This window comes from Diabrotica virgifera, chromosome 4, assembly GCF_917563875.1.
Source record: "Diabrotica virgifera virgifera chromosome 4, PGI_DIABVI_V3a".
NCBI lineage: Eukaryota > Metazoa > Arthropoda > Insecta > Coleoptera > Chrysomelidae > Diabrotica > Diabrotica virgifera.
Genome location: NC_065446.1, coordinates 248,654,610 through 249,231,325, shown reverse-complemented (window position 1 = coordinate 249,231,325; position 576,716 = coordinate 248,654,610). Strand labels below are relative to the sequence as shown.

Sequence of the window (576,716 nt, the reverse complement as noted above, 5' to 3'; positions counted from 1 at the left end):
ATGGTATTCGTCGTATGAGATTAAGAATATGTTCTCGTGCACCTCTTCTAGGGACAAATACATATCGTTCTTGATGAAAGTATTGATTTTAATCTTTCGTTAATTATAGTAAAAATAACTTTATCACCGTGGGAGAGATTAGGGCTATAGTAGATATGATAGTTATTACAGTCTGTTGGTAAACCTTTCTTGTAGATGGGTATTAAAGGGAGTTTACACCAACCATCTGGCCATTTGGCCATGTTCCAGATAACATTACATAGTTTGAACTTTATTTCAATTCCTATGTCTCCCATTTCTTTAAGTATTTCCGCCATGATTCCGTCTTCCCCTTGAGATTTTCGTTGCGTTTTTAATTTCTCTATTTCGGTTTCTACTTCGGATCTTGAATATGGAATAAGGAAACCGAGAAAAAAGAGTATCCTCAGAATATAATCTTTACCTAGTGAACTTAATACCTACCAGAAAATGCCCACCTTTACTTACTTATACAGTGGAACCCCATTAACTCGGATTAATCGGGACCGCGGCCGATCCGGGTTATCGAAAATCCGGGTTAGCCGGAGAAAATGGTAACAATGAATAAAATATGGTATGCTTACAGATAAACTCCGTTATAATTGTCACACAGACACTGGTAAACCACGTGCGCATTCCACACAAAACCACACATACAAAGCGTCGTCAAGAGTCTCATTCTTAGCTTTATTAGCTTTGCACCGATTGTCCAAACTGTCTTTTGTTATCATTTTGAAAAAAATTCTTCGATTTTAGTTCTATTTTTCTTCCAATCCGATACTGTAGATGTACCGACACCATATAATACTGCAAGATTCACCTTTATCAATTCTACTTAATGCTTCTAGTTTCTTTTCCATTGTCACTACAACATTTTTACGTTTTGTTGCCCTTATAAACAAAAAAACACGCACACAAAATCTGAATAGATTTACGAACGATTACAGAACGGAAGCAAACAATACGACTTTACTACACACAATACCGTCTCTGATGTTATGTTATTTAATAACAGTGATGACTAAGACCATTGTTAAAAAAAGAATTTTAATAGTCTTTTCTAAACAATGCTAAGACAGTTTCAAATAAATAAAGGATAATACAGGTGCCTGTTGTTTTCGATAACACGACAATGAATGTGGTGTGCCATGAGTCATTTTTACTATGGTATATGTAGTTCAAATTACACAAATACCCATTATCTCTCAAATATTTAATACATTTTTATTGTTGAAATGTTTGTCTTTTAAAAATCGGTCCGGGTTAGCCGGAGTTCCGGGTTATCGGGGGCCGACTTAACGGGGTTCCACTGTACTTGAAAATAATTAATATTATTTTTGTAGAAGCTAACATAATAGATACAATGTAAAGAATGATTTAAAAACTATATTAATACTTGTAGAAGCAGTTATCGAAAAATCTAAAACACTTTTAACAAATCTGACCGATTGTATTTTGCTTTATCCTCTGAGATTGGATTTTTTTAGATTTATCCTAAGTATATAGAAAATATACAGTCGGCAGTCGGAAAAATGAAAGAATACCCATGAACGAACATATAAAACACGCTGTATTTTCCTGTCACTGTGTCACACAAAAAATTGGCCAGCGCAAGTACCTACATGTAATAATTATTGTTACATGTACTTGCGCTGGGCAATTTTCTTTGTGACACAGTGACAAGAAAATACAGCGTGTTTTATACGTTCGTTCATGGGTATTCTTTCATTTTTCCGACTGTACGTTAATTTAAATTACAATTTTTAAAACAAAACAAGTTGACAATATTACAAAACAAGCTTATAAAAAAAATAATAGGACTTTTAGAAATAAATTATTGGAAATATTGTCCCTGCGATCTATGCCACATACAATACACCCGTGCACGGGCGAAAGTATCAGGTGTGATGGCAGGCGTTGAATAGCTGCATTCTACCTCAAATTTGCCCCGCGCATTCACCAGAATATAGTCAAGTATTCAAGGTATTCCAGACCAGATTTGCGAGTTTTTAATATCATTAACGAACGATTCTCAATAAATTATCTATACAAACTGACGTAGGATGAATTAGGAGATTTTCAGTCTTAATCAGTATTAATAACTACATTAGTAAAATAGTTAGGATGCTTTTTAGTAAATGATAATAAAAAATTGAAATTGAAATTGAAATAACTAAAAAAAGTTGCTATGAAAATACTGCTATAAAATCCTGAATCTTTTTTTGGACGAAATGTAGCTTTTCAGTCTTCATTCTAATAGGTAGTACCTATTTCGTCTATAGCTTTGCGTTATGCCCTTGGTTTTCCTTTTTACTTTTTTATTGGGAATAAGTCACAATTTTAGATACTTTAAAATTAAGTTTATTTGGCGTTTCGATTTCCACTTCAGATTATTTAATTAATAATTTCCACAACGTTTTCTGAAGTCGAAATCGTTGTAATTTGCAATTATTGTGACTTATTTCCAGCAAAAATAGTACCTAACTTGCTTTAAGATGCTACAAGCAAACAGCTTCAGAATAGTATTAAGGGACATAGTCCTACCTTTTTAATTCTATTCGCGTTTACCAATGGAGTTCCACCAACTTTGTTGTCTTGTTGTCTTTTTTCCAATAATTTAAGAATTGACTCGAGTTTTAGATCGTCATTTATCACTGTAATTCTTTCACAAGTGTAATATTAGATAATTTAATTATCAAGTACCTAGGTACTTGCTATAATCTACATAGAGGCATAGTACCTTTCGTTTAGTCCACAAATAATAGATGAGTTGACCTATTCCTAGCCAATATGCTTTCATATATTTGGGTTAAAGTATAGACGTCTATGCTCTCTTTGCTCTCTTTGCCTTGAACGTTCTAACACAGAGATGCCTAGATGTTAACCAAGAGGTACACGCCTGCTTTATAGACTTTGAAAAGGCCTTTGACAAAGTACGCCACAGTAAACTCAAAGAAATCCTGGAGAGTAAGAACATTGACACCAGAGACATACAAATAATATTAAATCTGTACTGGAATCAGCGAGCTAATATAAAAATAGAAGAACAAACATCGGACGAAATAGAAATACGTAGAGGAGTACGACAGGGTTGTATATTGTCACCGCTCTTATTTAATATCTACAGCGAACAAATATGCCAAGAAGCTCTCTCATATGCAAACGAAGGGATAATAGTCAATGGAGAAGTTATCAATAGCATTCGATATGCTGACGATACTGTGATAATGGCAAGAACAGCGGAAGATCTACAACATTTAGTTGAAACTATGAATGAGATATGTAATAACTACGGCATAAGGATGAACGTCAAAAAAACCAAATATATGACCTTCAATAAGAATCCAATAAATGACACTAGTATCACAATAAACGGTACCCAACTTGAAAAAGTAAACGAATACAAATACTTGGGAACCCTTATCAATGAAACAGGTGACCAAAATCACGAGATAAAAAGACGTATTGAAATTGCCAGGTCTACTTTTATAAAAATGAAAAAATTATTTTGTAATCGTGATATTAGTATTCATCTACGAACTAGAATGTTAAAATGCTATGTATTCAGTACTTTGCTCTACGGTGTTGAGTCATGGACTCTTAAACAGAGGAATATTAAAAATCTTGAAAGCTTTGAGATGTGGTGCTACCGCCGTATACTACGAATAAGTTGGGTGGATAAAATTACAAATGAAGAAGTAATACGCAGAATAAATAACGAGCCAGAAGTTCTACGGAGTATAAAAAAGAGAAAACTTGAATACTTAGGCCACCTGATGAGAGGACAAAAGTACACATTCCTACAAAATATAATGCAAGGAAAAATCCAAGGACGAAGAAATCCAGGCCGTAGAAGAATGTCCTGGATGAGAAATTTGAGAGAGTGGTTTGGCTGTACCACTAACGAATTGTTCAAAACAGCAGTAAATAAAATTAGAATCGCCCTAATGATATCCAATCTCCGATAGAAGAGGCACTCAAAGAAGAAGAAGATAGACGTCTGACGTGGTTGCTTCAAGATCATCCAGCTCGAAATTCTGTATGCTGTTCCAGCTCAAGTGGAAAGTGGTTCATATTCATTCTCCATAGGGTTTTCATACATATTCCGTATAATCTACTGAGAGTCTGAGAGTGTTGGTAAGTGAGATGCAGTGGTAGTTATTGCTTCTTGCAGTCTACCTTATCCCCTTTTTTATGAATTGGTGTACTCCATCAGAACCTATTTTATTTCAAATCAGGCCCGAGGCACTACACAATTTTCGGGCCTCTAAATATGATTTAATAATAATAATAACGTTTTTAAATGGATTGATTATTTAATAAAAATATAGTTGCACCAGAAATTTAAATTTTTATTAACAATAAACAAAATTTATATTTAAACAATTAAACATTGTTTAAATACAGTGTGTCGCATTTCACATGAAGGCAGCAGCTCTATATTTCGGCTATCAAAATAAATACAGATTTGAAGTTTTGCACAGCCATACAGGTTGAAGGTTTACATTTTTTAAGATACTCAACTGAAATTTAAATTTTAATCGCGCCATACTGCAAATCCACAAACAGGGTAAATGTTCTATATTTTGTTTCGCGTCAGAGATATCGGAAAAAGTTATTTGAAAAAGTAGTTCCAAATCTTATTCTAACCCCACATACCAAACTGCATGACAAAATTCGCACTTTTAATTTTTTCAGTATTTATAGTCAGGACCCTAAAATTCGTCTGTCCCGAGATGCATCTCGGGCCAGTCAATTTTAAGTTTTAGGATCCTGACTACAAATAATGAAAAAATTAAAAGTGCAAATTTTGTCATAAAATTTGGTAGGTTGGGTTAGAATAATATTTAGAACAAACTTTTTCCGATATCTCAAACGCGAAGCAAAATATCGAAAATTTACCCTGTTTGTGGAGTCGCAGTAGGCTGAGTTTAAAATTTAAATTTCAGCTGAGTATCTTAAAAAATGTGAACATTTGTATTTATTTTCTGTCTTCATCTTAAATGCGACACACTGTATATATGGAATTTCCTTTTGTAGACCGTTCTTGGAACTCGTTGAAGAACATTTCTAAAATGTTCCTTTTCGTCTAAATAATATTTTTCCATTAATGTAACAATTTGTCTTCCTGTACCTACTACTTCTCTTGACTACGTACCAATTGATCAAATATATTCAGGAGACCGCTCATGTTGAATAACTGTTCTATTGATATTTTTCCAGTCATTATACCCATCGAAAGTTAAAAAAAAAATAATTTTCGTGGAAATCAGTTTACAAATGTAACAATAAACACGGCTACATTTAGGAATCTACACTAACCACTCGCGAAGGATTTTTTCCCCATTCGCTTTAATTTTATAAAAAAAGATGCACTTTGCAAATGTCTGATTTTATTATTATCCAGTTGTGTCACACATTCACTAATTTTATCAATATATTGATTCGGTCGATTATTTATAAGATATTGTTGAAATTCCAGATTTAAATGTTTTGGCCAATCGCTAAGTTTTATCGCTAGGAAAAGAGTTATTGACATTGTCGTTTTCTATAGGAGATGACGGAGAGATACTTGTGACAGATAAAGTCGCTTGAAAATCAGCAGTGAAGTCATCATTTATCATTTCTTCTTCTTCTTGACTGGCTTTACAATTCGGGGTGAGTCTTCGCCGCATCCACTATGGCCCTCCATCGTCTGCGATCTTGCGCTTCGATTTGCCATTGTTGTACCCCAATCCTAGATAGATCGGTTTCAACATCATCCTTCCATCTTTTTCTGGGACGGCCCACTGATCTTCTACCGTCTGGTCTCTCGAAGAACACTGTCTTTAGCACTCTGTCTTCCTCTGATCTTACTACATGACCTGCCCATCTTATCCGATTAGCTTTTATATGTCTGAAGATGTTTTCAGTACCATATAGAGTCACCAATTCAGCATTGCGGCGCCTTCTCCACTCTCGTGTCAATTCATCTCTTTGAGGACCAAATATCATTCTGAGGACTTTCCTTTCAAATATCAGCAATTTATTTATTTCTCGCTGATGTAGAGTCCATGTTTCACTCCCATATGTAACAACTGGGCGAATAATTGACATATACAGTCTTAATTTAGATTGTCTTTTCAGCAGCTTAGATCTTAATAATGATGATAGGGAGTATAATGCTCTATTTCCCGCAGCTATTCTTGCTGAGACCTCTTTTTCTATGTGATTGTCCTCTGTGATTACTGCTCCCAGATATTTAAACTCTTTTACTACTTCAAAGTTGTGGTCATTAATAGTTACGTTCTATCTAACTCTTGGTCTTGCATTTTTGGTCACCAGCATATATTTCGTCTTCTCTTCATCTATTCGAAGGCCCAGGTTACCTGTTTCCTCCTCGAGCTGTGAAAACACCTCTCTTACGTCTCTTGTAGAATGAGCGACTGCATCTAGATCATCGGCAAAGGCCAACAATAGTTTTGATCCTCGATTTGCGAATCCCCCTGTTAGTTCAGACGATATTTTATTTATTGCGTATTCTAAAGCCAAATTGAATAGCAATGGTGATAAAGGGTCTCCTTGTCTAAGCCCTGATGTTATACTAAATGGCATCGATGTTCTGTTTCCTATCTTTTCCTGTGCACATGAGTCTGCCACGCACATTTGAGTGAGCTGCACTAATTTTCTTGGTATTCCCATTTCTAGCATTGCTAGCCATAGTCTGCTTCTTTTTATCGAGTCATATGCTTGCTGGAAATCTACGAAGATTTGGTGTACATCTCGGTTAAATTCCTAGTTTTTTTCTAATATTTGTCGGATGGTAAATATTTGATCTATTGTTGACCTTCCACTTCGAAAGCCGCATTGGTAGTCGCCTAGAATATCTTCCGAATACGGAGTGAGTCTCTTTAGTAAGATAATTGATAGAATCTTATACGCTGTACTAATAAGCGATATGCCTCTGTAGTTTCGGAATTGCTCTTTATTTCCCTTCTTATGTATGGGTATTCTGCTGTTCGTAAAATGAAAGAATTTTGAAAATTTATTTTATTACATTAAAAAATTATATTTGGTGATCTTCCCGGGCCCTATTAAAATGCGGGCCCGAGGCAGGTGCCTCACGGGCCTAGTGGTAAAATAGGCCCTGTACTCCATCCTTCTTTTCAGCTCTCAAGTATATTATCTCCGTATCTATTAAAAAGTTGTATCAGCACATTAACAAGCGTTGGTGTTGCATTTTTCAGAAGTCTTCTTCTTCTTCTTCTTCTTCTTCTTTATAAACAATTCTGCTTGTTCATTGGCGGATTGATACTTCTATGGAAGGTTGTCACTCCATCTTTTGCGCGGTCGGCTGATACTTCTTCTACCGATTGGTGATTTATCTCGTGCTATTTTGACCACACGTGTCTCCCCCATTCTGGTTATGTGGTTGTTCCATTCTTTTTGTCTATTTAGTGTCCATTCGTTTATACACTGTACGTTACATTGTCTTCTAATATCTTCGCTCCTCGTTCGATCTCTCAGTGTATTTCCTGTAATTCTTCTCAGTACTCTCATCTCTGCCGTTTCCAGTAGTCTTTGTGTTGTGGCTGTATCGGGTCTTGTTTCTGATGCATATGTTATTATTGGTCTGACACTGGCTTTATAAATTCTTGACTTCATCTCAGTGTTAATATGTCGGTTTCGCCATATAGTCTTATTAAGGCATCCTGCCAATCTATTTGCTTTTTGTACTTGATTTCTCACTTCTTTGTCTAGGTCTCCGTAACTTGACAATGTAATTCCAAGGTATTTTACTTCCATTACTTGTTCAATACTGATACAATCAATTTCTATTTTGCATCTGATTGGTTCTATACTGATTACTATTGTTTTGGTTTTCTGAGATGAAATTGTCATATTGAATCCTTTTGCTCTTATGTTAAATCTGTGGACTAAACTTTGCAGACTATCTTCATCTTGGGCTATCAATATTGCTTCGTCTGCGTAGCAGAGTATTTTTACTTCTTTGTTTCCCATTCTATATCCCAGAGGCGTGCGGTCCATGGAAGCGGGGGAAGCGCCGCTTCCCTATTTATTCGTCGATATAAGAAAATATATTATTAATTAATATTTAATAATAAAATTTTTTCCCTAATCCAAATAATCTACATATTACCTAGCCAATAGGCATTGAAAAATATTAAAAATTAATAATCGCGTACGAACGAACTCAATATGCACACAATTCAACTATTTGGTCCACTCCTGGCAGAAGCGCATCTCAAAATCGCCGCTTGTCATGCAGTTGTCCCTTTTAAAATTGGTCAGGGTTCAATGACCGCAGCCACTAGTCGCGCGAATTTTGGTATGCCATGGAAGCGCTCGTCGTATCGCCTTCCCGAAAGTGAGATGTTCCGACTGTTACTGCTGCCTGCTGCTAAGGGGTACATACATTCGCTTAAAGAATATTTCGATTTAAATTTTTTGCAGAGATATTTCCTTTTACTGATCTTTTATTTGACATTTTACAGAAATCAAATGGTATTGCATTTTGTATAAGACAAATTGATGACTTTATTAATACGATAATTAAAAAAACGAGAGCAGTTTAAAAATATTTGGGATAAAACTGAACATATGGGGTTTGAACATGAAAGAAAAATAAATTCAACAATTATCAGAAGTTGATAGGAGAATAGACCTTGAGTATAAATAAGTGTCATTTTAGTGAAAGTTGTGTGTTGTGGAAAATGCCTCGGAGTATATTTTTTTTTAAATATGATTCTTCTTTAGAAAACCAAGCCCGGCGCGATGACTCAAGGCCCGAGCTAGCAATACATATCAATGATAGGTCACTAGTCACTAGAAATAGCGGGAATAGAGTGCCTCACGCTTTCACGCGTCACGGATTTAGTGTGTGAGTCCTTGTACGCAGGACGTCTCACATAATTTAGTACTTTGCTGATAGAGAGCCCCTGCGCATCAGAGTGTTATCAGGTGGAAAGTTGCTCGACCCTCGACCCTTAAGAAAATATTTTTATATCCTTATTGAATCGCTTCCCCTTTCGAAAAAGTCACCGCACGCCACTGCTATATCCTCTTCATTTGTAGACGTTTTTGATGATTTCATCCATGATTAAATTGAAAAGCATAGGACTCAATGAGTCTCCCTGTCTTATTCCGCTGCCTATATCTATCGGTTCTGTAAGTTGTCCATCTATTCTGACTTCCATTTTGTTGTTTTGGTAGATGTTCTCAATAGTTTTTATGATATCTAGAGAGGCTTCCCTATTATACAGAAAATGGATCACATTTTTAAGTCTTACTCTGTCAAATGCTTTCTTTAAGTCAATCAGACATAGAAATGCTGGTCTATTCTATTATACTCTAGTGATTTCTCAGTAATTTGCTTTATGACGAATATTGCATCTGTACACGATCTTCCAGTAAGAAAACCCTTTTGTTCATCTGCTAAATTTATCCTCTGATTCATTACGTCTTGTAAGATTTTATAGTTATAAGTTTTAGGGTAGTATTTAACAAGTTGATACCTCTGTAGTTTTCTGGCTGCTTTTTATCTCATTTTTTGAATACTTAGTAGAATTAGTTCGCTCATTCTCCATTCTTTCGGTATTTTATTGTGTTTTATGATTTTGTTAATTAATGTTATTAATTGTTTTGTCATTGCAGCTCCACATTCAGTAGTGAAGCAGAGATTTCTTCTGGTCCATAGGCTCTTTATTATCATGGTTTTTTAAGTTTGGCAGTCAGGTAGTTATTTTTCATGGTTAATATAAGTTTGGCAGTTAGATAATAAGTTCTTTGTTGATGATAAATATTTTATAACATAACGAAATCTGTTTGAAAACTTTAAACAAATATTTTTAAAAAAATACTGTTTTCAATCTAATAGCACATAAAATAACATCAAAAAATGTTACTCTACATCCTACCAGATTGAAAACAATGGGAACCTTCTCTGGTAACACCTCCGAGGCTTCTACAATTTGCAAGCCATACGGATGCTGAGACTAAAGAAGATGAGGGAATTTTACAATTTATATTTCACGTCTCATCTGCTCAGCGCGGTAAAGTTCCAACGAGAATGGTTCCCTTCGTACTCCAATCAGAGTAAATGTAAATCAAAATGAATAAACATTTTCAATTTCGTTGCAACACGAAACTACAGCCGCATCATTATTCCAGTTCAATCAGAGAGTGCAGCAAGCATCTCTACCGGTTTCGAAACTTATTAGTCTCTCATGAGGAGGCACATATCTGCTCTCTCTGATCCAACTATAGGACAAACCCCGGCGTGCAGTCACGGCAACTGCTAGCAAAAGACTAATTTTCAATCTAATAGCAAATAGCACATAAAACAACATCTTAGTCTTTTGCTAGCAGTTGCCGCTAGGGCATCCCTGCAGTTTCGTTCGTTGCAATGCGTGACTGCACGCCGGGGTTTGTCCTAGGTGGATCAGAGAGGGCAGCATATGTGCCTCCTGATGAGAGACTAATAAGTTTCGAAACCGGTAGAGGTGCTTGCTGCAATCTCTGATTGAACTGGGATAATGATGCGGATGTAGTTTCGTGTTGCAACGAAGTTGAAAATGGTTACTCATTTTTTATTTTATATTTTATATTTTTATTTTTTTTTAATCTGCCACGAACATATTTTTCCTATTTACATAGCTAATATTTTTTCAAATGAATGTTTGTTTTGTAGGTTTGGAAATAAAATTTTCTAATTTTTCTATTTCACCAATTAGTTTGATGGCGGAGTATGTGAACAAGGGAAGTCAAAAGCAACAAAGCCAAAACCTAACGAACAAAAAATGATAAAAATAATTGGTACCGAACTCGATAAACACGACACTAATAGGTTTCCTAGAAAAATTATTATAGCTAATTGATGTGGTGCATCCATATCTAACAGAAATTTAATTTAAAAAAATAAGTATGGAATTAGGAGGAGTTATACTTGGTTAATTATCAACGGAATAGACAAATAGGAAAGTTCCCAATGATAAGGAATGAACCTGATAAAACCAATAATGGTTATTTATAGATAGTGTAGAAAATGTAAGTTTACTGCCAAAAAGTTAGACTTAGGAAGTCTTAAATTCATAATTTAATACAATTTTTTAGCTTTTCCGGAATCATGCTAGAAAACTTACGCTTTCAAATATGAAACTTGCAAAATTTCACAAGATTGGCTAACGTATACGTTTGAAAGTTTTTACCCCTCTATAAATCTAACAAAGCCGAAAATTGTAACGATTTTCGATGGTTTTTACCTTTTCTATTACATATTTTCTGGTCTTGGCGTGCCATGCCTCGTTCCGTGGGATCCCTGCTTAGATTGAAAGTCTTTGAAACGAGCAATCGACGTTAATTGAATTTTGACGGAGGTTAGTTTTTGTATTTAATATGTAAATAAAAAATCAGTTTAATATTTATCTTAACATGTACGTTTGTTTAATAAACTACTCGGTGGTTAATAAATGAACAAGTCAGTCCAGTGAGATGATGACAACTTACGATAAAAAGTCATTGTTAAGTAGGAGCGACAGAGATGCAGACTGAAGAGAATCTCCAAAGTACAAACGGAAGTTCAAATTAGGAGCAATCAAAGTTAATCTACGTCAGCTGATTACATTATGTGTGTTGTATGTGTGTCCCACTATTCAACATAAAATTTATTTGTTAGAATATGCATGTGGGCACGCCATCACCTACTGTGTGAGCAAATATTAAGGTTGGCTGAATGCGCTAACCATTATTAAGGTCATCTTAATTTGAGAAAAATCATTTTAACGATTTTAATAATATTCTAATGTTATGAGTTTTTGTTATATATGATAAGAGACGTTGTTTAGGTTCTAAAACTATTATTATTAAATTGAAGATGTATTACGTAAAAATCAGCGTATGGAAAATATTTTCAAGAAGCTGCAATAAATTGTATCTGGCATCCATAATAGGTGTTGCAGGCGTCTCATTCTCTGCGCTTTAACTTTATTGTATTATTTTATAGTCATCACAAGGGAGCGGATTTTATGCTAAATGCATATTGCATGCATATTTCGCATATTTGAGAACTTTACTAAATTTTTGCATATTTTAAAGAAACATGCATATTTTGTGCCTATTTAAAAACATTTAAGTCCAAAAAAATTTTTTAATTTTTTAATTCGACACAAAATTAATATTTCCCCGCACAGGATGTTCTATTAATTCGAGAACTACCTGAAGAGGGACGGCTCATTCACTGCCTTTTTTCTTAGAAAATATCCGATCTTTGCACAAAGTACTTATAGTACGCCCTTATCCCTCCTTATACTGTGCCGCTAAAAATGATTCTAGGATGTTAAAATGATGAATGATGGTTTACCAGGAAATCCGAATTTTATTTACTTTTATTAATTGTACAATTTTATTATTTAGTACAATTTGTATCCCGATTTAGTAGGTACCTATAATTCTGGTGATTCTTTTAAATCCCCTATTGTTAAGAGAATTTGTTTGAGAATATTGTTTTACGATTTTCTAACGGAAATTGAAATAATCATGCTTTAGATCAGATCCCGTCTTTAAACGGCTTTAAAACTTTTGAGGACATATGCGAAATTTTTAATGGAAATTTTGAAATTGATTTTGGTTCAGAATTATCGGCTTTAACAAATTATTTTAAATACGCTCCAATTACTTCTGTTGGTGTTGAAAGGCGTTTTCCAAGTTATAAAAATATTTTATCTGATTCTATCTGAAATATTCTATCTGAAAATGTTTCTTCTTAAAAAATTTGGAAAAACACATTGTAGTGAATTATAATCGAAGATATAATATAGTAATATTGTTGTTTTATTTTAAATAGGTAACTGTTGGTATCAGTTTTTGTAAAAAATGTGAATAAATTGCATATATAAAAATAATGATTTGATTTGAAAGATAATAATTCAATAAGACTGCCGCCCCCCTATAAAAGAGCCCCCGAGAATAGAATAGAACAGAAAATTTGTGGTTTCTCGAAATGCGCATTTTTTAAATTTTTGTGCATATCTTGCGCATATTTCGTAATTTTTTACTGCATATATATGCGCATATTTCATCAAAATTGATCGCATATAAATCCGCTCCCTAGTCATCACCTTATAATATAACTTACGGTTAGTTACTTTTTATCAGCGAGTCCCTTTTCTCTCAGTACCTATCCTCAATGATAATGAATTAGGTTTTTCTCAATAGATGAATTCTGCTATTAAGGAAACCTATAGCTCTGCCTGTGAGTTGTAAGCGCAAGGACTGGGTGGATTAAGTAGTTCACAAACTTACGCTTATGTTCATGTTTTCATGCTCACAGAACGATCCAATACGGTATCACAGAGGAGGACTGATGTGCCAGATGAAAACTTAACTTTTTTTTGTTTTATGACCTACACTCAACGAAAAAGGTACGTAATATCAATAAAAATGTTAATTCAGACAACAAACGCAATACTTAAAATTTGTCCAATTCTTGGTTTTATTGGGACAACAAAACAATGTTCATCAATTCATTATTTTCGTTCGTTGAGCCAATGTATTACGTTTATTGAATGGACGAACATTCATTATGTATACCATAATATCACGTTATTGGTATTACGAACTCTGTTCACTGAGTGAACGAACACTATTTATTGATATTACGAACTCTGTTCACTGAGTCAACGAATACTATTTATTGAAACAACAACGTCGTTAATTTACCGACGAAGACTATTCGTTGTGTCAATAACAGTGTTATTTCTCCTAACGTATTTCGTTTATTTCTACAATTATTTCCGTTTATTGTTACAATTAATTCCGTTAGTTCCCACAATAAATACGGTTTTTCTTACAATCAATTATATTCATTCTTACAATAAGTTTCGTTCATTTCTTCTTCTTCTTCTTTAGGTGCCGTGTCTGTATTCAGACGTTGGCCGTCATCATGTTTACAATTTCCTGAAATCTCTCTCTATCGGCTGCTGCGCGAAATAATTCCTCTACTGTGCAGCCACACCATTGTCTAATATTACGCAGCCATGAAAGTTTCTTTCGACCAATCCATCTCTTTCCCTCCACTTTTCCTTGTATTATAAGGCGAAGCAGATGGTATTTAGGTCCTCTAATTATATGGCCGAAGTATTCTATTTTTCTCCTCTTTATGATGCTTATGAGCAGACGTTCCGAATTCATCATTTGAAAAACATCTTCATTGGAAGTGTGCGAAACCCACGATATCTTTAGGATTCGTCGATAGCACCACAATTCGAATGCTTCTATTTTGTTTAGCATTGTGGTTTTTAAAGTCCATGTCTCACAACCATACAATAGGATAGACCACACATAACATTTCAGCACCTTCTTTCGAATATTCATCGACAGGTTTCTATTACATAAAACTGGTTTCCAGGTCATAAAAGCCTTCCGTGATATTTCGATCCTAGTTATTATCTCTTCATCAGAGTCACAATTTACATTTAACCGGCTGCCAAGGTACTTGAAATGATTTACCCGTTCTAACTCCTCTCCATCAAGAGAAAGCTGACCTTGACCTATCCAACTGCCATCCACTTTGTTTTTGAAATGTTGATTTTAAGGCCTCTCCGATAGCTTGCTTCACTGACTAGATTTAGTAGTGTCTGAAGATCTTGTAAATTTTCAGCAAGAATGGCTGTATCGTCAGCGTATCTAATATTGTTGATTACTTCTCCGCCAAGCCTTACTCCCTCTTGTCTGTCATCCAAAGCCTCCCTAAAGATTTCTTCAGAGTACAGATTAAAAAGGGTGGGTGATAAAACACAACCTTGTCGTACTCCACGTTTTATCGGCAATTTTTCAGTACGACTGTCTCCAATTTGGATAGAGGCTACTGGATTGTAATATAAGTATTTCAGCAGTCTTATATCGTAGTGGTCAAGTCCTGCTGCCTGCAGGCAATCGAAAAGTGTATCATGTTGTACTCGGTCGAATGCCTTCTCGAAGTCGATGAAAGAAACATAATCGTTCTTTCGGAATTCACAACTTTTTGTAATAGAACGCGCATACAAAATAGTGCTTCTCTAGTTCCTAGACCATTTCTAAATCCAAATTGCTTATTACCCATTCTAGTTTCGCACAAAAGGAATACTCGGTTTTGTATAATACGTAAAAGTATCTTAAGTGTGTGACTCATCAAATTGATTAGTCTAAAATCGCTGCATTTGGTGGGCCTGCTTTTCTTTGGTAATGTTATAAACAGTGACTCCAACCAATCATCTGGTATTTTTCCTTCGTTGTAAATTTTGTTAAAGAAAGTAGTCAAGTAGGCAATGTTTTCCTCATCCAAAAGTTTAAGTAGCTCAACAGGGATTTGATCTGGTCCAGGTGCTTTATTGTTTTTGGCTTGTTGTATTGCTTTTATGACTTCTGACTTCAGTATACTGGGTCCTCTGTCTAATTGGTTGTCACAGGTAGTATTTGGAGCATTTTCTCGAGAAGCATCGTCAAAAAGGTCACTGATGTGTCTCTCCCATTCTTTGCACTGTTGTTCGTGATCACAAATTTTTCCGTCTGCGGTTTTAAGTACGTGAGCATTTTTCTGTTTTCTAATTCCGGAGGTATATTAAAGTTTCTTGTGGAGGTTGAAACTGTCATGCTTTTTTTGGAGGTCTTCTATTTCTTTACATGAATTCTCGAGCCAGGATTCTTTGGCCTGTTTAATTTTTCTTTTTATGAGTTTGTTAATTTCACGGTATTTGATAATATTTCTATTTTTGTAATTTCGTCGAACTTCCATCAAGTCTAGAATTTCTTGGTTTATCCATTCATTTTTTGCCAACATTGTAGGTGTTTTTAAAGATTCCCTTACGTCCTCTAAAATCGAGTTTTGAATATCGTACCAACATTCGTTAATAGTTCTGTTTTCGTTTGGTATATTTGATATTCTGTGCATTTTACTATTTATCTGCTGTGCTATGTGTTCGCACGTTTGGGTGTTTTTAAGGGGGTCGAGATATATCTTACTAGGCTTAGTTGGCTTTGTTAGTTTCTTTAATTTAATTTGTATTTTGGAGCAGAGTAAATTATGATTTGAGTTTATGTCGGCGCCGGGGTAAGTTCTTACATCTTTAATATTGTTCCGAAATCGATGGTTTATTAGGATGTAGTCTATTTGTTTCCGTACTATTTTACCTTGATGTCCATCTTGAGGGGATTTCCACGTGTAGAGACGCCTTTCTGGAAGTTGAAACCAGGTATTTGTAATGACGAAGTCATTTTCTTGGCAGAATTCTATTAGACGCTCACCTCTTTGATTTCTCTCTCCCAAGCCGAACTTTCCGGTGATGTTTTGTGTCATCTTTTGTCCAACTTTAGCGTTAAAGTCTCCCATAATTATTGTTGTTTCGTGTTTCTTTGTTGTTTTTAGCACTTCTTCTATTTGATGGTAGAATTCTTCCATTTTCTGCTCATCTGCATCTGTAGTGGGAGCATAAACTTGGATGATTAAGCTGTATTAAAATTACTCTGTCTGACATTGGGATGAAGTTAGTCACATATTTACTAATATGCTGTTTCATTTCTACTATGAACGTATTTTATATTAATAATTACTGAATGCAATAGCCCAATGTATGATATTAATTGATTAATAATAATTTTTTGAATCCCCCTTTTTTGTCCTTAACCTAAAGGACTTTACACTGTGTGATTTTTCATATATGATTTCACTTATACAGTGTACTGGAATAAGTGTTACACTCCCTCTGCCCCTTATTAACTTATTTATTTTTAGCACATAAGCAAAACGCTCGGACAGGTCGATTTTTAAAATAATCAAAGTATATTATAACATCAATGTTTCGAACTTTACAAGATTCCTCTTCAGGTGACAGGCGCGGCGTAACTTTGATTTTTTTAATGGGAAAGTACGTCATGTGACAGCTTATTTAAAAGCGTTTGAAACAGTGATTCCAAAAATGTATAACACTTTAATCCTTTTTGAGAGCGCAGGTGCAAAATTTCGATCGAACTCTTTTTAAAATCATTCATTTTTTTTTGGAATTCTGAGAAAACTAATAAGTATTTTTGAAAAATTTAAACGCAGAATAAAATATTACATTATTACCGAGGGCAGAAAGTCCCTTAGAATAAACAAAAAGTTTCTGTTAAATGGTATGCCTATTTGAAATTAAGTTCAAGTTGAAGATCAAGTTAATAGAGCAAACAGAGCCGCAGGTTGCCTGAATGACACAAAGGCAGAATTTACAAAACAGTCATCAGAACAATAATGACATACGCGACAGAAACACGACCTGACACAGAGAGGACAAAAAGATTGCTCGAAACAGCGTAGATGAAAACCCTTCGTAAAATCGATAGTAAGACTCTATGGGACAGAGCTAGAAGTGCAGATATACGACAGAAGACAGGGTAAGAAACAGAAGAATAGAATGGAATGACCACATAAGCCGAATGACAACAAATAGGGTAGTCAGAACAGCGAGAGACGGTTCCTCAATAGGAAGACGATCAGTGGTAAGACCACGAAAACGATGGAAGGACAACTTACTAGAGGCACATTGAAAAAACAGACAGTCATGTCTATACAAAAAGAAGAAGAAGAAGAATAATTTATGAAAATTTTGATAATAAATAAAAAAATATGGCATCAATAATCCATTGCTTTTGTGCTTAGTTTTATTTATACAATGAGTTAACTTGTTTACAATTTGTCATATAAAATTGGTTATAACTTTGTAAAATACCCTGTATAACATATCAATCCTTTATACTTTTGTAATGGCGAAGTTAACAAGATTTTAAATACAAAATAAAATATAGGGTGTTCCATTTAAAAAAACGTAAGTTTGGTCTGCCACTATGTTATCGACCCCTGTAACATTCTAATTAATTTTGAAATGTGAATCTCAAAGTTGGCTACAATTTTTGTTATTAACTTTTATTGCTATTGTATCTATTATTATAACGGATCTACGGAGCTTAACCCCACTAATCAATCACCTTTTACATATAATTCTTATAGTTGATAAAATATTATTATTGTTGATTGATGCAACCCAACTCCAATGATAAATCGCTGTACCGTTTAGACACGACGATAAATTAAAACAACTCGATAGTTACAATAAGTTGATGCAACCCGATACCAACTTCAATCCAACTCCAACTTTGATAAGTCGCTGCGATGCACCGTTTACACACAATGATAAATTGCAACAACTCGATTGATATCGATAAGTTGTTTGATTTATCGCTGTGTCTAAACGACACTTTATATATGATTCTTTCAATTTGCTTATTTGTGTTATATTTTGTAGCCACACGCTAGCCAGAGAAAGAAAAATTTCAATCAGAGCTGTTAGAATCTACGGCTTTGAAATAAAATTTGCGAATTAGTCCGTTCTTTAACGGTAAAATATTGCAAAACCTCTAAATTTTAAAGAACCGCTTGGATTGACATGAAATTTGGCATACACATAGATAACAAGTCAAAGAAAAAAAGTGATATTGTGTTGATATGCGCTTTTGCCCTGGGGGTGGTTTCGTCCAAAGAATTGGTGGTGGTTTCGTCCAGAAAATATTCGTCCAAAGAAAGTCAGGAAATGGATAAACTGGCTAATTCTAAGTAACTTTTGTTCTATAGAGTTTTTTCACTAAGTCGATACTTTTCGAATTATTTGGCATGCTCATTTTTTCAACAAAATAACCACGCTTTTAGACGGTTTCTCGCAAATAACTCAAATAGTAAGTATTTTGTGGCAAAAACAATCTTAGCAAAATATAGCCTGTAATTTTTTTTTAAAATGGTGTATATATCACGTTTCTACACCTAGTAGAAGCAGAGTTATAGCTAATGAAAATAGGTTCATATTCGTCAAATTGAAAATGGAATATTTTAACGTGAAATAACCAAAAATGAAGCACATTTCGGAGAAAACTCATTACAACTTATTTATAGTGTTTAAAAAAGCTTCATTTTTGTTTTATAAAAAAAATTTCTAGCATCAAAATTAAACAAGTTACGCTCAAAATAATGTTAGTCCCTTTTGGTTTTGTTGAAAAAATCGAGTAAATCACCCCCAATTAGTATCTTAAATGAACTTAATCGTGACAACTTCACAAGTTTCTTGACTCGTGTATATATTGTTTATATGATCTGTAAGTTTCATCAGTTCAAAGTCCTTATTATTGAAAGGGCTGTAGTTAAAAGAGGTTGAACGAGTCGCTGATCACGAATGTATGCAAATTTAGAAACACCAAATCTTAATCAATTTTTGTCTAACAGAAAAACAAAAAAATACATGATATTCAAATAAAAAATCTGACTTTTTTTGTTTTTCGAGATTTTTGGTATCTCTAAAAATTTTTAAGTTATTTTGAAAAAATTATATTTTTCAAAATTTAAATTTTTAAAAATTTTACTTTGAAACCAAATTTTTTCAAAAATAAGCACTTTGAATCGATGAAACTTACAGATCATATAAACACAACATAAATAAAATAATTTATGGAGCGGTAACGATTAATTTATTTTAAGTTGCTAATTAGGGGGTGGTCTTCCCGATTTTTTTTTTTGCAAAAACAAAAGGGACCAACTTTATTTTGAGCGTACCTTGCTTAAGTTTAATGCTAGGAACTTTTTGTAAAAACAAAAATAAAGCTCTTTTTAAACACTTTGAAAAAGTTATAATAGGTTTTCTCCAAAAAGTGCTTAATTTTTTGGATATTTCACGTCGAAATATTCTATTTGAAATTTGGTGAATATGAATCTATTTTTCATTGGCTATAACTCCGGTTCTACGAGATCCAGAGACCTAACGTGTACACCATTTTTTTACTTTTTTATGGACTATATTTTTGCTAAGACGATTTTTCGACAAAATACTTACTTTTTGAGTTATTTGCGAAAAACCGTCTAAAAATGTGGTTATTTTGTTGAAAAATGAAAATATTCACTTGAAAATAACCCGAAAAGTGTTGACTTGGCGAAAAAGCTCTATAGAACAAAAGCTACTTAAAATTAGTCAGTTTATCCATTTCCGTACTTAGTTTGGACATATATTTTTTCACCACCAAGAGGGGGTGAAAGTCACCCACAGCGCAAAAGCACACATAGGCACAATATCACTTTTTTTCTTTGACATGTAAGCTATACCTATGCCAAATTTCATGTCAATGCAAGCGGTTCTTTAAAATTTAGAGCAAAAACCGTGAAAGAATGGACTAAATGGAGGAGTAAACAGATAATGAATGAGTATAATAAGATACTGGGCCTCATTGCTCAGTGACGCTGAGGTATGATCCCAACTCATAGAGTTAAGATGTTAGAAAACAGAATATACAAAAACCAAATGTTGTTGTCAAAGAAGGAGCCACATTAAGCAATATTGGATGTAACTAGCGTTTATAAGAATGAAAGAATGTTATGTGTATGGCATTTCCAAATTTTCATGCAATCAAAAAATATGTTTGAAGTTGTTTCATAACTCATGTTCTATCCAATAATCAAAGAAAATGCTGATTTATCTATTCTATATTTTGTGCAGTTTATTATTCATAAAATTAGAATACATTTCAAGCTCAAACAGGTGCATTATCTTAACTATCAAGTCGATATCTTAATGGTTTCAGACAACTTAATCGCTAATTTGTTCAGAGTAAAAGGCCTTATATTACACCTACATATTATATCCACCTTTTATTTATTTCATATTGTTTGCTTTCTTGTCGTTATAAACTTAAGGCAAATGACATTTAATTGCCCCATTACCATATTAAATCTCAGTTGAAAAAATGGACGCACATAAATAAGAGACAGGGCGCCTGAGTTTCACGTAATTTTATAATGCACTCTCTGGATTGTACGAGGTGACAGATTCGAAGTAGATAAAACATTGGAGAATGGAGAAGACAGTTTAAAATTACTGTTAATTTCTCCAATGAGGAAATTTCTTCGGCAATCATTAGAAACAATATAATAAATACAACAAAATTATGATGAATTGGTCCGAAAATCTTTTTAAACCTTCTTAATGCAACAAAAATAATTATACAGACCAAGGCGCATCTGTAAAAATATTAGTACATTTGGATGTTGAGAGGTGACTCATATTTTTTGCAGAAATTACTTGAAAACATCTCATATAATAATATTTCAGTTATCCTCCCACTCAAAAAGGTATGGAACATTGTTTAAATAATCAAAATGTAAAAAATGAAGGAAAAATTCGATTTTTTTCTTCGCTTTTTGATTATAACTTTAAAAGAATTCATTTTCGAGGAAAGTTGTACTAACATAAAAGTTGCGTAATTAAATTTTCTATAACAGAGGATTAGTTAAAAATTTTTAAAGTTGTCACCCTTGTTGCAAAATAGCAATAATTGCGAAAAAACCATAAAAAAACAATTATTCGCATTTTACGTTTTTTTACCATTTGTGCTGCACTAAGGACCTTCATATTTAACCCAAAAAAACATTATGATATAGTTAAATAACACTGTAAATTTCATTAAGATCCGTTTAATAGATTTTGCAAAATAAATTTTGCAATCAAGCTTTCGCAAAAAAAAATCATTTTTTTCAAATGTTTCAGGACTGAAAATACAGCAAACAACAAGTTGAATTTTTTTACGTTTAGAAGAATACTGTACCTTTCATTTGCAATTTACAAAAGTAACATCAGTTAATACCACGGCATCAAGAATTTTTTAAATAAACATTAATTTTTGATGCTACGCGCAGGACAGCGGATACGTTTGCTCTGATTGGGCATTCCGATGATCTTTGATAATGATTGATAAATTTTAATTTTTAGTACATTTCGATATAAATAAATAAATTTGTTTATTGCAAAATAAAAACACATATTCTGTCCTTTGAAATAATAATTTTTGTAACAAAAACTTTCTTTGTTCATATATTTTAACTTAGAGAATAAAAGTTTATTATTTTTAAACATATGTAATTGTTTGAACAATATTGCACAAACAATATTCAAATTAGTTTGATTTTTGTGGAATTAAAATATTAAAATACAGCAAAATATAGAGAAAGAAAATAATATGTTAGATAAAGATTGGACGAAATTTTGGGGAAAATAAATTTCTGTGAATCGAACACCGCTGTCCTGCGCGTAGCACCAAAAATTAATGTTTATTTAAAAAAATTCTTGACGCCGTGGTAGTCAACCGATGTTAATTTTGCAAATTGCAAATGAAAAATACAGTATTCTTCTATAAGTAAAAAAAATCAACTTGCTATCTAACTTCTATTTTCAGTCCTGCAACATTTGGAAAAAATGATTTTTTTTGCAAAAGCTGGATTGCAAAATTTATTTTGCAAATCTATTAAACCGAAAAATCTATTAATCTGAAATTTACAGTACTATTTTATTATATCATAAAGTTTTTATGGTTAGAATATAAAGATCCTAAGTGTACAATAAATGATTGAAAAACGTAAAGTGCGAATATTTGTTTTTTATGATTTTTTCACAATTATTGCTATTTTGCAGCAAGGGTGACAATTTTTGAAATTTTTAACCAATCCTGTATTGTAGGAAATTTAATTACGCAACTTTTATGTCTGTACAACTTTCCTCGGAAATGAATATTTTTAAAGCCATAGTAACAATGATAATTGTTTTAAAATCAATGTGGCTCATAGGTTAGCTTTAACAATTAAAAACCTTTGTTCACAAATTAGGGACAAAACGCCCAATGATAACTGATAATCTTAGTAACATTGTCTACAACATACCCTGTTCTTCATGTAAGTCGTAAATTGGTCAAATATCGTAACTACTCAAGTCTAAGATCACCCTCCATAAAAATGATTCACGTCTTCATACAGACCGTTGTGCTCTAACTAAACACGCTCACTCCGTAGGTCATTCAATGGACTTTTATAATACCACTGTTTTTCATCATACAAATAACAACTCCAAAAGAGAATGTCTGGAGATGTCATACATTTTCCTTAATGATTTTTCTTAATTTTTCATAATGCTGTGCAAAAGAAAGTACAGACAAGGGGTGGAATGGAGACAAATACCTTACATAGTTAAAAAACCCTTTACTTTAGAGTATTTGCTTTCAAAATTAAAGTAGCCATGATCATTTATGATAACTAAAGCTCGGATTTATAGGCAACAAAAATTGAAGAAAAAGGCGCCTATATCGGCAAAGATTTTTATTAAAAAAGGCAAGAATATTAACATTTAGGCAAAATATAGGCAATAAAGGAATATAACTTATTATTTATTGTACAAAGTGAATTAACGTAATATTAACTTAAGGCAGGTATATTTACACATTAGTATAAATAAACTAGTAACTAAATAACTGTTAATTAATAATTAAACATTGTAACCACTTAAAATTTTATCATTAATAGAAACAACTAAATGTTTTTCAATATTTTCGGTCTTAAAACTATGTCTTCGATCACTTAAAATTAATTTGTACATTGAAAACAAACCTTCGACATCGACAGATGTAATTGGAGCATATTTCAGAGCGGATAATAAATCTGGCATAATTTGTAATTCCTCGGAAAATGTCCCATTCAAATCTTTAGCAACATTACATAAAAACGAAAAACCTTCATTCTTGTCGAAAACATATTTCATTTTTTTTTTTTAATAATTGACCGTTACTTCCAGGTGCCGATTTAATTTTCGTCTTTAAATTATCTATTAAATTGACTGACTCACATAAATTTATCTCTTGTTTTTCTAATAAGGTAATTGTGTTTTTTGCTTCTCGAATGGCTTCGGAAATATCATCATCAAATTCTGACATAACTAATTCTATTTCATTGCAGTGTTCAAAGTAAAAAAAAACCGCTTCGAGCCAGGTCCCCACCTTGTAATTACTGGTTTAGGTGGCAAAGGGACAACGGGAAGTCTTTCTTTATATATTTGCACTCTCAACGGAGCCTTTACAAAAACTTTTTTCATAAAATTTATAAAATTATTTACCAACGGAAACACATTTCTTATTTCTTCAGCAATTCTATTTACTCCGTGGGCTACACAAGTGCAATGAATTAAATTAGGATAAAAAATCTTTAAATTAACAGCAGCTTTTAACATATATGCCGCAGCATCTGAAAGCATTAAAACTATTTTATTCACTGGTATAGGGTTCGGTAAAAAGAGGTTTGTTAAACTATCTTGTATAAATCGACTTATTGTTAAATTGTTTGTTTTTTCCAATTCTTTAACGGCAACTAAATAAGGTTTTCTAGCAAAGTTTTCGTTCTAAATTCCAATCATTAAATTAGCTATATACCTGCCGCATACATCTGTCGTTTCATCCACGATAATATACAAAAAATTGCCCTCTAACTCCCGCTTAATTTTTGAAATAAATTCCACATAACATTTTTCCACAGTATGTTTTCTCAATGTACTCTCGTCCGGTAAGGATTTATTAAGATATTTTTCGAAAAAGCATTTAAAACTAGGGTTATTAACTTTATATAGAGGAATGTTGGATGCAATCATCATCTGGCATAAATCAAATTTAAATGCGTCTTCCTCCTTTTTTTTTTGAACTGCTTAAACTATCCCGCAGAGATATTTGGGCTAACTTAGAGGAATTTAATTTTTCCAAATTACGTTTATGAAGTGGGGTTCCACAATGCTGGTCAATAAAGTACTTTTTTCTACTTGAAATCTGAGAATTTAAAAAAAAAATAATTACAATTCTAAGACCGCTTTAGAATTTAGTTATGTTGTGGGACGAGAAAAAAAGAGAAAAAATAAAACTTACCGATTTGCCGCATGGTTTACAAAATGCTCCATCTCCTTCTAGAGAAAGTTCCGAATAAGGTGCGATCCATAGCCTTAATTTAGATGTCATCTTTTCGCACAAATGTCTAAAACGTTTTAAAACGTGTTCTGTGCTATTTGGTATACGCAACAAAACTAAACTAGGATATAGCAATTTGTGACTAAACTCTGATACAGTAACCGACTGTACAACTGATAATAAACTAATAAAGCTTAGGGATTTCCAAATAGTTAACCCTCAAGTCTCGATCAGGTACATTTTCCTAGAAATCTGTTATATAAACAAACCATTGATATTTTATTATTGACCCAAAATTTTATTATAGAATGGTTTAGTAATAGAATAATATCATGGGTAGTACCATGAAATTTTAAAAAAGGCACAAATAGGCGGAATTTACGAAAAAAGGCAAAAAGTGCAAAAAACAATTATAATAGGCAAAATAGGCAAAAAAGGCATTTTGCCTATAATCCGAGCTTTAGTGATAACCTCCGTAACAGAGATATCACTTAAAAGAAAGACAGAAAAACAGGGACAAGGTGTTTATAGCATGGACAACAAAGAACTCCCAAAAAATCCTAAAATACTCTTTGTGAAGATGTAACAGACAAAACCTAATTACTGTAGTCAAGATAACAGAAAACGTTAAATGTCGAAGAGAGGATGTCTTTGTTTAAACTTGTTTAATTTACTCATCTGGACTAATACCTAAACGAGATGTAAAAAATACCTGCAGCAACGATATTTTTCAGTGCCCTGTATAGATTTTATTAAAGTTATACACTCCAATTTGAGCCACGCGTCGAAAATTAAACTATCTAGGTACAAATCACAAAATTATAGCAATCGAACGTACAAAAATTACACGTTTAGTAGTTGGAGCCTGGTGGCAGGCAGGCCAACATAACGGTTTTGGGCTTACAAAAAAGCATTTTCAAAAGACACAGGGCGGCGTTGATTCTTTTATTTTGTGTGCCGTCGGTATCATATGACAATCTGATGAATACGCGATTTTTTTAGCGGTGTTTTGTTGAAGGCAGGGTGGGTGGGCCCGGCTCCTTCCGGACACCCTGTGTACGACTGGTTTGTGCTTTAGAACCCTTCTTTTGTGAATTATTGAGGTCGAATCGTGTTTGAGGGTTTGCATGGGGATTTTTTAAGTGGTGTCAATCTAACAGCGCTTGTGGTAATGACATTTGTTGTAGACCTTATATGTACGAGTTCTTTGTTCAACTAAAACATTTACTATGTATTTACTAATATTTATTAACTGTGTAACGTTAACAACAAAAAGGTTTGTAAGAAAAAACTCTCTCCAACCTAAAAAATGTTGGTAACACAAACATGTGGTACATTTTTTAACAATAATTGCTTTGTCACATAAATATAATAAACTAAAAGAGGGTAGTTCCCTGGGTTGGCTGTATACCATGTAGTTAAAAAACTCTAAACATGAAGTAAAACCACTTCTATGCAAAAGGTATATTTACTAAAATTTTAAAAATCCCAATGGATTAAATAAAATAGGTTCATTCGGAACGTTTTCGGACTTATCAGTCCATCATCAGTGAATTTATATATACTTGCTAACTAGCCCCAGAACCAAACAATGGTTGTACTTATAAATCAATCTACATTATAGTGTTATGTATTTGTAAAGGCTAAACGCCGATGTTACAAGAATTCCTTCAGGAACATGGTGATACTCTAAACGAGAACCCTCTCAACCAGGACCGCGCCAAGGCTTTCAAGCGCCCCGGGGCAAGTAATTTTAGGCGCCCTTTTCCGCCTTCCTTTGTAAGTAGTTTTTTGTAGCTTAGTGAATCGTTATACGGTATACCTACAAACTATATTTTTTGTGAAATAAAGTATTTTTTATGTGTTAGGAAAGTATCATAATCTAACCATTATCGTCCACTGTTGAACATAGGCCTCCTCTAAGTTTCTCCATCTCTCCCTATCTTGAGCTACCAGCTATCCTGTTCCCAACAGTTCTCTTTACATCGTCACTCCAGCGCTTTGGTGGTCGATCTCTGCTTCGTTTATCCTATTGTCCGCCTGCGGTCGCTAATCCAATAATCTTCTAGTCTAGCTGTTGTTCGGTTTTCTTGCGACGACCTGCACATCTCCATTTCTTTTTTGCTACATGTTCTACTATGTCTTTGATTGCTGTTCTGTGCCTGATATTATTTGGTATGCTGCCTCCTTGTGATTACCCTTTTTTCTGATCTTAGATTTTCAGGAGCAGAAAAGTAATATACTGATAAGTTATTATGAATACTATAAATATTTACAAAAAACGACGATTATACTATCAGAGACCAAAAATAAATATATAATTATTATTATAATCCACTTCCTCACTTTTTTGCTCAGTATTTTAAAGATCCGCTTGGATTTATATGAAATTTGGTATATGCATAGCTAATTTATAACAAAGAAAGACATTGATATTGCGTCGTCGGGGATGAAAGAATATACGGTAAAATTAAGTCCGTAATTGGATAAACTCTAAGCAACTTTTGTTCCATAATATACAGTTCTTTCACTAAGTCAATATTTTTCGAGTTATTTGCGAGTATACCGTCATTCCTAACTCAGGGAAGCACTTATTTAATACCGAAGGATCAAAATAACTGTTTGTGAAAGTTCAGGGAAGGATCCAGCCAAATACCACCCAATTATTTGTCTTCCAAATTTGTATAAATTGGTCACATTGGTCATTGGTCAAATTGGTCATTGGTCACAATGATAATACAGGGTGTAACAAAAATACAGGTCATAAATTTAATCACATATTCTGATTCTGGGACCAAAAATAGTTCGATTGAACCTAACTTAGCTTAGTACAAATGTGTACATAAAAAAAGTTACAGCCCTTTGAAGTTACAAAATGAAAATCGATTTTTTCCAATATATCGAAAACTATTAGAGATTTTTTATTGAAAATAGAAGATTTTTTATTGAAAATAGACATGTGGCATCCTTATGGTAGTAGTATCTTAAGAAAAGATTATAGTGAAATTTGGACACCCCATAAAACTTTTATGGGGGTTTTTTTTGCTTTAAACCCCCCCAAACTTTTGTCTACGTTCCAATTTAATTATTATTGTAATACCATTAGTTAAACACAATATTTTAAAAACTTTTTTACCTCTTAGTACTTCTTCAAAAAGTCAGTTTTTATCGAGATATTTTAAATATTTGTCAAATCCACCACATATTTGTATATGGCTAAGTACGATTATGGAGACTTGGTAATAATATGAACATTTATTTATGACTTACATTTTTAGGTATATTTTGAACCATATTACAAAAGAAGTAATATCTCGATAAAAAGTGCCTTCTCGAAAAAATACAAAGAAACAAAAAAGTTTTAAAAACACTGTGTTTAACTAATGGTACCGCAGTAAAAGTTTAATTGGAACATACACAAACATTTGGGGGGGTTTAAAGGAACAAAACCCCCATAAAATTTTTATGTAAACATATTAAAAAAGAAGCCGTAACTCGATAAAAACTACCTTATCGAAAAAATACTAAGAGGCAAAAAAGTTTTAGAAATATTGAATTTAACTAATGGTACCACAATAATAATTTAATTGGAACGTACACAACAGTTTGGGGGGGTTTAAGGGAACAAAACCCCCATAAAATTTTTATGGGGTGCACAAATTTCACTATAATTCTTTTTTAAGATGTTCCTGTCATAAGAATGCCACGTGTCCATTTTCAATAAAAAATGTCTAATAGTTTACGATATATTCGAAAAAATCAATTTTAATTTTGTAACTTCAAAGGGCTGTAACTTTTTTTATGTGCATATTTGTACTAAGGTAAATTAGGTTCATTCGAACTATTTTTGGTCTCAGAATATGTGATTTAATTTATGACCTGTATTTTCGTTACACCCTGTATAGTGACCTTTTTAGAGCATATAATGACAGAGTGTCAGATTTTTCAACTTAAAAACCACGGGTTTTCGCAAATAACAGAAAAAGTGTGTATTTTATTGAAAAAAAAAATGTTCTTATGTCGGTTCGCTAAACTCAGACACAACTGGCTAGTAATTTTAGTTAGGAATTTTGCCAATTTGGTAAAATTGGCAAAAAAAATAATTACTAAATAGTTAATAATTACTAAATATTTAGTAATTTTTCCAATTTTGGGAAAATTGGCCAAAAACAAAAAAATTACCGACTAAAATCATTAGCCAGTTCTGTCTTTAGCGAACAGACTATAGTAAAAATTAAGCTTATAAAAAAATTTTAAAAAACTTGTGCACGCATGAAGTCGGTAGATCTAGAAGAGGAAATAACCAAAAAATTAAGCACTTTTCGGGCAAAACTCGTTATAACTTTTTTAAAGGCTTTAGAAAAAGCTTTATTTTTGTTTTTTTTTTTTCAAAAAGTTTCTAGTAGCAAAAGTAAGCCAGTAACGCTGAAAATAAAGTTGGTCCCTTTTTTTTTGGTAAAAAACATCGTAAAAATCTCCGCTTAATTAGCGTCCCACATGAAATTAATCGTTACAGCTTTACAATTTACTTCACTTTGTATATTTATATTATCTGGAAGTTTCACCATTTCAAAGTGCCTATTTTTGAAAAAAAGTGGTTTAAAAAAATTTGAAATTTTGAAGGAAATGCCTTTTTTCAAAACTTTTCCGAAGAATCTGTTTTCGAAAAAATACTTACTTTTTGAGTTATTTGCGAAAAGCCGTCTAAAAACGTGTTTTTTTTTGTAGAAAAGTGAACAGATTCACTCGTAAATAACTCGAAAGTAGATTGACTTAAGTAATATAAAAACTGTATAGAACAGCTTAACTTTATAGTTACTTACAATTCGTCAGTTTATCCACTTCTGGACTTATTTTGAACGTATATTTTTTCACCCCCGTGAAGGGGTGGTACTCCCCTAGGGAAAAAGCACACGTCGATACAATATCATTTTCTCCTTTGACATGTTAGCTATGTGTATGCCAAATTACATGTTAATTCAAGCTGTTCTTTAAAATTCAGAGGTTTTGCAATATTTACCGTGAGTGAATGGAGTAATAGTTCAGTTTAATGAGAAAAATAACAGTTCTTACACTTAGGGCTTAGGGGATCAAAGTAATAATAACTGCTATTTTTATATCTCCCTACGATTGGTAAATTTTCAATTTTACAAGATAATAAAATATTACTAATTTTTCCGGTAATTTCGGCATTGTCAAATTTTTTTTCGGTACCTTCCGGTCGACGCCTTTTTGGTTCGGCGCCAGGGGGCGCCGTCCCTCTCCGCCCTTATGGACGGCGCGGCCCTGCTCTCAACCATTAGAAGATCAGATCAGAAGAAAAATCTATCGAATGATACCAAACACGACTTCCCACGGAGAGGGGTTGGTGGTAAATTTAATATTTTAAATACGAATCCCGCGATATTTCGCGAATTGAACATCAGATCGAAAAACTGAAAAATACACATGCAATATTTTTGAAAAATCTATCGAATGGCACTAAACAATACCCCGCACGGAGGTGGGTGGGGGGTTACTTTAAAATCTTAAATGGGAGCCCCCATTTTTTATTGCAGATTTGTATTCCTTACATAAAAATAAGTAACTTTTATTTCAGAATTTCAGAGACATTTTTTCGAATTATGGATAGATAGCGCTATAATCTAAAAAAACGATTGTTGGAAATGAAAAATTAAATTAAAAATGGACAAGTCCTCACTAAAATGGAAAACTTTACTTAATTTGTTTTGGTTTTAGGACCTACTCTTCACAACCCAATAGGTCCCCAAAGCGCTCGAGTGACTGCACATTTAGCATACTTTGCTCCCCTACATTACCGACCAGAATAAAAAATATATTTAGATTTGCATATATTTATGTTTCAACATTTATGTGCAACTCTTATATTAAATTATTGAGTGCACTTCCTGTGGCACTAATGGCCAACCTGTACATTCACATTACAAAAATGCACACTTTTTATCGCCGACTAATAAAAATAAAACTTTTTAATATCACCATCACCATCACTCATAACAACAAAGCCTAATAAAGCCACCTTTACCACAAAATGGGTACAAAAAACTCTTTTTCAACGGAGTGCCAGATGTTTTATATTATCTTGAGTTGTAAACGAATAACGTTAAGAAATTTTCTATTACGGCAGCTGACAGATTTTTATTAATTATTCTTGGTAATTATGCAAGTGCATAGGTGGCCGCTACTCATCAAACCACAAAGCAAAACGAAATGTATGAGGAAGAACGATGAGACGGTCGTGGTGTGTGAGACTATTCTCAAAATGGATTTGTTGTGGTGAAGTAGATTAAAAATTTAATGGATCGATTTTATTGAATCGGAGAATCTGATACAATACGAGTAGGTACTCTCTGATTGGTTAAAAATTTGGGTTGTGTTCGAGGCAGATTGAAATATTAGACTGGGAGATATTATACAGAAGTTCAGTCACGATTTCCTAAGTCCTGCCTTTTGCAATACTGGAAGGGTAGACGATGTACTTACAATCTGTGGAAATATCCACAAATTTCTTGTGACATTTTCTTGTAAAAATTAGATTTTCCCAAAAAATAAAAATAGGGTTTTGCGATGAATTTCCTGCCATATCCGTAGATAGACAGGATACTATTGATTTTATGAAGAAAATTTTTTGGGCAGGAGGTTGCAAACGGGGTAACTGAGTATATATGTATACAAACATGTATATTTTATATTATAAACATATAACATTATATGATTTTCTAGGTCCTGCCAACTAAATAAACTAAACATACTTATTTCAAAATGATAAAAAAAATATTGGCATGACGTCTCCTAATGTTTAAGTATACTTGTCCCTTGGAAAGTTCTGCGGAAAATTTTCACCCTGATTCCGTGATTTTCTTAGTCCTGCCTTTAAAAAGTTATAATAGTCAAATACAATCAATACCTTTTCGGTACTCGGCAGGAAGGTTAAACGGTTCTTGTAAGACGGCAGGAGTCCTAGATTTGTAAGAAAATTCGTGAAAAAGTCAACGATTTTCTGAGTCATGCCATTTTGCACATGTTTCAAGAATCTTAATATAAGTCTATTTACAAAGAGGCAGGATGGTTTTATGGTTATTTTGTATACAGGGTGGGGCATTAGTGTGACAAAGTCCAATTACTCGTTTGTCGTAAGATATACGAAAAAAGTTATTTAGGTAAAACATGGGCCACAGATAGGACTATGATTTAACAGTATTTTCTAATATACAGGGCTACTCGTTTTCACAGGGTGACACAAATTTATGTTTTTTTTTTAATGGAATACCCTGTATATTTTTACATTTTTAGATTCTACTCGATGTTCTCTTTAATAAAATATAGTGTTTTGAAATATTATACGAGGGAGTTTAAAATATAATTACGTTTTTTTGTTAATTTTGTAGGAACATTAACACCCTATATATATATATATATATATATATATATATATATATATATATATATATATATATATATATATTGTTAGTGATTTGATATCCAAACTTCTATTAATTTATGTTTAAACGATTTTTAATATAGTCTAGTATTGTCAGTTATTAATAGTATACCAAAATGTTTAATTTTAGTATACGGGGTTGGTTGAAACTCGGAATGAGTATTTTCTGAGTTTTCTTAAATGGGACACCCTGTATTTTAGTATTATAATAAAATGATATTTTATGGTACCTTTTTATTTGTTAAGCATTTTTGGCTTATCTTTCAGTGGCGGCCCGTGAGATAGTGCCATAGAGCCATGGCACTACCTTGCTAACTATCCATAAACATATTTTTTATCTTCAAAACTTTTTAATTCCTATTAATTTTTTTGTGTGTATTTCTTTTGATCTTCATAAATTATATAAAATATGGCAACTATGGACGCAATACAATCCCTGCCGACAGCGGAGAGTATTCGACAGGAGAATCTCCTTCGCGCCGAAGTCAGTACTGGCACGAGTAAAGAGAGAAAGATTTTACGAGCAGTATATGTAAGTGACAGAGAAAGAGCTATATTGGACTATTAGTATACCTTAACATTAGAATCTCTGTGCCAGGCACGAGGGTATGAAGCCAGGTCTATTTATTTTGAGTTTCTTTACGTGCTGGTTTGTCGCTTTTATTATGTATATTTTCTGTTAAAAAGTTTTTGTATTTATAATTAAACTTTTGGTGCATCATGATCGTGGGTATTTTGATAATATTTTGATTATTTCTTAAGTTTAATTTATTAATTGACAATAAAGATTAGTATTTTAAAAATTTTTTTGGTGGTTTTTCGCTAGAAAAAAAAACTACAAATGTTATAAGGGGTTGTGGAGCTTTCGAGTTAGCTTTAAGAGGTCACGACGAAAAAGAAAATTCAGAAAATAGAGGCATATTTAAGGAGCTGGTCAATTTTAGCGCCGAATTAGACAACGACTTAAAGGTTCATATTATTCAAAGTACCAGATCTTTCAAAGGTCTACCTTCTCCGGACATTTAGTTGCTTCTAATTTATTTATGTCGGAGAAGTTTTCTGCTTATTTATAAGCATCAGTTCTCCGAATCATTTCTTAATGAACCATGGAGACAATTTTAATTTTTAAGCAAAACTCGGTTTAAAACTGAATTAGAAGTAGGTACTGTATTAGCGAGACGAATTAAGTACTACCTCTGGGGCTGTTTCGCTATCGGTTTTATTGTAGAGGGAAGGTTCAAAAAGCACATTTGAAGAAACTATTAAACTTTTAAGTATTTTAGTTACCATTCCTATATCAACATCTGAAGCAGAACGCTGTTTTTCGATGTTTACATCGAAACCTAGTGCTTTAGGTATGCTATCTGCAGAAAAGCATTTTGTAAATTGTATTGATAATTTTAATTATAAAGTCATTGAAAACTTTGCAACCAAAAAATAGGAGAATGAACTTCATATATCGTAAACTTTAAAAGTGACATTACAAAAATTTGTGCATGTGTGTGAATAATGAAATAGTATTATTTTTATAAATTGGTAAATAGAGACTAAATCGTAATAACAATTTTCAAGCACTATCAGCAGTAAATGCTGGTGGTAGGTTAAGAGGTTTTTATTATTAATTAATTTACGGAACTGTTTTGATCAATGTTGGACAATTGCTTGGCACCTCAGATCAATAAACTTAAGATATGTACATAAGATAAAAGTATCCGCGCATATTTTTTTTAGTTTTTGTTGTCAGTATACCTTTTTTTGGCGATATCGTGAATCCGTCACTAAAAATTTTGGCGACTGCCCGAGTTGTGGCACTACTTTCTTAAAGTGGTACGAGCCGCCACTGTTATCTTTACCTAGTGCTCGGGGTGACTAATATACACGCCATATTCTTAAATTTCGAGGCTTTCAGACACTAAAGTGATGCAAGTAGATTACTCGAGGAGTTTTGTGGTTGCTGAACATGAATACGCCATCAGAATCGACCTCCAAAAACTCTCTAAATTCGAGATCAGTCACCCTGGGCACCAGGTGCTCCGAGGGTCGGTTGTAATGTCATATTCGTGTTCGGCCATCCCAGAAACCCTCGAATAATCTGTTTTCTTTAATTTATTGCCGATATCCCACGAAACTCCAGATGACGTGCCTTAGCAGCAACTCTGGGCACTAGGTGATTCGGAGGTCGGTTCTGCTTGCGTATTCGTAACTCCATAAACCTCCCAAATAACAAAATTTTGCCCTTAATACACTGATTTTGACAGGTTTATGCACTTTTATACACCTTTTATTTGAATGCGTTGATCTACCCAAGACGGATGCCTATGACCAGTACTAGAAATTCACAATTGATAAAGACGATGCATATCGAAGTAGAGGTCGTCCGCCAACCAGATGGTCTGATGACATCAAACAGATCGACAGAAACTTGATGCAGACAGCACAGGACAGAAATGCATGGAGAAGACTGAGGGAGACCTATATCCAGCATTGGATAGATCCGGGTTGAATTATGACGATGATGAATTACAAGACGCCATCTTTAAAGAGCTTTAGCTTTCCACGGAAGCATTTTTTAACTAGGTGAATTGAGTTAAATTTTCTTAAAATTATCTGAGGAATCTCCGGTTTGCGTTTGTTATGAGAGCTTCTGGACACCCTGTATAATATAATGGGTAGGTAAATTCCCTACTATAACCAATAAATTGTAAAAATTGTTTATTTACTTTTATTGCGTTTACTTAGATAAAAATATGATTTAATCACTTAAAATAAAGATGTTACAATTTGCTATTAGATTTGAAAAGTGTGTAAAAATTCCGAGACATTATTCAGAAAAATAATATTTAATAGGATACGATTGTTTTAATGATATACAAATTAATTTTTTGTATTATTCATCTTTGCGGTTATCCTGCCAAGTTGTAAACGGTTTTAGATTAGTGTTTTTTAAGCATACTCGACATGGTATGACTCAGAAAATTGTGATGATATGAATATGTTTGTATAACACCCTGAAATAATTTTACAGACACACAATTTAATTTTTTTATACGAAATAACTATACAACCATCCTGCCTCTTTGAAAATAGATTTATATTAACCTTCTTGAGATATGTGTGAAATGGTATGACTTAGAAAATTGTGTAATTTTCCACGAATTTTCTTACAAATTTTTTAACTATATATAGTAAAAAAGGTGTAACTAAACATCCTGCCATTTTGAATAATGTCTACTGAAATTATTTATTTTATAACAAAATTTATTTTATGACTTAGAAAATCACGGAACCTGCGTGAAAATTTTATACAGAATTTTCCAAGAAACAAGTGCAGTTAAAAATTAGGTGACGTCATGCCAACATTTTTTTTGGTCATTTTGAAATAAATATGATTAACTTATTAAGTTGGCAGGACTTAGGAAATTATGAAAATTTCATTATTTTCATTACATGTTTGTATATCTGTATACTCCCTTAGTCATTTTGCAACCATCCTGCCCAAAAAATTTTCTTTATAAAATAGATAATGTCCTGTTATTCTATGGATATGGCAGGACTTAAAAATTCATCGCAGCTCCCAATTTTTTTTTATGGAAAATCTAATTTTCACAGGAAAATATCACAGGAAACCCGTGGATTTTTCCACAAATTGTAAGTACCTTCTCTAACCTTCCAGTATTAATTGCAAAGGGCAGGACTTAGAAAATCGTGGTTGAACTTCTGTTAATATCTCCCGGTTTATATCTTGATATTAAAATTGAAGATTTAATAAGCTAAAGTCCTTAAGAGGATATACCAAAGAGGATATACCAAATAAAATACGTACCTACTAGTGACAGGATACTGGCAACAATACATTTACTTACAGCCTTACATTAAAATCCTTGCAGTAGGGATCCCGGCAGTTTTTTTTATTTATTACAGCTAATTTACAATCTACTCAGTAGTACAGGAGTATTTAGTAAATATGATGAGTGATAGGTGGCTTGTAGTGGGTATCGTCCATTAACGGTTCTCCCAAGTCTTCATCTAATCCCCAAGATCTTTAGGCCAGGTTTTGATTAAAAGTCTAGTAGGTAGTGATGGCTGGTATAATTCTCTTGCGATTTGACAATCATTTGTGGAATATCTTTCTTTGGCTCTGTTTGCCTAAAGATCAATTATTTCTCTTATGAATGGAATACTAAGATCGTTGTGTATTGTATGGTTGGGAACGTACCATGGAGCATTGGCTATTGTTCGAAGGGTTTTCGACTGAAAAGTTTGTAGAATCTTGATGTTGGAAGGTTTACTGCAACCCCAGAGTTCAATTCCGTAAAACCAAATAGGTTTGAGGATGATCTTGTAAATCAGTATTTTATTCTCGAGTGAGAGCTGCGACTTATTTCCACGTAGCCAGTACATTTGTCTAACTTTTATGTTTAGCTGTGTCCATTTGGCTTTAATATGGGTTTCCAAGAAAGCTTGTGATCTAGATCTAGTCCTAAATATTTCATTTCAGGTTTTTGTAGAATTGGAATATTATTGGGGGGCATGTTTGTCTTCTTGTCGTGAAAGTAACTGTTGTCGATTTTTCGGCGTTAACTTTAATTTTCCATGGTTCAAGCCAGGTTTGTAGCACTTGGTAATCTTGTAGTTTGTTGACAGAATTTCAGGATCTGTGTCTGAAGTTAGTATTGCTGTATCATCAGCAAAAGTAGCCATTAGGATATCACTATGGGTAGGTATGTCTGCTGTATGGAGGAGGTATAGGTATTGGCCAAGGACACTACCTTGGGTAGAATGGATAGAATGAAGGTTTGATGTTAAGACGTTAACTTTGATGAGAATGAGATATATTTGGTGATGCATGTGTGTTTTTAATTTATACAGGGTGTTTCATTGGGAAACGGAAATACTTTAAAATGGTGAATAGAGATCACCAAGGCGGTTCTAGGTATACTAAATTTTTTGCCCTAACGACTTTTATATCCGTTACAGGGTGTTTTATCGACATTGCTCATTTCTTTCTTAAGTCATAACTTTAGAACCACCCTGTATATTTTTTTAATATTTGGTACACATATCTCTCATTCAAAACCCAAACGACCGACATACTAATCATAAGAAAAATCCAGGTCCGTATTAACAAAAAATTATAAAATAATTGTGACCTTAAAACAACACCCTGTATATTGAAATTTTGAAACTCAGTTTGCATATTTGAAAAGAGCACAAAAAACTAAGCCTAATCGTTTGCTTTGATTTTTCGACCAGACAATTTTTTGACTTTAATTTTGAAATTATATTGATTTTTTTTAAGAACTCCACATTAAAAAGCAGGTATTAACTTTTAATTATAAATTATTAAATTTATTGAATAAATACTCATTTTAAAATGAATCAATATTTATTTACACATTGGAAAGACCCAATTATTAATCACAAGAAAAATCCAGGTCCGGATTAACAAAAAAACATAAAGTAATTGTGACCTTGAAACAACACCCTGTATATTGGCATTTTCAAAAATTGTTTGCACATTTGAAAAGACCACAAAAATCCGAGTTTATAGATTTACTTTGATTTTTTATGCAAAAATTTATTAACTTTAATTTTGAAATTAAATATATTCAAATTTTTAAGAACCCTCAAATTAATAAGCAGGTTTTTAAAGCACTTTTATTAATAAATCATTCAAGGTAATGAATAAATACTAATTTTAAAAATAATCAGTTATTATTTACAGCATTAGAAGGACTTACTTACTAATCACAAGAAAAATCCAGGTCCGTATTAATACCAAAATACAAAGTAATTCTGAACTTGAAAAAACACCCTGTATACTGAAATTTTTAAAATACGTTTGCACACCTGAAGAGAGCACGAAAAACTAAGTTTAAAGTCCCGCTTTAATTTTTTGTGCAGACAATTTAATGACATTACTTTTGAAATTATATCGAAATTTTTATTATGAGTTCCCAGAGTCCTTAAAAATTTCGACATAATTTCAAAATTAAATTCATTAAATTGTCTGGCCAAAAAATTGAAGATAACGATTAAACTTAGTTTTTTTGTGCTCTTTTCATACCCATGTGCAAACGGATTTTGAAAATTTCAATATACAGGGTGTTGTTTCAAAGTTACAATTACTTTATATTGTTTTGTTAATCCGGACCTGGATTTTTGTTGTGATTTGTAAGTGGGTCATTCGAATGTCGTAAATAAGTATTGATTATTTTTAAAATGGGGATTTATTTAATAACTTTAATAATTTATTGTTAAAAGTGCTTTAAAAATCTGCTTTTTAATTTCTGTGTTCTTAAAATTATCAATATATTTAATTTCAAAATTAAAGTCATTAAATTCCCTTCACTAAAAATTAAAGCAAACCGATAAACTCAGATTTTTGTGGTCTTTTCAAATGTGCAAACAAATTTTGAAAAATTCAATATACAGGGTGTTGTTTCAAGATCACAATTACTTTATTTTTTTTATTAATCCGGACCTGGATTTTTCTTGTGATTAATAATTGGGTCGTTCCAATGTGGTAAATAAGTATTGATTAATTTTAAAATAAGTATTTATTCAATAGCTTTAATAATTTATAATTAAAAGTTAATAATACCTTCTTTTTAATGTCGGAGTTCTTAAAAAATTCAATATAATTTTAAAATGAAAGTCATAAAATTGTCTGGCCGAAAAATTGAAGCAAACGATTAAACTTAGTTTTTTGTGCTCTTTTCAAATATGCAAACAGATTTTCACAATTTCAATATACAATACAGGGTGTTGTTTTAAGGTCACAATTAGTTTATAATTTTTTGTTAATCCGGACCTGGATTTTTCTTATGAGTAGTATTTCGGTCGTTTTATTTTTGAATGAGACACATGTGTAGCAAATATCAAAAAATATACAGGGTGGTTCTAAAGTTATGGCTTAGGAAAGAAATTGGCAAAATCGATAAAACTCGTAACTCGGTTATAAAAGTCGGTAGGGCAAAAAATGTAGTATACCTAGAACCGACTCGGTGACCTCTATTCAGAATTAAAGTATTTCCGTTTCCCAATGAAACACCCTGTATAAGAGGCCGTCGCGCCAAATCTTGTCAAGTGCTTGCTTTACGTCAAGAAAAGCAGATGTACATATTTTCTTCTCTTCCAAGCAGCTTTTTATATTGTTTGCGATTCGATGGCATTATTGAACGGTAGAACGAAGTTGACGGAAACCAAATTGATGCTGTAGTATAATTTCATCGACTTCAACAAGATCTTGAATTCTATTCAAATTAGTCTTTCAAATAATTTAGACATAATAGGTAGTAAGGTGATGGGACACAATAATCAGGCCCATAGTAAGTTATGGCTGCGAAACATGGGAGGTGACACAGAAATCTGCCAATGCATTAGATGTGTTTGAAAGAAAAGTATTACGTAGGATACTGGGCCCAATAAGGGAAAATAACAACTGGCGAATTAGGTATAATAGAGAAATATACGAGCAATATAGCGAACCAACTCTAGCACAACACACTAAACTACAGAGATTACGGTGGGCAGGGCACGTGGTCCGCATGCATGAGAATAGAATCCCCAGAAAATTGCTGAATGCAAGAATGCAGGGAAGAAGACCGGTTGGAAGACCTAAAAAGAGATGGGAAGACGAAGTCGATGAGGATGCCAGGAACTTCCTGGGAACGCGTTCATGGAAAAGAACAGCGGTAAATCGAAATGATTGGAGAAGCTTATTGAAGGAGGCCAAGGCTCGATTTGGGCTGTAGTGCCATTGGATGGGATGGGAAGGTGATGGGACGGTATGAATTGGATTCAGTATGTGCGCGTGAGCATTGCAATGGAATAACCGAGGCCTAAAAATCTCTGGGCGAGGCTTTTATGTAAGGTGAGGCCTAAATATCTCTTCCAAAATGTGTAAAAATGGCGTTTACTCTTTTTGCATATTTGTAGCGATTTCATTAAAATAGAGGCCAAGAAAGTTTGTCTGACAGCTTTACAAGAAGTTGAAAGCAGTTCTTCTTCACAATGGAAATAGATTTCCATCTCTTCCTCTGGCTCATTCTGTAATGCTGAAAGAAAATAACAAGAGCGTTAAAATGGTGCTTTAAGTTTTAAAATATGAAGAGTACGCTTAGCCAGTGATAGGGGATTTAAACATGGTTTGGTTGCTTTTCTAGTGCGAATGCAAAGCGGATAGTAGACTCGATGTACTTCACTACCAGCAGCACTCATGGTCTCGTCGGAGACAGTTTCGAATGTGTAGCCCCATGCTGCTTTAGTGCCTCCATTGCACATAAAATCAAGTCTCTAGAAGCAGTTTGTAAAGGCTCTTCGTCAAGATTATGAGTCCTTTCAATTTTTAAAGCAATTTTTCCAAAACTGTCATGGCAATTACAAAGAGCTTTCTAATACGCTTCATAGCTTAAAAGTCATTGAAACAAAAAAAGAACTTCTGTTGGAGTGTAAGTAAAGAGTAATATACTCCAACAGAAGTAAGGAAAAAAGAAGTAACTAGTGGGACAAAAATGAAAATAGATGGGATGTAAAGAAGAGAGTGAAGTGACTTCTACGTTGAGAAGCCGCAGTAGGAAAAAATACTACTTTGCAGTAGTACTGAAGAAAGGGGAATTACAAGGGATAGCAATAGAAGTATGAATAGACAGAGGCAAACTGAATGCAGTTGGCTAGCAAGAGAACAACTTGACACTCAAGGATGGATACGGCTCGTTTGCATGCCTGTCGAAGAACAGTAGCTCAAAGTAGATGCTGATGACTAGGAAAGGTATATACTAAGATAAGAATAATGTTCTGAAAATGTATAAAGATGAATAACTGTTAAAGAAGAACAAATTGAATAAACCTAACAAATCATGGGCGCCAAGAAAATGACCTTCGATCACTCTCTCAGGTTTCTTACACTTCTGTCAAATACTAAACATATTAAATATATAAGTAAATGTAAATATAAAGAGAATAAGAATAAATGATGTACAAAATAAATAACATTTATTAAATTTAACTACCAGATTTTTAACAATCTCTGAGTTAGATCAAATTGAATGTAATGTGACTCTAAAATGACAAAGTTATACAAAAGTTATGTCTATTTAAGATAACAACAATAATGTTACCTGTTACAAAATTATATAAGTACCTCTTACTTACATATAGGGTACAACTCACATGAGTCCTCTTTACCAAATGGTTATGGTACGCTTGCTACGTACAACTAAATTAAAACCCGAAAAATATTGAAAATATATAAATAAATAGGCACAAGCCTGACGAAGAGAAAATACTAAATGAATTAAGCAAGTTAAATATACAATGAATGAAATAGAAATGAAGTTGAGATAAATACCGAAAGAATCACCTAGATTAACCGAACAAATGAAGTAAAGTGAATAAACAATAAAATATTTGGGGAACAAGCAAGTAATATTACAAAATAAATATCGAACCAATATTAAAGTATAAAACCTAATTTTTCTAGGCCTGATTACCTTGTGCACACAAGTAACTTACCATAGATACAACAGTTTGGGAACCTAATACTCTAATATACAAATATGCCAAATAAAAAACAAAGGTAACTAGATCTGAAACCAAATAGTTAATACATCAACCAAATGTCTGAAATATAAGCACAATAGTTACTCAAACCAAAACTTTAAATGTTCCCAAACCAATCCCAAACGACTCCTAACAGGTTGCTGTTGCATCCTCGAAAATGAGCATCAGGATGATGCGCCACATGCCCTCCGTAGGCCCTGGTGGCACGACGAAAAGGAGCTGAAATGTCCCCAAAAACTTGTTCCCCAAAATGACTACCCAATAGTGACTAGTGGTTGGAAATTGTCCTACCTCTCCGATGGTATTGGGAGGTCTAAATTTTCACGGGAGTGGCTAAAAACACAAAATTTCCGTTTACTTCAGTTTCCTAAGTGTATGAAAAAAAGAATGCAAGGAAAGATAAAAGAAAAACCAAGAAAGTGTTTTTTTGGATAGATAGTAATGTAAAAAACTCATTAGTTAGGCACAAGAAATTACTGAATACTTAACCTTGACAACTTTATGTGAGAATTTCTAATTACAGCCACGTGGATTTGGGATTTAAGTACAGAATAAATATGATTTCTTTAAAATAATTATAGGATATTGCTGAATAATGGAATAATTCAAAGATAAAAGATACAGATACATAGCTAAAAATTAGGGTTAGGATTTTCTCTGAAAGATTTTGGAATAATTAAAGATAACTACTAATTTCAGTGAATAAATTTACACATAAGATTTAATTGGAAAATTTATATATTTCACCATGAATGAGTGACAACAGATTGTTATAAAAAAATTAATATAAAAATTGTAGCTACCATGAGACTCGATGATGTTATATAGAAAACCCCATTAGATGGAAATACTCCTAATAGTTTTGGTGGTCCATAGTTTGGAATTCACATTTTATGAAACTAGGTATTAACCTGGACTTGAGACCTAAATTTTGTCCCATGCAACTCCGAACAATTCCCAACTAAAAGTGAAAGCTGAGCTGAGGTTCTTTTCGTCTGTCACAACGACGACCTCAGAACACGAAAGACTATTGCTCGATAGATGGCGTATATAGTATGTTCCATCACCGAAGTATGACGTCACGTCAGTAGTTCTTTACGAGAAATTAGAGAATTTAAATGAGAGATCAAGAGAAAATAATTATAAAAATAATTAAAGGACTAAAAATGATATTATAACGGGTGGACCGTTACAGCATGGGTTGCAGAATGTTTCTGAAAGTACACATGCCACACGCTCACTTGATCAGTTAAAATACAACTTGGGTGCATATTCAGAAGACCAGGAATAACGGTTTCACCAAGATGTAATGAGCTTGAATCAACGCCATCAAGGAGAATATAATGAGAATATGATGGGTAACTACGGTTGGGGTCTCCTACGAGACAGTCCTTTTTATACAATAGAAATAGCAAAACTGTTCATTTTAAGACTGTTGTTTGTATTTTTTTTTATATTTATGGGTTTTAAATAATGTCGTATTTTATTATTAAAGTTAAGTAATAAAAATAGATAATTCAAAATTTGTTTACTGTTAAAAATAATTTAAATTAAGAAATAGAGTTTTTTCAAAAAATTTGAAATTTCGTTCTGGTAAGTACAAAAGCAAACTTTATTAGACAAAAGCATTTTTTCTTTCATAAGTTAGGTATAAATAATCAAAATCAGAGGTACAGAAATCAGACTCAAACTTCATGTTGATCTATAATTAGGTATTTATCGCATGTTTCATGCTCGTTTATCCTAATACTTATGATCTTGGAGTTTCTCTTACATAGAAATTGTTGCATTCACGTATGCAACCCTTTAACCTCTCCCACGTGTTGTTGATTCTTTCATTAATCTTTTGAGAACGATTTCCGGAATGGAAATTGAAACGTGAAGTATCTTTTAGGTAAAACATGTATTCTATTATTTTATAATCCATAACATATACCGTCCGGGAGGAACGTCAATATGATGAATATAATTGACAGTGCATCCCGCAAGAAACGTGACACCATTAGAATGATATCGTTAACAAAAACGAAAGGAGATATTAATGTGTACCAATACAAAACCACCTTTTCACCAATTAGAGCACGTTCTTTCACGGTAAAATATTGCAAAACCTCTAAATTTTAAAGAACCGCTTGGATTGACATGAAATTTGGCATACACATAGCTAACAAGTCAAAGCAAAAAAGTGATATTGTGCCGATATGTGTTTTTGCTCTGGGGGTGGTTTTCACCCCCTCTTGTGGGTAAAAAAATTTTCGTCGAAAGTAAGTCCGGAATTGGATAAACTGACTAATTTTAAGTAACTTTTACTCTATAGAATTTTTTCACTATGTCAATACTTTTCGAGTTATTTTCCAGTGAATATGTTCATTTTTTCAACAAAATAACCACGCTTTTAGACGGTTTTTCGCAAATAACTCAAATAGTAAGTATTTTGTCGAAAAAACATTTTTACCAAAAATATAGTCTGTAAAAAATTAAAAAAAAAATGGTGTATATATCACATCTCTATACCTAGTAGAAGCAGAGTTATAGCTAATGAAAAATAGATTCATATTCGTCAAATTCCAAATGGAATACTTTAATGTGAAATAACCAAAATTGAAGCACATTTCGGGGAAAACTCATTACAATTTATTTAAAGTGTTTAAAAAAAGCTTAATTTTTGTTTTAAAAAAAATTTCCTGTATCAAAAGTAAAAAAGTTACGCTCAAAATAAAGTTATTCCCTTTTTTTTAGTAAAAAAATCGGGAAAATCACCCCCTAATTAGTATCTCAAATGAACTTAATCGTTACGACTTCACAAGTTTCTTGACTCGTGTATGTATTGTTTATATAGAATAGAATAGAAATATGCTTTATTGTCATGAAAAATTTAACAATTTTATAGACAAAGCTTACAAGAATCATAAAAATAAGAACAATAACAAATAACAAATACAATTTACTAAAATGATATAAATCGTCTACATAAATAAAAATAATGAAGATAAACAAAAAAAAAACAGTAACAATCTATTGCAAAATTTAAAAAAAAAATTTGCAAATTGCATAATCTACCTTAAGAAATTTAATAAGTTAAGTTAAGCTGCTGCATATGACACTCAAATATAGATTAAAATTATACTAATAAATAAGAATACTGTACTTTCTTAGTTATTGGTTAAGAAACTCTGCTGTTGAATAATATGGTCTTTCAGATAAATAGGCTTTAGTCATTTTACGGAACTTGGGGAAAGATGTTGCAGATTTAAGTTGTAGAGGGAGATGGTTGTAAAGTTTTTTCGCAGAATATAATATAGATTTCTTTACTAACTCACTGGACGGGATCGGTAAATAGATGTCAAAGGTAGAATTTCTGGTGGAATAGTCATGTCTAGGTCTTGCTGGAAAGACATGTAGATGTTTACGAATTAAGCAAACAGTTTCTAAAATATATAAAGAAGGTAGTGTTAGAATCCTGTGATATTTGAAGTAGCTTCTGCAATGTGTTGTTCTTCTGAGGCCAAACAGATATCTTATTGCTCTTTTTTGTAATTTAAAAATAACATCAGATTGGGCAGCCGTACCAGAACCCCAAAAAGGGAGACCATATCGAAGATGTGACTCGAACAAAGAAAAATATGTTATTTTGGAAGAGGCTAAATTCATTTCCTTTGAAACAGATCTTATTGCAAAGCAAGCTGAGGATAGTTTCTTGCTTAACACATCAATATGAAGGGACCATTTCAGATTGCTTCTAAAAAAATACCAAGAAACTTTACAGAATCAACGATACTGATCTGGCTGTTATGAAGAGGTAAGGGTTGAAGAGCTCCTTTATAGGACAATGCTACTGTTTTATCTACATTAAAAGAGAGTAAATTTGAATCGGACCAAGATTTTATTGTAAGTAGATCAGAAGTTTTAGTAGCATGAAGAGTTGCGATATTTGAGTTGCTCCAAGTGATACTGGTATCATCAGCAAAAAGAAAAACTTTTCCATCGATTTTTAAGCTAGTGATGTCATTAATAAAGATAAGGAAAAGTAGAGGACCCAATACTGAACCTTCTGGTACCCCACATACAACATTTTTGAGACTAGAGTCTGTATCATTTGCTCTAACCAGTTGTTTCCTATTATCCAAGTATGATTGAAACCAGTTCGAAGAAATACCTCGAATTCCGTAGAAATCTAGTTTTTTTTATCAAAATGTCGTGATTCACACAATCAAAAGCTTTGGCATAATCACAAAAAACAGTGGCAGTGTGCAGATTATTGTTTAATGCTTGATAAACCTCATGTAGTACAGAAAACATGGCATCTGTGGTACATTTATTATTTAAAAAGCCGAACTGATTTTGTGATAAAATATTGTTATCAACGAGAAAGGACATAAGTCGGGCTTTTATGAGTCTCTCAATAATTTTGGAGAGTACCGGTAGTAATGCAATAGGTCTATAATTGCAGGCATTTGATTTTTCACCACCCTTATGAAGAGGAATAATGATGGCCGTCTTTAGGCACTCTGGAAATTTACCTTTCTCAAAAGAATCATTAATTAGAGAGATGAGGACTCCCAACACACTGTCTGGGAGATTTGAGAAATTTTTTATGGATAGTCCATCGGTACTACAGGAAGATTTGCTTTTGATATTATTGATTGTCTGAATCAGTTCAGATTTATCAACCGGTCTTATAAAGAATGAATTCGAGACCTTTCCTGAATTAGGGAGATAGGAAATGGGATCTTGTTGTGACACAATAGTTGATGTTATATTTTTACTCACATTAACAAAGTATTCATTTAGATTTTCTGGGTCTGGAAGGGAAAATGTTTGATCTGTGTGAGTTTTATTACGAAGATCGTTTATTATGGACCAAGTTTCTTTTGCAACACTTTTAGAGCTTCTCAGACGATTTTGATAGTACAATTTTTTAGCTGATTTTATAAGTTTTAAATAGATCGCCCTGTACTTGGTGATATATTCAGTAACAGAGACGTTGGTAGTAAATTTCTTGATGTACAGTAGTGAACGCATATTTTTGGCTGATATGCGGACACCTTTGGTAGTCCAGGGTTTGTGATGTTTTGGCTTAATTGTGATTAAAGGAAATGCTTTATTGAAGATACAGACAAGCTTATTCAAAAAGTCACTGAAATTATTATCGACGTTCATAGAAGGAAAGGGCCACTCAGAGGTTAAGCATAAATTTTGGAATTTACGAAAATTCCGAGCGGAAAAAATCCTGCCTAAACGTCGAGTTTTCGAAGAGTGCTTGCTAAAGATGTTAAACTTCGTATAAACCGCTTCATGATCAGATAGTCCCGCATTAACAGTTGTAGAGCAGACATCACGGGGTGAGAAATCTGAGACAATATAATCAATTATGGTAGATGAAGTTTTTGTAATCCTTGTAGGAGAATCAATGTGCATTGTTAGACCATACGATTCAAATATGTTGACCAGGGATATTTGTGTAGCACAAGCAGCAGCATAATTAATGTTAAAGTCCCCGCATAAAATTTTTCTGCTTTTATGGGGCAGGTCATCTAACGAATTAAGCAGGTTCTGAAAAAATAGTTCCACGAAAGAGTCAGGTGATCTATAAATGCAAATAATATAAAGATTAAAGTTCTTACTGTAAACTAAGGAAAACTCAAAGAATGCTTCGCTTAATAGAAAATCATATTTTGTTACCAGAGAAAAATCATTACTTGTAGAAAGAATCAGGGTGCCTCCATGCGCTGAACTTTGACGATCGTACCTAGCAATAGTGGAATATTTTTCTACAAAAAAAGGCTCGTTGACTTCAAGCCAGTGCTCAGTAACCGCAACTATCGGAGGAAACCCTAATTCCTCTAGAAATAGAAATAATTCATCAGTTTTATATCTTATAGAACAAATATTAATCAGAACCATGCTAAAGTTGTTATCACTAAAATAATTTGAGGATTCTAGTCCCTCAGAACACGTCGTGATGTTTAAAAATTTCGTTTAGGAGACACAGCGGAATAGTAATTTTGGTGACATTCCCTTGATTTTTGTAAATGGATAATTCTTTCAGAAGCGAGAAAGGACCTAAAAGCAGCAAGATCAGCTTCCACCTCATCTGGACCAATTCCATAGACTTCGTTAAATTCTAGAAGAATTTTTCGTAGATCTTCCGTGTTGGTAGGAAGCCCTTCGGAAGCCAAAAACAGTTTAACGCTTGTGTTGGTAAATCCATCGTAAAATACAGAAGCAGGTTGGTCGTGTAGATAAGCAAGATGAAGTTTAATGGCTTTTAAGATATCCGGTTCCCTTAATCTGGCTAGAAGATACCGACTATTAGAGTTATTGGTTAATCTAACTCTTGGTGGAGTCAAAGCATCCAGATTTATAGATGGTTCTAAAGTATCTTTCTTAACGAAATTAATTTGCGAATGGAAAGGATTCTTAGATTTACAAATTTCGATGGCCTGCTTGTCTGAACATATATTTGTGTTCTGTACTTCATCTTTGTTGTTGCATAAACTGGTAACTGGATTTTCCGGGATAACAGGGCTTCTGATATTCTTCGGATTCTTATGTGACTCGGATGGTTCGGAATATGAAGATTCAATGGACCATTTAATGATTACACCAGGTGGCCAAATTTCCTTATTAAATAGTAAGTTAATCGATGATCTAGATTTTATGCCTATTTTAAATGAAGAACCAGTTGATGTGTCGGCATCTTTAACGAGGGCGTAACATCTAATATATTCTTTGATACCTAGCTTCTCTTTAATGTAGTGTACCACTTGTATAGGGGTGTATATTGGGGTTAAGTTACTAATAATTACAAACTGACATTTATCTTGTGTTTTTTGACTTTTGCTCTGGACTTACTTCGCAACATTGAGGCTCTTCAGTTTGGGTACTTGTGGTGGCATAAAATGTTTTTTTGTTCAATACCTCTTTTTTTGTTGGTAAGGTAGGTAAATTTTTGGAAATATTGCTCAATTGATTTGAGATTTTACTGACATTTGAAGAAAGCCTTTCTAATCCCACCTTAATTTCAGTAGACGTTGAGTCTTGGATTTGAACCTTTATAGTCTCATCTGAACCGCCGAAAAAAACTGACGATAAATTGAAAATATCATGTTCCATCTGCCTTACAGATTTTAAAACCTTTTCAGGATTCAGCAGGTTATTCAGTCTATGGATCTCGTCAATTTTTTTAATAATATAGTCCAGTTTGTCGTCATTTTTTGTTAACAAATCGTAAGTCTCCATAAAAACTGGCAAATTATCAGTAAGCTTTTTAGTAACTTGTGTTAAGGCCTCAAAGTTTTCTAGAGGTATTTGATTTTTTGATAGGTTATTTATTTTTTCATCTAAATATCTTAAGCTAGGCGAATCACATAGTGTACAAAAAAATTTTAAATGGGAAAATTTTTGATCCAATAAGGCTTTTGTGAACGACTTGTTTAGGCCTGTACACTTCATACAGAAAGTTCTCCGACAATCTCCATTACATCTTAAATTATTCAATTTATCCGAATCAGAAAAATGTGAAAAACAATTTTCACAGCTGTATGTCATGGTCAAAAATTGTATTGCAGTAATAAATAAGGTCGATAAAAGTAAACAAAAAGTAGAACGACTTACTACTAGTAACTCACAACACTCCACAAATCAAAACAAACATGTAAACACAACAATTAGCAGTTGGCCGTGTTGCAAATCAAAACATACACAACCTCACGCTACCAGAGTTACTGACTAACTGATATGATCTGTAAGTTTCATCAGTTCAACGTCCTTATTTTTGAAAGGGCTGTAGTTAAAAGGGGTTGAATGATTCACTGATCACGAATGTATGCAAATTTAGAAACATCAAATCTTAATTTGTCTAACAGGAAAACAAAAATACATGATATTCAGAAAAGCAATGCTGACTTTTTTGTTTTTCGAGATTTTTGGTATCTCTAACAATTTTTAAGTTATTTTGAAAAAAAGCATATTTTTCAAAATTATAATTTTAATAAATTTTACTTTAAAACCAATTTTTTTTTCAAAAATAAGCACTTTGAATCGTTGAAACTTACAGATCATATAAACACGACATAAGTAAAATAATTTGTCGAGCGGTAACGATTAATTTCATTTAAGTTGCTAATTAGGGGGTGACTTCCCGATTTTTTTTTTGCCAAAACAAAAGGGACCACTTTTTTTTACTTTTTTACAGGCTATATTTTTTCTAACAAAGTTTTCTTCGACAAAATACTTACTTTTTGAGTTATTTGCGAAAAACCGTCTAAAAATGTGGTTATTTTATTTAAAAATGAACATATTCACTCGCAAATAACTTGAAAAGTGTTGACATGGCGAAAAAGCTCTATAGAACAAAAGTTACTTAAAATTAGTCAGTTTATCCATTTCCGGACTTATTTGGGACATATATTTTTTCACCCCGAAAAGGGGATAAAAGTCACCCCCTGGGCAAAAGCACACATCGGCACAATATCACTTTTTTTCTTTGACATGCAAGCTATGGGTATGCCGAATTTCGTGTCAATCCAAGCGGTTCTTTAAAATTTAGAGCAAAAACCGTGAAAGAATGTACTAAATATTTTACTATTGAATAGTCGTCATATTATTTTAAATTTTTTGCTGTGTGGTTGATTGTAAATATGTAATATTTATGTATAAAACAAAATTATATTAATTCCCTACAGGAAATTCGAATTACAATGCTCCAAGTGAATACTCTTTTGAATTTCTCATAAACTTTTCATTAATTTCCAGAATCAACAGGCGAGAGAGAATTCACTAGAATATTATCGGTCACAGTTGATTATCTGACTATTAGCGCCGCAAAGCAATCAAACAGAAGCCGCTTCACCCCTCGGGGCAACTGCATCAATCTTCAGACAATGCATTTAATAACATTACAGTTCACACCTATATTATTCTCCTTATTTCTTCGTTTCATTCATTTTGCTCGCGCTTCCTCTTTACTGGTTATGGTTATAGAATGCAATACGGTTAATAATTGATTGTGACAAATGGCTATGGTATCATATATATACCGACTGTCTCAACAATTTGTTGTATGTAATAGATGTAGCAAATAACATTCGGATGTAGTAATGTCGGTCCAAAAATATGTACCAATTTAAATAGTGACCATTATTATTATATTATCTCTCTCTTGTTTTCCCATTACTAAGGATCGTGCTTTCTTCAAATATTCCTAACAATTTTTTTCCATTGATCTCTATCTCCAGCTACTCTAAGAGCTTCACAGTATGAGATTCTAGCTGAATTCTTAATTTGGTCGGACCATCTAGTTGATGACTGTCCTCTTGATCTTCTCCCCAGTCGCCGGATTAACCATTAGGCGGACTAGGCGGCCGCCTAGGGCCCGGGCACTTGATGGGGCCCGCATCCCACACAAATGCATTAATTAATATTTAATTATTTAAGCAGTTATTTAAAAAAAATTAAAATGTTGAAAAAAATCAAATCGGGCTAACTGAGACAAAAATAGAAAATGGTTAATTTATGATTTTCAATCAAACTCAGTTTTTTGCTTTGTCTTTTGTCAAATATCAGAAAAATACAACCGACTTCAAGACAAATTAAGCAGTTATCTTCAAAGGCATTTTTATATTCCATGTTCTAATCATTCCCTCAATTTGGTAATCAATTTTGCAAGTAAATTTTGATAAAAGCTGGTAATTATTTTGGTATGGTACGTTTTTTTTTTCAATTTCTACCCACCGATGGGCCTTATAGTCCATTCACTCACGGTAAAATATTGCAAATCCTCCGGATTTTAAAGAACCTTTGGATTTGAAACAAGAGCTTGGATTGACATGAAATTTGGTATAAGCATAGCTAACATATCAAATAAAAAAGTGATATTGTGCCAATGTGTGTTTTTGCTCTACGGCTGAGTCCACCCCTTCTCGGGGGTGAAAAAATATACCGTCAAAATACACCCAGAAGTAGATAAACTGACTAATTCTAAGCAACTTTTGCTCAATAGAGTTTTTTCATCAAGTCAATACATTTCGAGTTATTTGCAAGTGAATATCTTCATTTTTCAACAAAAAATAACTCAAAAGTAAGTATTTTATCGAAAAAATATTCTTAGCAAAAATATAGCTTTTAAGAAATTGAAAAAATGGTGTATGTGTGCAGTCTGTAGACCCAGTAGAAGCAGAGTTGTAGCTAATGAAAAGTAGGTTCTTATTCGTCAAATTCCAAATCGAATATTTCAACGTAAAATAATCAAAAAATGAAGCACTTTTCATGGAAAACTCATCATAACTTGTTTAAATATTTTAAAAAAGCATTATTCTTGTTTTCTAAAAAAATTTCTATCATTAAAAGAAGCAAGATACGCTCAGAATAAAGTTGATCCCATTTTTTGGGTAAAAAAAAACTGGTGAAAATAACCCTCAAATTAGCATCCCAAATGAAATTAATCCTTATACCGCTTCACAAGCTACTTTACTTATGTATTGTTTATGTGCTCTGTAAGTTTTATCGGTATAAAGTGCTTATTTATAAAAGGGCTGTAGTAGAAAGGACTTGAACAAGTCACTAATCACTTGTGTATGCAATTTTTTTTATTTAGCTTAATGCCTCGAAAACTAATGCCCATTGGCATGGTACAGTGGACTTTTCCAATCAGGTACCTAGTGTAGTGGGTAGTGTGTGTTGAGTAAATGTCTTGTTACTTAGCAAAGTCGTCATTGTTTTTGCAAAGAGACGCTAATTGTATCCGAACGTCTGCGGTCCCTCCGGTGAGTACCGATCCCACAAGGATAGAAACAATTTTAATTTGTTAATTTTTAATAAATGAAAAATTCTCTACCCATGGTATGCAAATTTTGAACAGTCATATCTTAACCAATTTTTATCTTCCAAAAAAGCAAAAATTTGAAATATTCACAAAATCAAAACCTATATTTTTTAATGTTGTTCTGAAGCTATTTTCTTGTGGCATTTTTACAATTTTAACTATTTATAATGGGAAATAAGCCACAATATTATTAAAAAATGATTTTTATTAACGTTTCGACGCCCAAATCGGGTGCCGTTGTCAAAATACAAAATACTACTAACATAAACAAAAATGTTGTTGCTTAGTAAAAAAATTCTTCTAATAATTTATTTAATTTTACTCATTTATATCGGCAATTCAGATACATATGATACATTTTAAAGTAGAAGACTTTAAAATGATATTGCCAATATTTATGAGTTGCGTTCCTGGGACGACTTTACTGAAAGATAGTTCATTCGATTACATGAAATCAACCCCAACTCAAGAATATCCGTCACAAAAAAAATCACGAGGTTTTTCCTGGTTTTCCCTCGTGATTTACTCTGAAATCTCTAACGCGAGAATTTTAATGTCACCGTTGCATGTGGTTGTCTTTTTAAAGACAGATCACATGCTATGATTTTTTTTTGTGACGGATATTCTTGAGTTGGGGTTGATTTCATGTAATTGAATGAACTATCTTTCAGTAAAGTCGTCGCAGGAACGCAACTCATAAATATTGGCAATATCATTTTAAAGTCTTCTACTTTAAAATGTATTATATGTATCTGAATTGCCGATATAAATGAGTAAAATTAAATAAATTATTAGAAGAATTTTTTTACTAAGCAACAACATTTTTGTTTATGTTAGTAGTATTTTGTATTTTGACAACGGCACCCGATTTGGGCGTCGAAACGTTAATAAAAATCATTTTTTAATAATATTGTGGCTTATTTCCCATTATAAATAGTTAAAACTATATTTTTTACTCTTTAAGATTTTTGGTACCACTAATAATATAATTTTTAAGTTATTTTGAAAAAAAAAGACATTTTTTTTTCAAAATTTCAAAAAATTTGTTTTACTTTAAATCCCAATGTTTTGAAATATAAGCACTGTGAACCGGTGAAACTTACAGATTATATAAATAATATACTTATAAGTTTTTTCAAGATTTTCATAAAAAGATTTTTGTGCCAAAAAAAGGAATCAGCATTATTTTAAGCTTTACTTCCTTAATTTTGATACTTAAAACTTGTTAAAAAAAAAAACAAAAATAAAACTTTTTAAAAAAAGTTGTGAAGATTTTTCACCGAAAAGTGCTTCATTTTTTGGTAATTTACGTTGAAATATTTGATTTGGAATTTGTCGAATAAGAATCTACTTTTCATTAGCTCCAGTTCTGCTTACACTGGGTCTACATCTAAATACTTCATACATACACCATTTTTTTTAAATTTTGTATACGCTATATTTTTTCTAAGAATATTTTTTCGATAAAATACTTAATTTTGCAGTTATTTGCGAAAACCCGTCTAAAAAGGTGTTTTTTTTTTGTTGAAAAATGAACATATTCACTCGCAAATAACTCAAAAAGTATTGATTTAGTGAAAGAACTCGATAGAACAAGTTACTTAGAATTAATCAGTTATCCATTATTTTGAATGTATACTTTTTCACCCCCGAAGGGGTGGCACTCATACCCAGGGCAAAATCACATATCGACACTCGACACAATATCTATCGACGGAGGAGATAGACTTCACAAAGAACTGAATATCCTTATGAGTAAAATAATAAATACAGGAAGAATTCCAGAAGAATGGAGAACCACTCAAATGATAGCGTTATTTAAGAAAGGTGATAGGGCAGACCCCAGTAACTATAGAGGGATAAATTTACTGAGCACTATACTGAAACTCACAACAAAAATACTTATGGAGAAAATAATGGCGTGCATAAATATATCGGATGAACAACAAGGATTTAGAAGTGGAAGATCATGTAACGATGCAGTTTTTGTGATAAGGCAAATAGCGGAGAAATCATTAGAATATAACAAACCAGCCTTTTTCTGTTTCATAGACCTAGAGAAAGCGTTTGATAGAATCCAATTAAAAGATGTGATACACCTTCTATACGAGAAAAATTTACCACTGGATATCATAAAACTGATAGAAAACATATATGTAAGAAATAAAATAGAGATGAAAGTCAATGGAATAATAACAGAACCCATAGAAACAAACACAGGAATCCGGCAAGGAGATTCACTAAGCCCTCTACTGTTTAACATAATATTGGATGCAATAATAAAACAAGTGAAGAAAAAAAGAGGGTACAAAATGGGCAATAGAGAGATAAAAATACTCTGTTACGCTGATGACACCGTGTTAGTAGCAGAGTGCGAAGACGACCTACAAAGATTATTGCACGAGTTCAACATTAACGCAAAAGAAATGAATATGAAAATATCAGTCCAAAAAACAAAAAGCTTAGTAATTGCCAAAGAACCAATAAGATGCAAATTGGAGTTAAACAATCAAATTATACAACAAGTAATGACTTTCAAATATCTGGGAATTAATCTATCAGCCGAAAACAATATCGAAGAAGAGGTAAAACACCAAATAATTAAAGCCAGCAGAACGGCCGGATGCCTAAACGACACAATTTGGAAAAACAAACACCTAAGATTGGAAACAAAGGCCCGAATATATAAGTCAGTTATTAGGCCAGTTATGACTTACACGGCCGAAACAAGACCAGATACAAGGAAAACACGAAGACATCTGGAAACCAACGAAATGAAGATCTTAAGAAGGATTGCTGGAAAAGGACTACAGGATAGGGTAAGAAGTGAGGAAATCAGACGCATATGTGGAATAGACAATATAAATACCTGGGTAAAGAACAGAAAAGAAGAGTGGAATGAGCACATAAGCAGGATGTCTGAATCAAGGATAGTAAGAATAGCCAGGGACAAGTCACCGTTAGGCAGGAGAAGTATAGGACGCCCAAGGAAAAGATGGAATAACAACTTAGGGGCAGAATGAAAGGCACCGTTGAAGAAAAACAGGCAGTACTGCGTATATAAAAGAAGAAGAAGAAGAAGAAGAAGAAGACACAATATCCCTTTTTTTCTTTGGCATATTAGCTATGGAATATTAATGAGAAGTTGTTGAAAAATGTAAAAAAAAAGAAAAATGATCTTTTTTACATTGTCGTAATTTATTTTTGGAGTAACTACTTCCCAAAACAACATAAATATCTGTAAATTTGTTTTAAGTAAATGGTCGATATAAAGGGGCCTACTTCTTATGGCCGCCTAGGGCCCCATGATGCCTTAAACCGTCACTGCTTCTCCCCGGAACGTTGCCAGAAACAATAATCTCTCCAAACTATCGTCACCTCTGCCAACCACGTGACCGAAGAATTGCAGAATTCATTGCAGACATATTGTGGGCTGTGGGCAGTCTATTTTAATCTCGAGTTGGTTTGTAATAGAAACGTTTGTCCTATGAGCTGTCCAAGGTATGCGCAGCATTGTTCTCCAGCACCACATCTCAAAGCCATAAATTTTTTGGCGCTCGTGTGCGCGAAGATTCCATGTCTCTGTCCCGTATAGAAATATTGAGAATACGAATACATTCACCAGTCTCATCTTGATATTTTGAGAGATAGATCTGTCTTTCCAAACTTTAGTTAGGCGATTCATCGCATTTTAAGCCATACCAATACGTCTCCGACCTTCTGCTTCACATTTACCATCGTTAGTTATACTAGACCCGAGATAGATAAAGCTGATTACTATCTGGTATTCCTGTAACATATTAGTCAGCTGAATAGTGTGGAATATGTCGACCACCATTATTTTTGTCTTAGCTGTATTGATCTTCAGACCAACAATTATTGCTTTCGTACTGAACTCTTCGCATTTCTTGCTCATTTGCTGCTTTAATATTATATGTTATATAATAGTATATCATATTTATGTATTATTAAAAATTATCATCACGTCATCTACACTCCTAACGGAATGATTGCCGCCCTCTTTGGGCTCTTCTTATTCATTTGTTGCATTAACCTTTTGGTTTTACAATTGGTAGCGTGACTTGCCATCTACAATTTGCCTCTATTCGTTCCTGTTTTTACTTATAGTTACCCATTCTCTAACTCCCATCTTCTTAAGGTCCTCAGCTATCTGGTTCTCCCATCTGGTTTTGAGTATTTCTCGTGGTTTGTCTGACACTGGTCTCTATTCGGTGATTTTCTTGATAACTGCTTCTGAATTTCTGTTTTCCAGGTGTCCCATCTATCTGAGTCTCTGTATCCTGATAAATATGATAAGTCTGATGATTTCAACAGTTCTCTTACTTCGTAATTCTTCTACTTCATAGTTCTCTGAACGATGTTTTTCTCTAGGATCCTTAATCTTTCCTCATCTATCTATGTTAGGTAAATTACTTCAGCACTTTATATGTGATTATAATCATCAAGCCGTACGCGTCCACTGCTGGACATGGGTCTCCCTCAGCTCTTTCCATCTGTCACTGTTTTGTGCAGCTTGAATCCAGTTGCCGACAACACTCTTCAAATCGTCAGCCCATCTGGTTGGTGGTCGTCCTCTGCTCCGTAGTGCTTCTTCTCGTGACCTCCACTCGACAATAGATTTTGTCCATTGGTTGTCTGAGAATCTGGCGGCGTGTCCTGTCCAATTCCACTTGCCCAATTCCATTGCACAATTCTTTCGACGGCGTCCGTTGTTTTTTTTTTCTACGACGTATTTCTTCGTTTGGGATTCGGTCCCTCAGGGAGACACCCAACATCTGGCGCTCCATAGCGCTCTGTGTTATGCGAATCTTGTTCACTACCTTTTTTGTGAGTGTTAATGTTTCCGCTCCATAAGTAAGTACAGACAATACACACTTGTCAAAGATATTCCTTTTCAGGCACATGGGTATGGGTAAGTCGGATTTAAATACATAGTTCAGTTTACCAAACGCTGTCCAGGCTAATCCTATGCGACGTGGGAGCTCGGACGTCTGGTTAACTCTTTCCAACCGAATTTCATGTCCCAAGTACTTATATAAGATACAGTCTGCTCAATATGCATTCCATCGACAACAATATTACGATTTAGCACCAGATTAGTCATTATTTGAGTCTTGTTGATGTTAATCTTTAGTCCGACCTCTAAGGAAGCGTGATATAACTTGTTCAATATTATTATTGCATCATCCATACGGTCGTCTACAAAGTACGATTATTAGATGTCATCTGCGAATTTCAAATGACTGAGCTTCTCTCCATTTATATTGATACCATATTGATTCAGATCTGCCTTCTTAAAAGTGTGTTCTAAAAGGGTTGTGAATAGCACAATATGTGAGTATACTGTGATTATATTCGCAAAATTTTCAGTTCATTTTTTCGAATCCTGGCAAAACTAACAAGTATTTTTGAAAAATTTAAACGCAGAATGAAAGATTACATCATTAGCGAGGGCAGAAAGCGCCTAAAACCAAGTACCTCTATAATGTTTATTTTAATAAGTTACACAGGTCAGAGAGCTTTGTTTACTCGTCTCTATCAATTTGTATTATTATTTTTATAACTTTTGCTTCATTAAATTTTAAAACACAAACTTTATGCAGTAAGTTTTGATAAAATATTAAAATATGCTCAATTTGCAGGTGTCTCAAAAAATGGCAGTATGCATCCGCGAACAAAATACTTAAAAATTTAGATGTTGCGATATAATGTAAATTCTTTCTAAGAAGCTACATAAAATAAATCACTTTACAAAGAAAGGTTTACGGGTTTAATCTTAACATTTACTTGTACTTTTTATGAATAATAAAAAAAATAACATAATTTTATTGAAATTCACCTAAATTTTTTCTATATCAGTTATTCTCATTCGGAAAGTTGACTTTTATGTCGATTTTTATCTTTATGGGGTTAGTGTCAGATTTATATGAAAGAAATAAGCTAAAACTAGCTGACCGTACGTTTAACAATCTGAGCAGACGGATAAGAAATAACAAAAACATAAAACGACAAAATAATAAAACAAAAAATTATTAAAAATAAAATACCAAATATCGTCAACGATACCAATCAGCTAAGATAAAAACTCTTTAAAAACCCTTGAGCCACCTTTTTTTACATACTAATTAGGAATTTGTAATATTTTGTAATATTTGTAATATTTGTTTTCAATCAATATTTACCAAGCAGTCTCAAAAACGTTTAATACTATTTTATTACCACGTTTTTCTGGTACTTCGCCTGTGTTTTGTCTCTCTCTTTTCACTTTATCCGGGAAAATCTTGTAGTCGATTTTAAACATCCTTCCCGACTAACTAGAAATCTGAAATTTTTAGAATAGCTAAGACCTCGATGACAATGCAATATTTAACAGCTTTTATTGGAAATTTTAAATTGTATATGGTGAAATTAGTTCTCACTTTTCTCAAAAGATGGCGTTGCTTTCTATGTCACGTAAATGTTTTTATTCATTTGTAACAGCTACTGAATATTTCAAATTGCCTCGCTATTTTGTTTACATAACAAATTCTCAGAAAAAATTATTTTATTAAAATTAAAAATTATAAAGTTCTTGTGTCAGACGATGCAGTTTAAATATTATATAAAAGTGATTAGTAAAAGTGTAGTTTTGCAGAATTTTAATATTTAAAGCTCTTAGAAAAGACATCGTGCAATGAAGAAAGATAATATAATGAAGAAGGAGGAGCATTAATATGTTTAATATATTTTGTTTTATTCCGTTTCAGTAACCATTTAAAGTACACTTATTTCTTCTTCTTCATCTTGTAAGTTAGTCACGTTTTTCTGAGTTATATGAATTATGGTCAAGTTGTCTGTCTGTCCGTTCGTCCGACGCCGACGGATTTAATAAGAGTAGGATGCGTCATACATGTAGTTAATACTACGCTTAGTCTCTCATACTCAAAATGCCATGTTTCACCTCCTCGTGGTGGACTTGGCAGTCCAAAGTAAATAAAAGTAGATAATAGGCATACAATTTTATAAAATATATTTTGATGAATAAATAATTTCGAATGTTTCTCTTAAAATTGTGTGCAAAACATTTTCTTTGATTTATATGAGTCTACAATCGATTACAAAATTCTTTCATGACATTAATAGGAATTGAAACCAAAATCGTTTATAATTTTATATCGTGTCCTATAAATAATAAAAACGTAGTATTATAAAAAGTTTTCTTTTGTAAAAGTGTAATTATTAAAATCTAAATCTTACCTATTCTTCGTGTACCCCCTTCCTATGTAGTTGTGTTAGCCTCCCTGTCGAGCTATTGGCTTAAGTTTCGCAGCCAAAAGAACTTCTTTTGTCTAATGCCTCGTTTCCTTCAATCGATATTTCCTTCAACGACTATCTGGAGAAATCCATACTTATTTTTTCTAAAGATATGGCCAAAATAGGCTACTTTCCTTCGCTTATCTGTTATTAATATTTCGTTATCCCTATGAATTATTTCCAACGCTCGATTATTTGATAGTCAATTTTTAATAACCACCGGTACAACCACACCTCAAGAGAATCCAGACGTGACTTGCTTTTTGCCTTTAACGTCCATCCTTCAACTCCGTTCAACCTTGTAAACTGTAGAATGTAGTATGTATTTAATGGCACGCCATAGAGTAGTCAGACTCGCGTCTCTATTGCAGAATAGTGCTTTGATTCTGAAGAACGTAACGTAGTCTATTTCGATTTTAATATTGACTTCATCTTCAGGATCGCAATTATCGTTTAGTCAGTATCCTAAGTACGTAAATCTATTCACCCTTTATATGTCCTGATTTACTCTCGTTACTAGTTAAAATCTAAATTGTCGTAACAAAACCCAGAGAAAAATAAGATATATGAACAATTCATTATTCTAATTTCAACATAAAACAAGAGTAATTTTTTCAAACTGGTAGAGCTATTTTGAATATTGTTTCCGATCTGAAACCGAAATGTAAAATAAAACATTTCTAATTTTGCAATTCTGGGTCATTTTCAATTATGTTTTAAGATTTTAATTTGTAATAGAAAATGTATATGCCAGTACAGTTGTACAATTTAGTTTACATCAATTGGCATTTGTTTTTCAATAAAGGCTTGAGTAGGTACTATCGGAACAGAATCCTCGACAAGAATATCATGACAGTCAGTGAATAGGAAACCGAAGCAAATCCCCGAAAAATGGGGTTAACATGCGTAAGGATATACCTTTTAAAAATCAGTCGGTGTGCAAAAGTAACTGCCGATTTCTGTCTCCATGTCCTCTCTATTCCTATTGTGTCTGTCCAGTCCGCCCAACATGTCATATAAATATTGGTATGCATATCGCAACCAGTGGCGTACCTACCCTATTTTTGTACTTCGATTATTCAATCACTTTAAAATATAATTCTTTAATGTATAAAGGGCAGCGAGAAAGTATATAAACACGGTAATTTCTCGAAACAGCTATAAATTTAGGTGAGTAAGGGTGTTCTAATGCGGCCGATATTATAGTGGTAATTACATTGTTGTCAAATCTTCAGTTTTTCTGTAAATCTAATAAACTTTCTTAATTTAAATAGAACACCCCGTATATTTTTGCGTTTTGAAGTCGTTAAAAAATGCTGATTATTTTTTGTGTTATATTATCTATACCTAAATGCCATAATTTCGGAGTTATTGCTACATTTATTAAATAAAAATTGTTTTAACAAATTATAAAAATCAATTTTTTCGGAACGTGTAGACATTATTTTAAATTCTTTAGATCATTAGGAACAAAAAAGGTCTTTTGTAATTTTCCTCAAAAGTTAATCGTTTCCGAGTTATAAACAATTTAAAACTGAAAAAATCGAAAAATGACGATTTTCAAAGTTCAAAAAACAAGTAAAAAAATCATTTTTAAAATTATGAAGTACCTACCTGAATTCAAGCTCAAACCTTTTTCTATCAGATTCCTATAAGAATGTTTGTCATGTTTTATTCTAAAACATTGTTTTTTTTTTAATTGTTAACGAAGCTCATATGGGAGGACGGGCGATTGGGCTGCATTAACAACTAAAAAATAATGTTTTAGAATGAAATAAGACCAAATCACTTATCGGTATCTAATAAGGTTTTAACTTGCATTTAGGTGCTTCGTAGTTTTAAAAATATTTTTTACTTGTGGATTTGAACCTAGAAAATCGTCACTTTTCGATTTTTTCAGTTTTAAATTGGTTATAACTCGGAAACGATTAACTTTTGAGGAAAATTGCAAAAGACCTTTTTTGTTCCCAGTGATCCAAAGAACCTAAAGTAATGCCTACATGGTCCGAAAAAATTGATTTTTATACTAACTTGTTAAATTTTTTTTTTTAATAAATGTAACAATATCTCCGAAATTGTGGCATTTAGGTATAGGAAATATAACATAAAAAATAATCAGTATTTCTTAAGGACTTCAAAACGTAAAAATATACAGGGTGTTTCGTTTAAAATAATAAAGTTCATTAGATTTCCAGAAAAACGGAAGATTTGACAACAATGTAATTACCACTATAATATCGGCCACAATAGAACACCCTTACCCACCAAAATTTATAAAAATCGTTCAAGTGGTTTCCGAGAAACTATACTTTCCATACTTTCTCGCTACCCTGTATTATTTTCTTATAATAGGTATACCTTAACTTGTGAATTGTGCAGCAAAGATTTGACATTATCCCTCAGACTAAGACTAATTAAATGTTATGTACACAGAGTGCTTCACTACAGAGCAGAATCATGGACATTAAATGCAATAGATTGACTTAACGCGTTTGAAATGTGGACATTTAGAAGAGTGTTGAAATTGAAAATACAATTTAGAAATTGAAAACACATTGTACATAATGTACAATAAACTGATCTCATACAATATGTGCTAATACACAAAATGCTTGTGTTACGCCAATGGTTCATGTCAGCTACATGTCACTCAAAATATCGGTATGCCCTTTTTGGTAAAAGACGCAAACAGGGATTATGCTATTCGAAAACAGCATGTGACCCATTGTACTGTGCCGTGTTTATTTATGTATATGGGAAACAGGAATATAAGGATACATGATAAAAGACCTCGAGGTACTAATCTGCTTTACTCTTTATTCGGTGGGCTTTTATGATCTCGGCGCATTTAGGGGTTTTGATGCATTCCTAGTCTCATTTGATTTTATTTCACAAGTGAACATTCAGATGTTTATATTTGGAGATTAAAAACATGCTATTTATCAACATATACAGTGATGAGTGCGCTAATAACCGGAAAAATAAAGAGAGACGAAACTAGTACAGGTGGGAAATTTGGCCATAGAAACCTATAAATTTACATTACATTGATTATTTCATTCATAGGAGATTCTGACCAATAGAAAGCTACAGAAATAAAAATTAAACTGATTATTTTTTAATGATTTTAACTTCCAATCGTATAGTAAGTTATTTGATCACGTGTTTAATTCTGTCCAATCAGATTAAAATTATACTGAGAATTATCTACTGTAGAAAATTACCGATAGAATTTTTTTAAGTATATTGTTTCTGTTTAATGGCTGGCAACCAGTTTCCTAGTTTTGACAACTGTCACATTATGAAAATATCCATAATATACGTATTAAAAAATAATCTTACGAATATCACACGACAGTAAGAATAAATAAGAAAATAATGCTTCATTTTTACTCAAATTTGTTGTCATTGGGCAATAGCCACTCGAGCCCTGCGGTCTCTCGTGTCTATTGCCAGACAACAAATTTTCGAAAAACTGTCGCATTATTTTCAATTTATTCTCACTCTCTTGTGATATTATACCCGATAATTTTTGATACTATCCCGTCATCAAGTATATTACGTCAGATGCCCTTCGTTGCTACGAAAAAATACAGTCAGTGACACTAATGACAATTAATGTTTTAAAAATTATAAAAGTGATGACTTTCAACCGTCAAATATTTATAACAGCTGTGTGTTTAATTGTACTAATTTGTACTTACATAAATAAATTACAATAAAATTTTGGTTTTTAACAGTTTTATTTAATGAAATAATCGCAACAAATTGCAGTTGATCTCCAAAATTATTATCGAATTTTTGCCCTCGTGACACTTTGACATAATTTCACTCCCCTTCGTGAAATTAATATTGTCAAAGTGTCACTCGGGAAAAATTCGATAATTTTAGAGCTCTTGGGCAATTACTACTGATAATTTCCCACCTTTAGACGTGTCAGAGGAGTATGTCAACTAAAACTGCCACTGTCACAGTGGTAGTTGCCAAACTCATCCGATACCTCTAAAAATGGGAAACTATTAGCATAATGTAAATTTATAGGTTTATATGATTAATTTTCCACCTCTACTAAATTTATCTCTTTTTGATTCACAACGTAGTATGGTTTCCGTCTATTCTTTTATTTTGCCGGTTATTAGCGCACTCATCGCTGTACATATAGTTGGTGTAATTCAGATACAGGGTTCGGCAAAAAGAACGGATGTTTTTGAACAATCACAAAAAACGGAAATTTTTACTGATGGATTTCGCTTTACAATGAAATAGTACTTTTCAAAATTAAGTGTGGAAACATGTGTGTTTCACATCGGTCATGTGACCGTTTTTGACGATGTATTGCTGGAGGTGTTACTATACTAAGAAACAGGCTCTTCCCAAACCGATGGAAGGAAGCCCTTATAACTCATGATACTGAAGTCAGTGAAGAGCCACACATTTCCGCAAGATTATAGGTCGATTAGCTGGTATTTTTCGTTTCGCATGATGTGACCCAAATACGCCGTGTTTCTTTTCTTGACGTTTTCGAAAAGCTGGCTGTTCTTGATCGAATATTTTAAGGACATCTACATTTGTGATTTTCGCTGCCCATTGCATCTTTAGGATACGGCAATAAAGCCAAATTTCGAAGGCTTCTAATCTGTTTATATCCCTCGTTTTAAGTGTCCCGCCCTCTATGCCATATAGCAGCACCGACCACACGTAGCATTTAGTAAGTCACCTAAGCGAAGCCATGACGAAACTCATGTCCTCGTAATTAAGCGACTGGAGGTTCAGGGTCTAGATAGGACCCTGAACGAGACTCTGTCTCGAGCTATTCTAAATAGGTGTTCTGCTTTCTTTATTCCTGTCCACTCCCGGATATTCTTCAACCAAGAGGCCTGCTTTCTACCAATTCCTCTGCGTCCTTCGATTTTACCCATCATAATAAGTTGAAGAATATTATACCGGTCTCCCCTTACTACGTGTCCAAAATAGGCCATCTTTCTATATTTGATGTTATCAAGCAGCTCGCGGGTAGCATTTGCTCTCTTAAGGACTGCCACATTTGTCAGCATAGCCGTCCATGGTATTTTTAGAATACGTCTGTGCAGCCACATTTCAAAGGCCTCCAAACGGTTAATGGTGGATATTTTTAATGTCCATGCTTCGACACCATACAAGAGGACTGACCAAATGTAGCATTTAATCATGCGCTTTCGAAGTTGAAGTTGCAAGGTATCATTACAGAAGAATGACCTCATTTTTAAAAATGTCGTGCGGGCTACCTCGATTCTACATTTTATCTCTTTATCTGGATCTAGTTGTTCAGTAATATGGCAACCAAGATATTTAAAACTGGGTACTCTTTGAATCATATGACCATCAACATATAACCGTGAATCTTGATGGGCCAAACGGCTAAATACCATGTACTTTGTTTTTGAACAGTTTATATTTAGGCCAAAATCTCTTCCCACTCTGTCAATGGCATTTAAAAGGTGTTGTAATCCATTCATATCATCACTTAAAATAACTGTATCGTCTGCATATCTGATTGTATTTATCAGAATTCCATTAACCTTCACACCCCATTCCAAATTATGCAGCGCTTCCTTAAATATTCTATCTGAATACAAATTGAACAACAGTGGGGACAGTATACAACCCTGTCTGACGCCTCTTTGTATTTTGCATATTTCTGTTGATTTTCCATTTATGCAAGCTGTCGCTGTTTGACGCCAGTATAATTTTTCTATGATTCGTACATCTTGACTATCAACTCCTTTATCCTTTAGTATTTTAATTAATTTGTGATGTTGTACTCGATCAAAGGCCTTCTCATAGTCAATAAATACAGCAAAGACGTCTTTCCTTTGATTTCGGCATTTCTGCAATAACACATTTAGTGCAAAGAGTGCGTCCCGGGTTCCCAGTCCATTTCTGAAGCCAAATTGTGTTTCATCCTGGTCTTCTTCACATTTATCTCTGATTCTACTGTGGATGATACGTAGAAAGATTTTCAAGGTGTGGCTCATAAGGCTTATCATTCTATAGTCGCTACAGTTTTTCGGACGTTGTTTTTTTTGGTAGGGTTATGAATTCGGACTTTAACCAATCTTCAGGGATATCACCAGTCGAATAAACATCATTGAAAAGTTTGACTAGTATTCCAATGTTTTCCTCATTTATGAGCTTTAACATTTCTGTAGGTATGTTGTCGGGACCAACGGCTTTCTTGTTTTTTGCCAATTTTATAGCATGTTGTATTTCTGATTTTAGTATTTCTGGTCCTCCACCTTCATCTAAAGTGTCCAGTTCTTCGGGTCTATCATCATTATACAGTTCATTTATATAATTATACCAGGTAGTTCGGATTTCGTGTTCGTCTATTATCATTTTTCCCGACGAATCGGTTATAGTATGTGGAGTTTTCTTATAATAAAGACCAGCTACTTCTCTAACTTTTTTAAACATATTAAACGTATCATGTTTTTCATTCAACTTTTCTAATTCCTTGCATTTATCCTCCATCCATTTTTCTTTAGCTACACCTCTATTTTTTGTTTAATTAGTTTTTGTTTTTCTTTGTAATCTGTTTTGTTATCTTTCAGTTTTCTTCTCTGCTCCATCAATTCCAGGATTTCATCAGTCATCCATTGTTGGTTTTTGTGCCTCTGCATCGTTGTCGTATATTTTTCCATTACTTTCCAGGTAAGATCTTTAAACGTGTTCCATATTTCTGTATTGTTTTCATTTGTTGAATTCTTTAGCTGATTATTCAGGTCATTTTCTATTAGCGTTTTGTTGGATGCTGATATATGTAATTTTGGTGTTTTGGGGTTTTCTTTGACTTTTTTGAGCTTCACTTGGATGTCAGCTATTAGAGGGTTATGGTCTGAACCGATATCTGCACCAGGATATGTCGTTGATCTCTTGACACCATTCTTAAATCTCTTGTTTACTAGAATATAATCTATCTGATTTCTAATTATATGAAGCGAGTTATCTCCTGGTCCCTTCCATGTATATAATCTTCTTTTGTGTAATTTGAACCATGTATTTGCGATTATCATGTCATGTTCTTGACAGAACTGGTATAATCTATCGCGTCTTTCATTGCTCTCCCCTAGTCCATATCCACCTATCAGGTCAGATCTTCGTCCTTGACCAATTTTCGCGTTAAAATCTCCAATAATATATGTGATTTCGTTCCTGTTTAGATTGTTAAGTGTCTGTTTTAATTGACTATAGAATGATTCAACATCATTGTCATATTTCTTTTCTGAAGTAGGGGCATATATCTGGATAACATTGACATTAAATGGTTTACTATTTAATTGGAGTATCGCTAATCTGTCATTTACAGGTACAAAATTTTTTACATATTTCTTGAATTTAGATGTTATAAATATGCCAACTCCATTCCTATGATGTACGTCATTTTCTACACTTCCAGAATAGTATAGTGTGCCTTCATTTTGTTCACATGTTCCCGCTCCAGGCCAGCGGAGCTCACTGATGCCCATTATATCAATTTTTAAGCGTTTAACCTCTTGAACTAAGTTACTGAGCTTGCCTGCTGCATAGAGGCTTTTAACATTCCATGTGCCTAATCTGATTGTACTGCTAGACATTTTTAAAGTTGTCGTACTTTTTAAATTGTAGGGGTTTCGTGTGGTGACGACCGGGAAGGCCCCACAGTCTGGTGCGCACCCTTCCCTGCCGGATCTTGGTTTCCGAGATCCATGATCAGTAATACTCTGATTATGTTTGGATTGCGCCATGTTAACTTTACTCGGGAGAAATAATTGGAGTGGTTTCCCGTTGCCTTCCCCAATGATTTTTCTGGTGCATTAGGTTTACTCCTGTGGGTTGGATAATCTATATGACCACGGACACGAAAATCTGGAGTGCCTCAAGGGGCGGTTTTATCACCCCTTCTGTATAGCATATTTACAGAAAACTTTTCAAGAACACTCGTACACTACTCAGCCTTTATGCAGATAATACAGCAGTCGGGGCAAAACGCAGGAACCTGGATATAGCTTTAAGAAGGATGAAGAATGACGTAGTATCTTGCACCCAGTGCTTCCACATGACGAGTAATTTGTTGATTTGAAGCTGAAGCCTATACTTATAGCGCATCAGCGTGCTATCGGAGGTTGAGTGATCATCTCGAGCGTTGGGCGTAATGGAGTGTTGAAGTGGAGTGGAAGCTTATCTCTCTCATTCTAATGAAATTGTAGCACATGAATGACATTCTTAAGGGTGTGCAAGTCTCGCACAATGGGTTAAATACAATTGCTTGCTTGCCTCCACATTCAATAGCAGAGAGATTATATAGAAGGTATAGACAACATTTTTTTAAAGGATGTTTCAGCTCCTTAATAAATAAAATCATAAAAAAATTAAAACTTTAAAAGGGTAAACCCTGTAGTTGGCTGTATACCTTTGTTAAGACAACGTAGAATGAAGTAAACACTTCTGTTGTATGTAGGTATATAATTTATTAAAAAATTCTTCAAATTTATCCACAAGGGAGTGGAAGTACAACAAAACGTTTTCGGTCAAACCTCAGTGTAAACCTGGAAATAAGTGAACCACTTAGATTGAAATGCAAAAGGGTGAAATTTTGACAATTAAAAAAGAAAATGTGGTTACTTACGTCCAGTGTACAAGTAATTGAAACTAGCCACTTGAATAGGTGTAAAACCTCAAAATAACATTATTGCTACATTATGAGCTGCGTAGTAATCGACAATAAGTCGATGTCTTAAGATTAAAAATATATCACATGTGGATGTATGTCATCCTTGCTCGGAATTTACACAAGGTTGTGATCAGGTGAGAGGTTAACAACCAACTGATTAGACAGATTGGTGCCTGAAAATTCATGACAAGATGTCAAAGAAGATAGGTGGATTTCTCAAATGTTAACCGGAAAATTTGACAGAGTGAATTAATATTTAACTTAATTATTAAATTGGGAATATGCCACTATTAAAAATGTTTGTTATGAATTCTAAGTTGTAAATAAAGGTTAATAAGCTGTAATAATATATTCATTAATGCACCGAAAACAAAGGCAAAATTCTACTCATATGCTGTGACGTCAAGACTGTTTGTCAACTGTATAGGACTAAGAATAATTATATTTATTTGAGTAAAGTTATAATGAATGAATATTATTGAAAATTATATAGAAAAATTTTTTATATAGAAATTTTTTTTTTTTTTTAAATATAGACAATAATCAAATATTTTCACAATTTCTAATATAGACAATAACCAAAAAAAAAAAAAAAATTTGTTGCATTTCCAACATTTTTCATTGATTCACTCTATTTTTTCATTTAGATTAAAATTAAAAAATAAATCTCAGCTATCAGCATTTAATAAATTTACTTAATATCAACTTTGGTCAATACAATATTCAATCTAGAATTTCAATAGTTTAATATATGTGACATATTCTTTTTACATTTAGAGCTTACAATCTAAATTAATTTTTTTTTTCTTTGATCAAAACATGTACATTTCTTTCAGCGCAATTTTCCTAATTTAATATCAGTCTTTATCCATTTAACAATTCACACAATTTATTTTCAAAACAGTAATTATATGTCATTTATTTGTCCACTGAACATAGGCAACTTACCTTATCACCCGTTTTAATAATTTTTCTACATTTAGAATTTCAATAGTTCTATATGCGACAAACTTTTTATATTCAGTCATAACAAAAATTTTTAAAAAATTTCTTGATCAAAATATGTACATAGGTTTTTTCAATTCCACTTCCTCATTTAATACCATTTCCTTTAATACCTCCAATAATTTACATTACAGATCTATAGATTGGTATTTCCTCATTATATTCGTTGGTTCCCTGAAACATATGCAACCGACCATTCCCTATTAGCATTTCTTCCAACTCTACAGCTGCTACTCTATTAAGATGTCATATTTAAAAAAAAAAAAATTTCTATATAAAAAATTTTTCTATATAATTTTCAATAATATTCATTCATTATAACTTTACTCAAATAAATATAATTATTCTTAGTCCTATACAGTTGACAAACAGTCTATGACGTCACAGCATATGAGTAGAATTTTGCCTTTGTTTTCGGTGCATTAATGAATATATTATTAAAGCTTATTAACCTTTATTTACAACTTAGAATTCATAACAAACATTTTTAATAGTGGCATATTCCCAATTTAATAATTAAGTTAAATATTAATTCACTCTGTCAAATTTTCCGGTTGACATTTGAGAAATCCACCTATCTTCTTTGACATCTTGTCATGAATTTTCAGGCACCAATCTGTCTAATCAGTTGGTTGTTAACCTCTCACCTCATCACAACCTTGTGTAAATTCCGAGCAAGGATGACATACATCCACATGTGATATATTTTTAATCTTAAGACATCGACTTATTGTCGATTACTACACAGCTCATAATGTAGCAATAATGTTATTTTGAGGTTTTACACCTATTCAAGTGGCTAGTTTCAATTACTTGTACACTGGACGTAAGTAACCACATTTTCTTTTTTTAATTGTCAAAATTTCACCCTTTTGCATTTCAATCTAAGTGGTTCACTTATTTCCAGGTTTACACTGAGGATGGTCAGTTTGACCGAAAACGTTTTGTTGTACTTCCACTCCCTTGTGGATAAATTTTAAGAATTTTTTAATAAATTATATACCTACATACAACAGAAGTGTTTACTTCATTCTACGTTGTGATAAAAAAATTAAGTAAAATTGTTTATAATTTATACATCATCATCATCATCATCTTGGTGCTACAGATCTTAGAGAGCCTCGACCTTCTCTAGCTTTCTACGCCATTCTATTCTGTCCCTTGCTTGCATTTTCCAATTGCCGACTAAGATCTTCTCGGCATCTTATGTTACCCCGTCCATCCACCTCAACTTTGGTCTACCCTGTCTTCTCATTCCCACGGGTTGAGCTGTTAGAATCTTTTTTATCATGTTCGATTCAGGGGCACGGGCTACATGTCTTGCCCACTGCAGGCGGTTTCACCAAACGTATGCTTGTAGATATTTTGCAGTTCAAAGTTATATCTACGCCTCCATATTTAGTTCTCATAGACTGCTCCGAATATCTTGCGTAGCACTTTTCTTTCAAAAATCGATAGAGCGGATTCATCTGTCAACTCATTCATAGCGTTGTAAAGACTTGGTCTTAAGACACTGGCATATGCCGCTTTAAAATCGACAAAGATATGGTACAGATTTATGTTAAACTCTTGCGCTTTTTCGAGGATCTGTCGTAATGTAAAGATCTGGTTAATGGTTGAACGTCCACGCCTGAATCCTGCCTGATATTCTCCTAGAAACGTTTCGGTATAAAGCTTCAATCTCTCATGTAAAATGTTTGACAATATCTTGTATACTGTATTTAGGAGAGTTATTCCGAGGTAATTATTGCATTCCAGTTGGTTTCCCTTTTTGTATAACGAGCATATTAAGCCTAAACTCCATTCTTCAGACATTTGCTCCTCAGACCAAATTTTACAAACAATTTCTCGTATCACCTTGGCGATCTGCTCTCCACCGTGCTTAAATAACTCTGCTGGGATGCCATCGCTGCCTGGGGATTTGTGGTTCCTTAGTTTTTCTATAGATATTTTCACTTCTTCTACCGAGGGGGGTTCCACGAGTTCCTCATTTCGGTATTCCAGCTCTATGTTGTTAGTAGGTTCCCCTTCCAGCAACTCTCGTTGAGGTACATAATTTATTAAAATTCACTAAAAAGGACTACATCACACATGCAGAACGTCTTCGATCTGATTACAGATCATCATCAGTGCTGAACAGAATGCTCACATGCTAAGCCACCAAAATTAAAAATATTTGGTTTAAAATTACAGTCATGGAAACATTGACTAGAATTGTTATAAGTGACATGGATGTTGTAAATATTACATGATTAGGCTCCAAGCACCATTTGACCCTCACTTGAGTGGAAAACGTTCGGAGGTTCAGCTACCTCATCTCTTGAACGGTCGTTGGCAACAGTTATCTCTGAACGTTTTCAATTCAAGTGAGGGTCAAATGTGCCCGGGGTCTAATCATGTGATATTTACAACATTCATGTTACTTATAACAATTCTAGTCAATGTTTCCATGACCATATTATTTTAAAGGATTTTTACCCAAATATTTTCAATTTTGGTGGCTTAGCATGTGAGCATCCTGTTCAAAACTGATGATGATCTGTAATCAGATCGAAAACGTTCTGCATATGTGATGTAGTCCTTTATAGGGAATTTTAATAAATGATATACCTTTTATTAAGGAATTTACTTAAATTTTTTGTGATAGATGGTATGCAGCCAACTACAGGTAAAACTTTTTCCCTGTGGATTTAATAAATAAAATCTTGAAATGAGTGAAAAATAATTTCGATTAGGAATCAAGTAATCTGTTAACCGAGGTACACAGATTACTTGATTCGTGGTCGAAATTATGTTTCACTCATTTCATCATTCCCCGTTAGAGGACAGTCTAACCATACTCCGGTGTAAATATTTTAATATTTTAATATTTGCACTTCTTCTTCGTTTCGTTATGGTCCAATTCAGTCTACTTGCAAAGCCTCTTTGACAAGAAATAGATTCCGAAACATCAGGTGTCCGAGGATGTCAAGAAACTCGAATTGAATCAAAACGAAACGATATTTTTTTTTTAATAAAATCTGATCACAGAACAAAAAATATAAATCCCATTTTTACATAATATGATAAACTATTTTGGCTGTTGAGTCAGTTAAGAATTTAGAGCAGAAATTAAAATAAAACCGTGTTTGTTAACCTCAGTAAAAGAGAATAAATATTGATAAATATAAATCTCAATTTGAAAACTTTTTCATTACAGTATAACCTAAGTTGAACAAATGCCTCATACGATAAGGTTGTTATATAATTTTTCTCCAATATAACATGATTAATCTGGCGTATTGAACGGCTACTGTCTAGTAAAATCCATATCGAATTTTTTCATTAGTTCTAGAACTCTTGAATGGAGTCCCGCAAGGCAGAGGCGAGATTCTTCTTGTTTTTCGATCTTCAATCTTCCCACAATTCGCTATGAAGATGAAGCAACTTACGTAATTACAAAAAACTCATCAATGCGTTCGTAGGCCTCTTACCTGGCATAGTAGCGTAAATCCGTTAGCTCTAAGATATTTTTCATTAATGACAACCAGAATGAATGAACTTGATTAATAGTGTCCGATTTTTGCAGTTCAACAAGAAATGCCTCCCTGCTTTATTTCTAATTGACTTAATCATAGAGAAGTTTGGGAATTCAAATTAAGTAAAACGAAATATCCCAAAGTAGGTGTTTGATATGATGTGATGAAACACTATTAGTATGTTTAAAGTTTTAATCTTATTATATGTATAGGGCAGTCAATGAGAGCAAGAACAGGTTATTACCTCCGAATTCTATCATACTGCATGGATTTTAATGAAATTTTAGGAATAGCCTGAAAATATCTCCTTATTCAGAGTCTACTTTATGCCGATGTGTGCTTTTGTCTTGGGGACGGTTCCCACCCCTTCTCGGGGGTGGAACATTTTTTGGTTAAACAACTACGGAAGTTGCTAGAGAACCTAATTCTAAGCAAAAACTGTTTTATAATTTTTTTTCGAAAACTCAAAACTTTTTGAGTGATTCGTGGTTGAAAATTGGCCATTTTCATTGAAATATAACACCTTTTCAAACGGTTTTTTGCGAATACCTTAAAAACAATGCATCTGAGTAAAAAAATTATTTAAAACATTTTTGTAGCTCATAAAAATCAAAGAGATTTGTTGCTTCTTCAATCTTCTAGTTATAACACAAAAAGAGATATGGTAGGTAAAAAGAGTTTGTTTTTTTGGTGCATGCTCAAATCAGTGTATTCAACTTGAAATAACAGAGAAACGGTCGATTTTAGGTGTATAAAGCTTCCAATACCTGTTATTGTGCTTAAAAAATCCTTTCAAATATGCAATATTAAATGTCGATTACATTCAAACTAAGCGAGCTATGCTGCAAAAAATTGATGACTAACGAATTTTAAGAAAAAAATTGAGAAGTATATTTAACTCCTCATCCACAAGAATTTAAATGCATCGTTTTCCTTCTACAATTCCTTTTACTACAGTGTTATTTTTATGTTTAAAAAGCTGAGCGGGTTTAAATTGAATGGTTTTTAAAAAAAAATAAGATCAAATTATAGAGCGCATATTTAAATTTTCTTAAAAATCTTCCTTTTTCTCCATGTAACTTGAAAATGAAAAGAGATACTGTTATAAAAAATAAAATCAAAATGTTTACCTAGAAGAAACCTACATTTTTGTATGACATCTTTTTTTTTTGGCATCTCTTATCATTTTCGAGTTACATGGAGAAATAGGAAGATTTTTAAGAAAATTTAAAAATGCGCTCAATAATTTGATCTTAATTTTTTTTAAAAACCATTCATTTTAAACCCGCCCAACTTTTTGAACATAAAAAGAACACTATAGTAAAATGTATTGTAGAAGGAAAATGATGCATTTAAATTCTTGTGGATGAGGGGTTAAATATACTTCTCATTTTTTTCTTAAAATACGTTAGTCATCAAATTTTTTACAGTTTATCTAGCATAGTTTGAATGTAATCGACATTTTATATTGCTTAATTTATAGGTATTTTCAAGAACAACAAAAGTTATTGGTAGCATTATACACCTAAAATCGACCGTTTCTCTGTTATTTCAAGTTAAATACACTGATTTGAGCATGCACCAAGAAAACAAGTTTTTTTCACTTACCATACCTCTTTTTGTGTTATAACTAGAAGATTCATAAAGGAAAGAATCTCTTTGTTATTTTATGAGCTACAAAAATGTTTTTTATAGTTTTTTTAGTTAGATGCATAGTTTTTAAGGTATTCGCAAAAAACCGTTTGAAAAGGTGTTATATTTCAATGAAAATGGCCAATTTTCAACCAGGAATAACTGAAAAAGTATTGAGTTTTCGAAAAAAATTATAGAACAGTTTTTGCTTAGTATTAGGTTCTCTAGCAACTTCCGTAGTTATTTAAGCAAAAAATTTTCCAGCCCCCGAGAAGGGGTAGGAACCGTCCCCAAGACAAAAGCACACATCGGCATAGGGTAGACTTTGTTTCTTGGGCTATTCCCTACTTACTGTGAAAATATCACGTAAATCGATATAGTAGGATTGAATTCGGAGCCACATACCCTCATTGACTGCCCTACTAATAGGTATACAGGGATATACTAAAATATTTCTTACGCAGTTTTTACTCTGGGCTAATTAACAAAATACAAGTGAAAAATTATGTACCAGCAATTTTATTGCTGGAATTGAATCTTATGATTGTATATATTAATAATATAGGTATGAGAAGTCCGCAGATAGTGTGCTACTTTTTTTATAAATAAAATGGAGCCCGAAAATCGTGTTTTTTTCAATTTTTGCTCTATAACTCCAAACTTTACACCAAAAACACTCAAATATAAATTCACCGTAATTAAATTCTACATAGAGACGTGTTCTTCCCGATTTACTTTGACGAAAATTTTTCCGCGAAAATGCGGGTTGTTCCAACAAAATCTTTAATTATCAACTAAAATTTTAGATAAGTAATTGTTTATAAATAATTAAATAACTAGGTAATATAAAAGCTCTTTTCTTATAGATTATAATTCCAGAAGCTGATGGAAATTGAATAAACAGTTTAGCAACAATTAAAATGTTAATTAAAAATTTACTGTCGCTATAATTACCACAATAATTAAGATACATAAGAATAACTATGATTTTTGTATAAAAAGATACTGTACCTATCTAATGTACTTTACAGAATTGAAATTAGACTTTTTAACTGGCCTCATGAATATTTTAAAATTATAAACAATTTTTTGGCTTATAAACAAATAGATTATCTCGGTAAATATTAAATTAAATTAAATTATGAAAACAGTATTAGAAAAAAACCGGCAGGATGTTTCTTTAAAAAAAAAACGTTTAATTGTGATTAGTAGTTTCTGAGATACAGCCGGGCAAATTTGACCGGCATTAACGGCAAAGATATAAACAATAGGACAATAATTTTCTAACTATCACCTTTTTGTTTTTGTCCTATTTCTCCACATTTATTTTCATATCTTTAAATACTCATAACATATATTATTATAACAAAAACTCTCGATATTACGAGTGAAAATTGCCAAAAATAGCAAAATTCCAATCAAAAATTAGGTTGGAGAAAATGTAATCTCAAAGTTCAAAATCGGTATACGTTAAAAAATGCATTTTCTCGGCTTCCCATGGAGCAATTTTCTTCATTATTTTTTTGTAACTCGAGTAGAGCCATCTAACTAACGCATTATTAAATGTTGTTCTGAAGCTATTTCCTTGTGGCATTTTTATGATTAATTATTTATATGGGAAATAAGCCACAATTAAAATGAAAAAAATAATTTTATTAACGTTTCGACGCCCAAATTGGGTGCCGTTGTCAAAATACAAAATATTACTAAAATAAACTAAAGTGTTGTTGCTAAGCAAAAAAAATTCTTCTAATAATTTATTTAATCTCACTCATTTATATTGGCAATTCAGACATATATTATACATTTTAAAGTAGAAGACTTTAAAATGATATTGCCAATATTTATGAGTTGCGTTCCTGGGACGACTTACTGAAAGATAGTTCATTCGATTACATGAAATTAACCCCAACTCAAGAATATCCGTCATAAAAAATTATAGCATGTGATATGTCTTTAAAAAGACAACCAAATGCAACGACAGTAAAATTCTCGCGTTAGAGACTTCATAGTAAATCACAAGGGAAAACCAGGAAAAACCCTGTGATACTATCCCGACATCGTAAGTATTTGGTCTTACATTAATTTACTCTCAAAAAATAATACCAAATTCTGACATGTAACATGTTTAAATTATAAATATTATTAATAATACTAGATGTATAAGTAATACTAAAATATAAAATATGTACTAGCTCGATATTATTGACTTACTAATCTTGGTATTTTCTTTCTATTGACTTCCTCTTTCAGTATGGGTAACCACATCCTACTGCATTCTACCGAGGAATTTGCGACACAATTGGTTTCATTTAGCATAATTAGAGCCGCTTCTTTGATTTTTCTCTTTTTACTATCTGATTCTTTCAGGACTATACTTGAATCTCTCCACTGAACTCTATGTTCATTATCCCATGCGTGTTGACATATTTGAGATCTCTCAAATTCTCTATTTTTAATATAAGATTGATGTTCACTTATTCTAACGTCTAATGGTCTTGATGTCTCACCTAAATAAAATTGTTCGCATTCACAAGGTATTTTATAAATGCAATTTTTTGTTCTTTCTTGATCATTGTTAGGTTTAGTTTTAGATAGAATAGATCTCAATGTGTTTGTTGTTTTGAATGTTGTTGAAATGTTGAATTTATTTCCTATTGTTTTAAGTTTCTCGGATAGTCCTTTTATATATGGTATTGATATTTTCCTCGTATTATTTCTGGTGAATGTTGTAGGATCCCGTTCTAAGTTGTTCTGTTCCATTCGATCCAATCTTGACAATTCCTTATTTATAAACGATAAAGGATAATCATTTTTTAATAAAACAGATGTTAACAATTGTTTTTCTGCTAAAAAGGAATTTTCGTTAGAACAAGTAATTTTGGCTCTATCATATAAGGATTTAATGATTCCCTTTTTAACGTTGATGTTGTGATTTGACTTGTAATTGAGATATCTGTTGGTGTGTGTTGGTTTTCTATACACTTGAGTCTCATATCCAATATCCTTCTTTGAGATCAAAACATCGAGGAAAGGTAGGCTGTTATTGTATTCCTTTTCCATTGTAAATTTTATTGTCTCTTCTTGATCGTTTATAATATTCAGGAATGTATCCAACAATTCTGATCCATGAGGCCATATTGAAAACACATCATCTACATATCTCCACCATACTGTGGGTTTTAAATTTTGTTTAGAAATAATATTAGTTTCGAAATCCTCCATAAATATATTAGCCAATAATGGAGATAAAGAAGAGCCCATTGCTAGACCAAAATTTTGTTTATAGAATTCATTGTTTAGTTGAAAATAGGTATTATGGGTACATAATGTCAATAACTCCATTATAGCTGATACATTTAGTCTTGTCCTAGTTGCCAATGTATTATCATTCTCTAATTTCGTTTTGATTATGTTTAAAGTTTTATCTAATGGTACATTTGTAAATAAACTGTTTATGTCAAAACTTACTAAAATATTATTTGGATTAAATTCAATAGTTGATAATTTGTTTAAAAAATGTTTTGTATTTTTTATAAAAGTGTCATCATTATTAGCAAATGGTTTTAGAATGTTTAATAAGAATTTTGATAGTTCACTACAAGGAGAATTGATGGTACTACAAATGGGTCTAAGTGGTATGTTCGCTTTATGAATTTTCGGCACTCCATAAAAATGTGGTGTCTTACTGTAGTGAGGTGTCATTAATTTTCTTTGATAGTATGTTAGATCATTTTTAAATTTGAATAAAGCTCTATATATTTTGTTTTCCAGTGTCTTCGTTGGATCCTTCGTTAATTTGCTATAAGGTCCATTTGTAATTAGATCTGTAATTTTGTCCTCATATTGTATTTTATTCATTATTACAGTTGCATTGCCTTTATCCGCTGGTAGGATTGTTATGGAGTCATCATTTCTTAAAGTTTTTAAAGCCTTCATTTCCTCTTTGCTGATGTTCTGTTCAATTTGATTAGACTTTTCCAATTCAAGTTTACATAGTACCCTATATTGTTCTTTTTCATGAGTTGGTAGACACTGGGATATTTTCTCCACTGAGCTGATTATGTCTAATTTTGGAATAGATGGATGAGTAACAGCATAGTTTAAACCTTTTGACAATACCAAATTTTCCGTTGCATTTAAATGTCTATTTGATAGATTGACAACTGTCGTTAATATGTCATTATTTCTATTTAGGTTATCAAAAGTATGTAAACTATTTTGTTCTAAAAGATTATTAAATTTATTTAAATGTATATTTCTTTGTTTCTGATATGAATTTTCATAAATTATATGTAAACTAAAAATAATTCGATCAAAATCAGAATTTGATATCATTCCGAAAAGTAAATCTTCAATACTTACGATGTCTTGTTCGATAAAAAAAAATAAATTTGACCTGTGAAATTGCAACCTTTCCCGGATCATCGACAAACTGGCTCTATGTAGAATATTTTGGAGTCTTCTGCTTGAGTATGCTGGCCGTAACCTCAAGCCCTTTGGTATTATGTTGTTATTTCTACATCTTCTTAAAAATTTTATTGAATTTTGACAATGTGCCAGTTTCTCGTAGAAGGTTTCCAATTTCCTAAAATTTTGACACACGATAGGCCCATACCGGTTTCTTAATGTTGTTCTGAAGCTATTTCCTTGTGGCATTTTTATGATTAATTATTTATATGGGAAATAAGCCACAATTAAAATGAAAAAAATAATTTTATTAACGTTTCGACGCCCAAATCGGGTGCCGTTGTCAAAATACAAAATATTACTAAAATAAACTAAAGTGTTGTTGCTAAGCAAAAAAAATTCTTCTAATAATTTATTTAATCTCACTCATTTATATTGGCAATTCAGACATATATTATACATTTTAAAGTAGAAGACTTTAAAATGATATTGCCAATATTTATGAGTTGCGTTCCTGGGACGACTTACTGAAAGATAGTTCATTCGATTACATGAAATTAACCCCAACTCAAGAATATCCGTCATAAAAAATTATAGCATGTGATATGTCTTTAAAAAGACAACCAAATGCAACGACAGTAAAATTCTCGCGTTAGAGACTTCATAGTAAATCACAAGGGAAAACCAGGAAAAACCCTGTGATACTATCCCGACATCGTAAGTATTTGGTCTTACATTAATTTACTCTCAAAAAATAATACCAAATTCTGACATGTAACATGTTTAAATTATAAATATTATTAATAATACTAGATATATAAGTAATACTAAAATATAAAATATGTACTAGCTCGATATTATTGACTTACTAATCTTGGTATTTTCTTTCTATTGACTTCCTCTTTCAGTATGGGTAACCACATCCTACTGCATTCTACCGAGGAATTTGCGACACAATTGGTTTCATTTAGCATAATTAGAGCCGCTTCTTTGATTTTTCTCTTTTTACTATCTGATTCTTTCAGGACTATACTTGAATCTCTCCACTGAACTCTATGTTCATTATCCCATGCGTGTTGACATATTTGAGATCTCTCAAATTCTCTATTTTTAATATAAGATTGATGTTCACTTATTCTAACGTCTAATGGTCTTGATGTCTCACCTAAATAAAAGGATGTGGTTACCCATACTGAAAGAGGAAGTCAATAGAAAGAAAATACCAAGATTAGTAAGTCAATAATATCGAGCTAGTACATATTTTATATTTTAGTATTACTTATATATCTAGTATTATTAATAATATTTATAATTTAAACATGTTACATGTCAGAATTTGGTATTATTTTTTGAGAGTAAATTAATGTAAGACCAAATACTTACGATGTCGGGATAGTATCACAGGGTTTTTCCTGGTTTTCCCTTGTGATTTACTATGAAGTCTCTAACGCGAGAATTTTACTGTCGTTGCATTTGGTTGTCTTTTTAAAGACATATCACATGCTATAATTTTTTATGACGGATATTCTTGAGTTGGGGTTAATTTCATGTAATCGAATGAACTATCTTTCAGTAATCGTCCCAGGAACGCAACTCATAAATATTGGCAATATCATTTTAAAGTCTTCTACTTTAAAATGTATAATATATGTCTGAATTGCCAATATAAATGAGTGAGATTAAATAAATTATTAGAAGAATTTTTTTTGCTTAGCAACAACACTTTAGTTTATTTTAGTAATATTTTGTATTTTGACAACGGCACCCGATTTGGGCGTCGAAACGTTAATAAAATTATTTTTTTCATTTTAATTGTGGCTTATTTCCCATATAAATAATTAAGCATTATTAAATGTTAAACTTGCTTTGGTTTTGTAAGAAATAATTCCTGGTAAGCTTTGCTTCAACACATTTTATTTGACAATATTAATCTTGTTTGTATTGTGGGATTTGTAATCATATGTATGGAAACCGTAGGAGAATCCGTGAGAAAAAATATTTCTCATTGCAATGGCCGACTTTCCTTACTGCCTGAGAAATTGTTCGTTTTGAATGTATGTTAGTAGTGAGATAAGTTGCACATTATATAGCATCCATAGAAAAACTCTTTATATTTAAAATATATATATATATATATATATATATATATATATATATATATATATATCTAAGAATGGTATAATATACAGATACAGGGTGTCGTTTTTAAAAAATACACAACTTTGGTTCATTCCTTTGTTATGAATGACCATTTATAATATGTAATTGAAATTTTTAAATTATTAAATTATCTTTGATATACATCAGTTTTGTTTTAAACATTTTAAGCCGTAGCACAAGAAAACCAGAAATTTGGCGCACCCGGTATATCCTATCTGTTAAAAGAATATGTGTTAAGTATTTATTAAAATGTATAGAACACGCCACTGTTCATGTCATACTGTCACATCGCCATTGTAAAAAATAGAATTGATTGTCAAACTACAAAAAAGGCGTCATGTACTTTTAGAATAAAAAATATTTAATTCAGATTAGTTTGTCCAGAACAACAAAAAAAAATAAGAAACTACAGTGTCAAGGGGCTTTCCCTGTGTAATAGCTCCATACTAATGGTCCTTCGAGCCGGATACCAGTGGAATATTGGTAAATTTTGGACGAATTTCAGTGTCGTTCCAGCAACATATTCAAGCAACCGTTAGTTGGACAAACAAGCGATTCAAAAACTCATATTACGTCGCTCATCGAGAACTTCAAAGTCTGTGAGTCAGTTTTTATTGTACCCTCGGAGATCCGTGCAAAAATTTACACCCAAAATAACAAAATTCAGTTTGGCAACACTGTGTGACAGTTGATAGTAACATATTCTTTTTAAGATAAGCACAACTGTAATTTAGTCCAAACAAATTAATATATTTTTTTTTGCCAACAAAAATGAGATTTTTCGACCAAATAATGTTTCAAATATGATGTGCAAAATAATTTTTAATTGGGTTCTGCTAATGGGCTTGCTTTTTGTTGTCATTACAGTAAAAAAAAAGCTAAATTCCACTCATTAAATCATTATTGTCCGGTTATCGTCTTAATTATTTTAACTGTACTAATATCCGTCGAGTAATTCTGAATGATTAATAGCTTGTTAAAACATTTTATCTGTAGCGGCTTCTGGAATATCTTAAAAATATCGAATTTCATTGATAAAATGCACATATCCCACCGATATACGCTTCGACACCTACTACCTAAAATATTGCTTTCTTATCTGATCATAAATAAAAGTGTTGACAATTGTCCTAGTTGAGATCTGAATTTGCAATTTTTCTTTGTTTTTTAAAACAGTAAATAAAATAGCAGTAATAAAATTAACTTAATAATTTCTATATTACATTAAGATTAATTAATTGATTTCCATAAAGCTTAATAATTTCTATACAGTGTATTTAAAATTTCAAACCATTTATTGCTACAAATAAATGTCAAAAGGTAAAAAATGAAAAACGTCAAAAATGTCAGAAGCTATTGATAAATTACGTAAAAATAGGAATTCTGTCAAAATCAACTTAACTGTATTTAGTAAATTCGTAGATAACTTTAATACAGCAAGTGGATCTGTTACTGAGTTGCAAGCTAGATTAAATAATGCAAAACATTTAATACGAGAATTTGAGGATATTCAACGTGAAATCGAAGCATCTTTGGATCAAATATCTGAAGAAGAAATAAATTACCGCATAGAATTCAATTCATTGTACTATTCAACGATAACAAATGCCCAACTAATAATTAATAATTCTAATTCTACTTCTAATCATAATTCTTCTTCAGCACAGCAATCTACAAATTTTATAGGGTTAACCAAGTTTGGTTGGATAATACCAGGTCCAATTCTTCAATCATTTTCTACCACTACTCAGTCCAATCTATTGCATGGTGAAATGTGTTCTGATCGTAATCAATTCAGGGAACTAGAAGAATGCAATGCTTCCAGCTCCAAATCTCTGTCTCAAGAAGAAAAAGATTGCGAATCACAGTTCCAAAATACTTATCAAAGGCTAGCAGATGGTAGATTTGGTGTATCGTTGCCTCTCAAGGATTCTGTTTCCAAACTAGGTGATTCTAAAACAATTGCTACTAAACGTTTTTACACTTTAGAACGCAAGCTTCAATTAGACGACAAGTTAAGGCAAAGCTACACTCAATTCATGTCTGAGTACTTGTCAATGGGGCACATGACGAAATGTGAGCCAACCGATAGTATTTCAAATAAAATAGAATTTTATCTTCCTCATCATGGAGTTATTAAAGAAAGTCTAACCACTCAACTTAGAGTTTTTTTAATGGTTCTTTTCAATCATCTTCAGGTATTTCTATTAATGATTTACAGATGATAGGACCAGTCATACAAGATGATCTCATTTCCATCTTATTACGATTCAGACATCATTCATATGAATAGAATAGAATATAGAATAGAATAGAATTTATTGAATCAAAAATATACAAAATTTCTTTTGTTTTTGACAAGTCAAAAGAGTACGTACATTATAAAACTTGGACAAAATTTAAAAGATAAATATTATAAATTATAATGAAAAGATATACAAACAGGTACTAACAAATTTAAACAATTTAACACACTATGTAAAAACGTAAAAACATTAAATAAACATAAAAGCATGAAATTAATATCGTCATAATCGGCAAAAAAAACCCTGACCAAACTAGTACTATTATATTATATAAGCGGTACCTAAGTACTCTGTCTTTGTGTAAAAACAATGTTTTAAAAAATGTGATTTTATTTTATTTTTAAACGACTGCAAATGAAGACTTTTTACTTCATCTGGCAAAAAATTGTACAAACTACTTAACATCAGTCGAGTTTTTTATACTTTTCGTCAACCTAAAACGTTGTGCTCTAATAGCATCTCTCGATCTTGTATGATGATCATGGAAGTTGGAGTTTATGTTAAACTTACTTTTGTTGGAATGAATTTCAATCAGCGTCTCATATATATAGAGTGAAGGCAGTGACATAATACCTAACTCCTGAAATAAAGGTTTACAGTGTTCCCTATACTCTGCTCCTGCAAGTATCCTCACTACTTTCTTTTGTAATTTAAAAATTCTGGCTGCGTGACAAGAGCCACCCCAAATAGTTATTCCGTACTTTAAATGGCTATGGAACAGTGCAAAGTAGATCATTATAAGGGTACTTTTAGGGATCATAAAAACTAAGTTGCGTATCAAAAATATAGTTGTAGCAAGTTTAGAACTTAAGTAGTCTGTATGAGCACTCCAGTCTAAATTATCATCTAGAAAAATTCCTAAGAGTTTAACACTATTTCCTAAGACACACTTCCGATCAGAACTAAACATCAAATTCTGATTTTTGTCTTCATTTAGCTTCAGACCATTATGCGAAAACCAGTTTTTTGCTTTCTGAGTATCACTATCTATTTTAATTTTCAAATTATGTTGATTAATGTCAGTATTTATGAGAGTGGTATCATCTGCAAAGCACACACATTTTATGGGAAAAGTGTAGTGAAATAGATCGTTAAGATAAATAAGAAACAAAGTGGGTCCTAGTATTGAACCTTGAGGAACACCGTATTCGACCGTGTTCAAATCAGAAAAGCTATTATTAAGAAAAACTGCCTGTTTTCTATTTGTTAATTAAGATGTAAATAGATTGAGGGTGTTTCCTCTTATACCATATTTATGCATTTTTTCCAACAGTAATTTATGCGAAACACAGTCAAAAGCTTTGGATAAATCACACAATGTCAAAGACACGAAATGACCCTCCTCCAAGCCGTCGACTATATCTCTCACAATTTTCTGTATAGCTTGTGTAGTGTTGCACTTTTTTCTAAAGCCATATTGATTACAGTGAAGTATTTTGTGTTTATCTAGATATTCTATCAAACGAGTATTAAGAATGCTTTCAAAAATTTTACCGAAAATGGGATGTCATTTCTGCAGACATAGCAAAAATGTATAGGCAAATTCTCATCGAACCTTCTCAAGATGCCTACAGAAAATAATTTGGAGATTTGATCCAACTCAACCTTTAAATTCTTACGAATTAAATACGGTTACATATGGAACCGCTTCGGCCAGCTTCTTAGCTGTTAGATGCATACGTCAGCTTTCATTAGATTTTGCAACTGAATTTCCAGAAGCTTCTCAAATTATTTCTAATAACATGTACGTAGATGACATTCTAACGGGTTCCGAATCGGCAGACGATCTATCGCGGTTGTGTTCAGAAATAATACACATTCTGAAATCAGGGTGTTTTTCTTTACGTAAATGGATTTCAAACGATCCTAATATTCTTCATAAATTACATGATTCTATATCTTCGTTAGATATTCCATTTTCATTTGGCTCAAATGAAAATACGAAAACCTTAGGCCTTCAGTTGTGCTCTCAATCGGACACACTTTCTTACAAGGTTAATTCTCTACCTTTATCAAAGGTTACGAAACGTACTATATTATCAAGTATATCCCAAATATTCAACCCGTTGGGACTAGTGAGTCCAGCAGTGATTAAAGTCAAAATTCTCTTGCAGCAATTATGGTTACAGAAAATTGATTGGGATCAATCTGTTTCTCCAGATATTTATACCCAATGGTTAACATTTTACGATCAATTATTCCATTTAAATGAACTAAAAATTCCTAGGCATGTGAAGCTAAAGGGTTCTGTTGTGTTATAAATCACGCGTTTTCTGATGCTAGTGAACTAGCATATGGTTCTTGTATCTATGTTCGTAGTATCAATGAACAAGGTGAAATATCCGTAAACCTGTTAGTTGCCAAATCAAAGGTAGCTCCCCTCAAACGAGTTTCCATACCTCGTCTAGAACTATGCGCAGCCCTTATATTGGCTGAGCTTGTTAATAAAGTAAATAATTCTTTGAAACTTCAATTTCGAAACTCATACTATTGGACCGATTCTACAATAGTTCTTGGTTGGATAAATACGTCATCTCATTTACTCAAAACATTTGTTGCCAATCGTGTCAGTGAGATTCAATCAATGACAGCAGCTCACAATTGGAGACATGTTTTATCAAGTCAAAATCCAGCTGATTTTGCACCTCTCTTCTTAATTCTTGTGATCTTTGGTGGCATGGACCACAATTCTTGTCTCTTCCTGAAGAGTCATGGGAAATATCTAGTATTGATTCCCAAATGTCTCTTCCCGAAATAAAGAATTCAGTTCAATCTTTAATTGTATTCAATTCCTTCAAGTTTCCATTAAATGATTTCTCCTGTCTTATTAAACTAAAAAGACTCGTTGCTTATTGGTTACGTTTTATTCATAATTGTTCCACACGCGATAAAACTCAAAGTAAGTCAGGTCGCCTTTGTGCTGACGAGTTAGATCAATCTCTACATATTTTAATCAAGTTAGCTCAAGGTGAAAGATTTTCCACTGAATTATCTGATCTTTCGAAAGGAAAAGTAATTTCCCCCAAGAGTAAAATTCTTTCTCTCAACCCTTTCCTTGACGACAAAGGTATAATTAGAGTTGGTGGAAGAATATGTAATTCTAGTTTTTAATTTGATAAAAAACATCCTATCTTGTTACCAGCTAAGCATCATTTAACAATACTGATATTTCGTTTGAAGCATCAACTATTATTTTATTCAGGTGCTCAACATCTTTTAGCAGTTGTTAGAGAAGATTTCTGGCCTATTAATGGCATAAACACAGCAAAAAGAATAGTAAGAGAATGTATTCATTGCTTTCGTTTCAATCCTAAACACGTCTATCCGATAATGGGCAACTTACCCAAAGCTCGTGTTACTCCTTCATTCCCATTTTCCGTTACGGGTGTTGATTACGCTGGACCCTTTACCTTAAAAACCAAAAAGGGCCCTAATCCGTCATTTTATAAAGCATACGTAAGTTTATTTTGCTTTCTACCAAAGCAATTCACTTGGAACTAGTAACCGATCTTACTGCTCAATCTTTTATATCTACGTTAAAACGTTTTATATCAAGACGTGGAAAACCAGTTCAGATTTTATCTGACAATGGTACAAATTTCATAGAATCTTATAATGAATTAAAGGATTTAGGTAACTTTCTTAAAATTAATCAATCAAATATATCAGATGTTTGTGCGAATAATCAAATAAATTGGCAATTTATACCAGTATATTCACCTCATTTCGGAGGAATTTATGAATCGGGTATTAAGTCTATGAAATCTCATTTGAAAAGAGTCATTTCAAATTCACATCTTACTTATGAGGATTTCAACACTGTTCTTGTTCAGATAGAGGGTATATTAAACTCTCGACCTTCTTGATTGGACGCTCAATGGAATCAATTCCAGAAGTTGACTTTACAGACATAAATCCCGGAAAACTTCATCAATTTCAGAGACTCCAGCAGATCCGGCAGCACTTTTGGTGACGACGCGCGACGGTCTTTGGAATATATATCCGAACTGCAGAGTCGACAAAAATGGAAAATACACATGTCAAACATTCAGCTTGGAGATTTAATCCTGATTAAGGATAAGGGACAGCACCCGTTAAATTGGTTGATGGGTCGTGTTCATTCACTTCATCCTGGTCCAGATGGTGTAACCAGAGTGGTTACTATTCGCACTTCAAAGGGTCTTACCAAGAGAGCAGTTAGTACGATATGTCCGCTTCCTATAGACACAGTGCAGTGATAACTGATGAACAATATTAAAGTGTGTATTAAACTATTTTTTGAACTCTATCACTGATTTAAATGTTTAGTTTTTAATAGTTTCGTTTGATTATGTTTGTTCATTTATTATTTTGCTTATGTTCAGTATAATTTCATAAATATTATTTGAAAGGTGTGCCTTTCAAGGTGGCCGGTATGTTAAGTATTTATTAAAATGTATAGAACACGCCACTGTTCATGTCATACTGTCACATCGCCATTGTAAAAAATAGAATTGATTGTCAAACTACAAAAAAGGCGTCATGTACTTTTAGAATAAAAAATATTTAATTCAGATTAGTTTGTCCAGAACAACAAAAAAAAAAATAAGAAACTAAAGTGTCTAGGGGCTTTCCCTGTGTAATAGCTCCAATATGCTTCCTCTAATTCATGTAGACGACCTGTTGATCTCGTAGTCTGTAAGTATGTTCAATTGTGTATGTATGTATTGTAAGTATGTTCAATTTGCAATTTATATAAATTTTGCAATTATTTGTTTTTATCTTTGGTTTTATATCGTATTCACTGTATGTTGACGATTTATCTAATTTTAGTAAATTGTAGTTGTTATTTATGTTATTTGTTGTTGAAATTTTTTTCTTTTGACTGTATGTAAGCTTTGTCCATAAAATTGTAAAAATTTTCAGTGACAATAAAGCATATTTCTATTCTATTCTATATTGAAACTGGCCATTTCAGCTCTGAATTTGTCTTCATATTACGTATTGCTAGTGAATTTCAAATTGGTATATAGCGTCCACTATATGGATGTATGTTAAATATTTTTTTATTTTATATAGTCACCTTGCCTTGCAATGTATATTTTAAGATCAATTAAAAGTTTATGTTCCCTCATACTTTGACTAACTATAAAGAAAAATACATTTATGTTTCTTTTATAATCCATTGACAACTTAAAGCAAAATTAATAACTCGTAATGCAACTGTACCTGTACAAAATTAATTTTAATATTCACGAACTTTAAGCTACTAAATGCACTGGTTAGTCTGGGGTTTAACCTCAGAGAATGGTACGGATGTACACCAAATGAACTTTTCAGAGCAGCCGTCTCTAAAGTTCGAATAGCTATGATGATTACCGACCTCCGTCTCGGAGATGGTACTTGAAGAAGAAGTCAAGGGGTCAACCTACGTTGCCATGGTCTTTTCAACTCCGATGGGTCCTTCCAAGATTTTTAATCTATTTTTGACTGCTAATTACGAATTTCGTGGGTATATTTTGATCCGAGTTGCCAAATTCTTTCATTTCATCTCTGAAAGATCTTCGGGGTCTTCCTCTCTTCCTTCTTCCTATTAGACTCCACTCTGTTATTCTGTTTATCCAACAATTTTGATCTGCTCTTCTGACATGTGCGTACCAGATTAATATCTTCTGTTTTCAGTAGCGTACTGATAGATCCGCGGGCCCTAGTTCCAGTTCGGATGCGAGCCCCCCCCGTCCAATAAAAACACACATTGTATATTAAAAGTTTTTAATAAACATTAAATATAAATCATCATATATTTATAAAAACTCAAGCTAATTTAAAATAGTAAATTAATATTAATCCTAGCGATTTTTATACCGACATCGACTTGATTGATCACTTTACTCCAGCCGTTTTTATAAATAGTGAAAATCCATAAATTAAATTATGGCTTATTTATGGAAAAATAAAAACCATAATATCAAAAAACGTAAAGAAAGAAAAAGTAGGGATATCCGTAAAATATTTGCGCCTATACGCTCTTAATGTTGATTATAAAAACTATAGAAATAAACTTAATAGTTTGTTAAAAAAAACGACTTAATTATATCAAAGTAAAATTCATGAAGCTGGTGCAAAAACAAAAAACTTTGGAATGCTATAAATAATATCTCTGGTCGGAAGGAAACGTCTAAAACATTAAACTTTATATCAATGATCAGAGTAAAGTTTAAATAAATATTGGTATTATAATTTTTACTATCAAGGTATTCAAATCCAAGGTGGTTTACCGTATACCATCGGTCTTGTTCTGTATTCTGCAGGATTAACTTTACGTTAGAAGTTTAATTTTACTTCTAACTTCCAACATTAATACCATTTTTGTGTAAAATAATTGATACAGTGTCTATTGACTTGGTGTAGCGCAAAACAGACAACTTATGGTGCTGACTTATGAAGTCAGTTAACACTGATCAGTTAACACTGATCGTGATTACACTTTATTGTCTTGGGATTGTTTTTATAACACTCCGTATAAAACTTGCAATGACTGTCTCAACAACTTTGTAGTTTACAACTTTACAACTAAGAGGAAGACCTTAGATGCTACGGAAGGACGATGTTGTAAAAAAAGCTGCAGGATATCACTGGAAAAGCGCAGCCAAAGACAGACAGATATGAAAAGATTTGGGGAAGGCCTATGTCCAAAGCTGGATGGACATGGGCCTAAAGAAGAAGGGAATGTGGTGCAGCCCTATGAATATGGAGTGCTTTTACTGCTTTTATTAATATTCGTGGAACTTCGATGTCTTCCATCATTGCTTACCATAACTTGGTTCTAGGCATCGAGTCAAAGGTATTTTTAAGATCTACAAAAGCCAGATGGATCGGTCTATTTTTGGCCATTCTTTTTCTGTTAAATGTTCGACCGTATAAATGTAATCTATGCATGCTTTACCCGCTGTTAACTCTGCCTGGTCTTCTCCGATTTCCTTATTTATTATATGATTTTCTAATTTTTCCTTTTAGTGGAGTCACTGAAGGTGGATATAAGCTATTACCTCCGATTTCATTCAACCTTCATTGATTTGCATGAAAATTGGTGAGTGGTTAGAGGATATCTCAAGAAACAAAGGTAACATGGTGCCAACTTGCGTTTTTACCCTGAGGGTGGATGCCACCCCTTCTTGGGGTGAAAATTATTGTATTAAAATTAACCCCATAATTAGATAGGGGGACTAATTCTAAGCAAAATTTGTTATATAAAGTTATTAAAATAAATCAAAACATTTTGAGTTATTAAAGATCAAAAATTTTAATTTTTCGTAAGAAAAATGCATGTTTTTAACGGATTTTTCATAGATAACTCAAAAACTATAAGTTTTTACAAAAAAGTTATAATTACCAAAATTGAAGCTAATAAAAAAATAAATACATTTCTTACTAGAAAAACCTTTTAATGTTAACTAAAAGTGAGTTATAGGTATTTAAATATATATTTTTTTCGGCGAGTACTAGAGTTGCACAAGTTTGACTTGAATGTTTGAACTTGACTTGAGTTTGACTTAATTTCAAGTCAAACTCAAGTCAATCCTTCTGACAAATATTTCAAGTCAAGTCAAACTGGTCAATAGTACAGGTTTGAAAATTCAAACTGTTTGTCAAACTAGCTTGAAAGAGTTTGAAAAATAATTTATTTAGTAGATATACTTTTTTGTCGAGATTGACATGTTAGTTGCCAATTAAGATAAGAAAATTAATAATACAATGAGTGCCACATAAAAGTAACTTAATACGGGAAGCGATACAAAGAATTCGTTGGATAGTTTTTTTATCATACAAAGTGTAATTTAATCTACTTTGGGAGCGTTCAGGTTCAAGTATTACGTAACGCAAGTTGGGGGGGGGTCATGTAAAACGTTACGGCGCGTTACACGGGGAGGGGGTAGGATGGTTCGAACAGCGCATTACGTAATAGTGATGTAACGAATTTCATTTTTTGAACATTCGCGAATACGAATGCGAATATCTAATAACGACATTCGCGAATGCGGATGCGAATGCGAATGCTCAGTTTTTTTAATTTGTTTTTATTTTTGAAATGTTTTCTAAATTTGTAATGAGAAGTTAATTGATATTTAGAGTCAATCAATCTGAATCTTAAGCTTTATTACATTATGCCAAATAATAAAACAACGTGAAGGCTGATAATCTGATTATACGAGGTTAAGTTACCTTTTTTTAATAAAAAAGATGAGAAAGAGAATAGATTTTGATTTTATTAATCTAACTTTATTTTCAAATTATTATTTCTCTGATATTCATATTCGCAAAACATTCGCACAAATTTTGCGAATGCGAACGCGAATGCGAACGCGAATGCGAATATGCAAAAAGATGCGGATATTCCCGAATGCGAATACGAATACGAAGATTCGTTACATCACTATTACGTAACATTGTTTTTTTAACTTAAATAAAAAAAAACTACCGAATCACAATCTTCCACCTTTTCAACTTTCGTTTATATTTTACATAGAACCCCTGGATTGTATTATATTGCCCCCTCACCTCCGCTCATGTTACAATAGGACAAAATAGTATTCAAGTGAAAAAATCTTAAAATTTGTATTTAGCAGTCAAGCACAGTAACATGTGTCTCAATGGACAGCTCAAAATAAAATGATTTGGAATTTTTATGACTTTCTTTTATTAAAAAAGGCATTTAAGGGCCAGTTAGAAAAAACATCTGGTTACCAATCTGCTAGTTCACTCGAAAATACAATACAAACGTATTGCTGTATATTTGTTGGTATTTCTTTAAAATTCAAAACTAACCATTGGGTTATTAGACTTGAATCCTACGTACCAAAAAAAGTTGATTAATAGCAAGCCGAAAATTTGTTAATAGCTTAACGGTGCCTAGTCGGACAAACTTATATGTACGGGAACACTGGAACGGTGGAAGTTTTAATTGTGGAACAGTTTAATAATTTGGAACGTCAGATTACGAAAACGTCCCATGTATTTTGTCGGACATAACATCCAATTGATTTGTTACCCTTTCATTAAACTCTCATGCAAAAATCAGACTGCTATTACTAACCAACATGATTCCTGTCATTTGACATCTTCTTCATGTTCCACTCATTAAAATGCCCAGTTGGTGATAAACACCAGTCTGATTTTTGCATGAGAGTTTAATGAAATAGTAACAAATCAATTGGAAGTTCTATCCGACAAAATACATGGAGCGTTTACGTAGTCTGACGTTCCAACATTTTAACCTGTTCAACAATTAAAACTTCCCCTGTTCCAGTGTTCCCATACATCAAAGTTTGTCTGACTAGACACCGTTAAGCTATTAACAAATTTTCAGCTTGCTATTAATCAACTTTTTTTTGGTACGCGGGATCCAGGTCTATATGGTTTTACCTACATTTATCTACAATTTAAATTTGTTTCGGAGACAGGCTACAAATGTTGGGTTTAAATTTTTAAAAAATTAATGTATAAATATGCATTAATAGTATGGTATAACTTATAACTAGACCCAAACCCAGACATCCAAAATGAAAGTTATCCTCCAACACCAAATTGTTCTATATGGTCCACATAATGTTAAGAAAAAAGTCACACACACCATTTTGAGCGTCGGGTTTGGGGGGAGAGGGGGGAGAAATCGGTAAATTCGGAGATTTTTACGTTTTTCGTCAATATTTCTAAAACTATGCGGTTTCTAAAGGATTCTACATAAAATTTAAAACAAAAAGGTCCTATACATATTTGTTATAAAATCAACGGTTCCAGAGTTACGGAGGGTGAAAAGTGGAAGTTTTCGATACTTTTTATATTTTTTGGGAAATTTATAATATTATTACTGATGAAAGAAATTTTCTTTAACAGGATTGTGTTTTGTAAATAAAATTTGCTATTTCAGTGGCATGTTAGTGATAAGCCCTCGAAGAAACGTCAACCTCACCACCCAAAATCATCATCAATTGCCCAAAAAATATAAAAAATATCGAAAACCTCCACTGTTCACTCTTCGTAACTCTGGAAGCGTTGATTATATAACAATTATATATATCGGACCTTTTTGTTTTAAATTGTATGTAGAACAATTTTGTATAGAACATTGTTTACGCTAAAGTATAGTTTTAGAAATATTGACGAAAAACGTAAAAAATACTAATTTACCGATTTCTCCCCAATCTCCCCTCCAACCCGGACGCTCAAAATGGTGTAACTTTTTACTGCACAATATGTGGACCATCTAACAATATGTGGACCATCTAGAACAATTTGGTGTTGGAGGAAGACTCTTTCTTTGGATGTTTGGGTTAGGCCTTTTTTGACCAGTTATACTATACTACCTCCGTAACTTTGGAACCGTTCATTTTAGGATTATGCAATGGGCCTTTTTTATTTCAAATTGAATGTAGAACATTTTTGTATAAAAGGTTGTTCATGCTAAATCGCATAGTTTTAAAAATATTGAAGAAAAACGTAAAAAACTACGAATTTACCGATTTCTCCCCCCTCTCCCCTTCAAACCCGACGCTCAAAATGCTGTGACTTTTTTCTGAACATTACGTGGACCATATAGAACAATTTGGTGTTGGATGATAACTTTCACTTTGGATGTCTAGTTTATGCCATTATTTGGATCAATTGTATCATACTATAAGACGCTATAAGCTTTCTTAATAATTATTATCCTAACTGGCGCGCTTATTGGGTTTTATTTGTCTGTCTGCGGTTTAAATATATCAGCCAATACATTTCTGTTTATTGAAATTTGTCAAAAAAATTTTTTTGGACCTTGTTGGGATTGGGGGATTCCCTACCCCTCCCCCGCCCGTTACTCCCCCCCCCCCGTTGATCCGCCACTGAACAAATAAACACGTTGCGTAATATTCAAACTTTTCAAACTGTTTGAAGATGTTTGAATTCAAGTCAAACCTAAAGATATCGAAATCAAGTCAAGTCAAACTTTTTTATACAAAAAGTTTGATTTTCAAGTCAAGTCAAGTTTGTTGAGTAAAATCAAACTAGTTTGACTTGATGCATCTCTAGCGAGTACCCAAATCTACGTATTCAAGCTTAAATTACGGGAAAATGATGCATTTTATAACATAAACTTATCAAACATTTGTGAAAGTACTTAGAAATATCTATCAAATGAGATACCGAACAAGTTAAAATTAGCATTATTAGTTTTAATAGCATTAAAATTTATGCTCAAAAAATTTTTCAAACTTTATCCTTTAAAAATTTTTCCAAAAAATGTTATCGTTTTTTCTAATAACTTCGTTAATTTGTAATATATCAGGTTCACCTAAAAACGGTTTGAAAGGTAATTCCAAAAGCTATTAAAATGCTTTAAAATTAATCTTTTAGACACCTTACTTTTTTAAAAACCAAAGATTAAATGGCCACGGTTACATGGTTCACGCAGCATTATTTAAGCTTTAAACGTTTCTATCTCGGTTATTTTTCACCCTACAGAAATGGTAAAAACGTATAATATTTGATATATAAAAAACTAAAATTTGGTTATTTACCATTTTTTACGTATATTGAGTATTTTTATAGTTATTATCAAAAGAAAATGAAAATGACGATAATTTTAAAAGTTCTGATTTTGTTAAATTACCTATATGTTTTTTTTTTAATTTGCATTCTAAACCTGTGAAAATTGTTAAAATCATTACTTATGCTAATACAAAGAGATTTTTTTTAGGATTGCTATAAATTTTAATTTTTGTGGAAATGGAGTGTTTTATTTTTTTACTTTTTCCAAAAAATTTCGAAAGGTTTCTCTTAGTTTCATCATAACTTGCTGAATTTTGATGCTATTAACTTCTTCTGAAGCTCATTTGTTAGGTATTCTGAAGTACTTTGATAAGTGTTTAGCAGGTATATTTTATAAATTGCATTGTTTTCCCGTTACTTTTCCCGCTTGAATACTTAGATTTGAGTACTCATCGAAAAAAATATACATTCAATTACCCATAACCGACTTTGAATTAACATTAGTTTAGTACTTTGAGCAAAGAGTGTATTCAGTTTTTTATTGTCTTCAATTTTGGTAAGAATAACTTTTTTGTAAAAGCTAATAGTTTTTGAGTTATACGTGAAAAACTGCTTTAAAACATGCATTTTTTTACGAAAAAATAAAATCCTGATCTTTATTAACTCAAAAAGTATTGATTTATGTTAATAACTTAATATAATAAATTTTGCTTAGAATGTGTTCCTCTATCGATTTATGGTATTATTTTTAATAAAATAATTTTCACCCCAGGAAAGGGGTGGCATCCACCCCCAGGGTAAAAGCGCAAGTTGGCATCATGTTACTTTTGTTTCTTGAGGTATCCTCTACATACTTACCAATTTTCATGAAAATCGATTGAGTTTCAACGAAATCGGAGGTGAAAACCTTCAGTGACTGCACTATTTATGATCTTTCCATACAGTCTGCCCACATGCGATATAATACTTATTTTTCGATAAGTTTCGCAGTTTTTTCTATGTCGTTTCTTCTTTATTGATGTTATATAGGTATGCTTGACTCCATTCTGCCGGCAAGTCTTCTCCATTCAGTGCTCTCTCAAATATTTTATGTATAATGCGGAATAGCTTTTCTAATCCTTTGTTTATCAATTCATTTGGTATTCCTCCGGGGCCTTTTGATTTTTTGTTCCTTAGAGTTTTGATCGCTAGGCTCCATTCTATTTCATCATGTGTATAGAATTAAAAAGGCTGGCACGGTAATCTAGTTGGCTCCTAGACTATGGTGTCTAATGAACGTCCAAGCGGCCTCGTAACACCTGTTTTTTTTACCGGTATACGGGCTAACAGACCATTTATAACTCATGAAAATATTCTCAGATATAAAAGTATTATTAATTAGCGCTAATTTTATATCTAGGTCTCCCGACTATTTCATGTTAAATAACAAATTGACAGCTTAATTAGAATAGCCGACATGTTGTGCGTAAAATGAGGGCTGCATATTAAAATGATAAAGTTTTAATTTAAGTTCATAATTATTTTTTATTTCGTTCAAAATAAAAAAATGTCATTTTAGACAAGGCCAAAACGGCGGGTTCGTCGGAAAAAATATTCCCATGTGATTTTTTTGCATAATCACATTCGTGAGACATCCCAGAATGAGGTTCAAGAAGTCGCTCTCGTGAAAAGTGGTCAAACGTTTTTTAACCATTTTTTTAATCAAATTTCAAAAATCAATGTTTTCGACCTGAATTTTTTTTAGGTTTTTTGGACAATTCTGGACATAAATGGTCTCTTATAATTTTTCTCTAAAGTTGATCGTTTTCGAGTTTCCGCTAAAGGCGGTTACGGAAGAAATTTAAATAGTGAAGTTCTTGTTCAGTTTTAGTCAAATTCGATTGCAAGTTTAGATCGCAAAAGTCTTTGTGTTAGTAGTGTAGTTAAGTGTTCTACAACGGTCTGAGTACTAGACCATCATGGTCAATCAAGTCGATATTTTTTCATGATATTTCATGCCAGTCGGTATACCTAATCTCTTCGCACGCGTCAGAAATTATTTAGAGGTTTTTTTGTCAGCAGTTTATAAAATCGCCGTAAAAGCCTGAATCAGTTTTTGTTTTTTTTTATCCTGTTTAACTTACGGAACAAATAGTAAAGTTTTCTTTAATGCTTTGTCACCAGTATCAATTTTTCTACTGAATTTATTTGCTGAAAAATGTTTTTATAAACTATGGATAGCTGATGTACTTTCCATATATGTATATATTTTTTGTAATGTGGTTATAGTGAAGTGTAACTGTGCCTTGGACTTTGAAAATCAACCATGAGAAGATGCAGGACTATGGAACAAGGTATTTTTTTTGTAAACTTTTTATTTTTTTTTTTTTTTTTGGTAAAGAGGATCTCTTATTTTTGTAAATTTGCAAGAGATCACAGTTCTTTCAATTTTATTTTTTTTTCAATAAATACTGTTTGACTCATTGCAAAATATTATTTGATTGTTATCTTGTTCCCCTTCTCGTGTTCCTAAAGACAAATAATTGGCTAAGAAATAGATTAGGTAAGTCACGCTATATTTGCATTCATAAAAAAGTATATTATGTATTTTTTAATTACTATGTTTTTGTTAATTTTTGATTTGAGCTATCTTTTTTTAATGTTATAGATTACGAAACAAATTAATACGAAGTAACACACAAAAACAGTTCGAACTTAATATCCCTAACGTAGTAACATCACCCCAAACAAATTTTTGCAAGTAAAGACTCGCTGTGTCCTGTAAAACCTAGGCCAAATATGTTAATTTTTAAAAAAAAATATACATATCCTAATAAATCTAAATCCTAATTCATCGTTATCTGTTCTTCGTTTAGTGTATCTCCCATTTCCAAAAATTTTGTTTTGTGTTCGTTAATAATAATTGTCAGACCGTACTGTTTTGCTGTTCTTTCAAAAAGGTGAAATATTCTTAGCAGTTCTCTTTTTGTTCTTGTTATCAATACTATGTCGTCTGCATATGCAAGTATCTGAGTTCTTCTATCGTGGATCGTACCTTGCTTTCTGATCCCGCTTTCCCTGAATATTGCCTCTAATACACAATTGAAAAGGACAGTTGACAGAGGGTCTCCCTGCGTCAAACCCCTTCGTACTTTAAACTTTTCGGATAGGCTAGCTTCCAGGGCTACTCGATTTTCTGTTCTCTCCAGTGTCATTTTCACTAGTTTAGCCAACTTCCCCGGTATCCCAATTAACCGAAGTGCATGATAAAGACGTTTTCTTTCGACTGTATCATATTATGTCGGCTTAAATTCTATAAACAGGAGTTTCATATTTTTAGCTGTTGTTCGTAGGTACCGCTCTGTAACATCTTTAGTAAGAAAATCTGGTCGATGGTAGATTTTCCTTTCTCAAAACCACCTTGATGTTTCCCTACCTTCACACTAACATCTCTGTCTAATTTTTCTCTTAGAACCTTGGCAAGGACTTTATAAATTACATCAAGCAAAGCGATACCTCTGTAACTTTCACACTGAAATTTATCTCCCGTTTTAAATATCGGACATATTGCAGTCTGGCTCCATTGTTTCGGCATTTATTCCTGATCGCATATCATTTTTAGTAGGCTACATATTGTCTTTTCTAATATTTATTTTACCTCCATATTTAATCATCTTCCCAGGCAGGGATGTCGTTGATACCCGATGTCAAACATTAGTTAATTAAAAATGTATATTTCATTACCACAATAATTGTGGCTCAATCCCATATAAACATAATATTTAAGACAAAAGTAGGTCTTGACATTCTGTCTAGTTGGTTATCTGTTAATATCAAGAAATGATCACATAAATATTTTGATCAATTTCCTGTTTGTTTAACTATTTATTTGATACGCGGTTATTTCTGATTATGTTCTCACAGTACCACCGCGTACTGATACTCTAAACATCGAATTCAACTAGCGGATTCCTGTTTTATAACTTCCATGACGCTCCGGTATGTGCATTCGATATAATTGCCATCTGGTTTGATCAATGTCTTTAACTTTATGAGTATTTTCTTATAATTACGTCGCTTAATTTAGAGATTGAAAACATAAACTGGTGTTCTTTACAAGACAAAACTAGCGCTGTAACGTTTAATAGAGCAAAAAATCTTATAAGAATCATAAACAATTGCAAAAATCGTGCAACGTTTATTTATTTAATAGCTTTATAGACACGCACATCTGATCAAAAAATATATCGAAATTTTACCCTTTAGTAAGTAAAATCGCCGGTAGCTTCAAGTGTTATTTCTGATAAAACAGTTAATTCTACACAAAAAATATTAATAAATATTTTTGTTCAAAATTATCTCTGCTACATTTCTTGTTTGAAACATTTTTTTCTACGGCTTACAAATTCTTTGTAAATCGATCCCTCCCTATTAGGGGGGTTTTAGAGCGAAGTCCGGGGTAAGAACTCTTTTGCATCTTTTTTGTATCCAAAAATTTGACATTCACAATTTGAACAAAATTCAGCTTGTTGAATATAAAGAGGTTGTTGCACTTGACTTTTTGACTTATACTCTGGGCTAATTAGCAAAATTCATGGAAAAGTTCTTTACCAGCAATTTTATTGCTGGAATCGAATTATAAGATCCTATATATTAATAATATAGGTATGCAAAGTTCGCAGATAGTGTGCTACTTTTTTTATAAACAAAATGGCGCCGACAATTCGTATTTTTTTCAATTATTGCTCTATAACTCCGAAGATTTTAAATTTACAACAAAAACACCCAAATAAAAATTTCCAAAACACCCTGAATAAAATTTCTGGTAAATAACTTTTCCCAAAAATGGCCTATTCTCCGATAATCAACCTAGTCTCCCAGACTATTATTGGGAATTGTTACAAAGGTCGATTGCAGCCATTGTCTGGGATCGTGGCAGTCTTATATATTAGATTAAAGAGTTCAACCATTGCATCACTAACATCTTCATCAATGAGTTTTATGCCCGGTTGCACCAACAGATTTTAAGCTTAAGTCGAGAATATCATAAGAATTAATATAATATAATTATAATATATTACAATGAGAATACCATAATATAATAATAGATATAATTGATAATAAGGTAAGAATCTAAAATGTTGGTGCAACGTAAGTGATACTCAAGGAGGCCCTATTTATAAGTAGAGCTTAGCTAAGCTGGAGCTTAAGATATGTTGGTGCAACCAGGCATTAATAATTCAATGGGCATATCTGGTCCAGTAGCTTTGCCCTCTTTTGTTTTTGATGGCATATACGACTTCTTCTCATAATATTGCTGGTCTGGTATCCTCTGTGGTTTCTAATGACAGTTATTCTCTATAATTCATTAAATAGTTCTTAGAGACTGTTGTCTTAGAGATAGGTTGTTAGTTAAATAGTTGTAGCGAGAGAGATAATATAGCAGGAGACCTGAACATCATGGGCGTGGAGAATTGGATAGAGGTTGCTCAAGATAGAGAACAGTGGAGGCATATTGTCGAGCTGGCTAAAACCCACGAAGGGTTGTAACACCACGGAGTAAGTAAGAGAGAGATTTTATTATATTCGCCAGTTTTTCTGAAATCTGTCAAAGGCAAAGATCTGATATATGGTCAAATATGTATGCAGCAGAAAAAGTGTTGAGTGGAGTGACTGTAGATTGTGTAAATGGCAATTGATTGGTATTACTTATATCCAGATATACCCTACAATTGATTATAAAAATCTTCAGAATATATTAAAGAGTACATCGTTTTACTCAGTCCATTTATTTTCGACCCACAAAAGAGCAGAACTTAAGAATTCAGGATATTAACGCAGACGGTCTATCTACTGACCCATCTATAATGCTAAACATCATTAATTAACTAGTTTAATAATTAATAAATTAATTCATCTATAATCATCTAAACCCTGATTTTACTGAAATAAGTTCCCTACGTTGCAATTACTGAAATAGAAAACGTTTTCTGTCGATGCACTGCATTACTGCAATAATTCATATCTTTGAAATCACTTGTAGTCAATAATAGTAATAATGAGTAAGGAGCACATGGAATTGGTGCAATAGCATCGAGAATGCGGATACAAATGTATATATACGTACTATTAATTATAACGTATCTTTTTTATTTATTTTTCATGCAGATGTGGCTTTACTATTAGATCTTAAATCAAATGTTAAATCCCATTCAATATTCTCACACTATTTTATACGGTTGATGCAGTTTATCTTATTCCATAACGTCGGCCAAATGTGAAAAATGCATAAGTCCAAAATATTCAATTTTAGATTTTTGATGGCATCTGTTAGCAATATCCAAAAGTTATGTACTGCTCTGTTTTCTTTTAATATAGTTTACTAGATTTTTAGTACATTCTTTCACGTTATTGACATGAAATTTGGCACACGCATAACTAATATGTCAAAGAAAAAAAGTGATATGGTGCCGATGTGTGCTTTTGCCCTGGGGGTGAGTTTCACCCCATCTCGGGGGTGAAAAAAAATATGTCCAAGATAAGTCCCGAAATGGATAAACTGACAAATTTTAAGCAACTTTTGTTCTACAGAGTTTTTTCACTAAATCAATACTTTTCGAGTTATTTGCAAGTGAATATGTTCATTTTTCAACAAAATTACCACGTTTTTAGACGGTTTTTTCGCAAATAACTCAAAACCTAAACAATTTTTCGAAAAAAAATATTCTTAGCAAAAGTATAGCCTATAAAAAAGTGAACAAAACTATGTTAGGTCTATATACCTAGCAAAAACAGAGTTATAGCTAATGAAAAATAGGTTCATGTTCGAAAAATTCCAAATAGAATAATTCAATGTGAAATATCCAAATAATGAAGCATTCTTGGGGAAAACACATTACAACTTTATTAAAGTGTTTAAAAAAAGGTATATTTGTTATTTTCTAAAAAAAATTTCTAGCATCAAATGTAAGCAAAAAAAATCAGAAAGATCACCCCCAATTAACAACTTAAATGAAATTAATTGTTACCACTTCACAAGTTACTTTACTTATGTTGTGTTTATATGATCTGTAAGTTTAATCGATTCAAAGTGCTTACTTTTGAAAAAATTTGGATTTAAAGCAAAATTTTTAAAAATTTTAATTTTGAAAAAAAGGCTTTTTTTTCAAAATAACTTCAAAATTGTTAGAGATACCAAAAGTTTTAAACAATAAAAAAAGTCGGTTTTACTTTTCTGAATATTTTGTATGTTTTTGTTTTTCTGTAAGACAAAAATTGGTTAAGATTCGGTGTTTCCAAATTTGCATACACTCGTGATAAGTGACTCGTTCATGCCCTTTTAAATATAGCTCTGTCAAAAATAAGGACTTTAAACCGATGAAACTTACAGATCATATGATCAATACATACATGAGTAGAAAACTTGTGAACTGGTAACAATAATTAAGTTCATTTGAAATGCTAACTAGGGGTAACTTTCCCGATTTCTAACCAGAAAAAAAAAAGGAACAACTTTATTTTGAGCGTAACTTGTTTATTTTTATGCTAAAAAATTAAAAAAAAAACAAAAATAAGCATTTTTTAAACACTTTAAAAAAGTTCAAATGAGTTTTCCCCAAAAAAGTGCTTTGTTTTTTGGTTATGGCACGTTAAAATATTCGATTTGGAACTCGACGAATATGAACCTATTTTTCATTAGCTATAACTCTGCTTCTACTAGGTATAGTGACCTAATATATACACCATGTTTTTGACTTTTTTACGTCCTATATTTTTGATAAGAATTTTTTTTTGACCAAATGCTTACTTTTTGAGTTATTTACGGAAAACCTTCTGAAAACTTGGTTATTTTGTAGAAAAATTAACATATTCACTCGCAAATAACTCGAAACGTTTTAACTTGGTAAAAAAACTTTATAGAACAAAAGTTGTTTAGAATTAGTCATTTTATCCGTTTCCGGACTTATTTCGAACATATATTTATCACCCCAAAAAGGGGGTGAAACTAACCCCTAGTGCAAAAGCACACATCGGCACAAAATCAGTTTTTTTCTTTGACTTGCTGGCTATGTGTATGCCAAATTTCATGTCAATCCAAGCGGTTGTTTAAAATTTAGAGGTTTAGCAATGTTTTACCTTTAAAGAATGTACTATTTGCTAAAATTTTGAAAATGAAGTCTGCTCAAGTCCCAAAGTCCGTTCTTGTTAGTAACCAAACCGTTCAAACGTATCGGTGCTTTTCTGATGTTTATACAATAAAAAGTGTTCATTGTAAACCTACAGGGTATACCTACACGTTAAAGTGACACAACATATTGTTTGATAATTAAACAAATTTATTATTAAAATTGACTTGTGCAATTTTCACATTATATTTAATTGTATACAAGTGGAGTTATGCACATAATTTTATTGTCTCTCCTGCAAAATCAGGTATTTTGGACTTTTCACATTAGCACATTTCACAATGCACTTTTCACATTAGGCCGATAGTCCAGAGAAATAAGGTTTTTCTCGTGACACTTCCTCCTCCAGGCCGAAACCAAATTTTTTGAGTAGTATGGACATCTATATTATTAACATATATGTTTCCTGCAGCCGATTTTGATGATATACATAGTTATAAACAAATGAAGATCGAAAAACGGTAAATTATCGCTTTTTTCGTCTATTACCAAAAAGTTAAGCACTTTAAACAAATTTGAGAGTAAGAAACTCATAAATCGTATAAAAAACTTCAATATGGCATTCGCTGAATATGTCCATCCTTATTGGTTGCTTAGAAAATTGCAAAATAAATCATAAATATTGAGTTTTTATAAATATTCATAACTTAGGTAAAAATTAACTTAGAATCTTCTTATTACACGGAATGCCAAGACTTCTTATACTTAAATTATATTTTAAATTTCAAAGCAATTGGTCAAATAGTTTAAAATTTGCTTTTCCCAAATTAATTTTTTTTGTAACACTATAAATCAGAAAATTATGAGGTTACAATAATACTTCGGACAGTTTATGAAAGAAGAACATTTATACTATTACCTTAATTAAAAATAAATGACAAAAAATAATTTTAAACAGTGTAAAATTATTTTGTAAAAACATGTCGATTTTTTGCTTACTTATAAACAATTAGAATAACTTTTTAACCGTTACCCGTAGAAAAATTATTTTTTCATATTTAGAAAGACTGAATTTTTATACACATTTAGAAAGAAAAACAACTGTTCTAGGAGATTTAGGGACAAAGTTAGCCCCCCCATTTTTTAATTCACATGATTTTGCAAAATTATTTTGCAATATTTATAATTATTTTTTGTCATTTTTTTTTAAATTAAATTAATACTGTAAATTTTCTTCTTTTATAAACTATCCAAAATATTACTGTAACTTCATCATTTTCTGACTTACAGTGTTGCAAAAAAAATTAATTTTGGATAAACAAATTAAATAACTTTTATACTATTTGACCAATTGCTTTGAAATTTAGGGTATAATTTAAGCACCATAAGTCTCAGCTTTTCGTGAAATAAGAAGGTTCTAAGTTAATTTTTACATAAGTTATGAATATTTATAAAAACTCAAAATTTATGATTTATTTGGCAATTTTCTAAGTAACCAATAAGGATAGACATATTCAGCGAACGCCATATTGAAGTTTTTTTATACGGTTTATGAGTTTATTACTCTCAAATTTGTTTAAAGTGCCCAATTTTTTAGTAATAGACGAAAAAAGCGAAAATTTACCGTTTTCTGATCTTCATTTGTTTATAACTATGTATATCATCAAAATCGGCTGCAGGAAACATATAGGTTATTATTATAGATAACCATATTACTCGAAAAATTTGGTTTCAGCCTGGAGGGGGATGTGTCACCAACACGATATTTTTTTTCCTTATTTCTCTGAACTACGACGATAAATGGTTATTGTAAACTAAAACAAAATGGTCCTATTGAGCAGTATACTTTTTGCAATGAAAACAAGAAATTTTTGAGAAGTTCTGTTGGTTTCCAGTCCTCTCTATCTATAAGTACCTACGTCTACTCCTGAATAGTAGATATTTTTTTTGTAAATTCGATAATCAGAAAAAAAAAGTATGACTGTTGAACTACTGTCAGAAGAAGAACAAAGTAAACATGAAAGAATTAGATAATACTGTTTGTCAAAATGAAAAAGTTCCTATGCAGCCGGGACATAAATATAAACTTAAGAACGAGAATGTTAAGGTGCTATGTTTTTCTCCGTTCTGCTGTACGGCATGCAAGCTTGGACACTGAAAAAGATAAACATCCAAAACATTGAGGCATTCGAGATGTGGTGATACAGGAGAATGTGGAAAATACCATGGACAGAAAGAGTAACAAATCAAGATGTTTTGCTGAATATTGGGAAGGAATGCGAAGTGATAAAAACCATACAAACGAAAAAACTGGAATATTTAGGCCACATGTCCAATATCAAACATTCGTTATTCATATCCGATATTGAACAGTATATTTTTATCACCCCGTACACCACACGAGCCAATTTGTTATCATATTTAAACATGTGCGGATTATTTAATTTGTTTAATTGTAGCAATTTATAAACAATATTTTGGCAATGGACATTAAATTAGCTGACTAAGTATAAACCCTTGTTCTCTTGTGTGACCCAATTCATGTTGCCAACAAGAGAAAATACATTTTAGAATCATTCACTAGAATCAACTCCTCCAGTCAAGATGTAACTTCAAATAGAGTCTTCAACTAAATCGCGTACAAGTCACAAGTCATTACTCAAAGTTCTCCCGGGGTAACTACCCTTAGTGTCGGTCGTATAAATAAAATCTCGCATTACTATTTGGTGTTTTCATTCATTATCTGAAGAGCAGCCTCCACTGAGCCTAGAATTACACACCACATAATGAGAGGAGAAAAGTACTCTCTGCTAAGACTCATAATCCAAGGAAAAATCTCGCGATAGAGAAATGTGGGGTGGGACGTAGGAGGATTTCCTGGTTGCGAAATTTAAGGTAGTGGTACGGGTGCAGTTCAATACGGTTGTTCAGAGCTGCAGCCAACAAAGTTAAGATTGCTGTGATGGTAGCCAACCTCCGATAGGAGACGGTACTGCAAGAAGAAGAAGATAATACTGCAGAAAAATTGAACAAAGCAGCGTAAGCCAGTAATAGAAATATAAAAAAATACAAAGAATGGTTCGATAAGGAATGTAAAAGAAAACTAGATCATCATCGTCGTCATCATCAATGGCGTTACAACTCTTCGTGGGTCTTCTCAGAAAGATTTGTAACCACTCAGAGTCTGTACCACTATTTCTCATTGACTCACTCCCATTTTCTTCTGACCTTCTCTGACTACATCTTTCCACTTTTTTCTCCCAACTGGTATTTCCCAGAGAACTAGAAAACGAAAACTTCATGAAGGAAGTCAATTAAGATTCAAATTAATGCACGAAAAAATATGTGAAATAGAGAGAAAATACAACCAAAAGCAATGAGCCCAAAGAATTTGGTATAAGATCAAAGAAGAAAATACAATGAAAGTTAATTGAAATCCACGAACAGAGGAAAGATCGCCTAATAAAAATGAAATAATACAAAAACTAAAAAAAAAATAACCGAAATTAATTTAATTCAAAACCATTTTTATTTGGCACCCTGTATATATAATTATATTAATGTTTATATCACTGAATAGAGAATTGAATAACGTTTCAAATATGCTAGGACACGACACCTATTCTCGTTTAAAAAAATCATCGATTGCGTCATCACGCCTAGATGGATGAAGTCACTAGTATGATAATATATATGCCAAAAAAATCCTAATTTAAAAATAAAAATTGGCCTGTTTCGGGATTCTTCCTTAAAGTCATCAGTTTACGAAATAATGAATTTATTCCATTAGGCTTTATTTGAAATTATTATCTTTTGTGTATTGGGACATAGGGTTCTAATATTCACCCCTATATATAATAATCGAATGCAACTATGCGCCCTACCATTATTTCCGAATTAACCGCCACATTTAAATAAAAGTTGAAAATGTTTAACTAGTCAAATCGAATTAAAGGACCAACTAAACAGTGAAAGTGATTCTTCTCTGCCGTCGTATCATTTACATGTAATTTAAATTAATTGAATTTGTTCAACTGCAGAATGATTGCCCGATTATTAGTTAAATGAGACGGTGATTACACAGTAATTAGAATTAATTTAATTGATTAACCTAATTAGTGAAAATAGAGATATCTGGCTGCCAGATTATAATTATTCGCATTGTTTAAACTCTATTCGGGTTATACATGGTGGGACAGAAGAAAGTTTTGATTCACTCTTTGGAAAAACAAACGGAATTAAATAAAAGTAAATAATTATATTATACAGAGAGGAGCAAAATTATGGACTAATTTCATTTTTCGAGAATTGGAGATTCTGGACAGAAATCCCGAAACAGGTCAATTTTTATTTTTAAATTATAATTTTTTCGTATATACATATATCATATCATACTAGTGACGTGGTCCATCTGAGCGATGACGTAATGGATGATTTTTTTTAAATGAGAATAGGGATCGTGTGATAGTTGATTTGAAAAGTAATTCAATTCTATTTTCAGTAATATAAACATTACCATAAATGTTTATACAGGGCGGCGAAAAAAATAATTTTTGAAATAAATAATTAATAAATTAATGAATTTTAAAATAACCATAGTATATTATAGCATCAATGTTTCGATGTTCGAATTTCGTTTAGGTGTTCCCTCCTTATGTGACAATCATAACTTTGATTTTTTAAATGGGAAAATACATCATGTGACACCTCATCTAAAACTTTTGAAATACTGATTACAAAAATGTATAATACTTAAATTTTTTTTGAGAGTGTAATTGCAAAATTTTGGTCGAATTCTTTTTAAATGCATTAATTTTTTTCGAATGCTGACAAAACTAATTAGTATCTTTAAAAAGTTTAAACGTCGAATGAAAGATTACATTATTAGCGCGGGCCAAAAGTCTCTTAGAATAAACAAGAAAGTTTCTTTTCAATGATATATTTGAAATTAAAAATCAAACCCAATTTTATCTTTTTTTCACCCCTGTAACTTATTAAAATAAACATTATAGAAGTTCTCAGGGACTTTCAACTCTCGGTAATATTGTAATCTTTCAATTTGCGTTAAAAATTTTCAAAAATAGTTATTAATTTTCTCAGGATTCGAAAAAAATGAATGCATTTAGAAAGCATGAGACCGAAATTTTGCGCCTACGCTCGTAAGTGGTACTAAAGAATTATACCGTTTTGTAATCAATATTTCAAATGAGGTGTCACATGATGTACCTTCCTATTTAAAAAAATCAAAGTTATGACTGTCACTTGAAGAGAGATCGCGTAAGGTTCGAAACATTGATGCTATTATACTATGATTATTTTAAAAATCGACCTGTCCGAGCGTTTTGCTTATGTACTAAAAATAAATAAGTTAAAGGGGTGGGGGTAACACTTATTCCAGTGCACTGTATAAATATTATTATTATAGCTAATATATCTATAAATTCTTAACCTAATCAAAGGATACCTACCTACCGGTCGGTGTGTATTCTTTGACCTAAAAAATCGAAAACTGTCAAAACTAAATTTACAATTGTCAATTGTCAGTAGATAGATCAATCACCGACCACTAGACCAGGGCGCATCTGTAAAAATATTAGTACATTTGGACGTTGAGAGGTGACTCAAATGTTTTTGCAGAAATTGCTTGAAAATGTCTCAAATAATAATATTTGAGTTATCCTCCCTCTCAAAAAGGTCCGGAACATTGTTTAAATAATCAAAATATAAAAAAATGAAGGAAAATTTCGATTTTTTTTTTCGTTTTTTGATTATAACTTTAAAAGTATTCATTTTCGAGAAAAGTTGTACTAACATAAAAGTTGCGTAAATAAATTTCCTACAATATAGATTTGGTTAAAAATTTAAAAAATAGTCACCGTTGTTGCAAAATACCAATAATTGCGAAAAAACATACAAAAACAAGTATTGGCATTTTACGTTTTTCAACCAATTACGCTACACTTAGGACCTTCGTATTTCACCCATAAAAACTTAATAATACAGTAAAATAATACTGTAAATTTAATTAAGATCGGTTCAATAGATTTTGCAAAATAAATTTTGCAATCCAGCTTTCCCAAAAAAAATTCATTTTTTCAAAATGGTGCAGGACTGAAAATAAAGTAGATAGCAAGTTGAGATATTTTTTACTTATAGAAGTGTACTGTACCTTTCATTTGCAATTTGCAAAATTAAAATCTATTAACTACCACGGCGTCAGGAATTTTTTTAAATAAACATTAATTATTGGTGCTACGCGCAGGACAGCGTATAGTTTGCTCTGATTGGGCATTCCAATGACCTTTGATAATAATCGATACCTTTTAATTTTTATTACATTTTGATATAAATAAATAAATTTGTTTATTGCAAAATAAAAACACATACTCTATCCTTTGAAATAACACTTTTCTTAGCAAAAACTTTCTTTGTTCATATATTTTAACTTAGAGAATAAAAGTTTATTATTTTTACACATATGCAATTGTTTAAACAATATTTCACAAACAATAATAAAATTAGTTTGATTTTTGTGGAATTAAAATATTAAACTAAGAAAATAATATATTAGATAAAGATTGGAAGAAATTTTGGCGGAAATCAACTTGTGTGAATCGAACACCGCTGTCCTGCGCGTAGCACCAAAAATTAATGTTTATTTAAAAAATTTTCTGACGCCGTGGTAATTAATAGATTTTAATTTTACAAATTGCAAATGAAAGGTACAGTAAACTTCTATAAGCAAAAAAAATTCAACTTGCTATCTGCTTTATTTTCAGTCCTGCAACATTTTAAAAAAATGATTTTTTTTTGCGAATGCTGGATTGCAAAATTTATTTTGCAAAATCTATTAAACCTATTAAATACAGCGTTGTTTTACTATATCATAAAGTTTTTTTGGGTAAAATATGAAATTCATAACTGTAGCATAAATGGTTGAAAAACGTAAAATGCGAATACTTGTTTTTGTATGGTTTTTTTCGCAATTATTGCTATTTTGCAACAAGGGTGACTATTTTTAAAATTTTTAAACAATTTTATCTTATGGGAAATTTAATTACGCAACTTTTATGTTAGTACAACTTTTCTCAGAAATGAATGGTTTTAAAGTTATAATCAAAAAACCAATAAAAAAATCGAATTTTTCCTTCATATGTTGACATTTTGATTATTTAAACAATGTTCCGGACCATCTTGAGTGGGAGGATAACTCAAATATTATTATTTGAGTTAATTCCAAGCAATTTCTGCAAGAAAATTAGAGTCACCTCTCAACGTCCATCTCAAAACAGATGCGCCCTGGACTACACCGTTCCATGGCTGTTCAAATGCATGTTGTTATGGACTTCTTCTTCTTCTGGTTCCTGTCCGCTTCGGATGTTGGAAACATAGATATAATATCACATAGATTAGGCAAGGTCCGAAAAATAGCGTAACGCGGAGCAGTTCGGGTCGGTGGTCTATCTATATCTCTCTACCGGCGCTTAGCTTTCTCTCTCTAGCATATTATTAGGGGTCGCCAACTTCTTGAACATTTCAAGATCTTGTCTTGATCTTGTCATGATTTCAAGACAAGATCAAGACAAGAAATAATTTTAGATTTCAAGACAAGACAAGAAATTTTATATAAATCGGTATCAAGATTTCTTATCAAGAAAACAAGAAATCTTGAAATATCTTGACTAATAATGAAAACCCTAAAACGTGTTTATTTGTGAAAAAGATAACATTATTTTAACATAACATATTTTAATTTTGAACACTTTTTTGTTAAAAAAAATTTGCTATTTTGCATTTTTACAAAAATGCAAATTAAAAATAATAATTAATGATACTTACCTAATCCTGTTTAAAATAAAATTGCAAACTAGATTTTATTTTAAATAACAAATTTAGCACAATTTTAAATCGGAATTGATAAGCCATGATAATGCAGATAACATTTCTCATGGAGTAAACGCCTCGCAGATTTCTTGGCTTTGTTATTGTTAAAGCTGCTCTTGAAAATAGCTTTTCCGCAGGTACAGAAGTTGCTGGCGTTCCGAGAAAATCCTTGGCCATTTTCGATAATGACGGGTAGATATTTTCGTGTCTTCTTCACCAATCAAGTATATTCTCAGACCAGTATATTCTGACCTAGGCTCGTTATGTATTTTTGAATTTCATACTTCCAAGATTATAAGTTATCATTGTCAGCGTTCTTAAATAGGTAAGTGATATCTAAATCAAATTCGTTATCTTCTTTTTTCAGACTAAGTGCTGTCTCTGGTATTGGATTCGGTAGATCATTCTGGGATTTATTAAAATAGTAAGCTTTAAATATTTTAGAAACTTTCCCCAAGATGAAGAGGAAAATGCCTCTACTTTATGCCGAGGATCCAAAATAAGAACTATACAATATATCCAATTAGTTTTGTTATAGTGTTTCAGTATTTTATCTCTCGCAGCTTGAATGAAGTAAATTAATTACTCATCGGCGTCGGTAGTGTCTCTATCAATTTAATTATCAAGTTAATGAGCCCAATATTTCCGGTTTGTCTAAAACTAAGTTTACTCCAATTACTACCAATGGGAGTGTGCAATATTTTCCCTTCGAGCCTTCGAGTATTGAAGAAAGTGTTTTAAAGCTTCTCATATACTGACAAAATTTACTGATCAGAACCCATTCTTTATCTAATATTTTTTATTTACATATTTCGATTTTCGATCGGGACTCCCCCCAGTGGCCGTGTTAGCACGCAACGCAATAAAAAGGTCGCCGGGGAATCACTGGACCGGGTAATCAAGGAATTTCAAGATCTTAAAATTTCTTGAGTCAAGAAAAGATATAAAATGTCAAGAAAACGTCAAGACAAGATTTTTTTAAATTTCTTAATTTTTTCTCAAGACAAGACAAGAAGTTGTTGTCAAGACAAGAATTCTTGTCTTGTCGACCACTACATATTATGATGGCCACTGCCTCTGTGTCTGTGTAGTTCCATTACTCCCACTTCTTGGTAGATACGCTCACACTCGTACGACAGACAAAGATAGCTAGACCACCGTACTTGATATTGGCGTTACACCCCGATGCATTGAGTGGCATATCCCTAGCCTGGTATATTGTTAATATATCTATGATTGGAAATCATATTGGCAATCATAACCTTGCTCGCTGCGGCTCAAAACAGTTCCGTTGAGGTTTTCTTATGTTTTCCATTCCGTTATGTTTTTTGTTCTCAAATACCGCAGTCATGATATTCTCCTTCTACCGGGTCCACGCTTACCTTTGACTTTACCTTGCAATATGGACTGTAGCAGGGAGTAACGGTGCTGGTTTATCATAACGTGTCCCAGATACTGCAATTTTATGCGTTTGATGGTAAACACAATCTCCGGTCCATTCTTCATTCTTCCTAGAACTTTCTAGAACTACGTATATGGACAGGCGGCTTAAATTAATCGTTTCGGTTTCTGGTAGTAGGAAAGAGACTTAATATAAAAAATAATTCATGAATAATATCATACTTATGCAAAGATACAGTGGAAGAACTTTATAAAAGCACATATCTTCCCAACAGTGACGTGAAGTAGTAAAAATAGACCGAGTAGTAATACTTATGTCGCATTTATTGGATGGTGTGAAGGCATAAACCTTAATTCGTACAGGAAATTGTATCAACCTTCTTGAAGCCGCTTCTAATAGACGTGCATACTCCAAACAAAAGTTATCATTTAAACAAAGATTAAACGTAACAAATGATATGACCTCTGTGATAATTAGACTGACCTGCTGGCTTTTAGTTGTTGCAGTGTGTTTAACAGACTAAGCAATTACTTGCTTATGGCCAGTGCATACGTTGTATTTTAAGGGAGAAAAAACTTAGTGATACAAGATGTGTGGAATAAGTAACACGTAGATAATAAACAGGAAGGTCTTTTGCAAGGAGTTTCGAAAAAATTATTAATTTCCAATTCTGAAAATTTCGGATCTAATTTATTTTGTCCTTCTTCTTCTTCTTCCTCTTTATAAGCAATTCTGCTTGTTCATTGGCGGATTGATACCTCTATGGAAGGTTGTCACTCCATCTTTTGCGCGGTCGGCCGTTTCTTCTTCTACCCTACCTATGTATATACAATGTCTATCTCAATACTATCTCTGTCTACGTAAAGTCCAGAGAAATACCGTCGGCAGCTTGAGCAGACAGATTGCAACTGGGTATTTTGGATACTATATACATAATACATTTATAATGTAAATACATCACAGTTCGGACGAGAATTTTAGCTATTAACAAATAAGTGTCAAAAATGGCAGTTTTTTCGTTTAAATCGCCACAGGTAAAAATAGGGTAATTAAATGTCTTATTTATAGTATTATTCTTTTAGTAGATGAGTAAAGGTTTAAAATGACTTTGATATTGCATGAAAAGTTGAGACAACCAGTAGGTACATATCGTGCACAAAAAATTTAAAGACGATTCGTCAATTAGTTTAAATTTTATTTAATTTGTTTATCCCAAAGAGCTTTATTTTGCAACGTTGTTCAGAAAATAATAATGCTACAGAAATTCTGTGGAAACCACATGAAAGAAGAGTACTTATATTTTCAAAGTGTTCAAACAAATCAATAAAAAGTAATTTTTATCATTCCGAAAACATTTTATTAAAGTGGGATCATTTTTGGATTAAAAACAATTTGAATAGCTTTGTTAATATTGACTGTAGAGTAAATCTACTTTGAGATTTCAAAAGCTGGTATTTTTACATGAATTTTCAACAAAAAACTTTTCGCCTAGGTTAATTGCGGTCAAAGTTAGCCACTTTTATTATTTAATTCACAGTTACTTCTTTATACATAAAATTCTCCTTCAACAGTTTTAGTTACCATACTCCTCTGAAACGGCTTGACCGATTTTTATGAAATTTTACACGTATATCCTGTAGGACTGACAATAGGTTTTAGTCTATTTTTCATACCCATAAATTATAAGTGGGGTTGCCCCCCTGAAATTTTTTTTGGACAAAATTATGTACCTTAATTTTATATGGTGTAGAATTAAAAACTACATACAACCCTTAATTTTCACTCTTCTATCACCAACCCCTATTTTTTAATAGCCATATATATATTTAAATCTATAAAATTCTCCTGTCACAGTGTTGCCTGCCACACTTCTAAGAGACCGCATGACCGATTTTTATGAAATTACATATGTATATTCAGTAGGTCTTAGAATCAGTCGTTATCTATTTTTCATATCCCTGAGTGATAAGGGGGGTTCCCCCTAATATTTTGTAATGTTAGGTGGGGATATGTCTACGTAACGTACTCTACAAGACTACGAGTACATACAAATTAAAAAAATTATGATTAAAATCCATCAACAAGCTCCGAAGACATTAATCTCGGCATATGTTTGAAGAATCAATTTCATTTTTTGAGTCCACAGGTTTTAATATTTCCCCTCCACCGAGCATGAATAGATTTCGTTAGGACGTCATTTTTAAAGCTTTATTAACCACTTTGTTTAAGTTCAAAGTTTACTTAAAGTTTTACACATAAACTATATACCTTGAGCTTCAAAATAGCGCTAGGTAGGTTGCTAAATTGTTATAAACAAAGTACAGTGGAACCTCGATAACCCGGATTAATCGGGACCGCGGCCGATCCGGGTTATCGAAAATCCGGGTTAGCCGGAGAATATAGTAAAAATTAATAAATAACCTCCATTATAATTACAAAAACATGAAACACATATGCACAGTACACATCTAAATTACGTATAGTTGTATAGAGTGTAGAGTTTTGTTCATTTCTTGGTAAAAAACTCAGTCATACTGTAGAGATGTACCGACACCATAATATGGTAGGTCTGGATCCCGCGTACGAAAAAAAAGTTGATAAATAGCAAGCTGAAAATTTGTTATTAGCTTAAGGGTGTCTAGTCGGACAAACATTAATATATGGGAACACTGGAACAGGGGAAGTTTTAACTGTGGAACAGGCTAAAAATTTGGAACGGTCAGACCACGAAAACGGCACATGTATTTTGTCCGACAGAACAGACTTAAACTCTCCGAACAGAGATTAAACTCTCATGCAAAAATCAGACTGCTATTTATCACCAAATTGGCGTTTTAATGAGTGGAACATGTAGAATATGTCAAATGACAGGAATTATGACAGGTGATAAATAGCAGTCTGATTTTTGCATGAGAGTTTAATCTCTGTTCGGAGAGTTTATGTCTGTTCTGTCGGACAAAACAAATGTGCCATTTTCGTGTTCTGACCGTTCCAGATTTTTTACCTGTTCCACAATTAAAACTGCCCCTGTTCCAGTGTTCTCATATATCAAAGTTTATCCGACTAGACACCCTTAAGCTATTAACAAATTTTTAGCTTGCTATTAATCAACTTTTTTTTCATACGCGGGATCCAGACCTATGGTATCATAATATCATATTATGATGCTGCAATGAATTTATTTTAAAGATTCGCCTTTATCAATCCGACCTAATGTTTCTAGTTTCTTTTCCATTGTCACAACATTTTTACGTTTTGTTAACATTACAGTTTTGTTACCATTACGTAGACAAAAATCAGGCAAACACAATCTGAAGCACAATTACAGAACGGAAGTGATTAAAACAATGTTGTTATTTAAGAACAGACTAAGGCCATTGTTTTAAAAAAGAATTTTTAAATAGTCACGTCTATTTTAAACAATGCTAAGACAGTTTGACATAAATAACGGAAAAGGAATACAGACAGGTGCCTGTTCTTTCCGATAAGCTGAGACGGTCGCTCTGCCTGCCGCCGTGTGCATGAATCATTTTTACTGTTGTACATACTTATATGTGTTCAAATTACACAAATACACATTATCTCTCAAATATTATTTGACCTACATACATTTTTATTTGATAAAATTGTTAAATTGTTTATTTGTTAAATTTTTGTCTGATGAAAATCGGTCCGGGTTAGCCGGACTTCCGGGTTATCGGGGGCCGACTTATCGGGGTTCCACTGTAGCTGTCTGTGAATTAAATAAAATAAGTGGATAAATTTGACCGTAATTATTAACCTAAGCGAAAAGTTTTTATTTGAAAATTTGTGTAAAATAAAAGCTTTTCAAATCCCAAAGTAGTTTTAGTCTATAGTCAATATTAACAAAGTTATTCAAATTGTTTATAAGCCCAAAATGATTCTACTATAGTAAAATGTTTCCGGAACGGTAAAAATGACTTTTTAATGATTTTTTTTTAAAAACATTGAAAACATAGCTATTCTTTTTTCATGCAGTTTCAACAGAATTGCTACATAATTATTTTCTGAACAATAACATTGCAAAAAGAAGCTCTTTGGGATAAACAAATTGGATAAAATATAAACCAATTGACAACACTTCTTACAAATTTTTGTGCATTATACGCACTGTTTGACTCAACTTTTCATGCAATATGAAAGTCTTAAGGTCATTTTCGCAAAAGTTATAGCAAATTTTTTATTTTCGAAATTTCAGTTTTATTTTGAAATTTCCGGAGCAACAAATAATCGGACCAAAATTCAAAATCTGACATTTTAAACCTTTGCTCATCTAGTAAAAGAATAATACTATAAATAAAACATTTAATTACCCTATTTTTGCCTGTGGCGATTTAAACGAGAAAACTGCCATTTTTGACACTTATTTGTTAATAACTAAAATTCTCGTCCGAACTGTGACGGGCATTTTTGTATTTACAATGTATTAGGTATATAGTACCCAAAAAACCCATTTGCAACCTGGCTGCTAAAGTGTCCCGAACATGGTATATTTTTGCCTTATTTCCCTGACGTAGTAAGATATTCTCAGGATTTTGCTGTAACGCATCTCGTAAATTTTCATTTCTCCATCATTAATTTACTCTGAGTGGCTACCTCTATACCGTATGGGAGCATACTAAATATGTAACATCTAAGCATGTCCACTTTTATATTATCTACATATTCCACACTTACATATTTTATACAATAGAAATTAACAACATCATTTGGTTGACGTATCGATAAAGAATATTAGACTGTTGATGTCATCATACTGGAAGTGCTTGGGACGAGAAGAAAATAAAGAAGTAAACTTAAGTGGTAACTGAATTAGAGGTTTATGAATGTATAGAGCAGGGGTGACCAAGCTCCTTGATAGTCAGAGCCACTTTTCACAAGTTAAAATTGTTCGCGAGCCGCAATTAAAGCCGTATTCAAAATTTATGTAAAGAAGGTATGTACAATGTTTTTTAAAAGAACTCTTATTTATTATTGAAAACAGAAATAAAATTACGAAATATTAAAACTTAATTACACTTTTTTTCCTAATTCTTCTTCTCGTTGTCATTATGCCCAATAAGAAAGTCGAACTTGCTATCACTTATCACCTATCCATCTTTTACCCATTTCGTCCACGCCTTCCGGTCTCCTGCCATGTTCTTCACCTGTTGCGTTGTTTTGCCCTCTCTTAGTCCCGATTTTCTGGATTTGTTCCATCCACCCCTTTCTAGGTCTGCTCCTTCTTCTTTTCCCCTGTCTCTTGGCATCTGTCACCTTCTTTACTAGTCTGTTCTCGTTCATTCTAGTTATATGTCCAAACCAATTCAAGTTTCTTTTTTCAATTTTTTTCTCTATTGGTCCCTGTCTTAGCACGTTCGTAATGTTTTTGTTCCTTTCCCTGTCCAACATTTGTTTTCCTTCTTTGGTAATTCTTTAAAATTTGGTGAATAATTTGTGGTAGCACTTCTCAGTAATTCTTTCTGTAGGATTTCACGAATTTTAAAATGGAATTAAATGGTTCATACAAGTACGTTGTTCCTAATATCGAAATAATAACTTTTTTAATTTAGGGTATGAGCTGCGATTTTGGTACAAATTTCCAAAATTCGGTAATCGGCGTCGACTTATAGCTTTATTTTCGAGATTGATCTTCTTGCGTCTCTATTAATTTTAATTCTCCAAATGTTCTTTGGGTCATATATTGGTAATAAAAAAGTCACCTTATGGACTATGTTTATTTCAAATTAATTCAGAAAAAAATGAAGAGACGATTTGAAATACTTTAAGTCTTGAAATCAATTTTGGAGTTCGGTTAATATTCCTTCTGGCTTTATTATTTACTCGTACTCGTTAAGTTTTTCTAGTTTAATATTGTAAGAAATTTTTTTAAGTCGAGCAAAATGACTTAATATGTATACAAATCGGTCTGGAGTGAGTTGATTACTGACTTTTGTGTCTCGCCACTCTTAATGTTCTTTCGCGTAGTTTTCGATGTGTCGTTATCACTCTTAGTTTGGATGGAAATGGAATTTGTTACAAAGTTGCATTTGGTCTTTCATTTGTTGTCAGTAATTTAAAAGACATTGTGAAACACATACGGAACGATAATAATTTTTTTAAATCATAACACAGAATTGAAAAGAATCTCTGGTACATTTATCGAGAGCCACAAGTAATTATTCTTCAAAGAGCCGCATGTGGCTCGCGAGCCGCAGTTTGGCCTCCCCTGGTATAGAGCGTTTACAATATTTGTTTTACTCCACACTTTTAACATTACAGTGGAACCCCGATAAGGCGGCCCCCGATAACCCGGTAGTTCGGCTAACCCGGACCGATTTTCATCAGACAAATATTTCAACAATAAAAATGTATGTAATATAATATTTGAGAGATAATGTGTATTTGTGTAATTTGAACTATACGATAGTAAAAATGACTTATGGCACACGGCGGCAGAGCGACGTTCATTGGCTCGGATTATCGGAAACAACAGGCACCTGTATCTGTATTCCTTTATGTATTTTAAACTGTCTTAGCATTGTTTAAAAAAGACTAAAATACTATTTAAATAATTCTCTTTTAAAGACTTTAAATTTAGCACCTTCATAGTCTCCACTGTTCTTAAATAACATAACATCGTTCCGATTGTGACCGTATTGTGTGTAGTACCGAGTTTTTTACCAAGAAATGAACAATACTCTATACTCTATACAACTATACATAATTTAGATGTGTACTGGGCATATATATTTCATGTTATTTCAATTATAACGGAGTTTATTTGTAAGTATACCGTATTTTATTAATTTTTACCATATTCTCCGGCTAACTCGGATTTTCGATAACCCGGATCGGCCACGGTCCCGATTAATCCGAGTTATCGAGGTTCCACTGTATTATGCCAACTTTTGCTTGTGATTAATATTTTTCAATTTTTCCATGGCCTTTCCCTTTTTCAGTTTACTCTATAGTCATCTGATGTTTTATTAATTAACTTATTATTTCAAACATTCCCGTTTCATATAAAATATTTTTATCCCTTAATTGATGTTTTGTGATGATTTGCCGATTTCTAGTGTTTTTCCAATCGATATCTTTTAATAACTCCAGTTAATACCTCAAATACTTTCTATCCGATCTGAAGAAAACATCTCGTGCTTGTAGATGGAGGTAGAACAACAATATAACAACGGAACGGCGACAACTAACAAGCCAATAATATTTGGAATTTCGCACAATTTTTAACGCGGTGCTACAAAGCGGCCTGCTTCATTTAAAAAACCGCTCTAGTTGCGTCGTATTGGTATTGATACAATCCGCCGCCGCCGATGCGATGTCCGGAGACAAACAGTGGCGGCAGCACGCTAAAAAAAGAGCTCGAAGATGCCGCTATTGCAGTGGCGTCCCAAAGGATTATCAAGCATTCGTTAATATTTTATTGAGCGAAATAACTTAACCCATAACGTGGCAACATTATGGAAGTGAGTGATGATGACGCAAAAATAATTTTCAACAAATACTAAATTGCGATTTATTCCGAATCTCCCGGAATTTCCCTAGTGTTTCAAAAGTAGTTTTTAAACAATACAAAATTGGTAAGTATTAGTCGACTTTCAAACATTTCAAAGAAGCATTCAGCCATATTCAATTTTTAGAAGAATCTATAAGTTATAAGTATAATATTTTTAGAATATTGTCCATTTGCCAAGCATGCAAAAGTGGGCATAAAGGCATAATACTTCATTGGCATAACCAATACAATACTCAATACTTAAAAAGTATCGATATTGTATCGTATTGTAAAGCTCTAGGAATAGGGGAAGTTTTAATTGTGGAACGTGTCGATCTGACAAGTTTATGATTATGAAAACAAGCAGGTTGTTTTTAAGTTTATTTAATAGCAAACTTTATACAATATGTATATGAAAAAATGTTTGTTAGTCGATAGAGGTGTTAGATGTTGCCCAGATGATGTAGGAGATGCCCATTTCTTTTTTGTATGCGCCACATTTTATGCCACTTTACTTTGCCGAACGCTATCGAGTAGTTGACAAAGCACAAAAATAAGTTTCCAAGTTAAATTGTCGGGATTTTTCTATATTTTTTTTTCAGGTTGGGAGTCTGTTCTCGGACAAATCCAGGGACAAATCAAGATTATTCTTAGGGGATCTGTAGTAGATCTTAATTACAGCGTTGATTGAGGTATTGGAGTCAATCAATACTTCAATATCAATATTTCAATCAACGATTACAGTAAGAAGAACTTAATTTTCGTGCGCTCTATGGATATCAATTCATTAATACAAAAATACACTTCTCCAAGAAATTAACGCACAACATTAAAAATAGGCCATTTTGATGGTGTTTTTAAATAATTATGGCAAACTTTAAGGGGCAATTTTGCATGAAAAGATAATGACAGTTTGCTGTATAAACGTAGGGGTGCTGAAATTTTTCTCACAACCTGATAGTCCAAGAGGCAGCGCTGAAAAAGCTGTTTGAATTTACTAAAGATAGATTTTTCACAGTTGATTACTGTGATTGTGTAGAGAAACATACTGCGGTCGGTCAAGCGAAACGTAGAACAGGGGTTACTGAGAGGGTATCAAAGTTGCTTTCCTACGAAGGTAATTAAATCCATTTACTAAGGCTGAAAAACAGTACACACATTCTAAATTAAATATAAATAAAAGTTATAATCGGTCAGATGTATGACGGGACAGAGCCGGTCGGTCGGCCCAGTGAATGTACAGGGTGATTCACTATATTTTGACACCCTTGTAAACTGCTTTATTTACAGAATAAGCAAAAATGTAAAATACAACAGTTATTCGATTTTTAAATTATGATTTTTTGACATATATATCGTACAAGTTACGTCATCCATTTGGGCGTGATGACGTAATCGACTATTTTTTAAATGGGAATAGGGGTCGAGTGCTAGCCAATTTGAAAGGTTATTCAATTCCCCATTCAGTAATATAAACATTAACATGATTAATTATACAGGGTGTCCAAAAAAAATTTTTTAATTAAATTAATTGTTTAATTATTAATTTAAATTCTTTTGGACAACCTGTATAAATAATGATCTTATTGTTTACAGTACTGTATAGAGAATTGAATAACCTTTCAAATGAGCTAGAAAACGACCCCTATTCTCTTTCAAAAAAATAGTCGATTACGTCATCACGCCCAGATGGCGTCACGAGTACGATGTATTTGTCAAAAATCATAATTAAAAAATCGAATAACTTTTGTATTTTACATTTTTTATAATTTTTAAATAAAACAGTTTACAAGGGGTCAATATATAGTGAATAACCCTGTACATTCATTGGGGCCGACCGACCGGCTCTGTCCTGTCATACAGCTGACCGACTATAATAACTTTTATTTTTATTCAATTTAGAATGTGTGTACTGATTTTCAGCCTTAGTAAATGGATTTAATTACCTTCGTACGAAAGCAACTTTGATACCCTCTCAGTAACCCCTGTTCTACGTTTCGCTTGACCGACCGCAGTATGTTTCTCTACACAATCACAGTAATCAACTGTGAAAAATTTATCTTGATGTTTAACAAAGAGATAACAAAGAGATTTTTCAGCGCTGCCTCTCCGTCTATGACGATTTATTTTTTGCTCTAAAACCGATTATGATATGCAAATGCAATTTGGTGGGTTTTAAGAGGTAGTTGTTGCGAATTTTTAAATATACAACTAGGAATTTAATACATATTCACCATTGGCGCACATACGGGTAATATGACCCTTATGTGCGCCAATGGTAAACATAAAATTCTGAAGAAAATATCACAGTTTGATCGGTACACCCGGTATACAATGACAATTTACCTGTCTAGCAACAATATTATTACAGCGATATTGTTGAAGAATAAGGTTATAACACGTTAAAAAAATCACTTAAATCGGACAATAAGTTTAGGAAATGAGACATTAAAAATGATCAATTTTAAGGGTGGTGCGTTAATTTCTTGGAGATGTGTATTTAAAAACTATCTTAGAGCTACTATGATTTATGTACTGTTGTATAATTTTTATGAGAAAAATTTAGAAAATAAATTTATATCAGAGACAACGAGATCATATATTTTCATCACCCTTATTACCAAAAATTGTAAATATTATAATTTAGTTAGTAAACAGTGTTTTCGCGGAAAGTGAAATCGTTAAGGCGGTTTGTTAATTGGTCTCGGAACGGACTCAATAAATGGTGCGGGAAGATTAGAAAGTACATTTTATTTCGCTTTTTTTTTTTTTTTTTAACTAAGTTAATGGCACTGGCGTAGCCAAAAGGCCAGTCATGTTTTCTTATAGTTTTATCAACCATTGCTTACTTATACACTTACATTTATATACGTGGTACATTGAGTAACAATAATTTGTATACAATACAATATTGGTATGTTAGTAAATGCCTAATGATTTTGTTTGCATATTTTTATTATTTTTTTTTTTATGTATTTTTTTTGTTTTTTTTTGTTTTTTTTTTAATTTTTTTATTTCACTTCGTTTTATTAGGATTTATGTATTTTTTTATTGTTTTGTTTTTTTATATTATTATTATTATTTTTTTATTTTTTAGTACATATTTTATTTTGTTGTTTGTCTTTTTTATTTATTTTTTTAATTATTTTTTCGGTTTAGGCTTACAATGAAAAAAATTTTTTTTGTCTGTCGCAATACTGCTTACAATGTAATGTTAGTAGATTTTACATACTGATATATAATATTATAAATACTATTATCCTCTAATGTCAATAGATTTGAAAAATTTATTGGAAATTTCATATTGTAAGATATTAAATTTTGATAAAGCTTGTCAATTTCTAATTTTTTTAAAGGACATTCTAAAATAATATGTTGTAAATCGGCAATTTCATCACAAAGACATTTATTATTATCTAACAAACCTATTTTACATTTATACACGGGAAATAAGGCATGATTACAGCGCATTCGACTTATAATCCGAATAATTGAACGATTACATATATTCTCAAACCATGGTTTGTCCCTTATTTTTGGTTGTATATTCTTAAAAAACTGTCCCTTCTCTCCTAATTCATATTTTAGCTGCCAATTTTCCTTTAGTTCCTTTCGAAAAATTGGAATAAAGTCAGACTCTGGTATTTTTGATCCGAGTATTCTTCCATTTTTCGCACCATTTTTTGCTAAAGAATCCACTTCTTCATTTTCTTCTATACCTGAATGGGCTTTGATCCATGAAATATAAATTTGTTTTCCCATACTTAATACATTGTGATACAATTCCAAAATATCAAGAAGTATATAATTTAAATTAGGATTTAAACAAAGGTTTTTAAGTTTTTCTACAGAACTTTTAGAGTCTGTGAATATAACAAATTTATCATCTTCTTGTTCTAAACACATACTAATTGCTAGTTTTATGGCAATAAGCTCTGCACTGAAAATTGACAACATTTCTGGTAGTTTGTATATTAACTTAATATTTTTAGAAGGGTAATAAACGGCACAACCAACTCCATGTTCCGATTTCGATCCATCAGTATAAATTTTTCCATACTCCTTCCACTTAACTGTACATTCCCGATAATGTTCTTTTTGTATAATATCACTGTTTTGACACAAGTATCTAACATTAATATGAGTCTTTACTGGATATAGAAACATTTCATAGGGATAATTCCATAAAGGGATACCATTGGATTGATAAAGTTGTTCATATCTGTGTACATTGGTAATAAAACTTTCAACTAATAACGGTGTTTTTTTCTTCTCCCAATATTTAGATGTCAAAACCATACTGGCTAAACTGGATATTTTAGCCAACACCTTAGATTTCTGAGAACTTAACTTTAATACGAATTTGTCAGACAAAAATCTTCTACGCAGGTTCAGTGGTGGTTCACATGTTTCAGCTTCCATGACGTCTATAGGCGTGCTTCCCAAGTATCCAATACTGAGTCGAAGACATTTGTTTTTTATTTGATCTATTTTTTTAAGATTTGATTCCGCTGCAGAATGGTAAAATAAAGAACCATAATCTAAAATAGATCTGACAAGTGTTTTATAAAACAGTAACATTATTTTTGGATCTCCTCCCCAGGAGGAATGACTGAAAGTTTTTAATAAATTTACACTATTTTCTGTTCTTTTGATTACATAATTTATGTGTTCTTTCCAATTTAATTTACAATCTAAAATTACTCCTAAAAATTTAATAGAAGATTTGTAAGGAAATACATATTTTGATAACTTTATTTGAGAAGGACAACGAAATCTTTTTCTTGTAAAAGTAACTAATACTGATTTTTCTTCGGAAATTGATAAGCCATTATTGAAAGTCCAATTGTCTAAATTTTTTACTGCATAATTAAGTTGCTTATGGCCTATCTCAATGGATTTGTGACGAGTGTAAATAACAATATCATCGGCATATTGCAAAATAGATACATTTTGTGGGATGTCAACAATTAAATCACTTGAGTAAATTAAATATAATATAGGACTTAATATACCACCTTGTGGCAGCCCCATAGATGTTTGTCTGCATTCAGAGAATGAGTTATTTTCTCTGAAAAATAGATTTCTGTTGTTGTATAGAATATATACGTGTTTAGCTAGACTTTGAGGAATTCCCATTTGACACATTTTTAAATATAATATATCTAATTTTACGTTGTCATATGCCCCTTTTATGTCTAAAAATAAAGCTGATGTTGACTGGTCATTGGAAAGTGATAGTTGAATATCTGTAACAATATTGGCCAGGTTTTCATATGCCGATTTTTTTTTTCGAAACCCAAATTGAGAACTATGAATAAGGTTATTAGATTCTAAAAAAAATTCTAGTCGTGATTTTATCATTCTTTCATATGTTTTTAAAACACATGATGATAAAGAAATGGCCCTATATGACGATGCTTGATTTTTTGGTTTTCCTGGCTTAAGTATGGGAACTAAAATATAGTTTTTCCATTGTGAAGGTATGTCGATTTTATTTAACCAAATATCGTTTAGTAGATTTAGAAGCAAAATTTTTCCTGGTTTAGAAAGATTAAACAACATAGAATAATGCATATTATCAAAACCTGGGGCTGTATTGGCAGACTTTTTAAATGCCGTATCTAATTCTTGTTTTGAAAACTGATTGGTGAGATAATTGACACTACTATGATGTTCTGTCACCCCTGGACAGTCAAGAAAGATTGGATCAGGTGATACATATGGAGGAGTTAAAATGTTATGAAATTCCGCTCGCCATTCTTCTTGATCTGATTGAGTTTGATTAGAGATTTTGCGATTTTTAAAGTTATTTACCTTTTTCCATATAGTCTTAAGGGGTACTGATCTATTGAGAGATTTACAATAATTTATCCAGCTATCTTTTTTAGTTTGCTTAAAAGTTTTTTTTGCTATAGCATCAGTTCTTTTATATTCTAACAAATTATCTAATGTGGGATTATTCATATATTTATGAAAACTATTTTTTCGTTTCTGTACTAAATACTGGCATTTTTCATTCCACCATTGTTTATTTTTATTTGAACATTGATTGGATTTAAATTTAGGTATAGAAAGGTTTGCTATGGTTTCTACAATTTGTATAAAAGAATTGTAATCACCAACTTCTGTTTTACTAAACTGTTCATGGGACTCCATATAATATAGATCCCAGTTAGCCTTTTTAATATTCCATTTTCTACAAGATAATGATTTATTAATTTTGGGAGACATATATATTTGTGTAATGCATGGAATATGATCAGACCCGTAAAGATCCTTCAATGTTTGCCAATGTAGTAAATGTTTTATACAAGGAGAACAAATTGTCAAATCGATAGCTGACTGAGTTTGTAAATAATTTCCTATAAATGTAGCTGTTCCATCGTTTAGATAGACAAGATTATTTCGATCTAGGGCTTTCATAAGTGTTATGCCGTAGCAGTCTGTGTTTGGCCCACCCCAAGCAATATTATGCGAATTAAAATCTCCTGTAAAGATTACAGGTGGCTTAAAAGAACTGAAGAATTTATCCCAAATATGCAAAGAAATTTTAGTTTTTGGTGGAACGTATAGCGATACAATAGTAATATTTTTTTTATCATTACATTTTACAATAATGGATGTTTGATTACAATTAGGTAGGAGAACAGAGATCGGTAGTTCCGTATACAAAAGTTTCGACTTAATAAGGATGGCCGTTCCACCACCACTGCGGTCTAAACGGTCATCCCTCACAATATTGTAGCCTGGAAGATTAAAATATTTATTGGATGTAAATCTAGTTTCTGACAAGCAAGCTATATCAATGTTTTTCTCATTTAACAAATATTGTAAGTTTTCTTTATTTGAATTTGCCGATTTAAGATTCCATTGACAAAGAGTTATCTGATCCATGTTCAAAAAGGTTATTTAAACTAGCTTTAATAATATTTGTAATTTCGTTTTCTTGTATATCGAATTTATTTTTGCTCTTTATTATATTTATGGTTGATAAAACTATCTGAAAAATTAAGTTTGAAATTTCATTACCTTCGTTTTCTGAATTATTTTCTTTTTGGATATTGGAAAGATATTGTTCTGTGCTCAAAATTCCTCCTTTTTTAAACGGAAGGTTAACTGAACTAACAATGGACTGGTGCTCTGACAATGTAGGATCGGGAGATAAAGGATACGATCTTTTACTTTTTTTTGGAAAGCTATTTAATTGTGCTTGAGAATATGAATGTGGATTTGATCGTTGAGAAATGGGTCGCGTATTGGACTGGTACGATATTGGTGGAAATGACTTGGACGATGTAGACGGTACATGAACATTAACTGAATTTAATAATGAATTTTGTTCTAGATTAGAATTAACTATTTTATTATCAATTGTGGTTGTAGTTAAATGCTTAGATACTATATCAGCGTAACTTTTTTTAGGAACACTACTATTTGCATCCTTGAAGGAACAATTTGACTGTGACATAATTTGTTTAATTTTTTCTTGTCTATTGTATTCTGGGCATCTACTAAAATCGTTTGTAAAATGGTTTCCATTGCAAGAAAAACACTTTACTGTAACTTCTTCTGATGAGCAGGTTACTGTGTCATGATTCTGAGAGCATTTCAAGCATCTTATTTTAGAACGACATTGCTTACCAATATGCCCGTAACGATAACAATTATTACACATTACAACCCTTTGTTTATAAACTTCTACTTCGTAAAGAACCTTATTTATTTCTACATACTTAGGTAGAGTTTGACTTTTGAAAGAAACCAAAATGGTACTTGTGGGTATTAATTCTATTTCGTTATTTGAATTTTTTATTTTTCGATTCATTCTTTTAACAAATTCAACTTCAAATTTACGATGAAAATCATAGGCCCTAATTTTATTTTTCAAATAATCAACTGGTAAATCTTTATCAATGTGTCTAATAATTCCCAAACGAAATATTAAAAATTTAGGAATGTATGCAGACAAATTTTTATTTTTTAAAATGTGTGATTTTATTAATATATTAGCACTTAAATAATCTTTCAACAATACCCGAATACGATTTTTCCCTATAGACTGTATTTGTTTTATTTTATTATCTAATTGCGGATATGATGTTAATATTATTTCTCCAATTTTTATTGCATTTAACTGCCCTGTATAATTATCCGTATTGTTTTCAATATAAATTTGAAAAGGAGCCGTGTCCGTAGACTGATAAAAGAATGTTGTTTTATCTTTTTTATCGTTGTCATTAGAAACCGATAAACTCGGTGTTGGATTTAAACTAGAATCTACAAACTTTTCTTTCGATACAAACTGATTTTTGTTGTTTTGTTCATTTGCATGTTTATTTATTAAAGGAGAATCTATAACTAAATTTAAATTATTTGAACCACTTATCTGATTTACAGGATCTATATTTTCTCCAGGATCTGGTTGAGGAGGGGGTTTCCCCTCAGTATCCACCTCCATATAAATGCACTAGGAACTCACAATATCCTTATAACTATAACTATATTTATTAAATAATAATTAATATTACTACTACACTATTAATAATTGTTCTATACTTTAACGATGTTCTCACCTACGCTGTTGAAGTACGACTTTTTTATTTCGCTTTGGAATCGACAATAGGATATTTGTAAATGATTCGGAGAAGGAGAGATAGTAAACAAATTTATTGAGTTTATAATATAAGGCTTTTTGTTTGACATTTTGAAACAACGAAAGTAATTTGGTATCTCCTAGAATTTAACAAAATGGAAAAGTTCTATACAAAATAAATTGGTTCTTAAGAAATGAAAATATGGATGTAGTGGGTAGCGAGGATGTTTGTGATTGGCGAGAATGATGGATGGAAGGGATGAGTCTGAGTTTGAGGAGAGAAAAAATGGTCACTGTGTAATGAATATCTGGAGAGTACATTTCGGTTTTTAAAAAGTGAGAAGTCGGTGTAAAGTGGTGAAATTGGCCGTTGCGAGCAGAATCGTCGTGAAACGAAATCGTTGACCGAGTTGGGAAGTTAATTTTCCTTGAGTCTGAGGAGATTCCTGTTTTTCTGTCTAGAACGAGTAGCCGGTGAGTATCAATTTGCACAAGATATCGAGCAGAGAGAAAACTGAATATAGATTTCGAGCGAGTCCCGTTGTTTGTCTGTTGGTGAAGCAGTTTGGACGAGAAGGACCTTTCGCTACATCCTAGGAGCACGTGTGGAAGAATCGAGGACTACGCAATCAAGGAAGGAGAAGTAAAGAAGAAACAAAAAAGTTAGTCAGAATTTTGTGAAACGGAGAGAGTTTGTTTTATATCCACACCATGTTTGTTTATTTTTGTATTGAGCATTTCTATAGCATAATTTAGTCATTCGAAAATTTAACGAAGAAATAAGTAATCAAATCAAAAGGAGAAAAGTAAATTTTAGTATTTTTTGTAAGAATAGTCTAACAAATTATTTAAATAAAATTTTTGTTAAAACAAAGGAGATATCAGAATTAAAGCTTAATTTATTAGATGAGAAAAGTTGCAGCAGAATTGAATTTTAGTATAATTCTTAAATCTTATATTTATGGTATATTGGATAAATAAAAAAAAATTTATAACATTTATAAGACATCGAGTGTGTTTAATTTCCCTGTTTTGTCCCTGGATGAAGTAACCAACTAGAGATACTGGAAGCCACAAACCGAAGGTAAGTAATGCATTAAAATTAAAATAGCCCTGAGAATAAAATTTATTAGAAAAGGGCCTAGCCGGGTAAGATGATGAAAAGTGCCCCCAACTCGATTCGAATTCCATATATATCACTGTTTGGCATATATAGTGAAATTAACTTTCTGAAATTTTTAGCCCCCTAGGTGGTCATGTGACCCACCTAGAGCCTAATTAGGGTTTTTAAGTTTTTATTTTTTATCTCAGCCGTATCGAGAACTAGCGAAAAACTTTAAATAAAAAAGTTGTAAGATTTAAAAAGTTCTGTCCGAAAAAAATTTTTTTTAACTTTTGGCGGGAAATTAAAATTTTAGAACGATTTTAAAATTTTAAATGAGTATAAAAAAATAACTAAGACATTCGTTTTCACGAAAAAAATATATAACGTGTATTTTTGCATAATATTTTACCCTGAATTTTTTCATATTTTTAAAATTGGTGAAACGCACCTTTAAAAATAAAAAACCGCATTTTTTCGGTTTTTCTTCTCGTTTTTTGATACAATTTTATACATATTTGTCAAAAAAGGTAACAACGTCACTCGAATAGGTAAAAAACTGAAAAATAATTGGGGTTTGCTTAATAAAAAATGTTTGTAATGTCATCCATTTTCAAGATACAGGGCGTTGAAAACAACAAAATTTTACACATTTTTTACGATTTTGCCGAAACTACTGGCAACATTGTAATAAAATTTGGCGAGTTTTAAGAGATAGTTGTTGTGCATTTTTTGACATACAACTAAGAATTTTATATTTATCATTGGCGCGCATAGGGGTAATGGTCTGAACTTTTTAAATAAAAAATATAGTGCGCCACTGACATATTTCAAATTAACAGCAGTTTTTAAAGTCCTCGTTCAATTTGGGACAAAAATCTATCTTCCTATTTGTTCATACGACGCGCCATTTTTATTCAAAAAATAAAACATCTTACAAAGTATTCGAACTTGTATGAAATAACGTACTGTTATTATTAGTTTCTACATCTACATAAACTCGTACATCCATTATAAAAACTAATTCGAATACTTTGGAAGCAAAACGGCGCCGCGTATGAAAAAATGAGAAGATAGTTTTTTTATCGAAAATTGAACGAGGGATTTAAAAACGGTTATGCTATGCGCGCTAATGATAAATATAAAATTCTTAGTTTTATGTCAAAAAATGCACAACTACCTCTTAAAACTCGCCAAATTTTATTACAATGTTGCCAGTAGTTTCGGCAAAATCGTAAAAAATATGTAAAATTTTGTTTTCTTCTTTGTATCTTGAAAATGGATGGCATTACAAAAAATTTTTATTAAGCAAACCCCAATTATTTTTCAGTTTTTTACCTATTCGAGTGACGGTGTTATCTTTTTTGACAAATATGTATAAAATTGTATCAAAAAACGAGAAAAAAACCGAAAAAATGCGGTTTTTTATTTTTAAAGGTGCGTTTCACCAATTTTAAAAATTTGAATAAATTCAGGGTAATATATTATGCAAAAATACACGTTATATATTTTTTTCGTGAAAACGAATGTCTTAGTTATTTTTTTATACTCATTTAAAATTTTAAAATCGTTCTAAAATTTAAATTTCCCGCCAAAAGATAAAAAAAAAACTTTTCCGGACAGAACTTTTTAAAGTTTACAACTTTTTTATTTAAAGTTTTTCGCTAATTCTCGATGCGGCTGAGATAAAAAATAAAAACATAAAAACCCTAATTAGGCTCTAGGTGGGTCACATGACCACCTAGGGGGCTAAAAATTTCAGAAAGTTAATGTCACTATATATGCCAAACATTGATCTATATGGAATTCGAATCGAGTTGGGGGCACTTTTCATCATCTTACCCGGCTAGGCCCTTTAATTTAATTTTGGTTTTGTTTTATATAAGTAATAATTAAAATAACTAAGTAATTAATCAAAATAAGAATTTGCTGATCAATCTCATAACAGAGAGAAATACAGAGCATAACAGTACATATAATAATATTTAACCAATGATAATTGATGAAAGTGATACCCTAGTTAGTCGAATGTGTTACTTAATCTGTCAAAACTGAAACGTTCCCATAAGATTAATACTCAATGATCACCTATTCTCTCCTAACTTCATTACACTCAACGTTACAAATTCGCGCGATCTTTAAACATCCTGAATAAGTATTAATCAAAACACACGTCCCGCAACTAGGGGGTATTCTTGCGTCACGTGACCGACTCTATGGGGGACCTATTCGGGAAGAAGCAGGAGAGGCGACTGCCCGTTGTCAGGATTAAAGAGATAAAATCGTCGGAGAAAGAATGCATTCGTTAAAGGTTAATGTAAATAATTCTCAAAAGTGGGTTTAGAGCTAACATGCGGAAAAATAAGTGTAGTGGAAGATGTTTTTATGTGGACTATTGATGGGAATATAAAAGTCTACAATTGGCATAAATGGAACGTAATTTTAGTTTATATTGAAGCAAAATGGTTTGTAAGCTTTATTTTTATAAGGCAGAATAATTATTATAATTATTTTTGTGTTTTTTATTTTTATTTTATAGTAAAGTTCATCTGATTTTTTTTATATTACCTATATCCTACAAAAATCTGCAATCTGCAAGTAGGTAGTACTAAGCGTTTTTTCTGACAATGAAGCTGATGACATTTTTAGAATATCATCATCACCATCATAAGTGGCTCGACAATCCGTTGTGGATCTTGGCCTGCTCGCAAAGAAGTTGCCACTCCTGTCGATTCCTGACAACTTCCCTACATCTTCTGACCCTTAGAATCTTTAGGTCTTCCTCTACATCAGCGGTTCCCAAACTGGGGGGCGCGCCCCCCCTGGGGGGCGTGAGAACATATCAGGGGGGGGGCGCGAGACAAGTTGAACATTAAATTAAATTTAGTTATATTTTTCTAAAATTCAATATTAACCGCTTGTCAAACTGTGTCTGGTAGCGCAGAGTAAGCAAAAGTTATCTCAAATACCTCTTTTTGACAACACTGTGCATGAAACGCCACATTAATGATATGACCGAAGACGTACAAAACCAGGTAGTTGATGCAGTAAAATAATCGCCATTTTTTGTTATTCAGCTAGACGAGAGTACTGACATAGCACAATGTTATCAGTTAATTGTTTATGTTCGGTATATTCAAAACGAAAGAATGAAAGACGAGCTACTCTTTTCTACAGAGTTGGAGACTGGAGACCACGACAAAAGCTATTAATGTTATGAAAGCAGTGTGAGAGTTTTTTGACAAACATGAACTTTCTTGAAAAAAACTGATCAGTTTATGTACAGATGGCGCACCTTCAATGCTAGGTTTTCTCTCAGGCTATTTGCAATTAGTAATCGAGAAAAATGCTGGTGTGATTGGGATACATTGTTTTATACATCGACAAGCCTTGGCAGCAAAACCCCTTCCAAATGAACGTATGGCTGTCTTAAAGTTGTGTATTAAAGTAGTGAAGTACATAAAAAAAGAGTTCGTTGAATACTCGACTGTTTAAAACGCTTTGTGAAGATTTAGAAAGTGATCACAAAACACTGCTACTTCATACAGAAGTACGATGGCTCTCAAAAGGAAACATGTTGGCAAGATTATTTGACCTTTGAGATGAAGTAATCACCTTGAAACATCAAAAGCAAAATGAGCTAAACATGGCCTTCAAAAAACATTGTACCCAAGTAATATTGGCTTATTTGTCAGACATCTTTGACTCGTTGAACATCCTCAACCTAAAACTGCAGGGTGGAGACTCAAATATAGTAGTTACTCATTGTGATGGAGGCTTTCCACTTTGGAGGCGTAAAATATCAGCAAACCCCTGAAATTATTCAAATTTCTCTAAAGTAGAGCCAATCTCAGAAGAAACACGCAGATGAAAGGACATTTATGAAGGATCAAGTTTGAAAATCCAAATATCAAACCATTGGGAGAGCCTAATTGAAGAGTTCCAGAAATACTTCCCAAACACCTGTGACAATTTTATTTACAGAATGTCAACTGATCCATTCCATGTCAACATAGACTCCCTGCATGAATCACTTCATGAAGATGCTTTGCAAATAAATCCAAATGATTTTTTGCACGATTCCTCTGCCAAATACTTTGTTATAATGGCCAAACCTTCATTTTGGTTAAAATATTTCAAAGTGTATCTTAGTGTATCACGGGAAGCTCTTCATTTATATTTGCCTTTTTCAAGTAACTATTTGTGCGATTTTCAACACTTGTGGCAATTAAAACAAAGTATCGGAATAAACTTGATGTTGCTAGTGACTTGTGCTGTGCACTTACTAAAACTCAGCCACGAATAGGAATACTAGTAAATAAAATGCAAGCACATTCATCTCACTAAGCAACATAATCTATTTTTCTTTTATTAATAATTTTTGTATTTTATGGAAACTGATATTGTTGTATCTTATGGCAGAATAAATAAATGTTTTGTTTTCAAGCTAATACTTATTTGTTTTTGTTTTGTTCCTATTTAGGCGCATACAATTTATTGTAAGGGGGGACGCGAGAAGCTTTCTTTCAAAAAAGGGGGCGTGGTACAAAAAAGTTTGGGAACCCCTGCTCTACATCATCAATCCATCTTCTTCGTAATCGTCCTCTACCACTTGTGCCCTCTGGTTTTGAACATGTTAATCTCACGTAGAGTATCATTCCAGTGAATAATCTCTTTTAAAGTTATCTAAACCTAAGTTAAACATTGTCTATGTGAATTTATAAACATTTGCCTTAAAATCTAAACCAATGGCTATGTGATATAGATAGGTCGGATAGCAGTAGAGGTTTTAACCTGCGGACTTCATTGGCATCGCCCACGTTTAGTTGGACGCCTAACTGCATTTGGTGCACTGAAACTCTTTCAATATAGTTGACACTAAATCCACGTATGGCTTCTTTGTTGAATTCTAAAGAGATATCATGGTGAATGATTTCGTTACTGATGTAGTAGGGAGCATCATCAATAGCTCGTCGTAGGTAATTTATTTCGGAACCTCTGCAAGATGGATAAGTTGGAGTTGGATGCCGCAGTTTCTCACAGCTGGATGCCCTAGGTCTCTAGAGGCCACAGGTTTCAAGCTTGTTTTGCATAATAGTATTCCGTTTTTTAATGAGAGATTTGATCTGCGACCGATGAGCCAATATATGTTTCTTAGTTTGAGGCCAAGTTGCTTGCGCTTGGTGACTATGTATTTTGTATTTATCAAATCAGTCGTCGATCCAGGTGCATGTCGAGGCATCTGGCGCTACCAGATTTTGGAAGTTGACAATTCAATAAACTGAACAGGAGGACACGTATATTTATTGCAATTCATTTGCTTTAATACACCTTATTTTTAGCCAGTTTTGGATCTTGTTTGGATTAGTTTGCGGGTTCCTAGAAGCTGATAAGAGTAAAAGATCCATAGGTAGACGAAGAAGTTCCTGGCTAAGAAGCCTAGGAGAGTGGTATACTTGCAGCTCAGCAGATATTTTCAGAGCAGCCGCCAACAAGCTGTGATGATAGCCAACCTCGGATAGGAGAAGGAACTACAGCTAGATGGGACAACAAATTAGCTGTATCTTCAGCAAATGTCGCAATATTGGTAAGTCGTGTTGATGGCACGTCTGCAGTATACAATAGGTACAGGATCGGTTCAAGCACGCTACCTTGTGAAACTCCTGAATACCCACTAGTCCTGCAAACTAGAGGGCATTCTTGCGTCACGTGACCGACTCTATGGGGGACCTATTCGGGAATAAGCGGGAGAAGCAACTGCCCGTTTTCAGGATTAAAGAGATACAATCGTCGGCGACAGAATGCATTCGTTAAAGGTTAATCTAAATAATTCTCAAAAGTGGGTTTAGAGCTAACATGCGGAAAAATAAGTGTAGTCGAAGATGTTTTTATGTGGACTATTGATGGGAATATAAAAGTCTACAATTGGCATAAATGGAACGTAATTTTAGTTTATATTGAAGCAAAATGGTTTCTAAGCTTTATTTTTATAAAGCAGAATAATTATTATAATTATTGTGCTTTTTATTTTTATTTTATAGTCTATAAAAGTTGTATGTATTGAATATTTCTCTGATCTGTAATATAAAATGAATAAAAAAACACATAATATCTATGTGGAATGCAATCATCGAAAAATTACAGCAGTATTTGCTATAAGGTGATAATTTTACGGTCATAATTTCGATATGTGGAACAGAAGCCTTTGAAAATGGTAAAAAGTGAAATAAAATAGTAACAGGAAAAAGAAGAAAATATAACAAAATTTGGTTTAGCGGTTCTTTGAAAATCGGAGGTTTTGCAATATTTTACCGTGGAGAGGAGCTGAAAGGGTTAACAGGGTCGTTTCACCACACACCTAATGGTAGGGTAGGTGAGCAAAGTATGCTAAATGTGCAGTCACTAGAGCGTTATGGGGACCTATTGGGTTGTGAAGAGTAAAAATTTGGTACCTTTCGATAGATTTTTGAAAAATATTGAGCACGTATTTTTTTGTTTTTCGATCTGTCACTCATTTCGCGAAATATTCGCTTTTTTCTTGTGAAATTTTAGAACTCACTCATTTCGTTATGCCCCGCTCAAATCGTCAGATTTTTGAAATATACACTGTTTTGCATGTACTTAACTTACCTTATCTTAATCGGACGATTTCGAGTTTTTACAAGGATATATTTTTTTATATATTTGTTTTCGCCCCCCCTCCCCTTAACGAACACCCCTGCATTAAGAGTCAATATATGGTGGCCAGCCACGGTCGCCGAATCAATGTTAGCTGCAAATACAAAACTCAATTTATATTTTTTAATCTTTTTTGTTGTTTTTTAGATTATTGTACCAACTTATACGATAATGTAGGACAGTAATTAACAACCGTAAAGATTATACACTACCAACTTAACCTAAAAACTACTTTGTTGAGGGGCAACAAAATAGTTTTGTATTTTTGTTTTGTTACCATTTCTTGACTTATTGACTTTTAATTTTCTTAAGAGATATTACGATAATTCTAAGAAAAAATGTTTATTTTATATTCAGAATACTTGTTTACTTTTTTTTTAAAATAATTGAAATGAATTATGTATTTGAAATACTTCTGTAATCTCGCGTTTTGTATTTGTCGCCTAGATTATTGTCATAGTGATTATTACGATTTCTGTATTTAAGTTATATTCAATGAAGTAACTTATTTTAGTAAATATAACGGAGAATATATTAAATAGATATGGTGAAAAATTCATTTTATTTTGAGAATTCCTGTCACACTTTTCGGCTTTTCCACTCAGACGAACACTGGCTCGAATGTTACTAATTCAAAAATATCTTCTCTATAATTTATCTGCAGTGTTTCCTTTCTTTGTCGTTTAATTCTCCCTTTTCTCTTCAAATTCGATGGGGGAATATTTAAATGATGTCGATTGTGTCTTAGTTTTCAAGGGGTTGCACAAAACATAACTAATGTTGCAGATTTCTTTAATGCTATGAGTTAAGAGGTTTTTTAAATTCGAAAATTTTAGTAATATGTACATCGTCAACAATGAATAAAATTGTCGAGAAGCGGTCAAGTATTAGAACGGCCTTATTCTATAGGCTTTTTCTTTTGTCTACACCCAAAATGATCTAATAGTCTACTGTTTGTACTATCTTTTCCTTTTTTGTAACTTTTTTCCATCTGTATAGCTTTACACTCCTTGGTAGACTCCGTCTTCTTTTACAAGATCCTTTCTAGGTAGAGTTGCACAAGTTTGACTTGAATGTTTGAATTTGACTTGAGTTTGACTTAATTTCAAGTCAAACTCTAGTCAATCCTTCTGACAAATAATTCAAGTCAAGTCAAACAGGTCAATCGTACAGGTTTGAAAATTCAAACTGTTTGTCAAACTAGTTTGAGACAGTTTGAAAAATAATTTATTTCGTAGATATACTTTTTTAACAATCCACGAGGAAAATAAAATTCCTGTAGCTGGCTCTATACCATAAATCACAAAAATACAGGATCCTTCGTAAAAGGTATATTTAAAAGACCCTAATAAGGGTTGCATCACAAAACAAAACGTTTTCAGATTAAAAAGTAATCCATCATCAGTGTTAAGCCAATAACATGCATGCGTGAGCCACCAAAAAGTTATGGGTAAAAACCCTTTAAAAGGTATAAGATCTTATATTATACTACATATTATGTTTAAAATAGTTAGATGTTGCAAATAATCCTGGATATTACCCAGGGCAACACAGGACTCTAATCCACGTGGATGTGATATGAAAGGGATGAACCTCAATATTGAAAATTGAGTGTCAACTATATCTTTTAAAGGGTTTTTACCCATAACTTTTTGGTGGCTCACGCATGCATGTTATTAGCTTAACACTGATGATGGATCAGTTATTAATCCGAAAACTTTTTGTTTTGTGATGTAACCATTATTAGGGTAGTTTAAATATACCTTTTACAAAGGATCCTGTATTTTATTTTTTTTTTATTTTTTTATATACTTTTTTGTTGAGATAGACATGTCAGTTGCCAATTAAGATAAGAAATTTAATAAGACATTGAGTGCCATATAAATCATCCTTTAGTTCCAATAATTTTAGTATTTGTTTCCCTCTACTCATTTTTAAAAATCGTGTACAATAGAACACTGACACTTTCACAGTAAACTATTTTTTAGCACGCACAACAAAATTAAATAAAAAAATACTAAATGAACAGTTTTTGGTTTAAATGGGATCTAGCTATTTTTATAATTTTCTGCTTTTATAACCGATAGCAATAAACATCGGCACCGTCTTCAACGACAGAACGAAAGACATAAAAAAAGGTTTAGGAAAGTTAAAATGGAAGAAAACAAAGAACCTCAAAAATCTGTTTCCGTACCAACCCCTTTTTAAGAATGTTAATTCCTTGAAATTTTATGGTCAAATTTGGATTATCTACATTTTTTCAATACAAACGCCCCAGAATCTCATAACATGTGGTGTGTATGTACTAAAAGTATAAGTCAAGCTGCGTAAGTGAAAGCAGAAGGTACTACAGTAGAAGTTGACCTGTACCTTACAAAGCAGACTTTTGAAATTAAAAGTTGTACTGTTGGAATAAAATCAATATTTATACATGAAAAACAGGCTATTGATGTATACTCTTAGTACAGAAATGATTAATAAACATTCAAAATTCAAAATATAGAAGAATCCCGAAAAGTCCATTTTATGACTTATACTATATTCTTAGTACATAGCACGTTAGACATAATAAAAAGATTTTATAAAGATTATTTGTATTTTTCAATTTAATTACATATATATAAACACAACATTTTCACTTTAAAAAATTTCATCATTTTTTGACGGAAACTTCAAAATTAATGTGTACATTAATGGGGACAAAACTGTTATTCTGGCCAAACGCTTAGTTTAGCATAAACAGACCAAAGTCGGCGCTTAGTCTACAATTGAGAAACTGTTATGAATGGCAGTTATGGATATATGGCAGTTATGAATGGCATTTAAGAATGGCAGTTATGAATATAGTCTTGTTATGCAAAACTAAAAACCCTTAATAGGCAGAATGTCGCTTGGTTTATTTTTGTTTTTCTTAGTAACCATTAACGTGACAATAACAGGGATTTTTCCAAGATAGTTTTAGCTATGTGTCACCAGAATCCGCTGTTATCTCGATTTTAAAGAAATGGCGCTTGGTCGAGTTATGCATAACGCTGTCCTTTTAAAGAATTAGTTCACTGTTCGTGATTTTATAACGCTGTTCTTTATTTTTACATAATAGAAGTATGTATGCACTTTGCAATTTTCATTGTTTTGAAATCACCTGCCGCAACATCAAATAAATCAGTATATTTATTTTTCTTAATTAATACTGCTTCGACTACAGATTGTTTCTCTTAATTTTTGCAGTGGGAATACCTTCAATATCAGACTCAATTTGTTCTGGTATTTATTCTGAACCGAAAAATATCCACATTCAGATATTATCTCCCAAAACCACACACTTCAAAACGAACGTAATAAACAAGCCAAACATGGACGTCTAAATATGAACTACAAACTAATTTGCGGAGTAGCAGAATACAGATTCAGACCTATCCAAATAAGTCACAACAAAATCCGTACGCTCTCAATTAGAATTGGAAATAAACACGTTGCCAATATGACATTCAAACTTCAAACTGTTTGAAGAAGTTTGATTTCAAGTCAAACCTAAAGATATCGAAATCAAGTCAAGTCAAACTTTTTTACAAAAAAAGTTTGATTTTCAAGTCAAGTCAAGTTTGTTGAATAAAATCAAACTAGTTTGACTTGATGCATCTCTATTTCTGGGTAAGATGTAGTTCTCTACAAATAATGAAAGTCAACACAGAAATGGAGTTGCAATTCTTATATCGAACCGCTTTATCATCTGTAATCAGATTTTCATCTAAGTACTATAAATGACTTATGATAACACAACTTCAAGTCTTCAAGAGAAGAAGACTAACTTAAAAAAATACAACCAAACTTTGTCAAGAGAACAATAATTGTACACTTTCTATAAACTTCCCATGCGAGGACTATATACCTGGAAGTTCCCGCAAAAAAGACTACTCAGAAATCAGATAGATTCCACTTCTTCCTGCAGTACTTTTCCATCTACTTCCAATAGTTCTTTGGTTCCAGTTCTTCTCCCTATGTGGTGGAAGTAATTTTGGTATGTTTGGTTTACTTTTTTTAATAGCATGTCTTTTTTATGAACCTTTTTCAGAATTTTTATGAACCTTTTTCATCAAAGGAATCAATACTATTTATATTGACTTTTTTTTAGGACCTAATAGTCACAAACCAATAGGTCCCATTAACGCTCGAGTGACTGCAAATTTAGCATACTATGCTCCCCTACCATTAGCCATTCATTGATTATATGTAACCAGTCTATTAAAACCTATATATCTAACAGATCAGTTATTGAATAGATAGACTACAGATTTGAAGCAGTAAAATTTTTAAATCTAATCCACCAAACATTCTAAACACCAAAACTTCCGACCCCAGTATGTACTGTCACTCCTTACGTATAAGAAGAAGATCAAAGGTAATTAGTCTAAAAAATTACATTTAAATGGAATTAAGCAGGGCGGCAGACGAATGTTGATTAGGTGTCCCTTCAATTTCCTTGCAGTTGTAGTGGCATACGATCTGAGTGATAAACCACATTTGTAACGTTTTTTTTTTCTATAGCTTCACTTATTATCCCGCGAGTAGTGGCGCCGTTAAAAAAAATCTAAAATTTTATCCTTTTTCGTGATAATTTTATTTAAAATTTTGCAACATAACTTTCCACTCGTAAGTGCCTCGAGGAAGGGTGTAGTAATGCGTAGGTTTATTTTTTTCTTTTTCTTCTCCTTTTTTTTTGGAATTTATATTATAATTGTTAAAATAATATGTGTAATAATAATCCACTACCATTCCAAAGCGTGACTAAAAGACTCAGGATGGACCAGAAAACTAATTGACTGGCGCCCAAACCATCCCAAACGCAACAGAGGACGACCACCAACACGCTGGATGGACGACATTAAACAAATGTCCAAGAAATGGCAACAAGACGTGCAGAAGCGTGGAGGGTGGCGAAAAATGGGAGAGACCTATGTCCAGCAGTGGAGAGAAGAGGTTGATGATGATAATGATGATGATGTGTAGTTTGCCTGCCTCTAACATCATCATCATCATTCTCTTTTCCTTATCCCTATGCGGGGTCGGCTTCCCTAATTGCATTTCTCCACACAATTCTATCTTGGGTCATATCAATGTTAATCCCCTTTACCAAAATGTCCTGCCTTATCGTCTCCCCCTAGGTCTTCTTTCGTCTTCCTCTCCTACTCCTTCCAGAAATCTGCACTTCAGATTGGGTGATTAACGTTTCGACGTTGAACATGACTAAACCATCTTTACCTATGCTCTCTCATTTTGGCATCAATTGGTGCCACCCCTAGACTTCCCCTAATATACTCATTTCTAATTGTATCCTTCTTTGTGACTCCACTCATCCATCTAAGCATTCTCATTTCCGCCACATGCATTCGTTGTTTCTCTTTCTTTTTCACTGCCCAACATTCAGTTCCGTACATCATAGCCGGTCTTGTGGCTGTTTTACAGAATTTTCCCTTCAGCGTCATTGAAATTTTTCTGTTACACAACACACCACTCGCTTCTTTCCACTTCATCCATCCAGCCCTAATTCTACTGCGTGCATCTCCATCTATTTCTCCATTACTCTGTAATACCGATCCTAGGTACTTAAAACTATTGCTTTTAACAATCATTTCATCATCCAAAGATACCATTTTTTTTGTAGTAACTCCATCTTTAAAAGAACATTCCAAATACTCTGTTTTTGTCCTACTAAGTTTTAAACCTTTTTCCTCCAGAGCTTGTCTCCACTGTTCCAGTTTTTGTTCTAAGTCTCTTTCACTATTTCCTATTAACACTACATCATCAACATACATTAGGCACCATGGAATGCTACCCTGTAGTTTCGCTGTTATCTGGTCCAAAACTAATGAGCATAATTAAGAACTAAGCACCGAGCCTTGGTGCAATCCTACTTTCACCTAAAATTTATCAGGCTCTCCCACACCTGTCCTAACACTAGTCGTTACTCCCTCATACATATCCCTCACAATTTTTACATATTCGCCAGGGACTCCTTTCATATTAAGTGCCCACCGCAGAATCTCCCGAGGAACTCTATCATATGCTTTCTCAAGATCAATGAATACCATATGAGCGTTGGTCTCTTTATTCCTGTATTTTTCCATCAGTTGCCTTACAATGAAAATTGCATCTGTTGTTAATCTGCCCTGCATAAAACCAAATTGATTATAGAATATTTCAGTTTCTTCACGTATCCATCTATCAATTACTCTCTCCCATATTTTCATGGTGTGGCTAATTAGTTTTATAGCCCTGTAGTGTGTACATTGTTGTATGTCTCCCTTGTTTAGACAAGTACTAATATACTGCTTGTCCATTCGTCTGACATTTGTCCAACTTCCATAATTCTATTAAATAGACCTGCTAGCCAACTTATTCCTGTCTCTCCCAATGCTCTCCATAATTCCCCAGGAATATCATCTGTTCCGACTGCTTTTCATTTCTTTATTTTTTGAAGCGCTTGAGCCACTTCCTCGTTTGTTATTATGGTAACCATTGCTGTTACTGTCTCCGTTAACTCCACAGGCTGTCTGTCAAATTCTTCATTTAATAAACTGTCAAAATACTTTTTCCATCTCTTTTTGACATCATTTTCGTGAATTCTGCCTTTAACAATGCTTCTAACATTCCAGGTATCGAATTGACAGGTTCGTTTTTATTTTCAGGCTTTTCAGTCTCAGGTAAATAGGGAGAAGTGTACTTTTGAAGTGTGTAAATTAAATATTTCCTAGCTGAGCGCTTTCGGCTTATAAAGCCATCTTCAGAGCTATGGTCAAAAGGTTCAAAATACCACTATGAAGAGAGATGGATCCCGTGTATGATATAAAAATACTTCTATTTTTCTTATCCAGTTTTTTAATCGATGGAAATAAATTGGAAAAAACCTTGTCTGACTGTTGAAAAATGCTCAACTTTGCTCTTGTTTTGAGGGCGGAAAAGTTAAAAACATCTATTACAAGCACAAAGGACTTTCGCACGAAAAATTACATTACATAAAACGAATATTTGATCATGGTAAGGTCAAGAAACCTTACCACCTGAAGTCTACGGTGTCAGCATGCAGAATGGCGTCATGTGGCATGGAGGCTTTTTCTGTGGCATGTGGCTTTTTTTTTAAAAGCCTCCATGCCACATGCCGCCATTCTGCATGCTGACACCGTAGACTTCAGATGGTAAAGTTTCTTGACCTTACCATGCCTCTTGTAATAGATGCTTTTAACTTTTCCGACCACAAAACAATAGCAAAGTTGAGCATTTTTCAACAGTCAGATAAGGTTTTTTTCCGATTTTTTTCCATCAATTAAAAAACTGCATAAGAAAAATAGAAGTATTTTGAACCTTTTGACCATAGCTCTGAAGATGGCTTTATAAGCCGAAAGCGCTCAGCTAGGAATTATTTGATTTACACACTTCAAAAGTACACTTCTCCCTATTTACCTGTATTCATAAGTGTGTACAAAACTATTTCAGTCTTTACATTTTTTCAGTCTCAGTTTCGGATGAGTCCTAGCCTCTTTCTCTCAAGTTTAGTTTTTAGTAACTTCCCGCAATCATAGTTCTCACCCTGTATAACTGTAGGAAATAAAACACGATTTACATTGGCAAACAGAAAACGGTAAATGTTAAATTAAATTAATGACTAGATATACGTCGCATTTGACTGTATTACTATCAGGTCGGCTTCGAGGTGCCTAGTCGTAGTCGCGCTATCGCCAACTTCAAAGTTTTATGTTAGTTGCTTTTCTAGCGGGTGTTTATGAAATAGCGGTGTCGTTTACGACTACTGGATACCACTTTTACGACAATTGCCTGCTTAATTTATCGATACTAAAACTCAATGGCTAGTGAGTCTCCTTGTCGTCTCTTTCTCTCTCCCAAAGAACTAGGCTTATGCAAAAAGAAATCTAACAACTGCTAGGTACACAATTGGCATTCACGTCTCTTCCTTTATGCAAATGTTTTTATTTCAATAGCAATTACATATACTGAAAATAAAGTAATTAAATTATACAGGGTGTCCAGAAACTCTACCGACAAACGAAGACAGGAGATTCCTCAGATAATTTTAAGACAATATAACCCAATTTACCTAGTCTGAAAATGCTTCTTAAGGGAGCTAGAGCTCTTTGAAGATAACGTCATGAAATTAGTTTTTCTTAAATACCTCCAGAACGCTTCTATTTAGAAAAACGAAAATTGGTATGCTTATTTACTTTTCAGAGATGAATCGATTCCATCCATTGCAGATTTCTAGTAACGGTCATAGGCGTCCGTTTTGGGTAGAGCAACGGGTATTTTATCGCGTAACTTTTTTGTCCTTAACTTTTATGCATTTTTGACACCGGATTATTAAATTGTGAGATATTCTAGTACTAAAAGGTACTCTTGCTTTAAGTCGGTAGGACACACCGTTTTCTAGAAAAATCGATTTGAAAGTTTTTCGTTTTTGGAATTTGAAAAAAAATTGAAACAACTTGTCAACAAAAAACGAAGTATTTTACCAACATAAAGTAAGAGTAACTTTTAGTACTCGAATACCTCATAATTTAATAATCTAGTGTCAAAAATGCTCAAAAATTGAAGACAAAAAAGTTATGCTATAAAATAACTGTTGACCTACCAAAAACGGACCCCTATGACCAGTACTAGAAATTTGCAATTAATGAAATCGATTTATCTCTGGAATATAAATAAATGTACCAGTTTTCGTCTTTCTAAACAGTTTTTTTTTGAATTTTTTTTTAATTCAAGAAGCGAAAAATTTTCAAATCGATTTTTCTAGAAAACGGTGTATCCTACCGATTTAAAACAAGAGTACCTTTTAGTACTAGAGTACTTCACAATTTAATAATCCAGTGTCATAAATGCATAAAAGTTAAAGATAAAAAAGTTATGCGATAAAATAACCGTTGCCCTACCCAAAACGGACGACTATGATCGGTACTAGAAATTTGCAATAGATGGATTAGATTTATATCTTGAAGATAAATAAGCGTACCAATTTTTGTTTTTCTAAATATAAGCGTTCTGGAGGTATTTAAGAAAAACTAATTACAAGACGCCATCTTCAAAGAGCTCTAGCTCCCTTAGGAAGCATTTTCGAACTAAGTGAATTGGGTTAAATTATCTTAAAATTATCTGAAGAATCTCCTGTCTTCGTTTGTCGGTAGAGTTTCTGGACACCCTGTATACTAAAAAAAAATGTAAATTAGCTTTAAATGTTGTTGGATTTTGAAGACATATAATAATAGTCCAGAGAAATAAGGTAAAAAAGTACCCTGTTGGTGACTTTGAGCTGGAAAGGTATCTGACAAGTTTTTTGAAATTTATGGATCTAAATAACCAAAACTTTTATGTTTCCTGCAGTGGATTCGGTGGACTTTTTAAATTGTTAACAATTTTAGGCCAAAATGTATCATTTTAAGAACTTTCGTCTACCAATAAAAAATACAGCATTTTGAAGAGAGTGGGATGTAGTACTTATTTGATAATGCACATTTAAAACTTTATAATCCCTATTTCCTAGTGATAATTTACTAATTTGTTCCCTAGAAAACTGTAAAGAACCTAAGAATTCTTAATTTTCAATAAATGTTAATAACTATTGTAAAAAATAAACCTAAAACCTTCATATTGTGTGAAAAGCTGGGTCTGGTAGTGTTAAAAATGTGGTTAAAATTTTATAGTGATTCAGAAATTAGTTTAAAACTTATTTAATTTGTTTATTCCAAACAAATTTTTATCAAAATAATTTGAAACATGCTGAAAATGCGAGCATTATCATAACGAAAACTTTGTTTATTTACGTATTTTAATTCATAATATGGAAAATTGCTATTATGAAAAGTTGTTTATAATTAAAAATTATGTTTTAATGTGCAATTATATCATTAAAATTTAAATATTGTGAACTATAAAGTTACTTTACTCTTGATCGAAATTCATATTTTTTATATACCTCGTATAAAATTAATAAAATTTGATCATCATCATCATAAATCTTAGACCATGAAGAGCTTTTTATGAAGAATAATTTTTCTTCGTCAAATAAAAATAAAAGAGTTATAAATGAAAATGTTGTTGGTATTTATAATTTGAGAAAAATCTTCAAATATTTTTTTCCATTAGAAGGATGTAATTGCACATATCAGACCATAATTTTTTATTCCAAACAAAATTTCATATAGTCGGTTTGCTAAACTCAGACACAACTGGCTAGTGATTTTAATCAGTAATTTTACCAATTTGGCAAAAAAAAATAAATACTAAATAGTTAACAATTATTAATCTTGCCAATTTTGGCAAAATTGGCAAAAAACAATAAAATTACCTACTAAAATCACTAGCCAGTTATGTCTGAGTTTAGCAAACCGACTATAATAACAATTTTCATTTCACAACAAATGGAACAGTCCATTTATCATTAGGTACTCCCATTAAAGGGAAGGCCGTATACTCGTATGAACTTTTTAAAATTGTTAATAAAGTATTGCTTTCAAAATATACTCAAATTGTATTTTTGAACATCGTATTTATTTTATATAATAATTAAATTCACTATCAAATGTCATTGATATTTTATTAATACTTTATTTAAAATTTAGTTTGACATTCACGAAGAGTCAAACTCAAATAATGTAAATAACCTATGCTTTGCTTAAAAAATTCAGATTAAAAAACTAGCCTACTTTTTCAGATTAATAAAAGGATTGTGACGTCACATTTAAGACTTTGAGGTCGATTATCTCAAAGACGGTTAGAGACATCGAAATGCCGTTTTCAGATTTGAATTCACAATACAAAACTACGTAAGAATCCTTCAATAAATCTGCTCTAAGTATTGCAGGAACGGCAACGCAATAACACACAGACTTTGAGAATTTATAAACGAAAAGTTTTCGTTGAAAAAAGAAGGACCTATTTCCACTTTGCAAAACTAAATTGCAAAAGCCTTATAGTTTCGTGCTTATAAAAGTTTTTGCTATGAAAAACTTGTCCTACTGTTCTTTTGGACCTTTTTTGTTTAATTCTACTACGATTCCATTCCCCGTAATCAGACCTTATATCTTACGTATGTATTCCATAAACATACAGTGCTAATAACCGGCAAAATAACGCAAAAGATGGAAAACATGATACGCTGTGACCTAAAAAGGGTACCCCGTCAAAATAGCCCCGTCAAAAAAGCTCCGACAAAATAGCCCCGACATAATATCCCGCACACAAAATAGCTCCGACAAAATAGCCTGCAGACAAAATAGCCGCGGAATAATAGCCCGCCGACAAAATAGCCCCGACAAAATAACCCCGAAAAAAAAGCTCCCTTCAGAATTCATCATGAAATAATTCCTTAAAAATACATTTTTTCGGAAATGGTAATTATTCTCTATTTAGGTGTTTATCTTAACCACATTAAATAAAAATTGTCTTTTCAGAGATCTCGAGTCCTGTCTTTCCTGCCTCTTGGAAGTTTGACCATTTAAGTTAATGTTAATTTATGATATAAATATTTTTTTCTGTTTTTATAAATAATTATATAATTAATTGTATAAATAATTATGTAATTGTTTATAAGAGGCTATTTTAGCCAGGGATATTTTAGCCGGGGCTGTTTTGACCGGGGCTATGTTGTGTGCGATCTACTTTGTCGGGGCTATTTTGTTTGCGGGCTATTTTGTCGAGGCTATTTTGTGTTCGGGCTATTGCTTTTTTGACGGGGCTGTTTTGACCAGGCTATTTTGACGGGTCACGCATAAAAAGAGATGAAACTAGTAGAGGTGGGAAATTAAGGGATAGAAACCTATAAATTGAAATAATATTGATAGTTTCCCACCTTTAGACGTATCGGACGAGTTTGGCAACTACCACTGTGACAGTTTTAGTTGACATACTCCTCCGATACGTCTAAAGGTGGGACACTATCAATATAATGTCAATTTATATAGGTTTCTATCACTAGATGTAGTATCTGTCGATAATTTCCACCTCTACTAGTTTCATCACTTTTGTTTTCACAGCGTATCATGTTTTCTATCTTTTGCGTTTTTTGCCGGTTATTAGCACGCCCATCACTGTATAGAATGTCTATGACTTACTATTTATCTATCTATCTACGTAGCCCATCTTATCCATTTAAGGACGTAGGACCCATGTCTCCATTTGTGTCTGCCCTGAGCTAAGTTCATCCTTCTGGGACCGGCTTGCCTCTACAATCCATCAACTCATATCATCTGTGGTCTTCCTCTATTTCTTTTGTATTCGTATGGTCTCCAGTGTAGTATTTCCTTGTTCCACCTATCGTCTCAGTCTCTGATGTTCTGCCCCGCAAATTTCCATTTTAGATTCGGCTATTTTTTCTCTTATATCTTTCAACTTGTAATATTTCAAATCCATTCTTAATAGACCAGGGCGCATCTGTAAAAATATTAGTACATTTGGATGTTGAGAAGTGACTCATATTTTTTTGCAGAAATTGCTTGAACATAACTCATATAATAATATTTGAGTTATCCTCCCACTCAAAAATGTCCAGAATATTATTTAAATAATCAAAATGTCAAAAAATAAAGAAAAAATTCGATTTTTTTCATGGTTTTTTCATTATAACTTTAAAAGTATTAACTTCTGAGAAAAGTTGCACAGACATAAAAGTTGCATAATTAAATTTCCTACAATATAGGATTAGTTACGAAGTTTAAAAATTGTCACGCGTGTTGCAAAATAGCAATAATTGCGAAAAAAAAAAACATAAAAAACAAGTATTCGAATTTTACGGTTTTCATCCTTTTGTGCTACACTTGACACCTTCATATTTCACCCAAAAAACTTTATGATATATTAAATCAAAACTTTAAATTTCATTAAGATCGGTTTAATAAATTTTACAAAATAAATTTTGCAATCCAGCTTTCGCAAAAAAAATTCATTTTTTAAACGTTGCAGGACTGAAAATATAGCAGACAGCAAGTTGAATTTTTTTAACATATAGAAGAATACTGTACCTTTAATTTGCAATTTGCAAATTTAAAATCGGGTAACAACCGGAGCGTCAGGAATTTTTTTAAATAAACAATAATTTTTGGTGCTACGCGCAGGACAGCGGATACGTTTGCTCTGATTGGGCATTCCAATGACATTTGATAATGATTGATAAATTTTAATTTTTAGTACATTTCGATATAAATAACTAAATTTCTTTATTGCAAAATAAAAACACATACTTTGTCCTTTGAAATTACACTTTTTTTAGCAAAAACTTTCTTTGTTCATATATTTTAACTTAGAGAATAAAAGTTTATTATTTTTAAACATATGTATACACCGTTCTTAGGCGTCAACGCCCTTCGGTAGGGATCTATGGAGGAGTATCACCAAGCCGGAAGCCCTTATCCCTTCCCGTACCGCTCCTCCATAGGCCGATCAGACGCCAGTTTATTCCAGACCAAGCCGTAGACTCTATTGAGTTTTATACTACGGCGTTGGCCTTTTATAAATTTCATGACCTAGCTGAGGCTCGAACCAGCGACCGCAAATCGCAAATCCACTAAACTTGTCGATCGACTGAGCCCCAGCTAACTGGACCGTCAAGACCGACATTTTTTTTTTAAACATATGCAATTGTTTAAACAATATTTCACAAACAATAATCAAATTAGTCTAATTTTTGTGGAATTAAAATATTGAAATACAACAAAATATAGAGTAAGAAAATAATATATTAGATAAAGAATGGAAGCAATTTTGGTGAAAATCAACTTGTGTGAATAACACCGCGGTCCTGCGCGTAGCACCAAAAATTAATGTTTACTTAAAAAAATTCCTGACGCCGTGGTAGTTAACCGATTTTAATGTTGCGAATTGAAAATTTTAGGAACAGTACTCTTTTATATCTACAAAAAATTTCAACTTGCTATCTGCTTTATTTTCAGTACTGCAACATTTTGAAAAAATAATTTTTTTTTTGCGAAAGCTGGATTGCAAAATTAATTTTGCAAAATCTATTGAACCGATCTTAATAAAATTTACATTTTTGTTTTACTGTATCAACAAGTTTTTCTGGGTAAAATATGAACGTTCTCAGTGTAGCATAAATGGTTGAAAAACGTAAAATGCAAATACTTGTTTTATTATGTTTTTTTTTTTCGCAATTATTGCTATTTTGTATCAAGGGTGACAATTTTTAAAAATATTAAAAAATTCTATATTATAGGAAATTTAATTGCGCAACTATTATGTCAGAGCAACTTATTTCGAAAGTACATACTTTTAAAGTTATAATCAAAAAACCAAGGAAAAAATCGAATTTTTCTTTCATTTTTTGACATTTTGATTATTTAAACAATGTTCTCAATTTGTTGAGGATAACTCAATTATTATTATATGAGTTAATTCCAAGCAATTTCTGCAAAACAATATGAGTCACCTCTCAACGTCCATCTCAAAACAGATGCGCCCTAGACTATAATACGAAGCGTATTTGCAACATCTGTCTTTCCATTGCTCTCTGTGTTTTTATAAGTTTGTCCATATTATTTTTGGTTAGTGTTCAAGTTTGCTCTCCATACGTGATTACTGGTAACTCACACTGGTTGAAGACTTTAGACTTAAGACGCTGCGCAAATTTCTTATTCTTGTGGATGTTCTTCGAGCAAATCTTTCAATTCTTCTTTACTGTTGGCTATTAGGACGATATCATCGGCGTATCTAAGGTGACTCAAGTATTGCCCATTTATTTTGATTCCTTTATTTTCCCATTGTAATTTCTTGCATACGTCTTCTAACACCTGATTGAATAGCTTTGGTGATATGGTGTTACCCTGTCTTATTCGTCTTTTTATCGCTGTAGGGTTTGTATATTCGAGCAGTTATATTCTGGTTGTAGCATTTCTGTAGATATTGTCTATTAATATTTTGTATCGGTAGTCTATTCTGCTACTCTGCTACTATGTAGTGAGCTTTTTACAGCCCAGTTCTCAACACTGTCAAAGACTTTTTCAAAGTCAACAAAAGCGATTAAAGTCGGTATTTTATATTCGTTGGCTTTTTCTATAAAGATCTTCATTGTCAAGTAGTGGTCACAGGTGCTAAAACCTTTCCTAAACAACCCTCATTATTAAATATAGTAAATAATATTCAAATGCTACAAGAAATAGCTTCAGTACAATATTATGGGATAAAATGTAATAAAAAAAACGTTTAAAATTTGTTATTTATATTTATTTTACACATTTAGAAATATCTTTTCAGTAATATTTATAATTTTTCCTTCTAACTTTTTGATTAGAACTACTTTACAAATAAGGTACATCTTCCTGTCTCGACACACACCATACAATCGTCAACTATTAGTTTTTTATAATAATATACAGAGAATCACTAAAAACTTTTACACATTTGCCAATGTAGCAAAACAAAGCTTCTTTTTACACATAAATCCAAGTTTTTACAACGCGGAGATATAATACAATATTTATAACAAAAAAAAAATAACGCACCAGTTGAACAAAGTCAATTCGTGTTTGCTGGTACAAACATTAAAAATTTTTATTAGACGTTTCCATTTCCATTTCGGAAATTGTTATCAAAATACAAAACATTAAAATTTTTACTAAAAATAATTTTCAACAAAGTATGGTTGTGGGAATCGGCCGTTACTTGATGGATAACAAAAGTTTTGAGTGTTTGGAGCTTTTGGATCAAAACTAACTAAGGATGTGTTAGACAAGGATGAATATTATCACCTATCCTCTTCAATATGTATTCCAAAGAAATTATCCAAGAAGCGCTAGAGGGGCAAACAATAGCATACAATAAACGGAAAACCTGGCAATAAGAAAGGTTGATGGTACGGTACTGTTAACCGAATGCATCGAAGATCTACGCAACTAGTAAATCAAGTTGTGGAATATAGTGAAGGAATACACTGTAACAGTGTATACGAGAGACACGAGAACATATATAATGATCCACAGAAAAGAAACAAAACAAATCCCAAATACAAATATTTAGAAAGTTTACTACTTTTTAAACAATTAGAATAATTGAAATAAAAATATAATAAACAATATTTTAAATCTAAGACTTTTCGTTAATAAACTGCTTTCTGGCTGCATCCTGTATCTTCGGCTTTTACAATATATAAGCACAGATACGACGAAAATAGGAGAAAGCAAATAGGGGCCACGCATTTACCTTCTCTTCCTCTAGGAAAAGGACCGAAAGACAGTTTCTAAATATGTACTCAAAACTGAGTAAAAATGAAAAAGATAAAGGCAGGTTTTGTTTATATTTGATTCAGAGTTGGACTACCATCTCCATATAGCTATTTTAGCATCCTCATGCATCCTCAGTGAAGCTATGCAGTCACAGCTCTGAAAAAAACATAAACAATCTGCCTTTTAAGGGAAACCATCGCGATACAATGATTCCACCTTTTGAGACGCAATCTAGCGACATCTCTCGTATTACGAGGAAAATGCTACGACTGCATAGCTTCACTGAGGATGCATGAGGATGCTGAAATAGCTATATGGAGATGGTAGTCCAACTCTGAATCAAATATAAACAAAACCTGCCTTTATCTTTTCATTTTTACTCAGTATTGAGTATTTAGAAACTGTCTTTCGGTCCTTTTCCTAGAAGAAGAGAAGGTAAATACGTGGCCTAAGTGTCCCCTATTTGCTTTCTCCAATTTTCGTCGTCTCTGTGCTTATATATTGTAAAAGCCGGAGATACATGATGCAGCCAGAAAGCAGTTTATTAACGAAAAGTCTTAGATTTAAATTATTGTTTATTATATTTTTATTTCAATTATTCTAATTGTTTAAAAAGTAGTAAACTTTGTATCTAGGGCTTTTCGTTGTTTTCCTCGTAATACGAGAGATGTCGCTAGATTGCGTCTCAAAAGGTGGAATCATTGTATCGCGATGGTTTCCCTTAAATAGGCAGATTGTTTATGTTTCTTTCAGAGTTGTGACTGCATAGCTTCACTGAGGATGCATGAGGATGCTGAAATAGCTATATGGAGATGGTAGTCCAACTCTGAATTAAATATAAACAAAACCTGCCTTTATCTTTTACAAATATTTAGGTTCAACAATTAAAGACAACACAAATATACTGAAGAAATCAAATTAAGAATTGGACAAGCAGGGCCCTCATTTACCAAATTGAAAAATATTTAGTGTAATAAAGACTTCGATCGATTACATAAGAGTTTTCAGGTGTTACGTTGCCTAGGAACTTGGATTTCAGAGAAAAATTATCAAACAGCAGAAATAAGGACCAGGATAGAAATAGCAAGCAATGCGTTTGTAAAAATTAAAACACTTCTCTGCAACAAAGACCTTAGATTAGAACTGAGGGTAAGAGCTTTGGCTACGTGTTCTCGATACTACAATATGGACTTGAAAGCTGGATATTGAAGAAAAAACACATAAGTAACAGTCATTTAAAATGTGGTGTTACAGAAATATGCTTAGAATAGCATGGACACAGAAGAAAACGAATACGGCAGTATTGCGAGAAATGAGCAAAGAATGCAAACTAATAAACACAATAAAATAAGTAAATTCTTATATCAATAAACAATATCTGGGACACGTAATGAGGAGACAGCGATATGAAATGCTAAGACTGATAATACAGGGAAAATAAGAGGCGGAAGGAGTACAGGAAGAAGGAGAGTGTCATGGTTAAAAAATTTAAGGGACTGGTTTAAATGCAGTTCTATAGAACTCTTCAGAGCAGCGGTAGATAGAGTAAACATAGTCATGATGATATCCAACCTCCGTATGTGAGACGGCACTTAAAGCAGAAAAATGTTTTACGTGGAGATAATAGCAGAAAACTGGCTACAAGCGGCCTAGTGTAGAGAACACTGGACTATTTGGAGGGAATTGAAGAAGGCATATGTCCAGCAGTAGCCTCAATTGGCTGATTGGTGATGATAATGGTTTTTATTCCAGCAAGTATTTTAAAGTGAAACTAGAGTTTAAATAAATAATTAAACTCAATATAATAAGTATATCCAAATATATCGAAATTTTACGTATACTGCACAATAATGAAAAGAAATATACAATTAAAATTTTTTTATTTGTTTAATCTTAATGTTTGTACCACAAAAATCAACACATATACGAGATAAACGTTTCGAATTAAACACAATAAATTAAAATTGTTATATTCTTACCTCGTATATTTTTAAATCTGACATCAAAATATCTAGTAGGTTAGTAGATCGTTTGGTTTCTAAAGGGTCACGTGTACATTTTCCGAAAATCTTCAACGTATGGTAGGTAAAACCTTGATTTTTATTGTATTTGTCAAAATATTTCCGAAATTTTTGTAAGCGTAAAGTAATATAATTAACTAAAAACAAATGATAAAGGTGCAGAGATATGTAAATTTGACAGACTGTCTTAATATGTAGGAACTAATACTTCGTGAAAGAAGAAGAGAATACGTAAAGATCTATGAAAGCAACCGATTGGGACATATCTAGCTGAGATAAAACAGTTTAGATAGAATTCTACTAAAATTTCAACAAAATGCCTCGACAAAATAAACAGAATAAAAAGTAACGGGAAGCTTGTATCATGTAGTGTAGAAGATACAAAATCTCAGAATTGAAGGTAAACACACCGAATATGTGAAAATCAAGCGTGGAGTGAAGCAAGGCTCTATTTTGTCTTCTCTAATCATCTCTACTATGAAAGAATATTTAGCAAACCTTTGTAAGAAACTAAAAACGGCATACAATCAAAATGATAACGGCTAGGATAAGCTATGGCAGCAAGGAGCAATAGCAGTGGGAGGCCGAAAAATCAGCAATCTTCTCTAAGCTAAAGGCAATTTGATACTAGCATCATCAACAGATGAACTTAAAGGCATTATGAACAGACTAGATACTCTTAGTCGTAAATATGGACTTACCAAATCACAGAAGACCATAAATAACCAGCCAAAAATACGAAACGTACCAGGGCACGAAGTGATAAGCCGTTTCAATTACTCAGGATATGTTACCACAAACAATGGTTGATGCGAAGAAGAAATACGTCGACGCCTTACAAGATCAGCAACGGTCAAACTTACTAAAATCTGGAAAGATACCATAAACAAAAAGACGAAACTGCGCCTCATACGAGCGCTTATCCTTTCTATCGCTACCTCTCCTACTATCAAAAAGTCCGACTTACGACATCTTTGAAATTTGGGTATGTCGTAGAACGATACGCGAACTCTGAACAGCACACCGCACAAATATCTTAATATCAGCAGAACTCGACATCAACCAAAATAATTGACGTATATTAGTAAATAATATCATCCGCAAGCTAACTAATACAAAATGGGGAGCACAACCACACACTCTCCGCATTTCTGCCTTGGCATTATGTTTTTCGGCCGCGGAGTTTGGAGCACCAGTATGGGCAAACTCTGCTCACGCAAAGAACGTCGACGTGGCTCTAAATGAAACGGTCCGTATAATATCGGGTTGCCTGAAACCGACACCTATCGAAGAGGTATACCCCATTGCTGGAATTGCTCCACCACCTATCAGGAGGAAGGTCACGTCAGAGGTAGAACGGAAAAAGCAGGAGACGGACCGAAGACACCCCTTATATGACCACCAAACTCAGCCAAGCAGACTAAGATCTCAGAAAAGCTTCCTGAAAACATCAAGATCCATCCCCGAAGCGCCAGAGATGCGCCGAATACACCTATGGCAAGCGTCAGCTACCGCGACACATTTTCCTCCCTCGGAGGAAATGGCTGCTGGACACAATTTACCGTATCCGACTTGGAAAGCGCTAAACAGACTAAGAACCGGCGTTTCACGTTGTGCTAGTAACCTGAAAAAATGGGGATACCAGGAGGACGATACCTGCGACTGTGACGCGGTTCAGACCAGCCGGCATCTACTATCATGCACAGAGATGAGAGAGACCTGCACAGAACAAGACTTAATTATAGCAAATGACAGGGCCATCTATGTGGCCAACCATTGGAAATACAGAATTTAAAGTTGTTGGTGTTCCGGATACGGAAAGTAAGTAAGTAATTGACGTATTTTGGTCACATAGTCAGAAGAGACGAAGGTACGGAGATATTAGTGATTGAAGGCAAAGGATATGGTGAATGAATGCGAGGAAGTAGTTGTTCCGACCAAATAAAGAGCGCCACCGGTTACTCTTTCTGTCTGAGGCAGCACACCACGCTCAGGAGAAAGAATATTACTGGATAACAACCATATACAAAATACTATAAAGTCACCACATTCTTATGAAGGATAAAGGACACAGTAAGAGGACCCATATATTTGACGAAAAAAATGTGTTACATGCTTGAAATCATTAAAAGATACAGAAGAAAGATACCTATGTCAAAAAAAAAGTCAAAAATGTACCTATAATGAAATGGAGATGAACACGCCATGTGGCGAGAACCTGGAAGGACAGATGGACTAAAAGAATATTAAATTGGCGACTAAACACTAAACAGAGATCGATGATCGACGTGTTGGAGCGCCGCATCTGAATCGAGAAAGAGAGAGGAGCGTGGAGGAGGCATATGTTCAACAGTGGAGATTCATGATAAAATACATATTTGATAAATGCAATAAAAACTAAAATAATACCTTTTTACTCTTCCCATACGCTCAAAAATCAAAATTATCATTTTAACTAAATCATTTTGATGTTATTAATATATCGATACCTAATAAAGTCACTTTATGAAATTTTCTGCGGCGAATATAATATTGTAGGACTTATTCATCGCCAGTATATTATGTAACATAAAATTATGAGATACCTACTTACTGGTCAACAAATAAGGAGTATGAAGACTTGTCTAATGACAAGTCTTCGGAATGACAGAAGTTATCCCTACAATATACGCAAAGTTAATTCATATTTTGACTCAAGTAAATCATCTTTTGTTAACCATAATACGAAAGCATATATCACAAATATTATATTTAAAATAGAGGCATCAAAATCGTCATTAGGTATTTTGTATTTTTTTTACTTAAGAAAATAAAAGACATTTATTTGTATAAAGAAAATGTTTTATATATAGTCTTAAGAGTATTCATAGAATTGGTAAATATGTCAAACCAAAAACACCCATGAATTATTCTTACAATAGCTTTCTTCACGTTTTAACGTAATTTTAAAAGCATTTTGTGTTGTCAATTAAGTATACATATATTTAAATATATTTTGTAGAAGATTAGAGCAAGACAGCAACAACACGTCTTCAAAATTTCAACGAAACGAGAGATTTCTCAATAAAAAAGGAAGTAAGGCAAGGTTGTATACCTTCTCCAATGTTGTTTAACTTATACGTAGAAAATGCAGAAACAGTAGCAGACTCTAATAATACTATTAAAGTGAAAGGCATATTTATTAACATTAGGTATGCCGATGACGCAGCGATAATGGAAGACAGTATCGAAGATCTTCAGTGTCTTTTAAATGATCTAACTCTTGCAACTCTAAGCTTTGGGTTTGAAAATAAATAGCAGGAAGACACAAACAATGGAGAAGAAATCGCGCAAATCAGGCAGTTGTTATATTTGGGTCGTTTGCTAAACGATAACTGGGACACTGAAAGAGCAGAGTAGACCAAGCCAGAAATGCTTTTTGAAACTTAAGATACAAGATTCTTAATTGTTGGGTACGTTTGGCATGTTCTCTTGTCTGAAATGTAAGCATGAATGTTAAACACCAGATCCATTTACAAATTGAAAGTGGTATCTGCACCGAATGATTAGAATATCATAAGGACAGTATGAGAGTTGAGAACTTATTAAGAAGATAGGGTTTCCAAGATAGAGAACTTTTTGATTATGTAAAATATAAGAACTTATTTAGAGCACCGCTTACGAGGAGAACGATACACTTTTCAGCAACTATATAGTACTAGAAGGAAAGATAAAGGGTAAGAGAATTCTATGACGTAAAAAGATGTCATGGCTGCGTAATGTTCGCATATGAACAGGAACCCATAGCAATAAATGCTTCTCAATGCTACTAAAAATAGAATAATTTAATCAAGACAATCTAAACTCTCTGTAGAAAGATATAAGTAGAAGTGCTTAGATTTTTTTCTAATTTGTGGTATGTTGTGTATATTGTCTAGTTGTGTGGCATATTTAACGCTAATGGGGCTACTAAATAATAGCACGATAAAGACACAATAAACTTTTCTCCCACTGCAGGTTTACCATTGGTAAGTTGGCAAAATTTGACTTAAGGGCAGAAAATAGATACCGAATGAGAAAAAGTATGTTTTTGGAAGATCAGGGATACTTCAAATGCAATATTTCTTCTCTTCTATTATATTTTTCCCTTTACAAATATTGTAAAGAGAAATAAAAAAGAATAGAAAATATTACGCTTATTCTAAGACCATAAAATATAATAAATAAGCTGACCAATGACTGCCAACAGATCAGTACATCAAGAGCTGAGCAAAAGAAGGCAAATTTTGCCAATGAAAAATATTATAACAATACTACTTCAAAGTTCTGTTCTTTTTCTCTTTCTACTATTCTTCTTTCAAAGATAAAAATTTTCTGATGCCTCTATAAAACATATCGTGTTACAGTTAACAAAATATGATACATCACAAATATTACAAAATTCATAAACCAGTTTAGTACGTTTTTCTATATTACATATTTTCATTTCCGAGAAATAATAACAGAATCTGTAAGGTAGCAGATGTTTGTTTGTAATAGCCACTATATATAATATTATGATTTAGCTGACAATAATTATACATAATAAAATATGCATAAATTTATTAAATAACCGAACGGTAGAACATTATAAAAGAGAATATTTTTATATACTATGTAGAAGTCATAAATAAGGGAGATAATACTTGTCAAATACAGGAATAGACTTTGTCCTCTCTGCGCAGAACAACGGAAACCATTGAGTGTTTCAGCATCTCACCATCTTCAAGGAGGAATAAAGATGTATTATAAGCATTACATGAGTTTCTGCCTCTTCATTTACTTCATGTACTTTAGAAATGCTCTTATATACCATATATATAAAAGTAAAATTCCAACTTGACGCAGATATTTACTGTCTTTGCTCCCCCTCTATTCCAAGTTTTTTAAGACTGTTCTTCAAAGAATATACATATATGAAGTTATCTATACCTTCATTTCTTTCCTTTCTTAATAGTGTTTTTTGTTTTTGGTTGCAATATTTTTGTTGGAATATTGTCTCCATCAAATATTTTAAAATCGTCTATTATCTATCCTGACGAATATTAGAAAACAAAAAACATATCTACTTGTGACCAATTTAAATAATGTACCTACGTCTATTTTGAGACTATTCCAAATTTGCTCAGCGAAGCCATCTAATCTAAACTTCCAGTATTAGTTGTCATGAACCATATGCTCACAAATTTGCCCAGAAAAATTTCTTCCCGTCAATTCATTTGGATCGCAATAAAACTATATGTATTTTCGTAATTGTATTATTTATTTGTTATCTTTTATGGATTGTAATAATACTGAAAAAGTTAACATATTCTATAACGCGCTCCCCTCGCCGCGTAAATGGAGTCTTCCAAACTTCCAACTGTTTACTGTGACTGCGAGCAACGTATTGCTATTTCATGGCGCTACTTCAGTGTGACTGGCCTCATCGCTTTTACTATAGAGAAAGAGTAATACAACGCCAGTATAGAAGCTGTCTTTCAAAATGACTTATTAGCATTTATCACCACAATGGCAAATAAAGGAAATGAAGAGAGAGAAATAGATACAAGACGAATAAAGGACAACAGATCAGTAAAATCAATTATCGATAGCTTAGTGTGAAAACTTCGTATCTTATTTCACAGAAAATTTTACAGGAGAGACTTTAAACTGAATTTCTGCATACTCTAACCTAAAACAAAAAAACTATCTTTACAGAGTTTTGATTCTGAGTACGTTTAGATCATTACACATACAGTTTTAATATATATTTTGGGTTAGAGTATGCAGAAATTCAGTTTGAAGTCACTCATGTAAAATTTTCTGTAAAATGAGATACGAGGTTTTCACACTAAGCCATCGTTATGTGAGATTATAAATCAGAATAAAGAAAGAGCCAAATTTATTTACGAAAAAAAAGTCTACAAAAAATCTTTCGGGTTATAAAAGTAGCACACAGAACATTAGGACAGAAGAAAGTAAGATGGATGAGATAGGTACGTTTTATGGATGCCAAAGAAAAAAGGTCCTTTAAGAATATAACACTTTCTGGATTTCTTTGTAGCAATATATTTTGTGTATACTGTGTTTTTACCCTGAACAAAATTTTTCATTCCCCGGTCTTCGTCCACTTATCTGCCTGTATGTAAAACTAAAGATTTTAGAGGATGTGTTCTGTTATTGTAGTATTATCTCCATATCTTATATTGTTCATCGGTTAGTTAAAAATATTGACTTCTAATCAAGTTCATAATTTTTTACATAGCGTTTTGTTCACTGGCAGGGCTACTTTTGGACGACATTGTACATATACGAAATTTCTATAAAAATCACTTATGAGCAAATCTTTGAAGCTCATTTTAAGCAAATGTATGAATTAGTGTAATTGATGATCATTTAATCGGTGCATATTTGCTCCCACAACGACTAACAGGCGATTATTACCTTAGTTTCTTACAGGAGGAAGAGATTCCTCTACAGCTAATTCTTTTTGAAGAGATTCCTCTACAGCTGAGACAACATTTATGGTTCATGCTTGATGGGGCACCAACCCATTTTAGCATTAATGTACGTAATCACTTAGATACAGTATATCCAAATCGTTGAGTAGGTAGGGAGGTACGATACAGTGGCCTGTTCGATCGTTGGATTTGAATTCTCTAGATTTTTGCATTTGGGGGTTTCTTTTCCTTAGTTTATTCCACTCCCGTCAAAAATGTTAAACACCTGAGGAATCAAATTATAGCTGATTATGAGATAATAAGAAATACATCAGGAATAATAGGACAGCCAGTGAGACGAACAGTTGGATCTTGTGTCACATCTGAGGGAGGTTATTTTGGACATTTGTTGTAGCTTGACGCCTAGTTAAAATCCTATTATAGGCCATTCCACGAATATACGACTGTTTTGGATTATCGTGACAACGAATATTGTAGTGTGCAACATAAGAACTACGAAAGTAAATGGCTCTAATAATCATTCAAATAAGCCACAATGTAATTTGCAATTTACTTTCGCTCTTCATATTTTGCACAGTAAAATACTCGTTGTAGAGATAATCCAAAACAGTTGTACAGTATAGCCCGAAATGAACAGTACTGGAACTGAAACATAGGTTTATCTTTCTGCACGCTGTCATACACAAATTAACTTGTATAGACCTGCCAAGTAATTCTTAACAATTATTAATTATTAATAATTAATTATTAATAATTGTTAAGAATTACTTGGCAGGTCTATACAAGTTAATTTGGGTATGACAGCGTGCAGAAAGAGAAACCTATGTTTCAGTTTCAGTACTGTTTATTTCGGGATATACTGTATATTCGTGGAATAAGGTATATTATTAATTTCTCTTACTATTCTGGTGTAATGTTATTGTATTAACTGAAAGTAAAGATGATTCAGATTTGATTGCAGAACAGGGCCTCCACTATGTGTTTATACATATTTCGATTTTAATTTCATCTCATCAGAGCACCTATGTAGAGGCACTTAGTTAGAGTTATTGTATTAGTTAATTCTTGATAATGTATTAAAGAAATGAAAACTACGCGCTAAGATGTGCTATTTTTAGCATAAAGCGGTACACTATATGAAAAACCGGAAGAAAGGCTTTCTGTCACAAATTAAACTAAGAATTTAAAAATCATTTTTATTTTGAAATGTATGAGTGGTGTACTATTTGTACTTGTCAAAATGCTGTACGATATTATTGTTATTATAGCCTTCATGGACTTAAACGCATTTGGTACATAGAACATTGAGCAGTAACAAAAGCTCTACAGAACTGAAGAATTCACTGCCGATATATGGGCCTTATATTATGCGTATACATTGTATACCTCATTATATGAGGTAGATACCATATGTTATACATATTGATCATTATTCCATCAACACGATTGGCTTACTTATGATTAAGAAACTACTGACATTAAATCACTAAAAACCGTGTGTTAAAAATCGTGATTCGTATCTTATAAATTTATTTTATTATGTAAAAAAGTGAGTTTAAATTAAATTCATAAAAAAGGAACAAAAATATTCACCAATGTTGTCAAATTTATGTTTATTTCTTTAAAACTAACTACTTACATTTGAACGAATATTAACGAAACCAAATCTTTATACAAGAAGTGTCTAATCTACTAACTTACAGATCTGTTATGAAAAATTATAAACAAAAACGACATATTGCACCTTCGTTCTTACGCTGGAATCTTTAGTTCTTTTACTAGTCCAAGCTGTATGCCCGCCCCCGTAGATAAATTATTTCGATTCGTTATTTTTTCCACAAACTTACTCAAAAAGAGGTCCTTATAACAAATCCACAGGGTGTGAATGAAAATTGTTTAAACAATTTTTTTAACAAATTCTAAAACTCAATTTTTTCACTTCGGACAATGTATTTTTTTAGATTCTTTGAGTCATTCTGAGCAAAAAAGGTCTCTTGTAATTATTCTCTAAAGTTTATTGTTGTCGCTTAATAACTCGGTTAAAAACTATTATTATGACTGTCAGAAAGGGACCAAAGCAAATTTAAAGCCTGTCTACAAGAAATGTTTGCCATTATTTTATTACAAAGCTGTTATTTTGAATTATTATTAACAATAGGCGCTAAGCGCGCATTAAGGCGGCCGTAAAATGGTGTATCTCTCTCGCACTTACGTCAATCCGCGCCTTAATACGCGCTAAGCGCTAATTGTTAATAATATATTAACAATGATCGCTTGCAAATATTATTTGAACATAACAGCTTTGTAATAAAATTATGAGAAAAATGTCTCCAGTATCTTCTTTTAGGGGGAGGGACTTTAAACTTTGATTTGGTCACTTTTTAACTTTCGAGTCACTTTAATAATTATTTTTTACCGAGTTATTAAGACTTCAAAATGTCAATTTTCGCGTTTTTCAAATTTAAAATCGCGTATAACTGGACAACAATCACTTTTAGAGAAAAATCACAAGAGCACCTTTTTTGCTCAGAATAATCCAAAGAATATAAAAAAAAATTTCTCCAAAGTAAAAAAACTATTTTTTGAATTTGTTTAAATAAAATTGTTTTAATAATTTTCCGACCACGATACCTTCTGGCACCCTGTGGATTGGTTATAAGGACCTCTTTTTGAGTAAGTTTGTGCAAAAAACAAATCGGAATAATTTATCTAACGGGGGCGAGCCTGGACTATACGAGAAACTAAAGATTCCAGCTGTTACCGTGAGATCCGAAAACCAGTTTATACAAGGAAAACGTAATTTTTCTTAAACAATTTCACTTAAACCTATATCAACAATAGAAATGTAACATATCATACATATAGCCACTGGTCACTGCTCGTCCTTTTGTTATCAAAAGTTTTAAAAAAATTCTAATTAGTTACTAATCACTTAGGGCCGGTTGTTCGAACGCTAATCAACAATGATCACTATCAAATATTTAATTACTGTCACCAAAACTGTCAATGTCAACTTTTATTGGGTTGCTGAAAACATAATTGATTAAAATTATGAGATTAGTTAATCAATTAACATAACAATTATTAATATAATTGATAAATTAATTTCATGTTATGTTTTCAGCAACCCAAACAAAGTTGACATTGACAGTTGGTGACAGTAATTAAATATTTGATAATGATCATTGTTGATTAGCTTTCGAACAACCGGCCCTTAATCTTCTATTAAACTGCTGGCCAAACCCTGAAACAAAAGAAAAACACAATTAGATGTTTTATTTTTATTTAATGTAGATACAGATTATATAAGTAAAAATATACGTCAATATTGACGTGACAAACGAGACAAAAATCGGTATTTATTTAAATTTGTAGATATTGATGATTTAACATTAAATGTATGCATGCTATTTTCTGTTTTATTTTACTTGCTTTCAATAAAACTTAATACAGTCTTCTTATCTACATAAAGGAGAAATACTCAACGAATGGACAGATAATGGACGAAATAATACACGCAGTGTATAAAGGTCATGGTTACAGAATGGGGAACAAAGAAATCCAAATATTATATTATGCAGAAGACGCCGCATTAATCGCCGAAACAAAAGACGATCTCCAAAGATTAACACACATCTTCAATACAACAGCCAAGTTTAATAATATACTTCGATGCAAAATCGAAAAAATGGGAAAATAATAAAGCAGGAAGCAAGGTATATATATCTGGGAATAGATATAACTAGTTACAAAGACGTTGAACAAGGAGTACGACAACGAAGCTTAAAAGCAAGTAAAGCTGCGGGATCTCTTAATGACACAATCTGGAAGAACAAACACCTAAGACAAGACACAAAAGCAAGAATCTATATAAAGCAACAATTAGACCTATAATGACATACACGGCGGAGACAAGACCTGACACATCTAAAACGAGACGAATACTAGAAACAACAGATGAAAATACTTCGACGAATATCAGGGAAAAGTCTGTTGGATACGGAGAGAAGCGAAAACATAAGAAGAATATGCAATGTAGAAGACAAAGGGATAGGTGACAAAACGGAAACAGTAGTGGAACAAAAGCATTTAATAGAATGGTAGAGGATATGATAGTACGAATAGCACGAGATAAGTCACCAAAGAGACGAAGAAGTATTAGCAGTCTAAGAAAAAGATGGTGCGATAATTTAAACAATTTCGGAGGCTAATATTGAAGAAGAAAAAGGCTTTAAAGCCTACATACACGAAAGAAGAAGAACTAGATGGTAGATTTATATATTAATTTTGTATACAAATCAAAAGCTATTCCTGCACAACATAAAACATATTTAAATTTCACATATCGCAGTGAATACATTTTTTTCTTTATTATGTATTACAGTTTTAAGGTAAATGGTAACCGTTTGATACGTAACAGAGTACCTTATAATCGTAGACCACCTAATTGCCAATTTGTCAAAGAAAGTGTTACTTTCTTTCTGCGAAACGGTGCAAATTACCCTCATGATTGCCATTTACAACTACTGGCGACACCGTCCTTTCAATTAATCGCAAATTATTTTATATGAAACCGGGAATATTTGGTCGCTATCAGTAAAGAGTCGATGAGCTGATTGGATAACTGTTTGGCTGTAATTTTTCTATAATCGGCACATAGGGAAAGACAATTAATATATATTATCTATGCATATACAGGGTGTAACAAAAATACAGGTCATAAATTAAATCACATATTCTGGGACCAAAAATAGTTCGAATGAACCTAACTTACCTTAGTACAAATATGCACATAAAAAAGTTACAGCCCTTTGAAGTTACAAAATGAAAATCGATTTTTTCGAATATATCGAAAACTATTGGAGATTTTTTATTGAAGATGGACATGTGGCATTCTTATGGCAGGAACATCTTAAAGAAAAATTATAGTAAAATTTGCGAATCCCATAAAAATTTTATGGGGATTTTGTTCCCTTAAACCCCCCCCCCCCGCCCAAACTTTTGTGTACGTCTCAATTAAATTATTATTGTGGTACCATTAGTTAAATTCAATATTATTAAAACGTTTTGCCTGCTAGTATTTTTTCGATAAGGCAGTTTTTTATTGAGTTGAGGCTTATTTTCAATATGTTTACATAAAAATTTTATGGGGGTTTTGTTCTTTTAAAACCCCCAAATGTTTGTGTACGTTCCAATTAAAATATTACTGCAGTACCATTAGTTAAACACAGTGTTTTTAAAACTTTTTTGCCTCTTTGTATTTTTTCGAAAAGGCACCTTTTATCGAGATGTGGCCTCTTTTTTAATATGGTTCAAAATATCCTTAAAAATGTAAATCATAAATAAATTTTCACATTATTACCAAGTCTTCATAATCGTACTTAACCATATACAAATATGTGGTGGATTTGACAAATATTCGAAATATCTCGATAAAAACTGACTTTTAGAAAAAGTACTAGGAGGCAAAAAAGTCTTAAAAACAGTGTGTTTAACTAATGGTACTACAATAATAATTTAATTGGAACGTGCACAAAAGTTTGGGGGGGGGTTTAAAGGAACAAAACCCCCATAATAATTTTATGGGGTGTCCAAATTTCACTATAATTTTTTCTTAAGATGCTACTGCTATAAGAATGCCACATGTCCGTTTTCAATAAAAAATCTCTAATAGTTTTCGATATATTGGAAAAAATCAATTTTCATTTTGTAACTTCAAAGGGCTGTAACTTTTTTTATGTGCATATTTGTACTAAGGTAAGTTAGGTTAAATCGAATTATTTTTGGTCCCAGAATATGTGATTCAATTTATGACCTGTATTTTTGTTACACCCTTTATATTGCTTCCTATTCTTTGTTTGATTCTTATTTTTTTTTGCTGATTGTTTCTAGGATTGAGGTTTGATTATCGTCCTCATTGGCCTGCTCCGTGGTCTCTTAATTTGCCTTCTTGCTTCCCAAACTTGTTTAACCAATCTTTCTTAATTCATTCTAACCATGTGTATATACCATCTTGGCTGGGCCTCTTCAATTTTATTAACAATTGGTTGGTCCTTAAGATTCCTCTAACCGCCTCATTTCTAATCCTGTCTATCTTGGTTATGCCCATAATTATTTTAAGAAACTTCATTTCTATGCTCTGTATTTTCGATCTTAATTTATCAGTAATCGCCCAACTTTCACTACCAAAAGTTAAAATCGGCACAAACATCGTCTTATAGATGGTCACTTTGGGTTTTTAAGATACTTCTTTTTTGGACAAAAACGTACCTTTGATTGAATAGTACATCCGAGCAGCACTTTATATTCTCGAACTTATTTCAGTTTCTTTAGTTCCTCTGTTCCGTTGCAATCCCAAGTATTTGTAAGTTTCGACTTGTCCAAGTGTATTTTCGTTAATTTTTATCTTCGTCTGTTTTCTATTTTTTCCGTATACCATTACTTTCGTCTTCTCATAAATGATCCTCAAATTTCGATACTTAGTCTGCGTATGCGCATGCGCACTCTGAGATCCACACTGCTTCTAGATTTCTATGTCCTGCATATAATTTCAGTGTTTCTGCTCTGGTTTCTTTAATTATGTTATCCAAGACGATGTTAAATAGTATAGGACCTACGACTCCACCTTGACGTAAACCCTGACCATCTTCTTAGTAATGGCTGCCCTCCTGAGTTTGATATTCACACCTTTCTTTTATAAACATATGTCTATAACCTTTCTTGGAGTACTATCAAATGCTTTTTCTAAGTCAATAAAGGCTTGGTATAACTCAGTGCAGGAGGTCCGTACATTCTGTATTCATTTCTTGATAGTAAAAATGTGGTATTGGATGCTTCAGACTTTTTTAAATCCTCTCTTTGATTGGTCCATTTTAGAATCAATTTCTTGTAAAAGACGTTTCTCCAATAAGACCAGGTCATTTAGCTCAAAATGGAAGCACCTCTATCAGACTTCATTAGAATACAAAGATTGCAATGGGCCGGACATGTGATGAGAATGGGAGAGGATAGGCTACCAAAAAGAGCACTGAATGCTAGAATGCACGGAAAGAGACCGGTTGGAAAGCCAAGAAAACGCTGTCCTGGGAAGACATAGTAAACAGCGACGCACAAGCCCTTTTAGGAGTCCGTGTTTGGAGAAGAGCAGCCACAAACAAGCAAGGGTGGAGGCAAAAAAATAATCGAGGCCAAAGCTTATTTTGGGCTGTAGTGCCGTAGAAGAAGAAGATTCAGCTAAAAATAAATCGATTTTTAAATATAGCACATAGTGGCTTGCAACTTTTAGCATTCTGTCAGGATGATGTTTATTCTGTTCAGGAAAAAAAGTCTAGAGAAAAATGGGTGGAAATGAATAAAGTGCTTAAAATGCATCTACAAGTGCATAATATGTCAAAATAAGTATATTAAGAACCAGATTTTCTTACTCGGGGGGTTTTGGGATCGCTGAACAAGAATACGCCATCAGAACCAACTTTCGGTGCACCTGGTGCCCAAAAACCCTCCAAACTCCAGAAGATAACATGCCTTAGCAGTGACTGTTCTAATGAAGTATTCATGTTCAGTAGCCCCAAAATCCCTAGTGTAATCTGTTTGCATCAATTTAGTGCCGAGATTCCTCAAAACTCCTGAAGATGACGTACCTTATCAGTGACAATAGGCACCAGGTGCTCTAGGGGTCGGTTCTGATGGTTTATTCGTGTTCAGCGACTCCAAAAACCTCTAAGTAATCTGTTTGTATTAATCTAGTGGCGATAACCCTCAAACCTCCAGACGACGTGCCTTTGCAGTGACCCTGGGCACCAGGTGTTCCGAAGGCCGTGTCTGATGGCGTAGTCGTGTTTAGTAGTGATGTTGAAAAAGTAACTATTTGTTACAAAGTACTCGTTACTTACGAATAACGAAAGTAACGATTACTATACAGAGAGGCAAATCGTTACTTTGATTACTCTGATTACTTTGTTACTTCGTACCAATCGTATCAGAGTGAGTAACGACTATTGTATCTACTTTGATGACTCTGATTACTTCGTACCAAACGTATCAGAGCAAGTAACGACTATTGTATCTACTTTGATTACTTTGATTACTCTGATTACTTCGTACCAATCGTATCAGAGCGAGTAACGACTATTGTATCTACATTGATTATTTTGATTACTTCGTACCAGTCGTATCCGAGCGAGTAACGACTATTGTATCTACTACCAGTACACTTGATTACTTTCTAGACTGACCGGAAAAATGTGGAAATGATGTTTCTACAGTATGATCAACAACTTTAATTTTGTATGTATTGCATTGGTTTTATTAGAATTAGACCAGGGAATTCAAGGGGGGGGGCATACAAAATACCTACCTACTGAGAAATACGATTTTCGATAATATCATGATCACCTCATATTATGATTACCGGTACTCAAATACAAAAGTTATCATAGTAATCAAAGTAACGAATACTGTAAATGATTACTTTATACAAAAGTAATGATTTGTAACGAATACTCGAAAGTAACTATAATCATTGATTATAGACACGTGTCTATAATCAATGCTATAATCAATATCACTAGTGTTTAGCGACCTCAAAAACGACCGAGTAACAAAATATGGCCCTTATGTTATGCTTATTTTGACATCTTCATGCAATTTTGGATGCATTTTATGGCACTTTAAAATGCAGTTATGCATTTTCACCCATTTTATATCGTAGACTTTTCTTCTGACATCATCCTGAACACAATGCAAACCGAGATATATTTATTTCGGTCTTTTTAGTGGTAAATGCCCTGTTCTAAATATTCTATCATATTCTTTGGATGGAATGCTCAGTAATCTCATACCTCAGTAGTTTCTGCATTCGTGCCTATCTCACTTTTTTAAAATGGGTATAATAACCACCACTTCCCAATATTTTGGTACTTTGCTTTTACTCCATACCTCATTACAAATTTTTGTTAGCAGTTCAGTGCAACTGTCACCCATGTTTATCCACAGCTGTGATTTTATCAAATTCAGCTGCCTTACCTTTCTTGAGTTTTTGTATAAATAATTTCTTTTATTTCTGTTATAGCTATTTCGCCTGAATTTTGGTCTTCTTGCTCTACCTTTTCTGGTTCTTCTTGGTTCCTGTGTACATCGTTTTGTGGTTTCAGTAGATCCTCGATATATTGCTTTCATCTATCTAGGATCAGATCATTGTCATGCAGTAGGTGTCCTGCTTTGTCTCTTATCTACTTTGGTGTCTGTGGAGACTTTTCGGTTCTTAGATCCTTCAGGGTTTTAAAGAATAACTTTCTGTTAATGGGGCCACCTTAAAGACCACATAATTGTCAATTTGTCGAAGAAAGTAACACTTTCTTTTTGCTAATTACCCTCGTAATTTACAACTACTAACTGGCGACACCGTCCTTTCAATTAATCGCAAATTATTTTATATGAAACCGGGATTATTTGGTCGCTATCGGTAAATAGTCCTGTCGCCAGGGGGGGCACAACGGCCTCCTTAATTCAGATGGACTTACCCAAGTTTTTTTTATGTATTTTGACCCGTAGAACACGAATTTTTTGGGTAACAGTTGATCCGGATGTCGATAAGATTGTTATAAACAAAGAACTTGAGGAATTACGTAGCAGCGATTTTTTGCAAAACAAAATATTTTTTTGTATTTTTTGGGTGATTCTCAGCAAAAAATGATCTTACAAGTTTTTTCTTAGGACGCGTAGTTTTCGAGATACACGCGGTTAAACTTTGAAAAAATCGAAAAAGTGCAATTTTTGAACCGGAATTACTTTTGATTAAAAAATAAAATAGCAATTCTGATTACTGCATATGAAAGTTAAAGTCAAATTCTATCGGTTTTGGTTGTTTGCATTGCTAAAAAATAAGTTTTTATTTGTTAAATAAAGGTATAAACACATAGTGTTTCCCGGGCCCAATGCATGCGTTTTAATGGACGTAATGTACGTAGAAATTCTGTATGCGCGCCTACTCGTTCGATTTCAAATTAGAAATGCATTGAAAACATCATTCAATCACTATGTGTTGATAGCTTTGTTTAACAATAAAAAAATTAATTTCTAGCAATGAAAATAACCAAAACCGATAGAATTTTACTTGAACTTTCAAATGCGGTAAGCAGAATTGCTATTTTATTTTTCAATCAAAAGTTATTCGGGTTCAAAAATTGCAATTTTTCGATTTTTTGAAAGTTCAACCCCGTTTATGCCGAAAACTATGCATCCTACCAAAAAATTTGTAGAATAATTTTTTGCTTAGAATAACCCAAAGAATACAAAAACATATTTTGTTTTGCGAAAAATCGCTGTTATGTGATTCCTCAAGTTCTTTGTTTATAACAATCTTATCGACATCCGGATCGACTGTTACCCAAAAAATTCGTGTTCTACGGGTCAAAATACATAAAGAAAACTTGGGTAAGTCCATCTGAATTAAGAAGGCCGTTGTACCCCTACTGGCGACAGGACTAAAAGAGTCGATAAGCTGATTGAATAACTGTTTGTCTATCATTTTTGTGTAATCGGCACATAGGGAAAGGTAATTAATACTAATGGCAATTAAAATTTTAACTGAAGGTAATTTTGTGGTCATGATAACGTTAGACGGCTAATTTATATTAAATTTATGAAATTTTTAATGAGGTTTGCGAAATTACCGACTTATAACAATTTTTTTATCTACTACCCAGGTCCAATTAATATTAATTTTTAAGTCAATTTTCTTTGAGTAAAATTAGTCGTTTTGAGTGACTCATTTGTATGTTCCACTTAAACTTTCCTTTATACCTTTATGGAACTTTCCTCACAATTCTATAGAATAGTGGTTTGTTAAGTTTTTATTAAAATAAAAAAAATATAAACCTTATCTTGTAAAAGGTATATTTAAAATCCCTAAAAAGAGTTATGTCACAACAGAACGTTTTTAGAATCAATATTCCATCATCAGTGTTATCACAGGGTTACATGTTTTAAGCCACCAAAATACACGGGTAAAAACCCTTGAGTTGTTTTAAAAATTGTTGAGGTCACATTATATTATAAGATTTTTAAAATATGTTAAAAATATTTCCAGGTTAACCCCTGGCATCGCATGACATCAACAATATTGGTTGGAATATTTAATGTAGGATCTTACATGGTAAGGTCACAACTGACAGTTTAGATGACAACTGAGAGTTGTCACCTTATTTTAACTAAAGGTAATTTTGTGGTTATGATAACGTTAGACGGCTAATTTATATTAAATTTATGAAATTTTTAATGAGATTTGCGAAATTACCTACTTTATTTAACAATTTTTCTATCTACTACCCAGGTCCAATTAATATTAATTTTTAAGTCAATTTTCTTTGAGTAAAATTAGTCGTTTTGAGTGACTCATTTTTCTCAAGATTCTAGGGAATGGTGGTTTGTCACATAGGCGTAACCAGGGGGTGGTTTTGAGGGTTATAACCCCCCCCTTTTGGATGTACTTCGAGCTCTATACGCTTAACACCGTTATTATTCCATACCCTCCAGAGACCTTCAAGTAGATGTACCCCCCCCTTAGGATCATCCTGGTTACACCTCTGGTTTGTCAAGGTGTTATTTAAATGCTGCTTCTCATTATTTTTCTTTATGGCCTATCTAGGATGCTTGCTCTTTACCAACTCTTTTTTGTAAATTAATAAAAACCAGTTCCCATTCTAATCTAGTCTCTTTTAATGTAGATAAAACAATAGCATTATCCTATAAAGAAGTTCTTCAACCCTCACCTCTTAATAACAGCCAGATCAGTACCGTTGATTCTGTAAAATTTTTTGGTATTATTTTAGATAGCAACCTTAAATGGTCCCTTCATATCGGTGTGTTAAGTAAGAAACTATCCTCAGCTTGCTATGCAATAAGATCTGTGTCGAAAGAAATCAATTTAGCCTCTTCCATAATAATATATTTTTCTTTGTTCGAGTCGCATCTTCGATAGGGCCTTCCTTTTTGGAGTTCTGATAAAACTGCCGATTCCGATGTTATTTTTAAATTACAAAAAAAGACCAATAAGATATCTGTTTGGCCTCAGAAGAACAACACATTGCAGAAGTTACTTCAAGGATCACGGGATTTTAACACTTCCTTCTTTATATATTTTAGAAACTATTTGCATATCTACATGTCGTTCCAGCAACATTTAATCATGATTATTCCACCAGAAATTCTTCCTTTGACGTCTATTTACCGATCCCGTCCACCGAGTTAGTAAAGAAATCTATATTATATTCTGCAAAACAACTATACAACCATCACCCTCTGCACTTAACTCTGCAACATTGTAGATATTATAATGTAGAATAAATCTTTTTCTTCTTCAGGTGCCATCTCTGCTACGGAGGTTGGCAATCATCATAGCGATTTTAATTTTTGAGGCAGTAGCTCTAAATAGTTTATGAAAAAAAAAACAAAAGATGCAGATCTTTGAAACACACTCAGTGATCAAAAGATCCACAGGTACTGGTTTGGACGACCACTCGTACGAAAACAAACAAATGAAATAGAGAATGCGGAAAAATCCCCTTACGAACAATTCACACATCCACTACTTCGGGTTGGGAAAAATTTTTTGAATAAGAGCCTCATCTTCACCGATGAGCCCATAGAGTTTGAAGAGGGCGAAACACATTTCTAAGAGCTGGTGTTTGGATCTTCGATTCTATTCAAAAAAATTTTCCCAACCCGAAGTAGTGGATGTGTGAATTGTTCGTAAGGGGATTTTTCCGCATTCTCTATTTCATTTGTTTGTTTTCTCTAAATAGTTGTTTTGAGCTACATCCAAACCATTCTCTTAGGTTCTTCAGCCATGAAATTCGTCTTCTTCCGATGCTTCGTTTGTCATCTATCTTTCCTTGCATTATGAGTCGTAGGATGCCATACTTCTCGCCCCGCATCACATGTCCGAGATACTGTAGCTTTCTTTCTTTAATTGTAAGTTCAACTTCCTTCTCTTTACCTATTCTTCTCAGTATTTCATTGTTCGTAACTCTATCTACCTAGGAAACCCTCATAATTCTTCTATACACATATGTCCAAAAGTTTGGAATATAGGAATATTTCGTCTTTTTATTGATTTTTATAAATAAACTTTTCTGAATAGTTAAACATCATTTTGTTTCAATTCTTAATAACACTAAATAAATCTCAAAACCAGATAAACGATATGCAAAAAAAATATTTATTCTCTTGGAGTGAACAACTTAGAAAGTACAACTTAGATTTAAAAATAAATTAGTAAAGAAAAAAATAATTTTTAATAAAACTAATAATTAGTATTTCCTCCATTGGCCTGTATTTATGCCTGTGAGCGATTTGGCATGCTGCCGATTAACAGGTCGAACTGGGCTTGCGGAATTCTCTCCCATTCTTCACGAGCAGCATCTTTTAGTTCGCTAATGCCTGGGGTTGCACCAACATATCTTAAGTTCCAGATTAGCTAAGCTCTACTTATAAATAGGGCCTCCTTGGGTATCACTTACGTTGCACCATAATTTTAGATTCTTACCTTATTATCATTTATATCTATTCTTATATTATGGTATTCTTATAATAATAATAATAATATCGTATGGCATTTTTGCCGGGGATATCCAGCGCCAATTACATATTTAACCCTGTTTCAAGTAACTAGTGTCGATGTACACTAGCCCAGGGGGACCGACGGCTTAACGTACTCTCCGAGGCATGGTATTCTTATTGTAATATATTATAATTATATTATATTAATTCTTATGATATTCTCGACTTAAGCTTAAGATCTGTTGGTGCAACCGGGCATTAGTGTAATAGGGGGATTGTTTCGCTTTTTGATGCGAGAATGTCCTAAGCATGTTTAATAACGTTCATATCGGAGGAATTCGAGGGCCACTGTAATGTAGATATTCCTTCTTCTTCCAGAAAATGTTGTACTGCTGCTGTTCGATGAGGAGGTGCGTTGTCATTCATAAACACAAATTCATCACCTACTGACCCTCGGAATAGACGTACGACAGGATTTAAAACTTCCTCGATGTACACAGCACCAGTGACACTTCTCTCCAGAACCATCAGTGGCGTCCGTGTACCACTCATAATACCACCCCAAACCATAATATTGCCACCTTCAAACGAGACACGCGGTTGGGCTGTTTCTTGTCGGGCTTGTCGTCCTGGGGCCCTCCAAACCAGTGTTCTTCGCGAATCAGATACCAAGTCAATTTTTGACTCATCAGAGAACATCACGTTATTCCAGTTAGGACCATGTTGCACCATTTCTCTAGCCCATTGCAACCTTACTATTTTGTGTTGGTAGGTTAGTTTAGGAACATGTAGGGGCCTTCTACGATACAAATTTACCGCATTTAGTCGGCGCGTTATTGTTTGCCGTGAAATATTCAGTCCTTGGAGCCTAGAAATTTCTTACCACTTGTAAATTCCAGACGATTTCTTCGAGCTATCAATGTTATCTGCCGATCTTGTGCTGCTGTGGTACATCGACTTCTACCACTTCTGGGACGATCCTTGACGTCATTTTTGTCTCTTGGATTTTTTTTATTTTAGATACAGCACTCTGAATAACATCAACAATATTCGCGATATCACTTTGGCGTAAGCCATGTTGTAACAAAGCAATTACTCTAGATCTGTTAAAGTGAGATATCACGTTTCTAGGCATTTTAAACGGCTCAATTCAAATTTAAACACAGACTGAAATAATGTATAAATACGCTAATCAGTTGAATGTGACCAAAATGGGCAAAATTATACAAAAACGATTCAAAGTTTTGTATCATTTTCATGTAAAAACGCTCTAAAAGGAATATCAACAACAGTTTTGAAACCACCATAGGCGTAGATGTATTATTTGTACGTATTCCAAACTTTTGGACATGTGTGTAGGTTCACATTTCAAAGGCGTCAAGTCGTCTCATTGTCTCTATAATGTGAATTGTCATTGTCAGAATAAATCTGCAAAACGACGAAGGTCTATCTATCTGAAAGACCATATTTATTCAGTAGAAGAATGACTTAAATTACAGTACTCTATGTATATGCGGGTGTCATATTTTCTAGTAGCTTAACTTATTACACTTATTCTTTCTTAGGTTGATTATTTGCAATTTATTTAGGTTTTGTAATAGATTGCTTTTGTTTTACTTATTATTATTATTATTTTTTTATTTATATTGACGATTTATGTAATTATTTTAGTAAATTGTATTTGTTATTGTTTTGTTTTTCGACTGTTTGAAAGCTTTGTTTATAAAATGGTATAATTTTCAACGACAATAAAGCCTATTTCTATTATATTCTATTCTAATAGGAGTTACCATTGAAAATCAATATCTAACAAAAGAAAAAGAGGAAAAAGAGGATTTAAAAATATATACGAAAGGCGATATGATAGTAAGTTACTCAAATAAAAGAAAAGAAAAGAAAAGAAAAGAGACGAAGAAAATAACTTGCTATAATTTTTAAACACTTGGAAATGAAAAACATGAACTGAAAACACACAAATAGCTATTTTTCCATGAGTTTTAACCCAAAGCATAAATTAAACATCGAAATAAAAAATTGTGTAGCTACTACTGGTATATTATCTCATTTTTTTTTCTATTTATTGAATACACATACGCTAGTTAATGATGCAAAGTCACATTATTGGGTACAGTTGACTGGCTACTAAGTACCAGTTGTCCGGTTATGCAAAACTACGTAGGTACAAAAACAAATCTACTGAAAAAAATTTCAAGGAAACTGTCCTCCAAGTGACGTCTTCCAAACGTGTAATTACTGTTGATGTTGGCTTGCGACAGTCCACTTATTTTCGTTTCTTTGGCTGAACTGCTTATGTTTCTGCTACGTATTAAAAATATGAAACGTACCGTATAAGAAAAATGAATTTATTTATATATGTATGCGTTAAATATTAGTAAGATAGAAATCTAACTTAACAAAAAAAATTGTTTTTCCTGCGAAACTGATCTCAATTTTATGCTAACTTTATGTAATAACAATTTAACCTAATTTTAAAAACCTTATTCTTTCTAAACATTATTTTCTTTAAAATCATCTATACAACCCAAACATCAATAGTTTACCATTCTTTCAAGATGAAAATACTATTCCGAAATTATACAGAATATAGCGTTAAGAATAATAATAGTTAAAGCAGCTTCACCTGCCCAATTCAATAGAATGTAGCCATTCAAGTAACCCGTAGGACCTGATGAGGTACATGCTGAAACTCTAAAGCTCTTGGTACACTTTGAAGTGAAGTTTTTTGACAGATTTTTTAAGACCATGTACAGAACTGGTAAATACCTTCAGATTGGCTGAAAGCAACTTTCGTCACCTTACCCAAAAGTGCGTATTCATCTAAATTTCACGATGAGCGCCTGATAAGCTTGCTATGTCAAATATATCAGATATTAAAAACTATCTTTAGAGTCAATTCTGCTTAAGAAACGGAGTGGCAACTCTTGAGGCTCTATTCTCACTCAATATACTTTCACAAAGAGCTTGTGACGTGGGACATATTATGACATGTAAATTATTATTATGACATGTAAATTATGCACCTGCTTTATAGGCTAACGCCAAGATTTTTATTGAGTTAACACCAGAAATTAGCAGATATACTCAGTGCAACAGGCAATATAATATACAGGGTGAGGCAGATAACTGGCCTATTAGAAATATCTCGAGAACTAAAAGCAACAGAATCATGAAAATTTGAATTAAGGGCTTTTGAAGAGTCATCAATTTAATGAAAATATTTTCATCTATTTGCTACTTCCGGTTATACCGGAAGTTGCTTATAATTTCGTTTTTTTAAATGGGACACCCTATATATTTTTACATTTTTGGATTCTCTCCGATGTCTTCTTTTAAAAATATGAGGTTTTGTAATGTTATACAGGGTATTTTAAAAGATAATTACGTTTTTGTATTAATTTCGTAGCAACATTCACACTCTGTAGAATTGTAGTAGTTTGACATATAAAACACTACTGACGATCAAATGATTTTTAATATAGTCTACTATTGTTAAAAATCATTAGTATAGCTAAATTTTTAATTTTAGTATACAGGGTTGGTCGAAACTCGGAATGAGTATTTTCTGAGTTTTCTTAAATGTAACACCCTGTACGTTAGTATTGTAATGAAATGATATTTTATGGTACTTTTTTATTTCTTAAGCATTCCCTATACCTAACTGCTTTAATTTGTGCTTAATTGTTAATCGCACCAACAATTTTAACTACGTAGGTATTTTGATAGCTAAACCATTATTGGTAATTTTAAGGATCAGTCTGGATTAATATGTATTTATTTCTGAAAAATTATTTGTGATTGAATTTTTTCACGACCAACCTAATAAAATTTTACGTATTTTTTGTTGCAATTAATGTTTAGCTTGAATCACCAATAACTCACAAATTAAAGCAATTAGGTATAGGGAATACCTATAAAATAAAAAAATACCATCAAATATTATTTCATTACAATACTAAAATACAGGGTGTTCCATTTAAGAAAACTCAGAAAATATTCATTCTGAGTTTCGACCAACCCTGTATACTAAAATTTCAAAATTAGCTATACTAATATTTCTTAACAATAGTAGACTATATTAAAAATCACTTGAACGTAAGCAGAGTTTTTAATGTCAAACTGTTACAATTCTACAGGGTGTGAATATTGCTACGAAATTAATAAAAAAAACGTAAATATATTTTAAAATACCCTGTGTAATATTACAAAACCTTATATTTTAAGAAAGAAGATATTGAGGAGAATCCAAAAATGTAAAAATATATAGGGTGTCCCATTTAAAAAAACGAAGTTATAAGCAACTTCCGGTATAACCGGAAGTTGCAAAGAGATGAAAATATTTTCATTTAATAGATCATCCTTCAAAACCCCTACATTCCAATTTTTATGATTCTGTTGCCTTTAGTTCTCGAGATATTTCTAATAGGCCAGTTATCTGCCTCACCCTATATAAACAGTCCAGAGAAATAAATTTTTCTCGTGACACATCCCCCTCCAGGCCGAAACCAAATTTTTGAGTATTATGGACATTTATATTAATAACCTATATGTTTCCTGCAGCCGATTTTGATGATATAAATAGTTATAAACAAATGAAGATCAAAAAACGGTATATTTTCACTTTTTTGCCTATTACCAAAAAGTTAAGCATTTTAAACAAATTTGAGAGTAAGAATCTCATAAATCGTATAAAAAACTTCAATATGGCGTTCACTGAATATGTCTATCCTTATTGGTTGCTTAGAAAATTGCAAAATAAACCATAAATTTTGAGTTTTTATAAATATTCATAACTTATGTAAAAAGTAACTTAGAACCTTCTTATTACACGGAATGCTGAGACTTCTTGTGCTTTAATTATATTTTACATTTCAAAGCAATTGGTCAAATAGTTTAAAAGATATTTAATTTGTTTATCCCAAATTCATTTTTTTGCAACACTATGAGTCAGAAAATTTTCGTGGACCTTAAGAAAGCATTTGACAGGGTCACATTAAAGGACGTTATCCATTTGTTATACTCGAGGGAGGTACCTCTAGGTATAATTAAAACGATCGAAAACTTCTACCAGAACCACACAATAAAAGTAAAAGTGGACGATGAATTAACTGACCCAATTGAAGCCGACAATGGGATAAGACAGGGGGATTCCTTGAGTCCTTTATTGTTCAATCTTATCATGGACGAAATAATAAAAAAAGTAAGAACTAAAAAAGGATACCAAATGGGAGAAAAACAACTTAAAATATTCTGCTATGCGGACGATGCAATACTAATCTCTCAAAGTGAAGATGATCTACAAAGTATGCTGCACCAATTCAACATAATCGCCAGAAAATTTACATGTTAATTTCCTTACAAAAGACAAAATGCATGGTTATAACAGCAGATCCAATAAGATGTAAATTAGAGCTGGAAGGTTAGATAATAGAACAAGTGATGGAGTTTAAATACCTAAGCATCACACTATCTAGCTACGGAAGGCTTGAAACAGAAGTGGAAGATCAAGTGAATAGAGCAAACAGAGCCGCAGGTTGCCTGAATGACACAATATGGAGAGATAAAAATATCGGAAAAGAAATGAGAAAGGCAGAATTTACAAAACAGTCGTTAGATCAATAACGACATACGCGGCAGAAACACGACCCGACACAGAGAGGACAAAAAGATTGCTCGAAACAGCGGAGATGAAAACCCTTCGAAAAATCGATGGTAAGACTCTATGGGACAGAGCTAGAAGTACAGATATACGACGGAGATGCAAGGTGTGTAACATTAATAACTGGGTAAGAAACAGAAGAATAGAATGGAATGACCATATAAGCCGAATGACAACAAATAGGATAGTCAGGACAGCGAGAGACGGTTCCCCAATAGGAAAACGATCAGTGGGAAGACCACGAAAACGATGGAACGACAATTTACTCACCGGAGGGACCGCAGACGTTCGGATACAATTAGCGTCTCCTTGCAAAGACAATGACGTCGACTTTGCAAAGTAACAAGACACTTACTCAACACACACACTATACATGACACTAGGTAGCTCATGTTGTGACTGGCTGATTGACATAAAGTCCATGCTATTAAAAAAAAGATAATCAAGAAGTGCACGTAGAAACTAAATACAAAGAACGGTGATTTGACTATATTGGAGTTAGAAATCGACTACTTAGTAACAAGGCGTTTGTTCAGCACACACATTACACGATACAAATTCCATTTATCATTTTGCATGCCTGATATAGATAATTTTAGATAAAAAAATATTTTTTTATGTGTATGTTTGTTTTTTTTTTAAATCCTGAGAATATATTCTAAATGTTAGGACACTAAAGTAAACTAAAATCATAAAAGTTTAGTAAAATAATTTCCTCGAATAAATACATGAACTATTTTAAAATTGGTTATTTAGCTGTTCCCTGTATATATGCATTGAATCCCAGAATCCAGATGAAAAATATTTAAACATACTTACGTCAGGAGACCAGGATTGTCCGTTGGATACCAAGAATACTGTGGGAGGTAGTTGTGTGGCGGGGGATGGGGGTGCGGGTGACTCGTAGAATGCGGCGGTGGGTGGATGGGCTGCTGGTGGGGCTTGATATCGCCCCAGCCGCCCCCACCGCCACCGCCCGCCCCTGGACTGGCGGCGGGCTGCGGGCCCCCGGCCGACATGTCCGATCCGGGGGTGGAACTGGGAGCTGGCGAGGGGTGTTGCATGTAGCCGCCAGTCGCCGGACTACCGCTAGACGAGCCGCCTCCTGAAACAAGCAAGAAAAAAGTGTGGTTAGCTGTGGATCAAATTTTTAAATACGAACTTTATTCTATACATACATTAAAAAATATCACGATAACTTAACAAAGAATTTTACATTCGCAGTAGTCTCTTATTTAGACACTTATCAGTGTTACTATAGTAACACTGAATATTGAATTCATTTTCATGTGAGTTGGTCATTATCTCTGTGACATTTGTGCATGGTGTTCCCCTTATCACACAGCCAAATTTGTCCACTGTCGGACATAGGCCTCCTCAAGATGTCTCCACCCTTCTCTGTCCTGTGCAGCTGCAATCCAGTTTGTGTCTATTCTTTTAATGTCATCGGTCCATCTGATAGGTGGCCTTCCACAACTTCGCTTGTCTGCTCTTGACCGCCACTCTAAAATCTTCTTTGACCATATGTTGTCTCTGTGTCTTGCGACGTGTCCTGACTATTTCATGTCAACTTCGTAATGCGTTTTATGGCGTCTTCCACTCCAGTTCTTCGTCGTAATCATTTTGTATTCTGTCTCTCTAAGTTAGGCCAAGCATGGATCTTTCCATTTTTCGTTGTGCTACTTGTAATTTTCTTACTGATGCTTTAGTTTTAGTCAATGTCAGTGTTTCATCTCCATAAGTGAGCACCTGAAGTACACACTGGTTCAACGCTTTTCTTTTTCGCTTTATTGGGATGTTTTCCTTGAACCCGTCTCTTAGTTTGCCATACGCTGCCCATTCTAAAGCTATTCTTTTAGATAATTCTGGATGTTCCCCTACAATTAAGGTAATGGAGAACTGTTGACAAGAATTTCTATTTTTTTCCTAACGTAATTCAATAGACTCCACATGTACTGAGACGAATTCTTGATACTTACTTCGGAATATTTTAGATTGGATTCTTTCTTTTTTTTCTTCTTCCTTTATATAAGTAATGTTGCTTGTTCAATAACTGGTTGTTGTCTCTATAAAAGATATTCAGTCCATCTCTTGTGGAGCCGGTCGATACTTCTTGTACCACTTGGTGATTAGACTCTTGCTTTCTTCTTTTCTTTTGTCCTTCATTGAGCTGGTTTAATTGCTCCATTTATTTTTCTGTTTAGTGTCCACTCGTGGATAACCTGTACATTACATTTTGTTTGTCACTCCTTATTCTGCCTCTCAGCGTGTTTGGGACCGTTCAAGTATTACGTAACGCAGGTTGGGGGGGGGGGGGGGTCAAAAATCTTCAAAAATTGCTTGAATGCTCGCTTTCCTGTAATTGATCTAAGTATTCTCATTTCGGATGTATCCAGCATCATCTGTGTTTTGGCTATGTCGGATCCTGTTTCTGATGCATACGTCATTATTAGTCTTATATTGGCCTTTATAGATTCTTGATTTCATCTTAATATTAATGTGTCAGGGTTGAAAGTCTTGAAATGGTTCTCCATTATTTAACCTCTTTCTTTGTTGATGCTCTTTATGACTTTATCGATGATGGGACTAAATAGCATAGGGCTTACTGAGCCCTTCAATCTATTCTGACTTTGGTCTTGTTAGTTAAATAGAAGTTTTCAATTGTTTTCATATATCCTTTTCGATCTGTTTCCGGCTTTTTAGTGTCTTCACCTCCTCTCTTTGATTTATTATAAAGCTCCATATTTTTTTTGTAAACAAAAAATTATGTTCCAGTTATTTTGAGAAGTGTTCTCAGTGCCCATTTTTAATTTTTCTTACAAGTGCATATATTTCATTTCCTATTCTCTTGTAATCTTCATCCGTTTGTCGTCTCTTGTTTGACATCATGACATCTACTTCAGGTAAGTTTTTTTCTTTTCCTTGCATTTTTCTTTCACCTCTGTACAAAACCACGGAGTGTTTCGCTTTAGAGGAGACTTACTTTTATTACTTTTTTCCTCCAGAGCTTTTTTAGCTGAGTCAACAACCATTAATATTTATAGATCTTTCGGCATTGAGACATTAAAGACCTTGTGTTTGTGTACTCTATCTTCATGTTTGATTCTACAGGTCTAGGCTTCAAAAAATACTATTATTCGATTTGAAACTACGTTTTTGTGTGAAAAGGTTCTAAAAAGATATGCTCAAAAAGTTTATGGCATTGGCAAACAATTACAAGAGTTACAATTTATTCCGCCCAGTGATATGGAAGAGTATTTTTCTTCCATATCACTGTCAGCCGATTTCTTTACAGTTTCATAGAAGCTGCATGTTGCTCTGGCCACTTACCCATTTTACAAAAATGGTACCTGAGTGAGCAGTTTCTAGAGAAAATATTTATTATTAATCTCATTTGTTTTCTTAAGGCAGGCTAATAAAAATATATCCTTGATGATACAAGATGTAACATTTCAATCAATATTAGATACCACAGATTGTTAAACGCTTTTAAAAATTTGGTTTTTCTTAACGGGTACCTTAATTAAACACTAACTAAATAATAACTATGACTAACACTCAGTCGGTAACTAAACGAACCTCATATAAGTAGACATCTGACTGGAAGTGGAGAAAATGTAAACAAGGAAGTAAAATCAATCAATAGTAAAAAATTATAATAATAAGGAGGACTTAAGTTTAGCAGATCGAATACTGAGTATGTATATATGTTTGAATGGACCTGGAATGGTTGGGGACAGCAATTTGCTTAGGAAAAAACTAAGCTGAGCGGGAGGATTTAAATAATTTGGCTCCTACTTAATAGAAAATGGGATACTAGGTCGAGAAATTGCCCTCGGGATACAGGCTGGTTGGTTTAAGTGAAAGCAAATGAGGGGGAACCCTGTGATCTAAAAATCTATGTGATATGAAGGATAGGGCTGTTACAAGATGAGGGTAAGAGATGTAGAAGAAAAACGAGGAGAAGATAGGAGTACTGCGTAACAAGAAACTTGAAGGAGACAGGTTTAAATAAAGAAGACACAAGATACGATGCATAGAGAAGAAGAACATGGGAAAGAAAATATCTTAAACTGGATAAAGAGAATTGTAAAGAACAGTAAACGAGTTTTGGTTCATCTAAACTAGAGTGTACTATACCAATTAGTGCTGTTTTATACAGAAACTATACCTATAGAAACATCTGTATAGTAAAAATACCATAAAATAACAGTTTACCTTCCATTTTGATCCTACCTTGCATCATATTCTGACCCTGTGGTCCCGGACTACTAGAAGGCATATTGGAATTAGGACCTAACAGACCAGAATGACCACCAGGAGTACCGTTGTTGTTGGTACCGCCCGTCACTTGCGCCGCTTTCATCATCTTCTTGTATTTACTTCTTCTATTTTGAAACCATATTTTCACCTGCAACAAAAAATATATTAAAGTATTTTTCGAAAATAATCCAATATCGTAGTTTGTACAAGGCAAATGTCACAATATCAATTTGTTAAAACAATTAGTATATCCTAAAGGATCATGGGTCATAATGGCATAGATTTTATAAAAAAATGTCTTTCTCTAATAAGAGTTAGGTATATGTTATTGACGAAGAAAAAGTAAAGACACTATCTAACTTAAGATTTTCTGATTGTTTTAAGACATTTTTGATGAGTTATTTTTCATTAATGACTCAGGATTAGTTCCCCATATTGTTTTCATACATTTTATAAGATTTAAAAAAAAATTGTGAAAATCTTCAATTGTCCATGTCTGTCTGTCCGTCAGATGACAAATGAGGTGTTGAATGGGAGCTTATAACAAATATGATAATTAAAGGTGAAAGTGTTATTTTAAAGTGGCTAAACTAATACAAACGATATATTATTAGAGGCCCGTAAGCAAGACTAAACCACACTAAACCTTCGATGCTATGTTGATGACACATTGGCGCCCAAAGTGGCGCTCCAATGATTAAACAGATTACGAAGTTGTTTCCTCTTCTTCACACTCCATTCATTGCTCCATAGTTACTTTCTACCAGTTTCATGATATTTGATGACAAAGTAAGTATGTATATATTATTTTTTATGTTCTTCTTCAAATTTAATAGAAAACCTTAAAGAAGTACAAAAAATCTACTAAAACATCCCCTGGAGCTAATATCCATACAGTTAAAATTGATTATAAACTAAAAAGATTTCCGAAAATTAAAATGGAAAGAGCGAGAAAAAAATAGATTTCTCACAATTGAATAAATCTGAAAGGAAAAAGAAATAATTACCAAGGTTGAGCAAGAAATAGAAACGATAGAGAACTTGGTACAGACAAACGTTAAACTAACATGAACTGCTCTAAAAATGATAACAAATCAACAAAACTGGCTAAAATCAACATTCGTCGCATTAAAAAAAAAGCCAACCTACGATAATCTTCTTATTTGCTGGTTGCCCTCTTCTGTTGATAGTGTTTGTCTTTTTTTTTTTTCATCCTAATGGGGGTTAATAAGTCTTCTCTTCTTTTATTTATTTTTGCCATTTGGAACTTTCCTATCCCTTTGGGTTTTTATTGAGATTCCTCGCTGTTCTTATTTTTTGTCTTCTTCTTACTTTTCAAGACTACTCTGAATTTCAACTTCTGACTCTGTACCTTTTTCAGTGTTTTCTTCACCTGAAATAGGTTTTTCATTTCCAGTGAGTAAAAGTATCTATTGTACAGGTTTTCTATTTTTGTCGCTTAGTTTTGTAATTTGTTTTTCTTTGATCATCTATGGATTCTTGTAATTTGTCTATTTGCTTCCTCATAGATCTCATGTTTTCCTCCAGGACAACCATGGACTTTTACATTTTATTTTCTTTTACCCTTTTTGTTTCGTTTTCTCTCCTCCTGGCAGTATTCGTTATATATCTCGCAACAAGAAGATTTGAATGTCGACTAGGGCACCAAGCATTTTTCTTAGTGTATTGATATAAATTTGGTGTGTCTAGCAATAAATTTCTTAATTAAAGCTATTTCATTCATACGTCAGTTAATAAAAATACACGTGATGTTTTGTCAAGAAGTAACATTGGAAATTCATATGTCAAGTCCTCATCAAGCTAACGCCATAAAAAACAGGTACTTGAAAATCATAATTTATTAGACACATTCGATATGACATGCTTGTGAATATTAAAATGTTATTTATGAGGGAATTTACGTACATATGCTATCATAAATTCATTTGTAAAAACTTGAGAAATAATGTAATAGCTTTTGATAGTACCTACTCAATCTTTCTATTATGTAAGAGACATTGTAAAGGCCAAGTGATAAATTTCACACTCTTCTATTATATCGGCCACATTTCTTAAGGTGTCCGTCCACTAATTAAGAAAAGGATTTATTACAAATCTATCTAATGAATCACTTAATCTTGTATTACTTCTTTTTATTTTTTCTTAAAGATATTTTTTGTGCAATTAACAAGGGATTTTTAGTGTTTTCGTTTCTTAAATTTGTTTTCTAATCTTTTAATTTTCCCCATTTAAGTTTTCTCATGACAAAAATTGAAAATGATAGGAAATAAATACCACATCACAACAACAACCAACACAACAAATAAACTGAGATCTATTATGTCCAAACATACACAAACCAAACCAAACAACCCACATTAGAGATCAAAGAACTGCACTTATAAAGTACCTTGTGAATTCAACAATTTTTATGTACACAAACCGGAAGACCACCGCTGAAACATAAATCAACAACAGAGATTTCGACAGCTCTCAGTTATGCAAACATGACTGAGACAATGAGCACATAGTACAATGGAAAAATACATCAATACCTAGTCTTGAAGGAATCGGACATCAAAAAGAGAAAAATCAGAGAAGCAAAACTCATCTTAATAAACAAAAATGTGTAGGAAATCGCTACACATAAAATTGTTCAACATGACACACAAGATTAAATAGTTCGGCACAGGCGATATGAATTCGCAACAAATAATGTAAATATCAGTATTATGCTAGTGAACGTATTTATTATATAACAGCCACAAATAAGGTGATTGTTGATTCAACAAATTGTGACAACAAACCTTGATTCTCCACGTAAGATCTGGGATGGGGGTAACGGCTGCTACCGCGTAAAAAAGACACGACTGACTCCTACGAAGACCAGGAGCAAGTTAAGAGTTAAAATTCCAGATAGATCTTCTTTGGATATTTTCACACCCTAAATCCACGTAGGAGCGACCATTAGCGCCACTGTTGCATAAGCAATTGTGGTGTGTTATTCCAATTTGATTCATACTTCCAGCCTCTAGTTGGTTCTACATAGGGTGGCAAGTACCACGTAGAAATACTTCTCATTTAATCTTTAAATATTATTTATATAAAATTGAAAAACTGCAACAGCTCTAGTACTTTTTTGGATATTTTGATTTCGGCATACTTTGGACATATCTATACCACCTCAGTTATTTTTTCTCGATATCTTGGATTATATTTCCTTCTAAACCTATACGTTGCCTTATTAATTCATGTCAAATCTCCCTTTCCTGGAAATATATAAAGATCTCCTGATTTATTGCTTCTCTACTGTTTCTATCCGTATCTTGTTTTTTTTTTTCACGTTTTAGTGCCATATAGGACAGTATTTTTAACCACGGTCTCATATATTATAATGATCTTCCTTTTGTTATATCTTCACTCCACAGTATCCCATTGAGACACCATTCCAAGCCATTTTTTGCTCGTGTGATTGGTTTGTTTATTTCTCATGAACCGGTGCTTGTATTATAAAAGGTAACACCCAAGGTAGTTTTGTACTAAAGTAGTAGCTTTGACAGCAGGAAATTTTTTGTCTGTTTTCGAGGTCTAGATTCTCTGACTCGTTTCCAATACAAACATATTTGGTTTTCGTTGTATGATGATGATAAATACCTTCATTAAAACTTTTTGCTGCAATAAATACCTTTTTCGTTGCTTTTACTATCCCTCCTTTGAGACAAATTGGAGTAAAATTCGTAACGAGACTGACTTTTCTGACTTGGAGAATACCAGAAAGCTATTATTTCTTTAATCCTGACCAAAATAGGACAATCAGAAACATAACTTGGAAGTGAGACATCCGCTAGACAATAGACTCAAGATAAAGTAATGGAGTATATGTGAAAAATAGAGTAAGAGGGTGAGAGTAATAATTGAAGACAAAACAATTTTTTTAAGTTTTTTTTTCTCATTAATGAGGAAGAAATGTTTTGTAGCTAAATTGTTCATGTCATCTTATGTTCTGAATGTAAACCCAAAATATTAAGCCAAATAATTTAGACTCATCATCATTCTCTTTGCCTTATCGCTATGCGGGGTCGGCTTCCCTAATTACATTTCTCTGTCTCATTGATTAAATCGTCTCCCCCCCTGTCTTCTTTGGTCTTCCTCTTCTACTCCTTCCAGGAATCTGCACTTCAGCAATTCTGCAAGTATTGGGTGATTAGCGTCTCGACGTTGAACATGACCAAACCATCCCAACCTATGCTCTCTCGTTTTGGCATCAATTGGTGCCACACCTAGACTTCCCCTAATATACTCATTTTTAATTTTATCTTTTTTTGTCACTCCACTCATCCATCTAAGCATTCTCATTTCCGCCACATGCATTCGTTGTTCCTCTTTCTTTTTCACTGCCCAAATTTCAGTTCCGTACATCATAGCCGGTCTTATGGCTGTTTTATAGAATTTTCCCTTCAACTTCATTGGAATTTTCCTTTCACACAGCACACCACTCGCTTCCTTCCACTTCATCCATCCAGCCCTAATTCTACTGCATACATCTCCATCTATTTTTCCATTACTCTGTAATACCGATACTAGGTACTTAAAACTATTGCTTTGTACAATCAGTTCACCATCCAAAGATACCATTTTATTTGTAGTAACTCCATCTTTAAATGAACATTGCAAATACTCTGTCTTTGTCCTACTAAGTTTTAAACCTGTTTCCTCCAGAGCTTGTCTTCCACTGTTCCAGTTTTTGTTCTAAGTCTCTTTCACTATTTCCTACTAACACGACATCATCAGCATACATTAATCACCATGGAATGTTACCCTGTAGTTTCGCTGTTATCTGGTCCAAAACTAATAAGAATAAATACGGACTAAGCAGCGAGCCTTGGTGCAATCCTACTTTCACATGAAATTTATCAGTCTCTCGCACACCTGTCCTAACACTAGTCGTTACTCTCTCATACATATCTCTCACAATCTTTACATATTCGCCAGGGACTCCTTTCTTATTGAGTGCCCACCACAGAATCTCTCGAGGAACTCTATCGTATGCTTTCTCAAGATCAATGAATACCATATGAGCGTTTGTTTCTTTACTCCTGTATTTTTCCATCAACTGCCTCTTCCAAGCCAAATAATTTAGACTAATAAATAAACAAAAAAAAAATAACACAAAAAACTATAAATATGAAACAAAAATTATCTAATATATTAATTTTGAAAAAACTGCTTCTTTAAGGTACCTTTACTCAAATGTCGCGCGTATAGTAGAACGAAACGTAAATACAATCACACTCTAGTGTATAAATCATATTTAATATGGCTAGTCTGTTGACGTTATATTGTGACTATTTGCAGCGGGTTCACCTTAACAAGGTGAATTACAAAGTGTATTTCCACCAGCGGCAGCGTTAACATATTCATGAGTTAGGAATAGCGGTGGGCTAGCAGAAGTAATCTGTCACTCATACGCAAAGTCTTCAACTTCACGTTCGGTTTTAGTCATTATAAACAGTAATTAAAAAAGCAAAAGCAGAGGTGTACATGCTCTTCTTGCTAGGAAGCTTTTATTTCAAAAAATGTACAATTTTAGAGTACAAGAACCAACAGGTACCTAAGGACAAAAATGAGGTATTAATTATACAACAAAAATCGAAGTCAAATATAAATATTATTAAATATAGGAATAGAACAGAAACCCATATATAGTCCAGGGTAATAAGGTTTTTTCCATGACACTCGAGCAGCCAGGGTACTGAAGCGTTTTTTCGACAGGTAATACCTATAAGAGCAAATTGTAACTATTTCCTGCGTAGGATCTGGCGGCCATTTTTATTTATAAACAATTAAGTGTCAAAAAATGGCATTTTTCCCTTTATTTTTCAAATCAATGGAAAACAGTGAAAGTTATGGTTTTTTTAGTACAAATATCTTTGAGATTATGGAAAAAGCTTTAAAATGACATATTACAAAGTTTGATATACTCATTTATTGTTAATATAATTGCGAAAAAAGGTCGGAATTGCAAAAAAAATTAATTTCGCAATATCTATTGTAAAAATTAGTGTACAGCTTTGAAATTTTTGTCATATAAGGGTTCTTTGGTGCTTAATATGTGATAAAAATTTCAAAGCGATTCATTCAATTGTTTAAATTTTATTCAAATTGTTTATCCCAGAGAGCATTTTTTTACAATAACATAAGTCAGAAAAAAATGACGTTAGAACCATTCCACAGGTGTCAAATGAAAGAGCATGAGCTATATTTTCAACTTGGTTTAAAAAAAGTGAATAAAAAATGCATTTATTAGTAATAATTAATTATGCAAAAGTATCGTAAATCTTTCCTTATAAACTTTTTATTTTGTTATATAAGAAATTATATATATTTATTACAATTTTTTATCAATTATGATATAAATAACATTATTTGGTAGTTGTGCACTTAAAACAGGGTAAAAAAGTTAATTTTTTTGGAAAAAGTTATTCAAAAAGTTTATAAGGAAAGATTTACGATACTTTTGCACAATTATTTATTACTAATAAATGCATTTTTTATTCGCTTTTTTTAAACCAAGTTGAAAATATAGTTCATGCTCTTCCATTTGATATCTGTGGAATGGTTCTAACGTCATTTTTTTCTGACTTATGTTAGTGCAAAAAAAATGCTCACTGAGATAAACAATTCGAATAAAATTTAAACAATTGAATGAATCGAGTTGAAATTTTTATCACATATTAAGCACCAAAGAACCCTCATTTGACAAAAATTTCAAACCTGTACACTAACTTTTACAGCAGTTATTGCGAAAATAATTTTTTTTGCAATTCCGACCTTTTTTCGCAATTATATTAACAATAAATGAGTATATCAAACTTTGTAATATGTCATTTTAAAGCTTTTTCCAGAATCTCAAAGATATTTGTACTAAAAAAATCATAAGTTTCACTGTTTTCCATTGATTTGAAAAAAAAGGGAAAAATGCCATTTTTTGACAGTTAATTGTTTATAAATAAAAATGGCCGCCAGATCATACGCAGGAAATAGTTACAATTTGTTCCTATAGGTATTACTTGTCGAAAAAACACTTCAGTACCCTGGCTGCTCGAGTGTCACGAACAGGGTATATTTTTGTCTTATTACCCTGGCCTAATAGTGTAGAAAACAGAGGTTGAACCTCCCAAAATGGACACAAGTCCGGTTTTATTTTTTTTCTGGTATATCAAGGGGTGCTTATTATGAGACTAACTGTTTCTTAAAAAAATTTCGCCCCGGAACCCCCATTTTCACCCCTTTAAAGGGGGTAATTTGTGGTTTTTGCGAAAAGTAAGCCATCGTGTACGTTTTCCAAAAAATTTACGTAATAGTAACATGAAGACGACTACATTTCCTACTACTTAATTTCCCACAGCATATATCTATCACCCACGGTTTAGTGGGGGTGGCGCCCCAAAGTTGACAAATTTTTAAAAAAGATGTTTTTAAAAAAATTATTTTTCCCTAACTCTAATGAAAATTAAGAAGAATCCCTGCGGCAATTAATCACAAATAAGTGGCTGAGTTTTTGGTATAGGTTTCATATAAGGGCAATTGCAAATTTTTTAATTACAGATTATACCATAATACCATCTGAACCGCCTACGCTAGAGTAAAAAAACTTTTAGCGATTATTCATGTACTGGTGTTATTTACAAATTTGTATAATGCGCCCCCATATTTTCCCCGGAACCATCCCAAAAAAGGAGAATTAATAAAGAAAATAATCAAAAATTAAATTTGGGCCACCACTGTGGCTTTAGGGTGCAAAGAAGGTCAGACAGTGTGTTCTTTTATTTTCCATAAGTACGTTATCAATAAAATGAATAGGTGACGAAAAAAAAATCAAAAACTGGAGCTCGCCAAAGCATTTCTGAGGTTTACGGCGCCACTGTGCCGTAACGGTTGCCTATACCAAAAAAATGCATGAGACCTTATTTGTAGAGAAAACCGTGGTCTTTAATTCTGTAAGTTTTGTTTAAAAAAATGCATAGGTAATGAGAAAATAATAATTATAAATAATGAGAAAAATAATATATATTTATGAAAAACCCTATTGATGGAGCATATGTCCGTATGGGTCAAAAAGCAAAAAAAAAGGAATTTTTTTTCAACCTCCCCCTTTATTTATTTTTTTGCTACAGAGGTTGCCTCAAGAAATCGCTTTTGGTATCCATGCATGGGTAATAAGAATGTGCAATTTGTCTGTCTGCAATGCCTCATTGGGAGGATCGGTACGTATTTTCGGCTGCAATGCTATTCAAATGGGGATTCATTTTTTTCGAATCCTGAGAAAACTAATAAGTATTTTTGAAAAATTTAAATGTAGAATGAAAGATTACGTTATTAGCGAGGGCCGAAAGTCCCTGAGAACTTCTATAATGTTTATTTTAATAAGTTACAGGGGTGAAAAACTAAGGGAAAATTTAGTGTGATTTTTAATTTCAAAGATCTCATTCAAAATAAACTTTTTATTTATTCTAAGGGACTTTCGGCCCTCGGTAATAATTTAGTCTTTCATTCTGCGTTTAAATTTTTCAAAAATATTTATTGTTTTTTTCAGGATTCGAAAAAAATGAACACAATGCCGTGGTAATATTTTCCAAATCTGTCTTTGTCTTACAACGCACTCAGCCGAATATAATATTGTCAGCATATATTGTCAGTCACACACTGACAATCAGTGACAATTTTAAATATTTGACATTGCATCGGGAATATTTTGAGAAATTGATTAAATATTATTGATATATAGTGTATTTGATAAATAATTGATTAAAGACGCGAACTTAATAAAAAGTTATTTATTGTGTATTATTTGTGGAAGATCCAAGCAGAGAATACATCAGATATATCCTGTGATCCAAGTATTTTGTTGTTAGAGATGTTCAAAATTGTAAGCGTTCCATAATAACAATATATTATTAAAAAATCACTTTAACACTTTTCCTCTTTTCTCGATTGATTATTAGTTTTTGTTGTACAAATAAATTATTACAATCACTGAAAACATAGTTAGTGAAAAAATTATCACATTTATTAACTGAATTAATAATTTGCAATTATAAAAATAACAGTTATCCAAGAACATTCAAAAGCCATCTTTTTAAATTAATTATGACATTTTCAAGTAGAACGACATTCTAGTAATGTTTACATATCCATACCAGTGTGAATTTTACTACACGTAATTTGCCGTGTAAAGACAGAAAAAGTAGGGATACACGTAAAATATTTGCGAATTATGTACCCATAGCCTTGATCTACTCAAATTCAGTTCAGATTACACCAATCTCTGCGCGGAATAGAGATACCGTTGGATTTCACTGAGGGATTCTCTATTTAGGTGTGCGTTGCTTTTTTTTTTTCCTTTCTCCTATCCAATGCTCATCGATTGTGAAATTGTTTGGAAGATTGTTAGCTGTTCTTGTTTGTGGGTATTGAGATCTGAGTCTCTGGTTTAGCTGATAGATGTCGGTATTTATTTATTGGAAGTGATAGATTCTTTTGACATTTCTGTTATTGGGCTTTAAAGACAGCTAACTGTCATATTTTGGTTGGTTGGTGCAATGTAGCTTAAAACAGAAAGCCGTTGAATTGGCATACTCTTTATGGTCCCCGTAATATATATCATGGTTTGATTTAATTGTGCATCTAGCTAGAACGATGTGGTGACTGGTTAACCCGATTGGAGAACAATATTCAGCTGCTGAATAGACTAATCCAACAGAGGTTGTCGAGACTGTGTCTGTAGTGGCTTCCCAAGAAGTGATTGCAAACTTGTGAATGATGTTATTGCGAGTTTTTACTTTAGCTTCAATTGTATGTAAGTGTTGCCTGAAAGTTAGGGTGTGATCTAGTATTATACCGAGATATTTTGGGTTGGAATTGGACTATGTTTAAGAATAAGTTTTTCGCTTTCTAGGTTTAGTCTGTGGTTTACTTCGTGATTATTTAAATGAAAAGCTTTAACCTCTGTCTTTGTAGAATTTGGTTGAAGATCCCATTTTTCAAAATATGTGATAATAATATTTAGGTCGCCTTCTAGAATAGTTTGGGCTTTCTCGATGTTTGTTTCTTGTGTTCCTAAAGGCATATAATCTGCATAAATAAATTTAAATGAGGTTGTAGTGGGAGTCCCTGTGGTTTAAATGTTGAACAAGAGCGATGATAGAACCGACCCTTAGGGTAGCTATTCTGTAAACTTTTGAATTTGCAAGTTTTCCTATTAACCCTAACTTGAAATAATCTATTGCATTTGATTAACTAAGTTATTAAACAATTTGCATGGTACCATCTGGTACAATTTAAGTAGGAGCCCTCCTTTGCTTACCTGGTAATAATGTAGAATAATCATCTAAGTTGGTAGATACGAATACATTTGCAGAAGGGAAGATAATAGGCAGGACAAATGATATACGAAGCAAAAAGAATAGGAAGTAGGAAGAAAGTAAAGTATGTTTTGATTTCTACTTCGAACAAATTAACCGGATTCTCTTGTTGCAACGGAGCAATTTGAAGTTCTCCACGAATTGTTGGACAATTTGAGCTTTTGGATGCCATGCCGTAATTTGGGATTTTCACTGCGCGTCAATCGCTTATAGAGCTGCAGAGCGTACTCATGACGTAAGAAAACGTCACCGGTGCTAGACAAGGGCAAAGTATGACGTTAATTAACATCAAAATCATGAGCAGAGTCGGAGCCATACAAGCCACGAAAAAATATCATACCACAAGGAGTGCGTTCAGGTTGAGCTGGATTTTCTACAAAGTTATCACAACCCTCAAAAGTCAGTCATTAACCAGATAGACTCCCAAAGGTCTAAACAGATACAAAAATAATAAAGAAAGACTACTATCAATAGTAGGGTCCATCAAAATAGACCATCGTCATGATGGCCTTCTGCTTCTGGACGAAGATGCTGGACCTAGCAAGGAGGGGTATTGTTAAGGTTTAAAATCGCATCAAGAAATAAGAATCCTTAATCAGGTTCAAAGTACCAATTATTACTCTATTATATTTGATGAAACGACCGACGTATCTCACGTGAAACAGCTTTCTCTAAATTTGAGATAAATACACAATAACAATATTCGTTAAGACTTTGTTCATTGGCGCTTATGAGAACCTAAAAATAATTAGTAAAAATCAAGAAAGAGGGAAAGAACAAAACCTGACAGGAGAAGCATTGGGAAAAATCGTATTAAACGTGTTGAAAGAACTGTAGTTGTATCCGAAGGAATGTGTAGGAATAGGTACTACGGCAGGAATGGTGAGTTTTAAGGAAATTCTCACACACGGTAAAAATATGTAAAGTATAAGTGCCTTAAAACTCAACATTGTAACCCTAATTTTTAAAAATTACCCCCGTACCCCTCCCCAAAAAAAGTTCATGGCCTCTTCCGAAAATCGGTCCTGGATCCGCGCTTGACTCAACAGGGCTTAATTTTTCATCAAATTGTTCCCCATTGTCATATATTTTGTGTGGTGTAATAGTGTTTTTCTATGCATTACAAAAAGCTCTATAAGTGCACTTTCATCGTGTATCTAAAATATCTTGTTTAATAATTGTTTTTTAAACACTATTGTATACTATTGTAGAACAGGTTTACATAAACTGATTGCTCTGTATTTTATCAAATATCATTAATTAGGTTTTGACTATTACTCCAAATATCTGTTAATAGTAGTTTTCTATAATAGTTTTTACTGATAGAATCAGATTGTCATGTAAATTCAAGTTTTGAACAATCAACAATTTATATTGTTGTCATTTTAAGTTTGATTATTTCTTAGCCTGAATAGTTTGATTACTTATTAAGTAATTTGTACTGGTAGAATAATAACGCATAGTACTACTGGCAAGTACCAAAGTCCGTCACTGATTAACGTTCGGTCGGAGAGCTAAGCCAAGAGTGTGAGAGCGAGAAGGAGATAGAGAGACCGCAGGTTTATTACAAAACGCCATCACAATCTCCGCGATAATCTTGAAGACCTTGTAACATTTCCTTTGCCTGTTTCAACCTTTGGTGAGGCCCGAGGGCATCTAGATAATCACGACAACGGGTGAAATTCACTACATACAAAATTACAACCGGGTCTCTCAAAGGAAACAAATTTCTTCAACGTAAGAAAAACTACTCCGGGTATCGGTTTGCCGAATTTTTCATTAAAACCTTTTATAACATGAGGCCTACCTAATACTCACGACAAACCTTTTAACATTGTTCTAAAGGGATCTACAAATTGAAATAAGAGATAATAATGTAAAATGGTTGAATTTGTTTCAAATTTGTATCAGTATACCTTTCGTTTTCGTTGTTATGGAAATGAGAAAAACAAAAATTAATTTGCAATCTGTCAAATCAGATTAATTGTAAATATATATTTACAATTGGTATGTACTTCTGTCAGGTGATAACTTTAAAACACGCGCGTTTTTGAAAGTTGAGATTAAACACGCTGAGGCGTACAAGCAAAATGGGGTACCGATAAAAAATATACTTATAATTTTTTTTTTCTGCTGCCGTTAATGTTTCAGCACTTTTTTTTGTTGTACATTTTTCGGAAACTATTCTTAGCTGTTTTTGGTAAAATATGTTTAGTTTGGTAAAAAACGGTTTATTTTTCAAGTTTTTCTTCCTTTTCGCTCAGAAATTAAAAATTGTGTCTCTGCCATTCGAAAGAATGAAAAAAATACACAAGAAATTACTATTTAAAAGTTAGCCAAAATCATTTTAAAAATCTGAAAAAATCAGGCTGTCTTGTATTCAAAAGATACACATCCTTTAATTTTTTCAGATTTTTTAAAGCAAAATTGCGCTCACAAAAAATGATGTCGAAAAAAGCTAATTGTATCTATTCAAAAAGTTCTATGACCTCTGTGAGGCTAAAAAGTTGTGTGAAGGCATGTTTTTATATATATCATCGTCATCATCGGTGACCGCTGACAGCCCATGGAGGGCCATGGTCGCCCGTGGGGGTTTCTAGGCTCTAAAGTTTTACATGGTGTGGAGGCCAGCCACACGCATAACTCCTCAAAAGTTCTAAACGATATTTATCTAAAATATTACTTTCTTCTTTCTTTTTTGAGGAGGTTTTTTTGGCGTTATATGTGTTTTGCTTGTTTGACTATAGCTGCCCATGTTTTTCTTTCCTTTGCTTGTTTTTCCCATTCTGGTATTCCTGGGTCTTTCAAATCCTGGTTAATACCATCAATCCATCTCATTCTAGGCCTACCTCTCGGTGTCTTCCCATTTAAATCTTTTCTAAGTACTTTTTTGTATTTCTCTTATCATCCATCCTTTCTATATGTCCTAACCAACTCAGTCGTTTACTTCGTATTTCTTTTAAGATAGTCGGTCTGTTAAACACTCTATTTATTTCGTGGTTCATTCTTATACGCCATTCTCCATTCTCCTGTGTAGGTCCATATATTTTCCTTAAGATTTTTCTTTCCCATCTAAGAAGTTGTTCTTATTGTTCACTAGTCAAGGCCCATGTTTCTGATGCATACGTTACTACAGGTCTCATTACTGTTGTGTATATTTTTATTTTTACTTTGGAGTTAATAGATATTGATTTTGACTTTATGATATTTTGTAGGCTGGAGAAGCATTTGTTTCCAAGCGAAATTCTTGCTGTTACCTCATCACTGTTTTTATTTCCTTCTGTTATTGTTGATCCTAAATATTTGAAACGGTCCACTCTTTTAAATATTTGCCCGCTCAGAGATATGTTGCCTTTCGTTTGTACTTCTTCCGGAGTTGTTATCATGTACTTTGTCTTTGAGACATTAACTTCTAGACCCATAGTCTGTGCCGCTTCTTTAAAATATTTATAAATTCTTTCTAGGTCTTTTAATGTCCAGCTGATTATGTCTATATCATCTGCGTAGGCAACGACCTGATTGAGCTTTGTAAATATTTTACTATCCCTATCTATAGGAGTTTTCCTGATTACTTGTTCCAACGTAAGGTTAAAAAGTGTTGTTCACAGTGCATCCCCTTGTGTTAGACCTTTATTAATGTTAAAATCACCGGACAGTTGATTTTGGATCCTTTTTTTTGCTTTGGTGTTGGTTAGGCATAGTTTTACTAATCTGGTTAGTTTTTGGCACATTTAACTCTTGTATTGCGCTATATAATTCCTTTTTAATTATTGAGCCATACGCTTCTTTGAAATCTACAAATAGATGATGTAGTTCGGTATTCCGCTCGTAGAATTTTTCCAGCGTTTGCCTTACTGTAAATATTTGGTCTATAGTTGACCAAATTGCCAATATAGCAAACTTGCGCTCACAAAAAATTAAGTCGAAGAAAGTTAACTGTCTCTATTCAAAAGGTTCTATGGCCTCTCTCAGGCTAAAAAGTTGTGTGAAGGCATGTTTTTATATAATATGATTTATCAAAATCACAAGTCGCGGGGCTGATCCTTGCGAGGGCAGTTTTGACCATCTTATCCCGCTATAGCCTTTAACTGAGAGTATCCCTTTCTTTTGAGAAGCCAATTCTTACCATAGACTCCTTTATTTTCTTTAATTTTTTGCACAAAATAAGCCAGGGGCTATCGCAAACATGTCGTCGTCTTCTGTCAGGGATGACATAGTCTGAGCTTCGACAGGGAACTGATGATTGATGCAAATTTTGGAGACGTGTGGACACTCAATGAACGTTCGATAAACTACACAAACGAACTGCACAGTCACATCCTTATGATAAATTGTTGTCGTGTATACCGAACATACCCACTTTGAAGAAACATGGAGACTGGAAACCAACCAGTGTAGCAGGGGGGTATGTAGAAAATTCTTTAAAAACCAAATATCATTCACCATCACAGACTGAAACGGGTCTTAACGAAATTAATATTTCGAAAACTAGTACAAATTCTGATACGTCTAATAATACTAATTTTAATACTACCACTTTAGACCAGTAAGGATCTCCTGAAAAAACGTCTATTTTTGGATGTGAGAGGTGGCATTCGGATTTTTGCAGATAAAGTTAGGTGACACCTTCAGTAATAATAATTGACTTATGCTCCTTCTCAAATATGCCCGGAACATTAATAAAAAAATTAAAATATTTAAAAATTTCGAAAAACATCGATTTTTTTCTGCTTTCTTTGCTTATAACTTTAAAACGATTCGTTTTGGAACAAAGTCGTAGAGAAATAAAATAAATATAATTGAATTTTGCATGATATACGACTGGTAAAAAATGTCTTAAGGTATTACCTTTTCTGCAATATAGCAATAAATACAAAATAAGGGGGCAAAATAAGTCTGTTGTTATTCAATATTTTTTAACCACTTTGGTGGCACTTAGAACCTTAGTAATTCGCTTAGGAAATTCTTTGTAACATACTTAAATCGTGTACCAAATTTCATTAAAATCGACGTAATAAATTTTGCATAATAAATTTGCAATCTAAATGTTTTTAAAATAGTTCAAATTTTTTAAAATCTTTCTGAACAAAAAGTAGACCATTTAGAAGTCGTCTAATTTTTTTACATATAAAGAGCTGTGCTCTACCTATCTAATACACTTTACATAATTAAAATCGGATTATTTAAGGGGCCTCAGCAATGTTTTAAATTTATAAACAATTTTTTGGCTTATAAACAAATAGCTTTGTTTAATAATAAAAAAATTAATTTTTAGCAATGCAAATAATTTGACTTAAACTTTCAAATGCTGTCAGCAGAATTGATATTTTATTTTTTAACCAAACATTATTCGCGTTCAAAAATTGCAATTTCTCGATTTTTTGAAAGTTCCACCGCGTTTATCTCGAAAACTACGAAGAAAACTTGTATGAACATTTTTTGCTTAGGATTACCCAAGAAATACAAAAAAAATGTTTTATTTTGCTAAAAATCGATGTTATGTAATTCCTCAAGTTCTTTGTTTATAACAATCTTATCGACATCCGGATCAACTGTTACCCAAAAAAATCGTGTTATACGGGTCAAAATACATAAAAAAACTTGGGTAAGTCCATCTAAATAAAGGAGCCCGTAGTACCCCCTCCTGGCCACAGCACTAACTTGTTTATAAGCCAAAAAATTGTTTATAACTTTAAAACATTGCTGAGGCTGCTTAAATAATCCGATTTCAATTCTGTAAAGTGCATTAGATAGGTGGAGTACTTCTTTATATGTAAAAAAATTGACAAATCTTTGTATGCTCTAGTTTTTGTTGTGCAAGATTTTAAAAAATTTTAATTTTTTAAAATAGTTTAGATTGCAAAAATATTATGCAAAATCTAGTAAGTCAATTTTAATGAAATTTGGTGTACGGTTTTAGCAGATTACAAAAATTTTCTAAGCGAATTAGGAAGGTTCCAAGTGTAACCTAAGTGATGGAAAATCATTGAATAAAGACAGGCTTGTTTTGCCTCCTTATTTTATATTTATTGCTATTTTGAAGCAAGGGTGATAAATTAAGACATTTTTAACCAATCGCATCTGATACAAAATTTAATTATCTTTGTTTTATTTCTATACGACTTTGTTCTAAATGTTTTAAGTTAGAAGCAAAAAAAGTAGAAAAAAAAACGAAATTTTTTGAAATTTTTAAATATTTTATTATTTTTAAAATTCCGGGCATATTTGAGAAGGAGCATAAATTAACGAAGTTATCACCTAACTTTCTTCAAAAATCTGAATGCCACCTCTCACATCCACCTAAAAACAGATCCTTACTGGTCTACTTCTTAGGGATGGGAAAAACCTACCGGTTTAAACCTAAAACCGGTTTTTTTACTTCGCAATAACCGGTTTTACCGGTTGTTTTTTTGTCCCGGTTATAACCGGTTTTTTCTTTTAAAAGTAAAACCGGTTATTAGGTTTTTACGGTGACTAGGATTAGGTTAGGTATTATTTTGAATCCCAATCATAATTATTATTCTCAAGTAATTATTCCAAACAAAACCATAATTCAAATTTTATTTTATTTTATAAAATACAGAAGCAAATTGAAAGTGCAATCTAACATCAGCCAGAAACAATTATTAAGTTTTATTATAATATTTCCTTGAAAAGGTATTTGTAATCATAATATTTACATAAGAAGTGATCTGGTTGAATTAGACGCAAACATCATCTATTTTTCACACTTAACTCTTGACATTGAAAGTGGGTGAATGACTTTTTCTGATTTCCAAAAATAATGCTCTGAGTATAAATATCGAATTACTGATTACGAATACGAATCTCCAAGAATTTCGTTACGTTTTCAAAACGATACACTCATACAGGAAGTATTAAATGAGTTAAAATGTACCTACTCTACAAAATATACAAATGTGTTAAAAGTAATACATTATGTTCTTTCGATAGTACTAATTTTGATCATATTGATATCGAGTCGAATGGAGTATCGCAAACTAAAATGTAACTTTGTAACATATTGAATTAAAAAAACCGACGACCGGTTTTTCCAAAAACCGGTTTTTTGGGCCGGTTATAACCGCCAGGTTAAACCGTAAGCAAAAAAAAACCGGTATAACCGAAAATCGGTGTTTTGTCAAAAACCGCCATCCCTACTACTTCTGTTAATATCCGTAATAATATTAATATAAGTAATCGTTATAACTGTTTAATTAATATTCATGAGTATAATTATTGCTATGTTATATGAAATTTAACGTAACACGATCCCAAAGTAATTTTACCGGACTCGCAAGATTCCAGGACTCACCTTCGGCTCGTCCTGGAATTCCTTCCTACTCATCTCGTAAAAAATCACTTTCAGAACTTGTTCTTGTTACCTATACATTTACTATTACAGAGCCGTATGTTTCTTTATAAATATAATCTTATTTTACTGCTATGTAAATTTAAAGCAATAAATCAAATATAAACAGTGTAGTATAGTTATTTGTATTACAATATATCTAAATGTCTCCACAATGTTTTGCCGAGTGTTAGTGAATGTATAAATTTCAAAATCATTTTTAATAATAAAACGTAAACAATTCCATTAGCTCTTGAGATATATTACTTATTCTAAAATACTTCTTAGGTATTTGGCATGCATTCGTTCAATTACAAGTGACAAAATAAATACAATAAAAGAGTCATGAAAAATTTTGAGGAGGCCATTTGCCGGATATGCTATCTCATCATATCGATAAAAAATTACATTCTAAATAAAAAAAAATTCTATTAAATTCAATCCTTTTGTAAATCTTGAGACATCCTTATTTTGCCAACAGGTACTGATAAATCGATACTAAATTGAGAAAATATAACATTACAAATAAAAATATAAAGTGAAATATAGAAGTTTTTACATTTTGATTCTAATAATCTGTTTATTTGTTTACAGTTTAAAATGATACTGTTTGTTAGATAACATTCAAAAGCAGGCAACTGTAACATGTGGGCAAAATAAGTAACTGTACATTGTGGATAATCCTTTACAGTTGCTTTTGTTTAAGTTAAATAGTCAAGAACAAGTATGTACAATATTCAAATGAATGCATATACTTCTCTTGTATTTTTTGGGTCTTTGCTCCTTATCGTTTATTAATTGTTGCTATTGTTTTTTTTTATTTTTCTACCATCTTTTTTGCTTTCAATTGCATTTTCGCTCTACTTTTGTGTTTATACTAACGATAGTGTTGCCATCGGTACTACTCACGATATATTCAGTGTGTTTTATGTGTTTAATAATAATTATTACCGATATATAATATATCGCACTTTAATAACTAGACTGGGAACGAATAAAGATCAAGGTTGTGTATAGCTTTAAAAAATAATAAAATATTACTAATGACTGACACAAAATAATAAAAAGTTGACTGCCGATAAATTTGCTATTTGTTTTTTATGTCATTTTATACATTTACTAAATATTAATAACATGTATATCAATAGGTGATTAAACACGAATCCAAGAATTTTAAAAAGAGGAACTAATAACTTACAGGGACAGAAAAATTCTAAGGGGGGCTAAAAAACTTATTTTAAAGTAAAATTGTGGCTTATTCCCAGTAAAAATATTGTAGATATTGTAGAAATTTTATATTGTAGATAAAGGGTCTAAGTATAAAATATAAAGTATATTTAATTGAAATTGGGTTTTTTTCCATTAATATAGTAGTTATTGCAGCATTGGAGCCCACGATTGAGCATTAAGACACTCTCGATACCAAAGCCATCAGACCAAAATATCAAAAAACAAATTTTATAGTTAATAAACATAACAAAAAAATTTCAATACGTACAAAAAAATTGTAAACTTGGACGATGAAATATATTTTTGCAGCATTTTAATATGATTATTAATTATTATATGTGGGATAGCATAGTATGTGACAGAATAGTAGGACCATATTATGAGAAAATGTCTTGAATGATAATGGAACGAGACTGATCGATCTATATGACCAGTATTTGTTAATCAATATGTAGTGGATTGATTAGGCATGAACATAAATAATATACATAAATATACAAAACGAGTTATCAATCAAAAATCAATAATAGACTATGTAAATGTTGGACAAGAGTCAATGATCAAGGTCGAAGAAACGAGAGCATATAATAGAGAAACTACTTGTGAATCAGACCACCGTTTGGTGAAATCAAGAATGTACATAAGAAATGACGATCACAAAAGTCTAATAAAAATAGTTAATAAGGGTGAAAACATAAATCAAAAAGGTACTCTACAGACGAACTAAACAACGAGTCGGTCTCTTTTCATTATAATTTAAGACTAGCGTCAAAAACGAAAGATATACATACATATACGTACTAACAGATTAAGAACGAATACACCTAGTAGCAGAAGAAGCCATTAAAAGGAACAATGCCAAAGGAACTCCTAATCGCCATTCTTCTTTGTTTAACCATAGACCTGGAGGGATTTCTCTTTCCTGTAGTTCTATTTCAGTTCCATAACTCATCTTTTTCTCGGCCTTCCTCTTTTCCTTCTCCCTTGTGGTATCCTGTCATCTGGCATTCTCTGTACACTGTACATGTCCGTACCATATCACATAGTTGTTTTGTTTTTATGTCATCAATTATTAGAATAGAATAGAATATAATAGAAATATGCTTTATTGTCACGAAAAATTGTACAATTTTATCGACAAAGCTTACAAAAAGTCAAGAAAACAAAACAATAACAATTAAATTTACTAAAATTACATAAATCGTCAGTATAAATAAAAAAAAATAATACTAATGAAGTTAAACAGTTAATCAATTGCAAAATTTAAAAATTTAAATAAATTGCAAATTGCATAGTCTACCTAGTAATTAAGTTTAAAAGTTAAGCTGCTGCATATGACACCCAAATACAAATGAAAAATAACAATAAAAATACTACTTGTGCAAAGGGTACTGTAATTTCTTAGTTATTGATTAAGAAAATCTTCTACTGCATAATATGTTTCGGATAGGTAGGATTTTGTCAGTTTACGGAATTTGGGGAAAGATGCTGCAGATTTAAGTTGTAGAGGGAGATGGTTGTAAAGTTTTTTTGCGGAATATAATATAGATTTCTTTACTAACTCAGATGACGGGGTTGGTAAATAGACGTCAAAGGTAGAATTTCTCGTGAAGTAGTCATGATTAGGTCTTGGTGGAAAGACATGTAAATGTTTACGAATTAAGCAAACAGTTTCTAAAATATATAAAGATGAAAGGGTTAAAATTCTGTGATCTTTGAAGTAACTTCTACAATGTGTTGTTCTTCTGAGGCCAAACAGATATCTTATTGCTCTTTTTTGTAATTTGAAAATAACATGGAATTGGCCAGCTGTACCAGAACCCCAAAAAGGAAGACCATAACGAAGATGTGACTCGAACAAAGAAAAATATGTTATTTTGGAAGATGCTAAATTGAGTTCATTCGAAACAGATCTTATAGCATAGCAAGGTGAAGATAGTTTCTTCCTTAACAAATTAATATGGAGGGACCATTTAAGGTTGCTGTCTAAAAAAATACCAAGAAATTTTACAGAATCAACAGTACTGATCTGGCTGTTATTAAGGGGTAAGGGTTGGAGAGCTCCTTTATAAGATAATGCTACTGTTTTATCTACGTTAAACGAGAGTAAATTAGAGTCAGACCAGGTTTTTATTGCAAGTAGATCAGAAGCTATAGTAGCATGAAGAGTTGCAATATTTGAGTTGCTCCAAATGATACTGGTATCATCAGCAAAAAGAAAGATTTTTCCATCGATGTTTAAACTAGTGATGTCATTAATAAAGATAAGGAAAAGTAGAGGACCCAATACTGATCCTCGAGGTACCCCACATACAATGTTTTTGAGACTAGAGTCTGTATCATTTGCTCTAACCAGCTGTTTCCTATCATCCAAGTAAGATTGGAACCAATTTAAAGAAATAGTACCTCGAATTCCGTAGAAATTTAGTTTTTTTATCAAAATGTTGTGATTTACACAATCAAAAGCTTTGGTATAGTCACAAAAAACGGTGGCAGTATGAAGATTATTGTTCAGTGCTTGATAAACCTAATGTAGTACAGAAAACATGGCATTAGTGGTGCATTTATTATTTAAAAAGCCGAACTGATTTTGTGATAAAATGTTGTTTTCAACGAGAAAGGACATAAGTCGGGTTTTATGAGTCTCTCAATAATTTTGGAGAGTACCGGTAGTAGTACAATAGGTCTATAATTGCAGGTATTAGATATTTCACCACACTTATGAAGAGGAATAATGATGGCAGTCTTTAGGCACTCTGGAAATTTGCCTTTCTCAAAAGAATCATTAATCAGTGAGTTGAGGACTTCCAACACATTTTCTGGGAGATTAGAAAAAATTTTTATCGATAGACCATCAGTACTACAGGAAGATTTGCTTTTGATACTATTGATTGTTTGGATCAGTTCAGATTTATCGACTGGTTTTATAAAGAATGAATTCGAGACATTTCTTGAATTAGGGAGATAGGAAATGGGATCTTTTTGTGGCAAAATAGTTGATGTAATATTTTTACTCACATTAACAAAGTATTCATTTAGATTTTCAGGGTCTGGAAGGGAAAATGTTTGAGCAGTGTGGGTTTTATTACGAGTTTCATTTGCAACATTTTTAGAGCTTCCCAGACGGTTTTGGTAGTAGACTTTTTAGCAGATTTTATAAGTTTAAGATAGGTTGCCCTGTACTTGGTGATATATTCAGTGATAGAGACGTTGGTAGTAAATTTCTTGTATATGTATAATATTGTATATGTGACTCCCATCTTTTCTCGTATTCTCTCATTTGGTATCCGCTCTCTTTTTGATTTGCCTGCTGCTCTTCTCCAGAAGTCCCTTTCTGTTGCTATACTAACTTTACAATCAAGATGCAGTAGAAATAAACAAACCAAGACACGTTAAATCCTAGTATATACATTGTAAACAGAATATGTATACAGAGAGAGTCTGTAAAGTGGAATAAATTCAATATCTCAAATACTAATTGTTTTTTTGGAAAATGCTCAGACCCGTCGGTTAGTATTTCAAATTGTCCTTTTTGACATTCAATAAAAATGTATACAGGGTGACCCAATTTAGAGATATGACGTCATCGTCGATTTTCTTAAATGGCAACACTGTCATTTTGATAGCTAATTTGATAGGGTTTGTAAAGTTATACATAACTGCAAAATATCAAATTTTTATTCTCTACCATTTACAAGATAATAGAAAATAACAAAGTTATATCTGTAATTTGGAATATATTCAATAATTAAAATACTAACTGTTTTTTTGAAAAATGCTCAGACCCGTCGATAAGTATATCAAATTGTCATTTTTGACATATAATAATAATGTATACAGGGTGTCCCAATTTAGAGATATGACGTCATCGTTGATTTTCTTAAATGGCAACACTATCATTTTGATAGCTATTTTGATAGCGTGTGTAAAGTTATACACATCTGAAAAATTTCAAAATTTTATTCCCTACCATTTACAAGATAATAAAAAATAACAAAGTTATGAAGAACAAGAAGTAATCAAATAATAATTGAATTTATTTATTTCAATTAAGCAAATGCTCATAACGTTGCCCATTGACAATTTGACAATAATTGAGGGCAACATTATGAGTTTTTGCTTAATTTATTGAAATAATTAAATTCAATTATTAGTTGATTACTTCTTTTTCATAACTTTGTTATTTTTTATTATCATCTAAATGGTAGAGAATACAAATTTGAAATTTTGCAGTTGTGTATAACTTTACACACCCTATCAAAATAGCTATCAAAATGACAGTGTTGCCATTTAAGAAAATCAACGATGACGTCATATCTCTAAATTGGGACACCCTGTATACATTATTATTATATGTCAAAAAGGACAATTTGATATACTAATCGACGGGTCTGAGCATTTTTCAAAAAAAACAGTTAGTATTTTAATTATTGAATATAATCCAAATTACAGATATAACTTTGTTATTTTCTATTATCTTGTAAATGGTAGAGAATAAAAATTTGATATTTTGCAGTTATGTATAACTTTACAAACCCTATCAAATTAGCTATCAAAATGATAGTGTTGCCATTTAAGAAAATCGACGATGACGTCATATCTCTAAATTGGGATACCCTGTATAAATTATTATTGAATGTCAAAAAGGACAATTTGAAATACTAATCGACGGGTCTGAGCATTTTCCAAAAAAACAATTAGTATTTGAGATATTGAATTTATTCCACTTTACAGACTCTCTCTGTATAAGTATGTAAGTAGTCCTTTTGGAAGGGAATTTATTTTAAAAAATCTGAAGTTAAAATAAAATATTCGGAAATTGTTTTGAGAATGGCTCTCTGTGGAGGCCAAAATATCAAATAAAGAATTTATTTTAAAATTACAAAATTGTACCTAAATATATTTTTATATTTTACAATATACCTTCATAAGTGTCATTCAGAATATTGGATGCTAATATACCACGAAACAACAATGTCAAATTAACAGTAATATTGTTAGTCACACTCTTTTCTCCGTTCTTGATTCCGTTTTAATTATTTTTTCTTGGCGTTTAAATTTATCACGTATTTTATTTATTTACTCAAAGACATAATGCATTAATAAATAATTACAAGGAGCGCAGTTAACAGTCTCGCCTTCTATTATAATGTTAAAATAAGCATTGTAACAAATCAGGTGATAACATGAAAACATGATCGTAGATTCCATCAAATTTACTTTGTTACGTGCATTTTCGTTGAGCTTTTATACGGCAATCAATCATATTCTCTCGCAAGATTTCCTGATTAGCCATTTGCCCACTCACATGAGCTGTTCCACGCGCACAACACCGAGGAATACATCAGTAAAAGTTGTTTCTTGTTGTTTTTTGAAGGTATGAACTCATTTCCTTTAAAAAAATTAAACTTAATAAACGAATATGCCAATTAAAATCTTATAATTTCAAATTTTAATGTAGATTATCAATATTTGTGTGTTTGTTAATGTTAGAAATTCGTTTATGATGTTTTCTTATAGCAATCCATTGTTTATCATGTCTTGCTGGACTATAAACTACAAAATAAAGTTTTTTATTTGGTGTTTTGGCTTCCAGATAGGAACCTTTTCTGACACTGACAGGAACTAAAATACAGTCTTTAATTAAACAAATTAACTTATTTTGCTACTAATTTAATAATTTAATTACTAATTAACTAATATTGCACTGCAAGATACCAGACGCATGGAGAAACAGCATAATGATACCAATGTTCAAGAAAGGAGACAAAGAAGACCCGAACAATTATAGAGGTATAAATCTACTGAACACCGCACTTACTCTAACCACAAAAGTCCTAACCAATACACGTAACCAACACAAAAGTCCCAACAAAATCAATAAACTAACAACTTTATCAGATGAACAACAAGGATTCAGATCCGGAAGATCCTGAGTAGACGCCGTATTTGTACTGAGACAAATCACAGAAAAGTCCATCGAGTACAATAAACCAGCATATCTATGTGTTATAGACCTGACAAAGGCTTTCGATCGCATCCAAGTCGGAGACGTCTTACACTTACTGTATAGAAGAAACATACCAATCAATATTATACAAATCATCGAAAACATCTACTTTCATAATCGAATACAGGCAAAGATAAACGGAAAACTAACGCAGTTTATACCAGTACAAAGCGGAGTCAGACAAGGTGACACGTTAAGCTCACTGCTCTTTAATATAATAATGGACAAAATAATAGAAGCAGTACGTAAAGGTCATGGTTACAGGATGGGAAACAAAGAAATCCAAATATTATGTTATGCAGACGACGCCGCATTAATCGCCGAGACAGAAGACGATCGCCAAAGATTAACACACATCTTCAATACAACAGCCAAAAAAGAATGTGTGTGTGTACTTTGTACGCACGTAAGAAGATATTCTTCTATTATATAGGTAATTTAAACGAAGTAAAGTGTGCTTCCGTTCTCTGTCCCACCGCTCTGCCAACTACGCCATCGAGCCACTTGAATTGACACGTAAGTTTCGGATATAATTACACAACACGGCGACAAACTGTAAAAATGTTATGCCTACATATTTTATTATTTTACTACAGGGAAACACAAATCCAAAAACACAAGCATTATAATAAATAATACATTTCCTAAAACCACTAATATATTCTTTTAATGACTTATTTGCACGGTTACAGATACATACATACCTATCTTGAAAGATTAGCAATGAACTACATACTGTCAGAACAACATACTGTCAGTGTGCGCAGGCGCGTGGTTCATGTACAATTTTACCCTCAATCGATTCGCCTCTAAAGTAGAATATCTTCAAAAATACAATATGATAATATCACCAGAAAAAACCAAATGTATGACAACATCTAAATACCCACTACGATGTAAAATCGAAATTGATGGGAAAATAATAAAGCAACGTTTAGATATCTGGGAATAGATGTAACCAGTTACGGAGATGTTGAAGAGGAAGTACGACAACAAAGCTTAAAAGCAAGTAAAACGGCGGGATCTGTTAATGACACTATCTGGAAGAACAGACACCTAACACAAGACACAAAAGCAAGAATCTATAAAGCAGCAATTAGACCTATATTGACATACACGGCGGAGACAAGACTTGACACATCTAAAACGAGACGACTACTAGAAACAACAGAGATGAAAATACTCCGGACGAATATCAGGGAACAGTCTGTTGGATAGGGACAGGGAGAGAAGCGAAAACATAAGAAGATTATGCAATGTAGAGGATATAAATGGATGGGTGACAAAATGGAAACAGGAGTGGAACGAACACATTAGTAGAATGGCAGAAGATAGGATAGTACGAATAGCACGAGATAAGTCACCAAATGGACGAAGAAGTATTGGCAGACCAAGACAAAGATGGTGCGATAACTTAAACAATTTAGGAGGCTAATATTGAAGAAGAAACAGAGTTTAAAGCCTACATACAAAAAGGAAGAAGAAGAAGAAGAACTAATTTTGCTAGATAACGCTACCTAGGCCAGATGTTTTCCCGGAACACAACTTGAACGTCGTAAATAGAATAAAGAGACACTAACTAATTCAACTGAATACTACCCCGGTCAAATTAAATTTTTAACAGTGTATGTCCCTAACAATGATAAACTTGAAGAAGAGGTAGAGCAATTATATGAGTTGTTGATAAATTCGCTTAAGCGACTTAAAAAAGAAGATATAACTATTATTGTGGGTGATTGTAATACGAAAATTGGTAAAGGGAAAAGCGGTGAATTCGTTGGTGGAAGAAGAATTTGCATTATTAAATGCATTCTTTAAACGGTACACGACAATTAGACCGAAATCATTAGACCGAAAGTAGTAGACCGAACTCATTAGACCGAAAAGCACTTTACCGAAACCTCACTAAATAGACCGAACAGCATTAGACCGAAATGGTACATAAATTAAAAAAGATTGCAGTTAATTATGCTAAGATTTTGTATATCTGTCTTTTTGTTTATTGTATTTTTTTGTACTATTTTATATACTGTGTAAATTGTTACTTTGTACAGTCTGATATGCAAAAATTTTCATCCGTTAAACAAATTAGTGAAGGTAAAAATAAATTAAGGGTAGAATGGCGTTAACACCATTTTAACTGTTTATAATAACCATCCAAATAACATTTAGTTGTAATTACATTAGTCTTATCTCTTTTACTGCGACAAGTAAAAGGAACTGAAAAAAAATTAGTAAATCCTTTATAAAAGGTATATATTTAAAATCCCTAAAAAGGGCTACATCACAATCACATAACTAGTTTTCGACTGGTTTACCAGTCATCATCAGTGCTTACGTGAAGTTTACATGCTAACCACCAAGATATAGTTTAACAAAAATATGTGGGTCAAAGCCCTGTATAAGTGGTCCGTTAAGGAAACATCAGTTAAAATGCCAAGTAAAGCATGGATGTTTAAACTATTTTAATATTATGCCCCAGGTAACATCTGAGCTGTGGTGTGACTTGATTACATGATGATGCATTGTGTGGTGGTATTGTGGTGTGGTGATTACATGGTCACCATGTAATCAAGTCACACCACAGCTCAGATGTTACCTGGGGCATAATATTGAAATAGTTTAAACATCCACGCTTTACTTGGCATTTTAACTGATGTTTCCTTAACGGACCACTTATACAGGGCTTTGACCCACATATTTTTGTTAAACTATATCTTGGTGGTTAGCATGTAAACTTCACGTAAGCACTGATGATGACTGGTAAACCAGTCGAAAACTAGTTATGTGATTGTGATGTAGCCCTTTTTAGGGATTTTAAATATATACCTTTATAAAGGATTTACTAATTTGTTTGTATTACATTGTATACAGCCAACTACAGGAAAACTTTTTCCTTGTGGAAAAAGAACTGCTTTTCGGTCTTCTGCTGTTTGGTCTAGTGAGGTTTCGGTAAAGTGCTTTTCAGTCCAATGAGTTCGGTCTACTGCTTTCGGTCTAATGATTTCGGTCTCTTTACAGTAACCCTTTAAACTACCACCAAGGCGCTTGTATACCTGGCTATCCCCACAAAATCAACCAGCAAACGTAAAACGGAATCAAATAGGCCTGCTTTTAAGAAAGTTACAAAAAAGAAAATTATGTAACTAAAAGTGCGCTATTTTATAATATTGTTTGTTTTATGCTACTTTTGTTTAAGTCAAATACCAATCAGTAACTTTTTATAGAGCCTAACTTACTATCTAATTTCATCTAAGAATCATCCAGTGGTGTGTTCTTCGCTTGTTCTAATCGTTAGAGCACTTCTTCTTGTGCACCAATCACAATAATAGCTTTTTCACTTAACTTGCACTATGCACTACACTAATTTATATGGTTTTCTCCCCCTGAGTCTTTTTGGCTAGAGTTATCCAGAAGCTTTATCGACGTTTTGGTGCTGATAAAGCCTTTCTTCGTGCCTGCAGGCGATTTTTTGTATATTTTCTTCGCCTCCAAATAAGCGTTGTATTTGTGGGGTGGGTATCAGCATACCCTACTCCACAAAATGCGATATGAGAAGACTAAAATATACGGAAACAAAATAGTCGTCCCAACCTTGTCCCAACTAATATAGACGCAAGAATATAACCTCTTTATTCGTTGGTCGTCCGGATACTTTCAGAGAAGCAAAGTAATGTGGAGGAAATATATAATGCAGAATATTGATATGTGAATATGTGAAACATTTAACAAAGCTAGAGAAGAACATCTAATACAAAAAAAGGGGAGAGGATAAGTTGGATGACAATATATTGCAACTCATGGAGGAAAGAAGAAAATCAAAAAACAACGAAAATGTTCTCTGATGTGACAGATGGTTTGTGTTTGTCCGCAGTCACAGAGTGGGGATGGTCGTTTACCCCATTTATGCAGCATGTAACCACATCTGCCGTGTTGGGTTCTGATTCGGTTCAGCATAGTCCATGGGGTGTAGAGCTAGTTCGCGTCCGTAGTAGAATAGTACACGTACACCCTGGGTAACGCTAAATGAACTAGCAAATACTGGCGGTCAGATAATCTCCTGACCTGAGACCATAGAGGTATATATTAACATAGAGGGAGCCTACCTTCCGCGCTTCCTGACGACAAGATCTCATGGACTGGTTTGCTGCATCTCTTTCTAACACATTGTATCGAAAATCTATGATGACATTCAGTGTGAACATAGGCACGGAAGAGGAGGACAACTGTAGCAGCTTTACTATGCGTAAGAGTGAAACAGCACTAATCCAAATAAAAAAGATGGTGTCGTCACTTCGCTCTGAATGACACTCTCTCTATGCTAATATATAACTCTATGCCTGAGACACATTACATCCCATTATCAAAAATGTCACAGGATTTATGTAAAATGTCGCAAATTATGTCACATAAATGGCAAAATATTGCAAATATGTCACATTTATGAGACATTTTTGACATAAAACGTGACATTTTTGACATTTATGTGATATAATTTACGGCATTTGACATGAAACTTTATTGCGATATTGTGTGTATTAGGAAATATACATATACCATACATGAAAAAAATATGTCCAAAAGAAAATCTTTTATTCTTCTCTTGCTTTTCTTTTATTTTATACATATTGCCCGTTATTATTTCTTGTTTCGGGTAGATATTTGCTTCTACATTTTATTTTGTCGTTGTCTCTGATCACGTGTGTCATTTGTTTCCACACTTCTTTTCCTCAGTTGTTGTCACTTGGTAAGATACTTTCAATACGAATTTAAAGGTATTTAAACTTATGTTGAGATCTTTTATACTTCCTTAAGATAAGTTCCTTAGTCTTAGTATTAAACTGATGGATTATGAACTGATTATGTTGGTATTGTTTATAAGTTTTCTTCAGTTTTATGTCCTACAGCAATAATTGTTATCATCTCATAACCGTATTACGTGTAAAGCATTTTGCAAATCCATGAAACAAAAATAATTGTGGTCTAAAATTTAAAAAGCCATACATATTTAAAATAAGCAAGTACTTTTCTCAGTGTACATGAGTCATGCGCTTAATGCCATTAGTTGCTTGTTTAAATTAAAACTAGCCTTATGGAATGACCTTAAACTCTTACTATCCTAGTGAAATAAACACACAACTTTTTCGCTATAATTAATCATCTAATATGATGAAAAAAAAAAATTAAAATTAATCATAATTATGACAGTCGCAATCGATTGGCCTCACAAAAAGCAAAACGTTTAGTAGGTATTTTTTCCTTTGAAAAATTTCTTACTCAATTTCATGTTATGTCAGGTGAACTTTAAAGAAACTTAAATTATGCACTTTCAAAGTGAAAAAATCATTCATTATTTCTCATCTCATGTACAAAAATCTCACCGAAAAAGTTCGAAAAGCCTTACGGGCTTTTAAAAATAAATATATCTCTTGGTCCTGGAGATATACTTGTAAAAAAATGAGTAAAATCCTTTATAAAAGGTACATTTATATTAAAAAGAGCCTTTTGTGCTACATCAGAAAACATTTTCGAAATAAAATTTAACACGTTGACGGACAGAACGACTATAGACATCTAGTTACGATTGATGTAATGTGACACAACGTCTATAGACGACATTTTTAAAATAACGAGTTGTGACAAAAAGTTGGTATGAAAAAATGTCACATTACATCTACAGATACGTATTAAATGTGACACGGTGTCCATGGTCGTCGTCCACATGTTTACAAAAAATGTTTCATTGTTTCCATAAACTATAAGTGCTAAAAGAAATTCAGCAATTTGCTTTTACTTTTGACGCACTGTCCGTCAACGTGTTAAATAAATTTTTAAATAATTAAAAATTTAAATAAAAGCATCTAGTATATAATATTGTATAAACATGATCAAATACATCTATCAAAATGCGACAGCAAGCATGAAACTCGCAGATAAAAAGACCAACGCATTTAAAATAAAACGGGGAGTGCGACAGAGAGACACAATTTCGCCAAAATTGTTTAAAACATTATTAGAGCATATGTTTAAGAACACAAATCTGAGTGAAAAATAAATTAATGTCAACGGAGAAATACTTAGTCATTTAAGGTTCGCTGACAATATTGCGATACTGTATCGATGATGCAGTATCGCAACTGGAGAAAATATACCTAATCTCAATTTAACATCACGATGCAGTAGAAATAAACAAACCAAGACACGTTAAATGAGCACTCCCGAATCATATGTTCAAGATGGAGAACAGGAGTAACAAATGCCATAGAAATAATTATGACCCTTAAGTGGAACTGGGCGGGGCACAAAGCTAGAATGTCGGATTACAAATGGATATTACATGTTGGAATGTATGTTACATATGAAATGGATATTACATGTTGGACTAATACATTAAAGAAAAAAAAATCTAGATGAAATAAGATGAAAACATGTACATAATATTTTAATTTTATTTAGCATGTCTATATAAGTACATATATTTTAACATAAAAGATGTTGGTATGATTAAACTTGACTCATTGTATACAGTGCTAGTCAAAAGTCCCCCCCCCCCCCCGTATCGTTTGAACGGTAGGGAGGAAATAACCGAACGTAGGCTTCTTAACTAGTCATAACTAAAGGCCCGTTTTCACGGTACACTTTGGATGATCATCCCGGATGAATCATCTAAAGTGATTACGACGATGAAAGTAATTATCGTTTACATGGATCACCAAGACTGAACTAGTCTGTTCAGTTACAAATGGCGCCGACTGAAGTTGTACGTGCTGGAATTGGTATAATGCGTGAATATCTTTTAAATGAACTTGACATGTACTTGAAAAACAGAAGATTAGAAAAAAACGACGTTGGTGGGTAAGGCCGTGGATAATTCGACGCTACAAAATGGGGGTGTCAACGTGTTTGTTAAAGGAATGGTCTACAAAAGATCAAGCCATGTTAAAAAACCATCTAAGAACAAAACACAACGTACAAACACAACAACTACGCACTTTAAATGCGACAATAAACAACAACGTGGACCTGTTGTCGCCATTCACTAGTCACTGCCGATTAATCACAGCAACAAATGCATGTTTACATGGTTCACTTTGGATGATTCATCCGCGATGCATCCCCTAAAGTGAACAAAAGTAGAACTCGGTTCAACTTCGTTCAATATCCTATTTTAGATGATCATTTTCGATGATTAATAGTTTACACTATTCATTTATTTTTCACTTTGGATGATTCATCCGGGATGATCATCCAAAGTGTACCGTGAAATCGCGCCTTAACAGGTGACGTAATAGTGACAGATGACTTTACTGCGCCACTGTGACAGATAATTTTAAATGGGACCTTATGGCAAATGATACCTCGTTTGAAAGGTATTAAAAATACCTATTCTCATTTTCATGAATAAAATAAATAATGAAATAAATATGAATTGTAGTTTCGCAGTTAATTAATAAAAATTCAATCTTCCGCCTATGTTTACTTATCAAAAAGGTTGACGTTGACGTAAAAAAAACGTTGACGAGTGAAAGGTTGACGAGTGAACTGAAAAACGTCAACTTTTTGCCAAAAAAAACATGGGCGTACATTTCAATTTTCATTAATTAAATGCGAAACTACAATTTTATATTTATTTAATTTATTCACCAAAATCAAAATCAACTTAAACCCAAAAAATTTAGCAATGGTATAACTGAGTAGGAATTTTAAATACCTTTCAAACGAGGTATTATTTGCCATAAGGTCCCATTTAAAATTATCGGTCACAGTGGCTCTGTAACGTCATCCGTCACTATTACGTCATCTGTTATGACTAGTTGAAAACCTTACGTCCGTTTATTTCCTCCCTCTAAATTTCACTGATTATAGGTATAACCGTTCAAAAGGTACAAGGGGGGACGGACTTTTGGCTAGCACTGTATATCTAGCAGGTGACTACTTTCTTTGTTTACATCTAATTATAGAAAACCTAGAAAGTTATTTGTGCTCAAAATATTAAGATTTAAACCAAATCACTTAAATAGATTGTGGCTCCTTAGTGAGCAAAATGGTGTTTTATTTAAAAATGGAAAAACTATTTCTACCCAGTACTTTAAAACCGTTTGACATCTCCTGGTCATACTTGGCAGCAAGTGTAGGTACTTTACACCCTACTAAATTATGCTAGACAAATGTTTATGGCTACTACCAGAGGCGTACGACGGGAGAAAGTCAATGGTTGACCCTTCCCAAATTCTACGTCACTGGGGAAATTGCTATTTTTAGTAAAAATTTTTGACTCTCCAATACTTTGTATGTAAAGAATTTATCCTCTTCTTTCGTAACGATAAAGTCATCAGTTTGCGAGATATCTAAAGTTAAAAATAAGATGGCAAAGTCATTTTGATTATTACGCCCCTTCGTTTTTAACTTCAAATATCTCTAAAACTAATGATTTTATTGTTACGAAAATATAGTGTACCTATATTATTTACATAGAAAGTATTTAAGAATCTAAAAATTATGCTAAAATAGCAATTTTGTCAGTGGCGTAGAATCAGTGAAAATAGTTAATTATACACGTTCGCCAAAATTTACGGCAGCCCTAATAAGCAAAGACAGGAAAACAGTCAAAGTCTGCTAACAGTCATAGGTCTGCTAACCGGGGACTGTAAGTTGAATAGGCAGTTGAAGCTGATAAAATTGGCGGATAATGACCTATGTAGATTCTTTCACCTATAAGAAGAAACCACAGAGCACATTTTATATCAGTGTGATAGCCTGGCAAATCTGTGGAGGACCACAATAAATCTGAAAAGGTCATAGTGGAATAGGTTAAAAACCACCTTATTGAGTCTATCTTCCTTCAGTTTTGTTTAGTATTGTATTTTATGTCATACCGGTTTAATACTGTGTGTTTATTACTTATAGCCCAATAAATGACCGTTTTGAGTGTAATTTCCAGGGGCAACTTCGAATTGCATGAAAATTTGGATTTAGGTTCTACTTACCCTACACTTCAAAGTTGAATTTGTGCAGTTGGTTGCTTTTACTTAGGGGATGACATTTACCCCTTCTCGGAGGGTGAAAAACGCGTGTTTAAAATAAGGAAATTGATAAATTGACTTATTTTAAGCACCTTTTGTTATATAGAGTTTTTTACGTAAGTCAATACTTTTCGAGGTATTCGCGATTTAAAATGCTGATTTTTCGACAAAAAACTACGTTTTCAGACCGTTTTTCCCAAATAAATGAAAAAGTAAATATTTTATCGAAAAAAATATTTTTAGTAAAAGTGTAGCCTATAAAAAAACGAAAAAAATGGTGTACCAGTTAAGTCTACAAATTGAGTAAAAGCAAAGTTGTAGCTCATGAAAAATACGTTCTTATTCGTCTAATTCCAAATCGAAAAATTCAACGCGAAATCATCGAATAGAGAAGCGTTTTTCGGGAAAACCTTATTAACATTTTTAAAGTATCGAAAAAAGCTTATTATTTGTTTTTTGCAAAAGTTTACAGCATCAAAAATAAACGAGTTATACTGAAAAAAAAAGTTGGCCCCTTTTTTTTTGGTAAAAAAAAATCGTGAAAACCTCCCTCTATTTATCACCCTAAATGAAATTAATCGTTTGGCTTTACCATATATTTTAACTGTATGTGTATTGGTTATATGATCTGTAAGTTTGATTGGTTTGAAGTGCTTATTTTTGAAAACATTTGGTTTTATAGTAAAAAGAAATTTTCTAACAATTTTTGAAAAATTTCATTTTTTCAAAATAACTTAAAAAGTATTAGTGATAAGAAAAATCTTAAAGAGTAAAAAAATGTAGGTTTTGCTATTATAAATAGGTATGCTAGTTTCATTTTGTTTCTCCGTAAGACAAAAATTGGTTAAGATATGGCTGTTCAAAATTTGCATACACTCGTGATTAGTGACCCATTCAAGCTTTATCAATTATAATCCTTTCAAAAATAAACACTTTAAACCGGTGAGACTGACAGATCACATAAAAAATAGATAGGTAAGTAAATTGTTTGTAAAGCGGTAGCGATTAATTTCATTTGGGGAGCTAAACACGGTGATATTTTCATGATTTTTTTACAAAAAAAAAGAGGGCCAACTTTATTTTGAGCGTAACTCGCTTATTTTTAATGCTAAAACTTTTGTTAACAATTAAAACAAAGCTTTTTATAAACACTTTAAAAAAGTTTAAATGGGTTTTTCCCGAAAATTGCTTAATTTTTCGGTGATTTCACCTTGAAATATTCGATTTGGAATTTGACGAATAAGAACGTATTTTTCATGAGCTACAACTTTGTTTTTATTTGATTGATAGACTTTACTAATACACCATTTTTTGGGTTTTTTATAGGCTATACCCTATTCCACGAACATACGCCTGTTTTGGATTACTTCGACAACGAATATTTTACTGTGCAAAATAATAAGAACGAAAGTAAATTGCAAATTACATTGTTGTTTATTGGAATAATTATTAGCTCCATTTACTTTCGTACTTCCTATGTTGCACAGTAAAATATTCGTTGTCGAAATAATCCAAAACAGGCGTATGTTCGTGGAATGACCCATACACTTTTACTAAGGATATTTTTTTGATAAAATATTTATTTTTTGAGTTATTTACGAAAAACCGTCTGAAAACGTGGTTTTTTTGTCGAAAAATCAACATTTTTAATGGCAAATAACTCGAAAAGTATTGACTTACGTAAAAAACTCTATAGAACAAAAGTTGCTTAAAATCAGTCAATTTATCCATTTCCAATCTTATCTTGAACGTATGTTTTTTCACCCCCGAGAAGGGGTGACTGTCACCCCCCAAGTAAAAGCAGCGAACAGCACAATTTCAACTTTGAAGTGGAGGGTAAGTAGAACCAAAATCCAAATTTTCATGCAATTCGGAGTTGCCCCTGAAAATTACACGGTATCACCGAATTTTCCGTTCATTTACTGGGCTATTAGTTACGAACCACATAATGGTATACTTTATGCATAAAGTATATTATTATGTCTCCAAAGTATGTCAGTAGTACGGTCCCATTTACGCATTCAGTATTATTTTCTGTCACCCATTGTTAAAGTTTAGCGTATTCCTTGTCGTACGTACGATTTTTTCGGTAACAGATTCTCAGTCGCTTTTTTGGCTTTTTTAAGAAGCCGATATTTCGATATTTCTTCAGAAATATCGAATTTCTCTTGCATTCTGACTGTTTTTGACAATGTAACATAGAAAAACTTTGTTTACGTTAATAACAAATTGCTAACCAACATCACTTTCCTAGCAACGGTACTAAATACCTGCTGCGATACAATATTACTTCTAATTAATATAAAATAAAATTAAAATTTTAAAATTTTAATTGATGCAATGAACCGGCATGACATAAAGTTTTGTATGCACCACGTGCATTATTAGATGTTTATAAGCTTGTCTCCCTTAGGTTATAAACATCTATTTAATGCCCTTGATACATAAATAGGTAACTATTATTAATTAGTCTAGTAAAGTAAGTACCTAAATATAAGTAAGTGCAATAGACTAAATAATAATGTTACAGATAATTCTTAATTTACAGCTCGGGAATACAAATAAAAAGATAAAATTTTATTAAGATATTCCATAAGCATAACTTCTCAGTAGTTTGTTTAATATTCGTGAAATTCATATTTCAACAAGAAGCGCTGTATAAAAATGTAAACATTCTATAAAGAAAACCTTTCAATATAAGCATCTAATACTTGGAGTTCGCTAACAGTTGCTCCTTGACATTGATTAATTCGCAATTCAAGGTTTATTGCAGACCAAAAGTAAATTGCAACAGCATAGATACTTACTAACATCTATTGCGACTATTATTCACATAAAACTGCAATTTATGGTTGTAGCATTTTAACCTACGGAAATAAGTGATAAATCTACTACATAATGTAAAATGAAAGCTGATTGCGGAATAGAAAATATACAATGTTGGTTGGATTCGACTACTACTTGAATTCATTTGATAAATAAAATGGTGAAAAATGCTTATCATTTGTTGAATTGTTGATTGAATTATATCGTGTCATTGCTATAATATACTGAAAACTAAATATGCAGGGCATTTCATTAATAATCGGAAATATTTTAACTGTAGATTCCTTTTCTCAAAATATTAAGATTGAACCCAAATTACTTAAATAATATGTGGCTCCTTACTGAGTTACAAGGCATTTATTTAAAAATTGAAAAACTATTTGTAACCAGTACTTTATTAAAACCGTTTGACATATTCTTGTCATAGTTGGCAGCAAGTGTAGGTATAAAAACAAAAAAGTTTAATTTCGATGAGTGGCTCCGGAGGTACAACCGGTCAAAGTTGACCGGCATAAGCGACGAAGTTATAAACAGTAGGGGAGCGTTCAAGTATTACGTAACGCGATTTTTGAAGATTTTTACCCCCCCCCCCACGTAACGCACTCTTATGAGAGTTTAACTATTGCGTAACGCAATTTCTGAAGATTCTCCCCCCCCCCCTCCCAACCTGCGTTACGTAATACTTGAACGGTCCCTAGGATAGTAATTTTCGAACCATTATCTTTTTATTTCGGTCCTCTTTCTACATACAAATTTTTATATCTTTTCAAGAAACTCATAAAGTAAAGTCACCAATTATGGAATACCATTTTGTTTAGGGGATATAAAAAATAACTTTATAGAAATGAAAACAGTTTAATGTTATGAAAAATCAGTCATACATTTTTATGTAGTAATTAAAAGCCTTTTATTAAATATCTTAATTAACAAAATAAAATCGAACAAAAAATAAAAAAATCACAAATTAGTAACCAAATATGGAATAGGTACCCATATATGGAATATAAGCATAAACCAACATATCAATAACAAAAATAAACTCTCAGATAAACATCTGAGATCAAATAAATTTAAATAAGAAAATTGTGTGAAAAATGAAAGAAGTACAACTCATTTGCAGACATCACAGATCCATGTGTCAAACTCTAAACCAGCGGAATTATAATGAGCCCACACATTATGCACTTAATCCAGTTTTTCCACTGTTATCCGCAGAAAAAGTATTTGGTAAAACGTATATTCAGCATCGGCAGAGCCAGGAGATTCTTGACCCAACAACGGATCGAGCTCACTGTCTTCAGAATCAGTCCTATTTTTATTTGTTCTTTTGTTTCTCTTCGCAGTTTTCTTTTTATTATTTGTCTTGGCTAATATATTTTCTTTTACTATCTCTTCAAATTTTGATTTACTAAATCAATCAATTATTGCATGGTGAAGACTACCGCAGCTTTTCTTCCCAAAGACCCAATTATGGAATATTCCATAATACTTAGGCACCAAAGACTGTCCATATTTGGATTTGTACATTAGTTCAAACTAGTATCAACATTTTTTCAAGTCGTATTGTTTTAATTACAGAAGGTCACAAAATATTAAAATAAAGGTACTATCGATGTACTCAATAGCATAGCAAGTCTGTATTCATGCACAATAACCAATAATACTCATTGAATACTCATATACCTTTGAAAATTTCTGCGAGAAGATAAAACAAAATGCGCCTGCCAGACACGTATCGTTCGCGCATCTGACACAGAGGTGTGAATGCGATAGATAATAAAGAGAGAGAGAGACTGAAATATAAGATGGTCTTGTGCGTTTCCAACTTATATTTTCGGAGATATCAAGATATTCCATATTAGGACACTATTCCATATTTGGTTAGTTCTTCTAACATATATTATAATAATAAAAACTATCGGTATTACGAGTGAATAATATCAAAAATACCAAAATCTCAATCAAATATTTAGAGGAATGCAATTAAAACGAAAATATGCATTGTTTCGGAAAAATTCAAACAAGCTTATATTTTTCTAAAACTTTTTTTGTTAGTTTATATACATGTTAAAATAAAAAGTTCTACTCGCAGATTTGGCCGCTAATTGTTTATTAATTGTTTAAACAATAACAATTTTTTTGTATAAATAATTTTAAAAATGTCGTTAAATTCATCATTTTACTTTGACCAAATATGTTTCTATTTTGTTTTTGATTAAGCTGAATCCGAATATGGCATTGCAATTTGAAAATTCTTATACAGAAGCTCTTATACAGTGTGTCTGCGTAGCTAGGAACCACATGGAAAACTTTCTTATTATCAATTTTACGAAAAAAAGTTATTCTTAATAAAATGCTCTGAACAGTCAAAAATCAGATATCAAATTTTATCAATTTTATACGAGTTATGCCAAAAATATGAATTTCGTTAAAGAGTAAAGTACCTTTATATTCCAGAATATCAAAAAATGATATTATGAAAAGTTGTTTGAAATTAGAAACTATGTCTAAATATACAATTACATCATTCTAATCGAAAAAAAAATTCAATTTTTTCTCAAATTACGGATACTCATCATCATCTTATGACAATTATGATAACTATTTTATTATCACTTTTACGAAAAAAAGTTATTCTTTATAAAATGCTCTCCCTGGTATAACATCTAAGATACAACCATCAGATATCAAACTTTTTTAATTTTATACGAGGTATGTAAAAATATGAATTTTTCTTAAGAGTGCCTTTATTATTCACAATATTTTAATTAGAAGGATGTAATTGAACACTAAAACAAATTTTTTAATTCCAAACAACTTTTCTTAATAACAATTTTCGATATTGTGAAATGTAAAGTTATTCTTTTTCTCATGTTATCTTTCAGTGTGTCACAGTTTTTCCATTTCTTTCTAACGCATTAAATTGTATGTGACAGAAAAAAAGGCACGTCGGTGACATTTATAACATTTATTCTAGTTATTTTAGTTGTCGATAGATGGCACCATAATTAATAAACTAATTTTTTTCACAGATAAACAATAATCTGTATAATTTATAAGACTATACAAATCAAAGAAAATACCATTTTATAAATGCAAGAAACACATTTGATTTGTTTTTATTCCAAATTGAAAATAAAATGTGACAACTGTCACATTTAACTAAAATGTTATGTTAGATTAAATGTCATAAATGTGTATTATCACAGACTTACCCTTTTTCCTATCATTTGTTACGCACTGAAAAATGATCATGAAAAGGACAATACTTTACACTTGAGTGAATTTCATATTTTTTGAAATACCTCGTATAACATTTATTAAATTTGATATTTGATGACTGCATCTGAGATTATATACGATGCAGAGTATTTTATAAAGAATAACTTTTTTTCGTAAAACTGATAATAAAAAGTTATCAGTAGGTTCCAAATTACGCAGACATACTGTATAAGAGCTAAAAAAAAATTTTTTGGCTGAACATTTATTATTGTTGAAGCTTATTATTAAATGTATTTTAGGTAAGTTTTACAGAAAAAAGTTTTGATCACTTTGTATAAACATTTTTTAGCTGGTAATTTTCGGTTTTTGTATTACATTTTTGTTATCTTCCTAAATTTTCTTAAAAAGAAATAGCTTATTTCATTTCTAAAGTAAAATAATTTAGTACATTTTAAAGATTACATCCTAAGCTTTAAAAAAGCACTTATAAAACTGTAATAGATCTGTTCAAACTTGAGTAATACCGTCTTAAAGTGGAGGAAATTCTATAAAACTACGAAGATTTCAAAAATTTCTAAGACGTCATATCATTTGAATTAAATTTTTGAGATTTTTTTTTAGTAAAACATCATTTAGTAAGATGCTTGAAAGGTAAGTTGTGTAAAATTTAGAGTGTTATGAGAAAAATTGTATTAGTTACACATTTTTAAATAATTTTTAAACAAACTTCATGTATGGCTCAATTTCCGCCCACACCGTACTTATGCCCATAAATTTTGTTTCCTTCTATTATAACCATAAGATATCCTAATTATTCTTCTTTCATGTTCAATTTTTAAAATTTCATTTGATCCATTAGTTAAAGAATTACATTAAAATAACTCAACTGTGCACTTCGCCGTACGTTAGTTTACAGTGCGCCAATGTTTGTGAGAAGGGTGACTTTAGCGGTATAAATAAAAAATTATAGAAGATACAGATTTAATTTTAGAAAACTCTTTATATAAGGTTCTTTCTGTACAATTTTTTGAATTTTTCAATGGTTAAGTCAGCTTTTTTCTAAAATTTATATTTTCGGAGTTATTTAAAAAAACATCTAATTTCGTAGTTCATTTGTATAATTAAAAATGAAGCGCACCCACTTCTCGAGTAGAACTTTTTGATATGTTGTTTAATGTTTAATGAAATTAAAAAAGTTTTATCTTGTTTGATTTTTTCCGAAGTGAAAATCAATATGCACTCCCGTAATTACGTTGAAAAAAATATAATCTTAAAGTTCCAAATCGGTATACGGTAAAAATCTGTTTCCAATGGAGCAATTTTCTTCATTTTTTTTTATTCAGCTTACGGTAGGGGAGCCCAAACGGGGATTTGCAGTTACTCGAGCGCATCAGATTATCATATGGGGAGAAACCTGGTGCCCTGCAGATGTACCTCTACCATAATATATAGCTCTTAACACAGGGGGGTTCGTTAAGGGGGGCCCGAAAAAAAATCTATCCTTAAAAATACTCGAAATTGTCAGATTAAGATAAGGTAAGTTAAGGATATGCAAAACAGTGTATATTTCAAAAATCTGACGATTTGAGCGTAAGGAAATGGGCGAGTTAAAAAGTTTCCCAAAAAAAAGGCGAATAATTCGCGAAATGAACGTTAGATCGAAAAACTAAAAAATACGTGTTCAATATTTGTCAAAAATCTATCGAATGATACTAAACATGACCCCACGGAGAGGGGTGGGAGGTAAATTTAAAATTTTAAGTACAAACCCCGCGATATTTCGCAAAATAAACATAAGATCGAAAAACTGCAAAATACACTTAATCAATATTTTTGAAAAATCTATCGAATGGTACCAAACACGAGCCCCCACGGACCACGGAGGTGGAGTGGGGGGTTATTTTAAAATCTTAAATAGGAGCCCCAAATTTTTGTTCCAGATTTGGACTCTTTACGTAAAAATAAGCAACTTTTATTCGAAACATTTTTTCAAACTATGGATAGATGGCGCAATAATCGGAAAAAACGATTGTTGAAAATGGAAAATAAAATTAAAAATGAAAAGTCCCCACTAAAGTGAAAAACTTTACTTAACTTTTTTTGGTTTTAGGACCTACTCTTCACAACCAAATAGGTCCCCATAACGCTCGAGTTGCTGCACATTTAGCATACTTCGTTCCCCTACTATTACAGATTTTTACAAAAAAGTAAAAATATGCTTTTAACCTCTCGTTTCCATGTATCATGGTATATTTTTAAACTAATAAAATTATTTTTCTTTATTTTTATTATTTAATTCGATTACCAATGAAAATAAACTTTGTACTATATTTCCTTTTTAATGCAATTCATTTTTTCAATTTCCGCTGGAATTGATAAATATGGACATATCTCCATAATTTTGTTGTCAATAAGTGAACTAGCAACTCTGTTATTTTTACATACGCCAATTCAGTTGGTAAGTATCTCATAAAAGAATTTTTGTAATATCCGACTTATCCTTCACGCTGACATGTAATAATTTTTCCTCACTTGTGGAGATACATCAAAGCAGTTTCTTTGAAAAAAACTGTCAATTATCATCGATAATTGAATTTATTAAAATTGATATACGTCAACATCTGACCATCGTATTCAATTATTTATTTTTAATTGATTCTCGACGAAGGAGCAGTATTTTAAAAAAATGAAAATTCTTGAAAGCTTTGAATAACTCGGTGGCATCTGATGCTCATTAATATTTTCCTTTATGTATAAAACGGATATTATCTGTCTACACTGGGAATAATAAAGTCCGGAATTTTTAACGGTTACATTACGTTACAAAAGGGCCTTCAGTTGATAGTTTCTAAGTCGTTAACCAACAGGTATCGCGATTTAATAAATTGTCATCCTGATATTTCCCTATTAGTACAGGAACCGAATAAGCTTTTCACCTCGCAATTTTTGCAGAATAGATCAATTTGCTTCAAAATTTCAGAATAAGTAGTGGATAGACCAAGGATCAAAATCTATATGATGCCGAAGGGCGCTTTTACCATGGGGGTGGTTGCCACCCCATCTCGGGGGTGGAAATTTTTTAATATATTTTGACCACAAAAGTTGATATAAACATTCATTCTAAGCAAAAAATGTTCTATACATTTTTTTGATTAAATTAACAGTTTTCGATTTATTCGCTATCGAAAGTGTTGGCTTTACATCGAAAAAATCAATTTTTTTTCGATATTATACTCATTTACGATTCACTCAATTTTTGCCGTAGAAAAGATTTTTTCAAACCAAGGTCTTGGAAATTAAATATCCTACAATTTCATATTTAAACATTTTTTCGTATCTCTGATGCTAATCTTTCTATTCTGAAGAAATACCAAATTACAAAAATTCGTTATTCGTTTATAATTCCAGTTTTTTAAAAACTAATCATTCTAAGCCAGTCAAACTTCCAGAATCTATTAATAATACATAAATAAAGAAGAATAAGTAAGGCTAATGACCGCTAACTTACATTATTATGCTTTCAATTGGATTTCTCCTTTTTTTTTTTTCAAAAAAATATTTAACCGTTCATTTTTATTTTTCATCTTAGAAAGTTTGGTAAAAAAGAATGTTGTAGGTTTTTACAAGATCTATAAGGCTATTAATATTAAATCCTTTTAAAACCCTCAGTCGCAAAAAGAGGTGACTTTGAAAGGGCTGGTAAAGGTGGTTTTTGCATGTTATTAAAAGATTTCATTGTCAACAGCTCACTCAATTTTTGCCGTAAAAAAATTTTAGGAGACAATCTTCTTTGGAATTAAATAAGCTACAATTTCTTATTTAAACATTTTTTGTATCCCTGATGCTAATCTTTTTATTCTGAAGAAAAGTCATTTTTTACGACAGTACAAAAATTCGTTATTCGCTTTGAACTCCATTTTTTTTAAACTAATCATTCTAAGCCGGTCAAACTTCTAGAACCTATTAATAATACATAAATAAAGAAGAACAAATAAGGTCAATGACTAATTTAAATTAGGGTGGTGATTAGGGGGTTGTGTCGGATCACTTTTTCGCTGAAAAAATACTGACTGACATTTTTTTTTTCAAAGTGTCACTTCATTTTTGAGCTAGAGACTTTTTATTTCTGGAGACAGATATTTTTAAATATTTTAAATTAGTTTAAACAAGTTATCCTCGAAAAATGCATAGTTTTCCCGACTTTTGATTTTGAAACTACAATATTTAGCATTTGACGAAGAAGAGCTACCATAATAAAGTATAGCTCGATTACTATTAGTCTTTTAAAGAAAATTAGAACAAACGGTTTTGTTTATTTTTTCGAAAGGTACGTTTTTGTTAAACAAAGTTGTTTTGATCAAACGAAAACTTTGTGAGTTATTAGCAGAAAACTGATTAAAAACATTGATTTTTTCGATATAAAACTAACATTTTCGATAGCGAATAAATCAAAAACTATTAATTTTATCAAAAAAATGTATTGAACGTTTTTGGCTTAGAATAAATGTTTTTACCAACTTTTGAGGTAAAAATTCACACAAAAGAGTGAACAAAAAAATAGTTTTTGAATTAAATTAATTGACGCAAAAAGAAAAATGTATGTAATTTATTTAACTCAAAATACATTCTATTGCTGTCAGAAAATGGAAAAGAATGTTTATTTGTGAAATAACTTAACTTACTTTTAGCTTAAATTAAGTCACAAACAGTCTCCCACCTACCTCTTGGTAGTTTGAACATTTAATTTAAGCGAAAAGCAATGTCTATTTGCCAAATAAATATTTTTTCTAATTTATGACAGCAATATAATGTATTTTAAGTTAAATAAATTACCTACATTCTTCTTTATGCGTCAATTAATTTAACAAAAAAATTATTTTTTTTGGCCACCCTGTATAAATAATGATATTGTTTATATTACTTAATAGAGAATTGAACACCCTTTTAAATGAGCTACCACACGACCCCTCTTCCCATTTAAAAAATCATCAATTACGTCATCACGCCCAGATGGATGACGTCACTAGTATGAAGTATATATCGAAAAAATTTTAATTTAAAAATAAAAATAGACTTGTTTCGACATTTCCTTAAAATCTAATAACTACTGCCAAATATCGAGGTGGACTGTCTTCTTTGGGGCACTCTGTATATTGGTAATATGTGACCTTTCTCCGCCAGGCATATTCTCGGAATTCCATATATTGTTTATATATTTTCTTTTCTCGTACTATTATCAATAACATTTTGCATATTTTTCAAAAGACAAATGACAAATGAAAATTTTAATTTCAATGCTTGCACAAATACTATCCATACGAAGATGACCTTGAACACTGTTCAATAAGCCAACTTGGAAGCGTTTTACGATGCTAAATTAACTTTTACGCAATATAATACTCATCATAAAACGTATAAGTGTCGCTATCAAAAAAATTATCATACTTCACAGCGCCAGCTGAATTAGTTCTTCTTCTTCGACAGCGAATTTACATATCCACTTTTCAAGTTATGTAAGTACTTCAAAAACAGTTTTTTATGATGCTTGTGACATTTCCCATATATCGGTTCTTAATTTGTGAGAACACGTGAAGAGAAATTTAGAAAGACGATATAAAATTATTATTTGAGATAGTAGCGAAGAATGATTTCGGATAAAATTTTTATTACCGTTTATGGTTGCATATTATAAATTTGTTAAAACATCAGAACTTATTGAAGAAAGACGGTTCTTCTTCTGTTTTAATTTTTAGCGTGCATACCATTGCATTTGCCAGCACATTTCTTAGTATTGCATTTGGTATTGCTTATGGCAATATATTAAGAGGCAACAGTAGCGATCAACAGGTAGCAACAAACGCGGTCCAAGATTGCGGCTGTAATTTTGAATATTTTGTCGAGATATGTTACACACATATTCGTAATATAATAACGAATGGCGGTACAGAGCCCAATTTGAGAAATATGTTGGTATGTGTATATTACTCTCTAACTAAATAAAATATTGCAAAAAGGAGCCTGTACCGCCATTAAGAAGAACAAAAAAATAAACTTTCTTTAAATAAACTTTTTTATTCCATGCCTAGATTTTGTATCATATTGGACCTAGTAAATTTTTTTATCTCTAACAAGAAATCGAACATATTATAACTAAATAACTGATTAGTCAACATAGAGAAAGTGTCACTGATGAAGTGTAGCTCTAGATTGTATTTATAATTTTATTGTAATATTTAATTTAAGAAATAATAGATTGTCACTTTATAATAACTTTATACCATTTAAAGGGTTTTCGCCCAGATAATGTTAATGGCTCAAGCATGTATATCTCGTAGTAAGCACTGATGATGGGATTGTCATTCCAAAACATTTTGTGATGTAGCCCGAAAGGGTCTCTTTAATACAAATATGTGTAAAGATTATACAAAAAATGTGAAAAAAATGTGAATGGGACATCAGTGCTTCTCAGTTTGGATTTAGGCAAGGTCTAGGAACAACAGAAGCAATAGCAGCAACACAAGTGTTAATCCAAAATTGTTACGATTACAGGAAGGACGTGTTCCTGTGATTTTTAGATTACGAAAAAGCGTTTGATCGTGTCCAACATCACAAGTTAATGCAGATCCTCAAGAAACTTCATATATACCAAAAAGACATAAGATGCATTGAAAACTTGCACTGGTATCAAACAGCACAATTAAAAATAGACAATTCTATATCCAAGCCCATACATATAAGAAGAGGTGTTCGTCAGGAATGTGTGCTTTCCTCTCTTTTATTTAACATTTATTCGGAAGCCATATTTCAAGAGTCTTTGGAAGATGCAGAGATAGGAATCAAAGTAAATGGAGTATTGATCAACAACATACGATATGCTGATGATGCTGTCTTAATTTGTTACAACATAGCCGATCTTCAACAATTTGTCACTATAATCGGAGAATACAGGAAGCAAATTGGATTAGAGATTAATACTAAAAAGACCAAATTCTTGATCATCTCCAGAAACTTGGATGCATTTGAAAACTCCACCATAACACTGAATACCAAGTCCATTGAAAGAGTGAGCAAATTTAAATACCTGGGAACGTGGTTTTTGAAGACTGGGCATCGCACAGGAAAGTAAAATGTCGCATTGAGCAAGCTCGACAAGCTTTCGTAAAATTCAGGAAAGTACTGACCTGCTCATAGTTCTACCTTACACTGAGACTAAAGTTTACTAAATGCTACATATGGTCGGTGCTGCTATATGGCATAGAGTGCTGGACACTCAAAACGAGGGATATAAACAGATTAGAAGCCTTCGAAATGTGGCTTTATCCTAAAGATACCATGGACGGCGAAAGTCACAAATGTAGATGTCCTTAAAAGAATCAACCAAGAACGCCAGCTTTTCGAAAACATCAAGTAAAGAAAAACGACATATTTGGGTCACATCATGCGAAACGAAAAATACCAGTTCCTTCAACTTATAATCCAGGGTAAAATTTAAGGCAAGAGAGGAATAGGACGCAAGAAAATGTCCTGGCTCCGAAACATAAGGCAATGGACAGGGATTAGCGACATACAATCTCTGATACACAATGCAAGAAACAGAGAGTTAATGGAAAATGTGATCGCTAACATATATTAGTGGATTTGCATCTGAAGAAGAATAAGATGATACCTTTTTAGGGATTTTGAATAATTTTTTTAATAAAATATCCTTAAATAATTTGATGAGGGACGCTATTGGCCAAAATAATTTGTTGCTGTTGCTCACGTGATATTAATTGAAGTACAACGACAACAACCCTGTGCGGAGGGTAATTAACTGTTGAACACAAATTTATTTAAATCAGCCGGTGAGAGTTAGAAAGAGAGAGATAACATATTTGCATCAAATTAAGTCGTGTTGTTTGTTTCCGTGACTTTCTTCGTTAGACGATGCCGCCCGCACTGTTGTTAGTAAATGCCTTTGTCAAGACCTCTTTGAAATACACTAAATTATCTACATATATATACAACATGTACAGGAGGAGTCGATTAGAGGAGGGCTCTAATACACCTTTTTTATGTAATGCTGGTCGGCTTTATACTGACTGTTTAACATTTTATTATAACGGATATCATCTGTCGCATTTTAATGGAAAATATTGATTACGCTTTATGCTGATGGATTGTGTGTCATTTGCATGCCCTTTTAGCACCAGCATTTGTTATAATTTACCTACGACCACTATTATACAGGGTGTAACAAAAATGCAGGTTATGAATTAAATCTCATATTCTTGGACCAAAAATAAATCGATTGAACCTAACTTACTTCAGTACAAATGTGCATAATTTCGATAAAAAAAGTTACAGCCCTTTGAAATTACAAAATAAAAATCGATTTTTTTCAATATATCGAAAACTATTAGAGATTTTTTTTATTGAAAATGGATATGTGGCATTCCTATAGCAGGAACATCTTAAAAAAATAACAGTGAAATTTATGGGATTTTGTTCCCTTAACCCCCCCCCCCCCAACTTTTGTGTAAGTTTCAATTAAATTATTATTGTGGTGCCATAAATCCATTAATTAAACACAATGTTTTTAAAACTTTTTTGCCTCTTAGTATTTTTTCGATAAGCAAGTTTTTATCGAGATACAGCTTCTTTTTTAATATGTTTACATAAAAATTTTATTGGGTTTTGTTTCTTTAAAATTTTAAACCCTCTAAATGTTTGTGTATGTTCCAATTAAATTATTATTGTGGTACCATAAGTTAAACACAGTGTTTTTAAAACTTTTTGTCTCTTAGTTTTTTTCTTAATTATTTAGATGGGAAATACGCCACAATTAAATTGAAAAAAATCATTTTATTAACGTTTCGACGCCCAAATCGGGTTGTTGTCAAAATACAAATGTCAGTTTAATGTATTCATCAATTAGCCTATTTTTGTGCAAGCCAATAGACAAATGAACTATGGATGACTAATCAGAAATGATGAATTTGAGAAGACAACAGAAGAATAAAGATACAGTAAATGAGGAGCAGACTTTCAAATCGCACTTTGTCCATTTTTTCACATTATGAGTTAGAGGTGGTGTTGTATTCGTCAAAACATCATTTATTAGGTTACATACTCTAGACATGTTAAGCGTACTATTTCACGTATCTTTTGGCTTCAAAAATCACGTAGACCAGCATTTCCCAACGGGGAAATGTCTTAACGCAAATGGGAGTTTAATATCTGCAATGAAAGAAACTTACTTTTATTCTTTACAATTGGACGAAAGTACAGATATTTCTGACAAAGTTAATTTTTTATGCTTAGTAAGGTTTAGTTTCAATGGATCAGTTGAAGAAGAAATGGCCAAGACATTTTGGATTCCTTGGGTAGTTTTGTTTGCGAAAATGGAGCTATTTGGTGCAAACATGCCAGGCCTGCAACCGATGGAGGTGAGGGATGGGTCGCGAATATGAAAAAACATCAGAAGGTGGGTCGCCAGACATAAAAGGTTGGGAACCACTGACGTAGACAAACAAAACGCATTTTGTCCACTACCAAGAGACAAACAAATAGCACTATTTTGGACAAAATGCGATTCGTTTGTCTTGCAATGCTTTTTTTTAACACGTAACGACTTTATTTTGAATTTTGTGTGACAGATATTTTAACACAAACCATTTGTTTTTTATATATGGCTTTAGAATGAAGGAGGAAGGCGTGTGGTAGAAATAAGTTCCGCGTTGACTGACTTTCAAAAAAAGACTGATTTAAGAAAAGACAAGTCTGCAAGCAAGGCTCTGATTGGACTTTCAAAGTTTTGTATAGAAATATTGACTCTTCTAAAACGTTTTTAACTTTACTTCAGCCAACCTATTACCGAAAAGTTAATCATTTTAAATAAATTTGAGAGTAAGAAACTCATAAATCGTCTAAAAAATTTCAATATGGCGTTCGCTGAATGTTTCAAAATGTTATGAAAACTGCAGGAAATATGAAAACTGAGTTGTAAAAAAATAGAATTTAAAAATTATGTTTCCACAAGCTTTGCACAATATCGCTTACCTGGAAATCGGTGATGTTTAGGATATGGTAAACTTGTAGATCCAATGGGTGACTCAATTCTGGACTCCTTCCATGGAATTCGCGATGCACGTGGAACGCGGGACGGTACCGTCAAGATCACGAGAGGGAGTACCTTTCTCGTTGAAAGCTTGAAGCGAAATCACAGTAGTGGTACCTTGTCCTTAAAGTACTTAACGCATGTCCAGTTTTATACATGCGTACCGAAAGCGATAAGCTTTGAGCTTGTGGATAATTTTAAAAATTGACATTAAGAAGGTTATTCCGCGTCATTTTACAGGGGGCATACCAAAATAACTAAATATAATTAAATTGTCTAAAGCTTATTCTACCCGAAAATAAATAAATAGTAGAATCATAGCAATATTAAAATAAAGAAATAAGGATTCCCGAACATTCACCCCGCCAAAACGAATGTTTTCAAAGTAAGAGAGAAAGAAAAAAAAATAAAACTAAAGTTAAACTCAATTAAACTTAATTAAAAAAAGGCAGTTACATTGCCTAATTGCCTGGAAGAGGACAAATCTTGACCACCGGTCGTTTCCTCGTGCCGCGAGAAGTTTTGACTTCGACAACGCGAATTACATCATCCTGTCCCGGAAATACGTTAACAATACGACCAAGTTCCCATTGCAAAGGAGCTTGCTGCTCATTCTTAATAACTACCAGATCTCCTTTAGAAACCGGAGGAGACTGTTTAGTCCACCTGTGTCTTTGTTGAAGAGTGTTAATATACTCTAAAGACCAACGTTTCCAGAAATCGCTTTGGATACGTTGCAGTAGCTGCCAACGACTTAGTTTGTTAAGACTTAAATGCTCTAAATTGGGTTCAGGAATCGGATTATTTAACGATTCGAAAATCAGAAAATGTCCAGGCGTAAGTGGCTGCAGATCATTAGGATCTGAGCTAATGGGACACAAGGGACGAGAATTTAGAATAGCCTCGACTTGTGTTAGAACTGTAAGGTACCTGAATACAATATGCCCATGTTGGTAATATGCCCATTTCCGTTTTTTGCTTTAATATTTGATATTCGACGAAGGAGGCGCTGGACACACTTAACGCCTAATATAACTAAGCCCGTGACCGACCGCAAGGTTAGTTGTGAGCTTGCCGTGGTGCAGTCAAGTTGTACGTGGTTTTTAAGAGCGTGTTTATAAAAATTGACGTCAGTTTTCACCTCTGTTTTGCACTTAAACGTTTTAATTTGTCTACGACATTAAGTGATTTTAGTCTGCCGTAGAGTACTTAAAATATAAGTAAAAATCAAATATAATATTATTCAAAATGTTTTTATAATTTAAGAAAATGTATTAATCATCATGTGCTAACAATATGCCCATAGTGTATGCTGACAATTTGCTCAAGTGGGCATATTGCCAGCTTATTATAACAGTTAATTTATTGATTTTGTTTTGTTTTAGATAACATGCCTCGTGTCAGAAATAAGGGGATACGGTCGCAAAGGAGCAATCAACAGCTAGAATCCGCAATTGCAGCAGTAATGAATGGAATGTCATACAAAGCGGCAAGTCAAAGGTATAATATTTCTAGACGCACTTTGAAACCCTATGTAGAAAAAAATAGTACCAAAAAGGCAAAAATGGGGAGAAAGACTATTTTGAATATAGATCAAGAAAATGAATTGTCTCGACGAATTGGTAGATTGGCAGAAGTTGGGTATCCCCTTAGCAATAAAACTTTGAAAAAATGTGTGTTTACTTATTGCGAACAAAACAATTTGCCACACTTTTTTTCACAAGGAACCAAAATGGCTGGACGTGATTGGTTAAAAGGATTTTTGCAAAGACACCCTGAAATATCGATAAGGAAAGCACAAAACATGAATCCTGCTCGGGCGCAAAAATTGAACAAGTTCATAGTAAAAGACTATTTTGACAAATTAAGGGGTGTACTTCAAGAATTAGATTTAATCGACAAACCTGAAAGAATTTACAATGTGGACGAGAAAGGCTGCAGACTCAGTCTGCATCATCAACAGACCGTTCTAGCAAAGAAAGGCGCGAAACGCGTACATTTGGTTGCTCCGGAACATGGGGAAAATATAACTGTTGTTAGCTGTGCTAACGCCAATGGCACCACCATTCCTCCTGCCGTTTTGTTTAAAGGACGGCGCATGAAGCCCGAATGGAAAGATAATTTGCCTCATGGCACGTTGGCGTTGATGACCCCTAAAGGCAGTATGAATGTGGAAACCTTCATTATTTGGTTGGAGCATTTGGCAAAATATAAATTGGAGGGAAAGTGTCTTTTAATATTTGATGAAGCCTCATGTCACTTAGACATTTCAATTGTCGAAGCTGCCGAGAAATATCAAATAACCCTTCTGTGTTTGCCTAGCAACACAACTCATGAGCTCCAGCCGATGGACAAAGCTGTGTTTCGTTCCTTTGAACACCACTGGGACGAACAAGTGTTGTTGTATTGGACCAAATACAAAGAACGTACTTTAACAAAGCAGCGATTTGGGGAAATATTTTCGATAGTGTGGGACAAGGCATTGACACCTTCTAACATTAAATCTGTCTTTTCTGCAACAGGAATATTTCCTTATAACCCCGATGCTATACCTGAAGTTGCTTTTGCCCCAAGTATTTTATCAGAAATTGAGAACATTGATCCCACTCCCATTAATGTACACCAGAAAACACCTTCTCCTACTCCAGGCTGTTCATATAACTCCTCTCAACAAAAAAGTGTACCAAAATATCAAAAGACTCAAGATTACAAAAAAAAGAAACCTACAACTGAAACATCATCAAGTGATAGTGATAGCGGACCCATTAATCTGCGCCAGAAAACTCCACCACCTACTGCAAGCTATTCAAAAAGCTCTTCCCAACAAAACTGTTTGCCACAATACCAAAAGACGCAAATTCACATGAAAAAGAAGTCTAAAACACAAACTTCATCAAGTGAGAGTTCTGGCAGTTATACTTCGGAATCAGAAGACAGCGGCGAAGAAGTTGAATTGGCAATAAATCCGTTTCATAAAAAAAAGGAAACTTTCCTTATGAATTCTGAAAAAAATGATTTGGTGGTTCATAACAAAGAGAATAACAATCTTCGAGAAGAAAAAAGTAATATTGAAGAAATAAAAACTTGCCAGGGCAAAACTTTGGACACATCGTTTACGGATATGCTTGAGACTCCCGCAAAAATTGAGAAAAAAAAATACACAAAATAGAAAGAAGGCAATAAATAGCCGAGTTATAGTGGTAAAAAAATGTGTTTTCTACCACTAGCACAGGTCCACGAACAGATATAAATAAAGGCACGAAACAAACTCTACCGGGTTCTTCGGTAAAGAAAAACAAAAAATCAGAAGACGTAGCGAAATGGTTTTGCAAAATTTGCGACAAAGCTGAAATAAAAGACATGCGACTATGCTTTATATGTGTACAGTACGTTCATGAAGAATGTGTAGGGCTGACAAAATTCGATAAGGAATCCTTTACCTGTCCTGATTGTACTGGACCCCACAATAATGTTCCTTAATTTTAAGTTATTTTAGTTAAAAATTGTTTATTTTGACATTTTAGTTTTTACAAAAAGGGTTGTGTAATATCTACATGTTTTTTATAGTGTCAATAAATATAAGATTTTGTAAGTATATGATTTAATTTAATATTTATTTCCATATCTTTTAGTGTTTTAGGTACGCGCATATTACCTTCACTCGACTGGGCATATTACCTTCAAGGGTTGGCAATATGCCCAGATTGAGGGTTTTTAAAAAAAAAAAATTTCGATATGAAAAAAAAATAATTACAAAACAATACAAAAACTAGCGATGTTAAAACACCTAAACATTGGTGTAGTGTTAAAAAATATATGAAAAATATATTTTTGTAGCAATAAATCCAAAAATTCCCTTAACATGGGCATATTGTATTCAGTTACCTTATAGAATTCTTCAAAGGTTAAAATTTGATTTCCCATAACTCGGTAAAAATATGATTTAAATGACTTGACGCCAGCCTCGGCCAATCCATTCAAATGCGGAGAAGCGGGAGGATTAAAATTCCAAGAAATGTCTAATTTTTGTGCTGTAATTTGAGCAAGTTCTATTAATTGATTATTAGCACCCTTAAAATTAGTGCCCTGATCACTTACAATATAATTGCACCTACCCCTTCGGGCAATGAAACGTCTAAAAGCTGCTAAGAATGACTCTGAACTAAGATCAGATGTGGCCTCCAAATGAATGGCCTTAGTAGCGGTACAAACAAATAAACAGACATAACCCTTAAAAGTTTTTGCTCCTCTGTGTTTGCTCATCAAAAGCGAAAATGGACCAGCGAAATCAATGCAAACTGATGAGAATGCCTTTAACTGAGAAACGCGGAACGAGGGTAAATCAGCCATATACGGATTATATGACTTGGGTTTAGAACGAAAACATGTAATACATCTAGATAAACATTTATAAATTGCTGCTTTAGGGGATAAGATCCAATATTGTTGAAGCAACAAGTATTGCAAAGTCTTTAAACCAGGATGAAAATATGAGCTGTGAACTGATTCTATTATCAATTCTGTCAGTCTGTGTGTTTTGGGCAAAAGGATAGGATGTTTAATGTCATAACTAAAAGAAGATCTTTTAAGCCGACCACCAACTCTAAGTAAACCATCTGGGTCCACAAATGGGGCCAATTTACGAAAAGGTTTTGACAGTAACTGATTTTGATTAATCTTAAGAAAAATATCAGAAAAAACATCCAGCTGAACATATCGAATGATCGGTATAAGTGAAGAATTTATTTCCTGAGGAGTAAGGATTTTGTTTTCGTTGAGTCTTTGTTTAGACCTAGAATTTTTTATAAACCTTATAACATAAGCTAAAATTCTTTGAATTTTAAGCAAAGAAGACAATCGGTTAAGTAAATTAAATAGAAAATTGTCACTATTAACTGTCACCGCAAGTGAAACTTGTTTTTCCTCTTTTTGGATCTCTATTGATAAATCAGAGTAAGATTCAGTTGTAGGCTGACAGGGCCAAGTGGTTCTAGGCATAGAAAGAAAAGGAGGGCCTGACCACCACATAGAAGTATTTAGAAGTTGAAGCGGACTTTGACCACGACTTGCATAATCGGCAGGATTCTGTGAAGACGCCACACGATGCCAACTAGAATTAGGGACAGTTTCTTGTATATGACTTACTCTGTTAGCTATAAAAGTCTTCCATCGACTTGGTGAAGAAGACAACCAAGCCAAAGTTATCATAGAATCTGACCACGCATATACAGCGTCAAACATTATGAAGCCCTCATAACTTCTTTGAACAAAATTAATTAAGTTAGCCAGAAGAACTGCTGCCAAAAGCTCCAAACGAGCAATAGACTGGGTCTTTAATGGAGCAACCTTGCACTTAGCGCTAACCAAAAAGGTTTTGATATTACCAGTGGTTTCTTCAATTCGAAAGTAAACAACACTAGCATAACCTACTTGAGAGGCGTCACAAAAGCCATGTAACTCGACGCGAGATATGGCTTCAGAACCCAAATAACGAGCAATTTTAATATCAGCGAGATTTGGTAATTCCGTTTTGAATTTTGTCCAAATTTCGGTAATCTCGTCGGATAAGATTTCATCCCAAGGGACATTGAGCTCCCACAATCTTTGTAGCAGACGTTTTGCAAACAGAAGACAGGGTGAAATAAATCCGAGAGGATCAAAAATCCTACTAATTTCAGACAAAATGTGTCTCTTTGTACAAGAGCGATCAAAAGGGACATAGGAATAGGAAAATATGTCTGATGACGGATCCCATTTTAATCCCAACAGTTTGATGAATGAAGGTTCGTCCTTATCAAAACTATAAGATGAGTTCTGACAATCGGAAGCAAAAAGATGAGTAATTACATCAGGGTGATTACTAGCCCATTTTCCAAGTTCAAAACCTCCTCTTTTCATAACTGCGATTAAGTCAAATTGAAGAGTCAAGGCTGAGGGAATATCATTAGCTCCCAGTAAACCATCGTCCATATAAAATTGAGTTCTTAAAGCTTTAGCTACATGAGGATAACTATTTTCTTCAGAAGCTGCGAGTTCATACAAGGTACGTAATGCCAAATATGGTGAAGAAGATATACCATATGTCACAGTGCGTAAATGATACTCCTGAAGAGGTTCGGATAGGGAGAAACGCCATAGAATACGTTGATAGTCCCAATAGTCGGCAATCACATTAATTTGTCTGTACATTTGCTTAATGTCGCAAACAAAGACATAGGCATAAAATCGAAATCTAAGTAAAAGACTAGCAATGTCCTTCTGAAGCTTTGGACCTACAAGTAAGGTGTCATTTAGAGATACACCGTTTATGTCACGCAAACTTGCATCAAAGACTACCCTTATTTTAGATACAATCTCGAATTCGGAAATTTGTTCCTTAAATATAGCATGATGGGCGATATAATAGGCCGAAGGAGAATGGTTATGCTCTGTAGGAACGAGAGACATGTGACCCTTATTTAAATAATCTTGCATAAAATCACAATATTTTGTGCGTAAATCAGGATTTTTTCTAAAACGATTTTCAAGCATCGAAAAACGTCGATGGGCTTGAGAATAAGTATCAAGAAATTTAGGTTTTTCTTGACGAAAAGGTAACGGGACAAAAAATCGACCTGTAGAATCTCTAAGAGTTAAAGACTTATATATTTCTTCACATTTTTTATCTTCAGAGGATAAAGGTAAGGATTTAGAAATCTCCTCAAGCTCCCAAAATTTTCTTAATTGCGTGTCGATATTTGTTTCAAGAGACATATGACAATTAACAAGAGTATTTATAGAAGAATCATTAGGGAGGCAATTTACTTTACCTTGAAGAACGTATCCAAAAACAGTTTCTAATGCCACTGGTTGATTTGGATTTCCAAAAATTCTACCCGATTTTAAAATAAACGGAGTGAGTTCTGCACCAACTAACATGTCTATAGGACCAGGTATGTGGAACTTGGGATCTGAAAATTTTAAAGTTTGAAGATGTGTCAACTCAGAAGGATTAATTAGGAATTTTGGCTGATTTGAACATACTTTAGGAAGAACAATGGCTTCAAATAAAAATGTTGGATCGATTTGTCCACACGGTTTCATTGTGCACTGCACTATACCACTGTTTGCAGCCAATGATATTCCATTGAGACATTCAACAGGAATCGAAAAATTTCTTTTTGAAAGGCCAAGACGTTGAACACAAGATTCAGAAATAAAATTCGCCATAGAACCTGTATCAAGAAGAATTCGTATTGTGGTAAAGTTACCTCGAATATCCTTTACTTCCGCTTCACAGGTTGACAATAAAATAGTTGATTGAGGAAGTGATAAGGTGCTTGTAATACAGTCAGAATTGATGTAAGTATTTACAAGGGTATTGGTAATCGAAGAACTAGTAGACGGGTTGCAACCCACTGACGGACCAACAGAGGGGTTGGAAGAAGTAACCTGAACGTTTGAATTCTGCTCAGAAGCTGTATCGTTTGATTTTTTATCAAAGTGCAATGTTGTATGATGGGGGAATTTGCAAACACGACATTTATGAGATGACACACAATTCCTCATAGAGTGTGGCGAAACTAAACAATTAACGCAAAGTTTGTGTTGTTTAGCAATAGAAAACCTCTCTTGAGGGGATTTAGAAAGAAATATTCCGCACTTATATAAGGCATGAGGCGAAGAACATAAGATGCACTTAGACTGCTCAACTGAATTAGGGCTGGATTCCACCAGAAAACTAGATACGTGTTTTTTATTGTTCACCTTTGGATTGTGAGATGACGAAGCAATATACTGAACAGACTCCAGTGCGATGCATTGTCTATCTAAAAACGACATTAATTGCCTATAAGTTAGCAATTCCTGGCTAAGGCTATGTTCCAGTTCAAAATTGGTTCTGGTTTTTGAATCTAATTTATTAAGTAGCATGTTAAATAGCAAAAAATCCCAATGATCTACAGGCAACTTCATTACCCTGAGAGCAGCAACATTTTCTGAAAAGACACTTAATAATTTTCTTAGTTCAAAAGAATTTGCCTTTGAAATTGAGGGAGCATTAAAAATTTCATTATAATAGTGGCTAGCTAAGATACGTGTATTTTTATATCTTTTTTCCAGCTTTTCGTATGCTACAGTATAATTGCCCTCAGTAAGAGGAATGCCTTTGATTAAAGCTAGGGGTTCATTACCCAAAGAAGTAAGCAGATACTGAAACTTTTCAACATTAGATATGTCAGGATTATTGTGGATTAGACTGTTAAAGACATCAAAATAAGTAGGAAAATCTTTATAAGAACCTTCGAAACGGATCAAGGAAAGCTTTGGAAGGTTTACGACACTTCTACGGTTAGAAGAATTAGAATTATCTACAGTAGACATGTTTGCCGCTTGAGAAGATGAGTCATTCAACAAAAAATCATGTTTTAGTGATAAAACTCCATAAAAGGCTTTATCAGCATTTAATCTCATCTCATCATAGGAAGAAAATTCATCATCATTGATTAATGAAATAACAGTGTTATGATTACTTTGAAATTCATTATAAGTGCCATCAATAGCATTGGCTCTAGCAAGAAATTCAGGCTTTAAAGACTCATCATTCGAAACTTTAAGACCACACTCGTAGGTTTCTTGTAATCGTTTAAAAGCAGTAGTTCGCTTTAAATTGGCTTTTGTTAATTTATCAGACATGTTAGAAAGTTAATTTAACAAATTAATATTCTAATAAAATTTACTTAAATGTGATTGATTTGTATTCTAAATAGCGAATAAAAAATTTATTAATCAAAGACACAAGTGGTTTAAATAATAAACGTAATTCAAATAATAATTGTTTTGTTATAAATAAGCGAACAACAGCAAGTAACTTTATTTATCAAAATCGACATAAAAATAAACAAGAAAACCTAATTAACGTGAACCCATCAAATTAACCGATAATAATAATTAGCGACAGGTTTAGAAAAGCAAAAACTAGAAAGCGATGTACCGTTCAATTTCTCGATTCAAAAATATGTGCGAGAATTTACTTTAGGTATCGTATTGTAAAGTTTTTAAAAGTTACAAAAAAGTGACTGTTAATAAAAAGCCTATGACGTTTGTCGTTTATAGAAGCTTACAAGGTTTAAAAATGACGCAAAATAAGCTTATATTATGTAAAATAAATAGAAAAAAGGCTCAAAATATGGCTGCGAAGGACCGAAATGTTTCAAAATGTTATGAAAACTGCAGGAAATATGAAAACTGAGTTGTAAAAAAATAGAATTTAAAAATTATGTTTCCACAAGCTTTGCACAATATCGCTTACCTGGAAATCGGTGATGTTTAGGATATGGTAAACTTGTAGATCCAATGGGTGACTCAATTCTGGACTCCTTCCATGGAATTCGCGATGCACGTGGAACGCGGGACGGTACCGTCAAGATCACGAGAGGGAGTACCTTTCTCGTTGAAAGCTTGAAGCGAAATCACAGTAGTGGTACCTTGTCCTTAAAGTACTTAACGCATGTCCAGTTTTATACATGCGTACCGAAAGCGATAAGCTTTGAGCTTGTGGATAATTTTAAAAATTGACATTAAGAAGGTTATTCCGCGTCATTTTACAGGGGGCATACCAAAATAACTAAATATAATTAAATTGTCTAAAGCTTATTCTACCCGAAAATAAATAAATAGTAGAATCATAGCAATATTAAAATAAAGAAATAATGATTCCCGAACACTGAATATGTATATCCTTATTGGTTGCTTAGAAAATTGCAAAATAAGTCATAAATTTTGAGTTTTTATAAATATTGATAACTTATGTAAAAATTAACTTGGAACCTTCTTATTAAAGTTGTTTAATTTGTTTATCCCAAATTCATTTTTTTTTGCAACACTATAAGTCAGAAAATTATGAGGTTACAGTAAGACTTCTGACAGTTTATGGAAGAAGAACATTTATACTATTGACTTAATTAAAAAAATTTTAAACAGTGTAAAATTATTTTGCAAGAACACGTCGATTTTTTGCTTACTTATAAACAATTAGAATAACTTTTTAACCGTTACCCGTAGAAAAATTATTTTTTCATATTTGGAAAGACTGAATTTTTATACACATTTAGGAAGACAAACAATTGTCCTAGGACAATTGGGGACGAAGTTAGCCCCCCTTTTTTAATTTGCATGTTTTTTCAAAATAATTTTGCAGTATTTAGAATTATTTTTTGTCATTTTTTTTTTAATTAAATTAATAGTATAAATCTTCTCCTTTCATAAACTATCCAAAGTATTACTGTAACTTCATCATTTTCTGACATAGCGTTGCAAAAAAAATTCATTTGGATTAAACAAATTAAATAGCTTTTAAACTATTTGACCAATGGCTTTGAAATTTAGGATATGATTTAAGCACCAGAAGTCTCAGCATTCCGTATAATAAGAACGTTCTATGTTAATTTTTACATAAGTTATGAACATTTATAAAAACTCAAAATTTATGATTTATTTTGCAATTTTCTACGCAACCAATAAGGATAGACATATTCAGCTAACGCCATAGTGAAGTTTTTTATATGATTTATGAGTTTCTTACTCTCAAATTTGTTTAAGATGCTTAACTTTTTGGTAATAGACGAAAAAAGCGAAAATTTACCGTTTTTTGATATTCATTTGTTTGTAACTATGTATATCATAAAAATCGGCTGCAGGAAACATAAAGGTTATTTATTAATATAGATGTCCATACTACTCAAAAAATTTGGTTTCGGCCTGGAGTGGGTTGTGTCACCAGCAGGATATTTTTTTCCTTATTTCTCTGAACTATGCAGAAAATAAATATATATTATCTATAATCTTAAATATTGACCACTTACAGTAAACACCCTGTAGCTTCCTACCCACTTGTAAATATAATTACTAACAACTTAATAGCATCAAAGAACGCACAATGTGTAATACGGCAAAAAGTGCGCGTCCTAGATGTACAATTTGCCCAGGGTCGTGCCGAATGGGACAAATTTTCTTTCTCGCGCACAAGAAATTACAAAAAAGAATATAAAAAATTGTCAAGACGTACAGCTATAAACATATAGCTTGGAGCACGACTTTCTCGAATATATCTAAAAATAGGACGGGTACATAACAAGGGTTTAAAAATCTATATAAAATCTTATCTAATAGAAAGTAGACTAAAGAAAGCGAAAAATAATAACAGTAACAAAATGTGATGATCCCATTAGAACGTAGATTGGTATTGGTCATGAGGTTATGTAGCTTAGGATTGATTTTTGTATGGTCTGAGAATAGTGTATAAATTTTAAATATCAAAAACAGACTCTCATAGATTGCTGTAGAACCGATTGAGTTCAAATAAACAAATCATTTAAAGAAGTAGCAACTTCTTCACTGCACTAATATTAAAAAAACACAAAACTACGCTTTGTCCATTTATCAGTTTATTCATCAAAACAATACTAGAACCTTATTAGTTACAAAATTTAATTACATATCTAAAGGGCGAAATGAGAGAGCCAATTGCATATGAGTAGTCCCTAGACAAAGAAACTACCGAAATACTATATCCAAGTTGATCATGGATAAGTTTATAGAATTAAAACCAAAAAGAGAAATGAAAACAAAGTAGCTCAAAATTATTTGTATCCCAGTCCTTGAAGATTCCAATCCAGCATTATCATGGCATTGTCATTGTCGTACGAGGGTCTTCAGAGTGTTTGTCCCAGCCATCTTTATTTTCTTCGCCTTATTTGCTTTATGGCATTTTCTTAGTTGGTTTGGTTCCATAATTTTTTATTCCAGATTCAATTAGGCCAAAATATACGAAGGAACCATTCTTTTTTATGTTTTTAGTACATTGTCTGATATTCATATTAGTAAACCTTCCTCTATAATTCAAAAATTTTTATATTTTTGGTTAACGGATATTAGTCCATGTGGTGAGTCCGCTCCCGTATGAAAAAAATCTGATTCGGTTTCTTTGTAGATTCCTATTATATTCAAAAATGTCCCCTTTAAACAAATCTGAAGGGTGCCGAGCGGAATTTTTGGGCAGAAATTGTTTAAACAATTTTTTTTTAAACAAATACAAAAGATCACCTTTCCGGAATATATATTTTTAGGTTTTTTGGGGACATTCTAAACAAGAAAGGTATCTTGTAATTTTTCTCAAAAATTCGTAGGTAGTTTTCGAGTTATAGGCGATTTAAAATCTGAAAAATGCGAAAATATTGCCGGTGCGGCGCGCTCTATTTCAAAAATCTCCTATTTTCCTACGAAAAATATTTTTTTCTAGACTCCTTGGTATATTCTGAATAAAATAAGTTTCTTGACACTTTTATCAAAAGTTCAAGTACCAAATGACAAAAAACTTATTTTCTGATTTTAAATCGCTTATAACTTTAAAACTGTCAACTTTTAAAAAAATAAAATAAACGCAACTCATAAATATTGGCGATAGCATTTTAAAGTCTTCTACTTTAAAATGTATAATATACGTCTGAATTGCCAATATAAATGAGTCAGATTTAATAAATTATTAGAAGAATTTTTTTACTTAGCAACAACATGTTTGTTTTATTTTAATAGTATTTTGTATTTTGACAACGAAACCCGATTTGGGCTTCGAAACGTTAATAAATTCATTTTTTAGTAAAATTGTGGCTTATTTCCCATAAAAAATACGTAATTATAAAAATGCCACAAGGAAATAACTTCAGAACAACATTTTAAAAAAATGTCAAGAAACTTGTTTTATTTAGAATGTCCCAAAGAATAAAAAAAAATATTTTTCGGAGGAAAATAGGAGATTTTTAAAATAGAGCGCGCCGCAGCGGCAAAAAAATCGGATGGGACATGTATATTTAACAATTAAAAAACAACGATTTAAATTATAGTTAGACGCGATCACTCTTCAGAAGCTGGAAGCTAAATGTTTAGACTTCAATTTAGCTATCTGGTAACCTCAAAAATACTAACTTAAATATGAGTTTTTAAGCCTCGAAAATTAGTATTTTCGCATTTTTCAGAATTTAAATCGCCTTTAACTCGAAAACTATCAATTTTTGAGAAAATTTACAAGATGCCTTTCTTGTTTATAATGACCTACGAAACTGAAAAATATATGTTCCATAGCAGAAAATCGTAATCATCTGCATTTGTTTAAAAAAAATTGTTTAAACGATTTCTGCCCAAAAATTCCGCCCGACACCCTTCAGATTTGTTTAAAGGGGACATTTTTGAATAGGAATCCACAAAGAAACCGAATCAGAAATTTTTCCAGACGGGAGCGGTCTCACCACATGGACTGTATAGTGATATATTACATTAGTCTGCATTTTAAACTAAAAGTTCATAATTTTTTGATAATCCACTATACTATACATAGAGATCCTCTAAAAGGTAACTTCGTTTTTGTGTTTCCTTTTGAAAATAATATTCCCGTAAGTAAAAACAATGCTACGCGCCTGTTCACTGCCGACGACTGAAAATACCGTTCTCTACCTGCTAACAACGTTATCTGGGTACAAAAATGTGAAAAAACACCAAACAAAAAGAATTTTCATTGGACTGTACATTGGTACGCCTGAGGCAGTGTTTAGTTTCCGTTTTACACATGGTGGAGCACATTACCAATTGTGTGGACCTCTATATGTAGGGAGCGGCACAATTTTCTCACGAAACAAGGTTATATAATGATGCAGTCAAACGAACCTACAAATAATGGAAAACTGAATTCGTTGGAGAAAAGACGATTAGTTGTGATGTTTGCTGCTGGTAGTGGTATTTGGTTAATTGCAGACATCTTATCAATCGCAAGACAAATGTGATCTCATATCATATGATCGTAACATTTAGACATTTTAACAACGTTGGTTTAGAGATAAATTTTGAAAAAATTAAAATCATGAAGAATCCAATTTACACATAGAAACATATTGTTTATTTAAAGAACAAAGTCGCATGCACCCGAAGGTTATTAACTAAATTCCTGTGACATTTGTAACAATTAAATTTCATGTATCATTTTAAGTAACCTACTAAATTGTCTGGAACAATTTTTTTTGTGTTCGTATGTAGGTATAGGTTTACTCTTGTGTCAAGCAATATATGAACCATTTATAAGTTTAAAAGAAAACAGGCAGTGCACTTTAGCAGACCCGAAACATCAACTTCCACAAAGATCTGTAAATATTATTTACATTATTCAAAAATATGGAAGATAAACTTAAATAACAACTCCATATCAACATTAATACCGAAGCCATCTAGCTCCTTGGAAACGCAAAATCAACGACAAACAATTATAAGGACAAATATCTTCAAGTTAGCATAAGAGAATGTGAAAGCAGTAAAGCAGATCATAAGTATTGGTCATGTTTCATATAATAAAATGATGCTATACAAAAAAATTGCTAATTGTAGTAAGTCATTTTGATTTTATTTCTATCTTTACTTCTTTTTTAATAATAAGTAAGAGGAAAAGAAAGGAATAAATGCATAAAATCTAGATAAAGGTAATGTATTTTGGGAAAAGGTGTGACCTTGAAAATTTCACATAAACTTGTGTGCTAAATCGGCAAAATTCATAGTTCTTGTCAAAATCCAATACCTTAATAACATACATAACTAAATATTTTCGATTCTAAAATATTATAAAAGACTTGAAAGAGTCTGAGTAAGAAAGGAGATATTTAGTTATATTCTTTGTGACATTTTCAAGGTTATAGCTCTTCCCAAAATCCATTACCTATACACATAATACTGAAAAACTGGTGCATATAGTTAATAAACAAAAAATAACGAAAGGGAAAATTGAAAAAATGATTGAGCAACACAAGAAATTATAAAGATAATAACAAGAAGAAATCTCTTCTTGTTACAAGATAATGGCTTGCTAGTATGTCTCTGGAATGGTGGAAGAATTCCACATTCCACCAGAACAACGACATGCGAAACAGTTCATCACAGAACATAAAGACGGTAAAGAGAATCATGGAAGCTTCAGTCTCGAAATTATTAGACCTTTTAAAAAAGGTCAGGATACAAAATGTAATTTAGGGCTAGAGGACCATAGAATAGATCTGAAAAGGTCGCAGTGGAATAGGCTAATAGCTACCTCATTAAATCTATCTCTAAATTCTTCGTCATCTTAACGTATTAGGTTTTATTTCCAGTTACCAGTTACCAACAATGCGCAGAAATAGAAGAATACCAGAAAAGACATGATAATTTAAACAAATACAAAAAATTAAAGAATTAACTCACAACAATAGAAACAAACAACGAGAATACTGCAAGATACAAATGGGAAACTGGTGTTGAATACTAAAGAAAAGTTTAAGAGATGGGCAGAATACACCAGTGAGTTTGTTCCAAAGATAGTATAACAGAACAGATGGCAATAGAAGTAGAAGATGGTGTGGTTTGGCAGATATGAAATAGGAAATGAAAACTGCTTTAAAAGGAGAAAAAAATGGCAAATCAGTAGGTCCAGACCAACTCCCTTTAAAAAGCTTAAAATGCATAAATGATGAAACCTTAGGCATTATAGTAGACTTGTTTACCACAATATACAACACAGGACATATACCGAAACAATGGTTACTCTTCAACTTTTGCGCTATCCCTAAAAATATAAAAAACTGCAGTGAATACAGAACAATATCATCAATAAGTCATGTTCTCAAATTATTCTTGAAAATGAAAAAAGGAAGAAGGAAGAGATGGAATAGATGTAGTCAGTTTGGTTTCAGAAGCGAAGTAGGAACCAGAGAGGCGTAATTTGCTTTCAAGGTGATAACTCAAAGATACATGGATATGAATGTGGATGTTTAAAAACTGTCTTTTACCTTAAATAAAAAAAAACTACGGAATCACAATCTCCCAACTGTTCAACTTTATCGTTTATATTTTACATAGAACCCCTGGATTGTATTATATTGCCCCCTCACGCTCCGCTCATGTTACAATAGGACAATAGTATTCAAGTGAAAAAATCTTAAAATTTGTATTAACTAGATCAAGCACAGTAACACGTGTTTGCAATAAATAGCTGGACCTTTCTTCACAACAAAAGATGAAAAGATACACATGGGATAAAGAGGTTGTAAGAGCTTCAAAAATTGCGTTTCGTAATACTTGAACGGCCATTTTAACAAAAATTTATGAAGGAACAATAAAATATTATATTTTTGATAGAGTAGGTTTAATAAATTTTTTGCGACTTTGCAATGTCGTCTTAAAGAATTAGTTCACTATTTGGCATTTTATAACGCTATTCTTTATTTTTACAGATACAGAATACAAGTATGCAGATTTTTTTCTCTTAATTTTTGCACTGGGAATACCTTCAAAATCAGACTCAATTTGATCTGGTACTTATTCTAAGCCGAAAAATATTCAGGTTCAGATATTATTTCACAAAGCACACACTTCAAAACGAACGTAATAAACAAGCCAAGCATATACTTCTTAATAATATGAACTACAAACTAATTTGCGGAGGAGCAGATTCAGACCTATCCAAATAAGTCAAAATAAAAGTCGGTACGCTCTCAATTAGAATTGGAAATAAACACGTTACGCAATATGATATTCAAACTTCAAACTGCTTGAAGAAGTTTCATTTTAAGTCAAACCTAAAGATATTGAAATCAAGTCAAGTCAAACTTTTTACAAAAAATGTTTGGTTTTCAAGTCAAGTTTGTTGAAGAAAATCAAACTAGTTTGACTTGATGCATCTCTAGTACTCGCAATCATTAAATGATGCGAGTACGTCTGTCTTTTTACTTCATTTGAAATGCTAAGATTTAAAATACAGGGAAAGATACGAGAAGGAAGGCGCATGAGAAGGAGAGTGCCCTGGTTGAAAAATTTAAGGGACTGGTTTAAATGTCGTTCCATAAAACTTTTCAGAGCAGCGGTAGATATAGTAAAGATAGTGATGATGATATCCAACCTTTGATTGAGAAACGGCACTTAAAGAACACAGCACTTATCGAATCAGGTACAACTTTTAACATATCTTTTTGACTTGTCTTTAACTTACGAAATTGCATAACGAGAAATTTAGTAGAGCTTTCGGTACAATTATACAGGGTGTCCCGAAAAGATTGGTCATAAATTATACCACAGATTCTGGAGTCAAAAATATGTTGATTGAACCTAACTTACCTTAGTACAAATATGCACATAAAAAAATTATAGCCCCTTGAAGTTACAAAATGAAAATCAACTTTTTTCAATATTTCGAAAACTATTAGAGATTTTTTTATTGAAAATAGACGTGTGGCATTCTTATGGCAGGAACATCTTAACAAAAAATTATAGTGAAATTTGTGCACCCCATAAAAATTTTATGGGGGTTTAGTTCCCTTCAACCCCCCTAAACTTTTGTGTTTTATTAGTTAAACACAGTGTTTTTAAAACGTTTTTGCCTCTTAGTACTTTCTCGAAAAGCCAGTTTTTATCGAGATATTTTGAATATTTGTCAAATCCACCACCTATTTGTATATGGTTAAGTGCGATTATAGAGACCTGGTAATAATATGAAAAAACTATAATTTACATTCTTATAATATGAAAGTATACTAAGAGGCAAAAAAGTTTTAAAAACACAAGTGTTTAACTAATGGTACCGTAATAAAAGATTAATTGGAACGTACCCAAACATTTGGGGGGTTTAAAGGAACGAAACCCCCATACAATTTTTATGTAAATATAATAAAAAAAGAAGCCGCATCTCCATACAAACTGGTTTATCGAAAAAAGACTAAGAGGCAAAAAAGTTTTAAAAACATTGTGGCTAACTATTGGTACCACAATAATAATTTAATTGGAACGTACACAAAAGTTTGGGAGGGGTTTAAGGGAACAAAACCCCATAAAAATTTTATGGGGTGCACAAATTTCACTATAATTTTTTGTTAACATTTTCCTGGTATAAGAATGCCACATGCCTATTTTCAATAAAAAATCTCTAATAGTTTTCGAAATATTGGAAATAATTGATTTTTATTTTACAACTTTACACGGGCTATAACTCTTTTAACATTTGTACTAAGGTAAGTTAGGTTCAATCAACACATTTTTGACTCCCAGAATCTATGGTATAATTTATGACCAATCTTTTCGGGACAGATACGGTGTTAATATAAACTATAGGTATACAAATAAAAACCTAGAAATACGTAAATAAAAAATATATTACTGTGACCTCACCAATTTGTTTTTTATATCTTTTTATATCGCGATAAAAATATATTTCCTGTACTATAACTTAAAGGCAATATATCTTCCTGCTTTAAAGTCAAGCGGGCACTTCACAAGCAGCAACTGCTATAAAACAATAAAAGTAAACGTTCGAGCACCGGGAAATCATTTTATACATTCAATAAAATAAAATATCTAAAATTTATTTGGAGTCGTCGAAAATAAACGACAAAATTGGGTCATAAATATCAAGCGCTCCGAACCGAATCGGACACAAGTATTAAACGGTCACTGGATGTCTAAGCTTAGCCATGTTGAAAATTAATTCAATTGTTTTACAAATGATGACATGATTCATTTGAATGATGGGTATATTTATTATTTAGGCGAGGGAGTACGGAACGATGAGAGGTAGACTAGATGCATCTACTCATAGGCGTAGAAAAACAAAGAAATATAATATTTCGCTCAATGGTTGGAAAAGTGGCACAACTCAAAAAAAGAGTGCTGGAATAGTGACACAACTCAAAAATAATGTTTTCGAGTTATGCCACTATTGCAGATTGCAGCAATATCTTTTTCATTAAAAACACTAACTAGAAATTATAAAAACTTTATTAAAAAAATAATATTCTAAAATACTAAACTCTAGTAGCCCTAAAAAATTACCACTACAGAAAGCCAAATATTTCTACAACATTGACCAAACTCAAAATGTGCCACTGTTGATGAAATTCGTGCCTTGGTCCTATCGAGCGTTGGACAAAAACTGAGTAGTGTCAGTAATGCAGCCAATATTTGGGACTAATCACATACTACAATAGTGACACTTGTGCCATCTTACGGCCTAATATTGAGTTATGAGTTGTGCCGGTATGGATGCTCCCAAACCGCCAGCTACGACAAAGATCAGGAGTTGCTGTAGAGAGATGCTGTAAAGGGAATAGCAACACTGAACTGGAACTGGGCAGGTCACGTGAACTGGAACTGGGCAGGTCACGTAACTGGAATGGCAGATAACAGATGGACAAAGAGGATACTGTAATGGAGATTAAGACAATTTAAAACGTTGCCAACGTGAGTACGAAACGATGAGAGGTAGATGCAGTAGATGATCATATGCGTAGAAAAACAAAGAGAACGTTAATGTTATCCTCTATATTAGTTGACTGATACTTGATGAAGAACGATTTAGGGAACAAAACAATAAGTTAATGTTCTTGATATGGACAATACTCAAAATAGGAGACAATTGGAGCATTGACGATCATTCGTAATCTACCCGTCCTCTGCTTTCTTTTAAGTTACCTTCTCAAAGACAAACTCAGTTATACTTTATACAGGCATATATTGATAACTCAAAGTAATAACTCAAATAATGTGGTACATTATTAGGCTGTTCGATAAGAGAGGTTCGATAGAGAGTACGGTTTCAAACATCGGCCAAGAAGGTAAAACAATAAATTAATTGCGATTATTATTTTAACCTTTTAGACCAGCTAAAGAAACAGACCTGGTTTTCTGACATTCTGACAATGGCTAAAATCCATGAAATAATGTTTCAATTGTTGGAGCATCCATGATATTCACCAGATTTCGTCCTTAGCGACCCTAGATCTCTCCTTCATATTTTTAATAAACTTTATGAAACTGGCAATATATCATTTAATGGGCTATTTTAGACTTTTGAGACGCTACCTATAAAAGCAAATGCGAAAAAATTAGTGACTACCGAAAGATAAGCTTGATGCTCCATGTTTTAAAACTGAATTTATTGGATGCAAATCTGTATATTCATTTTCATGTTTTATTTGGAAGTGCCTATCTGTCAGGTATTACTTATTTTAAAAATTGAAAGTGGGGATGGGGTAGAAGATGAATGTAGTTCCTTTAGTTTAACTTGCAATCCTTCTTGCCACACTTTGCGTGAAACATACCGAGGAAATCTGCTGAACAACAACTTTGACTATTCAGGTCCTTATTGATTTGATTTATTTACTGTGAACTTGCTCTATTGCCCCGTGTTTATTGTGGAATCCGAATTGGCGATCTGGAATTATTTTTTTTTTATTTTAATTTCTTCCATAATTGTTTGTTCGACTTCTCTAATTGTCATGAGGCAGATCCATTTGAAAGGGTACATTCAGATAGTCGGTAATTACGTGTTCTTCTTATACAGATAATTCTGAAGTAAAGGGCATGAATACTTTTTTCAGATATTTGTTAAAAGCTTCAGATTTTTATTTATCATTTCTGGCCCAGATGTTATCATTTCTGATTGGTGGATTAGGCAAGTAAGACATTTTTAATCTTTTTGTTGCTTTCCACAGCGAATAATCTGTGGCCTCTGTATCTGTAAGGCTTTCCAGGTAAGATTGGATTCCCTGATTCTTTTTTGCTATAATTAGCTCTTTCAATTCTTTGGTTGCTTTGTTCAATTTTTTTTTATTTTCTGTGGTCCTAAACTCATAACATAAGTATGTAAATACTTATTCGTATAGACAAAACACGTTAAAACCATTTTGAAAAATAAAAACTATAAAATATTTACAAACACATGGAAAGCTTGCAGATTATAAATAATATAGTCTACGAGCTAGTGAACCCTCCGACTAACGGTCGTCCTGTAAGGCTAGAAATTTGTCTAGTGATAATTCATAGCACACCAAGGCTAAAAACCATGACCTGGCAGGCATCAGCCGTGCACGTGTATCTACCAAGTGAATCGAAAAGTGCAAAGGACATCGCACACATCTTATGGAAAATATAATGTCACTCAAATTCAATAAAATTTATACCAATAGATTCGTTTTAAATTAACGATCAAATCTTATCATTGCGCCAACTCTCTATTTTCAAAAATAAGAGCAGAAATTGATATAAATAAATCTGAAATAAAATGGGTAGGTACATAAGTTAGAGAGAGAAAAAATATTGTAAAATACCCAGATTTTCGGTACTCCATAAATCAGCGGATTAGTTTCACTAATCCGCTTAGGCCCAGCGGGATTTAAGCTGTTATGAATAGCATTCAGAGCAATAATGATTGTAAACTAACATTTTATGGACTCCAAAAATGTGATTTCGATAAACTTTAATTGCAATTTGCGCCGTAATTAATCATAATTAAGAGTTGGCGCAATGATAAGAATTGATCGTTACATTAAAACGAATCCAATCGTATAAATTTTATTGAATTTGAGTGACATTATATTTTCCATAAGATGTGTGCGATGTCCTTTAGGGGGTAAAATAAACTTTCTCTTGTAAAGTTTAAATTAAAGTATGTGTTTAAGTCATTTAGAAAAAATGTGTACAATGACAGGCGATTCTGAAGAGCATAAGACCTTGCCAGGCGAGGGGAAAGATTATGGGTTTTTCCTAAAATTATTATTTTTTGCATCAAACAAAGTTTTTTTAGGTTTTTTGAATCATTCCAAACAGAAAAAGTGTTTAGTGATTTTTCTCTTAAGTTAATAGTTTTTGTTATATAAGCGATTAAAAATTTTGAAAATTGCAAAATCGGCCATTTTTAACCCTAAATCGGACATTTAACTAAAAATTTCAATGTTGCCAAGGTAGGTAGATATTCTTTAAACATTGATTGATGAAATCCCGAAGAGTTTTTTGCAATACAATATCGGAAACCCCTTTGTTTTTTAATTGCTAATCAAGTGGGCGCGACACTGTAGTATAAGTGAGGACGTACATATGAGTGTGCATCAATTTATTATTTCGAGAAAGGGCAAATTTAAAGAGAAATCCTCAGACAGGTCGATTTTTATTCTTAAATTAGGACTTTTTGGCATATATATAATACTAGTGACGTTATCCGTCTGGGCGTGATGACGTAATCGATGATTTTTTTAAATGAGAGTAGGGGTTGTGTGATAGCTCATTTGAAAGGTTATTTAATTTTCTATTCAGTAATAGAGACACTGACATAATTATTTATACAGGGTGTACAAAAAAATTAATTTAGACAAAAAGAAGAAAAAAATTGTTTGTACACCCTGTATAAATAATTATGTTAAAATTTGTATTACTGAATCGAGAATTAAATAACCTTTCAAATCCGCAATCACACAACCCCTACTCACATTTAAAAAAATCATCGATTACGTCATTACGCCCAGGTGGATGACGTCACTAGTATTATATATATTTATGCCAATAAGTCCTAATTTAAAAAAAAAATCGACCTGTCTGAGGATTTCTCTTCAAATTTGCCCATTCTCGAGATAATGAATTTATGCAATCTCAAACGTCCTCATTTATACTACAGTGTAGCGCCCGCTTGATTAGCAATTAAAAAACAAAGGGGTTTCCGATATTGTATTGCAAAAAACTCTTCGGGATTTCATCAATCAATGTTTAAAGAATATCTACCTACCTTGGAAACATTGAAATTTTTAGTTAAATGTCCGATTTAGGGTTAAAAATGGCCGATTTTGCAATTTTCAAAATTTTTAATCGCTTATATAACAAAAACTATTAACCTAAGAGAAAAGTCACTAAAAACTTTTTCTGTTTGGAATGATTCAAAAAACCTAAAAAACTTTGTTTGATGCAAAAAAGATAATTTTAGGAAAAATTCCTAATATTTCCCCTCGCCTGGCAAGGTCTTATGCTCTTTAGAATCGCTTGTCATTGTACACATTTCTTCTAAATGACTTACTCAAACACATACTTAAATTCAAACTTTACAGGAGAAAGTTTATTTTACCCCCTAAATTTGCACTTTTCGATTCACCTGGTAGACACACGTGCACCGTGCACGGCTGATGCCTGCCAGGTCATGGTTTTTAGCCTTGGTGTGCTATGAATTATCACTAGACAAATTTCTAGCCTTACAGGACGGCCGTTAGTCGGAGGGTTCACTAGTTCTTAGACTAATAGTAAAAGTTAAAAAGAATAATCAACATGATAATTTTAACTAAATTATATAAAATAATGTAAATAACAAAAATATCCAAAACCCCTTAGCCCCTTATATAACTCAACCAATGACTATTACTATTACCAATTTTTATTTTTATTCCAAAAAAGGAATATGCTGGATTAGTAGAACAAACATTGAGCTTGTTTCTGATAATCATTGGATGACTTGCGTTTATATCGTATTGTTCCACAACGAACGCGGCAATTAGATATCAATTAGAGATCAGGAGCGAAACCCACGGAGTAGATATTTTGGAGTCAGGCACGCGCTGCCGGAAGATTAATGGAGACGTTATTGCAAAAAATCAGCGAATTGAATTTGTGGTTTTGATTAATTTTATTAAATAAAGCTCTTTATTTTGGTAGGGGAGCACAAGCGGGGATTTTTGCGGTTACTCGAGCGCGTCAGGTTTTCATATGGGGAGAAACCTAGTACCCTGAAAATGTACCTCTACCATAATATATTGGCTCTTAATGCAGGGGAGTTCGTTAAGGGGGGGCCGAAAAAAATATATCCTTAGAAAAACTCGAAATCGTCAGATTAAGATAAGGTAAATTAAGTACATGCAAAACAGTGTACAATATATTTCAAAAATCTGACGATTTGAGCACGTAAGGAAATGGGCGAGTCCCAAAGTTTCACAAGAAAAAAGCGAATATTTCGCGAAATAAATGACAGATCGAAAAACTAAAACATATGTACTCAATATTTTTCAAAAATCTATCGAATGGTACCAAACACGACTTCCCACGGAGAGTGGTGGGGGGTATATTTAATATTTTAAATACGAATCCCGCGATATTTCGCGAAATGAACATCAGATCGAAAAACTGAAAAATAAACTTATTCAATATTTTTGAAAAATCTATTGAATGGCACCAAAAACGACCCGCACGGAGGTGGGGTGGGGGATTACTTTAAAATCTTAAATGGTAGCCCCCATTTTTTATTGCAGACTTGGATTCCTTACGTAAAAATAAGTAACTTTTATTCGAGACATTTTTTCGAATTATGAATAGATGGCGCTATAATCTAAAAAAACGATTGTTGGAAATGGAAAATTAAATTAAAAATGAAAAGTCCCCACTAAAATGAAAAACTTTACTTAACTTTTTTTGGTTTTAGGACCTACTCTTCACAACCCAATAGATCCCCATAACGCTCGAGTGACTGCACATTTAGCATACTTTGCTCCACTACCATTTAGAGCCTTTTCTGTAAGTATATTAGATACAACTGATAAAAATGGTTATAAAATTATTTCGCTGTAACATTTCAACGTAAAAGAAAGAATTTTTCTGCAACATAATTTGCCACCTCTTGTCAGCTGAATTGTCACATTTTATCCCATGGGGTAAAATCTATTTTTATTCCGCTCGCAGAAGTCAAAAATTTATAAATTATTATTATAGTTGATCAGTCCTATTTTTTATTAATAGACGGAAAATTACATTTATTGAAATGTACAGTTACCAAATTTATGCCAATATTAATACTAAATCAATGAAAAAATCCCAGTAGCTGGCTGCATACCATAATTAAAAAATCATACAGAAGTAAAACACTTTCTTTGTATAATGGTATAAAATTTTTATTAAAAAACTATTAAAAAGTCATCCAAATGGATTGCAAAACGTTTTCGATCTAGATCAGATCATCTTCAGTGCGTTCGGTGCGTAGTAGATGAAACTAGCAAACTTTTAAAATTGATAACATCGAGATTGGATGTGGACTGTGTCCATTAAACTGGCAAGAACCACACGCTCTTTTCGAGCAGGAAACCAGGTTGCCCTTTGAGCACTTTTAATATATAATCTTTTAACATCAAATTGGAGTCACTACATTTATCATAATTTTAACATGTTAATCATATATCTCGATGTTATCAATTTTAAAAGTGTGCTAGTTTCATCTACTAAGCAGATTTATAGTCGGAGAGATAGAAGCGGATTTTGTGCGTGATAAGTAATATGGAAAAAGTATACGGGGATATGTTGAATTAGTTGTGTACATCACTTTCACCAACGGCCGGAAACCAAAGTTGGGGCCGAGGGTATTTATAAGGGGTCAAAGTCGCGGATTTTATTATTTTTTTTATGATGCTTATGATCGAGATAGTGCACCAAAATTTGGAAATAAGTAGGTCATGACGTAACTAAGTAAAATCTCTAGGGGCGGAACGCTACGTGGCCGACAAAGGGGTGGGGGTAGGGGTGCATATAAAAAATATAAAGGGTTTTTTGCGACGTTCTTGATTAAGATAGTAGACCAAAATTTGGGAATAAGTAGATCATGACATTACTAAGTAAAATCCCCACAGCCGGAAACCAGAGTTGGGGATGAGGGTAGTTATAAGGGGTCAAATTCGCCGTTTTTATTATTTTTTTTGTGGCGCTCATGATCGAGAGAGTGCACCAAAATTTGGGAATAAGTAGGTCATGACGTAACTAAGTAAAATCTCCAGGGGTGGCACTCTGCGTGGCCGACAAAGGGGTGGCGCAGGGGTGAATACAAAAAAAGTAAGGGGTTTTTTGCGGCGTTCGTGATTGACAGAGTGCACCAAAATTTGGAAATAAGTAGACCAAGACATAACTAAGTAAAATTCTCAGAGCCGGAAACCAGAGTTGGGCATGAGGGTAGTTATAAGGGGTCAAAATCGCCGTTTTTATTATTTTTTTTGTGACGCTCATGATCGAGATAGTGCACCAAAATTTGGGAATAAGTAGGTAATGAGGTAACTAAGTACAATCTCCAGGGGTGGAACGCTGCGTTGCCGATAAAGGGGTGGGGGTAGGTGTGAATATAAAAAATATAAGGGGTTTTTTGCGACGTGCTAGATTGAGATAGTGCACCAAAATTTGGGAATAAGTAGACCATGATTTAGCTAAGTAAAATCCCCGGAGCCGGAAACCAGAGCTGGGGATGAGGGTAGTTTTAAGGGGTCAAAGTCACAGTGTGTATTAATTATTTTGTGACCCGGTACAACATTTGTCCCCTACGCAGCGTTCCGCCCCTGAAGATTTTACTTAGTAATGTCATGATCTACTTATTCCCAAATTTTGGTGCACTATCTCGATCACGAACGGCAAAAAACCCCCATATATTTTTATACTCACCCCTGCCTACCACCCCTTTGTACCCCAAGCATCGTTCCGCCCCTGAAGATTTTACTTAGTTACGTCATAACCTACTTACTCCAAAATTTTGGTGCACTATCTCCATCATGAGCGCCATAAAAAAAATAATAAAAACCGCGACTTTTACCCCTTATAACTACCCTCGTCCGCCACTCTGGATTCCGTCTCTGGGGATATTACTTAGTTATGTCATGGTCTACTTATTTCCAAATTTTGGTGCATTATCTCAATCACGAACGTCGCAAAAAGCCCCTTACATTTTTTATATTCACCCCTGCCCCACCCCTTTGTCGACCACGCAGCGTTCCACTCCTCGAGATTTTACTTAGTTACGTCATGACCTACTTATTCCCAAATTTTGGTGCACTATCTCGATCATGAGCGTCACAAAAAAAAATAATAAAAAACGGAACTTTGACCCCTTATAAATACCTTCCTTCCCCACTCTGGTTTCCGGCTCTGGGGATTTTAATTACTTATGTCATGGTCTACTTATACCCAAATTTTGCTGCACTATCTCCATCACGAACGTCGCAAAAAATCCGTTATATTTTTTATATTCACCCCTACCCCCACCCCTTTGTCGGCCACGCAGCGTTGAGCCCCTAGAGATTTTACTTAGGTACGTCATGACCTACTTATTCCCAAATTTTGGTGCACTATCTCGATCATGAGCGTCATAAAAAAAAAATAAAATCCGCGACTTTGACCCCTTATAACTACCCTCAGACCCAACTCTGGTTTCCGGCCGTTGGTGAAAGTCATGTACACAACTAATTCAACATATCCCTGTATAGTTTTTTCATATTACTTATCAAGCACAAAATCCGCTCCTAGCTCTTAGACTATTAGATCGATAACGTTTTGCAATCCATTTGGATGACTTTTTAATAGTTTTTTAATAAACTTTTTATACCATTATACAAACGAAGTTTTTTACTTCTGTATGAATATTAATACACTTTTCACCATAGAATAATAGGTCTACACTGTTGAGGGTTCCATTTCTTGCTCTACTTCCGAAAAATACGCCATGCAAACATTTTCTGAGGAAGAAATACGTTACTTCCTAGAGCGCCAATCAATTAATTTTGCCTAGTTAAGAAAATTAAGGGAACTTAATGCACATAAGTTATTATTTACGTCTTTCATGTAGTTTGGGTTTATCTTTTTTATGTCTTTTGGTTGGTGTTTCCTTGGAAGTTTCCCCATAAGGCAAATGTCCAGATACCGCCACTGCAACTAGATAATGATTGCTTTAAGTAAAATTTTGGATTAGACATGGGCTCATTCTTATTTATATTATTAAAATATATTTTCATGGAGGATTTCGAACAAAACAGTCTACAAAAATGAGCAAACAACCCATAATACGGTTAAGATATATATAGATTCGGATTAGAACGTCTTGCGACGTTGTCCGATGCCCAATTGCCACCGAGTCCTATCATTACAATCCTTTTCAATCCTCGTTCTTTCATTGATCTTCTAACTCCTTCCATCCACGATTTCTTTGGTCTTCCTCGTTTCCTGTGTTCCGGTAGTACCTATCCATTTTGTTACTTTCTTTGGCAGTTTTTCTTCTGGCATTCTTTGAACATGCCCATATCATGTAAGCTGTTTTCTCACTATGCAGTCGGTCACAGTTTCTTTTAGACCCATTTCTTCCTTTATTGTGTTGTTTCGAACCCTATCAAGTTTCGTTTTTCTAGCTGATCTTCTTAATGCATCCATTTCAGTGGCTTCTATTTTCTTTATTTGATGTTCTTTAAGACGCCACGTTTCAGATCCGTACATCAGTGTGCTTTTTATCCTTGTGTCATATATTCTATATTTTCTTTGTTTTCCTATTTCAGTACTCCATAGCTTTATTTATTCAACTGTTTATCTCTGAATCATCCGTTCCTTCTTTGTTAAAATTTATTCCCAGGTATCTACAGTCTTCACAACTTTTTATTGTTTTATTGTTTTCCAGTTGCAGGTCAGTGGTTTCTAGCTTCCTCTCTTACGCAGAGATACAACGTCTTTTCCATGTTCATTATCAGATCCCATTTTTCAAATTCCTCATTCAATTTTTGTGTCATGTACTCGAGATCATCTTTGCCATTTGCACATATTACTTGATCATTGGCAAATTGGAGGGTATACAAGCAAGTGTCATCGTCCACCTGTATGCCCATTTTTTTGCATTTCGATTTTCATTGGTGGAGAGCTTTACCAATATGATGATATACTAAGATATGTTGATGATATATTCTCCATTTGGCCTCAAAAATCAGAAGTATTGAATAGATATCTGATGAACATCAGCAATCAAGAATCAATAAAATTTACCATGGAAAAAGAAAACAACAACTCCTTTCGTTTTCTGGAGGTTTTAATCGCAAAAAAGAATCGCAATCAAAATTTACAGAAAACCAAACCACACATTTTTTTAAAAATTGGTAATAATTTTATAACTCTAACTTTTTAGGTACATCGGGATATATCGTATATAACTGGTATGGTCCCTGGACTGCTAAAGGGGTGTGCCTAACTCCTTTTACAAGTTCATAGTTTATTAAACCCCCACTATGTTTATTGCTTGGTTTACTGGTTATACAACAATTATGCATACAGTTGAGTCCGCGAATCTTTACCCGTGCGTCGTCATTTGAAGCATATGAAATAAGTCGATGATAAGTCGAAAATTGAAATTTACTAAACACAACAGCAAGTGACTTGCTGTTACGTTTAGTAAATTTCAATTTCCGACGTATTATCGACTTATTTCGTATGCTTTAAATGATGAAGCACGGGTAAAGATTCGCGGAAATCAACTGTAAGTCTAGGCACTCTAATTGTGAACCTGGCATATACTCCGTTTGAAAATTATTTATTATTTAATTATAAGTATCATAGTTCTCATAACACACCTCTCATTTGCATTTAAAATGCAAATAAAAATAATACCATTAAAACGTATTAAAAAATAGTTATTGATAAATATTTATAAATATAGAAAAAACCCATATACGCATATAGAAAACTAGAACCAAGAAATAATATTTAACTCCTTACAGCTTTCCTTTCGGCACTATACTATGCAAATCTGACCTTAAGAGTGAAACGAAGAATATTTGTCGGATCATCCGCAGATGCCTCCGCGAAGAAGTGTCTATTATTTTCAGCGACAAAAAACGCGCATTGCATTGATTGATGCGACTCTTTAACTGCAAAGCCACAATACAGTAGGTTATTTAAACAACAAAGTCACGCTTGGTGAAATCACCTTATTGTCCATAGCTTTTAATAGTAAATCGAGTTTATAACTGTTCTCCATACCGTAATGCACCTGACCACTGACCACTCTGCGAACCGGAGCTCTTTTCATATTTTAGCAATTGATTTATTCAATATTTAATCGAATGGATAGAAACCTCCGCTTAAGATAATGAGATTTATTGGAAGTATGGATCCAAGTAAATATCTTTTAAAAATGACTAATTTTTATACTACTTCTGGTTTCAGTGGAAATGCCCTCAACTTATTTAATTTATATGGGACACACAGACAACCTGTATATTTTTGCAAATTTTAAAAACTTGTTTTTCCTAATTCCGATGTACCTACTAAGGTTGGTAGAAGAAATTTTTTAAAAAGAAGAAACAAGTACATTAGACTCTCTCTATAACGAACACGGTTATTACGAGGTTCTCCTTATAACGAGGTACACTAGATGTGCCATGAAATTCCTATTGAACGGTAACATCTCTATAACGAGGCATATTTGGTTATCATCATCATCATCGTGGCATCTACATTCCTAGCGGAGTGATTGCCGCCCTCTTTGGGCTCTTCCGATTCGTGTGTCGCGGTGAATCAATCCGCGTTAATATTTTGGTTTTACAGTTGGTTGTGTGACTGAAAAAAGTGCGTTAAGAGACATCAACAAGAAAGTGTCAAAGGAAATCAGAAAAGATCTAAGGAAGTATAAAACTCAAAGCATCCAGAAAACCATAGAAGAAAATAAAAGTTTGAAAGTTTTACGAAGGAAATTGACCAACGGAAAATGCGAAATACATAAATTAAAAAAATAAAAACAGCGAAATAACATCAAACAGAGAAGATTTACTAAATATCGTAGAAGACTTTTATTTGGAACTATACAGGAGCCAAAGGCCGAATCAAAATAATCTGAGGGAAGCGGTTTCAAAGAAAATAATAAACCAAGGCTCCGAAATACTACCAGAGATAACCACTAGCGAAATCCATCAAGCACTGAGAAAAATGAAAAATGGAAAAGCACCAGGTGAAGATGGAGTCGTAATAGAGGCCATTAAAAACGGAGGCCACATTCTTATAGGTAAAATAAAAAATCTCTTCAACTTATGCCTTCATCAAAAGTCGATACCTGAAAAATGGAAAAACGCAGTAACAATACTTTTGCATAAGAAGGGAGATAAGACAGACTTAGAACATTATAGACCCATTAGCCTGCTAAACCACTTATACAAGCCAAGAGTAGAAAGGAAGCTAGATTTTTACCAGCCAAAAGAACAAGCTGGATTTCGATCAAACTTTGGGACAAACGACCATCTGCAGGCAGTCAAGTTACTAATTGAGAAGTCAATAGAATATAATAAACCCCTTGTCCTAGCATTCGTGGATTTTCATAAAGCCTTTGACACGATAGAGCTGGATAGCATTTTAGAAGCTCTAAATGAATGCCGCATTGACTACCGTTACAGTACACTCATCTATAATATTTATAAAGAGGCAACAATGATTGTTAAGTTACATGATAAAACCAAACAAATAAGCATAGAACGCGGCGTAAGACAAGGCGACACACTTTCGCCAAAACTATTCATAACTGTTCTGGAATATGCTTTTAAGATGCTCAACTGGGACAATAAAGGGATCAAAATAGATGGAGAAAAGTTAAATCATCTTCGTTTTGCAGATGACATAGTCCTTATAACTGATGACCTAGGAGAAATAAAGAAAATGCTAAATGAGTTAGACGCTATCTGCTGGAAAATAGGCCTGAAAATGAACTTTTCTAAAACTAAATTTATGACTAATCTGATTCCTAGCGGGCAGCTGATTATACGCGAACAAGAAGTAGAACTAGTGGAAAAGTACATTTACTTGGGTCATGAAATTAGAATTGGCAGAGATAACCAAACATGCGAAATAAAAAGAAGATTAACTCTTGCTTGGGCAGCCTACGGAGCTCTGAGAGACATATTTAGGAGCAGTATACCGATCGGTTTAAAAAGACAAGTGTTTGACCAATGTGTGCTACCGGTAATGACATATGGAGCAGAGACACTGACTCTAACCAAGGCAACAGCGTCGAAAATGCGGGTTGCTCAAAGGCGCATGGAAAGATCCATGCTGGGCGTAACTCTACGGGATAAAATAAGAAATGAAGATCTCAGACAAACAACCGGTATCGCAGATGTTGTAGAACATATCACCAGGCTCAAATGGAACTGGGCAGGACACGTCGCCAGGCTGAAAGATTCAAGATGGGCACGAAGGCTGATGGAGTGGAGACCAAGAGAAGATAAACGAAGTAGAGGAAGGCCGCCTACACGATGGACAGATGATATCAGGCGGATTAGTAAAAACTGGCAAAAATCAGCATAAAACCGTGAAGTGTGGAAACAATTGGGGGAGACCTATGTCCAGCAGTGGACGTGAATTGGTTGGATGATGATGATGATGATGATGATGTGTGACTTGGCATCTTCTACAATTTTCCTCCATTCGTTCATGTTTTTGCTTCTGGTTACCCATTCTCCGACTCCCATCTTCTTAAGGTCCTCCACTATCTGGTTCTCCCATCTAGTTTTGGGTCTTCCTCGTGGTCTGCCTGATACCGGTCTCCATTTGGAAATTTTCTTGATAACGGCTTCTGGAATATTTGATTATAACGAGGAAAAATGAAATCGTAGAATATGTATCTTTACCTGTTTTTAGCGTTGTAATGGCTATAAATAAATACCCCAACTGCTTGTATACAGAAATCCCCAACATCTGTATGGTTATCGAGGATAGTGCTGTAATAAAATCCACCGCCTATAATAAACTTCTTCCTGTTCTGTTTATCTATCGACCGATATTGAATATTGTAAGAAAATTAGCTCAGACGTAGTATCCAGGGGCCGACGTAGCTCAGCTCAGGCGGTAGTATGCTTGGCTCGAGTGCTGGTAGACCGGAGTTCAAATCCCACCGCCGGCAAGAACAACTAGACATTTTTAAAAATGTCTATAGGCCCCAGGTCGACTCAGACTGTATAATATGAGTACCTTGGGTAAAACCAAGGGTAATAATAGGCGGTTGAAGCGTAGCACTGGCACTGTTACCTTCCTTGTATACCGTAGGCCCTAGATATAGCAGACTACCCTGCTATGCTCTGAAAGCCACATGAACGGTATAAAACGGGAGACTATTATTATTAAGAAAATTTACAATTGATGATGGCGAAGCCTTATTGTCGAGGAAACAATATTTAGCATCTTATATTGCTCCAAATGGCTTCACTATAGGAGGTTAATGTTTTAGAAAACTATATATTCATAATGTATGAACGATATTATTGTTGTCTGATCTGTTGGATAAACGAAATCCGCTTATAACGAGGTACTTAGTCCGCCATTTCAGTTCTCGTTATAGAGGGAGTCTACTGTAGAAACTAGCGGATATTTTAATCAGTTAACTTACTTTGTGACACTTAAAGTGATTCTTTGATTTTGTATCAGTATAGAGTTACCTGAAACAAAAAGTATATATTAGTTTATTATAGTAAAAAAGTGATTAATCATTAAAATAATATGATATAACAAAAATTTTAACAAAACAGATTAATATTAATATTATACACTTCCTTGTCCTCTCTTTTCCTACTCCAATGAAAAAGACCAAAAAGAAGGTGGATGCGCGCAACAACCTCTATAGAAACTTAGCTATCGAAAATGGGGCTCCAAACTAGGGATGGCGGTTTTTGACAAAACACCGGTTTTTGGTTATACCGGTTTTTTTTGCTTACGGTTTAACCTAGCGGTTATAACCGGCCAAAAAACCGGTTTTTGCAAAAACCGGTTTTCGGTTTTTTTTAATCCAATAGGTTACAAAGTTACATTTATAATACACTTTAGTTTGCGATACTCCATTCGAATCGATATCAATATGATCAAATTTAGTACATACTATCGAAAGAACATGTATTACTTTTAACACGTTTGTATATTTGTAGAATAGGTACATTTTAACTCATTTAATACTTCCTGTATGAGTGTATCGTTTTGAAAACGTAGCGAAATCCTTGGAGATTCGTATTCGTAATCAGTAATTCGATATTCATAGTCAGAGCATTATTTTTGGTAATCAGAAAAAGTCATTCACCCACTTTTAATGTCAAGAGTTAAGTGTGAAAAATAGATGATGTTTGCGTCTAATTCAACCAGATCACTTCTTATGTAAATATTATGATTACAAATACCTTTTCAAGGAAATATTATAATAAAACTTAATAATTGTTTCTGGCTGATGTGAGATTGCACTTTCAGTTTGCTTCTGCATTTTATAAAATAAAATAAAATTTGAATTATGGTTTTGTTTGGAATAATTACTTGAGAATAATAATTATGATTGGGATCCAAAATAATACCTAACCTAATCCTAATCACCGTAAAAACCTAATAACCGGTTTTTTACTTTAAAAAGAAAAAACCGGTTATAACCGGGACAAAAAACAACCGGTAAAACCGGTTATTGCGAAGTAAAAAACCAGTTTTAGGTTTAAACCGGTAGGTTTTTCTCATCCCTACTCCAAACCTACAGTATTTCGGCGCAGGGGCTATGCTTCTCAATGGCAGAATACGTGTGTCCGATATGCCAGAGTTCTGCACACGCCAAGAAAGTAAACGACAGTCTAAACTAAGCGACAAGCGAGCATACTCATTACCGGCTGTACCAGACCAACCTCTCTGGAAAACTCCATAAAATGAACATGAAACACTTACTAGTCTGCCTTAACTCTCCGTCTACATACAATCTCAATAATTTATTGACAGGAAACCGACTAGCATTGGACATAGTCTAATACGGCGGTTCTTAATCTGTGGTACATGTACCACTGGTGGTACTTATCATCATTTGCGGTGGTACACAAAACACAAAAAAAAATTAAATAGTAGTACTTAGTACGTCTTGATATCTAAACAACTTGAAGTATATTGAGTCTAAAAATATAGGTGGTACCAAAAATAATAAAAAGAACTGTAGGTGGTACATGACTCAAAAAGATTGAGAACCGCTGGTCTAATACGTTGACTCAGAACTGCAACAGCTTTTGACACACGGAATTGATAACTAGGGAGCGGATTTTATGCTAAATGCATATTGTATGCATATTTCGCATATTTGAGAACTTTACTAAATTTTGCATATTTTTAAAGAAACATGCATATTTTGTGCCTATTTAAAAACATTTAAGTCAAAAAAATTTAATTTTTTAATTCGGCACAAAATATTTCCCCGCACAGGCTGTCCTATCTATTGATTCGAGAACTACCTGAAGAGAGACGGCGCATTCACTACCTTTTCATTTTTTTTTTTAGAAAATACCCGATCTTTACACAAAGTACTTATAGTGCTTAGAGTATGCCGTTATAAAATGATTGTAGGATGTTAAAATGATGAAGGATGGTTTACCGGGAAATCCGAATTTTATTTGCTTTTATTATATTTAGTACAATTTGTATCTCAATTTAATAGCTATAATTCTGGTGATTCTTTTAGATCCCCTATTGTTACGAGAATTTACACCTTTAACCATAGTTTTACGATTTTCTAACGGAAATTGAAATATTCATGCTTTAGATAAGATCCTGTCTTTAAACGGCTTTAAAACATTGTAGCTTTGACATAATATGCGAAATTTTTAATGGAAATTTTGAAATTGATTTTGGTGCAGAATTTTCGGCTTTAACAAGTTATTTTAAATACGCCCCAATTACTGATTGATGTTGAAAGATGTTTTTCTAGTTATAAAAATATTTTATCTGATCAAAGAAAATGTTTACTCGTAAAATATTTGGAAAAACACAATGTAGTGAATTATAATGGAAGATATAATAGTGATATTGTTGTTTTATTTTAAATAGGTAACTATTTATATCAGTTTTTGTAAAAATGTGAATAAATTGCATATATGTATAAAAAATAATAATTTCATTTGAAAGATAATAAATAAGATTCCCCCCCCCCCATTTTAAAAGAACCCCCTAGAATAGAATAGAACAGAAAATTTGTGGTTTCCCGATATGTGCATTTTTTGAATTTTTGTGCATATCTTGCGCATATTTCGTAATTTTTTATTGCATATATTTGCGCATATTTCATCAAAATTGATCGCATATAAATCCGCTCCCTATTGATAACACATTTACTGATGCCCACCCTTGTTATGTCATTTATATAAGTTCTTTAGGAGAATAACTATTATTACTATTGGAAAACTATTTGAGACAACATAAATGGGAAGTTTCTAAATAACTTGAGGTTTTTAGACGAGATAGTCCTTATTACAGACTGAGTAGATCATGCCTGTCAACTTCTTCAAGACCTTCAAAGCTCTTCTACATGGGGGTTGGTCTTAAAATTAACTTTTCCAAAAGACAATACATGACCAACCTTGTACTGGTGAAAAACATTTCAACTAATGGCAGGCACATTGAACAAGTGTATACCTTTAAGTATCTGAGATACGAGATTAAATAATTAAATTAGGAAGACACAATCAAACAAAGAGTTAAGCAGAAAGATGGTCTTTGATCAATGTGTACTTCCAGTTCTAACGTATGGAGCAGAAACATTGACTCTTTTCAGCAAAGTAACTAAATACAGGGTTTCAAATCAAAAAACAGTTAGGAAAAAAATGGTGCTATGGATGCAATTGAAAGGACTACATACAACGTTAAAATGGAACTGGGGGGACACGTTGCCAGAATCAAAGATGGAAAATGGACCAAGAAAATTTTAGAATGGAGGCCTAGACACGATGCTTATCGTAATCGAGGACAACCTTCAATAAGATGGCCGGATGACATCAAGTGCATTCAGCACAACTGGATTCAGGGTGCGCAAAATCAGACGCAATGGAATTGTTTACGGGAAGCCTATGTTTAGCAGTGGACTCAAAACAGCTAATGATGATGTCCCCTGCGTATTGTTGTTTATCTCAGTCCTCATGATAAATAAATAGAAACATATTAGCAATATTAAAAATAAGATAATTTTTGATTTACACAAATCAATATTTTTTAAAAGAGATCGTCTTTCGTACTATCTATTTATAGTTGAGGTTTATTTAACCGCTTATTTTTATTCATCTACGTTTTTTCTTCAATTCCACCTTGTATTTGACTTTCTTCGTAATCGTCAAGTGCGTAGTAACAAAAAAAAACTAAAGACAGCTAAATAAACAAAAACGTTTCCATCCGATCGATCCTCGAAAGAAGCGGTCATATAAAACATCACTCTTTATTGAGACTAACTTGGAAACAAAAGAAATGTTCCCAGACACAATGTCATAATAACCACCGTAGTAGGCTGTGATACAGCACAATGCCAACTTGATTGAATAAGGATAGTTAGGGGATACATATAAAGGCTGGCTATGATTGTAATAAGGTCATTTTCGCTGCGGGGTTCAGACGAGCACGCTTTTGGCTTTTGATTGCTGCGAGTTCTAAATATTCTTATGCTCAAAGGGCAACTAGACTAATAAACTTGTTAGAACACGTGCGCAACCTAAAAGGTTAAAAGTTCGATTTGTCTGCACTATATTACGTAATTTAATCAAATTAGGATTTAAACTAAAATCTATAAAACACAATATTTATGTACTTATTATAATTATAAACAAAGAAGCTTATTACAATCGTTTATTTGCTATTTATTTATTTTCAGTGCTTATTTAATTCTGGTGAACACTTTTAGGCCTGGATCTCGAGTACCAAAAAAAAGTTGATTAATAGCAAGCTGAAAATTTGTTAATAGCTTAACGGTGTCTAGTCGGACAAACTTTGATGTATGGGAACACTGGAACAGGGGAAGTTTTAATTGTGGAACGAGATTTTAATTGTGGAACGTGTCATCCTGACAAGTTTATGATTGTGAAAACTAGCAGGTTGTTTTTAAATTTATTTAATAGCAATCTTTATATAATATATCAAAAAATTGGGGCCCGATAAATATGTTGGGCATTTTAATAAGTCCGACACGTAGAACATGTCAAATGACAGTTATTATGTAGGTTATTTGAATCACAGTCTGATTCTTGCATGAGAGTTTAATGAAATGGTAACAAATCCATTTGAAGTTCTGTCCGACAAAATACAGGGGATGTTCTCGTAGTCTGACGTTCGAAAAATGTAACCTGTTCCACAATTAAAACTTCCCTTGTTCCAGTGTTCCCGTACATCAAAGTTGGTCCGACTAGACATCATTAAGCTACTAACAAATTTTCAACTTGCTATTCATAAATATTTTTTCCACCTACCTCTAGCGAAAGTATACTTTTCCGGACCTGATTGTAGGGAGCAAAGTTGTACTTTTCCTCCCTAGGGAGGAAAATATTTTTCCTCCCTAGGGAGGAAAAGTAAAAGTGACGTCATGGTATTTCATTCATGATATATAACTTATTGACGCCCTGTACAATATCTATTTTCTATTAAGTAAGTATCTATACATTTTAACGTTTATTTATAATACACCCTGTATTTTGTAGAACGGTAAAAACAGTAAATTGTTATTTTGATTTAACAATGTTTACATTAATAATTTGACTTATATTTGACAGTTGACAGTTATATTGTACCTACTTGTTATTATTAGTTCTAATAAATTTTGTTGGTTAGTTACATAAATAAATTAAGTAAAAATGAAAAAATGACTTGTTATTTGAGGAAGGTGGAAAAATCATATGTATAACATGGGAGTAAAGTGCCTTTTCCTCCCTTGAATGATTACTGCCCTCCGCTACGCGTCGGGCAGTAAACTTCATTCTCGGGAGGAAAAGTAGCACTTTCCTCCCTTGTTATACAAATAGCTATTTTTGGTACGATACATTTTTGTGGAAATCGATAAATATTATGTTAGGGTCTTTATGCTTTTAGATGGTCAGTAGTTCCATAACTGTCGGAATATTGGCGTCGTGAAGGAAGATATTGAAAAGCAGTTTAATTTTTTCAAGTAATGTCCAAGGACGTAGTCGATATAACGAACACATTTGCTAGAAATTTCTATAAAATGGAAATGAAGGAATAATTGTCAATTGACAAGTTATACAGAATAAAGAACATGGCCATATGTATACGATATTGTGGTTTGGGTCAGAATATTGGAATATCTTCAACTTTTACTAGAAAATATGAATATAATATGCAATAATTTGTCTTTTTTTTTCTTCTTTCAACTGTCGACAAACTTTCGGTAGAGAATACTTTCAATCTTACAGGCCTGAATGCCAGACAATTCAGTAGCATGCACTTTTATTATCTGACGGTGTTATACATATCTTAATGGCCTTCTATGTTTATGTTCTGTTATCGAAAATAAAAAAACAACATTGTTTTTTATTTCTGCGGGATATCAAAAACAATAAAAGGAAACACTAATATAGAAAAATTTTATCAGAAATTCAACATGTCAACATTACAAACCATAGGTAGCAAAATGTTAAAATGAAAGTGTTGAGATACTAACCAAACAAGTTGTTTGCAATTTTTGGCTCATGGTTTTTTCTAGAAGTGCAATAAACTCACTTGAGCTGTTCTGTTGGTATTTCTACAACAGAGTTGTAGGTATGTGTTGTTGAGTATCTTTTTGATTATTGCTATTGATTCGTTGTTTATTATTTAGAATTAGGAATATGTCTAATTAAAAAAAAAACAGAAATTTTTTAGATTGTAGTCATTACAGAAGGAGTAGTATACTAAATTAAATACTATCAAATAGTAGAAAGCTACCTATCATAGAAAAATGGTATTGGACGCAGAGAGCATTGATACGAGTCGATGGCAGATTAAGCGACGAATTTTACAATTAATAAGGGGTCAGACAGAGATGCACTCTATCCCCGCTGATGGTTTTTCAAACAGGCTTGGCAAAATAAAGATTTTGAAGATTTGAAGTAAAAATCAATGTAATATCAAAGAGTTGATCATTTCATATATTTTCGATTGTATTTGTATAGTCCATCCGCTATAACTTTTCCCATGCGATACGATTCATTTTCAATCAAATTAAGTCAAAACATAAAATGAAACGAACGTCGATGTGTATATACATTTTGTATACTGTATACTATATACTACACACATCGGCGTACGTTTCACTTTCTGTTTTGACTTAATTTGATTGAAAATGAATCATACCGCATGCGCATGGGTAAAGTTATAGCGGACGGACTATATTTGGCAATTCAAGCTAAAATAAAGAACTTACAAAATATGGTGTAAAAAATTGGACTTCGTGATATCGAGGTATTTCTCTATTACAAAATTTGCCCGTATAAGTTAATTTTCGATATGTTACCTAACACTCAGTCTACATATTTCCACCTTCCGTAACAAGGTCGAAAAAATCCTTTCGACATGAACCACAACGATACCAACTAATCCCCTTCTAGTAATTTCAGCCTCAAACGCGACATTACACCTTAAGACACACGCGAAAATTGGAATATAATTACTATCATCAAACGGTGTTGCGTAATCCACGAGAATATAGTTTTTTATTGCATCAAACGAGTTATAACGCCAGCAATCGGCCTTTGAAAAGATCGAGCTCAACAAAAAATAATAATAAAAATATGAGGTAAAAATAAAAATACTCATTATGGAAAAGTAAAAGAGACTCAACAAAGAAATAGACAGCGTGGTGGTCCGAAGAAATGAAACAGCAAGTAGAACTGAAGAAAAAATCGTGGAAACAGTATCTGAAAGATAAAACAAACCAGAATTACTATAACTATAAAAATGAAAAAAAAGGTAAAAATATTAGTAATAGCAACAAAGAGAGATAATTGAGAAAAATTCGGAGGTAAAATGGATGAAGATAGCAAAAAAGTAATGAAAAGCTATTCAACAGAATACTGAAGACGATAAGAACACATAGAATAAGAAATATACAGCATTAAAGATAAAAATGGGGAATCAATAATAGAAAAAAACAAATACATTAATTAAAAGCTAGAAACAACACTTTAAAAAACTATTAACAGATTTTAACCAAGACGACATTATTGAAAAACAAGATAATATATTGGAAGATAACACAGAAAACTCAATAAAAAAAGAGAACTAGAAGAAAAAAAAGACGATGTATTATGGAAAAGCTCCTGGAGTAGATCATCATCATCATCATCATCATCAATCAGCCAACCGAGTGCGCTGCTGGATATAGGCCCCCCTCCCCCTCAGTTCTTTCCAGTGTTCTCTACACTTGGCCGCTTGTAGTCAGTTTCCCGTTACAACTTTTATGTCGTGGGTCCATCTAGTCGGTGGTCGTCCTCGGCTTCTTTTATAGTTTCTGGGCCTCCATTCCATGATTCGTTTTGTCCACCGACCATCTTGTGTTCTAGCTAAGTGCCCTGCCCAGTTCCACTTAAGCGTCGAAGCTCTCTCGATAACGTCTTGAACTCCTGATCTTTGCCTGATTTGTGGATTTGTTATGTGGTCTCGAAGGCTCACGTTTAACATTAGGAGCATACGAGCTGTAGCAGGTAGGTACTCTTCCACAATCCCAGTAGAGGACAGACTAACTTCAGGGATGCGACCCTGCCCTTCGCAAGCCTTGATTCTCTTTCAACTCATGTGGAGAGAAATCATGTCCTAACCCCATTCCTACCCATCATTATCATCATCATCATCATCATCATCATCCAGCCTTCTGCATCCAAAGTTGAACATAGGCCTCCCCTAATTTCTTCCAGTTTTGTCGATCTTGGGCTTTCTGCAACCAATTCCCAGCAATCCTTTTGACGTCGTCTGTCCATCGTGTAGGTGGTCTACCTCTACTTCTTCTGTCTTCTCTTGGTCTCCACACTGTAATTTTTTGGGTCCACCTCCCGTCCTTCATTCTGGCTACATGGCCCGCCCAATCTTACTTCAGCCATGCTACTAGCTTTGTGACATCTGTGACGCCTGTCCTTCTTCTGATTTCTTCGTTTCTGACCCTGCCTCTGAGAGTCAGTCATTCCTACCCAATACCTATTATATCCTACCAATTTTCCAAACCAACTCACCAACTCGCTTGGCATGAGTGGTGGTTAAATGCCAATACTCCCTCAGCATGAATAGACTTTCGGGAGTAGATAGAATAACAACTACATACTACTATTATCGGTTTACAGCGTTCTCCGACGCCTTCCGACTCTAACCGCCATTCTTCTCTGTTTAACTATAGACCTGGAGCGATTTCTCTTTCTTGGAGAGATATCTTATTAAGAAATGCACACCAAGGAGAAAAAACTGAATGTAGGGTATCTCTCTCTCTTGTCGTTTCCCCATTACTGAGGATCGTGATTTCTTCCAATATTCCTAACAATGTTTCTCCATTGATCTCTATCTTCAGCTGCTCTAAGAGCTTCGCAGAATGAGTTTCCAGCTGAATTCTTAATTTGGTCGAGCCATCTAGTTGGTGATTGTCCTCTTGATCTTCTCCCCGGAACGTTTCCAGAAACAATTAATATCTTCAAACTGTCGTCACCTCTGCGAACCACGTGACCAAAGAATTGCAGTATTCGTTGCAGACGTATTGTGGATAGCCTTTTTTTAATCTTGAGTTGGTTTAGAATGGAAACGGTTGTCCTATGAGCTGTCCAAGGTATGCGCAGCATTCTTCTCCAGCACCGTATCTCAAAAGCATCAATTTTTTGGCGCTCGCGTGCGCGAAGAGTCCAAGTCTCTGCTCCGTATAGAAATATTAAGAATACAAAGGCATTCACCAGTCTCATCTTGATATTTTGAGAGATAGATCTCTCTTTTCAAATTTTAGTTGTAGGATATAGAAATCTACAAAGAGTTGGTATTCTCGGAAGGAGCATTTGCTGACGATCTGGTGCTAATTTCAAACAATAAAAAGACCTTCAGAACAATTTGTAAGTATGGAATGAAGTACTTAATGAAAACAGAATGAAGATACATATCAACAAAACAAAAGTTATGCAGATAGGAAAAACAAGAAAAAGAATACAAAAATTGAAGAAAAAAATACAACAATTGAAAGCTTTTGCAGACTTAGGAGTAATAAATAGAAGAAACAGGATCTCTAGAAGCAGAAACCAATAGCAGAGAAACGCTACAACTGTATCAAACAATGAACAACAAATTTATATGCAGAAAAGAAACATCACGGAATATAATGTGACGGATTACCGACTGCAAATAACAGGTTCCGCCTCGACAGCACGTCACGTAAGGAGACATCTGGAAAAATGACTCACCGAACGAGTGAGGAAACGATTTCTCGTGAATTTTCGACAGTCAAGGCCACGGATTACTAGAGATGGGCGGTTCAGTTTGTCTGGAACGTTCAAGAAAATGTCTGGTATTTTGTATTTAATATATAACCAACGAATTTTGTAAATAGAGTTAGTCTGTATAATAAATTCGTCCGTACAGTTATATAAATAAAGTCGTATATAAATACGAATCGCTAGTTTCATTGTAATTATAAGTTATTACAGTAAAAACCGCTACAATAACAAAGAAAGTTTTCAAAGCAGTTAATACACCTGTTCTGATTTTTGGCAGCGAATCATTGGTACTAACGGAACGGCAAAAAAGCAAGATACAGGCTATAGAGATGAAGCTTAAGAAGAATTAAACGCGTTATCAAAATGGATAAAATAAGGAACACGAATATAAGAAACGAACTGAAAATACAAACCACATTGGCATTCATGGAATAGAGACAGCTGAGTTCGTTGTGTCATTTAGACCGGATGAAAGATATACTCGTGAGAACAGTGTGGGAAGCAAAAATATTGAAAAACACAAAAAGAGGAAGACCAAGGCAAACATTAGATGAACTAATCGGAAAAATATTGGAGATAAGAGGAGTGACATGGACAGACGGATTTTGAGAAGGATTTTGAGGCAAAATCGCAAAGAATGGAAGAAATTAGTTAAAATATAATCTAAATCTTACACCTAATACCATTATAAAAATATGGATATAAATATATATCATCAAACGATGTTACGTAATCTTCGAGAATATAATTTTTTATTGCATCAAACAAGTTATAACGCCAGCTATTCGGCCTTTGAAAAGATCAAGCTGAACAAAAAATAATAATAAAAATACGAGGTAAAAATAAAAATACACATGTCCGTGCGTTCTACTGATATAATACCTCTTCTTCATTTTCACCTGCATCATCAGGGGCGGACTGGACGAGATGTGGAAAGATTTTAACCGCAAGATTAATGAATTTATTATCTTTTCACATTTATGGGCATGCATAATGAATTTATTATCTCTTTTAGGATCGACCAGCTCGGGCACGTAGGTGACATGTTTGTAAAATGACGAAAATTATATGTTGGTTCTATAAAACTAGAACCTTATCAAATTATCGAGTCATTTTCAGTATTTTTTTCTCAACATTTCGTTTGTTGACATATTTTCTACTATCATTACTAGATCTACTCTGTTAAGGAAAATTAACCGAACTCTTTATAATTTTTTATAGTATTTAACATCTTTCTTTTTTAAAAATCTTTCTAACTTTTTCTGCTATTTTTTTTATTCTATTCTTCTCCTTGGTGTGCCTATCCGTAACGAATGTTGGCGATTACCATAGCAATCCTTATCGTACTTGCAGCTTGCCGAAAAACTACACAGATATGTTGTGTTGAACCAGATTCTGAGGTTATTTAACCAGGAAGTTCTTGTTCTCTCTGGACCTCGTGTTCCAAATATTTTTCGCTACAGAATGGCTTGTAGGAGGACATATTATTATGGATTCATTTCGCACAATTTGTCCAAACTACTGTGCTGCTTTCGAAATTTGATGATTTCTACTCTCAGTTCTTTCTTTATTCTTGTGGAGCTCCTAATTTGTGACTCGGTCAGTCCACGGAATCTTAAGTATTCTACGATATAGCCATATCTCAAATGTTTTCAATATTCTGCACATATTTTTGTTTAATGTTCATGATTCAACATCATAAAAAAGGAGAGAGAAAGAATGTATAATTCCTAGTTTTGTACCTAGACAGAGGTTGTGGTTCTTGAAGAAGACTCTCATCCGGTTGAAGGTGTTTCTAACTTTTTGGATGCGCGCTCTTATCACCTGGATACTGGATGTTGGTCTATTCTTCATTTATTATGGTGCCGAGGTAGTTTTAGCGCATCACTCTTTCTACGGGGGTTTGGTTGACGTAGAATTGACATTCTATAATCTTTTTCTTGCTAATTATCATAAGCTTCAGGAGTTCTTCATTCATGCAAACAGGATGATGACTATTTCTTATCCAAGATATGTGAATCAATGAGAGTGAAAAGTGACGATAACTATATCCAGTCTTTTTTGCCGATGATCAAATAATCATCATTCCGATGAACGACATCGTCTACATGTTAAAAAAGCTGGAAGAAGAATTTAGAAGCTGGGGTTTGGAAATTAATTATGATAAAACGCAATACAGGAGATAAATAACCAATAAAACCCAATATTGGAAACAGAGCAGAAGATCTGGAGGTCAATAACAACTTAATAAAACAAACAAATAAATATAAATACTTGGGGTAACTTAGACAAATACAAAATCATATGAAGAGGATATAATAATAATTACACTTTTATAATATAACAAAGAACTTTTTATAATAAAACGTTTTCATTATATTTTGTAATCAACTATTTTAAAGGCATATTTTCTCTAGCGGATTTAAACTCATATAAACCAAAGAAAATATTTAAAATGGTATATATAATATTTATATATAATAATAATTAACTTATAAAATATGAACTTTAAGTATATTAACTTTTAATTATTTATTTAAAAAATTTAAAAAAGATACGCAACAGCGGGTTTCGAACTCGGGACCTCTCGATCTGCAGTCTAATGCTCTACCACTGAGCCACTATCAATATGTAATTATCGATTTGTTGACGTAATTTAAAATGGAGTCTACATGTCATTGCATTCGTCACAGTTTTAAAATAGTTTGAAATTAAAAAAAATCTGTTTATCCATAATGAAAAACTGGAACGAACATGTAAACAGAATGGAACCATATAGATTAGCGAACATCTGTAAAAACAACAAGCCGTATAGCAGAAGACCAGTTGGAAGGCCGCCGAAAAGCTGGAAAGACAATGTACAGTCAACAACAACTGAAACAGAATAAGAGGTAGACAACCAGGAGTAATTCTAGTCTCACAAATAAGGAGAAGAAGAAGAAGATTTGTCCATATAATAGCAGTTAAATATTGCATTGTTAGCAAGTTCTGAGCTATTCTGGAAATTTCAGGTGCCTAGGTAGCCTAGAACTCTGTTTAAAATGGATTACAAAATTTGCGGAGACAGTGACAAAGACGAAGCCAAATATATAAAAACGTTTTAAAAAAAATAACAAAAGGAAAGATAATAACACAACAATTACACTGGATTATATGGAGCAACGATATTACAAGCAAAACAAAATACAAAATCTTTAAGATATTAGTGGAAAACTGTTTACCATATAAGGAGGTAGATAAGTTGCAGATTTACATTAATAGACAAAGTGGGAAGCGAACGAATTAGACAACTAAGAATATGAAAAAGGCACTAAATGACGAAAAATAAAAACCAAAATTATTTTGGTTTGGACATATACGAAGGATAGACGAGACCATAATACCGCTGAACGAATTAGAGAACTAAAGAATATGAAAAAGGCACTAAATGACGAAAAATTAAAACCAAAATTATTTTGGTATGGACATATACGAAGGATAGACGAGACCATAATAACGCTGAACGAATTAGAGAACTAAAGAATATGAAAAAGGCACTAAATGACGAAAAATAAAAACCAAAATTATTTTGGTATGGACATACACGAAGGATAGACGAGACCACAATACCGCTGAGAACTTGGAAATTGAAACCAAACTTACAACTGCTGAACAGCGTCGTCTTCAAATTTGGAGAGAAAGTGTTGTCAGTTGGTATCATAGATCCTAAAGTATAACTGGCAGAATCCAAAATTCGGCGCATTATGAACTCTGTATATAGGTGTTAATTAATAAGGGAGATAAAACGGATCCTTGGCGCACTTCCTTCTTCAAAGTCTGATGAGTCAAGTGTTTAGGTACACCCATTATCGTCAGTGTTCCATAGTTTGTCTGACCTAACTTTATCAGTCTTTTGTATAATCAACAAAACGTATAAATGACTTAGTTTCAGGCTATGAAAAGGTCATCTAAGTGACGGAGTATTGGCAGAATAGGATTTAAAAAAAGTGACCCGAATACGGAGAGTAATAAATAATGGTAGGAGAGCCCAAGCGGGGATATTTGCAGTTACTCGAGCTCATCAGATTATCATATGGGGAGAAACCTGGTACCCTGCAGATGTACCTCTACCATATAGTGGCTCTTAACACAGGTTATCCTTAAAAAAAACTTGAAATTGTCAGATTAAGATAAGGTAAGTTAAGTACATGCAAAAGAGTGTATATTTCAAAAATCTGACGATTTGAGCGGGCGTAAGGAAATGGATGAGTCCCAAAATTTCACAAGAAAAAAACGAATATTTCGCGAAATGAATGACAGATCGAAAAACCAAAAAATATGTGCTCAATATTTTTTAAAAATCAATCGAATGATATCAAACACGACTTCCCACAGAGAGGGGTGGGGGGTAAATTTAATATTTTAAATACGAATCCCGCGATATTTCGCGAAATGAAATTAGATCGAGAAACTGTAAAATACACGTTTATTTAATATGTTTGAAAAATCTATCGAATGGCACCAAACACGACCCCCCACGGAGGTGGGATGGGGGGATTACTTTAAAATCTTAAATAGGAGCCCCCATTTTTTTATTGCAGATTTGGATTCCTTACGTCAAAATAAGTAACTTTTATTCGAAATATTTTTTCGAATTATATATAGATGGCGTTATAATCGGAAAAAACGATTGTTGGAAATGGAAAATTAAATTAAAAAATGGCAAGCGCCCACTAAAATGCTAAAACTTTACTTAACTTTTTTTGGTTTTAGAACCTGCTCTTCACAACCCAATAGGTCCCCAAAGAGCTCGAAGTGACTGCACATTTAGCATACTTTGCTTCCCTACTAAAAGTAGGCAGATGAGAGCTGAAAATTGTTGCAGAGATGATGATTGAAGACTTCTCAACTACAAAACAACATTTTTCTATATGAGTAGGGTAAACAAACTGTGATACATGCGACAAATAAGAAATTGGGAGAAATCTCTAGGTATCTAGAAAAAATTTGGAGTTAAAACAAAACAATTCTGGTCTGTAAACTCCCCGTAAGAAAGTTAATAACTTTCATCAAGAGCAGGGGACCTCTTGGTGGAGCTTAATAAAAGAATAGAGTTTGCTAAAAAGGTCTTAATAGCAACTAGAGGTGCATCAAGTCAAATTAGTTTGGTTTTATTCAACAAACTTGATGACTTGACTTGAAAACCAAACTTTTTTTGTAAAAAAGTTTTACTTGGCTTGATTTCAATATCTTGGGTTTGACTTTAAATCAAACTTCTTCAAACAGTTTGAAGTTTGAATATCATATTGCGCAACGTGCTTATTTCCAATTCTAATTGAGAGCGTACCGACTTTTGTTTTGACTTATTTGGATAGGTCTGAATCTTCTACTCCGCAAATTAGTTTGTAGTTCATATTATTAAGAAGTATATGCTTGGCTTGTTTATTACGTTCGTTTCGAAGTGTGTGCTTTGTGAAATAATATCTGAACCTGATTATTTTTCGGCTCAGAATAAGTACCAGATCAAATTGAGTCTGATATTGAAGGTATTCCCAGTGCAAAAATTAAGAGAAAAAAATCTGCATACTTGTATTATGTAAAAATAAAGAACAGCGTTATAAAATGACAAATAGTGAACTAATTCTTTAAGACGACATTGCAAAGTCGCAAACAATTCATTAAACCTACTCTATCAAAAATATAATATTTTGTTGTTCCTTCATAAATTTTTGTTAAAGGGGTCGTTCAAGTATTACGAAACACAATTTTTGAAGCTCTTACAACCTGTTTATCCCATCTGTATCTTCATCTTTTGTTGTGAAGAAAGGTCCAGCTATTTATTGCAAACACGTGTTACTGTGCTTGATCTGGTTAATACAAATTTTAAGATTTTTTCACTTGAATACTATTGTCCTATCGTAACATGAGCGGAGCGTGAGGGGGCAATATAATGCAATCCAGGGGTTCTATGTAAAATATAAACGAAAGTTGAAAAGTTGGAAGATTGTGATTCCGTAGTTTTTTAAGATAAAAAACAATGTTACGTAACGCGCTGTTTGAACCCCCTCCCCGCCCCCGTATAACGCGCCGTAACGATTTACATGGCCCCCCTCCCCCAACTTGCGTTACGTAATACTTGAAAGCTTCCAATGTAGATTAAATTACACTTGGTATAATAAAAAAACTATCCAACGAATTCTTTGTTTTAATCTAGTAACACTCAAATATAAAAAAAGTTATATCAATAACACGAAACTTGTCAGCAAGGAATTCTAAGCATACAGGAATCATTTTCAAAAAATTTACCCTATTTTGATTATAATCGTTGCCTGTATCAAGATACTTTTATGTGGCACTCATTGTATTATTAATTTTATTATCTTAATTGGCAACTAACATGTCAATCTCGACAAAAAAAGTATATCTACTAAATAAATTATTTTTCAAACTCTTTCAAACTAGTTGGACAAATAGTTTGAATTTTAAAACCTGTACGATTGACCAGTTTGACTTGACTTGAATTGTCAGAAGGATTGACTTGAGTTTGACTTGAAATTAAGTCAAACTCAAGTTAAGTTCAAACATTCAAATCAAACTGGTGCAACTCTAATAGCAACTGTCAGAAACAGGAACGAATATTACCTAAACAACCTAAAACTCTATTTGTGCATAGTATTTAGCATTTCAGGTATATTTTCCGCAATACTAATAGATTCATATTGTGCTTCGAGTGATTCTGAAAATCATAAGTTATAAAGAACAAGGCTTATTTTTTATACTTTTCTTCACAGAGCAACGTGCATATTGTTCGAAATCTGTACATATATCTTTTTATCCACCAGGAATTTGTATTTATGCGGTTATGTCTCGGAAAATCGTTGTAAATACGGTACTTACTTCAACATGTACAATGTTGATGACACACTGTCACTTATTCTCGAAAAAATCTCGCAGCTATCTCGAGCACGCCGCTGAAGAAAGAAGGCAAAACTTCCCTTTGTCGTTGCCGACATACTCTCAGCTACAGCTACTGGCAAAATATTTTCTGCATTTTATTAAGAATTCTTTTTTTCCTTTAATTTACAATCTACCCGATGTTGAGTTGGTTTCGCGGGAAGCGTTTTGTTTATTTTTAATGTTATTACTTCGATAAAATCAAAACGAACTGTGGCAAAATTACTTGAGCGCACTTTTTATTGTTATTGGTGTAATTAAGTTTAAACATTATCATCTGGAGGAATTATGTATTCACACATACGATTTTTATAATTTCTATTTAGCCAGTGTACCCGTTAAATTTAAATTGCTTATTTAGATTTTAAAATATACATCCAGAAAGCTCTAGAGCAATGGAGGAAAACAGTTGCTGGGATGAGAATAATGATTGAAGAAAACTGCTTAACAACTTTGTTGTTTGCTGATGACCAACACTCAACGAAAAAGATACGTAATATCAATAAAAATGTTAATTCAGACAACAAACGCAATTCTTAAAATTTGTCCAATTCTTGGTTTTATTGGAACAACAAAGCGATGTTCATCGATTCATTATTTTCGTTAGTTGAGCCAATGGGCGCGTTCACCAGATGCAAACGTTGGCAATCAGTTTGCGCTTTATGGTTCTGAACGACTTGCTAACGTCAAACATGTTTGGAAAGTGGTCGCCATTTTTGCAAACATAAGATATTTAAGTTGAACTTTGCAAACGTGTTGAAATATGGCGGGAATTTAAATTGTATATATTGTAAAATATATTGATAAGGGTTTTATATATAAAATAAAGGCTACTAGGTCTGGATCCCGCGTATGAAAAAAAAGTTGATTAATAGCAAGCTGAAAATTTGTTAATAGCTTAAGTGTGTCTAGTCGGATAAACTTTGATATATGGGAACACTGGAACAGGGGCAGTTTTAATTGTGGAACAGGTTAAAAATTTGGAACGGTCACACTACGAAAACGGCACATTTATTTTGTCCGACAGAACTGACTTAAACTCTTCGAACAGAGATTAAACTCTCATGCAAAAATCAGACTGCTATTTATCACCAAATGGGCGTTTTAATGAGTGGAACATGTAGAATATGTCAAATGACAGGAATTATGACAGGTGAAAAATAGCAGTCTGATTTTTGCATGAGAGTTTAATCTCTGTTCGGAGAGTTTAAGTCTGTTCTGTCGGACAAAATAAATGTGCCGTTTTCGTGGTGTGACCGTTCCAAATTTTTAGCCTGTTCCACAGTTAAAACTGCCCCTGTTCCAGTGTTCCCATATATCAAAGTTTATCCGACTAGACACCCTTAAGCTATTAACAAATTTTCAGCTTGCTATTAATCAACTTTTTTTTCATACGCGGGATCCAGACCTATACTGAAGACATTCTGCTACGTTATTATCTATTAAATAAATTTTCTTTTTTCCTTTAATAAAAAAAATAAATTCAAAAACGTATTTATTGAGAAAATTTATTTTAGGTTACGTTCAAACCAAGCAAGCAAAATGTCAAATTTTAACCTAAACAACCAACCGTTCAGTTCGCTGTCAACAAGTTTAGAATCAAAGCGCAAACATTTGTGAATGTGTTTGCATCTGGTGAACGCAGTCAATGTATTACGTTTATTGAATGGATGAACATTCATTATGTATACCATAATATCACTTTATTGATATTACGAACTCTGTTCATTAACAGTGTTATTTCTCCTAACCTATTTCGTTTATTTCTACAATTATTTCCGTTTATTTTTACAATTAATTCAGTTCATTCCCACAATAAATACGGTTATTCTTATAAGCAATTCTATTCATTCTTACAATCAGTTTCGTCCATTCCTACTATGAACCTATTTTATAATAATAATTACTGAATGCATTAACCCAATGGATGATATTGATTAATAATAATTTTTTAAATCCCCTTTTTTGTCCTAAACCTAATGGACTTTACACTGTGTGATTTCTCATAATACATATGAGAAATCATATTATGATTTCACTTATACAGTGCGCTGGAATAAGTGTTACACTCCCCCCCCCCTTATTAACTCGGACAGGTCGATTTTTAAAATAATCAAGGTATATTATAACATCAATGTTTCGAACTTTACACGATCCCTCTTCAGGTGACAGGCATAACTTTGATTTTTTAAATGGGAAAGTACATCATGTGACAGCTCATTTAAAAGCTTTTGAAATAGTGATTCCAAAAGTGTATAACACTTTAATCTTTTTTGAGAGCGCAGGTGCAAAATTTCGATCGAATTCTTTTTAAACGCATTCATTTTTTTTTTTGGAATCCTGAGAAAACTAATAAGTATTTTTGAAAAATTTAAACGCAGAATAAAAGATTACAATATTACCGAGGGCTGAAAGTCCCTAAGAATAAACAGAAAGTTTCTTTTGAATGGTATATTTGAAATTAAAAATCATACTAAATTTTCTCTTTTTCACCCCTGTGACTTATTAAAATAATCATTATAGAAGTTCTCAGGGACTTCAGACTAGTGTTGCCAGGTCCGATTTGTTTTTAATCGGTACATAAGCAAAAACAAATCGGGATTTAGGGTTGTAGATCGGGACAACCCTAACTGGGGTTTTAGGTTCTACTTACTGTCTACTTCAAAGATGAACTTATACCGTTGGTTGCTTTTACTTGGGGGGTGACAGTTACAGTTACCCCTTCTCGGGGGTGAAAAAAAGGGCGTTTAAGGTAAGTTCCAAAATGGATCAACTGACTAACTCTAAAAAACTTTTGTTCTATATAATTTTTAAACCAAGTCAATACTTTTCGAATAATTTTATCGAAAAATATTCTTAGCAAAAATGTAGCTTTTAAAAAAGCAAAAAAATTGTATGTTCAGAAAGTCTATAAAACCAGTAAAAGCAAAGTTGTAGCTCATCAAAAATACGTTCTTATTCGTCAAATTCCAAATCGAATTTTTCAACTTGAAATAACTAAAAAATTAAGCAATTTTCGGGCAAAACATATTAAAAGTTTTTAAAGTGTTTAAAAAAAATCTTTAATTTTGTTTTATATAAAAGTCTCTAACATTAAAACTAAGCGAGTTACGCTCAAAATAAAGTTGGCTACTTTTTTTAGTAAAAAAAATAGTAAAAAACTCCCCCTATTTAGCACCGTAAATAAAATTAATCGTTACCGCTTTACCATTTACTTTATATGTTTATAATTTATACGATCTGTAAGGTTTGCCTCTTGGGAGTGCTTAGTTTTGAAAGAAATTGGTTTTATAGTAAAAAAAGAAATTCTAAAATATTTGAAATGCCCTTTTTTCAAAAATTACTTAAAAAGTATTAGGGATACTAAAAATCTCAAGGAGTAAAAAGTAGGTAGGTTTTCAAAAATTGGTTCAAATATGGCTGTTCATATTTTGCATACACTCGTGATTAGTGACTCGTTCAGGCCCTTTTAATCATGTCAAAAATACATAGGAAAAGTAAATTGTTTGTAAAGCGGTAACGATTAATTTCATTTGGGGTGCTAAGTAGAGGGAGATTTTCACAATTTTTTTACCAAAAAAAGAGTCGACTTGATTTTAAGCATAACTCACTTAGTTTTGATGCTAGAAACTTTTTTAAAACAATAAAATAAAGCTTGATTAAAAAAGTTTTAATTGGTTTTTCCCAGAAAGTGCTTAATTTCTTGGTTATTTCACGTTGAAATATTTGATTTGGAATTTGACGAATGGAACGTATTTTTCATTAGCTACAAATTTGCTTTTGCTGGGTCTATAGACTTTACGAATACACAGCTCTCTTTGTTTTTTCTAAGCTACATTTTTGCTAAAAAATAGTTTTTTCGATAAAATACTTACTTTTTGAGTTATTTGTGAAAATCGACTGAAAACGTGATTTTTTTTGTCGAAAAATAAACATTTTCAATCGTAAATAACTCGAAAAGTATTAACTAAGTTAAAATTCTATAGAACTAAAATTGCTTAGAATTTAGTCAATTTATGCATCTCCGGACTTATTTTAAACGCGCGGTTTTTCACCCCCAGCTAGGGGTGACTGTCACCCCCCGAGTAAAAGCAACCAACGGCACAAGCCGTCCAAATTTTCATACAATTCGGAGTTGATCCTGAAAATTACACGGTATCGCCGTATTTCCCGTTCATTTACTGGACTACAAGGTGTTTCTATAATCTGCATTTAATCCTACATAATAATAATAATAATAATCAGACGAAATTACAAAAAATATCGTAGATTAAGTAAATTATTTATTTTTTATCAAAATTATATTTTTCGTTCGATTTTACCGCTTTTAGGAGTGCCTTGTTTTTATATAAAATTCACTGCAAGTCCTCCTGAAATTGGTTTTCGTGGGTGAAAATCGGGACATTTAGTGTCCCGATCAGGTACAAATCGGTACGCGTCCCCAGACCCCTGAAAATCGGGACGTCCCGTGCAAATCGGGACACCTGGTAACGCTACTTCAGACCCTCGATAATACTGTAATATTTTATTTGGCGATTAGTTTTCTCAGGATTCGAAAAAAAATTAAAAAGAATTCGACCGAAATTTCAAGATAATAGACACACGAAAACTTCCTTCTGCTACGGACTACACTTGGAAACGAAATGAAATTATTATTCGGCACTTCGGCAGAGGTAACAGCATTGTTTAACAAATAATTATTTTTTAAACAATGGTAACACAGAGAAGCTAGGGTTATCACGACAAGGAAAAGCCGTTATATTTCAAATGGTCAAGCAAAATATTTATTGTCTCAACAACTACGTTTATTGTCACCATGCACGCATTGATTGTGGTTATTAAACGCAGTAGTAGATTGATTAATGCATTCGTTGTCACAACAATCAGTTTACATCTATACACTAATCATATATTACTCTATGTTAACAACATTTGTACATTGTTTTATTGAAATATGTACGTTGTCACGATAAACCAAGGTAATTGCTTTTCATCTACGAAATCAAGAAAGTGAGTTGCTGACAGAATTAACATTATTTATTAAATATACAAAACTAAGTTAAAGGCTGAATAAATTGAGTGTTATTGATTAATGTACTCTAGTTATTTTCACAATTATTATTCAATCATTGTGACAATAACCAAATACATTCGTCAATGTCTAAAAGTTTGTTGAAACAGAAAATTAAATTGTTGTTACAACGAAATACTATTCAATAATCACTGTTAATCAATATTACGAACTAAATTTTTTTGAGTGAAGTCATTCTTGCCAACGATGAATATGATATGGATCATATGCTAAGAAAGTTATAGATCGAATATGAAAAATGGGGCCTTTGTATCAACATGGAGAAAACGGAATATTTGAGAATAGGAGAGGAAACCGAAGATTCAGAATTAGAGTTAAGAAGTATATTAAATGTAAGGAATATAGATATTTAGGAAGCATAATATTAGAAGAAGGGACTACAAAAAGAGACATACAGCCTAGGATACAGCAAGGAAGGAAAGCAACTCGTATTTTAAATGGTCTACTATCGTCTAACAAGGTGAAGCTGATTACAAAATTAACAATCTCCAGAACGTGGAACCTTTTCTAACTTAAGGGGCAGAGTGTTGGCAAGTCACAGGAAGGGAAATAAAAAATATAGAAGTAGCGGAAATGGATTACTTACGTAGAGCATGCAGGGTATCTAGATTAGAACACGTACCAAATGAGGAAAATAAGACGACGGACAAAGAGTGTATATTCCACGGTTGACAAAATAGAAACAAAGAAATTGCTATGGTATGGTCATGTTATGAGAATGCCAGAGGGAAGATGGCCAAACAGGGCATTAAATTACACGCCTGTAAATAGAAGAAGAAGAGGAAGGCCTACAGAATCATGAAAGAAAGGCATAGAACAGTCTACGGAAGATAGATCTATAGAAGAGAAGGAGTGGATGGGCAGAAAACGATGGCGAGCGAAATGTGTGAAGTAGAAGAGACCGTAGAAACCGGCTTATATATACCTATATATTTAAATTTTAAATAGAGTTTTAAATAAAAATATTATGGTCCTTTTCATGAGGATTTTTCAGTGCGTCACAAATGATAGAAAAAAAGGTAAGTCCATGATAATATATATTTATAACATTTATTCTAACATGACATTTTAGTTAAATCTGACAGTTGTCAAATTTTATTTGCAATTGGGCATAAAAACCAATCAGTTGTCTTTATTGCATTTATAAAATGGTATTTTCTTTGATTTGTATAGTCTTATAAATTGTACAGATTAAATTCGTAGATATATTATATAATTAGTAAATAATTTTTTTCTATTATAGCGCCATCTATCGACAACTAGAATAATCCCCGAACTAGAATAATTACCAAAGTAATCACCGACGTGCCTTTTTTCTGTCATATATCATCATGGCATCTACATAACTACACTCCAAGTGAAGTTTAGTTTGATCGCCATTCTCCTTGGGCTCTTCCAATTCATTTATCGCAGGGATTCAGTCCGCATTAACATTGTGGTTTTACAATTGGTTGTGTAACTTGGCGTCTTCTACAATTTTTCTCCATTCTTTCCTGATTTTGCTTACCCTTATCCATTTTCTAACTCTCATCTTCTTAAGATCCGCAATTATCTGGGTTCTCCCACCTCGTTTTTGGTCTCCCTTTGGTGATTTTCTTGATAACTGCTTCTAGATTTCTCCTTTCCTTTCTATATGACCCATCCATCTGAGTCTCTATGCCTTCTAGCGATGTCTTCACCTTTTAAAAGTTCCTTTACTTTGTAGTTCATCAGTTTTCTAAATTCATTATTACTTAAGTTAAGTGAGCCTGCTATTCTCTGAATGATTTTTCTCTCTAGGATCCCCAATCTTTTCTAATCAAACTCTAGCATGCACATTACTTCAGCACCATATGTAATTACTGGTCTCATTTCTGCCTGTAAATTTTCAGTTTAGTATTCTGAGTAAGCTTCTTATCTTTGAGAAAGTTATTGTTGTATTTCTCGTAGGTTCTGTTTCCTACCAGGATTCTTTCATTGAAAAACTATGCTTGTATCATTAGCTCCATTAACTGAGAGCGCAAGATGTTTAAAGTCTATCTTTTCAAACTCATATTCAATATTTAACTTTGTCACATTATTAGCTATTGAGCATATTATTATTTTGTTTTATTTTGATCTAATGCCACACTCATGTTGGATGCTTCCTGCACCCTTCGCAAATTAGGAGAAACTGTCTAGGTTTCTGCTAATCCATGTTATGTCGCCAGCGTACGCCACAAGTTATAATAATTGTAAATACATTGTACGTTTTATTTCGGTAGCTCTAATTTATTGTTCGTTTTATTCTTCTTCGTGTGCCATGCTCGATTGTCGAGCGTTGGCTATCAAATTGGCTATAGTAATTTTGTTGATGGCAGCTCGGAAAAGGGATGTAGGGATCTGTTAAACCATTCTCTCAGGTTTCTAAGCCATGACGTTCTGCTTCGACTTAACCCTCTTCTTCCGTCTACCTTGCATTGTATTATAAAATGGAGTATATTATATCTCTCTGGGTGGCGCATAACATGGCCAAAATAATATATAGCGACATTAAATAATGACGTTGATAGAGAGTCACCCTGTCGTACTCAAGTTTCTATTTGTACATTTTTGGAAATGCCGTCATCTGTTATTATTGGTGCCGTCCTTCCATTATAATTTTGGTAAACTTTCTAACTGTCATTGGGAAATCTAGGTTTTTCATGTCTTCTATTAGGCCGGGTGTTATTAGGCTGTCAAATGCTTGCTTGAAATCTATGAAAAGGATCTGTAAGCCGATATCATGTTCGTAACAGTTCTCAATTGACTGTTAGACTATTGTGTATTGCGTCTATTGTTGACCTTCTCTGTATAAAAAATTCTTCTCTTTTTGAAGTTATACTTCTCTACGCGCGATATGAGGGTGAATTTTTATATGTTAAAACCTACGATCCCGGCGCATGCGCATTATAACTTTGTTCTGATTGGATGTTCAAATGACATGTAAAAAATTATCCAATATGGCAGCTGTAGCGCAGCTGTGGTTTGGACGGTTGACGGTTTGGTTATGTATGGTTGTTGCGTTTTAAAATTTGTGGGAAGAGAAACAACAAAGGTTAGTTAATAGTTATACTGCCTTTTTAAATAGTTTTCACATTATATTTTTGAAGTTATACTTCAAAATGTTTTAATTTATGTATGTATCAGTCCAGAAAAGGTGTGGAAAGAATATATTAGTGTTTTTAAATATATTTTTCTACAAACGTGTTAAAAATGCAATTTTTAGGACTCCATAGGAGCGTTAAAAATGCTACTTTAAGGCACTAGTGCTTTAAAATTTTTAAGGCACTGCAGTTAAAAGTGAATTGTCAAATTGTGAAACGTCAAAATATTTATATTTCATTTATTAACATTAATATTAATAATACAACTTGCGCAATTTGAAAAAGGTGGTTTAAAAGGTTTTTTATTATAATTTTGTGTCTTGGGATTTGTCTTCCTTGGGCGTAAAATAATAAAACATCTATTTTTTATATTTCACTTGTCACCGTGATGTATAATTATGTATATCTGAAAGGTAATTAGCATGCGGCTTGATGGCCTTGTTGGTAGAGCATTGGACCAGAGATCAAAAAATCGCGAGATTGCGGGTTCAAATCCCGGACGATTCATATTTTCTTCTTTTTTTTTTAATATTTGGCATTGTTAAGTTTTGGTTCATTTTTGGTAATTATTGTTAATTTTTTGTATTGTAACTGTTAAGTAGGTATATTTATTTCGTTGAAATTATATTATAATAGAAGTATAACTTCTTACGTGCGTAAAAAGTACACACACATTCTTTTTTTTTTTCCTTTAGCTTACAATCTACCCGATGTTGATTTGCTTTCGCGGGAAGTATTTTGTTTATTTTTAATGTTATTACTTCGATAAAATCAAAACGAACTGTGGCAAAATTACTTTAGCTCACTTTACCGGTTTCATTAATTATGTTTATTGTTATTGGTGTAATTAAGTTTAAACATTATCATTTGGACGAATTATGTATTCATTATTATGGTGTCTTGCACAATACGACTTTTATAATTTCTATTCATAAATTTATATGTAAATAACTATTCAGATTCATTTAGCCAATGAACTTGTTAAATTAATTATTTACATTTTAAATGGAATTTTAAATAAAAATATATAATTAAAAAATACTAAAAAATATTCAATATATGCATATGAATAGAAAATGTGTCAAGTTATCTGTTTCTGTAATTGATAACTTCTTTTTCTTCTTTTGACATCATAACTCTGGATGGGTCTTTGCCTGTCTCTGCCTATGTCCTTCCATTCAAACCTTTCTTGTGACCTTCTACTTCACTGTCTTACATTCATAGTTTTCAGGCCGTCTTCCATGTCATCCAACCATTTCGTTCTGGGTCTTACTTTTTTTCTTCCTGTCGGCTTTCATTACGATATTTTCTTTGTTGATTTTCTTGTCTCTGAACGTGTCCCAGCTATGACAGCCATCCTAAAAATACCATGGGTTTACCACACTTCCAATGAAGATGTTCTTAAAATGATGAATTTAGAACGTTTGCTCATAAACATCATCTTCTTCTTTTTAAAGTGCCTATCCGTTCCGGCTGTTGGCGATCATCATGGCTATCTTGACTTCCGCAGCGCGTAACAATTCAGTGGTAACACTGAACTGTTCAGCGGCCGAACTGGTAAGAATAAACATCATACAGACGTGAAAAACTGAATACTTGAGCCATATAATTAGAGGATCTAAATACCATCTAAATACCATCTACTTCAGTGTATAATACAAGGAAAAGTGGAGGGAAAGAGATGGCATACTATTAGGCAATAGTTCCACAGTAGAAGAATTATTTCTTTTGCCTATTCTTTCATCTGAATACGAACAAAGTACCTAACGAAGAAGAAATAACACAAAATGTTTCCTTTATACAGTGCGCTGGAATAAGTGTTACCCCCCATATTAACTTATTTATTTTAAACATAAGCAAAACACTCGGACAGATCGATTTTTAAAATAATCGTAGTATATTATAGCATCAATGTTTCGAACTTTACGCGATCCCTGCTCAGATGACAGGCATAACTTTAATTTTTTTAAATGGGAAAGTACATCATGTGACACCTCATTTAAAAGCGTTTGAAATACTGATTACAAAAATGTATAACACTTTAACCTTTTTTGAGAGCGTAGGCGCAAAATTTCTCTTTTTAAACACATTAAAAAGAACGTTTAAAAAGAACTCTTTTTAAACGCATTCATTTTTTTCAAATCCTGAGAAAAGTAATAAGTATTTTTGAAAAATTTGAACGCAGAATGAAAGATTAGATTATTACCGAGGGCTGACAGTCTCTTAGAATAAACAAAAGTTTTCTTTTGAATGATAAATTTGAAATTAAAAATCAGACTAAATTTTCTCTTTTTTTCACCCTTGTGACTTAATAAAATAAACATTATAGGAGTTCTCAGGTACATGCGAGAATACTGTAATATTTCATTCTGCTTTTAAATTTTTCAAAAATATTTATTAGTTTTTGCAGGATTCGAAAAAAGTGATTTGATTGCATTTAGAAAGAATTCGACCGAAATTTGCGACTGCGCTCTCAAACAAGATTAAAGTATTAGACATTTTTGTAATCAGTATTTAAAAAGCTTTTAAATGAGGTGTTACATGATATACTACACTCCTGGCCAAAAAAACCTGGACACCTTAAAAATAGGTCATTTTTGATGTCACGTATCTCCTAAACCTGTGGTCCGATTTTAGTGATTTTTTTAATATGTTATAGCCTTATACTTTAACAGTATCGTTGTGATAATATTGTTGCTAGACAGGTAAATTGTCATTGTATACCGGGTGTATCAATTAAACTGTGTTTTTTTCTCAAAGTTCGCCACACCCTATAGAATATTCTAGCATTTATAAAATACTAAAATTAAAACCAGCTATAGCCTCATGTTTTCTTAACATTCTGTTTTTTGATACATTCTCCTATGTTGTATAATAAAAAAGTTAGGTACTTTAACAACTAGCCATGTTTTTCATCAATACAGGGAGACTTTAAATAAGTATAACAAACTTTAAGGGGTAATTTGAATGAAAAAATAATGACAGTTTGCTTTATAAACGTATGTTCGTAAACGCTCCGTTTCCAAGATACGCGATGTTGAATTGCTTGTTACAAATTGATGATTTATTTATTGCTCTAAAACCGGTTGAGGTATGCAAATGAAATTTGGTAGGTTTTAAGAGAAAGTTATTGCGCATTTTTGACGTACAATTAAAAATTGTATATTCACCATTGGCGTGCATACGGGTCATACTACCCGGTCTTGTTACTCGTATGCACGCCAATGGTGAATATAAAATTTTTAATTGTACGTCAAAAATGCGCAATAACTTTCTCTTAAAACCTACCAAATTTCATTTGCATACCTCAACCGGTTTTAGAGCAATACATAAACCGTCAGTTTGTAAGAAAAATTTCAACACCCTGTATCTCAGAAACAAAGCATTTGCGAACATACGTTTATAAAGCAAACTGTCATTATTTTTTCATGCAAATTACCCCTTAAAGTTTGTTATACTTATTTTAAATCTTCCTGCATTGATGAAAACATGGCTAGATGTTAAAGTACTTAACTTTTTTATTATCCAACATAAGAGAATGAATCAAACAACAAAATGTTAAGAAAACATGAGGCTATAGTTGGGTTTTAATTTTAGTATTTTATAATTGCTAGAATATTCTACAGGGTGTGGCGAACTTTGAGAAAAAAACACAGTTTGATTGATACACCCGGTATACAATGACAATTTACCGGTATAGCAACAATATTATCACAGCGATATTGTTAAAGAATAAGGCTATAATATATTAAAAAAATCACTAAAATCGGACAACAGGTTTAGAAGATACGTGACATCAAAAATGACCTATTTTCAAGGTGTCCAGGTTTTTTTGGCCAGGAGTGTATTTGAAAAAAATCAAAGTTATGCCTGTCACCTGAAGAGGGATCGCGTAAAGTTCGAAACATTGATGCTATAATATACTATGATTATTTTAAAAATCGACCTGTCCGAGCGTTTTGCTTATGTGCTAAAAATAAATAAGTTAATAAGGGGGGGGTAACACTTGCACTGTATAACTAACTACATTATGCAATGTTCACTGTGACTCATTACTCATAATCCTGAAGGTTTTTAAAACTATATATAGAAAAAATGACTAGAAAAAATTTTCTGTTTTGTTAGTCTAGAAAAATATGATATCCCACTATGCTAAAAATATATTTAGGACATAAATTAAACTGTCAACTGTCTGACAATTCCACTTTAGTAAAGTAAAGTTAGTCATGTATTTGTTATCTGCTGATAAAATTACTATGTATTATAGTATGCCTGATATGGGCATACGTAACCATTGTTCATAGGCTATCAAATTACTGCTAAACATCTTGTTTTTATCAGTCGAATATCGTCAAAATGCAATCAATTATTTTAAGCTGTTATTATACATAATAGATTGTGGCATTTCTTGACTGTAAATTTTGAATACGATTTTGTAAGAAAATTTAAGTACCTGGGAACCTGGCTATGTGAAGACTGGATATCGGATTTGGAAATTAAATGTCGGATAGAAAGGGCCAGAAGTGCATTCATGAAATTCAGAAACGTCTTTACGAACTCTGACTTTGACCTGAACTTAAGAATAAGATTCACGAAATGCTATATATGGTTGGTGCTCCTATATGGCATGGAAGGATGGACTCTAAAAATAAACACAATGAATAAGCTGGAGGCATTTGAGATGTGGATTTATCGACGAATCCTTAAAGTTCCCTGGACCGCACGAATAACAAATGAAGAAATCCTGAGAAGAATTGTTACAGAACGACAACTGCCATGCACAGTTAAACAGAGAAAATCGGCATACCTGGGGCACCTAATTAGAAACGAAAGATACCAGTTTCTGCAAACCTTAATTGAAGGAAAGATCGAAAGAAGAAGGGGAGTGGGCAGGAAGAAATATCATGGCTCCGTAATGTCAAACAATGGATGGGGCTAAGAAACATAGAAGACCCAATACATACTGCAAGGGATAGAGAAAAATGGTCAAACGTGATCGCGAACATCCATTAGTGGATTGCATAAGAAGAAGAAGATATAAAAGACCTATTAATGAGTTAAAAAAATGACCAGAGACAGACAGAGAGAGAGAGAGAGAGAGAGAGAGAAAGAGAGAAAGAGAGAGAGAAAGAGATTATGTAATCTCTTGTTTTTTCTGTCGTGTTCTTATAGAATTCACAAACATCACAATTTGAAATGCTACCTTATCACTTATGTGATTTCTTTGTAATACTATTATTTATTAATATGATTGATAATGTTATTAATAATAAAATTCACGAACGATATAAGCCGGATCCTGAAATCAACACTCCAAAATCAGAAATCCCAATAGGATATATAAATATTGTATTTTTACCCGTAAAGGTTTTTTTTAAAGCGCAGTGGAAATGACTAATGCATTGCATAATAGTTAGTTTCTTAATAAAATGCATTTATGCATGTTTTTTAATATCTCTTGATCTTTGAAATGGCCTTGAATAGCGGTAGCTGTTTAATAGTGTTTTGTCTTTTGTCTATTGTTTTTCTTTGAGATATTCTTGTGTTGTCATGTCCCCTGAAATTATTCCTACAATTGTACTAACGATAATAATAGACGCTGTTCTACAAATTATAATTATTACAGATATTAACAATGTAATTGTATGCTTTTTTTGCCTTTCAACTAGTTTGAGATATATAAATCCGACAAATACTTTCATTCATTTTAACCCATTCTATACTTGTAATAGGTTTTTGTAGAGTTGCCAAAACAAAATTGTGTCTTTATAATATTTATCATTCGATGTCTTTATTTTTAAAATGATTTTAATAATAAACATTTTCGCTACTTCTTTATTGTTTATTCCCAAATAATTAAAGATCATCATCATCTTGGTGCTACAGCTCTTAGAGGGCCTCGGCCTTCTCAAGCTGTCTACGCCATTCTGTTCTGCACCTCAACTTTGGTCTACCCCGTCTTCTCATTCCTACGGGTTGAGCTGTTAGAATATTTTTTGTCATGTTCGATTCAGGGGCCCGGGCTACATGTCCTGCCCACTGCAGGCGGTTTCGCTTAAAATTAGAGTGATTATTTCATTCATAGGAGATTCTGACCAATAGAAAGCTACAGAAATCTGAATTAAATCGATAATTTTTGATAATCTCCCATCGTTAAGTATATTACGTCAGATGCCCTTCGTTGCTACGAAAAAATACATTCAGTGGCATTAATGACAATTAATGTTTTAAAAATTATAAAAGTGATGACTTTCAATCGTCAAATATTTATAAAAACTGTGTGTTTAATGGTACTTACATAAATAAATTACAATAAAATTTTGGTTTTGAACAGTTTTATTCATGAAATAATCGCAACAAATTGCACTCGACCTCTGAAATTAATATAGAATTTTTGCTCTCGTGAGACTTTGACATAATTTCACTCGCCTTCGGCTCGTGAAATTAAAACTGTCAAAGTGTCACTCGGGAAAAATTCAATAATTTCAGAGCTCTTGTGCAATTACTACTGATAATATCTTTTCCACCAAACGTATGCTTGTAGATATTCTGCAGTTCGAAGTTATATCTACGCCTTCATATTCCGTTCTCACAGACTGCTCCGAATATCTTGCGTAGCACTTTTCTTTCAAAAATCGATAGAGCGGATTCATCTGTTTTAGTTAGCGTCCATGCCTCTGATCCATATGTGAGAATGGGGACTATCAATGTTCTATACAGCCTTATACGAGTTTTTTTAGGCAGACGTTTGTTAGATAATTACTTCGATAGACCATGATAACACCTGTTTGCAATTATTATTCGCCTTTTTATTTCCTCAGATGTGTTATTATTGAACCCAGTACTGTGGGAAAAGAACATCAGTATTAAAACAAAAAGAAGAATATATCATGACAAGAAGTATCCTGACTTATGGGTGTGAAAATTGGACAATAAATAAGAAATACAAAAACAGAGCAACAGAGATGGACTTTGTAAGGAGAAGCTGCAGAGTAACAAGAATAGATAGAATAAATAACATAGAGATTAAGAAAAGAATGGGAATGAACTCAGATATAATAGAACACATAGAACAGAAGAGATTAACCTGATACGGACATATGGGTAGAGCAGATAAAAATGTTGGAGAAACAGAGTAACAGAGTGGAGAAACATAGGAAGAAGGAAGAGAAGATCTTTCAGAGATGAAGTGGACTAAGCAAAGGAAATAAAAAATCTGCAGGAAGGGGATTGGCAAAACAGAAAAAACTTGAGAAAACGGTTGAATGAAGGAATATAGTAACTTAACACTGCTGATCAACACAGACAGAGGCATGTCTACATACAGGGTGTTTCATTAATAATTGTCCATATAGTAACTGGAGAAACCTTAGCACAAAATACGAAGATTTAACCTAAAACACTTAAATAAAATGTGGTTCCTTACTGAGTTACAGGGTGTTTTATCCAAAAATTTAAAAACTATTTTTGCTCAGCATTTTGAAACTATTCGACGTATCCTTTTCATACTTGGCAGGAAGTATAGGTACTGTACAAACTACTAAATTATGTTAATAAAACCTTTCTGGCTGTTTCCAGAGGCGTACGACGGGGGAAAGTGAATGGTTGACCCTTTCCAAATTCTACGCCACTGGCGGGATTGCTATTTTAGTTTAGTTTTTGGATTCTCCAATATTTTCTATGAAAATAATATCCTCTTCATTCGTAACGATAAAGTCATTAGTTTTCGAGATCTTTGAAGTTAAAAATGAAACGACACGGTTTTGATTAATGTAGTGTATCGTTTCATTTTTAATTTCAAATATCTCGAAAACTAATCATTTAATCATTACGAATGAACAGTATATTATTTACGTAAAAAGTATTGGAAAATCAAAAAATTACACTAAAATAGCAATTTCGTCAGTGGCGTAGAATTTGGGAAGGGTCAACCAGCTACTATCTCCTGTCGTACGCCTCTGGTAGTAGCTAGAAACGCTTATTTATCTTAATTTAGTAGGGTGTACAGTACCTACACTTTCTGTTAAGTATGGTAAGGATACGCCAAATAGTTTTAAAGTACTGGGTACAAATAATTTTTAAATTTTAATCATATGAATCATAGCATAATTAATCCAAATAACTGTGTTGTTTCATATTTAACTTCAAATATCTCGAAAACTAATGACTTTATCGTTACCAATGAGGACTATATTATTTACGTAGATAGTATTGAAGAATCTAAAAATGGCACTAAAATAGTAATTCCTCCAGTGGCGTAGAATTTTGGAAGGGTCAACCATTCACTATCCCCTGTCGTACGCCTCTGGTAGTAGCTAAAAACGTTTGTTTATCATAATATAGTAGAGTGTATAGTAGTCGCACTTTCTGCCAAGTATGAAAAGAATACGTCGACTAGTTTTAAAATGCTGAGCAAAAATAGTTTTTAAATTTTTAGATAAAACACCCTGTAACTCAGTAAGGAACCACATTTTATTTAAGTGTTTTAGGTTAAATCTTCGTATTTTGTGCTAAGGTTTCTCCAGTTACTATATGGACAATTATTAATGAAACGCCCTGTATAAAGAAAATGTTGTAGGGTATCAAAAACTTTTTTATACTCTACAAAACACAATATCAATATTGAAATAATCTTATAGCAAAATTTACTTGCATTCTGAAATTAAGTTTCGTTGGCTCCTATTTTCTCTTCACATCTACGCTATATTTTAAGATACAGCTTTAAAAAATGGGACAGGAAACTGATCAATATAATAGCAATAACCAATAACAACAACAATACAATTTCCTTAAAATAGTACTCTTTACCCAAAAATTCAAACTTATTCAATAAATTCTTTATATATTGTCTATATATGAAAATAAATAACACTCTTGATAAAAACTTGAAAGAAAGCACTTTCATTTCAATATACAGTAGAACCTCGATAACTCGGATTAATCGGGACCGCGGCCGATCCGGGTTATCGAAAATCCGAGATAGCCGGAGAATATGGTAAAAATTAATAAAATACGTTATACTTACAGATAAACTCTGTTAGAATTGAAATAACATGAAATATATTTATAAATATGCACAGTACCTACTCATTAAAATTACTAAAAAAAAAACACCAAACACAAACGTAAGCAAACGGAAGCGAACAATATAAGACACACAATACAGTCACAACGATGTAATGTTATTTAAGAACAGTGAAAACTAAAGACCATTGTTTATAAAAGAATCTTTTAAATAGCCTTTCCTAAACAATGCTAAGACAGTTTGAAATAAAAAGTAATAGGTACTACAGACAGGTGGCTGTTGTTTCTGCGGCGTGTGCTATGAATCATTTTTAATATCGTATAGTTCAAATTACACACATACACATTATCTCTCAAATATTATATTACATACATTTTGATTGTTGAAAGGTTTGTCTGATAATTAACTATTTTGATGGGAAATAAGCCACAATTAAATTGAAAAATAATTTTATTAACATTTCGCGACGCCCAAATCGGGTCGTTGTCAAAATACAAAATATTGAAAATAAAAATGTTTATCTGATGAAAATCGGTCCGGGTTAGCCGGACTTCCGGGTTATCGGGGGCCGACTTATCGGGGTTCCACTGTATCGGTATATGCTGACTTTCATCCACAGCCATAGCTCAAACACGATTCTACTGCCAAGTTATGTAAATCGCAGACGAGGATCTTCAGAGCCCGAAGATACTGTTATGAATAACTTATAACGGCCCAAGATAAATGTTTATCTAAATTCGATCGACAGATGGACTGCTTTAGTAATAATTTCTCACATTACGAAAATTTGATTCAGTAAATTTTTGTGCCACCCGACGTCACACTTCGTAGACTCTGACCGATTTATTCTGACCACATATGAAGCAGATTGGATGGATTTATAGACGGAGAGGCAGCGCTGAAAAGTCTCTTTGAATTTCATCATCATCATCCAGCCTCAAAAGTCCACTGCTGAACATAGGCCTCCTCCCCTCGTTTCCAACCTCATCTATCCTGCGCCGCCCTCATCCAGTTTTTATTTACCTTTCTTAAGTCGTCAGTCCATCTTGTAGGTGGTCGACCGACGCTTCTCTTGTCTTCTCTTGGCCTTCATTCCAATAACCTCTTCGTCCATCGCCCATCTGTCATTCTGGCTACGTGTCCTGCCCATCTCCACTTCAACCTGGCTATCCTCTCGATGACGTCAGTCACCTTTGTTCTTCTCCTGATTTCTTCGTTTCTGATTTTGTCTCGCAGAGTTATTCCTAACATTGACCGCTCCATTCTTCTCTGCGTGACTCTTAGTTTGGTAGCCGAGGCTTTAGTTAAGGTAAGTGTTTCTGATCCGTACGTCAAGACTGGGAGGACGCACTGATCGAATACCTTTCTCTTTAGACATGTGGGTAACTCACTTTTAAAAGTTTCTCTCAGTTTTCCAAATGCTGCCCACCCAAGACCGATTCTTCTCTCCAGCTCATGAGTCTGGTTATCCCTGCCCATCGTAATTTCATGTCCCAGGTATTTATATCTATCTACGAGTTCTATTTCCTTCCCACCAATACTGATGTTCTGGTTGGGTACCAAATTTGTCATTATTTTTGTTTTTGAGATGTTTATATTTAAACCTACATTTTCTGTAGCTACAACGAGTTCTTGTACCATCTCTCTTGCCATACCTAGATCCTCAGCTACTATGACTATATCATCGGCGAAACGTAAGTTGTTTAGGTATTCTCCATCTATTTTTATTCCCTTTGTCATCCAATCCAAACTCTTGAAAGCATGTTCTAAGACCGTATTAAAAAGTTTAGGTGACATTGGGTCTCCTTGTCTAACCCCCCGTTCTATTTTTATGCGATTACTGTTAGTATGTAATTTGACAGTGGTTGTTGCCTGTAAGTATATTTTGTGTAATAATTTTGTATACCTATAATCTAGCCTGCATTCTTCAAGCGCCTGTAATATTTTGCTAAGTTCAACTGTGTCAAAGGCTTTATGAAAATCGATAAAAACTAGAACTAGGGGTTTATTGTATTCCACTACTTTCTCTATCAGGGTTTTTATACTTTGTAGATGGTCATTTGTTCCGTAATTTTTTCGGAATCCTGCCTGTTCTCTTGGTTGATAAGTCTCTAACTTTCTTTCCATTCTCTTAACTCTTTGAATTTACTAAAGCTAAATTTTTCACAGTTGATTACTGTGAGTGTGTAGAGAAACATACTGCGGTCGGTCAAGCGAAACGTAGAACAGGGGTTACTGAGAGGGTATCAAAGTTGCTTTCCTACGAAGGTAATTATTTCCATTTACTAAGGCTGAAAATCAGTACACACATTCTAAATTGAATATAAATAAAAGTTATTATAGTCTGTCAGCTGTATGACGGGACAGAGCCGGTCGGTCGGCCCCAATAGTCGATTGAGGAAATGAAGTATTTTGGCTCGCAATTTTTTCGTCCAGCATGAATTTACTTGAAATTTTCACAGAAGGTAGGGAATAGTCCAAGGATCATTTTCTATATCATGCCGCTATCATACGCTAAAACCTTGGGGGTGGTTGCCACCCCATCTCGGAGGTGGGAATTTTTTATTACATTTTAACCATGTAATTCGATGGAAAAAGTAGTTCTAAGAAAAAAATATTTTTTACATTTTCTTCGTACAACTAATATTTTTCGAGTTATTCGCGCTTGAAAATAACAGTTTTCGACGAAAAAATCGACTTTTTCTTTCTTCAAAAATGATTTTACAGGATTTTTAAAGAGCTATAAGACTGTGTAAATTAAATTCCGTAAGATCCCCTAGTTTTTAATTGGGGCGGGTTTAAAGGGCTCGAATAAGGGGGTGTTTGCTGGTAAATAGAGGTTTTAAACAGCTATATCTGGCTAACTATTTACTGTAATGAAAATCTATGCACAGGGTAATTTTAGTCATTATAAAAGCTACAATTTAGTAGTTAATAATTTTTTTCGTATCTTCAGTATTTTCTGAGATATTTTGAAGTAAAAGTGAAAAATGCCAAATGGCAAAAAATCAATTTTTTTTAAACTTCAATTTTTCCAAAATTAGGTATTTTAAATAAGTCAAACTCCTTGAGTGTATTGATAATATAAATATAAAAGGAATTACAGAAAGGTGAAGACCAATTTTTGAATTAGGAAGGTAGTTAGGGGGTTTTTTCACTGATTTTTTCGTAGAGAAAAGCAGTTACCGACATTTTTTTGATTATGTCACTTAATTTTTATGCTAGAAACTTTTTATTATTTTTTTTGGAAGGTCTAATTGTATACTTGAAAAAAGATAATTTAAGTTTTCCTCGAAAAATGCAAATTTTTCCAATTATTTGGCTTTGAATATTTTAAATTATGCATTTGACGAAAAAAGCTAACCTTTAACATGCCGTATCTCGGTTTGTATTGGTCTTATAGAGATATTATAGGAAAAGAATTTGGTTTTTGTTACTAAAAGATACAATTTCGATATCTGCAGTTTTTTTGATTAAATGCATATTTTCGAGGTATTCTCAAAAAACCCTCTAAAAAAGTCGATTTTTTCTTCGAAAAACTGTTATTTTCAAGCGCGAATAACTCGAAAAATATTAGTTTTACGACAAAAATGTAAAAAACATTTTTTTCTTAGAATCTCGTTTTGCATAGAATTACATGATTAAAATGTAACCAAAAATTTCCCACCCCCGATATGGGGTGGTAACCACCTCCAAAGTTTTAGCGTATGATAGCGGCATGATATATAAAATGATCCTTGGACTATTCCCTACCTTCTGTGAAAATTTCAAGTAAATCCATGCTGGACGAAAAAATTGCGAGCCAAAATGCTTTATTTCCTCAATCGACTATTGGGGCCGACCGACCAGCTCTGTCCCGTCATACAGCTGACCGACTATAATAACTTTTATTTATATTTAATTTAGAATGTGTGTACTGATTTTCAGCCTTAGTAAATGGATTTAATTACCTTCGTAGGAAAGCAACTTTGATACCCTCTCAGTAACCCCTGTTCTACGTTTCGCTTGACCGACCGCAGTATGTTTCTCTACACACTCACAGTAATCAACTGTGAAAAATCTAGCTTTAGTAAATTCAAAGAGATTTTTCAGCGCTGCGTCTTGGTCTATTATGCTTTGTTACATAATAACGGTTAACGTGGACAACAAAAGTGAAATTGATAGGGTATCAACTGCCGACGTTTTTTAACGTGGAGTTTTTAAAATTATTACGAGAAATCTAAAGTACAGAAGCACTTCTTTACGTACCATCTCCGCGACGAAGGTTGGTAATCATCATTGCTATTCTAACTTTTGACAGTACAGCCCGAAAGAGTTCAGTTGAGCTGCATCTAAACCATTCTCTGAGATTTCTCAGCCAGGACATTTTTCTCCTACCTATGCTGCGTCTTCCTTGAATTCCCCGCATTATTAATTTTAGGAATTCATATCTGCCATCACGTGTTATATTACCCAAATATTGTAGTTTTCTTATTTTGAGTGAATCCAGTATCTCCCTGCTCTTCTCTATTCTTCTTCTTGTCCCTAGGCCAAACTAGTTTGTCCTGAACGCGTTAGGATAAACTAGTTTATCTTAATATGAATACGGATACTGCAGGACCCACTAATAGTACGGCCTAGCATAAACATTATAGTATACCTACAAAGCCAAAATAAATAGATAAACTGAATAAAATACTCTGTAATTGGAAAACAATCATTGTTAATAAAACGATAACGAATCGTAACTAAAACTAATGAACAATTGGTAATACAAACAATCATATTATAAAAAATAAAAAATCAGTGTTTCTTATAAAAGCAATAATATGTATTATACCTCAATTATAGACATAATTTATTTTTCCATGGAGTGTTTTGGTGACACTTAGAATTGCAGAGTATAATTGCCAGTTTGTACAACAATTTTTGTTCCAGCTGCATTTGACAAAACCTTGTCCGATCGAACTGAATCTCTCGTAGCTGCAACCCTTAGCGATATTTTAGAGATGATTTATCTAACTTTTTGTAGTATGAATGTCTCTTAAAGGTTTTTAATTGTTTTTAGATCAGAATTCGACATTTGCCATCAAACTTTTTGGAGGTAGTAGATAAATATAAACTAAGCCACTGAAATATCGTTAAGGGTTGCAGCTACGAGAGGTTCAGTTGGATCAGGACAAGGTTTTGTCAAATGTAGCTGCAACAAAAACTATTCCACAAACAGATGCAAGAGCAAGAAGGCAATGATACTCTTCAATAATTATTCTAAGTGTCACCAAAACACTCCATGGAAAATAAATAATGGTTTTGAGGTATACTTCTTATTGCTTTTATAAAAACACTGATTATATTTTATAATAAGATTGTTTGTATTACTAATAATTGTTCATTAGTTTTAACGAGGAGTCATTATCTTTTACTAAAAATAATAATTTTCCATTTACAGAGTATTTTATTCAGTTTATCTATTTATTTTGATATTGTAGGTATGTATATTATAAAGGGCTTACTAGTTTATCCTATCGCGTTTAGGACAAACTAGTTTGGCCTAGGCCTGAAATCGGGTTTGACCGGTAACATCTCCACACCATACAAAAGAACAGAAGATACATAACACTTTAGTACTCGTTTTCTAATATTTGAGCTGAGGTCTCTACTACATCATATTTGTTTCATATTATTGAATGCACTTCTATCCCTTTCTATTTTAACTCTGATTTCTTTGGTATTATCGTTAGTTTCATTAATGTTTGTCCCTAAATAGTTATAATGCTGAACTCGTTCTATCGTCTTATTATTTACGTGTAGATTGATGTTTCTATAATTTTTCTTTGATATAACCATGATTTTTTGCTTTCCAATTTTGATAACCATTTTGTTTTCTTTATGTTTAGTGACAGAACAGTTTTCTGTACTCGTTGCAACAACCTTATCTAAAATTCTTTGTAGATCTGTAATATTTTCTGCTATAGGTATCATCAGCATATCTAATTTCACATATGGGTAGGCCATTTATTTTTATGCCTGCTACTTCATCTTCTAATGCTTTCTAGCACTATAGATCTCTTACGCTCGAAAGCAACATTCTGGTATCAATCCAAAATCCAATCCTTCTAAAATTTGCAAGGTAAGCGGAGCGATAAATGATACAAATTGGGAAATCTACAATTGCATTCCACAACGCGTTTATTTTTCTAGGTAAAAATCCAACAAATTTTTGTTTTCTAGTACTCAAAATATGACTAAACTAACGTAATGATAGACAGTTAAGATTTAATTGGTTTCAAAGATCACCACCATCCGTTTACAAACGTTTTTTCCTCTAGAAGTCGTCAGAAAGGCTTTGTGGTGCTGTTCGAATCAAACTAAATCCAGCTCTCCAGTAAGCAAAATAATATATGTATATAATATAATATAATCTTCTACCCTCTCGGGTGTAGGTATGACTTGTGCTCTGTTAACAGTGCACAAATCTCTTCCATTGCTTCCTGTCCTGTGCCATAGCCTTAGCGTCGTTCCATGATATTCCTTTTTGTCAAGAATCCTTGCCATCACTTCGTTCCATGTCTCTCTCGGTCTTCCTCTACTTCTGTTCCTCTGCACCTTCGTTTCCCATATCTTCTTAACTGGTACTTCTGTCTGTAGTCGTTTTAAATTCCCCCACCAACTTAATTGTCTTTTTTCAACATACTCCATCATTGTCTCGATTTTCATTTCTTCTCTTATGTAGTTATTTCTTACCCTATCCCTTCTAGTGACTCCTTGAACTCTGCGTAGATACCTCATTTCTGCAGCCTGTATCTTACTTTTGTGTTGTCTATTTAGTACCCAGGATTCACATCCGTACGTAAGTACTGGTCTGTATGTTGCCTTAAATACCTTTATTTTTGTATGCTTCGATACTTCTTTCTTGTCAATAATGGTTTTTTAAGCAAAATAATACGAAATTATTTGCTAATGGACACTATAGCGACATCTATTTAAACAACTAGAATTCTAAAGTATAGAAGCCCTCTAGATCGCTTACATGTGAATATTGCGTTCAATATTTTGCTTACTAGACAGCTGGATTTAGTTTAATCATTCACAGCGCACCACAAAGCCGATCTGACGACTATTAGATGAAGAAACGTATGTAAACGTATGATGGTAATCTCTAAACGAAATTGAATCTTAAGATGTCTCTCATTAGACTAGGTCTACTAATATTTTAAATACTAGGAGGTAAAAATTCGTTGGAATTTTACCTAGATAAATAGACGGGTTATGGAATGCAATTGTAGATTCCCCATATTTATCACTTCTTCTAACTCAACAAGTAAACTTACTAGTACCTTCTTATTCTATTTTTAGTGATATTTTGTTACACTTTTTATGAGTCATTAAAAACATTTTACCACAACTACACATCAATGATGAAGACATAGAGCCAAGCCTTGCTGTTCTGATCTAATTCCTTGTGACTCATACACTTCAAACGTGATATAGAAAAATGACATATTGTATGAAATATACAATAAGAATTGTTTGCTTAGAATTATAGTGAAAAAAAAAACTTAAATAATTACACACCGCAACAAATAATTCTAAACTGTAAATGTATCATAAATAAAATTATTTGATTGTAAATTTCTAGAACAATGGTTTCATGAAATTTAAAAATGGCAAAACATAATATATGGTAAACATAGAAGGAGAACGTCAGGCTAGCATTTATCAATTAAAATTTTATTATCTAATTATGAAGATTTTATTACTGCATTTTATTATAAACATTACTAAACATTCTTTTAATAAGCTAAGGGACAAATTATTGTATTTAATGAGGTAGATAAAACCACATTTTCCGATAATGTTTCACAAAGATTGGTTCTTTTGGCCACTCGTTAATTTTTTTAATTGGATTTCCACAGTTTTTCAAATTTTTAATTTTCTTACCTCATCTTTAAACTGGATCTTTATACAGTGCTAGTCAAAAGTCCGTACCCCCCCTCGTATCTTTTGAACGGTTATACCTATAATAGTGAAATTTGGAGGGAGGAAATAAACGGACGTAAGCTTCTTAACTAGTCATGACAGGTGACGTAACAGTGACAGATGACTTTACAGCGCCACTGTGACAGATAATTTTAAATGGGACCTTATGGCAAGTGATACCTCGATTGAAAGGTATTGAAAATACCTATTCAGTCATACTAATTTTGTTTGAGTTTAAGCTAATTTTGATGAATAAATGAAATAAATATAAAATTGTAGTTTCGCATTTAATTAAAAAAATTCAAAATTCCGTCTATGATTACTTGTCAAAAAGGTTGACGTTGACGTAAAAACTACTAGAGAATTGAAAAACGTCATCTTTTTGACAAAAAAAAACTAATAGGCGGACATTTGAATTTTTATTAATTAAATGCGCAAGTACAATATTATATTTATTTAATTTTTTCACCAAAATCAAAATCAACTTAAACCCAAAAAAATTAGTATAACTGAATAGGTATTTTCAATACCTTTCAAATGAGGTATCACTTGCCATAAAGTCCCATTTAAAATTATCTGTCACAGTGGCTCTGTAATGTCATCTGTCACTATTACGCCACCTGTCATGACTAGTTAAGAAGCTTACCTCCGTTTATTTCCTCCCTCCAAATTTCACTATTATAGGTATAACCGATCAAAAGATACGAGGGGGGGTACGGACTTTTGACTAGCACTGTATATCGTCTCTTATCCTCAAATTCTACTACCAGTTTCTTTCCTTCTTCTTTCAGTTCGTCTCCATTATTAAAGATTGGCGATAGCGAGTAATAGCTATTTGTATAACAAGGGAGGAAAGTGTAACTTTTCCTCCCGAGAATGAAGTTTACTGCCCGACGCGTAGCGGAGGGCAGTAATCATTTAAGGGAGGAAAAGGCACTTTACTCCCATGTTATACATATGGGTTTTCCACTTTCTTCAAATAACAAGTCATCTTTTCATTTTTACTTAATTTATTTATGTAACTAACCAACAAAATTTACTAGAACTAAAACAACAAATAGGTACAATATAACTGTCAACTGTCAAATATAAGTCAAATTATTAATGTAAACATTGTTAAATCAAAATAACAATTTACTGTTTTTTACCATTCTGCAAAATACAGGATGTTTTATAAATAAACGTTAAAATGTATAGATACTTCGTAATAGAAAATAGATATTATACAGGGCGTCAATAAGTTATATTTCATGAATGAAATACCATGACGTCACTTTTACTTTTCCTCCCTAGGGAGGAAAATATTTTTCCTCGTGACGTCATGGTATTTCATTCATGAAATATAACTAATTCACGCCCTGTATAATATCTATTTTCTATTACGTAAGTATCTACACATTTTAACATTTATTTATAAAACACCCTGTATTTTGCAGAATGGTAAAAAGCAGTAAATTGTTATTTTGATTTAACAATGTTTACATTAATAATTTGACTTATATTTGACAGTTGACCTACTGTTATATTGTACCTACTTGTTAGTTTTAGTGCTAATAAAGTTTGTTGATTAGTTACATAAAATAAATTAAGTAAAAATGAAAAAATGACTTGTTATTTGAGGAAGGTGGAAAAACCATATGTATAACATGGGAGTAAAGTGCCTTTTCCTCCCTTAAATGATTACTGCGTCAGTAAACTTCATTCTCGGGAGGAAAAGTAGCACTTTCCTCCCTTGTTATACAAATAGCTATTTCCACCTACCTCTACCGAAAGTATACTTTTCCGGACCTGATTGTAGGGAGCAAAGTTGTACTTTTCCTCCCTAGGGAGGAAAAGTAAAAATGACGTCATGGTATCTATAGATTTTAACGTTTATTTATAAAACACCGTGTATTTTGCAGAATGGTAAAAAATAGTAAATTGTTATTTTGATTTAACAATGTTTACATTAATAATTTGACTTATATTTGACAGTTGACAGTTATATTGTACCTACTTGTTAGTTTTAGTTCTAATAAATTTTGTTGGTTATTTACATAAATAAATTAAGTAAAAATGAAAAAATGACTTGTTATTTGAGGAAAGTGGAAAAACCATATGTATAACATGGGAGTAAAGTGCCTTTTCCCCCCTTAAATGATTACTGCCTTCCGCTACGCGTCGGGCAGTAAACTTCATTCTCAGGAGGAAAAGTAGCACTTTCCTCTTTTGTTATACAAATAGCTAGTTTCTACGACCGTTCAAAAAAGTCTACTTTTCCGCACGCGTTTTAGTTTGGAAAGTTTTACTTTTCCGCATTACTTTTCCGCACTGAATTTATATATTTTATTATAACATAGTTTTTTGGTTTTGCCTCTTACACAATTAGAAACATTTGCTTATCCATATTCTTCGTATTTAATTTATAAATTTTAGCAGTTATCCTTTAAAACTTACAGTTAAATTAAGATCTAAAAAATCCATTTTAGTCTCCCCTGAACAAAGTGGTTTTTTGTGTTGTGACTCAAAAATTTCCTCTTCTTCCTAGCTCCAGCATCCGATTGGCTTGCATTTTTAGAAGCCACTGAGGTGTAACTAGAAAATGGTCCCAATAAAGTTTTTAATTTAATTTAATTTTATATTTTTTAAGTTAAAAACTTTAACTTCTATTTAAATTTTAATTAAAATTACTTAAGTAAACTAAAAAGATCATCCAAATTAAAATGAAAGTTCTTCCTGATGATGAGATGGTGAAATACTCATACTCATCTCTTAAGATATGGAATGGCACAGAGAAGGTTGTTTAGAACGTAAATCACGAATTTGTCATCTCGGGCAGTGACGTTACCCAACGATTTGATAAAGGGTCTGAACGGTGTCATTAATATGCATGAGTGAGCGACCACAGTGCTGGTTAACTAATAATAGTCCAATTAGATGGTAAATGGTGTCATTATATCGTCGTTAAGATATGTTTGAAATGAAATAACAAATTCGAATGACACTATTTCAAAAATACGCTCAAAATGTTTTAAACAAAGTGCACTAACTTATGATATAAATAAAATTTAAGTAAATAAACAAAATAATTAGTGGAAGAACTTGGGAAGTATGGAAAAACTTTTTATGGATACTTTTGCATAATTATTTATTACTAATAAATGCATTTTTTATTCACTTTTTTTAAACAAAGTTGAAAATATAGCTCATGCTCTTTCATTTGACACCTGTGGAATGGTTCTAACGTCATTTTCTTCTGACTTATGTTATTGCAAAAAAATGATCTCTGGGAAAAACAATTTGAATAAAATTTAAATTATTGAATGAATCGCTTTGAAATTTTTATCACATATTAAGCACCAAATAACCCTTATTTGACAAAAATTTCAAAGCTGTACACTAATTTTTACAACAGTTATTGCGAAAATAATTTTTTTTGCAATTCCGACATTTTTTCGCAATTATATTAACAATAAATGAGTATATCAAACTTTGTAATACGTCATTTCAAAGCTTTTTCCATAATCTCGAAGATATTTGTACTAAAAAAATCATAAGTTTCCCTGTTTTCCATTTATTTGGGAAAAAAGTGAAAAATGCCGTTTGTTGACAGTTAATTGTTTATAAATAAAAATGGCCGCCAGATATTACGCAGGAAATAGTTACAATTTGCTCTTATAGGTATTACCTGTCGAAAAAACGTTTCAGTACCCTGGCTGTTCAAGTGACATGGAAAAAACCTTATTACCCTGGACTATCTAGTATTTGTATCATCTTGGTGTGCTGTACTCGATGAAACGCTTTCTCGTAATCAATAAGACATAATTTGCAGTAGATCATCCGACAGAAAATTCACATCAAAATGCGATAAATGTAAACATAAAAAAAATGTTTGATATACCTATGAGGCGACGTAAATTAGCGTACACTTTAAAATTTCTTTAGTTCTAAGTTCAGAATGATGATTTCTGTTTTTGTTCAGTTTTAATTAAAAATATGTTTAACTAATGTTTATTAATCATTTATTGATACAATACTAACATTACAACAACTTCCTTTTTAACTTGGGGTCATTTTTGACCCCCGTTGGTCATCCGTGTAAGAAAAAAGGTTGGTCATCGGAAGGTTAATATGTTTGATAAAAACCTTATGTAATTCAAAAAATTTAAAAATATTTGATAGTTGTACCCCGTAGGACGCCACTGGTGTCATGTTGATTAACAAGAACTACGCATAAATAAGTAGTGGTCGTGTTTTGTCTATGGTAGCCTCTGGGCATCTTCATAATACTTTTTAATCATATGTGCATTATTTCTTCCTAGCAATGCACGTTTTTATTGAATCATGCTTTTCAAAGCCCGATGTAATTTTGAAAGAAATACCTTTACAAGAATTTAGTTATGCAAATACTACTATAGTAAATATAAATTGTTCACCATGTAAGAAGTAATAAATCAATAGTTATAATATAAGTGGAATAAATTTTTTGCCGTGTGTCTCTAGCATTGAATATATATATTGTCTTACGACAGTTCCATTCACAGCTAACTATAACTGGATCAAAAATAATCTATATATTCCCAAAGTTATATGTGGCATTACAATCCCTCGTTAATATTAATATCACAAACCAATCTCACTTCTTCATTATCACATCATCATCATTTTGGATTTACAAACATAATATGTAAGTCCTAGCCTCCTAAACAGCTTCTCTCCTTCTTCTTTTGCATGTGCCATCTCCTCTAAGAATGTCGGCAACCATTATAGCAATTCCCACTTTCGATTTTTGGACAAATTTTTTTTTCGAAACTTTCGAAATTTGGGCAATTTTTTTAGTAGTATGGACATCTATATTAATTATACATCGCCTGCATGTTTCATGCAGGCGATTTTGATAATATACATAGTTACAAACAAATGAAGATCGAAAAACGGTAAATTTTCGCTTTTTTCGTCTATTACTAAAAAGTGAAGCATTCTAAACAAATTTGAGAATAAGAAACTCATAAATCATATAAAAAACTTCAATATGGCATTCGCTGAATATGTCTGTCCTTATTTGTTGCTTAGAAAATTGCAAAATAAGTCATAAATTTTGAGACTTTATAAATGTTCATACCTTATGTAAAAATTAAGTTAGAACCTTCTTATTACACGGAATGCTGAGACTTCTTGTGCTTAAATTATATTGTAAATTTCACACCAATTTGTCAAATAGTTTAAACGTTATTTAATTTGTTTATCCCAAATTCATTTCTTTTAAACACTATCAAGTCAGAAAGTTATGAGGTAACAGTAATACTTCAGACAGTTTATGAAAGAAGAAGATTTATACTATTAACTTAATTAAAAAAAAATGACAAAAAGTAATTTTAAACAGTATAAAATTATTTTGCAAAACATGTCGATTTTTTGCTTACTTAAAATCAATTAGAGTAACTTTTTAACCGTTACCCGTAGAAAAATTATTTTTTCATATTTAGAAAGACTGAATTTTTATACACATTTAGAAAGAAAATCAATAATAATTGTCCTAGGACAATTAGGGACGAAGTTAGCCCCCCCTCCTTTTTTAATTCACATGTTTTTGCAAAATAATTTTGCAATAAAATTAACATGAAGTAAAACTCCCTAGTGTAGTTGGTATATTTAATAAAAATTATAAAAATTTTTAAAAATCCAAACGGATTACGTTCAAAACGTTTTCGGACTTATCAGTCCATCATCAGTGAACCTAAAAGTAAGTAATCTCACTTAGTAAAATTGAAAACGGTGAAATTTTGAATGTTAAAAATTGAAAAGTGTGGTTACGATTACTTACTCTCTGTCCTTGCTAAATAGCCACAATGCCAAACACTGGTCAAGATGTATGTTCTAACTACATGGTGAAATCTGATCTACAATTTGGCTTACATTGGATGCCAACGGATTAGTACTAGGAACATGATGCTCTACTCCATTAATTAAGAGATTTTTTTATAATTAGGTCTACATTGAACTACGTTTAGTCTGTCAATGATTTAGAAGGAAGTTGAAATACTTCAAATGTCAGTAACATTGACATCCAGGAAAGGGAATTTTTAAGGTATTAACCAAGGTCAAGATCCAATGTGGTTACGGAAATTTAAGTTTATGCTAAATAGCCACAATGCCAAACACTGGTCAAGATGTATGTTCTAACTACATGGTGAAATCTGATCTACAATTTGGCTTACATTGGATGCCAACGGATTAGTACTAGGAACATGATGCTCTACTCCATTAATTAAGAGATTTTTTTATAATTAGGTCTACATTGAACTACGTTTAGTCTGTCAATGATTTAGAAGGAAGTTGAAATACTTCAAATGTCAGTAACATTGACATCCAGGAAAGGGAATTTTTAAGGTATTAACCAAGGTCAAGATCCAATGTGGTTACGGAAATTTAAGTTTAAATTAGCAAGGACAGAGAGTAAGTAATCGTAACCACACTTTTCAATTTTTAACATTCAAAATTTCACCCTTTTCAATTTTACTAAGTGAGATTACTTACTTTTAGGTTCACTGATGATGGACTGATAAGTCCGAAAACGTTTTGAACGTAATCCGTTTGGATTTTTAAAAATTTTTATAATTTTTATTAAATATACCAACTACACTAGGGAGTTTTACTTCATGTTAATTTTATTTAACTAGATGGTATACAGCCAACCTTCGGGTATTATCCCGTTTTATTTTTAATTTTGCAATATTTAGAATTATTTTTTGTCATTTTTTTTAATTAAGTTAATAGTGTAAATCTTCTTCTTTCATAAACTATCCAAAGTATTACTGTAACTTCATCATTTTCTGACTTATGTATAGTATTGCAAACAAAAATTAATTTGGGATAAACAAATTAAATAACTTTTAAACTATTTGACCGATTGCTTTGAAATTTAGGGTATGATTTAAGCACCAGAAGTCTCAGCAGTCCGTGTAATAAGAAGTTAATTTTTACCTTTTATGAATATTTAGAAAAACTCAAAATGTATGATTTATTTTGCAATTTTCTAAGCAACCAATAAGAACAGACATATTCAGCGAACGCCATATTGCAGTTTTTTATACGATTTATGAGTTTCTTATTCTCAAATTTGTTTAAAATGCTTAACTTTTTGGTAATAGACGAAAAAAGCGAAAATTTAACCGTTTTTTGATCTTCATTTGTTTATAACTATGTATATCATCAAAATCTGCTGCAGGAAACATATAGCTTATCATTATAGATGTCCATACTACTCAAAAAATTTGGTTTTGGCCTGGAGGGGGTTTTGTCACCAACAGGATTTTTTTCCTTATTTCTCTGAACTATTGAGCAAGATTTAATCAATAAAAGTGCACGATATCTGTTGTTTATTTAAAATAATAATAATAACAATTGGGGCTGCTCGCCATACATGGTTGGGTTTTTTAAATATAATCTTACTGGACTATTTTGTCCCCCCGCAAATAACCCTCACTGGTTAATGCTGTTAATAAAAAAGCAGTTAATACATCACTAAGCAGATTTTCTTCGATTTTTATTGTAGTATTCATTTATTGAAATAAAACCGACCAAAGTTTAATACGGCATGGTATTAAAAACATTCCTGCCATTGCCATAGTTAGTCATTTTTCCGGTATTTCCACGAAAAGAACCGCGCGGCGTACCTTTTTTCACGGTAAAGTGGCTTCAGGATGCCACGAATTGTTACATAACATAAGGTTTTCCTCACAATTACAGCAAAGACAACATAAAATATTTTATTATCTTTTTTATAGTTTCTCACACGAATGACATCTGAAGATAGATGTGCATGGACTTCCTGTTACCAGCCTTGGTCACACTGCTTGATTCCAGTATTAATTTTAAACAAAAAAAAACATCATTACGTGTTCTTGCTATTGTTTGTTACTCGTTTTCCACTGCATAGTCTGCTAAAGGTTGGGGCGAATTTTGAAATTTTGGTCAAGGCTAAGGCTAATCTTCGGAGCTTTTAACGATTATGGGTTTTGTTTCTAATTGCAGATTATTTTGTGCTTAGCGCTAATGTTTTAGATGTGAAAGGATTTAGCCTTCGCTGTATGTACATCTTCTGAAAATATTATATAAAAAGTAAACTAATATTCAAGGTTTATAATAAACGTCTTCGACATGTACTGTAATAATCTTGATAGTAATTAATAAAAAATAATAATAAATTAAGCAAACACATATGTAGAAATTTATAAAGAAGAAAAAACTTTTGGACATTAAAAAGGACAAAAATTTTACAGATGCACCATTTTAAATGGGAAAAATGATCCATAACAAAGTCTTTAATTTTCAATCCTCACCAAGCCTTAAAGGCCTAGGGCTAAAATACAATTAAAATATTTATCCTGTTACAAAAGTTTCTGGGTCGTCCTTTTCTTCTTTTCGTGATTGAACCCCCATATTAGGATCATCTTTAGCATGTGCCCCATCCATGCTCATTACGTGACACGTTTATCTCACCTTCTGTGCCTTTATGAAGCTACTGATACTTGGGTCATTATACAATACCTGTAGCTCTCGGTTAGTTCGTCGCACCAAACCTTCCACCGTGTGTTACCGCCATATATAGCACTGAGCATTTTCCTTACCATCTTTGCAATTTCTCCGCATTTGCTTTTTTCTATGTCCATACTTCACTACCATACATCATACATCACTGTGGGTCTTATTACCGTTTTATATATTCTTAACGTTGTTTCTCTAGATGTATACATATTTAGATTTAAGAAATAATATTTAAGAGGATGGGTACGTATTTTCGGCTGCAATGCTATTCAACTGGGGATTCATTTTTTTCGAATCCTGAGAAAACTAGTAAGTATTTTTGAAAAATTTAAACACAGAATGAAAGATTACATTATTAGCGAGGGCCGAAAGTCCCTGAAAACTTCTATAATGTTTATTTTAATAAGTTACAGGGGTGAAAAAGTAGGAGAAAATTTAGTGTGATATTTAATTTAAAATATCTCATTCAAAATAAACTGTTTATTTATTCTAAGGGACTTTCGTTCCTCGGTAATAATATAGTCTTTCTTTCTGCGTTTAAATTTTTCAAAAATATTTATTGGTTTTTTCAGGATTCGAAAAAAATGAACACAATGTCCGTGGTAATATTTCCAAATCTATCTTTGTCATACAACGCACTCAGTCGAATAGAATATTGTCAGCATACTGTCAGTCAGACAGTGACAATCAGTGACTATTGCAAATATTTGACATGGCATCGAGAATATTTTGAGTTGCTTATTAAATATGTAATATTCGGTGTATTATTTGTGGAAGATCCAAGCAGAGAATACATCAGGATAATATATTCTGTGATCCAAGTATTTTGTTATTAAAGATGTTCAAAATTGTAAGCGTTCCATAGTAACAATATATGTATTATTAAAAAATCACTTCAACACTTTTCCTCTTTTCTCGATTGAGTATTAGTTTTTGTTGTACATATAAATTATTACAATCACTGAATACATAGTTAGTGAAAAAATTATCAGTAGTAATTGCACAAGAGCTCTGAAATTATTGAATTTTTCCCGAGTGACACTTTGACAGTTTTAATTTCACGAGCCGAAGGCGAGTGAAATTATGTCAAAGTCTCACGAGAGCAAAAATTCTATATTAATTTCAGAGCTCGAGTGCAATTTGTTGCGATTATTTCATGAATAAAACTGTTCAAAACCAAAATTTTATTGTAAATTATTTATGTAAGTATAAATTAGTACCATTAAACACACAGGTTTTATAAATATTTGACGATTGAAAGTCATCACTTTTATAATTTTTAAAACATTAATTGTCATTAATGTCACTGAATGTATTTTTTCGTAGCAACGAAGGGCATCTGACGTAATATACTTAACGACGGGATATTATCAAAAATTATCACCTTAATTTGCATTTCTGTAGCTTTCTATTGGTCACAATCTCCTAAGAATGAAATAATCACATTTATTAACTGAATTAATAGAACAAAACAACAAGGATATTCAAAAGCCATCTCTTTAAATTAATGATGACATTTTCAAGTAGAATGACATTCTAGTAATGTTTACATATCCATACCAGTGTAAATTTTACTACACGTAATTTTCTGTGTAAAGACAGTAAAGGTAGGAATACACATAAAATATTTGCGAATTATGTACCGATGGCCTTAAAGAAATAATAGACGATGTGGAATCGCTACAACTAGGATACAGACTCGGCCACAGTAGAATCAGTATAGTGTGCTATGCGGATGACGCAGCCCTGATTGCAGAGGACGAGGATGACCTACAAAGACAACTTTATCGATTCTATCAAGCATGTCGACGACTCAACATGAACATAACTACGCAGAAAACAAAATGCATTACCATTGCGAAAGACCCAATTAGATGCAAGCTGGTGATAGAGGGGAAACCCATAGAACAGCTAAACCAGTTCAAAGAGTTATCAAGTTATCATGACCCAGTCAGAGACCTAAGATGACAAATTCACGAGGCCGCTGTCTTGTCCGTATATTTGAGAGATGTGGTTTGGAATAACCCATATATGAGAATGTACAGCAAAGTTAGAATTTATAAAACTTGCATCAGACCTGTTATGACCTATGGCATTGAATCAAGAAAAGACACAAATAAAACCAAAAGCATGCTACGAACAGCCGAAATGAAGACACTAAGAGCAATAGCAGAGAAGACAAGAAGAGATAGAATACGAAACAACATCATCAGGGAACAATGTGGCGTGCAAGATGTAGTCATATGGGGCAGGTAAAGACGAAGAGAATGGTTCAGTCATGTAAAAAGAATGGAGGAGCACAGAATACCAAGAATTGCTCTAGAAGAAAACCAGCAGGCAAGCGTCCATCGGGGAGACCACCAAAAAGATGGAGAGATAGCTGGCAGTCTACCTCTCAAGAAATACTTCAATGTCGGAATTAACAGATCGACAGATCTACAACAAGTATAAGAAGAAGAAGATATTTAGATTTCATCAGTGGTCTTCGTCTTCCCATTCTTCTATAATATTCTTCTCATTCTGCCTGACCTTTCTCTTGTAACAGATACACTTGATTCATTATAATATAGATATGAAAGTAAACTGTCCCTCTCATTTTTGCTTTGTACTTTGTACTTCCGAGTATCATGTACTTTGTATGATGATTAACTTTTCAAAACAAATATTATTTGCAGTTTATTTATTATTAGCGATCATATTACTGCAGTGCAGATATCGAAATTAGAAACTTAAAGATATAAATAACTATACAATACTGTCATATTATATAGTATATAGTCTAGACTGGAATTTGTTTTGTTTAAAATGATCATCTGTATGGTGACCTGCATGACATGTTTAGACTTACACCTTTATTTTATACAATCACTATCTGCAAATATATGTATAAAATAACATGATAAAAATCATCCATCTAATATCGAATAGTATTGTTGTATCAAATTTTGATATCCAATCTGTCTGTGGTTTTGATTGGTAGAATACACATGAAATGAAGTTTGTGTAACACTTCTAAATAAAAAAATACATACTTTCTATAGGAGGATACTATCTATAGGACATACCTATAAAAACAACACGAACTAGGAGAAGTATCCCTTGTTACCCAATATTTCCATGTGATAAGTATTTCGCCGATTTGCTGCCTAAAAATATCAAATATAGCGCACACATATAATTAATGTAAAGCAGTATAATTTGTCTGAAGTTTATAAAAACTTTTTAATTGATACAAATATATTTTTTTAAAAGATCGCGCGGCCGTAATAATGCAGAAAATTTTACAAACACTAGAAAATGATCAGTTGAAACTGGTTTTACCTTTTCTCTTGAAGAATACTATACAATATTCAGTAAACAAAAATACTCTAACAGAAACAAACGACATGAAACAACGAATTGTACAGGGTGTAACAAAAATACAGGTCATAAATTAAATCACATATTCTGGGACCAAAAATAGTTCGAATGAACCTAACTTACCTTAGTACAAATATGCATATAAAAAAAGTTACAGCTCTTTGAAATTACAAAATGAAAATCGATTTTTTCGAATATATAAAAAACTATTGGAGATATTTTATTGAAAATGGACATGTGGTATTCTTATGTCAGGAACATCTTAAAGAAAGATTATAGTGAAATTTGTGCACCCCATAAAAATTTTATGGGGATTTTGTTCCCTAAACCCCCCCCAAACTTTTGTGTACGTCTCAATTAAATTATTATTGTGGTACCATTAGTTAAATTCAATATTATTAAAACTTTTTTGCCTCCTAGTATTTTTTCGATAAGGCAGTTTTTATCGAGTTGAGGCTTATTTTTAAATGTTTACATAAAAATTTTATGGGGGTTTTGTTCTTTTAAACCCCCCAAATGTTTGTGTACGTTCCAATTAAAATATTACTGCGGAACCATTAGTTAAACACAGTGTTTTTAAAACTTTTTTGCCTCTTTGTATTTTTTTGAAAAGGCACCTTTTATCGAGATGTGACTTATTTTTTAATATGGTTCAAAATATCCCTAAAAATGTAAATCGTAAATAAAAGTTCATATTATTACCAAGTCTCCATAATCGTATTTAACCATATATGTGGTGGATTTGAAAAATATTCGAAATATCTCGATAAAAACTGGCTTTTCGAAAAAGTACTAAGAGGCAAAAACATTTTAAGAACATTGTGTTTACCTAATGGTAAATTTAATTGGAACGTACACAAAAGTTTGGGGGGGTTTAAAAGAACAAAACCCCCATAAAATTTTTATGGGGTGTTTAAATTTCACTATAATTTTTTCTTAAGATGCTACTGCCATAAGAAAGCCACATGTCCATTTTCAATAAAAAATCTCCAATAGTTTTCGATACATTCGAAAAAATCGATTTTCATTTTGTAACTTAAAAGGGCTGTAACTTTTTTTATGTGCACATTTGTACTAAGGTAAGTTAGGTTCACTCGAATTATTTTTGGTCCCAGAATATGTGATTAAATTTATGACCTGTATTTTTGTTACACCCTGTATACATATATTTTGGACTTGTATTGAACAAAAGTGTACAATATAAAAAAATAGTTCTGTAACTAAACAAAATTAGAGATAATTAACCAGAAAAATTTTAAACTTTCTTTTGCGTGTGACAAAGCAGCTCAGCTCGTCTAATTACAATTGAACACGGTGTGCGGCCAGTGCGGCGGCAAGTACAATCTGGTAAACCAAGCGTTGCCACCCTAATAAACAACAAGCCATGTGTGAATGTGCAGGAATACCAACTTGTAAGTACATTTTGGGCTCGACAGAATCTTTGAAATTTCCTGTTGCTGTCATAAGCGTCAATTCACGGTGAACGATTATTCGTTTTAACGGAAAAGGTAAAAGGACCATGAGCGCCGGTATTTTTATATACTTACTTAACTATAAGATTCAGATCAATTAATAACTAGATCCAGCATTTTACCTATAATGGTGATTTAATGAAATTTTATTTTTTTGATTTTTATCATTATCATTAGCATCAATTTATTTATTTCTCTATAAAATATTGATATCGTAAGGCCCATATATAAAGAAAATCAAGAGGTGTTGTATCTGGTGGTCAAGGCGGCCACAGCTACACTTATCTACAAATGTTTTATTTAAAAATTGGTTTACATTTTGGAACAATGAAGAGATTTTTATATACCTAACTATAATATTCACATAATATGCGCAATTAATAAACTAGATAAAGGACTTTACCTATAATCGTGATGGCATTACAGAAATATTGATGTGTAAGGTAGAAGTTTTAGGTATATAGTAGGGAATACATTTAGTAGAGAATACATTTTTTATAGAATATTAAAATCGGTTTAAAGACTAGTAACTACACCAGTGGCGCACCCGGGTGGGAGTTTTGGAGGTTAAAACCCCTCCCAGGGCATATAAAGGATATTAGGAAAATGTAACTTGTCTTTAACAAACTATACAAAAAATTTCTGTACCCAAACCAAACCCCCCCCCCCCCCGCCGAGGAAACCAAACCCCCAGAGGAAAATTCTAGGTGCGCCACTGAACTGCACATTATACTACTATACGAATTACTTCAAATCTTATTGGAAGGTAAAGTACAGGGCAAAAGATCAGTAGGAAGACGCCAGAGCTAGTGCCTGAAAGACCTGCGAAGATGGTTAGACCTCTCATCCGCAAACTATTCAAAATAATTGTTTTGGTTTTCCATACAAAAAACAGAGAAGAATCCGATTGGCGTGGGCAGCGTTAGAAAAGTTAAGATGATACTAAAAAGCACAAAGATACAACAGTACCTAAAAATCCGTGTATTTGACCAGTGCATCCTTCCTGCTCTGACGTATGGCTCAGAAACATGGACATTAACAAAGGCCAACATAAACAAAATAGAAATAACTCAGAGAAAAATGGAAAGATCCATGTTGGGAATAAAACTACAAGACAGAAAATCAAACAAATGGATAAGAGAGAAAACCAAAGTAAAAAATGTAACTGAACATATATAACAGGTTTAAAATGGAGATTTGCGGGCCACAATGCGAGACAGGAAGATAAAAGATGGAATGCTGAAATACAAAACTGGAGACAGTGGACAGGAAGAAGAGGAAGACCTCAGATGTGATGGAAGGACGACATTGTAAAAGCTACAGGAACTAACTGGAAAAGCGCAGCCAAGGACAGACGGAAATGGAAAGATTTTGGGAAGGCCTATGTCCAAAGTTGGATAGAAATGGGCGAAAAGAAGAATACAAAAAACACATTAATTAATAGTATTGTTAGTCTGCTTTTAGATAGTTTTATTCAAACACCAAAAATATTACAATACTTTAAAACTTTTACAACTTTAACAAAATGACAACTATAAACGTTAAACAGCTGTTGTGTTAATGTATAGTGCATCCATTTTTGAAGAAGCCTTACTATCCGAAAGTGAAGAAATAAAAAAGGCAAAATATATTATATTAACAAAGAAAGGAACTATAGGTACAAACAAAGATACATTTTGGGAGATGTACGATGTACCGATAGAAATGGTTGAAAAATACAAATACATATCAGGCAACCTGGATTTCAGAATATAATGATTAAACAACAGAAATAAGCGCCAGTATATAAATAACAAGAAATGTGTTTGTAAAAATGAAAATTATCTGCAATCAAGACCTTAGATTAGAACTGAGAGTAAGAGCTTTGAGATGCTACGTGTTCTCGATACTGCACTATGGACTTAAAAGCTGGACATTGAAGCAAAAAGACATAAATAAACTACAGTCATTTAAATGTGGAGTTACAGAAGAACGCTTAGAATAGCATGGACACTTAGAAACAAAAGAAAACGAACACGGAAGCATTGCGAGAAGTGGGCAGAAAATATGAAATAATAAACACAATAAAAATAAGAAAGTTACAATATCTTGGACACGTAATAAGGGGTCAGTAATATGAAATGCTAAGATTAATAATACAGTTAAAGATATGCGAAGAAGAAGGGTGTCATGGTTGAAAACTTTAAGGAATTGGTTTAAATGCAGTTCAATAAAACTCTTCAGAGCAGCGATATATAAAGTAAAGATAGTCATTAAGAGACGACATTTAAAGGAGAAGAAGAAAAAATCAGAGTATCTAAAATATTTCTTTAACGATTGAATTTCTACGATAGTGAAATTACTGTGAAAAAAAAACAGTGTTGAGTAAATATGATCGCACTTTAGCGTGAAAACATCCCACCTTTTTTATATCTACTTTTCAGACAGTTACTTCCAAGTCTTATTATAGTCTAAGTGTAGGGCGCATCTGTTTTGAGATGGACGTTGAGAGATGACTCAAATTTTTTTGCAGAAATTGCTTGAAAATAACTCAAATAATAATATTTGAGTTATCCTCCCACGCAAAATGGTCCGGAACATTGTTTAAATAATCAAAATGTCAAACTATGAAGGAAAAATTAGATTTTTTTATTGGTTTTTTGATTATAACTTTAAAACTATTCATTTCTGAGAAAAGTTGTACTGACATAAAAGTTGCATAATTAAATTTCCTACAATATAGAACTGGTTAAAAATTTAAAAAATAGTCACCCTTGTTGCAAAATAGCAATAATTGCGAAAAAAACCATACAAAAACAAGTATTCGCATTTTACGTTTTTCAACCATTTATGCGACACTTACGACCTTCATATTTTACCCAGAAAAACTATATGATATAGTAAAACAACACTGTAAATTTCATTAAGATCGGTTTAATAGATTTCGGAAAATAAATTTTACAATCCAGCTTTCGCAAAAAAAATTCATTTTTTTAAAATGTTGCAGGACTGAAAATAAAACAGATAGCAAGTTTAATTTTTTTTTGCTTATAGAAGTGAACTGTACCTGTCATTTGCAATTTGCAAAATTAAAATCGATTAATTACCATGGCGTCAGGAAATTTTTTAAATAAACGTTAATTTTTGGTGATACGCGCAGGACAACGGTGTTCGATTCACACAAGTTGATTTCCACCAAAATGTCTTCCAATCTTTATCTAATATATTATTTTCTTACTCTATATTTTGTTGTATTTTAATATTTTAATTCCACAAAAATCAAACTAATTTTATTATTGTTTGTGAAATATTGTTTAAACAATTACATATGTTTAAATATAATAAACTTTTATTATTCTCTAAATTAAAATATATGAACAAAGAAAGCATTTGCTAAAAAAAGTGTTATTTCAAAGGATAGAGTATGTGTTTTTATTTTGCAACAAACAAATTTATTTATTTATATCGAAAAGTAATACAAATTAAAATGTATCAATCATTATCGAAGGTCATTGGAATGCCCAATCAGAGCAAACTATCCGCAGTCCTGCGCGTAGCACCAATAATTAATGTTTATTTAAAAAATTGCTGACGCCGTGGTTGTTAATCTATTTTAATTTTGCAAACTGTAAATGAAAGGTCCAGTACACTTCTATACGCAAAAAAAATTTTCAACTTGCTATCTGCTTTATTTTCAGTCCTGTAACATTTTGAAAAAATGATTTTTTTGCGAAAGCTGGATTGCAAAATTTATTTTGCAAAATCTATTAAACCGATCTTAATGAAATTTACAGCATTGTTTTAATGTATCATAAAGATTTTCTGGGTGAAATATGAAGGTCCTAAGTGTATCATAAATGGTTGAAAAACATAAAATGCGAATACTTGTTTTTTTATGGTTTTTTCGCAATTATTGCTATTTTGCAACAAGGGTGACTATTTTTTAAATTTTTAACCAATTCTATATTATAGCAAATTTAATTACGTAACTTTTATGTCGGTACAACTTTTCTCGGAAATAAATACTTTTAAAGTTATAATCAAAAAACGAGGAAAAAAATCGAATTTTTCCTTTATTTTTTGACATTTTGATTATTTAAACAATGTTCCGGACTTTTTTGAGAGGGAAAATAACTCAAATATTATTATTTGAGTTATTTTGAAGCATTTCTGCAAAAAAATTTGAGTCACCTCTCAACGTCCAAATGTACTAATATTTTTACAGATGCGCCCTGGTCTATTAGTTAATTCACCAGCCGTTGATTAAAAAACGTTTGTTAAATTAACGTCGAATCCCAGTATAATTCTTTTGTATTCGAGCCGTCTATCAAGAAACATGTGATGTGCCCATGCTTGCTCAGCCAAAACAATCCCCAATAAAATAATTCTTATTCAAACACAAATATCCATGTTGCAATATGTCATTTCCGCTTTATTAACCAGGATATAGGCGGCATTCTCTTCCGGTACGTCAGTTTATTGTTGCCTACCCGTATTTTAAAGTTCGGAGGGCATCGGAGCATGTTAAAGTATCCCAGACCAAAGGAAATCCAGCGACTGCCAGTTGGAATGAAACATTTTTAAACAAAGTGAATAGGTATTTACGTTGTCTCGAAGACATAACTTTTATGCTACCTCTAATTTTGCGTTAGGAAAATTCCACGGTTAGTTCTAGTTCAACATGTAGATGTCGTCTTTGTGAAAAATAGTCCGGTAAATGTGCATATTAGTTATACCATGATACTATAATGAGTTATACTATAGGGAACAACGGATTCATTATCAATGTTCACGGTAACTAACAACAAATAATTATGGTAATTTTAACAGAAGCATAAGTGAAATGATTTTATTAAATCTTGTATTCAGAATACCACGTACTCCGATTTTTTAATATCGGATTAATATTTCATAAAAATTTTTAATTTATAAATGGTTATTAGTGTTTTTTTAACAAAATGAGAAAAGATCTGTGCACAAGAGATTTGAAGTTGGAGCTAAGAGTTAGGTTGGTTAGATGCTACGTTTTCTCAACTTTATCTTATGGAATGGAAGATTGAAACTTGAATGCGGCATCAATAAAAAGGCTAGAATCATTCGAGCTATGAGTGTACAGAAGAATTCTGAAATTATCGTGGACATAACATGTCACGAACAAATAGGTTCTGAGAAAGATGAATAAAACAAGAAAATTAGATTATCTCGGATAAATTACATGTAGTAGGTACGTTCTTTAAAGTTAAAATATTGCAAAACCTCTAAATTTTAAAGAACCGCTTGGATTGACATGAAATTTGACATACACATAGCCAACAAGTCAAAGAAAAAAAGTGATATTGTGCCGATGTGTGCTTTTGCCCTAGGGGTGATTGTCGCCCCCTTTTGGGGGTGAAAAATTTATGTTCGAAATAAGTCCGGAAATGGATAAAATGACTAATTCTAAGCAACTTTCGTTCTATAAAGTTTTTTCACCAAGTTAACACTTTTCAAGTTATTTGCGAGTGAATATGTTAATTTTTCTACAAAATAACCACGTTTTCAGACGGTTTTTCGCAAATAACTCAAAAAGTAAGTATCTGGTCGGAAAAAAATCCTGCCAAATATTGAGCACGTAAAAAAGTGAAAACCATGGTATATATATTAGGTCACTATACCTAGTAGAAGCAGAGTTGTAGCTAATGGAAAATAGGTTCATATTCGTCAAATTCTAAATCGAATATTTTAACGTGCCATAACCAAAAAACGAACAACTTTTTTGGGTAAAACTCATTTTAAATTTTTTTAATTTTTTTAAACACCGCATCTTAACCAATTTTTATCTTAAAGAAAAACAAAAAAATACAAAATATTCAGAAAAGTAAAGCCGAGTTTTTTATTGTTTAAGATTATGCAGGGAAAGATTCAAGGAAAAAGAAGCATAGAGAGACGCAGAATATCGTGGTTACGCAACCCGAGAGAATCGTACTATATAGAGAATGGTACTATACAGATAAATATCAAATGAATTTTCAGAGCAGCCGTCTTTAAAGTCCGAATAGCTATAATTATTACTGCCGACCTCCGTCGCGGAGATGGCACTTAAAGAAGAAGATTAGTACCCGAAAAAGTAATCAACAGTATCATATACGCTGACGATGCAGCCGTTTTTGCAGAAAATTTGAAAGATCTGCAGATATTAGTAAACTTAGTAAGTGAAGAAAGTTATTGAAGAGGCCTTAAAATTAACATTACTAAGGCAATGTGGATGGCAGGTGAAAACATCCATATAAATCCAGGTTTCATTGTCTTAATGGAGAGAAGATAGAATGTGTAAACCATTTGAAATACCTTGACAGCTGGTTAAATGTAAATTGTGACTCCGATGAAAAGATAATAGCCAGGGTCGAAATATCTCGTAACTTTTATGACCTGGGAACCAGTTTTATGTACCAGAAACCTGTCGATTCATATTCACAAGAAAGTCCTGAAATATTGTGGTATATCCTATTATATGCTTGTGAGACATGGACATTAAAAACGACAATGCCTAAAATAAATCACTCCCAAGGAAACTCCTAAAGGAAACTGTTATCCTTCGTTGAGACCACAGGACTTATTAGAGTTTAAGGGAAAAAACAGAGTATGGTAAAAATGCCGAGAGGTTAACGAGTCTCACCTGAACAAAGAAGAAAAAGAAAAAGCTCTTGTGAATTAATCTCTGAAATTATATTGGACGTTATGAGATGCAAAATCACCTAAGCCCAAAATGCAACAAATGAGAAAAACGGGTTTGCAGGAATTAATTATAATATGGAAAATCTTAACAATTTTTTGCCAAAAGGGATAGCTTTAATGCAATAAACGTGTTTTGGTAAAGTTGTAGGTTAGGCCACTCTGTATCTCGTAGGGTCCAATATAACAGTATCGTGCGCATACCTATTCCTGTTAATTAATATTGGGTGTACCATTCGAGCAGTTTCTTGTTCAAGATTTTTTTTAAATATCTTCAGAGTATGCACTGAAAAAAAATAGTGACAATATATAATTATATTGTTGCTTAATAGATTCGCTGGTTTCATAAAAAAATCCTGTACAAAATTTAAAGCTCGTAATAAGTTTTACTCTGCCATTGTATCTTGCCTATTTCCTTCGGTTTTTTAACAAACTTTTACTTTTACAGAAAAAAAAATTATTGCGCTTGTTTATAAATCTTGTACATACCCTTACCACTTACACAGGTACTAAGTACATTGCTTACCCAAGTTTCAGTTCACCTACTTGCATAAACATATCAGTGAAAGCTTCAGGAACCGTTACGAAAGAGATAAGAGATAAATTCAGAATAGCGGTTATTTTAATCTGTTAACTTACTTTGTGACACTTAAAAGTGATTCTTTGATTGTGTATCAGTGTGGACTTACCTGAAATAAAACAAAATATTAGTTTATTTAAATAAAATATGCAATTAATAATTAAAATAATAAAATAATTATAAACTTTTACCAGAATAGGGTAAAAATAGTAGTAATATCTATTTTTTCTTTAATATATTATCTTAAAAATATGCTAAAAACATTATACTAATTTTATCAAAGCCTATGGGATTCAAAGAATTAATCACGATAACTAAAATTAGGACTTCAAAAAATATATAAATCAGGTTTGATAGGCAAATAATGGAAAATCTGTCCTAAAACTTTTAATATACTATGTTTTTTAATGTACCTTATCCTTATCATCACAGATGGAAGCTTACTCTTCTTATCTGTAAATATTATGTTAATTTGTAAGGTTGGAAAAGTCTGTCGATACATTTTTGAAGCGTTCAACATGTCTACCTATCTAAAAGTCATAAATTTTTATATTTATGAGTTTTTTTTATAAGTTTAAATTCCATTTGAAAAAAATGCAATAGAATCTTGAATTCGCCGCACATAAAAATGCACTCGCGTGATGACCTTGTCCAGTCACTCAGTATTTTTCTATGAATATAATTAATAAAAAAACACATGTAACAACTATTTATATGGAATACGCTTCGGGTTGTAAAAAATAAAATTGATGGTATGTGTACGTAGTGACATTTTCTTTGACACGATCTATAGTTGGAGATTATCCATATTTTATTAATATGAGGGCTTTAAAATAATTTATGTTAGGGGTGTGTGGTATAGCAATGTATAAAAATATTATCATCAGATATTGTTAATTTTTAATTTATTTTTCAATTGTGGTGAAGTTATTTGTTCTAGTTTTTATCAGTTAAACTTTCACTATAGGTTACACTGTCTCTCTCTCTCTATCGTGTGGCGCTACAGCTTAAGTCGGGCTAATCGATAAAAATTATTGGATATGTAATTTATCATGTTAACAATTACAAAAGCAAGGGTTGCCCGATCTAATCTTATTCTAACTATAATTAATTAATAATTAAAAAACGACATTTTTTTATGAATTTAAAAAAAATCGACCCTGGCAGATATTATTTCAGATTTTTTTGATCATTCTAAACAAAAAAGTCCTTTCTTAATTTTTCGCTAAAGTTGATCTATTTCGAGTTATAAACAATTTAAAACTGAAAAAAGAACGATGCCCAATTTTCAAGGCTCAAAAACTCAAGTAAAAGATATCATTTTTGTAATCATCAAGTACATAAATTCAAGTTCAAAACTTTTTCTGTCAGGTCTCCCTAAGAATTTTAGACATGTTTTATTCTAAAACATATTTTTTTAGTTGTTAATAAGGAAGGTTTCTTATGGGGAGACGAGCATTAACAACTAAAAAACAATGTTTCAGAATGAAATAAGTCCAAAAGACTTATCAAGAACTGATAGAATAAGGTTTGAACTTGAATTTAGGTACTTCGTAATTTCAAAAATGATATTTTATACTAATGTTTTTGAGCCTTGAAGAGCGTCATATTTCGTTCTTTTTTCAGTTTTAAATGGTTTATAACTAGAAAACGATCAACTTTGGAGAAAAATTACAAAAGACCTTTTTTGTTTAGAATGGCCTAAAAAATCTGAAATAATACCAACATGGGTCGAATTTTTTTTTTAAATTTATTAAAAATAATGTTATTTTTTAATTATTAATTAATTATAGTTAGACCAAGATTAGATCGAGCATCCCTTGTTTTTTGTAATTGTTAACATGCTAAATTACATATCCAATAATTTTCATCCATTAAACAGATCGGTGCAAATCGACCTTAGTAGCTAAATAGTTTTATTTAATCTTAATATTAATATGATTTAAATACAAATAATTTGTACAAAAATAAATAATAATAAATTTGTACAAAATAAACTTATAGCAAATATTAAATAAATATACTCAAAAATGATCAGATACTAAAATCAACTTTTTATCAGAAATATCCAAAGAATATTCAGTTATATAAACTTGATAAATATTATGTTATGAATTACAGCTAATATATTACTATGAAGTAATCAAGAATAAAAATGTTACTCTTTTTACTCGGAAAATAATGGTGTACTCATAAACTAAATTGTAACGCAATTATTACCAAATTAGTGGCAATTATTATTCGATTACTTTTTTTATACGATACGAATATACGACATTGAAACTATTTGATTTCTGTTTACTTCTTGGGAATCTGTTTGGAACTTGGTTAATTTATTTTAATTATTTATGCTAATGAGCCAACCTGAAACAGATAAAGTGTAGAAAAGTTAGAGTAACGATCGTTTATAGAGAAGTATTTGTTTTTCTTACGTTTATTTATGTTATAGTAGGAGTTATTACAATATATTAATTTTTAGTGGTTTTAATGTTTTTTATAATTGATAAAGTGATATTCCTTATTTAAATTTTGTATGTAATTCTGTAATTTATGTAATCTGTAACAAGCACTCAAGCTGTGGAAAAGAAAATGTAATGGCATGGGAATCCCTCTCAATGACGAGACACTTTACACTTTATGATGTGACCATTTCGCTGATGACCAAATTCTGATTGCTCAGGATCATGTCGACTTGAGTTACATGACGCGGAAGCTAGTAGAAGTTATATGTTTATGTATAACAAATGAGGTCTCGAAGTCAATAATAAGAAAACTGAATCCATGTGTATTGGTGGGACAAGGCATTCCATTACATTAGACGATGGGGTAGAAATTAAACACTGTGATAAATACAAACATTCGGAAAGCGAGATATAGGGACAAAAAGATTATCATGGTTAAAGAACCTGAGGAAATGGTTCTCTACAACAACTAATCTATTTAAAGCATCGATTAATAAAATAATTATAGCCAGAATGATCGCCAATATTCGAAACGAATAGGCACCAAAAGAAGAAGGAGAATACAAGTACCTGTGCATGAAAGAAATATACAGGGTAGAAAAGTAATGTCCATGATGAACGGCATTCTGTGGGATCAAACAATATCTAAAGGGAACAAACAGCTCATATACAATACCATACTTAAAAGTGTAATCACATAGGTATATGGCTGTGAAGTTTGGCTACTGAAACAAAAAACAGAGAAAATGTTACTAGTAACAGAAATGGACTTCTGGAGAAGAGCAGCAGGCAAATCAAGAAGAGATGGGATACCAAACGAGAGAATATACGAGAAATGATGTAGTCCTGTCGCCAGTGGGGGTACAACGGCCTCCTTAATTCAGATGGAATTACCCAAGTGTTTTTTATGTATTTTTACCCGTAGAACACGAATTTTTTGGGTAACAGTCGATCCGGATGTCGATAAAATTGTTATAAACAAAGAACTCGAGGAATCACATAACAGCGATTTTTCGCAAAATACAACATTGTTTTGTATTTTTTGGGTCATTCTAAGCAAAAAAAAATTTTACAAGTTTTTTCGTAGGATGCATAGTTTTCGACATAAACGCGGTTGAACTTTCAAAAAATCGAAAAATTGTAATATTGGAACCCGAATAACTTTTGATTGAAAAATAAAATAACAATTCTGCTTACTTCATTTGAAAGTTCAAGTCAAATTCTATCGGTTTTGATTACTTTCATTGCTAAAAATTATTTTTTTTTACTGTTAAACAAAGCTATAAACACATAGCGATTGAATGATGTTTTCAATGCATTTCCCATTTGAAATCGAACGAGTAGGCGCGCATACACACAATACATACAATTTCTACATAGATTACGTAAATACATTAAAACGCATGCATTGAGCACGGGAAACACTATGTGTTTATGGCTTTGTTTAACAAATAAAAACTTAATTTTTAGCAATGCAAATAATCAAAACCGATAGAATTTGACTTGAACTTTCAAATGCAGTAAGCAGAATTGCTATTTTATTTTTTAATCAAAAGTTATTCGGGTTCAAAAATTGCACTTTTTCGATTTTTTGAAAGTTTAACCGCGTTTATCTCGAAAACTATGCATCCTACGAAAATCCTGTAACACCATTTTTTGCTGAGAATCACCCAAAAAATACAAAAAAATGTTTTGTTTTGCGAAAAATAGCTGCTATGTAATTCCTCAAGTTCTCTGTTTATAACAGACTTATCGACATCTGGATCAACTGTTACCCAAAAAATTCGTGTTCTACGGGTCAAAATACATAAAAGAAACTTGGGTCATAGGCAAATACATAAAAAAGTGCATCTGAAAGAAGGAGGCCGTTGTACCCCCTTGGCGACAGGACTAATGTGAGTATATATAATAATTGATGACATAAAAACAAAACAACTAACATGGTACAGACATGTACAGAGAATGCCAGATGACAGGATCTCTAAACAGATTTTGGCATGGACACCACAAGGGAGAAGTAAAAGAGGAAGAGCGAGAAGAAGCGGGAGGGGATTGAAAAGGGAACTATTAGAGGAATGATATTACTGCCTATTACCCAAATATCAACAAAATAACCAGTACATGGTTCTAGAATAGCGTTGGTCACATCTGGGTTAAACTAATCTTATAACAAGACTTTGTTACCATTTTCTAGGTCAAGAGATAAATGTGAACAAGGGGTAGATTGATAAAGGCTTCTTTAAGGACATATGTAAGCCTACCACGGGGAATTTTTCTTTAAAAGTTAAATGCTGGGTGGTTTACTTTTATATTTTCTTCCATAGTCCTGTAAACGTACCAGAAGAATGTAATACAAATAAACCCCACGTGAAATGAGTATCCGGTAACGGTAGTATATAGACATCGTCATGCTCAGTACCGACTAAGAAATGATATAAAGCTCCTTCGAGATTCTTCTTTTTTCTATTTAAATTAAGTGTCTATCTTTATAGAAAACATGCATCCAACATCTGTACGTAACAGATCGCAGCACAAACCATTAGCAGAGCAGAATTATTCTTCCGTTAATTGGTCAAACGATCAAGCTAAAACCATGAATTAAATAAAACACAGTGCACATATTTAAATAATTGCAGATAAGTTAATAATAGTGCAGTCACTGAAGGTTTTCACCGCCGATTTCGTTGAGCCTCCATCTATGTTCACGAAAATTGTTGAGTAGTTAAAAGATACCTCAAGAAACAAAAGTGACATGGAGTCATTGCGCTTTTACCAGTGGATGACACCCCTTCTCGGTGGTGAAAATTATTTTATTAAAAATAACCGCAGAAATCGACAGAGGGACACGAGGGACAGTATTATAATAGTATGGTATAACTAGACACAAACCTAGACATCCAAAGTGAAAGTTATCCTCCAACACCAAATTGTTCTATATGGTCCACATAATGTTCAGAAAAAAGTCATACCATTTTGAGAGTCGGGTTTGGGGGAGGGGGGGAGGAGAAATCGGTAAATTCGTAGTTTTTTACGTTTTTCGTCAAAATTTCTAAAACTATGCAGTTTAGCATGAACAACCTTCTATACAAAAATGTTCTACAATAAATTTGAAATAACAAAGGTCTTATGCATAATCCTTCTAAAATGAACTGTTCCAAAGTTACGGAGGTAGTATAGTATAATTGGTCCAAAAAAGCCTAACCCAAACATCCAAAGTAAAAGTTTTCCTCCAATATCAAATTGTTCTATATGGTCCACATATTGTTCAGTAAAAAGTTACACCATTTTGAGCATCCGGTTTGAGGGGGAGATGGGGGAGAAGTCGGAAAATTAGTAGTTTTTTTACGTTTTTCGTCAATATTTCTAAAACTGTGCTTTAGAGTAAACAATGTTCTAAACAAAAATGTTCTACATAAAATTTAAAACAAAAAAGTTACGGAGTGTAAAAATTGGAGGTTTCCGATACTTTTTATACTATTTGGGCAATTTATAATATGATTACTGATGAAAGAAATTTTCTTTAACAGGATTGTATTTTGTAAATAGAATTTGCTATTTCAGTGGCCGATAGTATGTTAGTGATAAGTCCTTCAAGAAACGTCAACCTCACCACCCAAAATCATCATCAATTGCCCAAAAAATATAAAAAGTATCGAAAATCTCCACTTTTCACCCTTCGTAACTCTAGAACCGTTGATTTTATAACAAATATGTATCGGACCTTTTTTGTTTAAAATTTTATGTATAATATTTTTGTACAGAACATTGTTTACGCTAAAGTATAGTTTTAGAAATATTGACGAAAAACTTAAAAAAACTAATTTACCGACTTCTCCCCTATCTCCCCCCCAAACCGGACGCTCAAAATGGTGTAACTTTTTTCTGAACATTATGTGGACTATATAGAACAATTTGGTGTTAAGCAAGAAACCCATTATGAACGGCCAGCACGGCACAGCCCGGCACGGCACAGCACAGGCCGGCCCGTCCAAAAACCCATTTGTAACGGCCAGCGCGGCACGGCACCGGAAAAATGATCATTTGCCATAAATGATAATGTATTTTTATTAATAAAATATATACAGAGAGGGGCTAAATTATCGAATAAATTCATTTTCTCTAAAATGGACGGCTTTGGAAGAAAATAACAAAACAGGTCGATTTTTACTTTTAAATTACAATTTCTTGGCATATACAGTGAAACCTCGATTATCCGTCACCTCTGTTAACCGTCAGGGTCCATTAAGTTATATTGTATACACAAGTAAAAATTGAGTCATCAATTCATTTTGTTTGAGCATTGCGATAAGCCAAACGAAATTCATTGAAATGTACACGTGCAGTTATGCCATCACCGCATTTTTTTATGTAAATAATTTTTGTTCTTATTCAGGGCTCTGGATTAAATTTCAATTTAAATAGGTAATGATAAATGATACCATACTTTTAGAGTTCTATTTTTAGAATCGCAAGCCGAAAATAAAAATGTACATCACACAAATTATTAGTTAATATCTGTGTGTCACCATAACAGTATGATTTTTATTTTTTTAATGTTCTGTTAACCGTATTCTCGATTATCCGTCATACCCTTGGTCCGGTGCCCTGACGGATAATCGAGGTTCCACTGTATTTCATACTAGAGACGTCATTCATCTGAGCTTAATGATGTAATCGATGATTTTTTTAAATAGGAATAGGGGTTGTGTGGCATCTCATTTGAAAGGGTGTTCAATCCTCTATTCAGTAATATAAACAATAATATCATTATTTATACAGGGTGTCCAAAACAATAATTTTTAAATGACATTAATTGACGCAAAAAGAAGAATGTATGTAATTTATTTAACTCAAAATACATTGTACTGCTGTCAGTAAATAGAAAAAAATGTTTATTTCACAAATAAACATTTCGTTTTACTTAAATTAAATCACAAACAGCCTCCCACCTACCTCTTGACAGTTTGAACATTTAATTTAAGCGAAAAGCAATGTTTTTTTGCCAAATAAACATTTTTTTCTATTTTCTGACATCATTAGAAAGTATTTTGAGTTAAATAAATTGCATACATTCTTCTTTTTTCGTCAATTAATTTAATTAAAAAAGTATTTTTTGGCCACAAATGAGATGCCACACGACCCATATTCCCATTTAAAATAATCATAGATTACGTCATCACGCTCAGATGGATAACGTCACTAGTATGAAACATATGCCAAAAAATTGTAATTTAAAAATAAAAATCGACGTGTTTCGGGATTTTTCTCCAAAGCCGTCCATTTTAGAGAAAATGAATTTATTCCATAATTTAGCCCATCTTTATATAGGAGAAAAATGTTATGTATTGTTTTAATTTTATTTTAGAAACGCATCATGTCATCTATGATATATTTTAAAAACTATCGTAAAATAAAAGTTTTTAAAAGACATAAACTACACAATTTTAATGAATATGCATCATGTTAAAAAAACGAATTCATGGTTAAAAGATAATGCACGTACCTGTCCATTGATCAAAATGTTCGGATATTTGTACCCATGCATTGTCCTTTTTCTTGCTATCGTGATAACCTGGGTCCGATGCATCATACAAAAATGGGTATTTTCTGACACACTCAATTAAAAGTTCGTCCATATTATTTCAAAAGAAACAACGCGCTTTCAATTAAAAAATCAACAATATAATATTTTATAACAATTATGACACACTGGCGCCGACTGGCCGTTGAGGCCGTTCGACTCCAACGGATTTTATTCTACTCGGAGAATTTCGGCCGTTCCGTTTGCGTGCTGGCCTGTGCCGGGCCGGGCTGGCTGCTCATAATGGGTTACGTTGCATTTAAAACTATACAAATGAATTTGGACTGTCCTGTGCCGTGCCGGGCTGTGCCGGGCTGTGCCGTGCTGGCTGTTCATAATGGGTTTCTTGCTTTAGAGGAAAACTTTTAAGCAAGAAACCCATTATGAACAGCCAGCACGGCACAGCCCGGCACGGCACAGGACAGTCCAAATTCATTTGTATAGTTTTAAATGCAACGTAACCCATTATGAGCAGCCAGCCCGGCCCGGCACAGGCCAGCACGCAAACGGAACGGCCGAAATTCTCCGAGTAGAATAAAATCCGTTGGAGTCGAACGGCCTCTGAACGGCCAGTCGGCGTCAGTGTGTCATAATTGTTATAAAATATTATATTGTTGATTTTTTAATTGAAAGCGCGTTGTTTCTTTTGAAATAATATGGACGAACTTTTAATTGAAAGTGTCAGAGAATACCCATTTTTGTATGATGCATCGGACCCAGGTTATCACGATAGCAAGAAAAAGGACAATGCATGGGTACAAATATCCGAACATTTTGATCAATGGACAGGTACGTACATTATCTTTTAACCATGAATTCGTTTTTTTAACTAGATGCATATTCATTAAAATTGTGTAGTTTATGTCTTTTAAAAACTTTTATTTTACGATAGTTTTTAAAATATATCATAGATGACATGATGCATTTCTAAAATAAAATTAAGACAATACATAACATTTTTCTCCTATATAGAGATGGGCTAAATTATGGAATAAATTCATTTTCTCTAAAATGGACGGCTTTGGAGAAAAATCCCGAAACACGTCGATTTTTATTTTTAAATTACAATTTTTTGGCATATATTTCATACTAGTGACGTTATCCATCTGAGCGTGATGACGTAATCTATGATTATTTTAAATGGGAATATGGGTCGTGTGGCATCTCATTTGTGGCCAAAAAATACTTTTTTAATTAAATTAATTGACGAAAAAAGTAGAATGTGTGCAATTTATTTAACTCAAAATACTTTCTAATGATGTCAGAAAATAGAAAAAAATGTTTATTTGGCAAAAAAACATTGCTTTTCGCTTAAATTAAATGTTCAAACTGTCAAGAGGTAGGTGGGAGGCTGTTTGTGATTTAATTTAAGTGAAACGAAATGTTTATTTGTGAAATAAACATTTTTTTCTATTTACTCACAGCAGTACAATGTATTTTGAGTTAAATAAATTACATACATTCTTCTTTTTGCGTCAATTAATGTAATTTAAAAGTTATTGTTTTGGCCACCCTGTATAAATAAGGATATTATTGTTTATATTACTGAATAGAGGATTGAACACCCTTTCAAATGAGATGCCACACAACCCCTATTTCCATTTAAAAAAATCATCGATTACATCATTAAGCTCAGATGAATGACGTCTCTAGTATGAAATACAGTGGAACCTCGATTATCCGTCAGGGCACCGGACCAAGGGTATGACGGATAATCGAGAAGACGGTTAACAGAACATTAAAAAAATAAAAATCGTACTGTTATGGTGACACACAGATATTAACTAATAATTTGTGTGATGTACAATGTACATTTTTATTTTCGGCTTGCGATTCTAAAAATAGAACTCTAAAAGTATGGTATCATTTATCATTACCTATTTAAATTGAAATTTAATCCAGAGCCCTGAATAAGAACAAAAATTATTTACATAAAAAAATGCGGTGATGGCATAACTGCACGTGTACATTTCAATGATTTCGTTTGGCTTATCGCAATGCTCAAACAAAATGAATTGATGACTCAATTTTTACTTGTGTATACAATATAACTTAATGGACCCTAAGGGTTAACAGAGGTGACGGATAATCGAGGTTCCACTGTATATGCCAAAAAATTGTAATTTAAAAGTAGAAATCGACCTGTTTTGGTATTTTCTTCCAAAGCCGTCCATTTTAGAGAAAATGAATTTATTCGATAATTTAGCCCCTCTCTGTATATATTTTATTAATAAAAATACATTATCATTTATGGCAAATGATCATTTTTCCGGTGCCGTGCCGCGCTGGCCGTTACAAATGGGTTTTTGGACGGGCCGGCCTGTGCTGTGCCGTGCCGGGCTGTGCCGTGCTGGCCGTTCATAATGGGTTTCTTGCTTTACTTTGAATGTCTGGGTTAGGCCTTTTTTGGATCAATTATACTATACTACCTCTGTAACTTTGGAACCGTTCATTTTAGAAGGTTTATGCATAGGGCCTTTTTTATTTCAAATTTAATGTAGAAGATTTTTGTATAGAATGTTTTTCATGCTAAACCGCATAGTTTTAGAAATATTGACGAAAAACGTAAGAAAACTACTAATTTACCGATTTCTCCCACCTTTCACCCCAAACCCGACGCTCAAAATGGTGTGACTTTTTTCTGAACATTATGTGGACCATATAGAACAATTTGGTGTTGGAGTATAACTTTCACTTTGGATGTCTGGGTTATGCCATCTTTTGGATCAATTGTATCATACTACAAGCAAAATTTATCATATCAAAAATTTTTATTTTTCGTGGAAAAAATGCATGTTTTACAGAGCTTTTCTTAATATTTGATAAATACATAACTCAAAAACTATAAAATTTTACAAAAAATGTATTGTTATCAAAATTGTAGCTAACAAAAAATTAAATAGATTCCTTATTTGAAAAATCTTTTATTACCTAATTCAAAGTGGGTTATAGTTAATTGACGGTATATTTTTTCGGCGAGTATGTTACTCAAATCTAAATATTCAAGCTTAAATAACGGGAAAACGATTCATTTTATAACAAAACTATACTTAATAAACAGTTGTCAAAGTACTCAGGAATACCTATCAAATAAATGAGCTTCAGAAGAAGTTGATATCATCAAAATTAAGAACATTATTATGAAAATAAAGAACCGCTTGGAATTTTTTAGGAAATAGTTAAAAATAAATCATACCCCATTTCCACAAACATTAACATTTTTAGTAATCCCTATAGTTTCTTTTTAGCAAAAATAATAACCTTAAAAATTTTGACCAGTTTAAAATGTATATTTTTGAAAAAAAAAATTTGAAAAAAATCAATTTATCCAATTTTCGTAAATTTCATTTGCTTTTAATAGTATAGTATAGTTGATCCAAAAGATGGCATAACCCAGACATCCAAAGTGAAAGTTATCCTTCAACACCAAATTGTTCTATATGATCCACACAATGTCCAGAAAAAAGTCACACCATTTTGAGCGTCGGGTTTGGGGGTAGAGGGGGGAGAAATCGGTAAATTCGTAGGTTTTTAAGTTTTTCGCCAATATTTCTAAAACTATGCGGTTAAGCATGAACAACCCTCTATACAAAATTGTTCTACATTAAATTTGAAATAAAAAAGGTCCTATGCATAATCTTTCTAAAATGAATGGTTCCAAAGTTACGGAGGTAATATAGTATAACTGGTCCAAAAAAAAGGCCTAACCCAAACATCCAAAGTAAAAGTTTTCCTCCAACACCAAAATGTTCTATATGGTCCACATATTGTTCAGTAAAAAGTTACACCATTTTGAGCGTCCGGTTTGGGAGGGAGATGGGAGAGAAACCGGTAAATTAGTAGTTTTTTTAAGTTTTTCGTCAATATTTCTAAAACTGTGCTTTAGCGTAAACAATGTTATATATAAAAATGTTCTACATGAAATTTAAAACAAAAAATGTTCTATACATAATTGTTATAAAATCACCGGTTCCAGAGTTACGAAGGGTGAAAAGTCGAGGTTTTCGATACTTTTTATATTTTTTGGGCAATATTTATGACTATATTATATTATAACTATACCAAATACCCAGACATCCAACGTGAAAGTTATCCTCCAACACCAAACTGTTCTATATGGTCTACATAATGTTCAGAAAAAAGTCACACCATTTTGAGCGTCGGGTTTGGGGGAGAGAGGGGGGAGAAATCGGTAAATATAAAAAGTATCGAAAACCACCACTTTTCACCCTCCGTAACTCTGGAACCGTTGATTTTATAACAATTATGTATAGAACCTTTTTTGTTTTAAATTTTATGTAGAACATTTTTCTATAGAACACTCCTTACGCTAAAGCATGGTTTTAGAAATATTGACGAAAAACGTAAAAAAAACTACTAATTTACCGATTTCTCCCCCATCTCCCCCCCAAACCGGACGCTCAAAATAGTGTAACTTTTTACTGAACAATATGTGGACCATATAGAACAATTTGGTGTTGAAGTAAAACTTTTACTTTGGATGTCTGGGTTAGGCCTTTTTTTGGACCAATTATACTATACTACCTCCGTAACTTTGGAACCGTTCATTTTAGAAGGGTTATGCATAGGGCCTTTTTTATTTCAAATATAATGTAGAACAATTTTGTGTAGAGGGTTGTTCATGCTAAACCGCTTAGTTTTAGAAATATTGACGAACAACGTAAAAAACTACGAATTTCCAGATTCCCCCCCCCCCTACCCACCAAACCCGACGCTCAAAATGGTGTGACTTTTTTCTGAACATTATGTGGACCATATAGAACAATTTGATGTTGGAGGATAACTTTCACTTTGGATGTCTGGGTTTGGGTCTAACTATACCATACTATAATAATACATCCAAAAGTACTCAATAAATGTAAAAAATTAAAGTTAACCAAATTTTCGTTTTCTTTTTAGCAAAGATGTTACTTTTTTATTATTTTTTTAGAATAAAAAATAACCGAGATAGCAACGTTCAAAGCCTAAATTTTACTGCGAGAACCATGTAACCGGCACCATTCAACCTTTCATATTTAAAAAATTCAGGGATTTAAAAGATTAACTTTAATATGGTTTTATAGTAAGATTGAATTTTGAATTCCTACTTGAATTTACATTTCAAACTTTTGGATTAACCTTATTTAATAAAAATTAACGGAGTTATTCTAAAAAAATAATACCATTTTTTTGGAAAAATATTTGGAGCATACATTTTAATGGTATCAACTTCTTCAGGAGTTCATTTGATATACATTTCTGAGTTGGTATTTTGACAATTGTTTAGTAAATATATGTTATAAAATGCATCGTGTTCCCGTCATTTAAGAGGAAACAGTAACGATCAACAGGTAGCAAAAACGCGTTCCAAGATTGCGGCTGTAATTTTGAATATTTTTTCGAGATATTTGGCACACGTATACGTAATATAATAAAGAATGGCGGTACAGAGCCCAATTTGAAAAATATATTAATATGTGGAAATTACTCTGTAATTAAATACAACATTAAAAAACGAGCCTGTACCGCCATTAAGAAGAACAAAAAAATACACTTTCTTCAAATAAACTTTTTGTTTTTTGTCAAAAACATGGCTTTACCGCCATTCTTTATTAAATTGCGAATACGTGTGCCAAATATCTCGAAAAAATATTCAAAATTACAGCCGTAATCTTGGAACGCGTTTTGGCTACCTGTTGATCGCTACTGTTTCCTCTTAAGCTTAAATACTTACGTTAAGCTTAAGTACCTACTTGTCGAAAAAAATATACAATTATTTTTAAAAAATACACATTTATCTACAACTGACTTTGAATTAATACTAAAAGATTTTTCGAGTAAGGAGTTTTTTCGATTTTTTATTATCTTTAATTTTGGTCATAATACCTTTTTCTAAAAAGTTATAGTTTTTGAGTTATTTATGAAAAACCGCTTTAAAACATACATTTTTTTCTCAATGCAAACATGCTTTAATAAGTCAAAAAGTATTGATTTAGTTTAATACCTTTATACAACAAATATTGCTTAGAATTTGTCCCTCTATTGATTTATGGGGTTCTTTTTAATATAATGATTTTCACCCCACGAGAAAGGGTGGCATCCACCGCCAGGGTAAAAGCGCAAGTTGGCACCATGTCACTTTTATTTTTTGAGGTATCTTCTAACCAATTTTCATGAAAATCGGTGTAGTTCAACGAAATCGGAGTTGAAAAACTTCAGTGACTGCACTACAAATACAGTGCACATATTTAAATAATAATTGCAGATAAGTTAATAAGACGTCGGATGCTATTGCAATAGCATAGAATATATTTCTTACGTTACATAACTTTCTATTTTGCTCCATTAGCTCGAATTCCTGCTATGATTCATTCTTTCTTGTCTGCACACAAGAAGTTCTAAATACACCTGCATTATATTTATTAGGTCTATTGCGATTTATACCGACAAATTAATAAAAGCCAAATGATTATTACTCAACGTTGACTAGCCATTGGCGTAAAACTGTCATTGTGCGGTGGGTAACAATCAGTAAATCGAAACAAATCATTATCTTATTAGTTAGATAATTTCTAAAACTGGGATAATGTATACAGCGTGAGTTTTATTTATGAAACTCCTCAATTTTTATACGTTTTAGTGACTAAGGGTCTTCTAATGCGACCGATATTATGGTGATATTACATTGTTATCAAATCTTCAGTTTTTCTGGAAATGTAATAAACTTTCTTATTTTAATGATACTGATTATTTTTTATGTAATGTTCCATATACCCAAATGTCATAATTACGGAGATATGGCTACATTTATTTAAACAATTTTTTTTAACAAATTATAAAAATTTATTTTTTCGACCCTGGTAGATATTACAGTTTTTGGACCATTCGGAACAAAAAAGGACTTTTGTATTTTTTCTATAAAGTTAATCGTTTTCAAGTTTCAAGTTAACAAAAATCTAAAATTAAAAAAAACGAAATATGACAATTTTCAAGGCTGAAAAACGCAAGTAAAAAAATATTAAAAAACCAATACAGAAGTAAAAACTTCGAGATGTATTCTGGTATAAAATCGTTTATTTAAAACTATAAAATGTCATGGATTGCAAAACGTTTTCGTTCTATACAGAACATCTTCAGTGCATACTGCCGAGTAGTTTGAAACTAGCACACTGTAAATAGTGTTAACCTCATCGTATATGGTTTATTTTTTTTTATTTTTTTTTTAATATTATTTTGGAAATTCCTAAGAACCGAAATTGAAGTTCAAACATTTTTCTACCAGTTCTCGATAAATATTTTATTGGTTAAGAGGAAACAGTAGCGATCAACAGGTAGCGAAAGCGCGTTCCAAGATTGCGGCTGTAATTTTGAATATTTTTTCGAGATATTTGACACACATATTCGTAATATAATAAAGAATGGCGGTACAGAGTCCAATTTGAAAAATATATTAATATGTGGAAATTACTCTGTAAATAAATACAATATTAAAAAAAACGAGCCTGTACCGCCATTAAGAAGAACAAAAAAATACACTTTCTTCAAATAAACTTTTTTATCCAATGCCTAGATTTTGTGTCATTTTGGAAATACTAATGAAATAAAAAATAGAAAACTTTTAGAGAAAATTCTCATTCCGTGTTTCGACCAACCATGTATACTCCATTAAAAATTTAGCTATACTAATGATTCTTAACAATAGTAGACTATATTAAAAGTCATTTGAACGTAAGTAGAGTTTTAGATGTCAAACTACTACAATTCTACAGGGTGTGAATGCTGCTACGAAATTAATAAAAAAACGTAATTATCTTTTAAAATACCCTGTATAACATTACAAAACCCCATATTTTAAGAAAGAAGACATCGAAGAGAATCCAAAAATGTAAAAATATACAGGGTGTCCCATTAAAAAAAAACTTCCGGTATAACCGGAAGTAGCAAATAGATGAAAATATTTTCATTAAATAGATGACTCTTCAAAACACCTTATCAAATTTTCATGATTCTGTTGCCTTTAATTCTCGAGATATTTCTAATAGGCCCTTTATTTGCCTCACCCATATATTTGGTAGGAACGTTTTTCGATAAAGTAGGTACTTACTTTTTGAGTTATTTGCAAAAAAGCGTCTAAAAACGTGTTTTTCTTTGTTGAAACATTCACTTGTAAATAACTCAAAAAGTATTGACTTGTGAAAAAACTGTATAGAAAAAAGTTGCTTAGATTTAGTCAGACTATCAATTTCCGGACTTATTTTAAACGTATATTTTCACTCCCGAGAAAGGGTGAGACTCACCTCAAGGGCAAAAGCACACATCGGCACCAATCACTTTTCTTTTTTGACGTGTTAGCTATGTGTATGCCAAATATCATGTCAATCCAAATAGTTCTTTAAAATTCGGAGCAAAAGCCGTGAGTAAATGGATTAATTGTGTATTTGACAAAATGAACTAATTGTGAACTAAAAGAAGAAGAACTAATTGTGTATTTGACATAATCTAGAGATCTACAACATCTAGTTGAAAGTATGAATGAGATATGTAATAACTACGGCATAAGGATGAACGTCAAAAAAACCAAATATATGACCTTCAGTATGAATCCAATAAATGACACTAGTATCACAATAAACGGTACCCAACTTGAAAAAGTAAACGAATACAAATACTTGGGAACCGTTATCAATGAAACAGGTGACCAAAATCACGAGATAAAAAGACGTATTGAAATTGCCAGGTCTACTCTTATAAAAATGAAAAAATTATTTTGTAATCGTGATATTATTATTCATCTACGAACTAGAATGTTAAAATGCTATGTATTCAGTACTTTGCTCTACGGTGTTGAGTCATGGACTCTTAAACAGAGGAATATTAAAAATCTTGAAAGCTTTGAGATGTGGTGCTACCGCCGTATACTAGAATAAGTTGGGTGGATAAAATTACAAATGAAGAAGTAATACGCAGAATAAATAACGAGCCAGAAGTTCTACTGAATATAAAAAAGAGAAAACTTGAATACTTAGGCCACCTGATGAGGGGACAAAAGTACACATTCCTACAAAATATAATGCAAGGAAAAATCCAAGGACGAAGAAATCCAGGCCGTAGAAGAATGTCCTGGATGAGAAATTTGAGAGAGTGGTTTGGCTGTACCACTAAAGAATTGTTCAAAACAGCAGTAAATAAAATTAGAATCGCCCTAATGATATCCAATCACCGATAGGAGAGGTACTCAAAGAAGAAGAAGAGATCGCAATCCGAAACGACAAAAAAGGGATAAATGAAAAGTAATGCAATGGTTGAAGTTTGCAAAGATCTGTGAAAAAAACGATCTTTGCAACATGAGTTTGACTAAGTATCGATTATTTATTTATTTAACGTTTGGTTACGCTTATGACTAATGTATCTAACTGTATAAATAACGCAAAACTAGTTTTAATTACCTTGAGGAGTAATTATTCCTGCTTCAGTTAACCGCCGAGTTTTTTGTCAGTGTTTTATGTAATTTCAGAAAAAATAATTAGAAAAAATTGTACAGAAATGTTGTAGCTAAAACTTATCAATAAGAGGCCCCCAGCATATAATTATTTCTTATTTATTTTTATATTAATATTATTGTCTTTCTGGAAATATACGTTAATTGTTCTTATTATTTTTATTACTTAGCTACTGCATCTAACCTTCAAAGGTTAGAAAAGGAAGGATACAATTTAACAGTACCTGATACAGGTTAATTAAGAGATTTTTATAGGTTATTGATTTTTATTCTATTTACCTATAACATTTTTTTGAAAACTAGTTTTGGACTGAAAGTTTAAGTGCCAAAAAATACATATTTTCATTTTAATTACAATTAATGTAGTTTTGCTAGAAAAATATAGTAATTAGTAATTACAGTAATATATGACACAAGTAAATGGTTTCAATACCTTTCATACTACTATACCAAGCTGTAGAGTAAGTATTTTTTGGCTTTCAAAATTTAACAGCAAACCACCTCTACTACTCATGATTCATATTTACTCTCAAATATGCGTATTTTTACTTGAGGCAATACCAGTTTAACTTTCCTGCATCCTTTCGCCTGCAATCTCTTATTTTGTCTTATGATTGTTTCTAAGGTTGATTCTATTATTCATGCGTCTATTTTTTGTACCTCTTCCTTTACATCCCCTTGTATATCTTCATCACTTTCGTCATCTTCCAATAATTGATGAAGTTTCTCCAGTCTGAATTTGATTTTTTTAATTTTTCTCGAATAATACTTGTATGAAACTTCTGTATTCTTAAAGAAATTAAAATAAATTCTTCTGTTTTCTTAAAGCCGTATGAGTAGACCAAAAAAACGAAACAAAAAGCTAAAGTGGTACCTATAAAAATAGGAGTGCGACAAGGATGTATACTATACCCTCTACTTTTTAATATACGTATAGAAGAGATGTTTAAAGAGGCACTGGAGCATATCAATGAAGCCATATCAATTAACGGAACACTAGTAAATCGCAGATATGCAGACGATACAATACAGCTTGCTGACAACAGTGAGCGAGAGCGTGAGAGGGAGGGAGAGAGAGGGAGAGGAAGAGAATAACATGATTTGCGAAATATAAAACAAAGTGAAGATTCTACTAAGGAATACTTCGTTGTCTCGAGAATATTAAATAAACTGCTCGTCAAAAGTTAGGGATATAGAAAATTCTGCTGAATTTTTATAGTAGATTTTTTCTTGAACAGATTAACGGATTTCGCTAATCTTTTTTTATTATTTTAGACTTTTCTTTAGTATTTACACAGTTATGCAAAGGTTTACTCAAACTTTTTTTTGTACTTATACCGGGTGGAAGAAAAGGAATGTTTTTCTTATATTAAGTTTGAGACGTCCTGTAGGGAGGACGAGGTACAAATGGGAGTATATATCGAAATCGTATTGTAGTCCTACGTTTTGTGAACATTTTGTTTTTTGAATGTCCCTGATATCTTTAGAAATAAAAAAAATAGACGGTTTTGTAATTTAACATGTGTTTTAACCGAAACAAAAGTTTGAGACACCTTGTAGGGAGAAAAATGCACAAAGGTGAGTATACCTCGATATTTTGTTGTAGTCTCATATTTTGTGAATATTTAATTTTTTTAATTTCTCTGATATCTTTAATAACAAAGAAACTAGACGATATTACTCTTTAATATGTGTTTTAACTGACGACATGCGTCACATTACACATGTGAAACATAGAAAAACATATTAAAGAGTAATACCATCTAGTTTCTTTGTTATTAAAGATATTAGAGAAATTAGAAAATAAAATATTTAAAAAATATGAGACTACAATATAATATCGGGGTATACTCACCTTTGTGCCTTTTTCTTCCTACAAGGTGTCTCAAACTTTTGTTTCGGCTAAAACACATGTTAAATTACAAAACCGTCTATTTTTTTTCTTTCTGAAGATATCAGGAACATTCAAACAACAGCATGTTCACAAAACATAAGACTACAATATTATTCTGATGTATAGTCACATTTGTACCTCGTTCTCCCTACAGGGCGTCTCAAACTTAACACAAGAAAAACATATTTTTTTCTTCCACCCGGTATAAGTACAAAAAATAAGTTTGAGTAAACTTTTGCACAACTGTGTAAATACTAAAGAAAAGGCTAAAATAAAAAAAAATAGCGGAATCCGTCTGTTCGCGAAAAAATCAACTATGAAAATCAGCAGAATTTTCTATATCCCTAACTTTTGACGAGCAGTTTATATGCTGTTTCCTAATAAACCAACTAGATAATAAAAATGAAGGTTCCATAAGGTAATATGATAAAAATGCTCTTAATGGTGATGTACTGAAAAAATTTAATGAAAAATTCTAATCCAAAATTAGTAAAACGCTCTTGAAAATGGTTTTACACGACTGTTTTGTCATCAGCTCGAGGTAAAGTCTCTTTTATGGAAAATTCACCCATGAGTGCAGACCACAACAACTGTTTTGTGTTATTATATAACATATTAAAATATTCCCCATGTGATATAATTCTTGATTTGTATGGGTTTTTTATTCTATCTTGTTTTGTAAAAACTGAATGGTAAGTGAACAAACACGAGATAAAAGGAGATCCTTGAATTTTTATAATAGAATTTCGTCATTTCCTTCTTATTGAAAAAACATTTTATAATGTAACATCATCCTGTGTGAAAAAAATGAAATGATTTGTTATAACGTTGGTAATGACACACTTTGCTGCACACTGAAAAATATTACAATCGCAAATATTATGATGACAAAAATACTTTCTAAAGGCAAAATACAGGATGACTATAAACAATGTTTCATTTTTTAGTATAAGTATTTATACTGCGAGGCATAAGTTAGGGATAATAGCTTCAGAACAACAATAAGTTAGGGATATAGGTTTATGCTCTTTTTCATAGTTGATTTTTTCGTGAACGGATTTACAGATTCTGCTAATTTTTTTTATTGCTTTAGATATTTCTTTAGTATTTATACAGTTGTGCAAAGATTCACTCAAACTTATTTTTTGTACTTATACCGGGTGGAAGAAAAGAAACGTTTTTCTTATGTTAAGTTTGAAACATTTTGTTTTTGAATGTGCCTGATATTTTTATAAACAAAGAAAATAACAAAGAAAATAGGTAGTTTTACTCTTTAACATGTGTTTTAACTGAAACAAAACTAAATTAACAATAAAAAATAATATTTAACAAAACTTTAAGTGCTTGCTGCACTCTCTGATTGAACTAGAATATCATGCGGCTGTAGTTTCGTGTTGCAACGAAATTGAAAATGGTTATTCATTTTTAATTATAAAGTATGTTTATTTGTTATTTGCCAGCTTCATTTTCCCTTTGTCTTTGTTTCACCTACTTATACCTAATTTTTTTAGCTTTTTCTTCCAGTTCTTCAGTCAGATCAATATCATTTCCTGTCAGGGGGAATATTTCTTCTCCTATTATTACACAATATTATTAAAATTATTTATTTATTTACCCATCAAAATATTGATATAATACACTCATCGGCACAAAATTCCGCCACCCAAAATTTTTGATTAAGTTTGACAATCTATAACTTTATTATTTGTACACGGATTTTCAAGATTCTTGCATCAATTTGTAGATACATGTATTGTCGTTTCTTATTATTCCGGTAATAAATTTTTTTTGCTTAGATGGCATTATACGGAGGTAAATGAAAGCGTTGTTTTTTCTCCTAACTTTAAAAAATTCTATGGAAAAATTGGAGGGCTGATTTTGTTTCATGCTCCTTTTCTATTATCCTCGAGGTATCACTAAGGTTTTGTTTTTTGGATTATCCGAATATCTCTTTTCTTGTAAGAGATGTAAGTAAAAACAATGCTTTGAAGGTTTATTTAATTAAAAATATCAAACGTACTAAAATTAACAAAACAAAATTAACAACAAAACAAAACAATTCAATATAGGGTATGTCCACCGCTTGCAGCAACCACTGCTTGCAATCTGTTTAGCATCGAATAAAGATGTGTTATCCTTGCCTGGGGAATAGCCCGATATTCCTCTACCAGGGCCATAACTGTACCAAATTTTCTGGAGGGCTAGGATGACGGCGAATAGCTTCTTTTTTTACTTCATCTTATAAATGCTCAATAGGATTGAGATCTGGGTTGCATGCGGGCCATTCTAATCTTATCAATCCCACCTATATTTTATGAGTCAATCAGTGTTTTTATTTACAAAAATGGTACAGCTCTTACAAAAATAAAGCTATTCGGATAATTCAAAAAACAAAATTTTAGTGATGCCTCCGGGATAATATGACAGGACTATGAAACAAAATCAGCTATTCCATTTTTTCAAAGAATTTTTTAAAGTTAGGAGAAAATACAACTCTTCCATTCACCCCTGTATAATGCCATGCAAGCAAAACTTTTTTGTTACCGGAATAATACCAAACGATATCAATACACATACCTACAAACTGGAGCAAGAATTTTGAAAATATGAATACAAATAATAAAGTTATAAATTGTCAAACTTAATCAAAATAGTCCAGTCGAGTTAGACGAATAACAGGCCTAACCTTGCATTAGGAGCTGCCCCAAATTTTATTTTTCTAATCTTTAGGGAGGGTCAATATTAGTATAAATTTAAAATCTCAACTGAATTCCACCGTTGCGTTAGCTGCCATCTTGATTTTAAACGAGAACCGTTTTTGCTCAATATCTCCGCCATTTTCAATTTTTTGACAAAAAGTGTAGAAACTGAAATTGTTGAAAATACGATTTTCTATAATTTCATTTATTATAATTTTTTCGTGCGGTCAATATTTTCCGAGTTATGAGGAGAAAATAGTGACAGTTGGAGCATAATTATTGAATTATTGAATTATCTCGTTTATTATTAGTTTTACAACAAATATGTACCTGCACAAAAATGAAGAGAATTAAATTCTACACAATTTTGATCTGTTTAATTTTTTTGCTAAAATTAATATTTAAGGTAGTACGTATGAGGTAATAGCGCGAGCGTAAGACCGGATTGATTTTATAGCAATTGTTTTTGTTCAATATCTACGCCATTTTCAACTAAAATTGTTCAAAATATAATTTCCTACAATTGCTTTTTAACAATTTTTTTCATGCGGTTGATATTTTTCGAGTTACATGGGAAGATAGTAAAAATTGGTGGGGGAGCATAATTATTGAATTGAATTTTGTATCCGAGCTGCCCCAAATTTTATAATTAGATCCTTTAGGAGAGATCAATAGTAGTGTAAATTTAAAATCTCGACTGAATTCCGCGGTTGCATTAACCGCCATATTGATTTTAAATGAGAACTGTTGTTGCTTAATATCTCCGCCATTTTCAACTTTTCGACATAAATGGTAGGAAAGAAAATTGTTGGAAATGCAATTTCCTACAATTTCTTTGGCACAATTTTTTATACGATCAATATTCTCCGAGTTAAGGGGGAAAATAATGGAAGCGGAGGGGAAGCATAATTATTGAATTGTCTCATTTATTATTAACTTTACGACATAATTGTACAAACAAAAATAAAGAGAATTATATTTTATACAATTTTTGAAACTTCCAATGAAACATCAACCAAACTAAGTATATAAAAGACATAAAAAGACATTATATACATTAAGTTCACTTAATTTTATTAACTACCGGGTTTTATTGGTTGAATTTGTCTGTCGATATTTTAAGTTTTATGTCAGCTAATATATCGTGATGTTCCAACAATTTTTTTTTAATTTTGGACCCTCTTGGGGGGAATTTTCCCATTTCCTCCCCTTGTAGATCCGCCACTGGTTCTCTCGAAAAATTGTAGTAAATCGTAATTGCAACAATTTCAGTTCTTACACTTTTTGTCGAAAAGTTGAAAATGGCGGAGATATTAAACAAAAACATTTGCTACAAAATCAATCAGGTCTTACGCTCGCACATTTACCACATACGTACTACCTTAAATATCGATTTTATCAAAAAAATGAGCGGCATCAAAATTGTACAAAATTTAATTGTCTTCATTTTTGTATAGGTAAATATTTGTTGTAAAACTAATAATACACGAGATAATTCAATAATTCAATAATTATGCTACAACTGTCACTATTTTCCCCTCATAACTCGGAAAATATCGACCGCACGAAAAAAATTATAATAAATGAAATTATAGAAAATCGCATTTTCAACAATTTCAGTTTGTACACTTTTTGTCAAAAAATTGAAAATGGCGCAGATATTGAGCAAAAACGGTTCTCGTTTAAAATCAAGATGGCGGCTAACGCAACGGTGGAATTCAGTCGAGATTTTAAATTTATACTAATATTGATCCTCCCTAAAGATTAGAAAAATAAAATTTGGGGCAGCTCCTAATACAAGGTCAAATGCTATCCCGACTGGGCTAAAAATTTTAGGTGCGGAATTTTGTGCCGGTCAGTGTATATAAGTAGTACAATAGTACGGTATATTACTGTTCGTTTTAAATACAAAAATCACTATTTTATTGTAATCTTTTGTCCCAGGTTTATTTGTCATACTATATCGTCTTTATAAATTTATAAAGAGCTTCTAAAATACAATGAATAGAAGGAAATGTCAATAGGAATATTTAGAAGTGAACTCTGCATTCACAGAAACAACATCGCCGCTATAGCAATAATTCTTCAAAGTCAAGCAGACATTCTTTGTTTTTCAAAGTACAACTGACCAAGGCAAATAAGGCATATTCTTTGTTGCTTACTGATTAAGGAAATTATACTATATTTGCTTAATTATAGTTTCACACCATATTCTGCCGGCTTCAATGTCACTCAAAACAAAGATTTAAATGAAACAACTTTGTCATTTTTCATTTTAGACTATGACTTTTCACGGCAGTTGTCCACCTGGAGTTGACACGAAAATGGAATATGTACAGAGCGTGCTAGGCTAAACAAACCCAGGAATTTGTAATAGTTTTTCCAATGAAAAACATTAGTCACTGATATTTACGTGTGTAGTGATGTTTCTAAATTATATGGTTATAGTCCAGTATACCAACCGCTCGAAGGTTGTACGATTTTAATTATTTATCTATAACTAAGTTTGCAAATTGTGAACTTCTGTGTTATATTAAGAGGATGGGTACGTATTTTCGGCTGCAATGCTATTCAAATGGGAATTCATTTTTTTCGAATCCTGAGAAAACTAATAAGTATTTTTGAAAAATTTAATCGCAGAATGAAAGATTACGTTATTGGCGAGGGCCGAAAGTCCCTGAGAACTTCTATAATGTTTATTTTAATAAGTTACAGGGGTGAAAAACTAAGAGAAAATTTAGTGTGATATTTAATTTAAAATATCTCATTAAAAATAAACTTTTTATTTATTCTAAGGGACTTTCTGCCCTCGATAATAATATAGTCTTTCATTCTGCGTTTAAACTTTTCAAAAATATTTATTGGTTTTTTCAGGATTCGAAAAAAATTAACACAATGTTCGTGGTAATATTTCCAGATCTATCTTTGTCATACAACGCACTCAGTCGAATAGAATATTGTCAGCATACTGTCAGTCAGACAATGACAATCAGTAACAGTTTTAAATATTTGACATGGCATCGGGAATATTTTGAGTTGTTGATTAAATAATATTGATATATAGTGTATTTGATAAATAATTGATTTAAGACGTGAACTTAATAAAAAGTTATTTATTGAGTATTATTTGTGGAAGGTCCAAGCAGAGAATACATCAGGATAATATATATTCTGTGATCCAAATCCAAGTATTTTGTTGATAAAGATGTTCAAAATTGTAAGCGTTCCATAGTAACAATATATGTATTATTAAAAAACCACTTTAACACTTTTCCTCTTTTCTCGATTGAGTATTAGTTTTTGTTGTACATATAAATTATTACAATCACTGAATACGTAGTTAGTGAAAAAATTATCACATTTATTAACTGAATTAATAATTTGCAATTATAAAAATTACAGTTATTCAAGAACATTCAAAAGCCACCCCTTTAAATTAATGATGACATTTTCAAGTAGAATGACATTCTAGTAATGTTTACATATCCATACCGGTGTGAATTTTACTACACGTAATTTGCCGTGTAAAGACAGAAAAAGTAGGGATATCCGTAAAATATTTGCGAATTATGTACCGATGGCCTTAAAATGGATGTCCAATATTTGAAGGGTCCGGTCGTAAAACTTGTTAAGTCACAAAATAAAAAAATTGATATATCACATTTTGAATCTAAAGACTAACAAAATGTTTTTTTTAAATCAGCCGTCGAATAAAATAGTTAAGAAATATAATGTTCTCATATTTAAATAAAAAGACATTGTTTTTTATCAAATTAAATTTTTTTTTCAAATTTTAACAAGAAGAAATTTAGAAAAAAATGTACTTAACAAGTTTTTATGCGTCTTAGTTAAGGAAATAAAAATATGTTAAGAAACTATAAAGGCACTTAACAGGTTATTAATCACTGGGTGAAATTAGCATAAAATTGTTTAGTTGATAACTTTATTTGAGCAAAGTTTATAAGAAAACAAGAGATGAACAGAATTTAAACAACAAATGAACATAAAAAATAATTTTAAACTGTTAAGTCTTGGGATTTCAGTGAATAGTAAAAAGAATTGCCTGTTTTCTACCAATTCCTCTGCGTCCTTCGATCTTACCCATCATAATAAGGTGAGGAATATTATATCGGTCTCCCCATACATGCTACGTGTCCAAAATAGGCCATCTTTCTACATTTTTGATGTTATCAAGCAGCTCTCGAGTAGCATTTGCTCTCTTGTTTTCAATACATACTTCCACAAAATTTCTTATAAGTCACTACAGTGTTTTTGCAGAGTGCCTTTATCAAGTGATGTATCTTACTGTGAGTCTGTAAGTCTGACTGTAGTTTTTTAACAGTAACCATATGTCAGTTTTTATCTTCTTCTTCTTTAGGTGCCGTGTCTGTATTCAGACGTTGGCCGTCATCATGTTTACAATTTCCTGAAATCTCTCTCTATCGGCTGCTGCGCGAAATAATTCTTCTACTGTGCAGCCACACCCTTGTCTAATATTACGCAGCCATGAAAGTTTCTTTCGACCAATCCATCTCTTTCCCTCCGCTTTTCCTTGTATTATAATTTACTTATGAGCAGACGTTCTGAATTCCTCATTTGAAGAACATCTTCATTGGAAGTGTCGAATGCTTCTATTTTGTTTAGCATTGTAGTTTTTAACGTCCATGTCTCACAACCATACAATAAGATAGACCACACATAACATTTCAGGACCTTCTTTCGAATATTCATCGACAGGTTTCTGTTACATAAAACTGGTTTCCAGGTCATAAAAGCCTTCCGTGATAGGTGATCCTAGTTATTATCTCTTCATCAGAGTCTCAATTTACATTTAACCAGCTGCCAAGGTACTTGAAATGATTCACCCGTTCTAACTCCTCTCCATCAAGAGAAAGCTGACCTTGATCTACATTAATCTTTACAACTACCATCCACTTTGTTTTTGAAATGTTGATTTTAAGGCCTCTCCGATAACTTGCTTCACTGACTAGATTTAGTAGTGTCTGAAGATCTTGTAAATTTTCAGCAAGAATGGCTGTATCGTCAGCGTATCTAATATTGTTGATTATTTCTCCGCCTAGCCTTACTCCCTCTTATCTGTCATCCAAAGCCTCCCTAGAGATTTCTTCAGAGTACAGATTAAAAAGGGTGGGTGATAAAACACAACCTTGTCGTACTCCACGTTTTATCGGTAGTTTTTCAGTACGACTGTCTCCAATTTGAATAGAGGCTACTTGATTGTAATATAAGTATTTCAGCAGTCTTATATCGTAGTGGTCAAGTCCTGCTGCCCGCAGGCAATCGAAAAGTGTATCATGTTGTATTCGGTCGAATGCCTTCTCGAAGTCGATGAAACAAACATAAACGTTCTGTCGGATTTCACAACTTTTTTGTAAGAGACCGCGCATACAAAATAGTGCTTCTCTAGTTCCTAGACCATTTCTATATCCAAATTGCTTATTACCCATTCTAGTTTCGCACAGAAGGAATACTCGGTTTTGTATAATACGTAAAAGTATCTTAAGTGTGTGACTCATCAAACTGATTAGTCTAAATCGCTAAATTTGGTGGACCTGCTTTTCTTTGGTAATGTTATAAACAGTGACTCCAACCAATCATCTGGTATTTTTCCTTCGTTGCAGATTTTGTTGAAGAAAGTAGTCAAGTAGGAAATGTTTTCCTCATCTAAAAGTTTAAGTAGCTCAACAGGGATTTGATCTGGTCCAGGTGCTTTACTGTTTTTGGCTTGTTGTATTGCTTTTATGACTTCCGACTTCAGTATACTGGGACCTCTGTCTAATTGGTTGTCACAGGTAGTATTTGGAGCATTTTCTCGAGAAGCATCGTCAAAAAGGTCACTGATGTGTCTCTCCCATTCTTTGCACTGTTGTTCGTGATCACAAATTTTTCCGTCTGCGGTTTTAAGTACGTTAGCATTTTTCTGTTTTCTAATTCCGGAGGTATATTTAAGTTTCTTGTGGAGGTTGAAACTGTCATGCTTTTTTTGGAGGTCTTCTATTTGTTTACATGAATTCTCGAGCCAGGATTCTTTGGTCTGTTTAATTTTTCTTTTTATGAGTTTGTTAATTTCACGGTATTTGATGATATTTCTATTTTTGTATGTTTTTTCAGTTTGTATACACCACTCTAATTACTTTTTCTTTTAGCTTTTATTGTTCATAATGTATTTGCTTAAGTTTTTGTTTCTACTGATGTACCTACTACTGGTGTAGCGACATTAACTTAAAATAAATCTTTTGGAAGTATTGGAAACAAAAGTTTTTTAGTGTTTTATTATTAGAGACAGTAAAAGTTGAGTTAAATGAACTAAGTCTGCATCCAAAATGTAGTTAATGATTCTTGTCGACAAACTTTAAAGCGACAAAATTTTTCACCTATTGTTACACGTACCCTTATTCTTTTAAATATATTAGAATCGTACCTTTGTAATGGCATTGTTCAATTAGAACGATTTGACAGGTACATTTTAAAAACCCATTAAAGGACGAACTGGGTGGTTCTGGCCCATTAAAAAGATAATCTTCCCATTGAATTTTGAAATATCTAATATTTTTCAAGAGCTTTATTTATTGTCGAGTAGCGGTACCACCGGGTACTGTCGGGTACCACGGGTACTGTCAGAAAGTAGGTAGTGACTAGTGACATCCTCGAGAACTCACTCATACACATGCGAAGTCCCTCTTGACTTTGGAAGTGTTTACCTTTCGGATTCAAGGTGCTATATGTATATAGATAATTTTTTGTTGTGTTAGTTAAACACGCGCATGGTCAATATTTGCTTTTCTACGCCGCAAAATACCAGCAGGTTCTTTTTATCTTATTTATGTTATCTTGATTTAAGATTAAGAGTGCGATAGATGCAAATTCAGAACTGCGGTCAACTTTAATAGTAGCCCAGACTTTAAGTAGTGAGTTTTTAAATCTATTCTGTGATCATTTACGATGTGTAGAAAGAAGAAGAAGAAATCATTGTTGTATATTATATAAATGCCTTAATGACTTCGTCACCTTAATTAGCAAACCTCTTAACTCCATTTTTACTCAATTTGTCAATATATGCGCCATCTGTTTGTAAATTAAATAGTTTTTAACTAAATTAAGTAATTAAGTCTTTTAACCAAATCCTGTAACTCCACCTAAATGTAGAAACTAAATATAAGCGAAAAGGAAAACCTTGTAACTCCGTATCAGCTTTTTTTGCGTCTCCTCGACAATTTGTCGTTTTGGAGTTACGAGTTTTGCTAATTAGGGTACCGACTTGCTTTTTGCTACTAGCCCATTTTTAAAAAGTTGGCTATGTTAAAATTTATTGTGTCCAAAAAAACAATTTATCTTGTATGAAGTAAATTAAAGTACTGTTAGTACCATAAATACTCCATCACTAGCAAGCAGCTGATTAATTATGGGATCAAGAAAACAATAGTTAGACAATTTCTGAAACTAAGAAATTTGAAACCGAGGAAAAACCCGAAATATGAATAGTCAGTCATATATGCTTGTAAAGAACCGCAAGAAGAAGACTTTCTTTTTATGCTTTAATTTCTCCTTGGTGATATCATTTTAGCATCACCAATTCCTGTATCTTCAGAAATCCTGTACAGGTTCTGCTTACAATCTAAAATTGGAATTGCTCTAAAATATAAAGTTTCTGTAAATCAATAGATCGTTCGTTTTTGTTATTCGAGGGTGAGATAATAGAACAAGGGATGGAGTTTAAATATCCAGGCATTACATTATCTAACTACGGAAAGCTCGAAACAGAAGTGAAATATCAAGTGAACAGAGCAAATAGAGCCGCAAGCTGCCTGAATGACACAATATGGAGAAATAAAAATATCGGAAAAGAAATGAAAGGCAGAATTTACAAAACAGTCATCAGACCAATAATGACATATGCGGCAGAATCACGACCTGACACAGAGAGGACAAAAAGATTGCTCGAAACAGCGAAGATGAAAACCCTTCGAAAAACCGATGGTAAAGTCCTTTCCATGAGCATTTTTCAGTGCGTCACAAATGATAGAAAAAAAGGTAAGTCCGTGATAATACACATTTATAACATTTATTCTAACATAACATTTTCGTTAAATCTGACAGTTGTCACATTTTATTTGCAATTTGGCATAAAAACAAATCAATTGTGTTTATTGCATTTATAAAATGGTATTTTCTTTGATTTGTATAGTCTTATAAATTGTACAGATTATATTCGTAAATAATTATATTGTATATTTCGTAATTAATTTTTTTTCGATTATAGCGCCATCTATCGACAACTAAGAATACATGTTATAAATGTCTCTAATCACAGACGTGCCTTTTTCTGTCACATAAAATTTAATGCGTTAGAAAGAAATCGAAAAACTGTGACGCACTGAAAGATGCTCATGAGAAAAAGAATAACAGACTATGGGACAGAGCTAGAAGGACAGATATAAGACTGAGATGCAAGGTGGAGAACATTAATAAGCCGAATGACAAAAACATAGAGTAGTAAGGACGGTATGAGACGGTTACCCAATAGGAAGATGATCAGTGGGAGGACCACGAAAACGATGGAACGACAACTTACTAGAGGCACACTGAAAAAACAGAGACATGTCTATACAAAAAGAAGAAGAAGAAGAAGAAGAAGAAGAAGTTTGTGTTGAAAGTTCGAATTAAGACTCGAAACTTCTTATATAAGATCTTGAACACTTAAATAGAATTGCCATAGATTAGAATGGATTATATTTAATAAGATACTTTTTTCTGGCTGGTGCTTTTGCCATTAACAAAACAGTTTGTTTTAGCATAATGAATAAGCTAATTATTGTGGCTTTTAACTACGTAGCCATTACTTTACACTAATCAATTGTATATTAATAAAGTCATTATACTGTTAAAGGGTGATAACTACTGTATAATATAATATATTTAAATTCTTCTTTGTTAAATAATGAAATGACAAAAATACTTTATTTTAATTGACTCAGTTTGATATATATATTATAGTGTTCAATTTTGTTAAAGAAATTGGACACTATAAAAAAACCATTCAAATTTTTCATCATTTTCATTTAAAAACGCTCTAGAATGAATATCAACAACAATTTTGAAACCATCATAGGCGTTGATATATTATTTTCACGTATTCCAAACTTTTGGTCATGTGTGTATACTGAGCAATCCAAGACTTGGAGCTAAATTGGTTATTTACAATCTTCTGCTGTTCTTAAAACACAAAATAGGGTACATAAGAAGTATAAAACACTTTTTTTAAGTGTTTTTGATTACTTTTGTAACCTATACAGTCGAGACATTTGTCAGTACCTAATGTAATAAAATTCATAAAGAAGGTCATCCAAAGTTAAATCTCATTTTCATTGGTATGGTCTCGTCGAACTATTTTCAAAAGTTCTTAGGTTCTTAGACCGTAGACCCAGCAGTACTGTGTAGTGCCATCAACAATATGCAGTGTTTCTTCGTCAATGCATTTAAATATAAAGACCTCTTCTGCTGTCTTTGCATTTCTAATAGGGAACTTTCGAAAAAAATGCTATAAATCACAACAGAATATAATTTAAAACATATATAAAAAAAAAGTTTTTTTGTCTTTCGTTTTGCTCCTAAATACAAGATCAAGAGAGAATTCAAATTATAGTAGGCAGCCCTAATCGCGCCATCATTGGTCGTGACGTCATATCATAGTATTTGATGTCCTCGCCATTAATTCATTAGGTTTGGCATTCGTTATGACACTCATTTTTATAAATATTTCGATAGTTGCCATTTCTGACTAATACTTGAGTGTCACAATGACATACGATAAATGTTATTATAAAATATAATAATGTGACGTCACAAGTGTTCGCGCGGTTTTTGGCTCGTTTGAAATGGTTTAAATATACAGAAGATTTTAAATTTGTAGTTCTACAGTCCGTCTAATATACTTACCGTTGCACGTCATGATCTAAGTCAGAGATATCAGTTGACATTGTTGCCCAATTACAAAAAATTCTTGATATCATTAAATTTTAAATCAAATATATCACATAATTTTTGCGAAAGTGGATTATACAACAAACAAATTATTATTCAATGTAAATAAATAAAAAACTTTAGAAATAGGAAACAAAAATTAAGTTATAATCTTACGTTAAAGTAAATAATAAAAACAGTAAATATAATAAAACAAATACTTATAGTAAAAAATAAAAACAAATATGAAGTGTCATCACTGCAACTGTCAAATAAATGTTACCAATTTATGCCAAAATATCACCTTCGTTCGATTACAGTTACAGTGTGTTCCGAACAAATGTGCTTAATAAACACGCTTTATAATCCATTTATACAAATTCAATGAAACATAATATTATTGTGTATTTCTTTAAGTTAACATTAATAGAAATCTTCAAATATTATTTCAACGCGTATATAATAAAATATGTCTTAGTGGCTGTAATTCCAGTGTACTCGGCAAAAGGATTCTAAAAAAGAACACAGCTGCCGCCTAAATATTTCGTGTTGGTATCATGTGACATCACGGGCAATGACGCGGATGACGTGCAACGGTAAGTATATTGGAACATGACTTTTGACAAATCCTGCGCTGTCCTGTCTGCGTTCAGTGTTCAGTCATTATGGTCGGTATTATTTTGTGTTTGTTTGTGTCACCATAAAAAGAATAGATAATATTATTCAGTCGTGTTTTTTGATATTTTTGTTATTTTGTAATCGAGTAGTACCTCTTTAAAGTTAAAGGTAAGTTTTTCTGATTGTAAGGTAGAGATTTTCTGATTGTACTGTTTATCCAACGGGTATAAAATACACATTTTATTTCGCGTTTTGTTGTTAGGTCTAATGGCTCCGATCAGCTGTTGTGTGCAGCCGGTGGAAAAGTTCAACAAGTAAACATATTTAATCCATAAATACTCATATTTCTATGTAAAATGTCACATTATATAAATAAATAATTAAGAAAGAAAAGTTGTTTGTGTTTTACCTTTATTGTCCACTTGAATAAAATATTAATAATATTGGAAGTATTTGGAAGTACAGTATGGGGGCTATGTACCTAGCGTGGAGGCTAGATTATGGTACCCTTCCAATTAACCAGGTGGTGCTGAAATACGTGACATATTTTTTGAAGAGTAAGATCGCATTCTACCCAATGCTACTAACACTTTTATCTATGATATACGCTGTGAGCTCGTACGTAAAGGGGATATTTACAAATTCGCGAGCGCCAGTAGTGGCAAGTCTGTAAACGTTTACCGGAAATTTGACATAAATGTCAAAGTGATTAATTTAAAATTAAAATTAAAAACATTAATTATAAAAAATATTAGTTGGTCAAAGCTGTGGTATATATATTTACCTTAAATATACTTACGTCTTAAATACTGAATTTAAGTTTTTTTAATGTTCCGTAATATGTAATTATAAATTAATCTTAGAGCCATCTACACGATAATTGTGAAAGTATCCGAAGTAAGAAATTCATATTTTATCAATAGAACGTCAAAATGATTAGCAAAATCTTAAAAAAATCGATTACAATTTAATTACTTTTTTGCGTTGTAAATATTAAGCGATAACAATTAAATAATAAATTTAAAAATTACCGGTAAAAGTTGAATTAATAACCGCTAGGAGCGCCACCAGCGAAGCTCAGAGCGTATAAGTTATTATGAGTTTTTGAGGCGTGAAATTTTGGATATCTCATCTTTAACCAAAACTGACCATTATTATGTATGCTTCCCATTGCCTGTTCTAATTCGCACACTACTATTTTCGGCCCTCTTTGTTTCTGTGGTTCTTCTTGTATCATTATATAGTCTGTTCGCTAAACTCAGACGCAACTTTTCAGATATTTTAGTCGGTAATTTTGCCAATTTTAGTAAAATTGGCAAAAAATAATTACTAAACAGTTAATAATCACTAAATAGTTAGTAATTTTGCCAATTTTTGCAAAATTGGCAAAAAACAAAAAAATTATCGACTAAAATGTCTAGCCAGTTGCGTCTGAGTTTAGCGAACCGACTATATCATCGTCGAATAGTTTCATTATGTATTCCTGCCAAAATCTTAGATTATCTTTGATATCTTTGGATAAAACATAAAATTCATTAAATCAAAATATCACAACTTCTATTTCATAGTACGAGTGTATTGAAATAAAAAGAGATCGAGTTTGTCGATATTTATAACAAGTTGTTCGCGTGCCTTGCGTTTTATCCATTGTTAATATATTATCCAGCCTAAAGATAACACAAACAGTGTGTGTTTCACTTTCTTAGAATCTGAGATATAATGAGATATAGTTTCCGTTAGTTCGTGTCTTCGGGTAAAATTTTTGTGTGATGAACGATTTGCATGATAGCGAGAATCAAATTTTATTTGTCCGTTTTGTTAAAAGGGTATAATTTTCTTCATTGCATACATATTCATAGAAGGAAATTACAAATTTATACTGCTGCAGCAGTACGAGTATCATGGTAAACCATTTTAATAAATTTCTATACACTAGCGACGCTTTTATACAGGGGTCATTCTGAAAGTACAAAAGTAGTTTTACTAGAATTAGTAAAAGAAGTAGGATTCCGAGCAGAAAGATCCTGCATCGACCTGGATCGCCAACACTGTTTAAAATCTATAGAAATAAGGTGCTGCATAAGTCATCATCATCACGTAGCGCTACAACCCTGGCTGGGTCCTGGCTGACTGTACAATTTTGAAGTTATACTTCTTTAGGCGCGATTTCATTGAGGGTGAAATTTTATTAATCTGCACGCATGCGCACACAGGCAGTATGGAGTTCGCTACAAAATGTTTTAATTTATGTTTGTATCAGTCCAGAAAACGTGTGGAAAGAATATATTAGTGTTTTTAAATATATTTTTCTACAAACCTGTTAAAAATGCAATTTATAGCACTCCATAGGAGCTTTAAAAATGCTACTTTAAAGCACCAGTGCTTTAAAATTTTTAAGGCACTGCAGTTAAAAGTGAATTGTCAAATTGTGAAACGTCAAAATATTTATATTTCATTTATTAACATTAATATTTAATATTTATTAATATTAATACAACTTGCGCAATTTGAAAAAGGTGGTTTAAAAGGTTTTTTAAAATTTAATTTAAACTGTATTATTGCATTTTTAACACGTTTGTAGAAAAAAACTATTAAAATTTGTTAGAATATACAAAAATAAAAGTAGATGTTATTCTCATTTACGTATTGACAGTATAGGCAGTTTTGATGTAATGTCAAGAAAAATATAAAAATGGAATGTCAGTCAAGTTCAAGTAAAAGTTTTTGTATGTATTGTCCTGTAATTGAGAATGAATAAATTATAATTGTTGATATATAAATTTGTAGAAAAAATATTGTATGATTGTAGGTACGTGTTAAAAAGTACAATTTTAAGGCACTCATGTGAATTGCAGAATGATCGAAGCGAATATTTAACACGAAACTTTCACATACATGCCTTAAAATTGTACTTTTAACAATAATGGATGGATTCGACCGTTACTTGATGGAAGTTCATTTTATCTCACAATAAAACACTGAAAAACGTTTGTTTTCTATACTTCCACAAAATTTATTACAACTATGTTATTACTACAGCTGTTTCGGCAAAGTGCCTTTCTCAAGTGCCTTCGGCAAAGTGCCGGCAAAGTGCCTTCACTTGAGAAAGGCACTTTGCCGAAACAGCTGTAGTAATAACATAGTTGTAATGAATTTTGTGGAAGTATAGAAAACAAACGTTTTTCAGTGTTTTATTGTACTTTTAACATTTATATCATAAATACATTATTATAATTTTTGTGTATTTGGACTTGTCTACCTCGGGAATAAGATAATAAGTAATATTTTTAAAGTATTTTATAATTCACTTCGTCTGTTTGTCACTATGTCTGAGAAATCTTGTAGCCCGGAAAAATAAAAGGGTATAGCTCAGTTTTAGAGCGTTGGGCTGGAGATCAAGAGGACCCCCGGTTCGAGACCTGGTGGTTTCTAATCTTTTTTTTTTTAATTTTTGGTATTGTTTTAATAAAAATTTTTGGAAAGTAGTAAGTAAAAATTAATTTAATCTAAATCAAATACAAATAAACTGTCCGAAAGTATATTTATTTCATTGAAATCATATTTAGAAGTATAACTTCTTACGTGCGTACAAAGTACACACACATTCTTTTTTTCCAATTTTTTCAGTCTTCCATCAACCTAGGGTCAAATGGAATGTTCATTTTTTGGAGATCTGATTGGATGTTATCTCTCCATCATATTCTGGGACGTCCGAGTGGTCTTTTGCCTGTAGGAATCTCCTGCCATACCAGTCTTACAAGTCTCTCGTTATGAAGTCCTGAAAAGTGGCGGAAATCATGTTCTGTATAATGGGGTTACAGATAGTCGACGACTCAACACACACTGCATTTTGCTTACGATCAGGTGGTGATTTTCCAGGATAAAGATGATCTAATTCTAATATTTATTACAAACCGGCTGTATCGAGAATACAAAAAATGGGGCCTATACGTTAATATAGAGAAAACCAAATATGTGTATAGGAGGACAGAAAAATGAGTTACAACTAGAGGATGATATGGTTATCGAGACAAGCTCTGATTATGTATACCTTGGAACGAGAATCCAACAAAGTCGAAGAACAGAATTCGAAATAGAGGACAGAATTACGAAAGGAATGAAAGTAATAGGAGCTTTGAACTCACTACTTTGGTCAAAAACCATATCAAAAGAAAAGAAAACACAGCTATGATAGCATCTTTAAAAGCGCGGTACTGTATGGATGTGAAACCTGGCAACTGAATATAAGCGAACAGAATAGAAGTTGCTTGCAGAACAACTTGCGAACAGAGTCTCACATATGACGAATGAACAAGTACGAGATATTATGAATAGGAAAACAAACATAATAGAAGAAGTCCAAGAAAAACAACTTTTTTGGTATGGCCATGCACAAAGAATGGAGGAACATCGACTCCAAAAGCTGATAATGGAATGGCAACCCCCGGAAAGAAGGAAAAGGGGCAGTAGAGCAGTAAATAGGAACCGAAAGATGCAGGACGCTAGAAACCGGTGTTATATCATAATATAATTAGGTATTTTATATTAAACCGGTTTTATAGCGTTTTACGGCTTTCCGTTCCTAATCGCCACTTCTTTCTATTGTAACAGTTCTCCTAAATTTTTTTCCGACATTGCCTTGAAGATGCCCTTTATCCATGTGGTTATTGGTCTTCCTTGTTTTCGTTTGTGGGGGTCCATTCTAACACTTTTTTGGGATTCTTCTTTTCTACATTCCTCTTTTATGTCCGTACTATACTAGCATTGTCTTTCGATGTTATCTATGATTGTTCATTTTATTCCCATTTGTTGTCTAATTTACTACTACTCTAATCCACTGTAATTCTGCATCTTCTGCGATTTTGAGCTTCCACTTTCCATTGTTGAACCCCCATCCTTGATAAATCGGCTTCAACATAATTCGTTCAATTTTTTCTGGGACCTACTGATGCTCTACCGTTTGGTCTTTCAAAAAACACTGTTTTTAATACTCGGTCTTCCTCTGACCTTACTCTGCCCATCTTCTCCGGTTAGCTTTTATATTATGCTTGATGATGTTTTTACTATCATAGAGAGTTACCAATTTACATAGTTACCAATAGAACAAGGTGGCTAGCAGGTTTATTTAATAGAATTATGGAAGTTGGACAAATGCCAGACGAATGGAAAAGCAGTATACTAGTACCTGAAAGGTACTAGTATACATACTACCTACCTACTACATAGTATAGTACCTACAAACAAGGGAGATATACAACAATGTACAAACTACAGGGCTATAAAACTGCTTAGCCACACCATGAAAATATGGAAAAGAGTAATTGATCGACGGATACGTAAAGAGACCGAAATATCCGAGAATCAATTTAGCTTTATGCAGGGCAGATCAACAACAGATGCAATTTTCATTGTAAGGTATCTGATGAAAAAATACAGGAATAAAGAGACCAACGCTCATATGGTATTCATTGATCTTGAGAAAGCATATGATAGAGTTCCTCGAGAGATTATGTGGTCGGCACTAAATAAGGAAGGAGTTCCTGGTGAATATGTAAAGATTGTGAGGGATATGTATGAGGGAGTAACGACTAGTGTTAGGATAGGTGTGGGAGAGACTGATAAATTTCATGAGAAAGTAGGATTGCACCAAGGCTCGGTGCGTAGCCCGTATTTATTCTCATTAGTTTTGGACCAGATAACAGCGAAACTACAGCGTAACATTAGGTTAGTAGGAAATAGTGAAAGAGGCTTAGAACAAAAACAGGAACAGTGGAGACAAGCTCTGGAGAAAAAAGGTTTAAAACTTATTAGGACAAAGACAGAGTATTTGCAATGTACATTTAAAGATGGAGTTACTACAAATAAAATGGTATCTTTGGATGGTGAACTGATTGTAAAAAGCAATAGTTTTAAGTACCTGGGATCGGTATTACAGAGTAATGGAGAAATAGATGGAGATGCATGCAGTAGAATTAGGGAGGGATGGATGAAGTGGAAGGAAGCGAGTGGTGTGCTGTGTGACAGGAGGAAAATTCCAATGAAGTTGAAGGGAAAATTCTATAAAACAGCCATAAGACCGGCTATGATGTACGGAACTGAATGCATGTTGGGCAGTGAAAAAGAAAGAGGAACAACGAATTCATGTGGCGGAAATGATAATGCTTAGATGGATGAGTGGAGTGACAAAAAAGGATAAAATTAAAAATGAGTCTATTAGGGGAAGTCTAGGTGTGGCACCAATTGATGCCAAAATGAGAGAGCATAGGTTAAGATGGTTTGGTCATTTTCAACGTCGAGACGCTAATCACCCAATACGAAGAATTGCTAAAGTGCAGATTCCTGAAAGGATTAGGAGAGGAAGACCAAAGAAGGGACATGTTGGTAAAGGTGATTAATATTGATATCACCCAAGATAGAATTGTATGGAGAAATGCAATTAGGGAAGCCGACCCTGCATAGAGATAAGGCAAAGAGAATGATGAGATGAGAGAGTTACCAATTTAGGATTGCGGCGTCTTCTCCAGTCTCCTGTCAATTCATCTTTTGAGGGTCAAATATAATTCTGAGGACCTTTCTTTCAAATACTTGTCCATGTTTCTCTTCCATCTGTAAAAACTGGGCAAATAATTTACATGTACAGTCTTAATTTAGATTTTCTTTTTTATAGCAGCTTAGATCTTAATAATGATAATAGGGAGTTAATGCTCTATTCCTCACAGCTATCCTTGCTGAGTCCTCTTTTTCTATGTGGTTGTCATCTGTGATTACCTCCCCAGATATTTAAACTCGTTGGCTACTTCGAAGTTGTGGTCATTAATAGTTATGCTCTGCCTAACTCTTGGTCTTGGACTTTTGGTTACTAGCATGGCTTTCGTCTGCTCTTCATTTATTCGAAGGCCCAGACTACCTGTTTCTTCCTCGACTTGTGAAAACACCTCTTTCACGTCTCTTGTAGAATGAACGACTGTATCTAGATCATCAGCAAAGGCCAACAATAGTTGATAGTATTAACAATAAGAAAGACAGTAGTGAATAATAGATTATTTTTGTTGATCTATGTACATATGATCTATGATATGTCAATCTATGTATAGGTATCTACCTATTCTTGGGTGAAAAATTACCATGCAAATTTTAGACTGGGCTATCTTTTGTGTTTTGTCTTTTAAACTAAAAAATATAAACTTTAATGTACCAAGTGCCGCCTCCCAATCAAAGGTTGGAATCTTTACTCAAATATTTTTTATACATTCATTTATACATACACACACCCAAACTTATATGGAATCATCATGTATTTCAAAGTATTATTCATTTCTTTTGGAAAAACTTGTTATTGTTGCGAATATTAAAGATTTTTATTGAAAATAAACAAATATATAAGACAATCGAATAGTACAGCCCGGTACGATATAGATTATTTGCTTGAGTTGCTAGTTGAACGAAAATAAATAAACTAACTTCTGCGTCCAAAAACGAAAATATGCCTCATTAGCCCAGTAAACGAACGGGAAATTCGGCGATACCGTGTAATTTTCAGGGGCAACTCCGAATTGCATGAAAATTTGGATTTAGGTTCTACTTACCCTCCACTTCAAAGTTGAAATTGTGCCGTTGGTTGCTTTTACTTGGGGGGTTACAGTCACCCCTTCTCGGGGGTGAAAAAACATACGTTCAAGATAAGACCGGAGATAGATAAATTGACTGATTTTAAGCAACTTTTGTTCTATAGAGTTTTTTACGTAAGTCAATACTTTTCGAGTTATTTGCCTTTGAAAATGTTGATTTTTCGACAAAAAAACTACGTTTTCAGACGGATTTTCGCAAATAACTCAAAAAGTAAATATTTTATCGAAAAAAATATCCTTAGCAAAAGTGTAGCTTATAAAAAACCCAAAAAAATGGTGTATCAGTAGAGTCTATCAATTAAATAAAAACAAAGTTGTAGCTCATGAAAAATACGTTCTTATTCGTCTAATTCCAAATCGAATATTTCAAGGTGAAATCAACGAAAAATTAAGCACTTTTCGGGAAAACCCATTTAAAATTTTTTAAAGTGTTTATAAAAAGCTTTGTTTTAATTGTTAACAAAAGTTTTAGCATTAAAAATAAGCAATTTACGCTCAAAATAAAGTTGGCCCTCTTTTTTTTTGTAAAAAATCATGAATATCTCGCCGTGTTTAGCTCCCCAAATGAAATTAATCGCTACCGCTTTACAAACAATTTACTTACCTATCTATTTTTTATATGATCTGTCAGTCTCACCGGTTTAGAGTGTTTATTTTTGAAAGGGTTATAATTGAGAAAGCTTGAATGGGTCACTAATCACGAGTGTATGCAAATTTTGAACAGCCATATCTTAACCAATTTTTGTCTTAGGAGAAACAAAATGAAACTAGCATATTTATAATAGCAAAACCTACATTTTTTTTACTCTTTAAGATTTTTCTTATCACTAATACTTTTTAAGTTATTTTGAAAAAATGAAATTTTTAGAAAATTTTTTTTACTATAAAACCAAATGTTTTTAAAAGTAAGCACTTCAAACCAATTAAACTTACAGATCATATAAACAATACACATACAGTTAAAATAGATGGTAAAGCCAAACGATTAATTTCATTTAGGGTGCTAAATAGGGGGAGGTTTCCACGATTTTTTTTACCAAACTTACAGATCATATAAACAATACACATACAGTTAAAATAGATGGTAAAGCCAAACGATTAATTTCATTTAGGGTGCTAAATAGGGGGAGGTTTCCACAATTTTTTTTACCAAAAAAATGGGGCCAACTTTTTTTTTCAGTATAACTCGTTTATTTTTGATGCTGTGAACTTTTGTAAAAAACACATAATAAGCTTTTTTCAATACTTTAAAAATGTTAATAAGGTTTTCCCGAAAAACGCTTCTTTCTTCGGTGATTTCGCGTTGAATTATTCGATTTGGAATTAGACGAATAAGAACGTATTTTTCATGAGCTACAACTTTGCTTCTACTCAATTTGTAGACTTTACTGGTACACCATTTTTTTCATTTTTTTATAGGCTACACTTTTGCCAAAAACATTTTTTTTCGATAAAATATTTATTTTTTGAGTTATTTGGGAAAAACGGTCTGAAAACGTAGTTTTTTTGTCGAAAAAACAACATTTTAAATCGCGAATAACTCGAAAAGTATTGACTTATGTAAAAAACTTTATAGAACAAAAGGTGCTTAAAGTAAGTAAATTTATCCATTTGCGGCCTTATTTTAAAGACGCGTTTTTCAACCCCCGAGAAGGGGTAAATGTCACCCCCCAAAGATAAAGCAACCAACGGCACAAATTCAACTTTGAAGTGGAGGGTAAGTAGAACCTGAATCCAAATTTTCATGCAATTCGGAGTTGCCCCTGGAAATTACACTCCAAAACGGTCGTTTATTGGGCTACATGTGGGGTTATACAACTTACAACGAGGAAAGATTATTTGTCTTGTGGAGAATAATGTTCTCAGATGGACATAGCTGCAGAGCTAGGCGTTATACAGGGCGTTCTGTCCAAAATATATGCTAGGTAAGAGGAACTAGGAAAGCTCAAAAATAAAGCAAGTTGTTTCAGTTGAAATGGTAAGAAGAAGAGTTCGTACTAAGAAGTATACAGCAGGAACCAGTTATGGGTTCACGTGTTATCCAGGCAGCACAAGATTGATCGCCTAAATTGGTGTCTTCACCACCAAAACTGGAACATTGGGAATTGACAAAATGTGCTATTTTCAAAAACAGTCAGGATCTAATGTAATCAGATGACCCACTAAATCGTGTACTTGAGGTCGAGGAAGACAAGCCAGAACGAAAACTGTCAGATCTGTTCACAAATATACAAGGGAAAGTGTAATATTCTGGAGAGGAATTGTGATCCGTAAAAAAACTCCTTTAATTTTCACCCAATCAACTTTAACTGCTCACAGGTATGTTGATAACCTGTAGTCAGGCTCTGGAGAGGTGCAACAGGAGAAAATTTAATTTTATTGCATGATAATGGACCTCTCCATACCATTAGAGTGACTATAGACATCATTGAAGCAGAAGGTATCCCTTGTTTGGAGTGGTCTGCTTGCTCACCCGAGCTTAATCCTATAGAGTATTTGTGGGATATGCTTAAAAGAAAAATTAGAGCTCGCCGGGATAATCCACAAAACACCGCACGGCTAGTACAAGCTGCTTTTAAAGGATGGAGCAACCTACCGCAACAAAATGTTGATAATTTGATTAGGGGCGTGCCCACGCAAACTGAAGCTTGCATAAGGACTAGAGGTGATAACACTAAAAAATACAAAAAAATAAATAAAAACAAGTTAAACATTATTCGTTATACATTGAAATATTTTATGCTATGGACTTTAAAACAACTACTTCCAATTTGTTTGTTAAATACTTTATTGTTTTATCTAATTGTTATGTATTTGTTATTAAATTGCTTTAAAATAAATATTGTTTGAGTTCGTGTGTTCGTTTTTTTAAATTCGCACGGAATATTCTCCTTTTCATGAACATTTTTCAGTGCGTCACAAATTATAGAAAAAAAGGTAAGTCCGTGATAATACACATTTATGACATTTATTCTAACGTGACATTTTTGTTAAATCTGACAGTTGTCAAATTTTATTTTCAATTTGGAATAAAACCAAATCAATTGTGTCTATTGCATTTATAAAATGGTATTTTCTTTCATTTGTATAGTCTTATAAATTGTACAGATTATATTGATAATATTATTATTTTATTTAATAAATAATTCTTTTTTGATTATGGCGCCATCTATCGACAACTAGAATAATCATCGAACTAGAATAATTACCAAAGTATTCAAAGACGTGCCTTTTTTCTGTCACATACAATTTAATGCGTTAGAGAGAAATCGAAAAACTGTGACGCACTGAAAGATGATCATGAGAAAAAGAATAGTAAGAAATATCAGATGATTCCATATAAGTTTGGGTGTGTGTATATTGTTCACCTATACAGAAATTATATTTGTGTGAAGTGAAATAATATAAAACTAAGATACAACAGATATAATACATTTTTTTTGATGCCTGTTCTTATATTTCTAAAACATTTTTGATGTCGTTAGTATTTGTTTGATGTTTTTCGTGAAAAAATGTGTGACTTGAGACCTTGTAAAAATATTTAGCGGCCACCAGCGATTCACGAAGGATAAAAGTCTAAGTTGTACGTGAAACAACCTTGTAACAAAAACACAATACCGGGAGTGTACCTCAGAGACCAGAGAGGTCCGCGCTGAGCGGAGTGTACTTCGCCGCCCATAATGCTTGCATAACATCACGAGTTGGGAACAGAAAAGAATAATTCGGTAACGCCCAACAGACATGTATACCTTGCGTTAATTTATAACAAGCAAAAATACACTCTAACACGTCCGATATGAAGTCCAAAGTGGCTTATCGAAAATTTACTACAACATTTTGAGGTTTTCGAATTGCTTATGGGCAAATGCTGCCTACAAGTCTAGGGAATATTCAAGAGACGAAAATGAGTTGTGTATCTTATTAAAAATCTCTTGGATGAACACTCCAACTTTCTCGGAACACAGAAATTAAGAATAGACTAATAAACGCGAGACCACCGTGACAACATACAGATTGTCCCCTACACACACACACAAAAAATTCTTGTTTCTCCGATTTTAAAAAGTAATTAACAGTGAAAAATAGATACTTAGAGAATGGCTGCCTGCGATCAGAATTTATAGTTCTACCAAAAAATCAAGGTGCCAAAAAGTGTAGTGACTACGAACAATCAGCTTAATGAGCCACTTGTTGAAATTATTTTTAAAAATATTACATCGAAGGCTTTACAGAATCTGCGAAGAACAACTATCCCCAACGCAATTTGATTTTATGAAAGGTTCAGGGACAAAAGAAGGCCTGTTCAGTATAAATACAAGTTTTCTTCCAACGTTGCCGGGACACGAACAGTATTGTATACGCCTGTTTTATCGATTACCAAAAGGCGTTTGACACAATACAACACAACAAAATAATGGCTGTTTTACAAGATGCGGGAATTGATGACAAAGATTTACATATAATCAAGAACTTATATTGGAATCAGTCAGCTTCCGTTAAAGTCAATAATGAAGTAACAGATGATATAAAAATACTTCGAGGAGTCAGACAAGGATGTATAATGTAACCCCTTATATTTAATTTATATTCAGATGCAATTTTACAAGAAGCCCTAGAACACATGGAAGCAGGAATCCTGTTAAACGTCGAACTATTAAACAATTTGAGATAAGCCGATGATACCGTTATCTTTGCCTACACTGCACAAGGATTACAACTTTTAATGAACAAAGTAGCAGAAGTTAGTAGCAAATATGGACTAAAAATTAACACTTGTAAAACTAAAGTCACGATAATCAGCAAAGAAAGAATTGAGAGGGTACAGTTTAACATCAACCCAAAAGTAGTAGAACGTGTGGAACGTACCTTGGCACTACATTAAATGAGCAGTGGGACCACTCCCAAGAAATAAAAGCTAGAACAGAAAAAGCAAGGGCAGCGTTCATCCAAATGTCCAAGCTGTTCATATCACACAATTTGAATTTAGAACTGAAGCTCAGACTCCTCCTATGTTATACAGTCGAACCCGCTTATTGGAATAACCTTCGTGCCAAGCTAAAGTATTCTTATAACCGGGATATTCCAATAACCGATCATTAGTGGCTAGTAAAACCGTTTCGGGACCTCAAATTTCTATTCTATAAACCGAGATATTTCTGTAACAGGTATTCTAATAAGCGGGTTCGACTGTATATTCTCCATCTTATTATATGGAGTAGAGTCTTGGACTCTAACCTCAACAACGAAGAGACTGGAAGCGTTCGAAATGTGGACATATAAAGGAATTCTTAAGATATCATGGATGGATAAAATAAAAAATGCCAAAATACTCCAAAAACTTAACAAAGAGAAGGAAATAATGTGCACGGTGAAAAGAAGAAAATTAGAATATTTCGGCCACATCACAAGAAATGACACAAAATATAACCTGTTAAAATGCATTTTTCAGTGAAAGGTAAATGGTAAAAGAGGCGTCAGAAGAAGAAGAATATCTTACCTCAGGAACTAGAGGACCAGGTTTGCGACATCCACTTCAGAGCTTTTCAAGGCAGCAGCTAATAAGATTATCATTGCCAGAATGATTTCCAACATTGGTAACGACGGATAGGCACCAGAGGAAGAATAAAAAAATACCGAAATTTTAGATTATATTCAAAAATTCGTCATTTCTTTTTCTTCAAGTGCCACCTCCGCGATCGGCGGTCATCATAGCTATTCGGACTTTGGAGACGGCTGCTCTGAAAAGTTTATTTGATGTCAATCCATACCATTCTCTCAGGTTGTGCAGCCACGATATTCTGCGTCTTCCTATGCTTCTTTTTCCTTGGATCTTTCCCTGCATAATGAGTTGGAACAAGTTGTATCTCTCTCCACGTGTAATATGTCCGAGACATTCTAATTTTTTGGTTTTGCTTGTATTTAAGACTTCCATTTCTTTATTCATCTTTCTCAGAACCTCTTTGTTTGTGATGTATTCTGTCCATGATATTTTCAGAATTCTTCTATATCTACACCCACAACTCGAATGATTCCAGTTTTTTCATTGATGCCGCATTCAAGGTCCAAGCTTCCATTCGGTAAAACAAAGACGAGAAAACATAGCACCTAACCATCTTTACTCTTAGCTCTAACTTCAGATTTTTTGTGCAGAGCACTTTTCTCATTTTGTTAAAATTATTCACTGTAAACTGGCTAATGTTCCACATTATCTATGACAGTAGATTAACCTTCGGATGACCAAGGGGGGTGAATGTGGACGCCAATACATGTTTTTATTTAATAAATTCAGAAATATTATTATGTGGAATATACCGTCTATTATGTGGAATTGTATGTAAGAAACATTTCAATATTGAAAAAAAAATTGTTTGCCAAACCTGTGGCGACGTTAGTGTATATTTGAAAATTTCTTTAGTTCTAAGTTCAGAATGATGATTCCTGTTTTTGTTCAGTTGTACATAATTAAAAATATGTTTTACTAATGTTTATTTACAATTTATTGATACAATAGTACTAATAACATTAAAATTACGAATATATTATTACATTTCTTAAAACAACCTCATTTTTTTGTCAATTGTCATTTTTGACTTAGGGTCATTTTTTACCCCCGTTGGTTATCCGTGTAACAAAAAAAGGTTGGTCATTGGAAGGTTAAAAGTGATACAGCTCAAAATTCAGCTTTTTCTTATGGTTATAAAAGATGTAGTGGCATTATTGTGTCTGTATCTGAGACTGGAGTAAAATAATTTTGCGAAACAATAATTTTTTTCAAAATAATCTAGCAGCTCTATTACAAAGCAAGATATTTCACCTATTTAACCTTACATTATTTCTTGAAAGTATTCTTCAACTTTGCTTATTATAAAATAATCTTACCTCTTAATCTGCACTGCCAGAAATATTGGTGAACTTACCTGAAAGAGAAAAAAATCATAATATAATTGCCTCGAAAATTTTTTGTGGATAATTTCTATTTAAAGCTCTAGATTTTTTTAAATTATTTTCTTTGTCTAAAGCCATACTGGTTTATAAGTTAATTTGAAAGTTTTGTTTATAAATAAGCAGGGGATAAATTACGGGTAATATGACCAGTATGCGCGGCAATGGTAAATATAAAATTCTTAATTGTATGTCAACAAATGTACATCATAACATACAGCTGCAAAGTATGGCCTATGAAGGAAAAATCAAAACAAATGATAGAGGTCACCGAAATGGATTTCTAAAAAAGAGCTGCAGGAAGATCAAGAAGAGAACATGTCACCAATGAACGGATACGAGAAATAATGAAGGTAACACATACAATAAATGACGAAATCAACGAAATACAACTAAGATGGTTTGGTCACGTACAAAGAATGCATGAGGACAGAATCCCAACACAAGTACAAAACTGGAAACCACAAGGTAGAAGAAGGAGAGGTAGACCAAGGAAAAGTTGGCAGGAAGGAATAAACAAAGCCATGGATCAAAGAGGTCTGCAAGTAGATCAATGTGCGGACAGAGAGGAATGGCGAACGGATATGGGAAGACGGAGAACGTTGTAAACCGATAGTATATATATATATATATATATATATATATATATATATAAAACAAGGTTGAAATATTGGGGTAGCAGCAATCTCAAAGAAAACTCTTTATAATAATTCCAAGCTTTCGATAATGTTTATTATCATCTTCAGGAAACTACAAATATAAATATACAGTATTTAACAATTAGTCTAACTAAAATCAATAAAAAGTGTTATCTTTGTGCCATCAAAAATCCAAAACACCATAGTTTTCTCTCACTAAACTAGGTGTCTAGGATCCCCAGAAACACAAAAATAACAAAATATTGCTCTGAGAAATGCAGAGCTAATACTCTCACTATAAACACCGCATATCACAGAACAACCTTACTAAAAAATTATTTATATGTTTTGGTACTTACATTATTTGAGGATGTAGAGCCTAGTTGTTAAATACTGACATAACAATGAAATTTTGTCTTGGTAAATAGTAAATAATATAAATTAAAGTAAAAACTATATAAAAACTTATAAAAATCTGAGTATAAAGCAATAAAAGCTAAAATATTTTTTAAAAAATTATGTATGTCTAATTGGCATTTTACAAAATGTCTAACAAAATGTTATGGATGTTTATTCATTTTTCTTTGAATTCATACGGAAACGTCACATTTACTGAACCAATTACAATTTTGTTATAAATTTCTAATAATTTTGAAATAGGAAAAGAGCGAAATGATAATATAAAAGTTTTAATAAATGCAAAATTGTTTCATAGTCCTTGTCTTTTATTATTATGTAGTATACTGAAAAAATCTACAAATTATGTATCAAATTAAAGAAGAATCTGAATTATTAAATTTAAATTGGTTATTTTTGTCTAAAGTGAACAAATAAGAATAAATTTCACTGAGATGTCTTACATCTGATTTTTTGTTTATCTGTTTTTTTCTTTTTTTTTATTTTTATTTTATTTTTTTATTTCCTAACTGTTCAGCAAAGATTATATACCTGTTATATATATATATATATATATATATATATATATATATATATATATATATATATATATATATATATATATATATATATGTCAAAAAATGCGCAATAACTACGTTTTAAAACCCACCAACTTTCATTTACATATCTCAACCGGTTTTAAAACAATAAATAAATCGTTAGTTTTTAAACAAAATTTCAATACCCTTTATCTCGAAAACGAAGCATTTGCGGACATACTTTTATAAAGCAAACTATCATTATTTTTTCATGAAGATTTATCCCTTACAGTTTGCCATACTTATTTAAAAACAGTATTGATGAAAAACATGGCTAGTTGTTAAAGTACCTAACTTTTTTATGATCCAACATAAGCGAATGAATAAAAAAACAGAATGTTCAGAAAACACGAGGCTATAGTTGGGTTTTAATTTCAGTATTTTATAGATTCTAGAATATTTTACAGGGTGATGCGAACTTTTAGAAAAAAACACAGATTGATTGGTATACCCGGTATACAATGAAAATTTACCTGTTTAGCAACAATATTATTAAGCGATATTGTTAATGAAGAAGGCTATTACCTATTAAAAAAATTACTTAAATCGGACAACAGAGTTAGGAAATTCGAAACATCCAAAATGACCCATTTTTACGGTGAGCAGTTAGTTTTCCTGTGAGTGTATAATGATAGAGTGCGCAGTGTACTCAACAGGAAGATCGAGAGGGAAAATACAACACAATCTCAAAGAAGTTCTAATAGAAGATATTAGTAAAACAGTAAACTTTCTCAGAAATTGTAAATTGTGTAACAAACTAAGAATTCAAAAAATGGTTTTATTTCTCAAAACTTATGTAAATGTAAATATTTTATGGATGTGTAAAAAAGTAAAACAAAAAAAAATGTGAAAATATTAACTTAGAACTTTAATAATCATGTCGTACTGACACTAGTATCTATCCTATTACAGTACCATCAAGATTTATCTTAAAAATCTTGTTTAAAAATTCATCACGACGAAGTATTTATGAATAAAATATGAAGTGCGGTTTCTCTGGTTACAGGAGATTACAGTTTCAAACATACGTCCGCTAGTAATTAAATACTCGATTACCAGTGTTTTAATTAATATTTTAAAGAAATTAAACGAGTCCACCGAGTCAGTCTCATCCATCCGCCAACTAAACCGCTCGATTTTAGGATCGACTTGTACGCTAGTCAATGAGAGCAAAAATAGGATATTCAGCCCTGTGATGGATGACCGAAGTTATCGTTAACGTAAAGTTATCCTGTAGTTATGTTATAACCATCGAATTGGTGTGATGTATCATACTTAACTTAACTATTTGCGTTATTTCTTGACAGTTCTTGAGTTATCTGGTCACTTTATAACGCGACGTTAAACCTCAAGTTATGAGATAACTCTGTAGTTATGCAAGGTTAGGTTCATCTTTTGACTTGTTTTTAGACAGAAATCAATTGAATTTAGAAGCTAGTTATTTAATAATTAATAATAGAAGGGTAATACAATTTTAAAAATTATACAAAAATCAAATCGAACGATATAAGTTGAAATTTTATTTTAAGTACCTACTGAGCTTTCTATCCAGAGTTGCCAGATGATATTTTATAAATCCCCCACTTAGAAACTGAAATTTCCTGAAATTGAAGCTCAAATACCCCAAAGTCCCCAAATTTAAATTGTTGCCGCATTTTAATAAATTATTAGTCAAATGAAGAGAACAGTAAAGCAAAATTCATACTACAATATCAATGAGGGCCATGGAAATAATTCATAGTTCCTATCGTCTTCGATTATATGGGAGTATAATATACAGTTTTATGTACATTCGCAAATTTAATTTACTATGACCCCTTAAAATCATCCATAATTTTCCGCCCCCAAAAGTCCCACTACAATTTCTGCTTAGAAAAATTTCAATAGACGCTTTCAAATTAACCCAAAATTTTGGGAAAATACACCAATCTGGCAACCCTGTTTCTATCTACCGTTTGAAAGCAACTTAGAAAAACCAAGGAACCCAAACAGCTGTTTGCTGTTCGGTCATCGGCGGTAGCAGACGACGGGTATGTTCGGAACAATCTCTCGCGCTCACTCCAACTTGTACTATTTGTACATAAGGTTCTCTTTGTTACTTTTGTTCCTCAAAACTTCTTTCTAATATAACGTTGATGATATAACTATCTCATAACTGCGAGCGATACATCACACCAAATTTTACCTATATAGTTATGGGCACGTTATTCCTGAGAGTTATCTTAACTTTAACTCAAACGTTAAACTTAACTTCGGTCATCCATCACAAGACTGATTATCTCCGAATTCTATCCTAATGCATCAATTTTAGACCAGGGCATTTAGCATTAAAAACACCGGAATAAATCTATTTTAAAACATTTTTATATACTTGGCTTGGTTGTTGTACGGACTCCGCAAATTTTGTAATCCATTTTAAACTTTCTAGGCTTCCTAGGCACCTGAAATTTTCGTAATAGCTCAGAACTTGCTAACAATGCAACATTTAACTGCTATTATATGAATAAATCTGTGGCTTGGTTCTAAAAGTGCCAATGTCAAATTTTTGTTTTTTTGTAAAGCTTTCTTTTGAATTTAATATTGACCAAATAAAATGCAAAAAATTAACACTGGCCCTTTTAGCATTAAGCCGAATTATGTGACTTGGTGTTAAAATGGCCAATTTCAATTTTTTCATTTTGTTTGGTCCATATTAAATTCAAAAGAAAGCTGTACAAAAAAAAAACAAAAATTTTACATTGGCCCTTTTAGAACCAAGCCACAGAAATCTTCTTCTTCGTGCGATTAGGATTACTTCTGTTTGTCTACCTCTTTGGAAGATGCAGAGATGGGAATCAAAGTGAATGGAGTATTAATCAACAACATACGATATGCTGATGATGCTGTCTTAATTTGCGACAACATAGCAGATCTTCAACAACTTGTCACTATAATCGGAGAATACAGTAAGCGAATGGGATTAGAGATTAATACCAAAAAGACCAAATTCATGATCATCTCCAGAAACTTGGATGCATTTGAAAACTCCACCATAACACTGAATACTAAGTCCATTGAGAGAGTGAGCAAATTCAAATACCTAGGAACGTGGCTTTTTGAAGACTGGGCATCGGACAGGGAAGTAAAATGTCGCATTGAGCAAGCTCGACAAGCTTTCGTAAAATTCAGGAAGGTACTGAGCTGCTCAGAGTTCGACCTTACACTGAGACTATAAGGTTTACTAAATGCTACGTGTGGTCGGTGCTGCTATATGGCATAGAGGGCTGGACACTCAAAACGAGGGATATAAACAGATTAGAAGCCTTCGAAATGTGGCTTTATCGCCGTATCCTAAAGATACCATGGACGGCGAAAGTCACAAATGTGGATGTCCTTAAAAGAATCAACCAAGAACGTCAGCTTTTCGAAAACATCAAGAACAGAAAAACGGCGTATTTGGGTCACATCATGCGAAACGGAAAATACCAGTTCCTTCAACTTATAATCCAGGGTAAAATTGAAGGCAAGAGAGGAATAGGACGCAAGAAAATGTCCTGGCTCCGAAACATAAGGCAATGGACAGGGATTACCGACATACAATCACTGATCCACATTGCAAGAGAGTTAATGGAAAATGTGATCGCCAACATCCATTAGTGGATTTGCATTTGAAGAAGAAGAGTCTACCTCTTATTCTGTTTCAGTTGTTGTTGAATGTACATTGTCTTTCCATCTTTTCGGCGGCCTTCCAACGGGTCTTCTGCTATACGGCTTGTTGTTTTTACAGATATTCGCTAATCTATATAGTTCCATTCGTTTACATGTTAGTTCAAGTTTTTCATTATGGATAAATCGATTTTTTTAATTTCAAACTATTTTAAAAATGTGACTAATGCCACAACATTTAGATTCCATTTTAAAGTATGTAAACAAATCGATAATTACAAATTTATGGTGGCTCAGTGGTAGAGCATTAGACTGCAGATCAATAGGTCCCGAGAACGAAACCCGGCTTATCCGTCTCTTTTTTTAAATTTTCTTAAATAAATAATTAAAATAAAATCAATGGGAAAATCCCAATAGTTGGCTGTATACCACAGTTTAAAAAACTCATACAGAAGTAAAAACTTCAAGTTGTATACTGGTATAAAACTTCATAAAATGTCATCCAAATGAATTGCAAAACGCTTTCGTCCTAATTCAGAAAATCTTCAGTGCATTCTGCTGAGTAATTGGAACTAGCACACTATTTACAGTGGTAACCTCATAATATATTGTTTACATCAGTGGTGCTCAAACGGTCGATCGCGATCGACCGGTCGATCGCCAAAGATTTTAAAGGCGATCCCGATTCACGGAAAAAATACAAATACAGAAAAAACATTGATTAATCAAATGAACAGAAAGCATTTAAACAACTTTCCATCGTTGAAAAAAAGGGTAACCGCTCATTTGAATTATGTTTATTACGAGACGGAGCTTCAAGCACATAGCGAGTTTAAAAGACGCTTCGTTGATTTTAAAAAACTGACAGATATTGTAACATTCGTGTCTAATCCATTTTTTTGTGAAGACGTAGAAAAAATTACCACAGAAATATTCATTACTTTCAACATGGAGATCATTTCCGCCCAAACTGAGGTATTGAAAATAATTTCGCATGTACACCGTAAGTTCAGAACGACCGATACGACATGTTGGTCTTTCATATCGTCTGACAACTGTCCATCTTTGAAGCAAGTAGCTCTGGAGCTTACATTTTGGATCAACGTACTACTTGTGTGAGCCTGCAATGTCACAAGTGAAGGTAGTGAAATCAAAGTAGCGTCATAAGCTTACTTACGAACATCTCTCATCATGCTTGCGTTTGGCCCTCGGTAATTACTTACCATCATAAGAAAAACTTGGGATAGATCATGGATCAACATACAAATAAAATTCAGATGAAAACCATGACCTTAATTACAACTCCCTGTAGTTACAAATTTTTATTAAATAGAAATGTGCAATAAATTTTTTTTATTTTCAAATTTATTTTTACTATCAGTCGATCGTTGGACGCTTGCAGTTTATGTGGTAGATCCCACGCAGTATAAGTCTGAGCACCATTAGTTTACATAGTATATTTAAAGAAAATATGGTGACTACAAGTCTATGTTAGTAGATTAAATTGAATACTCAATTTGAGTATTCAATGACGTGAACTTAATAAAAAGATAATTGTTTGTTATTTATGGAGGATCCAAGCAGAGAATTGACCAGGATATATTCTGTGATCCAAATATTTTGTTGTTAAAGATGTTCAAAATTGTAAGCGTTCCATAGTAACAATATATTATTAAAAAATCACTTTAACACTTTTCCTTTTTTCTCGATTGAGTATTAGTTTTTGTTGTACAGTATATAAATTATTACAATCACTGAATAGGTACTTAGTGAAAAAAATATCATATTTATTAACTGAATTAATAATTTTCAATTATACGCAAGTAACAGTTATCCAAGAACATTCAAAAGCTATCTCTTTAAAGATAATGCTGACATTGTCAAGTATGTATGTAGTAATGTTTACATATCTATACCAGTGAGAATTTTACTACACGTAATTTGCCGTGTAAAGACAGAAAAAGTAGGAATAGCCGTAAAATATTTGCGAATTATGTACCGATGGACTTAAAATATAGAGTACAAAGAAGTTTTAGTAACGCTTATTTTCCGAGAAACTGACCATGGGTGGTGAATGGCTAATTTTGGTATTATTTTATATTCTTGATGGTGCTGGAAACGAAAATGAAGTTTATTTTAAATTTTAGGTGGGGAAACATTGTCAAAATCGCACTTGGCCCTGAAAATAAAACAAATGAAATCACGTTTTTCTTAAAATTAAAAGATGAAACATATTTTTTTTTTCTATAAAACATTTTGATCTAAAATTTTTCATAAAACTTTTTTGTACTCTATATTTTAACATAAACGTGATTAAAAAGTTTAATTTCATATTTTGTCACTTAACTTCTACGATTTTTTTCAATTCACGAATCTGCACCTTTTATTTTAAAACATTCATACCGTTTATAATAATAAGACTGAAAGCTTACAACAGGTCTCAAAAAATATTAAAATGTTGCAAAGTTCTGTGGTTCTAGGGAACGCAAAAACCCGTGATATCATTTTTTTTTTATTTTTAGGGTAATATTGCAATTTTGACAATGTTCCACCACAAAAAATTTAAAATTAACCTCATTTTCGTTTTCAGCACCATCAAAAACATAAAGTGTGACCAAAAGCACCCATTCAGCACACCGTGGTCAGTACCTGGTCATTTTGTGGTCCTTTTTTCGTCTAACCCGACTGGACTATTCCCCGTTCTGAGAAATAAGTCTCGTTCGATTTTTGTGGCGTTACAAAACTAATTTAACTTCAATAAACTTACATGTTCACAAATAATTAACACGAAGATCATCGAGGCTAGAAATATTTCAATCCCTGCCTGGGAACACGGCTAAGTTAGTAACATGATAAACTGGGAGGCGGGGACGCCATGTTAATGGATTTAAACACATCTCTCGTTTGGATTAGTGGATGTATATATGTACATAAATTTATAATAGGGAAGCTCGTTACTGCACTACGGGTTACTTGATACTTTACTTGATAAGTAATTTAAGAAAATAGAACTTGAAATTGTCTCCTCTATTCATAAAAGTTCAATTATATCTTAATGAGTCTATCCAAACAAAAATTACAATAAATTAATGAAAATCCTTTAAAAAAGGTAAATTGATATTAAAAAGACCCTTTCGGGTTACATCACAGAACGTTTTTGGAATACAATTCCATCATCAGTGCTTACAGGTATATACACGCTTTGAGCCACCAAAACATCTGGGTGAAAACCCTTTAAAGGTTATAATGTTACATTTTTTTAAAAATAATATATTATGAACTTTTACTTGATTTTATATCACGTCAACGTAGGACTATCCCACACTATGGGTTGCTGGTCCTGAGGGTAGAAAGGCACAATATGGACTCTAAATACGATATACTAACATGAATAGAGACTAGTCTAGAGTCTAGAATATCTAACAGATGACATACCAGTAAAGAGCGGAGTAAGACAGAGTTGTGTACTTTTTCCTCTTATGGTCAAAAAATGGTGTCAATTATAGTGGCAATCATCAATCATCAAGCAAATTTTAGTCAAACTATAAGAAGAGTAGAATAGAATGACCACATATGCTGAATGACAACAAATAGAGTAGTAAGGACAGCGAGAGACGGTTCCCCAATAGAAGGACAATCAATAGGAAGACAGCTTACTGGAGGCACATTGAAAAAACAGATAAAGTCATGTCATGTCAAAACAATAAGAAGAAGAGGAAAAAGTGACTGGCTGACCTCTAAAGAGATCTATGGTTCTCATAAGGTTAGATGGGCTATTGAAACTTTTTAAGCTTACAAAACTGCAGGATCGGGTGGCATATTTCCCAGACTAATCTAAGAAGGAGTAGAAATAATTATGGGTCCCTGATCGCAATATTTAGAGCTAGCCATGCTCTGATATACAATCCCAAAGCGTTTATTCCCAAACCAGGAAAAATAGACTACACCTTAGCAAAATCATATAGGCCTACATAAGCCTGACTTCATTCATGTTGAAAACCATGAAAAACAACCTTAAACAAATACCTCAAGAAAAACAATTGTAATGAAAACCCACTACGCTAGCGGCAATAGGCATATCAAGCAGGAAAATCAGGAAGAATTAATGCATGGAAGATCCATAAAAATACTACTAGGACGATACTTGAAGCATCCACCCTTTAGATGAACTCAGATATGATGACACCAGAACTAATCTTCACTGAGAAGATTAACACAATTATACCATCTAGAGAACTTTTTCTTTACGTGCCATCTCCGCGACGAAGGTTGGCAATCATCATTGTTATTCTCACTTTTGACACTACAGCCCGAAAGAGTTCAGTTGAGCTGCATCCAAACCATTCTGAATTTTGCGAATTTTGACAGTAAAGAACCAAGTCACCAAATCAAAACTATTGGGAACTGCAAAGATCCTCAACAACCTAGCAAAAGATAATAAAATGCCTTTAACATTAGTGCCAGGTCATGAAGAGGTCCATGGGAATGATGCAGATTTTTTGGCAAAACAAAGCTTGACAGAAACCTTTAGCCCCAGAACCATTCTATGGCATCACTAAAGACGCTACAAAAACGAGGTGCAGACATCAATAAAGATGCTATAAAAAACCAATAAATAACTTGTAAGTTGTTTACAACTTACAAGTGTGCAATCTCCATATTTCACAAAAATTGAGATAGATGTCGCATTACGTCGAGTTTCTAGCCCTGAATCGAAACAATAGAAAATCTCTTTTCAAAATAGTCATTATCCAATGAATTTTTAAGGGAGAAAATTAGACTTAAATTCAAAACGTACAATCTCCAATGACATTCAAATGTTCATATGAAAGAGGTTATTCATTTTTCTTAATTACTGAAAATTTAGGAAACATGGAGATTGTACACTTTGAAACTATACCCTCAAATATTCAATACTTAGGGAGAGAATGAAAACCGTTAAAAAAATGCTAGAAACTAATTTGTTAATAATAGCTCATTCTAATTTTATATGTTTTAGTACCTATGTCTTTTAATTTTTATTTTGACTAAGTAGAATTTATTCATATTTTATAAATAATATTAAATAAACTTCTTGTAGCATAAATATAAGAATGATTGATTTCAAGAAGTTTCAAAACCAGTCTGATTGATTATGAGATAAACCTTTCGTCAAGTTATTTCTAGAGCCTAGCTCAGACTTAATTAACCAGCTGCAATACAACGATAATTGTGCCATCATCTCCACTACTGCTCATAATTTATTTTCCCCGCTTACAAGCGACAAACTTTTTATTGCACGTAGAATTTTATTTTTTTACTAGAAGGCCACTAAAACTTTTTTAAAAAAGACTATTAGGCCAGTAAATGAACAGGGAATACGGCGACACCGTGCTATTTTCAGTGTCATCACGGAATTGTAAAGATTGAAGTTCCTCTTACCCTCCAAAATTGGACTTTTACTTGGCCGTTGGTTGCTTTTACTTGAGTGGTAAAAGCCAGAAAGCCACCCCTTCTCTGGGGGTAAAAAAACATATGTTCAAAATATCCAAATACGTCCGGAAATGGATAAACTGACTAATTCTAACCAACTTTTGTTTTATAGAGTTTTTTCACATTGTCAATACTTCTCGAGTTATTTGCGAGTGAAAATATTTATTTTTCAACAAAAAAAAAACACGTTTTCAGACGGTTTTTCGCAAATAATTTAAAAAGAAAGTATTTTATTAAAACGAAAAAAATGGTGTATTTATGAAGTCTAAGTATCCAGTTGAAGCAAAGTTGTAGCTCAAGAAAAGTAGTTCTTATTCGTCAAATTCCAAATCAAATATTTCAACGTGAAATAACCAAATAATGAAGCACTTCTCGGGAAAAACTCATCATAACTTTTTAAAAGTGTTAAAATCTTGAATAAAATAAATCTTAAATAAATAAAAAAAGCTTTATTTTTGATTTTTAAGAAAGTTTCTAGCATTAAATGTGGCAAGTTACGCTCAATATAAAGTTAGTTGTTATTTATTTGGTAACAAAAAATCGTGAAGATTTATAGTTGAAAGATTTTTTTGAATTTTGTAAAAAAAATGACTTTTTTCAAAATAACTTAAAAAGTATTGTTGCTACAAAAAACTAAAAGAGTAAAAAACCCTTTGTCTTTCTGAATATTTTGGTTTTTTTTGTTTTTGTGGAAGACAAAAATTCGTATCAATATATGGCTGTTCAAAGTTTACATACACTCGTGTTTAGTAACTCGTTCAAGCCCTTTCAATCACCATCTTTTTAAAAATAAAGGTTTAAAAAAATGAACTTAAATTATCTTACTGCCCTTTAAAAAATCTACAAAATGGTTTTTTTTATCATTTGATAGCCTGAAAACTAACCGAATTATAAATAAAAAACCAATAACATATTTTAGGACATATCAGAAGGCGTATACTGAAGCATTATAAGATATACGGAATGTGCTATAGAACCTACTTTTCATGAGCTAAAAACGGGTTTTTTTTATCGAAAAATGAATATTTCACTCGCAAATTCCTCGAAAAGTATTGACTAAGTGGACAAATAATATAGAACAAAAGCTGCTTAGAGTTATTAAATTTATCAATTTCCTTACTTATTTTGAACGTATGTTTTTTCACCCCTGAGAAGGGGTGGCATCCAACCCCCAAAAGCAACCCTGAACTCAAGTCCAAGAATGAGTAGAGGGTAAGAGGAATCTAAATCCAAATTTTCATGCAATTCCGAGGTGACACAACCTAGCCCTAAAAGACGTCTTCAAATTACAAATTGGTCAACATATGACATTCATGTTAATGGCAACAAGTTAAACCACCTCAGATTTGCTGACGATATTGTGATTATAGCAAGCACGTTCGAGGAACTACAAATTATGATGAAGGAACTCGCAGGCAGCTCCCAATACGTTGGCCCAAAAATGAATATGAGAAAAACAAAAACAATGACAGACACAGATGACCCCAGATATAAAACTTTAAATAAGAGTGAGATAGAACAATTCCAGGAATATATCTACCTAGGCCAAATTCTGAAACTTGACCAAGAGAATCAAAGTGAGAAAATCGCTAGAAGAACAGGCATGGGCAGGATTTGGAAAACTTAGTTGGATACTTAAGAAACGCACAATACCCCAATATTTGAGGAGCAAAGTGTTCAACCAGTGTATCCTTCTTATCATCACATAAGGATGTCAAATCTGGACCCTAACCAAGGCAAACATAAATGCCACAACAGAAAGAGCTACAACAAATTAGCCACAACAGACAGGGCAATGTTAGATATACGTCTGTCAGATAAAAGGAGGAACGACTGGGTAAGATCAAATCGTTGCCACATCGAGTGCTCAGCCCGGGACATAGGTGGGATTTTGGACAGACAATATTAGTGCACATCGTGAAAGACTCATTGTAGCTCGTAAGTACTTCTTGTAGTTTGTAGTAGGTATTTTGTATTCTCTCGATCAACACTAGTGTTGCATCCAACCATTTTGTTTAAGTGTTTTGTTCTCTCTCTCTCTCTCTATCTCTCTCTCTCTCTCTCTCTCTCTCTCTCTCTCTCTCTCTCTTCTCTCGATCAATACTAGTGTTGCATCCACGCATTTTTGTTTTATGTATGTTTTGCTCTTTTCCTCCTATGTCTATTCTTGCTCTATTTGTATATATCTGTTGTGAATAAATATTTAGTACTCGTTTTATAAAAGCTCCTTTAAACCTTAGTGGTGTAACCCTCTCTCCCACCTCTTTTATTACAGGTACAGATAGATAACCTCACACTTAATTTAGAACCAGCATCCATAGTAGTACAGATACTGTGGTACAGTCACTCTCTTTGTTAGGACGATCTTTATGCCCGTTAAGAAGAAGAAGAAGGTGATGACACTGAAAAATTACACGGTATCGCCGTATTCCACGTTCATCTACTGGCCTATGGTTACAAGCGTCAAACTTTTTATTGCACGTAAGAATTATCTTTTTTTTTCTAGAAGGCCACTAAAACTTTTTTAAAAAAGGCTATAAATTAAGTAGGTACACACCTGTACAATAAAACAATAAAACTATAAGTTCCGCTAGAAGGTATAAAAATTGACTATATGGACAGATTATATAAATGTACAATCAATAAATTATTCAAAGCAAGAAACACCTTTGCTTTGCGTTCATATGAGTCAGTTTTTCTCTTCGTTGGATTTTATTTTAGAAAGTAGGATAATTGTAAGTCACCCGGGGCTAGTTTTGGGAGTTAAAGTTGTCATTAAAATTGCAATTCCATACACTTACACTACCATTACAGAATCATTTTTATTGAATAAAAAAGTATTAAATTTATTTTGATATTTTTTCGTTATTTTACGTAATACAAAATGTTTTATCAGTCATAATCTCTGTTTATCGATAATATCATGCAATTTGTAACATTGGCATTTAATCTAATAAACAGTGGGGTGCCAAAAGGGATATTATTAAATTAACCAGGGGAAATATTGAGATATTATCAAACTTCTTTACAAAACTGTTAAACAAAAATTAAGAAGAAAGGGAAACAATCCATGGCAATGAAAACGAAATTGAAGATGATTACATAGTAATAGAAATACCTACAAAGGAAGAAATATAAAATTAAATAAAGGGACTAAAAAACAATTAAAACGCCCAGAAATATCGACCGGAATGATGAAAACATAAGGAAAAATACTACATAAACAGATCATCATCATCATCAGTGGCGTTACAGCTCTTTATGAGCCAAAGCCTTCTTCAGAACAATCCTCCATTCGCCCCTGTCTCTGGCAACTCTTCTCTATGCTCTAATTCCAATAGATTTTAAATCATTTTCTAAGTTGTCTTGGTACTAGTGTTGCCCAAATGCAAGACCCAGACGAGACTTAGACAGTCTTGGTCTTGGTCTTGCTCCAATACACCTGGTCTTGGTCTTGGTCTTGGTCTTGGTATTGCGCTCCCGGTCTTGGTCTTGGTCTTGGTCTTGCAGCAAGAGTCTTGCAAGTCTTGCAGTTACACATTAGCCTATTGCTATTCTTTAAGCGTTACTTCAGATCTTAGAACAACGTAGGTACAGTGCACAGATTCTAAAGGTGCCGGTGGGTGACGCCGTCTATTCGCAGTATTATAGTCGGTCTATGAGAGAGAAAATATTCAAAATCATGAAGTAACAAATTTTATATTATTTGTTATTTCATTCTTTCGAATACGTTCTCTCTTTACACCGACTATAATAATGCGCGTAGACGCCATCCCCCACCGGCACCTTTAGAATATTATGTAAACTGTAACAGAGTAGGTACATTTTAATCTTGAATTATCATAGCCATGGTAATGACCAACAAAATTAATAAATGTCTAAACTGACATTGGGTAAGGTATGAACTTACGATCTAAGCGATCCGTGCCTATACTCTCTAACTAACAACTATATACCATGGCCCACGGGAGACAGTCTGTTTCTTAATAAACGTTTGCATTTAATAAGCTTACATGTGCTAAAACATGGTTAAAATACAAAAAACCAAATTAATGACAATGACATAAAGTTGACTGTATTTCAAAGAACATTATCTGTCTAGAAAAGGATTGATCGACCCTCACCTTATATGAAATGGAATAAAAGAGTTATACAATTTGCCATTTATTTAAATAAAAAGTAAAATACAATACAAATTAAATTACAGAACAGTGCGCAATTGCTTTGACTTTACTTTATCTCTATATTAACTTTTTTGACCAAGAATTAATACAAAGATTCTTTTATACTCCTTACTATCGAATACCCTAAGTAGGATATTGTTGTGTGTGTGGAATGATGAGTTTAAAGTTCTTTATCAAAGATATACATTATTATCGAAAAGGTAACATAATCTGTTTCGTGATTAACAACGCGACATATTATGTGTCCGTGTCATAAACAATGTCAAAGAAACTTATTGTTCATTATATATAAATATACTGTTAATAATTGATAGTTAGCCGCGCTTTTTCAGCAAATGGTTTGTTTAACCGATATCGCACACTCAGCACAAACGATGTTTAGTCTTAATAATTTGGGCCGACAAGATTTATTATACCTATTATTATATTTTTTTATCAGCTAAGCTAAGATGACATATTATATTTTTAAACGATTAGACGGCGGCTATTGGGGCGCCTATTATCAAAATCTGGACAATTGATTTCAGAGCGAAAAAATCGTCTGCTGTTAAAGCATGTTTAAAATGTTTTATTTTTACATTGTAGTTTTATGACCTCTCAGTACGTATCAAATGTGCCAAATTTTCTCTTAATCCTCGTAAGGCGGTGCTTAGATTCTTACGTAAACAACGGTGCGGGGTGCATTTGCACCCCATCTGTATATCCATTTTTTTATATGTGAACGTTGGGGAAATTAATTTGAAAGATAATTAGGACTTATTTATTATAGTACGAAACATAATTTTACAAAAAAAGTACTCATTTCTTCCTAAAAAAAATTATCGTCGCAAGACAAACACATGAAATTTTTCACAGAATGAGCAACACAAAGTTTTTACACACAATACAGTTATGCCAGGACTTTCGGTCTTTTTTCTCTGACATAAGTAACACCGACCTTGTCCCGTAGCTCTGTTAGCTCCAGGTGGAACATCCGAAACGTCCAATTCAGGATACGAAATTTCCATCATTTGCACCCAAAAGTAATTTTTTCAAAAAAGCACGTAAACGCAAAAACTTTTAAATGCTGTAATGGGTGGAATACGTTTAGAATTGAATTTAATACGAATAATAAAATGGACAAAAATCAAAAAAATTTATTAAAAAAGATAGGTGAGAAAAACGAGGTCTGGGACCGCACCCCGCATGGCCTTAGGAGGGTTAATGGATATTTGGATTGGCTATGTATGCTTATGGTATTGTTCGTAATGCGCGTAAGTCCAATTTTCCAAATTTTTGTTACATATTTTTTTGCCTCTCATAGAGCCTCTATACATCTAAGCATATACCCGAACTACTATACTTCCTAAAACGATATTCGGTCCTAACTGCAAGACGCAAGAGTCGCGCAGGGTCAGTCTTGTTCTTTCTCAAATCTTGCAAGGTCAGTCTTGGTCTTGGTCTTGCTAAAATTAGGCGGTCTTGGTCTTGGTCTTGGTTTTGCGAAAATGCAAGAACAAGACCAAGACTGCAAGACCAAGACCGATTTTGGGCAACACTACTTGGTACCTAAGTCTCGGTCTTCCTCTTGCTCGTTGTCCTATCGGCTCTCTTCGGTCAGAAACTCTTCCGACTATGGCATCTTCCTCTCGCCTGACTACATGACCTGTCCATCTAAGGCGTGCTACCTTAATGAATTGTACAACGTCAGGTTCTCCAAAATGTCTATACCAGGGGTGGGCAAAGTGCGGCCCGCGGGCCGCATGCGGCCCTTTAGACATTTTTTTGCGGCCCGAGGAGAAAAAGTGAATTATTTCCATTTCAAGATTTTTCTAATTATTGCTAATATTGATAATTAAATGAGGCCATGAGAGCCAGAGTGGCCTAAGTTATTTTAAAATTACTTTACATTATCAAAGAAAATGATCAGAAGCTATCAATGTCCGATTGTTTTGGTTATTGTATGTTGACCAACAATGATTCTTGGTCAACATACAATTACTAAAACAATCGGACATTGTTAGCTTCTGATCATTTTCTTTGATTATGTAAAGTAATTTTCTTATCAGTTAGGCCACTCTGGCTCTCATGGCCTCAAATATAGATAGATAATGCAGCTATTAATATTATCACTTTCGCAGTTTTGGCAGAGATTTATCGGCTCCCTCAATGAAATCCATCAAATTTCAACAAATAAAAATGATATTTTTGAAGTAGTCAGGAACTGTGTGGAAAATTTTGAATTAACCAGTAACCACCTAGTAAGAGGTAAGAGTAACAACTGACGAAGCACCAGATTTAAGAGGAGCAAATATTGTAACGTTGAGAAAACTTACGTTCAACAGTTTCCAGAACATGATTTATTATTCTTCACTGCATAATATAATCCATCATCAGATATTTTGCAAAAATGTTTTGCAAGTGGACAACGTCATTTCAATTATGACTAATATTAGGTTTGTTCTAGCAAACAGTCAAACTAGTCAGAAACCGTCAACAAACAGTTGGTCAGTGAGAGAACATAATACAGTCACCAGTGCTATCCCCTCTACTCGCGCTGGTCCACTATTCGCTGATGGTTTCAAACCGTTTGAAACTGATGCTAGAACAAACCTATTGTTAACTGTATTACTTCAATAGGATTAAATCATCGTGAAAGAGTTAGAGACAGAACATACTGATGTTTTATACCACAATCAACAACCATATTCGATAATTAAGTTTAGAAAAGGTTCTTAAAAGATGCTGTGAAAGAGGGGAGGAAATTATTTAGAAATTAAACACTGCCACTTTGCTAAATTTATAAGTGTTTATCGCAAAATGAAACTTTTGTAATGAAATTCAAACTATTCATTGATCATATAAAAAAGAAAGAATTAGTCCAATTATTTCCTAATAATTTTGTTTAGTCCGGATCTGGATTATTCTTGTGATTAGAAGTAGGGTGGTTTGGATTTTAAATGAGAGATATGTATGTCAAATATCAAAAAATATACAAGGTGGTTCTAAAGTTATGCTTCCAGAAAGACATGGGCAAAATCGATAAAACACCCTGTAACTCAAAAAAAAAATCATTGAGGCAATAAATATTGTATATCTAGAACCGCCTTAGTAACCTCTATTCACAATTTAAGTATTCCCGTTTCTCAATGAAACACCCTGTGTATTTGCGGCAAATACCTTGCTTAAATAAGTGCGTATGTGGTATAGGGGGGTAGGGATATGGTTTGAAAATTTTGTAATTTTCGATTTTTTTATTATTTTGTATGAAAATACATCATTTCAAAAATATTCTCTGAAAATTTCAGTTTGATCGTAGGAAAACTACCGGAAATACAGCTTGTTTTAATATCCCTACCTTCCGACTCGCTTTGCAGCAGCTTGTTGAGAGTAGTGAGAAACGTTCAACAGCTGTTCCATTTTCTTTTGTAAATTACTCTGCGATTTAAAAACATATTCCGATGTGCATCACTTTACGATTTGACAGACAGAAGAAATTGAAAATAAAAGTTGTCAAAACTGAACGTGTTTTTCTCAAAACTGCTCAACTGCTTTTTATAGGTGGTGGAAATTGTAACTCAAAGGCTACTTGACAGATCCACCCGAAATATTTCACATATTTTCTTTAGACATTTCGTGAGGTAACAATAACCAATGTGTTGATTTTCACTTCTGAGTGATATCAAAAACACGCAAAAATCGTCAAAACTAAAAAAAAACTCGACAGTGTTATCTTGAGAAACTCATAAGCTAATAAAATGTTTTTGAATTTTTTGTTTGATACGATCCAATAACGAGTTCTGATGTCTACTGAAAAATTCATTTTGTTTAGGTGTCGGTAAAAATTTGCCACCCGTTGGCTTATTTTGCAATAGTTGGTCTTGAAACATTATTTTCGGATATTCTTTGAATTGTACTGAATATGTTTATTTAATTTAAAAATCAAATAATTCTACCATAGTTTCAAACAAGTTGAAAAAAATTGCTTAACACCCCCCCCCCCCTCCAAAGTTAAAAATTCGAAAACATTGTGGCCCTTGGTAATAGACCAAAAACCTTTTGTGACCCTTATTAAAAAAAGTTTGCCCACCCCTGGTCTATACAACTCAAAGTTGTAACGCCTGCGCCACAAACCTTGTTCTTTTATGCCACCATATATTCGTCTTAGAATTTTTCGCTCGAAACGTTTGAGCAGTTCTTGGTAATTCTGAGTAAGTGACCAAGTTTCTGAGCCATATGTTAGCACTGGTCTTATTAGTGTTTTGTAGACAGTAAATTTAATTTTTCTAGGTATTTTTGAAGCCATCTGTCTTTTTAAGCCATAGTAGCACTTATTGGCGATCACCATTCTCCTTTTAATTTCTTCACTGACATTGTTATCTTTAGTTAGCAGCGAGCCTAAGTATACGAAAGTGTCGACACCTTCCAGTTCTAGGTCGTTAATTATTATTCTTGTAGGTGTCCGGTTGCTTGACCTAGTGCAACACATATATTTGGTCTTTTGAACATTTATATTTAGCCCCATTCTCTGTGCAGATGCTCTTAACGACCGAAATGATTCAGTCAGAGATTCTTTAGATCTACCTATGATGTCTATGTCATCTGCGTATCCGACAATGTGTACTGATTTGTTAAAGATAGTACCATTCGTATTAATTTGAGACTCGAATTATTTTTTTTAATGCCAGGTTAAATAAGAGACACGATAGAAACATAAACAGATAGGTAATACATAAACTCAAAAAAAAGCGTATGGGAAACAAGGCAAAATGCCAAGAGAGTGGTTCATAGCAAGAATATGTACAATACATAGAAAAGGTGACAAAATGAGATGGAAAACGATAGAGGCATCGAATTGCTATAATTAGTTTACAAAATCTTGACACAAATAATAAGAAAAAAATCTAAATTTTCTTCTTCTTCTTCTTTTTGTATAGAAATGACTGTCTGTTTTTTAATGTGCCTCTAGTAAGTTGTGTTTCATCGTTTTCGCGGCCTTCCCACTGATCGTCTTCCTATTGAGTAACCGCCTCTCACTGTCCTTACTACTCTATTTGTTGTTATTCGGCTTATGTGGTCATTCTATTCTACTCTTCTGTTTCTTACCCAGTTATTAACGTTGTCCACCTTGCATCTACATCGTATATCTGTACTTCTAGCGCTGTTCCATAGTGTATTACCATCGATTTTTCGAATGGTTTTCAACTCCCCTCTTTCGAGTAATCTGTTTGTCTTCTCTGTATTGGATCGTGTTTCTGCTGCGTATGTCATTATTGGTCTGATGACTGTTTTGTAAATTCTGCCTTTCGTTTCTTTTCCGATATTTTTATTTCTCCATGTTATGTCATAGGGCTTTTCATTCACAGTCATTTGTTTCGAGCTTCTGTCATATGTGGTATAATCCGTGTATATTAATATTATACACAGATTATATAACATATGACGGAAGCTCGAAACAAATGACAATCGATGAAAAGCCCTATTCAGGCAACCTGCGGCTGTGTTTCGACCTTTCCGTAGCTAGATTTGTATGATGAAATTTAAATTAATACACGCAAAAGGCGAATATCAGGTAGGATTTGGGAATAATGGGTCGATGACAGACCAAATATTTGCTCTAAAAGGATTCCATACCACGTCCTACTAGTCCATGTGTGGACAGAATTTTTGGGCAGAAATTGTTTAAACAATTTTTTTAAACAAACACATAAGATCACCCTTTATTGCTCAAAAAATATATTTTTAGGTTTTTTGGGTCATTCTAAACAAGAAAGGTATCTTGTGATTTTTTAAAAAATTGACAGTTTTCGAGTTATAGGCCATTTTAAATCTAAAAAATGCGAAAATACGCATTTTCGAGGCTTAAAAACTCATTTAAATTAGTATTTTTAAGGGTTCCAATAACTTGGATTAAAGTTTAAACATTCCTTTTCAAGATTCCGAAAAGTGATCGGGTCTAACTTCAATTTAGACCATAGTTTTTTAATTGTTAACTATGCATGTCATATCCGATTTTTTGGCCGGTGCGGCGCGCTCTATTTCAAAAATCTCCTGTTTTCCTCCGAAAAATATTTTTTCTAGATTCTTTGGGACATTCTAAATAAAATAAGTTTCTTGGCATTTTTCTCAAAAGTTATTAGTTTTAAAGTTATAATCGATTTAAAATGCGAAAATATGTTTTTTTTTGTCATTTTTCGGATTTTAAATCGCTTATAACTTTAAAACTATTAACTGTTGAGAAAAATGCCAAGAAACTTATTTTATTTAGAATGTCCCAAAGAATCTAGAAAAATATTTTTCGGAGGAAAATAGGAGATTTTTGAAAATAGTACGCGCCGCACCGGCAAAAAAACCGGATGGACACGCATAATTAACAAATAAAAAACTACGGTCTAAATTAAAGTTAGACACGATCACTCTTCAAAATCTTGAAAAAGAATGTTTAAACTTTAATACAAGTTATTGGCACCCTTCAAAATACTAATTGAAATATGAGTTTTTGGGCCTCGAAAATTCGTATTTTCGCATTTTTTAGATTTTAAATCGCCTATAACTCGAAAACTGTATATTTTTAAAAAAATCACAAGATACCTTTCTTGTTTAGATTGACCCGAAAAACCTAAAAATATATTTTTTGGAGCAATAAAAGGTGATCTTTTGTATATTTTTTAAATGTTTAAACAATTTCTCCCCAAAAATTCAGTCCGGCACCCTTCAGATTTGTTTAAAGGGGACATTTTTAAATATGAATCCGCAGAGAAACCGAATTAGAAATGTTTTTCAGACGGGAGCGGTCTCACCACATGGAAACAGTAGTATATGTGCTGTTATTATTATTGCTTCCATCTTGGTACCAATAGTATTATCTCTTGAAAACAAAATTTAAACTAATGGAAAGATTTTAAATTCCCACTCTATTCTTCTCGCTCATTTCGCTGGCTTCTAATTTTTTTATGTAATCCATAAACTCAGTAGTTTTTACTTTCTCACTACGTAACCCAAGTAAAATGTTAAAATGTCAGAATAATTTACGACTCTAAAAATAATAAAATTCTCTAAATCAAATTGCATCACATACGAGACTTTCCTAGCGACTTTAATTTAAAATTATTAATTTTCAATTACTGAAAGTAGAGGAATAAAATTAAGTCGAGACTCTCTGGTAGTTAACGGTATTTTTAATTGCGAATTCATTATTACATGGATGTCTGCGAGTCTAAGAACCTAATTGGGGTAAATGTAAGAAGTCGGAGTCATACTATTGGTACCTGCTGAATATGAACTAAAACGCGAGTAAATATAGAACCAAAAACGCAAGTTAAATTTTTTTTTATATTCTAATAAACGCCTTTTTTTCTTAATCGTTAAGCTGATCCAGGTGATCCAATATCATAACTTGATGTAACTGAGACGCCTTCATTTTTATTTATAACAACACTTTCTTTCTAAAACATTTCTTCTGAACCATACAAAGAAAAAGCTAAGCCAAGAATGCGCGTTCTGCATTTTTTCACGTGTACATTTATAGATACGATAGAGAAAGAGCCTGGACCTCGATTTTTGACCCTTCGCTTCGTTATCGATCATTCGCTATCTGTACACTAAACAGACACGAAGCGAATACGTTCGATAACGAAGCGAAGGGTCAAAAATCGAGGTCCTGGCTCTGTGAAAATGAGATTTATTAGAATTAGTGTGAATACATATAGTCCAGGGCGCATCTGTTTTGAGATGGACGTTGAGAGGTGACTCAAATGTTTTTTGTAGGAGTTGCTTGAAAATACCTCAAATAATAATATTTGAGTTATCCCCCTACTCAAAATGATCCGGAACATTGTTTAAATAATCAAAATGTCAAAATATGAACGAAAAATTCGATTTTTTTATTGGTTTTTTTGGTTATAACTCTAAAACTATTCATTTCTGAGAAAAGTTGTACTGACATAAAAGTTGCGTAATTAAATTTCGTATAATAAAGAATTAGTTAAAAATTTAAAAAATAGTCACCGTTGTTGGAAAATAGCAAAAATTGCGAAAAAAACCATACAAAAACAAGTATTCGCATTTTAGGTTTTTCAACCATTTATGCTACACTTAGGACCTTCATATTTTATCCAGAAAAACTTTCTGATATAGTAAAACAGCACTATAAATTTCATTAAGATCGGTTTAATAGATTTTGCAAAATAAATTTTGCAATCCAGCTTTCGCAAAAAAACTCATTTTTTTAAATGTTGCAGGACTGAAAATAAAGCAGATAGCAAGTTGAATTTTTTTGGTTATAGAAGTGTACTGTACCTTTCATTTGCAATTCGCCAAATTAAAATCGATTAATTACCACGACGTCAGAAAATTTTTTAAATAAACATTAATTTTTGGTGCTAAGCGCAGGACAGCGGTGTTCGATTCACACAAGTTGATTTCCACCAAAATTTCTTCCAATCTTTATCTAATATATTATTTTCTTACTCGTATTTTGTTGTATTTTAATATTTAAATTCCACAAAAATCAAACTAATTTTATTATTGTTTGTGAAATATGGTTTAAACAATTGCATATGTTTAAGAATAATAAACTTTTATTCTCTAAGTTAAAATATATGAACAAAGAAACTTTTTGCTAAAAAAAGTGTTATTTCAAAGGTATGTGTTTTTATTTGGCAATAAACAAATTTATTTATTTATATCGAAATGTAATAAAAATTAAAATGTATCAATCATTGTCAAAGGTCATTGGAATGCCCAATCAGAGCAAACTATCCGCTGTCCTGCGCGTAGCACCAATAATTGATGTTTATTTAAAAAAATTCCTGACGCCGTGGTAGTTAATCGATTTTAGTTTTGCAAATTGCAAATGAAAGATACAGTACACTTCTATAAATAAAAAAAATCAACTTGCTATCTGCTTTATTTTCAGTCCTGTAACATTTTGAAAAAATGAATTTTTTTGCGAAAGCTGGATTGCAAAATTTATTTTGCAAAATCTATTGTACCGATCTTAATGAAATTTACAGTATTGTTTTACTGTATCATAAAATTTTTCTGGATGAAATATGAAGGTGTTAAGTGTAACTTAAATGGTTGAAAAACGTAAAATGCGAATACTTCTTTTTGTATGGTTTTTTCGCAATTATTGCTATTTTGCAACAAGGGTGACTATTTTTAAATTTATAGAGCCAATTCTATATTGTAGTAAATTTAATTACACAACTTTTATGTCAGTACAACTTTTCTCGGAAATGAATAACTTTTAAAGTTATAATCAAAAACGAAGAAAAAAATCCAATTTTTCCTTCATTTTTTGACATTTTGATTATTTAAACAATGTTCCGGACCTCTTTTAGTGGGAGGATAACTCAATTATTATTATATAATTCATTTCCAAGCAATTTCTGCAAAAAAATATGAGTCACCTCTCAACGTCCAAATGTACTAATAATTTTACAGATGCGTTCTGGTCTAATAAGATTAAATATGAAATACTATAAAATCTAACATCCATTATATTTTCTGTCGTATCATCTATTGATCTTTGTGTCTAAATCCACTCTGTTATGGATTTTAACTTAACAATTAATACTTGTATATAATGTTCTTGAATTCCTAAGTGTAGCATAGAGCTTCAGTGAAAACGCGCCATCGGTTTCTATTTTGCGCTAAGGCCTTCACGTCATTCCAAGACTTTCCTTAACCTCTTATCTCGCCCATAATGGACCTTCTCCAAGTTTGTGCTGGGCAACCTCTTTTTCTTTTTTCTTGGGCATTCCACTCTAGGGCAATCGTTGCAATACTGGAACTATTTTTTAGGGGTGTGTGTGACCGATCCAACTCTTTCTGGACTTTATTTCATTTTCTACCCTCTTTTGTTGGGTCAGGTGTAGTAGATCTTCGTTTCTGAGGATGGTTGGAAAGAAAATTCGAACAATTATTCGTAGACGTTTGTTAATAAAGACCTGCACTTTGTCTGTGAGGGTTTTTGTCACTTTCCAGGTTTCACATCCGTAGAGTAGAACAAACATGAGATTTGACTGGAATATTCGGATCTTTGTCCTTGTAGTATATTCCCCAGACCTCCAAATAGGGTTAATCATGCTGAATACTTGTTGAACTTTTCGTATCCTCATACGAATATCGTCTTCTGTACCTCCGTTTTCTGACATGACACTTCCAAGATACGTAAAATTTTCCAAATTTTCAATCTGCATGTTGTCGATACTAAATAGCGTGTTGCCCCTTGCATTTATTCTCATGGACTTGGTTTTAGTAATATTGATTTTCAAACCTATTTTATTGGCTAGAGTGGAAAGTGTTTCCAATTGGTCAGCCCCATCTTGGAACCTTTGTCCGAAGAGGCAGATATCGTTGGCGTATTCTAGATCGCTTAGGCATGTGATTAACGTCCATTGTATCCCCCTTGTATCGGATTCTAGTTTGGAGAGAACATAATCTATAGACATGTTAAAAAGAAACGGAGAAAGCACGCATCCCTGTCTGACTCCAGTAAGTACGTCAAATTCGTCACTGTTGATCCCATTGTGCATCACGCTACATTTCGCCTCGGTGTACAGTGACTTTATAATGGAAATTATTTTATGCGGGATGTTTAGCTCTAAAATTTTCTATATAACCATTCCATTTAACCGATTGTTCCATTATTACCCTCATAATATTAATGTGGTCTATGCAGGAGGATTCTGGTCTAAAGCCTGCTTGATTAGCTCGAAATTCAACCTTGTTTGTTAATCTTTTAACCTTCCGATGACCAACCTTTTTTTGTTACACGGATGACCAACTGGGGTCAAAAAGGACCCCAAGTCAAAAATGACAATTGACACAATAATTAAGTTGTTTTAAGCAATATAATAATGTATTCGTAATTTTAATGTTACTTTTTGTATCAATAAATGATAAATAAACATAAGTAAAATATATTTTTAATTATAACTGAACAAAAACAGGAACCATCATTCTGAACTTAGAACTAAAGAAATTTTAAAATATACACTAATTTATCGCCACAGGTTTAACAAACATTTTTTTTTCAATATTGAAATGTTTCTTACATACAATTCCACATAATAGACGGTATTTACTTAATATAAAATTGGAATATGGAAGGCCAAGAGAGTTCGTCTTTGACCCAAAATTCAGAAAATATTTTTTTCCGTGCATTATAGGGAATTTTTATTACAAAATATAAGGGTATCTAGAATGATAGTAAAGTCAAATAAAAAAATATGAGTTTAAAATTGAAAATATTTCTGAATTTATTAAATAAAAACATGCATTGGGGTCAAAATTTACTCCCCTTGGTCATCCGAAGGTTAAGTATGATGGTCGTACAATAGTACAATACTTGGTCCATCCTTGTTATAAAACGTACAATGTTTTAAATTATATTTAGACAAGGCGGAAACGGCGGGTTTGTTGGGAAAAATATTCCCATGAGATATTTTTGCATAATCACATTCGTGAGACATCCCAGAATAAGGTTCAAAAGGTCGCCCACGAGAAAAGTGGGCCAATTTTTTTTTAACAATTTTTTTTAATCAAATTGCAAAAATCAATATTTTGGTCCGGACTATTTTTTTTTTGGTTTTTTGGTTTTTTGGACCATTCTGGACAAAAAAGGTCTCTTATAATTTTTCTTTAAAGTTGATCTTTTTCAAGTTATAAGCCAGTTAAAATTTGAAAAACGCGAAAATGGCCATTTTTAAGGCTTAATAACTCGGTCAAAAATTATTATTTTGAAAGTCAGAAAGTGACTAAATCAAAGTTTAAAGTCGCCGTTACATGATCCTGAAGAAATCTGTGTCATTAATTTACTACTAAGCTGTTATTTTTAATTAATAACAATGAGTGGTTGTATCGTATTGACGCTGCAGTAAATGTGAGTGCGAGTAAGATGCACAATTGGACTGCTGGAATAGCTTCTCTCTCGCACTCAGCATTTACAGCCCCGCACACGTGCATGGCGCTTATTATTATTACTTAAAAATAACAGCTTAGTAATAAAATAATGACAAAAATTTCTTCAGGATCTTGTAGGGGGGGCTTCAAACTTTGATTTAGTCATATATTGACTTTCATAATAATAACTTTTAACCGAGTTATTAAGCCTTGAAAATCGCCATTTTTCGTTTTTTTCAATTTTAAATTGCTTATAAGTCGAAAACGATCAACTTTAGAGAAAAATTATAAGAGACCTTTTTTGTCCAGAATGGTCCAAAAAATTAAAGAAAAAATTGTTCGGGCCAAAAATATTGATTCTTGCAATTTGATTAAAAAAATTGTTAAAAAAAAATTGGCCCACTTTTCATTTGGGCGACTTCTTGAACCTTATTCTGGAATGTCTCACGAATGTGATTATGCAAAAAAAACTCATGGGAATATTTTTCCCTTCGAACCCGCCGTTTTCGCCTTGTCTAATTATAATTTTATTGTTTTAATTATTCTATTGCAAGTACGCATATCGATTATAAATTTTTTTTATTTATTTGTCTCTAAACTCGCGAACAAATTGATTAATACGTCAGTAAGTGAGCGACTACTGGAAAATTGCATCTTTTGCTCGTGAAAAATTACAAACAAATATAATAAAATACATCTTCGGCCTTTAATAATGATGATTATCTCAATTTATTATTATGTATACTTCGGTACCGTATAATTTTATAGGTTGGTACCTATCAGATTGAGAGAACCAGCGCCCACTTGATATTTAGACTCTTTTTAGAGGCAACTCCTTGTCTGCTCGAATGGCGGGATTGCAATTAAAAAGGCTTAAAGTATTTAAGAGTTTTTTTCTTTCTTTCGTTGTTTTCGTTGGCCACTATTTTTAAAATAAGAACTCGTTATAAGTACATTCTTCAACTCGATTTTGCCGCAAAGAATCCTTTCAGTACTGATTGCATATAGAGTTGCACAAGTTTGACTTGAATGTTTGAACTTGACTTGAGTTTGACTTAATTTCAAGTCAAACTCAAGTCAATCCTTCTGACAAATATTTCAAGTCAAGTCAAACTGGTCAATCGTATAGGTTTGAAAATTCAAACTGTTTGTCAAACTAGTTTGAAAGAGTTTGAAAAATAATTTATTTAGAAGATATACTTTTTTGTCGAGATAGACACGTTAGTTGCCAATTAAGATAAGAAAATTAATAATACAATGAGTGCCACATAAAAGTCATAATTTTCAATTTGTTTTAATTTAAAACTTTTAAATGTAGATATTTATTTTTTTCGAATCCTGAGAAAACTAATAAGTATTTTTGAAAAATTTAAACGCACAATGATAGATTGCGTTATTACCGAGGGCCGAAAATCTCTTAGAATAAATAAAAAGTTTCTTTTGAAAGAAATATTTGCAATTAATAATAACATTAAATTTTCCTTTTATGTTCACCCCCGTAACTTATTAAAATAAACATTATAGAAGTTTTCAGGGATGTTCGTCCCTCAGAAATAATGTAATCTTTCATGTTGCGTTTAAATTGTTTTTAAAATTCTTATTAGTTTTCTCGGGATTTAAAAAAAAATTAATACATTTAAAACACATTGAACAATTTGATAAGCGACATGTAACGCCTATGTCCTTAAGGGTTAAAATAAAATAAGACTATTTGGTTTTTCAATGGACCGCTCAAAATACAATTATTTGGAATTTTTATGACTTTCTTTTATTAAAAAAGGCATTTATTTATCTTAGGGCCAGTTCGAAAAAACATGTGGCACCAAGCTGCTAGTTCACTCGAAAATATGTACCACAATACAAAAGTTAGTATTGCTGTATATTCGTTGGTATTTCTTTAAAATTCAAAACTAACCATAGGGTTATTAGACCTGGATCCCGCATACCAAAAATAGTTGATTAATAGCAAGCTGGAAATTCGTTAAAAGCTTAACGGTGTCTAGTCGGACAAACTTTGATGTACGGGAACACTGGAACAGGGGAAGTATTAATTGTGGAACAGTTTAAAAACTTGGAACGTCAGATTACGAAAACGTCACATGTATTTTGTCGGTCAGAACATCCACTTGATTTGTTACCCTTTCATTAAACTCTCATGCAAAAATCAGACTGCTATTACTAACCAACATGATTCCTGTCATTTGACATATTCTTCGTGTTCCACTCATTAAAATGCCCAGTTGGTGATAAACACCAGTCTGATTTTTGAATGAGAATTTAATGAAATGGTAACAAATTAATTGGAAGTTCTGTCCAACAAAATACATGGAACGTTTACGTAGTCTGGCGTTCCAAATTTTTAACCTTTTCCACAATTAAAACTTCTTCAGTTCCAGTGTTTCCATACATCAAAGTTTGTCTGACTAGACACCGTTAAGCTATTAACAAATTTTCAGCTTGCTATTAATCAACTTTTTTTTTGGTACACGGGATTCAGGTCTATATGGTTTTATATCTAGAATTTAAATTTTTTTCGGATACAGGCTACAAATGTTGAGTTTAAATTTTAAAAAAATTAATGTATAAATATGCATTAAGCTTTCTTAATAATTATCATCACTGGCGCGTTTATTGGGTTTTATTTGTCTGTCTGCGGTTTAAATATCGTATCAGCCAATACATTTCTATGTTTATTGAAATTTGTAAAAAAAAAATGTTGACCTTGTTAAGAGAGGGGAAATTTCCCCAACCCCTCCCCCTCCCCCTTGATCCGCCACTGAACAAATATAGGCGTAGGCGGTCTCATTTAAAATTGAAAATAAACACGTTTCGTAATATTCAAACTTTTCAAACTGTTTGAAGATGTTTGAATTCAAGTCAAACCTAAAGATATCGAAATCAAGTCAAGTCAAACTTTTTTATACAAAAAGTTTGATTTTCAAGTCAAGTCAAGTTTGTTGAGTAAAATCAAACTAGTTTGACTTGATGCATCTCTAATTGCATATAACGCTTGTGAAGTAATATCTTTGTAATTAAAATATGCTGAGACTGTTTTGTACAATTTGTCCATTTTTGAAGTTGTACTTCTGTAGGCGCGTTGGGAGTAAATTTATATGTGCGCGAATTCATCAAAAGTCTTGGTCCCTGGGCGCAGCTCAAACGTTACCTATACGTCCTCTGATTGGTTAATTACAATGACTTGTCAACAATTGTTCAATATGTCGGTTATGGGTAAACAAATGTTGTGTATATTAGTTTTTATTGTTGTGAGGACAGAGAAAAAAGCAAGTTTATAATTGTAGTGACTGTTTAAATAGTTTTTAAAAGCAACAGGTACGTAATTGTAAATGTTTCAGTATTGTAATAAAAAATTACATAGGTACTTACCAATTTGGAAAATGTATGTACCTATCTAGTAGGTAATGCATTGATTTACATAAATTGATTATCAACAAAATGTCTACCAATCTTCATCTAATATATTGTTTTCTTACTCTATGTTTTGTTGTATTTTAATATTTTAATTCCACAAAAATCAAACTAATTTGATTAAATTCAGAACCGTCAAACAGTAAAACGTTCAGTTGGCCTACTTTACACATCACAGGTACGTGTAAGTGGCTAAATGAGTAAAGGCTTCGACTTCAAATCCTAAGCACCCGAATAAACGCGGGTTCGAATCCCAATGCAAGTTTTTATTTTTTTATTTTTTTATACATTTTATGATTGTAAGTATATTTGTTATATAAATATTTTCCGAAAATGCGTATTTAGTTAAAATTTTTGAGAACAATTATTGTTCAGAAATAATTTCTTTGGGGCATTTTTCAATGTGTTTGTGTATGTTTTATTCTTTTATTTTTTTAATTTTTGGTATTGTTTTCATAAAAATTTTTGGAAAGTATTAAAATTAGTTTAATATTTAAATAAAATATAAATAAACTGTTTAAAGTACATATTAATTTCGTTGGAATCATATAATAGAAGTATAACTTCTTACGTGCGAACCAAGTACACACACATTCTTTTTTTATACAATCAGTAGAAACGCAGTTAGCAATAAAGGGTATTGGAAAAATAAAAACACAAGAAGGCATTATGTCATCATCTCTTGAAGGACTCTGCCGATAAGGTAGAGTCGTGTTGAGGAAACCTGGCGTGCCCCCATGAGATGCGTACGGTGTCGTTTTTTGTCCACAACATGGACTAATTGGTGACACGATTTTATTCGACACTACAGCCAAAAAACAGTCGAATATGTTGGTTCCTTACCCACGTTCGTACGTACTTAAACAAGAGACACGCACACAGCCTTTCACCCGACACCGAATGCCCAAATAGCTCACGATGTGTTAAGTTGTTTTCAATAGCGACTAGACTAACAGTATTTATGAAAAACAGTTTTCTTCTTCTTGCAGTACCGTCTCCTATCGGAGGTTGGCTACCATCACAGCAATCTTAACTTTGTTGGCTGCAGCTCTGAACAACTGTATTGAACTGCAACCATACCACTCCCTTAAATTTCGCAACCAGGAAATCCTCCTACGTCCCACATTTCTCTTTCGCGAGATTTTTCCTTGGATTATGAGTCTTAGCAGAGAGTAATTCTCTCCTCTCATTATGTGGCCTAGATACTCCAGTTTTTTCGTTTGTATGGTTTTTATGACTTCGCATTCCTTCCCCATCTTCAGCAAAACATCTTGATTTGTTACTCTTTCTGTCCATGGTATTTTCCACATTCTTCTGGATTTATGAAAAACAGTTTTATGGACTTCAAAAATGTGCTGGCTAAATTCAGAGCTGGCGCAATGATATGAAATGCTTGTAATTCCAAGATCAATCTATTTCTGTAAATTTTATTGTATTTAAGTGCCGTTACATTTTCCATAAGATGTGTGTCGTTTTCTGTCTACAACATGGACTAACGTGTGACACGATTCCATTCGACACTACAGCTAAAAAACAGTCGAATATGTTGTTTCCTTATCCCCGTTCGTACGCACTTAAACAAGAGACACGCACACCACACAGCCTTCCACCCGACACCGAATGCCCAAATTGGGGAACAAAACACTCGTCGATGGCTCGTTAGTGGAGCAGGTCAGATGTCAAAGGTTTACGGTTCCCTGTAATTAGCGGGGTGCGTTGCCGCTGGCTCGTTTGCGACGTTGCCAGACGACGGATTCCAGCCCTTGCGAGGACCGCGGGGTCTATTGGTTAATTGCACACACGGGAAACGCCGACAATGGGCTAATCAAACGGTTTCGGACATAGCGCGGGACTAATACTTCTTAGAACGGGTTAAAATTTAAAACTGTTAATAATAATAATTATTGTATTCAAATAATGAGTTGATCAAATCAAATAAGTACAAATGTTTTTGAGAGTAACTTTACCAATTTGAAATAGGTACGTGATTAAAGCTATAGGCAGTTAAAACTCTTACAAATTAAATATTTAATAATAGGCCTGGATCCCGCGTACCAAAAAAGTTGATTAATAGCAAGCTGAAAATGATTAATAGCTGTTAATAGCTTAATGGTGTCTAGTCGGACAAACTTTGATGTACCTACGGGAACACTGGAACAGGGGAGGGGGAACAGGTTAAAAATTTGGAACGTCAGATTACAAAAACGATCCCATGTATTTTGTCGGGCAGAACTTCCAATTGATTTGTTACGCTTTCATTAAACTCTCATGCAAAAATTAGACTGCTATTTATCACCTGTCATAATTCCTGTCATTTGATATGTTCTTCGTGTTCCGCTCAATAAAATGCCCAGTTGGTGATAAACACCAGTCTGATTTTTGCAAGAGAGTTTAATGAAAGGGTAACAAATCAATTGGAAGTTCTGTCCGACAATGGGTAGTCCCATGTATTTACATGGGACGGATTCGTAGTCTGACGTTACAAATTTTTCAGCTGTTCCACAATTAAAACTTCCCCTGTTTCAGTGTTCCCCTTCATCAAAGTTTGTCCGACTAGACACCGTTAAGCTATTAACAAATTTTCAGCTTACTATTAATCAACTCCTATTGGAGGTTGGATAAGTCATTCTGTCAATTACCTATTATTTTGATGGTTACGCGTCTGAATAGTTCAATTGAACTGCATCCAAACCATTCACGGAGACTCGTAGCCACCAGATCTTACGTTTTTCTACGCTTCTTCTGCCTTTGATTTTGCCCTGCATTATATTCCTAAATAATTCGTATTTCTCACCTCTCATAATGTACCTACCCCAAGTACTTCAACTTCCTGATTTGTATGGAATATAAAACTTGGCATTGCTTTCCTAGTTGTTCCAGAACTTGTGCGTTTGTTTTGCGATCCATCCATATTTTCGGAATACGTCGGTAGCACCACATTTCAAATGCTTCCAGGTTTGTAATGTTGGATTGTTTTAGTGTCCAGGTCTCAACCCTATACAAAAGGACGGAGAAAATAAATAACATCGAATCATTCTTATCCGGAGCGATATATTGATATTGCGAATAAAGAAGTTTTCTCGTTCTGTTAAAAATTGACCGTGCAATTTCAATGGGGCACCTTATTTATTTTATCTGATCAGATAAATGATCGTATTTCTGATACGTTCAAGAATAGATCTTCGAAAAATGTTCACAAAATTTGAAAAAGAAGCTAGAAAATATTGCCTGACTATAACTCAAGAAAAAAAAACAAGAATATGGGAATGAGAGGGGAAAATGCAGAAGAGAATAAATGGATTATTCTAGGGACGAATGAGAGACAGTATAATTTTTAGAAGGTAATAGAATTTGAGTACCTTGGACTAATAGTTTCAGATAAAGGAGGTGAAGAGGGAGAAATAGAAACAGTTGTCAAAACATAGCAAACCAGTAAGATCATTTAAGGCATGGTTGAAGGCAAAAAGTGCCCAGAGCAGCCAAGATTCGAACTTATATGAATAATAGTGAGACGATGTGATACAGCATGTGAAACTTGGAAAATTAATTGAAAAGAAGAAAAAAAGTTAGAGATCTGGGATAAAAAACTCTTGTGAAAAGTTTTTGATACTATAAAAGAGGCTAACGGGGAATGGCGCAGTGGTCATTAAACCACTTCCTTCGTGGTCTACCTCTTCTTTTCTTCCCTTATTTCGTGCTTGCAGAACTCTTAGTTCTTAAACCTTAAACGGATTATTATCTAGAATTAATAATATAATAAAACATATATGAGGTTTATGAGCTATGTATGTATGTATAGCGTTAACAGGCCTCTTAGACCCCATTGCTGGATGGATAATATCCATCGTTTTCTGTTCTTAGCTATCAGCTTCCAATCTCTGATTCCTAAATTATTGACATCTTCCATTACTACATCTCTCCATTTCCTTTTTGGGCTTCCTCTATTTTTTGCCCTCAGGTGCTCTCCAACCATTATTCTTGACTTTGTCTACCCACCTGTTTACGAGCTATATTACAATTAAAAGTATTTTTACCTCCTGGAATATTTTTTAGAAGTATTTACTTAACTAAAAAATATGCAACTCGTACACATCCGTACGACAATGATTTATGGCCTTGATGACCTGCTGTTTGATGATTTGAATTTGTAAGGAGCTGTCAATTTCAACCAACTAACTAGACTGTAGCAGTTCTTAGTTCGTCTTTACAAAACATTTACTATTTATAAGATCGTAAGTATATAAATAGTCCATTAACTATAAAAAAAGGTGTAGCTCAAACTTGAGATTAAAGAGTGAATAAACTAGTGAATAAGAAATACGCGGTTGCCAATTACGGTCACAATTAGAGAAAGGAAAGTGATAGAGTTCGATTTCTTGTTGCTTCCATACGCGACGTTTCCTTTGAATAAAACATGACTAGCAAGGAGCAAAAGGCGTTTTTCAACTCCGTCCAAGAATTAAGACATTGGTTTGAGAATAATTTATATTGACAAATGAGGTGTCACGCTTGCCACCACATATGCCGAATACAAATGTTCCTCAAAGCTGATTTGCAATTCGGAATTGGTTCGACAGATATCGACTAGTTTTTGTCTCCTTTGCGGGTCGACGACAGCCAATTTTGTATGTAGAATTGTCGAACTCAGAAGCGTATCCAAATGGGTTTACTGGAACCAAAAAAATTCCATGAGACACAAATTAACTTCACGTAGCACCTAATTAAAAAAGAACCGAAATTAAAAGAGGAGTGCGACAGGGGTGTGTTGTCACCACTACTATTCAATGCATGCTCTGAAGAAATTATGAGAAGAGCTCATGAGGGAGAAATAGCAGCAATAAAGGTAAATGGAACACCAATTAACAACATTAGATATGCTGACGATACTATCATAATAGCGGACAACCTCCAAAAACTCCAAAAGCTAATAAACAAGATAGTTGAGTATGGAGAAGAATATGGATTACACAGCCCAACAAAAAAATTTGTCTTGCTGACGAAAAAAAATCAACTGATTTTTGTTAATTTATCTGTGCTGATTTCAAAAATACAAATCTTTTCTTTGTATCAGCTCTAGTTTTCGAGATACAACATACTTATCAAATACTTAAATATTCTTATTCTTACATATCTGTATATTCCACCACTATAATTGCAATATGTTTATAAACAAACTTAACAAATTCTAAGCCAAATGCATACTAATGACTTCTAATTAAAGTGTAAATGAAAGTGTATCAGAATATACACCAGATCACTGGCGTCTTTTTATCGACAGTTCCAAACGAATTTTAAAGTGTATCCTTCTACATAACGGCAACAAATATGAAAGTATACCAATTAGGCATTCTACAAAAATGAAAGAAGACTATAAAACAGTACCGCTGGTGCTAAAAACATAAGTATGGCCAACATCAGTGAGTGATCTGTGTTGATTTTAAGATGGTGAACTTTTTCCTGGGACAACAAGGTGGCTATACAAAATATCCTTGTTTCCTATGTCTTTGGGATAGCTGGGCTGAGGACCAACACTGGAGTAGAAGCTAACGTAGTTAACGAAGCATTGGTCGACCGAAAGAAGATAATATTACATATTAAACTAGGGCTGATGAAACAATTTGTAAAGGCTTTAGACCAGAATCGTCCTTGTTTTGAATACTTGTCCAGCAAATTCCCCGCACATGGTCTGTCGTATTTTCTGAAAACGATCTGATGGAGCAAATCTGGTGGCATTTTTGGATTCAGCAGACCCAAATTACCTAGAAACAGTAAAAAATTTCCGGCAGCAAACTGTGTGTTTACCAGTGTTATCGATAAACATCAAGAAAACTAAATTTATGAGGATACCAACAACCCAAAATAATGATGAAAGCGTGACGATTAATGGTAAAACTTTAGAACAAGTTGAAAACTGCAACTATCCTGCCACAATAATTAATCAAACAAATAATTACTCCAAAGAAATCAAAGTTCGAATAGAGAAAGCAAGAACACTCTGATCAATAAAATCAGAAAGGTACTTTGTGCAAGAGAACTGAAATTAGACTTGAGAGTTAGGCTGGCAAGGTGTTATATTTTCTCGACTCTGCTTTACGAGATAGAAGCATGGACACTTAACGCGCCGACTACAAACAAGTTGGAAGCATTCGAACTGTGGGTGTATAGAAGAATCCTGAAGATATCATGGACCGAGCATGTAAAAAACAAGGAAGTCATGAGAAGAGTCAACAAAACAATGGAAATATTGGAAACTATCAAGATGCGAAAGCTGCAAGCGACATGTTATGCGTAATGAGAGATATAACATACTTCAATTAATTATACAAGGGAAAATCCAGGGCAAGAGAAGTGTAGAAAGGAGAAGAATCTCATGTTTGCGTAACTTGAGGGAATCCGTACTTGGAACGGATGCACATCAACCGAACTATTCAAAGCAACAGCATCTAAGATCAGAATAGCCATGATGATTGCCAACCTCCGTCGTGGAGATGGCACGTAAAGAAGAAGAGCACCTAATAATAAATGAATAGAAAATAAACATTGGAGAAGCTGTAGTTTGGCAGTTGGTGGAAGTTTTGAAAAATTTTTACCTCGATAAATGTGCAGCACTACAAAGTCATATTTTTACATACTATAGTTTAACTTTTAAGATTTTAAAACAAACTGGCACATTTATGTTTCGTGAACTTTAGGAAGGCATTTGACAGAGTCAGGGGCGTTATCCACTTATTGCAGTCAAGAAAAATGCCTCTAGCAATTATCAAAACGATCGAAAATATCTACCAGACCAACACAATAAAAGTAAAACTAGAAGAAAAAACTAATATTCGAAACGATTCTAATTGTTCGACCTTACCATGGATGAACTAATAAAAAAAGGACGATCAAAAAAAAAAGGATATTAAATGGGAAAAAACAACTAAAAATATTCTGCTATGCAGATGACGCAATACTAATCTCTCAAATTGAAGATGATTTACAACGTACAGACCAAGAGGAAGAAGAACAATCCGGTTTTCGAACAGGAAGAAGCTGTACTGATAATATCTTCTGCCTCAAACAACTAATAGAAAAAAAATTAAGCACAAATCAAGAAACCCACCTCATGTTTATTGACTTGCAGAAGGCGTACGATACAGTTCCTGTAAACAAACTCTGGAACGTGTTACGACAGACGAATATTAGTGTCACCTTAATAAAAGCCTTAAGAAATTTGTATGAAGGGTCAACATCACAAATAAAAACTGGAAACAGATTATCGCAAAGCTTCCTGGTTAATAAAGGTCTACGTCAGGGGTGTTGTGTATCACCGACCTTATTTAAAATATATGTTGCAAAAGCATTGAAAGAGTGGAAACGAAAATGCAGAGGCATGGGCGTAGACCTTGGAGAGATTTGCTTATATACGTTGCAGTTTGCTGATGACCAGGTTGTTATAGCAAACGATAAAGATGATTTAGAGTACATGGCAAGGAAATTACAAGAAGAATATAGAAAGTGGGGACTAGAAATTAATACAGAAAAAACAAAATACCTGCCAATAGGTACCGAACTATCGAACATCACATTAGAAAATAATGAAATCATCATGCCCTGCGACCATTACACATATCTAGGAATCGTTTTTGACGCAACCGGGAAAGATGATGAAGAAATAAAGAGAAGAATAACACAATCCAGAAAAACAATAGGTTGTCTAAACAGCGTACTGTGGAATCATGAAATAGGAAAAAGAAGAAAACACAATATCTACGAATCTCTTATTAAAAGCAGTCTATTGTACGGAGCAGAAACTTGGCGGATAACCGAAAACAACAGAAGAAAGCTGGAGGCAGTAGAAATGGACGCTTTTAGAAGATCAGTAGGAGTGTCACGCAGAGAGAGAATACGTAATGATGAGATAAGACAGCGAATGGGGGTTGACGGCTCTCTAACAACAGACATAGAAAGAAAACAGCTGATATGGTACGGACACGTCCAGAGGATGGATAACTCAAGACTCCCTAAAATAATTATGCAATGGGTACCACCAAACCGCAGAAAGAGAGGAAGACCCAAGAAATCTTGGAGAGAGGGAGTAACGAAGGCGATGAGCGCAAGAGATCTTAGAGAGGGCCAATGGGATGATAGAGTGTCATGGAAATTAGGCATCGGACAACGTCGCAAGACGTTTTAAAACCGATTGATATATATATATATATATATATATATATATATATATATATATATATATATATATATATATATATATATATATATTTACAACGTACATATTATATTCTGCACCAATTTAATATATTTGCCAGAAAATTAAACATGTTAATTTTCCCAAAAAAGTCAAAATGTATGGTTATAACAGCAAATAATTGAATCATGTAATCGGCAAAATGTATGGTTAATATTGAGGTGCTTAGAACTGGATCGGAAACTGAATAGGTTCAAAAATAAAAAAAAAATGACCAGAAGTCAGTGCTTGCAAGTCATTAGGATCACGGGACACCAAGGAAGAGAGTTGAGTACTGCCTCTATTTGAGTCATAAGAGTATATAAGTCTTCATATAAAACTTGTGTACTCAAAACACGACACATAAGGTTCTTGAATGATTTAGTCTCATCATCAGCTAATTTATTAAAATAAGGGGCAAATTATGCTAAAAAATGAAAGAGCTATATCCCAAATTAGATGTTTATGATAAATTAGAAAGAAAGAGAAAACTTCTTTAATCGGATTTTGTTTAAAAAAAATTAACTGTCACATGTCTCTAAATCATTTACGATCATTATGTCTAATTATGTGATTGTTTCCGTGTTAGATCAAAAAAAAATTATTCGCACCTTAATTTTTTGTAGGAAATTGTAAACGAACGGCACTGATGAGTTTAGGAGCCGAAACAATAGCACGTTACTGAATTCGTCGGCTCCCGCTTGGATCGTCGCACAGGAATCGAAGAAACTCGCATAGTCCTCGGCCAACGAATCAAATTAGGAAGACGTTGTTCCAACTGCTTTCTTTGCAACAAATATTTCACCAAAAAAAATCTTTCTTATGATCGTAAATTCGGCGCGGGTTCTTGCGAAAGTTACGCGGATGTAACGGTCCCTCTGGGAATTTTCGGTGAGAGAAAAAATCGACATTCTCTTTTTTATCGTCGAAGCTCGGATTCCTCGAGGTACTTGTCTACTGATGTCGATTTAAAGATAACTTACAAGAGATTGACGAAACAACATCTACCACAACAGAACAGTTAAAGAAAATATCCTTTATTACCTTCAAAACTGTTATTAATCGGTAATGGCGTCATTAAGATAATCGTTTTTGTCATTGAACCAGATATTTTTAAAAAGCATGTAGGATTTTTGTGTTCTTATACAAAATGTGAATTTTTTCAACTGGACTGAATTTGACAGGTGCTATGTCTTCTTAAATGATCACTTGTACCAGATTCTTTGTTAAAATTTAAAACACGTACTTCTTTTTATTATTATTAGTTTTACGTTGACAAGATAATATTCATTACTCATTACTAATTGAGATCCTAATAGTCCAAGTAATGAAGCTTAAAATAGGACAAAACCTCGCAATTTTTACACAATGGATCGATTTGCTTGAAAATTTGAGAATAAGTAGTGGATAGTCCAAGTATCAAAATCTATATGATGCCGAAAGGCGCTTTTACCATGGGAGTGGTTGTCACCCCATCTAGGGGTGGAAATATTTATATTTTGACCGCAAAAGTTGGTAAAAACATTCATTCTAAGCAAAAAAACGTTCTATACATTTTTTTGATCAAATTAATAGTTTTAGATTTATTCGCTATCGAAAGTGTTAGTTTTATATAAAAAAAATCAATGTTTTTAATAAGTTTTCTGCCAATAACTCCAAAAGTTTTCGTTTTATCAAAATAACTATACTAAACAAAAATGTACCTTTTGAAAAAATAAACAAAACCGTCTTTTCTAATTTTCTTTAAGACCAATAGTAATCGAGCTATCCTTTATTATATATTAGCTCTTCTTCGTCAAATGCTAAATATTGTAGTTTCAAAGTCAAAAGACGGGAAAACTATGCGTTTTTCGGGGATATTTTGTTCAAACTAATTTAAATTATTTAAAAATATCTATCTCCAGAAATAAAAAAAGTATCTAGCTCAATAAATAAGTGACTTATAATGAAAATAATGTCAGTTCCTATTTTTTCCAGCGAAAAAGTGATCGGAAGCAACCTACTAATCACCACCCTAATTAAAATTAGTCATTAGCCTTATTTGGTCTTCTTTATTTATGAATTATTAATAGGTTCTAGAAGTTTGACTGGCTTAGAATGATTGGTTTTAAAAAAATGGAGTTAAAAGCGAAAGACGAATTTTTGTAGTTTGGAAAAAGATAGCCTTATCTTCAGAATAGAAAGATTATCATCAGAGATACGAAAAAATGTTTAAATATGAAGTTATAGTCTATTAAATTCCCAAAAAGCTGGTTTGTAAAAATTGTTTCTACGGTAAAAATTGAGTGAGCTATTGACAATTAACACTTGTAATAACATGCAAAAACCACTTTAACAACCCTTTCAAAGCCACCTCTTTTTGCGACTAAGGACTTTAAACAGATTTAATATTAATAGGCTTATAGATCTTGTAAAAACCTACAAAATATTTTTTATCAAACTTTCTAAGTTAAAAAATAAAAAGTTACAGTTGAAAAATCAATATATTTTCTTGAAAAAAAAAAAGGAGAAATCCAGTTGGAAACATAATAATGTATGTTAGCGGTGTTTTTAGTCATTGCCATTATTCATTCTTCTTTATTTATGTATCTATTATTAATAGATTCTAGAAATTTGACTGGCTTAGAATAATTAGTTTTTAAAAAAACTGGAGTTAAATGCAAATAACAAATTTTTGTAGTTTGGTAAAAAATGCCATTTTGTTCAGAATAGAAAGATTAGCATCAGAGATACGAAAAAATGTTTAAATATGAAATTGTAGGTTATTTAATTCCCAAGAACTTGGTTTGAAAAAAATTTTACTACGGGAAAAATTGAGCGGATCGTAAATTAGTATTGTCGAAAAACATTGATTTTTTCGATATAAAACTAACTTTTTCGATAGCGAATAAATCGAAAACTATTAATTTTATCAAAAAAATGTAGAGAACATTTTTTGCTTAGAATGAATGTTTTTATCAACTTTTGCGGTCAAAATATAATAAAAAATTTCCACTCCCGAGATGGGATGGCAACCACCCCCATGGTAAAAGCGCTTTTCGGCATCATATAGATTTTGATCCTTGGACTATCCACTACTTATTCTCAAATTTTCAAGCAAATCGATCCATTCTGTAAAAATTGAGAGGAGAAAAGCTTCGGTTCCTGGACTATAATGACGGAAAAGTCTTTTCCGTGAGTTACTTGGTTATCTTTTTGCTTCAAGCTTTTCATTACAGTGGAACCTCGATAACTCGGATTAATCGGGACCACGGCCGATCCGGGTTATCGAAAATCCGGGTTAGCCGGAGAATATGGTAAAAATTAATAAAATACGATATACTTTCAGATAAACTCCGTTATAATTGAAATAACATAAAATATATATGCACAGTACACATCTAAATTACTAAAACCACGTTAACACAAACCTAAGCAAACAGAAGCGAACAATACAAGACTGTACTACACACAATACAGTCACAATCGGAACGATGTTATGTTATTTTAGAACAGTGAAGACTAAGACGATTGTTTAAAAAAGAATTTCTTAAATAGTCTTTTAGTCTTTTTTAAACAATGCTAAGACAGTTTGATTGAAATAAATAAAGGAATACTACTACAGGTGCCTGTAATTCAAGTCAATGAACGTCGCTCTGTCATGCTGCCATGTGCCATGGGTCATTTTTATTATCGTATAGTTTAAATTACACAAATACACATTATCTCCCAAATATTATATTACATTTTTATTTTGAATTGTTGAAATGCTTTTCTGATGAAAATCGGTCCGGGTTAGCCGGACTTCCGGGTTATCGGGGGCCGACTTATCAGGGTTCCACTGTACTTGTCAATCTGATTTTGCTCAATTTGACTACGTGTTATTTCCAGTTTCATCTTCTGTAGTTCACCTACTGAATACTAGTCCAAATTTTATAAGTATATTAGCTCCTAAATGTTTGTCACATATGGCTTCTAAAATATGTCCATTTGAAATGCTTGGACTCTATTCAATACTACTGGAATCCTTTTCTTCGTTTTAAATAGTTCCTAAATGGATTGCTAAATTTGCAGAATATAGTAGAAGACTTTTCAATGTGGCATCATAGCTTTTTCTGGCAACTCTTCTCCATGCTCTAACTCCAATAGATTTTAAATTGTCCTCTAAGCCCGACCGCACATCAAAGAAACATGAAACGTAAATTACGTTTCATGGAAATAAACCACTACTAAACAAATATACGACCGGCTATTTATGAGACTCTCCGAAAATAAAAATGTGTCATGAGCATGAATCACACTCGTTTCATTGATAGGCGGACTTTGAGATTTTTTTAGCAGTGTTTTAGTTTCATGAAACATGTTTTTCGTTTCATGTTTCATGTTTTTCGTTTCATGTTTCTTTGGTGTGCGGCTTGGCTAAGTTATCGTGATACCTCAGTCTCGGTATTTATGTTTAATTCCATTTTTTGGATCCTGGACTCTGTGGACCTAGCTATTGTGTTGATGTCATCTGGATATTGTACTAATTTGTTAAAGATAGAGCTATTTGTGTCAATCTGGGACCCTCGAATTATCTTTTCGTGAACAAGGTTAAATAAAAGGGAAGATAGCCCATCACCCCCCTTAGTCCATTTTTACAATGAAAGGGTCTTGAAAGATAGTTCTGTATTCTAACGATACTCACTGCTTATGAGTATAGATTCGCAGTTAGTTGAATAAGATGAACAGGTATTTGGAATTTCACAATAGTCACGAGAAATTTATATCTATTAACTGAGTCATATGCGGCTTTGAAATCCATGAATATTTGATGGGTTTCAGTATAATACAGGAAAAGATAAGAGGAGGAACTAGTATAGGAAGAAGGAGAGTGTCATGGTTAAATAATTTAAGGGACTGGTTTAAATGCAGTTCTATAGAACTCTTCAAAGCAGCGGTAGATAGAGTGAAGATAGTGATGATGATATCCAACCTCCGACTTAAAGAAGAAGAAGAAGTCGACGCCGAACTCTGGGGTTTTTCAAGAAATATTGATTGTTTTGTACAATACGTTGGACAGTACTTATATTAGTAATAGAGTAGATTAGCAAATTTAGTAGAGTAGATTGATGCCTCTATAATCATCATATTCATCATACACTATATCTCCCTTTTTGTGAAGTGAACACGGTATGTCTGATTTCCAATCAGCGGGTGTTTCTTTCTATTGCCGGGTTTCAATTATTAAGAGAATTTTAGATATGTAAAAAAATCAGAAATATCGCAAAAATTAGGACAATTTCTGTTTTCTAGCCATCGAATACATTAAATTAAGCTTGTAATTTAAAAATCATATTTCAGTTCAAATAATATTTTTACTTAATGAGGGTTTGTTTCATATGAGTCGCCAAAAACACCGTCACTTCAAAAACACTGATTAAGCTGTTCTACCCCAAGAATTGAAGTGGTGGCCCTTACAATTTGGCAAAATGCACCCCATCTGTTAGATATTTGTTTTATCGTTACTATGTACTAATGTATAATTAAGTTTTATTTATGCCTCTCGACTATCTATCGACTCGCGTTTTTATCAAGACAAATTAAAATTCAAAACCCCCGTCACGATCAGCTTCCAATGGAACGTTGGCTAGAGGTGGGCATTCGCCGGTATATTAGAATATTAATAATATGCATTAATTATTATCGGTACCGTTACCTGCAATTCGTGATAAGCAGTTGAGTACCCTGGTTCCTAAACATATGCGTCGTGTAATTACAGAGAAAAACTTAAAATATAGAATTTATCAGAGAAAAATCTTTCTCGCATAATAAGATTACCTACTCAGTTTTACCATTCCACCCTTGATATCTTTCTGGGCAACGTCTTTTAACTCTACCCTTTCAGTTGATTATCACGTAAACGCTTGGCCTCTGTGTCGATATGATATCAGCAAAGTTTGAAATATCTATAGTACGACAAGCAAAAAGTGGCTGATCATCTGAGCGTAAATAGAAAAGAAAGTGTCATGAGAGAGAGAATAGGCTTGTAGTCATGCTTGTTACCGCGTACAAAAAGTTAATTTGTGTAAGTACTGCAAAAACAATATAATGTTAAATATATTTTAGACAATATTTACGCAAATATTATAGTTCATTTTCATGTGGTTCATATGGTTCATGAGATCACTACGAATATCAGAGAAACTAATACGATTAGTTAAAATAATGTCAATAAAGTAACAAAGTCATGATACAAGGAAGTCGTTTAAATCAGTTTAACGACAACAGAGGATTAAAACAGGGAGACCCCTGCCAACTGACTTATTCAACCTAGTATTAGAAAAAATAATTAGAGGAGCCAAAATCCAGACATGTGGCACGATTGTGGACAACAAGTTTCGCAGATGGCTTGTTATTCCTTACACATTCAAAAATAAAACTTCGAAAAATGTTCACAAGATTTAAAGAAGGTAGAAAATATGACCTGACTATAAATCAAGAAAAAACTAAGTATATGGAAATGAGACGAAAAATGCAGAAGAAAATAAATGGATTACTCTAAACGCGAATGAGAGAGAGTATAAATTTGAGAGGCTAACAGAATATTAACCTTGGAATAACAGTTTCAAATAGAAGAGGCGAAGAGATAGAAATAGATAAACGGTTGTTGAAAGGTAGCAAAACAATAAGTTCATTAAAGGCACTGTTAAAGCCAAAAACGTGTCCAGGGCAGCTATAAGATTCGAACTTATGAAGCAATAGTGAGACGGTGTACAGCATGTGAAACTTAAAAAATGAATCAGAAAGAAAAAAAATTAGGGATTTAGGTGAGGAAAATCTTGAGAAAAGTTTTTGATGGTATAAAGGAGGCTAACAAGGAATGGCGTACTGGTCATCAAACCACTTCCTTCGTGGTCTCCCCTTTTTTCTTCCCTTGAACTCTTAGAACATTTCTTTCTATTGGCACTCGAATAAATTGATTTATTATTTAGAATTAATTAGCAAAATAAGCCCAAACAACTTTTACGAGGTTTACGAGATATTTTCATTTATATTTACAATTTAAGAGTTTTTTTATCTCATGGAGTGTTTTGAAACAATAGTGAGACCAATTCAACGGTGTTGTGAGCATGAGAAACTTGGATAATGGATCAGAAAGAAGAAGAAAATAAACCCGGAGCTAATGGAGATGTATAGAAGATCCAAAATAACACAGAAAATCAGGGCACAGAGGGTTAGATGATTGGAACATGTTTTATGAATTTCAAAAGAAAGAAACATCTTAAGAGTTGCACAAGCAGGAGAACAAAGGAAGAAAAAAAGAGGAAGGAAATGGTTTGATATCGTCTAAACTGACAAAGAGAAAATGGGAACAAGGGACTGAAAAAAATAAATGAAAGACCGTGAAAAGTGGAAAAAACTAGTCAAGACTATCAAAGACCAGGGCCACTAAGGCCTGTAGTGCTGCATGTAGCATATTTATATAGGTAAAAAATTTGTTATTTCTATTTGACAGTCACAAGAGAACCGCGATGGAAAAAAAACTCTCATTTGTAGATTTAGCGTAGAAATACTATAAGAATCAATTAAGTAATAAAACTTTTGGGACAAAACATTGTATTTTTTTTTGTTCCCCAATGAATCGGTTATTTTACTGTTTTTGATATTTGACGCTGATGTCCGGACTGACATCCGTTGCCAATAACGTCAGTTCACGTTACTATACCACTGCCCATCTCTACCGCTGTCCCCTCATAATTATTTAATAATTAGTACCCCAGAGAGACGCATGATATATTCGGACCCGCCCATTTTACGCATTTGTTTCAATTTTATATTTATTCGAGCAGAAAACGAACACTATCTCCCCAATACTTGCCATGAATTATGGCTATGGCTCATAGAGTCGGTTCGATAGCATGGACGAAACTGAATTATTTAGTGGGGAATATGACAAATTTTATGTTTCATGTCACACAAACACTTCGTGCCCGCTATAATTATGGGAATGGATTTTTCTATTTTATTTTAGTTAAAATTTCACCTCATGTAAACAGCTGATTGGAGATATCCAATGGAAAATTAGTCCACGGAAAAATATCCACGGGAAAGTTAGTCCAAATATATTTTAATTAATAAAATAATTACAAAATTTGACCATTTTGAATATCTAAGATGTTGGATAAACGACACAAAATCCTAATGAAGAAGTGGTATAGAAATTACAAGGAGAGCATTTATGAAACTTGATCTGTACTGTGAAATTCTCAACTGAACTTACAGCTGGTTCCAAAAAAAACTGATACGACTCTTAAGAGGAAACAGTAGCGATCAACAGGTAGCGAAAACGCGTTCCAAGATTGCGGCTGTAATTTTGAATATTTTTTCGAGATATTTGGCACACTTATTCGTAATATAATAAAGAATGGCGGTACAGAGCCCAATTTGAAAAATATATTAATATGTGGAAATTACTCTGTAATTAAATACAATATTAAAAAAACGAGCCTGTACCGCCATTAAGAAGAACAAAAAAATACACTTTCTTCAAATAAAATTTTTTATCCGATGTCTAGATTTTGTGTCATTTTGGAACTACTAAATTTTTTTATTTCATTAGTAGTTCCAAAATGACGCAAAATCTAGGCATCGGATAAAAAAGTTTATTTGAAGAAAGTGTATTTTTTTGTTCTTCTTAATGGCGGTACAGGCTCGTTTTTTTAATATTGTATTTAATTACAGCGTAATTTCCACATATTAATATATTTTTAAAATTGGGCTCTGTACCGCCATTGTTTATTATATTACGAATACGTGTGCCAAATACCTCGAAAAAATATTCAAAATTACAGCCGCAATCTTGGAACGCGGTTTGGCTACCTGTTGATCGCTACTGTATCACCTTAAGCGTATTTTGTAGAAAATTGAGCAATGTACTTTCTTCTTCTTCTTCTTTTTGTTTTTGGTCTCGCTGCAAGGCAATTACCACCACGATTTATAGGCGATCTTGATGTAGTCTGGCTCTAAGCCATATCAAAATCCCTGACTATGTTCTTGTAAAAAGCTTTTGATGAGGTGTGATATAATGAATATGAGTTTAATTATATTTAATTTATTATATTTTGAAGGACAAATACTTATTATTTACATACTGTTACTGTCACTGCCAAATCTTAAAATGTGTCAGATAACTTCAACCTCAAAAAATGACTGTTTGTTTGTTTATTTTATTATTTGTTTGTCATAATAAATATAATACAATGTCAGATCAATCATACACTGCTCAAAATGATCAAATCTTACTAAGAGTCGTATCAGTTTTTTTAGGAACCAGCTGTACAACTAAGGATCAAGTTCCTAAAATGTTGTGTGTATCCTGTATTAGTATATGGATATGAAACCTGGATCATGAAGGTTAATATGAGTCCATGTTCATGTCCATAAAGGTTGCCAAGTACTTGAATTGTAGTTTAAACATTCATTTTCAAGATTCTGCAGACTGATCGGGTCTAACTTCAATTTACACCGTTGTTATTTAATTGTTAATTATGCGTGCCATCCGATTTTTTTGCCGGTGCGGCGCGCACTTTTTCCAAAAATCTCCTATTTTCCTCCGAAAAATATATTTTTTAAATTTTTCGGGACATTCTAAATAAAATAGGTTTCTTGTCATTTTTAAGTTAATAGTTTTAAAATTATAAGCGATTTAAAGCGCATTTACGGATTTTAAATCGCTTACAACTTTAAAACTATTAACTTTTGAGAAAAATGACAAGAAACCTATTTTATTTAGAATGTCCCGAAAAATTTTAAAAATATTTTTTTTTCGAGGAAAATAGGAGATTTTTGGAAAAAGTGATTAACAATTAAATAACAATGGTGTAAATTTTAAGTTAGACCCGATCAGTCTGCAGAATCTTGAAAACGAATGTTTAAACTACAATTGAAGTACTTGGCAACCTCAAAAACACTAATTTAAATGTGAATTTTTAAGCCTTGAAAATGCGTATTTTCGCATTTTTCAGATTTTAAATGGCCTGTAACTCGAAAACTATAAATTTTTGAGAAAAATCACAAGATACCTTTCTTGTTTAGAATGACCCAAAAACCTTAAAAAATATTCTTTGGGGCAAAAAAAGGGATCTTTTGTATTTGTTTAAAAAAATTGTTTAAACAATTTCTGCCCAAAAATTCCGCCCGGCACCCTTCAGATTTGTTTAAAGGAGATATTTTTGAATAGGAATCCACAAAAAAAAAGACACCGAATCAGAAATTTTTTCAGACGGGAGCGGTCTCACCACATTGACTAAAACATAGAAGTCGTAAACAGAATAAGTGATGACAAAAAAGAGAAAACTTAAAAATCTGGGGAATATAATAAAATGTAGCAGATATTACTGGATATTTCAGTTAATACTCAACGGAAAGATTTCGAGGGAAAAAGATGAATTGGTAGGAAGAAATATTCATTGCTCCGAAACCTTCGAAAAAGTGGACGCAATTGCAAGAAATATAGCAGAAACTAATAGGCAGAATCAACACATATATCAGATGGACAAACCATAGAAATGGCGAAATAGCAAATGTCCTAAAGAAGTGACGAAAATAATAAGAAAACTTAAAGGAAACAAAGCACCAGGAATGTAAGATACCAATAATATTACATTGAGGCAACTCCCAAAGAAAATAGTAGTGCAATTATTCTACATCTACAGATATTGCCTAAAAATGCACATTTTTTGAATAACTGAAAATATGCAAAAATTATTCTTCTACTAAAAACAACACAAATGGCAGAAGAAAACCAGAAAGCGGTAGGCCCATATCGCTAGTGAATCACTAGGAAACGTATGGGAAAAATCATCTACAAAGGCTTAGTCAACATGCAGAAAGTAAAGAATCATAGAAGAAAACGAATTTGGATTCTGAAGAGGAAGAAATTGCGAATTTCAATTAGCAAGAGTTGTCAGGGATATCGCTTCAATAGGAACCAAAAAACAGTAATGGTCATTCTTGACATAGTTTGGAAAAGCCCTATTCTACAAGATGAACAGAGCTAGAATATCTCATTACAGAATATTTGAGGTTTCAGGTGACCAAAAGATGTCCTGGAAGCAAGGGATGCATCAAGTTCAGGAAGAGATGCATCAAGGCAGCATTTTATCTCTTATTCTATATAACATTGTTGTTTCAGATTTGCATACAGATGCAAAAACAAATACGTGGATCTATATACGTGGATGATACGTCGCAGGAAAAGAAGGCAGGAGAATAGTTAAAAGATTAGAAGACTAGTTAGGAAGAATTTCGAACTACACGGAGAAATACAATATATCACATTTACGCAGAAACAAAATCCACCAGTAGTACAATTATTAGCGATGATAGGAAACAGAATCCAATCAGGAGTCCACCTCTACAGAAGATTAAATTTCACCAGGAACGCGCAAGGACTCAAGCAAAAAGATCTTGGCAAAAAATCTAATTCAACTTTCCATTTTCAAGACCAATCGTTTATCACTGACTAAGACAATTCAATTATACCAGGCCTACGTTAGGGCTATGATGTGTGCAATCCCAGTTTGGAGTTCGACGGCAAAATATAACTGGAATCTCACAATAAAACACTGAAAAACGTTTGTTTTTCTATACTTCCACAAAATTTATTACAACTATGTTATTACTACAGCTGTTTCGGCAAAGTGCCTTTCTCAAGTGATATATTTTACAATGTGTTTGCCTTTTTAAGTCTTTAACTGAAGAGGTTGAGGAGTGGGGAGCTGTTGAGTGAAGAGCTCAACCTCTTCAGTTAAAGACTTAAAAAGGCAAACACATTGTAAAATATATCACTTGAGAAAGGCATTTTGCCGAAACAGCTGTAGTAATAACATAATTGTAATAAATTTTGTGGAAGTATAGAAAAACAAACGTTTTTCAGTGTTTTATTGTGAGATAAAATTAACTTCCATCAAGTAACGGTCGAATCCATCAATTATATAACTGGAAGAACACAGAAAGAGCAGAAACGGGGTGGTACAGACTTCTATATGGCAAAACCGAATTTCAAATCCAAAGACTTGCTATATCCACTCTATTCATCTTTATGGTGTTCCTGGTGTTGCAACGAATGCTGTTTAGAAGCACAGAATAGGAAGTGACAGAGAACATTCAGTCATCATTAAAAGAAAAATATTCGGGGCATGTTCGGGGTACATACTTAGAAATTATCAGTACAGGTTGTTGCAGCTGATTATGAAGGGTAAAATCAAAGGAAAATGGGGTCCTGATAGACAAAAAAAAATATTCTGGCAGAAAAAGATTGGCGACTGGACAGGTTTAAGCACACAGAAACTTTTAAGAAAAGCCAAAGGCCAAAGATAGAGACGATTTGCAATATTAGTGGATTCGGTACTACAAAAAGAATTCGAAAATGTGAACATTTTGTAAACATAGCATTTTTGAGGTAGAATTAATTTGCTGTAAAAGTTTAAGGGGATGGGTACTTTGGGGGGGATAATTTTTTTCGAATCCTGAGAAAACTAATAAATATTTTTGAAAAATTTAAACGCAGAATGAAATATTACGTTCTTACTGAGGGCTGAAAGTCCCTGAAAACTTTTATTATGTTAATTTTAATAAGTTACAGGGGTGAAAAACTAAGAGAAAATGTAGTGTGATTTGTAATTTCAAATATTTTATTCAAAAGAAACCTTTTATATACTCTTAGGCCTAAGGGACTTTCGGCCCTCGATAATAATTTAGTCTTTCATTCTTCGTTTAAATTTTTTAAAAATATTTATTAGTTTTTTCAGGATTCGAAAAAAATGGACACCATGCTCGTGGTGATATTTTCCAAATCGAACATTCGCTATCTTTGTCATACAACGCACTGAGTCAGATATAATATGATGACAAGACAGTGACAGTTTTAAATATTTGACATGGCATCGGGAATATCTTGAGTTGTTGATTAAATAATATTGATAGGATTTTGATAGTGTATTTGATAAATAATTGATTTAGACGTGAACTTAATAAAAAGTTATTTATTGTTTATTACTTATGGAAGATCCAAGCCTGTGATCCAAGTATTTTGTTGTTAAAGATGTTCAAAATTGTAAGCGTTCCATAGTAACAATATATTATTAAAAAACACTTTAACACTTTTCCTCTTTTCTCGATTAAGTATTAGTTTTTGTTGTACATATAAATTGCCATTAACAGGAGAAAGTTAGAATATCTCGGACACATAATGAGAAACGGCACTAAATACAGATTACTGAAGGTAATCCTTCAAGGTAAAGTATTTGGAAAGCGAGGAATTGGGAGAAGAAGAATATCATAGTTAAAGAACCTGGAGAAATGGTTCTCCACAACAACAACTAATATATTTAAAGCATCAGTTAATAAAATAATTATAGCCAAAATGATCACCAATATTCGAAACGAATAGGCACTATAAGAAGAAGAAGTAAATATAAATTATTACAATCACTGAATACATAGTTAGTGAAAAAATGATCATATTTATTAACTGCAATTATACAAATAACAGTTATCCAAGAACATTCAAAAGACATCTCTTTAAAGTTAATAATGACATTGTCAAGTAGAATGACATTCTAGCTAGTACATAATGTTTAAATATTCATACCAGTGTGAATATTACTACACGTAATTTGTCGTGTAAAGACAGAAAAGTAGGGATAGCCGTAAAATGTTTACGAATTATGTACCGATGGCCTTAAGACTATATCCTTAAAAAAACAATTAAATAAATGATCTTATGTAATTGCTAAGGAAACATAAATTAGACATATTATATTTTTATATGTCTGTAATTAATCAAAAAGTCACTTTTTAGAAATTCATGGTTATTACATAAAATGCAGTTTTTCCCAAATCTTCTTGCCAAAAGGCTCAGTAATGTGTGTCACACTGGAGGTCAAGGAATTCCCCCACCCTCTCACATCGGCGGTTACAAACTATACAAGAGGTTATTTTTTCTTCTTGGACTTCCAATAATAGGCTTGGTTACAGCCTTTAATGTGTACCAAAAAAAGCAACAAGATGAGTGTGACAGACCACCGTTCGTCAAGTATGAGTATTTGAGAAAGAGGGATAAGCGATTCCCGTGGGGGGATGGAGACAAAACCTTGTTTCACAATCCAATGAAGAACCCTCTAGCGGATGGGTATGAAGATGAACTAGAAGAAGGAGAAGATTGACTGGTAACATACAAATCAGTTATAAATATTTATATGTTTACATTTTTATATTCATTTGTAATGAGAACAATATGTAATTGAATAGAATTTACATCTATATAACTTGTTTACCTTTATTTTGTATGGTTAGCTCGATGTTTATGACATTCAGAGTTGTGAGAAATTATAGAAATATATAAGGTATTTATGCATTACTATTACCTATATAAAAGACATATTTATGTAAAAGATAATTCCAAAAGTAATGTATATGGTACATGTGGCAAACTGGAACAATAATATGTATCTGATTCAAATTAGGATATTCGAAGTGAACTTCCAGAGAAATGAGTGTTAGTGAAGTATTATTTGTGAAGTGAGTTAATATTGTATTGTTAATAATGTATTGTACTTTTAACCTTGTAGTTGTGTGGTTTAGCAACCTCTTCCAGTCAGCATCATCATCAATGGCTTTACAACTCTTCGAGAATCTTTGCCGCATTTACCATTGCCTTCCACGTTCTTTGCTCCAGGACCTCGATTTTTATTGAGGTCCTGTGCCACTATTTCCCATTGTCTCACTCCCATTTTCTTCAGATCCTCTCGGACTAGAGTTGCACAAGTTTGACTTGAATGTTTGAACTTGACTTGAGTTTTTGAGTTTGACTTAATTTCAAGTCAAACTCAAGTCAATCCTTCCGACAAATAATTCAAGTCAAGTCAAACTGGTCAATCGTACAGGTTTGAAAATTCAAACTATTTGTCAAACTAGTTTGAAAAAGTTTGAAAAATAATTTATATCCTAGAGATATACTTTTTTGTTGAGATAGACATGTTAGTTGCCAATTAAGATAAGAAATTTAATAATACAATGAGTTCCATATAAAACTAACTTTTTATATGAAGCGATTATAGTCAAAACAGGGTAATAAATTTCTTAAAAATGATTGCTTATGAAGGAACAACAAAATATAATATTTTTAATAGAGTTTTAATATGAACTACAAACTAATTTGCGGAGTAGGCGGATATTAATTAAGAAAACTTCATGCATCTACATTAATTTATTTAATTTAAACCCAAACATAACATTATTTGTAGCCTGTATCCGAAAAAAATATAAAACCAATGGTCAGTTTTGAATTTTAAAGAAATACTTTTGTATTGTCGTGTTTTCCAGGGAACTACAGGTTGGTACCAGATGTTGTTTTCGATTAGATAAATGCCTCTGTTAATAAAATAAAGTCATAAAAACTCAAAATGATTATTTTGAATTGTCCATTGATCAACCAAATAGTATTTTTTTTGCAACCATTAAGGGCCTAGGCGTAACATGCCCCCTGTCAAAATATTCAATGTGTTTTAAATGTATTTATTTTTTCGAATTCTGAGAAAACTAATAAATATTTTTGAAAAATTTCAAAGTCTCATGAAAGATTACATTATTTCTGAGGGCCGAAAATCCCTGAAAACTTCTATAATGTTTATTTTAATAAGTTACAGAGTGAAAATAAAAGGGAAAATTTAGTGTGATTTTTAATTGAAATATTTCATTCATAAGAAACTTAAATATTATTTATTCTAAGGGACTTTCGGCCCTCGGTAATAACGTAATCTTTCATTCTGCGTTTAAATTTTTCAAAAATATCTACATTTAAAACACATTAAAAATTTTGACAGGCGTCATTTTGCACCTTTCCCCTTAACGAAAACTCTTAGTAACAAAGTGCTTTATTCTTGTTCGAAAGTCAAACTATCCGTGTAGATTCATTTCTTCATATTACAAGTTGTAAGACTCCCGTTTAGTAATTCCTAAGTTCTTTATATTTTGAATGTACTAATCTGGTTACTGGTTAGTTTTTTTAAGTGAATATTTTTATTAAATATAATAAATTAAATTATAAACCTGGTACATTCCAGGTCAAATCACTCAGACAAAAACTTTTGAATCTCAGATTTGTCTGAAACTTAGTGTCTGCTTAATTCTACTTTTTTCTCTCTCAAAATTACATTTTAGGCGATTTTACAGTGATTTGGTATTTATTTAAACAAATTTGCATTTTTTATCGTAAATATCAATAGAAAAAATAATGTTTTAATAGTAGGGACTCAAAAATTCATTATAACGCATTATAACAAGTTATTTTAATTAAAAACAAGTTTTTGATAAAATTTTTGACGACACAAAAAAATTATAATAAAAGAAATTATAGGAAATCATATTTTCAAAAATTTCAGTACTTACTCTTTTTGTCAAAAAGTTAAAAATGGCGGAGATATTGAGCAAAAACGGTTCTCGTTTAAAATCAAGATGGCGGCTAACGTAACGGCGGAATTCATTCGCGATTTTAAATTTACACTACTATCGACCCCCAAGATTAGAAAAATAAAATCTTGCTTGGATAGCTTTGACTTTGAGATTATTGCATGTAACTTTTCTTGTATTATAAAACTATATAAATTCTTCGAACCACCTAAAGTCCTGTGTTTTGACTATGTGTGGGCAAATTTTTAGCCAAATCGAAGAACTTCTATTTTGGGAATGGAAGAACATGTAAAAACAGTATTTTAACGTTTTCTACACTAAAATTTGATCAAAAACTTGTTTTAAATAAAAAAAACTTGTTATAATGTCTAATATTCACATTTTTGAGTCCCTTCGATTAAAACATTGTTTTTTTCATTGATATGTTACGATAAAAAAATGCAAATTTGTTTAAATAAACACCGAATCACTGAAACATCGCTTAAACTGATAGTTTGAGAAAAAAAAGAAGAAGAAAACGGTTCGACCATCAATGTCTTATTTTTACCATATAGATCCGCCATTGGCGGAGTAGCAGAGAGAATTGGAAATAAACACGTTGCCCAATATGATGTTCAAACTTCAAACTGTTTGAAGAAGTTTGATTTCAAGTCTAACCTAAAGATATCAAAATCAAGTCAAGTCAAACTTTTTTACAAAAAAAGTTTGGATTTCAAGTCAACTCAAGTTTGCTGAATAAAATCAAACTAGTTTGACTTGATGCATCTCTATCTCGGACTATATCTTTCTTCTCCCAGTGCTGTCTTCTATCGTAAGTTTGTGTTCTTCTTTAGATGCCGTCTCTAATAGAGGTTAGCGATGACTTCAACTTTATCATATGCTTTTCTTATTAGGTTTTAGAGGTCTAGTAATATCCAATTTTTTTTGTTATGCAGCCAGGTCATTTTTCGTCTACCAGGACCACGTTTTTCTTCTATTTTTCTTTCCATTATAATGAGCAGAAATAGAAAATGCTTCTTTAATAAAGGATTCTTTATTAAGGAAAGACAACTTAAGATTAAATTCGATTCGTGGCCACCACCATCGGCTGACCAAGGTTTCTGCTTTTCAGCGTCTTCAGAGCCGCCTGTGGTGTATCCCGAAGTGAACTGAATCCAATCTGTCCAAGTAGGCATATAAATAAAATATTACATGCGTAGGGATGCGTCAGCGACATCTATCTGGACAGAGAGAAAATTCTCTATAAGTCGGAGTGCACAATCCTTGGTAACTATCTTAGTGGACTCTTTATTAGTTGAATATTTGGCCTTTTATTAAATCCGTTGGCCAGAAATCTGCATAGATCTACTTGGTATCTGGTTTGAACACCTTTTGGTTTTGCAATTTTGGGTACGAATATTTTTGCTCGCTAACCCTTTGATTATTGATGATGTAAAACATGAATAATATAGAAAAAAATACTAAGTATAATATGTATTATGTACCGGAAAACGTATTTCTATCAGAACAAGACCTGTGGCTACCTAACTACATACCTATAAGTAATAAAGTAGAACCGCTAGATCGTTATAAAGTTGTAGACATGGCCAACATCCTGATTGGTCTATCGATTATTATTCAACTATTTTTATTGCAAAAAGCCTGCATTCATTTTAAATATTATAAATAATCACCGTTAATAAAAATCGACGTTTCTTTTTTACAGTCCCTTATAAAAAATTCATTCCCAAATTTAAATACTACGTGAAGAAGAAGATTTATAACGTTGTAAAACTAAAATATAAAAGATACTCATCCTTTTCATAGGCGAAGTGTGGGAACTTGAAGCGGTTAACAGAAAGATATTTACGAACGTTTATATGGTTTCATGTTAGGTCATAAGTTCCTACATGCCGTTGTAAATGTTACAAATAAGAACAAATAATACAAGTTAATCTTTATAAAAATTTTTCTTGAATAGAGTTTGTCTATGGCCGATTTGATGAACATTTTAAGGAAAAACTTTATAAGTTATAAAGTAAATTTACCTTTTATTATTAAGGTGATAAAATTTTTTATTTCATTAGTAGTTTCAAAATGACACAAAATCTAGGCATCGGATAAAAAAGTTTATTTGAAGAAAGTGTATTTTTTTTTGTTCTTCTTAATGGTGGTACAGGCTCGTTTTTTTAATATTATATTTAATTACAGAGTAATTTTCACATATTAATATATTTTTCAAATTATGCTCTGTACCGCTATTCTTTATTATATTACGAATACGTGTGCCAAATATCTCGAAAAAATATTCAAAATTACAGCCGCAATCTTGGAACGCGTTATCGCTACCTGTTGATCGCTACTGTTTCCTCTTAAGACTCTACTTCAAAGTCTGTTCGCCCTGAAATATTATATTGTACACATGTTTCTTGATGTTTACTAGTTCTTGTAGGTTTTTCTTCAATATTGTAGAGCATAATTTTATGGCTGTATATAGGAGCATTCATCCTCTACAAATTTTGGGTACACGTAAATCAATTAGCACAAATACACTCGTAGATAGTACAAAGTCATCACCGCAATAAAAGCAGTATTTTGAAATAGACCTGGACATACATACTGGCAAACTAGTCACTGTTCTACGTACATCCCGTGGCAGGTTAAAACCACAGAATAAACTTTGACTATTTTTAAAAGTCAGGAGACTGCACTTGCCCTTTGGAAAGATTGCGTTCATTATAGAGGATCCTGGCTTCGTTAAAGTCCACCGTATGTTGAGCAAGGGCACATGTATGCTTAGATAAGTTGATGTCACTCCGATAGGAGGTTAAGCGTCTCCTTAGGGAGCGTCCAGTTTGGCCGATATCGCATAATATTTATAAGCGCTACAATTATGGCTGTTTTCTTTGTGTAAACTTGTGAACACGGATAACCTCAAAATTATTAATTTGGGAAGCTCACTACCGCCATTTATTACAAAATTATACAAACATATTTCATTAGCGTTAAAGATTTGAAGTATTGCTGTTATTCCCTTTTTGATGAGTTTTTATATTAGGTCATAGCTCGGTGCTTTTTTGGATTAATTTGGTGTATAATTACATTTCTTATATCCTTGTATTTAAAGTTATTTATGGGCCGTTCCATTTGGAGAGTTGACTCCAGATAGTTTTTATGTCATTTTCCACAATTTTTCTTTTTTTATTTCGATTTTTACCTCCTTATTCCACCACCGTGTCCTTATAACTTTCCTATTGTTTCTTCTGGTCCCACATACTAGTTTTGCTGCATTTTTTATACCATTTCTGAATTTACCCCATTATTCTTCTATTATTTCTGTCATTTCTCCTTGTTTGTACATTTCCATCTCTAATTCCTCTTTATATCTGGTTTTTGTGAAAACGTATAACCTCAGAATCGATTAATTTGGGAAGCTCACTACCGCTATTTATTACAAAATCGTAAACTAATCATACCCTCCACTCATAAAAAAAAACAGTGTTTATTTCATGCAATAGCATTATGTAATTTTTACCAAATAATTACTTTTATTGCAGCCTGTCATTATTTTGCATAATATTGTTATAGATGTGTGTAAAAAATCACGCAAAATATTACTCTCAAGGATGTCATTTGGGTAAATAATATGTTATTATTTTTCTCAGTCTTCAATGCAGCATAACATGATTTTATAGAAGTGTTATTAGGATTGTAGGACATTTGTTTCCAGGGACATCTGGAAAAACGAATCTATTTTCAATGCATATATAATTTTTAAATTATATATCAAATAAACGACAGTTTATATTTATAAGTATATCAAATAAAATATAAAGAAAACTTTTCCAAGTAAACGACGAAATAAATATACAGGGTGTAACAAAAAGGCAGACCATAAATTAAATCACATATTCTGGGACCAAAAATTAAAAAAACATTACAAAACAAACAGTTACAAAATAAAAATCGACAATTTCCAATATGTATGTATATCCAAAATTATTAGATCTTTTATTGAAAATTGACATGTAGCATTCCTATGGCAGAAACATCTTTAAAAAAATATCATTAAAATTTGTGCATCCAATAAAAATGTGGGTTTTGTTCCCTTAAACACTCAAAATATTTGTGTATGTTCCAATTAAATGATTATTGTATCACAATGTTTTTAAAAAATTTTGCCTCTTAGGACTTTTTCGATAAGCCAGTTTTATAGTAATAATGTTCAAAATATCTCGATAAAAACCGCCTTAGGTATCGAAAAAGTATTAAGTGGCATAAAAGTTTTAAAAACATTGTGTTTAACTGATGGTACCATATTAATAATTTAATTAGAATGTACACAAAAATTTAAATATTGGGAACATACTTTTTAATGAAATAATTAGGTGAATGTATAATGTTAAAATTGGTATCCGCTTGAAACTACATTCCACATTCTTTTAAAATTTTAAAGCAAAAATATAGTTTCATTCTTCACATCTTTATTTATTTCAATGTACATTTTATTCGAAATTGTTTGGTTCAAATTATTACTACCAAAAATGCAAGACCAGCAAGGCTCTTGCAGCAAGACCAATACCAACAACAAGACCGGCTAGTGCAAGACCAAGACCAAGACTGCCTTTTAGCTGCAAGACCAAGACGAAGACCAAGCTTGCAAGAACAAGACCAAGACCAAGACTAGCCTGGCCTTGGTCTTGTTCTTGTTTTGCTCATCACTAGCAACAAGAACGACTTGATTAGAGACAGAACAGGGGTGACTATAGTCTCAGAAAACAATCAAGAACAAAGACTCCAATGGGTTAGCCACATGAGACGTAGAAATGAGGACTTTGTGGGACGAATGATACAGCTCTTAGAAATTAATGGAAGGAGAGGCAAATAATAACCGAGGAGAAGATGGAAGAACTGTGGCAAAGAACGTGGTAGAGGAAGGTTTAGGTGAAGAAGACACAAGGGAAAAGGGAAAAGCTAAAGAAAGAAGATGATTGGCAAATAATAGGACAAAATTAAACAAAATGGGGATTTTCTATATTTGATTAGACTTGTTAGAATACAGGACATATTTAGGTTCTCCTAATATGTACCTATATAGTAGGTACATATTTTTTAAAAACAAAAGTAGGACTAAAAATAAATAAAACAAGGCGTGTATTATTTGCAGGTTGAAAGCATGCGTGCAAATTGGCAAAAAGTGTGGAATAAATTACGGCATTATCTGTCTCTGTGGGAATTTTAATAAGTATTTTTATTATATAAAAATTGTAAATAATTCAGGGATTTACATAATAAACAATACAAAATATCGTTAATTTGTAAATAACATAGATAACATATCAATTACCATATTAAAATAAATTCTTGTCAAGAACAAAGACCAAAACGTTTAGTGTCTTGTAAAATGTACACCTAATGGTTATATAAGGTTAAATATTATGCAAGACAAATATATAATCTTTCAAAATCATAGAAAAAGAATCTGACGATCAGTTTAAAAATTTCCTAAAAAAGCATCTGTTTCCCTTCTCTTGTAAATTACTCAGCGATTCAAAAACATATTCCTGTGTGCATCATTTCACTGCTGTCAAAACTTTAAACGTGTTTTTCTCAACATTGCTGTTTTCAAAGGCGGTCTACATTGTAACTCAAAAATGACTTGACCAATCTACCTAAAGTTTTGCACAGATTTTCTTTAGACATTTCGTGAGGTACCTAATAATGTTCAAATATGTTTGTTTTACGCTTATTTTTTATTTAACAATAATAAATATGTTGATTTTGACCTATTTTTTTAATTAATAAGCTAATAGAATCTTGAGTTTTTTGTTCCACATGATCCAGTGACGAGTTCTAATGTCCTCCGCAAAATCCATTTCTTGAGGTGTCTTTAAAAATTTTCCACTGTTGGCTTATTTTTCAATATTTTGTCTTAAATCTTTTTTAATATTTTTTGAAGAATTGTTATGAATAAGTTTATCTTCTTCTTCATGTACCATGTCCTTTCAGAACGTTGGTTACCATCATAGCTATCCTAATTTTATTCACTGCCACCCTAAATAGCATGCTTGTAGCAACACCATACCAATCTCGCAAGTTCTTCAACCATGAGGTTCTTCTTCGTCCTGGACCGCGTTTGCCTGCTATTTTTCCTTGCTTGTCTTGAAAGTCACGCCGTGACTTTCTGCGTTACAATTTAGTTGCTGTCCAAGGTAAACGATTTTATCAACTTGCTCAAGTTTGGTATTATTTACATATATAGACGGTTCAGTGGCGTAGCTACCCTCACAGGGGCCCCCTATGAAAGTTTTTCGCGGGGCCCTTTTCCACGACTGATATGGGATAGTAATAAAAAATGTTCAACAAAAGCAACAAAAATGCTGCTGAAAAGAATAGAAATATATTTTATTTTCACTGAAAATTTTACAATTTTGTGGACAAAGCTTACAAAGTAGAAAAAAACAACAACAACTACAGTTTACTGAAATTACATACTTAGGTACATAAATAGTCAATATTACAAAATAAACAAAAACAGTCTATTGCAAAATTAAAATAAATTGCAAATTGCATAATACAACCTTAGGAACTAATAAGTTCTCTATATCACATCCAAATATAGATACAAACACTTTAATTAATTAAGGGTAACTGTACTTTCTTAGTTATTCATTAATAAACTCTTCTACTGATTAGTATAATATGGTCTTTCAGATAGATAGGATTTTGTCGTTTTACGGAACTTGGAGAAAGATGTTGCAGATATAAGTTGTAAAGGGAGATGGTTGTATAGTTTTTTTTTTGTAGAACATAATATAGATTTCTTTACTAACTCAGTGGACGAGATCGGTAAATATAAACCAAAGGTTGAATTTCTGGTGGAATCATGATTATCTCTTGCTGGAAAGACATGTAGGTGTTTACAAATTAAGCAAACAGTTTCTAGAATATAGAAGGAAGTGTTAAAATTCCGTGATCTTTGAAGTATCATCTGCAATGTGTTGTTTTTTTAAGGCCAAACAGATACCTTATTGACCTTTTTTGTAATATAAAAATAATATCCGATTGGCAGCTGTACTAGAATCCCAAAAAGGAAGACCATATCGAAGATCAGACTCGAACAAAGAAAAATATGTTATTTTGGAAGATGCAAAATTGATTTCCTTCAAACAGATCTTATTGCATGGCAAGCTGAGGCTAGTTTCTTACTTAACAAACCGATAAGAAGGGACTCTTAAAGTTTGCTATCTAAAAAATACCAAGAAATTTTACAAACTCAAAGGTACTAATCTGGCTGTTATTAAGAAGCAAGGGTTGAATAATCTTATCCACCTTAAAAGAGAGTAAATTATAGTCCGACCAGGTTTTTATTGTAAGTAGATCAGAAACTATAGTTGCATGAAGAATTGGAATATTTGAGTTGCTCCAAGTGATACTCTATCATCAACAAACAGAAAAATGTTTCCATCCATTTTTAAATTAGTGATGTCATTAATTTATAAAGGTAAGAAAAAGTAAAGGACCCAATACTGAACCCTGTGGTATAATTATAGATAAAAAATAGATTACAGGAAAATATACCCAAACAATACACACTGTTTTAAATATTCAAAGGTATAGCGATTACAAAAATTGTAATTTGGCGTTATACGTTATACAGTGTCTCACACACAGCCAACGGTGAATGATCAATGAAAAGTAGCTTGAAAACCAAAAGGCTCTGTGATTTTGGAATAACGGCGAGCGGCGGCAAATAGATATACATAGGTACCTGTACCTCCATACAACTTACATATAATAAGATAGATAAACAATCCATTACACGAAAATGTTGATATCCAAACAATGAAACAATTTGAAACACTGTTTCAAATCATTTTAATAGTGAAATTGTAGCATATTTTGTTCAATTTTTTTAAATGGAACTTTTGTTTCGACGTGCCGCGCCGGGCCCCCAAATGTCGGGGGCCCCGTATAATTGATATAGCTGATACGGCGGTAGCTACACCTCTGAGACGGTTTTATATGCTGCTGTTTACTTATTACGAGTATTTTGGTTTTCCGTATGTTCAGATCCAGACCTGCCTCCCTACAACTCTCAACGACACTATCGACTAGTGTTTGCAGATCTTCTTGACTAGAAGCTAGGAGTATACTGTATCGTCCGCATATCGCAAATTATTGATGACTTCACCGTTCACAAGTATTCCTTCTTGTTTTTTAGAAACAGCTTTTCTGAAAATTCTTTCGGAGTAAACGTTGAAAAGCAGTGGTGACAAGAGGCATCCCTGCCGTACTCCTCTTTTAATATTAAGAGCCTGTGATTCCACACCATCTACTAAAACTGATGTTGTTTGATTCCAATATAAATTTGCAATTATTCGAACATCTCTGCCGTCCAAGTCTATGTCTTTTAGAGCTTAGATCAATATAGAGTGCTTAACACGATCAAATGCCTTTTGGAACTCAATAAAACAACAGTATATGTCTACAGATATATCTCGACATCTTTGAGCAAGTACGTTCATTCCAAACAATGCCTCTCTCGTTCCAAACCCGTTACGGAAACCAAACTGTGTGTCATCCAGGTATTCCTCGCATTTATTGTAGATACGACCATGTATTACCTTCAGAAAAAATTTCAATAAATGGTTTAACAAACTGATGGTTCTATAGTCAGCACAGGTTTTTGCTGTTGTCTTCTTAGGTAGAGCTATAAACAGTGAATTAGACCAGCCATTAGGAAGTTGTCCGCTGGTATAAATGGTATTGAAAAACGAAGTTATAGCCTCCAAAACATTGCTATCACTTATAAGATTGTATATTTCAGGTGGAATTTCATCAGGACCAGTCGCTCTGTCATCTATTGATGATTGTATGGCTTTTATTACCTCAGAGCGTGTTATTAGGGGTCCGTCGCAGTTAGTAATATCGGGTGGTGAACTACTCCTATCGTCTTCGAATAGGTTCGTAACGTCATTTTCCCATTCTTTAAGTTTGTCTCGTAAGTTTATGTAATAAGTTTATATAATTTAAAATTAAAATAATTCTACCACAGTTTCAAAAAATTTTCACAAAAATGTGCTTGAATTGTTGATTTCAAACAATACCTTCCTCCCCCTAAAATACATATTTTGTTTGACTGTACATTTTCTTAAAATTTTTATTTATTACTGCGCTTCGATTTTGAAAAGTTTATAGTTAAAATATTTTTTTATCACATTATTTTAATTTCAAATCAACATACTTCAAAAATCATGCAGCTCATTGTAATTTATTTAATTATCAACAGATGATTCATGGTTAATTGTTCAACAACAAATAAACTAGACAAAGCAAATCCATCTGGTTGTTTAACAAATAAAAACCCTACACAATGCAAACTTTGATCGGGCTGCAGTTTTTACGGTCACTCTTCTAAAACGACTTCCATTACTAGATATCTGTATCACTCGACAAGTCACAATTTTTTCAAAGAATTTTTCCCAGTAAAGCCAGCGTTGAATGTAGATCAGCCTCATTTTTTCAACCCGAGTTGGCCTTTTCTGATTTGGATTTGCGAAAGTGAAACTTGCAATTGAGTACACCCAGTAAGGCTATATAACTACTGGCTTATGTAGAATTCGAAGAAGAATGCTTCGCTGTCATTTGTATTCTCTCTTTAAAACTATTTTTACTGTTCGAAGCATGTCTTGTTGAAAAAGACATTCTATCTGTACTTGCAGCCAAATATGTAAATCTAGGATCGTATTAGTAAAATTCGACATCTATCATACAGGACAGGATTCTGAAGATTTAAATAAAACTTTGTATTTCGTAGAAATTATAGAGGAAATATTATAGTGTAAAGTGTAACAAATATAATATATGAGATAGTTACAACGAAAGCGACCAAAATACAAACGCAAAATTCATTTTTAACAAATATTGCATCTGATATAAATTACAACTTCCTCTATCCTTATAATCATCCATTGCCTAGATTCTCGTGGGACTGGAGCAGAATGAGCTAGGAACAAACAAACTAAACAGGGATGGAAGCAACGTAGTCTCAATCACCAGATGAATATGATTAGTCCTGTCGCCAGGGGGAGGGCTACAACGGCCTCCTTTATTCAGATGGACTTACCCAAGTTTTCTTATGCATTTTGACCCGTAGAACACGAATTTTTTGGGTAACAGTTGATCCGAATGTCGATAAGATTGTTATACACGAAGAACTTGAGGAATTACATAAAAGATGTAGATGGACGTGAATTATAAATTGTAAAATTCCCTCATCTTCCTTAGTCTCAGCATTCGTTATGGCTTGCAAATTGTAGAAGCCTCGGAGGTGTTACCAGAGAAGGTTCCCATTGTTTTCAGTCTGGTAAGATGTAGAATAACATTTTTGGATGTTGTTTTATGTGCTATTTGGTTGAAAACTTAGTTATTTTTTAAACAGATACTTTGACAAATCACAGATATGCAAACATGTCTGAGACAATGGGCAAAGAGTACAATGGAAATATGCAGCAATAGTCATGAAACAAACAGACATGAGAAAAAGAACAATCAAAGAAGCAGCTCTCATCCTAAAAGCTTGGCTATTTGCCTACAATATCAAGAGCAAGTACGTCCCCCATCAAATTTAAAACAACCACCAAACAACTTTCTTTTTTGAAAACGATTTCCGAAATGGAAATCGAAATGTCGAACAGCAATTAAAAAGTGTAGTTACAATTAATTGTGGATTAATCCCATATAAACAAAATAATTAACTAACATGCAATCCATAACTGCATAAATATTCTCTTCATAATTTGATAATCCTGTTTAATAGCCGTTTTAATATTTTAATCATATGGTATTCATTGATATTGAAAAAGCATATGATAGCATTTCTCGAGAGATTCTGTGGTGGGCACTCAACAAGAAAGGAGTTCCCGGTGAAAACTTAAAAACTGTGAGAGATGTGGATCTCTGGAAACTGTGATCTCTCGGTGTGGAAGAGACTGATAAATTCCCTGTAAAAGTAGGATTGCACCAAGGCTTGGTGCTTAGTCCTTATTCACACTAGTTTTTGATCAGATAACAGCGAAACTAAAGGGTAACATTTCCAGGTGCGTACTGTCTGCTAATAATGTGGTGTTGGTGGAAAATAAAAAAAAATGATGGGACTTAGAACAAAAACTGGAACAATGGAGACAAGCTCTTGAGGAAAAAGGTTAAAAAACTTAATAGGCCAAAGACTAAGAGTATTTGGAATGTTCGTTTAAGGATGGAGTTATTAGAAATAAAATGATATCTTTGGATGATGAAATGATTGTGAAAAGTGAGAGTTTTAAGTACCTATAGGATCGGTATTACGGAGTAAGGGGGAAATATATGGAGTTGCATACAACAGAATTAGAGTTGGATGGATGAAATTAAATGAAGCGAATGGTTTGTTGTATGACAGAAAAATTCCAATGAAACTGACGGGGAAAATTATATTTTCTTCATCTTGTGCCACTCCTATCGGAGATTGGAAATCATCAAGGCTACCCTGACTTTGTTTACAGCTGACCTAAAAAGTTCATTAGTGGTGCAGCCAAACCACTCTCTCAAATTCCGCATCCACGACATTCTTCTACGGCCTGTATTCCGTTTTCCTTCTATTTTTCCTTGCATTATATTTTGAAGTAATGCGTATTTATGACCTCTCATCAGGTGACCCAAATACTCGAGTTTTCTTCGTTTTATCGTTAATAAAATTTCTGGGTCTCTTCCTATCCTTCGTATTACTTCAAGATTTGTGATTCTTTCAACCCAACTTATCTTCAGCATTCGACGGTAGCACCACATCTCGAAACTTTCAATATTTTTTATGTTGTTCTGTTTGAGAGTCCAGGCCTCTACACCGTATAATAGCGTGTTAAATACGTAGCCACTTAGCATTCTTAATCGTAGAGGGATGCTTATATCTCTGTTGCAGAAGAATTTTCTCATCTTTATGAAGGTGGCCCTGGCAATTTCGATACGTCTTTTTATTTCATTGTTTTGGTCTCCAGTTTCGTTTATTAAAGTTCCCAAGTATTTATAACTTGATACTTTTTCAATTTGAATGCCGTTTATACTAATATGTGCTGGTTGTGTCATGATTTTACTGAAGACCATATACTTGGTTTTTTTGATATTAATGTTTATGCCATAATTGTTGCAAGCAATATTTATGTTTGTAAGTAATCGTTGTAATTCTTCTACTGTTCTTGCAACTAGTACAGTGTCGTCTGCGTATCGAATATTATTTACAACCTCTCCATTGATTACGATTCCTTCATTTGCTTGCAAAAGGGCTTCCTGGCAGATGCTTTCACTATATACATTAAATAGCAGTGGTGACAAAATGCATCCCTGTCTTACTCCTCTACGTATTTCTATTGCTTTTGATATCTCGTTTTCTATTTTGATGTTAGCTTTCTGATTCCAATATAAGTTGAGAATTATTCGTTAGTTGAAAATTATATAAAACAACCATAAGACCGACTATGATGTATGGAACTAAATGTTCTCAGGAACTAAATGCTGGGTAGTTAAAAAGAAAGAGGAAAAACGAATGCATGTGGCGAAAAAGAACACCTGGTAGGGGGTGCTTAAGCAGGACATGTCGGTAAAGGGGATTGATGTTAATATGACCCAAGATAGAAACTTATGGAGCAATGCAATTAGGGAAGCTCACCCCGCATAAGGGGGAATTGTTCCGTGATAAATATTATTGTGTATCATTTTGTCAATCAAAGATAGAATAAAAACTTTATTTTTTTAGTATAACGCGGGCACATAAATTTGATACACCCTGTATATTGATTTGTAACTATTTATTATAAGTTATCTTTTAAGCAGTGGGTCTATCCTTGATGAGTTTTTCCCTGAAGAATTAAAGACATTAGTCAATAAAATGATGTAAATAGACAATTTATTTCGGGATTATAATTTTAAAACGGTTGCTTTGTTACGTGCGAGGCCAAACGCCACAGGTAATTATTATATTTAGAAAAATAAGGTAGAGAAAGTTGGAATTTTAAGTTTCTTTGTTTAAGCCCAAAGTAAATTTGTAGAATTCCCGAAAAGTTATTATCATGAGTAGAAGTATTTGTTTGGAAGGATGCATGGGTTTTTCGAATGAAAATTTGGAATGGGGATGAGAGAAGGTTGAATGTTCAGATCGTTTGGAAAATGAGATTATTATGTGACCGGCATTGGAGAAGAGCAGTCAAAGTTTTCCTGAACAGTTCAGAAGCAAGTACCAGTGGTTGTTAGATAGTGAAGAGTGTAGCTGAAAAGTGGAACGAGAGACAAATCAAATTGAGAAGAAATACCTCTTTGATTCTGTAAAGCCCAAGGGAGAGAATATTATTGTGAGAAAGAGAGGAAAGAATTTTGGAGTTTTTTTTAACGAGTTTTTGTCAAAAGAGGCCTGGCTCGTGTTTTGGAAAATTAGTTGCTCGTATGCTGCTGGATTGATGCTGAGAACGGAGAGGGCTTTGATGGGTAGCCTAACATAATTAACAAGGAAGAGCTGTTTGGGTCAAGAGGAGACATCATTGTGTGTGAATCAAAAGGTCAGTCAATAATTTATGTGATAAATTTTCTTTATGTTCAGAAGTTAATTTTTTTTTTGAGTAAAAGCATATGAGCTAAGATTCCAATATTTCAAAAATTTAATAGGAAGTATAAGTAATTTTGCGAATACCTAAATTTGTTTGTTTAGTTTGTTTTATCAATGTTATCAAGAACAAACCGATAAATATTTGTTAAATTAAAATTAATTTATGTGGTAAGAGTTTAATTGGGACAGTTATGCCCACAGAATTTAATTGATAAATTTTGATAATAAAAGATATTTGTATGTGCTTATTTATGGTATTTCTATTTATTTCCTTTTCCTATTTTATCCCGATAAAGATCAACTAAGAGATACTGAAACCACGTGAAAGGATAAGTATAACCTAAGATAATTTAGTTATTTTTTTTGTATGATAAAAAGGCACCCTGAGATTGTTCTTAAATTTTATGTATGATTTGCGACAATTGACTAATTAATTAAACAAATACTAATTAATATAAAAGTAAGAGAAAGCAGATCATAACAATATAGTAAATTAAAGTAAAATATCCATAATTGGAGAAGATGTCACTTGGACTTACTTATACGAAACCTTTACAAGTTGGATCACCCCCATTTTTACGTGTCATTAACAAATAACTCTTCTTCCTACAGGAATTAAACGCTAATAACTAAAATACAATTCATAACAACAAAAATATTCTCTTTCATAACCTGATTCATGTGGATTCATCAGTCTTCACCATCGCCACATTTATTTTTACTCTTTGTTTACAGAAAGTAGTTGTGATATATCTTTAATTTGTGTTTATAAGAAATTTATGTCTTTATGCTACTCGAATCATACTCTCAATAAATATAAGATAATCCCGTTTAATAGCCGTTCTAATCTTTTAATCAGACCGTAATTATGGAGTGCTGCGTACTTTATAACCCAAGAGGTAAAGTAGGTGAGGAGATGAATGGTCTTGCAGATTTTTACAAATGTTACTTGGGGTGTTGCTAAAACGAGATCTGGAGTACCTATACAAGAGTTTGAGAAAACGCGATGATTCTGATTTATGTACAAAAATTAAGGCAAATGATAATATTTTGATTGCTGATATGTATACCTACAAAAAAGTTTTAGTCAAAGTTTTTCAGGGAATATAAAAATAAATTTTATTTCATTGCATAAACTGTTAATTTTTTACAAAAACCTACTTGCTTGGATATTTGACGAACATAAGCTTTAAGCATATTTTACTGTTTATACATCCCTTTATTTCTTAATCTAAGAGACGAGACTAAAAAAGAGGAATACAGTGGAACCCCGAAAATCCGAACTAATTGTGGGGGCAGCCTGTTCGAATTCCGAAAAGTTCCGATTATTCGAAAGTTAGCCTAACTAGTAATTCAAAGCTTTCATTGTCGTTGATTTTGAGTCGCAAAACGTTCTCGCAAGAGTGTGGACAATAATTTTGAACTCAAGATGACTACGAAAGAACCAAAGTAAGCTTATGTTTGACCTGTATAAGCACTACATATTAAAGTACGTATTTATATTTAAGAAATTTTAAATGTCAAAGTCCTATTAATCCTACATTGTTCAATTTTCTGGTTTTACTCTGTATAATAAACATGTTTTTTTGTTTTTGTCTTGAATTTTTTAATTTTTTATTCACTTTCCGTTGTCTCGGATTTGCCGAACGTTCGGATTAGCGGGGTTCGGATTTGCGGGGTTCTACTGTATTCAAGAAACATATCCAGGTGAAATCAAAGTTCTTTTAGAATGTGCCCTTATAATGTCCTATAATCGTTTGTCGGCAATAACAGATACTTGTCTAAACACAAGTCTTTAGGTAATACAACCATAAAAGAAGGGGAATATTAAGGGATCGTTTTTTACTACTTACGTCTGAGTTATATTTCAATGAAATCAATAAACCAAATGATACATCAAAACTATATTATATCAAAGAAGTTGGTTCTTCTTTGAAGAAGACTTTTCTAGCCACGAAAAGTGACAGTTCCTTTCAGTAGATAGATGAATCCATGACTAAATTCAAAGGGAGATATTCTTTAAAACAATACTTCCCCTTGAAACGGTAACAAGAGGGATACAGTTATGGACCAGGTGCCACTCCAATACATTCTGTGTATGATACAAACATCTACAGCGGCAAAGAACTAGAACCAATACAAGGCACATTTAGTCAGCGAGTTGTGCTAAAATTAGCTGAAAAAAAATAACAAGCGCTAATGTGCTTATATTTGGATACCTTCCTTACATCTTCTTTACTGCTAAATATGTACATACAATAAAATATCCTTGTGATGGGACATTCATGTCAAACAGAAAAAATACATCAAAATTTGTAGGCCGCCTAGAAAGAGGTGAATGCGAAAAGCTTGTATGCAAAGAGGGTATATTATTAGCTAGAAAACGAAAAGACACCAAGGATGTACTAGTCATGAGCAGTTGTCATGATAGCACAACCAGATTGATAAAACGGAAGCTGAAAGATGACAGTCTAAAAGAACTTAGTTGTCCAAACGTAACAGTTTTTTATAACTAATGTATGGGCGGAGTCGATCACGCTGACCAAACGATTATTCTCATGACTGAGACATAAGGAGTACCAAATGATGAAAAGAGATTTTATTTCCACTGCTAATTATGGAAGTCTTAACAGCTTCATTGATGTCATCTTCCAATTGAAAAAGATTCAGAGAACTGACTACCCTATTTGACATCAATGTGAAAATGAGACAGGAAGCCGTCCTATCAACCATTCTGTTCAACCTAGTTCTTGAGGCAGTCATTAGAAAAACCAATATAACCGGCCATATAAATACCAAAATAGTGCATACTATTTTGTATTTTTTCTTTGAGTAAGCAACTCAAGAAAATTGATCCTGAAGCACGAAAACAGGCAAAGAACCATTTAGGGTTATAATGCCAAAAGAAGAAGGAGAACAGACTTTGTAGACTTTGAAAAAATAACCATCCGTGTTCCCTGTAATAAAGGACTAAATATATTCATATTAGACCTTTTATCTAATGTAGAAGTGTCAAAAAATAATATTTTCCAAAGGTTTTTCTTTGTTTTTAGAAACACCGTGTATACGAGTACATCGTCTAAACAAATCGCCATTAAGATATTTAAACAAGCGTAAACACATAACCACACTATATTGTCTGCGTAACTTTCAACAGGATGTAAGGAAGAGAAGAGATTTCATCTAAAAACGTTACAGGGCGATGATCTGCTCATAACAATTGCTACCACGACTGCGTACACGTATAGTGATTACCGCAAAAAGAACAATTTTTTTAATAATATGTATCGAATCTGTAATAGTGAGCATGAAATTCGAAATTGCGGAGCTGTTATGCCTTCTTTAGACAGCCATCACTAATTGTTTTCATTAATAATAAAGTGAGCAGTGGTTTTTTACTTATATACCACTGGCTGCTATTTCAGGAGTCCCGGCCAGATGAATTAATGATAATCAAGAAACAGTAGCTTGATCAAAAAGATAAGTGCAACATACAACCGTTCCATTTTTTTTGTCCTTGGTCAGTATAAAGCATTTTTTTCATCTTTTGTTTCTTTTGTTATTACGTTTGATTTGGAAGATTGCATTTTTATATTATCAAAAACAGACAATAAATCTTCGGCAGAACAACGAAACTACAATGGAGTGAGTTTCATATTTATGAGTAGTATCTAATAAACAAATTTTAGCAGTAGTCGGAGAGATAGAAGCGGATTTTGTGCGTGATAAGTAATATGGAAAAACTATACGGGGATATGTTGAATTAGTTGTGTACATGACTTTCCCCAACGGCCGGAATCCAGAGTGGGGGACGAGGGTAGTAATAAGGAGTCAAAGTCGCGGTTTTTACTATTTTTTTTGTGACGCTCATGATCGAGATAGTGCACCAAAATTTGAGAATAAGTAGGTCATGAAAAAACTAAGTAAAATCTCCAGGAGTGGAATGCTGCGTGGCCGACAAAGGGGTGGGGGTAGGGGTGAATGTAAAAAATATATGGGATTTTTTGTGACGTTCGTGATCGAGATAGTGAACCAAAATTTGGAAGTAAGTAGATCATGAAAAAGCGGATAAATGAAAAAATACTGAATTTAGAGAAAAAATGGGAAAATTTTTCGTCCCCGCGCGTAAATGGGAAATTTTAAGCTGACTGAAACCGATTTCACAACACTGATGACTGATTGTTGTGCTGATATGGACTGATATTCATTCGAATGGAGTATCGCAAACTAAAGCGCAATGTAAATGTAACCTATTGGGTATTGGCCATGACTAAAAAAACCAAACACCGGTTTTTGGAACAACCGGTTTTTTTGACCGGTTATAACCGGCAGGTTAAACCGTAGGTAAAAAAACCGGTGAAAAAACCGAAAACCGGTGTTTTGTCAACAACCGCCATCCCTAGGAATATCTGGATATGTTCGAAGGGCATATCTGGAATGCTTTCGCATAATGTGTCCAAAGTATTCCAGCTTTCGAGATGCGATGGTTGAGCCTCTCGGTTCTTCCCCATTCTTCTAAGGGCCTCCTCATTTGAGACCCGGTCAGTCCACAGAATTTTAAGAATTCTCCGATATAGCCATATCTCAAATGCTTCCATCTCATATCCTAGAATTTCCTTTTTTGTCTGTGGGTGTGTATGTGTATGTGTGCCAACATTGCCACGAGGCACTTAAAGTATCTTCCGAAATAAAATTAACAAATCACCATTATCTAAATACTGTTTTCAGATTGATAAAACCTCGAGGTATGTCAAGATTTCACAAAGAAACAACTTTGGTCAAGAATTTTAACAAATATAATGAGGATGAACAGAAATAATTAGGGGGCAAATTGAAATAATTAAATAACTGAATTTAAATCCAAAATGACGTAAAGAAATACATACATACATAATTTAAAGATGTATGAGATTTCACAAACAAAAACCTGTTCACAGAAGGTCTTGTACGTAAAGTACAACCAGCCACAAAAAGAACAAAACCAAATACCGTAAAATTATTATCACCTAAAGAATACTAATTATTTCACCAAAAATACCGACACTTTTTTGTTATTTATTAAATCATTTTTAGAACAAGCACAATTTACATTATGAGCACAAAATTTATTTCCAAACGCGTTTTTAAATGATGTTCGGGCGATAAAAGTTTGAATAATTTGTAGATTAACGAAAGGAAATGTATATTTTAGATTCCGAAACAAAATTGAGTGTGAATACATTTTTGTTTATCTCTGTTTAAACACCTAAGCCAGGTATCCGTTCGGTAGTTCCTACTTAATGGGGCTATTTTATCTTATTTATGGTCTTTGTGTCAAGACATTGGTTTTTGTGACCTATTTTGGTGACAGTTGGCACAACCAAGGATTATATATAGTGCAAAATATAGACAACTGCAAATAAAACTTCTAAGTTGATTTTTCATTAAAATTACTAAATATATTAGGAATGACATCATTTTTTGACGAGAGAAAAGATTTTGATTTTTATTTTTTGTCATGAGAAGACGAGATCATTGAAAGGCAGCCTACAGAGGAGGAGATGGTGATAGCAATACAAGAAATAAAAAATACCAGAAGTCATGGGAAAAATGGCATATGCATAGAAATGATCAATTTTGGTCGAAATCAACTGCAGAGAAAGATATACAACTAATAGTACAAGTATGGGAAAATAAATGAAATAATGCCAACGGATTGGTATGAGAAACGCATATACAGGGTGTTTCATTAATAATTGTCCATATAGTAACTGGAGAAACCTTAGCACAAAATACGAAGATTTAACCTAAAAAACTTAAATAAAATGTGGTTCCTTACTGAGTTACAGGGTGTTTTATCTAAAAATTTAAAAACTATTTTTGCCCAGCATTTTAAAACTATTCGACGTATCCTTTTCATACTTGACAGAAAGTGCGACTACTGTACACCCTACTAAACTATGATAAACAAACGTTTCTAGCTACTACCAGAGGCGTACGGCAGGGGATAGTAAATGGTTGACCCTTCTCAAATTCAGCGCCACTGGAGGAATTACTATTTTAGTGCCATTTTTAGATTCTCCAATACTTTCTACGTAAATAATATGCTTTTCATTGGTAACGATAAAGTCATTAGTTTTCGAGATATTTGAAGTTAAATATGAAACGGCACAGTTATTTTGATTAATTTATGGTATGTTTCATATTATTAAAATTTAAAAATTATTTGTACCCAGTACTTTAAAACTATTTGGCGTATGCTTATCATACTTGGCAGAAAGTGTAGGTACTGTATACCCTACTAAATTAAGATAACTAAACGTTTCTAGCTACTAGCAGAGGTGTACGACAGGGGATAGTGGCTGGTTGACCCTTCCCAAATTCTACGCCACTGGCGAAATTGCTATTTTAGTGTAACTTTTTGATTTTTTAATACTCTTTATGTAAATAATATACTCTTCATTCGTATCGATAAACTGCATATTTTTCGAGATATTTGAAATTAAAAATGAAGCGACACAATACATTAATCAAAATAACCGTGTCGTTTCTTTTTTAACATCAAAGATCTCGAAAACTAATGACTTTATCGTTACGAATGAAGAGTATATTATTTTTATAGAAAGTATTGGAGAATCCAAAAATTGAACTAAAATAGCATTTCCGCCAGTGGCGTAGAATTTGGAAAGGGTCAACCATTCACTTTCCCCCGTCGTACGCCTCTGGTAATAGACAGAAACGTCTGTTTAACATAATTTAGTAGTTTGTACAGTACCTATACTTCCTGACAAGTATGAAAAGGATACGTCGAATATTTTTAAAATGCTGAGCAAAAATATTTTTTAAATTTTTAGATAAAACACCCTGTAACTCAGTAAGGGACCACATTTTATTTAAGTGTTTTAGGTTAAATCTTCGTATTTTGTGCTATAGGTTCTCCAGTTGCTATATGGACAATTATTAATGAAACACCCTGTATAGATCTGGATCCCGCGTACCAAAAAAAAGTTGATTAATAGCAAGCTGAAAATTTGTTAATAGCTTAACGGTGTCTAGTCGGACAAACTTTGATGTATGGGAACATTGGAACAGGGGAAGTTTTAATTGTGGAACAGGTTAAAAATTTGGAACGTCAGACTACGAAAACGTTCCATGTATTTTGTCGGACACAACTTCCAATTGATTTATTACCATTCTATTAAACTCTCATGCAAAAATCAGACAAGGCAAATTCCGTATACATATAAAACAGTAATTAGACTCACAGTAACATATTTATGCCTGCAAGGCATGGGCATTAAATAAGACGGAAGAGGATACTCTGGAAAGATGGGAAAGGAAAATTTTGAGATGTGTATTTGGAGGAAGAAAGACAGAAGACGGTTGGGAGAGAAAAAACAACAACGAATTCATTTGGCTTTGTACAAAGAACCTACCATCACCAGGTTCGTTAAATCACAAATAATCAAATTGTTGGGACATGTAGAAAGAATGACAGTAAATAGAATGCCTAAATTCGTAGATAATGACCAGAAAACTAATCGGTCCCATAAGAAGAGCCGAAGAGGTATACCCAGAACAAGGTAAATTAATAAAGTGAGGGAAGACCTTAAAAATGTGAAGGTGAGGGACTGAAAAAGAAAAGCACAAAATAAATAAACATTAGGTACAACTTAAAAAGGATTTACTTTATTAAAATGATAAATATTATGGTAGGTACCTTCTTACGGTATTTGTATAATAAGCCTTTGTATTTTGGTTTCTTCAACAACAAAAACCGTGGTTTAAAATATACTTAATCGTATAATAGAGAGTTATTGCCACCGGCAAATAAAGGATCCTTTATTACAGGATACTTTAATAAAGGACAAATACTGGACGGGTCTAAAAGAGTGGTATTGCAAACGCAGTTAAAGAATCTTTTATTTTGACAAATGACATGAAATATTTTTGTAAATATAAAAATAACCTATAAAATTCCATTTGTCGATATAAATTAAAATAAGATAATTGAAGAGTAAAACGTTAAATTTAATTATTTTGTCATTTAAAGATGTTTAGAGAACAACATAATATATCCCATAATACTCATCGTTCAATAATATGGAAGTGCAATAAATTGGAAATACTATTTTAGGAGTTTTTAAATACTTTTGCATTATGGGTATATGTAATGGGGAATTTCTGGAGAATATATTATTAGGGAATAGTGGATATCCATTCCTCAACTACAACTACCGAATGACACCATTCCAGAATTTTCAGACAGAAGTTGTGTTTTTATAATCCATCACAAATCCCTTCAAGAATTGTTATTGAAAGAACATTTGGTATTGTGAAGAGATTTCCCATTTTACCATATGTAATGAGATGCAGCTTGTTCAGTTTAACATATTGCAGTAGTACATAATAGAGAAAACGTTGAAATACTGGCAAATGAGTGTGCTGTTGATATTGATATAGAAGCTGTGGCAGTACATTTTCAACCAGGAGCTAATCTAATGCGACTAAATTGTGTGTGTGTTTGTTTAAAATTATTGTTCGACATTTAAAGCTAGTAGCGCTTAAACTAATTTTATTTTTATTGGACTGCAGTTTGTTAATAAATTTATAAATAAATATAAATATTATATTGGTGACTGATTTTAAGTATTTTATGATCATTAGCAGGTTTTAAATAATAAATTTATAAATATATACATACATGCTATTGGCGTTTGATCTTTTATCCATTTGGCCCTCTCTTTCTTTCTTTTCACCTCTGGATAACTAGTTATCAGGAAGTTTATCTGACAGATTAGATACTAATAGATATCTGACAGAGAAAAACTTCCCGTTAACTAGTTATCCGGAGCTGAAAAGACAGATACTAAGGATACTGTTATATAAACTTCCCAATAATTAGTTATCTGAAAATGAAAAGACCTCTAATCTGTCAGATAAACTTCCCGATATACAAAAAAATAATAGAAGAATTAAGCTTAATGCTGGTTTTTATTAATTTTTTTGGCAATGTTTAAATAAACAAATACTGATGGCATGAAATGGATCACGAACAAGGAGGAATGAAGAAGGAATTGGAGATTGTGTTTACCATTAAACGCATAAAACTGCAGTATCTGGGACACATATGATAAATCAGCACTGTTACTCCCTGCTGCAGTACATATTGCAAGGTACAGTCAAAGGTAAGCGAAGACCTAGTAGAGGGAGAATATCAATGGAACTGTTTCGAATCGCAGCTAGCAAGGTTACGATTGCTATATGATTTCCAACATTCGAAACGGATAAGAACCAAAAGAAGAAGATGGCATGAAAATGAAAGTGTATTAATACTTTTGATTAAAAACTTTATAGATTCTTATCTATAAAAGATTAAATTTTCAAAAATAAATACTTGAACCTTTGTTTTATTTTGTTAACCTGTTGTTATATATCTGTTGAATAGAACTCTATTTTGAATCTAGAATTTTAACAAATCCTAACTTTCATTAAAATTTATTGATCTTATATCTTCAATCTCTTATATCTTCAAAAAATATTTATTTCTATAGAAAAATGTAAAATATATTGAGTTTAATAAATGAGTTACTGATATTTTAAGTCTGATCATTGTAATTAGTATAACAATTTAAAATTATTTAGGTAATATTCCTTTTTACAACTTCTTGTAATAACTCAAGCTTCAATAAAATGTTCTTTTCTATATTCGTTTGGGTCAAAACATCAATAATCTATATCTCAGAATATTACTTAGAGGTGTTTTTAATAAATAAAACCCAACATACAACTTTAATGATGAAAGTTTAATCAAATATCAATCCCACAATACATAAATTATCAATCCAAAGAAGCGACAAGATAAATTCAAAATACAAGTGAAGTTAGACCTTTCTTCACATTTTTGACACGTTATGTCAAAATAAAGGAACTTTTATTAAAATAAAGGTGTCCTCTAATTTTCCTTAAATAGAGGCGGCCTGTATTTTATTAAAAGACAAAAATAAAAGACGCAATACTGCGCATGCTTATATGTCAAAATAAAGGATCTTTTATTACAGGTCGACTTAAAAGACGTTGGCAATAACTCTCTAATATAAAACCAGTTGACAAAACCCAAAGAATAAAAACAAATAACCACAGCAATAATCTCTTATGCACAATAATGAGAAGCGAACAGTAGATAAAACACCTGTTTATTCAAATAAATCAAATAAATTGCTTTTAAATTACACGACTATAACTTCACAATAAATAAATAGCGACCATTCATAGCTGAATAGGTTGAATTATCTTGTTAATTTTTAGTTGCTCTGTAAGGAATAAATAATAAGACTTGTTAACTGTGCGACATACATTTATTTTATTATATTTTAAAGTGTTAGCAACCGACTATTTTAAGGAAATATATCAAATATATTTATTATTATATAACTTGTTAGGTCGCATGTTTCTTGATATTTTTTGAAATATGCACGGCGTTTAAAAACATCCTGCACAAAAGAAAAATAGTAATCCTGGAACTTATTATAGTAGGGGAGCAAAGTGTGATAAATGTGCAGTCACTCGAGCGTTATGGGGACCTATTGGGTTGTGAAGAGTGAAGAGTAGGTCCTAAAACCAAAAAAGTTAAGTAAAGTTTTCCATTTTAATGGGAACTTGTCCATTTTTAATTTAATTTTCCATTTCCAACAATCGTTTTTTTAGATTATAGCGCTATCTATCCATAGTTCGAAAAAATTTTTCGAATAAAAGTTACTTATTTTTACGTAAGGAATCCAAATCTGCAATAAAAAAATGGGGGCTCCTATTTAAGATTTTAAAGTAACCCTCTACCCCACCTCCGTGGGCGGTCGTGTTTGCTGTCATTCGATAGATTTTTCAAAAATATTGAATAAGTGTATTTTACAGTTTTTCGATCTGATGTTCATTTCGCGAAATATCGCGGGATTCGTATTTAAAATATTAAATTTACCCCCACCTCTCTCCGTGGAAAGCCGTGTTTGTTATCATTCGATAACATTTTAAAAAATATGGAGCACATATTTTTTAGTTTTTCGATCTGTCATTCATTTCGCGAAATATTCGCTTTTTCTTGTGAAACTTTGGGACTCACCCATTTCCTTACGCCCGCCCAGCTCAAATCGTCAGATTTTTTAAAGATACACTCCTTTGCATGTACTTAACTTACCTTATCTTAATCTGACAATTTCGACTTTTTTTAAGGATAGATTTTTTTTCGGGCCCCGCTTAACGAACTCCCCTGTATTCAATATATGGTAGAGGTACATCTGCAGGGTAACAGGTTTCTCCCTATATGATAATCTGACGCGCTCGAGTAACTGCAAAAATCCCCGCTTGGGCTTCCGCTTCCCTACCATTATAAAATATGTTACTTTGATCTCTATTATTTTCATAGAAATTATCTTTTCTTTTTCCCTTTTTCCTTATTCCTGGTGTTCGGTACAAAAGGAGAAAGTCTATTAGTATCAAAAAAACCAATAAGATACAAGCTTGAAATTAAAAACCCAATAGCAGAACAAGTAGTGAGATTTAAATACCGGGAAATCAAGTTACAAGAAACTAACAAGAATATTGAGAAAAAGGGGACAAGTGACAAAAGCAAGCAGAAAAATGGTGTGTTTCAGCGGCACAATATGCCAAAACAAATACATAAATAGACATAAAAATTCTAATAAACAAATCTTTAATCTACTCTATAAAGATGTAAAACGCAGAAATAAGACCTAAAACTAGCAAAAGAAGATATTTCGAAGCAAATGAAATAAGCATCCTACAGAAGAATAGTAATAACAAGGAGTAATGAGACCACAACCCCAGGTACAGGACACACACACAAAAACAACATAAATGTGTGTAAGATAGAAGCAGAATAAGCACAGGCCAATCTAGAAAGAGAAAAGTGATAATCATCATCATGGCACCTACACTCCTGGGGAAGCTATTGTTCCCTCTTTGGTTCTTCCAATTCATTTGTCGCGGGTAATCAGTGCGCATTAACTTTTTGGTTTACAAAGGGTTGTGTGACTTGGCTTTCTCCACAATATTTCTCCATTTTTTCCTCTTTTTTCATTCTCTAAATCCTATATCTATCCTATCTTCCTTGTTCCTCTATTATCTGGTTCTCCCATCTCGTTTTGCAGGGTCTTCCACATGGTCTATCTGTTCTGGTCTCCATTTGGTGATTTTCTTGACAACTGCTTCTAGATCTCTCCTTTCTAGATGTCCCATTCATCCGAGATTTTGTGTTTTGATAAATCAGATGATGTCTTCTCCCTTCAAAAGTTCTCTTATTTTGTGATTTTCTAAGTTCACCATTACCTAAGTTTAGCCTAAGTGGGCTCCTATTTGCTGAAATATTTTTTTTCTCTATGATCCTTAATTTTTCTTCATATTTCTGTGTCAGACACATTACTTAAGCAACATATGTAATTACAAGTCTAATTTCTGCTCTGTAAATTTTCAGTTTAGTATGCTGAGTGAGCTTCTGATCCTTTAGAAGGTTATTGTGTTTCCAGTAAGTTCTATTTCCTGCCAGAATTCTTTCATCGATTACCATGCTCTTGTCATTAGTTCCACTAACTGAGACCCCTAAGTACTTAAGGTGTTCTACCTGTTAGAACTCAGATTCTTCAATTTTTATCTCTGTCGTATTAACTGTATTTTTTCTGGAGCATATTAGGTACTTTGTTGTACAAGGAACGCAACTCATAAATATTGGCAATATCATTTTAATGTCAACTTTAAAAATATAATATAAAGGGTGAGTCACCACTAACGGGAAGGAAGATTACAGCGAAACGGTAAAAGATTTGAAAAAAATTTAAATTAAGTATAGTTAAAAAAAATATACAAAAGTATACAAAAAATAAGGTATAGTTTCATAAGGCTTCCCTATGCCTATGTACAGAGTGTTCTGAGTTATGTTGACTTTTCTTAGAATGTAAAGTTTTAAAAGCAGGCTTATTCTCAAGTTATTTAAGAAATTATAAAAACATTACTTTTACATCTAAATAGTTGGATATTGGTTGAATGTATTCCATGATTAATTATTACACATTTGTCTACAGGGTGTTCAAAATTTACAGTTTCATTATTGGAGTATTCAATGCGTCATATTATGATGCTTATTTTAAATAGAACACCATGTATATTAATAAATAATTATACTAACCAAATTTACCTCTTTCGAATGGTATATGAATGTCCTATACCTAGGTGTCATAGTTTTTGCGTAATTTACAATTATTTAAATTCTTAATCTGTAAATCGATTTTAAAACAAAAGATTATTCTACGTGAAAATTGTCGAGTCAAATGGAGATCAGTCAAACAAGTGTATGTAGAATACATAAGAAAAACCACTATCATCCGTATAAAACTCAACTACACCAGCATTAGACAGAACAGGAACGTTTAACTTTTCGTTTATAGACTTAAGAATTTGGAGAAGGTCCTGATTTTTTTTAAGAATGTGTTGTGTACAGACGAATCTATCTACTTTTAATAATAATCGTCTAGTTAGTAGATCTAGCTTTCATTTTATTATGATACAGTAAACAAACATTTTACTGTTGATCGCCAACACCGATGAAGTGTTAATGTTTGGGGCAGTATTCTGAGCCAGTACGTTATCGACCCATATTTTTTTGACGAAAATCTGAATGGAGCAACTTTTTTAAATTTCTTAAGACAAGTTTTTTGAATCCTTCTTAAAACCTTCCACTTAGCCTGCGAACAAACATGTGGCTCCAATTGGACGTAGCTCATGCTTATTTTTGACGTGATGTTAAGAACAACCTCAACATAAAATTTAGAAATAAATGGATAGATAGATTCGGTCCATATATTTGGCCACCTAGGTCACCATTGACCACGATGATTTTTTTTAAATAAGGTTATATTAAAAATATTGTAAATGCTGCACTTCCTAGCCCAGTAACCTGTGTTTAGTACAATCTTTGATTAATATACATGGTGTTCTAATAAAATACCCATCATATTATGCTACATTGAATAATCTAATAATGAAACTGTAAATTTTGAACACCCTGTAAATAAATGTGTAATAATCAATCATGGAATGCATTAATTATAAGATAATTACCAGACCGTATTGTCATAAAATGACAATGTCATACAATGACATTAATTAACTTCATTGTTTGTTTTAAAATCGATTTACAGAGTAAGAATTTAAATAATTGTAAATTACGCAAAAACTGTGAGACCTAGGTATAGGACATCCATATACCATTCGAAAGAGGTAAATTTTTTAAGTGTAATTATTTATTAATATATATGGTGTTCCATTTAAAATACGCATCATAGGACACATTGAATACCCCACTAATGAAACTATAAATTTTGAACACCCTGTAGACAAATGTGTAATAATTAATCATGGAATGCATTCAATCAGTATCCAACTATTTAGATGTAAAAGTAATGTTTTTATAATTTCTTAAATAACTTGAGAATAAGCCTTCTTTTAAAACTTTACATTTTAAGAAAAGTCAACATAACTCAGAACACTCTGTACATAGGTATAGGAGAAAGCCTTATGAGAATATACCTTATTTTTTACGGACAATTAAAAATGCAATAAAATATAGGGTATTTCATAAAAGAAATATAACTTTGATACGCCGCCATTTATTGGGACACCCTGTATATTTCAAAATCATTTTAAAATGTAGCTTTTATCAACTTACAAACTATTAATTTAAAAAAAATTTCAAATCTTTTACCATTTCGCTGTAATCTTCCGTCTCGTTAGTGGTGACTCACCCTGTATATGTCTGAATTGCATATATAAATGAGTCAGAATAAATAAATTATTAGAAGAATTTTTTACTAAGCAACAACATTTTTGTTTAATTTATTAATTATTTTGTATTTTGAAAACGGCATCCGATTTGGACGTCGAAACGTTAATAAAATCATTTTTAGTTAAATTGTAGCTTATTTTCCATTTAGAATAGTTGACTACAAAAATGCCACAAGGAAATAGTTTCAGAACAACATTCAGAAAAATAAGATCATTTTTCTTATATTTCCCATATAATAAACCCAATAAACTTCTACATTTCATGAAACGTAACTCCTCTAGATTTGATATTTATTGTCTCAAAAACCCCTTATTAGATTCATTTTGGAAGTAAGCTAAATTTTAAAAATGACAACACTTAAAGGAACGTTTATTAGTTATTCTGGTATTTTAGGAACAAATTCTACGAGTATTACAGAGTACAGACAACTAAACAGAACAAAAATTCACTATTATTCGATTTAATCGGATAAAAAAAGAAAATCGTTTAAAAGTTTCTTTTCGTGGGAGAATTAGTCTGACTCATTATAAAGTAGCACCCACCCACCCTCGAATCGTCTCATCGTATTTTTCCCAGAATCAATTTCAATTTAAGATATCGCCTACTTTCTGTTAAAATATTAATAAGATTAATTAATAAAAAGCTTACCTGAGTCTGTGTAAGGCCCAAACTGGCGGCCAGTTCTGCCCTTTCTGGTAAGGCCAGGTACTGTGTCCTTTGGAATCTCCTATTCAGTTGTTGTAGTTGAAGACTGGAGTATATTGTACGGGGTTTTCGCATTTTTTTACCTTTGCCTCCGCCCGACGGCCGATCCAACGATAGACATTTGTCTGAAATTCAAAAAAATATCGGGTTTCAATACGTCCGGAATCAAATTCCTATTATTTGATAGCGAATTTGCTTTATTCCGCTTGCTAAAGATATCTTACTATAAAAATACCGTTTTTTATTATACACTGATCAAAACGATAAAGGGCCACTTATAAAGATGTTGGTCGCTTTGAACTAATTATTTTTATGACTCTCTAATTTTTGAAGAAAAGATGAAAAGTCCAGATGCAAAATTTATTAAAAATAATTTAATTCTGAAAAGTTTTCGTTGAACTACTTCCTGGTAACATTCTTAATCTCTGACTTTTACAATTTATAAGACAAGAGACAACGAATAAAGAAGGCCAAAAGGACTCTACAATATGCAGTCACATTCCGCCTCATTCGTCTAGGAATAGGTCCGAAAGATAGTTCCGAGTACTCAAAATCTAATAAACTAAAAATAAAAGTGAAAAACAGTTTATAGTCCAGGGCGGATCTGTTTTGAGGTGGACGTTGAGAGGTGACTCTAATTTTTTTGCAGATATTGCTTGGAATTAACCCAAATAATAATAATTGAGTTATCCTCCTACTCAAAAAGGTCCGGAACATTGTTTAAATAATCAAAATGTCAAAAAATGAAGGAAAAATTCGATTTTTTTCTTGGTTTTTTATTATAACTTTAAAAGTATTCATTTCCGAGAAAAGTTGCACTAAAATAAAAGTTGCGTAATTAAATTTCCTATACTATAAGATTGGTTAAATTTTTTTTAAAATTGTTACCCTTGTTGCAAAATAGCAATAATTGAGAAAAAAAAACATAAAAAAAACAAGTATTCGCATTTTACGTTTTTCAACCATTTCTGCTATACTTAGGACCTTTATATTTCACCCAGAACAACTTCATGATATGATAAAACAATACTGTCAATTTAGTTATGATCGGTTCAACACATTTTGCAAAATAAATTTTGAAATCCAGCTTTCGCAAAAAAAATTTATTTTTTCAAAATGTTGCAGGACTGAAAATAAAGCAGATAGCAAGTTAATTTGTTTTACAAATAGAAGAATACTGTACCTTTCATTTTCAATTTGCAAAATTAAAATCGGTTAACTACCAAGGCGTCAGGAATTTTTTTAAATAAACATTAATTTTTGGTGCTACGCGCAGGACAGCGGTGTTCGATTCACACAATTTGATTTCCACCAAAATTTCTTCCAATCTTTATCTAATATATTATTTTCTTAATTTATATTTTGTTGTATGTTCATATTTTAATTCCACAAAAATCAAACTAATTTGATCATTGTTTGTGAAAAATTGTTTAAACAATTGCATATGTTTAAAAATAATACACTTTTATTTTCTAAGTTGAAATATATGAACAAGGAAAGTTTTTGCTAAAAAAAGTGTTATTTCAAAGGACAGCGTATGTGTTTTTATTTTGCAATAAACAAATTTATTTATTTATTTCCAAATGTACTAAAATTAAAATTTATCAATCATTATCAAATGTCATTGGAATGCCCAATCAGAGCGAACGTATCCGCTGTCCTGCGCGTAGCACCAAAATTTAATGTTTATTTAAAAAATTCCTGACGCCGTGGTAGTTAACCGATTTTAATTTTGCAAATTGCAAATGAAAGGTACAGTATTCTTTTAATCGTAAAAAAAATTTACCTTGCTGTCTGCTTTATTTTCAATGCTGCAACATTTTGAAAAAATGATTTTTTTTTGGGAAAGCTGGATTGTAAAATGTATTTTGCAAAATTTATTAAACCGATCTTAACGACGTTCTACACCTTCGGCAAAGAATTAAAGATTTGCATGAAATTTTAGTGTGTTATAGTTTACTTCAAAAAACTAAGACTTGATTTTTTAAAAATTGTTTTACCGTGCCGTTTAATTATTATTAAGGGTCAAAGTTAAGTTTTAGCATGGGCTCTTATGGGAATTCTTAAAAAGTTAATAACTTTTGACCCAAATTTACGATTTTTAATTAATTCTGCTTAAATTAAAGGTTTTTTGTAAGGAATAACATATTAAAAAATGAGGATTGTTTACCGTGCCATTTATTTTTAATTTATTTATTAGAATTAATTCCGTAATTTATTCCGTAATTTCCGTAATTTATTATAATTTATTTTTATAAAGTATTCAATACTGAAACATATGATTTAAGTATTCTGCTATAAATGCATTGTTACCAACTTTCGCTTGCATATAAGTTTCCCCCCTTTCCTTTGAGAGGCATACCCCGCAACGAAGGTGTAGAACGCCGTTAATGAAATTTACAGTGTTGTTTTATCATATCATAAAGTTTTTCTGGGTGAAATATGAAGGTCCTAAGTGTATAATAAATGGTTGAAAAACGTAAAATGCGAATACTTGTTTTTTTTATGGTTTTTTCGAAATTATTGCTATTTGGCAAGAAGAGTGACAATTTTTAAAATGTTCAGTTAATTATATTAGGAAATTTTATTAATATTAATTATTATAGGAAATTTAATTACGCAACTTTTATTTCGGTACAACTTCTATTGAAAATGAATACTTTTAAAGTTATAATAAAAAAACCAAGAAAAAAATCGAATTTTTCCTTCATTTTTTGACATTTTGATTATGAGTGGAAGAATTTGAGGATAACTCAAATAGTATTATATGAGTTATTTTCAAGCAATTTCTGCAAAAAATATGAGTCACCTCTCAACATCCAAATGTACTAATATTTTTACAGATGCGCCCTGGTCTATTATGTTTACTTTCGATTCAGAGGTGGTTCACCATCCCTAGACAGTCGTTTCTGTCTCTAGGCGTCTTCAGTGGGACTACATGAACTATCTTTCGGACCTTTTTCTAGACGAATAAGGCGGAATCTGACTGCATATTATAGAGTCCTTTTCGCCTTCTTTATTCGTCGTCTCTTTCTCTTGTCTTATAAATTGTAAAAGTCCGAGATTAAGGATGTCACCAGAAAGTAGTTCCACGAAAACTTTTCAGATTTAAATTATTATTAATTTTTAATAAATTTTGCATCTGCACTTTTCATCTTTTCTTTAAGAGATGTCGCTACAACGTCCTAAAAGTGGGTTATAAAATTATTTTTATAATTCTGCTTAAATACGCAGTTTGGTTTTTTTTCGGTTCAGAGGTGTTCATGTAGCTCCATTGAAGACGTCTAGAGACAGAAACAGTTGTCTGGGCATGCTGAACCGCCTCTGAATCGAAAGGAAACATAAACTGTGTTTCACTATATTATTTTTGTTTAATTTCATCTAAGGCTTTTCGCTAAATAAATATAGAAAAGTTTTTTTTATTGAACTGTAAATTTTCTTGGTGAAGAAAATAGGAAAAAAGTGATAAATGTGAAAAATTCGATTTATTTTTTTAATAAAGGCGTTGCTAAAAATTATTTTAAAACAAAACTAATAGAATGTATGGGCTCCTCTAACGCGCTGAACTTCTGCACCACGTCCAGGCATGCTTTCAATCACATTTCGAATACTTTCTTGATCTAGTTGTGCCTATTCTTCCATATAGCACAGGAACACAAATTTTTACGAAAACCTCCAAAAAAATTAAGGAATGATGAAAATTTGGGAATAGGTAGTTGAAATTGTCTATTATTATATCAGAAAAAGTTTACAATAATTCTACAACCCCTCCATTTTACAAAAATTGGGAAATAAGGGGTAAAAAATAATTTCTCGGGAGTGAAAAAATATACGTTCAAACTAGGCCCGGAATTGGTTAAAATTCTAAGCAACCTTTCTTCTATAGAGTTTTTTCACTAAGTCAATACTTTTCGAGTTATTTGCGAGTGAATATGTTCATTTTTAACAAAAGAAAAACATGTTTTTGGACGGTTTTTCGCAGATAACTCAAAAAGTAAGTATTCTAGCGAAAAAAATTTTCTTGGTAAAATTATAGCTTATAAAAAAATTGAAAAAATGGTGTACGCTTGAGGTCTGCAAACCCAGTAGAAGCAGAGTTGTAGCTAATGGAAAGTAGGTTCTTCTTCGTCAAATTCCAAATCGAATAGTTCAATGTGAAATAACCAAAAAACAGAGCACTTTTCGGGAAGAATTCATTACAGCTTTTTAAAGCGTTTAAAAAAAGGTTTATTTTTGTTTTCTAAAAAAGCTTCTAGCATTAAGAATAAGTGAATTACGCTCAAAATATTGTTGGTTCCTTTTATTTTTAGGTACAAAAATCGCGAAAATCACCCCCTAATTAGCTTCCTAAATAAAATTAATCGTTACCGCTTCACAAGTTACTTTACTTATGTATTGTTTATATTATCTATAAGTTTCAATGGTTCAAAGTGTTCATTTTTGAAAAAAATTGGGTTTAAAATAAAACTTTTTTTTATTTAAAAAACGTAATTATTCATGCAAAATTATTAGTAATACCAAAAATCTTAAAGAGTAATAAAATGTACGTTTTGCTTTTCTGAATATTTTTGCTTTTTTGTTTTCTTGTTCTTGTTAGACAAAAATTGGTTATGCTATGGCTGTTCAAAATTTGCCTAAACTCGAGAGTAGTTACTCGTTCAAGCCATTTTAACTACAGCTTTTTCAAAAAGAAGCACTTTGAACCGATGAAACTTACAGATCATATAAATAATACATAAGCAAAGTAACTTGTGAAGTGATAATGATATAATGTATTTGTGATGCTAATTACGGGGTGATTTTCGCGATTTTGTTACCAAAAAATAAAAGGGACCAACAATATTTTGAGCGTAACTCACTTACTTTTAATGTTACAAGTTTTTTTAAAAAATAAAAATAAACCTTTTTTAACACTTTAAAAAAGTTGAAATGAATTTTTCCCGAAAAGTGCTTTGTTTTTGGGTTATGTCACATTGAAATATTCGATGTGGAATTTGATGAAGAAGAACCTACTTTTCATTAGCTACAACTCTGCTTCTACTGGGTCTACAGACCTACAGCATACACTATTTTTTTTAGTTTTTTATAAGATATGTTTTTGGTAAAAATATTTTTTTCGCTAAAATACTTACTTTTTGAGTTATCTCCGAAAAACCGCCCAAAAACATGTTTTTTTTTTCTGTTAAAAATGAACATATTCACTTGCAAATATGTAACTCGAAAAGTATTGACTCAGGGAAAAAACTCTATGGAACCAAAGTTGCTTAGAATTAGTCATTCCCCTTCATTTTTGTAAAATGGAGGGGATGTAGAATTGTAAACTTTTTCTTATATAATAATAGACAATTTCAACTACCTATTCCCAAATGTTATCCTTCCTTTATTTTTTTGGGCTCAGATTGTTCTTTGATCGGGCTAATAATCGAGAACCTCGACATAGCTGACGATCCTTCAAGAGCTTCCCGAGTGTATCCCAAATGTTTTCAATGGGATTAAATCTGGGCTTGGGCTCATCTCTGACCTCTCCATAACCTGAATATTGTGGGTAGTCAAATAATTTTGTACTATTCTGGCTACCTGTGGTCTCGAATTATCTTGCTGAAGGATAAATTCTGCTGAAGGATAAACCCATATTTTCCCCCCAAATAGGATAATATCTGGTTCAAAAACTTCGTTGATGTACGGCTCTGTCGTCATCGCCCCTCGCCGAATAACTACTAGGTTAGAGCGGCCATTTAAAGTTATCCCACCCCAAACCATAATTGAACCTCCGGCAAAAACCTGGGATTCTTGAATTGTGGAATCCAAAAAGCCCTTGCCTGGTCTTCTCCAGCCTCTAACATATCCATCAACATAATTTAAAAGAAATCTGGACCCTATTAGTAATAGAAGGAAAGGTAAAAGGTCGAAGGCCAAGAGAAAGGTTTCAAAATGATGGGCAGACCAAATAAAAACCCTGACGTAAAAACCCCTACATGAGGTCGTCCATCTGCCACAGAATAGCAGATAATGAATACAGAGGATACAGCAACCATATTTAGAGTAGCACCGCACCCTGACAAGACCTTTAGGAATGAGAAGGATACAATAAGATCAAAGTGCTCTTAATGTCTGCTGTGAGCAGGGTTTCTAGCCAGAACAGAGCAAATGAAGAGCTAATCTCTTTAATGTATTCTATTCGCGATATTCAAAGAAGCAAGATTAAGGTGGAGGGATGGTGTAGATAAGGATGCTAGGAAAATCGATGTTTGGCAACATCTGACAATGTAACATTAAGTTGAAAAGAACGAATTGAGGAATAAGCGTAAACTTGAGCCGTGGCACCAATGATGATGATTAAATACTGGCGTAAATATTTCTTTGAGATTTTCCTGTTACAATTCTATAAAAAAAATTTCTTTAATGATATTTACTTTTCTCATTACCTACATTGTTGATGCAAAATAGTGATTACTATAAAAATCACCTATAAATAGACACTTTAATTTCTTATCGTTTGACATATGTATTAATGTAAATTCATTTATGTATAAAAGTTAAAAAAGTACGAATAAATAAATTACTTTAGTACGTTTCATTGTACCTTGTTTAACAGATAGAGATTATGCCCTAACCTTGTACGATTTATCAAAAATCGCATGTACCCGACGAGAAACATGGGTAGGCACTTAATTTTTGGATTATTTTTATTAGGAAAGTAGCAACTTACTGCCGATAAGCCGCACACTTGTGCTAATAATATACATTTTTTAATTTTATACCGAATCATACTCTAACACTGCTTAACACCACTCTCAAAGCATTCACAAAAACTATAGTGTTACTGAAGGAAATCGCCAAAACTATAACCATACGGGAAGACCAAAAAAAGATCTACCATTGATACAATATTTGTTATCAGACAGATAGAGGAAAAATCCATAGAATTTAATAAACCTGCATAAATATATGTGTTATCCTGAACAAATTTAATACAACAAATTTAAAACACCTTATCTTGAACAAATCTGAGCATGGTCTTCTTTTTCGGATTTAATTTTAAGTTAATCCAGCATCGTAAGTACTTTTATTGGTAAACTTGTTTCAATATACATACATTACTTGTTTCAATGTTATTACGTTTTCTCATATCTACTTACTTTATATAGTCATAATTTAATTGATTTTTATTCCAAACTGTCTACAAGCTTTTTGCAATTATGTACTTTAAAATATTTTTTTAAAATTATGAGAGTCTGGTATAAGTACAGTATCATCAGCATATCTGACACTGCATAACTGGACAACTAGATATTCTTTACCATGGCGCCCTGGAAGAAATGATATTATTTTTGTAAGATAATTTATGTACTGAACCTTCTTGATCTCTAGTACAAAAAGATCAAGTAAAAGTTGAAAAAGTGAAGAAATAAAAGCGTACAAGACAGAAAACCTTTGTTGGAAGAATAAGGAAGTTCTCATACGAGTTAAATGTGAACAAAATAATTGAGATTGAGATAAGTGAAGAAACTTTGAAATTGAAGACTTAATTTGGTAATATTACAAACAGTATATCAGTGGCGGCCGGTCAGGGTCGGCAGGGTCGGCAGTGCCGACCCACACATTATGGACACATTGTAGATTTTCTAAATATTTAATTTAATCCAGAGTTGATGATATTTGTTTCTGTAAAATAAAAAAAATCTGTGAGATAATACAGACTAAATTTAATTCATTGTTTTTAAAAGAATTCGATCAATCCGATACGTTACGTGATCCCTACGCGTAAGAAACTTTCAAATTAATAATCCCAGCCGTGCATCCGATTGCGATTGTATGAATTATTTTTTATAAGATCAGCTTCGCTTCGACGGCAAGCCGTCCCTAGATCTACGATTTGAAGCGCTGCGCTGTGGAATATTAGACAACCAATTATACATTTCACCATAATTTCACCCGTATTTGAATGGCAGGGTCCGGCACATAAACAATCTGCCGATCGGTGATAGGTAGACACAGCAGCAGGCAAGCCACGTACCCTGCTAAAGTGCGCTCGGGATGAAATTAATTATGAAATAAAGTAGCTTTTGGAATTTTAAATCTCGGTTAGTTTTCACTGTAGCAGATTTTCGTAACCAGCTTTTGGAAGTTTTTAATTTTATTTTATTAAAAAAGGCGACAATTTTGCAAGTGATGATATTATCTCGATTCGTGAAACAATCGGTTTGAAAACTTTACTAAATGATTATTCTTTTAATATTTTTTTACATATTTTTAAGAAGGTGTTTACCCAAACTGATGTGATATTCAATGTTGTTGAAAATCAGTCAACTGACATTATTTATTCCAAAAATAGAATAACAAAGCTGGTAAAAAATCTCAGAGATAGTAATTTTCAATATAATATACGCAGTGACGTTTTGGATTCGCTTGATATTTCCGAACACCCCCAAAAAATACAAAAGTATGACACAGATGTCGAAAAACAAGTATATTTTGAAATTTTTGATACTATTATTATTTGTGCAAATAGATACTCCTTTTTTTCAAATTTTGAAGATTTGCAAATTTTTGAAGCTTTGCAAAAATTTAAAAGTTACGCCAAAGAATTTTCAAAATATCTATTAGACAAGTGAATTAAAACTATGCATCATTCTTTAATCAAATAGACAACTAAAGAAATGAATTAAAAGTTTTATATGCTGATCCAAATATTTTCGGAAGATGGGATAAGTTACAAAATATGTATAATTTTATATACTGCAATTCATTGCAACAAACTGTTCCCGAAATTAATAAATTATTATCATGAATTCTCTCATTGCTACCAACTTTTGCCTTAAGGTGATACAGTAGCGATCAACAGGTAGCAACAAATGCGGTCCAAGATTCCGAAAGTTCTACGAACTTTCAAAAGTGAGGCAACAGTGCGTCGGTGATTCGACACTGACAGTGACGTTTATACTATCAAAAACAATAATTTTTATACAGATATGGGGCGAAATGTTGCCAAGTCAGTGACGTTCGATTTCTTGTTAAAAAAAATCGATTTTTGGTAGTTTCAATGTGACACAAAGTCTAGGCACGGGATAAAAAAGTTTATTTGAAGAAAGTGTATTTTTTATCTTTCTTAATGGCGGTACAGGCTCCTTTTTGCAATATTTTATTTAGTTATAGAGTAATTTCCACATACTAACATATTTCTGAAATTGGGCTCTGTATCGTCATTCTTTATTATATTACGAATAAGTGTGCCAAATATCTCCACAAAATATTCAAAATTACAGCCGCAATCTTGGAACGCGTTTGTTGCTACCTGTTGATCGCTACTGTTTCCTCTTAAATGAACGGGATTTCTCTTGTCTCAAAAGAGTCAAAACGTATTGTCGAAACACCATGAAACAAAATAGTATGTCAAGCTTTTCTCAAATGTCAATAGAAAAAAACTATTAAAATATCTCCAACACATTAATAAATTTTACGATGATGTTATAACCCACTTTGCTACGTCCAAACAACACAGAATAAAGTTAATTTATAAACATGTTTAGGATCTAAATCTAAATTCAATGTGAAAAAAACAAAAAAAAACAAAAAAAATAAATAAAAAAAAACAAAAACCAAAAATCAAAAATCTTCTATGATGATTGACGCCTTTCAATTAGATGGTATACCTATCTGGGGAGACAAAAACTTTGCCGACCCTGTCCCTAAAGCCACGAGCCGCCACTGCAGTATATGTATATGTAGTATATATCTGTTAAATTTTATTGTAAAATATAAGCAGTAAAAAGTAATTATTCATGTCAAATTAAACTGACGAATCCACCTGTCGTCACGTAAATCTCTTAAAGTACCCCAATAAGGCAACAAAGCCTCTTTTCAGTATCGGTATTTGTAAAAGTGTCTAAAGAAATCCTAAACCACGATATTTATGGACGTCTTCAAATTGCCGGTGTAGCTTTATACAGACGAAGAAGGTGGGAAATTTGACACAAATAACATAACCTCAAATTAAATAAATGAGGATTAATTAATCAACCCTAATTACTTAATTAGAAAATTGGCTTTTAATAACGGTTTCGTAATTAAATGGCCGAGGAATTTCATGCTTTACGGGAAATTATAGTAAAGGGATTATGAATAATTACGCTGGTGTCACTACTAGATAGTAGTGGTTATTGATTTATTAGTTCATAAAAACATAAAGGAAAGGAATCAATAGTTGCAATGTAACTTCACGTTAGGGAATCTCGTATGAATTTAATAAGGAGGAAAGGAGGAAGTTTTTGTTTTGTTCGAACTTTTGTAAATAAACATTGTTTTTTCTTTTCGTTGTATTATACTACTAAGTATACCTATGCAGTGGCCCAGGCTGAAGAAGATCCTCGGAGATTCCTGGCTCCGGAATCTCCGAGAATGGTACCAAGAGATCACCGCTAATCTGTTTAGAGGTGGCGTCTTCTTCTTCCTTCTTGTATGTAGGCTTTAAAGCTTGTTTCTTCTTCAATATTAGCCTCCTAAATTGTTTAAATTATCGCACAATCTTTTTCTTTGTCTGCCAATACTTCTTCGTCCATTTAGTGACTTATCTCGTGCTATTCGTACTATCCTATCCTCTGCCATTCTACTGATGTGCTCGTTCCACTTCTGTTTCCGTTTTGTCACCCATCCATTTATGCTTTCTACATTGCATGATCCTCTTATGTTTTCGCTTCTCTCCCTATCGAACAGACTTTTCCCTGATATTCGTCGGAGTATTTTCATCTCTGTTGTTTCTAGTAGTCGTCTCGTTTTAGATGTGTCAGGTCTTGTCTCCGCCGTGTATGTTAATATAGGTCTAATTGCTGCTTTATAGATTCTTGCTTTTGTGTCTTGTCTTAGGTGTTTGTTCTTCCAGATTGTGTCATTAAGAGATCCGCCGCTTTACTTGCTTTTAAGCTTTGTTGTCGTACTTCTTCTTCAACATCTCCGTAACTAGTTATATCTAAACCTTTATTCCCAGATATCTAAACCTTATAGGTCTGGATCCCGCGTATGAAAAAAAAGTTGATTAATAGCAAGCTGAAAATTTGTAAATAGCTTAAGGGTGTCTAGTCGGATAAACTTTGATATATGGGAACACTGGAACAGGGGCAGTTTTAATTGTGGAACAGGTTAAAAATTTGGAACGGTCACACCACGAAAACGGCACATTTATTTTGTCCGACAGAACAGACTTAAACTCTCCGAACAGAGAATAAACTCTCATGCAAAGATCAGACTGCTATTTATCACCTGTCATAATTCCTGTCATATGACATATTCTACATGTTCCACTCATTAAAACTCCCATTTGGTGATAAATAGCAGTCTGATTTTTGCATGAGAGTTTAATCTCTCTTCGAAGAGTTTAAGTTTGTTCTGTCGGACAAAATAAATGTGCCGTTTTCGTGGTGTGACCGTTCCAAATTTTTAAACTGTTCCACAATTAAAACTGCCCCTGTACCAGTGTTCCCATATATCAAAGTTTATCCGACTAGACACCCTTAAGCTATTAATAAATTTTCAGCTTGCTATTAATCAACTTTTTTTTCATACGCGGGATCCAGACCTATTATTATTTTTCCGTCAATTTCGATTTTACATCGTAGTGGGTATTTAGATGTTGTCATACATTAGGTATCTTCTGCTGATATTAGATATTATCATATTTATTGTATTTCTTGGCTGTTGTATTGAAAATGTGTGTTAATTTTTTTATATCGTCTTTTGTCTCGGCGATTAATGCAGCGTCGTCTGCATAACATAATATTTAGATTTCTGTGTTCCCCAGTCTGTAACCATTACCTTTTTAGAGGTGCCGTAAACAAGTTATTATTGCCAATATGATCGCCAACGTTCGATAATTCGATAATCGAACAGGGTACTTAAAAAAGAAGACGAAATATACAGTACACTTTAAGCTGCAAGAGTTCATGCGGTTGGAAATTTTTTTACCTTATTTTCTGTTATTTTGTTCCTGCAGTTTGTAGGTCTTTTTGTAGAGGTACTTTATCTATTTTGTCGTAGTTGGTCGCTTTCTATTTTTTTCAACCACATGTAGAATACTTTTTCCAATATAGCTCTCTGGCTTTCTTACAAGATACTGCAACCAGCAACTATTTTAACTCGGTTTTCGGTCTGTCCATTCCTACATATGTATGGCTCTTTCTCTCAATATTCATCTTATTCCTTTCGTCATTCTAATGTTTGTCTTTCTCTTCTTCTATTCCATGGAACATAGTTTCAGGACTACTTTCTCTTCAGAACGTCGTACCCTAAAATTTGTTACAGTTGTCATTTTAAGAACTACAGTATTAGTCAACAATGTGGAGTCAATATAAACGTAAAAAAGCCAAAGCTTATGAGAATTAGCAGAAAAAAGATAACAGAGAGTCAACTCGACGTCAACCAAACCTCAGTAGAAAGTATGAAAGTTGCAGTACGTCACTCTAGAAAGAGTGTCGTACTGCAACTACCTCGGCACTATAATAAATGAAGAATGGACCAAAAACCAGGAGATAAGAGTGCACATCGAAAACAAAATTCTTAAAAACCTTCGCACCATAAAAGAAGAACAAGAACCTACATAGAAGCGTCTCCGACAACCGAAATCTGCATAAGTAGATCAGAAAAAATAGACAAATTGATATGGGTGGATACGATACTTGGAAGGTATGTACACTTATTCACATCGTTTTTCTACACAAAAAATCTAAAATCATAAAATTATGTCACTTTTCTCTCCATGATGTCACTTGTCCCCTCATAATTAAACAAACATAGAAGTATGTTGGTGGGGGACGGTGTATACGATAATGGGAATTTTGATAGCGTAAAAGTGGAAGCGTTTTTTATAATAAAGTTAATTAGTATTTGTACCTACTAAATAAATTTTATATTCATTTTGATACGCCAGTTATAAGTTTTTTCAAACAACTACTAACCGACACTTTATGTGTTCAATTTCGTGTGGTAATTAAATATTTATTAAGTTATTAACGAGAAAGATATCCTATATCCGAATCTCTAATTATTACTGGTCTGATAAGTAACCCCCATTGAAATAAAAAAAATATGTTCTCTAAACAATTCTTTTATTTTACTCGATATAGCCTCCTTTTAGCTCAATACAAGTTGAATCTGTGCAAGATAGACATTTTTTGTCAATTATCTCTTCGTTTAAGAATATATTTTTATTTATGAGCCATCTCTTCAGATTTGGAAATATATAATAATCGAAGGTGGCCAAATCAGGAGCAAAAGCCGGATGAGAAAGCAATTCGAAGCCCAACTCAGCAAAATTATACCTTAGTAATCCCAAAATACAGTAGTGAAGCCTGTCCAATCCACTGAGCCACTTGTGGCAGCTTCGGTCCACTGCCGTACATTCATTCTATTCTCTAGTGCATAATAGTGGATTCAAGTGTAGTCACAAGATCATGTTTTGTCAACACTCAACGAAAAAGGTACGTAATATCAATAAAAATGTTAATTCAGACAACAAACGCAATTCTTAAAATTTGTCCAATTCTTGGTTTTATTGGAACAACAAAGCGATGTTCATCAATTCATTATTTTCGTTAGTTGAGCCAATGTATTACGTTTATTGAATGGACGAACATTCATTATGTATACCATAATATCATTTTATTGATATTACGAACTCAGTTCATTGAGTCAACGAACAATATTTATTGAAACAACAACGTCGTTAATTGACCGACGAAGACCATTCGTTGTGCCAATAACAGTGTTATTTCTCCTAACGTATTTCGTTTATTTCTACAATTATTTCCGTTTATTGTTACAATTAATTCCGTTCATTGGCACAATAAATACGGTTATTCTTACAAGCAATTCTATTCATTCTTACAATCAGTTTCGTTCATTCCTGCTATGAACGTATTTTATATTAATAATTACTGAATGCATTAGCCCAATGTATCATATTAATTGATTAATAATAATTTTTTAAATCCCCTTTTTTGTCCTTAACCTTTAGGACTTTACACTGTGTGATTTCTCATAATTATTATATCGCTTATACAGTGCACTGGAATAAGTGTTACACTCCCCCCCCCCCTTATTAACTTATTTATTTTTAGTACATAAGCAAAACGCTCAGACTGGTCGATTTTTAAAATTATCAAAGTATATTATAACATCAATGTTTCGAACTTTACACGATCCCTCTTCAGGTGACAGGCGTAACTTTGATTTTTTTTTAATGGGGTAGTACATCATGTCACAGCTCATTTAAAAGTGTTTGAAATGGTGATTTCAAAAATGTAATATAACACTTTAATCATTTTTGAGAGCGCAGGGGCAAAATTTCGATCGAATTATTTTTAAACGCATTCATTTTTTTGGAATCCTGAGAAAACTAATAAGTAAGTATTTTTGAAAAATTTAACCGCAGAATAAAAGACTACATTATTACTGAGGGCTGAAAGTCCCTTAGAATAAACAAAAAGTTTCTTTTGAATAGTATATTTGAAATAAAAAAATCATACTAAATTTTCTATTTTTCACCCCTGTGACTTATTAAAATAATCATTATAGAAGTTCTCAGGGACGTCAGACCCTCGATAATACTCTAATATTTTATTCTGCGTTTAAATTTTCAAAAATACTAATTATTTTTTTTCATTCAGGATTCGGAAATTCATTTTCAGTTCATCTTATAAATAACATCACTAGAAAATATTAAAAGTAAACACTTACAAACATAAGACACTGACAAGTTTATTTTTAATTAGAATGTTCTCCCGTATTTACCTTATCAGAAAAAACTTACTTTTATTCAAATATAAAAAATAAGTAATATCTTATCCTTATCTTCCTTCTACTACGGACTACACTTGGAAACAAAATGCAATTATTATTCGGCACTTTCAAGGAAAAGCCGTTACATTTCAAATGGTCAAGCAAAACATTTATTGTCTCAACAACTACGATTATTGTCACAATGAACGCATTGATTGTGGGAATTAAAGGCAGTAGTAGATTAATTAATGCATTCGTTGGCACAACAATCAGTGTACATCTATTCAATAATAATATATTACTGTATATTAACAACATTTGTACATTGTTTTAATGAAATCTGTACGTTGTCACGATAAACCAAGGTAATTGCTTGTCATCTACGAAATCAAGAACGTGAGTTGCTGCCACAATTAACAGTATTTATTAAATATACGAAACTAAGTTATTGGCTGAATAAATTGAGTGTTATTGATTAATGTACTCTAGTTATTCTCACAATTATTATTCAATCATTGTGACAATAACCAAGTACATTCGTCAATGTCTAAAAGTTCGTTGAAACAACAAATTAAATTGTTGTGAGAACGAAATACTATTCAATAATCACTGTTAATCAATATTACGAACTAAATTTTTTTGAGTGAACGGTCAACAAACGTGGCGCCCAACTTCGTTTAAAATGTGACTAGTGGGTATGCTCAATTCTTGTAGCCTCAATTCACTCTTCTTCACTTTACGATGAGCTAAAACCATTTTATGGTCTCTCTTCGCATTTTTTGGTCTAACTGAATCGAAGATCCGTCCAGTACTTGGTTTATCCACTTCAAAATGGTTTACTCTTGCATTAGAAGATATGTTCGAGAAGTATATTGGGGATAACGCGGAATTAAAATGGCGGAAGGGCAAAATTAATAGAATTGGTAAAATATTACCGATCTTTCAATAGTTTCTGTATGAATTACGACATTGGGACAAGAAAATAAAAAATTAAAAATGATTGAAGTTAATTTCTCAACCTTAAGTAGTACCTATAAATTAATATCCCCTACCTAACAGTTTTATTGAATGTTGCTCGCGAAATACTATAATAGGTCTAAGGTGTTCCTCAGGACTTTCCTTTCAAAGACCTCCGGCTTTCTTTTTGTGTTTTCTGTCATTATCCATGTCTTGCATCCATAACATACTATTGGTCTGATAATAGTTTTGTAGACCCTGATTTTTGATCTCCAGTGTGTGCTTTTGGAGCGGAACACATTGGTGAGTGTAAAATAAGCTTTGTTTCCTTTTAGTATTCTTCTTTGAATTTCTGGTTCTTCTGTTCAATTCATGTTTAATGCAACTCCAAAATATGTGAAACTTTGTACAGTTTAAATATCGTCCTCTAATTCAACTCCCTCCCTGGGGCGACACTCTATCACCCAAACTGTTCACCTTAGTTTTGGAGGGCGTGTTTAAAAATCTAACTTGGAAATATAAGGGAATAAACATCAATGGCCGCTACCTCAGTAATCTACGATTTGCGGATGACATAATCCTGATAGCTACTGACCTACAAGAACTGCAAACCATGCTTTCAGAAGTACACACAGAATCTTCTAAAATAGGACTGAAAATCAATTTAAACAAAACAAAAGTCATGCACTCCGAAGAAACTGTAACAATAACAAACGACAAAGTTATAGAAAAAGTTAAAGAATATATATACTTAGGACAAAAAATAATACTAAATAGGGAAATTCAAACGGAAGAAATAAAAAGAAGAAGAAAGTTAGCATGGGCAGCATTCGGCAAACTAAACTATATACTCAGAAATCAGCAAATTCAACTACATCTTAGATCTAAAGTTTTTGATGCATGCATTATTCCGATATTAACATATGGGCCACAAACATGGACAATCACAAAAAAGAATATGAACATACTCAGAGTCCCTCAACACGCGATGGGAAGAGCAATGCTTGGCATATCACTTAAGGACAGGAAAACAAACACATGGATAAGACAGAAAACCAAATTCACCGATGTGGTACAAAAATCATTAAAATTGAAATGCGAATACGCTGGACATGTAGCTAGGAGACCATACCAACACAAAAGACCCAGAGACAGACCTCCTATGAGATGGACAGATGATCTGAAACGAACTGCCGGGAAAAATTGGCTACAAGTAGCGTACAAGAAAAAACAATGGAAAGGAAGACTTAAAGAGGCTTATGTTCAGATGTGGACGTGAATGGCTAGACGAAGAAGAAGAAGAAATTCAACTCTGCATCTGTTTCCCTTAGTTCTTGTCTGTGTTAGCTTTTTGTCTGCAAAAAAAAGACTATTGAATAGAAGATTGAAGTGTTGAACATTACATACGAGGATCTAGAAAAAAACATTGCAAAATTTGGAACAAACCAGAACAAGAACAAAACAAATCGAATTGAAAAAGTATTAGGTACCGTCCTTTCAATAGTTCTTATATGAATTACAACATTGAGACAAGAAAATAAAAGACAAAATCGTTTTAAGTTAATTTCTCAACCACAGCATGTAAATATATCCTCCAACAGTTTTATTGACTGTTGCTCGCGTAATACTATCCTATCGAAATTAATAAATAGTTCTCATTATCAACCAAGGTGTTTACCGATAGCTATCTTCAATCTAAGCGAAGTAATGGCCCGTACGTTATGAGGCTATTTATGTAATTAATATACCATTATCGTTCCTTTATTGTAATGGCTGATTGACGAAACACAAATACTTTAGGAGCGGGTTGAAATAACTTAAGGATGAACGGAGAAAAGTTTTGAATGTATACACGGAGGAGAAGAATTGATTTACTTCAGTGTTTAATTTAGATTAACAGAAAAGCTGGCACTGTGAAAGATATGTTACAATTGTAAAGATTAAAAGACATCGAGTTTCTGTAAATTTTTCTACTTATTGCACTAGGTCCTTTCGAAGGTTGGTGATCCAAATCGAAGCTTGGCGACTGCTGCTGCTACTGCAGCTGCTGATGAAGATTTAGAAGCTTGGCTGCTGCACGAAAAATTTCTCGGATGAGCGGTCAAACCATCTCCTTAGGTCTTTCAACCACTCAATTTTTACTCAGTGCCTGACAGGACACGGCTCATTCAGGTCTTACACATATCGTATAAGGAAAACTGAAGATGACTTATGTATAGAATGTGGAGTGCGTGACGACGCAGAACATTGTGTATTCCATTGCAACGTTTTCCACGATAAACAACAAGGCATGAGAAGAAAACTAGGTGAGATAACACCAGAGACTATAATGAATGTAGCCATGCAAAGCAAAGAAAATTTCAACGTGATAGTAGACCTAATAACAGAGATAATAAAAAAAAGGAAACGCGAGAGAGAGCGAGACAAGATGGGAGATGAAAGAGTGACAGAAGACATCATCAAGGATATTTTATCATTTATTTTACTTATACACCTTTTATCTATACACTTTTATTTATTATATCTATACACTTTTATTTTTACAATGTTTTATGAATACTTATTTTATCTTACTTTATTTTATTTCAGTTGTGTACACTTCCTTTTATTTTAACTTTTTTCATATACTCTTCTTTTTGTACTCAGTACTCAATGTTATATTTCTAGAACAAATAAAAGAATAACTACTCCTCACAGTAGGCTCCACCGACATGGAGTAGAGATAGGGTCAGCAGCGGGACATCCGAAGCAACGTTTGTTAAAAATACGTACCGGGTGTCCACGGCTGGAATGGGGGGGTTTTAGTGGGTAGGCAATTGCGTTTTCACGATTGATTCGCTCGGCTTCACGGGTGTCTGAATTGGGCAAGCGGACTGAATCCCACACACCAGGGTAGAGGGCAGAATACTAATTTCTTGGGGTGCTGCGGTCTACCCTGATGAAGATTTCCTCCTTCCCAAAAAAAGGTCTTTCAACCACAAGTCCTGGAGTCTACCTACTGATCTTTTGCCATTATTGTATTTTACCTTCCAATATGATTCGAGTAATTTTTATCTTTCAACATTCAACATAATATGGTTCACATATTATATTTTTATCTCTTTGATGATGCTTGGTGTCTAATTCTATTTATTTACTCATACGCCGAAGTAGGTACCTCATCATTGCACTTTTTTATAACAAATTTATTGATTCGTTAGTATTCTATTGGGTTTGTTTTATCTTGCTTCCATACAGCCACGATCTGAACAAGTCAAATTGAGCTCAATGGTACCTCGAGCGTGTAACGTTGGATATTTTAAACATCCATGTTTACACTCACATCATTTTATATGTTCCTTTGACGGATTAATTATAAAGGATTTTTACCCAAATATTTTTTACTTTGGTGGTTAGCATGTTAGATTCAAGAAAACACTGATGATGATCGGTCAACCCATTGAAAACTAGTTCTGTTTGTTCTGTGATGTAGCCCTGTATAGGGATTTTAACAAATATAGCTTTTATAAAGGATTTCATGGTTTTTGAATAATATTTAGGTTTCTATGAGTTCTTCCTAATTTTAACAATGCAGCACATTTAGTCTTAGAAGTATAAAGTCTGTGACACTGCGAAATTTTGTTTAATACTAAAATAGTCGTTCCATATTGAAGTTTCTTGCTTCACTCAAGTGTTTGCCAGTTTCTCGGACTGTAATAAGCTGCGTATGTTGTAGGTACAGTCACTTCCTTAGTCCAGTTTCAATCCGTTTTAGGTACATTCCCTATGCCGCTTGACCTGGTACAGATGATAGCTGCTGCCTTCACCAGGGGGATAGGAAATAAGTAACTAAAATTTGGGAAGATAAAGAGATGGGTCACGATTTCTCTCAATAAGGAATTGAGAGCAAAGCATGTCTCGCGTGGGCAGGGTCGGTTTTTTAAAATGGGACTATTCTCTATCGAGACCATAGAAGAGTGTCTACTCGCTATAGCAACGTAAACTACAGAATGTAAAAGGCAGAAACGATATGGCCATGTAAAAAAGATGAATGATAAACGAAGACCACAGCGAATGTTACAGTGAATGTTACTTTTATTTATATAATTTTGTAAATATTTATAGCAACGAATAATATTATGCGAAGTCCATTATAAATTCAACCACATTATGCAAATACGTGCGATACATATTTTTGACAACTTTAAAAAAATTACTGTCGAAGCCGATATAAATATTTTATGTCGTTTTTAAACAAGCCGAAACGAAAAATCGTTTTTAAGTACTTAGAAAACAAAAGACTACTAACGAGCAAGGAAGCATTAACATGATTTATATCGATGTCTAACAGTGCCGTTTATTGGCTAAAATATACAAATTCATTGTATTTGTTATATGGTATCTACATTGTATGTCCATTTCTGGGAAGCGTTATTATTATTTCATAAAACGTTGTCTAGGATGCACATATCTTTGGAAAATACATGCTATGATATGAATTATGAATATAAATACCGATGCCTAAGATATTTAATAATAAAACACTGAAAAACTTTTGTTTTTTAATGTTTAAGAGCCAAAAGAAAAAAACGTTGCAGAGTAGTGTATTAAAAACTAACATGCCGTAACTGTCCAAATACTTACATCGTTCAAACTGGTAGAGCCATTTAATAAACATATAGCAGAACACAAAAGGGCTTTCAATAAGAGAAAAACAGATTCTACATACGCACTTCACCTTCTAGATCATAATCATTCTTTTAATGACCAGTTTCAAACTCTCCATATTTAAAATAAAAGCCTTAAGCTATATTTATTAAATTTATCAAAACATAATAAATTAAAAAGTACAGATATAATTCTTAATGACCAACTTGAGACAAATTCTCTTCCTCAGCTTATTCAGTTAAAAACTTTTAAGTAGGTATAGATATATGATATATATTATAATCTTTAGACCTTCTACCCTCTCGGCCGTAGGTATGATGTGTCGACGTGTGCTCTTTTAACAGTGCACAAATCTCTTCCATTGCTTTCTGTCCTGTGCCATAGCCTTAGCTTCGTTCCATGAACTCCTTTTTTGTCAAGAATCCTTGCCATCACTTCGTTTCATGTCTCTCTCGATCTTCCTCTACTTCTTTTCCCCTGCACCTTCATTTCCCATATCTTTTTAACTGGTACTTCTTTCTGTAGTCGTTGTAAATACCACCACCAACTTAATTGTCTTTTTTGAACATACTACATTATTGTCTCGATTTTCAGTTCTTCTCTTATGTAGTTATTCCTTACCCTATCCTTTCTAGTGACTCCTTGAACTCTGCGTAGATACCTCATTTCTGCTGCCTGTACCTTACTTTTGTATTGTCTATTTAGTACCCAGGATTCATATCCGTATGTAGGTAAGTACTGGTCTGTATATAGCCTTAAATACCTTTATTTTCGGATGTTTCGACATTTCTTTCTTGTTAATAATTGTTTTTCCTATTGCGTTTTTCAGTCTATTCACTTTATCAATTCTTTTATTGATCTCAGCTCCCGGTATACGTGTTTCTTCAATGGTTCCTCCCAAGTACTCAAATGATTGTACCTGTCTAATTTCTGTATCATCTATCTGAACATGTATATCCTCTATTTCTTTGGCTATTACGATTACCTTCGATTTTTCTTTATTCATAGTCATACCATACTTTTTAAAACTGTGTTCCATGGTTTTACGCTTCTTTGTAACTCGTCTTCAGTCGCTGCTAAAATTACTACATCGTCGGCAAATGTACAATCTGCTAGCTCAGTGCTTTTCAGATTTCTATACCATATGTGTAGTGGTCTGATTTGTTTTTGTTTCTTTTATTAACCTATTAGTTAAATCAATATACAGAGACACTAAAAACCGTGTGATAAGTAAAAATATGATATCTGACCAGTTCAAAAAACTGAAGGTGTAAGACAAGGGGAAGCTTGAGCCCGTTACTATGTAAAGTGTAGATGCACAGTAAAAATATATCACTTGACCAAGGCAATCTGCTGAAACATAATTTGCTGTGGTAATGAATTGTAATAAATTTTGTGGAAGTGTATAAAACAAAATTGTTTTATTCGCAGATTACTTGGTTACTAAAGAAGTGTGCTCTGTTTTTTAAGGTAATGTAAGTTATCTTTATACTAAAGTAACGTTAATTTTAGACGATGGAGTGAAGTACGCTAAAATAAAGTCGTCACATAAACGCACACAGCAATAACACTAATAACGTAGAAAAGTATAATATAACGTTAATACGTATCTTTCTCTTTATATACTAATCTAAAAGGAAACATAAAAAACAAAACTCTGATTGTTAGTTGTAATATGTATGCAAAAATTTTCAACTATTAGATATGTATTACATTTCCTTGCGAATTTTTGAAATTTCAAAGTCTTGAATAATTTATGGAAATATTTTGTACATTCCAAATGCAAAATAGATTAAATTTTATTCAAATATATACAACTCTTTTTACTCGAAGTGAATAGTTATCATTTTTTATCTATATCAATCGGACAGTTGTTTTTATTGTGTCAGTTTTGTTACAATATATTGTAAAACATCAAACACACAAAAATGTATTGAATATAACAAATAGATCGACAAAAGATTATAAAGCAACTATCTATGTTTTGGATATTTAATAAGATAGTTAAAGTTATACGAATGACTTTGGAGGGTTCCAAAGCTATGTTGGGAATAGATGGAGATATGACAGAGCCATTTGATATTGACAATGAAGTTAGGCAAGGTGATGCCTTATCAACAACACTTTTTAATCTAACTTTAGAATCTGTTGTTAGAAAATTGGATATGAACGGCTGTATTAATACAAGATCTATGCAAAATGCGCATATGCTGATGATGTTACCATAGGTTCAGGTTCCATGACATCTCGTAACGCGACAGTTCGTAACCGGACAATTGGTAACGGACAATTCGTAACAGCGACAGTTCGTAACGGCGACATTTCATAACGGCTACAGATGGTAACTATACAATTTCGTAACGGACACTTCGTAACGTCCAAATTGAATTATGCTGTTTATTTTTGTTAACGTGGAAACTATACTGTCATTATAGTTATAAATGAAATTATGTATATTAATTTAACGAATCAGTATCAGGATAAATAGGTCTGGATCCCGCGTATGAAAAAAAAGTTGATTAATAGCAAGCTGAAAATTTGTTAATAGCTTAAGGGTGTCTAGTCGGATAAACTTTGATATATGGGAACACTGTAACAGGGGCAGTTTTAATTGTGGAACAGGTTAAAAATTTGGAACGGTCAGACCACGAAAACGGCACATTTATTTTGTCCGACAGAACATACTTCAACTCTCCGAACAGAGATTAAACTCTCATGCAAAAATCAGACTGCTATTTATCACCTGTCATAATTCCTGTCATTTGACATATTCTACATGTTCCACTCATTAAAACGCCCATTTGGTGATAAATAGCAGTCTGATTTTTGCATGAGAGTTTAATCTCTGTTCGGAGAGTTTAAGTCTGTTCTGTCGGACAAAATACATGTGCCGTTTTCGTGGTCTGACCGTTCCAAATTTTTAACCTGTTCCACAATTAAAACTACCCCGGTTCCAGTGTTCCCATATATCAAAGTTTGTCCGACTAGACACCCTTAAGCTATTAACAAATTTTCAGCTTGCTATTAATCAACTTTTTTTTCATACGCGGGATCCAGACCCAAAACATTTTAAGGCATTAGATATTTTGTGTTTCAGAACATAATAAGTATTTAAACACGCAAATAAAAATTATTTAGATAAAATACTTTACTTAGAAAAATGTTTACTTAGAAAGTGAGGAATGTCTAAAGACAGTTGTCGGCTTAAAGATTTCACGAAATTACTTCATTATTCCTTTGTCTAAGTAGGTATATGCAAATTTAAGGAACAATAAGAGGGATAAACTTTTAAAAATATTGTTAAAAGTTTGTACATATTTAAATATTCAAAGTTTGTATGTGTTAAAAGACTTTTAACATATTCTAAAACAAGAAATATAAAATGTGTTAAACATGTTTATATAGGTACCTACTATTTCGTTAAATTGATAAACATAATTTCAATTGTAACTGTAGTTACAGTTAGTTTCGACGTTAACAAAAATAAACAGAATAATTCAATTTGGACGTTACGAATTGTCCGTTGCGAATTTGTATAGTTACGAACTGTCGCCGTTACGAAGTGTCGCCGTTACGAACTGTCTCTGTTACCAGTTGTCCGTTACCAATTGTTCGGTTACGTACTGTCGCATTACGAGATGTCTGGTTACGGTTTCCATAATAAGTCGCAACAAAAAGTATTAAGCAAAAAAGCTATAGAGCTGATTGAGCTGAAACGGGAAGCTGCTGCGTTTGGTATATATTATATATAAATAAAAGTAAAACAAAATATATGGAGTGCACAAAGTCGAATCAACATGAGAATCTAAAGATAGACCTACCTAGGAGTATGCCTCCAATTTTCCCTACCTAGGCTCAATAATAAATGACAACAACAACACCAGTCGAACCACTGCCTGTTGGTTTTTGGGACGAACACAAAGAATATCCGCAGTGTTACATTCCCTCAATCACACACCATCACCACACATACTGCAGCGTTTACTGCTGAACATTAGGCTGTCTCAGTTTTCTCCAGACCATTTCGCAGGTCTACTCCTATCTATCCATTTCTAAAATCTAAAGGCCCGTCCTCATTCAGTAACATAACATTTTATCAACAATGTTATTTGCCGAAATTCTACTAATAATCAACATGGTGCTTGTTATATCAACGAGTTATTTGTTATCCGTCGGTGAGAGGTAAAGATGATCAGATGTTGGCAAAAAAGTTTTTGCAACATGTTAATGCTGCGTCCTCAGTTTATGATTTTGAATCTATTTTCCAGAAGACGATCTCCAAAGATTAACACACATCTTCAATAAAACAGCCAAGAAATACAATATGATAATATCTAAAAATCGAAATTGATGAGAAAATAATAAAGCAGGAAACAAGGTTTAGATATCTGGCAATAGATATAGCCAGTTACGGAGATGTTGAAGAGGAAATACGACAACAAAGCTTAAAAGCAAGTAAAGCGGCGGGATCTCTTAATGACATAATCTGGAAGAACAAACACCTAAGACAAGACACAAAAGCAAAAATCTATAAAGCAGCAATTAAGCCTATATTGACATACACGGCGGAGACAAGACCTGATACATCTAAAACGAGACGACTACTAGAAACAACAGAAATGAAAATACTTCGACGAATATCAGGGCAAAGTCTGTTGGATAGGAAGAGAAGCGAAAACATAAGAAAATCGTGCAATGTAGAAGACATAAATGGATGGGTGACAAAACGTAAACAGGAGTGGAACAAACACATATTAGTAGAATGACAGAAGATAGGATAAAGATAGTACGAATAGCATGAGATAAGTCACCAAATGGATGAAGAAGTATTGGCAGACCAAGAAAAAAATGGTGCGATAATTTAAACAATTTAGGAGGCTAATATTGAAGAAGAAACAGACTTTGAAGCCTACATACAAGAAGGAAGAAAAATATATTCTTCAGTTTCGTTATACGCCGGAAACGAGTCAAAACTTTTTTTATTTGGAATGGCATTTATTTTTTGTCACTTGTTTTGAGCTTTGTAGAAAAAATTAGCGACCAAAGAAGTCACTAGACATGTGACAGATGATGTGATAGAAAGAGATTTAAAATTGGAGCTAAGTTACATAGATTGGCTAGATGATACTTTTCTCGACTTTGTTTTATGGAATGGAAGCTTGGACCTTGAATGCGGCATCAATGAAAAAACTGGAATCATTCGAGGTGTGGGTGTACAGAAGAATTCTGAAAATATCGTGGACAGAACACGTCACAAACAAAGAGGTTCTGAGAAAGATGAATAAAGAAATGGAAATCTTATAATAGGTACAATCAAATCACGAAAATTCTAATATCTCGGACATATTACACGTGGAGAAAGATACAACTTGCTCCAATTGATTATGCAGGAAAAGATTCAAGGAAAAAGAATCTGCCCAAGCTGATAGAATGGTACCGATGTAGTTATCAAACAAACTTCTAGCTAAACGTAAATGACTTGATTAAAAGAAGGTATAAAAATGAAAATGAGTAAAGACAACTTTATTGTACAATGTAAAACACACTATATCTGTTGTATTAAAATAAGTACATGTGCAGCAAGAAAAGAAGTTAATGAAAAAATATTGACAAATACATAAGTATCTTTTACATTTCAATAAATAAGTAGATAGCAAAGGTTTTAATGTATTGGGCATACTTACTTAAAAATAGTTCAAAAGTGCAAATTATAAAAGCATTTTGAAGGCAATAAGTAAATGTATCTTATCTAGCTGTCAAGACACCGTCATTTGATGTAGATATGGGTTATAAGTTATAAGTTATAAATGGTAATGGTGCCTCCTTTTTTTCTAATTGTGGTATCTAACAAAATTAGTTCTAGTTGAAATAGAAACAATTTTAAAACAGTTTTTTACTTATAACAGTTACACATTTATGTATAGATATGATAGATGATTCAAAAATATATTTAAAGTTACCTAATGCCTGAAGATTGAAAGAGATAACATTTAACAGTCAATAAAATTTCTGGGAAAAAGCAAGGGACGGAAAAAAGTGAAGCGAAATAACCAAGTTTTTGGAAGCTCGGGTCTTCACAAGGCCTGTAGCGCTGTTGTAAGCAAGTAATCGTGGCATGCAGATTCAAAAAGCAAGAAAGAATTATATTGGGATTTAAAGAATATTAATAATTTGAATAGAATCAAATTAAAAATAGGCAGGTACATAAAAAAGAGAAATATCAGGTAAGAAAGGAGGATAGAAATTTAACAAAAACCAGTAGGTAATAAAGTGAAGCAGAAATAATGAAATTGACGAAAGAGGAAAAAGGCTTAAAGTAATATCATTTAATTCTCTATATAATGAATATATGAAGATAAGGCATATTACAAAATGTCCCAAATTGCGGAATACACCAATACTTATTAAGTTTATGAGAATAAGATGGTACTGGTACTCGTGCGTATATAAAGAAGATATAGAAAGATGCTCTGCGAAGATGTGACCCATAATGGAACCATCGTTTTGCAGTGGTATGAAGTTTATGGTTTACATGGTCAAAGGCCTAAAGCATTAGATTTTCATCAAGATCTAATAAAAAAATTTAAGGATTAGTACCTATATGTATATGTGAAAGTAAATAAGTATTGTACAAGAAAAGAATTAAGTTATTAAAATTAGGTATAGGTATTAAGGATATTTCGGTCTTAACATTTTCTTTTTCAATAATAATAATGTGTATTCAATCAACGACAATACACATTTTCGAATATAGTTAAATATGTTTTGAAAAAATAAAAAAAAAATGCCGGTCAAAAAGACCAAAAAATGGAGGCAACGCCGTTAAAAGAATACGAAAGGGTATACCTACAATTACTAACCTGCAGATTCAAAAAGTAATGAGAATTAAAAAAGCGTAATACAAATGGTAAGTAGGGGATAAATGGTAATAGATCAGGTTTACTATTTCACAACAGATATACATTAATAGTCGAAAGCTTGTTATAATATGTAGTATCAAGAATAAAGTGGAAAACGTTGGCAGAAATAAGAAGACAACACAAAGCTTTTAATAAAAAAAACGAAGAAGGAAAATTACATAGATACATTTAAAGGGGTAGAAATTGAAATAGGTGTGTTGTAAAAATAATAACGGGATAACAGGTGTGTGAAAAATAATTGAAAGCTAGATTAATAACTGAAATTAATGTATAAGTTATAAGTGCTCGAAAGGAGTATTCAAAAATAAGCTGGCGTCAAGAATATCAAAGTACGAATATACAAATCAGTAATTAGATATATAGTGACCAGTGACAGCTAAATTTGGATTCTAAGCTTATATTAAGCCTCTAGAATTACCTATAGAAAAAAAACTATGTAGCAAAATTATGGTGGAAAAACAGTTAAAAACCATTAGGAACGATGAAAAAAAACCAAAAATTTTAAAAGCCATATAAAGAAAATAGCATAGGTAACCGAGTTAATAAAAGCGCACAAATGAAAACAGATTTTCATAAACAAAATTGGAGAAAGGCCAAGGGATAGATAAGAGGAAGGCTAACGAATCCATAGAGAGATGAAGTCGAAGTAGGTAGATAATAAAAAAGTTAAAGGTTGGCAACTAAAAGGAAAAAACATAACAGACAGAAAATTACGGAAAGAAATAATTGTTCACCCAGGTATGAGCATCCTAAGTAAGCTTTTAAGGCTATCAATATATAAAAATAGTAATAAATCTCAAGTACCTACCAAAGATGTTCTTAATATTAACTATTTAAGTGATAAGTAAACTAAGATCAGCCTTAACACGGTTACTAACAAAAGACTATATTGTTTGTGAAAAGTACTATGAAACTTTTAAAAAACGCAAAGAAGAAATAATTTTTTGGTAACAAAAGACATCAAATTGGTTATGAAATAGGTATTCCTAATAGGTATCCATCATTAAATCATCGTCGGAAAATTTATCATTCTTATACGGAACAAATTTCCAAATAAGTTGACAAAGAGAAAATAACATTGATGCAGAAAAATGCGGCATTTTAAATATTTTTAAAACAAAAAGTTTAAGTGGGAATACCAGGACAATTATTGTTTAAAAATCGTGCAATAGAAATTTGTACAAAATTTCTTTATAGAGAAAATTCGGAAAAAGATATTGTCTTGGAACACTTTGTTATGAGATATCCAAGAGTGAAAAGAACGGGAGGCAAGCAAAAGCCAGATCAAGATATAAAGAAAAGTAAAAAGTAAATGCTCAATCAAAGAAAAAGCTTAAATTTCAATTAATGAAATGAAGTAAAACTACACAGGGATTCATCCAAAAACCAAAGTAGTTAAAAAATTTGGCGTACGTTCCATTAAACTAAGTAGAGATTTCTAAGCAGATTCCAATGATTGGAAAGTTAGAAAAAGTATAAAATAGAAGACCACAGAAAAATATGAATTTAAGAAAATTTTTAATTTGTTAAAAATTTAATAATTCTTCTTTCATTTCTTCAAAATGACCAAACCAATTGAAACTATTTAAACATAATTTTTTAAGGTACTAGTACACTTGAGAAGACCAAAAATAAGCATTTTTTCAAGAATTTTTTTCTTAGAACCTTTATTAAAAATGAATATAAAACTTTTTACATATTAATATCTAACTCTTATAGAATTCAAAAAATATATCTTTTTTCATTTATGCAGGTACACTAATTTTGTAGAGGGCTCCAAATTCGAGGCCTCGAAAAAAAGTAGTTCCGATGGCGGACAGTTAATCTCAGGATTGAGATCTCTGAAACAAAAAAATTGTACGGCTTTTGAAAAAGGAAGCTTTCTTACGTGACAATTTACCACCATTAGTGAAAAATTCTGCAAAAAAATAGATTTTACGGAAATTTGAAAAAATTTTGTGAAAAAATCACCCGTTTTTCTTCAGTTTTTCATGGTTAAAAAATATTTATTTTTTATCTTTTGTTCAAATTGTGGTAAATTGTCACGTAAGAAACCTTCCTCTTTCAAATGCAGTATTATTTTTTTATATCAGATATCCCAATCCTGAGATTAACTGTCCGCCATCATTTTTCGAGGCCTCGACTTTTGCGCCCTCTACAATATTAGTGTACGTGGATATATGAAAAAAGATATATTTTTTGTACTCTCTAAGAGTTAGATATTAATATGTAAAAAGTTTTATGTTCATTTTTAATAAAGGTTCTGAGAAAAAAATTCTTGAAAAAAATGATTATTTTTGGTCTTCTAAAGTGTACTAGTACCTTAAGCATTGTGATAAGCTATGGTATATTTAAGAGTGAAAAGAAAGAGAGGCAAGCAAAAGACAGATCAAGATATAAAGAAAAGTAAAAAAGAAATGCTCAATCAAAGAAAAAGCTTAAATTTCAATTAATGAAATGAAGTAAAACTACACAGGGATTCATCCAAAAACAAAGAGGATACAAATTTGGCATACGTTCCATTAAAAACTAAGTAGAGATTTCTAAGCAGATTCCAATGATTGGAAATTTAGAAAAAGTATAAAATAGAAGACCACAGAAAAATATGAATTTAAGAAAAATTTTAATTTGTTAAAAATTTAATAATTCTTCTTCCATTTCTTCAAAATGACCAAAGCAATTTAAACATTTTAAGCATGTTGCTAAGCTATGGGATATCCAAGAATGAACAGAGAAAGAGGCAAGCAGTATCCAGCTCAAGATTTGAGCTGGCTTGAAGTAAAAATATGATCTTCATAAATGCTCAATCAAACAAAAAGTCTAAATTTCAATTAATGAAACGAAATAATAGATTCGTCCAGAAAACCAAAGAAGCTAAAAAACTGGCAAACGTTCCATTAAAAACAAGAGATTTTTAAGAAGATTCCAATGATTGGAAATTTAGAAAAAGTTTAAAATAGTAGAGTACCTACCTACGGAAAAATATGGATAAGAAAATATTTAATCCTGCACAGTAGGTATTGTCCACACTATTGTATGGAGGCGTAAACCGAACAAGCATAAAAGACTTTTTTCCGAAATATTTTGCTATGGGACAACCAAAAGTGAAAGGAAAGATAGGCAAGCACAAGCCAATCCAAGATTTGATGAGAAAAGGGGCGAAAGAGGCTAGGAACATTGAAAATGTTTAATTTATTTATTAAAAATTGATAAATTTTTCTTCCATTTCTTCAAAATGACCAAAGCCATTTACAAATAAGTACATTTTTTTGCAGTAACGATTGGATTTTGAAAATATTTGGAAAACTCACCGTCATATTTAGGAGAAGTGGGACAATTCGAAGCATAAGATCCCAAATGGTAACCCGTATACCGTATACCAATGCTGCTGCATCGAAAAAAGGGATAGGCTCCTATAAGACACCTCTGGGGCTCGAAAATAAAATTTTCTGAAATATATACTTTGCTATGGGGTTACCAAGATTGAAATGAGAGACAAGCAGAAGCAAGCTCAAGATTTCAACAGATGTAAAAAATAGGATCGTCATAAAGGCCCAATCATACAAAAAGCCTAAATTTAACGAAGTAAAATTACAGAGAGAGCCGTCCAAAAAATCAAAGCAGCTTTTGGCTTAGGTTCCATTCAAAACAAGAGATTTCTTAGAAGATTCCAATGATTGGAAATTTACAAAAATTATAAAAAGGAAGACCACAGAAAAACGTGAGTTTAAGAAAATTTTTAATTTTTTAAAAATTGAATAATTCTTCTTCCATTTCACAAGCAGGAAAGACATTTTCCTGAAATACTTTGCTATGAGATATCCAAAAGTAAAAAGAAAGAGAGACAAGGAAAGGCCGGATCAAGATTTAAAGAAAAGTAAAAAATAGGATCTTTATAAATGCTCCACCAAAAAGCTTCCACAAAGGGATTCGTCCAAAGACCCAGAGAGGGTAAAAAATTTTTGCCTACGTTTCATTAAAAACATGAGATTTCTAAGAATATTCCAATGATTAGAAATTTACAAAAATTATAAAAAGAAGACCACAGAAAAACGTAAGTTTAAGAAAATTTTTAATTCGTTAAAAATTGAATAATTCTTCTTCCATTTCACAAGTAGGAAAGACATTTTTCTGGAATACTTTGCTATGAGATATCCAAAAGTGAAAAGAAAAGAGACAAGGAAAAGCCGAATCAATATTTAAAGAAAAGTAAAAAATAGGATCTTTATAAATGCTCCACCAAAAAGCTTCCACAAAGGGATTCGTCCAAAGACCCAGAGAGGGTAAAAAAATTTGCCTACGTTTCATTAAAAAACATGGGATCTTTAAGAACATTCCAATGATTGGAAATTTAGAAAAAGTATGAAATAGAAGTCCACGGGAAAATATGAAAATATATGGAAAATATTGGATAACCGATAATAAATTATGGAAAAAATACGAGCCTAATTGACCACATTATATCTACGAATGCGAGAACCGAAATGTTAAAGCAGTACTGAAGGAGGTAGAAATGGGGGAACAGGAGGATGTCCAAAGAAGAAATAGTTGGAAGCAGTAAAGCAAGATTTCTCAGAAATAAGCAGAAGATGAGAGATTGGGGAGAAAAGTAAAAAACCGGAAAAATGAAGTAAAATATACAAGTTTTTGGAAGCCAGGGTCCCTGGCCTGCAGAGGCTGTTGTACAGATAGGTATCTACACTTAAGGCTTTTATTCAAAATATAAAGGTTGTTGAATCAACAAATATGAATATGATGCAAGTAATCGTATCATGCAGATCCAAAAATCAAAAAAGAATTATATGAAAATTGGAAGAATCAAATAAAATCATAGTAAAAATAAGTAACATAATAAACAAAATATTGTTTAGCATAAAAGAGATAAAAAAGCATAAAAGGAGGATAGAGACTTAACAAAAACCAGTAGGTAATACCGTGGAGCAGAAACAATATCATCAACAAAAGGGACAAAAGACGCGAATTTAAGAAAATTGTTAATTTATAAAAAATTTATAAAAATGTTTCTTGTCTTTCTTCAAAATGACCAGAGTCATTTACAAATACATTTTTTTGCAGTAACGATTGGATTTTGAAAATATTTGTAAAACTCACCGTCATCTTTAGAGAAGGAGGACATTTAGAAGCATAAGATCCCAAATGGTAACCCGTATACGAATGCTGCTGCATCGGAGGAAAGGGATAGGCTCCTAAGGCACCCCTCAGGCTCGAAAATAAAATTTTCAGAAATATGTACTTTGCTATGGGATTACCAAGATTGAAAATAGAGACAAGCAGAAGCAAGCTCAAGATTTAAATAGAAGTAAAAAATAGGATCGTCATAAAGTCCCAATCACATAAAAAGCTTAAATTTAACGAATAAGTAAAATTACAAAGGGAGTCGTCCAACAAATCAAAGCAGCTAAAAAATTTGGATTAGGTTCCATTCAAAACAAGAGATTTCTAAGAAGATTCCAATGATTGGAAATTTTCAAAAATTATAAAAAGGAAGACCACAAAAAAATAAAGGTGAGTTTAAGAAAATTTTTAACTCTTTAAAAATTGAATAATTCTTCTTCCGTTTCACAAGCAGAAAGCCAGAAAAGACAATTTTTCTTGAATACTTTGCTATGAGATATCCAAAAGTGAAAAGAAAGAGAGAAGGAAAAGCCGGATCAAGATTTAAAGAAAAGTAAAAAATAGCATCTTTATAAATGCTCCACCAAAAAGCTACCACAAAGGGATTTGTCCAAAGATCCAGAGAGGGTAAAAAATTTTTGCCTACGTTTCATTAAAAACATGAGATTTCTACGAAGATTCCAATGATTGGAAATTTAGAAAAAGTATGAAATAGAAGTCCACGGGAAAATATGAAGATATAAGATATATGGAAAATATTGGATAACCGATAATTACAGAAAAAATACGAGCCTAAAGACTTGCCCATATTACATCTACGAATGCGAGAACCGAAATGTTAAAGCAATACTGAAGGAGGGAGAAATGGGGGAAAAGGAGAATGTCCAAGAAGAAATAGTTGGAAGCAGTAAAGCAAGACTTCTCAGAAATAAGCAGAAGATGAGAGATTGGGGAGAAAAAGTAAAAAACCGGAAAAATGAAGGGAAATATCCAAGTTTTTGGAAGCCAGGGTCCCAAAAAGACCTACAGCCTGCAGAGGCTGTTATATAGATAGGTCTACACTTAAGGCTTTTATTAAAAGTATAAAGGTTTTTAAATCAACAAATATGAATATGATGCAAGTAATCGTATCATGCAGATCCAAAAATCAAAAAAGAATTATATGAAGATTGGAAGAATCAAATAAAATCAAAGTAAAAATAAGTAACATAACGAACAAAATATGTTTATCATAAAAGAGATAAAAGAGAAATAGCAAGCACGAAAGAGGGATAGAGACTTAACAAAAACCAGTAGGTAATACCGTGAAGCAGAAACAATGTCATTAACAAAGGGACAAAAGACGCGAATTTAAGAAAATTGTTAATTTATTAAAAATTGATAAATGTATCTTTCTTCTCTTTTTTCAAAATGGCCAGAGCCATTTACAAATACATTTTTTTGCAGAAACGATTGGATTTTGAAAATATTTGTAAAACTCACCGCCATCTTTAGGAGAAGGGGGACAATTCGAAGCATGAGATCCCAAATGGTAACCCTTATACGAATGCTGTTGCATGGAAGGAAAGGGATAGGTTTCTAAGGCACCTCTGGGGTTCGAAAATATTTTTTTTCTGAAATATGTACTTTGCTATGGGATTACCAAGATTGAAATGAGAGACAAGCAGAAGCAAGCTCAAGATTTAAAGAGATATAAAAAATATGACCGTAACAAATGCCCAATCACACAAAAAGCTTAAATTTCAATTAATGAAACGAAGTAAAATTACAAAGGGAGTCGTCCAAAAAATCAGAGCAGCTAAAAAATTTTGCCTACGTTTCATTAAAAACATGAGATTTCTAAGAAGATTCCAATGATTGGAAATTTACAAAAATTATAAAAAGGAAGACCACAGAAAAATGTGAGTTTAAGAAAATTTTTAATTATTTTAAAATTGAATAATTCTTCTTCCATTTCACAAGCAGGAAAGTCATTTTTCTGGAATACTTTGCTATGAGATATCCAAAAGTGAAAAGAAAGAGAGACAAGGAAAAGCCGGATCAAGATTTAAAGAAAAGTAAAAAATAGGATCTTTATAAATGCTCCACCAAAAAGTTTCCACAAAGGGATTTGTCCAAAGACCCAGAGGGGGTAAAAAATTTTGCCTACGTTTCATTAAAAACATGAGATTTCTAAGAAGATTCCAATGATTAGAAATTTAGAAGAAGTATGAAATAGAAGTTCACGGGAAAATATTGGATAACCGATAAATGGGGGAAAAGGAGGATGTCCAAAGAAGAAATGGTTGGAAGCAGTAAAGCAAGACTTCTAGAAATAAGCAGAAGATGAGAAATTGGGGAAAAAAAGTAACAAACCGGAAAAATGAAGGGAAATATCAAATATCCAAGTTTTTGGAAGCCAGTGTTCCAAAAAGGCCTGCAGAGGCTGTTGTATAGCCTAAATAACGATTAAATACGAGCCTAAAGACCACATTATATCTACGAATGCGAGGACCAAAATGTTAAAGCAATACTGAAGGAGGGAGAAATGGGGGAACAGGAGGATGCCCAAAGAAGAAATGGTTGGAAGCAGTAAAGCAAGACTTCTCAGAAATAAGCAGAAGATGAGAGATTGGGGAGAAAAAGGAAAAAACCGGAAAAATGAAGGGAAATATCCAAGTTTTTGGAAGCCAGGGTCCAAAAAAGCCTGCAGAGGCTGTTGTATAGATATGTATCTACACTTAAGGCTTTTATTAAAAATATAAAGGTTGGAAGATTGGAAGAATCAAAGTAAAAATAAGTAACATAACAAACAAAATATGTTTATCATAAAAGAGATACAAGAGCAAGCATGAAAGGAGGATAGAGACTTAACAAAAACCAGTAGGTAATACCGTGGAGCAGAAACAATGTCATTAACAAAAGGGTCAAAAGACGCGAATTTAAGAAAATTGTTAATTTATTAAAAATTGATAAATGTTTCTTTCTTCTCTTTCTTCAAAATGACCAGAGCCATTTATAAATACATTTTTTTGCAGTAACGATTGGATTTTGAAAATATTTGTAAAACTCACCGTCATCTTTGGGAGAAGGAGGACAATTCGAAGCATAAGATCCCAAATGGTAACCCGTATACGAATGCTGCTGCATAGGAGGAAAGGGATAGGCTCCTAAGGCACCCCTGGGGCTCGAAAATAAATTTTTCAGAAATATGTACTTTGCTATGGGATTACCAAGATTGAAATGAGAGACAAGCAGAAGCAAGCTCAAGATGTAAAAAATAGGATCGTCATATAGTCCAATCGCATAAAAAGCTTAAATTTAACGAAGTAAAATTACAAAGGGAGTCGTCCAAAAAATAAAAGCAGCTAAAAAATTTGGCTTAGGTTCCATTCAAAACAAGAGATTTCTAAGAAGATTCCAATGATTGGAAATTTACAGAAATTATAAAATGGAAGACCACAGAAAAATGTGAGTTTAAGAAATTTTTTAATTCGTCAAAAATTGAATAATTCTTCTTCCATTTCACAAGCTGGAAAGACATTTTTCTGAAATACTTTGCTATGAGATATCCAAGAATGAAAAAAAGAGGGGCAAGGAAACGCCGGATCAGGATTTAACGAAAAGTAAAAAATAGAATCTTTATAAATGCTTAATCCAACAAAAAGCTTCAACAAAGGGAAGAGAGGCCAAAAAAAACCAGAGAGGCTAAAAAATTTTGCTAACGTTTCATTTAAAAACATGAGATTTCTAAGATTCCAATGGTTGGAAATTTAGAAAAAGTATGAAATAGAAGTCCACGGAAAAATATGAAGATATGTATATGGAAAATATTGGATAACCGATAATTATGAAGGAGAACCGAAGGAGGGAGAAATAGGGGACAAGGAGGATGTCCAAAGAAGAAATGGTTGAAAGCAGTAAAGCAAGACTTCTCAGAAATAAGCAGAAGAGGAGAGATTGGGGAGAAAAAGTAAAAAACCGGAAAAATGAAGGGAAATATCCAAGTTTTTGGAATTCCAAAAAGGCCTGCAGAGGCTGTTGTATAGATAGGTATCTACACTAAAGGCTTTTATTAAAAATATAAAGGTTGTTGAATCAACAAATATGAATATCATGCAGATCCAAAAATCAAAAAAGAATTATATGAAGATTGGAAGAATCAAATAAAATCAAAGTAAAAATAAGTAACATAACAAACAAATAAAAGAGAAATAGGCATGCATGAAAGGAGGATAAAGACTTAACAAAAACCAGTAGGTAATACCGTGGAGCAGAAACAATATCATTAACAAAAGGGACAAAAGACGCGAATTTAAGAAAATTATTAATTTATTACAAATTGATAAATGTTTCTTTCTTCTCTTTGTTCAAAATGACCAGAGCCATTTACAAATACATCTTTTTGCAGTAACGATTGGATTTTGAAAATATTTGTAAAACTCACCGTCATCTTTGGGAGAAGGAGGACAATTCGAAGCATAAGATCCCAAATGGTAACCCGTATACGAATGCTGCTGCATCGGAGGAAAGGGATAGGCTCCTAAGGCACCCCTGGGGCTCGGAAAGCCACCGTCGTGACCCCCCGTCGGACCAGAATGTGCATTTCCCGCCGGACTATTGAAGTGGTGCTGATAAGTGGTCCTCAGGGGTCCATACCCGTGCTGTTGCAGCTCAATGAATGCACTTTTAGATACAGGTGTGGAATTGTTGCTTTCATGAGGCGTCGGCGGGCCTATGTGACCCTCCCCCGACATCGTAGGGGTGCCCGGAGGATCCTCGTTGGGCCCCCCGAAAGGGGAACCCAAGTCCGTAAAATTCAGCGTTGTAAAGGGTTTGTTATCCACTTTGCTGAAGTTCGGAGACGTCTTGAAAAAGTTCACTGAAATCACTAAGTCGAATCACTGTATCACTGACCCGAAAAGGTGAGAAAACGATAAACGTCGGTAATAGGAACAGTTTAAAGAGTTAATAACGTTAATCTGTTACCAAGGAAAGCAATTTAGCACACTGAATGACGATAATAGGTGTAATCCACACTATAATTGAGTAAAAACTATTTGAAGATCAAGCCCGAAACTAAATTACACGAAATTGGGTGCATATGTCGTTTTTTTACGAAGGAAAATTGACCGTTTGTAAACCAACCATCTACTACCTACGGACGTAGGCACTATAATGAAGAATAATCATATAATAGTACACTTCGGACTGTGGTTTGGCCTCTCAACCGGTAGATTTCGCTACCGTTCAGCGAAACTCAACTTTAACCACTCCCACCTATATACTCATTGGCTCACTGAAATCCTCCAACTTGTTTTTAACCGAAGTAGGCGTGACTTATCGATGTTGAGAGGTTAAGCCACTCCCTCGTAGACTTTGAGACGCTTCAATTTTTAGGTTAGATTCACCTAGAGTTAAATTGTGTTTTGTTGCACATTTGTTTATGGGGTTTAACATTAGGATATCTATTTGTGCTCGGAGTGAATTTTTGAAGTTTGAGTTGTAGTGGTTGCACCGCAGCAGGGGGTGAAATGAGTGTAGGCCTGGATCCCGCGTACCAAAAAAAAAAAGTTGAATAATAGTAAGCTGAAAATTTGTTAATAGCTTAACGGTGTCTAGTTAGACAAACTTTGATGTACGGGAACACTGGAACGAGGGAAGTTTTACTTGTGGAACGAGTCATCCTGACAAGTTTATGATTGTGAAAACTAGCAGGTTGTTTTAAGTTTACTTATTCAATAGCAAAGTTTATATAACATATGAAAAAATGTTTGTCCGACAAATATGTTGGGCATTTTAATAAGTCTGACACGTAGAACATGTTAAATGACAGGAATTATATCTATTGGTGGTAAATAGCATTCTGATGTTTGCATGGGAGTTTAATGAAAGGGTAACAAATCAATTGGAAGTTCTGTTTGACAAAATACATGGGACGTTTTCGTAGTCTGACGTTTGAAACCTGTAACCTGTGCCACAATTAAAACTTCCCCTCCTTCAGTGTTCCTGTACATCAAAATTTGTCCGACTAGACAGCGTTAAGCTGTTAACAAATTTTCAGCTTGCTATTAATACCTAAACTTTCTTTGGTACGAGTGGTCCAGGCCTAGTACTGCAATTATTGTTTGAAATGATTTTCGTAGACTAAGTTGACTTGGAATGTTCTGGGTGTTACCTATTTGTCTAATTTTTGTTATACCAATTTATTTTCTTTTGTTGTTACCATTGTACGCAACAACAAAACATAATAATGCGTTATCGTTTCAATTTGTAAGTAATTGTTTTTGATATTTTTTATTTTATAAAATAAAGGTTGATAGGTATCTTTTTATTTAATTTATTTAAATATTAGCTGTACCTACCTATATTTTTCACCCTTCATCTGTAGACAGGCGCGGATCTAGAAATTTATAATAGGAGGGTCATAGGTATTCATAATACAGACTTACCACAAATACTATATTATCAAGATTTAGCCATAAAATTGACTCATCCCAGATACCTACGGTATCAAAAGGATTGAGCTCTAGTGGGACTATTTCCCTGTTACGGATGAAACACGGAAATAGTTCGTGAGGTCATGGGTGGGTGTCCACTACAATAGGGGGGTCTATGGACCCCTTTACCCCCTTTGTATCCGCGCCTGTCTGTAGATATATCTAGGTAGATTTATTTATCTTGAATTACTTTTTTTTTTCTATATCGAAGCACTAAGTTCATTAAGGGAATATGCGCAAAATCTTGCTATTTGAGGGTCAAATGCTATTTTAATGCATTTATTTTTTTTTTCAAGTCCTGAGAAAACTCATAAATACCTATTTTTGAAAAATTTAAATGCAGAATGAATATTTTTTAAATGAAACATTTGAAATTAAAAATCACATTAAATTTTTTCTTTTTTTTTTCATCCCTGTAACTTAGTAAAATAAAAATTATAAAAGTTTTCAGGTACAGTTGAGTCCCGGAATCTTTACCCGTGCGTAATCATTTAAAGCATACGAAATAAGTCGATGATAAGTCGGAAATTGAAATTTACTAAACGCAACAGCAAGTGGCAGTTTCCCGTCGACTTATTTCGTATCCCAAGTAGCACCGAACGTGTTTATTAAGTCTTTTAAGGGTGCTTTAAAACTGTAGAATAAAACTAAAATTAAAACCATTTGGTTTTTAAGTAAACCAAGGTTGCAATAAAACCACTTTCAGCATAAAAGGGCCCACTCTGAAAGAGTCAATAAAACCAAAAATAAAAACCTTTTTAAAACTTTGTTTTTTTAAGCAACTGGTTTTAAAGCTGCTGTGAAGGTGCTTTTAAAACCATGTTAAAAGCAGTTGGTTCCGCGGAACCAGGGGCCGCTCTAACGCACTTTTTGCTTCTTTTGTTTCTTATTTGTTTGGGACATTTTGAACTACACAAGTATACACTACGAAATGTAATTGATTAATAAATTTTAATTTTTGTGTAGGTATTTATAAATAAAAACAAAGAATATCTATTCATAAAAAAATTTGAAAACCAAATTTATCAAGAAACACAGTCTATTGTAAGGATAAGGTAAGGTTCCTTCATTTTACCTGCTAAACAAAGCCTTTGTCTCCACACTTGTTAGAATAACCGCCAGTGCCTGCCTAAACACGTGCTAACACAAAAACTTTTGTAATTTTTATATTAGCATGATCCATAAGTTGTAAACTGCAAAGTTCGGAAACAGATATTCGATGAAAGTTCATAAAAATAATCCCAAGACGCTCGATGGATCTTTTGTTCGTATTTATAGCACCCTCATAACACTGCAAAAATGTAGACAATTATAGTCGTAAGCATAATAAAGATAAAATATAGACACTAATTTATTTTTATGAAAATCTCGTCGTTTGATTGATGTCAACCTCACCGATCCAAGGTTTTTCTTTATATTTTTTTTTATTTAAGGGTTTTATCTCCCTAGAGATTTGTATGTAATTATTTAACTTATTAATAAATGTATCATATCCAATTTCAGAATCTATTTTGTTGATATAAATTTCATTCCAATGTTCATTTTTTAAAAGTTGTAGTAGTTTTCCGATATTGGTTTTTAATTTATTATGACTGGAAATTTAGATGTAGAAAATTGTTGAGTTTTATTATTTATAAAAACTGCTGGCGTAAAGTGATCAGACATTTCAGTAAGAAAAACGATAGGATTAATATTAATTTACTCCTTTAATAGTCCATTCACTCACGGTAAAATATTGCAAAACCTTCAAACCAAAAAAATTTAAAGAACGGCTGGGATAGATATGAAATATGGCATAGGTACACATAAGTTGCTTATATGTCAAAGAAAAAAGTGATATTGTGCCGATGTGTGCTTTTGCACAGGGGGTGACTTTCGCCCCTTCTAGGGGTGAAAATATACGTTCAAAATAAGTCCTGAATTGGATGAAGTAACTAATTCTAAGCAACTTTTTTTCTATACTGTTTTTTCACTATATAAGTCAATACTTTTCGAGTTATTTGCGAGCGAAAATGTTTATTTTCCTACAAAAGAACCACATTTTCAGGCGCTCTTTCGCAAATAACTCAAAAAGTAACTGTTTGATTAAAAAAATACTACTAGAAAAAATATAGCTTATCAAAAAATGAAAAAAAAAGTCTGTAGAACCGTAGGTATATTATAGAAGCAGGGTTGTAGCTAATAATGAGTAAGTTCTTACTCGTCAATTTCCAAATCGAATATTTCAACGAGGAATAACCAAAAAATCAAGCAATTTTCGCGGAAATACTGATTTCAACTTTTTTTAACTTATTTAAAAAAAGCTTTACTTTTCTTTTTTAAAAAAGTTTCCAACATGAAAAGTAAGTAAGTTACGATCAAATTAATTTTGGTCCCTTTTTTTGTTAGTAACAAAAATCGTGAAAATCACCCTCAATTTAGGATGCGAAATGAAATTAATCGTTACCGCTTCACAAATTATTTTCACAATTCACATACCTTAACAAATTTTTGTATTCAGGAAAACAAAAAGTCCAAAATATTTATAATAGCAAAACTTATATTTTTTTACTATTTGAGATTTTTGGTAGCTACCAATAATTTTTAAGTTATTTAAAAAAAAATTTCATAATTAAAAACAATTTTTACTCAACCAATTTTATTCAAAAATGAGAACTTTGAAGCAATAAAACTTACAGATCATATAAACAATACATAGGTAAGTCAAGTAACTTATGAAGCGGTAACGATTAGTTTCATTTGAGATACTAATTGTGTGGTGATTTTTACATTTTTTTTTTACCAAGAAAAGGCCAACTTTGTTTTGAGCGTACCTTGTTTACTTTTGAAGCTAAAAACTTAAAAAAAAAAGAATGTGTGTGTACTTTTGTACGCACGTAAGAAGTTATACTTCTACTACATATTATGTGATTTTTAAGACAATACCAAAAATTTTAAAAAATTAAAGAATAAAACGCACACAAACACATTGAAAAATGCCACAAGAAAAAATTATTTCTGAACGATAATAATTGTTGGCAAAAATTTTAAATACGCATTCTCTGAAAAAAAAAATATATAACAAATATACTTACAATCATAAAATGAAAAAATAAATAAAAAAAATAAAAACTTGCATCGGGAATCGAACCCGTGAACTTCAGGCCGCTTTGATTCGTAATCGAAGCCTAGACTCACTCGTCCAATCCCACATTATTTCTCATGTGGAAAAATAGGGTAACTGAATGTTTTACTGTTTGACAGTTGTTTTAAATATATATGTAATTAAATTATGTACGTAGTTTAAATTTTGTGGAAGAAAATATTAAATAACAAAACAGTAAGAAAACAATATATTAGATGAAAATGGTAGAACTTTTGTTGGTAATCAAATTAAGTATGTAAATCAAAGCATTACATACCTACTAGATAAATAAATCTACGCCAAAATATCATAATTTAAAAATAAAAATCGGACCTAATTTGGTATTTCTCTCTAAAATCCCCATTCTTGAGAAAATAAATGTATGTATTCCAACCTAATCCAAATTTTTAATTACAATATGATTTTAATAAAAACTACTTACCAAATTAGAATGAGTTTTCCTTGTCCAAAATAGTCCAAAAGTCCAAAAATATAGGTATATGAAAACTATTTAAAAAGGCAGTATAACTATTAACTAACGTTGTTTCTTTTCACACAAATTTCAAAACGCAACAACCATAAATAATCAAACTACACTAGGTTCGCTTTCAAGATGCAGTAGAAAATAAACAAACCAAGACACGTTAAATGCTACTAGGAGCACTTCCGAATCATAATTTACAATGTATAAACTTTGGAAATCATGATTTGGAATGTACAATGTATATACATTGTAAATTATGATCCGGTTGTGCTCCTAGTGGCATTTAACGTGTCTTGGTTTGTTTATTTCTATTTCTACTGCATCTTGAAAGCGAACCTAGTGTACAGCTGTGCCACAGCCGCCATTTGGAATAATTTTTGACATGTCATTTGAACATCCAATCAGAACAAAGTTATAATGCGCATGCGCCGGGCTGATAGGTTTTAACATATAAAAATTCACCCTCTATCGCCGGTAAAGAAGTATAACTTCAAAAAAATTCAGCTTTTTAAACACTAAAAGGTGCAGTAAGTTAAAATATTCGATTTGGAATTTGACGAATAAGAACCTACTTTTCATTACCTACGACTCTGCTCCTACTGCGTCTACAGAGGACTTTTTGAGTTATTTCCGAAAAATCGTCTAGAAACGTAGTTTTTTTTTTGTTAAATAATAAACATATTCACTCGCAAATAACTCAAAAAGTATTGACTTTAGTGATGAGCAAGACTGGTCTTGGTCTTGCGGTCTTGGTCTTGGTCTTGCAGCAAGACCAAGACCAAGACCAAGACCGCCTTTTGGTTGCAAGACCAAGACCAAGACCAAGCTTGCAAGAACAAGACCAAGACCAAGACCGAACCTTGCAAGACCACGCAAGAGCAAGACCAACCTGCAAGACTCTTGCACTTTTTTGAGAAAAATTGGTTTTTATTTTTTAACTTTATTTTTTTAGTTCAATAATATATACTGACATTGTAAGAAACCTTAAACAATATCGAATTTTTAAAATACATAATATTTTGGTTATATTTTTAAGTCGTTTTGATTAAGTCAAACGGTTTGCATTTTCTCAACCTTCAAAGTGTCCAGAAGGCAAGTTTTCAAACGGCGACAGTTCAAGGACAATTGAAATTACTTGTAAGACAAAAAATGTAATTATAGATAGGGTAATCCATTTAAAAAAAATGCAATTAAAAACAGTTTTTATGTACCAGTAGTTTTCGCTTTTTTGTCTAATAAAAATACTGACACATATTTAAATTCTTTTCGCATAATCGAGGAAAAATGTAGGTCGTTAAATTTAAAATTAATACAAAAAATATCATAATAGATTTTGAAAAGGGATTCACAATGCTGTGAAAGCATTGTGGCCTGAATAAAAAAATAGCTGGTTGTCGATTGTAATGTGTCAAGCTTGGTATCGCAAAATCCAAAGCTTAGGTTCAATTCTGAATATAATGACAAAAATTCCGATACTGGGAAATTTTTAAAATTATTTTTTGGATTAATTTTTTACAATCAACGAAAGTTGGAAGTTGAATTATTTGTGAAAATCCCGGATGACAAACCCGTAAAGAATTTTACTTATTTCATAGTTGAAAACTATTTGGAAGAATCTAGGTTTTCCCCAGAAAGAGCCAGTACTACAAAAATAGTATGTGCCGCACTTGAAATGCATGCGCATCATTTCAGTGTTTTAAATTCTAGTTTTTACTACCCACATTCGAATATTTTCAACTTTTTAAATGTCATAATGGGTATTCAATCCAAAAATATGTGAAAATAAAAAGTGCGAATAACTCATGTTACGAGAGCAATGTAGTTTAAATAAAATTAAAGAACTGCAAGATAACAAATTACAGAATTAAATTAGGTTTAGTTATTATGTCATAGTATGTATTAGGTCTATAAATAGGTATGGTAAATATGTACGTATTTACTAAAAAGTATGTTTTAGTTAGTTTATAAAAAAAGTTAATTATATTAATTAATGATTAAATAGAGTAAAAATATTTAATTTTTGTGTTCTCTTAAAAAAATTTAATTTATGTTCTTAAATTTGACCCTCGTAGGATAAATAGTACAGTGTTCGAGTGAAAGGAACAGATCATTATATGTTAACAACTATAAACCGTTTATCCCTTTTCGTAAAATCTGTGAATTGTAGGTCCTCGACCATTTGTGGCACCTTTAAGAAGCTCTTTTTCTTTAACATTTTATTAAAGTACAGGGGCAATAAACAATAATCCAGACTCACACGTGGTCTGAAGGCAGGCGGCAGGTATATCGATAGCATGCAAAACACAACGTGACATAACCGAAGGCCGGCAATTGCAACAAGGGTTGTAAATGCTGGTTTTTCCTATTGATAAACATTACCATTATAAAAATATACTCTAATCTCTTTATATAGAGAGAAATAATTAGGTCATTAGGTGAATGTATAATGTTAAAATTGGTATCCGTTTGAAACTACATTCTACATTCTGTTAAAATTTTAAAGCAAAAAATATAGTTTCATTCTTCACATCTTTATTTATTTCAATGTACATTTTATTCGAAATTGTTTGGCTCAAATTATTACTACCAAAACAGCAAGACCAGCAAGACTCTTGCAGCAAGACCAAGACCAAGAACAAGACCGGCTAGTGCAAGACCAAGACCAAGACCAAGACTGCCTTTTAGCTGCAAGACCAAGACCAAGACCAAGCTTGCAAGAACAAGACCAAGACCAAGACTAGCCTGGTCTTGGTCTTGTTCTTGTTTTGCTCATAACTAATTGACTTAGTGAAAACAATATATTAAACTAAAGTTGCTTAGAATTAGTTAGTTTATCCAATACCGGACTTATCTTGAACGTGTGTTTTTTCATCCCTGAGAAGGGGTGACACTCACCCCCGGAAAAAATTACACATCGGCACAATATCGCTTTTTTTCTTTGACATGTTAGCTATGTTTATGCCAAATTTCATGTCAATCCAAACGGTTCTTTAAAATCTGGAGTAAAAACCGTGAGTAAAATGCGTATGCGTAATGAGTAAAATAAATTAGCTCGAGTTTTTATAAAAAATGTATGATATATTTTATGATATATGATGATTTATATTCAATGTTTATTAAAAACTTTTGACATACAATGTGTGGCTTTATTGGGCAGTGGCGGTCTCAGAGTCAGATTTTGGGAGGGGCGATGGTCTGTTGCAGGGGGGTCTGGGGGGTGCAGCCCCCCAGCCGGAAAGGGAGTCCGGAAAATTTTTAAAAATATGGCAAGATTTTGAGAGTTTTAAAGGCATTTTATTCATTTGAACAGTTGATGGACCGAATATGGACTGACTGTCACTTAGTGGTTGTGACGAACGGAGAAAAAGAAAAATCACTTATTATTATTACAATTAGTATGAGTGGAAACAGTTTTACACTATAATTAAAAATAAAAAAGCTAGCCTCTAAAGCTTGTTGTAAATATTGTTCGGCTAACTTACAAATAAAATATTCAAAATATATTTTGTATTCTTGTGATTGTATCAAAAACCAATTTAGAACTATTGAAAACAACTCAAAGTTTAATAGAAAAGGTTTGTGGGTGATAGTATTTTTCAATGGCATGCCTCTGAAGCAAGTCTCATCTTTCTAAACCTTTGACGATTTAGGTGGTTTTACTTTATCACGAACAAACGTCAAACGTGGGTCTACAGGGATGTCTCGATACGTTGTACTCCGTACCCTCAAAAGGCACTCAGTTTTCTTAAAATGTTACGTTTGTTTGTGAGTTAATAGCCTAAGCGGTAGGCCTGTGAATAATTCTCTATAGCCTACGGTACACCAAAACTACAGGTTTTCTTTTAAACCCTTAAGTTAAACCCAAGGCAGCTAAAGATATAAATACGAATGAGTTAAGGACATAATTAAAACAAACTTACCATGTCGATGTCGTCTTTTGCAGTTGCACATGGAAAAGGAAACGCTTGAGCAAACTGACACTTATTTATAGCCCTTTGACTTTGCCAGGCATTGATACACGGCCAATATTTAGTAACCTAAATAACTCACGCGCCCTAAAATTTCTGACTTTTGGCGATTAAAAAATAAAAATATCTAATAAAAAAATTTAAATCCGAAAAATTTTAATTTTAAAAGAAAAATAATTTTATCTACATTTTTAAAGTTTTAATGTTAAAATAAATCAAATTTTTGTCTCTAAGACACTTATTTATAATTTTTATGTAAGCCTTATGGTAGGGGAGCAAAGTATGCTAAATGTGCAGTCACTCGAGCGCTTTGGTGACCTATTGGGTTGTGAAGAATAGGTCCTAAAACCAAAAAAAGTTAAGTAAAGTTTTCCATTTTAGTGGGCGCTTGCCATTTTTTAATTTAATTTTCCATTTTCAACAATGGTTTTTTTCGATTATAACGCCATCTATCCATAATTCGAAAAATTGTTTCGAATAAAAGTTACTTATTTTTACGTAAGGAATCCAAATCGGCAATAAAAAATGAGGGCCCCTATTTAAGATTTTAAAGTAACCCCCCACCCCACCTCCGCGGGGGGTCGTGTTTGGTGCCATTCGATAGATTTTTAAAAAATATTGAACAAGTATATTTTACAGTTTTTCGATCTGATGTTCCTTTCGCGAAATATCGCGGGATTCGTATTTAAAATATTAAATTTACCCCCACCCCTCTCCGTGGGAAGTCGTGTTTAGTATCATTCGATAGATTTTTAAAAAATATTGAGCACATATATTTTAGTTTTTCGATCTGTCATTCATTTCGCGAAATATTCGCATTTTTCTTGTGAAACTTTGGGACCCACCCATTTCCTTACGCCCCGCCCAAATCGTCAGATTTTTAAAATATACACTCTTTTGCATGTACTTAATTTACCTTATCTTAATCTGACAATTTCGAGTTTTTTTAAGGACAGATTTTTTATTTCGGGCCCCCCTTAACGAACTCCCCTGTGTTAAGAGCCAATATATGGTAGAGGTACATCTGCAGGGTACCAGGTTTCTCCCCATATGATAATCTGACGCGCTCGAGTAACTGCAAAAATCCCCGCTTGGGCTCCCCTACCATTATATTGTAATCTATAATGGCTTTCAGCATCTCCGCAAAAAGGAATATGACCGAAATCCAAATAAAACTATTTGGTCTATCTACAGAGAATTGTTAAGATCAAATGGTTTTATTTTATACCTTTCCAGGAGCATATATCCTACATAAAAACAAGGTTGCCTGGGAATTAAAACCGTTTAGTTTTAATGCTGCTGTCAATAATGCCACTCGGTTTTAATGTGAATCTAACCTAAAATCGAGGCGTCGTAGTGCTGTGTGTGTTGTATTTTTCTTTTAAAATGAACAGTTTGTTTATATTTTAAGTACTTGCGACTTAATTCTTCCATACTAAATGTACTTCCACTTTTTACAACACATTACACCACTGTTTGCTCTAAAACAAATGACCGACCATTTTAATAGTCTTGAGATCAAGTAGTTTTAATAATAGGTTTTATTAGTCATATTAGGAGAATCTTTAAAACTGCAATAAAACTAAAAGTAACAAACTAGAATTTAATAAAACCAAACAGTCCGGAAGTTCTTCATAAAACTGATTAGCTTTAAAGTGAACTGAGAATAAACCATTTTAAAACTACAATAAGACAAATTATCTATTAAGATTAATTGGTCTTATTTGATACTCTTATTAGATACTTTAAAACTAGTGACAAATGCTTAACAGTTTTAAAGTTCTGGCAGTATATCTACAAGGTAACTTTAAAACCATTATCTTCTTAGTTACCACAATAAAACCTTTATAAGCGTTAAATAAAATTAAAATGTTTTTTATTGTGCTACTTGGGATGTTTTAAATGATGACGCACGGGTAAAGATTCAGGGACTCAACTGTACGTTCGGCCTTTGCTAATTAAAAACAAAATCTAATCTTTCATTCTGCCTTTAAATTTTTCATACATATGTATTACCTATCTAGTTTTCTCAGAATTAAAAAAAAGAATGTGTGTGTAGAGTCCATATACGTTTTAGAATCTGTTTATACAAAAGTATTTTGTTAGATTGACAAGATGGATTGTGTTCATAATGGCCAATACATTTTCTTATACTTGATGTTGAGCTGTTCTCTTTTCTTTTTAACATGGGCCCTTCAGCGTAGCCTGGCATATAGGTAATGCAATACCCAAATATTTGCGGAATCAGAATATGGTCGGTGTATGAGTATTGTTTGCATTAACCAGACTGTGTTGTTTTTTCCTGTTTGTAAAATTAATGTACCGGGTGTCCCAATAAGAATGGCTCTCGGCCATATCTCAGGAACCGTTTATAGTACAGCTTTGGGAAGAAAAATTTTATAACAAAATATGCCTCGAGAAAAGCCTGGAAATTATTTTCATATTTGTAAGTCCACCGCTAGAGGACGTAATTGAATATCAAAAATTTAAAAATCAAAATTTTACAAAATTTACATAATGAAAGGGCACTGAAAATACGATCATCGTATTCTTCGTAAAATTCTGCGAGTATTTGATTTCACAAGTGTAACTCTACCTTTGCAAATAAGAGGTGGGGGTGAGTGGGAACCTTGTTATGAAAAATGGCTGTAAGTCCGGTTCTGCTTAATCGATTTTTGCAAACTCGGTCTCGTTGAAAACAGATCTTTTTCGTTAATGTAAGAGTTATAATTACGAAACAGCCTAGTAAGTAATATGCCAGCTAGGGGGCGCTATTTTGTGTTTTTCAGAAATCTAGTTTTCTTTGAAAAATATTAAATACAAGTATGCACTTTTAACCCTGTATTACAAAATTAGACCAAATTATTAACAGAATATCGAAAACCGCATGTCGATAACTTTTTTTTATCTCGAGATATCTTAAGAAACGTATAAATTGTAAACAAACTGATAATGTCACCGGTAAACGAAGTTAAGGAAATCAAAGTGATAACAGGTAGTGTGCTATGGAAACAAATTAGAGCGGGACACTTGCGGAGTGCCGACAGAAGTGAATATTTCTCATAGATTCAAGATTCAATTATATTCGGTTCGATTCAATTCGATTCCATTTAATTGGATTTAATTTTATTTATTATAATTATGCTTATAATTTAATATATTTAAAATATACCCAATTTAATACATAATATATATGGTTTGTCAAACGTAGGAAAGAGTTTGAAAATCTTACAATCGCCGAAATTTTTAACCTGTACTAGTGATTTTACCCATTAATTTTAGAATTAACAAACTTTCAAAAGAAGTTTTACTTCAAATTTGATAGTGAATTTAATTATTATTATATAAAATGAATAGGATGTTTAAAAATACAATTTGAGGATAAGTAGGTTGAAAGGAATAATGTAATCAACAAATTTAAAAACGTCACATTTGTATAACGGCCTCCCCTTTAATGAGAGTATCTAAAAATAAATTAACTCTTCCATGCATTATTTACGATTAAAATTTACACGAAGTATTTATTATACTTCATCAGTAATTAAATTTTTAAATTAAAAAATATCGGTTACATTATTAAGAAAAATAATAATTTAAAGCTTTATGTATCTTTATATCTTATTAATCCTAATTTTAACGGGTAAAATCACTAGTATATAATATTATGTATTAAATTAGGTATATATTATATATTTATATTAAATTATAGATATAATATATATTAAATAAAATTAAATCTAATCGAATGGAATCTAATCGAATCAAACGAATATAATCGAATCTATAATAAGTATTCACTTCTGTCGGCATTCCGCAAGTGTCACGCTTTAATTTTTTTCCACAGCACACTACTTGTTTCCACTTTGATTTCCGTAACTTCGTTTACAGGAGACATCATCAGTTATGTTTAAAAATTAACACGTTTCTTAAGATATCTCGAGATAGAAAATAGGTATCGACATGCGGTTTTCGATATTCTGTTGATAATTTGGTCTAATTTTGTAATACAGGGTTAAAAGTGCATACTTGTATTTAATATTTTCCAAAGAAAACTAGATTTCTGAAAAACATAAAATAGCGCCCCCTAGCTGGCATATTACTTATTAGGCTGTTTCGTAATTATAACTTTTACATTAACGAAAAAGATCTGTTTTCAACGAAACCAAGTTTGCAAAAATCGATTAAGCAGAACCGGACTTACAGCCATTTTTCATAACAAGGTTCCCACTCACCCCCACCTCTTATTTGCAAAGGTAGAGTTACACTTGTGAAATCAAATATTCGCAGAATTTTGCGAAGAATACGATGATTGGATTTTCAGTGCGGTTTCATTATGTAAATTTTGTAAAATTTTGATTTTTAAATTTTTGACATTCAATTACGCCCTCTAGCGGTGGACTTACAAATATGAAAATAATTTCCAGGCTTTTCTCGAGGTAACTTTTGTTATAAAATTTTTTTTCCCAATGCTGTACTATAAACGGTTCCTGAGATATGGCCGAGAGCCATTCTTATTGGGACACCCGGTACCTCGTTTAATTTAATTCGCCAGAAATTGATCAATTAATTCAAAAGTTTGCGCTATCTCGCGGAAGGTAGAGGAGCAAACTTTCTTTTCCTCTATTGACCTCTCTGTTATTCAATAGACTTGGTTAATAGTTGAATCATGGATGGAATTAGAGCCTTAGCGTCTATGAGAGGTTTCAGCCTTTGCAGCAATTAATAGCTTCTGGTAGAGCTTTAAAATTACGGTAGTAAGGAAAGCGGTCTCTACGATGATACTGTAGGTATTTGGTTGCTTGTTTGGAAGATTTTTCAAGAGCGGTAGTTTTAATTTCTTAATGGTTCTCCGAGAGAATAACTGACGAGGCTCTGGCGACCGAGTGACTGCCGGAATAAGCAGTCCCCACTTGTTGACCAACTTCGGTTGGTATGCAAGTGAAAGGGCACTCTTTTGTCCTGGGGTCAAGAAATTGGCACTAAAGGCGGAAGAAATATTTAATAGTCAACGGCATAAGGATGTAGAAGGTAAGGAGAAACCACTACATTAAAGATCCATCATGGATATCTCTAGTATGATCATCATGACTGTACAACAAAAAGCCAACTCAACCACTGATCGTGGGAATCGGAGACCAGGATCTGGCATCGGAGGTATATTGCAAGACCGCAGGGCCTCCCGGGTCGTCAACCAGCAAAATCCCTGTGAAGTAATAAATACCACTCTTAAAGAAAATAGAAAAACACCCAAGAGAGTATTAAAAATTGGTACATGGAATGAATTAGGAGTATGTACGAACCAGGCAAAATGCATAAATGTAATACAAGAAATGCAAAGATTAAATGTCGACATTCTAGGCATTAGTGAGGCAAGGTGGCCAAATTCTGGCAGATTTTCGACAACAAATGGCATATCATATTACTCAACACAGACACGGCGTAGCAGTTTTCGTATCTAAGTCTATGATGCAGTCGGTCATTAATTTTACTCCAGGATCAGATCGGCTCTTATTTCTCCAACTACAAACAAACACAAGTAAACTAAATATCATACAGATCTATGAACCTACTGCAGATAAATCCGAGGACGAAATTGAACAATTCTACGAAGAAATCAATCAAGTATTAAAGTCGACGAAACCACGAGACATCCCCGTAATTCTAGATGATTTTAACTCAAAAATTGGTAAAGCAAAAAGTGGCAAACATGTAGGAGAATACGGACTCGGTAAAAGAAATGAACGAGGTGACAGACTGCTTCAATTCTGTCAGGAGAATAACATGATTGTATCTAATACATTCTTTAAGTTACCAAAGAGAAGACTTTATAGTGGAAATCACTCCAGGACAATGGCCAAAGAATAATTCGAAACCAGATTGTTTTTTTACTGATAAACGAACGATATAGAAACTCCTTAACATCCGTTAAGGCTTACCAAGGCGCAGATGTCTATTCAGACCATAACCCTCTAATAGCGCAAATGAGTATTAAACTAAAAACATTGGAGCAGAAAAGAAGAGCAAACCAGATAGACGTCAGTCATTTATGTAACCTGGAGGTAAAGGAGGAACTGCAAAGATGTACTAATAATAATTTAAAAATACTTCATGAAAAAGAAACATCTCAGCCAACGAACAACATAGATAAAAAATGGCAAAATATAAACAAATACAGAAAGAAATCAAAAAACAAATCAGAAAAGCAAAGGAAGATTTTTATAAAAGAAAATGTGAAGAAATAGAGCAATTGCAGGCAAAACATGATAGTTTTAATGTACATAAAAAAGTGAAAGAACTTGCAGGTACACAAAAACATAAGCAGCCAAATACCCTGTATAATGTCAACGGAAACATAACAGAACCAGAAGAACAGTTGAAGATATGGAAAAAATATGTTGAAGAACTCTTTTCAGATGATAGACAACAATCTGAACTAAGTAACATACAAGGAGAAGAATGTCCAGAAATAGCGGAAGAGGAAGTAATGTACGCACTAAAAAGAATGAAAAACGGTAAAGCCCCAGATCCAGATGAAGTACCAACGGAAATCCTTAAACAGATAGAAGAAGACTCGATCCACATTTTAGTTGAACTTTTCAATAGCATTTATACATCAGGAAAAATACCACAAGAATGGCTTTTATCCACCTTTGTTATTATACCAAAAAAGATGAATGCCAAACAATGTAGTGATTACCGTACAATCAGTTTGATGAGCCATGTACTGAAAATATTCCTGAAAATTGTACACACTAGAGTACACAGAAAACTGGAAATGGACATCAATGATACCCAGTTTGGATTCCGAAATGGACTCGGAACAAGAGAGGCGTTGTTTGCACTGAACGTTATGGCTCAAAGATGTCTTGACATAAATCAATATGTATTCATGTGTTTCATAGATTATAACAAGGCCTTTGATAAAGTTCGGCATGATCATCTAATCAGACTCCTGGCAGAAAAGAATTTAGATAAACGAGACATCCGACTAATATCAAATATGTACTACAATCAGAAAGCAGTAGTGAGAGTAGAGAATAATACCACTGAAGAAATTGAAATAAAGCGAGGTGTGAGACAAGGGTGTATATTGTCACCAACCCTGTTTAATATCTATTCCGAAGACGTAATGAATAGAACACTCTCTGAGCAATCCATAGGTATTAAAATAGATGGTGTTAGATTAAACAATCTGAGATTTGCCGACGACACCGTTCTGATCGCAGAAACACTTGAAGAGCTACAGACATTGGTCAATAAGATAGCAGACTGCAGCGAAAAATATGGACTATCTTTGAACATAAAGAAAACTAAATTTATGGTACTTAATATCTAAATCAACACGAAATGTCCAAAATTTATATTTACACAATGAAATTATCGATCGAGTTAGCAAATACAAATATTTAGGCACTTTTATAAATGAAGACAACGATAGCTCAGCAGAAATCAAAATAAGAATAGAAAAAGCCAGATCCATATTCACTAAAATGAAGAGAGTGTTCTGTGGAAGAGATTTGAGCCTTGAAATGAAACTTCGCCTAATGAGATGTTACGTACTTTCTGTGCTGTTCTACGGAATGGAATCATGGACGCTGAAGAAGATTGATACCAAAAAATTAGAGGCATTTGAACTGTGGATGTATTGCAGAATCTTGAGAATATCGTGGACGGAGAGAGTCACAAACGTCGAGGTCTTGAGAATAATGAATAAAGAAAGGGAAGTCATATTTACGATCAAAAAACGAAAACTGGAATACTTGGGACACATTACAAGAGACGAAAGATATGAACTGCTTCAAATAATTATGCAGGGGAAGATAGCAGCAAAAAGGTCCATAGGAAGAAGACGAAACTTCTGGCTAAAGAATCTACGGGAATGGTATAGCTGTAGCAACAACGAATTGTTTCGGTCAGCAGTTTCGAAAATACGTATAGCCCTGATGATCGCAAACCTTCGGAACGAAGATGGCACTTGAAGAAGAAGAAGTGGTTCTCCAGAGGGAATAATCAGTGTTACTATCATTTGTTAGTTCTCTTTGATACTAATTGATTTGTTTTTATTTTTTCTATTGTGGATCAGTTCAGATGAATTATTCTACGCAATTTGTTGAATATGTTTAACAAAAGATTCCGATTATTCATCCAGTAGGTACATGTCATTCGTCCAGTACATAACAGGAAACTAGAAGAACTGTATAATGAACCAAGCACCAGTCCAGTCGCTTCATAAAAGCAGAGAGAGTAAGATGGATGGGACACGTGATGAGAATGGAAAGGAAGAGGATGACAAATATGATCCTAAAACGGGATCCAATCACAAAAAGGATTAAAGGAAGGTCGAGACAAAGATGGTTTGATGTGTAAAAGAAATGAGGGAATTATTTTTTGGAAAGAAAGAGTAACAAACAGGGACGAATGGAGGGGAATTGTAAGTTATTTAGTAGGCAAAGAGCATGATTGGACAAGAAGCCACATAGGCGTAACCAGGGGGGGTTTTGGGGGTTGTAACCCCCCCCCCATTGGGATGTACTTTGAGCTCTATACGCTTAACACCATAGCCTCAGAGACCTTCCAGTAGTTGTAACCCCCCCCCTTTCAGGTAGCTGTAACCCCCCCCCCTTAGGATCATCCTGGTTACGCCTATGAGGAGCCACTCCACTTGATACAAGTTTTGTAATATACAATATTAAATTATTGTATTAAATAAATTGTAAGTCACAGTTTTAAAGTTTTCAACCTAATAGAAATATTAAAAATATTGAAAAATATTAAAAATATTCCTAAAAGATATTTAATTGAAAACTTATTGGACCAGTTTCTTGGTAACATCTCCATGGCTTCTAAAAATTGCAAGCCAGATGGATGGTGGAACGAAGAAGACAAGAGGGAATTGTAGGTGTCTAACGACATCTGGTAACTGAAAGTAAAAGTTTTAAAGTTTTCAAACTAATAGAAATATTAAAAATATTGAAAATTATTAAAAATATTCCTAAAAGATATTTAACTGAAAACTTATTAGACCAATTTCCTGGTATGGTGCATTCCACCAACATACGACTGTTTTGGATTATCGCGACAACGAATATTTCAGTGTGCAACATAAGAAGTACGAACGTAAATGGCTCTAATAATTATTCCAATAAACAGCAATGTAATTTGCAATTTATTTTCGTTCTTCATATTTTGCACAATAAAATATTCGTTGTCGAAATAATCCAACACAGTCGTATATTCGTGGAATAGGGTATAACACCTCCTCCATGGCTTCTAAAAATTGCAAGCCAGATGGGTGCTGAAGCGAAGAAAACAAGAGGGAATTCAAAAAACTTACAATTCACAACCCCGTCTGTTCAGCTGGTAAATTCCAACGGAAAATGGACCTAGTTACTCAAAGGAGTAAAACTAATATAAGGGGCGGGCCATCGGGGTAGGCAAGGTAGGCGCCGCCTACCCTCTTCAAATGTAGTACAATAATATAAATTATTAATATAAATTACTTATTTCAAAATTGTAATTTATAAATTTTGACACAATACCTAAAATAAAATAGCAAAAATTATCCAAATTATTTTTAAAAATATCCAAAAAATTTTCTCCTTAGTTATAATTATTGTACGCTCCTTGTAGTATCAGTAGTACTGTATAAGATCCTATATTCTTCCTTGGTCAGGCACTTGAAAACGTAGCCTGAAATAGAACGACGCCAACACCGAATTGACGTGCGATCTCTCTCTGTTTACGCGAGCAGGCCTGCTGCAGGTCTGCTGGTAGCGACCGTATTCTACGATTTTGAAAGTGCGGATAGGCACAGAGTCTTATAGCCGGACCTACAAAATTTTATCAGTTGCTTCTCTTGTGTCTTGTGAAACTGTTTTAAATAATTTTTTTTATTTTGGCTGTTATTAGTAGGTTAAGTATTGAATAAAACTAGGTAGGACAATTTAAATTTGTTTATGAAAACTGAATAATAAACAGGTAAATTTGAGATCGGTCTATTGAAGGGCATTTTAATTTTATATTAATTAATAATAATTCACTAACGACAAATAAATCTGTGAGTAGTTATTTGTCAGTCGTCCATTATATTTTTATTGTGTTTCAATACAATTTGGATAATTTAAAGTTAAACTGACGAATTGTGTTATTAGATTATATAGATAATTAAAAATTTAAAGCGAGGTTAATTGTTAACTTATCAATTTATTGGAAGAGTAAATTATTATTTGATACATAAATAAAATAAGTAATATTTGACGTTGTTGAAACGTAGGTGTGTTAGTTTTATTGGTGGAAAAACTTTAGTCATCGAATATGAATATTTTAAACGATGTAATATGCAGTTTGATCGAGACGCCTTTTTCAAGGCGCCAAAATCAAGAAAGATCAGAAATTATTTCAATGGGCCGGCCTTTACCAAATTTAACAATTTTATCCACAGATAAGACAAAAGACAATCGACCATTTTCGAGATCGTTTAAAACAATATGGTATGAAAATCATAAATGGCTAAGCGGAAGTTATTTTAAAAATTCACTTTTCTAAAACGATTTCACTAAAACGGTTAGAAAAAAATAAACAAACTATTGACAGTGCTTTAGCTGGACAAATTTCTCTATCTAATAAGATATATAATGAAGAAGTTGAAAAAGATTGAAGAAGTTGAAGAAATTGATGTTACAATTCTGTTAGTAAAACAAAAACTTGCATTTCGCGGTCGTGATGAGAGCCATAATTCTTCAAACATGGGTAATTTTAAAGAAATTTTTAATTTAGTAGTTAAACGCGATCAGGAAATCCAGGATCATGTTAAAAAATAGAAGGGGTGTTCACGGGTTTGTCAAAAACAATACAAAATGATTTAATAGATTGCCTTGCCGATTACGCAAAAAATGAAATTTCAACAGAAATTAATGAAAGTCAATTTTTTTCTATACTAGCGGACGATACTACTGATATAACCGAAAAATCACAGTGTACTTTAACAATCCGTTTTGTTAACAAAGTTGGTCAGGTAACAGAAAGATTTTTAGGGTTTTTTGATGTTAGCGAGAATAGATCTGCAGACGCTCTATATAGTTTAATTTCAAACGTGCTTGAGCCATATGATTACAAAAATAAATTAATTGCTCAATTTTACGATGGTGCAAGTGTAATGGCTCTTTAAACGGATTACAATCAAAAATTAAAGTAGATGCTCCAAAAGCAATTTTTACACCTTGTTGCGCTCATAGATTACATTTAGTATTGCAAGACGGCTCAAAATGTATTACAAATTATAGGATATTTTTTGTCGCCTACCCGAAGTATATGTGTAGCCTACCCGCATACTGAGGTCACGAGCCGCCACTGACTAATATAAAATGAAATAAAAATGTAAGTATACCATTTTTATTCAGTTGCAATGCGAAGGCAAAACTGTCTTATTTTTCACTTAGAACAAAGAGCGCAAACCAGCACTCTAAATCGACCATTTTCGACTCTATTTGGAGTTATCATCAGAGAGGCGACAGAAAGCAGCAAGCCTACGTCAGTTGCAATGCGGGGATAAGCTCTCGGAGTTTCGTCACTTGGGGCAGAGAGCAGCAAATCTACGCCTCTCTGATGATGACTCCAATTAGAGTAGAAAATCGTCGATTTAGAGTGCTGGTTTGAGCTCTCTGTACTAAGTGAAGAATAAGACAGTTTTGCCTTCGCATTGCAACTGAATAAAAATGGTATACATTTTTATTTCATTAAATAAATTTTACTTTTAGCCCTAGGCCTTCAAGGCCTGTTATGCTTTTAAACAAATATATATATAATGTATCGTTTAAAATAGAAATACATTGAAACCCAGTAGCTGAAGCAAATCTCAAAATTCATAATAAATTTTTTTAATGTTTGTTCTTACAAAAGCGCCGCCACAATAATTTATGTACGAAACGTCTCGTTCTCGTTATCGCCTACTTTTACCTGTTTCCGATCACACAGTGGCACCCCACAATCCCTTTTACAATGGGTAAAAAATTTTGGTTATCTTATTCTTCTTCACGTGCCTTATCAGAATTATCCGACGTTAGCGATCACCATTGCAAAGGCCTCTTGATCTCCTGTAACATGGAGTAATTGTCCTGTATTTAATATTTGAGTCCATTTTATTTTTTATTTTTCTTGGCATTTCATTACAACTGTCTATTCTGTCAATTACATAAATTCACAACTAAAGAGCAATATCCACTTTTAATGTTGTATATTCTAACACTCTCCCTCAGCATGAAAAGTAGATACGCTAACGGCCGGTTTCACAAAGTTAAGTCAACTTGTGGTTAAGAGATAACCTCAAAATTACCCCAAAATATGTGTTTCAGTTTCTTAATTGTTACCCTTCTGGGTATACCCATAAGGATAACCCACTCCAACCTCTAGCTCTGGTTAAAAATTCTGTGAGTTAACCATACTTCGCCGTTGACCTGAAACTAAAACGCATATTTTGGGGTAACCTCTGGTTATCTCTTAACCACAAGTTAACTTTACTTTGTGAAACCGGCCGTAAACAATTTTGGTTTCTTTCTAACACGCGTAGGGTAACGCTTAGATTCTTGAACACTATCATCTCTTCTCTCTTCTCTATTCACTTCTTGATTTTCACTCGCACTTTCTACACTTTCCATATTCTCAGATTCCATAAGTTCATTGATACTTTTCACTTCTTCTGAGTTTTCATTTACATTAAAACATTCCGACTGATTCTATTCAAGCAATCTTAATAGAGCCAATAGATATGTGATATGTTACAAGTGTATCATGAAAGATTTGGTCATCAGCATAAGCAACACGTAAAGAAGCTCTTGAAGAAAATGAATATAGACATTGATGGGTGCAAAGAAAGCTTTTGCGATGAATGTGAAATTGGAAAAATGCATGGATTGCCATTTAAAACTATGATCAATCGGCCACAAGTTACTGGTGAGCAGATCCATGCAAGTGTGAATGGACCCATGTCTATAGAATCACTGGGAAGAGCACGTTATTACGTATGTTTTAAAGATGACTTTAGCAAGTTTCGGAAAATTTTCTTTATGAAACACAAAAGTGCGGTATGTACCTTCTTAGAAAAATTTTTAAATGAAGCAAATACAAATAGCCATGTAGTAAAGCAACCGAGATGCGATGGGGGGAGAGAGTTTGTCAATAAAAAGGTATCTGAACTTCTTGCAAGTAGAGGTATAGAGCATTGTATCACTTCACCCTATACACCTCAGCAGAATGGTGTTGCTGAAAGGGAAAACCGTACCATTGTAGAATGTGCTCGTTCCATGTTAAACCCATGCAAGTTGTCCAAAGAATTGTGGGCAGAAGCTTGCAATACTGCAGTGTATCTTCTGAATCGCATAGGAAAGTCATCAATTGAGAATAAAAGTCCCTATTAATTGTGGTATGGAAAAGCCAGTTGGAAGTTTGAAACATTTAAGAATATTTGGCACTGAATGTTGTGTTCACGTTAACAAGAATCTTCGCAATAAAGATGATAAAGTGATACATGGTTATTTAGTTGGTTACGTGAATGACAGAGATGGTTTTAGAATATGGATTCCATCTGAAAGAAGAATCGTATCTGAGAGAGAAGAATCTGAGAATATGGAAAGTGTAGAAGGTGCGAGTGAAAATCAAGAAGTGAATAGAGAAGAAAGAAGCGATGATAGTGTTCAAGAATCTAAGCGTTACCCTACGCGTGTCAGAAAGAAACCAAAATTGTTTAGCTTATCTACTTTTCATGTTGAGGGAGAGTGTCAGAATATACAACATTAAAAGTGGATATTGCTCTATAGCTGTGAATTTATGTAATTGACAGAATAGACAGTTGTAATGAAATGCCAAGAAAAATAAAAAATAATGTCAGTCGAGTTCAAGTAATATGTTTTTCCTATTGCCCTTTAATTCAGTGAATTATAATTGTTGATGGTCATTTAGTCAGTTCACCTAACTTAATTTATAACAGAGTCCATTCACGAATGTTTTTTAACCAAGAAACCTGTTTTCTTCCTACTGTTCTACGACCTTCTATTTTGCCTTTGAGGCTCAGTTCTAGTATTCTATACGTTTCCTCTTACTATATATCCCAGGTAAAACATTTCCGTTGTTTAACCGTCCTTTGAAGTTCTGTATCTTTGTTGACCCTCCTTAGTACTTCCATCAGTTTTTATCGCTGTCCAAGCAGAGCCTATTTTACTTCAAATCAGGCCCGAGGCACTACATAATTTTCGGGCCCCTAACAAAAATTTAATATGTAGTACTAATAATAATAACTTTTTTAAAAGTATTAATTATTTAATAGAAATATAGTTGCATCAGAGATTTAAATTTTTACTAAATAAAATAAATTTTAATAATAAAATTTATATTTAAATAATTAAACATTGTTTAAAGTGCAAAAACTACCGTGGAATTTCTATGTACAGCATTATAAAGTCCTCATGTAAGTATATTGTAAACCAGCGGCTCTAACGACTAGCAGAAAATATTATTTGAGAGTATCAGACGGGCTTCAGCTGGGGAAGATCGACAATGGATCAATTACAGTCAAGCAAGTCTTGAGCAAATCATGGGAACACGACATTGATGTTCACAACGTGTTTGTAGACTTCAAACATGCTTACAACTCAGTCAAAAGGAAGAGAATTTACTATATATTGGCTTAATTGGCAATACGTCACAAGCTAATTAGACTCATTACAGCCACAATAAACCATGGATGAAGCTGAAACTCAGGCATGTGTACGAGTACAAAACCACGGAAAAGACTTTTTCAAAATATTGCAGGGATTGAAGAAGGGAGATGGACTGGCCACAACATTGTTTAACCTGGCACTGGAATATGCGGTTAGATAAATGCAAACTGGACGAGGAAACCTACTGACCAACAGAACCGTTCAACTGGCCGCTTATGCCGATGATATTATTATTACGAGCAAAACATCAACAGGAGCACAGGAACATACGCAGAGTTAAAAACGCAAACGAAAAGGCTAGGTCTAGAAATTAACAAAGAAAAAACAAAAATGATACAGACGAGAAGAAATATAATTCCACAAAACATTATACATGAAGGTGACATTGAAACGGTTGGAAAGTTTCGATACCTGGAAGTAGAAATAATATATGCAGGCGGATCAGAAGATGGAGAAATACGGAACTTATTTTGTCCTCTCCCATAATATGTTATAATATACAGTGAGCACGTAAAGGTTGGAATAAATTCATTTGCTCGAGAATGGACGATTTTGGAAAAAAATCCCGAAACAGGTCAATTTTTATTTTTAAATTGCGACTTTTTGGCATATATATCATACTAGTGACGTCACTCATCTGGGCGTGATGACGGCATCGATGATTTTTTTAAATGGGAATAGGGGTCGTGTCATAGGTCACTTGAAAGGTAATTCAATTCTCTATTCAGTAATATAATCACTAACATAATTATTTATACAGGGTGTCAAAAAAAATCTGTTTTCGATTAAATTTACTGACATAAAAAGAAGAATGCAAGTAATTTATTTAATTCAAAATACATTTTACTGCCCTCAGAAAACAGAAAAAATTGTTTATTTGAAAAATAATCATTGCTTTTCGCTTAAATTAAATGTTCAAACTGTCAAGAGGAAGGTGGGTGGCTGCATTAATACTGAATTTAAGCAAAAAACAATATTTATGTGTTAAATAAACATTATTTCCTGTTTTCTTATAGGAGTAAAATTTATTTTGAGTTAAATAAATTCAACACATTCTTCTTTTTATATTAATAAATTTAATTTAAAAAAAAATTGTTTGGACACCCTGTATAAATAATTATGTTAATGTTTATATTACTGAATAGAGAATTAAATTACCTTTTAAATGAGCTATCACACGACCCCTATTCTCATTTAAAAAAATCGTAGATGACGTCATCACGCCCAGATGGGTGACGTCACTAGTATGATATATATGCCAAATATTCGCAAATTTAAAATAAAAATTGACCTGTTTCGGGATTTTTTTCCAAAATCGTCCATTCTTGAGAAAATGAATTTATTCCAACCTTTACGTGCTCACTGTATATTATATTTCGGTCTAAAAGTGTCCATCGAATTACAAATATGAGAATCTATAAAACCTTAATTCGACCAATAGCATGTTATGGCAGTGAAGCATGGGTCCTGTAAGAAACATCCAAAAACAAATTCGACACATTCCAAAGGAAACTACTGAGGAGAATACTAGGACCTGTTAACTGCGAGGAAAAACGAAATCTTCAGAATTCGATACAACAACGAGCTTTATCAACTTTATACGGAAACACCCCTGTCAGATTTCATTAGAATAAAAAGATTGCAATGGGCCAGACATGTGATAAGAATGGGAGAAGATAGGCTACCAAAAAGATCAATGAACGTTAGGATGCAGGGAAAGAGACCGGTTGGAAAACCAAGAAAGCGCTGGAAAGACACGGTAACGCTGGTAAGCAGAGATGCATAAGCATTTTTAGGTGTCCGTGTATAAAGAAGAGCAGCGACAGAAACAAGGGTGGAGGCAAAAAATAAAGGAGGAAAGGCTAAATTTGGGCTGCAGTACCGCAGAAGAAGAAGAAGAACAGGATGGGAGGACGAACTCCTTTTTTGCGCACTGTTGTGGGGTGTAAAATATGATAATATTGCATCTTTTTGTGCCTGCCGTTTCTGTTCTCTTAATTTTTGCTTTTTTCGTTTTTCAATGCCACTTAAATGTTTGTAATAGCTCGATCTCAAGCCGGTTCGTTTCTTACGACCCGAGCTTCAAGCCGAGCTCAATTTTTTGCTAGCCGAGCCGAGCCGAATTCGAAACGAGCCGAGCTTTCCTTAACGAGCTTGTCAATATTTTAGCTAATACTTTTTCTAATTTATTTATTTCTATTTCTGCTACGACTAATACTTTTGTTTGGGAATAAGTAATTCAGACTACAAATGTGTATTTTCAATGTACAGTGTTTCTGTTAAGTATGGAATAAATTGGATATCTCCTAAACTAAAAGCCTTCTGAAAACAGTCTAAAACAAGTAGGTAGATTTTTCATTTTAATGACATGTTTTTATTTTGTTTTTTTTTTTCATTTAATATTTAAATAATAATATTTCAAAATAAACACAAATTTTTTCAAACACCACAATAATTATAAAATAGTTCAATTCAACTGAAGAGATTGAAATATGACCAATTCACACCCCAGCCATTTTCGGGTGGATGTCTAAATTTAGATATAACGGGTTTCACTGTCGCTAAGGTTATTTGCTTATTGCCAGGTGTTGGGGTTGCAATGCAGTGCCCCATAAAGTACACTTAAAAATAATAATAAAACCAGCTATTGTAGGTAGGTAGGTACTGGTGTACCTTTTAGGTAATCGTCGTACCTATATAAAAATTGTAAGTAACTTAATGGTTAAAAAGGTTCGTAAAACAAAATAATTTTGAAAATTTATTTTGTTTTTTTAATAAAAATATTTTTTAAGTGATCTTTTCGGGCCCCCTTAAAATGCGGGCCCGAGGCAGGAGCCTCATGGGCCTAGTGGTAAAATAGGCCCTGTGTCCAAGGCACCTTCATGTGCTTCAATTCTGTTCATGATTGATATTTTTAGTGTCTACACTTCTGCACCATCAAAAGTACATACCAAACATAGCACTTAACCATTCTTTGTTTCAGTTCTAAATTGAGATGATTAGGTGTATTGGCTATCGCTGTATTGGTTATTCCCTGTATTGGTATTTCCAAAGTAAATAACCAAACGCTTTTAAGTACGTTATAAATGAGAATTCATTGGTAAAACCGCAAATACTTCATACTCTCTATGTTGGAGGTCACTGTACTACTATACGCGCTTCTGACCTCTATTTTCTATTATATCTTTGGGAATTCTTTTTTTTGTTGTCTAATTCTGTCTCTGTATCTCTCTTTTGGGCATTCCATCCTCTTGCATATAGAGGTCTTTTAATTATTTCCACGTAGGTAGTTCTGTTTAAGGTGGTCTGAGTTAAATTTTTTTCAGCGATACTTCAGATATCGTTTCACCATCTATTCTGATTTTTCTACGCTTCTTTTATTTTCTTTGGGATGCCGAACAAACAATCTCTATGCCCGCCTATCCGAACGCTACCCAGTGTTAACACTATATGAACCATTATCACTTAAGTGAACGACCCATTTATTATAACTTAGGTACTCTTGAAATATAGGGTGCTCTTTCAAGAGTACCCATTCTTTCAAGAACGTTCATGACTCGGAACTCGGGTTTTTATTTCCAAAATGTTTTTCCAGTATAGCCGTGTCCATATAACTTCCAAAGCGTCGTCTTTACAGCTGGAATCACCAGCAGGTTGGTACACCTAAACAAGTGGTTCGTAACCAAATAGTTTTCATATGTATAAAGCAGCACTGTGTGTTCTCTAAGAAATCAGCACATCAAAGAAACATGAAACGTAAATCACGTTTCATGGAAATAAAACACTGCTAAATAAATAAACATCAGGCCATTTATGAAACTCTCTGAAAATAAAAATGTTTTATGATCATGAATCACACTGGTTTCATTGGTAGGCGGACTTCAAGATTTGTTTAGCCGTGTTTTATTTTCATGAAACATGTTTTACGTTTCATGTTTCATGTTTTACGTTTCATGTTTTACGTTTCATGTTTCGTTGGTGTGCGGCTTGCCTAATACAGAACTTATGACACTAGGATATTACCACCAGATTGGCTTAGGTCGACAATACTAAATATACTACTACTAAACTTGTCACAATACTAAATATAAACACCGTGCAAAGACATGCAATGACTATCGGACGATAGGTCTGATGAGTCACGTTTTGAAGATATTCTTGTGAGATCATACATAGGAGAATATACACAATATTAGACGAGAGAATTAGCAATACCTACTCAAATCGTATTTAGGATTGGCTTGGGTATAAGGTAAATCTTGTTCAGTAGGTATCCAAGTACTGATACAGAGATGTAGATAAATTAAAATGTCTACATCAGTACAATCGATTTCGATTTTGAAAAGGTTTTAATGAAATTAAGGACGAAATAATCTTATGTTTACAATGAAAATTATGTATTTCATAAAAAAGTATGCTTCTTTTTTCTACGAAAAAACTAAATTAAATCCTTCTCAAGGGCACCACCACTGTGTTAGGTAGTAAGTATACCTGTGAGACAGATACGGGAAGATTAGTGAAATCTGATTTTGGTACGGTAAAGGTCATAAATGTCTTGTAAGAACACAATAAAATTTGGAACAGTGATTATTTCTTTTGTGCCACTTGACTTTTATGTTTTGTTAGTAGTTTCTGGGGTTTTGTTTGTCAATTTTTCAAATTTAAGAGATCACATTGTTTCGGTTTATAGCTCAAGGAGAAAAGATGTGTAAAAATTGATAGGAAATTTAATGTTGAGATATGAACCAAATTTTTTACTTTTTCTATGTCTATAATCTTACAATATAACAATATTTTTAAGGTCCAACAGGTTATACATTAGGAATGTGTATTAATTAAAAAAACTAACAAACTAAATACCTAAATGAATCTCAGCCATTACAAAAAGATGAATATACTACAATTATTGAGTACACGAGAGCAATTAATCATCATAAGTGGCTTGACAATCCGTTGTGGATCTTGGTCTGCTCGCTACTCCTTTCGATTCCTGGCAGCTCCTTCCATCCCCTGACCCCTAGAATCTTTAGGTCTTCTTCCACGTCATCAATCCTCTTCGTGGTCGTCCTCTACTTCAGGTGCCCTCTGGTTTTGAAAAAGTTAATTTCTTAATGTATTCGTGATCAGGCATTCTAACAATGTGTCCAGCCCATTTAATTCTCTAAGAGATGAACCCAAATGCAAGACCAAGACGAGACTTAAAAAGTCTTGGCCTTAGTCTTGCACCAATACACCTGGTCTTGGTCTTGGTCTTGGTCTTGCAGCAAGAGTCTTGCAAGTCTCGCAGTTGCCCACTAGCATATTACTATTTATTAAACGTTACTTTAGATCTTAGAACAACGTAACAGTATAGGTATATTTTCAGCTTGACTTAACATACAGGGTGAGGCAGATATGTAAACTTTCCTATTAAAAATATCTCGAGAACTAAAGACAACAGAATCATGAAAATTGGAATGGAGGGTTTTAAAGAGTGATCTATTTAATGAAAATATTTTATCTATTTCCTACTTCCAGTTATACCGAAAGTTGCTTATAACTTCATTTTTTAAGTGGGACAACCTGTATATTTTTACATTTCTGAATTCTCTTCCATGTCTTCTTTCTAAAATATGAGGTTTTGTAATATTATATAGGGTAGTTTAAAAGATAATTACGTTTTCTTATTAATTGCGTAGCAATTTTCACACCCTGTAGAATTGGTTATTTGACATCAAAAACTTTATTTATGTTCAACTTTATGTTCAAATGATTTTTAATATAGTCTACTATTGTTAAAAATTATTACTGTAGCTAAATGTTGAATTTGGTATACAGGGTTGGTCGAAACTCTGAATGAATATTTTCTGAGTTTTCTTAAATGGAACACCCTGTATTTTAGTATTGTAATGAAATGATATTTTATGGTACTTTTTTTATTTCTTAAGCATTCTCTATACCTAACTGCCTTAATTTGTGCTTATATAATTGTTAATCGCACTAACAATCTTAACTACGTAGGTATTTTGATAGCTCAACAATTATTGGCAATTTTTAGGATCAGTCTATACTCTAGATTAATATGTATCTATTTCCGAAAAATTATTTGCGATTGAATATTATTGAATTATTTGCGAACATATTATGTTCACGGTCAACCTAATAAAATTTCCCATATTTTTTGTTGCAAATAATATTTGGCTTATATCACCAATAACTCACAAACTAAAGCAGTTAGGTATAGGGAATGCTTAAGAAATAAAAAAGTACCAAAACATATTATATCATTACAATACTAAAATACAGGGTGCTCCATTTAAGCAAACTCAGAAAATACTCATTCCGAGTTTCGACCAACCCAGTATTCTAAAATTAAAAATGTAGCTATACTAACAATTCTTAACAATAGTAGATTATATTAAAAATCATCTGAACATAAATAGAGTTTTTGATGTCAAACTACTACAATTCTACAGGGTGTGAATATTGCTACGAAATTAAGAAAAAAAATGTACTTCTCTTTTAAACTACCCTATATAACATTACAAAACATTTTACAACGAATACATCGAGGAGAATTTAAAAATGTAGGTAAAAATATACAGGGTGTCCTATTCAAAAAAATGAAGTTATAAGCAACTTCCGGTATAACCGGAAGTAGGAAATAGATGAAAATATTTTCATTAAATAGATCACTCTTTAAAACCCCTTCGTTCCAATTTTCATGATTCTGTTGCCTTTAGTTCTCGAGATATTTCTAATAGGCCATTTATCTGCCTCACCCTGTAGACATGTAAAAACAAACCAAATTAATAAATGTATAAATAACTCACATCGGGTAAGGTTTGAACCCAGGATCTAAACTATCCCTGCCTATACTCTCACTAATTGAGCTATCTACGATGTCCCACGGTAGTCAGTATGTTTCTTAATAAACATTTGCATTTAATAACCTTACATGTGCTAAAACATGGTTAAAACATAAAAAATCCAATAAATGGCATAAACTTGACTGTATTAAAGAACATTTGTCTAGAATGGTAATAATGGTATTTTGTTTGACCCATTGATATAATTGCACACTCTGCAAAAAGTTTATATACCTACGATAGTCTTTAGTCTTTAAACTGATAAGGAAAAACAATTAAGTTGGTGTCGTATTATATCAGCTTTGGTGACGTCATTAAAAAGTTTCAATAGGATAATACTGCTGTCGGCGTCACAACACAAGAATATTTTATAAAAGGACAGCTATTCTCAAAATCTAGACAATTACAATTAATTTCAGAGCGAAGGCGTCGTCTGCTAGGAAAAAATGTATTACAAAATATTTTATTTTTACATTGTAATAATTTATTATGGCCTCTGAGTACGTGTCAAATAAATATGTCAAGTGTTCTTTTAATGTATATTTTGATTCGCTATGTATGTTTATTGTATTGTTCATAATGCGCATAAGTCCAATTTTCCAAATTTTTGTTACCTTTTTTTGCGTCTCATAGTCTCTAAGCATATACCCGAACTACTATATTCCCTAAAACGACACTCAATCCTAACTGCAAGACGCAAGAGTCTTGCAGGCTTAGTCTTGTTCTTGCTCAAGTCTTACACGGTCAGTCTTGGTCTTGGTCTTGCTAAAATAAAGCGGTCTTAGTCTTGGTCTTTGTCTTGCGAAAATGCAAGAACAAGACCAAGACTGCAAGACCAAGACCGATTTTGGGTAACACTAAACACTATGTGTAAGTATCTATGTTATATTCTAGTGACTTTTCTAGAATCTGCCCATGTGCTTGAATTTGATATATAGATGACTTTCCAGCAGTAAATCCGCATTGATATTGACCAACAATATCCTTTGTAAAATGTTTAAGTCTCTCAAACAAATCATTGTCGAAGATTTTATACGCAAATGCTAACAGGGTAATAATGCCTCTATAGTTCTTACAATCCAGTTGATTAGTTGATCACCCTTTTTATGCAACGGACATATTATTCCCTTTAGCCACTCTTTTGGTACTTACCAATTCATTCTGTCATATAATAGTACTTATTAGTTTATGGATTGCTTCAAACCATAAACTATCACCAACTTTTTAATACATGTCTGAACAGATCTCATCGATTCCTGGGGCTTTATTGCATTTTAGTTTTAGGATGGCATTTGACACTTCTTCTCTTGTTAGGTCTTCACTGTGTAGTTGATTTAGATTTCGTTGATTTTTTTACGTTGCAACCTCCTTCAATATTGTTTATATTTAGATGTTCGCTGAAAAATGTCTAAAAATACACCTCTTAAAACCTTAAAGTATTTAAAATACCTCTACCGCTATATTTTATGAAAATTCCATTTTTTACGGTAAAATGCGAAAGTGCTTATTTCGCATACCTTTATTATTGAAGCAGAACCTTGAAAAGTGGCCACAATTGTCGGTGTTTGGATGTCAAAAATACAACAAAAGCCCACACGCACTTCGCAAATTGTAAGAACCTGTCGGACCTATAATAAGAGGCCAGTCTGCCTTGTAGTGTTCCTTTTGTATTACCAGACCGAATTTTGGCACCTGTCAATCACACATTATTTCCGAATTTGTGTAAATGTTTTTAGCTATTAATTACAAGGCAGTTGAAAAATTGGGATCGTTTTTTACGACATATGTAGATACGCTGAATTATTACTACGAGCAATGAAACTAAAATTATGTAATGTTTAAAAAAACATTCTGCTTTGTCGTATTATTTAAAATTATACCCCGCATTTTAAAACAGCAAAAAACGATGTAAAACGCATACCATTTTATTTTCTTTTGTTTATCCAATCATTGCTTATTATTATCTACAAACATTAAACAAATTCCATGACCATCTGTTTATACAGGATATTCATTTGTGACTGCTAAAACACCAGACCACAAAAATAAAAGTTGAAAGATGATTCCACAAGATACCTATTCCAAAAAATAATATGAGAAAGAAGCGGCAACCTATATAACACAGAAAGTAATGGAGTTACGCGAAGAAGTAATGGAGAAGCAAGCTAGGCAAAAATTAAGTCTAATATCTTAGACAATAGACAATAAGAAATAATACACATGCACTTGTAAGAAGAATAAAAAATGATCACTGGGAACGTTTTTCGAATGAAATGGAACATGATTTTGATGGACTCTAAAAGTAAATATGGCGCTTGATATGAGGTCGATTCTACAAAGCACGTCGACGACTCAACATCAACATATCCAAGCAGAAAACAAAATGAATTACCATTGCGAAAGATCCAATTAGATGCAAGCCCGAGGTAGAGGGGAAACCCATAGAACAACCAAACCAGTTCAAATATCTAGGTGTAGTCTTTATCAAGTTGTCATGACCTAGCCAGAGACAAGAGGACAAATAACCAAGGCCACAGTCATGTCCGGATGTTTGAGAGATATGGTCTGGAATAGGCCATATATGAGAATGGACAACAAAGATGAAATTTATAAAAACTGCATCAGAACTGTTATGGCCTATGTACTCTATCGAATCTATGAAGCAGATCATTACATCTTTCCTTTGATCGTAGCAGTTCAGGGCTAGTACCCGAGTTGCAACCATTAATACTTTCCTCGCACGCAGTCCTTTTCTAAATCCAAATTGTGAGCAACCAATATCCTATCGCATTTTGTGGAGATTCTGTAGTGAAGAACTTTAAGGAATAAATTTAAGGGATGAGGAAGTCTCATCAGACTTATCAGTCAGTGGTCTTTACACTTTGTTGCGTTGTTATTTTTTGGCAAAGGGATAAAGGTAGATATAAGCCATTGGAGAGGGAATTTGCCTTTTTTATACATCTGGTTCAGTATCGTAATTCCTTCTTCATCTAATAATATGAGTAACTCAACAGGAATTTGATCAGGTCCAATTGGTTTCCCGTCTTTCCCGCCAATTCCATCAGCTTTATCTGGCTATTCAGCTGACAGCGCCCCGTTAACACACCTACTATGGATTTGACGTTTTTCCTGTCTTTGTTTATTAGGTTTTTTGTAAATTTTGGCGAATGAACTGTTTTACCTGTATCTGTCCTGGATAATTCCTCCACCATTCCAGAGATTTGTGTGCTACCCACTTTCTTGTAGCCATTGTATCTTCATATTCTTCATTCCATTGTAAAATATATTTCCAGTTCTGTTAATATTATTGCTGGATTAATTTATTTATAAGTCATTCCCAGACAGTTCAGTATAAAAACATCAGAAATTCTATAAAGTAAACAAATAAAGTCAACAAAATAAAAAAAAAACGTTTCCGTGAATCAGTTTATTCAATACGTTCACTACCTCTATATTTTAAAACACAATATAGATCACTAAATACAACTGTTCATAAGCATATACGTACCTTTCAATCACTTGCTAATTAAACCACAAATAAGTATTCCTTTTTTGCTACATTTAGAATGAAAATGATCAACATTCTTATTGTAATTACATCGATCTTATAGTCCAGGAAAATAAATTTTGTTGGGACACTGAGCCAGTAGGTTGCAAATGAGTTTTTTTTGTACTATAGGATACGTCTAAAGGTGGGAAACTATGTATGTAATTTAGTGTTTTAATGTATGATTATACGTTTATGTCGATAATTTTCACCTCTACTAGTTTCATCTCATTTTACTTCACAATGAATTATGCTTTCCATCTTTTGCGTTATTTTGCCGGTTACCTACTAGTGCGCTCGTCACTGTATACCCCATACCCACACGAAACGAAAAAAAAGGCGATGGACTACCCCAGCTAATTGAAACAACATTCGAAAATAATATCTCAACCAATTAAGATAGCTATCGTTCACCCTAGCTTAGCTTAGTCTCTCAGGATGTGTGTTCGTCTTGTCCTAATCTTAGATATGAACTCTGAAAATTTAGAATGGAAGCAAACAAAACAGTATTTTTAACCAATCAAATATATTCAAATTCTTGTCAAAAACTAAAAATTTCTGGATTATACTTATGGCTTTTGGTATCTGGTTCGCTGGTAACTTCTTGATGTCGAATGGTACTGCTGTAGACTTCTTGTAAACTTGGGCAGATGTTCGGCCCTGGGCCCCTGCAGCTGGAGATGGTAGTCGTTGCGGTCTAGATGTCATGGTCTCATTGCTGGCAGTCTTAGTGTCATCGCCGGCGATAGGCTTAATGCTGAAAACTCCCGAAGGGAGAAGGATTTGATTCCTTTCCAAAAACTAGAAGATAAAACGTGCATAAGTCAAACATCAAGAAGAAAAACCAAAAACGAGCCTTTGCCAAATAATCGTAAAAAGTAGTAATTGGCAAAGGAATAAAATAAAATTAATACTGACGGGACTAGTCAAATAATTTGATTACTCACATGCATATATGTAAGTTAATAAGATATGTATTTAAAACTAAAATATCAGAATAAATGCTTTAACATTTGGAGGTTAGAGAAAACAAATATTATAAAAACTGTTAGATGTAGAAATGTAATTATTAGAAAAAAATAATGAATTTTCTTGTCCCAAGAGAATAAGTGTTGATGGATTAAAATGAAGCTAATATTCAAATTTCATGCCTATTTAAGGAATAATTCTTCCCTTCCATTTTTAGTTTGTGTCAGGGAGTAGGGATGAAGTGTCACTATCATAGCGAAACACATAACACAGAACATGAAATTTGAAATTACGACTATGGAACACAAGATTAGATCAGATGTTAGAATGTAAGGTTATGAAATATGTACAGTATGACTTAGATGAAAAAAATTTGCTTATAGAACGGGCGCCAAACAATTTTTAACGAGGAAAACAGGTAAAAGAAGAATATTATTATTAAAGAATTAATAAAGAAGATACTTAGAATAAAATATTTATTTAAAAATAAAATAGCAAAGATGTGACGTTTGTAACGTTACAATGCACGCCACAGTTAGGAGGCATATTATACATACTTTTTAACAAATAAGGGTCAAAAATGGTAGTTTTTTCGTTTAAATCACTACAGGTAAAAATAGGGTAATTCTTAAAATTGCGGTTCCAATGCATTTTTGAAAAATTTAAACGCAGAAATAAAGATTACCTACGTTATTACCGAGGTCCGAAAGTCCCTGAAAACTTCTATCGTGTTTACTTTAAGTTACATGGATGAAATAATAAAGAGAAAATTTAGTGTGATTTTTAATTTCAAAAGAAACTTTTTGTTTATTCTAAGGGATTTTCGGCCCTCGCTAATAATGTAATCTTTCATCCTGCGCTTAAATTTTTCAAAAATACCTATTAGTTTTCTCAGGATTTGAAAAAAATTAATGCATTTAAAACTTACTGGAGCCGAAATTTTGCACCTATGCCCTTAATAAATTAAGGATCAGTCTAGATTAATAATTTATTTATTTTCAAAAAATGATTCTTTATTGAATATTTTCACGGCCAACCTAATAACATTTTACGTAATTTTTGTTGCAATTAAATTTGGCTTAAATAATCACGAATAATACAAAAATTAAAGCAGGTAGGTATAGGGAATGCTTATAAAATAAAAAAGTACCATAAACTATTATAGACCTGGATCCCGCGTACCAAAAAAAAGTTGATTAATAGCAAGCTGAAAAATTGTTAATAGCTTAACAGTGTCTAGTCGGACAAACTTTAATGTATGGGAACACTGGAAAAGGGGAAGTTTTAATTGTGGAAGAGATTAAAAATTTGGAACGCCAGACTACGAAAACGTTCCATGTATTTTGTCGGACAGAACTTCCAATTGATTTGTTACTAGTTCATTAAACTCTCATGCAAAAAGCAGACTGGTGTTTATCACCAATTGGGCATTATAATGAGTGGAACACGAAGAACATGACAGGAATCATGTTGGTTAGTAATAACAATTTGATTTTTGCATGAGAGTTTAATGAAAGGGTAACAAATCAATTGGATGTCCTGTCCGATTAAATACATGGGACGTTTTCGTAATCTGACGTTCCAAATTTTTAAACTGTTCCACAATTAAAACTTTCCCTGTTCCAGTGTTTCCATACATCAAAGTTTATCCGACTAGAAACCGTTAAGCTATTAACAAATTTTCAGCTTGCTATTAATCAACTTTTTTTTGGTACTCGGGATCCAGGCCTATTATTTTATTACAATACTAAAATATAGGCTGTTCCATTTAAGAAAACTCAGAAAATAGGGGAGAGTTGGACAAAACGGGATACCATTCTTGTTTACTTTTACCACGGAAAATATGTTAAAGAAATTATCATAATATTATTTTTTATAGGTATAGCATTCATTGCAGCATACAAAACACATATCTTTAGCTATTTTTAATAACTAGAAAATAGTAAAAAAATGTATTTATTAAAATCCTACACATCCCGTTTTATCCAACCACGGTTGGATAAAACGGGATAGGCTTATAATATTTAATTTTTTGTATAAAATTATCTAAAACTTAATTTATGTCTAAATTAAGTAGACATTAAACTGTATAGTAAAATTTACTCTTGAAAGAATAATATCTTCAGTAGTCAGAAACTTAAAAATAGGCGTTTTTTATGTTTTATGGCAAAATGGGAAATAGACCTTTTATTTAGGACTAGGTACGCATATCAGAACAAAAGTCACATAAGAATATGTTGTTCTTTCTGCGGTGTGATAAAAAACTTCATATCTCTATTTAAAAAAATAGTATGCCAACAAATCAATAGGTAGATAAAACGGGACATAAGAAACTGTATCCCATTTTATCCAACTTATAAGTGTCCCGTTTTGTCCAACTCAGACATTTTTCAAAACAAAAGTGGCTGCTGCCTAAATGTGAAAGTAAAATTAGGTAGACTACACATGAGAATATTCGTTAATGACTGCTTAATTAAATGTAATAGTCACCGGAATTATATTTTTATATATCTAGGCAGTATAATGTAGAAAACAACGCACTTAAAAGTACAAAGTATCAAAAAAATAGAGTCAAACAATTCTAAACACAACAACTTTTCATCAAATAGTGGCATCGAGGTAAAACGAACGGAGAATGGTAAAATGACGACTGATAACAAGTTTCCGTCGTTGTCCGATTGATAGCACCACTAGTTGGGTCTCTAGGCTAGGTATCGCGTTTTATCCGACTATCCCGTTTTATCCAACTCTCCCCTACTCATTCCGAGTTTCGACCAACCCTGTATACCAAAATTAAGCATTTCATTATATTAATAATTTTTAAGAATAGTAAACTACATATATTAAAAATGATCTGAATGTGATTAGAGTTTTTGATGTCAAATCAGTACAATTCTACAGGGTGTGAATATTGCTACGAAATTTATAAAAAAAACGTAACTATCTTTTAAACTACCTTGTATAATATTACAAAACCTCATATTTTAAGAAAGAAGACATTGAGGAGAATCCAAAAATGTAAAAATATACAGGGTGTTCCATTTAAAAAATGAAGTTATAAACAACTTACGGTATAACCGGAAGTAATTCGTGATTCGGTTACCTTTAGTTCTCGAGATATTTCTAATAGGCCCTTTATCTGCCTCACCCTGTATAGTACCCAAAAAAACCTATTAGCAACCTGGTGGTTCAGTGTCCCGGATATCGTATTTTTGCCATATTTCCCTGGAGTAAAATAAATATTCCTTTTTGCTACATTTAGCTTGAAAATGATCAGTGTTCAAATTGTGACTACATCGATATATCGACGTTTGGTCGTACGTATGCAGTTATTACAAATCGTATACTGTATTTTAAAACTGCCTACTTGCGATTCAGGAACATTATTTACAGGCGTGTGGGTAAATAAATTTCTTCTAGGTAATAACTAGCCTATGGAAATATGGTAAAAACTTCCATCCAATGGCGTACTAAGGCAGTTTCATCCAGCGAAATAAACGGTACATGTCGATACTAAAAACATATCAAGCAAATAATTGGACATATCAAAAAATTGGACAAGTTTTGCCATACCACTACAGAAAATAGTATCCAATTTTTTATTTATTAGAATAGAATAGAAATATGCTTTATTGTCACTGAAAATTATACAAATTTTGTGGACAAAGCTTAATATAAAGTCAGAAAAAATAAATAAATAATAACAATAACAAATACAATTTTCTGAAATTTGATAAATCGTCAATATAAAAAAAAAACAAAAATACAAAATATAATTAATAAAGAAAAGAAAAGAAAACAAATCGATATATTGCAACAATTAATAGAAATTTCAAAGTGAACATACAACAAAGTAAACTATAGACATACATAGCAATTAATAAGTTTAAGCTGCTGCATGTGACACCCAAATATAGATAAGTTTGGTTTCTTGTACATTACTGTAATTTCTTAGTTAGTCATTAAGAAACTCTTACTGAATAATATGGTCTTTTAGATAGATGTGCTTTTGTCATTTTACGGAACTTGGGGAAAGATGTTGCAGGTTTGAGTTGTAAAGGAAAATAGTTGTATAGTTTTTTTCCGGAATATCATATAGATTTCTTTACTAACTCAGAGGACGGGATCGGTAAATAGACATCAAAAGTTGCATTTCTGGTGGAGTAGTCATGAAGAGGCCTTGCTGGAAAGACATGCATGTGTTTACGAATTAAGCAAACAGTTTCTAAAATATATAAAGATGGAAGGGATAAAATTCCGTGATCTTTGAAGTAACTTCTGCAATGTGTTGTTCTTCTGAGGCCAAACAGATACCTTATTGCTCTTTTTTGTAATTTAAAACTAACATCTAATTGGGCAGCTGTACTCAGGGGCGTCATTTGATAGGGGGCAGGGGGCATTTGCCCCCCACTGACCCTGAAAATTACTGAAATTTACAAAAAATAGATCAATTTTGTATTACGTTTACATATAAATGTATTGTATATACAGGGTGTAACAAAAATACAGGTCATAAATTTAATCACATATTTTGGGACCAAAAATAGTTCGATTGAACCTAACTTACCTTAGTACAAATGTGCACATAAAAAAGTTGCAGCCCTTTGAAGTTACAAAATGAAAATCGATTTTTTCCAATATATCGAAAACTATTGGAGATATTTTATTGAAGATGAACAAGTGGCATTCTTATAGTAGTAGTATCTTAAGAAAAAATTATAATGAAATTTATACATCCCATAAAAATTTTATGGGGGTTTTGTTCTTTTAAACCCCCCAAACTTTTGTGTACGTTCCAATTTAATTATTATTGTAGTGCCATAAGTTAAACACAATATTTTAAAAAAAATTTTGCCTCTTAGTACTTTTTCGAAAAGTCAGTTTTTATCGAGATATTTTGCATATTTTTTAAATCCACCACATATTTGTATATGGCTAAGTACGATTATGGAGACTTGATAATAATAGGAAAATTTATTTATGATTTACATTTTTAGGTATATTTTGGACCATATTAAAAAAGAAGCCACATCTCGATAAAAGGTGCCTTATCGAAAAAATACAAAGAACCAAAAAAGTTTTAAAAACACTGTGTTTAACTAATGGTATCGCAGTAATAGTTTAATTGGAACGTACACAACCATTTGGAGGGTTTAAAGGAACAAAACCCCCACAAAATCTTTATGTAAACATATTAGAAAAGAAGCCGCAACTCGATAAAAACTGCCTTGTCGAAAAAATACTAAGAGCCAAAAAAGTTTAAGAAATATTGAATTTAACTAATGGTATCAAAATAATAATTTAATTGGAACGTACACAAAAGTTTGGGGGGGTTTAAGGGAACAAAACCCCCATAAAATTTTTATGGGGTTCACAAATTTCACTATAATTTTTCTTTAAGATATTCCTGCCATAAAAATGCCACATGTCTATTTTCAATAAAAAATCTCTAATAGTTTTCGATATATTCGAAAAAATCGATTTTCATTTTGTAACTTCAAAGGGCTGTAACTTTTTTTATGTGCATATTTGTACTAAGGTAAGTTAGGTTCATTCGAACTATTTTTGGTCCCAGAATAAGTGATTTAATTTATGACCTGTATTTTTGTTACACCCTGTATAATGCTTGCCCCCCCCCCCTATCAAAATTTCAAATGACGCTCCTCTGTACTAGAACCCCAAAAAGGAAGACCATATCGAAGATGAGACTGGAACAAGGAAAAATATGTTAGTTTAGAAGATGCTAAATTGTGTTCTTTCTTACTTAACAAATCGATATGAAGAGACCATTTGAGGTGGCTGTCTAAAAAAATACCAAGAAATTTTACAGAATCGACGGTAAGGATCTGGCTGTTATTAACAAGTAGGGGTTGAAGAGCACTTTTATAGTATAATGCTACTGTCTTATCCACGTTAAAAGAGAGTAAATTAGAGTCAGACTAGGTTTTTATCGTAAGTAAATCAGAAGTTATAGTTGCATGAAGAGATGCAATAGTTGAGTTGCTCCAAGTGATACTGGTATCATCAGCAAAAAGAAAGATTTTTCCATCGATTTTTAAATTAGTGATGTCATTTATAAAGATAAGGAACAGTATAAGACCCAATACTAAATCTTGTGGTACTCCAGATACAATGTTTTTGAGACTAGAGTCAGTATAATTTGCTCTAACTAGCTGTTTCCTATTATTCAAGTAAGATTGGAACAAATTCAAAGAAATACCTCGAATTCCATAGAAATTTAGTTTTTTAATCAAAATGTCGTGATTTACACAATCAAAAGCTTTGGCATAGTCACAGAAAACAGTGGCAGTATAAAGATTATTGTTTAGTGCTTGGTAAACCTCATGAAGCACAGAAAACATGGCATCAGTGGTACATTTATTAGTTAAAAAGCCGAACTGATTTTGGGATAAGATGTTGTTATTAATGAGAATGGACATAACTCGGGTTTTTATGAGTCTCTCAATAATTTTGGAGAGTACCGGTAGTAAGGCAATAGGTCTATAGTTGTAAGGATTAGATTTTTCACCACCCTTATGAAGAGGAATAATAATGACTATCTTTAGGCACTCTGGGAATTTGCCTCTTTCAAAGGAATCATTAATTAGTGAGACGAGGATTTCCAACACATTTTCTGTGAGATTTGAGAAGATTTTTATGGATAGTCCATCAGTACTCCAGGATGATTTGCTTTTGATACTATTGATCGTTTGGATCAGTTCAGATTTATCGATTGGTCTTATAAAGACTGAATTCGAGAACACTCCTGAATTTTACAAAATTTTTATTTATATTTTTATTTACAAAAATCCGCTTTAACCTAATAAAATTATTAGCAGAGCAGCAAGAGCTAATTACACTTTGCTTAGTAAATTAAAGTCTTTTAAAAACAACAGTAGATTATCGATAGTCTTCTTCTTCTTTCTCTTTATAAGCAATTCTTCTTGTTCATTGGCGGATTGATACCTCTATCTTCTGACGTTTAGTTATTTACTTATCTCTTGCTATTTTGACCACATGGGCCTCCCTTGATTCTGCTTATGTAGTTACTCCATTCTATTTTTTCTATTTAGTACCAATTCGTTTATACACTGTACGTTACATTTTCTTCTAAAGTCTTCACTCCTCTTTCGATCTTTCAGCGTATTTCCTGTAATTCTTATCAGTACTTTCACATCTACAGTCATCCACGTAGAGCCTCTTGGTGGATGACTGTAGCGACAGACAGAAGAATGGAAAAGGATTGGGGAGACCCAAACTATGCCCAAAGATGGACCGAAGAAAGCTAGTTAGATGAATAGACTGTTATGTCTGCGTTTCCAGCAATCTTTGTGTAGTAGCTGTATTGGGTCTTGTTTCTGATGCATATATTATTGGTCTTACACTGGCTTGACTTCATCTCGGTGTTAATATGTCGGTTTCGCTAAATTTTGTTATTCAGTCTATTTGCTTTTTGTACTTAATCTCTCACTACTGTGTCTAGGTCTCCATCGCCGGACAGTGTAATTCCAAATTATTTTATTTCTATTACTTGTTCAATACTGATGCCTTCAATTTCTATTTTACATCTGATTAGTCTTTTGTTGATTGCTATTCTTTTAGTTTTCTGAGATGAGTTTGTCATATTAAATTTCTTTTGATCTATGTTAAATCTATGGACTAATCTTTGCAGACGATCTTCATCATGGGCTATCAATATTGCGTCCTCTGCGTAACTGAGTATTTTTTTACCATTCTGTATCCTCTTCCTTTGTTAATACTTTTAATGATTTCATCAATGATAGAATCAAAGAGCATATTATGACTCATTGAGTTTCGCGGTCTTATTCCATCGGTTATAGTTCAGGAACCGAAGCTTTTCACCTCGCATTTTTTACAGAATCGATCGATTTGCTTGAAAATTTAAGAATAAGTAGTGGAATATCCAAGGATCAAAATATATATGATGCCAAAAGGCGCTTTTACCATGGGGGTGGTTGCCACCCCACCTCGGGGGTGGAAATTTTTTTATTATATTTTGACCACAAAAGTTGATAAAAACGTTCATTCTAAGCAAAAAATGTTCTATACATTTTTTTGCTAAAATTAACAGTTTTCGATTTACTCGCTATCGAAAGTGTTAGTTTTATATCGAAAAATTCAATGTTTTTCGATTACTTACTCATTTACGATTCACTCAATTTTTATCGTAGAAAAACATTTTTTAAACCAAATTCTTGGAAATTAAATAACCTACAATTTAATATTTAATATTTAATTTAATATTTAAATATTTTTTCGTATCTCTGATGCTAATCTTTCTGTTCAGAAGAAATTGCATTTTTTACCAAACTACAAAAATTCGTTATTCACTTTTAACTCCAGTTTTTTTAAAAACTAACCATTCTAAGCCAGTCAAACTTCTAGGATCTATTAATAATACATACATACAGAAGAATGAATAAGGCCAACGACTAAAAACGCCGGTAACTTACATTATTATGCTTCCAATTGGATTTCTCCTTTTTTTGTTCAAAAAATATATTGATTTTTTAAACGTCACTTTTTTATTTTTATTTTAGAGAGTTTGGTAAAAAAGAATTTTGTAGGTTTTTACAAGATATATAAGGCTTATTAATACTAAATCCTTTTATTATCCTCAGTCGCAAAAAAAGCTGACTTTGAAAGGGTTGGTAAAGGGGGATTTTGCATGTTATTACAAGTTTTAATTATCAAAAGCTCACTCAATTTTTGCCGTAGAAAAAATTTTTGCAAACCAAATTCTTGGGAATTAAATAAGCTACAATTTAACGTTGAAACATTTTTTCGGGTCTCTGATGCTAATCTTTCTATTCGGAAGAAAAGGCATTTTTTACCAAACTAAAATTCTTTATTCGCTTTTAACTCCATTCTTTTTAAAACTAATCATTCTAAGCCGGTCAAACTTCTAGAACCTATTAATAATACATAAATAAAGAAGACAAAATAAGGTCACTGACTAATTTGAATTAGAGTGGTAATTATGGGGTTGATTCCGATCACTTTTTCGCTGAAAAAATAGGGACTGACATTCTTTTCATTATAAGTCACTTAATTTTTGAACTAGAGACTTTTTTTTATTTATGTAGATAGATATGTTTAAATACTTTAAATTAGTTTCAACAAGTTATCCTCGAAAAATGCATAGTTTTCCCGTCTTTTGACTTTGAAACTACAATATTTTGCATTTGACGAAGAAGAGGTAACATACAATAAAGTATAGCTCGATTACTATTAAACTTAAAGAAAATAAAAAAAACGGTTTTGTTTATTTTTTCAAAAGGAACATTTTTGTTAAGCAAAGTTGTTTTGATAAAACGTAAACTTTTTGAGTTATTAGCAGATAACTGATTGAAAACATTAATTTTTTCGATATAAAACTAATACTTTCGATAGCGAATAAATCGAAAACTATTAATTTTATCAAAAAAATGTATAGAACGTTTTTTGCTTAGAATAATAATTTTTACCAACTTTTGCTGTCAAAATATAATAAAAAAATTTCCACCCCCGTGATGGGGTGGCAACCACCCCCATGGTCAAAGCGCCTTTCCGTATCATATAGATTTTGATCCTTGGACTATCCACTACTTATTCTTCAAATTTTCAAGTAAATCGATCCATTCTATAAAAATTGCGAGGTTTTGTCCTATTTTAAGCTTCATTACTTTGACTATTATGTCTGTAAGTTGTCCATCTATTCTGAATTCTATTTTGTTGTTTTTTTAGATGTTTTCAATAGTTTTTATGATGCAAGTTCTCTATTATACCTGTTTTTTTCTATTATCGTTAGAGATATTTGAATTTAAGGTGTTATTAAGAGTGTTGGTCCATTGCTCCAGTCGGTCTAGACCTAGACGTTCCAGTTAGCTGAGGCGCAGTCGATAATTACCAAGTACGACTTGGTCTGGAATAAACTGGCGTCTGGTCGGCCTATGGAGGAGCGGTACGGCAAGGGATAAGGGCTTGCGTCTTGGTGATACTCCTCCATAGATCCCTACCGAAGGGCGTTGACTCCTAAGAACGGTGTATATATATATATATTAAGAGTGTTGGGTAAGGGGTATTTAATTCTGTAACGATTGAAAACTGTTCTGGAACTTTTCGCATTCTTTCACTAGCTCACCTTTTAGCTGGGCTTTTTCTATTTTACAAACGTTCATGTGAAAATTGGGTATGTCCAAGTCGTAAATGGAAATAACTATTTGATTTCATCTAGATACTTTAGGTGGTTGTCATGGGCCAACCTTAGTTTTTATTACCTGCATTGATGGTACGATTTCCATTTATTGTTCTAGTTCTCGAACAGGTGGTAACTTTTTAGATACCGTGAAGCCCTTGTTTATCCTAGAATTCTTTCTATCTCATGACATTTTTGCTTCCATTTTTCATGTTTTCCTCGGAGTTGTTTTGCTAGTTTTTAAATATATAATTTTATATATAAAAAGTAGAAAAGTATACCTTCTAAGAATTACTAACAGTTAATTTAAAACACGCCACTGGATTGTAGTCGTCGGTATATTTGAGCCAAAGACAAAGTGTACGTTGCAGTAGGAGGCAGGACAAAAATCGGTAGAGAAAATTAAAGAGATAGAAATTTATGTATATACGTACAAATGTCGGGGTATGGTGGCTTGCGAAGGTAAAAACAAAGGTGGTAAACATTCATATATTTTTTATGGTCTTCCGTGCAGACTCACTTGAATACTATGCTCGTACAAAGATGGAATGAAGGTACTAATATTTCAATTCGATATCCACATTACATTACAGTGCGTTGATTATATAATTTAAAAGCAACAAAGTTACAGTTTAGTATTATCTATTATTTTCTATGGGTTTTTAATTTCTTAATCTTGCCTAGTCTATTTAATTAGGTATTAAAAAAATCACCAAAAATACGATACTTACTTACTTACTTCGTGGCGTTACAACCATTCGTGGGTTTTAGCCCACTCAACAACATGCCTCCACTTTTCTCTGTCTTGAGCAACCTCTATATCCAATTCTTTAGTCCAATAGCTTACTTGCTATTACTATATCCAATACGATACTTGCCTCAATTGTAGGGTACGGTGCAAGTGTATGGGCACACAGACTAACAAATAATACAAATATTGAAAAACTGAATAAAGCACAAAGAGGTTTCCTTGTTAGAATGACAGGAGCCTTCAGTACTACAGCAACATCAGCTTTAACAGTATTGACTGGTGTAATGCCCATGCACTTGGAAACACAAAAACGTGCATGTAGATATTGGCAAAGAAAAGAAAATTATGAAAAAATAATACAATTAATGGGAATAGAAATCAGAACAAAAAGAGAATTAGAAGAAATAATAAATAGAAAATGGCAAAACGAATGGGATAATTCCCCTAAAGCAAGACGTCTCTATAATTTTATTCCAAATTTAATTAATATACCAAATTATTTTAACCCAAAAAAAAGGATTAATCCATTTTCTTACAGGGCACGGTCCGTACCCTACATACCTACATAGATTTAACTTAAAAGACAATCAATATTGTGAATGTGGAGAAATAGGCACACCAGAACACATAGTATTTATTGCGAAAGACAAACAAATACACAAGAACTACAAAGAACGAGAAGAGACCTTGTTGGCATAAATTTAGAAAATATAATACAAAATGAAGAATTATTTAATACACTAAATAATTTAGCGGACATAATATCAAAGAAACAATTAGAATTATATAATATTAGACGAAGAAGAAATCAAGTAAATAATATCCAACCTCTATGAATTTGAATAAGAAATTATACAAAAAAAATAAAATTACATATAAAAATAAAAAATAAAATATTGGAATAATTAAATAAATATTTATATAATAAATAATTAAAAATTAATATCAAATATAAAATAAAATAAAATAAATCAAAAATCAAAAAAAATATTAATCAAACAAAAAAAAATTAAACTAAAAACCTGAAATTTTAAAACTCAATGGTCTGAGGCTCACCGAAATACCATTGAGAATATCATAAAGTCGATTAGACCTGCACTTAAAATTATTCGTGACTATTTTTAGATGAATAGTGCTGGCATTTCTCATCTGAGAATGAGAAATGGGAGCACTTTTATAAAAATTATATGTTCAAAAAAAAAATGTGTGTGTACTTTGTACGCACGTAAGAAGTTATACTTCTATTATATGATTTAAACGAAATTAATATACTTTTTATTTATATTTTGTTTAAATATTAAACTAATTTATACTTACTACTTCTCAAACATTTTTATTAGAACAGTGCCAAAAATTAAAATAATAAAAGAATAAAACACACACAAACACATTAAACAAGCCACAAATGATGTCTGAACATTAATTGTCGAAAATTTTTTTAACTAAATACGTATTTTCTGAAAATACAATTATATAATAAATATACTTACAATCATAAAATGTATTAAAAAAAAAACAAAAAAGAAAGTTTCTATTGGGACTCGAACCAGCGCTGATAAGAGCGGTTGGTATTGGAATTCATTCGCCTTCTCCGCTTAGCCACGGACACTATGTGTCATTATTTACGAAGATCGACTAACTAAACGGATTAAACTTGTGATATTTTGATATTTTGAAAATTGATCAAATTATTTTAATTTTGAATTGAAATGATTTAGAATTGAAAAAATACAACAAAACATAGAGTAAAAAAACAATATATTAGGTGAATATTGATAGAAATTTTGATGGTAATCAAATTACCTATATAAATAAAAGTATTACATACTATGTATTTTGGCAGATCAAATAGGTAGGTTTATACTCATGATACATTAACAATTATTACGTACCTGTTGCTTTTAAAAACTATTTAAAAGTCACTACAATTAATTATTTATATGGGAAATAAGCCACAATTAAAATGAAAAAAATAATTTTATTAACGTTTCGAAGCCCAAATCGGGTGCCGTTGTCAAAATACAAAATACTACTAATGGAAACAAAAATGTTGTTGCTTAGTAAAAAAATTCTTCTAATAATTTATTTAATTTGACTCATTTATATCGGCAATTCAGATACATATGATACATTTTAAAGTAGAAGACTTTAAAATGATATTGCCAATATTTATGAGTTGCGTTCCTGGGACGACTTTACTGAAAGATAGTTCATTCGATTACATGAAATCAACCCCAACTCAAGAATATCCGTCACAAAAAAATCATAGCATGTGATCTGTCTTTAAAAAGACAACCACATGCAACGGTGACATTAAAATTCTAGTGTTAGAGATCTCATAGTAAATCATGAGGGAAAACCAGGAAAAACCTCGTGATACTATCCCGACATCGTAAGTATTTGGTCTTACATTTAAATTACTCTCAAAATTAATACCAAATTCTGACTTTACTATAATTTTGTTTAAATTATAAATAATATCAATAATACATGGATATATAAGTAATACTAAAATATAAAATATGTACTAACTCGATTATTGACTTACTAATTGTGGTATTTTCTTTCTATTGACTTCCTCTTTCAGTATGGGTATCCATATTCAGTTAATAAAATTATTTTTTTTCATTTTAATTGTGGCTTATTTCCCATATAAATAATTAATCATAAAAATGCCACAAGGAAATAGCTTCAGAACAACATTAAGTCACTACAATATTATAAACTTTTTTGTTTCTGTCCTCACAACAATAAAACTAATATATTATACATTTGTTTACCTTTACCTTTACCTCCAAACCACAGCTGCCATATCGGATAATTTTTGACATGTCATTTGAACATCCAATCCGAACAAAGTTATAATGCGCATGCGCCGGGCTGATAGGTTTTAACATATAAAAAAATCAATCTCTATCGCCGGTAAAGAAGTATAACTTCAAAAAGTAATAATTTATCTTTTGTTTATTAGTTTTTGTTTATTTGTTATTATTTGTATTATTTAGTAGTTTTCATAATTAGTAGTAGATTAGGGCTATTGTTAATTAGTCAAATAGAAAAAATTCTTAAAGTAATAATATTGTAATAAACTACTGTAATCCCATCAGGAAACGACCTGGATTAGTCACAAGAGGCCAGGTCAATTGTATTGTACTATAAATAAATAAAGTCCAATAGCTATTTAATGTAAGAAATTTAAAACATAAAATCAATAGATTATGGCAAATTAATTAATAAATTGTAAAAATAGATGTAGTAATTTAGTAAAAAATGTAAAAATATAAAAATATCTGTAATCCCATCAGGAAAAAACGACCTGGATTAGTCACTAGAGGCCAGGTCATATGTATAAATAATAAATAAATAAATAAAAAAGTCCAATAGCTTTCAGGTCTCCTGCTAAACCCCTGCTAGGTACACGACAATTAGACCGAAATCATTAGACCGAAAGCAGTAGACCGAACTCATTAGACCGAAAAGCACTTTACCGAAACCTCACTAGACCGAACAGCATTAGACCGAAATGGTAAATAAATTTAAAAAGTTTGCAGTAAATTATGCTAAGATTTTGTATATCTGTCTTTTTGTTTATTGTATTTTTTTGTATTATTTTATATATAGACTGTGTAAATTGTTACTCTGTGCAGTCTGATATGAAATGATTTTTATCCGTTAATAAAATTGGTGAAGGTAAAAATAAATTAAGGGTAGAGTGATGTTAACACGATTTTAACTGTTTATAATAACCATCAAAATAACATTTAGTTGTAATTACATTAGTCTTATCTCTTTTACTGCGACAACTAAAAATAACTGCTTTTCGGTCTTCTGCTGTTCGGTCTAGTGAGGTTTCGGTAAAGTGCTGTTCGGTCTAATGAGTTCGGTCTACTGCTTTCGGTCTAATGATTTCGGTCTCTTTACAGTAAACCCTCCTGCTATATTATCTCGCCACCGGAATCGAGGGCGTCCGCGTGGTCTCCTTCCAGTTGGGACTTCCTCCCACACCAGTCTTATTGTTCTTTGGTCAGAATGTCTTCTGAGGTGTCCTACCGACTGGAGTCTTCTGGACTTTATTTCTTTTATGATGTTGGCGTCTGGGTAAAGTTCTTCGAGCTCTTAGTATGAATACCGGCCCCTGTAGACTCAAACGGCATCTTTATCTACTTGGAGAAGGAAACCTTACACGTTCTCTGGAAGTGGCCATCACTGACATATCAGAGATGGCAGACCCTGGACTCGGCCTTTATGAAGCCGAGTCAAATGAGGGAGTTACCCCTTAAGAGACCTATAGCTGTCTGTGAGGCCATAAAATAAGGGATTAAACGTTCTAAATGGCAGGAAAAGCCTAGATTTGGAGCCCCTGCTGATTCTAACAGATATGGGAACTAGGATTTTCTGCTGAACCCTCGATAATTGTATATAAATCGCTGCAATAGTCTTTGAGGCATTGCTTTCCAATTTCTTTCGATAGCACTCTGCATTCATCGTTTGTTCCAAATCTAGTTTTATGTTCTGGGCTGAATGACATGTCATCAGTTATCCATGGCGTAACGGTTTGTAGAAACTGGTGTTGTTAGTATTTTGCAACCTCGATCATTTTGTCTTTCAGATAGATCCAAGTGTTTTCAGGATCATTATCTACTTCATCTATAGAAAGGCTCTTTCTTCTAAGTCCTGTTGGAATTCACTGAATTTTGAGGAATTTAAAGACATGATTTTTCTTAGGGGTCTCCTTTTAAGAACATTAAAATGAAGTCGGACGTTTAATACTAGGAGTTAATAGTTACTTCTGCGCCCGTTGTTTTATCATTGATGGCTGAGGATTTCCATCTTGATCTAATAATATACCTTACATGGTCTATTTCCTATTTACAATTAAGAGTAGTAACGGATAAAGTTCGATTAGTACGTGTTGCCCGTTGTGACATACGGAATTGAAACTTGGGCTTTTAACAACAGCGTAGTCTACAAACTTCAAGTGACTCAGAGAGCTATGGAACGGAGAATGATCAACATTAATCTCAGTGATTGTAAGATAGAATTCTGTGATCAACATGAATATGTAATTACTAACACCTGGTTTAAACTACCACCAAGAAGGTTATATATCTGGAAGTCCCCACAGGATAGAGAACATAACATCGTCCGCAACCAAATTGACTTTATTCTTGTCAATAAAAGGTACCGAAACTCTTTCAAAAGCGTAAAAACTTTCCCTAGTACTGACATTGGTTCCGATCATAATCCAGTAGTGGCGCAGATGGAAGTGCGATTAAAAATATGTAAACCACCACAAAAGAAGACTATTAGACGCATATCCCAACAACTCAATGATGAAAAAACCAAAAAGAAAACAGAAAAGCAGCTGAACAACAAACTTAAAGAAATTACCAACAAAGAAGACAGAGCACAAGATATAGAACAAAACTGGGAGGAAATCAGACACGCCCTTGCAACGGCAATCGAAATGATAACAGAACAACGACCACGGAAGCAAAGATGGATGACAGAGGAAATATTGGATTTAATGGATGAAAGAAGAAAATGCAAACAACACAAAGCAATGTACAAAACAATAAATAGAACCATTAAACAAAAAATAAAAATTGCAAAAGAAAAATGGATAACAGAACAAACAATGTGAAGAGATCGAAAACTTATATAAAAAAACATGACGGCTTCCATCTTCATAAGAAACTCAAGGAATTCACAGGCACGACATACTCACAAAGACCAAATAATCTAATCAACGCCAAAGGCAAACTGATTTCAAGCCCTGAAGAACAAATAAACATGTGGGAAGACTATATAAAGGAACTCTTCTCTATAAAGGAATATGCTCTAAGTCAACTAAAAAATAACAAATCTGTAGGGAAAGATGAAATACCAGCTAAGCTACTGAAGTTAATCAACGAGGAAAACTTAGACCTTCTTCTTGGACTATTTAATAATGTTTACAATACAGGGGCGATCCTTAAAACATGGCTTGAATCCGTCTTCATACGACTGCCTAAAAAGAAGAACTCCAAATTATGCCAGGACTTCCGCCTTATAAGTCTTCTTCTTTCTTCTTCTTTTGCCATTTAATTCGTCCAATTCTGAACATAGGCTTCCCCCAGTTTCCTCCATTCGCTTCTGTTTAGTGCTTTCTGTTTCCAGTGCGTTCCTCCTATCTTTTTAATGTCGTCTCCCCATCTCATCTGGGGTCGTCCTCTTGCTCTCTTTCCTGTCCATGGTCTCCATTGTTGTATTGTACTATTCCACCTATTGTCCGTTTGTCTAGCGTTATGACCTGCGAAGCTCCATTTTAGCCTGGTTATATGTTGACCTGCGTCTTTGACTTTTGTTCTATTTCTGACCCAGTTGTTTTGCTTTTTGTCTGTCAATTTTACTCCTAACATTGCTCTCTCCATGGCTCTTTGTGTCTTTATTATTTTATCCATGTTTGCCTTGGCCAAGGTCCATGTTTGGCATGCGTATGTGAGAATTGGGAGTATGCACTGGTCAAACACTCTTGTTTTTAAGTATTGTTGTATTTTTTTATTCTTTAGGACCCATTTTAATTTTCCAAATCCTGCCCAGGCTAATCTGACCCTTCTTTTTACCTCCGCTGTTTGGTTTTCCTTATTTATTTTTATAATCTGTCCCAAATATATATAATCATTACTTACTATAAGTCTATTAAATAACATTCTGAAGCTTTTCTTGCGAATTATACACAACAGAATATATAAAAGATGTGACGAGGTCACCGGTCCAGAACAATTTGGCTTCAGAAAAGGTATGGGGACACGAGAAGCAATATTCTGTCTTCAAACTCTGGCACAAAGATGTAAAGATCAGCAAGCAGACCTTTTTGTCTGTTTTATAGATTTTGAGAAAGCGTTCGATAGGGTGAAGCACAAGACCTTAATAGAAAGATTGAACGACATCGGAGTCGACAAAAGAGATTCTAAAATTATAGAGGCTATTTATTGGAATCAGACAGCAATCATAAAGACCAATGGTAACACGTCTACTCTGAAGTAATATTTGCGAACGCTTTATCGCACTCTTTAGAAGGAATCAGGATAAACGGTCAAAGAGTAAATAACATCCGCTATGCAGATGACACGGTATTAATGACTGATTCGGACCATAGTCTGCCGTTACTGTTGGATAGGGTTACTGAGAGTTGTGAAAAAATGGGGATGAAGATTAATACTGCGAAAACCAAAGTTATGAAAATATCAAGGAACAAAAATATACATCTTCCAATATATGTGAAACACCAACAGCTTGAATACGTAAGCCAATACAATTATCTTGGTTGCTGGTTCAACAATCAACTTGATTATAAACAAGAAGTAAGGGCGAGAATAGAGATAGCCCGACAGGGGTTTATCAAAATGAACAGATTATTTTGTAACAGTAGCATTAATATCAGCCTTAAATGTCGTTTTCTGCATTGGTATATGTGTGGTCAATACTTTTGTATGGAACGGAGGCCTATATACTCAACACAACACTGATGAACAAGTTAGAAGCCTTTAAACTCTGGCTTTATAGAAGAATCTTGAAAATACCTTGGACAACCCACACACTAACGAAGATGTTCTGAGGAGAATAGGTACAGATAGGGAAATGCTGAAAATCATTAAAGTCAGAAAAGTTAGCTACCTGGGACACATAATGAGAAACGAAAAGTATCGCCTCGCGCAACTGATCATCCAGGGTAAGATTGCAGGAAAACGGGGTCCCGGTAGGTGCCAGATTTCATGGCTTAAAAATATCAGAGACTGAACCGGCCTTGATTCAACATCTTTGTTTAGAGCCGCATTGGACAGAGACAGATTTGCCACTGTAGTCGCTAACCTCCACTAAAGGAGAGAGCACCACAAGAAGAAGATCGTAAGTCCAATGAAGAGATAAGAAGGCGATCAAAAGTAACAGATGTGATCCAGAAGATTGCCATGTTAAAATGGAACTGATCAGGACACATAGCAAGAATGGAAGACAACCGTTGGACAAAGCAAATTCTTGAGAGGCGACCAAGGGCAAGCAAAAGAAGTAGAGGCAGACTTCAAACAAAATAGACTGATGACATCAAGCGAATAGCTGCCCACGAATGGATGCAAAAAACAGCAAACAGATATGAATGGACTATGGACACACCTAAGGGAGGCTTACATCCGATGATGGATGGAATATCTGTTGATGATGATGATGGTGATGATGACTGGATTGTGGCAAGGGTATAATAGAACTCCATAAGTTACGGGGTAGTTACCCTATGGAGAGGGTGGATTTGGTAAAACACTATTTACTCATACTATATTTATTACTTCTAAATATCTGTAACGAGTTGGTGGTCTTGAGGTCTAACTATCTAATCATGTCTCTGAATCACGAATGATAATTGATAATAGAATGAAATATAATGATCCGCGATGCTTTGCTGTAACTATACATAAACTAGAAAAGTGTTGATGTTTTTAATGCTGACACATGATGGTCATGAATTAAGCAAAATATTGAATAGCTGCCAAAGCGTTATTGAAACTAGTGCACTCGTGTTGAGCAATCGTTGTCACCTCAATATTTAACAACAAACGTGATGTTTGTTTTGCGAGACATTTAAAAATTAAATGAATATGTGTTGCTCTTATTTTGGATGCTGATAATCCTGTACAAGGGGTTGACAAATGACAGATGTCTACATCATTAAAAGATGACTCCTTTCGAATAAAAATCGATCAGTTTCAGCATTTTCCCAAAATCCAATGAATATTGATAAATATCAGGATATACTCTTTTGAGTGGTTAACCCCGTATATTATAATTAGTCTAAGTATATTACACATATTCGCGCCATTTATCTTCTTCTCCTTTAATTGCCGTCTCCCAACAAGAGGTTGGATATTATCATCACTATTTTCACTTTACCTACCGCTGCTCTGAAGAGTTATATAAAGCTGCATTTAAAAAAGTCCCTTAAATTCTTCAACCATGACACTCTCCTTCTTCGTATACTGCTTCCTCCTGGTATATTTCCCTGTATTATCTGCCTTAGTATTTCAATTGCCATGTACCTACACTATTATACTTATAATTATTTATTTGTTTGCTGGTTATATTGTTAATAAAATATTAATTAATTAATTAGTAAACAAAATACGAGAATGTTTCCATTCCAAACCTGCCCCTTTTAACCATACACGTTACACGTCTCACAAATTAAACTGATCGTCACTGAAATAAATAATCATTCAAAGATAATAAACCTTGTAGATTGTGTAGAAATTATCATTTTTGTCACCTTATACACGACTCGTGCTGTGCGGTTCTTTTTATAATCGTCGGGTTTTCAACTAAATCACGAGTAACAGCAGGGATGATAATACTGACTGACAATCATTAGCCAGCCAATTGATTTAGATAGTTGGGATACGTTCAAGCAATGGCGGAGGAGTAGGGGTTTGGTAGAGTTTTGATGATTTTTTTTAAATCCAATATTTTTATAACATGTCGTTTATTTTGGGGACCATAAGGAACAGCATGAGTAGAATTGAATTCAAACTCTAGAGAGCATGTAGCAGTCAAACGTACGGCTTCAGGACTGAATTGGCTACTCGTAAGAGTACAAGACAAACATTTCTTCTCCGGAAACTTGGAAGGAGCAAGTGGGGTGCAAACCCCAGGTCCCAAAGTCAACAACTGAGGGCTTATGTTTCTCAACAGGTGAATAATATGCTTGTCCCGTCTGGGGTAGATCTAGACACGCGACACGCCCAATAAGTCACCACGGCCTTAAATGAAACATATAGAATAACTACCGGTTGTATGAAGCCTACCCCTCTACCCCTACTGTACCGGGCAGCTGTATTCGCATCACCAGACGACTGTAGATGCGCCTCACAATATGTCGACAAGTTTCAGGCAAACTTTCGACGAAAGGCACCAATTATATGAAAAAGGTTTATGAGAAATGTCAGCGTCGAACCACTCGGACTGTTTCCCCTACATCCAGAACGACCTAATGAAATGAACCTGAGAACTGGAGAACCTGGCGGACACTCAACCGCATACGCACCTGTGTTGCACCTGTAAAACAGAACCTCATCAAATGGGGTATCAAGACAGATAACGACGCACTTTGTGAATGTGTGGAAATACAGAACGTGGAGCACCTGAGAGTATGCAGATTTTGCCCATCACAGTGCATCCTCGACTATTTATGACTCGCAAATACAAAGCGTGTATATGTAATCCGATACTGTACAGAAAAACTCTAGTTCGGATTCAGACTCGAAAAAGTAAAAAGTAAGTGGCTACTCGTCACTTTTTGCAATATAAGTTCTCTTTCAACTAGGTAGAGAAGTGAATTATGATGTACGTATTTAGCGTACCTACATTAGTAGGTACGATGCCAATTTTACAGTAGTGCATTTCACCAGCAGCTGTGAAAAATGAGTAGTCGGTATACCGAGATCCCATTCTCATCTACAATAAAATTCCTACATGCTCCAAAATTGTAAAAACAATTGTTTAGTTTTTTACAATAACTCCGTTCATGGTGATGCCTTTTTTGTTAGAAAATGTTCATTTATATTATATGCATATATAAAATGTACATTTTATAGAAAATGTTCAAACACTGTTGATCATTGATCACATATATTCAAAATATTTAGTTTTTAAAAGGTAAAGGATACATTAAAGGCGATACTTGCGCTATCAACCTAACTTAAAGTAGTGATACCTCTGACAGTTTTTATTCTACAGTAAGGAAAGAAAAACAATTTTTGTTAAAAAAGCTCTACATTTTTGTAATGAATCATTTTTTTTCGTATCTCTTATTATTTTCGAGTTACATGGAGGACAATGCAGATTTATAAGAAACTTTAAATTAAAAATGCGATATATAATGTGATCGTATTTTTTTCAAAAATCATGTGTTTACTGTTTGAACATAGAAATAGCATTAAAATAAAAGATATTGTAGAAAGAAAACGATATATTTAAATTTTGGCGGATGCGCTGTTAAATATGCTGCACATGTTTTTCTTAAAATATTGCACCATGTCTCACTTATCACTTAGTTAGGATGTAATCGACATTTAACAGTGCTTATTTTAAAGGTCATCTCAAGCACTACAAAAAGTATTATCAGCATTATACCCGCAAAATCGACCATTTTTCTGTTATTTCAAGTTGAATGCACCGTTTCTAGCATGTACAAAAAAAATCTCCTTTCACGCACCATATCTCCCTCTATATTGTATCTAATTAGAAGAGTTAGGAAAGAATGAACACTTTTGTTTTTTCATAGGCTACAAAAATGTTTTACAGTTGAGTCCGCGAATCTTTATCCGTGCGCCATCATTTAAAGCAGTGGTTCCCAACGGGGGCGGTACCGCCCACCGGTGGGCGTTGAAGAGAGATAAGGGGGCTTTTTGGGTCCAAGGAAAATTTGGAGGGCGTTGAGGAACAGCTGCCGCCCCCTTAAAGTAACTCATTGCTTCTTTGCTTCTAACAACTTTGCTTTTCGCTTCTCACACAGAAATAGAGAAGGTGAATCCGAAAATATAAACGAAATGCACAAAATGCATTTTGGTTATGCACCGTGCAATTTTTTATTTATCACTCAGTCCAACACTGCAACAATTTCGACGTTGCAGTCGAACGTTTCAGTTTGGTTAGTATAAATTCCACTTCCAGTAGAACCTTTCTGCTTTAAGTGAATTTTGGCTAATAGTCCTGTCGCCAGGGGGGGTACAACGGCCTCATTAATTCAGATGGACTTACTCAAGTTTTTTTTATGTATTTTGACCCGTAGAACACGAATTTTTTGGGTAACAGTTGATCCGGATGTCGATAAGATTGTTATAGACCAAGAACTTGAGGAATCAAATAACAGCGATTTTTGGCAAAACAAAACAATATTTTGTATTTTTTGGGCCATTTTAAGTAAAAAATATTTCTACAAGTTTTTTCGTAGGATGCACAGTTTTCGAGATAAACGCGGTTGAACTTTAAAAAAATCGAAAAATTGCAATTTTTGAACCCGAATAACTTTTGATTAAAAAATAAAATAGCAAGTCTGCTTACCGCATTTGAAAGTTTAAGTCAAATTATATCGGTTTTGATTATTTGCATTGGTAAAAATTTATTTTTTTATTGTTTAACAAAGCTATAAACACGTAGGGTTTCCCGTGCTTTTACATGCGTTTTAACGCATGTAACGTAGAAATAGTCTTGATTGCACTAGTACCTATTCTACCTACTCGTTCGATTTTAAATGAGAAATCATAGAAACATCACTCACGCACTAGTTGTTTGTAGCTTTGTTTAACAGTAACACAATAAATTTTTAGCAATGCAAATAATCAAAACCGACATAATTTGACTTGAACTTTCAAAGGCGCTAAGCAGAATTGCTGTTTTACTTTTTAATCAAAAGTTATTCGGGTTTAAAAATTGCAGTTTTTCGATTTTTTGAAAGTTCAACCGCGTTTATCTCGAAAACTGTGCATCCTACTAAAAAACTTGTAGAAATATTTTTTGCTTAAAATGACCCAAAAAATACAAAATATTGTTTTGTTTTGCCAAAAATCGCTGTTATTTGATTCCTCAAGTTCTTGGTCTATAACAATCTTATCGACATCCGGATCAACTGTTACCCAAAAAATTCGTGTTCTACGGGTCAAAATACATAAAAAAAACTTGGGTAAGTCCATCTGAATTAACGAGGCCGTTGTACCCCCCCTGGCGACAGGACTATAAACTATTTACTGAATATAAAGTTATTTTTATAATATGTGTACAGTATGGTAATTTTTAATAAGTTGTTTTGTAATTTTTCCTCAAATTCTTCTCTCAGTGTATATTTATTTACTTGTGGCATGTTTTAAATTTCTCGACTACTTGCTTGGATATTCCGCCACTCTGAAATATTGATTTTGCTAACTAAAAAAATATTTAAAAGTTTATTATTTAAAATTATCAAAGCGGTGGCTGCAGCATATTTATTTTTACAGATATACCTACAGTATGTCCGATCCAAAGAAAAAGTGCAGACAATACAATGTCGAATATTTGAAGTATGGTTTTATTCAGTCGCCTTCTAATAAGGCATTACCAATGTGTTTAATTTGCCAGAGAGTTTTCTCAAATGAAGCCATGAAACCTTCACGATTACAAGAACATTTGACGACAATACATCCCGACAGAAAAGACAGAAATTTATCATATTTTGAAATGCTCAAAAAACAACATTTCAAACGTCCAACTTTAGCTAGTATCTTTTCAGCAGCATCAAAGCAAGACGATGATGGGCTACGTGCTTCTTATAACATTTCCTTACTTATAGCTAAATCAGGAAAACCCCATACTATTGGCGAAGAATTAATACTACCAGCTGTAAGTGAAGTTTTGCGGACTGTACTGCACCAGCCGGCATCTGATATTATTAAAAAAAATCCATTAAGCAATAATACGGTACAGAGACGAATTGACGAAATGTCTGAGGATGTGGAGCGTTCTCTAACTGATTATTTAAAGACTACTGAGTTTTCTTTACAGCTTGATGAATCAACTCTGCCAAACAATGAACTTCTTGCGTACGTTCGCTTCATAAAAAGTGAAAAAATCTGTCAAGAACTGTTATTTGTAAGAACACTGGAAACAGATACTAAAGGCAAATCGATATTTGATGTTCTGGAACATTATTTTACAGATAAAGGTATACCTCTGGAAAATGTCATAACTGTTGCTACAGATGGTGCTCCGGCAATGGTTGGACGACACCGCGGACTGATAGCATATTTGAAAAAAGCGGTACCAAATATACTCGCCGTGCATTGTGTAATTCACAGACAGCATTTAGTTGCAAAAAGTCTTAGTGATCGCCTTCATTGTTCACTACAATATGTAATTACTGCAGTTAATAAGATCAGAAGCAGTGTTCTCAATGATAGATTGTTTAGAAAACTGTGTGATGAAAACGACGAGAATTTTAATCGTTTATTGTTGCACACAGAAGTTCGATGGCTTTCGAAGGGTACCTGTCTAAAAAGATTTTATGATCTCTTTGACTCAGTTTTAGAGTTTTTTGAAAGCAAAGATGATTCTTTGAGAGACAATTTATTAAAATTTAAGAGCGATATTGCTTATTTAACTGATTTATACGATAAATTTAATGAAACAAACCTACAGCTACAAGGTGATAATTTGAAATTGATCAAAGCAAAAGGAACTATTTCCTCGTTCGTGTCAAAACTTAATTTGTATAGGCAGAATTTGGGTCGGAGACAATTTCATCAGTTTCAAAATCTTTCCTCTGTGGAGACAAATGATGAAGACATTCTGGTATATTGCCAGCACTTGGAAGCACTTCAAGAAGATTTTAGGAATATATTTCAGGATATCCTTGGTCTGATTATTTCAGATTGGGTGCTAGAACCGTTCTCAAGTTTAGAAACAGCAGAATTTTCACTACAGGAGGAATTGATAGAATTGTCAACAAATGAAGAGTTAAAAGTGAAATTTAAAAATGGATATCAAGAATTTTGGCTGCAATGTCAAATTTCAGTATTATATTCAGCTTTATGGGCTGCATCAAAGAAGTTTTTCATTGCCTTTCCTTCATCGTATTTAGCCGAAAGAGGATTTAGCATAGTCAGCAATTTATTAACAAAGAAGAGAAATAGACTGTCCATAGTGGAGCGCGGTGATTTAAGATTGCTGATGACAAGTATGGAACCAAATATTGACAGATTACTATCATTACATCAAGCTCAGCCTTCTCATTAAAAATGTTATATTATTATTATATTGTTTTTTATGATATGTATTTAAGTTAAAGTTTGATCAATACATGAATACTGTATTTTTGAATAAAACATTTTTTTTTTAATTTGTTGTTGCTTGGATTAGTTAAGGGGCCGTCGAATCATATTTAAGGTAGCCTTTGACCCAAAAAAAGTAAAACAATTGTGAATCAAAGTGCGTTACTAATTTTAAGAATGGAAGAGTTTTTAAGGGGGCGTTAAGTATTTTGTTTTTGGAAAAATGGGCGGTAGGCCGAAAAAGGTTGGGAACCACTGATTTAAAGCATACGAAATAAGTCGATGATAAGTCGGAAATTGAAATTTACTAAACGCAACAGCAAGTGACATTAAGTGACTTGCTGTTGCGTTTAGTATCTAAGTTTTAATTTCCGACTTATCATCGACTTATTTCGTATGTTTTAAATGATGACGCACGGGTAAAGATTCGCGGACTCAACTGTATATAGTTTTTTTCGTTAGATGCATAATTTTTAAGGTATGTATTCGCAAAAACCGTCCAAAAAGGTGTCATTTTTCAATGAAAATGGTAAATTTTTAACCACGAATAACTCAAAAAGTATTAAGTTTTCAAAAAAAGAATGTAGAAGAGTTTTTGCTTAAAATCAGGTTCTCTAACCACTACCGTGGATATTTTGTCCAATAAATTTTCCTTCCTCGTGAAGAGGTGTGCGAGACAAAATCGTATTTTGGCATAAAGTAGAGTAGTTTAGTTTTGCCGCCAAGAACCTGAGAGAATGGTTTGGTTGAGAACTGTTCAGAGCAGCTGCCTCGAAGGTCAAAATAGCCATGATGATTGCTAACCTTTGTCGCAGAGATGGCACTTAAAGAAGAAGAGTAGTTTGTTTCTTGAGATATTCGCTATTCCCTACTTACTGTGAAAATATCAAGTAAATTGATGCATTAGGACGGCATTCGGAGCCAAATACCCTCATTGACTACACTATATAGACAATACGACTTTTTATACGAGAAAATAGGCCTGGATCCCGCGTACCAAAAAAAAGTTGATAAGTAGCATGCTGAAAATTTGTTAATAGCTTAACGGTGTCTAGTCGGACAAACTTTGATGTACGGTAACACTGGAACAGGGGAAGTTTTAATTGTGGAACAGGTTAAAAATTTGAAACGTCAGACTACGAAAACGTCCCATGTATTTTGTCGGACAGAACTTCCAATTGATTTGTTACCCTTTCATTAAACTCTCATGCAAAAATCAAACTGCTATTTACCACCAATATAATTCCTGTCATTTGACATGTTCCACTTGTCAGACTTATTAAAATGCCCAACATATTTGTCGGACAAACATCTTTTCATATATTATATAAAGTTTGCTATTGAATAAACTTAAAAACAACCTGCTAGTTTTCACAATCATAAACTTGTCAGGATGACACGTTCCGCAATTAAAATCACGTTCCATACAATTAAAACTTCCTCTGTTCCAGTGTTCCCGTACATCAAAGTTTGTCCGACTAGACACCGTTAAGCTATTAACAAATTTTCAGCTTGCTATTAATAAACTTTTTTTTTGGTACGCGGGATCCAGGATCCAGGGGACCATTCAAGTATTACGTAACGCAGGTTGGAGGGGGGGGGGGGGTCAAAAATCTTCAAGAATTGCTTTACGCAATAGTTAAACTCCCATAAGAGTGCGTTACGCAGGGGGGGGGTTAAAAATCTTCAAAAATCGCGTTACGTAATACTTGAACGCTCCCCAGGCCTATACCTACGTGCTTATCAGAATGTGTTTGGTAGAATAAAAAATACAAAAGATTAAACAAGAAACGTTCATTATAGTAGAATACAAAAACTTAAATGCAATAACGATCGACTCCCTTCTATACGCTGATGATATAGGTTTAATTACAGACACAGTAGTGAAAATGTAAAAACTAATATGACATTTTGCACAAAGCGATGGGATGATAATAAATCATTAGCTCGCCAATTGATTTAGATACACTCATCATTTAAGAAATTAATAGTGGAGGATTCTCGGTCAACGTATGGGTATGAGAATATACGTAGAAGAAAAATTGGGAGGATTATATTACAAATATAAATATATTAATAAGAATATAATATTGCCATCAGTGATCTAGAGATTCCCCAATAGCAACTTTATCTTTTAACATGATAATTTCTCGGTTAATATGAGTAGAATCCTTCCAGAAAGCTTGAAAGAAACTCATGTTAATATTCTTCCGTGGCCTACCCGGTATCTACACCTTAACCCCATCGCAAATGTGTGGGCAGATTTGACAAAGAAATTAAATGAAAGAAACCTTAGGCCACGGAATAGAATTGAGCCATGGGAAGCAATTGAACAGGCATAGGGAATATACATAATGAGAATATACATAACCTAAGGAGATTGGTGCTATGTATGAATAAAATACAGTAGAATCTGCCATATCAGGATCATGAATATGAAAAAATCCGTATATCAAGACCACTTCTTTTATAGTCTCTGAAATGTTTTGTCCTTCGTACATTCCAGTAATCAACGCCGTCAATAACTTTCGTCGATAGACAGGTTTTATAGATTCTATAGTACCTTGATCCATAGGTTGACAGAGGGATGTCACATTTTGGGGCAAAAAGACACTTTATTTCGCCATCTGTTAGTTCTTTTGGGTCGGGATGAGAGGGTACGTTGTCCCACAGCAGGACTGCCTTTCTCGGTAGATTTGGGTAGATGTGGACGGCACAACCGTCCGGATATGGGGAGGTTCGGATGTGGCAGGTTGTACTGTATTGCAAAATTGTATTGACATGTAATGGGACTTTCACAAAATACTAACTCTGTTACTGTTTATCATTAGTTAATATAAAAGAGATTTAAAAGAAAATGGATACTTTTAACCCAGACTTCGTTATATTCGTTAATAAGAACATAATCTATAATGTTGTTCTGAAGCTATTTTCTTGTGACATTTTTGTAATTAACTATTTTATAATTTTCCAAAAACTTCTTTCGATCATTTCCATTTTGTTACATTTTGTAAAAAGAAATTGATTTTATTTTGATTTTTTTTAATCAACCTATTCTGGGGCCGCTACTGGTAATTAACGTAAAATGTGCGTTTAAACAAGGCCAAAATTCAAAAAATCTTTTACTAGATATGTAAGGGTGTAAACTATTCAATTGCCGCATCTGTACATACATAAGGTTTACGATTTACAAACAGTAATTTGCGGTTATTAACATAATAATAACTGTAGTCATAAGGAACCAAAAAAAATAATACAAAAAATATTTTCCTAGAACAACTTCGTTTCTGGTCCAACCTATGACGCAGTTCGTTCCCGTTGCCAATTCACGGTAAAAACTCTTATATAAACAACATCCCACAAAATGACTAACCGGCCAAATTACTAATAAAAACTCACAAGACTACGACTACAGTCAAAGAAACAAAGAGAATTGTAGCACTCAATTAATAAATGAGGGCCTGTTAAAAGGCGCCAAGCGGCAGGGTCAAACGAAAAAATAATATATTTTTAACAGGATCTTTAAAGGCATCAACGCCTTTCTGGCCGAAACGTCGATTTTGGAAGATAAACGGTTAAAGGCTGGGGCTAGGACCCCTCTCGCAAAACCGAGAAATGTATTTAACTGCTGATCCGAGGGAGATGGATGGTTTGTTGACCTGGCTTTAATGTTTTTTAATGTTTTGTGAGTCTTACGAAATCAGCAAGTTCTTTACGACTATATAGGTACATTGTTTAGTTACACGGTAAAGCTAATGAACTGATATACCTAAGTTGATAGATGAACTTTTGGATATACGGGATTGTCAATTTTACAATCTCAATCCTTAGATATTTATATAAAACAAAATATACGAAATTGTAAGTATTTTATTATCTTTAAAAACGTAAAATTCATGAAAGAATTTGAAAAAAACATTGTGTACAGCCATGATCAAAATTCCATGTATGGTGGAGATTTTAGGCGAAGCGATAAAGCACTAAAATCGGCCTTATCTCCGAAAAAAAAAACGACAAGACGGATCTTAATAATTTTTTTGCATTCGATTCGTGAATGCTCCAGGAAACTTTGTGACCACTAGCCATGAGATAATATTGAAAAACTGCATACAAACAAAAAATGCATTCTTAAAGTGCATCTCAAACAGAAAATAAAAAAAAATTTTAGAACTCGTCAATTATCGGTGGAAATGAGTTCAATTTTGTTATTTGGGGGTTTTTGGGGTCGCTGAAAACAAATATGATGTCGTAAGTGATCTCCGGACTACCTGGTGCCGATGGTACCTACTGTTTACATCGTCTTGTGAGTTTTCGGCAAATTCATTAAAAAATTAGTCATAAATCATTAAACGGAAGGTTTTTGGGGTCGCTGACGACGAATATGACATCGGAAGTGATCTCCGGAGTACCTGGTGCCCAGGGTACCTATTTTTAATCTCGTCTTTTAGAGTTTTCGACAAATTCATTAAAAAAATTAGTCAAAAATCATTAGTGACGACATAAACCGTAGGTACTCTGGATACCAGGTACTCCGGAGACCACTTCCAATGTCATATTCGTCGTCAGCGACCCCAAAAACCCCCCAGTAATAGTTTCAGACTAATTTTTAATGAATTTGCCGAAAACTCCAGAAGACGAGGAAACAGTAGGTACCCTGGGCACCAGGTACTGCGGAGATCACTTCCGATGTCATATTCGTCGTCAGAGACGTCAAAAGTAATGAATTTTGATTAATTTTTTAATGAATTTTTTTCAGAAGACGAGTTAAACAGTTGGTAACCTGGATACCACCATAATGAAGCAAACACCAATATGGAGAAGGTCAAAGGGAAGACCGAAACTTAGATACATGGAACAAGTGGAACAAGATCTGAAAACACTTGAGATTACCCGCTGGAAAAACAAAGCAAGGAACAGAACAGAATGGCGGAAAATCCTAGAACAAGCCAGGACCCAAAAAGGGTTGTCGAGCTACTGATGATGATGAACCTGGGTACCACGTACTCCGGAGATGACTTACGACGTCATATTCGTCGTTAGCGTCTCAAAATCTCCTCGAGTAATGATTTTTGACTAACTGTTTAATGAATTTGCAGAAAACTCCACAAGACGAGGTAAACAGTACGTACACTGGGCACCAGGTACTCCGGAGATCACTTACGACGTCATATTCGTTTTCAGAGACCCCAAAAACCCCCAATGAACTCATTTCCGCCAATTATTGACGAGTTCTGAATTTTTTTTTGTCTGTTTAAGAAGCACTTTAAGAATGCATTTTTTGTATGCAGTTTTTCAATATTATATCATGGCTCCAGTTCACAAAGTTTCCTGGCGCATTCACGAATCGAATGCAAAAAGAATTATTAAGATCCGTCTTGTCCTTTTTTTTTTCGGAGGTTCAGTGCTTTATTGCTTCGACTAATGTTGATGGTGTGTTCTCTATTTGGCCTCATAGACCAGAAGCACTTAACAAATTTTTGATGGACATTCAATTCTCTTATTAGATTCTCTTTTTAAGATTGTTGGGTAAAGGAAAGTTGGGGAGTTATTATATTCGTTTTTCATGGTAAATATTTTAGACTCTTCTTTATAGTTTATATTATTCAGGAACATTTCAAACAACTCTAATTCTTGAGGTCACATAAGAACACATCATCTACATATCAGAGCCCATTGCTAAACCAAAAGTCTGTTAATAAAATTCATTATTTATTTGACAATAGGTATTACCAATACATGATGATATCAAATTTTCTAAACCGCACAACAATCAGTGCCGTAATAATCCTTGAAATTTTCTATAAAATTTTTTTGAATGAAATAGCTATTTGTATAACAAGAGAGGAAAGTGTAACTTTTCCTCCCGAGAACGAAGTTTACTGCCCGACGCGTAGCGGAGGGCAGTAATCATTCAAGGGAGGAAAAGGCACTTTACTCCCATGTTATACATATGGGTTTTCCACCTTCCTCAAATAACAAGTAATTTTTTCATTTTTACATTTTTATTTATGTAACTAACCAACAAAATTTATTAGAACTAAAACAACAAGTAGGTACAATATAACTGTCAACTGTCAAATATAAGTCAAATTATTAATGTAAACATTGTTAAATCAAAATAACAATTTACTGTTTTTTACCATTCTGCAAAATACAGGATGTTTTATAAATAAACGTTAAAATGTATAGATACTTCGTAATAGAAAATAGATATTATACAGGGCGTCAATAAGTTATATTTCATGAATGAAATACCATGACGTCATTTTTACTTTTCCTCCCTAGGGAGGAAAAGTACAACTTTGCTCCCTACAATCAGGTCCGGAAAAGTATACTTTCGGTAGAGGTAGGTGGAAAAAAATTTTTTTTAATGAACGGAGTTATTATAAAAAACTAAACATTTTTTTCAACTTTGGAGCATGTAGGAATTTTGTTGTAGATGAGAATGGGATCTCGGTATACCGACTACTCACTTTTCACAGCTGCTGTTGAAATGCACTGCTGTAAAATTGTCATCGCTCTTACGTACATTAAATGCTTTGCACGAGTACATTAAGAGAGTTTATTACCAAATTCAAATTTGGCTAGGCGATAAAGCTTTCAATCAAATTGATTGGGGATGGGATAATGCTTATGGATATTTGCAGCCCACAAAAATGTATAAATCATCTGCTCCACAGGAATTACTAGAAATCATTTTCTGCAACTCATTGATTGGCGTATAAATGTTTTTTTAATATGTGGTGAAAGTTTAACAAATTATTGGTATATTATTTCGAATCAATATAAAAAATTTAATAATCGATACAGATAAAAAGAATATTTATAGAAAATTTATTGTATTATTGTCTTTAAACACGATAAAACTACCAAGCTTAACCCCAGAAACATTGTTGCGGTTAAAAATGATTAAAAATAGAAAACAGTTGTACATAAAACCATCATATAAAAGTAAAAACCCCCAAAATACGTCTTCCCTTATTCCCTTCTAACGGCAAAAGGGCAAATTGACCTGGTCAAATCCTGAACCGAGGAGAGAGCCTGAAGGCTTTTATTCTTTCGTAGCGTGTGTCGTAGCGGGTCGCGTGACTGGAAAGGGCTGCGCCCTTTGGCGCCATAAGGGCTTTTCTCGTCGACGTGATCAGACGGCCATCGGGACAGCGTGCACTGGACGGTTGTGGCCGAAAGCGAAAGGTTTCCATTTTTAGGATTTTATCATTTTATCTTAGTTTATCTTGAACTTTTTTATTTTTCATTTGCATAGCAGGTGTGGTATTCAAGACAAAAACTTAGACCCTTATCGATATAGTTCTGACATCGTAACGAAAAGTGGAAATTATAGTGAAAATGGTTTGAGTACATAATGAAAAATTAAATAAAATTAAATGTATAATATGTACATACACTGGAGTATTATATATTTATCTCCTCTCATCACTTCTTCTTCTTCTTCGTCTAGCCATTCACGTCCACATCTGAACATAAGCCTCTTCAAGTCTTCCTTTCCATTGTTTTTTGTTGTACGCTACTTGTAGCCAATTTTCCTGGCAGCACCTTTCAGATCATCTGTCCATCTAATAGGAGGTCCTCCTCTGGGTCTTTTGTGTTCGTGTTCGTATGGTCTGCAGGTTAGAATTGTTCTGTGCCATTTGTTTAGATTGCTCCTAGCTACATGTCCAGCGTATTCCCATTTCAATTTTAATGATTTTTGTACCACATCGGTGACTTTGGTTTTCTGTCTTATCCATGTGTTTGTTTTCCTGTCCTTAAGTGATATGCCAAGCATTGCTCGTTCCATCGCGTGTTAAGTGACTCTGAATATGTTCATATTCTTTTTTGTGATTGTCCATGTTTGTGCCCCAAATTTTAATATCGGAATAATGCATGAATCAAAAACTTTAGATCTAAAGATGTAGTTGAATTTGCTGATTTCTAAGTATATAGTTCAGTTTGCCGAATGCTGCCCATGCTAACTTTCTTCATTTTGAAGATATTCTTCTTTAGCGGCGAATCGATTGAGGGTAAAATTTGATTGATCCGCGCGCATGCGCACACCGACAGTATGGTATTAGTTGTTATACGGGCTCTGAGTGGGTGTTGAAATTTTGAAATGATCTGTCAATAATTGTTCAATATGGAGGTTATCGGTAAACAAAAATATTGTATAATATTAGTTTTTATTGATGTGTGGACAGAAATAAAATCAAATTTATAATTATAGTGACTTTTTAAATAGTTTTGAAAAGCCGCAGGTACGTAATTCTAAATGTTTCAGTTGGAAATACCGAATAGTTTCAATACCTATCTATTTGGAAAATGTAAACAAAATAATGTAGTTACCTATTAGTAGGCAATGCTTTAATTTACATAATCTGATTACGAACAAACTTTCTACAAATCTTCATCTCATATATCGTTTTCTTACTCTATATTTTGTTGTATTTTATTTCGACAAAAATCAAACTAATAATTTTATTAAATTCATATAAATTTATGGTGTAAACGTTTAGTTTGTGTATATTCCCACATGACGTATACGAGAGTTTGGTGCAGTTTGAAATGGCGTCAACTTTCGTACGGCGCGGTAGACGTGAAGTGGGTTCAAGCCCCAAGCAAGTTATTATTTTTTTATTTTTTTTTATAGATTTTATGATTGTAAGTATATTATTATATAATTTTTGAAGATATTCTTCTTTTTTGAAAGTGGTAGATAAGAAAGTTAGTTTGATTTTTAAATAAAATAAGTACAAATAACCTTTTAAGTATATTTACTTCGTTTAAATTACCTATTATATAATAGAAGAATATCTTCTTACGTGCGTACAAAGTACACACACATTCTTTTTTTTTTATTTCTTCCTTTTGAACTTCCCAATTTAGTATTATTTTTTGTCCTAAGTATAAATATTCTTCAACTTTTTCTATAACTTTTTCGTTTATTATTGTCACGGTTTTTTCGGAGTGCATGACTTTTTTTTTGTTTAAATTCATTTTCAGTCCTATTTTAAAAGATTCTGTGTGTACTTCTGAGAGCATGGTTTGCAGTTTTTGTAGGTCAGTAGCTATCAGGATTATGTCATCCGCAAATCGTAGATTACTGAGGTAGCGGCCATTGATGTTTATTCCCTTATATTTCCAATTTAGATTTTTGAACACGTCCTCCAAAACTAAGGTGAACAGTTTGGGTGATAGAGTATCTCCCTGTTTGACTCCCCTGTTTAATGGTACAGGGTCCGTGTATTCATTTTCATTTAGGTAGTATGTAGCTGAAGCTTGGTTCATAGTTTCTTTTAATAAGTTAATATATCTGCTGTCTATTTTACAATTTTGCATTGCGTTTATTACGGCCGTGTGTTCTATAGTGTCGAAAGCTTTTTCGTAGTCTACAAATGCAACAAAATAAAAACTGGAAACTTGTATTGGTTACATTTTTCAATTAATATTTTTGTGGTTAACAGGTGATTGGAAGTTGAATAGCCTTTTCCAAAACCTGCCTGTTCATATGGTTGGTATTCATCTAATTTCCTTCTTAGTCGGATTTCGTTGCTCCTCTCATCAAATGTCCCACATATCTCAGCTTTCTTCTCTTAGTTGTTCTTTTCTTTCCGTATGTATACGTCTCATTATCTCTACGTTGGTTATTCCATCTACCCATGATATCGTCAGCACTCTTCGATACATCCACATCTCGAATGCCTCCCGTCTCCTCCCGTAAATTTTCTTCAGTGTCCACGCTTCAATCCCGTAGTAAAATACGGATAGCACATAGTTCTTCAGCAGTCGTATTTTTAACTCAAGGTTTAAGTCTCGACAGCAGAGAAGCCTCTTCATTCTTGTAAATGTGCTTCTGGCCTGTTCCATTCTGATTCATATTCCTTGAGAGCTACCATTGTTTTCATTAATGGTTGTACCTAGGTATTTGAATTCTCTTACTCTTTCAATGGGCTGATTCTGTCCATATATCTCAAAAATGTCCTGAGTGGTCTTTGTTATTATCATATATTTCGTCTTGCTTATGTTGAGCGATACTCCATATTCTTCACTTACTGTGGTCACTTTATTAAGCAGTGTCTGAAGGCCTTCATGTGATTCTGCTAAAAGAACTGTACCATCAGCGTATCTCAGGTCGTTTATGATCATACCATTAATTCTAATGCCTATGCTTTGTTCATCAAGTTTCTTACTTAATATGTCTTCCGAGTATATTTTAAATAATATTAGTGAAAGTATACACCCTTGTCGAACACCTCTTTGTATTTCTATTTCTTCTGATGTTATGTCTTTCATTTTTATTACTGCTTTTTGGTCATAGTATATGTTTGAAATTATTCTTATATCTCTGAGGTCTAATCTTCTTTTTTCTAATGCTTCCATCAGTTGGTCATGTCTAACCCTATCGAAAGCTTTTCTATAGTCTATAAAACACAGGTACAGTTCTTGATTCATATCTCATAATCTAGACATCTTTGCGACAGGGCGATAAGTGCGAATAGTGCCTCCTTTATTCCTATGACTTTACGGAATCCAAATTGTGAATCAAAATATCCCTGATGATTGGAATGTTGGATACATCAGCTCAGTATACAAGAAAGGGGATAAACGCATATGCTATAATTATAGAGGAATAACTGTTACCAGCTCAGTAGGGAGGTTATACGGTCGAATAATAAAAAAAAGAATAGAGTCAGAATACGAAGACATAGAAGAATAAAATGGATTTCGTGCAGGAAGATCGTGCACTGATAATATATTCGTTCTGCAGCAGATAATAGAAAAGCGGAAGGTAAGGAATCTATCTACCCACCTATTGTTTGTAGATTTGGAGAAGGCATACGATACGGTACCTTTGAAAAAACTTTTTCAAACATTGACGAAGGTAAGTCTCAGTAGAGAGTATGTGGATGCTATCGCAAATATATACAAAAATGCAAGAAGTGTCGTTAAAGAAGGAAACTTTAGATCTGAATCGTTCCCTATATCAAAGGGGCTTAAACAAGGATGCTGTCTGTCTCTGACTTTATTTAAAATATATATTCAATCATCGCTAGAGCAGTGGGGGAAACAAGTATCCGGAATGGGAATAGACATAGGCAGTGGTAAATGTATAACAACTTTGTTTTTTGAAGATGATCAGGTAGTCGCCTAGTCGTAGCGAATGATGAGGAAGACATGGACTACATGTTTAGAAAACTAAAGAAAGAATATGAAAAATCGGGCCTCAATATGAATATGTCTAAGACAGAGTATCTTAAAATATGATCAAGAAGATCCAGAGTTAGAAATTAGAATCGCAAAAACATGTAATGAATATAAATATCTCATACAGAAGTAAAAACTTCAACTTGTATTCTGGTATAAAATCGTTTATTTAAAACTATCTAAAAAGTCATCCAAATGGTTTGCAAAACGTTTTCGTTCTAATTCAGAACATCTTCAGTGCATTCTGCAGACTAGTTTGAAACTAGCACACCATTCAAAGTGGTAACCCCATAATATATGGTTTAAATATGTTATTTTAACAAAACATGGTGACTACAAGTCGATGTTATTAGATATAATAGAACACATGCTCAAAGGGCAACATGGTTCCCTGCTCGAAAATGCTAGGTACTTGCCAATACAATGGGCACAGACCAACCAACCTTTTTTTTTAATATAAATATCTCGGATCTATAATATCTAAAGAAGGCACTACCAAAAGAGACATCGAAAAGAGAACGCAGCAGGGCAAAAAAGCGGTAAACATTCTAAGCTCTCTACTGTGGTCTAAAGATATAAGACAAAAAACGAAATTGACAATCTATCGTACCTTGGTAGAGCCTATTATGACTTATGGGGCAGAAGTTTGGCAGATGACGAAAAAATATAGAAAAAGAATAGAAGTAGTAGAAATGGATTATCTAAGGAGAGCGTCTGGTATATCTAAAAAAGATCACATCAGGAATGAAGATATTAGAAGGAGGACACATACTATATATTCCAGGGTAGATAGAATTGAAACTAGACAACTAGTGTGGTATGGTCACGTGAAACGAATGAATGAAGATAGATGGCCAAAGAAAGCTTTAAATTACATACAACACCAAAGAAGAAGAAGGGGAAGACCTTCAGTTGCCTGAGAAGAAATTGTACGGCACATCATGAAAGATAGAGCCATCAAAGAAGACGAATGGATGGACAGAAAACGATGGCGGTCGAAATGCGAGAAGCGGCAGAGGCTGTAGGAACCTCGCTTATATAATATGGATAGATAGAAATTGTGAACCTCTGTAAATAATTTCACTATGACAGGAAAACCTAGACAATTAACTCTCAGTCCAGGGCACGAGTTAAATCACTAGAAGATGCTAAGAATCTCCTGACTTGCTCACTAAAATTAATGAACAGAATAGCGACATGAAATCCAAGATCGCTTTTACTGCAGGGTATTCTTTAAATTTAAGCCTATATAATTATTTTTAAGTCCTGTTAAGACACATATGTAAATAAACAAAACACTTTGCGAACCAACTTTTTCGAACTTAACCATAAAATCATTTCTTTTGTGAATTTAAAAAAGTTAAAGCATGCCTAATCTATAATTCTCTATAACTATCCCAGGTACTCTTATATAACGTGGTCCACAATAATATATCCGTGATGGAGTTATAATTATGTTTAAATATAAAGTAAAACTAGAACCCCTTATTAAGGGCGCCAATTTTCGTACTTTTTGTAATTGATCTAGATCTTATACCTAAATTAAATACCTGTAGTTTATCTGTTTCTTATATAGGGAGAAAATAAATTTACCAAATAAGCTTACTTCATAGAGTACAATTTTTGTAAGTAAGCTTTGGCCTATCCAATTAGCCAGACTATTTGTGTGTTTATCAAATTTTATACGATTTTAATTTTTGTTTGATATTATTTTTTATTATTTATTTCCTTGTGTTTTATTTTATTATTTTATTATTTTTTGTTCTATTTAAATTTCTATTATTTTTACCCAATTTTGGGGAAAAGTGTATAGATAGATAGATAGATAGATAGATAGATAGATAGATAGATAGATAGATAGATAGATAAATTGATTGAACTTTTTGTATCATTTACATGACATAGGACAAGTCACAAACATGGTATAAAATTGCTACCATGTATATTTATAGTAATGTTTTTTATAAGTGATTAAGAAATTATCGGATGTAATTAATGTATTAGACGAGGGCATTTAGCACTAAAAACACCCGAATAAATCGATTTTTAAATACAGCATCTAGAGCTAGAGACTTTCAGTTTTTTGAATTATGTTCCGGATGACATCAGGAAAAAAGTCTACTACTCAAAAATGTGTGGAAATGCATATTTGCACTTTAAAGTGCACAAAATGCATCCAAAAGTGCGTTACTAAGATATACTAAGGACAAAATTTTGTTATTCGGGGAGTTTTGGGGGTCACTGAATACGAATACACCATCAGAACTGACCCCCGGATCACTTGGTGCTCAAGGTCACTGCAAGGGATGTCATTTTCTAGAGTTTCGTGGGCTTTCGGCATTAAACTGATGCAAACGGATTACTCATGGGTTTTTGAGGTCTCTTAACACGAGTGTGCCATCAGAATTAACCTCCGGAATACCTGGTACCCAGGGTCACTACTAGGATACGTCGGCTTCTGAAGTTTCGAGGGTTTTCGGCATTAAATTGATGCAAATGGATTACTCGGGGGATTTTTGAGCTTGCTAAACACGAATATGCCATCAGAACAGACACCCTGAGCAACTGGTGCCCAGGGCCACTGCAAGGGACGTCATTGGTTCTGATTGCGTATTCCTGTTTAGCGACCTTAAAACCCCCGAGTAGTCCATTTGCAACAATTTAATGCCGAAAACCCTCGAAACTCCAGAATATGACGTCACTTGCAGTGACCTTGGGCACCAGGTAATCCAGGGGTCAGTTCTGATGGCGTATTCGTGTTCTGAGACTCCAAAACCTCCGAATAACAAAACTAAGTCCTTAGTAAATTGATTTTGACATGTTTATGCACTTTCGGATGCATTTTATTCACTTTAAAGTGCAATTATGCATTTCCACCCATATTTGAATAGTAGACTTTTTTCCTGACGTAATCCTGAACATAATGCAAAAAACTGCAAGTCTCTAGGTGCTGTATTTAAAAATCGATTTATTTTGTGCTAAATGCCCTCGTCGATATGGTATTGTTTATTCTAAAACTATTAGATGTCATAGTTTTTTAGAAATCTAATTTTTAGAAACTTGTTTTGGAGTATTAATACGTCCTAGTACATCAGTCCAGAGGTAAGCCAGTTCATCCCTTTTAGAAGGCCACTTCCACAGTTTGAGCGAGTTCTCGAAACCAATTTGGCATTTTCGAAACCCCGCCTCTAAATTATATTGGACTTGTGGACCAAATAAGTCCAGATCTTCGACAAAAATGGAGGACAGTGTTGCTCTTGTAAATATGTGTTGAGGATACCATCTTCAGTACTTTACCAATCTGAGAAATTTTTTCGCCATGCTAGTTTTAGCGGCCGAAAGAAAGCCCCGTCTAGGGGTTGCATCACATGGGCACTGTTTGGAGGCAGACAAATTAAATGAATATCATATTCTCGACAGAGTTTTAGTAGTACCTTTTCCCTTTCAGATTCCTGGTACCAATTGGAAGTCAAGTCAATCTGAAAAAGTCATCCTCTCCTGACAATGGCTTTATTTTGCAGGGATCATCAGTCAGATTACTTTCATCATAATTCCAGATATTTATTGGAAGAACGCAGGGTGACTTGACTGCCAGATTTTCGAAAATGTTTGAAGTTATACTTTTTTAGGCGCGTTGGGAGTAAATGTATATGTGCGCGAATTCATCAAAAGTCAAAAGTCTTGGTCTTGGGCGCAGCTGAAACGTTATACGTGCTCTGATTGGGTAATTACAATGACCTTTCAACAATAATTGTTCAATATGTCGGTTATTTTATTAATACGTCAACGGTTATGGGTAAACAAATGTAGTGTATATTAGTTTTTATTGTTGTGAGGACTCAGGCAAAAGCAAGGTTATCATTGTAGTAACTTTTTACATAGTTTTTAAAAGGAACAGGTACGTAATTGTAAATGTTTCAGTATTGTAATAAAAAATTACATGGGTACTTACCTATTTGGGAAATGTAAAATGTACCTACCTAGTCGGTAATGCTTTGATTTACATAATTTGATTACCAACAAAATTTCTACCAATCTTCATCTAATATATTGTTTTCTTACTCTATGTTTTGTTGTATTTTAATATTTTAATTCCACAAAAATCAAACTAATTTGATTAAATTCAGAACTGCCAAACAGTAAAACGTTCAGTTGGCCTATCTTCCCACAGGTCGGGTATGTGTAAGTGGATAAATGAGTAGGGGCTTCGATTTTAAATATAAGCACCCTAATATAAGCGGGTTCGATCCCCAATGCAAGTTTTTATTTTTTTTATACATTTTATGATTGTAAGTATATTTTTATATAACTTTTTTTCAGAAAATGCGTATTTAGTTAAAATTTTTGCCAACAATTATTGTTCAGAAATCGTTTCTTTTTTCTTAGTGTAATTTTGCAATGTGTTTGTGTGTGTTTTATTTTTTTAATTTTTGGTATTGTTTTAATAAAAGTTTTTGGAAAGTAGTAAGTATTAAAATTAGTTTAATATTTAAATAAAATCTAAATAAACTGTTTAAAATACATATATTAATTTCATTGAAATCATATAATACAAGGCTTCCCAAACTGTGCGTCGCGACGCCCTGGGGCGTCGTGACGTTGTCCCAGGTGCGTCTCGTGTCAGCGTGCACTTTTAATACAGACAATATATTTGTCTGGATAGTATGCAGGACTACAAGCTCTCATCAAAACCAAGGCTCCAAGTGTAAAATAGAACATTACACCTGAATTAAGTGTTGTGATGGATAGCATTATTAAAGTGGTGAACTACATTAAAACATGACCCGTGAAATCAAGTCTTTTCCATAAACATTGTGAAGAAATGGGGGCCGAACACACACACACCTCTTTAATTTATTATTGCAACTCTCGTTGGCTGTCCAAAGGCAACGTACTCGCACGTGTATATGAATTAAAAAAATGAAAGTTTACATCTATCTACATGTCATACAGAATCCCATAATAATGCTCAAAACTTTATTAATTCAGAGTTTATAATAAAATTAGCATACCCCTGTGACATATTTAACAAATTAAAATGATCTTTACAGGGAAATAATACTCATATCCTGCTGATAAAATAACTGGGTTTCAGAAGTTGCTCTTATGGAAGAGAAAATTAGAAGATCAATAAATTTACTGTTTTCCTGCTTTACAAGTTATTCTACAAGAAAAATCAATAGAAATCCTTGGTTCCTCTTTAAAAAATATATTTACACAACACATGTTATCATGGAACGAACACTGAGAAATGTTTTTTCAAAAATCTGGAGCAATATGACTGGGTCAGACAGAATCCCTCCCTAGTCATTCACACCATCGACACTTTCAACAGAGGAAGAAGAACCACCGACAGAATTGTCCTGTGAT

General features: G+C 32.8%; 2 protein-coding genes across 3 annotated transcripts; one reads left to right on the top strand and one right to left on the bottom strand.

The window, feature by feature from the left end:
* Window positions 1-151,713: 151,713 nt before the first annotated feature.
* On the bottom strand, window positions 151,714-499,376 carry LOC114330240 (homeotic protein distal-less-like). Of its 2 annotated transcripts, none has more exons than XM_028279563.2 (6): window positions 498,667-499,376; window positions 461,755-461,936; window positions 184,671-184,863; window positions 181,272-181,557; window positions 164,433-164,459; window positions 151,714-164,150 (listed from the first exon to the last, which is right to left on the bottom strand). In XM_028279563.2, the coding sequence occupies exons 1-5, from the start codon at window positions 498,974-498,976 to the stop codon at window positions 164,441-164,443; spliced, it is 990 nt and encodes a 329-aa protein (XP_028135364.2). In that variant the 5' UTR covers window positions 498,977-499,376; the 3' UTR covers window positions 151,714-164,150; window positions 164,433-164,440. The 2 variants fall into 2 exon arrangements, with proteins under 2 accessions (XP_028135364.2, XP_028135365.2); XM_028279564.2 differs by having other exon boundaries at window positions 184,689-184,863.
* On the top strand, window positions 430,012-430,524 carry LOC114330241 (cytochrome c oxidase subunit 6A1, mitochondrial-like). Its single transcript, XM_050648841.1, has one exon. It carries the CDS (start codon window positions 430,081-430,083, stop codon window positions 430,420-430,422), a length of 342 nt encoding a protein of 113 aa, XP_050504798.1. The 5' UTR covers window positions 430,012-430,080; the 3' UTR covers window positions 430,423-430,524.
* Window positions 499,377-576,716: the final 77,340 nt, after the last annotated feature.

Coding starts and splice junctions, on each gene's coding strand:
- LOC114330241 (XM_050648841.1), top strand. CDS start 430,081: ATGCAGTTTTTCCCAAATCTTCTTGCCAAAAGGCTCAGTAATGTGTGT.
- LOC114330240 (XM_028279563.2), bottom strand. CDS start 498,976: ATGTCGGGGGAGGGTCACATAGGCCCGCCGACGCCTCATGAAAGCAAC. Junction 461,937..498,666: donor TCCTTCTCCCAAAGATGACG/GTGAGTTTTACA, acceptor TTTGAATTTCAG/ACAAATGTCTATCGTTGGAT. Junction 184,864..461,754: donor TGGGCCTTACACAGACTCAG/GTAAGCTTTTTA, acceptor TTTTTGTTGCAG/GTGAAAATATGGTTTCAAAA.